General features: G+C 45.0%; 13 protein-coding genes, 2 non-coding genes and 3 pseudogenes across 34 annotated transcripts; 11 read left to right on the plus strand and 7 right to left on the minus strand.

Moving 5' to 3' along the window:
- Positions 1-11,572: 11,572 nt before the first annotated feature.
- Positions 11,573-23,704, plus strand: DKC1 (dyskerin pseudouridine synthase 1). The gene is made up of 15 exons (XM_025460537.3): positions 11,573-11,721; positions 12,428-12,495; positions 13,143-13,229; positions 14,343-14,434; positions 14,756-14,940; positions 15,551-15,615; positions 15,991-16,117; positions 16,345-16,475; positions 16,863-17,006; positions 18,984-19,104; positions 20,307-20,425; positions 21,129-21,232; positions 21,612-21,720; positions 22,479-22,598; positions 22,868-23,704. Exons 1-15 carry the CDS (start codon positions 11,706-11,708, stop codon positions 22,931-22,933), a joined length of 1,554 nt encoding a protein of 517 aa, XP_025316322.1. The 5' UTR covers positions 11,573-11,705; the 3' UTR covers positions 22,934-23,704.
- On the plus strand, positions 16,569-16,705 carry LOC112668609 (small nucleolar RNA SNORA36 family). Its single transcript, XR_003141740.1, has one exon. It is a non-coding gene; the product is annotated as a small nucleolar RNA SNORA36 family (small nucleolar RNA).
- Positions 21,416-21,542, plus strand: LOC112668610 (small nucleolar RNA SNORA56). The gene has a single exon (XR_003141741.1). It is a non-coding gene; the product is annotated as a small nucleolar RNA SNORA56 (small nucleolar RNA).
- A 797-nt stretch (positions 23,705-24,501) lies between the features above and the next one.
- MPP1 (MAGUK p55 scaffold protein 1) lies at positions 24,502-51,900 on the minus strand. Of its 4 annotated transcripts, none has more exons than XM_025460540.3 (12): positions 51,709-51,900; positions 37,880-38,023; positions 37,310-37,388; positions 36,021-36,106; positions 33,256-33,324; positions 32,182-32,378; positions 29,707-29,813; positions 29,292-29,372; positions 28,191-28,271; positions 26,402-26,604; positions 26,172-26,246; positions 24,502-25,127 (listed from the first exon to the last, which is right to left on the minus strand). In XM_025460540.3, the coding sequence occupies exons 1-12, from the start codon at positions 51,808-51,810 to the stop codon at positions 24,951-24,953; spliced, it is 1,401 nt and encodes a 466-aa protein (XP_025316325.1). In that variant the 5' UTR covers positions 51,811-51,900; the 3' UTR covers positions 24,502-24,950. The 4 variants fall into 4 exon arrangements, with proteins under 4 accessions (XP_025316325.1, XP_025316324.1, XP_025316327.1 ...); XM_025460539.3 differs by having other exon boundaries at positions 37,880-38,026; positions 51,709-51,890; XM_025460542.3 differs by lacking the exon at positions 51,709-51,900 and adding an exon at positions 39,190-39,261.
- Positions 51,901-58,568: 6,668 nt separating this feature from the next.
- On the minus strand, positions 58,569-70,198 carry SMIM9 (small integral membrane protein 9). Of its 2 annotated transcripts, XM_035711449.2 has the most exons (5): positions 65,589-66,376; positions 65,006-65,177; positions 64,275-64,428; positions 63,745-63,874; positions 58,569-58,686 (listed from the first exon to the last, which is right to left on the minus strand). In XM_035711449.2, the coding sequence occupies exons 3-5, from the start codon at positions 64,396-64,398 to the stop codon at positions 58,662-58,664; spliced, it is 279 nt and encodes a 92-aa protein (XP_035567342.2). In that variant the 5' UTR covers positions 64,399-64,428; positions 65,006-65,177; positions 65,589-66,376; the 3' UTR covers positions 58,569-58,661. The 2 variants fall into 2 exon arrangements, with proteins under 2 accessions (XP_035567342.2, XP_025316321.3); XM_025460536.3 differs by lacking the exon at positions 65,006-65,177 and having other exon boundaries at positions 65,589-70,198.
- F8 (coagulation factor VIII) lies at positions 68,168-219,512 on the minus strand. 3 transcript variants are annotated; one of them, XM_049107306.1, is made up of 27 exons: positions 219,338-219,512; positions 217,921-218,137; positions 193,893-194,014; positions 190,798-190,920; positions 183,311-183,523; positions 173,705-173,773; positions 163,604-163,702; positions 161,223-161,444; positions 158,936-159,194; positions 158,480-158,651; positions 154,272-154,365; positions 148,737-148,951; positions 146,483-146,633; positions 139,551-139,760; positions 128,104-131,203; positions 111,714-111,867; positions 107,065-107,277; positions 106,345-106,573; positions 105,985-106,167; positions 103,932-104,048; positions 103,267-103,338; positions 101,896-101,981; positions 97,174-97,329; positions 80,830-80,974; positions 80,283-80,431; positions 79,109-79,285; positions 68,168-70,353 (listed from the first exon to the last, which is right to left on the minus strand). In XM_049107306.1, the coding sequence occupies exons 3-27, from the start codon at positions 193,894-193,896 to the stop codon at positions 70,198-70,200; spliced, it is 6,768 nt and encodes a 2,255-aa protein (XP_048963263.1). In that variant the 5' UTR covers positions 193,897-194,014; positions 217,921-218,137; positions 219,338-219,512; the 3' UTR covers positions 68,168-70,197. The 3 variants fall into 3 exon arrangements, with proteins under 3 accessions (XP_048963263.1, XP_048963264.1, XP_025316313.1); XM_049107307.1 differs by lacking the exon at positions 217,921-218,137; XM_025460528.3 differs by lacking the exons at positions 217,921-218,137; positions 219,338-219,512 and adding an exon at positions 216,185-216,910.
- Positions 83,469-86,590, plus strand: LOC112668339 (histone H2A-Bbd type 2/3). Of its 5 annotated transcripts, none has more exons than XM_049107311.1 (3): positions 83,482-84,442; positions 85,592-85,705; positions 85,830-86,590. In XM_049107311.1, exons 1-3 carry the CDS (start codon positions 84,055-84,057, stop codon positions 86,495-86,497), a joined length of 1,170 nt encoding a protein of 389 aa, XP_048963268.1. In that variant the 5' UTR covers positions 83,482-84,054; the 3' UTR covers positions 86,498-86,590. The 5 variants fall into 5 exon arrangements, with proteins under 5 accessions (XP_048963267.1, XP_048963266.1, XP_048963265.1 ...); XM_025460535.3 differs by having other exon boundaries at positions 83,482-84,398; positions 85,614-85,705; XM_049107310.1 differs by having other exon boundaries at positions 83,469-84,376; positions 85,614-86,590.
- Positions 87,497-89,384, plus strand: F8A1 (coagulation factor VIII associated 1). Its single transcript, XM_049107312.1, has one exon. The coding sequence runs from the start codon at positions 87,525-87,527 to the stop codon at positions 88,782-88,784; it is 1,260 nt and encodes a 419-aa protein (XP_048963269.1). The 5' UTR covers positions 87,497-87,524; the 3' UTR covers positions 88,785-89,384.
- LOC112668325 (thiamin pyrophosphokinase 1-like) lies at positions 196,772-199,353 on the minus strand (annotated as a pseudogene).
- A 108-nt stretch (positions 219,513-219,620) lies between the features above and the next one.
- On the plus strand, positions 219,621-237,364 carry FUNDC2 (FUN14 domain containing 2). Of its 2 annotated transcripts, none has more exons than XM_025460527.3 (5): positions 219,621-219,781; positions 223,866-224,016; positions 229,281-229,356; positions 234,113-234,244; positions 236,845-237,364. In XM_025460527.3, exons 1-5 carry the CDS (start codon positions 219,649-219,651, stop codon positions 236,920-236,922), a joined length of 570 nt encoding a protein of 189 aa, XP_025316312.1. In that variant the 5' UTR covers positions 219,621-219,648; the 3' UTR covers positions 236,923-237,364. The 2 variants fall into 2 exon arrangements, with proteins under 2 accessions (XP_025316312.1, XP_048963275.1); XM_049107318.1 differs by lacking the exon at positions 219,621-219,781 and adding an exon at positions 222,917-222,995.
- Positions 237,365-244,245: 6,881 nt separating this feature from the next.
- Positions 244,246-253,816, minus strand: CMC4 (C-X9-C motif containing 4). Its single transcript, XM_025460525.3, has 3 exons — positions 253,744-253,816; positions 246,601-246,668; positions 244,246-244,635 (listed from the first exon to the last, which is right to left on the minus strand). Exons 2-3 carry the CDS (start codon positions 246,656-246,658, stop codon positions 244,487-244,489), a joined length of 207 nt encoding a protein of 68 aa, XP_025316310.1. The 5' UTR covers positions 246,659-246,668; positions 253,744-253,816; the 3' UTR covers positions 244,246-244,486.
- MTCP1 (mature T cell proliferation 1) lies at positions 244,246-253,882 on the minus strand. Its single transcript, XM_025460524.2, has 7 exons — positions 253,744-253,882; positions 248,582-248,733; positions 248,287-248,457; positions 248,154-248,205; positions 247,700-248,063; positions 246,601-246,668; positions 244,246-244,539 (listed from the first exon to the last, which is right to left on the minus strand). Exons 2-4 carry the CDS (start codon positions 248,684-248,686, stop codon positions 248,158-248,160), a joined length of 324 nt encoding a protein of 107 aa, XP_025316309.1. The 5' UTR covers positions 248,687-248,733; positions 253,744-253,882; the 3' UTR covers positions 244,246-244,539; positions 246,601-246,668; positions 247,700-248,063; positions 248,154-248,157.
- Positions 253,883-254,449: 567 nt separating this feature from the next.
- On the plus strand, positions 254,450-316,894 carry BRCC3 (BRCA1/BRCA2-containing complex subunit 3). Of its 7 annotated transcripts, none has more exons than XM_025460514.3 (11): positions 254,454-254,653; positions 255,155-255,171; positions 255,941-255,995; positions 262,692-262,811; positions 265,762-265,849; positions 272,743-272,831; positions 274,434-274,489; positions 298,682-298,756; positions 310,127-310,258; positions 310,756-310,799; positions 313,399-313,567. In XM_025460514.3, exons 1-11 carry the CDS (start codon positions 254,531-254,533, stop codon positions 313,548-313,550), a joined length of 951 nt encoding a protein of 316 aa, XP_025316299.1. In that variant the 5' UTR covers positions 254,454-254,530; the 3' UTR covers positions 313,551-313,567. The 7 variants fall into 7 exon arrangements, with proteins under 7 accessions (XP_048963273.1, XP_025316299.1, XP_048963270.1 ...); XM_025460519.3 differs by having other exon boundaries at positions 254,512-254,653; positions 255,155-255,547; XM_025460517.3 differs by lacking the exon at positions 298,682-298,756 and having other exon boundaries at positions 254,456-254,653.
- An 11,937-nt stretch (positions 316,895-328,831) lies between these two features.
- LOC112668512 (small nuclear ribonucleoprotein-associated protein B'-like) lies at positions 328,832-330,625 on the plus strand (annotated as a pseudogene).
- Positions 330,626-335,863: 5,238 nt separating this feature from the next.
- LOC112668333 (phosphatidylinositol-binding clathrin assembly protein-like) lies at positions 335,864-372,045 on the plus strand. Of its 2 annotated transcripts, XM_025460512.3 has the most exons (16): positions 335,894-336,179; positions 338,514-338,656; positions 340,758-340,833; positions 341,292-341,394; positions 341,557-341,650; positions 341,774-341,885; positions 342,617-342,723; positions 343,552-343,593; positions 348,455-348,534; positions 349,441-349,517; positions 353,784-353,867; positions 354,194-354,224; positions 357,829-357,955; positions 360,413-360,460; positions 370,970-371,068; positions 371,920-372,045. In XM_025460512.3, exons 1-16 carry the CDS (start codon positions 336,101-336,103, stop codon positions 371,932-371,934), a joined length of 1,317 nt encoding a protein of 438 aa, XP_025316297.1. In that variant the 5' UTR covers positions 335,894-336,100; the 3' UTR covers positions 371,935-372,045. The 2 variants fall into 2 exon arrangements, with proteins under 2 accessions (XP_025316298.1, XP_025316297.1); XM_025460513.3 differs by lacking the exon at positions 360,413-360,460 and having other exon boundaries at positions 335,864-336,179.
- Positions 372,046-378,021: 5,976 nt separating this feature from the next.
- Positions 378,022-398,758, plus strand: VBP1 (VHL binding protein 1). 2 transcript variants are annotated; one of them, XM_025460509.3, is made up of 6 exons: positions 378,022-378,180; positions 383,265-383,389; positions 390,762-390,828; positions 392,321-392,419; positions 395,768-395,906; positions 397,710-398,758. In XM_025460509.3, the coding sequence occupies exons 1-6, from the start codon at positions 378,088-378,090 to the stop codon at positions 397,778-397,780; spliced, it is 594 nt and encodes a 197-aa protein (XP_025316294.1). In that variant the 5' UTR covers positions 378,022-378,087; the 3' UTR covers positions 397,781-398,758. The 2 variants fall into 2 exon arrangements, with proteins under 2 accessions (XP_025316294.1, XP_025316296.2); XM_025460511.3 differs by lacking the exon at positions 378,022-378,180 and adding an exon at positions 378,355-378,482.
- A 13,390-nt stretch (positions 398,759-412,148) lies between these two features.
- RAB39B (RAB39B, member RAS oncogene family) lies at positions 412,149-418,252 on the minus strand. The gene is made up of 2 exons (XM_025460508.3): positions 418,004-418,252; positions 412,149-415,106 (listed from the first exon to the last, which is right to left on the minus strand). Exons 1-2 carry the CDS (start codon positions 418,216-418,218, stop codon positions 414,680-414,682), a joined length of 642 nt encoding a protein of 213 aa, XP_025316293.1. The 5' UTR covers positions 418,219-418,252; the 3' UTR covers positions 412,149-414,679.
- A 3,330-nt stretch (positions 418,253-421,582) lies between these two features.
- LOC112668511 (cytochrome c oxidase subunit 5B, mitochondrial-like) lies at positions 421,583-422,243 on the plus strand (annotated as a pseudogene).
- The last annotated feature ends 12,524 nt before the right edge of the window (positions 422,244-434,767 follow it).

The raw sequence follows: 434,767 nt of genomic DNA on the forward strand, positions 1-434,767 counted from the left end.
TTATTATTTTAAAATAGGTTTGGTTTGGCCATTCGTTAAGTGCTATAGATCTTACAACTAGAAGGATGGGGGAGGTGGGGGAAAAAGAACTTGAAGGATTTGGGAACATAAATGCCTACTGGTAGGAGTTTCTATTGTAATTATGTTATGATGGGCAAAATGGCCAGGAGTTTAACTTAGGTTCCGTGAAAAGAGAGAAAAATCGAAAAGAAAATGCCTCTCTGATTTCTAGATCAGGGACAGCCATGGGGGGTGGTGTGGAATACAGATGTTTGTGAAAGGACAATGAGAGGGAACAGGGCTGCACCCTCCTATACCCCACCTCCCGCCCACCTCTTGTTCAGATCACCTATGAAGCCCGGGAACGAAAGGCCTGGGCCGCCACAGTACGGTTTCAGACACAGAAACTCATTTTTTCCTCTGTGGACATCTGTAAAGTACTTCTCTAAAAGTGAAAGCAACCCAATTTCCACCTGAAATATGAAATCTGGCTTTACTATTACCAGTGATAGTCTTCCTCATGTCTTAGGGAAAAAAAAAATCCTGACACCATAACCATTACTGTTATATGAAAATAGTATGAGATTAAAAATAAATAAATAAATAAATAAATAAATAAATAAATAAATAAATAAATAAACAAATAAATAAACAAATAGTGTGAGATTATTGTCACGAGTCCAAATCAAACACTTCTGAACTCGTTCTATGAGGACACTGTTACTCTGATCTCAAAACCAGAAAAAGATGATAAAACAGGAAAAGCAGAGAAAGCTACTGATCAATATGCCTCATGAATACAGACTTACAAATCCTCGGCAAAATACTAGCAAGTAGAAGGCACAAATACATATAAAGGATCATACACCATGACTGGTTGGGGTTTGTTGCAGAGGTGCAAGGCTCATTCAGTATGTGAGTCAATCAGGGGCGCCTGGCTGGCTCAGTCGGTGGAGGGCGGAGCGTGGGACTCTCCATCTCAGGGCCTAGAGTTCCAGCGCCACGTTGCAGGTAACAGTTACCGGTAAAAGCAGGAAAAAAAGAAATCTGTGGAACCCACCACGTTAACAAGCAAAAGAAGAAAAGTCACAAGCTTATATCGATTGATGCAGAACAAGCATTTGACAAAACCCAGCACCGATCCGTGACACACACTGTCCTAAATTTAGGAGTGGCAGAGGAGCTTCTGCAACTTGTTCAACAACGTGCACAGAAGACGTAGGCCTGACCTATGTGATGCTTAAAAACCAGACACTTTTGGGCACTTGGGTGGCTCGGTCAGTTAGGCAATGAGGCGTCTGCCTTCAGCTCCGGTCATGATCCCGGGGTCCTGGATGGGGCCCCATATCAGGCTGGGCTCCTACTCACTCTCCTTCCTCTGCTGCTCCCCCTGCTTGTGCTCTCTGGCTGTGTCTCAAAGGAATAAATAAAAATCTTTAAGAATTATAAATAAAAACTGACCAGTTTTCTCTTGAGATTGGAAACAAGGCAAGAATATCTGCTCTCGGGCACCTGGGTGGCTCAGCGGTTGAGCGTCTGCCCTTGGCTCAGGTCGTGGTCCCGGGGATCCCGGGATTGAGTCCCACATCGGGGCCCCACAGGGAGCCTGCTTCTCCCTCTGCCTATTGGCTCTGCTTCTGTGTGTCTCTCATGAATCAATAAACAAAATCTTTTTTTTTAAATTTTTATTTATTTATGATAGTCACAGAGAGAGAGAGAGAGAGAGAGAGAGAGAGAGAGGCAGAGAGAGAAGCAGGCTCCATGCACCGGGAGCCCGACGTGGGATTCGATCCCGGGTCTCCAGGATCATGCCCTGGGCCAAAGGCAGGCGCTCAACCGCTGCGCCACCCAGGGATCCCAATAAACAAAATCTTTAAAAAAAATCCAGTTGGACAGAATTACGTGTATCTGTTTCTGGGCTTCCTCTTCTCTCTCTCTCTCTCTCTCTTTTTTTTTTAAGATTTTATTTATTTGAGAGAGTGTGTGTGCACTCACACATGTGTACCCAAGTAGTGGTAGGGATGGAGGGAGAGGGAGAAGCAGATTCCCCACCTAGCAGGGAGCCAGGCACGGGGCTCATGGAGACCCTGGGACCATGACCTGATCCCAAACCGAGAATCAGGGGGATCCCTGGGTGGCTCAGCCGTTCAGCACGGCCTTTAGTCCAGGGACTGATCCTGCAGTCCCAAGATCGAGTCCCGCTTCGGGCTCCCTGCATGGGGCCTGCTTCTGCCTCTGCCTGGGTCTCTGCCTCTCTCTCTGTCTCTCATGAATAAATAAATAAAATCTTTAAAAAAAAAAACAAAAAAACGAGGGAACCCTGGGTGGTGCAGCGGTTTGGCGCCTGCCTTTGGCCCAGGGCGCGATCCTGGAGACCCGGGATCAAATCCCACGTCGGGCTCCCGGTGCATGGAGCCTGCTTCTCCCTCTGCCTGTGTCTCTGCCTCTCTCTCTCTCTCTCTCTGTGACTATCATAAATAAATAAAGAAAAAATGAAAATATTAAAAAAAAAAAGGATCCCTGGGTGGCGCAGTGGTTTGGCGCCTGCCTTTGGCCCAGGGCGCAATCCTGGAGACCCAGGATCGAATCCCACATCGGGCTCCCGGTGCATGGAGCCTGCTTCTCCCTCTGCCTGTGTCTCTGCCTCTCTTTCTCTCTCTCTGTGTGACTATCATAAAATGAAGAAAAAAAATAATTAAAAAATAATAATAAAAAAGAAAACGAGAGTCAGACGCTTAACTGACTGAGCCACCCAGGTGCCCCTGGGCTCACCATTTCATTCCCTGTATCTATGTGTCTATTCCCCCACCAATACCATGCAGTCTTGACTACTGCAGCTACTATATAATAAGCCTCAAAATCATATAAAGAGATTTGTGTGTTGATCTTGTATACTGTGGACTTGTAAAACACAGTTATTAATCATTGGAGTTATTTTTTGTAGATATCTTGGGATGTTTCTATGAAGACAATTGTGTTACCCACAAATTGATATGGTCTAATTTCTGCCTTCTACATCTCTGTGCCTTTTGCTTCTAGAAGTTTCAACATTGGGATCCCTGGGTGGCGCAGCGGTTTGGCGCCTGCCTTTGGCCCAGGGCGCGATCCTGGAGACCCGGGATCGAATCCCACGTCAGGCTCCCGGTGCATGGAGCCTGCTTCTCCCTCTGCCTGTGTTTCTGCCAATCTCTCTCTCTCTCTCTCTCTCTCTCTCTCTCTCTCTCTCTCTGTGACTATCATAAATAAAAATTTAAAAAAAAAAAATAGAAGTTTCAACATTATGTCTAATAAGAATAGTGAGAGCAGGGCAACCCCAGTGGCCCAGTGGTGTGGCGCTGCCTTCGGCCCGGATTGTGATCCTAGAAACCCGGGATCGAGTCCCATGTTGGGCTCCCTGCATGGAGCCTGCTTCTCCCTCTGCCTGGGTCTCTGCCTCTCTCTCTCTCTCTCTCTCTGTTTCTCACGAATGAACAAATAAATAAAATCTTTAAAAAAAAATCAAGAGCTTTCAAAACTCAATAGTCCAAAAAACCCGAATCACGAATAATTCAATCTGGAAATTGATAACACATATGAAGAGACAATTCATTGAGGAGGACAAACAGATGGTGACAAACGAGCACATGGAAAGATGTTCAGTATCATTAGCCATTAGGGCAACGCCTAGAAAAACCACGATGGGGGAAACCACATATCCTATCAGAAAGGCTAAAACTGTTAAAAATCAGCAGAATCCGCCCATTGATTCCTGACCCATGGTGGCAGAAAGGCCCAAGTGGGCAGCTCAGGGGCTTTGCCTTTCTACCAAAGTGCAAGTCAAAAGAAATATCACATACTTAGGGGACAGTGGCAGAAATCTGTTCAAAGGCTTGAGGAGTGCAGGGAAGGGAGTTCCCATCACATCCGCACTTATAACTCACTGTTTGGCTCAGGAAGGTGGCAGTTTTATTTATTTTTATTATTTTTTAAAGATTTTATTTATTTATCCACGAGAGACAGAGAGAGACAGAGGCAGAGGGAGAAGCAGGCTCCACGCAGGGATCCCGACGTGGGACTCGATCCTGGGTCTCCAGGATCTCGACCTGGACTGAAGGTGGCTCTAAACCACTGAGCCCCTCGGGCTGCCTTTTTTTTTTTTTTTTTTTTTTGAAGGTGGCAGTTTTTTTTTTTTTTTTTTTTTTTTTTTTTTTTTTTTTTTTTAAATTTTTTATTTATTTATGATAGTCACAGAGAGAGAGAGAGGCACAGAGACACAGGCAGAGGGAGAAGCAGGCTCCATGCACCGGGAGCCTGATGTGGGATTCGATCCTGGGTCTCCAGGATCGCGCCCTGGGCCAAAGGCAAACGCCAAACCGCTGCGCCACCCAGGGATCCCTAAAGGTGGCAGTTTTAAGCCAGGGCTCCAGAATTCGTCGCCAACCCCCTCGTGGCCCAGTGGGGTGGATGGCTCCTCTGCTCGAACCTGGGGAAGCTGTGACTGCTGGATCCTACAACACAGCAGCAATGATCTTCTGGGACTTCCAGGGCCCAGTCACAAAAGGTTATTCGGGCAGTTTTCCGCCTTATCGAGTGCAAGGCCTGCTTTGGGAGCCGGAGCCACCAAGTCCAGCCCGACACCCCGAGGCTGCCACTGTAGGGCCGTCCAAGCCCAGGACGGTCGGTCGAGCGGGCCTTGCAGCTGTATTCTCACCCTAATTGTCATCTGTCAGCATGACAACATGTTTAACGAGTTTAAGTTCTCGGATGGTTTGTTATTCAACTGACAGATTATGCTGAGGAATTCCGACCAAACACAGTAGAATGTCTTGTCTCTGCATCTTAAGGTCTGGGGCCTCAGCTGAGATGACTCAATGGCTGGGGGCCATCAGATGGCTGGAGGCTACGATCTTCTGGAAGCCTCCTCACTCCCGTGCTGCTGGTTACCTGGCGATTTCACATGAGTGGGATCATATAATGTTTGTCTCTCTGTACTTAACTTCCTTTAGCATGAGGTTTTCTTCTTTCTTTTTAAGGATTTTATTTGAGTTTTTTTTTAAAGATTTTATTTATTCATGAGAGACACAGAGAGAGAGAGAGAGAGGCAGAGACACAGGCAGAGGGAGAAGCAGGCCCCATGCAGGGAGCCCGACGCGGGACTCGGTCTCCAGGATCACGCCCTGGGCCGCAGGCGGTGCTGAACCGCTGAGCCACCGGGGCTGCCCTTTTATTTGACTTTTTTTTTTTTAAACATATTTTTTTTAATTTTTATTTATTTATGATAGTCACAGAGAAAGAGAGAGAGAGAGGCAGAGACACAGGCAGAGGGAGAAGCAGGCTCCATGCACCGGGAGCCCGACGTGGGATTCGATCCCGGGTCTCCAGGATCGCGCCCTGGACCAAAGGCAGGCGCCAAACCGCTGCGCCACCCAGGGATCCCTATTTGACTTTTTTAAACATTTATTTACTCAAGAGAAAGAGAAGAATGAAACAGAGAGAGAGAGGGAGAGAGCATAGAGAGAGAGGGAGAAGCAGACTCCCTGCTGAGGTGAGCAGAGAGCCCGACACAGGGCTCGATCCCCGGACCCCGCGATCATGACCTGAGCTGAAGGCAAAGGCTTCACCGACTGAGCCACCCAGTCGCCCCTAAAGATTTTTTTTTCAAAGATTTTATTTATTTATTCATGACAGACACAGAGAGAGGTGGAGACACAGGCAGAGGGGGAAGCAGGCTCCCTGCAGGGAGCCCGAGGTAGGACTCGATCCCGGGACCCCAGGATCACGGCCTGGGCCCAAGGCAGATACTCAACCGCTGAACCCCCGGGCATCCCTGAAGATTTTAAGTCATCTCCACCCCCATTGTGGGGCTTGAACTCACAACCCTGAGGTCAAGAGTCGCCCAGTCCACCGGCTGAGCCTAGCATGATGTTGCAAGGGTCCATCCGTCCTGCAGCAGAGACCACTACTTCACCCCTTTTTATGACTGAGTAGTATTCCACCGTGGACGGACTGCGTCTCGTCGACCTGTCGTCCGTAGATGGACATTCGGGTCGTTTCCACCTTTAGGCTGTTGTGAATAATGCTGCTGTGAATGTACACGCACAAGCATCTGTTTAAACATCTGTTTTCAAGTCTCCTGGGTAGATACACATAGGAACGGAATCGCTGAGTCATACGGCAACCCCGTGCTTAACCTTTTGAGGAACTGCCAGACTGTTTTCCCCAGCAGCTGCACCATTATGCGTGAATGCAAAGCGCCGGGGCCCACGCCTGACCGTGCGGCCTGCTCGGTCACACCATGCCCAGTCTGGGACCTGCGGCTCAGGTCCTGACATCACGCAGTCAGTCCGTTTCAACCAAGGACCAAAGAAAGTCAAGAGCTTTGTCTCCCAGCAAATGGGGGTGTGTAGGTCCTAGCTCTAGTCTTTCTTTTTTTTAAAAGATTTTTTTTATTCATGGGAGACACACACAGAAAGAGAGAGACACAGGCAGAGGGAGGAGCAGGCCCCACGCAGGGAGCCCGACGTGGGACTCGATCCCAGGGCTCCAGGATCACATCCTGGGCTGAAGGCGGTGCTAAACCGCTGGGCCACCCTAGTCTTTCTTTTTATTTTTTTTTATTTTTTTGTCTTTCTTTTTAAATGTATCTTTATTAAACGTAAGAACTCCTGCCTTTCTTGGCCTGTCTGGGGAATCAAACCTAAGACGTTGGTGTTGTTAGGTCACATCCTACCCAACTGAGCTAACCAGCCACCTGGCCAGCCCTAGCTTTATTTTTATCCCAAATTCTAGAGGCCTGGGCTATGATTCTTTTTAAGAGTTGGAAAAGGGGGATCCCTGGGTGGCGCAGCGGTTTGGCGCCTGCCCTTGGCCCAGGGCGCGATCCTGGAGACCCGGGATCGAGTCCCACGTAGGGCTCCCTGCATGGAGCCTGCTTCTCCCTCTGCCTGTGTCTCTGCCTCTCTCTCTCTCTCTCTCTCTGTGATTATCATAAATAAATAAAAATTAAAAAAAATTTAAAAAAAAGAGTTGGAAAAGGGGGGCAGCCCGGGTGGCTCAGTGGTTTAGCGCTGCCTTCAGCCCAGGGCGCGATCCTGGAGACCCGGGATCGAGTCCCACGTCGGGCTCCCTGCATGGGGCCTGCTTCTTCTCCCTCCGCCTGTGTCTCTGTCTCTCTGTTTCTCATGAGTAAATAAATAAAATCTTAAAAAAATAAAGACTTGGAAAAGGGAACGCCTGGGTGGCTCAGTGGCTGAGTGTCTGCCTTCATCTCAGGGCAGGACCCGGGGTCCCCCTGCCTGTGTCTCTGCCTCTCTCTCTATGTCTCTCATGAACAAATAAATAAAATCTTTAAAAAAAAAAGACTTAGAAAAGGCTCTGTGTGGCACCCTAATGGGGGATGCCACCTCCAGAAAGAGGCCAAGCACGCACTGTGCTTCTCTCGTAGCGGCAGTGAGCCAGGTACAGCAGCTTGATTTTCTCTTTGGGGATCTTTTTCAATATGCCTCAGTCCACCGGATGCCCAGAAACCTCATGGGTTCCTGCATTTTCATGGGGCTCATCTGTCACCCTGTGAGGAAATATTTGCTCAGGTCCAGTAGGCACGATGACATTAATGTACTGCACCAGCAAGATGTCTTGGGAGACAGTGACATGATCAAGTCAGTCCCGGGGGACCTAATTAAATAATATGCCAGAGAATTGAAAGGACAGTTCCATGGGCTTCCTTTAAAAAAGAAGATTTTATATTTATTTATTTCACAGAGAGAGAGAGAGAGACAGAGAGAGAGCACAAGCAGGGGGAGCAGCAGGCAGAAGGAGGAGAACCAGGCTCCCTGCTGAGCAAGGACCCTGATGCAGGACTTGATCCCAAGACCCTGGGATCATAACCTGAGCCAAAGGGAGACACTGCAGCAACTCAGCCACCCAGGCGTCCCCCAGGGGCTCCCTTTTGACTTTTCTTTCCATAATTGTCCCCAGCCCTTGAGTCAAAAAGCCCCTGTGGGAATTTTTCCAGCTGCTGATGCTGATTGTGTTTATTCCAATTCTGCAGTCAGGAACTGGGGGAAAAGCCACCGGAGGACCCACAGTGAAAGGGACACAGATTGGTCTCCATTTCTGACCAGTCGGCCACAGTGGCATTCTGTGTCCCCAGGGAAAGAAGGACGAAGGTTTGCGGTATACACTGGTGTTATGTGTACCCCGCCTCATTTTTCACTTGAGGGCTGTGAGCTTGTGGGCTGGCTGGGTCTGGGGATGAGATGAGGGGCCGTGATTTTTCCCTTGTGGCAATTCAAGGCAGACTGCCGTTCACCAGACCTAGAGGTTTTGTTGTTGGGGTCACACAGATCGTGGTGTATTACAGGTGGCCTATTATTAATAGGATGTCATGACCAATTAGGCATCACCAAAGATCCTTAGGGATAAACCATTCTGGTTCCAGCTGCCAGTCCTGCTGCCTATCACGACACCCATCTTGTTGTATGAGACGCAGTGTCACCACTTGGCCTCTGCTGCGCCAGGATCCTTGCTTCTATGGAAACACCTCTCACTGCATTTTCTAGTTTTCCAGAATCTTCAGCAAAGTGTGTCAATATTTTGGTGAAAGGAATGCCCTTTGAGCTCTCTCAGGGGATGTAGTTAAGGGTTGAGCCAGTAGGTTGCACAGGACAAGTCATTGCAACATTCCCACCTACCCAAGTCTTGGGATTGGAGAGAATGAGGGATGTGAGGGGTTAGGGCACAAGAAGAATTGGCATTCTCTTGCTCCGTAACTGACCAGGTGATTTCATTAGAAGATCTAAAAAAAAACAAAAAAACAAAAAAACAAAAACAAAAACAAAACAGGCTCAGCCTCACCAGACAGCAGAGGAGCTGCTTCTGCTGATAAGGGAATGTCTATGAGGTTTCTGGGTTCAGAAGACACAGATTCATTAAACCAAAATACTTACAGAGCATCTTGCAGGAGCTGGATGTATAGCAGTGAACAAAATAGACAAACACTTCCTGGCTTCATCAGGCTAACATTCCAGTGAGAAGAGACAGTAAAAAAAAGGCTCATTTAAGGCAGAAAGAAGAGCAGGTGCAAAAGACCCGAGAAGGGGGAGTGTGCCTGGCATAGTACTGAATAGTCAAGAGGCAGTGTGCCAGGAGTGGGTAAGGGCATGAGTGGAAGGGGATGGACTCAGAGAGAGAACGGGTCGCCGCCGTCATAGACACTTTGGCTTTTACTGTCAGGGAGATGGTGTTTTGGTTTCCTAGGGCTGCCATCACAAATTGCCTCAGACTGGACAGCTTTATTTTTTATAAATATTTTATGTATTTATTCATGAGAGACATAGAGAGAGAGGGAGAGACACAGGCAGAGGGAGAAGCAGGCTCCATGCAGGGATCCCAATGTGAGACTTGATCTTGGGACCCCAGGATCACGTCCCGGGCTGAAGGCAGACGCTCAACCTGGGAGCCGCCTAGGCATCCCAAACTGGACAGCTTTAAACAACAGAAATTCATTCTCTTATGGTTCTGGAGGTTTGAAGTCTGAAATCACTGCAATGTCTGCCCACATATTCACATGGACTTCTGTTTTGCTTGTGTGTGTTTTGTCTTCTCTTTTTTAAAGATTTTATTTTATTTTATTTTAAATATTTTATTTATTCAGGACAGAGAGAGAGAGAGAGAGAGAGAGAGAGGCGGAGACACAGGCAGAGGGAGAAGCAGGCTCCATGCAGGGAGCCCAACGTGGGACTCGATCCCAGGTCTCCAGGATGACGACCTGGGCTGAAGGTGGTGCTAAACTGCTGAGCCACTCAGGCTGCCCTCCCTTCTCTTCTAAGAACACTCATCATTGGATTTGGGATCCAGCTGAGTAATCCAGGATGATCTCATTTTGAGATTTTTAACTTAATCATACCTACAAAGACCTATTTTCCAAATAAGGTCACATTCACAGGGTCCTGGGGTTAGAATATACCTTTGGGGGGGTGTTACTTGATCTCACTACATTTGGGAAGTCATTAGGCTTTGAGCAGAGGAGGGCCATGGCCTGACTTGTAGTTAAATGGCACTTGTCAGCTGTTCTATTGAGAAGACACTGTACTTGGGAATAGTAGAAGCAGGGGCACCTGTAGGAGGCCATTGGAGAAATACAGGAGAGCCACAATGGTGGCTTGGACTGTGGTGAAAGCAGTGAGGGTGGTAAAAAGCATGAGATTCTGGACCTGTTTTAAAAGAATAGATGGAAAAGAAAAAAAGCATAGCTGGGAGGTTTTGCTACCAGATTGGATGACGAACATTGGAGAAAGATGAAGCCACAGGAGAACCGTCCATGAACATCCCAAAGTTAGTCAGTGACATATTTACCAATGAAGCACTGTAAGATAAGGGGAGAAGTAGTAACCCACTGGTGGATCGGTTGATCCTGGGCAGTTTGGTCATCTATAAAAAGTCAATTTGTATCATGATTATGATCGCCGTGGGATGCACCTAAATAAATTCGAGAGAGAATGAGCAGTGAGGAAAAAGCAATCAGCTGTTTTTTAAGGCACAGTAAAACAAAAGTGCAGTTTCCAGTCTTACGGTAGAGGAGAAACGGAAGAAAAGCAGCAACTCATTAGAAAGAGAATGGCCAAAGGGCTCACTTCCAATTGCAGCAAGTTGCACAGACATCAGGAGCGCACCCGGGTCAGACTGCGAAGCGCCGCGGCACAGACGGGAGTGGGCAGAGGAAGGGGGGGCTCGGCCGGAGGCGCTGCTTCCTGCTGTCGGATCCGCGCAGCCACTCAGCGGCCGTGACTGTGGAGCCAGCGACGTGCAGCAGCGTCCTGGAGCCCGAACCGCTTCAGGTGGAAAACGCACACTGGGGAGACTAAGTGCGAAAAAGAGGTCTAAACATTTTTTAAAAAAGATTTTCCTTATTCATTCATGAGAGACATAGAGAGGCAGAGACCCAGGCACAGGGAGAAGCAGGCTCCATGCAGGGAGCCCGATGCGGGACTCGAACCTGGGACCCCGGGGTCACGATCTGGGCCGAAGGCAGATGCTCAACTGCGGAGCCCCCCGGGCGCTCCTCAAATATTTCTTTCATAAAGTGTGTCTCTGATATGTTGAAATGATATCATTTCGGATCACCAGGTTAAACAAAATTCGTTATTAAAGGAGTTTCACCTTTTTTCTTTTTTTGATCGTGCGGCCGCTGGAGGCTTTAAAAGCGCCCGAGCGGCTCGCACTGTCCCCCCATTGGCCAGCAGCGCCCCAGCTGCGCGGGCTGCAGGCAGCAAAGAGCTTTCCACGTCCCTGTGCCTCAGCGTCCGCGTGTCCACTCAGCCGACGCGCCGCCAACGTAAAGGGGTCGGCGAGGGGACGCCGGCAGCCGCTGTCACCCGTCCGCCGCGGCCCCGGCGGGGGTCAGGGACCCGCGGCCCGGGCCACGCCCACAGGCCGGGAGCCGCCTGCGCATGCGCGTCCCGACCGGGCGGGTCCCGAGGCGCACGCGCGAACACCGCCCCCGCGGGGGGCCGCAGCAGCCAATGAGGTTCCGCGGGCGGCCCGCGCGCCTGGGGCTCGGCTCCCGGACCCCGGCCCCGCCCCCGGCCCCGCCCCCCGGGCCGCGGCGCACTACGCAGCGGGCGTCGCACAGGTGGGCGGGCCCAGGCGGCGCGGCCTGACGGCGGCGGGAGTCCGCGCGCTCCCTCGCTGCTGGCGCACGCGGCTCGCGCGCTGTGCGGGGCAACATGGCGGACGCGGAAGGTAGGGGTCGCGCGGCGTGGGTGGCCGGGTGGGCTGCGAGGGCGACGGCGTCGGGGCCGAGGCGGGCGCTGCCCTCCGCCCGGCCGCCCCCGTGGCAGCCGCGGCCTCCGGGCTGGCCTCGCCTCTGGAGCCGGGCGACGGCGGAGGGGTCCTCCCAGTGGCGTGCCTGCGCGAGGCCCGAGCCTCCCGCCGATGGCACCGTCTCCCCAGGGCCCGGACCCCGTCACCGGCGTGGGCCGAGCCGGCGGCCCCCCGCGGCGGGAGACCTGGCAGGACATGTCCCGCCGCCTGTCCGGGCGCCGCGGCCAGCGCCACGCGGAAAGGCCGAAGGAGCGGGCGGGGAAGCAGAGGGGCCGAGGGGCCCCGACTTGCGCTCAGCTCCAGGTGGCAAAAAAGTTCTGTGGGCCGCAGACCGCGGAGGGCACCCTTGAGTGGCCACTTACGGAACTTTCTGGCCCGTGGGGCGAGCACTTGGGCGGCAGGTTTAAGCACGGGCACGTGGTGAACCGTACTGGGAGCCGACATGTGCGACTGCTGCCGGTTGGCTGCGGAGCCTTGCAGCCCACGCGCTCGGCCGTACACACCTCGTGGACCCCAGCCTCGTGGGCCCCACGTCCATTTTCCGCTTGTTCCTGTTCCATCCTGTATTTTAGGCTTCATTGCCCTTATTTTCGGGGAAAACTCCCAAACCTCTTGTCTCTTGTAGTATTAATTTTGCCGAAGAAACATAAGAAGAAAAAGGAGCGGAAGTCCTTACCAGAAGAAGATGTAGCGGTGAGTGGGAATATGTTTTACTTTGGACTAAACGGAAAGGTTAGGGAGGGAGCACATACGTAACAGCTGTTTTTAAAAGTCTCTGATGAATGAGTCAGAATCGGGTAGTGGTTGTGTAGGGACTACACAACGCCAGCCTCCTAAATCTCTCTTGTCCAGGGCACTTTCCTAAATGGTGTTGACGAACACCAGCTGCTCTCCCTGAAATTCTTTCTTATGACACCCACAGACCCACTATCTCTCTTTCTAAGTTACTGTTCCCATCTTTCTGTAAAATTTTATTTCTGAAAACAGAGAGTGCTCATGAGCAGGAGGATGGGCAAAAGGAGAGAGGGAGAGAGTCTCAGACACCGTGGCGCCAGACACAGGACTCCATCTCAGGACCCTGAGATCATGACCTCAGCCCAAATCAAAGGTTACACGCTTAACTGAGCTGCCACCCAGAGGCCCCTACATGTCCCCATCTTGAGGGCACTTCACTTACCCTTCTGAGATCCTGGTTCAGTTCTTTTTCACTTGGGAGGTCCCAGTGAGGAGGCATGGAGATTACCAGCTTTTTTATTTAAGAGGCTTAGACTAACAGGGTAGTAACGGAATTATTCAAAATCAGGTGACAAGTCTGACATTGTGTTTCTGTCCTGTTTAAGGAGATACAACATGCTGAGGAATTTCTTATCAAACCTGAATCCAAAGTGGCTCAGTTGGACACATCTCAATGGCCCCTGTTGCTCAAGGTATGTGGTTGACATTATGTGTCCAATCAGTGCCTGACTTTTAAGTTATTTAAGTATTCAGCAGTTCATTAAGAGTAATTAGCATCAGCATCTTTGAGGAAGTGCCAGATGATACAGTCTAAAGCAGCATTTTTCACGGTATCTCACATGAAGGACCAGGTTTTTTTTTTCATTTCCAGTGCACACAGTACTGTAGTGGAATGCAGTTTCGAGTCTTACAGCAGTGTCCTACTGCCGTCAAAGTTGATAAGTAACTAGTTCTTGGTTTCTGTATTTGACTCCACGTTACAGGCTTGTACCAGTTTGTGTGTCACACTTGGTTCAGAACTGCTTTAGTGCTTCAGGCTATGGGCTTTGAAGCCAGACCAACTGGAGTCAGGCAGTGTGTTACGTTCAAACAGTCATTTAAACTCGGAGGCTGTCTGCTTATGGTTTTCTTCTCTTAGGAAGGCGGGTGAGGACTGTGGGTAGCAATCCATGAAACGAGTTACATAGAGTCTACCATGTAACTGGTCGATACTTACGAGGTGAATGAATGAGATTTGCTTATGTAATTCGACACAGTTGAGTTTCTGTTTGGCCAGATGGCTCTTCCATTCGTATCTGTTTTTCTATCGTAGGTCCTCAGGATATACTAGTAAATTGGGTATGCCAGGGTCCCTACTGTCGTGGAACTTAAACATCTAGGGTTGGGAGATGACAGTTAAAAAATCATTGCTATTTGTGCTAAGCACCATGATGAAACTAAACTGGTCAACGTGAAAGATGAGCTTCAACTGAGGGGAGCTCTTTTAGACCTGGGCAAAGCAGAGGTGGGAGCGGCTGAAGCAGGAACGAACTGGTTGTGTTTGAGAAATGTCGTTGCCACTCTTAGTACCCCAAGAAGTCTTTCTAGAGGAGTGATCAAATTTGAATTCGGTTCCTATAGGTAGTTTTTCCTGTGTATAAGGAGCCTTAATGGTCTGTCACCCTAGATAATGAAAATGCAGGAGCAGAAACCAAGTTTATGAACTTGCGGGTTAACCACATCATGGTTGATAGTGGTGCCGACTCTTGTTTTACATATGTTAACGGCCTGTTAAGTTTTTTTTGTGTTGTATTTTTATTTTCCAGAATTTTGATAAGCTAAATGTAAGGACAACGCACTATACACCTCTTCCTTGTGGTTCAAATCCTTTGAAGAGGGAGATTGGGGACTATATCAGGTAAGTGTGTTGGGACCATGTACTGTTCACACTCCTTTTCTTTTCAAAAAGACCGTTTCAGGGTCGCCTGGCTGGCTCAGTTGGTAGAACGTGGGGCTCATGATCTTGGGTTCATGAGTTGAACCCCACTTTGGTCATACAGTGTACTTGAAAAAATGACCTTTTTTTCACATCATTTCAAGGAGGTAGTAGCATCTTAGAATGACCTAGAATTGCCGTAAATACATAACCTGTACCCATGGTGAACTTTTTTGAATCGTCAGATTTAGTTTTTATGAGAGGGACAGAAATGATGGCACAGTGGTTTCTTTTCCATTTTAGGACAGGTTTTATTAATCTTGACAAGCCCTCCAACCCCTCTTCCCATGAGGTGGTAGCCTGGATCCGCCGAATACTTCGGGTGGAGAAGACGGGGCACAGTGGTACTCTGGATCCCAAGGTGACTGGTTGTTTAATCGTGTGCATAGAACGAGCCACTCGATTGGTGAAATCTCAACAGAGTGCAGGTATGTGGAAGAGGGGATAAAGAGGCAGCTTTTGATATCGAAAGGCTTTCTACATTTCCTTTTCTTCTGCCTTTTGGCCCTTGATAATGGTCTCTTCATCAGTTAAAAATCCTGAGCTGGGATACTCTGTACCGTCTGTCCCTTGCCAGATCCTAGTGCATCTGCCTTTCTTGGAGTTCCCGGTACTGGACATGGTGCACATCAAGTTGACTAGATCTGTTCCTGGCACGGAGGCGGGGCTGTGTGGGTCCAGCTCTAGGCTTACCGCTCCAAGCTCCTCTGGGTCTTTGCTGCTGCTTCTGCCTTAAGTGCCCCTCCCTCATTTTCATCAGGGGAAGCTCTCCTACATGACCTTGCAAGGTTTTTTCCGAAGCAGTCTCTACATTGGGTATTCCAGCTGTCCCTATCAGCACATTGGAAGTTGAACTCCCAATGAGAGAAAGTATCTTTCCTTTCCATGTCCAAACCATGAAATTTGTGTCGAGGGAAATTTTACACAAAGAAGTTGTCAAATTGCATGTTTTTCTTGCTGCACAAAATGGGAATATGAGCATATAAAAATACAGAAAACTCAGTGGCCACACCTGACTACTCTTCTGTCATTTTTTAGGCAAAGAGTATGTGGGAATTGTCCGGCTACACAATGCTATTGAAGGGGGGACTCAACTTTCTAGGGTAAGTTTGTGATTACAGGGAGGGTACCTCTTGGCAACTTGTGTATCTGAGCCCCTAGCTGTCCCTCCAGAGGTCGGTTTTCCTGGCTGACCTGTCTTGTGCCCTTTTCAGTGGGCTGCTCACGCCAGCCCGGGCAGGTACTGCAGATTTGCAAGGGCACTTCAGCCCTGTCCCCTCTGAGGAAAGGGCTCTGATAAGCACTGAGTCATCCCTGTGTCATTGAAGAGAGAAGCAAAAATGGAAAGAGCATTTTAGGTCTTAAACAATTGGAAGAAACTTTTGATTTTCCATTTGTGTACTTAGACTGCCGCAATAGCCCATTTGCTCCTATTGGAGAGTCCATGCATTGAGTCTTTGCTTTGTGCTTACTCCCAGGCCCTAGAAACTCTGACAGGTGCCTTATTCCAGCGACCCCCACTTATTGCTGCGGTAAAGAGGCAACTCCGTGTGCGGACCATATATGAGAGCAAGATGATCGAGTATGATCCTGAAAGAAGATTAGGTGAGTCATTAGGCCTCTGGGCAGCTGAATTGCCATTGACCACATGTGGACAGAAGTGCGTTCTTGAGAGAACTACATTCTCTTGTCAAGAGTAGTTGCCCTTAGTATATGGTGTAGCCGGAGTCTGGTTCTGTTGTGCTTAGTCCTACTGACTTAGAAGAACTCTGGGTTTCTCAGTCAGTGATGTGTTTACTTTGGACAATTGCTACTTTGTGTGTGTGTCTTAGGAATCTTTTGGGTGAGTTGTGAGGCCGGTACCTACATTCGGACGCTGTGTGTGCACCTTGGCTTGTTACTGGGAGTTGGCGGTCAGATGCAAGAACTTCGGAGGGTTCGTTCTGGAGTCATGAGTGAAAAGGTACACTATTATGGGACTAGAAGTTTTAGAGCTGGTACCTCGTATTTTCCCGCCCTTGGTGGAATTTCTGCTTCCTATTCTGGAAAAGACAATTTCCAAAGTGTTGAGTTCAGTTCAGGGCAGCTTCCCTGTTCTGTTAATTAGACTTTGGAACATTGAAGCCTGGGCCGTGAGAGGTGGTTGGATAGAACGCATTACTCTATTCATTTCCTACCTCTCAGCCTACAGAAATGCCTACTTAGACTTCAGTATATCAGCGATTACAGATGTGTAGAAGAGACTGAAGACTAGAGTTTGGGACTAAAATTCAGGTTTGGGAAGTTTGGGGTCTGTTGAACTATTTCAGATACAGTGACACTGAATAATTGTCATATGGCTGCTTTTCAGGACCACATGGTGACAATGCACGACGTGCTTGATGCCCAGTGGCTGTATGACAACCACAAGGATGAGAGTTACCTGCGGCGAGTTGTTTACCCTTTGGAAAAGCTGTTGACTTCTCATAAAAGGCTGGTGATGAAAGACAGTGCAGTAAGTTCTGGGTTGTAAGTGGGCTTTGGACATAATGAGATTCCACAAAGATGAGATACAGTCCGTATTCTGAAAACCTCACTCTATGTAGAGATGAAAGATGACGTGAACCTATTTTCTTTTAGGTTTATTTTTTTCTGGCTTTGTAGATTGGACTCTGGAATGTTTTGTCTTTTTATTTTATTTTTTTATTTTAATTTTTTTTGTTTTGTCTTTTTAATAAGCATTTATGATCAACTTGTTTTTACTAAATCAAAACCAAATATACTAGATTAAACTGAGAAATTTAATGGTAAACGTACTTCCATATCAAAATTAGGCAGATTGTTTAAACATTTACTTTTGAGTTTTCCTAAAGTATCAGTGGTACATAAAATCTGCCTTTCTGTAAGCTGGTAGTTCTGTGTGTGCCTGAGAATCCTTGATGTATTTGCATTGTTGCCAGAAAAGATGTTCTTAGAAAGATAGTATTTATTGATTGGAGAGAGGGAGCATTAGCAGTGGAGAGGGGCAGAGGAGAGAGGGAGAAGCAGATTCCCCACTAAGCAGGGGGCCTGATGTGGGGGACTCGATCCCAGGACCCTGAGATCATGACCTGAGCCAAAGACAGATGCTAAACCAACTGAGCCATGCAGGTGTTCCTAAAAAAGAATTTTGCTTGGGATTAAAAAAGTTAAGATGGGCATTTCAGAGATATGGTAAGCTATGTCCTTGGGAATTTTACTAGGAAGTTTTTTTCTCTTTAAAAATCTTAGTTTGAAAAAAAAAATCTTAGTTTGAGGCTACAAAACTTAAACATCACTGAAATTACCAAGGTATTTTTTTAGTGTGTTTACTACATAACCTTGAGAGTACTTATCTTTTTTTTTTTAAGATTTTAAATAATCAAAAAAAAAAGATTTTAAATAACCTGTATGTATACCCAGCATGGGGCTTCAACTCACAACTCCAAAATCAAGAATCACATACTGTACTGAGTCAGCTAGGTGCCCTGCAAGTAGTTCTTTTAATCACGTGATTAATTATGGCAGGGAGAAAATAGCTAAGTTGAGGGTGTTCGATGCACTTTTTGTATGTTTTGCTTTGTAGTAAGAGACTAAAAGAAAAACTACAGAGGTGTACTAAACTATGCCATTATAATTGAACAAATGTAATCGCGTGAAACAGTGTAAATGCTGGGGCCTCCTTACGCTGGGGTCAGACTGGTGCCCTCTGGGTGAATTAAAGTGGGGGGGTGGAATGTGGTCAGCAAAAGAGATCTAGGTGGATGAAGACAAGATGGCACAAGACCTTGAGCTCTCAGGGAGAGGTGGCCTTCACTTGCATGTAATTGGTTCAGCAGGCCTCGGTAATCTTACTTGCTAGGTACTTTGGGAGCCTGTTACAGGCCAGGTCTCCCCAAAAAGCAAAAAGGTCTCTTAGTTCTGTTATGATTTTCCTCCTTAATGATAAGAAAGAGAAGAATAATTAAGGAAAAGTCAGTCTGGGTTTTGGTAGAAGATGAAAATACTGTTAAGTCCCATGGATGAATGAGGGGCAGGAATTTAAACTCCCCTTTAATGACTTACTTTCTGAGTAAGTGTGTCTGAGGTGCCTAGCTCATAATGGATGGTTGCTTCATAAATTTTTTAATTTTTATTTATTTATGATAGTCACAGAGAGAGAGAGGCAGAGACACAGGCAGAGGGAGAAGCAGGCTCCATGCACCGGGAGCCCGATGCGGGATTCGATCCCGGGTCTCTGGGATCGCGCCCTGGGCCAAAGGCAGGCGCCAAACTGCTGCGCCACCCAGGGATCCCTGGATGGTTGCTTCATACGCCAGATTGCAGCCAATGGCTATCAGTGCCATCAGCCCCATCCTGTAGGCCGAGGCTGCACTGTCAGGTCCACCCCAACATTCTCCTTTGCACCGGCGAGGGTAGGGATGGAGGGTTAGTGCAGTGGCTAGGACTTTGACATGTGATGCTGTCCCTGCAGGTGAACGCAATCTGCTATGGGGCAAAGATCATGCTCCCGGGCGTTCTCCGATACGAGGATGGCATCGAGGTCAATGAGGAGATCGTCGTCATCACCACCAAAGGGGAAGCAATCTGCATGGGTAAGAGGGGACGTTGCCCAGTGTCTTCTGCACATCACAGCCAGGCTCGCTAAGATCAGGCCCCTGAGCCCTGGCTCCGCAGGCTGTCTGGGGCAGGTGAGGGCGGTCAAAGCAAAGGACCGCAGCAGAGACCCAGATGAGGAGGAGGTGGACGGCTCTTCCCTCGTCCCACTGGCTGCTATTAGAGGCCACGTCTTAGCAGCCTGGCTCCAGCGACGAGGGGGAAGATCCTCAATGAGGGGAATAAGTATCTATGGTAATTGAGATGAAGGAGGGGAGGCCGTTTCTTGTCAGCCTGTACCAGTTACCTTGTGAATGTTTAGCTGCTGTTAGATTGTCCCTTAACACTTCCAGTGTTCTGTTGCCCATGTGTGGCCTGAGCCCCCAGCCTGGTGAGGGTATCTTCAGGGTGCTCCGCTCTGACTGCTCCATAGAGCCCTGCTTGCAGCTGAGAAGGGGATCCGATGACAAGCTTTCTTGTGCAAATTAGGCACATTAGGTGAACAGCTCTGCTTTACTTTTTTTTTTTTTTTTTGCTTATTAAGAGGTCTCCTGAGGGCCTAGAAAGCATTGATTTTTATGCAATTAGTGTAAACATTTTTTAGACTGATATTTTTAATATGGTCTCACAGTTTTTTTTCCATATGAACATCCTCAGCAAAGGAAACCTCAAGGCAGTAGAGCTTCAAGTATTAAATGATTTTTTTTGGGCAGCCCTGGTGACCCAGTGGTTTAGCGCCACCTTCAGCCCAGGGTGTGATCCTGGAGTCCCGGGATCGAGTCCCACGTCGGGCTCCCTGTGTGGAGCCTGCCTCCCTCTGCCTGGGTTTCTATGTCTCTCATGAATAAATAAATAAAATCTTTTATAAATAAATAAGTGACTTTTTTTAGAGTTTTTTTTATATTATTTACTTATTTTAGAGGTTTCATTTATTTTGAGAGAGAGCATGCAAGCAGGGTCGGGAGGGAGAGACTCTCAAGCAGACAGTATACTGCACGTAGAGCTCGACACAGGGCTTGATATCACAACCCTGGGATCATGACCGGAGCCGAAATGAAGAATTGGACACTTAACCAGCTGAGCCACCCAGGTGCCCCTTAAATGGGGTTTTAAGATTTCTATAAAATAGTAGAATCAGGGCTCATCACATTCCAAGTTTCTGCCCTCCAAGTCATTCTTCATCTCTTTCCAACACCTGCAGCCATTGCATTAATGACCACAGCAGTGATCTCTACCTGTGACCATGGTATCGTAGCCAAGATTAAGAGGGTAATCATGGAGAGAGACACTTATCCTCGAAAGTGGGGTTTAGGTCCAAAGGTAAGTGGGACTGGGCGTGTGCCCTGCTCTGAGTTACCTTTTCATTTTTGTGTTGTTGAATACTCACTTGGGTAGTTCTCCGCTCTGTCTCTACCACCACAACCTTGCCTTGTACCGGGCTCTGGGGAGTGATGGTGAGTAGAAAAGGGAACATCTCAGACCTTAGAGATTTTACTCTAATGGGGGAAAGCAGATGGGCATCACTAATTGCATGGCTAATGGTGAATTTCAGGCAAGTTGAAGTCCTATCAAAGAGTGTAGAGCGGTTCCTGGCACCTTGGGAGTCCAAAATGAAGGGTTTGACTTGATTGGGGGCGGGAGGGTGGGGAGTCGGGTCTGGGTAAGGGATTTTTGTTGGTTCCATGCCAGCATAAAGGATGTAATAGTATGTGTTGATGAGGTGAAGAAGGGAGGGGAAAGTCTGGGGAAACTGGGATAGTATGTGCAGAGGCCCGGTCGTGGAAGAATGGGGTGAGAGGCGATGCCACCAAATGACATTTCAGAGGCTGTCACTGGTACAGTAGGCTTTGTGACGTTGGGCAAGTCCCATGATTGCTCCTGTTGGAGAGAGTTCTGAGTGCCTTGCAGAGAGGGGTGAGGCCCAGCTGGGAACCCACGAGGGAGAGGAGCCTTATTTGAGCGATCCTAGTACCTGCTTCTCGCGTTACACTGTTCTGATGTCGAAACCCCAACTGTCTCCCAGGCAAGTCAGAAGAGGCTGATGATCAAGCAGGGCCTTCTGGATAAGCACGGCAAGCCCACAGATAGCACACCTGCCACCTGGATGCAGGAGTATGTGGACTACAGGTGAGCACAGGGTGCTTCAGAGCCCCAGGCGGGTGGAGACGGCCCCTCGCCGCCTGGATGCAGTAGTAGTTCCCCAGCTACAGGTGAGGACGGGCGCCGGCGGGGTGGGGTTGGGCCGGCGCAGAGCTGCTGTCGCGGGACTCCGGGGACCTGCGTGGTGCTCACGAGGCCTTGGGGCCTGCGCAGCAGACAGTTGCCCTTTTCTAGTCTGGCTCGAGGGACTCTAGAGGGAGTCCGTCTGCGACAGTAAGTGGTGAGCTCGTGTCTGTCATCAGTATTTTGACGATGGCCGTAGACTTGCCAGATAGCGCTGTGGAGGATGTGGCAGGGCCTCCCCGGAAAGCCGCCCTGCGTGTCTGACCTCCTACCTCTCTTGCAGCGACTCTGCAAAGAAAGAGGTGGTAGCCAAGGCAGGAACAGCCGCACAGGAAGTCACCGAGGTAGTAAAGTCCCCCAAAGTGGCTGCCGAAGTGGTGAAAGCCCCGAAGGTAGGTGGCATGCTGCAAGCGCTGCGCCCTGTGCCCGGCGGAGGGGGGGTGTCCGCTGGTCCTGAGCGTGATTGCACACCAGGCCCGTGTTGTGGCCCCACGCAGCCCGCTCCCCACCCCCGCACAGCGGAGACCATGCTGTGCCAGGCGTCGGGGTGCCCGTCGGTGCTGAGCGGGTTCCAGGGGGCGTTCCCTGCTGTGGCTGCCAGGAGCGCTACGGGCTCAGCTCACATTGGCCTCGGCTCCCACCTCAGCTGAGGCAGCAGTGCTGGAGCGCAGAGGGGTCCATGGGCTCCTGGCCCCACCCTGGGTCAGATGGTGGCACAGCTGTGTGGAAATCCACTGTGCGAAGCTCGGGGGGCAGAATCACCTGAGGCTGACCACCTCTAGGCAGCACGGGATCGGTGTTGGGAAGTTGGAGGACAGTAGGCAGTAGTACCTCGACTTCTCAGGGTTGGGGACCCGCGGCTTGAGAGTACAGCGTGGGTGCAGGGAGCGAGCTGGGAGGCGCTGCTGGCTGCCCCCTGGGGCCCCCGGCCCTGCTGCTCCGGTGCTCCTGCTGGGCCCGTGGCTTCCCGGTCTTTGGGGCGGAGGTTGTTTGAATCCTCTGCAGATGAAGGCTCTCTTGGGGGTCGTAATGAGGAAATGATCGTGTTGGGTTGAGTCGGGAAGTCCTCTGGCGCTTCCCGTGTTCTTACTGGACGTTTCTTCCCCACTTTGCCCACGATCTCACATTTGATCACTTGTCTGCACCTTAGCGGAAGCGAGACAGTGAGAGCGATGAGCTGTCTCCACAGCTGCTCAAGAAGGAGAAGAAGAAGAAGAAGAAGGAGAAGGCCAAAGCTGCCGCGGAGGGCGCGAGTGAGCCCGCAGATGGGGTATGTGGGGAACGTGGTTGGGAGGCCCGCGCTTGCTTAGCCGGAAGGGGCAGGGGGCAGCGTTTGCTGGCAGCCGCTCGTGCTGCAGACTGTTGATGGCGGGGCGCGTCTGAGTGGCGTCTCTTGCGGACTGTCTAAGAGGGGACATTGGGGCCTCCCTGAGAAGGTCCGAATATCCTCACTGGTCCGGAGGCGGCTTTATGGGGCCTTTGGAAGTCGAGCCGATTGGGTTGTTAACGGACGCACTGAGGCTGCCCTCTCTCTCCCAGGACAGTGACAGCGCCAGGAAGAAGAAGAAGAAGAAGAAAATAAAAGCGGAGGTGGTTTCGGAGTAGTGGACGCCAGCGCAGGCACGGTGCCCGGTCGGGAGGAGACATTAAAGCCTTACTGAGAAAACGTAACTCTTTTGTTCTTGAGGGAATGGAACGCAGGTCCCAGGAAGCTCGGAGAGTTCAGCGCTTCGCAGCTGCTCCCTGAGAACTCGGGGACGAGACCCGGCGTGCTCCCCCCACCCTGTCCTGTTCTAAGGATGTGGGTGCAGGAGGCAGGCTCGATGCCGCCCGCTGCGCTTCTCGGGAGAGCTGGGAGTCCCCTCCCTCAGATCCAGGGTGGCCCAGGAACGTCTGCGGGCGGCGCCCGGTGGCTGTCGCGACATCTAGCCCTCTCCTGCTTTGCACCCCCCCCAACTCATTTTAAAAGTCTCCACACGTGGCCCAGTGACCCGATGTGGAGCAAGGAAAAGAACTGAATCCTGTTGGTCACTTGGGGGATCAATCTTTTGTCCCGTGTCCTAGGAGGACAGTGGTCTTTTCTGGTGTCAGAGCCATCTCTGCCCCCCCGTGTGTGTCCCTGTCACAGGCAGGCCATCCCGTCAGCTCTGTCCAGCCCCCCGCCCCTCCCCGGCTTTAGCGGCCCTTTGTGCCCCTTCAGAGCCTGCGTGGACAGCCTCACGCACTTGAGTCCATCTGCCTACTTGTGTTTGTGACAGAAGCTAGGAAACTATTCCAGACTCTCTCTTTTAACCCTCTTTTACTTTCAAAGGATGAAATTACTTCTTGCTGGGAGAAGGTTGTACTTTTTACTTAATAAAGTCTACTTGTTTTTAAGTATTTCTGTTGGGTCTTTTATCGCAGATGTAAAACTAGCAAAACAAAAAATATAAACTAGTTTGATTAAAAATCTAGGGGACTTTATGTCCAATTTGGAACACAGGGCTAGTTCATTGCTTCCTTTTCTTTCCCTGGTTCTGAGTTGCCCCATTCATTCTGGGGCCCGTTCCCTGGCATGGAACTGAGTGAGGGCTCTGGAATCTTCGCTGAGGACATGGACTAGATGAAAGGGGGAACCCTCACAGTGATGTCCTAGACATGGGAAGAGGAGAGGAATGGGGCTGGCAGGAGGTGCCCCCCCCATGCATGGGCTGGGGTCCCTCCCTGCAGCGAGGTGAGGCCCGAACTTGAGGCTCAGTGTGCGCCTGAGGGTCTCGCGGGGACTAGAGCTCCGGGAGCCGCGGTGGGGGGGGCGCTGGGGCCCCAAGTGCGTAGCAGCCCAGCAGCTCCGCGGGGGCAAGGAAGCGGGGTGTCTCCCTCTGCAGGCTGTGGGCAGCGGGCGTGAGGTGCTCTGGGAACTACTTGGGGGGGGGGGAGCTAAAGGGAACGGCTGCCCTGGCCGTCCGGGCAGCGGAAGTGGCGGGATCACAGCTCAGCTCTGCTCCCAGCTTGTTCTCCGCGTCGCACGTGTGCGTCCAGGTGCGCACAAGAGGCCACACTGTCCTCGGCGCGGCACGGCCCCCGGGACGCCGGGTTGGCCGCTGGAGGCCTCCGCGCTCCGACAGGCACCTGGCAGGCCCTGTCCCTCCGGAGACGCGGGGCGGGGGAGGGGGGACCCAGAGAGCGACAGGTACTGGCGTTCAACACAGCGAGGTCTTTATTGCTTTTGCGGGTTTCCCTACAGCGGACATCGTCCTACTGCACAGCTGCTTCATTTTGGCATTTTAGAAAGTTGAGGTTACAGACGCTGCAAAGACACAGGAGCTGCCCCGTGGGGTGAAGGGCGAAGGAGCCCGGGCTCTAACGGGGCGCGGCCGGCGCCCTTCCTCTCCCTGTGCCCCGCCTGCGACGAGCGGTGCGAGCTGATGGGGCTTCGGCCTCGGGGTGTCGCATGGCCCCTTCCGAAACCCCGATCGGGGGGTGCGCGGGCGCGGAGCTTGAGCAGCGGCGGCCCCACGGGCTAAGGGCGACAGAAGCAGAGCGCGGGAAGCTGACAAACCGGTGGGAGCGCCCGTTTGTCCTAAAGCAAGAGTGGGACGCGGGCGGGGGAGGGCCGCCGCGGGGAGCCGGCGGCGACCCGAGCTCAGTAGACCCAGGACACGGGCACCCACTGCGGAGAGCTGCACGCCTGCTCGAAGGCCTCCTGCAGCTTCGTCAGCGTCTCCTCCACGCCGTTGTTGACCAGGGACAGGTCGAAGTAGTGCGCGTACTGGCTGCGGATGGCCTCCGAGTCCTTCTGCAGCTGCTGCAGGGCCTCCGTCTGCGACGAAGACAGGGCCACGGTGAGGCGGGCGCGGGACGGCGGGCTGGCGGTGGCCGCGGACGGCTGGGCCCACCGCCCGCCTTACAGGCCCCGCCTAAAGACCAGCCCTGAGACCTTCCCTGCGCGTGTGGACCGGCCAGGGCGCACCAGGCACCTCTCGGGGCCTCGCCAACTGACCCCACGAACCATCGGAGCCCTGCGCAGCAAGAGCTCCGTCCCCGGGGCGTGGGTCACAGCCCCCGCCACTGTGACGGGCCCAGCTGCAATCCGGGACAAGGACGGGGCGACACCGCCCCCGGTTTCTCTAGAATCCCAAATCCCAAAATCCGTGAAGAGACCGTAACTCCATAAAAGTGAGACTGTGTGCACAGCGAGAAGCAGCAAACACCTGCCAAGGACGTTTGCGATGGACGGCACCCCGGGCTGAGGACCCCAATACCCAGCTCCCAGAAAGCCGGAGGCAAGGGCCAAGAACCCAGGAGAGGCCGGCCAAGAACCTGAGCAGCCAGTCCGTGGCCAAGGCTCCGAACAGCCCTCCGCGGTCTGGTAAGACGCGACCACTCGGGAAAAGATACAAGCACGCTGGCCCCACGGCTCTCTTCGACTGGACAAACGACAGCCCCGAGAGCGTCCTCCTGGCACGGGGACGAGCCGTCGCCCGGCTTCGCATCCCGGGACCTGGCAAGTCGGCTGCAGGGTCTCCAGGGATCCAGCTGCGCGGGCGTGCAAGGCCACGCGGACGGCACACCGCGGGCCGCCCCGATCCCCGGCTCGCACCGAGCCCAGGGACTGGGGGCTGCGCTGCCTCCTGGGCCCGCGTCGCCCGGCGTCACACCCGCCACGCTGCCCGCCTCCGCCGCGGGAGCGCAGCACCCCGGGGCCTCCGTCAGGGTCTGCTGAGAAGTCACACGCGCCCGGCCCTTGGGCGTCTCGGCCTTCCGGGACGGAGGGCGGGAGCCACGGGCCGCAGGGGACACGGGTCCCAGGCTGCGCGCACCCGGAGGATGCACGTCCACCCACCCTGCGTAGCCCCGTCCTCACCTGAGCGCCCTGGTCAGTAGGTGCGATGAACACGATGAAAGGGGACAGCTCGGCCGTGCGGACGATCTTCAGGGTCTGCAGAGGGGAGGGGAGGGAGACAAGAGGACGGGCTCAGGCACCGCGACGGCGTCCTTCCGCCACTACCTCTGGGCGTCCCCGAGCCCAACACTGTTTGCACCTGGCACAGCCGCCTCTGTAGGGGCGCCGAGCTCCCCCGGCCGCCTTCCCACCTGGGGCTCGATGTCCAGGATGGCGATCTTGTCCTGCTCGTGAATCTGGTGCACGGTCTCGAACTTGGTGCCGAACATGTTGCCCTGGTAGCTGCCGAACTCTAGGAACTCGTTGGCGGAGATGTTCTTCGTCATCTCCTCGGTGGAGATGAAGTGGTACTCCTTGCCGTCCTCCTCCCCCTTCTTGGGCGGCCGCGTCGTGTCTGTGGAGAACCCGCACCCCTGAGGGACCTGGGGTCCTCGCCACCCCCGGGGCTTGCATCAGGCATCCGGGCTGACCTCCCAGCTGCCTGGGCCGCACAGTCGAGTCGCGGGGTTTCCCGCACAGACCCCGAGGGCCTGACATGGGCGACGCAGAGCCGGGACTCCCCGGGGGCCAAGCCCGATGTGGCCAATTCCTACCCCTTCCCCTCCATGAACTTACAGCTCCTGAACCCCCAACCCCGGGAATCGTAGAGCCCACGACTGGGGAAATGACGGCTGAAAATAGTTTCTTAACAGAACTGTGGGCCACGCTCAGGATTTCTTAAAAGCGTTGGGAAAATTTCCTTTTTTATAGCATGGAACGAAGACGAGGTTGGTTTGGCTCAAAACACATTTTGCTAGATCTTGGAATATTAAGTAACAACATTTAGTCCCATTCATACAAATTGTCCACTAAAACATGCTCCAGAGGGGCGCCCGGGTGGCTCAGCGGTCGAGCGTCCGCCTTCCGCTCAGGGCGTGACCCCGCGGTCCCGGGATCGAGTTCCGCGTCGGGCTCCCCTCCAGGAGCCTGCTCCTCCCTCTGCCTGGGTCTCTGTCTCTCTCTGTGTGTGTCTCTCGTGAATGAATAAATAAGATCTTTAAAAAAAGAAGACATTTCAGGAGAAGTCCAGACAGCCCAGATGTCAAGCAATGCCGGAGAGCTAAGGAAACCACAGGATAGCCACTGAACGGACTGGGCTTCAGGCACGCGACAAAATGTTTATGACACGAAGTAAAATGAAAAACAGAATGTCCATTTTTAAAAGATTTCATCCGTAATTGGTGTCTCCGCCCTACATAGGGCTGGAACCCACAACCCTGACATCCAGTCATGTGCTCCAGCAACTGAGCCGGACTAGGTGCCCCAGTGAGGTGGGTTTTTTTCTTTTAAGATTTTATTTAGTTGAGACAGTGAGCGCGCGGGAGAACAGAGCAGGGGGAGGAGCAGAGGTGGGCGAGAAGCGGGCTCCCCGCCGAGCAGGGAGCCCAATGTGGGCCTTGATGCCAGGCCCCCAAGATCACGACCTGGGCAGAAGGCAGATGCTCAACCGGCTGAGACCCCCAGGCGCCCCTGAATGTCTTCAGTGACATTACTTGCTTCATTCCTTAAAGCAGGATAAAAGTATTTTCTAGTGCTTCTGTTACACAAACGGCCCAGCATAGAACAGCAACGTAGTCAGCTGGAGCGGTGATGTGCACACGTGGCTATCGTCCCAAGTTGTGTTTCGTTTTTATTTATTTTTTTATTTGTTTTTAAATATTTTATTTATTTATTCATGAAAGACACAGAGAGACAGAGAGGCAGAGACCCAGGCAGGGGGAGAAGCAGGCTCCATGCAGGGAGCCCGACGTGGGACTCGATCCCGGGACCCCAGGATCGCGCCCTGGGCCCAAGGCGGTGCTAAGCCGCTGAGCCACCCGGGCCGCCCGTGTTTCATTTTTATAAAGAAACCTTTGGAATACAGTCACCCATAGAAAGGACCACAGGGTCATGTCAGGGTGGTGCTCCCACCTGTCGTCCGGGGACCCCAGAGGTACTTACACGGGGCCGGGTACGCGAACTTGTCCGGGTTCTGGGTGAGCAGGGCGTTCTTAATGTGGCTGCGGCCCACGCCACTGGCCCCTGTGCAGGGAGGAAAGACAGGCTGGGCGGAGGCGGGCAGCACGTCGCGGTGGGCTTCATGGGGGTTCCGCTCCTCCTCCAAGCACAAAGGTGGGGGTGGGTTCACAAATGGGGCGCGGGTGGGGGTGAACTGCTGTGGCTTCCACACTGGGGTCAGGGAGGGGCCGACACAACTCTAAGCACAGGACGATCTGGGGCTGCAGGTCCTTGGGTCCCGTCGGGGGGCTGAGGCCTGAGGCGCAGGCCTCAGGACAGAACTTGTTTCTACAGAGGAGCCGGCCAGCACGTGTGGTTTTGTGTGGCATTTTTAAAGATACGGGCTTTATTGAGCTCTTCAAAAGTAACGGAGCTGATTTTTTAAAAAGATTTTATGTATTAAAGAGAGAGAGAGAGAGAGAGAGAGAGGCAGGGGGCGGGTAGAGACCCAGGCAGAGGCAGAAGCAGGCTGCATGCAGGGAGCCCGATGGGGGACTCGATCCCGGGACCCGGGGTCACGGCCTGAGCCCAAGGCAGACGCTCAACTGCTGAGCCCCCCAGGCGGCCCAAGGAAGTTGGTTTTTAAGATATTTATTTAATTGACAGGGAGAGAGAGAGAGAGAGCGAGCGAGTGAGCGCGAGCACAACAGGGGGAGCAGCCGCACAGGGAGAGGGAGAAGCAGGTTCCCTTCTGAGCGGGGAGCCCGGCGCGGGGCTCGATCCCGGGACCCCGGGGCTGTGGCCGGAGCCTGTGGCAGCCTCAGCTCACATGCTGAGCCGGCAGGTGACCCAGAACAGAACGCGGGGAGTGTTTCCGTGTCTGTGGCTGCGGAGCCCTGACGCACCCCTCGAGGCGACGGACGTGGCCCTGACGGGGTGCGAGCCGCCCCCCTGCAACCGCGGGCTGCTGGAAACCCTGGAGGGTGTAGCTTCGGGGGCCCCGTAAGGACAGCGAGACCCGGGCCCGGACCTCCCGCCCCCTTCCCCCCACGGCTCGGACGCCAAGGGGCGCCGGGGACCGCGGGGCGCAGGCCGCAGACGCACCGATCAGCACCAGGGTCTTCCGCTTGAACGCAGGGAGCCGGACCACTTCCTCGTAGGACACCACGTCCAGCTGGTCAAAGACTAGGACAGAGCAAAGCGACCTCACGTACATGACGGAGCCGCGGCCGGGCTCCTCCTGGGGCTCCGGGTCCCCCTCCAGCTTCCCCGCGTGTCCGCGGCCCTGTCGGCGAGGCCCCGACCCGAGGCTGCTGTTGCCCCGGGGCCCCTCTTCCCTGTACCCCCCGCAGCTCGTCCCCGCGGCCGTCACCGGCCAGACAGCTCGGGGATCAGGCCCGAGCCCCGGGAGCGGCGGGAGCCCTGAGCCCGCAGCCGTCGGAGCAGCCGGAGCGGGGGTGTGCTGGGGGCGACAGAGAAGGGAGGGGGGCCCTCCCGCCCCCCACGGGGCCCAGCTTACTGGAGCTGTGCTTGGCCAGGTACTTGTCCTTGTACTTCTTCTTCTTCCCGAACGGGCTGCAGCTCGGGGCCTCGCTCGGCGCGGACTGCGCGGCGCTCGCCACCCGCCTGCGGGGACAGGGCCCGGGTCAGGGGGCACGGCCGGGAACAGGGGCCCGGGTCAGGGGTCACAGCCTGGGGACAGGCCCCGGGTCTGGGGGCACGGCCAGGGACAGGGCCAGAGGTCAGGGGTCATGGCCTGGGGACAGGCCCCGGGTCAGGGGGCACGGCCAGGGACAGGGCCAGAGGTCAGGGGTCATGGCCTGGGGACAGGATCCGGGTCAGGGGTCGCGGCCTGGGGACAGGATCCAGGTCAGGGGTCACGGCCTGGGGACAGGGGCCCCGGTCAGGGGTCACGGCCCGGGGACAGGGCCCGGGTCAGGGGGCACGGCTGGGGACAGGGCCCGGGTCAGGGGGCATGGCCGGGGACAGGGCCCAGGTCGGGGCACGACTGGGGACAGGGGCCCAGGTCAGGGGTCACGGCCTGGGGACAGGGGCCCGAGTCAGGGGTCACGGCCCGGGGACAGGGGCCTGAGTCCGCGGCTCATGGGGACACGTCTGTGTCCGGCCTCCCGACCCGGGGTGCCCGCCTGGGACTCTGCAGTCGGGGCTGGGAGTTCGAGCCCCGCACCGGGGGCGGCGACGGCGCGGTGAAGTCCTCCCAAGGCGCACCTGCAGGCGCCCAGCCTGGCCCTCTCGGCTGCGCAGGCTCAGGCCCTGGGGCCTGGCATCTTGTCATCGCCCCCCTCGCGGCCTGTCAGCTCGCTCCCGCGCCCTCCCGTCCGTGAGCACGGGCCCCTGGATCTGGGAGGAGCCGACCGGACACGGAGAACCGTCTGGAAGGAGCGGGGCTGGAATGGTCGGGCTGCGCCGAGGGGAGATGTGGCGACCGCGGGGAGGGCTGTCACGTCCTCCTGGACACGCCCCCCGTGCCAGGTGTTGGGAGGCCACCTGAGGACGGTCCGGGGGGCACGGGCGCGGTGTGCCCCGGGAAGCTGTCCCTGTGCGGCCTGCGGGCCCCGCCTCAGTGACAGCCGCGGGGACCCCGTGGGAGGGCCTCCCGGGCTGTGGGTGGCCCCACGCAGCTCACCCACCCGCCCCACTGGCCGGGACCCGTCATGCCCCTGCGTGGGTGGCGGACACACGGCGCCCATCACCCCGCACGCAGCGCAATGGCCCCAGCGCCCGCTGCATCAGGGCGTCCTTGACTCTAGAGTTCCTTCAGGGTGTATTTTTTTTAAAGATTTTATTTATTTATTCATGAGAGACTCAGAGAGAGAGGCAGAGACCCAGGCAGGGGGAGAAGCGGGCTCCATGCAGGGAGCCTGACGTGGGACTCGATCCCGGGACTCCAGGTTCATGCCCTGAGCCGAAGGCGGCACCAAACACTGCGCCACCCGGGCTGCCCCCTTCAGAGTGTATTTGCCAATGATCTGTACCCCCGCTGTGGGGCTCACCCCCCCCCCACCAAGAGTCACGTGCTCCACCCACTGAGCCAGCCGGACGCCCCTCGGCTATTGCTCTGATGCTGAGCTGATTTGTCCCCGGCACTTCCTGTGGTTCGGGGACACGTTCAGAGCTCCCAGTGTGTCGTCCTCAGGGATGAGGCCAACCGGAATTTGGGCTTAGAACTCAAAGAACGTCCTCCCTTGAGATTGCAATCGCTACACTGATTTATCTTGGGGGCTCCAGCATGAAGATGCGGGTTCATCCTTGGATGTGTGATGTTCGCATCAGGCCGTCTGGGGGGGGGCCCAGGGGTGGAGCATCTGCCTTTGGCTCCAGCCATGGTCCTGGGGTCCGGGGATCGAGCCCCACATCGGGGGGGCGGGGGTCCCCGCTCAGCGGGGGGCCTGCCTCTCCCTCTCCCTCTGCCTGCTGCTCCCCAGCTTGTGTGCTCTCTCTCTCTCTTTCTGTGTCAAATAAATCAATAAAATCTTAAATTCAGAAAAGGGAAGTGTTGTGTGTGCAAAGCTGGTGCGGCGCTGCGAGGGCCCTGCGCTAAGTGAGCAACCCGGCTCGGGGACAGGATTTATTTCCCTGTGTTCTGGGAATCTGCACCCAGGACACATGTCGCGTGCCTGTTTCCCAGCGGGCTCAGAAGTGCGCTGGCCCGGGAGGCCGGAGACCAGGGAGGGCGCCAGTCCCAGCAGTCCCAGGGCTGTCACTTGCTTTGTAGCCGTAGGGAAAGCATGTGGGGAAACCGAGGCCCACAGCCACACGAAGAGCCCTTCCCTCAGGCTCCTCTACCCGTCGGGGCTTGCGAGCCCAGCCGATCAAGTCACCGTCGCCCCCTCAGCCGTTACGCCCCCCTAAGGCTGCTCGGTCCCCAACAGCAAGTTCACACAAGACGACCGGTTTGTGAAGCTAAGCAAGGACGCGCGGCAAGCACGGGTCCCTCCCGCCGGCAAACTGCACCCACGCAAAGGCGACTCACCACTCCTGCAGCTCAGGAGACGGGATCAATCCTGCGGATTCCTTGGAAGAGCCTTCCACCCGCCCCTGCCACCAGTTACTGTCATCCTTGTTGATGATCTTGATGATGTCCCCAGTAACAAACTTCAGTCCCGCCTCCTTGCAAGGGATCAGGTGGTCCTTTCTGGGATCATAGTCAAACTGTGCTCTCATGAACATCTGAAAAATAAGGCAAAGGGAACTGCAGGAGCAGCTGCAGGGGGGCGCCAGCGGCAGTGTATGTGGGTGAGAAGTTCTGCCGGAAGTAAATGGGGTCAGGGCCGGGTGAACAGCGGGGAGAAGTGACTGGAGCCGGGGCCGGACCTGATCCCTCCAGCATGGTGGTGCTTCCTGCCGCCGAGCTGTCTGTCTGTCTTGGAGGACAAAGCAGCTACTATTGGAAACGCAGCTTTCCTCGGGAAATCTTTTCATAGTATATTAAATAAACGACATGAATGTGCCAGAGGTCTTAAAACGTGGGTACCCCGTCTCCACGATCCCCTCCTAAAGCACAAGTTGGGCGGCCTGGGGGGCTTGGCGGTTCAGCACCGCCTTCGGCCCGGGGTGTGATCCTGGGGACCCGGGATCGAGTCCCACGTCAGGCTCCCTGCATGGAGCCTGCTTCTCCCTCTCTCTCTCTCTCATCTCTCATGAATAAATAAATAAAATCTTTAAAAATATATCTGGCAACTTGCTTGGTGAAAAATGATAGTGCACACATTTTAGGTCGTGTTTCTTTGAGGACTGGTGACATCGGCTGGTTTTCACACGCTCAGTGTTCATGTGTATTTTTCCTCCTGTGATTTATCTCCTCGTATGCTTTGCCCATTTTCCCCTTAGGATAAGGAGAGTACCCCGTCCTTTCACATCGGTTACAAACAAGTCAGAAACAAGGTCTGCCGGGTTGTAACGGGTGTTCGTTCAGGCCAGCGAGCACCAGGCAGCTACAGCCGTGAGACACCGAGAACTTAAAATCAGAATACTATTTCATTTTTTTTCAAGAATACTATTTCAATCAAAACTCCAAGAACACAGCAGAGAAAATGGTGTGACCTACCTGTAGCGCAGGAAGACGATTCTGCTGGTTGGGAATTACTTTTAAGGAGATCATTCCTTTGGTTTCTTTCTATTAAATAGGAAAGGACAAATGACATTATGGTGGATAGATGATGGATGACCTGAGGTTTCATAAAGTCTTATTTTGCCTCTCAAAGTCCCCAAAAAGCGTTTTCTCCCAACGCCCATCTTTACTGTGCACTCTGAAATTCTGGACAACAGCTCCTCCTTCGATACCAGAGTCTCACGGGCCCCGTAAGCCGCTGTGACAACATGGACACACGCAAACAATAATGATGAAAAGGGGACTGATTTCCCTCCTCCCCACAGTCAGCCCTAAACGGCCCCCAGAGGAGCCTAAACGAACCCTGGCCCACGTATACGCATATGTTTCTCGACACTGAAGCAGACGTTTCCAAATACTCACCTGTCTATCCATATTCGTGTGTATATATATTTTTTTGTTTGATTTTGGCCAGAATGGGATCATACTCTACCCCTGGTTCCGTCACATGCCGTTCACTGAGCCATACTTCCCAGTACTGGCCATGTCGGTTGTTGCCAATTTTTTTTTCCGCTGCCATCTGCTGCAATAGACATCCCTGAACGCCATCTATTCTTCTAGATTTGCACTTTGGTTTCCATAGGGTAGAATCTCGTGGTAGAAATGCAGAATCAAAGGCCAAGAGCATTTTAATAGCTGCCCTCAAATTATAGCACATCTGCTCTCACCAGGAGTAACGAGAGGCCCTCTCCCCCAAATTCTTGCCCGGGGTCCACGTTAACATCCCTTTTCATTCTGGCAGTGGAAAGGACTACGCGGTTGCTCTAGTCTGTGATTATTTTATCACGACTCAAATTGGGCCCCTTTTCAAGAGCCTTTTCTTCTTTATATCATTTGCTCTATTCTTCGGTTTTGTGTTTTTTTTTTTATAACAAAGTTGAGCAGCTCTTTAAACGTTACCGTTATTAACTCAGTTATTAACTCCGTACCTTTTATATGTGCTATAAATCTCTTCCCCAGCCTATTGTTTATGATCTTTGTCATCACACAACACTAATTAACCTCTATGTAGCCAATTGCATTTTTACATTGATCAAAGGGAAGCATAGATTTTGAAGGTTCACGTATTTGCAAAAGTTGTTATGCAGGACTGAGTGTGAGAGCCACACCCCAAGCGGAGGAAAAACCATGCATCCAGTCTCACCGAGAAGCAACCATGCGGCCAAATCGCAGGGCGGCCCACCTTGTGGAGGGTAGGCTGCGGCCAAACAGATCCACCTTCTCGGGCTGGGCGTCATGGGATCCTCGCTTCTCCTTCTTACGGGTGGGAAGAGGCCCCAGATAACCTCTTACATGGGGGACAAGCAGGGAAACGGACTCCACAGATCAATGTTCCAGCAGGAAACAGAAGGTGGCGAAGGCCGTTGAGTGGAGGGATGGCAGCGGGGTTCCTGTCACCCCGCAGGGCTGTGGGCATGTGGTCTGAGACCATGTGTTTGCATGAGAATCAGAATGAAGTCCACCTCTTCCAGTTGGTTGATGTAGCTCTGAAGACTCGTCCACCTGCCCCTCCTTTTAGGACAGTAGCCTTGTAGGGTCCTTCGCAGCTTCTGTATCCTCACTGCATTTCTGGCTACTTGCTCTGTTGACTACTGAGAGACACTGAACTCCTGGACTCTGACTACGGCTGTGGCTTTTTCTCCTCGGAGTTCTATTGGTTTGTGCTTCAACTATGTTGAAGCTCTGCCGTTAGGTACATGGACATTTAGGGTTTGGGTTGTTTCACAAAGCAAGGTAAATCTGGTCCCTGTTACTTCATTTACTCAGAAGCAGAAGTCCAAGTGAGGGCTTTTTTTCTTTTTCTTTCTTTCTTTTTTTTTTTTTTTTTATATAGACGTTATACCCAGTGTGGGACTCGAACTCACAATCCTGAGATCAAGAGTCACATGGTCTGCCCAATGAGTCGGCCACGTGCCCCGCAAGGACTTTTGATTAAAGCCAACCCCAGGTCTGTCCTTTTACAGCCATGTGACCGTGGTCAAGTTTCAAAACGCCTGAAGGTTCAGTTTCCTCATCTCTGTCTCAAGAGAAAAGCCATATTCTGGTTCAAATGACACTTTTTCCCAGGTTGCTGCTGTCTTGTTCACGCCCCGGCAGGTACCCTAGCCCATCACCACTGAGTGCCAGCGGTGTGGCTTCCGCGGGCAGCGGCCAACTACACCCAACCACCCCATGTGCGGGTTTATTGAGTAATTTTAAAGTGATCTCCTCGTCCCACGTGCGGCTCAAACTCACAAACCCGAGGTCGACAGTCACACGCTCTACTGAGGCAGCCCTGCACCCCTCAAGTTTTCATTGATAAAATTCCATCCACTCTTCATAAGAAATGTATGACTAGGGATTCCGATCTTCATTTTACAGATGACTTAGGGAAATTAATCCACCTGCTGAAAGCCCGGCTAGAATACAGTAGAGCAGGGCTGCAGAGCTGCCACTAAAGAGCAGTGCTTTCTTTTTTTTTCGGGGGCACAATGCTTTCTGACACCCAGGCCAACAATCTTTCTAGATAGACACTCTGGGTTATTCACCTTGTTTTAGAAATTTACTCCATGAAAGCAGAGAACTGTCCTTCCTTGCACGGAATAAAGATAAGTGGTGCTAAGAGCCCCCTCAATGAGGTATAAAGACTTGATAGAAAAATGACGGACAGTGACAGCAACATGTGCCCACACTTCACATGGATAATGGCAGAGAATACCCACCATCGCCTTCTGCAGCTGATCTACTGAGTGATTTGTCACGTTTGTGCCATTGATTTCTAGGATCTCATCCCCGACGTGAAGGGAGCCTACCAGAAAATGAAAAATAGGTCCACAAAGAATAAACGTTAAAACGAGAACTGTCTGTATATATATATATATTTTTTTTTTTTTGAGAACTGTCAATATAAATCAAGAGACCACAGAAAAGCAACCATGAGCTAGAGCGTATCATATAATCGGCTGCGTAAAATACTCGGGGTTGAAAATCCTCATCCGTGGGAGAAGGGAACGGTTCTTCCGATTCCCTTGAGGGATGTATCAAGGTAGGCACTCGACAGTTCTGCTGACCAAGCACCGTAAGAGCTCTGGGTCCTCAGCAAGTGTAAATTTTCTTTGTTGTTTTGCTCAAGCCCACAGATGCTCCCTAATGGTAAAGTTACTCGATGGTTAGATTCTATGTGAAGGGACACCTGGGTTGCTCAGCGGTTGAGCACTGCCCTCAGCCCAGGGTGTGATCCTGGAGTCCCGGGATCGAGTCCCCCATCAGGCTCCCTGCATGGAGCCTGCTTCTCCCTCTGCCTGTGTCTCTGCCTCGCTCTCTCATAAATAAATAAATAAAATCTTTAAAAAAAATATTCTAAGTGAAGAGTAGTCACCAATATTTGTGCCACCCTGGATACACAAGAAGCCCAAACTAAACGTAAAAGAGTAGGGCTCAAAGCATGGGATGAAGTGGTGCAAATACAGGTGACCCACAGCTCCTCCAAACATGCCGTGTTTTTTTTTTTTCTTTTTTTCATGCCGTGTTTTAATGTCCTCTCAGCCTCCGCTCCCCCACGAATGGCTTCTAATAAATGCTGGATCCGAGATTGAGGGCACGGGCACATTACGAGGATGCAGCGGTTGCTTGTGGTCATTTCCCAGCTTAACTGTTAGCTCCGGGAGGAGAGGTGCTCTGGTTCCTTCAGCGTCATGTACTCAAAGTCTAATGCAATGGGTCGCATACAATTGCTCAAATATTAATCATCAATATTAATAATACTACTAAGCGGTATACATGGTGTGTAAGAGCCCTTGCGGGGAGAGGTGCTGGCACGGGGCCATTCACACCCAGGCCGTATTGCACAAGGATTCTAAAGAGCCAGTATTAATCCACCAAAGATTGCTTGCCACGAGCACAAAAATGCCCCCGGGTTTAAAGATTAGTAGCTCCGCGTCCCTGAGCAGCGAAGAGGCAGTGACTGATGAATCCCCGACGGAAGCACGACCCGGGACCCGGCCCCGAGTACCTTGTCGGTGAATCATGCCGCCGTGGAGAATCCTTGCCACCGTACAAGACTGCTTTTCGTTCAGCTTCAGGGTGATTCCCTGCAATGAAGACAAAGGGCACAGTGAGCTCTCCTGCCAGCCGCTCCCGAGGTTGCCTTCAGGGTCGTTCAAGGTCACGTCTCGCGAGGAAGATCCTGCCTCTGTGCCTGGGCGGTAGTCGAGCAGAATGGGCGTGAGGCTCGCTCTCTCTCTCGCTCTCTCTCATGAATAAATAAATAAAATCTTAAAAAAAAAAAAGGGCAGCCCGGGTGGCTCAGCACTTTAGCGCCGCCTTCAGCCCAGGGCCTGATCCTGGAGTCCCGGGATCGAGTCCCACATCAGGATCCCTGCATGGAGCCTGCTTCTCCCTCTGCCTGGGTCTCTGCCCCCCCCTTCTGTATCTCATGAATAAATAAATAAAATCTTAAAAAAAAAAGAATGGGTGTGAGGGCTGCAGTCCCAGAGCTGCGCGCAGCCTTCTGCATCCCCTCCGGAGGCCCAGGGACCCCCGGGCTGGAGCGAGCAGGGGGTGGACTGCCGTAAGGATTTACCATGGGCTCCTCGGTGACCTTCTCAAACTGGATGAGTCGCACCTTCCGCACCTCCTGCCCTTTGGCCTGGGTAGGGCTCCCTGGGGCAGCGGAACCGTTGGTGTACATGTCCTCAGTCACGGCGTTCACCTGGTGTGACGCAGCCTGCTGGGGCACAAGGACAGGGCGATGATGCATCAAGTCAGCAGCAAACGGCTGCCCTTGCCCCGTCACTCCCACTCCCAATTCTAAAGGGCTCTGAGCTGGGGATCCCTGGGGGGCTCAGTGATTCGGTGCCTGCCTTTGGCCTGGGGCGTGACCCCAGAGTCCTGGGATCGAGTCCCACGTCGGGCTCCCCGCAGGGAGCCTGCTTCTCCCTCTGCCTGTGTGTCTGCCTCTCTCTGTCTCTCATGAATAAATAAATAAAATCTTAAAAAAATAAATTTTATAAATAAATAAATAAATAAAAAAAAAAAAAATCTTAAATAAAAAAGAAAAGGCTCTGAGCCGGTGGCTCTTTCCCAAGGTCCACGTCCGTCATCTGAATTGATATGAAGCTATCTGGGGGTGTTATTTCCCAACTTAATGGGCACGTTTATGCAGTTTGCTGCACGGATATTCCTGTTTGACCCCCAGGGAGCTGCACCGAGGGCTTCTGCTGAGGGGCTGCGGGTTTGGGAGGTGCGTGTACAGACACACACGCGGACGCGCGCACACGCACAGCCTACGGCCAAGATCCGGGATGGGATGCGTTCAGGGAACCTGATGTTCCCGTCCCACGCGGTAAAGGTGATCGAGGTCACCATGAGTCTCTCACAAATCACCTCGCTGGCTGGAAATGGAAGTTCTACATGGACTACACAGCTGGGCATTCAGCGCTAGCCGGTGGCCCAAGAGCACACAGGGCCTGCCCCTCCCACCATCCCAGGATGACATCTCCACTGTGGCCCCTTGCTCCCAACCTTGACGACAGCAACGCTCCCAAGTGGCACTCGCCGTGGCCCCGGCCGGAGGACGGACATCAGAGCAGTGGGATGGACAGCACGGAGCCACAGGCCACGCACGGCCACGCGCACCGAAGGATGTGGACGGGGACATCATCGCAGCACAGTCTTGTAAAAGAAGACACTACCAGACCTAAGTTTTGGACCCCTCGGACCACAACCTGAAGACATCATGCCCCTCAACCCGTAAACGCTTCCACATGTTTGCTCAGAACAAGAACGTTCTCAAAAACAAAAACTTCCCACGGACGCAACACTCTACCCGTCCTCAGCTGTGTCTGAACGTGAGGAAGCACCCTCCTATCCTAGTCCTTCCTAGCTACTCACACTTCCCGACACCAGGATCCGGGATCCAGGATCACGCCCTGCATTCACCGTTCGCATCTCTTTAGCGTCCCTGAGTCTGGAAAAGTTCCCGAGCCTTCCTTTGTCTTTCGCGGCCTTGACGTCTTTAAGAGGACAGGCCTACCGTTTTGTAGGGTCTCAGTCGGGCTTTGTGCAACGTTTTCCCAGGATTCGGCTGAGCCCGTACACGTTTGGTAGGAGTCGCATGGACGTGGTGCTGCACCTTGTCACCTTGTCAGCTCAACTGTATTCTTAGAAGCCCTGACCTGGGAGGACCTCAAGAGTCCGTCAGCAGTACGATGAACGTGGCGGGGTGGCCACCCACTGGACACCACACCCCAGTGACAACCACCGGCTGCGGCTGCCCTGCGACACCGATGGGTCTCTCTTCCCGGAGGCCTCTCAGCCTCTTCTGCTGCTGCTTCCTCATTCTTCTAGCCCGTTAATGTTAACCCAGACCTTGTGGTGAGGAGCCATCGCCGTGGGGAAGGTCAAGCGGAAGCCTCTGAAACGGGCCCCACTCAGCCCACGCGGAACAGTGAATGAGAACCAAGACGGCCGCCTAGACGAGGAGGCACCAGGCCCGAGCTCCGTTCACAGAGGGGGAATTCAGCACTCGAGTCCAAGCTCAAAACGGGCAGCGGCTGAGTCCAGCCACACCAGGGAGGGCCGTCGAAGACCATGGGGAAGGAAGATTTTCCCAACCGGGGGCACCCGGGGTGCTGTGCCTCACGTGCCTTTGTGAAGAAGGGGAAGTGGGCATATCCGCGGTTGCAAACTGTCTATGCAGGCCTGCACCCACTCACTCCCCCACTCACTTCTTCCTGGGCAGTGGCCAAGGGCCCAGAGGGGAAAGGACTGGAAATCAGAGGGTAGAGGCCTGCGGACAGACGTGCGTCTCCTAAGATTACGAAACCCTACGGAATGAAATCTGAATTTTCCTTTCCTTCATCCTTAGAGGTCATCAGAAACCCCGATACGATGCTGAGGTTGGAAGGAGGCTGTTACTGGGTGGCCTCAGAACAGGGAAGTGCTGAGAGGGACAAAGGGCCTTGCGCAGCAACTAGGACTCCAAACAGTCACATGACACGTAGGTCACGAGTCCTACAGCACCTCTAGTAGAACAGAATTGTCGAAGATGGTGTGTACTTAGAAAACAGCCTTGGGGGTGGCCCGGAGGGGGCGCAGCGGTTAAGCGCCGCCTTCAGCCCAGGGCGTGATCCTGGAGACCGGGGATCGAGTCCCACGTCGGGCTCCCTGCATGGAGCCTGCTTCTCCCTCTGCCTGGGTCTCTGCCTCTCTGTGTCTCTGTGTGTCTCATGAATGAATGAATGAATGAATGAATAAATGAATGAATGAATAAAGTGAAAAAAGAGAAGAAAAGAAAACAGACTCGGGCTGCCTCACAACGCTCTCCTGCGGCAGGAGGCAACTTGTCCTAAGCGACCGTGATTCAGGATGCAGTGGCCCTGAGTGTCCCGGACCCCGCGGCAAGGCAAGCAAGGGGGGAAGGTGAGGAGGGCAGCAGAAGCCCCCGGGAAGAGAAAGCAGGGGACGGCATCAGGGGAGAGAGATCTCGGTCACCTTCTCGAAGACGGAAAGCACACAGGGAAATGGCCAGGGGTCAGGCGGCGTGGGGACAGCGGCCCCGGGCTCCCGCACGCGACACCGCAGATGACCTGAGGCCGGAGCCGCTCCGAGACCCTGCCCACCTGGGCCTCGGCGGCCACCCGGGGCCACAGGATGCACCGAGGGCCAGGCCAGGGGACGCCCCGCGGCACCACCACGTCCAGACCAGGCGGGACGCAATCGCGGTTGCAGAGCAGACGGTGGGCGCCACGGCGGGAGGAAGACGGCGGGACAAAGGACGGGAGGGGGGGGGGCAGGTGCCACTGACCTGGCCACCTCGCGAGGCGGGGCGCGAGAGGACACTGTGCTGTGAGTGCGGTGACAACCGAGGAAATGATGGCATCATTTGTCTCTTTGTTTAAAAAGATTTTTAAAGATTTTATTTCTTCATTTCAGAGAGAGAGAGAGCGAGCGCGCGCGCACAAGCAGGGGGAGCAGGAGCAGGAGAGGGAGAAGCAGGCCCCCTGCAGGGAGCCCGATGCGGGACTCGATCCTGGGACCCGGGGTCACGGCCTGAGCCGAAGGCAGGCGCTCAACCGCTGAGCCCCCCAGGCGCCGCCTTTAAAAATTTTTTTTAGAAGATTAATTTACTTTCCAGAAAGCGAAAGCACGAGCAGGGAGAGGGGCAGAGGCAGGGGGAGAGAGAATCTGGGAGCAGACCCCCGCTGAGCGTGGAGCCCGACGCAGGCTTGATCCCATGACCCTGGAGCACGAGCGGAGCCGAGAGCAAGAGTCGGATGCGTAACCGACCGAGCCACCCGGGCGCCCAGGAATGGTATAACCGAAAGCACAAATTCTACATGCGCAGCTCGCAGATCTGTTTTGACCTCGTACTTTTATTTAGTAAAAACCAGAAGATTCCGAGCTCTCTGTAGACGTTTCGGAAGACCTGGCACTGCTCACCGGGCTGTGGAAGGCTGGGCCAGGCCGAGGAGGGGCCGCGCCCCGCAGATGGCCACTCGCTCCGCTCACTTCCTGCTCGCTGCTGGGGAGGCCAAGTGTCACCTGCTGACTCCCCTGTACCTCAGGTGTTTTCTTACACACAAATGGCTTCACGCACCTGCTCCACGTACGTTACATTAAATGCGCCTCTGGATGACTTTTTAGAAACCATGTACGTGGGCAGCCCGGGTGGCTCGGTGGTTTAGCGCCGCCTTCAGCCCAGGGCCTGATCCTGGGGTCCCGAGATCGAGTCCTGCATCGGGATCCCTGCGTGGAGCCTGCTTCTCCCTCTGCTTGTGTCTCTGCCTCTCTCTCTGTCTGTCATGAATAAATAAATAAAATCTTTAAAAAAATTAAAATAAAAATAAAAAACCATGTACGTGATATAAACGCGCAGGCCCTTGAATAGCTGAGAACAATTTGAAAAGGAAGAGGGATCCCTGGGTGGCGCAGCGGTTTGGCGCCTGCCTTTGGCCCAGGGCGCGATCCTGGAGAGCTGGGATCGAGTCCCACGTCGGGCTCCCGGTGCATGGAGCCTGCTTCTCCCTCTGCCTGTGTCTCTGCCTCTCTCTCTCTCTCTGACTATCATAAATAAATTAAAAAAAAGAAAGAAAATGAAGAAAGTAAGAGGAGTCAGTCTGCAGACTTTCAGGACTTAGGTAGTTGCAAGTAATCAAGACACACAGACCAATGGAACATCAGAGAACCCAGAAACAGCCCCACACAGATACGTCCAGGTGACCTTGACAAAGGAGCAAAAACAGTTTGATGGAGGAAGAGTCTTTTCAACAAATGGTGCTGGAGCAATCAGACATATAGGGACAAGAAAAGAGAAAAATTTCACTGGCCTGAACCTTACACCTTTACAATGGATCCTGGACTTAAACATAAAGTGTAAAACCCTAACACCTTTTTGGAAAACAACACAGGAGACCACCACCGCGATTTAGGGCTAGACAACCTGACACCAGAAGCAGGATCCATCAAAGGAAAAATTGATAACCTGGACCTCTTAAAAATCATAAAACTTCTGCTCTGTGAACACCTGTGCTAAGAGGATAAAAAGACACAGACTGGGAGGAAACGTTGACAAACCCCGCATCCAACAAAAGACTAGCATCTAAAATAAATAGATAGATAGATAAATAAATAATAAATAATTCTAAAAAATTAAAAAAATAAAGAAGACTAGCATCTAGAATATATAAAGAAGGCTCAATGCTCAACACTAAAAAGCATCTACTTCGACGTGCCAAACGCACATCACACTGTATGTTAACTGGAATTCAAACAGGAAACTTGAAGAAAAGAAAACCTATAGAGAACCCACTGACAGTCACCGGCGGGAAGGTGGGGGTGGCGCTGGGCGAGGTGGGTGATGGGGATGCAGGAGGGCAGCTGCTGCGACGAGCACAGGGTGATGCACGACGCGTTCCCCCGGACATGTACACCTGAAGACAATATCACACTGTACGTCAGCTAAGTGGAATCTAGACAAAAACTTCAAAAAAAATGAGTGGGAAATATCAGGGAGGGAGACAGAACATGAGAGACCCCTAACTCTGGGAGATGAACTGGGGGGGTGGAAGGGGAGGAAGGGGGCAGCCCCAGTGGCGCAGCGGTTTAGCGCCGCCTGCAGCCCGGGGTGTGATCCTGGAGATCCGGGATCGAGTCCCACGTCGGGCTCCCTGCATGGAGCCTGCTTCTCCCTCTGCCTGTGTCTCTGCTTCTCTCTCGCTCTCTCTGAATAAATAAACAAATAAATCTTAAAAAAAAAAAGGAAGGGGAGGAAGGCGGGGGGTGGGGGTGACTGGGTGACGGGCACTGAGGGGGGCACTTGACGGGATGAGCACTGGGTGTTATTCTATAGGTTGGCAAATTGAACACCAATAAAAAATAGATTTATATAAAAAATAAAAATAAAAAATGGACAAAAAAAATAAAAAGCATGTAATTAAAAAGAAGTGGATGAAAGACAGGGAGCCTGCACGGCTCAGTGGGTCAGGCGACCGGCTCTTGATTTCAGCTCAGGTCATGATCTTGCGGTCCTGGGAGGGGCTGCACAGGGCTCGGTGCTGGGGGTGCAGCCTGCTTGGGACCCTCCGTTTCCCTCTGCGCCCCCCCCCACTTGCACATGCACATGCACTCTCTCTCTTCAATGAATAAATCTTTTTTTAAATTTTTATTTATTTATGATAGTCACACACAGACAGAGAGAGAGAGAGAGAGAGGCAGAGATACAGGCAGAGGCAGAAGCAGGCTCCATGCACCGGGAGCCCGACGTGGGATTCGATCCCGGGTCTCCAGGATCGCGCCCTGGGCCAAAGGCAGGCGCCAAACTGCTGCACCACCCAGGGATCCCTTCAATGAATAAATCTTTTTAAAAAATGAGCAAAAGAGGGCAGCCCCGATGGCCCAGCGGTTTGGCGTCACTTTCGGCCCAGGGCATGATCCTGGGGTCCCGGAATCGAGTCCCACGTCGGGCTCCCTGCGAGGGGCCTGCTTCTCCCTCTTCCGGTGTCCCTGCCACTCTCTGTGTGTCTGTCATGAATAAATAAATAAAATCTTTTAAAAAAGGAGCAAAAGGCAGTAACAGGTGTGTCACTGAAGAGGACAAGGAAGGAGGGTGGCCAGCAGGGAGAAAGAAACCGAAACCGCAGTGAGATCCCACCACACGCCTCACAACAGCGGAGGGACAAGCAGTGACAACAGTAAACGCAGGTGACGATTCGAAGGAACGGAGTCTCTCATCCTGGCTGGTGGGGACGTAAAATGGCCCCGCCGTTTGGGAAGGGGGTTAGGTGCTTTCTTAGATGGCAAAACAGCGACCTTACATCCCAGCAACACCCTGAGAGGAAGGTTCACACAAAACCCGTCTGCGAAGGTTCATCGCGACCTTGTTCCTAAGACCCAAAGATTGGAAACGACCAGAACGGCCTCCGACAGCCGATCAGTGGTCCACGCACAGCACGAAACACTTGTCGGCCGTAAAAAGGGACAATCAAAATACACACCACCTTGGGACGGATCTCGAAGGCACTGTGATGAGTGGGAAGAGCCAGGCTCCAAAGGGTGCGCATTGTGTGAGGCCATCGACGTGGCCTTCTTGAGATCACAGAATCCCACAGATGAAGGACAGGGTAGTTGTCGCCAAGGACTAGGGACGGAAGGGATGAGGACACGTGTGACTACAAGAGGGTGCCACCGGGCCGGGCCTTGTGGCGAAGCAGCAGTCCTGTGCCTTGACTGGTGGGGCGATCACACTTACGTGCGTGTGACTCACTGGCCCAGAATGACGCCACACATCGCGCCGGCGTCCATCCCGTGCTTGTGGGACGATACTATTGCTGAACCCCTAGTGGACAGAATCCACTAATCCGGGTTAGGGCAGCCAGCGCTCGGGAGCGCCTCGGCACAGGTGAGCCGCCTGCGCCGGCCAAGGCCAGAGAGCCCAGGGCACATGACGCTAAGCGACCTTTGGGAGGCGAGCAGCGCCCGGAGGGTGCGCCCAGGACAGCTGGCGCAGGGTGCTCGGGGGAGCAGCGCCCACTGGGTGCGTCCAGGGTGGCCGGCCCAGGGTGCTTGGGGGAGCAGCGCCCACTGGGTGCATCCAGGGCGGCCGGCCCAGGGTGCTCGGAGGAGCAGCGCCCACCGGGTGCACCCAGATCGGCTGGCCCAGGGTGCTCGGGGAAGCAGCGCCCACCAGGTGCGCCCAGATCAGCGGCCTAGGGTGCTTGGGGGAGCAGCGTCCAGAGGGTGAGCCCAGATCAGCCGGCCCAGGGTGCTCAGGGGAGCAGCGCCCACCAGGTGCATCCAGAGTGTCTGGCCGAGGGTGCTCAGGGGAGCAGTGCCCAGAGGGTGAGCCCAGATCGGCCGGCCCAGGGTGCTCGGGGGAGGAGCGCCCACCGGGTGCGCCCAGATCAGCCGGCCCAGGGTGCTCGGGGGAGCAGCGCCCACCAGGTGCATCCAGAGTGTCTGGCCGAGGGTGCTCAGGGGAGCAGCGCCCAGAGGGTGAGCCCAGATCGGCCGGCCCAGGGTGCTCGGGGGAGCAGCGCCCACCAGGTGCGCCCAGATCAGCGGCCTAGGGTGCTCGGGGGAGCAGCGTCCAGAGGGTGCGCCCAGATCGGCGGGCCCAGGGTGCTTGGGGGAGCAGTGCCCGGAGAGTGCGCCCAGATACACTGGCCCAGGGTGTTTGGGGGAGCAGTGCCCACTGGGTGCGTCCAGGGCGGCTGGCCCAGGGTGTTTGGGGGAGCAGCGCCCACCGGGTGTGTCCAGGGCCGCCCAGGGTGCTCCCCACCAGCTTCCTCATTCAGCTGAGGGCCAAGGTTGTTGGAGCGCATCAGCCTCTAACCGAAGGGCTCAGCAGAGCTCAGCGGGGGCGGGGTGGGGATGGGGGTGGGGGTGGGGGTGCCCCAGGCCAGGAGCTCAGCAGCCGCGTCCCACCTGCCGCGCTCGCCCACGCGCTCACCGTCTCACGCGGAACAGCGTTCGTGGGCGGAGGCTCCGGAAGCGGCTCCGGACACGGAGGCTCCTCGGCACGCGGTGCGCCCAGCACACGATCTCCCCGCCCCGGGCCTGCAGCAGCGCCGCGTATCCCCCGGTCACGCACGACGGGGGCAGCAAGGCCACGCGGACAAACACCCACGCTTGGTGTCTGGACGCGCACGCACACGGAGGCACACACACGCGCATGGAGGCACACGCGCATAGAGGCACGCGCACACACACGCACGTACAGGAACAGGCACACACATGCACACACAGGCACACACACACGCGTGGACAGGCGCACGCGCACCGAGGCACACGCACACGCGCACACAGGCACACGGATACACGCACATAAGCACACGTGCACAGAGGCACGCGCACACACACATGCACATACACGAACATGCAGACACACAGGCACACGCGCACAGAGGCACACGCACAGACGCACGCACACACAGGGACACACATGCACACTCGCACACAGGCACGCATGCGCTGAGGTACGTACATGCGCACAGGCACACACACGCAGGCACATGCCGACGCGCGCACCTGCGCACAGAGGCACACGCGCACGGGCCTGGGGCGGCAGGGGGGGCGCAGGGACAGGGCCCGGGGAGCTCGCCCCGGCCTGCGCGCTCGGCTCGGGACACGCGCCCACGCTGTCACCCCAACCGGGCCCCGTGCGCGCTGCGCACTGCCCCGCGAGCCACTTGTGCCGCCGGCGTCGCCACCGCCGCCTGTGCCGCGTGACCCGGGCAGCGCTGACCACGAAGGCCAACGTCGCTGCGGGTGCCGGCTTCCGATGGCCGCGCGGGCCCCGGGGCCCCGCCCGCAGGCGACAACCGCGCCCCCAGGGCTCGGGCCCGCGGCCCCCAGGACGGCGCGCGGCCCTTCGGCGCACAAAGCGCTGCGGTGGGCAGGCCGGCTCCCCGAAAGCCCTCGGAGGAAACATCTGCGCGGGGTTCAAAGGGCAGAGGCAGCTGCTCAAAGGAAGTTGGGACTTAGAAAGAGATGAAAAACAAACGGGGCTGGGGGGGTGAAAAAAAAAAAAAACAACCCAAGCGGGGTTTTTCATCCAAACAATCGGATTAAGAATGGGTGGCAGGGAACGTAGGCAAGAACAAACATTTGTTCAGCCCACTGTCGGCTCTTGGCCAGCCGCTTCCCCGCGGAGCCCCGGCAGGGCCAGGCCAGGGCGCAGGCGGTCGTGCACTCTGGCAAAGGAGGAGCAGGGAGAGCCAGCAGGGCTCCGCGGCACTGGCACCCCGAGTGGCTGTGGGCGGGCGGGGGCCGGAGGCCTAGGAGCCAGGAAGCTTCTGGCAAGAACCCTCCTAAAATCGTACATTAACTAGTGCCCTGTTGGTCAGGCCCTCCGGGCCTCGAGAACACGTACATCAGTCAATCCAAAGGTCAAGTGTGTAAAGATCCTTCCCGACGCACTTTATCTGCCCCGTGCACTATGCACAGAGGCAAAGGCTGCCTCCCTGCAGGGAAGGTGACTTGCGGGCACGGACCTCCGTGTGCGGAGGCTTACGTGTTTCTTCATATGCAAAAAGTGAAGCTTCAGAAAAGAGAATCCTGCTTGTCTAATGCAGTTTTTCTTCCTGTTTCCCAGCCTGGGGTCACTTCCCTTCCCCGCAGCCCCGTTCGGAGCTACGTTGACTCTGGCCTTCGCGCACCCCACACCCAGGCTGCTGCGGTTGTGAGCAACACTCAAAGGTATGAGCAACTCACTGCTTAGGGGTGAAATCCCTGCATCAATGAAACGTCAGCTGATTTTGTCTCCCTGCCCCAGGGGACATGTGACCGTGTCTCAAGACCTGTTTGGATCGGCAGGACCGCGGCTATGGGGGCGGGGGGTGGCGCGTATTACTTTTCACAACAAAGAAGGACCAGACTCAGAGTGTCCCACTGGGCGAGGACGTGCATGGCTTTGCACAGGCGGTTCCCGGGACCTGGGGCGCTAGTCACCGGGGACCCCTTGGGCCAAGTTCTGACAGCAACCCCCCTGCCTCTGCGCCTTCCCTTCTGGGCTCCTCGGCCCTGGAGGACGGACGACACCAATGTGCGGTGATGCTGTTGCCGGCCTAACAGTAAACAGACAGATCTTACTGGAAGCCTACCGCGGCCTGCCTTTTGCAGCGTGGGTTAGGCCCGGGTGAACACGGAGGGAGTGTCACCGCACCAGCCCCTGGGCGCACCGCCGCCGAGCAGGACACCAGGGGAACGTGAGCAGTGGGGAGCACTGCGGTGAAGAATAAGGCCCCACACGGCCTATGAACTTCTCCAAGAAAAGAACTACACTGCAATACAGAAGACAGGCCACAGTTCAAATGTGCCGCAAAATCATCTTTTTTTGAAAGATTTACTCATTTGGGAGAGCGGGTGAGCAGGGACGGTGGTGGAATCCCAGGACCCCGAGATCATGCCTGAGCCAGAAAGCAGGCACCGAACCGCCCGAGCCACCCAGGCGCCACCGTATTTTTCCTGTATTGAACGTGGACTCTACTCGGGAAGCGAGACTTTGGGTCTTGAGCCTTTAGGACTTTTACAGAAAGTGTTCCCCTTCCTTGAGGCCTTCGGCGACATCATTTTATGGGTCCCATTAAGGCCAACAACTCCCTCCCAGCCTTTCCTGCTCCTTCCCAGTGTCGGAGGATGCGCCGGCTGCTATTGCGAGGGCAGCTCTCAGGGACACGCTGGATGCACCCGTGCAGCCCAATGGGGTGACCAAGCATATGCCGGGTAAGCATGTCCACAACCCTCCAGCGGGTCCATCTGACACAGGGGAGCCCGAGGCACAGAGAGCCTCAGCCACTCACCGGAGGGTACACAGGAGAGCCAGAGGCAGAGCCTGGCGTCGGGGGCAAAGATAAGAGTCCCAGAGGGAAGGTGAAGCCCCCACAAGCACTGGGGATCGTCTGCCCAGTGTCCACACCCGGGCGGATCTGGACACTATTCTGTCCAAGGGTTTAGCAAGTCTTCCTTCATCTCCTGCAAATTGTCTAGGAAAGCAGGACGCAGCGGCCAGCCAGTGGGCCCGGCGCACTGATCAGGGGAAACCCACAACTGCACACAGCCTGCTGACTCAGAGGGTGCCCTACAACACGACTCATGTCGTGACAGGGCCTCTTTCCCCAAAGGGCCACAGTCCCTCAGGCCCGCCCGTCAGGAGCGGCCGGGCTGCTCAGAGTGACACACGGGGCTCTGGGTGTGGCGAGTGAAAGGAGCCTGAGAGGAAAGACTGCGTACAGTGGGATTGCACTTATTTGACAGTCTTGAAAAGGCCACATGATAGTGTCCAAATGCAGCTCCGTTTTCAGGGTGACTTGCAGGTTTCCGGGGGTGGTGGTGAATGTAAAGGTCCACCAGGGAACTTTCTGGAGGGGTGAAAACCTTCTGTATCATGATCTTGGGGATGGTGACAGCACTGTGTGCATTTGTGAAACCCTACCGAACAGACCAAATACATTTATAAGTCATATGTATGCTAATTATACCTCAATAAAGCTGCCAAAAGTCAATGTAATAAAGAGATTTTTAGTACAAAGTGAAGGCTCGGCCAAGTGAACTGATTATAAAGAATCCCGGGCTCTGGGGAGCTGGGTTGTTTTAGATCGTGATTCCCTCCTTGCAGTGCTGTGCTGCCAACCGAGTAACCATGCTGTCGGGGGATCCCTGGGGGGCTCAGCTTTTAGCCCCGCCTTTGGCCTGGCTGTGATCCCGGGGAGCAGGGATCGAGTCCCGCATCAGGCTCTCTGCAGGGAGCCTGCTTCTTCTGCCTATGTCTCTGCCTCTGTGTGCCTCATGGATAAATAAACAAAGTATCTAAAAAAAAAAGACATTAAAAGAGGGTCCCAGTGGCTCAGCGGTTTAGTGCCGCCTTTGGCTCAGGTCATGATCCTGGAGCCCCAGGATCGAGTCCCACGTCGGGCTCCCTGCATGGAGCCTGCTTCTCCCTCTGCCTGGGTCTCTGCCTCTGTCTCTCTCTCTCATGAATAAATAAATAAAATCTGTAAAGAAAAAAAAATAACCATGCTGTCCTCTCCTGGTGTTCACTGCAGCCTCGACTGCGGTGGTGCTCACTGCTGGAAAGAACAGTCAGGTGTGAACACCGCGCTGATGCTTATCCATCGTTTCCTTGAGCGAGCAGCCCAAGGAGGCTGCACAGCTCCACTGTTTGCTTGGCCCTGTGGATCTTCAGTGTCCTCATCTGTGGGTGTGCAAGGTTCTGCTAAACCTCTGCGGGCGTCTATTCATTCAGGAAACATTTCTGAGGACGTATTTATTAGACATTTAAAATAAAAGCAGGGGGCAGCCCGGGTGGCTCAGCGGTTGAGCGCCGCCTTCGGCTCAGGGTGTGATCCTGCAGTCCCGGGATCAAGTTCTGCATTGGGCTCCTGCATGGAGCCTGCTTCTGCGTCTGCCTGTGTCTCTGCCTCTCTCTCTCTGTCTCTCATGAATAAAAAAGAAAATATTTTTTAAAAAAAAAAAAGAAAAAAAATAAGATAAAACCAGGGAGCATGACATAGTTGTGCCCTGAGAAATCCTGCGTCTAGGAAAGAGGTTCACACTGACTTCTGAGGCTGGTACAGGTAGGCCGCACAGCTGGTGCCAGGTGTGGTGGCTCTGTCTCTGTCTGTGTCTCTGACTCTGTGTCTTACTCTGGATAATCTGTAGTCGTGCATGATCAGCACCCTGTGGGGAAGGCCAGGCTGGGTGGAGGGCTGCTGGGCCCATATTCTGGGTGATGGCTCCCTCCACCTGGGAGCCGGCCTGGGTGTGTGCGGCGGGGGTGAGCACCCTGGTGGAAGCAGCTCTCCCCAGGGGACATCCTTATTTTGCGGGCTGAAGTCCCCGTTCAGGATGATGAGCGGTACTGCCGGGTGGTCAACGTCGCGCCCGGGGGTCCCGGAGGGTGGGGGTCAATAGCGATCTGCCACCCGCCCCGGAGCCTGGAGGGCCCAGCTGCCTCCGAAACGCGGGGACTCCCCGTCCGTCCGCTGAAACACAAGGCCACCCACCCCGTGTGCACCCCAGGGGCCCTCCCGAATGCGGGGGGCGGTGAGTGCGCGCTTCACAAAGTGGGTTCCCAGCCGATTCTGCTGAGCCCAGCACGAGCCTTCCGACAAGCAGGCAGCCCTCCGCTTCTTGGACCCGCTCCTTAAACTCTTGCTCTCACCCCGACTTCCGTCCCCGAAGAAGTTTTCCTTGACCTTAGCGAGCGCGGGGCGCAGGCCGCGGCCTCTGCTCATTCGCACCGAGAAGGGCTCCTGGGGAACGGCCGCCGCGCCCCAAGCCCTCCGGGGCCAGCGCCGCCGCCGCCGCGGCCTCCGCTCCCAGGGCAGCCCCGGCGGCTCCCGCGGCGGCCGGCGCGGCCTGGAGCCCCGGAGCCCCCCCGCCCGGCCCCGGGACCCCGCGGGGCCCCCTCACCTCGGGCCGGCTGCGCTTCTGCAGCAAGTGCTCCAGGTAGAGGTCGGAGAGCGCCGTGCGCATGCTGCCCCCGCCCTCGCCCTCGCTCGCCTTGAGCGTCATCCTGCGGGAGCCGAGCGCGGGGCCGCCTGCCGCGAGCGGGGCCGAGCCGGGACTGCGAGCGCCGAGGCCTGCGGGGCGGCGGAGGCGGCGGAGGCGGCGCGGCCCGGCCTGGCGCCTCCCCCCGGCCGCGCGCTGGGCGGGCACAGGCGGGGCCCCGCCCCGGCCCCGCCCGCCCCGGCTCGGCCCCGCCCCCGGGCCCCGCCCCCGCCCTGGCCCCGCGGCCGCACCCGGTGGGCTCGGGGGACCCCGCGCTCCCAGGCTCCGCCCGCCGCGGGTCCCCGGCGCGGCCACCGCCCGGGCCCCTCGGCGCCCCCCGCACGGAAGCCGGCCCCCGGGGCCACGCTTTACCCACAACTCTCTGCGGGCCACGGCGTTGCGAAAACGCCCGGAGGGCTCCGGGGCTGCGGGTGCCCTGTCATTGACGCGGCCGCGTGCGCTGCACAGACGGAGCCGACCGCTCCCCCGCACCCCGCGTCCCGCTCGGGGGCCGCAGCTCCTCGCGTCAGCCGGCCGCGGCGGGGGCCCTGGGAGCCCACACGTGCTACGCAGCCTGGCCCACGGTGCCCCAGCACACCGAGCAGCTCACGCCACCCCGTCCACGCACACCTGCACCCGACGGAGGCCGGCCTCCTTGACCCCAGCTGCTGACCTCCCACCATTATCAGCAGTTCCTTGCTCTCAGGAATCTTACTTGGACCTTGCAGGAACTCGTGGCCGAAAGGAGAAAGTCCGAGGGCAACAGCTTACAGCCGCGTCACCGGCTTTTCTCTGTGGAAAGGCTGAGATCACGGGACTGACGGCTGCCTTCCCCAGCGGCACCCTAAAGGCTCCATGGAAGCTCACAGACACAGAAAAGGAGACACAGCTAGAGCCAGGAGAGCGAAGACTGCGCTGGCGCAGCCGACACTGGTGCGGCACCGGCTCAGGTCGTGACCTCGGGGTCCTGAGACGGACCCCGCAGAGGCGGCCTTGCTCAGCCGGCGGGCTGCCTCCTCCTCGCCCTCTGCCTCTCCCCTGCTTCTGCTCTGTCCCTCTCACACACAAAATAATACATAAATGCAATCTTTGGAAACAAAGGACACAATCAAATACCACTGTATACCCACTCAGGCATCAAAGATTTTAGTCTTACAATATCCAGGGTTAGAGATAATGCAGCTCCATGAGTTCCTGGACTTTGCTGCTGGCAGTCAAAGCTGGTAGCCCCACTAAGGAAGGCACCCTGTCTTTTTTTTATTTATTTATTCTTGAGAGACACAGAGAGAGAGAGAGACGCAGAGACCCAGGCAGAGGGAGAAGCAGGCTCCATGCAGGGAGCCCGACGTGGGACTCGATCCCGGGTCTCCAGGATCAGGCCCTGGGCTGAAGGCGGCGCTCAACCGCTGAGCCCCCGGGCTGCCCAGGAAGGCACTCTCTTAAAATGGAACATGCCCCTCCCCTCCTAGCCAGCGATTCCACTCCGAGGTACCTGTATCCTAGAACAATCCCTGAATATGTACAACTAGGGACATGTACAACAGTGCTCGTGAAAATGGCTTTGCTCACACCAAAGACCTGTGACCAACTCCTGCGCCGACCGCCTGGGGCATGTTCCCACAATACAATCTTATTTGACTAAGATCAAAACAAATCAGAGATACACAAATACATAAAGGACAGAAGAACCCTTCCTGCGTCCCCTCCCGCTGCCCAGAGGGAACAGCCTTGCCCTCTTCGACCTACGACTTCTCACACGTTCCTCTGAGCACGTAGAACATGTTCAAAACGACAGTTGCGGGGATCCCCAGGTGGCTCGGCGACTTACCGCCTGCCTTTGGCCCAGGGCGTGATCCTGGGGTCCCGGGATCAAGTCCCACGTCGGGCTCCCTGCACAGAGCCTGCTTCTCCCTCTGCCTGGGTCTCTACCTCTCTCTCTGTGTCTTTCATGAATAAATAAATAAAATCTTAAGAAAAAGACAGTTGCCTGTTTTGTCTCAGTACAGAAACCCGAGGACACGCGGCCTTGCTTCTTCGGAGCCCAACCATCCTTCCCTTTGCCCACCTGCCCATGAAGCGGGGGCCTCCTCTGAGGACTAGCCGAGACGAGACAAAATTCACCCAGTCACAATGAACAATTGACTGGTTTTTAGTATCATCACGGACTTGTGGAACCCTCCCCCTCCCCCACCAGGGACATTGTCATCACCCCCAAATGAAGCCCACTGCCCAGTCCCCTGGCCTTGGCCCCTGGCGACCGCTCATCTGTTTCCTGCAGGACTACTGATCGAGTCTACCACAGAGGCCTAAACAAATATTCTCCCTTGAGAATTTTTAGGCAAAGTTCAGCCCTTGCAGCTCACAGGAAAATAAAAAAAAATCACTACACACAAATCAGCAAACAAGGCCCCAGGGGTGAGACCCAGCAGACACTGTAGATAACCATATCGGGCCTAAACCTTCAGCTATTTGCATGCAAGATGACCCGAACACCACAGAGTCGATGGACCCCGAGCGACTGGGTGGCTCATTGCTTGGGCGTCGGCCTATTGATTTTCCCTCCGGTCGTGATCTCAGGGTTGGAAAGTTGAACCCTGTCTGCTTGAGATTTCCTTTCCCCACCCTCTCTCCATAAATATATAAATAAAATCTTTTTTTAAGATAAGAAAATTGCAGGGCCCCTGGGTGGCTCATTCAGTTAAGCTTCTGCTTTCAGCTCAGGTCATGATCCCAGGGTCCTGGGGTTGAGTCCTCTCATTGGGTCCCCGGCTCAGCGGGGAGCCTGCTTCTCCCTCTCCCTCTGCTGCACCCCCACTTGTGCTCACTCTCTCTCTTTCAGTATTAAAAATAAAAAATATTTCAGAAAAACAAACAAGAAAATGTATAGATCCAAATTAATCATGTTAACAGGTTAATAGGAAAACCCTATTATCTCAGTAGATGAAAAAAAATAAATTTCATTCAACATCTATTCATGCTACTAAAAACCAGACTTTTAACAAACCAGTCGTTTAGAAGTTATTCGTAGGGGACGCTTGGGTGGCTCAGCGGTTAAAGGGCTGCCTTTGGCTCAGGGTGTGACCCCAGGGTCCCGAGATCGAGTCCCGCATCGGGCTCCCTGCATGGAGCCTGCTTCTCCCTCTGCCTTTCTCTCTCTCTCTCTCTGTGTCCCTCATGAATAAATAAACGAAACCTTAAAAAAAATAAAAGTCACTCATAAAAGATGTACAACAAATATACTTAGTGGTGAAAAGCTAAATGCATTTCCTTTAAGACTTCATATTGTAAGTCCCATCCAGCACAAGAAGGTAAAAATAAAAGTGTCAAGGCATAATGATTGGAAGAGAAGAAACAAAATTGTCACTATCTGCAGATATTTTATTGTGTTTGTGAAATACTTAAAAATCTGTCAATAACTTATTAAAGTTAATAAGATGATTGGTAGATTTTTAAATACAGAAATTGACTGTATTTCTATGTAACAGCCACACACAGAATGTGATTTTAAAACACACCATTCAGTGCTCCATCTAGGATGATCAAACATTGAGGAGCAAGTGTGACTCTATCTACCTGGGGGCAGAATTAGAACAACCTGATGGAATCCACCAAAGAGGATCTAAAAACTGTGGAGGCAACAATAAATAAATAAAAATTTAAAAAATAAAAATAAAAGCTGCAGAGGCGAGTCATGGTCAGGTCTGGACAAGCTGAGCAGCCGAGGGATTCGGTGGTCCGGCCATCGGCGGGGAGGCTGAGAGCAGTTAGAAAGGAAGGCAGGGTGGGCCCAGGGTGTGACCCGGGGTCCCGGGATCGAGTCCCGCGTCAGGCTCCCTGCATGGGGCCTGCTTCTCCCTCTGCCTGGGTCTCTGCCTCTCTCTCTCTCTCTGGGTCTCTCATGAATAAATAAATAAAATCTACAAAAATAAAAGAAAGGGAGGCAGGTGTGCACAGTCCCCGGCAGGAGAGCTTCAGCGAGGGGCTCCTGGAGCCGGATTGGGCTCCGGTCTACACGGAGGCTCAGCTGAGGCTGGAAAACACCGGCCGGGGAGCCGCCCGGGACCGGGGGCGTCATTCGCCTGCCTGCGGGCGGCCGCTCCGGTTCCAGGTGCTCAGGGCTCAGAACCTGAGTTTGCTCCCTTGGAATTTATTGCTTCTTGGAATTTATTGCAATGATCTGCTTTTCTCAATTCCTGGAACTGCCTTTAGGCACAGAAATTCAGGTCAGAGTTCCTGAGTGGAACAGTATAGCTTCTGACCATATTACAGACAGAAGCCTGGGGGCGCCTGGGGGGCTCAGCGGTTGAGGCCCACCTTGGGCTCAGGGCTGGTCCCGGGGTCCTGGGATCGAGTCCGCCTGGGGCCCTGCTTCTCCCTCCCCCTCCTCCCCTCCCCCTGCTCCTGCTTTCTCCCGCGGTCTCTTCCTCTTTCTCAAAGACATAAAATCTTTTAAAAAATAAAATAAAATTGGACCCCACGTCACATCACATAAAACTCAGTTGGAGTCGCTTAAGGACTTAAAATTGAAAGGCCCAAAGCGCAAGACTTTTAGAAGACCAAACAGGACACTTCCTTTATGACCCCGACGTCCAAAAGGACTCCTTAGAAGAAAGTGATTGCGAAATTGGACCCCTTTAGAGTAAGTACGTCCCCTCTTAAAACCGTGTCCTATCAAGGGTGAAAATGAAATCCTCCACCTGGGAGAAGGTATTTTCCGCATCGTCGGCCTTCCCACCGATGGCAAACAATATATCAAGGGTTGCTACAGACCTAAACCGAGCATAGAAGACACCTACGGAGGTTTTGTGGTCTTTTTTTTAAGATTTTATTCATGAGAGACAGAGAGGCAGAGACCCAGGCAGAGGGAGAAGCAGGCCCCACGCAGGGGGCACCCCCCCGCCCCGGCGTCCCCGTCGGAGGCAGCAGCGAGGCAGGTGAGGAGCCAGGACAGGGGAGGGCACGACGCGCTTGTTCAGTGTGCCCTCCTGTCCCCGCGGCCCGGTGCAGCCCACCCTCGGGTCGGCTCTGTGGGTCTTACCTGCGGCGGCGCCAGGACCCCGTGGCCAGGTAGCAGGTGCCCACCTGCCTGCAGCTCCCCGGCTCCGTGAAGCCCTCCATCCCCCGCGCTCAGGCCACACGCCTGGGGGCCTCCGTGTCCCCCCACCCGGCCAGCCTTGGCTCCCACCCCGGCGGCCCCTCTCTGGACCCGCACATTGTGAAACCCACCCCCCCACGCCCCTGCTCCCCGATATCCTCGGCCTGGCGGCTGCGATGACCCCAAACACAGCTGTCGCTCTCAGGCCCTGCTCTGCCCCAGGCGGTCTGGGGGGCCCTTGTCACCCCCAGGAGGAGCGCAGGTGCCTCCGTGGCCCCCAGGGGCCTGCTCCGCCCACAGTCACTGTGGCCTCTTGGCTGCCTTCGAACCCCCTGGGGCTGCCCCCCCCCCACAGCGATCCGACTCCTCCCGCAGCTCGGTGCTCCCAAGCCCGTGAGCGGGTGTGCGTGACCCGGCCCAGCACTGGGCGGCTGCCGCAGGGCTCCCCCGAGGGCCCGGGGCGCAGGGCCAAGGGGTCACCTGAAGCCTGAGAGCAGCACTGCGTTTAGAACAGCATCGCCCTCAACGGGCACAGACACCCGAGAGGAGCCCGCCGTGGGGGAGCTACGTGGGCCCCGAGCCGCAGGAAGCGCTGAGCGGCCCGCAGTCCCACACACCCGTGCACCCACGTAGAGACATATGGGCCCTGACGTGTCCCGCAGTGGGCAAAGCGGCAGGCCACGAAATGCCACGCGCGGCGTGGGAGAAGAGAAGGTGTCCACGCGAGCACATCTGTGTGCCTGCATGCACGCCGCCACTCCTCGGGGTGTTGGGGACTCCCTGAAGAAGTATCCCAGCTTCAAATTGGGGAGATGCTGTGTATTGTAGCCTCTTGTGGAGATCCATGGTGGCCTTTTACAAAATTCTTTTTATGCATTTATTTGAGAGAGAGAGAGAGAGAGCACGAGCAGTGGGGAGGGGAAGAGCGAGAGGGAGAAGCTGGCTCCCCGCTGAGCACAGAGCCCCATGTGGGGCTTGATCCCAGGACTCCGAGATCGGGACGCATCTGCCCAGGTCATGATCTCAGGGTCCTGGGACCGAGCCCCGTGTTGGACTCACTGCTCAGAGGGGAGCCTGCTCCTCCCTCCCCCTCTGCTGCTCTCTCTCTCTCAAATACATAGATAGACAAATAAATACATAAATACATTTTTATGTATTAGGTCACTTGGAAGTCCTGGAGCAAAGAAACGTGTAAATCCATTTAATCCAGCGTCTGTCAAACATAATTGACCACTGAACCCTGTTGTCTCATGACATCTATTAAAACAGAACTTTCATTACACAGAAAAGACCTGGGGAAAAACTGGTCATACAAACACAGGAAATAGGGGATCCCCAGGTGGCTCAGGGGTTTAGTGCTGCCTTCAGCCCAGGGCGTGATCCCGGGGTCCCGGGATCGAGTCCCATGTCAGGCTCCCTGCGTGGAGCCTGCTTCTCCCTCTGCCTGTGTCTCTGCCTCTCTCTGTGTGTCTTTCATGAATAAATAAATAAAAATTAAAAAAAAACAAATGGAGATACAGCAAGATGTTCAGAGCGTGTCTGTGCACTAGGATCACAGGTACATTTTCTTCTTTCGGTGTTTTGTGAGAATTGTCTTGTAATGAGTACGTGTCACTATTATAATCAAAACAGCATATTACCATTGTCGAATCACATGTTTTAAAGGCGAAACGAAAGGCAAACAGACTTTAAAATGGAAGATAATTTAATTTTGATTGATACGTAGTTCCTCGTTGGAAGCGACAGCACATTCTGCGCAACGGAATCTTGTAGCGCTTCGTTAGACTGGTTCACCTACAGCGAAACTGGGAAAAGAAGACAAATCGATGAGCTAAGTTTTTGTTTTGTTTTGTTTTGTTTTGATGAATTAAGTTTAAGTTACTACACCGGGACCTGGTCCACACAGTTACCGTGCGGTCATGTTACCTTTTCCGACAGATGATTTTAGACAACGTCTCCCCTTAATATGAACCCCGTGATTTCATTCAGACAAAATGGTTCGATGAGACAATAATGCTATGAATGTGTCTTAGCGTCGTATAGATGGGATGGGAGGTCGATGTACAAGTACGGTCACGTAGCTTTTCTTCTGTTTTGATTGATTAAATTTTTTTCTTTATTTTCAGCAATCTGTACACCCGGTGTGGAGGTCAAACTCATGACCCCAAGATCACCCACTCCATGAACTGAGCCACCCAGGCGTTCCTCTTCCTTGCAAAGTATCTTTACGGGCACCCGGGTGGCTCAGTCGGTTAAGTGACTCTTGGTTTCGACTCAGTTCATGATCTCATGGGTCAAGGGATCAAAGCCCACTTCGGGCTCGGCATCCAGCGGGGAGTCTGCTTGAAGATTCTCTCTCTCCTTCTCTGTCTGTCCCTTCCCACTTGTGCTCTCTCTCTCTCAAATTAGTAAACAAATCTTTAAAAAAAATAAAATTTTTGTTAAAGAACTTATTAACCAAACAATACAATTTCTTCTGGAAAGATTGGGCAGTGTAATTAGTTGAAAATCAACATGAAAATCAATAACAACAGCAATAGAAATAATGATTCCAACTGCACATTTACCATCACGAGGAGATAACCAATGTCTATTACTTTGGTAAGAGCCCTAAAAGATTTTTGCCTTGTACATCTACTTTTTTTTTAGATTGTCATTTTATTATTTATTTATTTATTTATTTATTTATTTTAATTTTTTTCATTAAAAAAATTTTTTTACCAATAAAAATAAATTTATTATTAAAAAAAGAAAGAAATGCAAAAAAAAAAAAGAGAAATGAATACAGTTTCAGACTTACATCACTATATTTTTGTCTCTTTGCTATAGTTTCCCATACCATATCCTAACTCACATAATGTCATTATGTAGTTTGGTAAGTTTGATGGAAATATTATTATAGATGTTAAAGTAATTATCAATAATGTCAAATTATCAAGTAAGTAGGCTCCATGCTTGCGTGGAGTCCAACATCAAACTTGAACTCATGACCCAGAGATCAAGACCCAAACTGACATCAACAGTCTGATACTTATCCGACTGAGGCACCCAGGTGCCCCTAGTTTCCTTTCCTTTTTTTTTTTTTAAGATTTTATTTATTCATGAGAGACACAGAGAGAGAGAGAGAGAGAGAGAGAGAGAGAGGCAGAGACACAGGAGGAGGGAGAAGCAGGCTCCATGCAGCGAGCCTGACGTGGGACTCGATCCCAGTTCTCCAGGATCGCGCCCTGGGCCAAAGGTGGTGCCAAACCGCTGCACCACCCGGGCTGCCCGGCCTCTAGTTTCTAATAACAAACTAGGTTAAATTGTATATCCTCTATTATAATCAGCTTTTTCCCACTCAATAATATTTCAGGAATACAATTCCATATAACGATCCTCTACAACAGCGTTTGGTGACTATATAATGCTCATTGTATGAACATTTGGTGCTTTCTGTAACCAGCCGATGGACATTTAAGTTGTGTCTGGTTTTTCACTATTATAAACCATAGTAAAAATTCCTTACACACGTTCCTTCACATACTTGACAGAGCCAGTCGGTGTCCCTGATTGCCACCAGGTGCTGAGCTACTACTTGAAGGCCTTGTAACAGCTGCAGCTAGTGCTGTACAGGTGAGTACAGAGGTCCCGAAGCACAGAGAAACTGTCCAATCCTTACAGTGAGATGTATTCTTTATTTTCATTTTTTATTAATTTATATATCTAGATCTTTAAAGAATTTTTCTTTATTCATGGGAAACACAGAGAGACAGAGACCTATGCAGAGGGAGAAGCAAGCTCCCTGCGGGTAGCCCGATGCAGGACTCGAACCCAGGACCCTGACCCCAGGGTCACGACATGAGCCGAAGGCAGATGCTCAACCACTGAGCCAGGGAGGTGTCCCATGAAATGAAAAATTTAAAAACCAGTATTACTGGGGCACCTGGCTGGCTCAGTCGGTGGAGTGTGCGACTCCTGGTTTCGGGGTTGTGAGTTCAAGCCCAACGTTGAGGGTAGACATTCCTTCAAAATAAAATGTCAAAAAAAATCTGTATTATTGAGACTCTACCGTGTGCTTAGTACCAAGCACCAATTTTTCCTGGGTCTTCATGTGCCCTTTATGGACATAGATTCAAATATACCTTTATTTTTGTAATATCTAAAAAAAATCATACATTGAAGTGGGTTTTTTTTTTCCCCTGTTGTATTATTTTGGTCATCTTCCACAAAGAAGTTAATAATGTGCCTCCGGCATCTATCAGTTTTCCTTCTAATCTTTCTTTCTTTAAATTTTTTTTTCAAGGGCCAATTGTAATGTGAACATTTATTTATTTATTTATTTATTTATTGTTTTTGTTTTTTTTTGCCATTTATTTATGTAACACTTGTCTTCGTTGAAGTTGGATTCCCACCGTACAGTGTAACACCCAGCGCGCATCCCATCAGGCGCCCTCCTCGGTGACTTTCACTCAAGTATTTTTAATAACTGGATAAGGTGTTTAAGTAGATGAGCTCAGCCTTAGTAGATGAGCGTTTACACCCGGACTTGCCCGGCTCCCGTCAGTTTTTCATCAATGTCGTCTTTTGTCTTGCCGTGTCTTGCCTCCGCTCTTGCCCGCCGTCCTCACTGCGGCCAGCTCGCCCGCCCCGGGGGGGGCTTACTGGTTTTGCTCCCCAGGGTGAGCCCTCTACGCCAGAGAGGGAAGGGCACCTCTGGCACGTCGCCTGCCCTCTGCACAGAAGTCCTTCCGAGCATGTGTGTTTAACCGATACTTCGGCTGCTTCTGACGCAGCAGGGCTGGTGGCCATTGTCCCAGTGGCGGGGACTTCAGGACTCGGGATCACCGATCCCTGGACTGGAGCGCTGGCTTCCCAAGCAGGGAGACGCAGCCTTTCCCCGGGCTTGGGAAGACCGAACATGTTGCCAGGCTCGCAGGCTGCCTGACATCCACCCGGGGCCTGTGTCACCTTTCTGGCCCTACGGAAGGCAGCCGCCCTGTAGGGGACACGGAGAAATGCCGCCCAGGGTGCCCCTTGGGGACAGGCTCACGGTGTTGGCCACACGCAGCCTGGATAAAGGCTCAGCCGCTTCCCGGGAGCCTGGGGGGCTCAGGCAGTTTAGCTTCGGACTCGCGACTGAGACATGGTGGTGATTTGGGGGTCCTGGGATCGAGTCCCAGGTCGGCTCTGCGCGGGGTGTGGAGCCTGCTTAGGACTCTCTCTCCCCGTCCCCTGCACCCCACTCTCATGTGCTCTTCCCCCCTCCAAAAAACCCAGTCTTTGCCACTGGGGCTAACGGGAGAGGAGGCTGGTGGGGTTGGTCGGGCTGTGTCGGGCCTGCGCGGGTGGTGTCCCCGACATCAGCCAGGCCCGGGGTCCCAACGCGGGTTCAAGGCTCCAACAGCGGCCGTGCATGTAGGTTTCTTGGGCAAGAAGCTTCGCTGCAGAACTCGGCTGCCGTCTGTTGGCTGCACGGAGGTGCGTGTCGCTGAGCAGGGCCCGGGTGGCTCCCGAGATCGCTGGAGATCGTGGCGGCCCGGGCCCCCCCGCCCTCTGCTCCCCCCCCTCCCCCCCGCCGCCGGCGAGGCAGCTGAGCGGGCCTGGGGACACGCTGCTCCCATCGCCCGACCCCTCGGTCCGCCGTGTCCCGTGGGCCTTCCCTGCCCGCGCAGACAGGAGCCCAGCAGCCTTGGGCCTCGACCTTGGGGTTGGCGCCACTCGGAAACCCGATTACACGGTGTCCACGAGCACTCCCTGACCCCAAGGGAAAGATAACGAGGAGGAAACGAAGTCCGTGGAAAAGCAAACAGTCATAAACCTGCTTATCCGCGGCCGCCGCTGCCATGGGCGCTGCCCGCGAGCCACATGCACCGCCTTGACCTTTGCCTTCACCTTTGCCTTCACCGCAGACGGACCGCGGGGGCGGGGGGCGCTGGGGGTGCAGTTCCCCGCCTGTCGGGCCCCTCTCCTCCCTCCTCCCTGCCTCCCTCCTCCTGCCTGCCTCCTCCCCCTCCTCCCTGTCCCTCCTCCCTCCTCCATCTCCCCCTCCTCCGTCTCCCCTCCTCCTTTTTCCCCTCCTCCCTCTCCCTCTCCTCCTTCTCCCTCCTCTTCCGTTCCCCTTCTACTCCCTCTCCCTCTCCTCCCTCTTCCTGCCCTCCCTGTCGCCCCTCCTCCCTCTCCCCCTTCCTCCCTCTCCCCCCCCTCCATCTCCCCCTACCTCCTTGTCCTCCCTCCTCCTTCTTGCCTCCTCCCTCCTCCCTCTCCCCCTCCTCCTTCTCTCCCTCCTCCCTCCTTCTTCCTGCCTCTTCCTCTTCCTCCCTCTAACCCTCCTCCCTGCCCCCCTCCTCCCTCTTTCTTCCTGCCTCTCCCCTGTCCTCCCTGTCGCCTCTCCTCCCTTGCCCTCTTACTCCGTCTCTCCGTCCTCCATCTCCCCCTCCTCCCTGCCCCCTCCTCCCTCTCCCCCTCCTCCCTGCCCCCTCCTCCCTCCTTCTTCCTGCCTCTTCCTCCTTCTCCCTCTCCCCCTCCTCCCTGCCCCCCTCCTCCCTCCTTCTTCCTGCCTCTCCTCCGTCCTCCCTCCTCCATCTCTCACTCCTCCTTCTCCCCCTCTTCTGAGTCCCCTCTCCCCGTCCTCCCTGCTCCACCTCCTCCCTCTCCCCCTCCTCCTTCTCTTCCTCCTCCTTCCTTCTTCCTGCCTCTTCCTCCTTCTCCCTCTCCCCCTCCTCCCTGCCCCCCTCCTCCTTCTCCCCCTCCTCCCTGCCCCCCTCCTCCTTCTCCCCCTCCTCCCTGCCCCCCTCCTCCCTCCTTCTTCCTGCCTCTCCCCCGTCCTCCCTCCTCCATCTCTCACTCCTCCCTCTCCCCCTCCTCCCTGTCTGGCAGCTTACGTGAGGCAGCAGAGGAGCCCCACTAGGACGATGGCGAAAAGGAAGGCGAATACAGTGGCCGTGGGGAGGGAGCTCTTGATGCGGTCCCACACGTAGTCCTGGAAGCTGCTCAGCCAGGACCTGCGGTTGTCTGCCGGGAAAGCCACCGTGTCATCGGATGGGGCAGCGCCAGGTGAGCCCCGCTGTGCCCCGACCCCGGGCCCGGGGGTGTCCGTGTCCCCGGCTCCGCAGCCCGCCAGCCGCGCCCCCCTCCGCGGCCAGGGCACCGCCTGGGCCACCTGGGCTGCGGCGGGGGCCTCCGGGACCAGTGTCCCCAGGAGTGGCCTCGGTCCCGGCCGCGCGCTGCCTCCCGGGCTCCCGGCCTTGGCTGCCCAGGCCCGGCCGTCCCGCTGCCGCTGCTTTTCTGTTCTCCTTAGGGCTGTTTCCTTCTTTCTTTGCGGGAGGGTGGGAGACGGGGGGGGGGGGGGGCTCCAGCTGACCCGATCCGCGCTGACCGGGCCCTGAGCCTCCCGGGCGGCCCGCGCACCTACCCCGCGGCGGGGGCAGCACCTCAGCCTCGTCCTGGACACCGAAGGCGGGCGCCGCGCCGTCGGGCAGGAGGCAGCTGGCGGAGCACAGCACGACGGCGGCTGTCAGCAGCTGGGGGGCCTCCATGGCCGGCCTCCAACGCCCCGGCAGCTCGGTCTGCAGAGGACACAGGGTAGGCCTTGAGCGGCTGGACAGAGCGAGGACACCCCAGCGGAGCGACACCGCGAGCCCCGAGCGCGTCCCCTCCCCCGAGGCCCCCCGAGGCCCCCCCACCCCCGGCCTCCCGACCCAAGGCTGCAGCTCACGGCTCTTGTTCTCCCCCAAACCTGGGCTGTCACCCTCCATTCTCCTTTTATACTCCCCAGCCTCATCCATTCCAGAAGTCACAGTGCTCCCTGCCCCCGCGGGGCCTCCCCACGTCCCCCCACCCAGCCTGGTGTCCTGGCCTCCGCCCTGGCCTCCCCAGCCTCCTGTGGGCTTTGCTCTAAGGCACAGAAGAGGCCCCTTGCGCCCCTGCCCCCCTGCCCTACCCTCTCCTCCCGGTCGCCCCACCTCAGCCCGATTTCCGCTTACCAAGCCTGTGCTCCCGGCTGGAGTCTTTGGCTCCCCCAGCCCCTCCTGCAAATATTCCCCCGACTCTTTAGCTCACCCACTTTAAGTGCTCAAATGTCACCTTCTGGGACCCTGGATTCAGATCGTACCCGCCTCCCCACTAACTTCCTCATCAGCTGACCTGCTCGGTCTTCCCGCACACACTTCATCAGGATGGACTTTGGGATTTCTGTTCCATGTTTATTTGATCCTATGTGTTTTCCTGGTGAAGGTGTCAGCAGTGCGAGGCAGGGGCTTTGTCCGGGGCTCACTGCTGCTCGCTACCTACCCCTCAGGCGCTCCCAGTCCATGCACTGTTTTGGGGTGAATGAGTGGCTGGCGGATTGTGGCCTGAGCCAGCAGTCTCCCATCCCTGGGCCCAGCACGGGGGTTCTGAACAAGGACGGGACATCCTGGGTAGCTCCTGGGAAGGCTTTTCTCCATCTTGACAGAAGAGGTGGTGCCATCCCGTCCCGTGTGCTGCCTCAAGCACAGTTTAAGGGCTTAAGGGTGATGGCCATGAGGCAATGGCTAAGACAATGACACCTCCGAGGCACCAAGCCAACACCTGCAGCCCTCCTGCGGGCTGCTTGGCATGTGAACACAGAACCCCGACTTGGGCCATTCAAGCTTGGCCTTTCTAGTACCACGACATCTATGATGGAGCCAGTCAGGTAGTGTTGAGAGGGCTTAAAGTGACCCAAGGCGCGGGGCAGGCCACTCACCTGACTCAGCGACAGCGTCCAAAGGAGCCAGAGAAGTAGGCTTGTCTTCAGAGTGCAGCAGTCCACAGAAGTAGCTCAGAGGCCTCGCCTAACGTCTCTGAGGTTCCGAACAGAACCCCCCCACTGATTATGACGTCATCCATGAACCCCACCCCCCGGTCTCCATCGGACAGCTGCACACAGAGGCACCTTCTGCCTCTTACCCACAGCTGTGCTTCCCCGCAGGCCCGAACCACTCTAAGATGTGTGATGTGCCACAGGGTGTGTCCCCTCCCTTACAGTAGCGTCCACATGGCACTTGGATAAACGGTGAAGGTGGCACTTCATATTTGTGGGGGGGGGGAAGAGATGGTTTAATATGATGATGCACTGAAGGAAAACCCTACACATAAACTAAATAAATAAATTCTAGATGGATCAGGGACTGAACAAACATAAAACCGTGTACATATTGGAATAAAATCTGGGTGGATGCATTTATCATCTTGGTGTGGAAAAAAGCGACTCTAAGCATGTCATCTAAGCCAAAGCCATACTTGAAAGTACTGATAATAAACTCACGGCATAAAAAGTGTGAAGTTTTGGGGCCCTGGGTGGCTCAGCCTGTTAAGCATCTGCCTTGGGCTCAGGTCATGATCCCGAGTCCTGGGATGGAGCCCTGCATGGCCCCCCTGCTCAGCGGGGACCCTGCTTCTCCCTCTTTCTCTGCCACCTACTCCCTCTGGTTGCATCCTCTCACCTTCTCTCCCTTTCATATAAAGTACTAAAAATCTTTTAAAAACCCCCAAAGCTTTCACAAAGCAAAATACTGTAAAGAATATGTGACTAATGACAAATTTGGCAACACATTTCATAACATATATGACAAATAATAGGTTAAGATCCTTAAGACGCAAAGAACTCCTACTCATTGATTTTTTTAAAGATCTATTTATTTATTTTAGAGAGAGACAGAGAGAGAGAGTGAGCATGTGGGTCAGTGCGGGGAGGAGCAGGGGGAGAGAGCCCTCAAGTGGACTCCCTGCCAGGCACAGAGCCCGACCTGGGGAGCCCAAAGTGGGCCCTGAGAGCATGACCTGGGCTGAAACCAAGAGTTGGATGCTCCACCAGCCGAGCACCCAGGCGCCCCATCCCATAAGTTAATTTTTAAGAAAAGATGGTCACGTCCACAGAGGAACCAGCGTGAATGATGCCTTAGAGTTGGGTCAGAAAGCAAAGGGCAAATTATGATCTATGCTATGGAACAGCATGGAATCCAGCGATGAAAATGAGCCAGCAGGAAATGTCTGCAGTCGGGGGGCTCCGGCGTGGAGCCGTCATGCCTAGTGCTCCCCGGTGTCGTCAGGTCCTTACCCGAGACAGTCACCACGGGGTATCCACAGGCTCACCTTTGGTAGGCAGTGCCCGGTGGTCTTCCAAAACAGTCATACCACAACAGCATGCACACCCGCTCCACACCCACCCGTCAGTTGTACATGCTACAAACATTTTCTCCCAGCCTGTCCGTGAACAGCAGATCTGAAGCTACGCAAGGTCTGGGGATGCTGTGAGGACACCTGCCATGACCCTCCTAGAAGTTCTATTGTTCGCCGTTCATAGAGCTTTAATTCACTTGAGACTAATTTTATTTTTGTACAGTGTGAGGAAGGAGTCGCATTTCATTTTTTTAAAAATGGCTTTCTCTCTTTAAAGTATGTTTATTTATTTGGTTTTAGTAGACGCTACTCCCAGTGCAGGGCTTGAACTCACAGCCCCGAGATCAAGAGTCACGCGCTCTACTGCTGAGCCAGCCAGGCGCCCCAAATTTCAATTTTTCACAAGGATTTCTGGTTGGCCCAGTACTCCTGTCCTGGGGGGCTCTTTTGTCATCAATCAAGTGTCCATATATAATGTGGGTCTATCTCTGGATTCTAATATGTCCCACTAGTCTATCGATCTGTCCTTGTGTCAGTACCACATTGTCTTCATTACTGTTGCTTTGAAATACATGTGGCCTGGCTAGCTCAGTGGGCAGAGCCTGTGACTCTTGATTTTGGCTTGTGAGTTCGAGCCCCATGCTGGGTGTAGAGATTACGTCAAAATGAATTTAAAAATCTTCAAAAATGAAATAAGATAAATGCTGCTGTGTGATATTTTGGCTATTCTCGGCCTTTTACATTTCCACATGCTGGATTCCACAGTGAGAACACGCTGGACTTTACACTGAGATTGTGCTGAATCTACAGCTCTGTCTGTGAAGAACATCTTTGTAACATTGAGTCTTCTGATCTCAATTATTTAGGTCTTTTGAGATATCTCATATAAGTGGTCTCCGTTTTGGTTAGCAATATGGTGACACTGTACCTGCAAGTTTCTAGGAGCGCTCTGCCAGTCATCAGCCTGTGATTAGGCAGTCAGAGGGTCAGAAATCCTCATGGTCATTTTATAAACAATAGAGTCTGAGTCTGCATTTTGTCATTTTGAAGCTGGATTTTTTTTTTTTGTGAAGCTGGATTTTTGTATAGTCTGTTCTATAGCATTGAAAGACAGACTCATTTTAATATGTATCTTCCAAAGATTGTTGACTTGTGACCTTGAGATTATGTCTTTCTTTTTTTAAGATTTTATTTATTTATTCATGAGAGACACAGAGAGACAGAGAGAGAGGCAGAGACGCAGGCAGAGGGAGAAGCAGACCTGACACAGGGAGCCCCGACGTGGGACTCGATCCCGGGACTCAAAGGTCACGCCCTGGGCCAAAGGCAGGTGCCAAACTGCTGAGCCACCCAGGCACCCCAAGATTGTCTGATAAAATGTTTGTGATAGAAAATTATATTTGTTCACTGAAAGTCACAAAGTACTTTGTCATAGGAGAGTGAATTTGCTTCCTGATCTTCTGATAATTAACTTGCTGTGATGTCGGTGATTGCGGCTAACGGAGCGGCCTTCTAGAACCGCGCGGGTTTTCTGGCGTTAGCAATAGTGTCTGTGTGCTCCTCGCCCAGGTTTACCCGGTAGACAATGCACATCCTCATTCTTCTACATTCGCCCTGGAATTTCCCACTGGCCCCAGGCTGTGTTTTGCTCTGGTCTCTCTTTAATTCCGCTTTGCACTAAGAGACTCTGATCTGAGGATTCTAATTTGTTTGATGATCATTATTGTAATTTCATCCCAAAGAAATTTTTTCCTCTTGTTTTATTTGACCACATCCAATGTGTGATCTTCCTCTTGGCAACTTTCAATTTTTATCCTGGTTAGAGCACTTCGCATAGCTCAGCCTGTGGCATTCTGCGGTGCCCAAGGCAGTGTTGCTCACCCCGGGCACAAGAGCGTCGGCAGAGAGTTCTAGAACTTACTCATCCTGCACCCCCCATTTCTTTTTCAGTCTCTTGCCTTCTATGAAGTCTTATCCTGGATCAAGGCTCCATTTTAATTTAATTTTTTTTTTTTTTTTACCTCTCATAAATGATCTCACTTTCTACTCTGAGTTCAGTTTAGTCTGGTTCCTGACTCACTAATTCGGATTTCTAAAGTGTCCATCCTGCGATTCAGCGCATCCGCACGAAGATCGCTGTTCACATTTTTATTTCCAGTGTGAAACTACATCTGTTGAAGGCGGCTGTGCGTGTGTCAAGGTTTTATGTGAGCAATCATGGAGGAAAGCGGCAGGAGGGCCAAAGGGCATTTCAGATCCAAGAGCATTTCAGAAATTGGTGTATCTGGCCCATAGCACAGGAATTCCAGAGCAGGGTCATTAAGAGAGAGCAGGGTGGCTGACCTTTGCCAGGAAATAGAACCACGTCGCCTCCGGGGGCCGCTTGCCTCCCGGGCTGCTCGGGGAAGCCAGTTACCGACCTCTGTGCATCCGCCCTAACGTGTGCACCTGCCCCCGCTGCTCCGCGATCCCCCGCGGCAGCCGGGCTGCCTTCCCAGGAGGTCACAGCAGCGCCAGCACGGTCGCCACGAAGTGCTCTAGTTCGGGGGAAAAGCATCGATTTCCTCGCGTCTCGTGGGAGTGTAAGGCCTGTCCTCTTGCACCAGGAACCCCGTGGACGCGGCCGTGGGTCGCAGACTTCGGGTCCTCCCGGCCTCCGGTCCCCTCGGCCCCGGTGGGCGTGGGGTCCCAGTGAGGCCTGCTACGGTCGTCGCCCTTCCTGAGCCCCGAAGACGAGGACACGGACCTATGACCGCGTCTACAGGGAGGCCCAGATCGGCCTGCTCGCTCCGGGCTTCGCGGCGCCGACGGCAAGCGGGGCCTTTACTCCCCAGGTACCCAGACCGGACTCCCACATCCCGGATACCTTCCGCCCGCCGCAGACGCGGTCACTGCACAGAGGACGTGGGGCTGCGCGACAGACCTCGCTGTCGGCCGGAGGACGCCTTCCAGATGGGGTGCGGCCTCGCCTCAGGCCGCGGGAGGGAAGGGCGAACGTGGGAGCACTTGGGGGACAGGGGGCAGGGCCGGGGAGGTGGGGGGACAAGGCCGGGGAGGTGGGGGGACAGGGCGGGGAGGTGGGGGCACAGGGCCCAGGAGGCCACGGGGACAGGCTGGAGAGGTGGGGGTCAGGGCCCGGGAAGCCGCGGGGACAGGGCAGGGAGGCAGGGGAGACAGGGCCGCAGAGGCGCGGGTCAGGCGGGCTGCTGGGTGTCGCAGCCCAGGACCTCCAGCCTCAGGGCGATGTGGTGCGCCCAGCTCTGCGGGTGCAGGCGCACGTAGCGAGCCACCAGCGGGGGTTCGAGAGCGTTCCGCACAGGCGTGGAGGAGTCCCGGTTTCCCTGGAAGACCTGAAAGGAGACCCCCAGCGCCGTGAGCCGCCGACCGCAGGGCCCGCGGCCCCCCCGACCTCCCCCCACCCCCGCGCCCTCCGCTTCCAGCAGCTTCCAGGAGCCCCGCCTCGACCCGGCTCCGCGCTAGGCCGGACGCCCTCAGCCGCTCGCCAACGTGTCCCGTGTCCCGGCCACTGAGGCTTTAGTCCCGCGGCCGCGAGCAGTGAAGCCAGGCACTGTCGAACGTCACGGGCCTCGGGAAGCTGGGACACTAATGTCATGGGCGCCGACACCCGCCGCCTACAGTCACCGCGTGTCACACACCGAGATGTGCCCCCTGTCTCTATCCCCCGTGCATACGCGCGCATGTCGCCTGAATACTTCATCACGTCGAACCCACAATAAGGCCGTTCACTGATGACATGATACTCTGCATAGAAAACCCAAAAGCCTCCGCCCCAAAATTGCTGGAACGCATACACCAATTTGGCAGCGTGGCAGGATACAAAATCAATGCCCAGAAGTCAGTGGCATTTCTATACACTAACAATGAGACTGAAGAAAGAGAAATCAAGGAGTCAATCCCATTTACAATTGCACCCAAAAGCATAAGATACCTAGGAATAAACCTCACCGAACAGGTAAAGGATCTATACCCTCAAAACTACAGAACACTTCTGAAAGAAATTGAGGAAGACACAAAGAGATGGAAAAATATTCCATGCTCATGGATTGGCAGAATTAATATTGTGAAAATGTCAACGTTACCCAGGGCAATATACACGTTTAATGCAATCCCTATCAAAATACCATGGACTTTCTTCAGAGAGTTAGAACAAATCATTTTAAGATTTGTGTGGAATCAGAAAAGACCCCGAATAGCCAGGGGAATTTTAAAAAAGAAAACCATAGCTGGGGGCATCACAATGCCAGATTTCAGGTTGTACTATAAAGCTGTGGTCATCAAGACAGTGTGGTACTGGCACAAAAGCAGACACAGAGATCAATGGAACAGAATAGAGAACCCAGACGTGGACCCTGAACTTTATGGTCAACTAATATTCAACAAAGCAGGAAAGACTATCCACAGGAAAAAAGACAGTCTCTTCAATAAATGATGCTGGGAACATTGGACATCCACATGCAGAAGAATGAAACTAGACCACTCTCTTGCACCAGACACAAACATAAACTCAAAATGGATGAAAGACCTAAATGTGAGACAAGATTCCATCAAAATCCTAGAGGAGAACACAGGCAACAAACACCCTTTTTGAACTCGGCCACAGTAACTTCTTGCAAGATACATCCACGAAGGCAAGAGAAACAAAAGCAAAAATGAACTATTGGGACTTCATCCAGATAAGAAGCTTTTGCACAGCAAAGGATACAGTCAACAAAACTCAAAGACAACCTACAGGATGGGAGAAGATATTTGCAAATGACGTATCAGATAAAGGGCTAGTTTCCAAGATCTATAAAGAACTTAGTAAACTCAACAGCAAAGAAACAAACAATCAAATCATGAAATGGGAAAAGACATGAACAGAGATCTCACAGAGGAAGACATAGACATGGCCAACACGCACATGAGAAAATGCTCCGCATCACGGGCCATCAGGGAAATACAAATCAAAACCACAATGAGGGGATCCCTGGGTGGCGCAGCGGTTTGGCGCCTGCCTTTGGCCCAGGGCGCGATCCTGGAGACCCAGGATCGAATCCCACGTCGGGCTCCCGGTGCATGGAGCCTGCTTCTCCCTCTGCCTATGTCTCTGCCTCTCTCTCTCTCTCTCTGTGACTATCATAAAAAAAAAAAAAAAAAAAAAAAAAAACCACAATGAGATCCCACCTCACACCAGTGAGAATGGGGAAAATTAACAAGGCAGGAAACCACAAGTGTTGGAGAGGATGTGGAGAAAGGGGAACCCTCTTGCCCTGTTGGTGGGAATGTGACCTAGTGCAGCCACTGTGGAAAACTGTGTGGAGGTTCCTCAAAGAGTTAAGAGTAGACCTGCCCTACGACCCAGCAATTGCACTGCTGGGGATTTACCCCAAAGATACAGATGCAGTGAAACGCCGGGACACCTGCACCCCGATGTTTCTAGCAGCAATGTCCACAATAGCCACACTGTGGAAGGAGACTCGGTGTCCATCGAAAGATGAAGGGATCGAGAAGCTGTGGTCTATGTACACAATGGAATATTCCTCAGCCATTAGAAACGACAAATACCCACCATTTGCTTCAACGTGGAGGGACCTGGAGGGTATTATGCTGAATGAAGTGAGTCAATTGGAGAAGGACACACATTATATATTCTTTCTCATTCATTTGGGGAATATAAATAATAGTGAAAGGGAATAGAAGGGAAGGGAGAAGAAATGTGTGGGAAATATCAGAAAGGGAGACAGAACACAAGAGATTCCTAACTCTGGGAAATGAACTAGGGGTGGTGGAAGGGGAGGAGGGCGGGGGGTGGGGGTGACTGAGTGATGGGCACTGAGGGGGGCGCTTGATGGGATGAGCACTGGGTGTTATTCTATATCTTGGCAAATTGAACACCAATTAAAAAATAAATTCATAAAAAACAAAAATAAAAAAATAAAATGAGTGTCTTGTAGACAGCAAAAAAAAAAAAAAAAAAAAAAAAAAGGCGTACATAGGCACAGAGTGCCATCGTCACACCCGCCAAACGTGATATTTGCCGTAACAGGGCCTGATAATTAAGAATGTCCAGTTGTCAGTAGGATGTCGCTTGAGCAATTTCTCCAATCGAGGATCTACTAAAAATCACTCGCTGCCTCTACTTATCATATGTCTTTAAATCACCTCTGATCTCGAACAGACTCCCAGTCTCTGGGCGCTTTGGGTCTTTCACGACATTGACATTTCTAAAACTCTAGGACCGCTGTGTCCTAGAATGTCCCACATTGTAAACTTGTGCGACTGTTTTCTCATTATGAGATTTTGGTTAAACATTTTTTTAAGATTTATTTATTTATCTGAGAGAGAGAGAGAGAGCACAAGCAGGAGGGCCACAGGGAGGGAATCTCCAGCAGACTCCGCAATGACGCGGACCCACGCGGGGCTGTCACAACCCGGACATCACGGCCGAGCTGATACCTCCAGTGGGATGCTGAACCCACCCCGACTGTGCGCGCTCTCTCCCTCTCTCAGTCTCTGTCAAAGAAATCAAATCTTTCAAGTTTCTGTTTGCACTCACATTCCACTGGACAGAATGGGTGCCATTGCCAAGCCCAAAGTCAATGGGGTCTTCAAGGAAGCAGGCGGTGACAAATCAGGAACAAGGACACCTTTGAACTCATCAGCCGTCTTGGTTGGTTGAGGAATTCTTTAGGATTCCTAGTTCCAGCCATAAGTCGATTTCCTGTGGGCTGGGAGAAGCAAGGGGCTGGAGTATGGGGTTTATTAGGCCGGGCGCACCCTCTACTGTTGATAAAGTGAAGTGCGATTTCCTCTATGGGACAGAAAGGGCTTCGCGTCCGGAGATGTCATATTTGCTTTTATAGGACCCTCACCGGATTTCCACTCGTTGGTTGCTGCTCCTGTTCATCACCAAGCCAACGAGACATGGATCGCCCCTCACCAGACACAGCATCATCCTCAGTCTTACGGACTTTCGAGCCCTTTGCTTTCGGTTCCAGAAGCCAGTGCTCTGACCCACAGGTCTCAGGTCTTAGGATTTCTTCACTCAGGGCGGCAATTCCCCTTTTCAGAAATGATTTTATTTGTTTCCTCCCACTGACCTCGTCTCTTTTCTTCATGGTTTCTCCTAGACTCTCCAGAGTGAGCTCTGCAGCTAGCTCACCTGGATTGGCAGGTTTAGTTTCTACCTACTTGTCAATAGGAACTTAGAGTATTCTTCGTATCCCAGGAACTCTGTAGGGGAGTTAGGGCTGGTTCGATGCAATAAAGATATATATTGGGATTCCTGGGTGGTGCAGCAGTTTGGCACCTGCCTTTGGCCCAGGGCGCGATCCTGGAGACCCGGGATCGAATCCCACATCGGGCTCCCGGTGCATGGAGCCTGCTTCTCCCTCTGCCTATGTCTCTGCCTCTCTCTCTCTGTGACTATCATAAATAAATAAAAATTAAAAAAAAAGATATATATTCATATCATCAGTGAAGAGAGACTACTTCTTTCCAACTTACATGCCTTTTATTTCTTTCTTTTTCTTTTTCATTATTATTATTATTATTATTTTATTTCTTTTTCTTGCCTAACTTCTCTGATTCCGGTAAAATGCAGAATGGAAGTGGCAAACGTGGCTGTCCTCGTTGGTTCTGTGAAGGTTCCTAAAAGGAAAGCTCCTCTGGAGTGGAGTCGGGAGGCCCGCCGGCTGAGCCCGCACCCCTTGCCGCTTGTCCTCAGGCCAATCCAACAGGAAGACTGGAGGCCTGCTCCACTCCGTTACCCCCAGAGCAGGAGGAAGGAAGGCTCACCCCTCCTCGCCCCAGCCCCGCAGCAGCCCGCCCAATAAGAGACCGTCACAACTCAGCCCACGACAAACCACTACACTTCCAACTTCCAGATCATTCCAATGGGCTTTTTGTTGATAGCAGCCTGTCCGGCCTCCCCCCTTTCCTGTACAAAAGGGCGTGCCTCGCTTTTGTTCTGCAGACGCCTATGGTTCCACCCTCGCTTGCATCTTCCCCCTCGGAATTCTCTGCTGGTCGAAAATAAATCCATATTTTGCAGGTAAAGTCACTGGTGACTTTATTTTTAAAGTTAACGTTTTGCCATTTCTCCACCGTATTTTCCCTGTCGGTCTGGGATTCCAATCACGTATGGCCTTCTATGTCTCGTCTCCCGTGCGCCATCCTCGGTAACTTCTTGAGCTGGATCTTCCAATTGACCAAATTCTCTTTGGCTGAGTCTAATCTGCTGTTAGGTCTTTCTTTCAATTTCAAGCTTCAACAATGAGGTTTTTCATTTCTAAAAGTACTTGTGTTTTCCTAAAACCGCCTAACAGTCTTGGAGAGTTAGTCATTTAAGTTGTCATAGTTCATCAATATCTGATGTTACCCAGATACTGAATCTTTCTTGATTGTTTCTGCTCACTTGTTTTTTAAAGATTTAATTTGACTAATTAAAAAAATTTTTTATAGATTTTTATTCATTTATTCATGAGAGAGAGAGGGGCAGAGACACAGGCAGAGGGAGAAGCAGGCTCCATGCAGGGAGCCTGATGTGGGCCTCGATCCCGGGTCTCCAGGATCACGCCCTGGGCTGAAGGCGGCGCTAAACTGCTGAGCCACCCGGGCTGCCCAACTATTTTTTTTAAAGAAGGATCCACACCCAGGGCACCTGGGGGGGCGGTGCTCAGTCAGTGAAGCGTCTGCCTTCAGCTCAGGTCATGATCCTGATCCTGCAGTCTTGGGGTTGAGCCAGGTGTCGGGCTCCCTGCTCAGTGGAGAGTCTGCTTCTCCCTCTGCCCCCCTAGCAGTCGTGCTCGCTTTCTTGCGTTCTGTACCTCAAATAAATAAATACAATCTTAACAAATAAACTCAGCTCAACACCCAATGTGGGGCTCGAACTCACGACTCTGATACCGACTCATATGCTCTACTGACTGAGCCAGCCAGGCGCCCCTCTGCTCACTTGAAGTCAGGTCGGCCTGTTGTCTTGCATGTTTGCTGATATTTATGATCTTATCATTTTAGGATGTGGGAATCTCGGAGACCTAAACTGGGAGTGCTTCCTTCCGAGTGGACTTGAACATGGTTCTTCCAGATGCCAGGAGGTGCTACTTACCTGCAACTACTTTGGCTCCCTTCTGGGGTTCATCACCTAGTGCATTCAGTTCTCCTCGCATTTTGCTCAAAGCTTAGTCTCCTAATAACACTAATACAAGCATTTTCCTTTAGGAAAGGTCATCCATGTTACTTTTTCTCCCATTTTACCTCTCTTTGCTCTGATTTCAGCTCGTTATCTTCACATTGAGGTTCATGGGGTGAGCTTTCGGTGGTGAGGAGGCTGGAGAGCCTCCTTTCCCCATCGAGTGCAGCAATGCATTAAGTAGCAGGTGCTCGGGCAGCCCCGGGGGGCGCAACGGCTTAGCGTTGCCTTCAGCCTCGGGTGTGATCCTGGAGTTCCGGGATCAGGTCCCACGTTGGGCTCCCTGCGTGGAGCCTGCTTCTCCCTCTGCCTGGGTCTCTGTCTCTCTCTGTCTCTCTCTCCTCTCTCTCTCCTCTCTGTGTATTCTCATGAATAAATAAATAAAATATTTTTTTAAAAAAAGAAGCAGGTGCTCTAGGTGAGATAGCCTTTTCATCGTGATAATATATACCTAACACGTAATTTACCATTTTGACCATCTTTAAGTGTACGATTCCGTAGCATGAGCTACATTCACACTGTTGAACAAGCATCACCACTGTCCATCACCAGAATTCTTCATCTTGCCAAACTGAAGCTCCACCTGTTGGACAAGAACTCTCCATCGTCCTCTCCTCCAACTCTTGAGCAACCTCCGATCTTGCAGTCTCCGTGGACCCGCCCGTTCTAGGCATCTCACGGTAGTTGTTCATTGTGTGTCAACGTGACTAGGTCACGAGGTGCCCGCCTATGTGGTCAGACACTATTCTGGGAGTGTCTGCGAGGGTATTTTTGGACGAGATTAACATTCAAATGATAGAGTGAACAGAGCGGCTAGCCTTCCAATCAATCATTTGAAAGCTTGAGTAGAACAAAAAGGCTGACCCTCCTCTAAATAAGGCAGAATTTGGGATCCCTGGGTGGCGCAGGGGTTTGGCGCCTGCCTTTGGCCCAGGGCGCGATCCTGGAGACCCGGGATCGAATCCCACGTCAGGCTCCTGGTGCATGGAGCCTGCTTCTCCCTCTGCCTGTGTCCCTGCCTCTCTCTCTCTCTCTGTGACTATCATAAATAAATAAAACTTAAAAAAAAATAGAAAAAGAAAAAAAAATAAGGCAGAATTTTCCCGCCTGCCTGCCTTTGAACCTGGACATTGGCTTTTCTGGCTCTGGGGCTCAAACTGAAGTGCTGACCCTTCCTAAGTCTCTTAAAAAAATTTTTTTATTGGAGTTCAGTTTGCCAACATATAGCATAACACCCAGTGCTCATCCTATCAAGTGCCCCCCTCAGTGCCCACCACCCACCCCCTTCCTAAGTCTTGAGCTGCTGGCCTTCAGCCTGGAATTCACACCATCAGCTCTCCTGGTTCTCAGGCTTTTGGACTCAGACCAGAGCTATACCACTGGTACTCCCGGGTCTCCAGCGCGCTGGCTCACCCTGCAGATCTTGGGACCTGTCAGCCTTCGTAATCATGAGCCAATTCCACACAATAATCCCTTTATCCCCACACACATATGCACATGTGTGCATGCACACGCACATTCTATCAGCTCTGTTTCTCTGGCGAAGCCTAATACACTCATATACATGGAATCATACAACGTTTGTCCTTTTATGTCTGGCCTATTTCATGTAACTCAGTGCATCTGAGGTTCGTCTATATGGTACCACGTCTCAGAGATAGACCCTTTTAACAATGGGAATGTCCTCTTGAACATATACTATCTATACTCTGTTCCACTCAACTGCCAGAAGCAGAAGTCTAGTCCAGCACTGGGGGATCCGGGAATTCTTCCTGGAGGAGATGATGTGTATCTGCGACTCAAAGAATGAGCCAAGTAAAAGGGGTCAAAAAGGGGGCAGTGGGAGAGACCTAGAAAAAAAAACAGTTCTAGGTAGAATAAACAGTATGTAGAAAAGCCTGGTAGTATGTAAAATAAATAAATAAATTAATTAATTAAAAAAAAAAAAACAAAACAGGGATCCCTGGGTGGCTCAGCGGTTTGGCGTCTGCCTTTGGTCCAGGGCACGGTCCTGGAGACCCGGGATCGAGTTCCGGGTCGGGCTCCCTGCATGGAGCCTGCTCCTCCCTCTGCCTGTGTCTCTGCCTCTCTCTCTCTCTCTCTCTCTCTATCATGAATAAATAAATAAAATCTTAAAAAAATAAAGATTAAAAAAATAAAAAACAAACAAAAAGCCTCGTATGAGAAAGAACATGCTGCTTTTAGGGACCTGAAAGTTTCTTAGTCTGGGCGGAGCTTCTTAGCGATCAGAGGAGCAAATAGCCGAAGACTCTACCGGAGGGACTGGTAAGGGGCACTAGATGGGATGAGCACTGGGTGTTATGCTGCATGTTGGCAAATTGAACACCAATAAAAAATAAATTTAAAAAAAGTAAAAAAATAAAAATAAAAGCATTAAAAAAAATTCTTGGTGAAAAAGAAAAGAGACCATAGAGATGAATATTCATTCTCTCATTACTCGTGGGATAGCAGGACTTTTGTCAGGTCCTCTAATTAGCACAATTTGCTGACTTATGCAGCAAACCCACATCAAGAAGGAAGACTGTCTGGGTCCCACGTGTTAAAGGTCGACGAGGCCAAGGATTCTAAGTAGCTGATGCGGATACGGACATCTTTACACATTTGGCAAAAAACTCTCATTCGTCTTCACCCCCCCTGGTTCTTGCCATCATCCTGGATGACAGCAACATGCCTGAGGATAATCGACTTTTGGCTCTACTCTGCTCCTTCCTGGGATTGTATGTCCTTGCCTGGAGTCTCAGTGACCTCCCAGATGTCTTCCCTGGTATTCTATTACTGTAGATCCTCAATAAATATTTACCTTGAAAGTTTGATCACATAATGAAGTGATTAGGTTTCTAAATGCCAAGCCCTAGGAGAGGTTTTGTGCCTTTCCCGTGAGACCAGCATACCTTGACTTTGCCATTCTGAAGAAACAGAGTCCAGTTATGGCCATCTTGACTACTGGAGATGAGGAACTCCTTCACATACATGCTGATGAGGAGAGATTTCACCCCCTGGGTGGTTATTCCTGTGACTTTCATGGTCTTCCGGAAGTCCACTTGCAGCCACTCTTTTGGGTTATTTGCCTAGGAAAGTCAGTTAGACTAGTATCCTGGGGAACAGTACCGTTTGCTCCTAGACACCCCCACATCCCCTCTTCTTTACCACGTCATAGCAGGGACCACTCTGCATTTTCGTGGTCTCTCCTTAGTAGACTGTAAGCAATTTTTCAAGATTCGTTCCTACAGCCTCAGGGTCTGCCATTTAACGGGTGCCCAGGAAATGTCTGCTAAATGAATATACGAGCCATATATAGATGGGCTAGAGTATGAGAAGCTTGGCAATGAGTCACACAATCTGTTTCGCTTAAAGTAAGCCCCTTGGAGGAGCAGAGTCCACTGACTGCGTTCATCCCCAAGAGCTATCCAGGGATTGAAAATCACTAATTCAAAAAAAAAAGAGAAAATCACTAATTCAGGGCAGCCCCGGTGGCCCAGTGATTTAGCGTCGCCTTTGGCCGGGGCCTGATCCTGGAGTCCCAGGATCGAGTCCCACATCGGGCTCCCTGAGTGGAGCCTGCTTCTCCCTCTGCCTGGGTGTCTGCTTCTCTCTCTCTCTCTGTCTCTCACGAATAAATAAAAAAAATAAAATCGTTAAAAAAAAAGAAAATCACTAATTCAGTGGCTCTCAGGAAAAAACCTGCCCAATGAACGGTAGAGGAGTGTGACACTTTCCATTGAGGCACTGAGAAACTTGCAAAGAGGACTACTTCTAGATACTTCTCCATAACACTGGACTTGAGCTCCGACAATTTCTTCACAGGCATTCGCCAGGATTGCACACAGAGATCCTGCTTCTTGGAGGCTCACTCAGGGATCGTTTCCCCCCTAAAAATGTTGTGTGCGATCACCTGGCACATCCACTAAATGTCTGTGCGGATTCTTCCCCCGAGACGCGACCACCCTTGACACGTCTCGGGGAACACCCAGGTGGCAGAAAGGCCTCTAAAGGAGCAGTCGAGGACTTTCCCAACCCATCCTCCCTGCTCTGCGTCGGTTAAGTGGCGAGTGTGAGGCCTCTTACCTGAGGTCTCCAGGCATTAGTCCTGCCCTGCAGGTGCAGCCGGGCTTGGGAAGGAGACCAAGTGGCAAGCATACTGCTTAGGTAGGACGAGGCAGTGATCTGAGCATCTGATATTGCTTTACTCTCCATCCCCAGCGGCATGCTGCAACCTCAGAGAGATTAAAGGTGGGCGCAATCATAAGGACAAGAGGCAGCCTCGGTTGCACTGGCCTGCGGCCGCCGACACCCCCCCCCCCCCACTATCCCCACCGCACCATCTCCCAGGCATTAACCCCCGCACCCATGCTGTTACTGCTGCCCCGCGCCTTCTGGTCAGCTCTTCTCAGTTCGGGGGCACTTTGACCTTAAGAGTGCCGGAGGAGGTGGCTGCCCCTAGGGAATCCCATGGTTACAATGACCAAGGCCTGTGTTTGCTCGGGACTGCGCTGCTCTTAGCATTCGTGGTTCTGTGTCCTGGGACATCGCCCTGCCCTCGAGAAGACTAGGACAGTCATTCATCCCACCCGGGGCTGGGACACGGAAGGGCACGTGATGACTGGGCACTTACTGTTGAAGTCACAGCCCAAGAGCTCCATGCGAAGAGTGCTGCGGATGCTGTAATGGGTTGGGTGCAAACGGATGTACTGAGCAATAATCGGAGGGTTAAAAATATTGTGTTTGATCCCAGATGAATCCACGTTGCCAAAGAAGACCTGTGGGGAGGGATTAGCACAGGTACATGCCAGGTGCAGACAGGGTACAAAGCAATTGCTCCCCATTGCATCTTCCCTCTAATTTTGCTTTGTGCTTCTCTCGACAGCACGCAGCGCTCACATACAACCGTCGTAGCTAGAAGTCCTGTATGTCGGGCCCTGTTCCACATCTGAGAGGGTGCTGGCAGGCACCACCCTACCACCCTGGCCTCAGGATAATCTTCCAAGACTGTGGTCTCTCTCTGTGTGTGTGTGTGTGTGTGTGCACATGTGCATGAACTGTGAGGCTTTAATTAATGATTCCTTGTGTATGGATTTGTAAGACACGTGTTAACATCCAACATGTGGGGGTTCGGACCTTGAGCAGTCTAGGGTGCAGAGAAAGTACACGGCATCTTCAAAGGAAAGGGAACACAGTTTGAGAAATGTGATAGGAACACCTAGTCAGGGGATCCCTGGGGGGCTCAGTGGCTTGGCACCTGCCTTCGGCCCAGGGCATGAACCTGGAGACCTGGGATCGAGCCCCGCGTCGGGCTCCCTGCATGGAGCCTGCTTCTCCCTCTGCCTGGGTCTCTGCCTCTCTCTCTCTCTGTGTGTCTCTCATGAATAAATAAATAAAATCTTTAAATAAAAAAGGAACACCTACTCAGAAGGCCTCGGTTTAAACCATGGCGTACAGGCTACGGAAAGTTTAAAATGATCTCTTACAAGGCACCTAGGCTTTGTGTATGCTTGAATACACTAGAATAGGAATCAGTGTGTGTTATATGATGACACATCAGCATTACAGTATCGTGCAGAATGTTGTAAGAAATTGTTTTGCCCGGGTGCCTGGTGGCTCAGTCGGTGAAGCATCCGCTTTCAGCTCAGGTCATGATCCCGGGTCGGGAGATCGAGGCCCGCGTCAGGCTCCCTGCTCAGTGGGGAGTCTGCTTCATCCTCTCCCTCCGCCCCCTGATCATTCATGGTCTCTCAAATAGTACCTAAAAAATCTTTAAAAAAGAATATAGGTGCAGAAATCCTCAAATGATTTTAGCAGACGGAATCCAGCAGTACATTATAAAAGTGACATTTCATGTCCAAAAAGGAACTGTCCCAGGAATACAAAGATGCTTCAACTTAAGAAAATAACTCTACGTTAATAAAATAAAGGGGGAAAAACCCACATGACTGTCTTGATTCATGCAGAAAAAGCATTGACTAAAATCCACCTTTTCCTGACAAAAAACACTCAGCAAACTAGGAATAGAAGGGGAATCACCAAACATAATAAAGGGCATTTATGAAATACCCATAGCTAAGGTCATACTCACTGGTGGAGGACTGAAAGCTTTTCCCCTAATCAGGAACAAGAATCCGCGCTTTCCCTGCCTCTAACCGACATTGTAATGGAAATCCTGGCTAGAGCAATGATGCAAGAGAAAGAAATAAAGGGTATTTAAATTGGAAAGGAAGAAGGAAAACCATCTGTGTTCTCAGATGACATAACCTTACACAGAAAAAGTCCTAAAGAATTCACGAAACACCGGCAGAGTTAGTGAATTCAACAAACTTCAGGATATGAGACCAACGTGCAGAAATTAGGGGGTTTTCCACGCGGCAGCGGCGACGAACCTCAAACGAAACTGATTAATTGATCAGTTAACTAACTGATTGAATAATTTTATTCAAATCGGGATCACGTGCAATTACATCCCTAGGAATACACGTAGCGGAGGACGTGCAGGGCGTGTGCACGGAAAGTCACGGAACATTGCTGAAAGTCACTCGGGAGGCCCCGAATACGCGGGAAGCCCCGCCGCCCCCCCCCCCCCCCCCCCCGGTGTCAGGACCTGAACGTGTCCCATCGCCGAGTCGCGCCCAGGCGACAGACAGGCCGCACCCCCTCCGGGAAGCTCCCCCGCCCCGCCCTGCGCAGCCCGAGTGCAGGGGCCGCCTGGAGGGGCACCCAGAGGGAGGGCCCCGCCCGGTCCCGGCGCACCTGCAGCGCTCCCGCCGCGCCGACCCGCCGCTGCTGGCACCGCGGGGCGGCGCTCGGGACCCGGGGGCGCGACAGGCCCAGCCCGGGGGGGGGGGGGGGGGCGGGGGGGATCAGCTGGGCGCCCGCCTGCAGCCCGGGCTCGGGTCGGCAGCCCTGGGGGCGCGGGGGGAGCCCGCAGGCTCCACGGGGGCCCGGGTCAGCGGGCTGCAGCTGCCCGAGCTCCCTGTCCCTCGGGCCCCGCCCTGCCCCTCCCTACACACGGGGGACAGTGACCCCCAGGTGCCAGGTGCCGCGGCACAGCCGGCGCGGGGGCTCGCGAGGCCGCACCGGGAGGAGCAGGCGCGGGCCAGGGCCAGTGGGGCGGCGCGGCGGGAGCAGGGGGCCGGGTCAGCGCGCTGCCCAGACAGCGGGTGTCGCCCTGCCGTCGGGCCCCCCATCCCGCGCCCGGAGGGGCCCCGCGCGACCTTCGCCGCCGCCGCCGCCGCGCACGTCCGCCCGCAGGTGCCCCTCGCCGCCAGGGGGGGCGCGCAGTGGGGGCGAGTGCCCCTCGATGGACGTGCAGGGCGATCCCCGCTGCCTCGGGGGGCCTATTCCTGCTCCCTCGGGGGGACGGACCCCGACTCCTGTCCCTTGGCGGAGGGACCCCGACTCCTGTCCCTTGGGGGAGGGACCCTGACTCCTGTCCCTTGGGGGAGGGACCCCAACTCCTGATCCCTTGGTGGAGGGACCCCGATTCCTGATCCCTCGGGGGGAGGGACCCCGACTCCTGTCCCTTGGTGGAGGGACCCCGCTTCCTGATCGCTCGGGGGGAGGGACCCCAATTCCTGCTCCCTTGGGGGGGGGGACCCGGGTTCCCGCTCCCTCGGAGAACAGCCCTCCTGAGAACACGGTGCCGAGGGAACGCGGCCGGCGCACACGGCCACCTACTGGTCCCAGGGTGGCCCCTGCAGCAGGTGTCCAGCGGACGCCAAGCGGCAGGGACAGGAGGCCGAGGAGCGGTCGGTCCCCGGGGGCAGGACGGGGTGCAGGGGGCAGTGAGCGCGCGGCGGCCGGGCCGTCTGTGCGGGGCGGTGCCGCGTGTGCAGCCGAGAGGGCCGACATGTCGGGGGTGCACGTGGGGGCGCGCGAGCTCCTGCACGCTCGTGGGTGGCGCCCCATGCCGTCCGCGCGGCGCAGAGCCAGCGACTTCCCGCCTTTTCTGGCGGGCGAGGGCCGGGCCAATGAGGACGCGGTGACCTCATCAGATCTGCGTGTCACCGCGTGCGCAGCGGGGAGGGGAGGGGGTGTCGCTTTTATACGGAGCGGGGCCTCCTCGCCCGCTGCTCAGAGCTCGGGAGCAGCCGGCCCAGCGCGCCGCACGGCGGTGCACCCCGGCGCTCCTCTCTGCGCCCCGACGCCGTCTTTCGGAAGCGCAGCCCGAGGTTGGTCTCTCCACAGCCCGAGGTTGGTCTCTCCGCAGCCCGAGGTCCGTCTTTCTGCAGCCCGAGGTCCGTCTTTTGCTCCCTCGGGCGGAGGGACCCCAATTCCCGCTCCCTTGGGGGTCCCGGATTCCTGCTCCCTCGAGGGGAGGGGCCCCGATTCCTGCTCCCGGGGGGGGGGGGGAAGAGGCCGTTATTCCTGCTCCCTGGGGGGGGGGTGCCCCGATTCCTGCTCCCTCGGGAGGAGGGACCCCGATTCCTGCTCCCTCAGGGGGAGGGGCCCGATTCCTGCTCTCTCGGGGGGGAGGGACCCCGATTCCTGCTCCCTTGAGGGGAGGGGCCCCGATTCCTGCTCCCTGGGGGGGGGGGGAAGAGGCCGTTATTCCTGCTCCCTGGGGGGGGGGTGCCCCGATTCCTGCTCCCTCAGGGGGAGGGGCCCGATTCCTGCTCTCTCGGGGGGAGGGACCCCGGTTCCCGCTCCCTCAGAGAACAGCCCTCCTGAGAACACGGTGCCGAGGGAACGCGGCCGGCGCACACGGCCACCTACTGGTCCCAGGGTGGCCCCTGCAGCAGGTGTCCAGCGGACGCCAAGCGGCAGGGACAGGAGGCCGAGGAGCGGTCGGTCCCCGGGGGCAGGACGGGGTGCAGGGGGCAGTGAGCGCGCGGCGGCCGGGCCGTCTGTGCGGGGCGCTGCCGCGTGTGCAGCCGAGAGGGCCGACATGTCGGGGGTGCACGTGGGGGCGCGCGAGCTCCTGCACGCTCGTGGGTGGCGCCCCATGCCGTCCGCGCGGCGCAGAGCCAGCGACTTCCCGCCAGCGGCTTTTCTGGCGGGCGAGGGCCGGGCCGGGCCAATGGGGACGCGGTGACCTCATCAGGCCTGCGTGTCACCGCGTGCGCAGCGGGGCGGGGAGGGGGTGTGTCCCTCGGATACGGAGCGGGGCCTCCTCGCCCGCTGCTGAGGGCTCGGGTGCAGCCGGCCCAGCGCGCCGCACGGCGGTGCACCCCGGCGCTCCTCTCTGCGCCCCGACGCTGTTTCGGCAGCGCAGCCCGAGGCCCGTCTCTCTGCAGCCCGAGGTCGGTCTCTCTGCAGCCCGAGGTCGGACTCTCTGCAGCCCGAGGTCGGACTCTCTGTAGCCCGAGGTCGGTCTCTGCAGCCCGAGGTCGGACTCTCTGCAGCCCGAGGTCGGTCTCTGCAGCCCGAGGTCAGTCTCTCTACAGCCCGAGGTCGGTCTCTCTGCAGCGCGAGGCCCGTCTCTCCGCAGCCTGAGGTCGGTCTCTGCAGCCCGAGGTCGGACTTTCTGCAGCCCGAGGCCCGTCTCTCCGCAGCCCGAGGTCGGTCTCTGCAGCCCGAGGTCGGACACTCTGCAGCCCGAGTTCGGTCTCTCTGCAGCCCGAGGTCGGTCTCTCTGCAGCCTGAGGCCCGTCTGTCTGCAGCCCTTGCCCCGTCTCTCCGCAGCCCGAGGCCGGTGTCTCTCTGTCCGCAGCCCGATGTCTCTGCAGCCCAAGCCCCATGTCCCCGCGGCCCGACGCCCGAGCGTCCGCAGCCCGGGGTCTCCGCAGCCCGAGGCCCGTGGCTCCGCGGCCCGACGCCCGAGCGTCCGCAGCCCGGGGTCTCCGCAGCCCGAGGCCCGTGGCTCCGCGGCCCGACGCCCGAGCGTCCGCAGCCCGGGGTCTCCGCAGCCCGAGGCCCGTGGCTCCGCGGCCCGACGCCCGAGCGTCCCCAGCCGGGCCGCAGCCGGGCCGCAGCCCGAGGCCCCGCGCCGAGCGCCGCCGAGGCCCCGCGCGCGGCTCAGGGGGAGCCGTGGAGGGCGGGCCGGCCGCCCGAGGTCGTGCCGCTCGCGCAGCGCCCGCGCGGGGCTGGCCTTCTCCGTGTGCCAGATGGAGCGCCTCCTGCGGGCCGGCCGCTACGCCAAGCGCCTGGGCGCGTCCGCCCCCATCTTCCTGGCGGCCGTCATCCAGTTCCTGACGGCCACCGTGCTGGGGCTGGCGGGCGACGAGGCCCGGCACAGGCGCACCGCGTACATCACCCCGGAGCTCGTGGACCGGGCGCTGCACAACCACGAGCTGCTCAGCGGCTTGTTCACGATGACCACCGTGTCCCAGGTGGCCCCGGCCCGGTACTAGCCGCCCCCGGCCCCTGATGCCCGCCGCCGCCCGGGGAGCCGCCGGGGGGGCTCGGTGACCCCCGCGTCCCCGCAATAAAAGGCGCAGAGACAACCAGACGTGTGCGCCTGGCTCACTGGGTGCGGGACGCGCCTCGGGGGGAGGGCGGGGGGGGGCGGGGGGGAGGTTGGGGTTTGGGGTTGTGGGCGAGGTTGGGGTGGGGGTGCGGGGCTCGGGGATGACGGGGGGTTGGGGTGCCCTCGGCGGTGCACGATGGGGGTGATGGAGGATTTGGGGTGTGGCGTGGGGCGCGGGTTCGTGGGTGTGGTGCGGGGTTCGGTCATGCGGTCCGGAGCATTGTTGGGGTGCAGGGACGGGGGCTGTGGCGGGGTCCGGCTGGGGTGCAGGGGTGGTGGTGGGGTCCGGCTGGGGTGCGGGGACGGGGACTGCTCGGGGTCAGGACAGGGGGTGGCTGGGCTGGGAGTGACGCTGGGGCATAGAAGACCCCCCCCCACCGCACGGGCCAGTCCCGTGGACGATGGTGTGTGTGGGGCTGGAGCTCAGGACCATGCCTGCGGCGTGGTGATGGGGTGAACGCCGGTGCAGTAACAACCTGGCTGCGGGATGGAGGGGGACACACCTGCCGGCGCGGAGTGAATGGGGGGACACAGCTGCCGGCGCGGACTGTTGGGGGACACAGGTGCCGGCGCGGACTCGAGGGGACAGGGCTTTGACGGAAGGCTGGGGGGGCGGGGACCATCCTGACTCCGGCCAAGCGGCCTCGGGGCCAGGCGGGCCGGCGCCGCGACGTTAGCTCGGGGGCCGGCAGGGGCCGGGAGGGGCCGGGGGGCGCGGGCCGACCCGGGGGCCGGGGTCGCCTCGGAAGGGCCGCGGCCGCCCAGGCCCCGCGCCGGCCCGCGCGCTCGGTTCCGTCCGGCGGGACGGCGGGGGGCGGCGCACGCATGCGCGGGGTCCGCGGGGGGGCGGGGCCCGCAGGGGGCGGGGCCGGGGGACGCGGGCACGTCGGGCGTGCGCGCGTGCGGGCAAGATGGCGGCGGCGGCGGCGGGCGGCCCGGGCGGCGGCGGCGGCGGCGGCCCGGGCGGCGGCGGCGGCGGCGGCGGCGGCGCGGGCCCGGGGCCCGAGGCCGGGGACTTCCTGGCCCGCTACCGGCAGGTGTCGAGCAAGCTGCGTAAGCGGTTCCTGCGGAAGCCGAACGTGGCGGAGGCGGGCGAGCAGTTCGCGCAGCTGGGCCGGGAGCTGCGCGCGCAGGAGTGCCTGCCGTACGCCGCGTGGTGCCAGCTGGCCGTGGCGCGCTGCCAGCAGGCGCTGTTCCACGGGCCCGGGGAGGCGCTGGCGCTGACCGAGGCCGCGCGCCTCTTCCTGCGGCAGGAGCGCGACGCCCGCCAGCGCCTCGCCTGCCCCGCGGCCTACGGGGAGCCGCTGCAGGCCGCCGCCAGCGCGCTGGGCGCCGCCGTGCGCCTGCACCTGGAGCTGGGCCAGCCGGCCGCCGCCGCCGGCCTGTGCCTCGAGCTGGCCGCCGCCCTGCGCGACCTGGGCCAGCCGGCCGCCGCCGCCGGCCACTTCCTGCGCGCCGCGCAGCTGCACCTGCCGCAGCTGCCCCTGGCCGCGCTGCAGGCGCTGGGCGACGCCGCCTCCTGCCAGCTGCTGGCGCGCGACTACAGCGGCGCCCTGGCCGTCTTCACGCGCATGCAGCGCCTGGCGCGGGAGCACGGCAGCCACCCGCTGCGGCAGCCGCCCCCGGCCCCGCCGCCGCCCGCCCCGCCGCTGCCCCTGGCCCCGCCGGCGGCGGCGTCGACCTCGTCGGCCTCGGCCTCGACCTCGTCGGCCTCGGCCTCGTCCTCGTCGGCCTCCGCCCCGCTGGGCCCCGCCGCCGCCGCCCCGGCCCTGCCCGCCGCCCTGCTGCCTGCCGCGCCCGCGCCCACGCCCACGCCCGCGCCCGCCACGCTGGGCGCCTTCTCGGACGTGCTGGTCCGCTGCGAGGTGTCCCGCGTGCTGCTGCTGCTCCTGCTGCAGCCGCCGCCCGCCAAGCTGCTGCCCGAGCACGCCCACACGCTGGAGAAGTACTCCTGGGAGGCCTTCGACGGCCACGGGCCCGACGGCGCCGGCCAGCTTCCCGACGAGCTGTTCCTGCTGCTCCAGTCCCTGGTCATGGCCACCCACGAGAAGGACACGGAGGCCGTCAAGTCGCTGCAGGTGGACATGTGGCCGCTGCTCAGTGCGGAGCAGAACCACCTGCTGCACCTCGTTCTGCAGGAAGCCGTGTCCCCGTCGGGGCAGGGCGTCTGACCACTCGCGCGCGCCAGCCCCGAAGCCGCTTTCTGCCTCTGGCCCCGTGGCCTGCTGCTGCCCCGCCGTTGGACCGCGGGCTGGCCGGCCGGCCGTGCCCACGGACCGACGGGCAGGGGCCCGGCACTCGCACCTGTCTTGCTCTTCGCCCGCCCGCCTCCACCGGACGCTGCGGGACTGCAGCCTCCCGCATCCCACAGGCTTCGTGCCGTCCCTGGCGCGGCAACCACCCCAGCATCACGGGGTCAGCCTGGAGGACTTGGCTCTCTTCCCCAAGACGGGCCACGGGACACCGAGCGGCCCCTTTACCCCTGGCCTCTTCTTGCACCCAACTCCCCTGCGGGCCCCCACCCCCACCCCCACCCCCACCCTCCCGTACACCTCTGTTGCAAGTCGGACGGTTGGATGTTGCACACGCCTCTCGGTTCCGTTTTTTGTTCGTCGGGGATCTGCTTTAGCGCAGGCCGGTGTCTCTCCAGGTGCTCACCCAGGTTCTCCTTTGTTGCCCACGCCCCACGCGTACCCCTGGGGAGCACTAGATGGCACGGGCCCTCGGGGCTGCTGCCCTAAATCCACAATAAAGCCGTTCTGATGCCTCTCGCCTGCGGTTCGCCTTCCTCCGTAACGCGGAATAGCTGCTCCACCTGTCGGGAGGCAGCAAGGGGAAGAGCGGGTGGCTGTGCTTCGGGCCGCAGTGTGGTCGTTCACTCGCAGCGGGTCCGTGCGCCTGCTGCTCGGGCTGTGCCGCACAGTCAATCCACAGACAACCTTGGCCGCGTGGGCCTTCCTCGGCGCCAAGGCGAATGTGTCCCGCGCAAAGCAGGGGCCCACGTTCGACTGTCGAGGTGTCTGGCGTGCCTTGGAACTCAGGGTTGTGGGCCTAGGTTCCATTCTCAGACGTGGGCCTGGGCCACGCTGGGACTTACTTGTCCTGGGCGCCTTCCCGCCACTGGTAGGTAACTCAGATGTGTTGAATCAGCGTGCTTCTGTCCTATTGCGTGGTCCTCGGCCTGCGAGACCGCGCCTTTCTTGCCCAAGAGGACAGCATCCTGTTTCAGAATCCTACATTTTCAAGGCTTTTTGGTCCAAATGTCGCGTGCAAACGTTACTAGCCGCGTGTTTTTACATTCCACTTGCCTTTAGGGGTTTGGGAGGGCCAGTGAGAACTCTCCAGAATGTAATCTCCCTCTCAGTCCTTCTGCTTTCGGAAAATGCACCCTTTAGCCTGAGGCTGTGTACGGAACTGATCTGGTGGGGTGAGGTTTAAGGATGCGGTTGGGCAGTTCTGTTTTGCCTTTAGTGTGTGTGTGTGTTGGGGGATGTGTAGGCGGTGGTCACCGTGAGTTAAGCGCCTGTAAATGGGTGGGACGGTTAGGTAGTCCTCATGCCGCCATTTCAGCAACGGGGAAGCAGTCAGTAGGTAAGAAAATACAAAAGAGGCCCATCTGACACAGACTCCGCCACCAGTCCTGCGCACTCACGTGGCTGCCTGGAAGGGTCTTTCGGAGCCCTAAAAGCCTAGTCTAACTTATTGCAAAAGTGTTAGGGTATCAGACACATGAAAAGATGCTCAACATCACTAATCATCAGGGAAATGCAAGTGAAAACCACAATGAGATATCACATCTGTCAGAATGGCTAAAATCAAAACCACAGGAAAGCACAGGTGTTGGTGAGGATGTGGAGAAAAAGGAGCCTTCATGCACTATTGGTGTGAATGCCAGCTGTTGCGGCCACTGTGGAAAATAGTATGGAGGTTCCTTTAAAAATTAAAAATAGAACCACCATATGACCATGTAATTCCCCAACTGGGTATTTACCCAACGAAAATGAGAACACTAATTCGAAGAAAGATACACACCCCTATGTTTACAGCAGCATTATTTACAACAGTCAATATATGGAAGCAATCCAAGTGTCCATAGATGAAAGGATCAAGACACACACACACACACACACACACACACACACACACACAGATCCAAAATGGAGTATTTTTGAGCCCTGAAAAAGAATTCAATCTTGCCATTTGCAACATGGATGGATCTAGAATGTATAATGTTATGTGAAATAAGTCAGAGAAAGACAAATACTGTATGATTTCACTCCTGTGGAATTTAAGAAACAAAAGATGAAAGAAAAAAAAGAGATAAAAAAACCAGACTCCTAAATATAGACCAGAAACTGATGGTCACCAGATGGGGTGTAGGTGTGGGGATGGGTGAAATACATGATGGGGATTAAGAGTGCACGTAATCATCATGAGCCCTGGGAAATGTATAGAGGTGTTGAGTCACCATGTTGTACACCTGAAACTAATGTAACACTACATTAATTATACTGGAATTTTTGAAAAACATTTTTTAAAAAAGTGGTTAGGGTGCATGGTCCTTTGCAGTTTTACTTTTCTTGGTATACTCTCAACCCGGGCTACAGGCCTGGCCAGTAGTCTTTTTTTTTTTTATACATTTATTTTTTATTGGTGTTCAATTTGCCAACATCTAGAGTAACACCCAGTGCTCATCCCGTCAAGTGCCCCCCTCAGTCTGGCCAGTAGTCTTATTGATGAGGGAGCAAAAGGCAAGCTGAGGGTAAAGCACACGCTAATACTCCGCAACAACTGCCCCCCTCCCACCCCACCCACCAGGTGGGAAAGGTGTGATGTTGTGCAGGCACTCCTGGCTGCCCAAGAGCAAAGGAAGGGGAAAAACAAATGCTTAACTGACAGAGATCACAGTCATGCACGACATGAATCTTCCATCAGTTTGCAACTGTCTTAATGATTTACAAGGAAAAAAAGCAATCATCAATAGCCAGACCTCCCGAACCCTATACTCAATTTCCTGGGACCTTAACATCACCCTCCCCTCCATAGGATGGAAAATCTTACATAATCAGCCACTCCTCGCAACCCCAGTGCAGGTCTTTCTGCCCATGGGTCCTGTCCCTGTGCTGTAATTAAAACAGCATTTTTTGCACTGAAAAAGTCTCAAGAATTCTTCGCCATTGGCTCCCAAACCTCACTTCAAATCACATCACTACAACAACAATGTATAGGAGTTTTGATATGTGACTGGTGGCAGTATTTGGGTTTGGGCTTAAGGAAAAGCACCCTTGGACCTCTGGTCTAACTCCTTGCATTGAGGATGTAGAGGGGAGGGTTTGCCAGAGAGCCTGGTGTTGGGTATACAAGTATAATTTTAGAAAACATGAAAGTTGTTTTCCATTTGTCATTGGCTCCTTTATAGCTCTCCCTCAGAAACTTCAAAGCATAGATAGCTGGGCTAAGGCTAGATTTCTGCAATTTTCATAGGCTTTGACAAATCCCTTGGTAATTATCAACTTTATGTCAAAATAACACTGATTTCTAACACAACCAAAAATAAATATTTTTAAAGGACATTAAAAATACTCTTCTTTTTAACTTGAAAACCAGAGAGAAAAAGCCACATCACTGAAATGTTCATTGATATATCAAAGTTAACATATACAGGGGCACCTGGGTGGCTCAGTGGCTGAGCATCTGCCTTTGGCTCAGGTCATGATCCTGGGGTCCTGGGATCGAGTCCCGCATCGGGCTCACTGCATGAAGCCTGCTCCTCCCTCTGCCTGTGTCTCTGCCTCTCTGTGTCTCTCATGGATAAATAAGTAAAATCTTTTAAAAAATAAAAAAGTTAGGGCAGCCCAGGTGGCTCAGCGGTTTAGCGCCGCCTTTAGTCCAGGGCGTGATGCTGGGGCCCCAGGATGGAGTCCCATGTCGGGCTCCCTGCATGGAGCCTGCTTCTCCCTCTGCCTCTGTCTGTGCCTCTCTCTCTGTGTCTTTCGTGAATAAATAAATCTTAAAAAAATAAAAAAGTTAACATTTACATTATTCTACACTATTGAGAACGGTGGCAGTGTAGCTGTGGTCCTTAAAGGTTCCCCTCTCCCTCTTTATGTGGGACATCCATGATAAGAAATATCTCTGATGAACAAGATTTTGTCTGTGAGCAAAACAAAGATATAAAAACATCTGAGAATCACTACACTGGGGGACGATGACTAAGATTGAAATCTGCACATTAGGCAAGCTGTGGGGATGAAGAGTCCTGCTTCATGGCACTGCCTAGGCATCTCTACTGCCTTTAGGCCAGACCAGCAGTCTGCAAACTTTCTGTAAAGGACCAGATGGCAATATTTTAGTCTTTTCAGGCCACAAATGATCTTCGTTGCATAATGTTTGTTTTTGCAACTTTAAACCTGTAAAAACCATTCTTAAGTCACAGTCCGTACAAAAGCAAGTGGTAGTCCAAATTCAAGGATGGGCTCTAGCTTCCCCATCTCTGTACTAGAATCTAGAACATAGCAGTTACTCAGTAACTGTTTATTAAATGAATGACCTTCATGAGAGTAGTTAACTCTTTTATCATACTGAATGAGAAAGACTGAAAATAAATGAACTAGTCATTCAACTCCATGTTTTAGGAAAGACAAAACCGAAAGAAAGTAAAAGAAAATTTTAAAGTTTTGAACAGAAATTAATGAGTTAGAAAACAACTCCAGGGGCGCCTGGGTGGCTCAGTTGGTTAAGCATCTGACTCTTGTTTTTGGCTCAGGTCACGATCTCAGGGTCGTGGGATTGAGCCCTGTGTTGGGTTCCTGCTCAGCACAGAGTCTGCTTTAGATTCTCTATCTCTCCCTCTCCCTCTTACTCATGCTCTCTCTCTCTTTTGAAAATTTATTTATTTATTCATGAGAAACACACAGAGAGAGGTGGAGACACAGGCAGAGGGAGAAGCAAGCTCCATGCAAGGAGCCTGATGTGGGACTCGATCCCGGGTCTCCAGGATCACGCCCTGGGCCAAAGGCAGGCGCTAAACCGCTGAGCCACCCAGGGATCCCCTCATGCTCTCTTTCAAATAAATAAAAATAAAATCTTAAAAAAACCCTTAAAATCTATGTTTGATTTTAAGACCAAGAGTTGATTCTTTGAAAATCCAATAGAGGGGATCCCTGGATGGCGCAGCGGTTTAGCACCTGCCTTTGGCCCAGGGCGCGATCCTGGAGACCCGGGATCGAGTCCCACATCAGGCTCCCGGTGCATGGAGCCTGCTCCTCCCTCTGCCTGTGTCTCTGCCTCTCTCTCTCTCTCTCTCTCTCTCTGTGACTATCATAAATAAATAAATAAAAATTAAAAAAATAGAAAATCCAATAGAATAGACAGACACCCTACTCTGGTTAAGGGAGAAACAGAGAGAAATATGTGTGTATGCAGTATGGCTCTAGGGCATAGGCAGGGCGAGAGAACTCTAGTGTAGACATTCACAGCAATTAGCTACGGGCAATAGAAAATGGGATATGAATATTCAGATAAGAAATGGAAAAGAGCCAAGCTTCTATCACTAAGGCACAGAGCTCAGTGGCATTTCCACCTAACTTTGCTGAAACACATGATTACTACATTAATTAAGCTATTCTAGATCAACAAGTTAATGGGAAAAGATGGAAGCTTTTGTACTTTATTTTCAAGTTTCAAGTTCAAGTCTCATGCCAAAATCTCGTAAATAGAGCTCCTAAAAAAGGTAAACCTATTTTATTGATTAGTATACATAGAAAAATTCTAAACAAAATGTAAGCAAAGTGAGTCCAGCTAAGTTTCCAATGAGCAGGACACTCTGGCTGAGACCGCTTTCGCAGAGATTGCCCAGCGCTGTGCTGGAGCGGCCTAGTACCAGCTTGTGAGGGCCAACTGAGCACATCTGTTCCCAACTCGGCATTCAACGACATGACAGCAGCAGCTTGAAAGCAGGTCTGATGGGGATATTAACATCATGGAAATCAGCAAATGCTACAAACCAAGGCCTTTCCCCCCTAGTCATCCCCCATTTTGCTCCAGAGCCAGTTGTGTACCATTTGCCAGCACACCACTGAACGTCAGTGCAGTGTGACAATAGGAAAGAAAGTGATCACGTCAGAGATGCTGAAAAAGCATGTGGTGCAATTCTGCAGCCATTCTAAATGGAGCAGGAGTAGAAAGAAACCTTGTAAGTGTGATAAAAAGTGTTTGTTTAAAATCTTAAAAAAAAAAAAAAAAAGGGCAGCCCGAGTGGTTCAGCAGTTTAGCGCCGCCTTTGGCCCAGGGCGTGATCCTAGAGACCCGTGATCGAGTCCCACATCGGGCTCCCTGCATGGAGCCTGCTTCTCCCCCTGCCTGTGTCTCTACCTCTCTCTCTCTCTCTCTCTCTCTGTCCATCATAAATAAATAAATCTTTAAAAAAATTGTCACTGCAAGTCTGCAATTCATATGCTCAGCACTTAGACCTGGTCTTACGTCCAAGTATGTGTCCACAAGCACAGGGTATGGAAGACGCCCACAGAGCTCCATGGGTGTGTCCGGATTCTGCATCTTTGTCGAGTATATTCAGAACATGTAACGGATTTTCCCCTATGTATGCCATAACTCCATAAAAAGAAGGGCTCTAAAAGGTTGACAGGTCACTCCACAATCAGGTGATGCTACAGTTCTTGCCACAGTGATTAAATGCCGCTGTCCACTGGGTCTCCCAATGTCCTTCTCACCATCTGTACCTCATCTCATAGTATCACTGGTGATAGTCTGAGAAATTGTGATACCACCATGCACCATGGATTACCCAACAGCCAATCTTCTCCCTAAGCAAGGAAATCACACCGTATTCCTTGAATATGCTAGCAACAGAATCCTAGAATTCCTTTGAGGGTCTGATTCTTGGGGCTACTTCTGGCATTAGTTACTGTATAAGACAGAGTTTGACCACGAAACAAGGAACATTCAAACCATAATGATTAGGGAAAAGTCGTATAAAGGTACTAGGTAGGTAGGTGAGGGCAGGGTATTGCCAACCTAGGCCTGGTGGGAGGTGGAGCGGGAGCAGAATCTTAAAGGAGATAATCTAGTAGATTCTTTTAGTGGTTTACAAAAATGACCACAAATTCCTTACATTGCTCCCACTGAGAAGCAGGATCTATGTCTCTTCCCCTTGAATCTGGGTGTATGTGTGAGAAGCTCAGGCGTCAGGGGAAGGCCATATGGAGTTACTTCAGTCACAGCCCCAGATGCTATCCTAGCTAGGTTAGTCAGCACCAACTACCAGCCATGCAAGGGAAGAAGCTTCCAGATGATTCTAGCTCCCAGCTGTCAAATCTTCTTAGCTGAGACCCTAGATATTGTGAGCACAGCCAGCCATTTCTGCTGTGCTAAAAGTCCTGACCCCATAGAATCCGTGAACAAAACAGAACGGTTGTCCTTCTGACATGAGGTTTTGGGGTGGTTTGGTACTCAGTGACAGCAAGTGGACCAGGGAGAGAAGGCCAGTCGGAAGGGAGCAGCGACCTTCGGTGGAGAGATACAGCCCAATCCTCTACAAGGAGAGCACCAGGAGAAGAAATATCTTTTTTATGTATATTTTTGAAGTAAACTCTATGCCCAATGTGGGGTTGAACTCACAGCCCCGAGATGAAGAGTCACATGCTCTACCGACGGAGCCAGCCAGGCGCCCCAAGAATAAATGTCTTGATCTGACTCTGCTTCCTTCCTCTGATCTCCTGCCAGTGCTCCCAGAAGCTAGAGGGTAAGTCAGACTCACAGAACCAGAAGCAGGGCAATGCATCTGAAGGGGAAAATGAGTTATTTTGCCTGGAGCCGCTGGAGGATTTTTTTAACTTTGTTCTGAAGAGAGAGGCAGACACTGGAAGGTTGTAGGCACAGGGCTGATAAGATGATTCTCCCCAAAAAGTTTTTATCAGAGAGGAGACTAGAAACAGGAGACAACTAGTTAGGAATGTAACGGAGTAGATGAATGTGAGTTGACGGGCCTCAGGCAATAAACAGTAACAGCCGTAGCGGTGACACAGAAGAGACAGGAGAGGATTGCGGGGTGTGTGGACCAATTCAGCAGGAGGCACGAACACGAGGGAAGGGTACACAATGATGCTAAGGTTGCAAGCCTGTTGAATTTAGGGTCTTGTGACCCTTTCCCAAGGTCTCAGCCAACGCTTTATGTGGAAGACGGGAATCTTCAACCTGCATTCATGATTTGCCCCCCTAAACTCAAGTCTGTGATTGACGGTTTGCTGGACATGTGACTTGATTGCCCTGCCATCACGTCAAACGAATGTCATCCATCCATGGAGTCCTCGTCACCTATCTCTGCCTACAGAGCACCTCTTCATGTCTGTTATCTATGAGATCTTTGATGCTCCTACCTTTGGTCCATATGTTCACAATCACTCCTACTGCCCATAAGTGGAAAAATCTTTTCTTAGAATTAAGCTCGTAGAAGCTAGGAGTGTCTGTCCCGAATTTGAAATCTTTGTCAAAAGCTCTTTAAAAGATTCATGCATTCTCTTGAAAGAAGAACTAATGACATACCATTAAGGTCCCCGTGGAATTCCCTCGGTAACTGTGCCACTTGTTGCCATCCAGACTGTACATGATGATAAACTGAGACACGTAGAGGCTGGAGAACTTCTGGCGGGCCCCCTGGGTCATGATGCCGTGAATAATCATCGGTGCCAAGAGATCCACCTGCCAATGAAAGCAACACTTCATGTAAATGTACCACCTTCTGAGGTTACTTGTTGGCTTGAGAAGGACCTGCATCAAGACGGGTATTCTCAGGAGTACCTTGGGTGTGTGTGAGGCGCTGAGATGAGTGATGGGAACAAAAAGCAAAGGTGCTTATTAGGTTCCCCGCCTAGTTCCCCACAAACCAGGGGACACTCAAAGCAATGTGCTGCACACAAGGGGCCACGGAACCTCGTGCCTTGCCCAACCTCAGCCTCGGCCTCGGCCAAGCCACTTCCCGCGCTCTCCCCAGCCCAGCGCCCATCCCAACATCACTGCCAATGATAAACCGCTGTCCCTCTTTCAAGTGTCAGTTCAGAAGCTATTTCTCCTGGTTCGCCTTTCGTGACTCACCCAGACAAGTTCAGTGCGGCTTTCTCTGTCTCTGCCTCATTTCGTATGTGAGCGCATCAGAGCATCTTACTGCACCACATTGGAGAGCTGTCTTTGCTCATCTGCTGTCCCTGTTACACTGAGACCCTCACGGCAGTGAATCTGGGTCACCTAACGTGGTGTTTATAACAAAGGTTTGGGGACGCCTGGGTGGCTCAGCGGTTTAGCGTCTGCCTTTGGCCCAGGGCGTGATCCTGGAGTCCTAGGATCAAGTCCCACATTGGGTTCCCTGCGTGTAGCCTGCTTCTCCCTCTGCCTGTCTCTCTCTCTGTCTCTCATGAATAAATAAATAAAAATCTTTAAAAAAATGAAAAAGTCTAAAAAAAAAAAAAAACACCAAAGGTTTACTAGAAGGTTTAAAGGGTCAGTACATGTAAGGTCGAGTTCAGTGCCTGACACGTACTAAATACTTAGTAAATGTTAGCTTTTATATTTTTTCTGCCCCAGTATTTAACATGGCATCTGATATAATACTGATACATAGCAAATGCTTTGGAACGAATGAGTGAATAATGGCAGAGTGGTAAGGATTTATTTTTTTCACTTTCCCCAACCCCCTGGAATGATTGTTTTTGTTTTATTCATGAGAGACACAGAGAGAGAGAGGCAGAGACACAGGCTGAGGGAGAAGCAGGCTCCATGCAGGGAGCCCGATGTGGGACTCGATCTCGGGACCCCAGGATCATGCCCTGGGCTGAAGGCAAGCGCCAAACCACTGAGCCACCCAGGGATCCCGGGAATGGTTGGTTCTTAAAGAAGAGAGCATGGCCATGCAAGCATTACAAGGCAGTATCTACTCCAGCAATTTTGGCATCGCTTACTGTCCTAACAAGCAAGTCACAGTTAACTTGTCACAGGCAATGACACTGGAGCCTAATGACTGTCTCCTTCAGGTAGTTCCATCCTTCCGTCCATTCATTCAAATACTATTTTTTTTTAGCATTTGTTATGTGATCAGCACTGCTCTAGGCACTGGGGATAGAGCCCTGCCCTATGGAACTTACATCTGACTTGGAGAAACAGCCTACATATCATATAGGGTTTTATTTATTGACAGCATCAAGCAGTGATAAGCACAGGAGAAAAAGCAGCAGGGTAAGAGGACACAGTGGCAAGGTCGTCAGAAGCTACAGCACCATCTCGGCCCAGATGAGATGATCCTCCCAACTGAAGCCACTTCATTTCTCCCTCAGTTTTGTGGTCCTGAAAGGACTAGGTGCAAAAACCGTGACCTTTGTTCAATTGACTTGTACTATTTCTTTTTTTTTTTAAGATTTTATTTATTTATTAGTGAGAGACACACACACACACACACACAGACAGAGGCAGAGACACAGGCAGAGGGAGAAGCAGGATCCATGCAGGGAACCCGATGTGGGACTCGATCCCGTGGCTCAGGATCACGTCCTGGGCCAAAGGCAGACCCCCAATCACTGAGCCACCCAGGCGTCCCGACCTGTACTATTTCTTCATGCAGTATATGAGAGGTCTTTTCTGGACCACTGACTATTGCACTTTCTAGTATTTTAATAAGTCTTGCCAGACACCTTTTCCACCTATATTCTGTAACTGCTAAATGTTTGGCAAAGTGCCAGCCTTATCAATTTTATCTTATTTTTGTACCTCGTCTATATTATAATAGGAATCTTGGTGAAATTTCGCAATTTCCGAGTCAATATTTTCACCTAGGTATCCAGCCATGTATCTGAGTGTGACAAGACACATCTCTCTACAAAGAAGGAAGCAAAACAGTAATGACTCATTCAGTGCACAAATACAAACACTGCAGCTTGACATCTCTGATTGCCTCCTGGCTCCCTAGAACCACGTCTTTTGTTTTTTTTTTTTCTTTCTTTCTTTCTTTCTTTCTTTCTTTCTTTCTTTCTTTCTTTTCTTTCTTTCTTTCTTCTTTCTTTCTTTCTTCTTTCTTTCTTTCTTTCTTTCTTTCTTTCTTTCTTTCTTTCTTTCTATCTTTCCTTCCTTCCTTCCTTCCTTCCTTTCTTTTTCTTTTTTTTTCTTTTTCTTTTTGTAAGTCAACATAACTCTTTATTTTTCTGGGGAATTTAGTTTTTACAGGCACTAGATCAAGAAAATGTGTACCTGGGATTCAGTAGGACATATGGAAAAAAACACCTTGAGGCAGAGGTGTTGATACAGACTGGATGATAATACAATCAGGTGGGTTTGTAGCTGGTTCACAGCTGGATGCTGCACTTTCCAAAATATAAAAGCTAACATTTACTAAGTATTTAGTATGTGTCAGGCACTGAACTCAGGACATTACAGATGATTATCAACTTAGAGGGAGCATTCTAGAAACAGTATAGTGTCATGATTAAAAATTAGGCCTCTGGGGATCCCTGGGTTGGTGCAGCGGTTTGGCGCCTGCCTTTGGCCCGGGGCGCGATCCTGGAGACCTGGGATTGAATCCCACATCAGGCTCCCGGTGCATGGAGCCTGCTTCTCCCTCTGCCTATGTCTCTGCCTCTCTCTCTCTCTCTCTCTCTGTGTGACTATCATAAATAAAAAAAAATAAAAAAAATTAGGCCTCTGGAGCCCATCTATTACGGTTTGTATTTTGGCTCAATCACTTATTGGCTGTGTGACTTAGGGCAAGTTACTTTTCTTTGCTTCAGCTTTTTTATCTGGAATGAGGATGATAATAACAGTGTGGTAAAGATTTGCTAGCTTGGACTTGTTTTAAGCACACAGTCACAGAGCCCTGTCTGCCTCAATACTCTGATCATGAATTAGCTAAAGGACACAAAAATTTACTCAAATCAGTGAATTATGTGAAACCGGGAAGACTGAGAAAGTCTTTGGAGACAGAAGCTGGAACAATGGGCCAAATCTAGGAAGTGGAAACTTGGGGGTATTACGCAGGTTCTTTGGTTACACACGGAAAAGGCAGTCTATGTACTAGTCGAATCAGGTTGTATCCAGTGAAGGAGATCTAATTCCCAAATGGAAATGAGAATGCTATCACAGGAAGGAAATAAATGGAACAACAGATGCAGGGCACTCAAATAGATGACAACATCCACTACCCAGGGATACAGGTAAAGTTGAAAGTGAAAACCACAGAAATACAAGGTAAGAACATGTGGTTTGGGAAGTTCATGAACAAACAAAAATACTTGGGAATTCAAGAACAGTCAGTTCAAACTGAGTTATAACTTGCAGTGCCTATAAAATAAACAAAATAAGATGAGCTGATGTGACGCTGACAGATGTGCTCTTCCCGTCTACCTACTGGTAGGCCGCCTTATCTTTCCCTGATCCCTATTTATAATTTTCTTTTTTTAATTTATTTTTATTTTCCTATTTATAATTTTCACCTCAAGAAAAAACAGAGGAGTAGATGTGATCTTGCAAAGAAGGAAAATATGTAGGGGAATATCCTCAGTCAACTCAGAAGAGGAAGGAAAGCTGGAGTACGATGAACAGAGGAGGAGGTGGGGAAAGTAGGTGGTAAAACGTGTCTGCAGTAAGCACCAGGGGTGGGAGGCGTGTTCTGGCTCTAGAGAGAACCGGCTCTTGTGGTTAGGCAGAGAGGCTGAGCTGGCACTTCGACACTACCCTCAGCTCTCATGGCACAAGGAAGAGAGCCACGAGCTTCCATCTGCATGCCCTCAACGGGCTCAGAGCCCTGACTGACCACATGTTCACTTGATAAAATCTTTGGATATGTTGCATTAAATATATCATTAAAATGATTTCCACATGTTTCTTTTAAAGTGTGGCTACTAGGAAATATAAAATTACTCATGTGGTTTGCATTTGTGGTTCGAATTATATTTCTATTGGATTGCGCTGCTCTAGAGGGAATGGGAGAGTGAGAAAATGGGAAAGACTTAATTAAGAAGAAACTGAGTAACCCTCAAGACACTGTTTCAGTCACTGGCTCCAAGTTAGTTTACCAGATTGGACTAATGCATCAGCATGCTCGATTCTATCCCCGAGTCTTCACTCCTCACTGTTTTTGTACAAATCAGAAGCCACTCTATTCTTCAGTTCCTTCCTTGTCAGTTAGTTGGAGTTTGATGAAAGTGACTTTGGTATAAAGGAGATGTATAGTGTTTTGAGCTTGCAAGAGGAATACATGATGCCATTGAATGTGATGCACTTTCTAACCTTGATCCAGGAAAAGGGATCCTTGGTGCTCCAGGCATTGATTGATCCGGAATAATGAAGTCTGGCCAGCTTTGGGGCCCACTGTCCTTTGCCCAAGAAAGGGGAGAGAGATTAGATTCAGCTGCGTTGGTCCTAGACACTCAAGAATAAAATTGCTGTCTTTTTTTTTTTTAAAGAAAAGATTTCATTTATTTATTTTCGAGAGAAAGAGAGAAAAAAATGAATGAGGGGAGGGGGAAAAGGGAGAGGAACAAGTAGACTTCCTCATGAGGTGGGAGCCTGCTACACACAGCGATCCATCCCACGACCCTAAGACTATGGTGTGAGCTGAAATCAAGAGTCGTGTAACCCACTGAGCCCCCAGGCACCCCTAAATTGCTCTCTTGAGAAGGGTTAAACCTAGCTGCGGAGAAGATAAAGGTATAAAGCATAGGAGTATTTTTTTTCTAAACTTATTTTGTTTATTGTTAGGACCTCTAATTAGGTGACACTAGAATGTATTACCAGTACTACAAAATCCTATCATTATTTCTTCATGACACAACATATGTTCCTTGTAGAAAAGTTAGAACATGGAAAATAGAACATAAGAAAAAATAAAAGTTAAAATAAGCCACCCTTTTACCCAGAAAAGAAATAATACTATTTTGGTATAAAACTCTCAAGCCTCGTTTTGAAAAGGCATTTTGTTCCCTCTAAAACTGGGGTTGACAAACCTTTTTCTGTAAACAGCCAGACAGTACATAATTCAGGTTTGCAGATCATGTCTCTGTTTCAGCTACTTAACTGCTGTTGTAGAGCAAAAGCAGCCACAGACAACTGTAAGTGAATGGGGGTGGCTACATGTGTCAATATGAGATTTCATTTATAGACACTGAAGTTTGAATTTCATATAATCTTCACATGTCATGTGACATTTTTCTTCTCCCAATCATTTAAAAATAGAAAAAAAAATAACTCCTAGCTTATAGGCTTTATAAAAAGAGGCGGTGGGCTGGATGGATTTGGCCTGTAGGGCATGATTTGCTCACCACATTTGAGAGCCATCTATATACTCTATCCAAGCTTTACCAGCACTACTCACAGAAACGCTTAACTTCCTGCCACACTGAAGATAATGGACTCAAGGGGGGCACCAGGGAGTGCAGGGAGGACACTTAAGGAGGCAGCGGCACTGCCCAGGGGAGAAATGATGGTAGCCTGAATTAACATAGTCAAAGGAAGAATCAGACAAGAGAAAATGGGTTTGAGAGACACTTATGGAGTAGAGTTAAGAGAAGCATGGAGATAGATAGGTTATTGAAATCTCTGCAACAGAAATAAAAAAGATATAATCAGCTCAGTTCTTCGAGACAAAACAATGGTATTTACCATATTGTCCTGAAGCTGTAATCTGAAAATCTCTAATGTGTCCGGAAGCCATCCCCAGTGGAGTCTGACACTCTGAAATCAAAGGAGGGGAGGACGACAGCTACAGTACGGAAAAGTCGGCTCCACAAATGCAAGCCAATGAAAATGGGAGAACGCCAACAAATGGTCAGTATTTCTTATTGTTTACTGTGTGCCAAGAGCTGTACTACATATTTCATCGTACTATCTGCATCATTCAATTCACTCCAACAGGTAGGTGCCAGAAGCATCCCCATTCTGCAGCTGAGGAGCAGGACACCACCAGTGGTTCTTTTACTTGTTTAGGCTTACATCTCAAACTCTTCCAAGCCATATTTGTAAGCTATCTTTGCTCACTGAACCAAAATTCAGTTTCAGATTTTGCTCTTGGAGATCTTGGAGTTTCACAGAGTCCTGAGAAGGAAGATACTGTTTAGCAGCAGTTTGTTTAAATATTTAGAGCTTCAGGTTCAGCGCGTTCAAAGCTTCAAACACATCTGCCCTTTTCTGAGGACTCTGATGATGTCTACCAGCAATATTCATTTTAGATTTGCTAATGACCGTGAGCTTGTATTTATTTCTTGACAAAGGCAACCATGCTAGGAAGGAAGAGAGCTGGACAGAAATAGATGCGCGGTGCTACTCACTCTTGCTGTACACCAGAAACAGAGTGCTCATCCCGGCTTGCAGGTGCTCGCCGATAAGGCATTCTATCCGCCAGATTCCAACTTGGGATGGTAGCATTTCCACAGTCTCAAAAACACCTGATGAAACACAAAAGGAACAAAAAGAATTTCTTTGTACTAAAGCAATGAGCATGAGATACGTAAGTTAATGCAGAACACCAAAGGAGATCTACCTAAGTCAGTTCTTCTATTCTTGGATCCCTCAAAGCCACAGTGCTTGTATGTGACCCCTCCAGTTTGGAGGTCCTGGAGATTGAGTTCTGACAACCCCCACCCCTGGGAAATGGGAGAGACAGAGGGGTGGCATGCTTTGGTCGGGGAGACAGGAAAAAGCCAGGGTTTTTTAGAGCCAAATGTTTGGTTCCCCCCCCCCCCACATTGACCAGATGTGAGCTCCCTGGGAGATGGAAGTCAGGGTGAGGTCTTTGTGCACCCAGTTCACTAGGGCTGCCTTGAGGGCTAAAGGAACCCTAGCAGCAAGAAGCTAGAGGGGTTGGGATGCCTGGGTGCCTCAGCGGCTGAGTGTCTGCCCTCGGCTCAGGGCATGATCCCGGGGTCCTGGGATAGACTCCCCCATTGGGCTCCCTGCATGGAGCCTGCTTCTCCCTCTGCCTGTGTCTCTGCCTCTCTCTATGTCTCTCATGAGTAAATAAATAAAATATTTTTTAAAAAAGCTAGAAGGGAATACTGATGGGCTGAGCAATGAGTCGCAATGCACCACCTAGAATAAAGGTACCAGGTGTAAGATAAGAACTGTCCTATCATTGGGGCACCTGGGTGGCTCGGTGGTTGAGCGTCTGCCTTCTGCTCAGGTGGTGATCCTGGGGTCCTGGGATCGGGTCCCGCATCGGGCTCCCCGGAGGGAGCCTGCTTCTCCCTCTGCCTGTGTCTCTCATGAATAAATAAAATAAAATAAACCCCAAAACTGTTTTATTATTTAACCTTGACCATTTCCATGCTGGAGTTTAAGGCAGCAGCCAGGAAGGGGTTGGTGGGGACACACAATAAACGTAAGGTAGAGGAACAGAGGACTCAAGCACACCTCCCTTTCCCAACGTAGACATCCTGGAGTGGACATGACGTATATTTGTAATGTAAAGTGACTGCAGGAGTGTTTCTCACTTAAGAGTAAGGAGAAAGTCACTGAACTTATTGGAATTTTGCCACAGAAACACGGGAAGTTTGCTCCCACTGTTAAACCTATTTTTTTGGGGGGGGGGATCCCTGGGTGGCGCAGCGGTTTAGCGCCTGCCTTCGGCCCAGGGCGCGATCCTGGAGACCTGGGATCAAATCCCACGTCGGGCTCCCGGTGCATGGAGCCTGCTTCTCCCTCTGCCTGTGTCTCTGCCTCTCTCTCTCTCTCTCTCTCTCTGTGCCTATCATAAATAAATTTAAAAAACCTGTTTTTTTTAAGATTTTTATTTATTTATTCATGAAAGACACACACACACACAGAGGCAGAGACACAGGCAGAGGGAGAAGCGGGCTCCATGCAGGGAGCCCGACGCGGGACTCGATCCCGGGACTCCAGGATCACACCCTGGGCTGAAGGCAGGCACCAAACCGCTGAGCCACCCAGGCTGCCCTGCTAAGCCTGTTTTAAAGGGACAGTGGAGAGCCAAAATCTAGCTGTATTTTGATCAACACTGTGAGCGGTGCTTAATCAATATACTGGTTACAGACATAAACTGATCACTCTGTGGCTAACTACTAGTGCCACGTGTGATCCGAGATGGGACAAATGCCCTCCTCCCAGGAAAGTGCTGCAACATTAATTACAGATTAATTCTGTTCTATTTCCTTGGTAGCACATTCTCTCTATCTGAAACGATCACGTTTCTTTGCTAATTCATTGATTATGTCTCTGTAGGGGAAAGTGACTTGAAAAAGTGAGTTACCTGAGATCAGGGAGTCTGTGTGCTTTGCTCGCGGACTGCGTCCCCAGTGCCTAGACCATTTAAAGGAAGCTCTGGGTAAGTACAGGAGGTGGAAGAGGGCACAAACGAGCTCCTACCTGGATAGAGGTTGTAGACTGCCATTTTATATTCCTCTTTTTTCCGTACAGTGAACACATGTCCACTGAAGTGAATGGAATGAATGTTTTCGTTGCTGCCCATGCTGAGCAGATACCATCGAACCTTTTGATCCTGAGCCATTACTAAGCCAGGGAGTGTATCCTTCACATAGCCGTTGATTGCTGGAGGAGAAGACAGAAAAGGCTGTTGATACCTATTCTGGAAGTTTCTTTCCCTCCACTCCAGTAAAAGATACTGATTCCTATGAGGATCGCGCTCCCATGCATATACTTTCAATTCCTACACTGCGCCAGCTCGAGGCTCCCTTGCTGAGGAAGACGGGGTGCGGGTCCTGTTACCATGGAAGCGGAAGTTTTCTTTTAGAGTAGGGTCCTCCTTCTGGACATTGCAGGGAGCTCTGCAGTTCCTTTCCAGGTTTTCAGTGAAGTACCAGCTCTTAGTCTCATCGAATATAGTGAAAACCAGGGCAAACTCCTGCACTGTCACTTGTCTCCCATGAGCAGGGTTCAGTGTGTTACTGCGGCAGATCAGAAGGGGTCCAATCAAGCCTGAGTGCACATCTTTCTCCTGGGAGAGAAGACAGCAATCCCATGAGTATAAGCTGTCTCACCTACGGACCAGACTCCATTTCTTATCAACTCTATGCTGCTCGAACCCGCTCCTTCTCTTCCCACAGCACGATCCATCCTCTTTATTTATTTTTTATAAATTTATTTTTTATTGGTGTTCAATTTGCCAACATATAGAATAACACCCAGTGCTCATCCCCTCAAGTGCCCCCATCAGTGCCCATCACCCAGTCACCCCCATCCCCCGCCCACCTCCCCTTCCACCACCCCTAGTTCATTTCCCAGATTTAGGAGTCTCTCATGTTCTGTCTCCCTTTCATCCTCTTGAGTAGATTCCAGAGTGATAGCTCTCAAACACAAATATGATGGCAGCTCCGCGACTGAAAGCTTCCCATCAAGGTTATGATAAATAGCATAATTCTGAGCAGATAACACAAAGTCCATTTCTTTTAAACCAGTAAGTGGTCAGAGCAATGTACACCTGCTTACCAGATCAACATCAGAAAAATAAGCCCAGGCTTTGCAGTCAAACTCATCTTTAGTGGGTGCCATATGATGCTGCACTTTCCAAAAGTAAATTTTGGTTTCATTAGGGTTGACAAACTTTCTTCTAGGTTCTGCTCCTTGTCCCTCATCTTCGTCATAAGAAATAAGACTAGAATAGAAGGAGTAGGGACGAGAGGCCTGGTTTTTGAAAGTTACCTGCAGAGAAAAAGTAAATACTAAGTTTTACAGAAAATTCAAGTGTCTTTTCTGAAAGATAACAGAGGATCCACTCAGTAGGAGAGTGATCACAAGGAAAAAAAAATGTTCTCTAGTCTCCAATATCATACACACAGAGTGAAATAAAATCAAAACCCAGAATATTGTTATTCTTGATTAAATTCCCGCTGTGGAAATAGCTGAAAGAATTACAGCCTCTAACCAGTCACTGAAAAAAAAAAAAAAGAAAAAGAAAAAGAAAATTCAAGTGTCATGTTTTAGGATCATATAAGGTCCTTACCTTAGGGTTTGCATCCCTAAGAGTAATGCCTATTTTTCGGTTTATTCAAGTTCTTAACACCCAAACGAAGTGGACAGAGGGCAGATGGCAGGAGCCCAAAGCTAAGGATCCATCTATGAGGAAACTGAGGAAGTTTAGAACTCTAAAATCTTTAAAGCATGAACTCAAAGTAGCAAAACAGAGAATTCCTAAATTCTTGACAAAAGTTCCAAAGTAAAATGAAAAATACCACCCCAGGGATTTTAAGACATAAACGCCAAGATTAATACATATGGTTCTTATGACCAATTCCAGGAAGAATGCACATGATCTTTATTTTTTTAATTAAAAATTTTTTTTATTGGACTTCAATTTGCCAACATATAGCATAACACCCAGTGCTCATCCTGCCAAGTGCCCCCCTCAGTGCCCATCACCCAGTCACCCCAACCCCCCGCCCACGTCCCGTTCCACCACCCCTTGTTCATTTCCCAGAGTTAGGTGTCTCTCATGTTTTGTCACCCTCACTGATATTTCTCACTCATTTTCTCTCCTTTCGCCTTTATTCTCTTTCACTATTTTTTATATTCCCCAAATGAATGAGACCATATAATGTGTGTCCTTCTCTGATTGACTCACTTCACTCAGCGTAATACCCTCCAGTTCCATCCATGTCGAAGCAAACGGTGAGTATTTGTGGTTTTTGATGGCTGAGGAATATTCCATTGTATACATAGACCACAGCTTCTCTATCCATCATCTGTTAATGGACACCGAGGCTCCTTCCACAGTGTGGCTATTGTGGACATTGCTGCTAGAAACATCGGGGTGCAGGTGTCCCAGCGTTTCCCTGCATCTGTATCTTTGGGGTAAATCCCCAACAGTGCAATTGCTGGGTCATAGGGCAGCTCTATTTTTAACTCTGAGGAACCTCCACACAGTTTTCCAGAGTGGCTGCACCAGGTCACATTCCCACCAACAGTGTAAGAGGGTTCCCCTTTCTCCGCATCCTCTCCAACATTTGTGGTCTCCTGCCTTGTTAATTTTCCCCATTCTCACTGGGGTGAGGTGGGATCTCATTGTGTGTGTTTTTTTTAAAGATTTTATTTATTTATTCATGATAGAGAGAGAGAGAGAGACAGAGACAGAGACCCAGGCAGAGGGAGAAGCAGGCTCCATGCACCGGGAGCCTGACATGGGACTCGATCCCGGGTCTCCAGGATCACAACCTGGGCCGAAGGCAGGCACTTAAGCCACCCGGGCTACCCTTCATTGTGGTTTTGATTTGTATTTCCCTGATGGCCAGTGATGCGGAGCATTTTCTCATGTGCGTGTTGGCCATGTCTATGTCTTCCTCTGTGAGATTTCTGTTCATGTCTTTTGCCCATTTCATGATTGGATTGTTTGTTTCTTTGCTGTTGAGTTTAATAAGTTCTTTATAGATCTTGGATACTAGCCCTTTATCTGATACGTCATTTGCAAATATCTTCTCCCTTCTGTAGGTTGTCTTTGAGTTTTGTTGACTGTTTCTTTTGCTGTGCAGAAGCTTCTTATCTTGATGAGGTCCCAATAGTTCATTTTTGCTTTTGTTTCTCTTGCCTTCGTGGATGTATCTTGCAAGAAGTTACTGTGGCTGAGTTCAAAAAGGGTGTTGCCTGTGTTCTCCTCTAGGGTTTTGATGGAATCTTGTCTCACATTTAGATCTTTCATCCATTTTGAGCTTATCTTTGTGTCTGGTGTAAGAGAGTGGTCTCGTTTCATTCTTCTGCATGTGGATGTCCAATGTTCCCAGCACCATTTATTGAAGAGACTCTCTTTCTTCCAATGGATAGTCTTTCCTCCTTTATCGAATATTAGTTGACCATAAAGTTGACGGTCCACTTCTGGGTTCTCTATTCTGTTCTATTGATCTATGTGTATGTTTTTGTACCAGTACCACACTGTCTTGATGACCACAGCTTTGTAGTACAACCTGAAATCTGGCATTGTGAGGCCCCCAGCTATGGTTTTCTTTTTTAATATTCCCCTGGCTATTCTGCATATGATCTTTAAAAAAGACTTCAGATTTTTAATAATTATACGTGTTTCATAAGACATATGGAAACTAAAATCAGAATCAAAACAGAACAAATAATTTGCTCACAATCCCATAATTTTAGATCCTTCTTTTTTTAAATTTTTATTTATTTATGATAGTCACACAGAGAGAGAGAGGCAGAGACACAGGCAGAGGGAGAAGCAGGCTCCATGCACTGGGAGCCCGATGTGGGATTCGATCCCGGGTCTCCAGGATCGCGCCCTGGGCCAAAGGCAGGCACCAAACCGCTGTGCCACCCAGGGATCCCTAGATCCTTCTATACCCTTAATGTAAACAATCAATTGGACCAACGGATGACTACTTTTGGAAAAGAATAAAACTACTTCAATTTTTGGCTCACACAAGACACCAAATTAACTTCTAGTCTACAGGAATTACTGATGGATTAAATGATTAACTGTTAAGCAATTATATTGTAAAAAAAAAAGTTGAAGAAAGTGTGATTTCAAGAAAAAAATCTTCGTATAGGGAAGGGTTTCTTTTTTTAAAATTTTTTATTGGTGTTCAATTTGCCAACATATAGAATAACACCTAGTGCTCATCCCATCAGGTGCCCCACTCAGTGCCTGTCACCCAGTCACCCCCACCCCCTGCCCACCTCCCTTTCTACCACCCCTAGTTCGTTTCCCAGAGTTAGGAGTCTCTCATGTTCTGTCTCCCTTTCTGATATTTCCCATTCATTTTTTCTCCTTTCCCCTTTATTCCCTTTCACTATTTTTTATATTCCCCAAATGAATGAGACCATATAATGTTTGTCCTTCTTCTATTGACTTATTTCACTCAGCATAATACCCTCCAGGTCCATCCACATCGAAGCAAATGGTGGGTATTTGTCGTTTCTAATGGCTGAGTAATAAGGGAAAGGTTTCTATAAACACAAAAGCTATGTGTCATAATGGAAAGATTTATGGATTACTACCAATAATTCAAACCTGTTTTATTTCAGAAACTACTATATATAAAATTAAAAGATGACACATTTGGAAAAACATATAGCATATAAGGTAATATAACTTGATAACAAAAGTAGTCCCTCCAAAAGGGTCAAATATGCAAAGGACAGTAACAAAATTCATTAGAGCAAGTCTTAAAATATTCATGTACATTGTACTCCTGGAATTTTGTCCTAGGAAAAGGGTTGTGATTGCAGTATTACTGAGCTAATGAAAACAGAACAAACTACCTAAAACCTTGTTCAAAGTAAATGGCTAAGTAAACCATAAATTCACATAATAGACTATTATACCATCACTAAAAAAAAAGATAGTCTTTCAAATGACATAAGAAATATTTACAATATGATATTTAGTTATAAAAGAAGAGGTAGAGGGGTGGCTCAGTGCTTTAAGCCTCTGACAATTGGTTTCGGCTCAGGTCGTGATCTTGGGGTTGTGGGATGGAGTCCTGCACTGGGCTCTATACTGAGGTGGCTTGGGATGCTCTCTCCCTCTCCCTTGGCCCCTCCTGCTCTTGCTCTCTCTTTCTCTCTCTAAAATAAATAAATACATCTTTAAAAAAAGATGAGGTAAAATTACACATGGTATAATTTTTTTTTTTACTAAGAGCAAATGATGACAGATTTACTATAACCATATATGCAAAATACACTTGAAACTTAAATGGATAACTTTCAGTTTACACCTTTAAATAACATGAGAAAGTAGAACAGAATAACAGACTTTGCTTTAATAATAATACATAAAAATGGGTCTTAAAATCACATAAAATATTTTTTAATTAGGAAGGCTACTGGGACGCCTGGGTGGTTCAGCAGTTGAGCATCTGTCTTTGGCTCAGGGCGTGATCCTGGGATCTTGGGATCGAGTCCCACATTGGGCTCCCTGCATGAAGCCCACCTCTCACATGGTATAATTTTGAACACATAAAGAGAAGAATACATAGGACAAAGAGAACCTACACCGAAATGGCAATTATGGAATTATTTTTCAACTTATTTTCTATACTTCAAAATTCTTAAAAAATGAGAATAAATTATTTTTGTAATCAGAAAAAAAATATACGATTAATTTTCTTATAATTTCATTGTCCTCAACTCACCACGATATTGTCTTCAACTTCTGCTCTTATATATGGCCCCAAGAGTCCCAAGTGTTCGTTCAGTTCTCCACGGTATAAGGGCTGAGTAAAGGATCCATCAGTAAATTCCTGGAAAACCACCTTCTTGAACTGCTGGACATCCCCACTTTGAGCCCTGGGGAAAAAAAGTAGAGGAAAAGCACTATTTTCAGGTGGACCAGGTGGGTAAAAACACCTCATATTCTTGCCCTCCCTGTATTTGAGACACTTGTCATAGGACTGATGATGAATTGGAAGTGTAATGGAGCAGAGTGGGGGAGAAAGGAGGATTAAAGATAACTTCCAGGTTTCTGTGCAAATCACTGAGATGGGGAACCCTGTAGGAAAAGTAGGTGGGGTGTACAGTTTTATTTTATTCATTTTTACTTTTTTTAGGATTTTATTTATTTGAGACAGAGGAGAGAGCATGAGGAGGGGGAAGGGCAGAGGGAGAAGCAGATCCTCCTGCTGAGCAGGGAGCCTGATGTGGGGCTCCATCCCAGGACCCTGAGATCATGACCTGAGCCAAAGGCAGATGCTTAACCGACTGAGCCACTCAGGCACCATGGGGGTATACAGTTTTAAACACACGGGACATCTATGTAAATTAAATTGACAAATACACAGAGGTTGAGAGCTCACAAAAGAGATCTAGATGAAGATCATCCATATTTGGACGATATTCAAATCATGTGAGTGGCTTATTAAAGCAGATAGTCAATTTTGTTATGTCCTCATCTTATTGGACGACTAAGCAACATTTTGCATAACCACTCCATTTTCCTGACGTACTCTCTCTCCAGGCTTTGCTAGTATGTACGTTCCATGAAAGCAGGGGTTTCCTATGTTTTGTCCACTGTGGTATTCCCAGGAGCTGGAACAAGTGCTGCTTGGCACATAGTAGGTGGTCAAAAAATATTGCAGATTGCTAAATGCATATAGGACTTACAAACACATTCTAAATAGAAGCCCCAGGGTTCAATCCTTGGGAATTCTTTACTTTACTTACAAAGAAAATCTGGGGGTGCCTGGCTGTCTCAGTCAGTAGGCCTTCTTGATCTCAGGGTTATAAGTTCAAGCCCCATGTTGGGTGTTGAGATTACATAAACTCACAAACTTAAAAAGTCAAAGAATCTGTTAAAATTGTGAGCTAAAATTATACAATAAAGTGCATAAAATATAAATGCTTTTGGTATAAAAATCTAACCACCATCCAGATCAAGAAGAACACGAGCAGCAATGCAGAAGACTCACTGTGTGTGCTTTTCCAATAACATTCGCGCTCCTCCTAAAGGTAACACCCATTGTGATGTTTATGATAATTATGTCTTTTTCTTTTTCTCTTCTTTGTCTTTGCTTTTCTTGATGATTTTACCAGTATGTACTCATCCCGAAAGAACATAGTTTAGTTTTGCCTGTTTTTGAGATATGTAAATGGAACCATATTGTATACGGTCTTTTGTTTCTGGCTTTTTCCCCTCGGCATTATGGTCATGAGATTCACCTACATAGTTGTGTGTAGCTATAGTTTGTGTTCCATTGTGTGACTCTACCAAAATTGTGAACATTTGTGTCCTTTCTAAATTTTGGTGCTTAAACATAGTCTTGCTCCTGCTATGAAGCTTTTCTTTTCCTGCTATGAACCTTCTCGTACACATCTTTTGGTGAGTATGTATGCATTTCTCTTGGGCAGAGATCTAGGAGTGGAATTGCTGAGTATCCATATGTTCAGCTCTGGTAGCTACCACCACACTGTTTTCCAAAGTGGCTGTGCCATTTTCCATTTCTGTCAGCCATGTGTGAGAGGTCCATTTACTCTGAATCTTTATAGGTACTCGATAATCTATTTTTACGTTTTGGGCCATTCTAGTGGCTGCATAGCAGTGTCTGTGATTTCATTTCACATCTTCCTGATGTGAATAATGAGACCGAGCATCTTTTCTTCTGAGTACTAGCTATTTGAATCTGATTTGGGAATGCCTATCCAAGTTGGTGGTGGTGGTGTTTTTTGCCAATTTTTCTATTAGGTAATCTCCTTTTCTTATTGATTCAAAGCGGTACTCTAAATAGTCTTGATAGGAGTCCGTTTTGGCCTTTTGTGCTGCAAATATCTTCTCACATTCTGTGGATAATCTTTTCATTCTTTTAAAAAATATTTTGAGGAGCACTTGGGTAGCTCAGAGGTTGAGCACCTGCATTTGGCTCAGGGTGTGATCCCAGGGTCCTGGGATTGAGTCCCACATCAGGCTCCCAGGACAGAGTCTGCTTCTACCTCTGCCTATGTCTCTGACTCTGCCTTTCATGAATAAATAAATAAATCTTAAAAAAATACTTTGATGAGCATAGCTTGTAATTTTAATGTAGTGAAATTTAAAAAATCCTTCATGCTAGTGCTTTTTGTAGGTCAATTCTCTTTCCTTACCCTGAGGTTATTTAGATAGTCTCTTATATTTTCTAAGATATTTATACTTTTATGCTTAAACTTAGACTCTTAGCCCAGTGTGAGTGGATTTTTTTATGGTGTATGGATCCAATTTAATGTTTTCCCATATGGATGTTAAAATGTCCCAGGACTTTTTAGCACCAGGCTGTTGTGTCAAAGCATCTCAGCTTCTGTTTTTCTGAAAATACCTATTTCTATTTCATTTTGAAACATTTTCTCTGAGTTTAGAATTCTAGGTTAGCATTTTTCTTTTCATATTTTTCATTTTAAAGATATTTTTTTTATCTTTCAGTATTATGTTGTCAAATAAGATAGACATCAGCTATGTGTGACTATTTAAATTTAAACTAATTTTTAAATTTTTCCTTTGTTTTAAGGTTTTATTTGAAAATGTGTGCACACAGGCAGGGGGAGGCAGAGGAGGGAGAGGGAGAAGCAGCCTCCATGCTGAGCTCAGAGTCCACTATTTTATGTTATTTATTTATTTTAAGGTTTTATTTATTTATTCATGAGAGACACACAGAGAGAGGCAGAGACATAGGCAGAGGGAGAAGCAGGCTCCGTTGGGGGAACCTGATGTGGGACTCGATCCCAGGACCCTGGATCATGCCCTGAGCCAAAGGCAGACTTCACCACTGCGCTACCCAGGCGTCCCTAAACTAATTAAATTTAACACAACTAAAATTCAATTCTTTAATCACACTAGCTACATTTCAAGTACTTGATGGACACATATGATTAATGGTTACCATACTAGACAGTGAAGATCTAGAACATATCCATCATCACAGAAAGTTGTATTGGACACTGTTGTTTTAGTAGTTTGAAAAGTCGGCTATCAAGTTCCTGTGGAAGTAATGTATATTTTTCCCTCTGTTTTTTTTTTATAATTATTTTTATTTATTTATTTATGATAGTCACAGAGAGAGAGAGAGAGAGGCAGAGACACAGGCAGAGGGAGAAGCAGGCCCCATGCACCGAGAGCCTGATGTGGGATTCGATCCCGGGTCTCCAGGATCGCGCCCTGGGCCAAAGGCAGGCGCCAAACCACTGCGCCACCCAGGGATCCCCTTCCCTCTGGTTTTTAAAATTTTCTCTTTATCCTTAGTTTTCTTAAGTTTGATTTTTATTTGCCTATGTGCAATTTTCTTTGTATTTAACATGCTTTGGGTTATACTTAGCTTATTGAATCTGTGACTTGACATGGTTTATCAGTTATTGAAAATTAAAAAAAAAAGAAAATTTTAGACATTCAATTTTTTTCCTGTCCCATTTTTTACATGTGCTCTTCTAAGGACTCCAATTATATTTATGCTGTATCATTTGAGAGTGTTTTTTTCACCCGTCTCTTATACTCTTCTGTTCTTTTCATTTTTTCCCCTTCCTATGCTTCAGTTTGGATATATTTGCTTGACCTTAATCCTGTCTTTTGTAGTGTTTAGCCTGAAATTACACTCATCCAATGCGGTTTTTAATTTTAGATGTTGTATTTTTGAGTTTTAGAATGACAATTTGAGTTTTTAAAAACAGATTCCAATTTCCAATTGTAATTCTCCATCTTCTTATCAGTGTAATGACAGATAGAAGCAGAAAAATGTTCACTGTAAGCCCAGAAGGCTAACCTATAACCTGCATAATTCCAATAAGGATCAAATATGTACTTGTTGCTATGGTTTTTTTTTTAGATTTTATTTATTTATTTGAGAGAGAGCATGAGCAGTGGGAGGGGGAGAAGCAGGGTCTCCACCAAGCCAGAAGCCCAATGTGGGGCTCGATCCCAGGACCTGAGTGGAAAGCAGATTCCCAACTGACTGAGCCACCCAGGTGTCCTTGGTTGCTACATTCTTAAAGGGTCTCATTACTGCCTGTACATCTCTCCAATAGTTAATATTGAGCTGAATGATAAGCACCAGAGAAATCTTGTGAAAGTAATTTTACAAGTGTAAATTTGAAGACATTTATGATCTAATGCTCCCTGTACATCCCTCCCCCTGAACCTAAGCAATATAACCACCAGCTTCATACAGCAAAAGTAAAGCTCTTTCTGCCATGAGTCCTGTTCCTGTGCTATAAAAAATGCATCTTTTTAAACTGAAAACATCTCAAGAATTCTTTCTTGATCATTCGCTCATGGTCCTATATCAAGTATTGTCTATCTTCTCTATTTTCTTTAAAATATCTACAATTATCCCTGCTTCTCAGGCATTACCCTTCTAGACTTTTGATTGAGTGCTTAGAAAGTCTTTGTACCCCCAGCCCTTAAGATACTTCAGCAAAGCCTACCAAGAAAGAAAACAACTAAGGGGACGCCTGGGTGGCTCAGCGGTTGAGCATCTGCCTTTGGCTCAGAGCCTAATCCTGGAGTCCCGAGATCTAGTCCCGCAGCAGGCTCCCTGCATGGAGTCTGCCTCTCTCTCTGTGTGTCTCTCATGAATAAATAATAAAATATTAAAAAAAGAAAAGAAAACAACTAAGGATCATCACTGCATCTCCCAGTCAAACTTTAGTTCATCTAATTCTTTTTGTTCCTCAGCTCCCCAAAGATTTTTTAAACGTGGATTTTAAAAATTTATCTAGTGTTTATAGTTGTTGCAGCAGGAGTGATGGCCTGCCATGACCTATTCTCTACCCAGAAACAGAAGACACACTACCTTTCTTTTGGTTAATATTTGCAAGGCATGCCATTTTCCATCCTTCCACTTTTAGTCTTTTTATTCTTACGTTTTAGATATATAGCTTGGAAACAGCATCTAGTTGTATTTTGTTTTGTTTAAAAAAGACCCAAATTGGAGTCATTTGCCACCCCCTCCCCACGACAAAAGACAAGACTCACAGTCTCAAGAAATCCCAGGAAGGTGACCTTTTAACAGTCAATCTGAAATTTCCAGCTCAGCACTAGTGAGGTCATCTGCCTGATAAAAATCTTGCTGTTCCCTTCTCCCCAAGAGAAGCTGTCTTGGGCTAAAACAATCCTTTCCTTGTGCTAATAACCTCCTTGCCCCACCACCCTAGCCAGAAAAACTTCCATTTTGTACCCTTCTCAGGGCATCTCTCTACTTGCTAGATGGGATGTTAGTTGATTCATAACCACTTAATAAGACACTTTGTAAACTGATTTATTTGGTTTAATTTTAACAGATTTAGTGGCAGCAATGGGATCCAGGGTGAACCTCTGATGACTTTCAGAAGCAATAAGAAACACAGAAGTGGCACCCCATGAACCTTTTTGAGTTCACTGTCTTTCTTGCTGTTTCCAAAGGTCATTGGTGAGTTTCTTGGTTGATTTTCAGGGTTTTTGCTTTCAAGCTCCCGATCTAATTGGCTTTCCAGTTCAGGGTTAATGGGTCAGTCTAGACTGACAAGAGGCTCTAAGGAAGAGCCAGTCTTCAGCCCTTGGTTCAGTCCACTATTCCATGTTGGAATCCCTTCCCCATTTCCAGTCTGCAGTCTTTTGCTGGTTTAGTCCTTCCCTCAGTTCTAATCTGCTGTCTCTATTAATGGAGCATGCTGGGTTACTCCATACTGGGAGTTGCTGGAGGTGCACACAGGGCCTTCTATTAGCCAGCCTGCAGTAACATTTAAACCAGTTTTTAATTTTGTCCCTGGATTCCGTGTAGGGAACTCCTGATGGTTTAGTTTGCAATTCTCCATTTGTTTGAAATTATTCCCCAGATTCCATGTCAGGAATTGTTGGTGGCAGCTGACATTCTCTATTAATTTGGAATCAGTCTGCAATCTCCATTCTTTTAGGCCTGCTGGTTTAATCCTGTTCCCAGTCCCTACTTTGCTAGTTACCATTGGTGTCCACAGTTCTGTTTCCACAGTTTCTGCTGGTTTCTACTAATGTGCACATGAGGTAAAGGCTGTTGCAAAAAAATATATATCTTAGAAGCCAAAGAGCTGGGATCCCTAGGTGGCGCAGCGGTTTAGCGCCTGCCTTTGGCCCAGGGCGTGATCCTGGAGACCCGGGATCGAATCCCACGTCAGGCTCCCGGTGCATGGAGCCTGCTTCTCCCTCTGCCTGTGTCTCTGCCTCTCTCTCTCTCTCTCTCTCTCTGTGACTATCACAAATAAATAAAAATTAAAAAAAATACTTATTAAAAAAAAGAAGCCAAAGAGCTTAGGTATTAGTTTGGCTCAGAGAAACTCAAAGGCCTAGCTAAACAAATGGGATCCTTTGTATGCAGAGGGTTGAGCAAGCCACCTTCTGGCACACCTGCTTGTTTTAAGTATAAGAACTATAGTACCAGAAGTTAAAAAAAAAAAAAAAAAAGAACTATAGTACCAGAAGTTGCAGGTGTCTAGCGAGGTGGCAGAGCAAAAGCTACAACCCAAGTTCTTTGGGGGAACTGGAGACAACTGTTTTTGTCTTGCACATCTCTGCAGGGTCAAATGTACAATCCTAGAAGTTCAAAGTAGTTCACTTGCCGTTTCTGTCACTTCTCGAAATCTCTATGATTCCTGTCAAATTGCTTGAAGAGATCAGGACACTGGAAACAATTATCCTGTACTTAACCTGTGCCTTTATGATGTGAATTTTCTATCTCCATCTTCCTTGGGACCTGGGAGCCATCCTTTGACATGAAAACTTTAGGAAGAAGTATCTCATCAGAAGGAAAAAACAAAAAAAGAATGGGAGGGTATTTGGAAATTAAGCCTAAATGTCATCTCCATTAATATTAGTAAAAACAAAAGCTGTAAGATCTTTGTGTTTGTGTGTGTCCATATATCTCTATATATGTTGTAAATGTGACATGTTTTTCCAAATCTGGATAGTATCACATAAATTAACTTGTGAAAGAGCTCTATTTAGTTGGTCTGAAGACAAGCACTTACAAGGACTGGGCAATCTAAAATTCTTGAAAAGACTGAAACTAACCCAAATGTTTTTGAAGTTTACATGCTCTGGGATAATCTTCAGTGAAGTTGTTTCCATTAAAAATATTGATTTTGGGGGCACTGGGTGGCTCAGTGGTTGAGCGTCTGCCTTCCACTTAGGGTGTGACCTGGGGGTCCTGGGATTGAGTCCCATATTGGGCTCCCTGCAGGGAGCCTGCTTCTCCCTCTGCCTATGTCTCTGCCTCTGTGTGTCTCTCATGAATAAAGAAGTAAAATATTTTTTTAAGTATTGCTTTTTAAAATAAATAGCTTAAAACTGTGACACACACACACAAAAAACAAATGGTCCACAAAACATTCTCCTCTTCTTTTGAAGGATTCATGCTGCATTATCATTAACCAGTTATTTGTTAAACTTAAATGGTCAGTTGAGATAGTTCTGAGATTGTTCCTCCATCACAGATTAAGACTGAGGTGGCAGGTATGAGGGATGATATTCATTTAACTTTCTAAGCACACTTGGTGACCTTGTCAGCCATAGAAGTCTTTGAGACACCCACAGCCAGTCTGCGTCGTATTATGAAGGGCAAAATGGCCCAGAGGGGGTGAGCCAAAGAAATACTCAATACAAATACACTTGACAGGAACTGATCAACAATGGTAGCATCACCAAATATCAAGAATTTGAGGTCACTTTCCAGCTTCTTCCCACAACAGTGATCAGTCTTCTTCAGCTCAGCAGACTTGCAAACAATGTGAAGTGCGTGACAATCCAGCACGTATGCATAGCCAGCAGTGATTTGGCCTGGATGGTTCAGGGTAGTCACCCAAGCTGAGAAGCCTGGTGGGTCATTTTTGCTGTCACCAGCCATATTGCTACAACAAACATCTTTGACAGATATATTCTTCTTTTTTTTAAAATATTTTATCTTTAAGGGATGACTTGGAGGCTCAGTGGTTGAGCTTCCGCCTTCGGCCCAGGGTATGATCCCGATGTCTGAGGATCGAGTCCCGCGTTGGGCTTCCTGCGAGGAGCCTGCTTCTCCCTCTGCCTATGTCTCTGCCTCTCTCTCTGTCTCTTTCATTAATAAATAAATAAAATATTTAAAAAGATTTTATTTTTAAGTAATATCTACACTAAATGTGGTGCTCGAACCCATAACCCCAAGATCAAGAGTCGCATGGTTCACTGACTGAGCCAGCCAGGCACCCCAGACAGACACGTTCCCGATATCAAAGCCCACCCTGTCTCCAGAAAACGCTTCACTCAAAGCTTCACGGTGCATTTCAACAGACTTGACTTCAGTTTCAACACTGACTGGAGCAGAGGTTTGAGAACACACCTCCACTCAGCTCACAAGGACAGTACCGAGACCACCAGTTTTGTAGACATACCAGAGGGGCAGACCAAGGCGCTTGTCAGCTGGATGATCTGCTGACAGGAGGCAATCCAGAGTTCCAAACGGCATGGTTCCGTTGGCACAGCCATCTTTGCCGGTGAGGTTTCATTTCCCGGATCAAGGCATGTATTACCGTGTGCTAACATGTGCTACCTGCACCTGGCTCCAGCATTTTGTCATCATTCTAACCAGAAATCGCCACAAATGCCACTGTGTTGGGGTTGGAGCCAAATTTCTTAATGTAGGTGCTGACACCTACACCTTTCTTGACATTTTCCTTGTATCTCTTCTGGCTGTAGGGTGGCTCAAGGGAATCCGGTTTGTAAACAGCAACGAGTTGTTTCACACCCAGTGCAAAGGCAGAAGGGCGTGCTCATGGGTCTGTCTATTCCTGGAGAGACCTGCTTCGAGTTCAACAGGAGCAGCAATAACCAGGAAGCCAACTCAGCCTGAACGCGCCTGTGCTCATGTTGCTGAGGAAGTCTCTGTGTTTTGGGACATCAATGATCGTCACATAATGCTGGCTGGTCTCCAGTTTCCAAGGGGAGACACCGAAAATGACCACACTTACGTTCGGCCTTCCGTTTGTCTGAGACCCAGGCATATCTGAAGGAGCTCTTTTCCACCTCAGCCAATTTTTGTGTCCAATGATGACAGTGTTGATATGAATTTTTCCTTTCCGATTTTCCTTAGATTTAGGAGTGGCTTTCATGACACTTGTGTTTTGGTGGCAAACCCATTGTGAAAAATATTGTGAAAAAAGCGATTATATCTTATATCTTAGAGCTCATAAAACATTTTAACACAGTTTATACAAACAATATTTATATTTATCCATATATTGACCCTTTCTTTACTTTGTTAGTCCTTCTTGCCTTTCATCTCTTTCATGATCACTTTCCTGTTTTCTCAAGTACATCATTAGACTATTTTTAGTGGGTTTTTGCTAGTGGTGAGATTCCTGTTTCTGTTTGTCTGAAAATGTTTTATTTTGCCTTGGTTTTTGAATCATATTTTTGATGGGTATTTTTATTGTGCAGTTATTATAATTCAATGCCTTCTAGATATTATTCCCATTTTCTTTTCTTTTTTTAAAAAAGATTTATTTATTTATGATAGACATAGAGAGAGAGAGAGAGAGAGAGAGGCAGAGACACAGGAGGAGAGAGAAGCAGGCTCCATGCTGGGAGCCCGACGTGGGACTCAATCCCGGGACTCCAGGATCGCGCCCTGGGCCAAAGGCAGGCACCAAACCTCTGAGCCACCCAGGGATCCCCTATTCCCATTTTCTATGTTTAATTAGTACTATTGAAAAGTCACCTTTCTGTATCTCCTTTGAATGTATGCTGTCTTTTTTCTTTGGCTGCTTTTAAGACTTTTGAATTTGTGCTTTTGAATTTTAAGCACCTAGACGGCTCAGTGGTTGGCCGTCTGCCATGGCTCAGGTCATGATCCCGGGGTCCCGGGATCGAGTCCTGCATCGGACTACCTGCAAGGAGCCTGCTCTCTCTCGGCCTATGTCTCTGCCTCTCTCTGTGTATGTGTCTCTCATGAATAAGTAAATAAAATATTTTTTATTATATATTTATTTTTTAAAAAAGATTTTTAATTTATTCATTCATGAGAGACACACACACAGAGAGAGGCAGAGACACAGGCAGAGGGAGAAGCAGGCTCCATGCAGGGAGCCCGACATGGGACTCGATCCCAGGTCTCCAGCATCATGCCTGAGCCAAAGGTGGCACTAAACCGCTGAGTGAGCCACCCAGGCTGCCCAATAAAATATTTTTTAAAAAAAGACTTTTGGATCTTCGGAAGTTTTACTTTGATGAAACATGCCTAGGTGTTGAATTTTTTATTCATCCTGTTTGGGATTTGTTGAGCTTCCTGAATCTTTGCATTGATGACATTTTTTAATTTTGGAAAATACTCAGCCATTACACCTTCAAATACTGCTTCTCTTCTAATCACTCTTTCCTTCTGAGCTTTCAATTAAAAATAAGTAAATCCTTCACACTCTATCCTTTAAGTCTCCTCTGGTTGTCTGTTGCTGTATGACAAACTACCTCAAAATTGAGTGGCTTAAAAACAGCAACCATTTGATTATACTTGTCAATTCTGTTAAGTCAGAATTCCAGCAGTGTTAGGCTAGGTGATAGTTTTGCTCCTCATTGTGTCATATGTAGTCACTCAGTGGTATTCAGCTGGTGTCTTGGCTTATCTGGAGGGTCCAATATGGCTTTACTCATATGCCTCATGCCTTGGTGGAGAACAATGGAAAGCTAGACTCTACTGAGACTCTTGACCAGAAGGCCTGTATGTGTGACCTTTCCAGCATGACAGCACCCAGGATAACCAGATTTCTGACATAATGGCTGGCTTCTTCCAGAGAGAGCATCCGAGGAGAGCTAGATGTATGCTACATGGTATTTTCTGAACCAGCATCCCTTCCAGCACGTCTATAGGTCACAAATTTCTGTTATATTCTATTGATCACAAATGAGTCCTAATGCCAAGCCAGATCAAGATGAGGGGGATCAGGCTTTATTTACCTCTTGAATGGGAGAATAGCAAGTTCATACTGTACAAGGGCATACAGGACAGAACATATTGGCACATCCATCTTTGGAAAATACAGCTGGCTATAGTTTTTTTTATCATCTCTTTTCTATTTTCCATTAAAAAATATCTGCAAGGGAGCGCCTGGGTAGCTCAGTGTGTTAAGGGTCTGCCTTCAGCTCAGGTAGTGATCCTGGAGTCCCGGGGTAGAGCCCCATGTCTGTTCTCCCTCTCCTTCAGCCCCTTCCTCTGATTGTACTCTCTCTCTCAAATAAATAAATAAAATATTTTTATTTAGATTTTATTTATTTAGCCATGAGACATGCACACACACAGAGAGAGGCAGAGACACAGGCAGAGGGAGAAGTAGGCTCCATACAGGGAGCCTGATGTGGGACTCGATCCCAGGTCCCCAGGATCAGGCCCTGGGCCAAAGGTGGCGCTAAACTGCTGAGCCACCCAGGCTGCCAAATAAATAAAATATTTAAAAAAAAAAACCTCTGCATTCCATACTATTTAATTTTACTTACCTACTAGTTCACCAATTTTTACTACACAAAGCATAAGTGTTTTAATAACTATATGTGACTCCTAGATCTTAAGTCTGTGAGTTTGTTTTGGCTCTTTATTGTCTCCATGGCTTCTTTTCTTTTTTCCATTTTGTTTTTTACCCTGTATCTTTGTGTTCTGGACATTATATCTGAAATATTTGTGAAAATAAGTTGAGGCCTAGGATGTTGAGAGGTTTTATGTTTTCTTCGGCCAGATGTCTGCAGACACTGCCAACCCAACTTACATAAATTATGATCAAGAATAGAAAATGCATGTCAATGAAGTGAGTTAACTGGTTTACTGTTACCCTGAGACCTTTCGGAAACCAGTTTAAATGGGCATTTTTTAATACTATTTTTTTTTACTTAAAATTCAATTTGCCAACATATAGCATAACACCCAGTGTTCATCTCATCAAGTGCCCTCTTCATTGCCTGTCACCCAGTCACCCCATTCCCCCCACCCATCTCCCCTTCCACAACCCTTTGTGTGTTTCCCAGAGTTAGGAGTCTCTCATGGTTTGTCTCCCTCTCTAATTTTTCCTACTCAGTTCCCTTCCTTTCCCTTATGACCCTTTTCACCATTTCTTATATTCCCCATATGAGTGAAACCATATGATGATTTTCCTTCTCCGATTGACTTATTTCACTCAGCATAATACCCTCTATGGTTTACATCCATTTTTATTATCTTGATAGTACCAACAAGTCTTACTTGAGTGCTATCAATATGCTTACAACTCCCAAATTTATTCATCATTAGCATAGATCTCTTCCTTGGACTCCAGACTCATATATCCAACTGCCTACTCAACATCTCAGCTAGAGGCCTAGTGGGCATCTTAAACTACATATGTTCAAAACAAACCCTTGAGGGTTTTGTCAAATAAATCTCTTCTACCTCAAGCCTTCCACATGTCATTAAATGTCACCATCATCCACCTAGTTGCTTAGGAAAAAAACCTAAAAATCTTCTTTGATTTCTTTCTCCCTATTCCCCCACCTACTCAATCTAACAGCAAGTCCTGTCTGCTTATCTTCAAATCACACTTGGCATCTTTCCTTTTCTTTTGGTTTTTAGCACCACTATTTTGGTCTATATACTCTGTCTTCTCTTACCTAGATGACTATGACATCCTCTTAGTAGGTCTCCCTGCTTCTATTCTTGCCCATGGAACCTGTGTTACCATTTAGTTGGTACTCTCTGGAGTTCAGACATACATAAAAAGACCTGCTCTTGCCTCCTTACGTCCATCATTTAGTAATTCATTCACAAATATTTGAGCATCTATCATATGCCAGGCACTGTTTAAGGTTCTGGGGATATACCATTGAACAAAACCTTCAAAATTTGTGTTCTCAATGAACTTATTTTCTAGTTGGGGAACATAGACAACAGACAAGTAATGTATACTATTTCAGGTGCTAGTAAGTGCGTTTAAAAAGTACGGTAGGAACTATATGTATATAGAGTGTTCAGGGAAAGTCTCACTGATAAGATAAAACTTGAGCAGCAACCTGGAGGCAGTGAGAGAATGAATATTAAGATATCACAGGATGAGAATTCCAAGCAGAGAACACAAAGTTCAAAGGCTTAGAGAAAGGTATATATTAGTTGCATTTGAGGAAGAGCAATGAGGCCAGTGTGGCTGGAACAGAGTGAGCAGGAAACAATGGTAAGAGATGAGATCAGAGAGGTTTCAGAGGGGCATATCTCAGAAACTTGAAGGCCATGGTGAGGACTTTGGAATTTACTAAAGGTGAGAAGGAAATCTACTGGGAGATTTGGAGCAGAGAACAATAATCAGAACTACAATTTGAAAATTTACTTTAGCTGCTGTGTTGGGAGAAGACTATATAAGGGCCAGGCTGGAAGCTGGAAGTCTAGTTAAGAGGATATTCCAATAATTTGGGTGAGTTGAGGATGGTTTAGACCAGAATGGTGGCCACTGAGGCAGAGAGAAGTAGCTGGATTCTTTTCCATTTATTCCTTCTGTAAGCCACTCCCAAAAGTCTTTTATCTTCATTATTCTATAAAAACATTTTCAAGGTCACTGTTGATCTTTACATTACTAATTCTCAGTCCCTGTCTTAGTTGAACTCTCAGTAGTATCTGATAGTTGATTACTCCATCCTTGATGTGTGTTTTCACCTGGTCTCTCTGATACCAAGTTTCCTTTATTTTTGTACTAACCTCACTGCCAATCTTTCTCTGTCAACTTCACTAGTTCTTCATTTCCCTGACCTTTATTTTTTAAAAGATTTTATTTATTTATTTATTTATTTATTTATTTATTTATTTATTTATTTATGAGAGAGAGAGAGAGAATGCACAAGCAGGTGGAGGGGCAGAGGGAGAGGGAGAAACAGGGAGCCCAATGTGGAGTTTGATCCCAGGACCCTGGGATCATGACCTGAGCCGAAGGCAGCAGCTTAACTGACTGAGCCACCCAGGTGCCCCTCCCTGACCTTTAAATGTTAGAGTGTTGGGTATTAGTTGTTCAAACTCTCCTCTTTTCTGTTTACAGTTAGTCTCATGATGGTCTACTCTTATGCAGATAAAATCCAGTTGTATATCTCCATTTCAGTTATCTTCCTTGAACCTGAGATTCATGTATAAACTCCCTATCTTATCACGTACATAATTAGTCTCTTAATCTCTGTCCCTTCCCCAAACCTGGTGTTTGTCCAGCCTTTTGCATGGCAGACAATGACCATTCATTCCTTCTCTTTAGTTACTCAGACTCTAAACACTGAAGTTATTCTTAACTCATCTTTTTCTCTCACCACATCTAATCCATCAAAGAATCCAATTGGTTTTAATTTCAAGAAATAACCAGTATTTGATTATGAATTGAGTATAGGATAAGATGAAAATGACTGTAATGCAAAGTTGGAGATGGTTGACTAGGAAACTGGAGAGGTTGGCCTTAGGAACATAGTCTATTTATTGTCATAAGCATAAAGACAGTATATGGTTACAGATGTCAATAAGTGTGTTGCAAGTCTGGAGGTTCACTGCACAAGCATTAGCTATGAATGAGAAGGGCTGTTGGAGAATGGGTAAAAGGGGTTGGAGATTTAAGGAAAAGTAGAAAATGTAAAATAGGGGTCCAGGACAGCAGGAAAGTCCGTAGACTACGGAAATACTCTATATAGTTATTATGCAGCAATAAGGATCCATTTGAGGTAGAAAGCGAGGTCAGAAAGTGACAAGAGTAATGAAGAGGGCACCTAGTCTTCCTCTAGGACCTCTGTTATCTGACCACTGCTCATCTTGACTACCTCGTCTCCTATAAGCCCTCCCCCCAGTTTTCACTGTACTCCAGTCATACTGGTCCTTTTTCTGTTCCTCAGATTTGTTCCTTTCCTTTTTAAAAAATTTTTTTATTTATTTATGATAGTCACAGAGAGAGAGAGAGAGAGGCAGAGACACAGGCAGAGGGAGAAGCAGGCTCCATGCACCGGGAGCCTGACGTGGGATTCGATCCCGGGTCTCCAGGATCGTGTCCTGGCCAAAGGCAGGTGCTAAACCGCTGCGCCACCCAGGGATCCCAAATTTTTTTCCTTTTTTTAAATTTTTATTTATTTATGATAGTCACACACACACACACACACACACACACAGAGAGAGAGAGAGAGAGGGAGAGGGCGAGAGAGAGAGAGAGAGAGAGAGAGAGAGAGAGAGAGGATTTGTTCCATTTGTAGGGCCTTTGCATTTCTTATTCCCTCTGCCAGGAAACATCTCTCAGAGCTCCAGCAGCTGTCCTTTTATCATCTTTTAGGTCTCAATTCCACAAAGAGGATTTCTCTGACCATCACAGCTAAAGTAACACCCCCAGTTACTCTCTATCACATTATTTGATTCTATCTCCTGAATGGCACCGTCAAGATTCTCCTATTTATTTTTCTACTAACTTATCGCTTGCTCTCCCCAATAGCATATAAGCTTCTACTTTATTGCATCCCAGTGTCTACAAAAGTGTCTGGCATATAGCAGGTGCTCAATAAATATCTGTTGACTGACACTGACTCTCCTTAAGTTTATCTTCCAAATTTCTCTATGCCTTCTCTTCTGTGCCCAACCTCCCTCTGCTCCCCTAACAACCAAATCCTCCCACTTTGCTCCCTGGATCCCTAGTACTATGGAAAACAACTTTCCCTGCATTCTCAACCTCTGTACCACACGCTTCACTTCTCCCTCCTGCCTCTCTCAGAACCTTTTCACAAGACTAAGACTACTCCTGTGGCTCATGAGGTTGATGGGTGAGGTTGACTTTCTTCATGCTCCCCATTGATGCTACCCCTGATTCAGGTACCTTTTGTAAACCCCTCTTCTCCTCCGTCTCTCTAGAGTAAGAGTTTCATGCCTTCTGGATTGATCATCCTCTAACTCTCATTGTTGGTGTCACCATCTAACCTCCTATTTACTCCTTGGCTTCATCTAGATTTTGCTACCTGGATCTAAGGGTTCTTCTTTCCTTTATCATCAATCTTTGGAGTCACATTCCTACAGATTAGCGGTGTCTCTTCTATTGTTTCAGCACCTGAAGGCAGAGGAATAATCAATGCACCCATACCTGTTTCTTAGTATATGGGGAGATCTACTCATCCCATAATCCCAGAGACGCTCCACTGCAGCAATGAAATAGTGTCGTGTTTTCTTTTGAAAGCTGCGGAGGCCCTGATTTTCATAGTCGCCGTAGATGTCAAAATCTTCTCTCTTCATTTCAATTGAGAAGGTGTCATCATACTCAAATTTGTCTTCCTCTGGCTGAAGAGTAGTAACGGTTATTTCCCTTTGATGGTGTTTTGAGACTGGTGGGTTTTGAGAGCACAACCTTCCAGGCTCTCCTTGCTTTGCCCACATAGCTTCTCTTTGGGGCTTATCTTGTCCTTCATTTATTGCTGCTGTTGAATCATTATTTTCACAAGGGCCCAGGGGCAAAATGGTGTCTTTCCTTTTAAAAGCTGTGTTCGTCTGTGACTTTTTTTGGGATTTCCACTCTTCACTTGGTATCTGGGTATCATAGTGGTTATCCCAAGCAAGGACACCCAGCAGCTTGGAGGGAATCTTTTCAGAGCTTTCTGTTGCCCATTTCAGAAAGGGCACTTTTCCAGGGCTATTTGTTTTATTCATTTTAACAGGTCCCTGTGTTTTCTGAAGGAAGATCTTTCCCATGAGATCCAGGTGGCCAGGAGAATCATTGCTAGTTTTTGTAGGGAAAGAGTCTTCTTGATCAACATGAACTTGAGAAAGTAATTCAACTTTGTCAGATGTTTCGGACAAGCCTGGTTGCAAGAGAACAGTGTTTTCAAGTTTCTTGTACATGGGTTGGTTTGTGGCACTTTTCCCCAGGGAGCTGAACTTTCCTTGCCCTTCAGTTATTCCTAAGGTTACAAAGGCTAAAGAGAGGTTATTTCTTTTGGCTTCTTGTAAGAAATGACTGCCTTCTTGGACTCCAGAAGTCCTCTCTCTAAAGGTATAATTACAGGCTGATGCTGGAAGATGAGAAGAGTTGTGTTGGGATGGGATCTTGGTCAGATCTGTATGTCTAACTGATGGAGATGCTGATTCCTTTGCAACGGGTAATGCAGAGTCATTCATTTGAATGGTGACATGATTCCTCATAGAACAATCTGATAGGGGGGACTGAGTAATGGCCCTTTTTTCTTTCTCATTATACTCTATCTGTGTGAGGGTTCCCTGGGCCAAATAGTTCATGTTTTTGGACCACTGGGTTGAAGTGTCATTTGCAATAACCTTCCTTTCAAACTTTATTTCTCCTTGTGAGAGTCTGGGTTGTTTCAAACTCCGCTTACCACGTTGAGTGATAACATGCTGACTTGCATTAGAAGACATCCTCGTAGTGCTTGGAAACCTCTCTACCATTTGGTTTGTTTGATTTCCCAAGCCTTCCAAGTTTGCTTCTTCCCTTATTTTTGAGAAATTGGCCATATGAATCCCTTCACTATGTGGCGAATCATTTAATGACCTGGTGTCTTGAAGTATTGGAGTATATGGCTGCTCTTCTAAACCTGCTACATTTTGCTTAGTGCTTAGTAAGAAAAGGTTCTTCAGGAAGTTCTTAGTGCCAATCATAGTATGTGCCTGAGGCAAAGCCACATTCTCCTGGGTTAATTTTTCCTTTCTTTCTATCTCTTCCGGAGATTTTTTTTCTTGATTGTATGTATCATTTTCTTGGACATTAGCCAAGTTAGCAAAAAATATGCTCTTGTTGTTTGGAAAAATCTCTTGGAGTTCTGTGTCCTTCGTAAATTCATCCTCTCCTACTACCACCTTCTCCTCTGACAAAAAGTTCTGATCTTTCACAGATTTTTCTGATCCTAAAGATGTTAATTGTTTTGGACTGGGCCTTTGCTCAGAGCTTAGGGAGTTCTTGCCATGGGTCTTTATCCAATCTGGCAAGAACGGTATCTTGGAGGATGATAGATCTGGATTTTCTGCACGTAGTGGCACAGGGTCTTCTTTTTTTTGGTGGGCCATTTCCACATTTTTTGATAAAGTAGTTTTATTTGACACATGATTTAGCCCCAGAGCTGTAGTATTTCTGTCCATAAACGTTTCATTATGAATCAAAGAAGTTACTTCTTTAAACTCAGTATTCCTTTCTAACATAATATCTTGCCAGACTGAGGTACTGTTCTCAATTAATAATGTTGGGATAGCAACACGAGTCTTTCTATTAGTTGTTAAGTTAACTGGTGCCCTGTTTGTCTTTACCGAAGAGATATTAACTTTGAATAAAGCATTATCTTTGATTAATGAAGCAGGTCCACGAATTCTTTCTTCTTTAAATAACCTATTACTCTCCATTGATAATACATTTTCTCTCAGTGAACTTTCTTGAATATTCATTAAAGGTGCTTCTAACAACTTGGAATCATTATCTTCTTCACTCAATTCCAAAGGTACACCAGACTGAATAAGGTGGGATGAATTATTGCCAAATACAATGGTACCTAAATGACTGTTAAAGTGAACTGACATATTTGGGGGTCCTAAGGAACCTGTCTTTTCAGTAGCTGCTGCCAACTTATCTGATGGAATTGTTGGTGAAGTCATTAGACTGTCTGATGAACTAGAAATTTTTAAATCAAGTTTCTTCAACTCTACTGTTGTATTTGTCCCCAAATTCTCATTTAATCTTAACTGCAGTTCTGGCTCAGGAGTAAATTCTCTGTCCTCACTGTGACGGAGCTCTGGTCTGAGACTTGCCACTTCAGGTGGGCCCTTGTTTCTTTCTATTGCTCCACGTGAATGGTCATCGGCTCTATCTGTGGCCTCTCGGAGATCAGATAAGAACAGTCCACGTGGAGTAGGATTCTGTCCCAACAGCATCAACAAATCACTAGAGGAGACACTTTGTGCTTTAATCAGCTGTGTTCTTTCTCCAGATTGAAGGTCAATCTTCTCTATGTCATTTTCTGGAGTTGTGGTGGCTTTCAATTGCTTTTCCTTAGTGCTAGGGTGCCTTGAATTCTGGGAGAAGCTTCTAGGTTTAATTACATTGTTTTCATTTAGCAGGGGAGTTGGAATATCTTCGTATGTGTCCTCATAATAATCATCAATGTTCCTGTTACAACTAGAAACCTTCAGTAAGGCTGTCATGCCTCTGTTCCGAAAGTCTGAGTTGTGGCACCCCAGAACCCACAGACCTAGAGATGAGGAAAAATAAAATTCTGGTTACTCACAACCCTGGTCCCAAGCAAGTACTGTATTAGTAGTTCTTCTCCTCTATTCCCAGATAATGAAAAAATACTACTTGGTACCATTGTACTACAGGTCATCAGGTGAAATCCCCGGCACCTAAACAGTCCAACAAGGGTAGTGAAAGTGGTTATCGCATTGCTGCTATTGTGGTACATCTGTCTGTAATCACAAGAAAGGTCTGTGATTAAAAATGAATAGATACTGGGATAAAAATGGAGAAATGTAATTAACATATACAATAGTGGAGAGTTTTTTTTCGAAGCTCCTATTTATTTGAGGGAGGGAGAGAGCATGAGTGAGGGGGCAGGGGCAGAGGGAGAGGGAGAAGCAGACTCCCCTTTGAGCAGCGAGACCCATATCGGATTCGATGTCAGGACCCTGAGACCATGACCTGAACCAAAGGCAGATGTTTAACCGACTGATTCACTCAGGCACCACCAATAGTGGAGAGTCTTAATAGTCCCACAGAAATCTTTTTTTTCTTTTTTAAAGACTTCATCTTTTTATTTTAGAGAGAGACAGAGAGCGTGGGTGCATGTGAGCTGGGGGAGGAGCAGAGGCGGAGGGAGGAGGGGAAAGAATCTCAAGCTGACTTGGCACAGAGCACAGGGCCCAGCATGGGGCTTGAACTTACCACCCTGAGATCATGACCTGAGCCGAAACCAAGAGAAGGATGCTTAACTGAGCCACCCAAGCACCCTCACACAGAACTCATTGATGATGATAATGACTTAATTCTTTTTTAAAAAATATTTTATTTATCTATTCATGAGACACACACAGAGAGAGGGGCAGAGACACAGGCAGAGGGAGAAGCAGGCTCCATGCAAGGAGCCCGATGTGGGACCCGAACCTGGGAATCTGGGATCATGCCCTGAGCCAAAGGCAGGCGCTCAACCACTGAGCCACCCAGGTGTCCTGATAATGACTTAATTCTTGAAACTTTATGTAGGCTAGCTATTATTGCTATACAACATAATGGCACACGTTCTTAGAGTGGGATTGCCTGGGTTCAAATCCTAGCTCTGCCATTTACCAGCTGTGTGATTTTGAGCAAGTCAACTGAGCTCTCTGAGTTCCAGTTTTCTCATATGTAAATGAAGCCAATGCATCTGCCCTATCATATAAAGTATTCAAATCACATAACACAATGACTAGCTTCCACTGTCACTGATTTGCAGAATAAGAAATCACAAGGCAAAAAAAAAAAAAAAAAAAGAAAGAAAGAAATCACAAGGCAGAAGGACTCAGGTTTAGGATACACATAAAATTCCATTACAGTGCTAGCAATATTAATTCTTACTATGGACAGGATTGTTCAAGTGAAGGAACTTCATAGCGGTAAAGTAGATGCATAAACATAAGTAAAAAAAAATATACCTTTACCAAGCTACCCATCAGGTACCTTAATAGCCTCTTCATCTTGCATGACATTTGCAAGCAAAATCTTAGCTAAATCCAGCTTTCCCTCAAAGGGAAAACTTTCCCCAAAATATATTTCCATAGAGACCTCTAAGATAATGGGATGCCCACAGAAAAGGTTTTTATGGTCAAATTAATGCACATTGCACTCTATGTGCAGCCTGATAATCAATCAAATGGGAAATTAGAACACATTTTCTACATATAAGGATTCAGAAATTCTACCTCTAAAGGAGCCACTCTCAAGAAGTGATGGGAGTGTGTTTTCTACCAAAACAAAGGAGTATATTGTATATTAAAAAAAAATAGAACGACAGGAGATCCAGGAAAGAGACACCTATCCTGAAGGAGGATGAACAAAAGTCCCAAGTTAATAACTGATACTCAGTCAGTCCTAGAAAGAACCAGCCCAGAAGGGAGGAAGATGCATGGGTCCAGGAGATCAGTTTCTATGTAAAAAAGAATATATGTTGTATAATAAAGCTCTTGAAAAGAGAATAACTAAAGGGAAAATATTATAATATAAACAGTAAAACATTTAGAAGTTCCTGTTAAACAAGTAATAAAAACAAGAAATGAAATCCTATTTGATTTCATAGTGAACATTTACATAGTCCTAACGATGTGATTTCACTAAAAATAGAGACATAACTATATCATAAGTTTGTGGATTTGGAGCCTAATTTCATGACATTTAAAGCATATTTTTGGTGGCATAAAACTATTTAGGTCAAAGGATACGAAGATACACATTTGAAGGGGTACATGCACCCCAATGTTCATAGCAGCATTATCCACAGTAGCCAAACTATGGAAAGAGCCCACATGTCCACTGACTGACAAAGGGATAAAGAGGATGTGGTCTATACACAATGGAATGTTACTCAGCCATCAGAAAGAATGAGAGCTTGCCACTTGCAACAACATGGATGGAGCTAGAGGGTGTCATGCTAAGCGAAATAAGTCAGTCAGAGAAAGAGAAATACCATGTGACTTCACCCATGTGTGGAGTTTAAGAAACAAAACAGATGAACATAGGGGAGGGGGAAAGACAGAGAGATGGAGACAAACTATAAGAGACTCTGAACTCTACAGAGAAACTGAGGGCTGATGGAAGGAGGTGGGTGGGGGCTGGGGGCTGGATGGGTGATGGGGATTAAGGGGGGCACTTGTTATGATGAGCACTGGTGATGTATGTAAGTGGTGAGTCACTGAATTCTACTCCTGAAACCAATGTTACCCTCCCTATATGCTAACTAACTAGAATTCTTTTTTTTTTTTTTTTTTTTTTTTTTTTAGAATTCAAACAAAAATTTGAAGGAAAAAAAAACTGATACTGGGTCAGAGTAGACCAGGATAGGAGCTGAAATGAATAATTTAAATAAGGCGTTTTTTTTTAATTTTTTAAAATTTATTTATGATAGTCACACAGAGAGAGGGAGAGGTAGAGACACAGGCAGAGGGAGAAGCAGGCTCCATGCACCGGGAGCCCGATGTGGGATTCGATCCCCGGTCTCCAGGATCACGCCCTGGGTCAAAGGCAGGCGCCAAACCACTGCGCCACCCAGGGATCCCTAAATAAGGTTTTTGATTCTTAAAATTCTACTGTTATAACTTGGACACAACCAGTTCCTTCTTTTTTCTAAGGAGGACAGTAATTGAGAAAAGAGAAAATGAAACTCCACAAACAGGTTTGAAATGACATATACCAAACTCTGAGAAGGGCCTGGGATTGGCAATAGAGATCAAGGAGGACTGTGGTTATATCTGTATTTGCTGAAATTTTATAACAAGAAGTAAAAGTTAATTTAAAACATAATGATTGGGACACCCGGGTGGCTCAGCGGTTTAGCACCACCTTCGGCCCAGGGCGTGATCCTGGAGACCCGGGATCGAGTCCCACGTTGGGCTCCCTGCATGGAGCCTGCTTCTCCCTCTGCCTGGGTCTCTGCCTCTCTCTCTCTCTCTCTCTCTCTCTCTCTCTCTCTCTCATGAATAAATAAAAAAATTTTTTAAAAAGGAATAAGATGCCCACCCAAGTTTCAGACTTGGTCAGCACTACACATATATAGACCAGTCTCCTGCCTCAGTGATATCACCAGGACTTTCAGTGAACTCATTATTTTTGTAAGCTGTTAGACATCTTGGAATTAGTTTTCATTAAAGTAACCCAGAGAGACAGAGCCCAGCTGATCACAGGTAGATCGGAGCACACCTCAAGCTCCAATAGACGAGAGCTCTTAGTCACCCATGGCTAGCACGTAATATGTATACATATATATCACATTTTCTTTATCCATTCATCCATCAATAGACACTCAGGTTATTTCCATATCTTGGCTCTCGTGCATGATGCTGCAATAGCCACAGGGGTGCACATATCTTTTTGAAATCATTATTTCACTTCATTTGGCTACATCCTCAGAAGTGGTATTGCTGGATCATATTTCAGTTCTACTTTTAATTTGTGAGGAACCTCATATTGTTTTCCAGACTGGTCGCACCAGTTTACATTCCCGTCAACAAAGCATGAGGGTTCCCTCTTTTCCACATCTGCACCAGCGTTTGTTATCTCTAGTCTTTGATAACAGCCACCCTAACAGATGTGAGGGAAATCTCATTGTGGTTTTGATTTACATTTTCCTGATGATTAATGATGCCGAAGACCTTATCATATACCTACTGGCCATTTGTATGTCTTTTTGGGAAAAATTCAATGGTATCCCTTGAGTTCTGCTTTCTTTGTTCTTTTTTTCTCAGACTGGGTAATTTCAAAAGACTTGTAATTGAATTCACAGATTCTTTCCTCTGTTTAAGTCTGATGCATTCCGCCCCCCATTTCATTCATTGTATTCTTTAGCTCCAGAATTTTTTGAATGATTTTTCTTTTTTGAACTTATTTGTTAATAATGTATTATTTTCCCAATTTTGTTGAATTATCTGTTTGTGTTCTCTTGTATCTTGCTGAGCTTCCTTAAAATAATAAGTTTGAGCTCCTTTACAGGCAATCTGTAGACTTCCATTTCTTTAGGGTCAGTTATTGGAAAGTTACTGTGTTCCCCTGGTGGTGTCAGGTTTTCTTGTATGTGTGTGTGTGTCTCTGTGTGTGTGTGTGTGTGTGTGTGTGTTTCTTGTGGCCCTGCACTGATGTCTGCACATTTGAGGAAGCAATCACCTATTCTAGTCTTTATGGATGGACTTGGAATGACTTTCACCTGTGGGTGGCTCTAAGCGTGCTGTCTGGGTGGGGTTCAGCAGCTCCAGTGACAGGGAGGGCACAGTAGCATAATTTCTATGCAGCTCTGTCAGCTGTGGTCAATGTTAGTGAAGAATGGAAGGGGGTCCTTAGTGGCCAGTGCTGTGTCTAGTAGCAGTGGTGGTGAGAGTTGTTGGATTCTTAGGTGATGGAGGCTGCTGGGGTCCTCTTGTTCTCCTTTTCACCCACAGGGGAATGTTCTAGCTGGGGGATCTTTCTTGGTGCTGAGTCTTGGTGATGGTGCTGGTTTCTGGGGCAGAGGGGTGCATGCAGTAGTGGTCGTGTTAGTTTTCAAGGTGTAGACACTCAGAGTGGCAGTGCAGTCAGGGTCCTAGGCTCAGGCGTGCACGAAACTACCATGCTTCCTGGGTCTTGGGGCATAGGCACATATGCTGTGATGGTGTCATTGTGCAAAACTCAGGTATGCATAGATTACCCCCTGGTCTCTGGGGCATGCCACATTGCCTAGGCCCTGGTGGGTGGTGAGTACTGGCGGCAGGCTACAACAGCAGGATGGGCCCCAGGGATGACGGGGTACTGTGGTGGTACCTCAGGCCCTGAGGAGCCGGGCAACAGTAGCGACTGAAGCCCTTGAGGATGGCAGGTGCCATGGAGGCAGGCCCAGGTCCCAGGGAGCAGGGCTAGCAGCATGTCCCTGGGGAGAAGATGCAGCTTAAACTCTGAGCAGCTCTTCAAGCTGGCTTCAGTATCTGTGAAGACTGTGGAGGTCTTTAGGTGGTGATTAGAGGTGCTAGAGTCCTCTCGTTTCCTTTCCTCATGAGAAGAAATCCCTCAGAGGGGATTCCCCGGTAGCATCAAGTTGCTCTAGAGTGAGGAGGGATGGAATTAGCAGACTTGCACTACAAAAAATGTTGAAGGGATATACTATCAATATAAGGACACAGGTGTAAAGTGTAAGAATGGAAAAATATATATTGCACAAACATTAACCAAAATTAATATTGTTAAGGCAATACATCTGAGACAAAGCAGGTGTTAGGGGCAAGAAGTACTACTTCAGACAAAGTAGGATATTTCATAATAAAAGGATATTTCATGATAAAATGGCTAATTTCATAAGAGTATATAACAATCATCAATAATTAATGCCGTGATTTTATGTTGCCTCACTTATTTTGACACAGTTATTAAAGAGAACAGAAACTGAACAATCATAGTTAAAGGTTTTGATACAGTTCTCTCAGTAACTGTAAGAAGCAGACAAAATATAAGTAAACCTACGAGGACTTTAACAACATAATAGAGCAAAACTCGACATACATGACAAATATGTAACAGTCCACCACAACTTCAGAAAGCATATTCATTTGAAGGGCAATTGGGTCATGAGCTAAAGTAAATCATATGCTGGGCATACAGCAACGCTCAACAAATTTTAAACCAATAAAACCATATTGAATAGGTTATGTGACCACAGTGAAGTAAAAATGAGAAATCAGCAACAGAGGGATAATTAGAAAATACCTATATGTGTAGAAATTTAATAAAAGACTTTTAAATATCTGTGGGTAAAAGAAGAAATTACAATGGAAATTAGAAAATATTTCAAACCCGGTGATAATAAGAATATGATTCACTAAAAAAAAAAAAAAAAAAGAATATGATTCACTGAAACCTGTGATGTGTGGTGTGTTTTTTCCCCTCTGCTATTAATAGTTTTATTCAAAAGTAAGGCACAAAAACAGGTATAGGTATAGGGATTGGAAAAGAAAAACTGAAATGGTCAAAATTTACAGTTTAATTGCCTACATAGAAAATCTTATAGGAATCTAAAATAATTGCTAGATCTTACTACTGAACTTATAGCAAGGTTGCAAAATACGGGGTCAATAAACAAAAAATGTCTATTCCTTTGTGTGTATGTTATCTAATAAAACTTTATTGATCAAAACAGGTGATAAATGTCCTGACTAGTTTCCTTTTTTATTAAGATATAATTGACCTGGGGCACCTGGGTGGCTCAGTCTGTTAAGCATCTGCCTTCGACTAGGGTTATGATCTTGGGGTCCTGGGCTCAAGTTCCATGTCAGGCTCCCTGCTCAGTGAGGAGTCTGTTTCTCCTTCTCCCTCTGCCCCTTCCCTCCCCTTGTGTGCTCTCTCTCTCTCTCTCAAATAAATAAAAAATCTTTTAAAAAGATATAATTGACAGAGATGATTGTTTACGTTTTAGGTGTACAACGTGTTGATTTGATACCTTAATATATTACAAGATGATCAGCACCATAGCATTAGCTAGCACTTGTATCACTTTATATAATTATCATTTCTTTTTTTGTGGTGATGTGTGGTTAAAGCAGAGTGTGAAGTGAAAAATGATGGACTGAGACCTGCCACAAAATGGATGAATCATGAAGTCATGAAATATTCAGAAGCAGCAAATGCATAGACACAGAAAGTAGACGAGTGGAGGTGTTGGGGGAAATGGGTACCTGAGTGCTTACTGGTAAAGGGTCTCTGTGGGGTGATAGAAATATTTTGCAATTACACAATAGTAATAGTTGCACAACACTGTGAATGTACTGGAAGCAAGTGAACTGTACACTTATAAATGGTTAAAATGGTGAATTTTACATCAATAAAATGAACAAAAGGCATCAGACTTTACCATGTTGGACACAGGAAATCTTCTCTAGCGGCTTTAGCTTCAGCTTTGTCATTAGTGAAATTATATTAAAATTTTTTCCCTCAAGTCACATAAAGCAGAGTTTTAATTTGTCTTTAGAATTTAAGTGGTCACCAAAATAACTTAAAAGCCTCTCAAAATACTGATATTTAAAATATTCTTTTTTCTGCTTATACACACAAACATACACATACAGGCACTTTCTCTCTTTGGTTTAGACAATTACAATCATGTTACACATACTGTCTCATTATCTTTTGTACATATTAGATTCATTAATTTAAAAAATAATAAGAAGCTAGTATACACAGGAACTATAAACTTTAGGGATACACTGATGAGTAAGATAAACAAGGGCTCTGTCCTCAGAGTTTGCCAGCCACATCCAACCTGAAGGCTTCCCAGTGGCCTGAGAGGTGACAATGTGCTTGCAAAGGCTTCTAGGTGGTACTTATTAAACAGTACCAAAGTTCACAAAGTGCCCAGAATCATATTTAGCTCCACATGTTAATTGCATCTATACATGTTTATTCACCACTATAGTTTAATAAACACACTTACAATTTTGACCAATGGTAAGTAAAGGCACTTTTTAAAGGAAAGACTTTAAATATTTGATATGCTGCCATCATTAAAATGCCTTGCAATAACTAAGACCACTTGAACCATTTAGTATTTGCCCACACATGAGCATATACATGGCTACTGAAGTGATCACAGCTGTTAGTGAGAGAAGATTATAAATATAAATAACTATGTTACCTGGGTGTCTCAGCTGGTTGGGTGCTCAACTCTTATTTTCAGCTCAGGCCCTGATATCAGGGTCATGAGATTGAACCCAATGGTGTGCTCCTTACTCAGCGCAGAGTGTGCCGAGGACTCCCTCCCTGTCACCCTCTGCCACTCTCTCCTGTTCTCTCTCAAATAAATACATAAAATCTTAAAATAAAGAATAATATAAAGAACTAACCTGGGTTTTCCATTGACATGAAGACAGTTTCTCCTGAGAATGGGAAGAGGGTAAGTGTGTCTTCATAGACCATTTTGTGTTTGAAGGTATATCCAGAGAAGAAGACAGACAGGAAGTCAGTTTGTGCTCCAACACTTAGAATGTACCAGTACGCCACCTCATGCAAACAAACTGACAGCTGCAAGTTGTCAAAAACATAGCCATTGATGCCTGAAAAAAAAAAAGGAGAACAAGATGTTTTAGCTGTATCCAGATTTATTATTTGAGGTTGTTAAGATATGATCATAAATAATTATATGTTATGCCCATTACCTTATTCCCAAGAAGAGATATTGCATTATACTTTACAAAAAAATAGGTTGTTAATACTTGATCAGCTAGGTCCCAATCCCAAACCAAGAAGAATCATAGAACTTGACCCTTCATGAAGAGGGAGGAAATGCTACTCTTTAGTAGCATGGTATTGATTTATACAAATGGAATACTGGCTGCCAATTAGATAAATGTATTATATCAATGTTAAACTTTCTGAATTTTATAACTCCATTTGGTTACGTAAGAGAATATCTGTATTCATAGGAAACACGCAATGAAGTATTAACAGATAAAAAGACAACTTTCATTTGGGGAATATAAATAATAGTGAAAGGGAATAGAAGGGAAGGGAGAAGAAATGTGTGGGAAATATCAGAAAGGGAGACAGAACATAAAGACTCCTAACTCTGGGAAACGAACTGGGGGGGGGGGTGGAAGGGGAAGAGGGTGGGGGGTGGGGGTGAATGGGTGACGGGCACTGAGGGGGGCACTTGATGGGATGAGCACTGGGTGTTATTCTGTATGTTGGCAAATTGAACACCAATAAAAAATAAATTTATTATTAAAAAAATAAAAGTAACTCTATAGAGAAAAAAGAGAATGATAAAGCAAATATAGAAAAATATTAAAAATTAATGAATCTGGGGAAAGGGTATATGGGAGTTCTCTATACTATTTTATTTTTTTATTTTTATTTTTTATGAGTTTTTTTTAATTTTTATTTATTTATGATAGTCACACACAGAGAGAGAGAGAGAGAGAGAGAGAGAGAGAGAGAGAGGCAGAGACACAGGCAGAGGGAGAAGCAGGCTCCATGCACCGGGAGCCCGACGTGGGATTCGATCCTGGGTCTCCAGGATCGCGCCCTGGGCCAAAGGCAGGTGCTAAACCGCTGCGCCACCCAGGGATCCCCTCTCTATACTATTTTAGTAGAATTTCTGTTAAGTTTGAAGTTATTTCTAAATAAAAAGCTAAACAAAAGTAACACGGACTTTATAAAGGGAATTGTTTCTGACAGCCTCTTCTATACATCTATCCATCCACCAATTCAATAAACATTTGTCTATTCTGCACGGTGGTGGTCCAGAAATCAACTAAGCAATGCTCAGACTCTAGCTTAGTACAACTAATCGAGAGTCAAAATTTCTTGCCTTAAAAAGCATTAAAAGATATTATAAATCTATTGTAATTAAAGGTGTGATAATATGCAGGTTTAGATGAATATATCAGTCAGAATATAGAGTCCAGAAAGAGACACAGATATAAATGGGAATTTAATACACCATAAAGGCAGCATTTCAAACAGGTAGCAAAACAGAATGAGCTATTGGTAAATGCTGATGGGAAATATTTCTATTGATAGGGAACCACAAAGACCCTGAATAGCCAAAGCAATCTTGAAAAAGAACAAAGTTGGAGGCATCACATTTCATGATTTCAAGCTATGTTACAAAGCTGTAGTAATTAAAGCAATACAGTACTGGCATAAAAATAGACCTATAGACTAATGAAGCAGAATCAAGAGCCCGGAAGTAGATCCTTAACTAATATTTGACAATGTAGTCAAGAATACTCAATGAGGTGGGCACCTGGGTGGCTCAGTCAGTTAAGCTCTGCCTTTGGCTCAGGTCATGATCCCTAAATAAAATAAATAAAATTGAATAAAAAAAATAAAATAAAATCCTAAATAAAATCTTCAAAAAAATGTTAAGAATACTCAATGAGGAAACGGTAGTATCTTCAATAAATGGTGTTGGGAAAACTGGATAACCACATGGAAAGGAATGAAATTGAACCCTTACATTACACCCCACACAGAAATTAACTTGAAATGGATTAAAGACTTAAACAAAAGACCTGAAACTGTAAAGTCCCTAGAAAACATAGGGAAAAAGCTCTTTGACATTGGTTTTGGCAGTGATTTTTTGGATATTACATGAAAAGCAAAAGCAACAAAAGAAAAACTAATAAGTAGAGTTATATCAAACTAAAAAGCTTCTCACAACTAAAAAAAAAACAATAAACACCATGAAAAAGCAGCCCAAGGAATAGGAGAAAAATTTGCTAATCATTTATCTGATAAGGGGTTAATATCCAAGATATATAGAGAACTCATATAATTCCATATCAAACAAATCTGATTTATAAAATGGGCAGAGGAACTGAATAGAATTTTTTCCAAAGACATGCAATTAGTCAACGGGTACGTGAAAAGGTGCTCTGCATTAACCATCAGGGAAATGTGACCATCAGTGAAATAAATCAGAGAAAGCCAAATACCGTAAGTGGAATCGAAAAAGGCTGAACTCATACAACCAGAGTAGAATGGGTGGTGGCCGGGGTGGGGGATGCGGGAAATGGGTAGATGTTGGTCAAAGGGCACAAACTTCTAGTTGGAAATGGCTCTCTTTCCTGGCCCTGCTCTAAGGGTGGGCTGCATGCCCACAGGGGGAGTGCTTCTGGGGCACCCCTGACCCAAGGCTCAAGTTCTCCAAGTTTTAGCAATTATGTATAGAACTTCTAGAAATATTCATGGGCAGGTTTTTGTGTGAACCTAAGTTTTCATTTTTCTAGGGAAAATACCCAGGAGGTGTACTGCTGGATTATAGGCTAAGTACATGTTTCATTTTATTTTTGCAAAGATTTTGTTTATTTATTTGATAGAGAGAGAGAGAGAGAGAGAGAGAGAGAGAGAGAGAGAGAGCTTGAGCACAAGCAGGGGGAGTGGCAGGCAGAGGGAGAGGGAGAAGCAGGCTCCCCTCAGAGCAGGGAGCAGCTTGATGCGGGGCTCAATCGCAAGACTCTGGGATCATGACCCGAGCCGAAGGCAGATGCTTAACCCACTGAGCCACCGGGTGCCCGGATGTTTGACTTCATAAGAAACTGCCAGACTGTCTCCCAGAGTGACTATACTACTTCACATTCCCACCAGCAGTGCGAAGGCTCCTGTTGCTCTGCACTCTTGCTAGCATATTTAATATTGTATGTTTTATTTCAGCTATTAAATTAGCCTCTCACCGAGGCTTTTTTAAGTAGTCTCCATGCCAAGCATGGAGCCCAATATAGGGCATGAACTCATGACCCTGAAATCGAGACACAGCGGAGATTAAGAGTCAGACACTTAAATGCTGAGCCACCCAGGCGCCCCCTCACTCAGGTTTTATTTTTTTATTTTTAAAGATTTTATTTATTTATTCATGAGAGACAGAGAGAGAGAGAGAGAGAGAGAGAGAGAGAGAGAGAGAGAGAGAGGCAGAGACCCAGGCAGAGGGAGAAGCAGGCTCCATGAAGGGAGCCCGACCCGGGACTCGATCCTGGGATTCCGGGATCACACCCCGGGCTGAAGGTGGCGCTAAACCGCTGAGCCACCCAGGCTGCCCGCACTCAGGTTTTAATATGCATTTCCTTAATATCTGATGATGTTGAGTATTCTTTCAGGTACTTATTTACATTCCATATATCTTCTTTGGTGATGTGTCTCTTCAAATCTTTTGCCCATTTTTAAGTTTCTTTTTTTTTGTTTGTTTGTTTGGTTTTTTTATTGCTGACCATGACCATTCTGATATGTGATTTGCAAATACTTTCCATTGATCTGTAGCTTGTCTTTTCATTCTCTTTAACAGTATCTTTTGTAGAGCCAAGTTTTTTATTTTGATGAAATTCAATTTATCAATATTTCCCTTCTACGGATTTTTAAAAAAGATTTTATTTATTTGACAGAGAGTGAGAGAGCACAAGCAGGGGGAGCAGCAGACGGAGAGGGAGAAGCAGGTTCCCCCACCCCAAACAGAGAGCATGATGTGGGGCTCCATTTCAGGACCCTGGGATCATGACCTGAGCCGAAGGCAGACACTGAACCCACTGTGCCACCCTGGCGCCCCTGGATGTTGATTTTAATGTCATTTATCAGAAGTCGTCTTCTAACTCTAGGTCTTGGTTCTACATTATACATTTAGATCTATGATCCATTTTGAGTTAATCTTTGTTTAACTGTGAGGTTTATGTCAAGGTTCATATTTTTGTATATGGTTGACCAATTGTTCTAGAACTATTCATTGAAAAGACTACCCTTTCTCCATTGCATTGTTTTTGTCTTTGCCAAAGATCAACAGGCCATGTATATGTGGGTGTATTTCTACACTATTCTATGTCACTGATTTTTGTCAATACAATGCTATCTTGATTGCTGCAGCTTTATAGTAAGTCTGGAAATCAGGTAATATGAGTCTTCCAACTTAATTTTTCTTTTTTTATTTTTTTAATTTTTCTTTTTCAAACTTGTTTTGGCTTATTCTAGTTTCTTTGCCTTTCCATATAAATCTTATGATATGCTTTTCTCTATCAAATAAGAAATCTTACTTAGATTTTACTAAGAATTCCATTAAATCCTTAGATCTATTTGGGGAGGGCTGACATCTTTACTGAGTCTTCCAATCTGGGAATATTGTAAGCCTTTCAACATTGTATGTTTTTTAAATTTTCTTACATCAATGTCTGGCAATTTTCAGTGTATGGATTTTGTACATTTTAGATTTGTGCCTATTTGAGCTATTGTAAATGGTATTTTTGTCATTTATGTTTCTAATAGTTTGCTGTTGGCATATAGAAATATGGCTGACTTTGGTATGTTGACCTCACATTCTGCAATGAAGCTAAACTCACTTACTAGTTCTAGGAGTTTTCTTGTAGAGTTCTTGAGGTTTTCTATGCAGATAATCATGTCATATTTGGTTTCATGTCTTCACTTTAATAGGCATGCTTTTAAATCTTCTGGTTTCCTTCCCCAATTTACCCACTGCCAACTACTTTTCAGAGTTCTCAGCTGCTTCATGCCTTCTGTTACAGATTTGTTGTCATTCAGTGGGATAGACAGGGTAACATGTGCTTATTTCATCTTAACCAGAACCAGAAGTCCAAATGGCATTATTTTTAGTTTTAATGGTTTCAATCACATTGGTTTCAAAATACTGTACTAGTTATACAGTAGCATTAAATAAGAATACCCTCATACTTAAAAGCCCACTGGTAATAGCTGTCTTATAATTCTGCCAGTCTGATAGGTATAAAGTGTTAGAGCACGGGTATTCTATTTTGCAGTTTCCTGTAGTGAGATTGAATTTTTTGGGAAAGATTTACTTATTTTTGTGGGGGGGGAGGGCAGAGAGAGATGAAAGGGAAAAACTGAAATAGACTCCGCACTAAGCTGGGAGCCTAACATGGGGCTTGATTTCACGGCCCTGAGATCATGACCTGAGCCAAAACCAAGAGTTGGATGCTTAACCAAGTAAGCCACCCTAGCATCCCTGAGAAAGAAATTTTTTAATCACATTTTTGACCATTCTGATTTGTGTGTATATATTCTGTAATAGGTTTAATTGTGCTTCTGCCCAAGTTCATATGTTGAAGTTCTAACCTCTAGTGTCTCAGAATGTGACTGTACTTAGACATAGGGTTTTTAAATAAGTAATTAATTAAAATGAGGTGTTAGGGTGGGCCCAAACCCTATATGACTGCTGTCTTATTTTTTTTAAGATTTACTTTATTTATTTGAGAGAAAGTGGGGGCAGAAGGAGACAGAGAGAGAGAGAGAGAGAGAGAGAGAGAAACAAGCAGACTCCCTGTTGATGGTAGAGCCAATGCTGGGCTCAATCCCCAGACCCTGAGATCATGACCTGAGCCAAAGGCAGATGTTTAACTGACTGAGCCACCCAGGTTTCTTCCAAAAAAGTGCATTAACATTTTTTTTTATTTTAGTTTTAAGTAATCTCTACATTCAATGAGGGGCTCAAACTTACAACCCTGAGATCAAGAGTTGCACATTCTACCAACTGGGCCAGCCAGGCACCCTGAGTACATTTTATATTAATGATGGATTATGCATATTTGGGTAAGTGAAAGTTGTGTCTGATTTAACCTTTATTTTTTTTGATTTTTTTATTTATCCTTTAAAAATAAAGTTCTCTCAGTATTTGATGCCTTCTATAAGAAAAAATATATATACATTATATGATCATATTTATGCATTTATATAAATTTGTATATGTTCATATATAACAATATTTTAAAAGATTTATTTATTTTAGAGAGAGTGTGTGAGAGTGTGGGGAGATGGGCAGATGGAGAGGGAGAGAAAATCCCAAGCAGATTCCCTGCTGAGTGCAGAGCCTGACAAGGGCTTGATCCCAGGACCCTGAGATCATGACCTGAGCGGAAACCAAGAGTTGGATGTTTAACCGACTTGAGCTACCCAGGCATCCTCACGTAGCAATTTTTTAAAAAAATATTTTATTTATTTATTTGACAGAAAGAGAGACGGAGAGACAGAGCATGTGTGCACACAAGCATGGGGAGCAGCAGGTAGAGGGAGAGGAGAGAGAAAGAGGCAGGTTCCTCCCTGAGCAGGGAGCCTGATGCAGGGCTCGATCCCAGGGCTCCGGGACCATGATCTCAGCCGAAGGCAGGCACTTTACTGACTGAGCCATCCAGGCGCCCCACAATTTTTAAGAAAATATGACTCTTGCATGCCATATAAATTAATCCACTTTCTGGACATCATTTTGGTGGCTTCAATTTTCTTTTATCCATTACCCACTGAATTTGAGTGCTGCTTTACTTACTGTGCATGATGTTAGAGAGTTGGAACTCTGGGTCATGGGGCTGCACTACATCTGCATTGGGGAGGAAGCGCTGCATATTCTCTGTGAGGTACCAGCTTCGATTCTCATCAAATACAGAAAACAGGATGACATTTCTCTTGTCTGACATCATCTGTTAATTATACATATTGAAAAAAAGAAATGCTATTAGTATTGTCCCTTAAGAATTAGTAGTCTACATGGAAGTGATGGCACGCATGTGAGATAGCTGTATTAAATCCTTTGGTTCAATTCCAATTTCTCCCGAGGCTCACTATTATGTACATAGCAGGGCCACGGAGTATGTGGGTGCTACAAGCAGTGGGTAATACCTTTAGAGCAAATGTATCCTCAGGGCAAGAGGGTGACTAGACCCACTAAACTTAGTTTCTTCTGGACCTAAGGCTATATGCCTGCTGAGGTTCTAGTACAGTCTGTACCTCATTTCGCCCACGTTCAGATTAGTGGATTCTCATTCTCTAAAGATGCAAGTGATTATTCAGTGTTTTTCTTAAATAAGTTACTCAAGTCAAGCAAGATTAATGCCTTTCCTAAACTTCCATCTGGCAAGTACCTTTCCACAAAGCAATCAATCTATAAAAAATTAAAAATAGAAAACAGAAATCAAATAACAAAGTTAAAATGGACCATAAGATGTCAACTAACACTAATATCTTAAGTTTTCTTTTTAAAAAGTTTAAAGTTCTTTTCAGAAGAGCAGTTTGTATATGAACTGAAGTTATGAATTAGTCACGTACTAATTGAATGTGTTAAAACTTCATGTATAAACTTCATTAATATGTATAAATTTCATTTGGCATAACCTAGCACTACAGAAACCAAAATGCTGAGGGGAAGAGATTGGAAAATATAGAGGTACATTTCAGTCCTCTTCCAAAAAGCTGAGAAAAACTATAATTAGGAAACATTTGTCAGGACAGATACTTGCTCAAATTTTTTTTTAAATTTTTTTGATTTATTTATGATAGGCACACAGTGAGAGAGAGAGGCAGAGACACAGGCAGAGGGAGAAGCAGGCTCCATGCACCGGGAGCCCGACGTGGGACTCGATCCCGGGTCTCCAGGATCGCGCCCTGGGCCAAAGGCAGGCGCCAAACCGCTGCGCCACCCAGGGATCCCCTACTTGCTCAAATTTATGTCTTTTTGGGTTTCCATGCCACATGTTTTCAAATTCACGTGTTTTCCTCTCTAAACCAAGGAAATGTTTTCAGAGTAGTAAAAATTCTATGTAATATAAATAACCAAACTGACATGTAGTCAAGCCTCAGCAATATGGCAATGAGTTATTCTGATCTAAGCAATGAGTTTTTGAGAAGCATTAAGTTTTTCTTTCTTTTTTTAAGAAAGGGTTTTATTTATTTATTGGGTTGGGGGTGATAGAGGGAGAGGGAGATAGAATCCTAAGCAGACTATGCACTGAGTACAGACCCTGATGTGGGGCTTGATCTCACGACTCTGAGATCAGGACCTGAGCCAAAATCAAGAGTTGGATGCTTAACCGACTGAGCCACCCAGACATCCCAACTTTAGGCTTTCCTTATTCAGAGAATTTAACTTTATTTTTTTAAAGCAGTATAAGTGCTCTAAATTCTAAGCATTTCTGAAATATTTTATATCTTTCCCTGTATTTTGCCCAACAAATATTTATTCAACTTCTACTACATGCTAGATACTGCAGGTATGTTAATTTTGAGGTGTCTCTGAGTCACCCATGATGAGATGTCGAGGGGAGAAGTCTACACTTTGATATAGATCTGTGGGTCATCTAAAATGAGTGATAGTTCAGCATGTAAAAATGAGCAAGATCACCTACAGAAAGTGGAAGTTTAAATTTTACAAAATTTTTATTTATCTAAGTAATCTCTACACCCAATGAAGGGCTCAAACTCATGACCCTTGGATAAAAAGTCAGATTGCTCTTTCAACTGAGCCAGCCAGGCACCCCCAGAAAGTGAGATTTTAGACTGGGAATGAGTATTATAGAAATATTCTAGAGCCCATGCTCTCCTATCTAGCTAGCAGGCAAGTTTATTAAACTAAACTAAATTCAATAACAGCTGTGAGAAACCTAGCTCATTTCTTTTATTGGCCAATACTGCAGGCTATTATATTTTCTGCAGGCTATAGGGGGATGTACTCTGAGAGTATAGGAAATATCTGGAAGTTCATATGCATAATTAGTCCATCAAACCGAGAACTTGAAAAGAGAACTCACCTGGTTTCCTCTTTGATCTACAGATTCTTTGTAGCAGATGAGAAGAGGGCCAATGAGTCCTGAAGCTAGATCTCTCTCCAGATTAATGAAGCTTGAGTAATATCGGGTCAGGCACCGAGGATCTGATTTAGTTGGTCCATCTTCTACGGTCACTGTCCATTTATACTTGAATATCTCTCCCGGCAGAATTGGCATATCTTTCAAATGTTTCACACCTACCCACAAAATATCTTGATTAGAGTATAACAAGCCACATATTGGTAAATCATGTTGTTATTTCAAGGGCTTTACGAATTTTTATTTTATTTTATTTTATTTTATTTTATTTTATTTTATTTTATTTTATTTTATTTTATTTTATTTTATTATTTATTCATGAGAGACACAGAAAGAGAGAGGTAGAGACACAGGCAGAAGGAGAAGCAGGCTCCATGCAGGGAGCCCGACGTGGGACCCAATACCGGGACCCCGGGATCATGACCTGGGCCGAAGGCGGCGCTAAACCGCTGAGCCACCTGAGCTGCCCTACAAATTTCTGTGTACATGTGGAGTTTGTCAATAAATTGAAACTAAGTTTGCACCTAGTATAAGTTTAAGGTTCACACAATTGTTTTATAATAAAAGCGAGTTGAGGGATTCAAGTTATATTACAAATCTACAGGGATCAAAACAGTATGGTAGCAGCACAAAAACAGACATAAATCAATGGAACAGAATAGAAAACCCAGAAATGAACCCACCACTATATGGTCAATTAATCTTTGACAAAGCAGGAGGGAATATCCACTGGAAAAAAAGACAATCTCTTCAACAATGGTGTTGGGAAAACTGGACAGCCACATGCAGAAGAATGAATCTGGACCACTTTCTTACACCAGACATATTCAAAATGGATTAAAGACCTAAATGTGAGATAGGAATCCATCAAAATCCTAGAGGAGAACACAGGCAGCAACCTCTAAGGTCACCTATAGCAGCTTCTTATTAGATATGTCTCCTGAGACAAGGGAAAGAAAAGCAGAAATGAACTATTGGGACTTCATCAATATAAAAAACTTCGGCACAGCAAAGGAAACAGTCAACAAAACCGAAAGGCAACCTATGGAATGGGAGAGGATATTTGCAAATAACATTTCCGATAAATTGTTAGTATCCAATTGATAGAACTTATAAAAGTCAATCAACACCCCCCAAAAAACGAATCATCCAATCAAAAGATGAGCAGAAGACATGAATAAATATTTTCCCAAAGAGGACAGCTAGATGGCCGACAGACACATGAAAAGATGCTCATTGTCACTTATCATCAGGGAAATACAAATCAATACTATAATGAGATATCCTTCATACCTGTCAGAGTGGTTAAAATCAACAACACAAGAAACACCAGGTGTTGGCAAGGCTTCAGAGAAAGGGGAACCCTCTTACACTGTTGGTGGTTATGCAAACTGTTGCAGCCACTCTTGAAAACAATATGGAGGTTCCTCCAAAAGTTAAAAGTAGAACTCCCCTACAACCCAGCACCTGCACTAGTAGGTATTTACTCAAAGAATACAGACATAGTGATTTGAAGGGGCACACACACCCCAATGTTTATAGCAGCAATGTCCTCAACAGCCAAAATAGGGAAAGAGCCCAAATGTCCATTGACAGATGAATGGATAAAGAAGACATGGGGTGTGTGTGTGTGTGTGTGTGTGTGTGTGTGTATAAATAAAATGGAATATTACTCAGCTATCAACAAGAATGAAATATTGCCATTTGCAACAACGTGGATGGAATTAGAGGGTATTATGCTAAGTGAAATAAGTCAGAGAAAGACAAATACCATATGGTATTTCTCTCATATGTGGAATTTAAGAAACAAAACAAGCAAAGGAAAAAAAAGAGAGAGAGGCAAACCAAGAAAAAGACTCTTAATTATGGAGAACACACTGATGGTGACCAGAAGGGAGGTGGGGGGGAATGGGTGAGACAGGTGATGGGGACAAAGGAGGGCACCTGTTGTGATGAGCAAAGGGTGATGTATAGAAGTGTTGAAGCACTATATTGTGCACCTGACACTAATATAGCACTGTATCCTAACTGGAATTTAAATAAAAACGTAAAGGAACTAAATAAATAAGAACTGAATAAAAAGTTTATATCTTGATAATCTGTAATTCATTTAATTTTGTTCAAGGTACATTGTTTTCAAATGCCTTATAAATTTCTTATACAAAAAAAAGGTCAGCGGTGGCCCTGGGTGGCTCAGCGGTTTGCATCACCTTCAGTCCAGGGCATGATCCTGGGGACCCGGGATTGAGTCCTGCGTCGGGCTCCCTGCATGGAGCCTGCTTCTCCCTCTGCCTGTGTCTCTGCCTCTCTCTCTGAGTCTCTATGAATAAATAAATAAAATCTTAAAAAAAAGGGCAGTCCAGGAGATTTTTTCTAGTATGTTAGAATTGAAATGAGCAGGTCTGTCCACTATTACACAGAAACAATAGATAATAATATTATTAAATGTTTATAATAAATTAAAATCTATGAAGAAAAAAATCTCAAGTGCTTAAAAAATAGACCTCAAAACCAGAGTAGTAAGCTATAGTTGATAACCCAGTTGATCATGAGAATTTCGGGCATGAATATATGCCAAGGGACTGCTTACTGAACTTTTAACTCACATATTGTATAAAGAGGTGCAGTATCTAAAATATGCTGCAATGAACATAGAGGTGCATGTATCTTTTCAAATCAGTGTTTTCATTTTCTTTGGGTAGATATTCAATACTAGAATTATTGGATCATATGGTAATTGAATTTTAAATTTTTTGAGGAACCTCCATACTGTTTTTCATAGTGGCTATACCAATTTACATCCCCACCAAGAGTATATGCAGGTTCCTTTTTCTCCACATCTCACCAACACTTGTTATTTCTCTTCTTTTTTATTTTAGGCCTTCTAACAGGTGTAAGGTGATTTCTCACTTGGGTTTTGATTTGCATTTTCCTGATGTTTAGTGATGTGGAGCATCATTTCATGGGTCTGTTGGCTTTCTGGAGGTCTATTCTTTGAAAAAAATGTCTATTCACGTTCTCTGGCCATTTTTTAATTGGATTACTTATGTTTTTGGTGTTGAGTTGCATAAGTTCTTTATATATTTTGGACATTAACACTTTATCACATACGTCATTTGCAAATATCTTCTCCCATTTAGTAGTAGGTTGCCTTTTTGTTTTGTTGACTGTTTTTTTCCCTGTGCAAAAGTTTTTTAGTTTGATGCAGTCCCAATAGTTTTTTAAAAAGATTTTATTTACTTATTCATGAGAGACACACAGCACACACACACACACACACACACACACACACACAGGCGGAGACACAGGTGGGAGAGGGAGAAGCAGGCTCCATGCAGGGAGCCTGACGTAAGACTCGATCCTGGGACTCCAGGATCAGGCCCTGGGCCAAAGGCAGGTGCTAAACCGCTGAGACACCCAGAGATCCCCAGTCCCAATAGTTTTTGATTTGCTTTTGTTTCCCTTGCCTGAAACTCAACTCAAAAACACAAGAAACAATAAGGACTGGCAAGGATGTGGAGAAAAAGGAATCTTCTTGCACTGTTGGTGGGAATGCAAAGTGGCATAACCACTGTGGAAAATAGTATGGAGGTTCCTTAAATAATTAAAAATGAGATTCCCATATGATCAGTAATTCCATTACTGGGTATTTACCCAAAGAATATGAAAATACTAAATCAAAAAGATACATGCACCCTTTTGTTTATTGCAGCATTATTTACAATAGCCCAATTATGGAAGCAGCCCGAGTGGCCTTCAATACATGAGTGGATAAAGATGTGACACACACACACACACACACACACACACATACACACAATGAAACATCACTGCATAAAAAGAAATAATCATGCCATTTGCAATGACATGAATGGAGCTAGAGGGTATAATGCTAAGTGAAATATGTCAGTCAGAGAAAAAAATACAATGTGGTTTCATTCATATGTGGAATATAAGAAACAAACGAGCAAAGGAAAAGAGGGAGAGAGGCAAATCAAGACACAGACTCTAACTATGGAGAACACACTGATGCTCACCAGAGAGGAGGTGGGGGGGAGTGTGGGAAATAGGTGATGGAGAGATAAGGACACTTGTCCTGATGAGCACTGGGGTGTCTTATGGAAGTGTTGAATCACTACATCATACACCTGAAACTAATATAACAGTGTATGTTAACTGTACTGGAACTAAATTTAAAAACTAATAACAAAAATAAAGTCAAAACAGCGTTGAGGTACTACTTTCCACCCACCAGATTGGTAGGATTCTTAAAAACGGTCAATGTCTAGGGGCACCTGGGTGGCTCATTCAGCTAAGCAAGCATCTGCCTTTGGCCCAGGCCATGACCCCAGGGTCCTGGGAGCAGCCCCGAGTCAGGTTCCCTGCTCAGGGGGAGTCTGCTTCTCCTTGTCCTCTGACTCTGCAGCTCCTCCTGCTTGTGCTCTCTCTGTCAAATAGATAAATACATAGTCTTAAAAAAAACTGTCGATGTCTAGATATCAATAATATGGGAAATTATACTTTCATATATGTGTAGTAGGAGTATGAATTATAACTTTATTTGGGGACAAAAGTGCGGCTATCTATTAAAAATAGAAACATATATCCTGTGACTCAAAAGTTCCAGTTTGAGGTCAGTGAACTTGAAGATAGGTCAACAGAATCTATCCACTTTGCAGACAAGATGGAGAAAGAAAATAATTTGATAAAAATATTAAGGCGTGTAGGACGATACCAAAATGTCATTCATGTAATTAGAGACTCAGGAAAGGAGACAGAGAATAGGGTAGAAAATTCTTTTGAAGAAATAATGACCACAATCTTTGCAATTTGTAAAACTAAGTTTACAGATCTAGGAAGATCACTGAATCCCAAGTAGGATAAACATGAAGAAAATCACAGCCAGGGAAAAGTAACGTATGAGGGGAGAATAATTCAGTGGAATGTTAATTTAGCTATTATGAAGGCCAGAAGATTGTAAAACAATATTTTCAAAGTGCTAAAGGGAATAAAAAGCACTCTCAGCACAGAGTTGTATATCTAGGAAAATTAACCTTCAAAAGTAAAGACTGTGGGACGCCTGGGTGGCTCAGCAGTTGAGTGTCTGCCTTTGGCTCAGGGCGTGATCCCAGTCCCGGGATTGAGTCCCACATCGGGCTCCCCAGAGGGAGCCAGCTTCTCCCTCTGCCTGTGTGTCTGCCTCTCTCATGAATAAATATAAATAAAGTCTTTTAAAAAAACGAAAGTAAAGACTGTGATATGCCTGTTTAAAGCAAAAATTATAGCATTTTTATGTGTAAAGTGTGTAGATGCAATACATATGGAAATGCTAGCATACAGGGTGGCGGGGTGATACATGTGCCTATCCAGTGCGTAACAGCTGGGGTCAGGACCACTACGATGTCCGTGCTATTGAGGCTGGGACCTTATGTAGACCTACAGGTAAGTAGGACTTAGTAAGATTGGTGTGACACTTACCTTTTGGCAATCTCCCTGTGTGCAGAGGAGTGACATAATTGATCCCATGAGGGTAGATGTTATATGGCCGGCTGGCTTGATTCTTAAATATAATCTGAAAGTATAAATGAAATAGAAGATCAAATCGTAAAACAACTCGGATCAACAGGAAGTGTGGCCTATTTCCTGAAAACAAAAGCTGCCTTATACCCGTATCACAGGGGTTTGTTCTTGCCATATAATTGCTCAGGCAGCAACTTTGCTTTTTTACTCGAGGCCCCTTTCCACTTCTTTACAGTTATTTCAATTGCTTCAGGAAGTATTTCTTGTACCCTCTCACCTTCATTGAAATCTGAAGGTCTGCTGAGGACAGTGTTTCCCCTCAGCTTTATTTCACCATTTGGGCACTAAATTCCCCAAGAGTGAAGAGGAAAACTGTGACGCAGGTGATAACATCCTCACCGAATGAGGAGGCATGAGCAGGAGGAAGGGTGGCAGTCAGCACTACCTGATCATATGAGGAAGGATGAAGAGCAGTAACATGGAGGCAACAGTTAAGAACACTGGACACACCAACCCAGTCTCCAGATCTGAGCTTGGCCATGATGTGAGGATATAAAACCAACTTCCACCTGCATTATTGTCTTAAAATCCACTCATTTGGTAAAACCCATTAAACAGCCTATATTCATTGTCTGCATTTAAGCAGCAGAATGACGTACAAGAAAAATCACGTAGCTCTGCAGTCAGCCTTTTAAAATTCGTGATCACAAATCTCAAATGAGCACTCAAGCTACCTACCTATCATATTAGGTTTTCCTAGAAATTCACCTTCCTACTTATTAAGTTGATTAATTTTTGGTTTCAGATTCTCACTCTCAGGTGTTACTGTTTTCACCAAGAAAGGAACTTCCTTGCCCTCCCACCGTCAAATCTACCCACCTCCATGCATGTGAAAATTACTACTATCTAATGCCAACATCTCTTTTTTCTAGTAAACAATAAGTTTGCAGCATCTTCCATTTTAAAAACGTCCTTTTGGAGCAGAATAGAGAGCCACACAAATATCAACTAATTTTTGACAAAGAATCAGAAGGCAATAAAATGGTGCAAAGATAATCTTTTCAGCAAATGTTGCTGGAACAACCGGATAGCCACATGCAAAAAACAGAAAAACTAACCTCAAAGGAATCACATATCTACATACTTTTTAAAGAACTCTTCTGTATGTGATCAATATCTCTACTTCTCCATTTATTTATTTAATCATTTATCTACATCAGTAAAGATTCATGGATATTAATCAAATACTACTTTACTTTGTTGCTCCAGTTCTTCCATCGCAGCCATTAGCAGCTCTGTCAGTTGGCTCCTATGTTCCTTTGGCATTGTCCCACTCTTTTATTTTTCTGAGTACTTTCTCACTATATTAAAAGTTCATACTGATGTCTCCAACTCTAATCCAGAATCACATGATTTATTCTAGCCTAATTATATTATGACCCTCTCCAACAATGAGAAATCTGGCTCTCATCAAGTGTCATCCATTTATTTAATCTTCAAAGAATAACAGTTTTATTTCTTTCCAATCTGAAAGCTTTATTTTTCTCCCTAAAACACTGGCTAAGTTTTTTAGTAAAATACAAATACAGGTGCGTTTTATCCTGATCTGTAACAGGAGGATTCTGAATTTCACCATAAGTATGATGGTGACTATAGGTTTTCTGCAGATCTTTATTAGGATAAGGATGTCCCTTGCAATCCCTATTTCTTATGTCTTTTTATTATGTCTTACTTATTTTCTACATATAAGATCATGTCATCTGCAAATAAAGATAGTATTATTTCTTCCTTTCTAATCCGATGCCTGTAATTCCTGTTTTTTTTTTTAAGATTTTATTTATTTATTCATGAGAGACACAGGGAGAGGCAGAGACAAAGGCAGAGGGCGAGGCAGGCTCCATGCAGGGAGCCCCATGTGGGACTTGATCCTGAGTCTCCAGGATCACGCCCTGGGCAGAAGGCAGATGACCAACCACTGAGCCACCCAGGTGACTCCTAATTCCTATTTTTGTTTTGTTCGTTTTACTTACTGTGCTGGTTTCCAATACAATATTAAATAGAAGTGACAAGAGTAAACTTAATTTTTTTCTCAATCTTAGGGAGAAAACACTCTTTCACCATATAATAAATTTTCTTAGATGTTCTTCACTAAGTTAAGGCCCTTGTCTTCTGTTGCTAGTTCAGACTTTTTCTCATCATGAACGGGTAGTGGATTTTGTCAAACTGTATTTCTCTACCTGTTACACAGTCATGTGCTTTTTGTTTTTTATCTGATTAATATGGTGTATTGCCTTAATGTTCATATATCCTGGGATAAATCCCACTTGATCATGGTGTATATTCCTTTTAAAGTGCTGCTAGATACTAATGTGTCGTGGAAGGCTTTTATGTCTATATTCATAAGGGATATTGGACTACAGTTTTCTTTAACACTTGAGACTTGTCCTATGGCATAATGTATGGTCTGTCCTGGATAAGGTTTTATGTGCACTTGGGAGGAATGTATATTCTACTGGGAGGTGGAACAGTCCATCCACTGTTCTATAGATGTCTGTTAGGGACCAGTTGATTTATAGACAAAGGAAATTAGCCATTTGTCAATAACTGTTGAATCTGAATGATGGGTTCAAAGACCTTTATTTTATTCGTTTTTAAAGATTTTATTTATTTATTAATGAGAGACACACAGAGAGAGAGGCAGAGACACAGGCAGAGGAAGAAGCAGGCTCCATGCAGGGAGCCCAATGTGGGATTTGATCCTGGGACTCCAGCATCATTCATGGCCTGGGCTGAAGGCAGACGCTAAACTGCTGAGTCACCCAGGGATCCCCAAGATGTTTATTTTGTTATTCCACCTGTAGGTATGTTTGAAATTTTTCATGTAAAAAATAATCCTCGCATTCTTACATTGATAGAAAAGTTTAATAGGATTCAAGATGTCCAAGGCTAACTTTAATTAAAAAATGAGGTAGATCTGTATATCTTGATGTGAAATGATATTCAAGATATATTGTGAACTTTAAAAAAATCAAGGTACAGAATAATTTACATAGTGCTCCTGTTTTTGTTTAAAATATGGACATAACACATATATTTATATGCTATTTCTAGAAGAAGATATTAAAACTGACAGTAATGATTGCCTATCAGACTATGGGATTAGAAGTCTAGGAGGGAGAAAAATTTGCCTTTCACTATATACATATTTACCTTTTGAATTATTTTCACTGGATAATTCAAAAATAGGTAAATAAAATTTAGAAAGAAAAATTGAAGGATAGGTAAAATGGTTTTTTTGGGATAGCTAAAATGTTAAATACAATCAGGAAAGACTTACTCTACAAATAATCAAAATATAGGACAAGGTTGCAGTCATCAAGACAGTGTGGTAACAGATCAATTTAAGAAAGCAGGGATCCCTGGGTGGCGCAGCGGTTTGGCGCCTGCCTTTGGCCCAGGGCGCGATCCTGGAGACCCGGGATCGAATCCCACGTCGGGCTCCCGGTGCATGGAGCCTGCTTTTCCCTCTGCCTGTGTCTCTGCCTCATTCTCTCTCTCTCTCTCTGTGACTATCACAAATAAATAAAAAAATTTAAAAAAAAGAAAGCAGATTTTAGCAATTTAGTATATCATAAAGAAGACATTTTTAAATTAGTGAAGAAAGGGTCAATTGTGTCAGTCAGGTCTCATTTGGGGAAATACATATTTGACACTATATACTACAACCAAAAGTAACTTCCAGAGCAATTAAAACCCTTACTGTAAAAATAAAACTAGAAAAGTAAAAGAATAAAATATAATAGACTATTTTTTCTAAATATTTTATTTATTTATTCATGAGAGACACACAGAGAGAGAGAGAGAGAGAGAGAGAGACAGGCAGAGGGAGAAGCAGGCTCCATGCAGGGAGCCCGATGTGGGACTCGACCCCGCATCTCCAGGATCAGGCCCTGGGCTGAAGGCGGCGCTAAACTGCTGAGCCACCCGGGCTGCCCTATACTCACATTTAAAAAACAAATTTATAATGTATATTTATTTGTATGACATTTATAATTTTTAGAAAATCATATCCATTAGAGGCAAGGGTGAATTAAGAAGCTTTTAGAAACTCAAAATTCTCCAGACTCTGTCTTCTTACTCAACCTTACTTCTCTTCTTCAACTTACCAGCAGTGTGTCTCCAACTTCTCCATAAAGTAAAGGTCCCAGGATTCCTGATTCATACTGAATAGCTTCACGAGTCTTAAATGTCTCATCTGTGTATGCCACAAATCGGACTTTTTTGTACTTCTTACCAATCCGCTGAGGACCATTGTTCAAATACAGATTTTTATGACTTCTGCATGAGACATAAATAGATGAGATGTTGGGATGGAGAATTCTAGGTAGAGGACAGGTGACTAAAATCCATCTCTAAAACAGCTGAAATTACTTAATTGATGGAAAGGAGTGAGAAAAATACAAGTATCCCTGATGCTTAGCTATGTTAGCAATGCTTATATTATTTGATTCTATACCGGTACCTAACTGTAAACACGGCTTGAGAATTTGTTGTTTTGAATCATTGAAAATAACCTTTTGAAAATGAGGAAGAATTAGTATCAAGAGTTAAAAGATGCTTACCTATCATTGGGGGTGGGGCCTGAGGGAGCATAGTCCCAGTCCTCCTCCTCAGCAGCAATATAGTGGACCCAAGTTTTAGGATGCTTCTTGGCAACTGAGCGGATTTGGATAAAGGGAGAAGAGCTGTCGTCATCAAAGCTAACTACGTCCATGTCAGAATCATAAAGACCATCATCATAATCTTTATCTTCATTATTTTTCATGCGCAGCTGGGGTTCCTCTGGGCAGCTATCTACTTTGACATAAGCTTCCATACCATCTGGAGTCGGACAAAACAAACAATGTTAGGGTCCTATAAGACTTCCTTGCTTTAACTTCTACAACTTCATGGTCTCTCATTAAGCCTTCAAGGCCCTCTCCTAAGTGTTCCCTTCCCCACACCAATACCCTTATCTTGCCACTCTCCTAGAGAAATCACCTCCCCCGTAGTACCCACCATTTCCCTTCTGCCTAATTATCCTCCAATGTATGTTTATCCCTTTTTCAAGACTCACTCATTTGTTCTTGGAATATATATGAATATTTCCTTTCTGGAATTGACTGTGAACCTATCACTCTCCAACTCCCTGATTATAAACAAGCAGACTTGAGAAACTGTGTATTTTCAGCATGTGGATGCCTAGGTCAGACCAACTCTCCATTCTGGCAGTTACCTAATGATTTCTATATACGTTCCATTGAATATGATACAAACCATTGATTTAGTAAGTTTATTAGGAAATATGTCAGTGTAGATATATATTTTAAGACATTCCAAGTTCATAAAAACATGAAAAGGTAAAACTTAAGAGTTAGGGAAATATATGTGATATACTTTAAGAGCATGTCTGTTTGTGACTAGTTGTAAGCCCTACAGCAAGTCTATTCAACAATGTCAATCTCATCTTTGGCTTTATAAAATGTGGATTATAATAATTTCCACCCAATCTATGCCATACAGCTATTGTGAAGATCAATACTAAAAAGGCAGACTTATTTACTGGATGATGGGGAATAGGATAGATTTCAGAAGCAGCAAAGAACTAGTTTGGGATTCAGGCAGCTTTAAACATTATTCATTCTAGATCTAAAAATGAAAGGTTTTGTCTGTGGTCCAATAAGACAAAGCATTTTTCTGAAAAATGAGAATTAAAATCAGTGGAAAGAAGTCAAAATAATAAAGCAAAACATAAGTAAACTCCTCAAACTAGATAACAACCAATCTGCATACAAGCAAATGACCTATTCCTCTGTGCCTATAGGATCAACTTCCTTTGTTCCCTAACATCTTGTTAAAATTCCCATAAATGTCATGTAACAGATGAGGAAAAGAGGTCCCTATTCTTCATCACTACAGAGGACTATAAATGAAGCCACCCATAGAATCTAAGGGGAAAATGGTGGACGCAAGGCAAGATCAAATCTCCTCTCCAAGGCAACTGGGGAATCTGAAGACAGGGTTGATGCAAGAGGGCCAGAGCAGACCAGTACTCTTAGACACACAACATGAGGCCTCCTTGACATTTCTCCCCAGCAGCCCTCAATGCTGCAACAAAGACAATGTGAAGAGTTAGCAGAGCGAATCTACGAGAAGGAAAATGGGCTGCGACGGTCACGTTACATGAGCTTTCAGCTTGTAGCTACAAATGAGGTCACGTTAACAGGAATTTGAAACTGTAAGTATTATCGTCACAATTTACTTACACAGGACCTTCAACCCTTTGCAAAGTCCTCATTAAGACATCTTTGCAGACCTCACATCATGGTTTACATGTGCTCACCAACTTCCACTGCCACGCTGCTTCTCCCCATGTCCAGTGTCCCCGAAAGGCTCTGTGTTTGCCAGGTCTCTCATCTCCTATGAGGTGTCGAGGGAGTGCCTCCGTGTACACCAGTACATGGTTTCAGAGTGAGAACTGCAGTATCCTCTTGTCTGGACATCACTACTGCTAGCCTGCAGTCCTTATGGCTACAACCTAGGCAATGCTGAGCTTTTTTTTATTTCCTTAAATTTCTCATAAAATGTATCTTCAGCTATGACCTGCAATCCTTCTCTCCATAGTATTGAAGCCTAGTAAATGGGATCTGGCCAGGAAATCTATGATATACTGTCCTCCCCACTTTCACCACCTCATTTGTCCCTAAAATGTCTCCCCTCTGCTATTACAGGCATTTAAGCTGAAAATTCACCAGTACTACTAACACTCAAGCGCTCTTACATTCAAGGTGAAATCTTATACTGGATAGTGGACAGTAAAAGTAGACCTGAATATTTATAATACACATTTTTAGGATCAACAGATATTACCATGTTGATGGGAAGGGATATGACAAAACAGTAGAAACTGGCCAAGGTCCATCAGGAATGTCTGAGCAGTAAGGAAAGTAATTGGTGAGATCTCCAAGGAGGCCTGGCGGTGGTTCCTCACAAGAAATGTGTGACCTTCGAGAAAAATTGAGTGCACTTCGGGGGTGGTGCCCATTCCAATCACATGCCAATAGACTGATCTCTTGTGACACACAGTAAGACCTGTAACATAGGAGTGAGAGAGTTATGGTCAAGAAGTAGACAATTTGAAATGGAAAACACTTTCTAGGATAGGATGGACAAATTGACCTTCTAATTTTATTATGGACTTGGAATCAAACTTTCTAAGAATGCTGGCGTACTGCCAAACCAATAGCTCTTACCAATGTCATCAATGAGTGCCATGCTGCTAAATCCAATGGACACTTTTCAATCATCTGCACCCGGTGACCACTCATTCCTTCCTGAAATTCTCTTCCTCCCTTGGCCTTTGTGCCAACACCCCTCTGGGTTTTATTTCCCTATGGTTTAGATAGCTCCTTCTTCTGTTTCCTTTCCTGACCCTTCATTAAACAATGGACTACCTAGGACTCAGCTCGAGACCTTATTCTCTTGTTAATCAATATTTTTTTCTTTTTTTTAAATATATTTTTTTCTTTGAACAATGTCAAAATTATGCAAGTGAGAATTATTCTTCTCACCATTCTCATTTCTCACATCCATTCTGACACTAATCATGGCACTATAATGAATTATACTAATATTTATTGAGCACTTGTTTTGTATCAAGCACTATCCAAACTGTTTTACAAGTTTTAACTCATTCAGCTCCAGTAACGATCTGAATGGAGAAGCTATCAAGGAGAGGAAACTGATGCCCAGAGAGGTTAATTAACTCACTCAAACTGGAACCCAAGCAACTGTATGTTTAAATCGTACACTGTGAACTACTAGGGCACAGCTGTCTCATATTTTGGCTCCTGAAGCTTTCAAATATACATATTTTTCACCATTATTAGTGCCCACTATCTTAATCCAAGCTAGGTACCACTGTCTCTTGTCTTTGTCTCAAGTTCAAACTCTCTAGTAAGGCCTAGAAAGCCTTGAATGGTATTGGCAACTGAGGTCTCTGTGTGGGACATGCCTTTGTATGGTGCCTTCACTCCCAGGTGAAGCTTTAACATCTTCTTTTTGTTCTCTGAAATTCTACAATTGTGATTTTGTGTGGGGATCTTTTTCAATTTATCTTGCTGAGAAATTTGAATATGAAGACTCAAATATTTTCATCCTTAATACTTTCTTCTATCATTTCTCTGAATTTTAAAATCCGCTTTAGGGGCACCTGGGTGGCTCAGTGGTTGAGCATCTGCCTTCAGCTCAGGTCATGATCCCGGGGTCCTGGGATCAAGTCCCGCATCAGGCTCCCCGCGGGGAACCTGCTTCTCCCTCTGCCTGTGTCTTTGCCTCTCTCTCTGTGTCTCTCATGAATAAATGAATAAAATCCTTAAAAACAATCTTTTTTTTTTAAACAATCTGTTCTTAAAATGTATTCTCAATCTCTTTTTGTTTTATTTTCTGGGAGATTTTCTCTATTGTAACTACCTTCTATTGAGCTTGACAATTATATTCTGATTTTTTTGTGAGCATACTCTTGGTTTGATTGTTTCTTTTTATCATAGAAATTGTATTATTACTTTATTGATTTAGTATCTTCTTGAACCTTTATGAAAATACTAAGTAGATCATTTGACAAGTTTTTTTAAAGTGTTATCTCTTCTTGTTCCAGAATTATTATTTTCTTTGTTTATGTTGCATATCCCTTTCATGTTTCAGGTTTTTGTTCAGTATTTGTTCATCCTTGGCTGCCCACCTATATTTAAGCAAAACGAAAGAGAAATCTGTGAGCTCTGTATACATGGGCAGGCCTGCATTTATAGGTGACTAGAAGAGGAATCTGTCACTTTAGTTCAAGGCCCCACCAGAGGCCAGCAGTCAGTGGGCTTTCCTCTGGGGATACAGAGCTGCCTGAGGAGAACCAAAGAAGAGAGCCCTGGTGGTGAATGCAGAAGACCCTCATGATTCTTTCTTGTTTTTAAATTTTTACTTATTTATTTATTTGAGAGAGAGAGAGAGAGAGAGAGAGAGAGAGAGAGACTGACTATATGCGCAAGAGAGCCCGCACTCATGCACATGTGGAGGAGGGAGCAGAGGGGGAGTAAGGGGTCTCCAGCAAGGTCCCCACTGAGGGCAGCGCCCAAAGCAGGGCCCAGTCTCCCGGCCCTGAGAACATGACATGAGCTGAGACAGAGTCCGAGGCTAACGGACCGAGCCCCCCCGCAGGCACCCTGACCCTGAGGATCCTTGAGCAGGTGTGTACCTACCTGGCAGAGACCTGTTTACATAGCCATTGATGGTGTGCAGCTCATGCTGGGCCTCAGCCTGTGTCAAAGACGCATTTGTTTCTGAGTGCCAACTTTTCCCTGATGAAAGAGGAGGCGAGGACGTAAGCGTCTGGGTCCCGAAAGCCCCTCCTTCTGTCCTCCCACCATCCCGTGGGGCTGAGACTGAGGACAGTCACTTCCTCTGAAGCATGTCTCAGCACAGTGGGCCTGGGTGACCTGCCCTCAAGGACAGGAGGAGAAAGGGACAAGACAGTGACCTCAAGGCAGACATTTCTTGCTCAGACTGATCAGCTCTCCCTCCATCTGTCCGTGACCATCGATGGGAAGGGATGACGGCAGATGAAAGGCAGGAGAAGAGGGGGCAAGAGGGCGGAGGAGTAGGGTCCTCAAGTCACCTGTCCCCACCAACTTACCTAGAAAACCTTCAAATCATCCTGAAAATCTACGAATTCGGCCTGAGATTTAAGGAGAAAACAGCTGGAATGCTACAGTGAGAAGAGTTCGCGCTTCTATCAAGGTAGGAAGACGGGGAAAAAGAAATAAAAAAGCATCCAAGGGGGAGGGGTCCCTGAGGAGCCGGGCTGAGGCTGGGGGGAGTGTCCCCAGGACAGGAGAGCCCCGTCCCGGAGGAGCAGGAGCTGCACCAACCTTCCCGGGCGGAAAGGGGCCTGCAGGGGGTTGGAGCAGGACCCCAGGAGGGCGGGGATGCCCTCGGGCTCCCTGGAACACTAACAGACACCTGCGCCCCAGGGAGAGTGCGCCGAGCTCCCTAAGGGCTGCAGTGTGCACGGCGGGACCCAGAGCAGCTCGGAGGGGCTCAGGCGGAGGAAGAGGCTCCACGGAGGGGGCTGCAGGGCGGGAGCAGCTCGGAGGGCTCGGGGGCGGCTCCGCGGAGGGAGCTGCGGGGCGGGAGCGCAAATCCAACAGCGCAGGCCCCGGAGCACTGGGCGCGGGGACACAGCCCAGGATCCGGCCTCCCCCCGGGACCGGCGGAAGCCAGGAGGGCCCAGGACAGCAAGGACACTCTTGCCGCCGGGGGCCCGAGCTATGTAGATCGCCCCCCACCCCAGAACATCCAGGAGCTGCTAGAGTTACTGATGGAGCTGACTCCAGGGCTGGAGAGCTGGCCGCCAGCACTCTTGTTGTTCCTCCTGGTGTCACCTTTTCCCTGGGAGTGAGCGGGGTCGCCAGGGAGCAGGGGCATCACAGGGCCAACAGCTCCCACTGAGCCATGCACCTGGCAGGGGTCGGGGCAGCTCCCCCAGGTGCACACACCTGAGAATCAGCACAGCAGGCCCCTCCCCCAGAAGACCAGCTGGAAGGACAGGGGAAGAGCAAGTTCTTGACCAAGCAGCCCTGGAAAGTTCCAGGGGAAGCCGAGGGATTTACAGTACACGAAATCAGAGGATACTCCCCCCCCCTTTTTTTTTTTTGTTTTCTGTTTGCTTCCCCCTCTTTTTTTTCTTCTCTTCTCTTTTTTTTCTTCTTTTTTATCTTTTTCTTTTCTTTTTTCTCTTCTCCCTTTTTCTCCTTTTCCCAATACAACTTGTTTTTGACCACTCTGCACTGGACAAAAGGACTAGAAGGAAAAACTCACCACAAAAAAAAGAATCGGAAACAGTCCTCTCTCCCACAGAGTTACAAAATCTGGATTACAATTCAATGTCAGAAAGCCAATTCATAAGCACTATTATACAGCTACTGGTGGCTCTAGAAAAAAGCATAAAGGACTCAAGAGACTTCATGACTGCAGAATTTAGATCTAATCATGCAGAAATTAAAAATCAATTAAATGAGATGCAATCCAAACTAGAAGTCCTAACGACGAGGGTTAACGAGGTGGAAGAACGAGTGAGTGACATAGAAGACAAGCTGATGGCAAAGAGGGAAACTGAGGAAAACAGGAAAACAATTAAAAGATCATGAGGATAGGTTAAGGGAAATAAATGACAGCCTCAGGAACAAAAATCTACGTTTAATTGAGGTTCTCGAGGGCGCCGAAAGGGACAGAGGTCCAGAATATGTATTTGAACAAATCATAGCTGAAAACTTTCCTAATCTGGAAAGGGAAACAGGCATTCAGATCCAGGAAATAGAGAGATCCCCCCTAAAATCAATAAAAACCGTTCAACACCTCAACATTTAAGAGTGAAGGTTGCAAATTCCAAAGATAAAGACAAGATCCTTAAAGCAGCAAGAGACAAGAAATATCTAACTTTTATGGGGAGAAATATAGATTAACAGCAGACCTCTCCACACAGACCTGGCAGGCCAGAAAGGGCTGGCAGGATATATTCAAGGTCCTAAATGAGAAGAACCTGCAGCCAAGAATCCTTTATCCAGCAAGGCTCTCATTCAAAATAGAAGGAGAGATAAAGACCTTCAAAGATAGGCAGAAACTGAAAGAATATGTGACCACCAAGCCAGCTCTGCAAGAAATATTAAGGGGGACTCTGTAAAAGAAAGAGGAAGTCCAAGGGAACAATCCACAAAAACACTGACTGAATAGGTGTCATGATGAGACTAAATTCATATCTTTCAATAGTAACTCTGAATGTGAATGGGCTTAATGACGCCATCAAAAGGCACAGGGTGTCAGACTGGATAAAAAAGCAGAACCCATCTATTTTCTGTCTACAAGAAACTCATTTTACATGTAAGGACACCTACAGCCTGAAAATAACAGGTTGGAGAACCATGTACCATTCAAATGGTCCTCAAAAGAAAGCAGGGGTAGCCATCCTTATATCAGATAAACTAAAGTTTATCCCAAAGACTGTAGTGAGAGATGAAGAGGGACACTGTATCATACTTCAAGGATCTTCCAACAAGAGGACCTAACAATCATAAATATTTATGCCCCGAATGCGGGAGCTGCCAAGTATATCAAACAATTAATAACCAAAGTTAAGACATACTTAGATAATAATACACTTATACTTGGTGACTTGAATGTAGCGCTTTCTACAATCGACAGGTTTTCTAAGCACAATATCTCCAAAGAAACAAGAGCTTTAAATGATACACTGGACCAGATGGATGTCACAGATACCTACAGAACTTTACATCCAAATGCAACTGAATACACATTGTTCTCAAGTGCACATGGAACTTTCTCCAGAATAGACCACATACTGGGTCACAAATCAGGTCTTAACCGATACCAAAAGATTGGGATCGTCCCCTGAATATTTTCAGACCATAATGCTTTGAAACTTGAACTCAATCACAAGAAGAAATTTGGAAGAAATTCAAACATGTGGAGCATCCTGCTAAAAGATGAAAGGGTCAACCAGGAAATTAGAGAAGAATTTTAAAAATTCATGGAAACTAATGAGAATGAAGACACAACCATTCAAAATCTTTGGGATACAGCAAAAGCAGTCTTGAGGGGGAAATACATTGCAATACAAGCATCCCTCAAAAAATTGGAAAAAACTCAAATACACAAGCTAATCTTGCACCTAAAGGAACTGGAGAAAGAACAGCAAATAAAACCTACACCAAAAAAAAAAAAAAAAACAAAACAAAACCTACACCAAGCAGAAGAGAGTTAATTAAGATTCGAGCAGAACTCAATGAAATAGAGACTAGAAGAACTGTAGAACAGATCAACAAAACCAGGAATTGGTTCCTTGAAAGAATTAATAAATAGATAAACCATTAGCCAGCCTTATTAAAAACAAAAAAGATTCAAATTAATAAAATCACTAATGAAAAAGATCACCAAAAAAAAAAAGAAAAAAAAAAGAAAAAGATCACCACCAATACCCAGGAAATACAAACGATTTTAAAAACATATTATGAGCAGCTATCCGCCAATAAATTAGGCAATCTAGAAGAAATGGACACATTTCTGGAAAACCACAAACTACCAAAACTGGAACAGGAAGAAATAGAAAACCTGAACAGGCCAATAACCAGGGAGGAAATTGAAGCAGTCATCAAAAACCTCCCAAGACACAAAAGTCCAGGGTATGGTGGCTTCCCAGGGGAGTTCTATCAAACGGTTGCAGAAGAATCAATTCCTATTCTACTAAAGCTGTTCAGAAAGATAGAATGAGACGGAATACTTCCAAACTTGTTCTCTGAGGCCAATATCATCTTAATTCCAAAACCAGAGAAAGACCCCACCAAAAAGGAGAATTATAGGCCAATATCCCTGATGAACACAGATGCAAAAATTCTCAACAAGATACTAGCCAATAGGATACAACAATACATTAAGAAGATTATTTACCATGACCAAGTGGGATGTATCCCCGGGATGCAAGGCTGGTTCAACACTCGTAAAACAATCAATGTGAAAAAAAAAAAAACAATCAATGTGATTGATCATATCAGCAAGAGATAAGACAAGAATCATATGATCCTTTCAATAGATACAGAGAAAGCATTGGACAAAATACAGCATCCGTTCCTGATCAAAACTCTTCAGAGTGTACGGATAGAGGGAACATTCCTCAGCATCTTCAAAGCCATCTACGAAAAGCCCACAGCAAATATCATTCTCAATGGGGAAACACTGGGAGCCTTTCCCCTCAGACCAGGAACAAGACAGGGATGTCCACTCTCACCACTGCTATTCAACATAGTACTAGAAGTCCTAGCCTCAGCAATCAGGCAACAAAAAGAAATAAAAGGCATTCAAATTGGCAAAGAAGTCAAACTCTCCTGCTTTGCAGATGACATGAGACTGGACATAGAAAACCCAAAAGACTCCACCCCAAGATTGCTAGAACTCATGCAGCAATCTGGCAGTGTGGCAGGATACAAAATCAATGCCCAGAAGTCTGTGGCATTTCTATACACTAACAATGAGACTGAAGAAAGAGAAATTAAGGAGTCAATCCCATTGACAATTGCATCCAAAAGCATAAGATACCTAGGAATAAACCTAACCAAAGAGGTAAAGGATCTATACCCTAAAAACTACAGAACACTTCTGAAAGAAATTGAGGAAGACACAAAGAGATGGAAAAATATTCCATGCTCATGGATTGGCAGAATTAATATTGTGAAAAATGTCAATGTTACCCAGGGCAATGTACACGTTTAATGCAATCCCTATCAAAATACCATGGACTTTCTTCAGAGAGGTAGAACAAATCATCTTAAGATTTGTGTGGAATCAGAAAAGACCCCGAATGCCAGGGGAATATTAAAAAAGAAAACCATAGCTGGGGGCATCACAATGCCAGATTTCCAATTGTACTAGAAAGCTGTGGTCATCAAGACAGCCTGGTCCTGGCACAAAAACAGACACATAGATCAATGGAACAGAAGAGAGAATCAAGAAGTGGACCCTCAACTTTATGGTCAACTCATATTCGACAAAGCAGGAAATGATATCCACTGGAAAAAAGACAGTCTCTTCAATAAATGGTGCTGGGAAAATTGGACATCCACATGCAGAAGAATGAAACTAGACCACTCTCTTGCACCAGACACAAAGATAAACTCAAAATGGATGAAAGATCTAAATGTGAGACAGGAGTCCATCAAAATCCTAGAGGAGAACACAGGCAACACCCTTTTTGAACTTGGCCACAGCAACTTCTTGCAAGATTCATCCATGAAGGCAAGAGAAACAAAAGCAAAAATGAACTATTGGGACTTCATCAAGATAAGAAGCTTCTGCACAGCAAAAGAAACAGTCAACAAAACTCAAAGACAACCTACAGGATGGGAGAAGATATTTGCAAATGACGTATCAGATAAAGGGCTAGTTTCCAAGGTCTATAAAGAACTTATTAAACTCAACAGCAAAGAAACAAACAATCAAATCATGAAATGGGCAAAAGACATGAACAGAAATCTCACAGAGGAAGACATAGACATGGCCAACACGCACATGAGAAAATGCTCCACATCACTGGCTATCAGGGAAATACAATTCAAAACCACAATGAGATCCCACCTCACACCAGTGAGAATGGGGAAGATTAACAAGGCAGAAACCACAAATGTTGGAGAGGATGTTGAGAAAGGGGAACCCTCTTGCCCTGTTGGTGGGAATGTGACCTGGTGCAGCCATTCTGGAAAACTGTGTGGAGGTTCCTCAAAGAGTTAAAAATAGAGCTGCCCTACAACCCAGCAATTGCACTGCTGGGGATTTACCCCAAAGATACAGATGCAGTGAAACGCCGGGACACCTGCACCCCAATGTTTATAGCAGCAATGTCCACAATAGCCAAATTGTGGAAGGAGCCTCGGTGTCCATCGACAGATGATGGATAGAGAAGCTGTGGTCTATGTATACAATGGAATATTCCTCAGCCATTAGAAACGAGAAATACCCACCATTTGCTTCGACATGGATGGAACTGGAGGGTATTATGCTGAGTGAAGTAAGTCAATCGGAGAAGGACACACATTATATGGTCTCCTCATTCATTTGGGGAATATAAAAAATAGTGAAAGGGAATAAAGGGGAAAGGAGAGAAAATGAGTGGGAAATATCAGAGAGGGAGACAGAACATGAGAGACTCCTAACGTCTTGTTAAGATCTTGTAGTAAAGGGCGCAGCGATTTAGCACCGCCTGAAGCCCGGGGTGTGATCCTGGAGATCCGTGATCAAGTCCCACGTGGAGCCTGCTTCTCCCTCTGCCTGTGTCTCTGCCTCTCTCTCACTTTCTATAAATATATTAATAAATCTTAAAAAATAAAGATCTTTTTGTAAACGAACAAGGGGTTGTAGAAAGGGCTGGGGGTGGGGGTGACTGGGTGACGGGCACTGAGGGGGGCACTTGATGGGATGAGTACTGGGTGGGATTTCATTCTGTTCGCTCACTGACTCATTTAAAAGGGAGCAGATGGGGGGAATCCCTGGGTGGCGCAGCGGTTTGGCGCCTGCCTTCAGCCCAGGGCGTGATCCTTGAGACCCAGGATCGAGTCCCGCGTTGGGCTCCCTGCATGGAGCCTGCTTTGCCCTCGGCCTGTGTCTCTGCCTCTCTCTCTCTCTGTGTCTCTCATGAACAAGTAAGTAAAATTTTTAAAAAGAAAAAAGAAAAGGGCTCTCAGTTCCTGCGGCTCCCAATCGCTTCTTCACACGGTAGCCGTGGAAACTGAAGCAGCTGAGAGCTTTCCCACGACCTCCCTGAAGTTCACAAGAGCGAGCGCACTGGGAACACTGTCCTTGCACAGCCATCTCGCTGAAGGTGCCCCTTCGTGCCAAGGACACCTACCCCAGACCAGAAGGAGAAGGAACAACTGAACTTGGTGTGAAGGTGCAGACAGGCTTTCTAGGCAAAGGTAACAGCATAAAGAAGGGTCTGGATGCAAGAGAACAGGTGGCACTTCTCAGCGCATCGCACGGTGTGTTCCGGCTGCCTGGGCCTGTGTGGCGAGGCCAGACAGACCAGCGGTAGCAGGGGGCCGGCGGCGACACTGGCCAGGAGATGCAGAAGCGGCAGTGTGGGAAGACAGGACGGCAGGGGTGACTGTGTGGTTGCTTATATGACAGTCATGGTACGAGCAGGCGGTGCAAAAATTCCGACACTACTGATGACCTACTCTGCACCATGTAATGTTCTAAGTTAGTAAACGTATTATTTTATAAAGATTTTATTTATGTATTAGAGAGAGACAGAACAAGAGCAGGGGGAGGGAGAAGCAGGCTCCCTACTGAGCAGTCCCCCCCTCACCCAAGATCATGACCTGAGGCCAAGGCAGGTCCTTAACTGACTGAGCCACCCACATGCCCCTAAGCTACTAGATGTAAATCGCTTACTTCATTCCCACAAGTACCCAATGAAGAAAGTACCATTATTTCAATATTCAGTTTGAGCAAACTGAGACCCACAGATGTGTAGTGACTTGCCAAAGTAACTTAAAAGGAAGACTGGGTGACGGGCACTGACGTGGGCACTTGACGGGATGAGCCCTGGGTGTTATTCTATATGTTGGCAAATTGAAGACCAATAAAAAATAAATTTATAGAAAAAAAGGAAGGAAGAGAACACAGGCCTACTCATAGAAGCAGACAGGACAATGCCTGTTGCCGGGAGCGGAGGGGTGGGGGAAATGGGGGATTATTGTGTAAAGACCACAAACTTCAGTTTTACGATGAATAAGTTCCAGGGACCGACTATACAGTCTTGATAACTCTAGTTAATAATACTGTCTTGAACATGGAAAATATGCTAAGGGAGTAGATTACAGCCGCACTCATCACACACAAACTTAGGAGATGGACATGTTGATTTAGCCTGACTATAGCAACCATTTATTATCTTTTCTATATCAGATCATCATGTTGTACCCCTTCAATATGCACTTTTATTAAAATTCTCTTAAAAAGGGATCCCTGGGTGGCGCAGCGGTTTGGCGCCTGCCTTTGGCCCAGGGCGCGATCCTGGAGACCCGGGATCGAATCCCACGTCGGGCTCCCGGTGCATGGAGCCTGCTTCTCCCTCTGCCTGCGTCTCTGCCTCTCTCTCTCTCTCTCTCTGTGTGACTATCATAAATAAATAAAAATTTAAAAAAATAAGAGGAAAATCTTATAAAAAAATTCTCTTAAAAAGACACATGAAGGGCAGCCCCAGTGGCCCAGCGGTTTGGTGCCACCTTCAGTCCAGGGTGTGATCCTGGAGACCCCGGGATCGAGTCCCACGTTGGGCTCCCTGCAGGGAGCCTGCTTCTCCCTCTGCCTGTGTCTCTGCCTCTCTCTCTCTGTACCTCTCATGAATAAATAAAATAAAATCTTAAAAAAAAGACACATGAAGAGACACTCAAAATTACTGATCATCAAAATCTAAACTGCAATGAGACACCACCTCACATTAGTCAAAAATGGCTAGTATCAAAAAGACATGAGATGGGACGCCTGGGTGGCTCAGCAGTTGAGCCTCTGCCTTTGACTCAGGGCATGATCTCGGAGTCCTGGGACCAAGTCCCACATCGGGCTCCCTGCATGGAGCCTGCTTCTCCTTCTGCCTGTGTCTCTGCCTCCCTCTCTGTCTCTCATGAATAAATAAATAAAATCTTTTAAAAAAAAAGACAAGAGATAACAGCTGTTAGTGACGATGTGGAGAAAAAGGAAGCCTCATGCATTGTTGGTGGGAATGCAAAGTGGTGTAGCCACTGTGGAAAACAGTATGGGCAGTCCTCAAAACATTAAAAATAGAACTACCATATGATCCATTAATTCCACTTCTGAGTATTCACCCAAAAAATACAACACCACTAATCCAATGGGATACCTACACCCCTATGTTTATTGCAGCATTATTTACAATAGCCAAGATATAGAAGCAGCCCAAGTGTCCATCAATAGATGAATGGATAAAAAAGTCATGGTATGTGTGTATGGCATATATATATGCCATAAAAAAGAATGAGATCTCACCATTTGCAGCAAAATGGATGGGCCTAGAGAGGATTTCACTTAAGCTAAATGAAGTAAGTCAGAGAAAGAGAAATAGTATTTTTCTCAAATGCTATATGGCTTCACTTTTACGTAGAATCTAAAAGACACAAAAAAAGCAGAAACAGACCCACAAACACAGAGAACAAGCTGGTAGCGGACAGATGGGGGATTAGGGGATGGGCAAATGGGTAAAGGGGGTTAAGAGATACATACTTCCAGTTATAAAATAAATCAGTCACAGGAATGAGAAGTACAGCCTAGGGAATACAGTCAACACCACTGCAAAACACTTACAATGGTGAGCATTATGAACTGCTCGTATCACTGGGCTCGATGCCTGCAACTAATATATGTTGACTACACTTTGATTAAAAATCTTTTTAAAATTTAGATTAAAAATGAAATTTTCTAAAAAAGATAGAAGGTATTTTAAAATTAGAGCTAAAAGTCTTTCTTAATGAATTTAATGAGGGGGACGAGTCCAGCCAGTTACCCAGCTCCTCTATCTTCTTACCTGTTGCTCCCAATGGAACTCAGATTGTATTTTTTTTGAAATTCAGTTTCACCCCCATCTCCTTCACTCCTAAACAGTAGTTTATGATCTTTCTATATTCCTCTGGACAATAGCAGCCCTCATTCTCAAATACCAGATTAAATTAATATATCTCATTTTTTTCAGGAGCCCCCAAAGCAGATTGCAGTTCACTAACCTTCATCAAATACAGCAAAAAGTAGGACAAATTCCTGCAAGGTCTGTGTCCTTTCTTTGGCCAGACTCCCTGAAAAAGAAGTGAGAGCATTTATCTTCTATTGAAAATCCTATCATAGGAAATCAACACTAGGAGACATCACTTCATCTACTACTTCGTCTCTTGGTCTGCTAACTTGACCATAGCACCGCTTCTTTGGTGTCAGGTGTCCTATACCAGTTCTTCTAAAACTATTCAGGGTAAACGATTCTTTTTCACTTCAAATCTGTTGCAGACCAGTACTTTTGTAAAATACAAGAAAAATGAATTACTAAGAAAATGAAATTAAAGAGACATGTAAAATACAAGCCCATAAAATCCTATTTCATATATATGTATGTATTCCGCACAAACATTAAAGAGAAAAAGAATTACAAAAACTGTAAATACTGTTCATGAAAAGTGTGCACAGAGGCAATTAAATATAGACGATTTCTATTATGCTTTTAAGTTTTTTTTACTTTTGCAACTGTGAATACACCAAGTATTATGACCAAAATAACAATGATCAATATTAAATACCTATAATCACACTTTAAGTGAGCACCATGTGTATCAATATTCTAAGTTATTAATGTTACAACTGGACCTGCTTCATGCTTTACTTAGTGAATTTGTTGACCGTCTTTCTTAGCATTATATTTCTTCATTTGATTGGGGAGTTTTCTTTGCAGGTTTAAGAAGGAAGATTTTTGTTTATGAGCTTCTCCTTTTTTCTTGTACCCCTGACACTTGAAAGCAAATCTTAGATTAACATCTATGCAAATTTAAAATACAGGTAAAGCTGTCTGAAAACATTTGAATTCTTTTTATTTTTAAAATCACCAAATAGTGAAATTGACTTTTACTTTTGGTGTTTAAGTCTATGGGTCTGAACAAGGTATAGATTCATGAAACCACCAACCATCAGGACACAGAAAAGTTGTAACATGCCCCCAAATTCCCTCCCTCTATCCCTTTATAGACACATATATAGCTATATATAGAGGGAGACAGTCATAGGTATGGTTATAACCTTGGCAACCACTGATTTGTTCTGCATTGCAGTATTTTTGTATTTTTCAGATTGTCGTATAAATGGAACCATACAGTATATAACCTTCTGAGATTGACTTTTTTACTCAGTATAAAGCTTTTGAGATTCATCCATTTTGTTGCATGTAAAAGTACTTCATTCTGTTTTATTGACGTGGAGTATTTCACGGTACGGATGTACCACGATTTGTTTGACTATTCACTTGTTGAAGGACATTTAGGTTGTTTCCAGCCCTTGGCCATTACAAATAAAGCTGCTGTGAACATTAATGTACAGACTTTATGTGAATATTAAGTTTTCGTTTGCCTAAGGTAAATACTCAGGAATGGAAATTGTTTATTTACCTTTATAAGAAATTGCCTATAATTGTGACACCAGTTCCAGTGTGTATGGGTTTTTCCCTACCACCAAGCAACTCTGTGACACAAGCTGGGTATCCTACAATTTAACTTCATTCTGAAACTATCTACCTGGAGATGGTGTAGGTTCCCATAGGTTAAGGGCTCAGTTCTACAAGACTCCCCTGCACCCACACTTGAAAGTCCAGGTCATCACCTGTGCTTCTGACCAACCTCTACAGATCAGGGGCTCCAACAACCCCCTTCTTGGGTTCCATTAATTTGCTAGAGCAGCTCACAGATCTCAGAGAAACATGTTACTTACTAGATCACCAGTTTATTCCAAAATGATATAACTAAGAAAGAGCCAGATGTGAGGGCAAGTTATGGGGAAAAGATGCAGAGCTCCCATGCCCTCTCCAGGTACGCCACTCTCCCCAAATCTCCTGGTGTTCACCAACCTGGAATCTCTTTGAACCCTGTCCTTGTGGCTTTTTAGGGAAGCTTCATTACATAGGCACGACTGATTAAATCATTAGTTATTGACGACCGAGCTCCATATTCAGCCCCTCTCTCCCCTCCTGGGGGAGCGGTGGGGGGCTGGGGAGGTGGGACTGGAAATTCAGCCCTCTAATCACTTGGTTGCCTCTACTGGCAATCAGCCCCCATCCTTAGGTGTGCGATCCAAAAATCACCTAACATAACAAAACATTGTCTGTATTGCTCTCATCACATAAAATCTCAAGGGTTTTAGAAGCTCTACCAGGAAGGAGATGAAAACCAAACATATATTTTATTTAAGTCACAATGTCACAGCACCAGAGTGTTTTCCAGAGTGGCTATACCATTGTAAATCCCCAGCAACAATGTGTGAGACTTCCTGTTGGTCTGCATTCTTGACAGCATACTTAGTTTTTGAATTATTACATTAGCTATTCTAATACCAGTATTTCATCGTGGTTTTAAAATGCATTTCTCTAATGGCCAGTGATATTGGACATCTTTTCATATTTGCCACTTGTATATCTTCTTTGGTGAATTATCTATTCAAATCCTTCGCTCATCTAAAAAACTGTATTTTTTCTTATTGTTGAGCTTTGAGAGCATGCTTTATAAAATAAGGTGTTTTATATATAATATATATATAAGACATATAAAAATATCCTGGTTATTGTGAATATTTTTAATATATATCACATCAGTCCTTTGCCAGATATGTCATTTGCAAATATTTCCTCCCAGTCTGTAGCTTGTCTCTTCATTCTCTCAACAGTGTTTTTTTAATTACAAATGCAAAAGCTAATAATGTTAAGTACTTTTGCCTTTTCATACGAATTTCAGAATCAGTTGTCTGGGACCACAAATAAAAATTTGCTGAAAAAAAATCTACACACTGGGGAGAACTCAGATCTTTACTACGTTGAATCTTATAGTACACAAACACAGTATGTTTGTTGGATTTCTTTCAATTCGTCATAGTTTCACCATACAATGTACATGTTTTGTTAGATTTATACCTAAGCCTTCAATTTTTAGAGCTATTTTTTAAAAAAAGATTGTATTTGTTTATTCGTGAGAGACACAGAGAGGGAGGCAGAGACACAGGCAGAAGGAAGAAGCAGGCCCCATGCAGGGAGCCCGACACGGGACTCGATCCCGGGACTCCAGGATCACGCCCTGGGCCAAAGGCAGGCGCTAAACCGCTGAGCCACCCAGGGATCCCAATTTTTGGAGCAATTATAAACATTCTTTCTTACATTTTGGTTTCTAGTTATTCAATAATCGTATACAGAATACAAAAAAAATTTTAAGATTTTTGTTTAGATTCCAGTTAACATACAGTGTGATACTAGTTTCAGGTGTACAATTTAGTGATGCAACAGTTCCATACAACACGTGGTGTTCATCAGAGCAGGTGCACCTCATAATCCCCAGCACCTATGTAACTCATCCTCATCTACCTCCCCTTCTGATGACCGTCAGTTTGTTTTCTGTAGTTAAGCCTGCTTCTTGATTTGCCTCTTTCTTCTTCCATTTGCTTGCTTGTTTTCTTGAATTTCACTTGAGTGAAATCATATGGTATTTGTCTTTCTCTGACTTATTTTGCTTAGCATTATATTCTGTAGCTCCATCCACATCATTGCACATGGCAAGATTTCATTATTTTTATGGAGGAGTAATATTCCATTATGTAATATATAATAATATACTAACATTCATACACATCACATCTTTTTTATTTTTATTTTTTAATCTTTTTAAAAAAGATTTTATCTATTTATTCATGAGACACACAAAGAGAGAGGCAGAGACATAGGCAGAGGGAGAGCAGGCTCCATGCAAGGAGCCCAGTGCAGGACTTGGTCCCCGGACTCCAGAATCATGCCCTGAGCTGAAGGCATATGCTCAACTGCTGAGCCACCCAGGCGTCCCACAACTTTTTTTTAAAAGATTTTATTTATTTATTCATGAGAGAGAGAGAGAGAGAGAGAGAGAGAGAGAGGCAGAGACAACACAGGCAGAGGGAGAAGCAGGCTCCTTCTGCTCCCTCTGCAGGGAGCCCGATGTGGGACTCGATCCCAGGACCCCGGGATCACGACCTGAGCCAAAGGCAGACACTCAACCACTGAGCCACCCAGGTGTCTCGTTACGTCACATCTTTTTATTCACTTACCAGTCAATGGACACTTGGGCTGTTTCCCTAGTTTGGCTATAGTAGATGCTGCTGCTATAAACACTGGGGTGCATGTATCTCTCCAAGATAGTATTTTTGCATTCTTTGGATAAATACCTAGTAGTACAATTGCTGGATCATAGAGTAGCTCTATTTTTATTTTTTGAGGAACTTACATACTGTTTTCCAGAGTGACTGCAACAGTTTGCATAACCACCAACAGTATAAGAGGGTTCCCCTTTCTCTGAAACCTTGCCAACACCTGTTGTTTCTTGTGTTGTTGATTTTAGCCATTCTGACAGCTGTGAGGGGATATCTCTTGGTGGATTTGATTTGCCTTTTCCTGATGATGAGCAATGTTGAGTACCTTTTCACATACTTGTTAACCATTTCTATATCTTTTTTCCCCAAAAAATATCTATTCACATCCTTTGCCATTTGGGGAATAAGGAAGGGGAGTAAAAAGTGAAATTCTTCACCAGTTTGGTGGTACTTGAAATTCTGATGCCTTTTCCTGACTTGTTTGTTCTATTTGATTTTTAGGATTCTCAAATGGCTGCGCTGTGCATTTTGTCAAGGTTCTAGAGTTAAGCTCAATGGGAAATAAAAGGTGCATATGTTTCTTCCATCTTAACCAGAACTAGAACCTCTGTTGACAATTAAGATTTCACTTTTTTAAAAAATTAATTTTTAAATCATTTAAAATTTTTGATGGATATTTGACTTTTAAGTAATCTGTGCAACTAACTTGGGGCTCAAACTTACAACCTCGAGATCAAGAGTTGCATGCTCTGGGGACACCTGGGTGGCTCAGTGGTTGAGCGCCTGCCTTTGGCAGGACGTGATCCCAGGGTCCTGGGATCGAGTCCCACATCGGGCTCCCCACAGGGAGCCTGCTTCTCCCTCCACCTGTGTCTCTGCTTCTCTCTCTCAGTCTGTGTTTCTCATGAATAAATAAAATCTTAAAAAAAAAAGAGTTGCATGCTCCACTGATTGAGCCAGCCAGGTGTCCCTCTGTTTATATTTTATATGTAAAGTTTTATTATTGATTGATGATTTTTAAGTAGGCTCCACACCCAGCACAGAACCCAACATGGGGCTTGAACTCATGACCCTGAGATCAAGACCCAAGCTAAGATCAAGAATCGGACACTTAACTGAGCCACCCAGGTGCCCCAATGATTTTATTGTTTTATTAAACTTTACATCTCATAAATAACACACGTGGTTGTATCAGTTTGTCATAAATTCTGACTATGAAACTGAACTTAGTACAAATGAGGTCATACTTCCAAATGAAACTAGTACAAACTCTTCTGGTCTTCTTCTACTCCCTTCCTTCTTGTTTTTTTTGGAATCATCATCATCATCATCATCTGAAAATGGTGGTTCAGTTCATAGATTCTTTGCCTATTCTCCCATCAAAAGGTGGAATCCAATTCCCCTTGTCCTTTATGGGCTAGCCATAGTGACTTATTCTAGCAAACACATAATCTGATAGACTGTTATTCAAAATAAACAAAGAACTCTGAAAACTCAACAATAAGAAAATATGATTTAAAAATGTGAAAAAGACCTGAACAGACACCTCAACAAAGAAGATATACAAAGGACGAATAAGCATATAAAAATATGATTCACAGGGTGCCTGGATGGCTCAGTTGGTGAAGCATCTGCCTTTGGCTCAGGTCATGACCTGAGGGTCTTGAGATTGAGCCCCGTGTCAGGCTCTCTGCTCAGCGGGAAGTCTGCTTCTCCCTTTCCCTCTGTCACCCCCCTACTTGTACTTATTCTCTCTCTCTCAAATAAATAAATAAAATATCTGAAATGAAAACATGCTACACATCATGTTATTATGGAAATGCAAATTAAAGCAATTTGATACCACTACATATCTACAAGAATGGCTAAATTCCAAAACACTGGCAACACCAAAAGCTGGTGAGGATGAAGAACAACAGGAGCGCTCCTTCAATGCAGCTGGGAACACAAAATGATACGACCACCTTGGAAAACCAGTTGGCAGTTTCTTACAAAAGAAAGCATATTTGGGGCGCCTGGATGGCTCAGTCCATTAGGCGTCTGCCTTCGGTTCAGGTCATGATCCCGAGGTCCTGGGAATCAAGGCCTGCATCAGATTCCCTGCTCAGTGAAGAGTATGCTTCTTCTTTCCTCTCTCACTCTGCCTCTCCCCTTGCTCATGTTCTTTCTCTCAAATAAATAAATATATCTTTGGAAAAAGAAAAAAAAAGAAAGAAAGAAAGCATACTCTTACCAAATGATCCAGCAATTTGCTCCTTGGCATTTACCCAAAGGGGTGGAAAAGGATGTATGCATACAAACCTGCACGTGTATGTTTATAGCAGCTTTATTTATAACTGTTAAAACCTGGAAGTAACCAATATGTCCTTCTTTGGGGAGGGGATAAACTGTGGTCCATCTAGACAATAGAATATCATTCAGTGCTAGAAAGAAAAATGCTATCAAGCCATGAAAAGACATAGATGTACTTAAATGCATGTTACTAAGTGGAAGAAGCCAATATGGAAAGGCTACATACTGTATAATCTCAACTATTTGACATTCTGGAAAAGGCAGAACTATGGAGACAATTAAATAAACCAGTGGTTGCTAGAAGAGGAAAGGATGAATAGGTGGGACACAGGATTTTTAGAATACTGAAAACTATTCTGTATGATACTGCAATGGTGGGTACATGTCATTCTACGTTGTCCAAACCCGTAGACTGCAGACCAACATAAGTGAACCCTCATGTAAAGCATGGGCTGCGGCTGATAATGCTATCTCATTGTAGGTTCACCAGTTGTGACAAGCATATGACTCTGGTGCAGGATGCTGATCGTGAAGGAGGCTGTGTGTGGGTGGCAGGCAGGTAGCATTTGGGGATTCTGTGTACTTTCTGCTCAATTTCGCTGTAAACCGAAAACTGCTCTAAAAAACAAAGTCCACTTATTTTATTTTAAAGATTTTATTTATTTGAAAGGGACAGAGAAATCATGGGCAGGGAGAGGGGCAGAGGGAGAGTGAGAAGCAGGCTCCCCACTGAGCAGAGAGTCCAATGCAGGGGCTCGATGCCAGGACCCCAAGATCATGACCTGAGCTGAAGGCAGATGCCTAAACAACTGAGCCATTAAGGCACCCCAACATAGTCCATTTTAAAGGAAAAAACAAAACAAAACAAAACAAAAATAATAAATAAATAAAAGGAAAACCTGTAGCTCCCATGCTGAAAATACCTTGTGGAAAGCTCCAGCTATTTGAGTTTTCCAAGCCTAGGTGCCAGACTTGTGAATAAAGTTTCATTCAGGATGACCCTGGCTCCAGCCACAATTTGACTACAACCTCATTAGAAATCCTCTAACAGGGCAGCCAGGGTGGCTCAGCGGTTTAGCGCCACCTTCAGCCCAGGATGTGATCCTGGAGACCGGGTATCGAGTCCCACATCCAGCTCCCTGCATAGAGCCTGCTTCTCCCTCTGCCTGGGTCTCTGCCTCTCTCTGTGTGTGTGTCTTTCATGAATAAATAAATAAATATTAAAAAAAAAAGAAATCCTCTAACAGTGGGCTGCAAGAGGATCACAGACCCAACTGTCATTCTGAGGGGTAGAGTAGCTCATGTAAGGTCTCTGGTCTGGCCAGGGATCTGCTGCCTCTTCCTGCCCTTCTCTTCCTCTCCCAATGGCAAGGCTTCAGGGCAGGCAACAGAAAGCCTTGGGGAGAGTTTAAAGGTCTAGAGCATTTTTGGGCACCTGGGTGGCTCAGCTGGTTAAGTGTGTGCCTCTTGATTTCAGCTCAGGTGATCTCTGGGTCGTGGGATTGAGTCCTGCATTGGGCTCTGCACTTACTGAGGAATCTGCTTGAGATTCTCTGTCCTTGTCCCTATGCCCCTCCCCCCACGTGCATGTGCATGCTTGCTCTCTCAAACAAACAAACAAAGGGCAAGAGCATTAAAAAAAGAGAAATCCAAAAAAAAAAAAAAAAAAGAGAAATCCTGAGATTGCCCACCAAGTAAACATACCCCCAAATTCCATGAGACACGCACAAAAACCATGAGAAATTATAAATGATGATTGTCATTTTTAGCCACTCAATTGTGGGGATAATGCAATAATAGTTAAAGGAAACAAAAAAAAAGTCCCACGAAGTTTATTTCACTATTAAAAACTTAGTATTGGGATCCCTGGGTGGCGCAGTGGTTTAGCGCCTGCCTTTGGCCCCGGGGCACGATCCTGGAGACCTGGGATCGAGTCCCACATCAGGCTCCCGGTGCATGGAGCCTGCTTCTCCCTCTGCCTGTGTCTCTGCCTCTCTCTCTCTCTCTGTGTGACTATCATAAATAAATTAATTAATTAAAAAAATTTTAAAAACTTAGTATTAGGGGCATGTGGGTGGCTCAGTGAGTTGGGTGTCTGCTGTCAGCTCAGGGAGTGATCCCAGGGTCCGGGGATCGAGTCCCATGTCAGGCCCCCTGCTCAGCTGGGAGTCTGCTTCTCCCTCTCCCTCTGCCCCCCCCACCCTTGTGCTCTCTTTCTCTGTCAAATGAATGAATAAAAGCTTTTTATTTTTTTATTTACTTACGATAGTCACACAGAGAGAGAGAGAGGCAGAGACACAGGCAGAGGGAGAAGCAGGCTCCATGCACCGGGAGCGCAACGTGGGATTCGATCCCGGGTCTCCAGGATAGCGCCCTGGGCCAAAGGCAGGCGCTAAACCGCTGCGCCACCCAGGGATCCCCAATAAAAGCTTTTTAAAAAAACCCACTTAGAATTAAAGAAAATTCTGCAATGTTTACTTCCCTGATTTAGTGCTTGCTATTAAGCTATCACTTAAAAACAGGTTTAATTTAACTTAAGATGATTTTTAGAATAACAAGTTATAAATGCTTGCTTTTCTCCTATTTTTTTTTAGAGTAGGCTCCACACTCAGTGTAGAGTCCAATGCAGAGCCCCACATGGGGCTTTAATTCATGGCCCTAAGATCAAGATCTGAGCTAAAATCAGCAGTTGGACGCTTAACCGACTGAACCACCCTGGTGCCCTGCTTTGCTCCAATTTTTATAGCTTTTGGGATACAGATGACACAATTGAATGTGTTTATCTCCAGGAAGCCTTCAGAGAACCTCACACAAAATTTACAAAAGGCACTACTGAGGGGATCCCTGGGTGGCGCAGCGGTTTGGCGCCTGCCTTTGGCCCAGGGCGCGATCCTGGAGACCCGGGATCGAGTCCCACATCGGGCTCCCGGTACATGGAGCCTGCTTCTCCCTCTGCCTGTGTCTCTGCCTCTCTCCCTCTCTCTCTCTCTCTGTGACTATCATAAATAAATATTAAAAAAAGGCACTACTGAGATAGCCCACAGAATGTAATATTTTCTTTCCATAGGTATGTTGCTAGGGAAAAGAAACCTCCTTTAGATGAAAGAACACAAATGCTTTTATGAATTGACCCAGATGTTTATACTCCCTTATTTCATTTGAGTCCTATCCTTTCTCACACTTACCTTCTTTGCAAACCAGCAGGGCTCCAATGAGGCCTGAATTCAGGTCTTTCACCAGGTCCACGTGTGAAAAATATGAGTAGGTGAGACATGGTGGATCAGAGGCCATTGGGCCATTCTCTTTCAGGACCTGCCAGACATAGGTATGGCTTTCACCAGGAATGACATTATCATCTTCCTTCTCCTTTTGGCTGGTCTGATCCTCATACTCAGCACCTAAAGCAAGAAGGGATAAAATTGTCCTTTCCATACCCACTGTTGACTCAAGGAAACATAGCAAGTTTATTGTTATCAGGAGATTGTACACAAGAAATAGACTTTTTGCAATTTAATTTGGAAGACTATAAGCAGCCTCAAATATTCCAGAGAAGTTTTAGGCCACTAATGCAAACATGAAGGGTTGAGGGGTCTCACTGTGACCTCCAGATTCTAACCAATAATTTTGCTTCCATCATTGTATCTTTTTACCTAGTTCACATCAATTCAACTCAAGAGACATACATTGGTCATGTACTTTGTCCCAGACTCTTTAATGAGCACTGGTGACGTTCAGGGAAAGATGAGATACAGAGATTTTTTAAAAAATTGTAGAGCAGAGTGGGGAGGGGAGAGGCAGAGGAAGCAGGAGAAAGAGAATCTTAAACAGACTCCACATCCCACACGGGGCCCAATGCGGGGTTTAATCTCAGGACCCTGAGATCATGACCTGAGCCAAAATCAAGAATCAGATGTTCAACCAACTTCACCACCCAGGTGCCCCCTTTTATTTTTTTTAACATTTTATTTTTATTTTTTTGGTATATTTTTTTATTGGAGTTCAATATGCCAACATATAGCATAACACCCAGTGCTCATTCCGCCAAGTGCCCCCCTCAGTGTCCGCCACCCAGTCACCGCATCCACCCGCCCACCTCCCCTTCCACTACCCCTTGATCGTTTCCCAGAGTTAGGAGTTTCTCATGTTCTGTCTCCCTCACTGATATTTCCCACTCATTTTCTCTCCTTTCCCCTTTAATCCCTTTCACTATTTTTTATATTCTCCAAATGAATGAGACCATATATTTGTCCTTCTCTGATTGACTTGCTTCACTAAGCATAATACCCTCCAGGCCCCTCCACGCCAAAGCAGATGGTGGGTGTCCATCCTGTCTGACAGCTGAGGAATATCCCACTGTATACATAGACCACAGCTTCTCGATCCCTTCATCTTTCGATGGACACCGAGGCTCCTTCCACAGTGTGGCTATTGTGGACATTGCTGCTGTGAACATTGGGGAGCAGGTGCCCCCTTTTAAAAATGTTTTTAATTTAGTTCTTCTCTGGAGGAGCAGATGACACTAGGGGCAGGTATTTTCTGGCTGTCCCATCCTTAGTGATGTTCAAACTAACCCCTGGATTAGTCTGATACCTCAATTATAAATTGAGCACAGTATATGTTCATTGTTAATGAGGTGTCTTTGCTTCTAGATCATTTCAGTGGACAGAAGTAGAGAATATCTTCTACTGAAACATTTTTCTAGCATCTTCACCATAACTTCCTGGATTTAAAATGGTCTCTGGAGCTCTAGAGCAGCCCAAGGCATTCAGAGGGCTCTTCATTTATGTCTTATTTTATCCCACAACATCTATACATCTGAGAGAAGGACTTTTCCAGCAGAACAGTACAAGGGACCCCTGCACTGCCCCTACTCTGCCTGTGCTTTTACTACACACTTTCAGCAGCCAAAGGCCACCTGCAAAGTACAGGTGGGTAGTCCCTGGTCTAAGGTCAGCCTCTCTGGGGTCTAGGGATACCCTGTTCGGTGTGCACTAGGTACTACTGGCTTCATCCAGAGACAACATCAGACCAGCACCTGTGCTTGGTAGAGAGTGGCAGACGTTTTTAAAAACCTGAGTTTGGCACCTGGGGATGGTGTGTGCTTCAGGTGCCTATGTGATCGTGGGTTGATATCTATAATTCTAGATAGTAGATAGATTTGGATAGGGAGGAAGGGAATCAGAGGGGTTACATAAGGGGATTCAACTGTATGTATAATGTTTAATTTCCTAAAGTGAAGATGGTACAGTGTTAAGATTTGGCAAAGTGAGGGGCATGTGGGTGGCACAGTTGTTAAGCATCTGATTCAGTTTCGGCTCAGGTCGTGATTTCAGGATCATGGGATTAAGCCTTGTGTCAGGCTCTGTGCATTGTCTAATAAATAAATACATCTTTAAAGAAAAAACATAAGATTTGGCAAAGTGATGTGATGGTCACATGTTTGTCTGCCATATTATTTTTTTGTACTTTTCTTTATTTGAAGCATCTCATTAAGAAATGAATATTCTGGGAACCCTGGGTGGTGCAGCGGTTTAGCGCCTGCCTTTGGCCCAGGACGTGATCCTGGAGACCCGGGATTGAATCCCACGTCGGGCTCCCGGTGCATGGAGCCTGCTTCTCCCTCTGCCTATGTCTCTGCCTCTCTCTCTCTCTCTCTGTGTGACTATCATAAATAAATAAAAAATTAAAAAAAGAAGAAATGAATATTCTAGCAGCAATGTCCACAATAGCCAAAGTGTGGAAGGAGCCTCGGTGTCCATTGAAAGATGATGGATAAAGAAGCTGTGATCTATGTATACAATGGAATATTCCTCATCCATTAGAAACGACAAATACCCACCATTTGCTTCAACGTGGATGGAAGTGGAGGGTATTATGCTGAGAGAAATAAGTCAATCGGAGAAGGACAAAGATTATATGGTCTCACTCATTTGGGGAATATAAAAATTAGTGAAAGGGAATTAAGGGGAAAGGAGTGAAAATATCAGTGAGGGTGACAAAACATGAGAGACACCTAACTCTGGGAAACAAACAAAGGGTAGTGGAAAGGGAGGTGGGTGGGGGGTTGGAGTGACTGGGTGACGGGCACTGACGGGGGTACTTAGCGGGATGAGCACTGGATGTTATGCTATATGTTGGCAAATTGAACTCCAAAAAAAAAAAAAAAGAAGAAGAAATGAATATTCTTTTTCCTAATAGTAGGGTTGGGAAAGAGGTGTGGGTGGTTTGATGAAAGGCCAAGAATGTGTAAAGCAGGATAGCTGTCTCGGGGAGAGGAAGAACCACGGCAGTAGGATGGCCAGGTAGTACTGAGGTGAGGTATCATGAACTTAGTGATACGATGTCATGCGGTTGTATAGTTTTGTTTCTACTATGGCCATTCACTTGGCTGCTAGTAAAACAGGTGGGAAACACCTCTAACCAGGGCAGTGGCTTAGTCAAGCCAATAGAATGGAGATCAAGGAGGCCAGGAACTAGTGAGTGCACACAAGGGCACCATGTCTGCTGCCCATGTCTGGGCATCTAAGCTGGGCAAGGAGGGAAAGAGTATGGGTGGATGGTAGATTCCAATGAGAATGAAGAGTTATTGGAGTGAGTAGTGAGAAAATGTGATTTTGGGGGCTGCTAATAACATTCTGTTCTTCAATGAAGATGAAAATGATTTGTGAAGACCAGGTAAAGTACGTGATGCCTGGAAGAAAGCATTGTGCAAAGCCCTTAGAGTTTACTACACACTAACGTATATTACTTTTGGAAGATCTCTGCCTCCATCAGTCTTTTTTTTTTTTCCTCCATCAGTCTTATCTGACCTTTCTATTACAAGAAGAACAGCACTGCCATAACATTTGAGAGCTCAGGGAGTCTATCTGTCTGATTTCAAAGTGCCACTTCCATGGAAGCTTTCCTAAGGAGTATACTGAATCAACAAAAAGCCACTTCTGAAAGGAAGTCATTTTGTAATTACCCCTTGAGTCAGTCAAAGTTTTGTCAAGTGCTTTTGGGCTTGAGATACACAAGGAAAAGAGAAGTAAATCACAGAGCTTCCTGTTGAGAAGTCTGCAAACATAAGCACCCCAAATGTAGTGTGTGAAACAACCACCACTGTATTACCCTGATTCTGTGGGTCAGGAATTCAGACAGAGCACGGGCAAGAGGGCTTCTCTGCTTCAAGATATCTAGGACATCAGCTGTCATGACACAAACAGCTGAGGGCTGGAATCGTCTGGAAGGTTTCTCACTCACATATCTTATAGCTGGATAGGGATGATATGGATGCTGGATTCCGGGTACTTATACTTGGGGACCTCGGGGAGTCAGGCTTCCTACATGGCATTTCAGGTCTCCAAGAGTAGATGTTCCCACAAATGAAGAAGCAGCATGTTCTTTTATGAGTCACATGGCATCACTTCCATCATACACTATTGGTCAAAGCACTTACAAACCTCCACACGTTAAGATTTGGCAAAGTGAAGCCTCGGTGTCCAACGAAAGATGAATGGATAAAGAAGATGTGGTCTATGTATACAATGGAATATTACTCAGCTATTAGAAATGACAAATACCCACCATTTGCTTCAACGTGGATGGAACTGGAGGGTATTATGCTGAGTGAAGTAAGTCAGTCGGAGAAGGACAAACATTATATGTCCTCATTCATTTGGGGAATATAAATAATAGTGAAAGGGAATATAAGGGAAGAGAGAAGAAATGTGTGGGAAATATCAGAAAGGGAGACAGAACGTAAAGACTGCTAACTCTGGGAAACGAACTAGGGGTGGTAGAAGGGGAGGAGGGCGGGGGGTGGGAGTGAATGGGTGACGGGCACTGGGGGTTATTCTGTATGTTAGTAAATTGAACACCAATAAAAAATAAATTTAAAAAAAAGATTCACATGCTAGACGCTTAAAGATCTAAAAAAAAAAAAAAAAAAAAAAGATTTGGCAAAGTGAGGGGCACCTGGGTGGTGCAGTCAATTAAGCATCCAAACTCTTGGTTTGGGCTCAGGATCATAGGATCAAGCCCCATATCTGGCAACACACTCAGCAGGGAGTCTGCTTGAGGTTCTCTCTCTCCTCCTCCCTCTGCCCCTCCCACCCTCTAAAATAAATAAATCTTAAAAAAATAGATTTTGCACATAAATAAAAATCATACAGTATTGGTCTCTCACTGTCTGACTTATTTCACTTAGCATGATACCCTCTAGGTAGGTCCATTCATGTTGGGAATGGGAAAATTTCATTCATTTTTTTTAAAGATTTTATTTCTTTATTCATGAGAGACACAGAGAGAGAGAGGCAGAGGGAAAAGCAGGCTCCACACAGGGAGCCTGACGTGAGACTCGATCCTGGGTTTCCAGGATCAGGCCCTGGGCCGAAGGCAGCGCTAAACCACTGAGCCACCTGGGCTGCCCTCATTCTTTTTTATGACTAAGTAACATTCCATTCTCTCTCTCTCTCTCTCTCCACACACACACACACACACACACACACACACACACACACACTTGGTTTGCTTGTGTTGCTTCCATATCTGGACTATTGTAAATAATGCTGTAATGAACACAGGGGAGCATAGATGTTTTCAAATTAGTGTTTTCATTTTCTTTGGATAAATACTGAGAAGTGGAATTGCCAGATCATATAGTAGTTCTATTTTTAATTTTGGAGTCACATCCATAATGTCTTCCACAGTGGCTATACCAATTTACATTCCCACCAACAGTACACAAGGGTTCCTTTTGCTCCACATCCTCACCAACACTTGTTATCTATTTTTTTTGATACTAGCCATTCTCACCAGTATAAGGTGATAACTCATTGTGGTTTTGATTTGCCTTTCCCTGGTGGTGAGTGATGTTGAGCATCTTTTCATGTGTCTGCTGGCCATCTGGATGTCTTCTTTGGAAAAATGGCTCCTCATGTCTTCTGTTCATTTTTTTATTGGATGGTTTGTTTTCTTTGATATTGACTTGTGAGAATTCTTTATATATTTTGAATATTAACCCTTTATTGGATATATCATTTGCAAATATCTTCTCCCCTTCATTATGTTGCCTTTTTATTTTGGCGATGGTTTCCTTTGCTTATGTAAGCATATGCATATGCTTTTGTTGTACTTGCTGTCAAATTACTTTAAATGAGCAAATTTTGTGGTATATAAGTTATACCTTAATAAAACTGTTTAAAAATGCTATGGGGAGGGGCACCTGACTGGCTCAGTTGGTAGAGCATGCAACTCATGAGTTCAAGCCCCACAGTGGGCATATAGATTACTTTAAAAATTGTTATAGGGAAAACATATACAAAAATAAGTTTGAGATGGATCATAGACCTAAATACAAAAGGTAAAATAATAAAACTTCTGGAAGAAAAGATGGAAGAAAGTCTTCATGATTTTCGAATTGGCAAATATGTCAAACAGGTCACAAAGTTCAACATAAAAAAAAGTGATAATATTTTGTGTTTCATTAACTGCTGAACTTGTGTGCTTGATTGACTTTGATAATTTTTATTTACCAAAAAAATTAGTGAGAGGGTGAAAATTCAAGGCATAGACTGGAAGAAGATATGCGAATATTTACATCTGTCAAAGGATGCATATTAAGAATAAAGTACTTCTACTAAGTAGTAAGAAAAAGATAAACAACTCATTTTTTTTCAACAGGAAAAGCACCTCAATGCCTCAACTGATATTTTATAACAGGTATCAGAAAGGTCGGCAAACCTAGGAAATGACACTCAACATCGTCACAGATTTAACTGACATCCTGGGGCTCCCAGGCTACTGTAAGGCCAGGAGCATGTGGATCACAACATATAAATATATAGGCTTCTGACTAGACCACAAGTCACATGGATTTTAGGCCGTTGCCTAGCTGTGTTGTTCCTGGGCAGACCTGCTGTGGATGCACACATGAGAGATTTGCCAGTTGTCCTAGACCTTACCAGGCTTAAGATGCAAAAGAGTCATGTCTATGCTCAGCCCTAGCCCTCAGCTGCAGAATTGTGGGAACCCTGGCCTCTTTAAAATGCTCCTAGATTCATTCTGGAAGCTCGCGAGTGGATAACCCTCATGGGAATAGCCTGGCAGGCTCCAGGCAGAACTGGGGATGACTTTTCCCTTATATCACCTGCCCCTACCATTCATTTTCCCCTAACTCAGGTCTGCCCTGGTCTAATGAGTACGACTCAACTGTGGCATCCCCTTCACTCCCTTCCTGCATTGTGGAGGTTAGAGAGAAGTTAGGTAAAGTGGTTGTTCATTTTCAGGAAGTCAGTTGGTGCTCTGGTAGGTGGCTCTTATCACATGATGGCATGCATATTTAGAAACTGGGGGGAGGGGAAGGAGAGGAAGTATCTGGAAAGTCAGAATCTAAGGAAAGACGATGAAATCCATTTCACTTCTATACCATGAGCCTTGCTTCTCCCTAGGATGTTTTCTGGCCATTGGAAGGCAGATGAGGTGGAATGGTGAGGATCCGTAGCCTGGCTCCTCAAGGGAGAATAGGAACCAAATTCAACTTTAGGGCTTAGACTAAAATGACAATCTTCCTGATTTCCCGAAATGGGCCTAGCTTCGAATCCTGACTCTAGCATTCACTAGCTGTAAGACCTTGAATTCAATACTCCTTTATCCCTGAGATGACAGGACAACGGGAGGGCATTTGACTCACCTTCAGAAGCTTTCCAATAGGATACACCAACAGCGTGAAGGCTGACAGGATGAGAAGCCATGTTCTTAAGGACAATGACCACTGTGTCATAAACCTCAGCCTGGATGGTAGGACCCAGCAGGCCTGCAAGAATGAGATGCCCCCCAAAGGTCACTGCTTTTATGAAGGTGATGACCAAAGTCACAGTGGAAAAACATGCCCCTGTGATTATTGATAAAGAGTAGTAATCGAATGAATAAATGCATAAACTGCTATCACCAGCTCAGCGTCATTCGTTGTACTGAGGATCAATTTCTAGCAATTCCTTCAATGCGTTCATTCATTCAACTAATAGTTGAGTTCCTTCTAGATTCTAGGAACTGTCCCAGGCACTGGAGATGCAGTACTGAACAAGATAGGTCATGGAAATCACATTCTGGAGGATGTCATTAAGCACATAAAGAAACGAGAAATATTCGTTGTAAATGCTATAGAAGATAGTGGCGTGCTAAAAATGATGAAGCAGGAGACAATCCTTTTATTTTTTAAAATTTTTATTTTTTTGAGACAATCCTTTTAATATAGTGGTTAGGAAGCGCATCTTTGAGGAAGTGGCATTTGAGCAGACATCTGACTAAGAAAAGAAGCCAGTTTGCAAATATCTAGTAGATTGACATTCACAGCAGATAAAACAAATGGAAAAGTCCTGAGATAGGAATAATCTTGATATAGTTGAGCAACATGTGAATGAGTAGGGGAGTAATAGGAAATAAGGTTATAAAGGCAGGCAGGGAATATAACATGTAGGACTTTGTAGGCCACAGGAGTTTGGATGAATTTAGAATTTGCAAGAAACAAGCAGACTTGGGACTTGTTTTGGATGAAGTGTCAACAAGACTTGCTGATGGATTGAATGTTAGAGATAGGAAAAGAATGAGAGCAGCCAGGGATGGCTCCTGTGGTTTGGGTTTATACAACTGGGTAGTAGTCAGGCCATGATGCAGAAAATTAAGAGGAAAATCAAGATTTCTGACTCATAGACATATTAAGTATAAGATGCCTACAAGTGATTTATTGAATGAAGTGGATTCAATTGGACGAAAACATGAAAGAGACTTAGTTTTCATAGTTTTTACCTGTGTTATGTGGAGTTTCCCCTCTTGCATTTTGATCGATCCCAAATTTTTTCCAGTAACCTTCACATATTAGCAGTTTTGTATCAATCCAGTGATACTAGTCTGGCCTAATATCAAACATTTGATATCTCCCACAATTTCAGGGTCTCTCCCTCCTCCAGATTTCTCATCTTCCTCCCCTAATCCTCCTTCCCCACTCACTTTACCGCTTGACCCTCTGAGCTTGGAGCTAGTGAGAAAAGGACAGAGGTGGAAAAAGAGGCATGATGACAAAATCTATTTTGGAAAGAACAGTGAAACGTGGCTTTGCTAGCCCCTGGTTATGGGATACGCCAAAATTTGATCTCTTTCTTTCTTAGGGAACTTATATGAGTTCTTTGGAGACTCTCCTTCCTAATCATGCCCTCTGCAGCTGTCACTTGTATATCTCTTCTCAGTTTCGGCTTCTGGCGATATAATCACAGAGATTTTTGCTATTGGGGTCACCTAGTCCTGGCAGGAAGACCTCTCAGGCAGCGTCTTTTTGAGACAAATCTTGTCCTATGACCTTCCTCATCTCACAGCTAACAGTAGCAGTGCAGTTAACTACAGCTATAACCCACTCCCCTTATTATGCCATCAGGCGAAGTTCCCCCAAGACTCTAGCCTTGAAAGTTTTCCAGATAAAAAGCAGGAAATAGTCAGAGTCTTAGGAGCTCCACAGGTCTTATGTCAAGTCTTCTAAGTGGTTCTCCTAAAGCCTCCATCACTACAGTTTGACATGAGGGTGAAGCCTCCCACCCACTGTGGGGTGGGAACATACAAATTACCAAAAATGGTTTACAAAGAAATCCTCAAACCTAAATGATTTCATAAGTTCCCACAGTTTATTCACGCTTGAGGCGCATGATGGGCTAAAGGTTGCAGATCAATTTTGGACCATCACCTGAACAAGTCCCTGAGTAAGTCCTGCATACGAGGACTGACATCTCTCTTTTTTCTTCAAATCTTAATTAAATTCCAGTTAGTTAACATACAGTGCAATATTGGTTTCAGGAATAGGGGCACCTGGGTGGCTTAGTCAGTTAAGCATGCTTCTCTTGATTTCAGCTCAGGTCATGGATCTCAGGGTCATGATATCAAGCCCTGCATCAGGCTTTGTGGCGGGTGTGGAACCTGCTTGGAATACTCTTTCCCTCTCTCTTTCCCTCCATACATGGATATACTGGTTTCAGGAGTAGAATTCAGTGATTTCTCACTTACATACAATACCCAGTGCTCATCATAACATATGTTCTTCTTAATACCAATCACCCATCACCCATCTAGCCATCCCCCACCCACTTCATTCCATCTACTCTCCATTTGTTCTCTATTGTTAAGAGTCTCTTATGGTTTGTTTCCATCTCAATAACGTTTACTTCCTTTTCATTAGTCCGAGATTTTAAACTGGGTAAAACTGACCTTTTAAAGTTTTTTAAAAATAATCTGTACAAGCACTGTGGAGCTCAAACTCACAACCCCAAGATCAAGAGCCACATGCCCTACCTACTGAGCCAGCCAGGTACTCACAATATCTCTTTAGAATTTGGGGGTATTTGTTACCTCTAATTTTCAGAAATAATTTCAAAGTAGATGTCTCATCTTGATATCTTGTTACATGCTTATTTGACATCTAAGTGGACTTATCAAGTAAGCAGTCTGAACTGAAGATATCAATTTGGGAGTCACTGGCATAGAGATGTCCTAAAATTGTGAGACTGGATAAGATCAGCTAGTGATTGAAGGTAAAGAAAAGATAAAACAAACCCAGCTCCAAGACCCAGAGCACTCTACCATCTAGAGAACAGCAGAGGAGGAGAGCCTGCACAGAGACTGAGACTATGCAGTCACCGTATTTCCCCGATGGCCCTCTTCAACTGCAGCCCCAAGACTAGGGGATCCTTGCTAGGACATCAGTTACTCAGTTGCATAATAAACAGTCAATATTGTTTATATTACCCATCCACGGTGGCCTGGGCTTGGCAATGTTGAAAAGGTCATCTGTAAACTCTACAAACACAGTCTTTCTGTACGTGACTGACGTGGTGAGTGGCAAAGATCCTGGCACCCTGGAAGAAAAGCTGTGTGAAAAAAGGAAAAAGTCATTTATTTTGGTGAACCCTTTTTTTTAAAAGATTTTATTTATTCATGAGACACACAGAGAGAGAGAGACAGAGACAGAGACAGAGACACAGGCAAAAAGAGAAGCAGGCCCCACGCAGGGAGCCCAACAAGGGAATCCATTCAGGGTCCCCAGGATCAGGCCCCGGGCTGAAGGCGGTGCTAAAGCGCTGAGCCACCCGGGCTGCCCTTTTGTGAACACTTTTTGAACCCACTTTGAAAAGCAGCTAGAAGTAAAGCTTCCATCCCATTCCTCTTCTATTAACAAGCTAAATTGGAAATTGTATATAAATCCCTGCTACAGACTGAATGTTTATATGTGCAGAGAACGGGACTGGTGACCTTATAAGAGAGACCCCAGAGACATCTAACACCTCTTCCACAATGCAAACTCACAGTGAAAGGATGGCCATCTATGAACAAGGAACAGACCCTCACCAGGCACCAAATCTACTGGCACCTTAATCTTGGAGTTCCAGCCTCCAGAGCTGTGACAAATACATGTCTGTTGTTCACAAGCCACATAGCCTGTGGTATTTTGTTGTAGCAGCCTGAGCTAAGAGAATCCCTAACATACATCACACCAAAACACTGTTTTCAAAAGTCATCTGGTACATTAGATACCATATAATAAATCATAAAACTGGTACCCTTACACTGCATCTTTTGCCAAAGCAATAACTACAAGATCCTCCAATTTCATGTCTATAACAGACTGTGACTTTATTTTTTAAAAATCTTTATTTATTTATTTGAGAAAGAGAGTGTGTGTGTGTGTGTGTGCGCATACACACAAGTGAGCAGAGGGGTGGAGAGGGAGAAGCAGACTCCCCACTCTCGAGCCCGACTCAAGGCTTGATCACAGAGCGCTGGGATTATGATTTGGGCAGAAGCCACCCAGGTGCCCCAGACTGTAACTTTTATTTATTTAAAGATTGTATTTATTTACTCATGAGAGACACAGAGCGAGAGGCAGAGACACAGGCAGAGGGAGAAGCAGGCTCCCTGTGGGGGGCCCAATGTAGGACTGGATCCCAGGACCCCAGGGTCACACCTGAGCTGAAGGCAGACACTCAACTGCTGAGCACCCCCAGGCGCCCCCCAGACTGTAGCTTTATCTAAGTAACTTGTATTCAAATTTTGTCAGTGTGTCCTAAAATTATACTTCCCCTCTTATAGATACCAGGAATATCACAAATAAAATAACCTGCCAATGAAGACTATGTACATTGATCTTCTGATGCTAGTAGGAGCTGTAATTTAGGGTCAACCCTCCATTCATGCTCATTTTTGTCTTTAGTCAGATACTCAGATTCAGATTAGCTATTGAATCAGAAATTTTATGATTGATTATATAAATGTTCCCAAAATGTTATTCTTTGCTTCAGTTATTAAAACTCTTTTAGGTGAAGACTGGTTCCCGACCTTTTGCTCTCTCTCTCTACCTGAGAAGTTAGGTTCTCATGTTCTGGGGCCCAGTCTCAATTGAATAATCAAGAGGACCAATATGAATCCTAGTGAAGAAGGCTCTAGGTGAATTGGTAAAAAATACAAAGTGGTTGGAGGTGGCTACTGCCACTCATTTTTGCATGCATAGCATAGTTCTGCAGTTTTCTATATGCCATAGAGAGCCTCTCTTCCTGACTTATGCTTCTGGTTATCTAACTCTCTTCACTTCCCAGATTTTTACCAACTGGTATTGTTTCAGCAAGCCAAAGAAGTATAGCCACGAGGCACGGACATTTGGGGAATGAAGATTCATGTGGAGAAATCAAGACTGCTGCCCTAGAAGGAATCTTTCATGTGCAGATCCTGGTATCCAAACCTCAATCACTCAAAAAAAATTGAGCACTCACTCCCTGCAGATGCATATTCACTCATTTATAAACCATGTATGGGCAGCCCGGGTGGCTCAGTGGCTTAGCGCCAGTTTCAGTCCCGGGTGTGGTCCTGGAGACCCGGGATCGAGTCCCACGTCAGGCTCCCCGCATGGGATGGAGCCTGCTTCTCCCTCTGCCTGTGTCTCTGCCTCTGTGTGTGTGTGTGTCTCTCATGAATAAATAAATATAATTTTTTTAAAAAATAAACCATATACTACATGCCACTGTGCCATCACAACATACATACTAGAAACGAATATGGAAAAGGAGAGGATTCTAAAGATATACAGTTAGATATGGACCAGGTGTTGTTTCTTTTGTCTTGATAACTATTTGTATTCGACATCAGATTTCAATCATATATATTTGCGTAATAGTTAAAAATGACCTCTCATGGTGAACTTTTCACAACTGTGTACTAGTTCAGCTGATCTACCTTTCATTCTCCACTTAGAATCCGATTTTTGCTTTGTTGTTGTAGCACCATGAAGGAAAGAGCTGCTGGTCCCTTATAACAAAATGGGGATGTGTATACATAAAACACAATGGGTGGGTTCTCCTTACATCATAGTTTGTATGCCAACGTTTGGTTTGGTAGATAGAAAACGGTAAGGAGAGAGAAGAGAGCCTCATTATAAAAGAGAGGTGAATGCATTTCGGTGGCCCAGGTGGTCTGAATTGCTGAGTCAGTAACCCTGTCATTCTCTGCCTGGTGTCAGGGTCTAAAATCGGGAGGGTGGGAAAGAAGCTCACGCACCACCCAGCCAGCCCCTTCCAGTTTCTGGCCAAGGACAAGGTTCAGGGGATTTGACTGAATGGCTGCATAGGGACAGGCACTCAGGTCTGAAAGTGAGCACTCAGATCCTTAGTACTCGGTGTCAAACTCATTTCCTGGTCCTCCATAAACATGGGGTCTGCGAACCAACGCTTTTTCAGTCTGAGGAATGTCAGAAACAATTCAGTTTTCACGAGTGAATGTCCTCTGCATAACATTTTCAGTCTTGGTTGTAACTACAACGAGGGCAGTTTTCATTTGTGTCCCCACTGAAGCCTAGTGCGCTCACCGCAGAGCTGGGCTGGGGGTGAATGTGTCGGTAGGGCTCCATGAGTTGTCATCTACCTTTTGTGCCATTTTTCTGTTCACCCATAGCTCACATAACTGCCTGTTTTCAAGTTTAACGATTAGATAGATGATTCCTGATCTATTTTTAAAAGATAAAACCAAACACAGTAATAAGGCCAGAGTGAAATAGTACAGCCCTAACATCCCAATCTGAAAGGATTTTTTTCTATATTACACAGAGGAATCTAGCATTGATAGACACTCAGAAGCAGCCTTTGGTGTAAGCATTTAAAGATGGGCAGAAGAACGTTTTTGTGGTGGACACCAAGGACCACTAACAGAGAACTTTCTCAGCTTCAAAACTTAAAATTTTCTAGGATATATTGATTGATTGATTGATTAATAACCTAACAATAATCAGTACTGAATTTTATTTTATAGTGGAATGATTCTAATTGAATGTAGTGGAGCTTATTAACTTTCTTAACAAATACGGTTTTTTCTCCCTCACTGTAAAATTGAGATCTGTCATTTGTGTTACATGGATTATCTAAAATTCACATATTTAAAACTCCTGGGCTTCCTATTTGGAGGTTGAAATTTCTGTGAAGCAAGGTGAACTGTTATTGTTGAGTAATAAGTCAGTGGCAAATTAGGTAAATCAGAGGCACAGCTCTGGATGCCAGTTGCTGGCTTACATTTTGATGGCCATGGTCCAGAGGAATGGTTTCCATGGTAACAACACCAGCTCCATAATAGGCATTGGAAATATTAACAAGCGTTCCAAACCCAAGTACATTATTTGTGAGGTCTTACTTTATGCCTGTTGTCATAACATGATTGCAAGGCTGCCCAACGGGAATGAGGCCACGCCAATCACCTTCCATTCCAGTATCTACATGCAGTTTGTGCTTTCCTGGTTGTAGCAGGTAGATGAGAGATCCTTCCTGGATCATTATAATTGGCACAGAAGCGATGCAGGTAGCTTATAACACAGTGCTCACAGATGCCATAATCTGGTCAAAATGGCCATCAAGACCTCCCAAGGTCATAATCATATCTACCTATAGATCTTTTTCTTCTGTCTTTTTTTTCTTGGAGCAGTTCAAAGCACTTGGTCAAGTCAGTATGGAGTTGAAATAATCTCGCATCCCTTAAGAATAATAGTATTCTTTCACTTTAGGCCTAACAGAATCCAAGTCTCTACTTGTGAATTCAGGCAAAAAGCTCTCCCTCTTTGTTATATCATATAGCTGGTTGGCATCTGCATCAGCACAGGCTCTTAAAAGAGCTTTGCTCCTAAGATGACAAAGACCTTTGTCCAGAGGCTGATTCAGAGCCACAGGGCAGTGTTTCAGTTTCTTGGTGGGAAGCACGGGTTCCAACAGGATAAAGGCATGCTCCTTATCGGACTACTGGCCAACCGTGGCAGGTGGTGGAGCAGGTGTTGTTTCTTACATCTTGTTCACCCTCAGGGGCTTTTGAAAAGCAAGAAATTGTAAGAGATGAAAGACGAAACAGATAAACGGTGGATATATTTGGTATTGGGGACCACTGAAGAAGGAACCCCAAACATGACCAATAAGACACTCCCCCTTGTCACAAATAACGACAGTAAGGATAAAAGTGGGGGGAAGGAGAGGCAGTTTCTGATTGTGGGTATTAGCATGCTTGGAGCAGAAGCCACACCATACCTGGAACTACTGAGATGTGAAATCAATAACAAGGTGTCTGACGTTTGTTACTTACCTATTCTTTTTCTCAACCAAATGCTGAAATCACAAAAATCTCAGTGTTTCTTTCAAAGAGCAGCAACACCAGAAAATTATTCATTCCCATAAGAAATTTTGCTTTTTCTTTTTTAAAAAAGATTTTATTTATTTATTCATCAGAGAGAGAGATTGAGAGAGAGAGAGAGAGAGAGAAAGATTGAGAGAGGCAGAGACACAGGCAGAGGGAGGAGCAGGCTCCATGCAGGGAGCCCGACATGGGACTCCATCCCGGGTCTCCAGGATCACACCCTGGGCTGAAGGCGGCGCTAAACCGCTGAGCCACCTGGGCTGCTGGGCTTTTTCTTATAAAGCCTTTAGTGGGAATGCTGAGGTAGAAATGAAAATGCAATCTGAAAGTGGTAAAGACTGCAAAATAGGAAGATCAGTGATCTACCGGTATTTTTCATTTTTAAAATTGTGGTAAAACACATAAAACATAAAATTTACTCATTTTTAAGTATATAGTCCAGTAGTACTAAGTACATTAATATTGTTGTGCAACCACCACCACTGTCTGCCTCCATAACTCAATATCCATTGAACAATAACTTCTCATTCTCCACTCTCCTCACCTCTGAAACCATCATTCTACTTTCTGTTGTTATGATTTTGACTAAGTACCTCATATAAATGGAATTGTAGAGTCTTTGACTTTTTGTGACTGGCTAAATGTCCTTAAGATTGATCCACATTGGGAATCCCTGGATGGCTCAGCGGTTTGGTGCCTGTCTTTGGCCCACGGTGTGGTCCTGGAGTCCTGGGATTGAGTCCCGCGTTGGGCTCCCTGCATGGGGCCTGCCTCTCTCTCTGCCTATGTCTCTGCTTCTCTCTCTCTGCGTCTCTCATGAATAAATAAATAAAATCTTTAAAAAAAATTGATCCACATTGTAGCAGGTGTCAGAATTCTCTTCCTTTTTAAGGTTGAAAAATACTCCACTGTATGAATAGATCACATGCTGCTTATCCATTTACCCATACATAGACGCTTGGGTTGCTTCCATGTTTTAGCTATTGAGAATAATGCTGCTGTGAACATAGGGACACAAATATCTCTTCAAGATCCTGCTTTCAATTATTTTGAGTATATACCCAGAAATGGAATTGATGGATTATATGGTAATTTTCAAAAAAGTTTTTAGGAGTCATCATTCTGTTTTTCACAGTGGCTGCACCATTTTTCAGTCCCAGGAACAGTGCAGAAGTGTACCAATTTCTCCACAACCTCACCAACACTTATTTTCTGTTTTTTGTTTGTTTGTTTGTTTGTTTATCTAACAGCCATCTTAATGGGTGAGAGATCACGTCTCTTTGTAGTTTTGATTTGAATTTCCCCAGGTGATTTCGAACATCTTTTCAAGTGCTTCTTGGCCATTGGTATACAGTCTTTGGAGAAATGTCTATTCATGTCCGTTTTGTCCATTCTTGAATTAAGTTGTTTACTTTAAAAAAAAAAACTTGTTTGCTTTCTTGTTTAGTTTTTCTTTTTAAGATTTTATTTTTAGGGATGCTTGGGTGGCTCAGTGGTTGAGCATCTGCCTCCGGCTCAGGGTGAGATCCTGGAGTCCTGGGATGGAGTCCCACATCTGGCTCCCTGCACGGAGCCTGCTTCTCCCTTTGCCTGTGTCTCTGCCCCTCTCTCTGTGTCTCTCATGAATAACTAAATAAAATCTTTAAAAAAAAGATTTTATTTTTTTAAGTGATCTCTATACCCAAAATGGGTCTTGAACTCACCACTCTGAGACCAAGAGTCACATGTTCCACTGACTGAGCCACCCTTGTTCTTGTTGAGTTTTAAGAAGTTCTCCAAAAATAGAACATGCCTATGAAACCTTTTGTAAGATGTACTGGCATTAAACAAACAACCAATATCACCATTCTGTAAAAGGTACAAACCTCTTCAGATTTTTTTTTTATGATAGTCACAGAGAGAGAGAGAGAGAGAGAGAGAGGCAGAGACACAGGCAGAGGGAGAAGCAGGCTCCATGCACCGGGAGCCCAACGCGGGACTCGATCCCGGGTCTCCAGGATTGCGCCCTGGGCCAAAGGCAGGCGCCAAACCGCTGCGCCACCCAGGAATCCCCCCTCTTCAGATTTTATTAGTTAGTAAAAACAGGTAGTAAAGTAGGTCTTTTGTAAAAGCAAAGTATTGTAAAGCAAGCTTTCAGATAGTGGAGGAAACCTGTATTTTGGATATTAATCTTTTAAAATATTTCATAAAGATTTTATTTATCAGGTCACCTGGGTGGCTCAGTGGTTGGGTGTCTTTGGCTCAGGGCGTGATCCTGGGGTCCTGGGATCGAGTCCTGCACCGGGCTCCCTGCATGGTGCCTGCTTCTCCATCTGCCTGAGTCTCTGCTTCTCTCTCTGTGTCTCTCATGAATAAATAAATAAAATATCCCTTAAAAAGATTACTTAACTTGAGATAGAGAGAGAGAGAAAAAGAGCACAAGTTGGAGGGAGGGTAGAGGTTCGATCTCACAACCCTGAGATCATGACCTGAGGTGAAATTAAAAGTCAGACGCTTAAGCAACTGAGCCACCCAGGTGCCCCAAGAGTTCCTTTGGTAGAGTCATTAGTAGCTTGGATACAGTAAGGAAAGAATCTCTGGCTTGAAAATATGACAATAGAAGCAAAGAGAAAAAAAGAAAGGGAGAAAAACCAGAATCAGAATATCCGAGCACCGTGGGACAACTCTAAAGGTCGTAGCATAAACACAGTGGGAATAGCAGAAGAAAGAGAAAGGAACAGAAGTAATATCCGAAGCAATAATGAGAATTTCCCCAAACTAATGTCATACACCACAACATAGACCTAGGAAGCTCAGAGAACACCAAGCAGGGCAAATGTCCCCCCCAGAAAACTCTTTCCAGGCATACCATATTCAAATTTCAGAAAATCAAAGATAAATACAACATCTTGAAAGAAACCACAGGGAAAATATCTCACCTAATGAGGAACAAAGAATCACACACAAGTTCTCAGAAATCACGCAAGTGAGAAGAGAGGAGAGTGTTCCATATTTAAAGTGTTGATGGTAAAAAAAACAACAACAACAACAATCAACCTAGAGCTCTCTACCCTGTAAGATCATTCTTCAACAGTGAAGGAGAAATAACGACTCTAGACAAACAAGAATTGAGGGAATCTGTTGCCAGTTGAGCTGCCTCATGAGAAATATCATAACAAACTTTTCAGACAGAAGGGAATTAATACAGGTCAAAACTCAGACCTACATAAAGAAAGGAAGAGCACGGAAGACTGAGAAAGTGGAGAGCATCCACTACATTAAAGGCACCAAACAAGCAAGTAGACAGAATGAGTTCGCCAGCTGATGTCACCAGCCTCAGCCCTGTAATACAATCCTGCCAACACGGACATTGGAATGGAGCAGCTGCAGCACAGGCGGTGCGTGGGGGTAACGTCCCAGAGTCACCGAGGCCCATCTAGCTACTGCTACTGTGGGTGTCCACCTGGACAGCAACAGAGACCAAAACTCAGCCCCTGGTGTGTCACAATTCCTCAAGTAGTAATCTATTCAGATACTGAAGAAGCACCAATAAACTCCCCCCAACCAATTCCTGCGTGTGCGTGCACACATGCGCACACCCACACCCATGCCCAAAGAGAGAAAAGCAGACATCCCTTTTTTTTTTCCCACTTGTGTGCTTAAGAAGCTATAAAAACCACCCAAAGAAATATCAGAAAGGGAGACAGAACATGAGAGACTCGGAACTCTGGGAAACGAACTAGGGGTGGTGGAAGGGGAGGTGGGCGGGGGGTGGGGGTGACTGGGTGACGGGCACTGAGGGGGGCGCTTGATGGGATGAGCACTGGGTGTTATGCTATATGTCGGCAAATTGAACTCCAATAAAAAATAAATTAAAAAAATAAAAAAATAAAAACCACCCAAGGAAGTAATCCCTGATTACTAGCTGCTAGCAGAGGAAGAAGCGTGAGCTTTATTTACAGGTGGGGCAGTTTGCTATGCAGGTGCAAGGGCAATGCTACGGATTGTGAACTTTGTGTAGAAAGAGAAATGGCCCAAGGTTCAAATATGTGCAGACTAATGGATATTAGCAAAGGTTTGGTTGTGTAGCCAGAGGCCTAGAAGGAACAGGATTGGAATATCAGGGACAAGGATATCTGGGGTAAAGAGGTATTCATGAGTGGGCACAAAATAGAAAAATCCTCCCATCATATGTTAATGCCACCTGACAGCATCGACCGTGGACAAACGACTGGCAATTAATGTCAGCCAGGCTCTGCACGGGCCACCCCACTGCTGGCAAAATGTGACGTAAGCAGCGATGGTGGCAGCGAGAGAATTTGTGCATAGATCCAAAAGCATGGGTTCTTGCTAAGGCTCATCTACCCAGTGTTGTCCCTGAAAGTCCAGCCTGCCACCAGCAGGAAGCAAGCCTGCGGGCACAAACTGCGCCGTCCATCAGGGAGACCAGCCAGCTGGTCCACAGTAAGTTGACTGCCTTGGACCCCTTCCCATCCTAGAAGGGACACCATGACCTCGGCATCCATTGGCTTTACCACGTGCCGCGCAACCAGCCGCTGCCAGAGAGAAGAGTGAAGTAACTTCCTAAAGCACAGCTGAGGCTCCAACGTGAAGCTCCACGGGGCCCTGTAAGGACTGAGGGCCAACTTCCGGGGGGCGCTATGTGCACTGGTGCGAAGATGGTTCTGTGTCCCCACGAACACGTGGGTTTAGGAACCAAAGCGGCTCAACCCATGCACTCTGCTGTGACCCTCCGCGCCCCTCCCTACAGCTATGAGCTAAGCAGTGTGCAGGGTCCCCACGGCAAAAACGCAGTGAATTAGAAACTGGGGGGCGACTCGGTAATGGTCATACGAAAGGGACGCGGGCCAGAAGGGGCGCCCTCAGGTGCTGTCACACACAGGGCGGGCACAGATGTGGCCCACGCAAAGGCCGCCCGTCGCCCCCCTGGGAACCTGCCCGCGCCCCATCCGCGTGAGGACAAGGCAGGTGAGTGCGCGGAGGTCGAGGTGGGGACGGAAATGGGATGGTTCTGCGAGCGAGCCACCGCCTGGCCGCGCTCTCGCTCCAGCACCGCGGGCACGCAAACCCTGACCCCGCCTCCTGCCCGGGCCGGCCACGCCCCTTCCCAGGGCCGGCCACGCCCCCTCCCCAGGAGCCGCACGGCTGCTCCCAGAAGGGCCACGCTTAAGGGATCCAAATGGAGACACAACAGCCTGGCCACCGCGGCCCCACTGGGGCAACTCGCAGTGCTCGCTGCAGCCCCTGAGCTCCCTGAGTCCGCGCCCCCTCCCAGGGCCAGCCACGCCCCTTCCCAGGGCAGGCCACGCCCCCGCCCCAGGAGCCGCAGGGCTGCTCCCAGGAGGGCCACGCTTAAGGGATCCGGATGGAGACACAAGAGCCTGGCCACCGCGGCCCCACTGGGGCAACTCGCAGTGCTCGCTGCAGCCCCTGAGCTCCCTGAGTCCGCGCCCCCTCCCAGGGCCGGCCACGCCCCTTCCCAGGACAGGCCACGCCCCTTCCCAGGGCAGGCCACGCCCCCCAGGAGCCGCTGGGCCTCCCAGTACGGCCTGGTGCTTAAGGGACCGGGATGGAGACACAAGAGCCCGGCCACGGTGGCCCCACTGGGGCAACTCGCAGGGCTCGCTGCAGCCCCTGAGCTCCCTGAGTCCATTTCCCGGGATCTCAACCCAATAATATTAATTCATATTTAAATATGCTCTAATTTTAACCATCCCTAAAACTTCCATGGCTGTAGACCTATGTGGCTTTCAGTCATTTAACTATATCATGGGGTGCGCATACCATCAAGTGCACCCCTCTGTACACCCTATTTGTCCTATCTCCTGCCCACTTTAACAATTATGTCCTTCAACACTAATCTCGTCGTCCTTTATTCCGTTTTTGTGTCCCTGGTTCTGCAGAGTCTACTCCATCCAGTTTCTCCAAAGCTTCCACCAGTTTCTAACAAAACTGAGACCCATGTCAACAGATAGGTATTTTGAGGTCCACCAGCACAGTGCTTCCACTTTAATACTTCTGGCTAAAATGAGAATGTAAGACACAGAAAACGTTTACTATAACAAGACCTTGGAAGAGCACACAGGGAACAGGATCAAGAGCACACAGAAATAATTTTTTCTCCCTCTAAGGAAACAGGTAAAAATAAATAAATAAAAGAAAGTTGTGAGACAGAGAAACAGAACGCCAAGGCTCTATTCTAGTGGGACATGGTCCATAGTAGGAGACTCTATTCAAAGGGACATGCCTAAGAGCATTAGCACCATCCAGGTATGTGATTCAGTTCCGGGATGAGCATATAGAGGACATTTTCTATTACAGTAAATAGTTTCAGAATTATTTCGGGTTCAGAAACACGTGATGTATGTACCTCTGTCAGTTTCAGGGTAATCTGCACAATAAGTGACAAAATGTTCCAGTTCATGGGCTTTACTCCTTCCTAATTTCTGTGGGATTTGTTTGTGCATTTCCCTTGGGATTTGATATATAAGTCTTGCCAAATATATTTGGCAGCAATGTCCTTCACATGAACTGTTCTTTCACATTTTATCTAAAATGAATCGGAAAACCTATTATATTCCCTGACCTTTGCTTAGAAGAAGTTGAGCAGCTGCAGGAACAGATAATATAAAACTGAATTTCCCCAGATGTTTATTTCAAAACTTGGCAGAGTTGGTCAGGATGTGTCCAGAGTCAGTGTATCCCATTAATCAGTATCAAAATAATCTAGACTATAAAATGGTATCATCAAAATAAAAACCGTATCAACTTTTTCCTGGTAAAAATATACGTGACTGCCTGCACAACAGAGAACTAGATAATAAATCTTCTCCATTAAATTCAATTTTATAGTGTTATTCACTATACCTCAAGCTGCATGCTAAATGAAACCTACAATACAAAATACAATGCATTAAGAATAATTATCTTTTAATAATTTTTAACAAGACCACCATTAATAGATAAGTGGCTACTTGTTCAGTCAGATATCAGGCTACTGACCATATGGGCCTGTACCTTAGGGTCATTAACACTGCACAACTGCAGGCTATATAGACTACAGAAGGAATTTTAATCCATTCCTCAAATGACACACAAAAATTAATCCAGTGTATTAAAAAACTAAATGTAAGAGCTAATAGTATAAAACTCTTGGGGGCAAATATGGGTATGATTCTGTGTAACCCTGGATTTGGCAATAGTTTCTTAGATATGACTCAAAAGCACAAGCAACCAAAGGAAAAAAACCAGATAAATTGGACTTCATCAAAATGAAAAACTTTGTGCTGGGACAAAATATTTGAAACAAGTACATCTGAAAACAGATCCAGAATATATACAGAATTCTCAAGCCTCAAAAATAACAAGACAAATAACCCTACAATGGAATATTCCTCAGCCATTAGAAACAACAAATACCCACCATTTGCTTTGACGTGGATGGAACTGGAGGGTATTATGCTGAGTGAAATAAGTCAATCGGAGAAGGACACACATTATATGGTCTCATTCATTTGGGGAATATAAAAAATTGTGAAAGAGAATAAAGGGGAAAGGAGAGAAAATGAGTGGGAAATATCAGAGAGGGAGACAGAACATGAGAGACTCCTAACTCTGGGAAACGAACAAGGGGTGGTAGAAAGGGAGGTAGGCAGGGGGTGGGGGTGACTGGGTGACGGGCACTGAGGGGGGCACTTGATGGGATAAGCACTGGGTGTTATGCTATATGTTGGCAAATTGAACTCCAATAAAAAAATTCAAAAAAAATTTAAATGGGCCAAAGCTCTGAACAGACATTTTATCAAAGGAAATACGGGAACAGCCAATTATACATGCAAAGATGCTCAGAATCTTTAGTCATCACAGAAATGCAAATTAAACATACAGTGAGATACCGCCACACAGTCATTAAAGTGACTAAACCTAAATACTGGCAACATGAAGTATTGTCCAGGATGTGTGGCAACTGGCACTCTCATCTGTTATTGGTGAGAATATAAAATGGTACAACCATTCTAGAAATCTGTTGGCAGTTCTTATAGTTAAATACGCATTTACCATATAATCAAATAATTTCATCCCTAGATATTCAACTAAGATAAATGAAAACAGATGTTCACACAAAAGCTTGTATAGGAATGCTCATTGCAAGTTTCTTTATATTAGCCCCCAAACTGGAAACAATCCAAAGGTCCACGCGGCAGTAGATACACAAATTGTGATATATTCCCATAATGGAGCAATAATCAACAATCGAGGACTAAAGCTACTTTGCGCAACCATCTGGATGAATTTCTAAATCATGATGGTAAAGATAAAAAGCCAGACACTGAAGAGTGCATACTGTATAATTCTAATGATGTAAAAGTCTTAAAAAGTAGAAAATGAATCCAGCTTGTTGCCAGGGGCCAGGTCAGGGTAGGGAGACTCACTGAAAACTGGCAGAATGATTGATGTAAATGTTCTACGTGTTGATTAAGGTGGTGCTGATGTAATTTGTATGCATTTGTCAAAACCTATCAAACTTCACATTAAAAATCTGTGTGTTTCTGGGACGTCTGGGTGGCTCAGCGGTTGAGCGTCTGCCTTTGGCTCAGGGCGTGACCCCAGAGTCCTGGGATAGAATCCCACATCAGCCTCCCTGCAGGGAGCCTACTTCTCCCTCTGCCTGTGTCTCTGCCTCTCTCTCTCTCTCATGAACAAATACATAAAATCTTCTAAAAATTCAGTGTGTTTCATTATATGTAAATTATACCCGTGGTAGGCAAAATTTTGCTTCTCTTGACCTTTCCCCTTTGGTGTAGTGCCCATGAAAATGTTATGTCACAGGACAAAAAAATTTTGCAGATGGAATTAAGGTTGCTAATCAGCTGGTCTTGAAAGGCAGAGATTATCCCAAATCTAAACACACCCCGTATAATCATAAAGGTTCTTAAAAGTGGAACAGGAAGGCAGGAAAAGTCACACAAATTAAAAGCATGAGAGAGACCTGATGCACTCTTCCTAGCATGAAGATGAAGGGCCCTACATGGAACTTCTGAGAAGGAACTGAATTCCAGTCACGATGGTAGCCCTATCAACAACTTGATTTTGGTCCTGTGTGACCCTGAGTAGAGGAGCCCAGTACAGCCCACCTGGCTTCTGAGGCACTAAAAGTATAAGATAATAAATTGGTGCTGTGGCAAGCTGTAAAATTGGAGGTGATTTGTTACACAGCAATAAGAAACTATTATGGTACTCAAAGTTGATCCAAATATTAAAAAAATAACTTAACAAGCAAATAAAAATGCAATCAAAATTCAAGCTCCTAAATGAAGCTGGTTCTTTGAAAATATTAATACAACTGATAAACCTCTAGCCAGACTTATCAAAAAGACAACAGGAAGGACCCAAATAAATAAAATCAATCACAAATAAGAGAGGAGAAATCACACACCACAGAAATACAAATAAGTCTAAGAGTATATTATTGAAAACTATATGCCAATAAATTGGACAACCTAGAAGAAATGCATAAATTCCTAGAAACATGTAAACTACCAAACTGAAACAGGAAAAAAAATAAAAAACTTGAACAGATTGATAACCAGCAAAGAAAGTAAATCAGTCATCAAAAATCTCCCAACAAACGAAAGTCCAGGGCCATATGGCTTCACAGGGGAATTCTTCCAAACATTTAAAGAAGAGTTAATACCTATTCTTCTCAAAGTATTCCAAAAAAAACAGAAAAGGAAGGAAAACTTGCAAATTCATTCTATCATCCTGATACCAAACCAGATAAAGACTCCACTGAAAAGGAGAACAACAAACCAATATCACTGATCAACAGGGATACAAAAATTCTCTATAAAATACTAGAAAACCAAATCTAACAGTACATTAAAATAATCATTCACCACTATTGAGTGGGATTTATTCCTGGGTTGCCAAGGTGGTTCAATATTCATCAATCAATCAGTGTGATACACACTAATAAAAGAAAGGATAAGAACCATATGATCATTGCAATAGATGCAGAAAAAGCATTTGACAAAGTACTACACCCATTCATGATAAAGCCCCTAAATAAAGTACGTTTAGAGGAAACACACTTCAACAAAATAGAGGTCATATATAAAAAAACCCGCAGTGGACATCATCTTCGATGGGGATAAATTGGGAACTTATCCCTAAGGTGACAGGGATGCCCACTGTCACCACTTTTACTCAAGTCGTAGACACAGCAATACAACAACAAAAAGAAATAAAAGGCACCCAAATCCACAAGGGAGAAATCAAACTTTCACTATTTGCAGATGACATGATACTCTATATAGAAAACCTGAAAAAAAAAAAAGAAAACCTGAAAGACTCCACCAAAAAATTGCTAGAACGGATATGCATATTCAGTCAAGTCATAGGATACAAAGTCAACATACAGAAATCTATTGCATTTCTCTACATCAATAAAGAAACAGCAGAAAGATAAATTAAGGAATCAATCCCATTTACGATTGCACAAACAATAATAAGATACCTAGGAATAAACCTAACCAAGAGGTGAAAGAACTGGACTCTGAAAACAATTAAACACAGATGAAAGAAATTGAAGATGACACAAAGAAATGGAAAGACATTCCAAGCTCATGACTGGAAGAACAAAAATTGTTAAAATGTCCATACCAGCCAAAGAAATCTATACATTCAATGCAATCCCTATAAAAATACCAACAGTAGTTCTTGCAGAGGCACAACAAATAGTCCTAAAATTTCTATGGAAGCACAAAACATCCCGAATCGCCAAAGCAACCTTGAAAAAAAAAAAGCAATAATATTGGAAGCATCACAATTCTGGACTTCAAGTTGTATTACAGAGCTGTAGTCATCAAAAGAGGATGGTACTGGCACAAAAATAGACATATAAATCCATGGAATAGAATGGAAAACTCAGAAACGAACCCAAAAGTATATGGTCAATAAATCTTTGACAAAGTGGGAAAAAATATTCAATGGAGAGAAGACTGTCTCTTCAACAAATGGTATTGGGAAAACCGGACAGCCACATGCAGAATAATGAAACTGGACCACTTTCTTATACCAGACACGAAAATAAATTCAAAACGGATGAAACACCTAGGGGCACCTGGGTGGCTTAGCTGGGTAAGTGCCCAGCTCTTGATTTCTGGTCAGGTCATGATCTCAGGGTGGTGATATCAAGCACTGTGACAGGCTCCATGCTCAGTGTGGAGTCTGCTTAAGATTCTGTTTCTCGGGCAGCCCGGGTGGCCCAGCGTTTAGCACCTGCCTTCAGCCCGGGGTGTGATCCTGGAGTCCGGGGATCGAGTCCCGCATCGGGCTCCCTGCCTGCAGCCTGCTTCTCCCCCTGCCTGTGTCTCTGCCTCTCTCTCTGTCTTTCATGAATAAATAAAATCTTAAAAAAAAGATTCTGTTTCTCTCTCTCTGTCTGCCCCTTCTCCCACTCTATGTACATACATACATACATACATACATACATAAATCTTTTTTAAAAAATGGATGAGAGGGATGCCTGGGTGGCTCAGGGGTTGAGCATCTGCTTTTGGCTGAGGGTGTGATCCCGGGATCGAGTCCTGCAACAGGCTTCCTGCATGGAGCAGGCTTCTCCCTCTGCTTGTGTCTCTGCCTCTCTCTCTCTCTCTCTCTCTCTCTCTGTATGTGTGTGTCTATCATGAATAAAGAAATAAAACCTTAAAAAATGGATGCAAGGTCTAAATGTGAGACCTGAAACTATCATGATCCTAGAGGAGAACACAGGCAGTAATCTCTTTGACATTGGCTGTAGCAACTTCTTACTATATATGTCTCTTAAGGCAAGGAAAACAAAAGCAAAAATAAACTATTAGGACTTCATCAAAATAAAAAGCTACTGCATGGCAAAGGAAACAATCAACAAAACTAAAAGACAACCTACTTATGGGAGAAGACAGTTGCAAATGACATATCTGATAAAAGGTTAGTATCCAATAGGCAGAACTTAAAAACTCAATACCCAAAAAATGAATCATCCAATTAAGAAATGGGCAGAAGATGTGAATAGACATTTCTCCAAAGAAGGCATACAACAGACACATGAAAAGATGCTCAACATCACTCGTCATCAGGGAGCTACAAATCCAAACTACAATGAGATAGTACCTCACACCTGTCAAAATGGCTAAAATGAACAAGAAACAACAGGTGTTGGTGAGGATGCAGAAAGGAGAACCCTCTCACACTGTGGGTGGGAACGCAAGCTGGTGCAGCCACTCTGGAAAACAGTGTGGAGGGTCCTCAAGAAGTTACAAATAGAGCTACCCGACAACCCAGCAATTGCACTACTGGGTAAATACCAAAAGTACAAAAATACTAATTCAAAGTGATAACATGCATCCCTATGCTTATAGCAGCATTATCTACAGTAGCCAAATTAAGAGCCCAAGTGTCCACTGACTGATAAAGAAGATGTAGTATATGGCGCACACACACACACACACACACACAGAGAGACACACAGACACAGAATATTACTGAACCATGACAAATAAATAATGAAATCTTGGCCATTTGCAGGAACGTGGGTAGAGCCAGAGAGTACTGAGCTAAGTGAAACAAGGCAGTCAGTAAAAGACAAGTACCATATGATTTCGCTCACTTGTGGAAGTTAAGAACCACAACAAATGAACATGGAGGGGGGTGGAAAAGAGAGGCCGACCAAGAAACAGACTCTTAACTATAGAGAACAAGGTGATGGCGGCTCAAGGGGAGGTGGTGGTGGTGGGGAATGGGTGTGAGATAGGTGATGGGCAATAAGGAAGGCACTTGTCAGTGATGAGCACTGGGGGGCGGGTATGGAAGGGCCGAATCACTAAATTCTACATCTGAAACTAAACATCATATTGTATATTAACTAACTGGAATTGAAATAAAAGCTTGGAAAAAAGAAGAAAGAAAAAAATCATGATCTTAAATGGAATCCAAGAGGATATTACAAACTACTGCAAATAACGAAAACTTCATATCATAACCTATGTGATATGCAAAAGAGTTCTCAGAGATTCTAAAAAAAAAGTTCTCAGAGAAAAACATATAGCTTTAAATGCCTTCACTATTAAAAACAAAGGACAAAAGAAAAATAACATTACTTTTCCCAAAGTATTAGAAAAAATACAACACAATAAATCCAAAGAAACTAAGATATCATTGATAAAGATCAAGCCTTTTTTTTTAAAGATTTTATGTATTTATTCATGAGAGAGAGAGAGAGAGAGAGAGAGAGAGAGAGAGAGTCAGAGACACAGGCAGAGGGAGAAGCAGGCTCCCTGTGGGGAGCCTAAAGTGGGAATCGATCCTGGGACTCTGGGGTCATGTCCTGGGCGGAAGGCAGATGCTCAACTCCTGAGCTACCCAGGCAGCCTGATAGAGATAAAATCTAAAAATAAATATTAAAACATAACTGGGGAGAGGCCTGGGTGGTACAGGCAGTTGTGTGTCCGACTCTTGGTTTTGGCTCAGGTCATGATCTCAGGGTCATGAGATCAAGTCCTGCATCCGGCTCCACTCTCAGCACAGAGTCCGAAGCAGACTCTCTCTCCCTCTCCTTCTGCCCTTCCTACTCGTGCTCTTTCTCAAATAAATAAATACATCTTTAAAAAAATAATTGAGAAAAAGAAACCCAGAAGCTCATTCTTTGAAAAGACTATCACCACCAACAAAATAAATCCTTTGCAAACCCGTTTGTGGATAAAAGATCAATAACAAAGACATAGGAATTTAAGAAAAAGAAAGTGCACATAACTACTTATCATGTGGCGACGGAATTGAAAAAATAAAGTGATAATCTGCACAGATATAAAATTATTAAAGCTGACTTCAAAAAAAGTTGAAGCTTGATTTGACATTTTAATAAAAGAGCCTGAAGACATGATTAAAAATATTCCAAATGTCACTTGAAGCAAATGGACTGATAAATGAATCTTATCTAACTTTTAAACAATAGGTGATTCTAATGTTATTTGAGCTATAAAAAAAAGATGGAGCATTCACCTATTCATTTAAAAAAAACACTAAAATTGTATTTATTTATTTTTAAATATCTTTTTTTATCCATGAGAGATACTGAGAGAGAGGCAGAGACACAGGCAGAGGGAGCAGCAGGCTCCTTGCGGGGAGCCCGATGTGGGACTCGATCCCAGGACCCCGGGATCACGCCCTGGGCTGAAGGCAGATGCTCAGCCACTCAGCCACCCAGGCGCCCCCTAGGACTTAGCTTTTTTTAATTGGAAGAAAATTTAAAATGTTTACATAGAATAAAGTGAGTAAGAAGTGCTACGAAAGGCAGGGGCACCTGGGTGGCTCAGTCAGTTAAGCGTCTGCCTTCAGTTCAGGTCATGATCCGAAGGGTCTTGGAATTGAGCCTCCACTGGGCTTCCTGCTCAGTGGGGAGCCTGCTTCTCCCTCTCCCCCAACCCCACTCATGCGTGCTCTTTCTCTCTCTCTCAAATGAATAAACAAAATCTTAAAAAAAAAAGAAATGCTAAGAAAGATTTTTAAAAAAGAGCAGCGAGTACTGATTTTGCTTACCAGGTATCAGAAGATATAATAGACTCATTGTAATCAATTGGTATGGTATTGGCATGGCAAGACAAAAATAAAGCAGTTCAATGAAGAAGCATAATGCATCCAGAAATACATACTAATGTGTACGAGAATTTTATACGATGAATGTGTTTATTCAAATCAGTAGTAAAAGACGTATTATTTGATAAATGGTGCCACTGCCAGAGGCTATTGATCTAGATGGAAATACTACTACACAGATCCCACTTCTATACCGTATACAAAAATAATTATCAGATGAATTGTTGCCATAAATGTAAAAAGCAAACCAATAAAAATCTTGCAAGAAAATTTGGGAAATATACACGCAACCTTGACATGCAGAAAACATTTTTGACCAACTGGCCACTCTGAGGATATAAAAGATAGATATAAAAAAATAAAATAAAAAACTATAAAAAATTTTAAATCTTAGTAAAAGTCATGAACAAAATCAGTAGACAACAGGTTTTGGGGAAAACTGCACTATACACTAGTATGTTTATGCAGTATAACAAATAGTCAATATATGTGGTGATAAAAGGTTTTCTGTCATTAAAAAAATAAAAGAGCCCAAAGGAAAATGGGCAAAACATATCAATAGTCAAATTTCAAAATATAAATGCAACACCCAACAGGCATTTGAGATGTTCAACTTAAGAAGTAAAAGGAATTCAATTAAAGTACTGACGCAGTATCACTCCGTATCTGACTAAATAGGCAAAAATTAAAAGAACAAGATAAAACTTATTCAAATTAAAGTGGGGAGAAGGGCACTCGCATATGTTGGTAGTAGAAATGTGTGAAGAGTTCTGGCCTTTTTGGAGATTAAAACCAAATAGAAAATACTCCCTTCATTCTAGTAATATCCTTCTTGAGAATCGGTCCCACAGGAGTAAAAGCACCAGTGTGTAATGATACAGCATATAATGAACAAAAAATGGAAGTAATATGGAAAATATGAAATCTTACGTAGCCATTAAAATGAATGAATTGGGGCACCTGGCTCAAGCATCTGACTTTTTATTTCGGCTCAGGTCATGATCTCAGGGTTGTGATATCGAGCACAGCATTGGTCTCCATGCCGGGCATGGAGCCTGCTTGATATTCTCTCTCCCCCTCACTGTGCTCCTCCCCTCACATCCCTCTTAAATTAAGAAAAAATGAATTGAAGCTATGCTTACTCAGAATTCTACTAGGTGTTTTTTTTTTTTTTTTTTTAATTTTTATTTATTTATGATAGTCACAGAGAGAAAGAGAGGCAGAGACACAGGCAGAGGGAGAAGCAGGCTCCATGCACCGGGAGCCCGACGTGGGATTCGATCCCGGGTCTCCAGGATCGTGCCCCGGGCCAAAGGCAGGCGCCAAACCGCTGCGCCACCCAGGGATCCCTCTACTAGGTGTTAATAAGAGATAAACAGGTTTGTAATATCCCATTTTTGTAAAACAAGCAATGACCAAGAAAACCTTTATTTGCATATTTATGTATGTGTATGTGCATGAGCACATATTATCATATTGGGGTTATTTGTTTGGGGATAGGCAAGAAGGGGGCTAACGTAGGAGGGTGGGGAGCCAAACAGAAAGAACAAAAAATAATATAACTTATGACACGATCACATTTAATATTTATATTGTTATTATACATGGGGTTAAATCTTTATAACAACACATTTAAAGGAAACAAAACAAAATTTAAAATAAATAATTTCAGCATTCAACTCAATTAGCAAAATTAGATCAGCAAAATGAACCAAAGGAAATTGGGAAGAAGGAATGATTTAATGTGAGTAAAAGCTTCAACTGATAGAAACAAAAGACGGTTCCTGACAAGATCAAAAAAATTAAGAAACTTCCTGGAAATATTCTTAAGAGAGGGAAAGGACACCCAGAATATAAGAATGAAAAAGGAGGGCAGCCTGGGTGGCTCAGTGGTTTAGCACCGCCTTTGACCCAGGGTGTGATCCTGGAGCCCCGGGATCCAGTCCCATGTCGGGCTTCCTGCATGGAGCCTGCTTCTCCCTCTGCCTGTGTCTCTGCCTCTCTCTATGTCTCTCTGTGTGTCTCTCATAAATAAAATAAATAAAGTCTTTAAAAAAAGAATGAAAAAGGAAATATAATTACAGATACAGAACAGTTGAACATCACAAGACTAGTATGTGACTTGATACCAATACATTACCAAACCTTGAAAAATCTAGATTGCTTTCTAGAAAAAATATACATAACCAAATTTGACAGAAGAGGACGCAGAAAGCTCCAGATAAATTGATGATCATAGATAATATTGAAAAATCATTTAATACTAGTCTCCCAAAATGCACTGGAGCCCCCCCCCCCAAATGAAAAGGTTCTGAAATCCTGGCTAATACTATCCTTAAACAAAACTGGGCAAGGATATCAGAACCACGCCACACCGACACAGGAGGACAGACTAAAGTTGTGTATAATACTGAGGGGGTCTCACTGCTCTGCTTCTCTGTATAGAAGCTTGGAGTAGGCTGAGGGAAGGTCTGTTTTCTCGGCTCTTCGCCTCTTCATTTTCCCTCTACTCTACTGTCTATGTTTCCAAAGTGGCAGCACGTGACAAAGAGAAGTAATGGACAAAACATAACAACATATCAACAAATTGTCCGGATCTGTGAAAGGGCTGCCAATCAGCATGCACACCTTACCTCAATAGTGCTTTTCCAGTGCTTAATACCATTACAACCATCCTAACGTCATGTCTGCACCTTCCTCCAACCAGTCCCCTCCTCACAATCCTGACTGGACCCTATGGAACACGCCTTTACCTTGTGTCCGCGTGCAGCGCACTGAGCAGGTCACTTTGCATATAGTCCCAGGACAGTTCCACTGCACCGAGGTAGTATTTTCTGGTGGCACTAAGGCTGAAGGGCAAAAGGCACAGAAAGCAGCAGGTGTAGAGCTCTACTTGCATGGCTCGTATTGCTAGAAAATGTTCAACTGGAGAAACAAGAGATTAATTCTTCCCTAAAATATCTTCAGCTCCCAGGAGAAAAAAGGCAAATTTTCTATGATTTCATGAAAAGTCCCACAACTGTTGCTGTGAATGTTAGGGACCTTTACCTGCTGGATGTTACAGCAGCATTGGCAGTAGGCAGCAACAGATAAGATTGTTTCCTTTTTGGCAGTGGGAAGCAGCCACAGGAAGCACTGAATAGGAAAAGGGAGGCAGAGCTAAATCTTAACCCATTGGGTTCTGAGAGTACTAGGGGCACAAGAATGCTGATTTAATCAGAACGTTTAAGGAAAGGAAGGGAGGGACGGAAAGGTCAAGGCGAAGAGGAGCTCTGATGTGTATCCATAGTCGTAGCCTACTCAAAGTCTCTTCCTTCGCAGCAGCAGCAGCCAAAGGAGCTCTGGATGTTGTTGGAAATTCTGGAATCCCCTTGCACAAACAAGGGTAACCAGTATTCTAATAGTCTCCCTGTTGCTACCCGTGCCCCTCTTTTTAGAACTATAAAGCAGATTGTGTCGGTCCTTTGCCTAGAACCCTCCACTGGCTTCTAACCTCATTCAGAGTAAAATCCTAAGTTTTTAGTATGGCCTAGAGCATCTCCCGTGATCTGCACGGCCCCTTCCTCCAGACCTCTGGGGTCTCCTGTCACTACGGCTACTGTCCTTCTTGCTCTTCCTTAAAATATCAAGCACAGTTTTGCACCTAGACGTTAGCACTTGCCATATCCTCTACTTGAAACACTTTCCCCCAGATCGCCACACATTCCCACTTCCACGTCTCCTTCAAGACTTGGCTCCAATCGCCTCCTCCGTGAGCTTAAATGTGGACCACTGCGTTTACACTCTCAGCTCTCTACTTCCACGGACACTGCTGAAATCCCTCCTGGCTTCATTTTTCTCCATAGCACTTATAACCATGCGGCATTCATGTATTTATTTATCTTGCATTGTTGTCACCTGATGTTTCTTTATTTTAAAGATATTTATTTATTTATTTATTTATTTATTTATTTGAGAGAGACACCGAGACAGGGAGAAAAATATTGAGAGAGAGCGACGAAGAGGGAGAAGCATACTCTCCACTAGGAAGGGAGCCCAAGGTGGGGCTTGATCCCAGGGCTGTGGGATCCTGACCTGATCTGAAGGCCAATGTCCAAACAACTGAGCCACCCAGGCGCCGCTACCTGATGCTTAAGGTCTACATTTGTCCCAGGTATACGACATATCTGCTTACACCAACGTGTCACGCTGTTGAGCTCAAGCAGAGTCCCTAGTCAGGTTAATGTTTATCAGGAGGACTGAGGGCCTCAAAGTATAGGAGATAATGAGAAGAGACTTGACCAGGGTTGCTATAACAAATGTTATCACTGCGAGCCCAGTCGTACACAGGTATGAAGTTGCCTGGGAGCAATTAGGTGCCATCCAGCTTGGAAACACGCAGGAAGAAGGCCCTTTGGTAAACATCTGCTGATGCTTTCTCTCTGCCAGACAGCAGAATGTGGAAACAACAGCTGGCATGTACTTTACGCCACAAACTACGGTAACTTACTTTAATGCAGCTGCTATTCATGTCTTCATTTTACAGGTGATGTAATTGAAGCACAGAGAAGTCTGGCAACTTGGCCAAGGTCACAGAGTTTGCAAGTGCTAGCAGCTCAACCCATGTAATCTGGCTCCATAAGTCCTGCTCCAAACTTCTTATTTATTTATTTATTTATTTATATATTTTTTTTCTGCTCCAAACTTCTATGTTCTACTTGCACGTGCTGGGTACGTGGGATTGAAAAATACATGAAATTAATATCATCCATACTTGTCACACATGAGTAGCTCATACAACACGTGATAAGGTAAAACCAGTGCTGTGCACAAAGGGAAAGTAAGCAGGGGAAGGGGAAGAAGGGATGTGGCAGATTGCAATTTCATTTGATTGTATTATTTTTTTGAAGTTTGTTTATTCATTCATTCATTCATTCATTCATTCATTCATTCATTCATTCATTCATTCCCAGAGAGACAGAGAGACAGAGGCAGAGACCCAGGCAGAGGGAGAAGCAGGCCCCAAGCAGGGAGCGGGACGTGGGAGTCGATCCCGGGACTCCAGGGTCACACCCTGGGCTGAAGGCAGCGCTAAACCACTGAGCCCCCCGCGCTGCCCCAGGTTGCAATTTTAAAGGACGGTCGTGAAAAGTGTCAGCGAGAAGGGCGCGCTTCAGCAAAAGTTTGCCTTCCCCACTGAGGGCAATAGGGAGTCATGGTAGGTTTTTGAATAGAGGAGGGCTGTGATGGGAATGACCTTTTATTGTTTTTTTTTAAAGATTTTATCTATTTATTCCTGAGAGACCCAGAGAGAGGCAGGGACACTGCCAGAGGGAGAAGCAGGCTCCGTGTGGGGAGTCCCATGCGGGACTGGATCCCGGGACCCCGGGGTCACACTCCGAGCCAAAGGCAGGCACTCAAGCGCTGAGCCACCAGGCATCCCTGAACGGGAGAAAATATTTGAAAACCACACATATGGATATATGAGTAATTCATACAAACCAATAACCCACCCCCCCCCCAAATAGTCCAAATAAAAATTGGCAGAGAATAAAGGGGAAGGGAGAAAAAATGAGTGGGAAATATCAGACAGGGAGACAGAGCATGAGAGACTGCTAACTCTGGGAAACGAACTAGGGGTGGTGGAAGGGGAGGAGGGCGGGGGGTGGGGGTGAAGGGGTGACGGGCACTAGCGGGGGCACCTGGCGGGATGAGCACTGGGTGTTATTCTGTATGATGGCAAATTGAACACCAATAAAAAATAAATTTATAAAAAAAAATTGGCAGCGTAACGCCATAGAATTAGGGGCCAAGCTTTTGGAACGGTGAACTGGCCATTAACTGGGCTCGTGTGGGGGCAGGAGTGGTTTAGGAGTGGGGCTCACACGCGGTGCAGGCAGGGAAGCTGCTTTCAAAGCGCTTCTTACGTATTGTAATTGCAGTGGTTCCGCCGCGTCTTTGTCCGCCGTGCGGAAGCGGCGTGGACACAGCCCTGGAAAGTACGTGCTCGACGCTCCGCGAGCTGCCGCGCCGAGGCGGGCGGGCTCTTCCCACAGCCATGGGGCCCCCGGGCCTTACTGGGCAGCCGCCTCCGCCGAGCTCCCCCGTGGGCGCCGCCCCCCGCGCACGCGCGCCGGCGGCCCTCCGGGGCGGGGCTGCGGAGCCTTGTGACGCAACGCGCGGCCGGGGGGCGGGGCCCGAGGCGCCCAGCCCGCCCTCTTCCGCTGCGGCCGTGGGAATGGAAACATCTGCCCCACGTGCCGGAAGCCAGCTTGCGGCGATGACGGCGCGCCGCTCCGCGTCCTACCGCGCCGAAGCCCCGCGGGTGTCATCGCGAGACGGGCTCGCCGACATGGCCGCGTCCAGTCAAGGTAAGGGCGGGCGCGCGCAGCGCCGGCGCCGCGGGGAGCCGCCTTTCTCAGCTCCGGAAGGGGAAGGGCTCCGCGTTCGCGGGTCCCGGCGGAGCCTCCCCGGGAGTCCGGGCGGCGCCTGGGCGGAGAGGGCGCCCCGGGCTCGCCCCTGACCCCGCCGCCCCCCGGATCCGGCCAAGGTCAGGCGCCGGGCGGGGACCGAGCGGCCCCGGGGTGTTGGCTCGGGTCGGGCGCGGTCGGCCTTCCGGCGCCGCCCCGAGCGGCGCGAGCCCGGAGGCGTGCCGTTCCCGTGGTCGGCGGCGCCTGGCGCGCTCACAGCAAGGCGGCGTCTTTGACCCCGGGCCGGCCTCGTTCTGTGCGCAAAGGAGCCTCCTCTTCGCTACTGATGGTTTTGAAAGACTAATACGCATGGAGTCGTACTTTTTGGGTTGGTTTTGTATTTATTTACTCCGCGCGAAGGAACATTCCCTATAATAAAATACACAGAGCAGCGGGACTTTGAGTCATGCTTCTTACTCTGCTGATCACCCTGCTTCAGGTTCTACTCAATTCAGTGCTGCTTCGCGAGATCTCGTTGCCCAACGCAGCCACCATGGAAACCCGAGTATATAAACATAAAATTACATGGATTATGTTCAAAACAAAGGCAGTGGAGGTATTCAGAATTCACCACTTGCTCATTATTCGCTACTGTTCACTGTTATCCATGCTCTTGACGTGATTTACGTGTATTGCGTCGATGTGATGGAAATGACAGTATGGTATGTTACTGTGCATCTCTCTCCAACCCTGGGTGCACTGATGTCACAGTTCCATGATGTCACAGTTCCATGATGTCACACTCAGGGAGACTGAATGCATCGTGCAAATTGATGTACACTGCAGATGACCCCCAGCTGGTTGTTCAACACTGGCACCCCCACCGAATTGACGTGATTAAGGGATTGGAGTGCACAATGATTATTTTCCTGCAGACCACACTGCTGTCATTCACCTAAAATATAGAGGTTGATTAGATATTTGCTCCTAGGAAATGGTTGTGAGAGAACTTTGAGGTCGGCATCGTGAATTTTGATCTTTATCATAGTGATGATCACGTAATCCTGTGGTCATTTATTTTGTGGACTCATAAGCAAGACTAACGACTCTGCTCTACATACTGGTTTACACAATTTGTTCAATGACTAAATGAAGTTGAATGAACCAAAGGCCTCTGATTTTATCCCTCTTTTGGCTGGAGCCTCCTATTGAGCTGAGGGGCCTGGTAAAATTATATTAAAACAAAACTCAGGGTCGCCTCGATTGCTTCATGGGACTCTTGGTTTCAGCTCAGGTGGCGATCTCAGGGTCGTGAGATCTATCCCCACGTGGGAATCCGCACGGGTTGGAGAGTCTGCTTCAGATTCTTTCCCCTTCCCCCCACCTGCAAAATAAATAAATCTTGTTTTTTAAAGACTTTATTTATTTGATAGAGAGAGACAGCATGCACAAGCAGGGGGAGCAGCAGAGGGAGAGGGAGAAGCAGAGGAAGAGGAAGAGCAGACTCCTCACTCAGCAGGGAGCCCAGTGGGATGCAGGTCTCAATCCCAGGACCCTGAGATCATGACCTGAGCTGAAAGTAGATACTTAACCAACTGAGCCACCCAGGCGCTCTAAAATTAATAGATGTTTTTTTTTTTTTTAAAATTTTTATTTATTTATGATAGTCACAGAGAGAGAGAGAGAGGCAGAGACACAGGCAGAGGGAGAAGCAGGCTCCATGCATCGGGAGCCTGATGTGGGATTCGATCCTGGGTCTCCAGGATCGCGCCCTGGGCCAAAGGCAGGCGCCAAACCGCTGCGCCACCCAGGGATCCCAATAGATGTTTTTTTTAAAAAAAAACCTCAAAACTCATTCTTGGTGTTTTTTTTTTTTCGTTCTTGTTTTCAGTGATATTCTTTAACTCCGAGAGAATTTCTTCAACACAGCAGTAATGTTTTACTGTTCTTTTGTACTGGTATCTAATGTTACATTCAAAAGATACTTTTTATGTAACTATTTGTAAAAACATAGAAGACCTTGTTCCTCAAACATCCATATTTTGGTTCTGTTAAATTGGAATCTATGATCCATCTTGAATTATATTTTCTGTATGATCTAACTAGAGATCATAGCCTTTTTTTTTATTACAAATACCCAATAGTTCTAACAATTTTTTGAAACTGCTCTTTCCCTATTAAATTACCTTGATGCCATGTTATTGAAAATTGAATGACTATGTGTACATCTACTTGTGGACTCTGTATTCTCTCCCATTCATATATGTGTGTCAGTTCTACACTGTCCAACATGCTAGCTTTATAAGTCTTGTTGTGAGGGAGCTTTATTCCACTGTAGCTTTATAGGAAGTCTTGAAAGTCCTTGAACTTTGTTCTTTGCGGGGGGTTACATTTTATTTATATATTTATTTTAGAGAGACACAGAGCACAAGCATGTGAGCAGGTAGGTGAGGTGAAGGAGCAAGGGGGAAAGAATCCCAAGCAGGCTCGTCACCGAGCACAGAGCCCTCCCCGGGGCTGGATCTCACAACCCTGAGACCATGACCTAAGCTGAAACCAAGAGTCAGACACTTAAGTGACTGGGCCACCCAGGGGCCCCAAACTTTGTTCTTTTTTATTCCCCAAAATTGTTTTGATGCTTGTGACACATTGTATTATCCTAAACGATCACGACAATCTCTCTCAGTCTACTGGCTCTTTCCTCAGTGAGACGTTGACACCCCTCCCACTCAGTGATGGGGTCTATATATTCCCTCTTGAATCCGTGTGGGAATGTGTGACTGCTTCTACTGAACGTGGTGGAAGTAACACTACTTGGCTTCTGGGGCCAGGTGTTAAATAATGAACACAGCTTGTGCCTGGCCTTCAGTCTCCTTCACTCTCCAGTTTCTCGCTGCCTCCCTTGGGGACGCACCCTGCAGCCTAGGAGCATGCTAGAAGGAAGTCTGAATGAGCCCACATAGAGAGGCAGCCTGAACATATGTTGGGGATGATTCCAGGTCTTTGACCTGTAAGTCTTCCAGCTGAATCCGCAGACTTCACGGAATAGGGATGGACTGTAATGCCATATCCCGTTGGAATCCTGAGCCACGGAGTCCAAGAGCATAATAAATGATTGCTTGGCTCCATGAAGTTTTGGGGCGATTTGCCATCATCGCTGGGAACACTATTCTAGGTAGGCCTTCGCATCTCCATATACATTTTAGAACCAGCTTGTCGGTTTCTAGATAAAGACCTCCTTTTTGACCCGGACGGCATGAAGTCTGTAGCTGGATACGGGGACAATGAATGTCTTAAAAATACTGCCTTGCAAGAGAAAGTATGTAACTCCATTAATTTCAGTCATCTTCCCTCTCTGCGGTGTTTTGTTTACAGTGGAGAGGTTTTGTGCATCATTCTTTAAATTTATCCCTACATTGTCTTCCCACAGGGAAAGGGATCAGACATCTTGTTGACTCTTTTTCCTTTCTTGGGCAATCACTTAACCTCTGAGCCTCCATTTCTTAATTATAAAGTGGGGATAATAAATAGTACCTTGTTTTGTACCTACTATGTTCTGTAGATTTAATTAGGTATACATGTTTATTGCTTAGCACATTGCCTGGTAAATAGTAACAGCTCAATTAAACATTACTTTCTATCTTTATTATCAGTGGAGATCCATATAGTAGTAAGAATTTGTGGGCTAAATGGTATTGAGATATTTACTCTTGAGAAGGAGACACAAATGAAGAAAATCCATTTCATTTAGGATATGTTATTATTACTGTCAGGTTTTTGTACATCCATTGCTTGTTTTTAAATTTGAGAGAAAAACCCGGAGTACTAATTCTAAATTGTCCACTTATTTTTTTTCTAAGATAGGTATTATTTGTTGATTTTAGAAGTTGCTAGCCACAATTTCAGAGTTATTTTGCCATTTGAAATAAAATGATACTTGCAGGTTCTTCAATACCCATTTCCTTAAAATTCTCTTATTCTGATTAAGAATTGTGATTCATTATAAATCTAAGTATTTTCTTATTCAGTATCTCAATTCTTGTAGGAAACTTTGAGGGAAAATTGGAGTCACTGGACCTTGCAGAATTTGCTAAAAAGCAGCCATGGTGGCGCAAGCTGTTTGGGCAGGAATCTGGGCCCTCAGCTGAAAAATATAGCGTGGCAACGCAGCTGTTAATTGGAGGTGTCACTGGATGGTAAGTGATAAGAAAGAATGTCTAGTGTCTTTTTTTTTTTGCCTTATTTAGTATTGCAGTTACAGGAACCATCTCCTTAACTAATGAGAACATGTTGACTTCTGTGCAATTGATCACTTCATGTGTGGCATTCACCTAAACATAGTGTCTATTATATGCCAGGCTCTATTTTGAGTATTTATATATTTCATTTCCTTCTCACAACAACTCTGAAATTGGTACTGGTATTGTGTATCCTCATTTTTCTTCCAGTTTCATTGAAAAATAAATACACATCACTGTATAAGTTTAAGGTATACTGCATGATGGTTTGATTTATGTATGTTGTGAAATGGTTACCACAGTAGGGTTAGTGAACATTCATCATGTCATACACATACAATAAACAGAGAGGAAAATAATTTTCTTCTTGTGATGAGAACTCTCAGCATCTACTCTCCTAAGCATTTTCATAACATTGTACATTACCTCCCTAATACTTACTTCTAAGTGGAGGTTTGTACCTTTTGACCACCTTCATCCAATTTCTGCTAACCCAACCCCGTGCCTCCAGTAACCACAAGTTTGATCACTTTTCTATGAGGTTTGTGTTTGTTTGTTTTAGATTGTGTGTGTGTGTGTGTGTGTGTGTGTGTATATATATATGAGATCATATAGTATTTGTCTGTCTTTGACTTCCCTCACTCAGCATAATGTCCTCAAGAGCAATCCATGTTGTCACAAATGGTAGGATTTTGTTTTTTATGGCTGAATAGTATTACATTGTGTGTGTGCTCTGTGTGTGTATATGTCCTGTTTATCCGTTCATCCATTGATGAACGTTTAGGTTGTTTCCATTACTTGGCTGTTGTAAATAGTGCTGCAGTGAATGTGGGGGTGCAGACATCTTTTTGAATTAGATTAGATTTTTATTTCCTTTAGATACATATTCCCTGAGGTGGAATTGCCAGATCCTATTCTAGTTCTACATCTTATTTTTTGAGGCACCTCCATATCATTCTCCACAATGGCTGTACTAATTTATAGCTCCGCTAAGAGTATACAAGCGTTCGCTTTTCTCTACATTGAGAGATAGAGAATACAAATAACACAAATATCTTAGTATTTAATAGATATTTCCTTCTCACAACAACTCGGAAATTAGCACTGTAATTGTTCTCATAGGAACTAAGGCTCAATAGGCCCGGGGCCACATAGCTAGGAAGTGGTATAACTAGGAGCTAGCCACTTACTAGCCATGTCACAGGATAACTTCCTCAATGTGACACAGCTTATGGCTTCATTTGTCATAAATTCAAAAAGTTTAATAGCAAATTTAGTCAGGAATATATAATACATCAATATCATCTCTACTTTTTATATTTAGAAATGTTGGGGATCCCTGGGTGGTTCAGCGGTTTGGCACCTGCCTTTAGCCCAGGGCATGATCCTGGAGACCCGGGATCGAGTCCCGCATCGGGCTCCCTGCATGGAGCCTGCTTCTCCTCTGTGTCTCTACCTCTCTCTCTCTCTGTGTCTCTCATGAATAAATAAATAAAATCTTAAAAAAAATGTTATTGTACAAGATAATATAAATACAGAACAGTACGTATGATATGTGTACGTTCTGATGAATACATATAGAGCAAACACCTATGTAACAACTGCTCAGGTTTAAAACGTGACTAGCACCCCAAAAACTCTAGAGATCAGTGCTACACTTATTGTCATGCAGTTATTTCTTTGCTTTTCTATGTGATTTTAACACCAATCTTATCAGTGTATAATATACTGTAGTTTAAAAAATATATATACTGTAGTTTATCTGCTTTTGAACTTTAAATAAATAAAATCATGTGTATTCTTGAATCTTGCCTTTTTGATCAGCTTGTTTTGTGTGTAGTTGTAGTTTCTTTGTTTTCTTTCATATATACAATTCCATTGCGTGAACATACCACAGTATTTTTTTTAAAGATTTATTTATTTATCACAGAGAGAGAGAGAAAGGCAGAGACACAGGAGGAGGGAGAGGCAGGCTCCATGCGGGGAGCCCGACGTGGGACTCTATCCCAGGTCTCCAGGATCATGCCCTGGGCCAAAGGCAGGCGCCAAACTGCTGAGCCACCCAGGGATCCCCCCACAGTATTTTTATCTAGGTGATGACTGACATTTGAGTTGATTCAGTGTTTGGCTAAATAGTGCTGATATGAACACTCTGTCTAAATTTCCTGGTGTGTATATATGCATTTTTAAAAAAGATTTTATTTATTTATCCATGAGAGACAGAGAGAGAGAGAGGCAGAGACACGGGCAGAGGGAGAAGCAGGCTCCATTCAAGGAGCCTGACGTGGGACTCAATCCTGGGGCTCCAGGATCAGGCCCTGGGCTGAAGGCGGCGCTACACCGCTGAGCCACCCGGGCTGCCCTATATGCATATTTTGGATGGTCTATACCTAGGAGTGGAATTACTAGGTCATGGGATATAAGTACATTCGGCTTTGCTGGGTAATGTCAGAGTGCTATCCAGAAGGGACTGTGACACTTTACCCTCCCAGCAACAAGGATTGGGAGTTCTCATGCTCTCCAGTCTTGTAAGCACTTGATACTGCCAGACTGAGATTTTTGCAGTACCTCACATGGTTTTCACTTATATTTCCCTATGTAGTGGTGACATTGAGTAACTTTTACATATGCTTCTTGACCGTTTTGGATCTCTTCTTTGATAAAGTCTCATTTTAATCTTTTGTGATTTTTCTCTTAAGTTGTCATCCCTTTTTGAACGCCTGGGTGGCTCAGTTGGTTAAACGTCTGCCTTCGGCTCAGGTCATGGTCTCAGGGTCCTGGGATCAAGTCCTGCATTGGGCACCCTGCTCAGTGGGGAGCCTGCTTCTCTCTCTCCCTCTGCTGCTGCTCCCCATGCTCAGCCTTGCTCTCTTGCACTCCCATGTGCTCTCTCTCTCAAATAAATAAATAAAATCTTAAAAAAATAAAGCATACAATTTGATGAATTTTGACATATGCACACCAGTAAATCACCACAATCAAGGTATTGGACCCATCCATCACTCTAAAAGCTGCTTTGTACCTCTCCATAATCCCTGTAATGCCCTCACCAACCACCGATCTGCATTCTATCATTATAGATTACTTTGCATCCTCTAGAATCATACATAAAAGGAATTACACGGTGTGTGTTCTTTTTTGTCTGACTGCTTTCTTTTGCTTAGCATACTAATTTTCAGGTTCATCTATGCTTTTTTTTTAATTAGTAGTTCATTCCTTTTCATTGCTCAGTAGTAGTTCATTGTGTCGATGAACCATTTTGTTTATCCATTTACCTTTGATGAACCCTGGTTTGTTTCCACTTTGGGCTACAGCTGCTACAGACATTTGTGAACAAGTCTGTGTGAACATAGGCTCTCATTTCTGTTGCGTAAATGCCTAGGGATAGCATGGGTGGGGATTATAGGTGGGATGCTTTAATTTAAGAACCTGCCAGACACTTTTCTAAAATGCCTATACCATCTTATACCTCTACCAGCAGTGTGTGAGTGTTCCAGTAGCTCCACATCCTCACTAACACTTGGGCGCTATGCCTTTTTGATTACAACCATCCTGGTGGGTGTAAACTGGTAGCTCACTGTGGTTTTAATTTGTATTTCCCTAATGATTAATGATATTAGCATCTTTTCATGGGCTTATTTTTGCCATCCACATATCTTTGATGAGGAATCTGTTCAAGTCTTTTCTCCATATTGTTACTGGGATATTGGCTTTCTCATTACAGAGGCACAAGAGTTCTTTATATATTCCAGATACAAGTTTTATATCAGATTTGTGATTTGCAAATACATTCTTTTGCTCTGTGGCTTTGTAGTCTCTTAACAATAAAGAACAGAAGTTCTTAACCTTGAAATGTAATTTATCAACTTGTTTTTTTTCTAGCTCTAGCTTTTGGTTTAATGTCTGAGAATATTTTCCTAACCTAGGATCACTAAGATTTTCTTTTATGTTTTCTTCCAGAGAGTATTTAGGTTTAGATTTTTCATTAGGTCCATGATTCATTTTTATTTACTTTTTGTGTATGTTGCAAGGTAAGGAATCCAAGTTCTTGTTTGCATATGACATCTAATTATTCCCACATGGTTTGATGAATAGACATCCTGCTCTACACTGAATTGCTTTTGCACCTGTGTCAAAAATCGATTGACTATATGTCTGTTTCTGAACTTTGTTTTATTTTATTTTATTTTTGAACTTTGTTTTCAAGCTTTTTATTTTTAAGTGATCTCTATCCCCAGCATGGAGCTCAAAACTCATGACCCTGAGAACAAGGGTCACGTGCTCTTCCGACTGAGCCACTGTACTCCTGTTTCTGAATTCTTTAGGGTTTTTTTTTTTAAGTATTTTTATTTTTTTAAGTAGGCTCCATGCCCAGTGTGGAGCCAAATGTGGGGCTTAAACCCACAACCCTGAGATCAAGACTTGAGCTGGGATCAAGAGTCAGATACTTAACCAACTGAGCCACCCAGGTGCCCCTGCAGTTTTTGTTAGTGGATTTGTCAGTCTTTGTGCTTAGTATCACACTGTTTTGATCACTGTTACTCTATAATAAGTCATGAAATCAGATAAATCTTATACCTTTGTTCTTTTTCAAAGTCGATTTGACTATTCTGGGTTCACAGCATTCTCATACAAATTTTAGAATAAGCTTGCTGCCAATTCCAATAAAAACCTGATGAGATTTTGATTAGGATTTCATTGATCCATAAACCATGTTTAGGTTTCTTTTAAGTATTCTCAGCAATTTTTTATAGGTCTTGCATATCTTATTTTTGATATTATTGTAAATGATATTTTTAAATTTCAGTTTCTAATTGTTCATTACTCATATATAGAAACACAATTGAGGTTTGTATATTCCTCTTTTATACCGCGATCTTGCCAGAGTCCCTTACTAGTTTGCAGAGTTTGGCGGTCCATTCATTCTTGCCAATTTCCTAGGGGGATATTTGCCTTTATGCTTTTCCCCCTTGAGCTCCACTATGTAGCTGGAGTCCTCTTTTAAAAGTGCACCCTGAAAGTTTTAAGGGATTTTCCCAAGACCACAAAATTAGTAAGTGGTAGAGACAAGATTTGAATCAGGGTCTTTCTGAGTTCAGAGCCTCTGCTCTCTGCTTGGCGAATCATCCGACAGTAAGTAAGATCTGAACATTGTTAGAAGTGCATGGTCATGTGTATTTGACAGCCTGTCAACTTGTCTGACGTTGGTTTGGTTTTTGTAGGTGCACGGGTTTCATATTCCAGAAGGTTGGAAAGTTGGCTGCAACAGCTGTAGGAGGTGGATTTTTTCTCCTTCAGGTTCGTATGCAAAATATTCCTAGATGTTTGGAAATCCCCCTTGCCCGTTAGGAGTGTGGTTTGAGGAGCTATAATACAGGCTTGGCGGTATTACACTAGAATAGCCTTTGCACTTATTTTCAGTGCACTATTTGAAATGCCGGTGACCATTTGAATCAACCTGCATCAGTTCAATCAGTCACATTTTGTTCTATCATCTATAACATGGGGACATAGTACATATTCCTATGATAGCTCCCTTACAGGGTCTTTAAGACCAGTTGAAATATTAAGTATGATTCCACAAATACGAAGTGTACTGCATGTACAAGTGCCCTGTGATACGATTTATTTGACAGAGGGGACATCGATCCCAGAGCACTCAGAAATGAGGACTAAATGACAGTCCAGTCCAATGTCCTCTCTTGTCCTCTCGGCCCAGAGTTTATTTCAGGACTACTAGATACAGTTCTCTGAGGCCGCACTGTAGTATTGCTTTGCAAACTTGACTCCACGTTGGAATCACCTAAGGAGTTTTACAAAACAGTAACGCTCGGAGCCCGCCGCATCCCCCTCCCCACCTGATGTCTTAGGTGGAAGGTGTGCTTGCACATCTAAGTATTTTTAAACTCGAGGTGATTCTAACGTGGAGCAGAGTTTGAGAAGCACTGCTCTGTAGGAGCCATAATTCATTGAATTGTGCCACAGTCTCCCAACTCCTAGGCCTTGGTCTCCTCCTACAGTTGACAGCCTTCCTTTTAGCGGGGTAGTGCTACCTCTGAACCGCAGGTGGAGTGGGTTTCCCAGGTGGGTCAGGGGAAAGTTCATTGTGTGCGAGAAGGCTGGTGACTGGCAGCCGGGGCAGTGCCCAGGGCTGGGGCGAGTTGGGTATCCTATTGCCACACAACAAATTCCCGCAAACCCTAGTGCTCGAAATAACCGTCATTTAATCACTTCTCACAGTTTGTGTGGGTCAGGAATTTGGGGAGGGAAGGGTGGGTGCCTGTGGCTGCAGGTGTCATGCAGTTGCAGGCAGGAGGTGGTGGAGCTGTGTAAGCAGAGCAGGCTGGGGCAGGTCTGGGCCTCTCTCTGTCTCTCGGGGTGGGGGCGGTCAGACTCCCTGCAAGGCGAGGGCCCCCCCGCCACCTTTCCCTCGCCTTCCTCTCAGCCCTTCGGGCACAAGTGCAGTGGCGGCTGTGTCGCCAGCAGACCCGCAGTCAGTCCTCTATCTCTGTGCTTTTCTCTGCAGCCTGCTCCAGGTTTGTCTTTGTATGTATCTTCATGTGGCTTTGAAATATCTTTTTTTCTTTCACCTTAAACTTTTTTCACTTGACATTTAATTGACACACAACATTAGTTGGAGTACAGCGTAGTGTTTCAGTATTTATAGGCGGTACAAAGGTCTGCGCCTGAGTGTACCCTCCGTTTCTTCGGGGGCCCTGTCTGACGGAAGCAGTCGGTACTGCAAGAGTCCCCAGTGGGATTCTGGGATTGCATGAGTCAGATAACCGGGGAGGACAGGGATGTCTCCTTGCTAGGGGAGGTGGGCAGGACGCGGGGAGTCAGTGCTGTGTCCTCATGCTGTTGGTCACCAGAGGGATGAAGGTGAGGCCTGCTGTCATTGATGTGGGGATCCAGTTTCCTTTCTTTCATACTCATAATTGTCTTCCTTTCCTCAATATTTATAGTGTGGCAGTTGTCACAGATTAACCCGTATATGGCTGGTTTTGATTCTAGTTTCTCTATTCTGTTTCACTGGTCAACTTCCAATGTTTACTAAGGCTGGACAGTTGGTGACAGATGTTCTTCCCCACGCCCTTCGGGAGTGCTGTGGCTGCTTTTATGCTTTTAGCTTGTCCATATACATTTTATTTATTTTTTGTCCATATACATTTTAGAACAGGTTTGTTGATTATTTTCAAAAGCTGTGTTAAAATTTTCATTGGAATTGCATGGGAGCCATATAGGTAAATGTGGGAAGAATCAATATCTTGAATGATGAATCATCTGTGAATACATGCTTTCTCTCCATTTATTTAGGTCTTCATTGTCTTTCTGTAGACTTTACAATTTTTTTTTCTTATACATCTTCTACACCTGTGCCTTGGTTTCATTCCTAGATACCTTATGCCTTCACTTACACTGTGGCTTTCCTTGGCCACATACCCTCAGCCCCAAGCCAGTCTTCCAGTTGGACTCATAATGATACAACTCCTAATGTGGAACATCTTTTCTTTTTTTTTTTTGGGGGGGGGAACATCTTTTCATACACTTCCTTGCTGTCCACATACGTGTGTATTCAGGTCTTTGCCTATTTTTAAATTGGGTTATCTGTTTCTGTACTTTTTATTTTGTCCCATTAATCTGTGGGTCTGTCCCTTCTTCAGTATCCCACTGTCATCTTTTCTTTTTTTAATTGGATTCTTTTTAAAAAAATTTATTTATTTATTTATGATACAGAGAGAGAGAGAGAGAGAGAGAGAGAGAGGCAGAGAGAGAGAGAGAGAGAGAGAGGGGCAGAGACATAGGCAGAGGGAGAAGCAGGCTCCATGCACAGGGAGCCCGACGTGGGATTCGATCCCGGGTCTCCAGGATCGCGCCCTGGGCCAAAGGCAGGCGCTAAACCACTGTGCCACCCAGGGATCCCCCCACTGTCATCTTGATTGCTGTAGCATCATAGGAAATCCTAAAATCAGGCACTATGATACCTCCAACAGTGTTCTTTTTCAAAATTGTTTTGGCTGTTCTAGTTCTTTTGCCTTTCCATGCACATTTTATTTTTTTAATTTTTTTTTTATTTATTTATGATAGTTACAGAGAGAGAGAGAGAGGCAGAGACACAGGCAGAGGGAGAAGCAGGCTCCATGCACCAGGAGCCTGATGTGGGATTCGATCCCGGGTCTCCAGGATCGCGCCCTGGGCCAAAGGCAGGCGCCAAACCGCTGCGCCACCCAGGGATCCCCCATGCACATTTTAGAACCAGCTTGTTTCTATCTGCAGAGCATCTTGCCGGGGTTGGGATTGCAGGAACTTCATAGCTCAACTTGGAAAGAATTGGACATCATTTTGAGTCTTCATTTCCATATACAGGGCCTGTCTCCATTTATTTGTTCTTTAAATTCTTCACCATTTTGTGGGTTTCAGCATGCAGATTCTATATGATTTTTGTTTAGATTTCTATCCAGTATTTAATACTTTTACAGCTATAGTAAATCATGAATTTTATTTCCATTTCCAGTTGCTTTAATTGCTAGCAGAAACAATACAACTGATTTTGTATGTTGATCTTATGTTCTGCAACCTTGCTAAACTCACTTTTTTTTTTTGTTTTTTGGCAAATGAGGTAGTTTATTAGCCTAGCATTTGTTGCAATACTTCTTGTTGGCAGCTGCCAGCTGTCCAGCAGTTCTGGTCTTTTCCCACCATTTGCAGCCCCTCTAGGGGACCACGCTCTTGAAGCTTCTGCTGAATGGCTAGCAATGAGCCCATTTCTCTGACGTCTCCCATAGATCTTGGTCATTGGAGGCGACCCCAGCGCCACCCCAGAGATACAGATGCCGTGCTGTGGAAGCAGCTCGTGTATACAGCCAGTTCTCATCATAGGGAGCAAGCTGTTTATGCTTAGCCAGCTTGACAGTGTCCACTCATTCGCTCGGAAGCTGAACATCCTAGACATTTGACAAAGGCTCCAGAGCTCTGACAAACTCCTGTTGGCTCATGTCTTTCACAGTAACCCCAGGTATCATGCGGCCTCCGTGCTGCCAGCCTAAACTCAGTTTTTAGATGTAGGAGTTCTTGTTCGTTTTTTGGTTGGATTCTTTGAAATTATGTAGACAGACGTGTCTATGAATAGCAGCAGTTTGGCTCCTTCCTTTCTGATCTGGAGAAGAATCACACTTTTTATGAGTATTAATGTTTTGTTCATTACCTGTATTGCAAATATTTCCTCCAGCCTGGTTTGGGTGACTGATTAGTAGGTGGTGCCATTAACTAAAATAGACACTAGAAGAAGAGCAACAATGCAGGAAGAGATCAAAGAGAGAGAAGTCTCGGTTTTACATATTTTGAGAAATCCAACTAGATGTGACTTACCAAAACTTCGGTGGAGAGAAGTGATATTGATGAAAGATTGATTGATGGGCTGTAGTGACTCTTTATTCCTTGGTTAACATTATTCCATCAGAAGACAACATACCCAGATCAGTTTGCTCCTATTCACACATTCTCATTGAAATTGTTTTCACTGAGTTTTACTTTGTGCCAAAGTGCCTGCTGTCTCCACGGAGGGAAGGGGGCATGCTCTAGACATATATTCGGATGTGTTTCTCTCAGCACCTCTTACATGAAGTTGCTCATGAGAAACCTCTGGAGCCATGTTCTAGAAGATTTCTTTCTGAGTCAACAGTGATTAAGTCGGCTATAACTTTGTCATGTTTCTTCACTTTACATCTTGACTTTCAATTCTGATTTTCTTTTTACCAATTTATATTTTTAAGCTAACTTAAAACTTTGTAGATGGGGATAAGGGTATAAATAAAGAGTAAAAGAATTGCCAACAGTCATTGAAGGCCAGTCTATTGATCCGGCGTCAGGCATAGAGCCTTGCGTGTTGGGTGGATACTGAGTACATGTGAACTGAATATCATTGTCATGCAGTGAGCTGGATGGCAAATGTCTCAAACAATGGAAAGTCAGAATGGTTTTTGATGATGTGCTTCAGTGATCAATCCTAAAGAACTGTGTTTATTATTTTTGGCTATCATCGTTGAAACTGTAGCTTGCAAACCATACTGGTTACATCAAGGTTGACTGGCAGCGAGTGGAGAAGGACATGAAGAAAGCCAAGGAGCAGCTGAAGATCCGTAAGAGCAGCCAGATACCTACGGAGGTCAAAAGCAAAGCAGAGGAGGTGAGTCTTGTTTTGTTCATCTGCAGTGTGAAAAGACTGTGGACAATGGGGTAGACGGAGCAGAATGTCAGCCGTGAATGGCATCTCTTCACCCTAGGAGGCAGTCTTTTAAAGCTGGGTGATTGAAGTGTTGGTGACTCTTATCAGGCAGTGATGTATGTAAATGACATGTTTATGAATGACTGTAAAATGAATGAATGATATGTTTACATATGTGGATTGGTCATGTCTGGAATCAGTCCTTGCAGCAAGTGAGATGTAGATGGTTTGAAGTCATACTTTGTCTCCATGCACACTCTTCTCTGAAATGTCCATCCTTTACACGCACACATAACTAGCAGGAATATGTAGCTCAGAGGTTTGCAACTTTTTTTTTTGTAAAGGACCGGATGATAAATGTTTCCAGCTTTGTAGGCCCTGGGGTCTCGGTCACAGCTACTGAACTCCACCGTGTATCATGAAAATAGGCATACACGGTATGTAGACAAGTGGGTGTGGCTGTGTTGCAGCGAAGCTTTATTTAAAAATGACAGCAGGCTGGATTTGGTTTTCAGGCTATAGTTTGCTGACCTCTGCTCTAACACGCGAAAACCAGGTTAGGTTATATAGGCTGGCCCTTGGAAGGGACAGAAGAAGTCCTTCCTTTTTAAAAGGATGTATTCTGGCACTTCTTGATTACCTTTGGAAATACATTAAATGTCCCAAAGAAATAAGTGCACCGAAGTGGGGAGAAGTAAAGTAGGATCGAGGTGTCAAAAAGGCACCTTGCACCTTCTAAGGCCTGGAGCAATGGTGTTCTGGATTCACAGAGAAAACAGATGGAATAACTGCAGATGATGGATTTAGAGGTAAATCGAAACAGGCCTTGTCCTTGAAATATTGCCAAATGATGGTAACAAAATAAAACAGGTTAAACCCATAAGGACCAAGAGAACAGGAGAAAAATACCACAGGAGAAGAAATGTCAGCAAGTTTTTAGAAGTTGAAAAGCAGATAGATGAGTGATGAATGACTTAGATTCGAAAATACTGAACAGGTAAGTCCACCTTGCCAGGCACATTACTGGCAGTCTCTGCAAGGAGGTGGGTGGTAGGCCAAAGCTGGTCCTTTGCCCAGAGTGGAAGGTGGCATCTCCAAGGGCCCAGGGGTGCAGAGAGTCCCTCCCAGTTCCATCCACTTGTCTCAAGGTCACGGTTATAAAAGTGACACTTTTTTCATTTTGCCAGAACTTGACTACTCACATGTATACAGAAGTAATGCACGACTGTTGAAAACTTCTTTAATGACATGGGAAGTATGTATAATAAACAGAATAAGGTTACTGTTCCATTAGAACTAACTGTTGAGGGCCGCCCGGGTGGCTCAGCGGTTGGGCGTCCGCCTTCGGCTCAGGGCGTGATCCCGAGGTCCTGGGATCAAGTCCTGCATTGGAGCCCACTTCTCCCTCTGCCTGTGTCTCTGCCTCTCTGTGTGTCTCTCATGATTAAATAAAATCTTAAGAAAAAGAAGAACTAACTGTTGAGTCACAGAGGGAACTTGTTATAAACTAGCCACAAGGTTTGGAATTGCTTTAATCCACAAATTTTTGTATTCCTATGCGTGGCCTGGCACCGTCACAGGCCCCAGGGATAGTGGCTGGTTCCTCCCGCCAAGCTTGGGGAGCCAGGGAATGAAGATGATGAATTCAGTGTTTAGCAATAAAAATCATCAGTAACTTCAGTGGCAGCAGTTCTGGGGTGGGGGTGGAATTGAAAGCCAAACTGTAACAAGTTGAGGAGTAGGAAGTAAGAAAGTAAAGATAATGAAAACAATAATTATTTCGGGATTTTGTATGATTTTCTTCATTCCTCCTGATGGTAGGTAGATGGCAAAAGGTGCTACGTCAAGTAGGGAAATGTGCGGCCCGGTGAAGGCAGAGGGCATGGAAGTGACGCAGGGAGTCCTAGGCATGGTGGGGTAAGGACGCCGGCGAGTCCCAGGAGAACGGGGTAGATTGGAGCAGGTCAGGGTGTGAGTGGCCTGTATGGTTGGGACATGGAGTTGCTGTACTCGAGTTTAAGAAATGGTTAGGCCAGGGTGCTGGACGTGTTGTCCGGTGAGGAGCGTCTAAGCTGATGGTTGTCCTTGGGGTGGAGGATGGACACAGAGACTTGGAGGAGAGACTTGCGAATGAGCAGCCTCGGTTGGGAAGCAGGTGTGGAGAGAACGAAGGAGTGACATCGGAAACGCAGTCGCCTCCGTAGCCGGTTTCTTGAACACGGCTTTACTCTTGCCCCGGAGCGTCCCCGTGAACTCTGTCCTTCCCTGTTCCTGAGACAGCACGCAGGCCGACTTCCTGGCTCTCTCACAGACAACTGAGGACAGAAGCCAAGGAGTTGCCTTGGCTTCTCCTCCTCGGCCGCCTATGGCCAGTCATCCAGTCAGAGTCCCATTTCGAAAACGTCTCTTGAATTCAGTTGCGTCAAACTAGCACCCCTGCCACTACCTGGAGCCAGAGACCCAGCGAGGGGGTTGTTGGGATCGCACAGGTGATAGAGATGTGAGTCGTAGTAATACTATCCCTGGCAAAGTAAGCCACTCGTGCTCTCTTCCGTTTCTAGGTCGTGTCATTTGTGAAGAAGAACGTTCTAGTGACTGGGGGATTTTTCGGAGGCTTTCTGCTTGGCATGGCATCCTAAGAAGGACAACTTCACTTTTGTGATTCCTGTTTTCTCCAGCCAGCTGCCTCTGCACTCCATCATAAGACGTCAGGTCTCTCCTGCTTCTCCTCTTTCTCCATGACTTCTGCCGTGGCGTATCCGAATGGCTCCTGTAGACATCTGTCGGTACAAGCTGACACGGCCCCGCTGTGAGCTTGGTGGCAACGGAAGAGCCCATAGGCGTTAGCTCTACTCCCTGCACACTCCCCACTTACTAACCTGTAGGTCAACAAAAACGTTCCTTTCCCCTCCCGTATAAGATGCGTAACAGAGCTTGGTACGCAAGATGGCTCACCTTGGAGGATGAGTGGATCCTCAAAGGTTGCCCTGAACTTGATTTGGGAAAAAAAAATCGCAAACGTATAGATACCTGATGTGCTGCATGGAAAGGAACTGAATACATTTGCCTTTAAGCATGAAAGACTTGGTATCTTGGTGTCTCCTTTCTTTTTTAGTTGGTTTTAGATTACAGAAAGAGAGTTGTTTATATACTTGCTGTAAGTATCCTGACAAAATGGCAGCATAAGCCCTAGCATCGAAAAATCTGAATATGGAATGAACTTGTGCTAAAGGTATATGTGTGCTGAGCTGAGGGTATTGTGTTTGGTGGGAAGGTCTTGAGGGAAACCAAGTATCATAGCTACGTCATCGGATGGTCAGACTTATGAATCATTTAGGGACATGAAGATCTTATCCAGGGACGTTTTCCAGCATCCAGCAACTCGTGGCTGTTTCCAGAGGGGTTTTTCTCATGGCAAAATAAGTGACTACGTAGGAGAGGTAAGAAGCTCTTGGATTTTTATTTCATGGAAAAGGCTTTAAGCTTTGAAATATGAAGTATTATTTACCTCTTGTGAAAACTTTAGGGGTAGCCATAGCTCCTCTGGGCCAATTCTATTTCTTCATCTAGTTGGTGTGAAATGCCTCACATTTGAGCCAGAGCTTTCAGGAGGTGGCATTCCAGGCACTCAGAATTGAGAACAGTAGCAAAAGCATGTGTGAAGTCAGTTATTTCCATCGTCAAACATAATCTGCTGTCTCACATGGCCCAAACCCTTAGAATTATTCTTTAAAACAAAAGTTTGTAGACACACAGAGACATGCTGGGAACCTCGGCACATGTGGTTGTAATGGCCTGTCACCATCACCATGTGTGCAGCCTCCGCTGGAACACCTGCTTCTGCAGGGTAAGGCTCGTGTGTTTCCGTCACACCCGTGGAACTGAGCACGTAATAGGTATTCAGGATTTGTAGAATATAAGGATGACGACCTCACGTAAATGAACCCACAAAAGGGATTGATGCAAAGAATCATTTGAGACTCTGTGAGTTATGAGAATGCAGAAAACTTAGAATCAGTCACTAAACCTGCAGGTGACTTTTGCAAAACGTATGTTTTTTTAAGGGCTTCTTTTAAAATGTTTGCCTTTTTCCTTACCTTGAGAGTATTGGGTTGGATTTGGAAACTGTACCTACTGATGGATGTGTGGGACTTTTTAGAATTCATCCATCTGCATCCTTTCCCTTCTTTTGAGGCGACCTAGGTAATTTTGCGTACAATGCGTATGAACCACCCCCAAATGAAAATGGTACGAGCCTCTGTGTTGTCTCTTGCATAAGGACTTAAAGATTGTTTTTAGTTTTTATTATGGAAACTTTCAAACATACCTGAACGTAGAGAAACGTACGGCGACCCTCATGTATCTATCACCCGCAACGACCATCAAATCATAGCTTGTTGATTGTTTTGAAACAAATACAAAATGTATCATTTCTTTATATTTCCGTTTGTGTCACTAAAAGGTGAGAACTGTTTTTAAAAATCAAATATAATACACTACTATCATGTCAAATAATTACAATTTCTTAATATCATCAAATATCTGGCCAGTCTTCAAAATATCCCGTCTGTTACGTGTTTTGCATTCGGTTTGTTTGAATCAAAATCCGTCTAAGGTCCACCCACGTTGCGTTCAGGTGGTCGAAGTGTCTTAATGCTGTATGCTCTTACTCTTTTCCTTCGTGGGATTTTGGCCTGCCATATAGTTGTTGAAGACACTGAGTTATTCCTTAGTTTTCTCCATCCTGCTCCTGATGCCCGGGTCCCGGGCTGATGTTCTGTTTGGCAGTCAAGGCTGCGGCTCTTTAATCACGTGACCCGTGCCATTCCCCCGGAGCAATGGAATGGTGGCCGTCGAGCGTCCCTGCCGTGCCCTGTTCTCCCTTGGGTTGCACGGAGCAGCGCGGCCACCGGCTGCCTCTCGTGGGGTGGGAGTTGCCTTATGTCCGTCTGTTCTTCCTGGGATCATTGGTGATGACAACAGACGCTAGCCGGTGGCTGTGAGCGCTCGCGGGCTGTGGCAGAAGGTGGGCCGAGGCGAGCTCTGCGGGTCCCTCTCAAGGGGGTTCCGAGCTGGCCGCTTGGGGCCCCCGGGGCGTGGGTGAGGTCGGTGCTGCGGGGTGGCTCCTGAGGCCTGCCCACCCGGCGGGGCGCGCTTGGGGCTGCGGGTATGCTGGATCCCAGCCGAGCTGGAGGAGGCGCGGGCATTTAGGGGGGCCGTACCTTGGGGTCCTGTGGCCAGCGGCTTGGTTTGAGGTGCCGAAGCGGGAGGTAAGACTTCCCCCACAAGGACAGCCCCCTGCCCTCCTCCATGCAAAGCCAAGATCGCAGGACCGGGCCTGCCCCCGCAACTGCCCCATTTTCGTGTCATTAGCGAGCCACCTGATTCCCTGTGGTGCCAGAGGCCGCCAGTTTCCCTTGAATGACGGGGGCATCCGGCGAGTTTGGGGCCATGGCCCCCTGCACCCACCGCGCCCTTTCTGCCCCCCGGCCGGGCCCCTGCGCCCCCCACCCGTGTCGTCGTCACTCCGGGCACCCTCTGATCCGCTGTCGCTTCGGAGATGGGGCTGGCCAGGCTGGGGACGCGGGCCCACTCGGGCTCCCAGAGTGGACTCCAGCGCCGTCCGCCTCCCCCGGCCCGTGTCCTCGTTGCTGAGCAGCCCCAGGATCGCTAACGTCATCGACGTCGTCCTCGCGTACATTTTGCTCCCGCTTCCCCTCCCCCGCGGGCCCGGCCACTTGCTGGCGCCGGGCAGTGCTGCGTCCCGGATGCTGCCAGGAGACAGGACTCCAGCTGCCGGACTCTGGCGGCGGCTCGAGGTCCCAGGCCGCGGTCGCCGTGTGCGAACTGCTGACGACGTTGCCTCCATCATCCTTTCCTTTGACATCTGCCAGCGAGGTGGGCAGGCGTAATGCTCGGGCTCTTACTTGAAACCTCTGCTTTTCTATAGTTTGGGGAAATTTAATAAATGTCTGCTTCAAAAAAAAAGAAAAACGGTATAGAGATGGATCCGAGATGCCCGAGTATCATTAATGTTTCGTGATCACTTGGTTTCTTGGAGGGAAGCTCACCGCAGGCCCAACCAGGTGCTGCCCCCTGGGCTGCTTCCGCCAGCTGAGCAGCTCGGGTCTTTGTGGCGAAGCCCAGGTAGGGGCCTCCTAAACTGCTTACACAACTTGAGTGTGAGCTCCTGGACAGGTGGGCAAAATATATATATTTTACCCTGGACCTGATTTCTCACAAATCATGTTCCACAATGTTTGATTTTTCATAAGGAATCATGAATTTTAAGAGCACTATTTTCCTAAAGAAAACTGACAGTGGTGCACTTTTTTTCACATTAAAAAAAAAAAAAAACCTGTGAAGTCAGCTTATTGACTCACCAAAACTGTCTATGTCTCTGAATATAAAATGGTAAGAAATGCAATTAGGATTATTGAGAGCAGTGCAATTTTAGCAACTCCCGACACCTGGCTCTCGTCGGAGGGGCCGGCCTCACCCGGCTGGGGGATCTTTGGGCAGCCGCCCAGGTTTCTAATGAGCAGCCGACGCTGAGAACCACTGAGGCACAGACTGGGAGCCCAGAGCTAACCAAGTCAGAGCTCCGCTGTTGACAAGTGACTGCCTCACAGGCCTTTAAAGGCTCTTCAGTTACGTGCCCCACAACTGCACATGCCTCCCAGATACCGGGCACAAGTGTGATAGTACACTTCATTGGACACTAGCAGTTGGGGTGAAGAGAGGGGCATGGCCAACACATCACCCTCCCTGAAGTCTTTTAGTCACTAATTAACCAAGTGATTAAACTTGGCACTACTAACCCACTTACAGATTGTTTTGGTCGCTAAAAATGGAGGAGCTACAGCTCTCCCCTTCTCAGGTCCTCCCTGGTCCCTAACACATAAGAAACACGGGAAGACTGTTCAGCTTCTCTGATGACTGTTTTATTTTTCTGGGTGTCATAACACCTGGAAAGAATCAGGTTTGAATTAGTGTGTGCCCTAGATGCTAACGTCGGCCGAGGCACGACTGAGTTTAAAGATGGGAAGGGGGCAGCCCCGTGGCTCAGCGGTTTAACGCTGCCTTCGGCCCAGGGTGTGATCCTGGAGAACTGGGATCAAGTCCCACATTGGGCTCCTTGCAAGGAGCCTGCTTCTCCCTCTGCCTCTCTCTCCATCCTCCTTGTGTATTCTCATGAGTAAATAAATAAAAATCTTTAAAAAATTTTAAAAATAAAAATCTTGATTTAAAAAAAATAGGAAGGAACGATTTAATATGAAGCCTTAAAAGCCCTAGTTAGGGCAGCCGGGGTGGCTCAGCAGTTTAGCGCCGCCTTCAGCCCAGGGTGTGATCCTGGGGTCCTGGGATCGAGTCCCTTGTCGGGCTCCCTGCGTGGGGCCTGCTTCTCCCTCTTCCTATGTCTCTCTGTGTCTCTCATGAATAAATAAATAAATAAAATCTTTAAAAAAGATAAAAGTCCTAGGTAAAGTAGTACACCCTAGGGAAAAAGATTTAAAAGTCTGAACCTTGAGTAGTTAACTCAATAAAAATGACTCTGTAGTGAAGTTCAGGAAAGCAACGTATTTGATCATATACTGATTCCTAATGTGAATCCTATAGCCCTGCTGTCAATCGATCATGTTAAATGTTCTTTGCATTTGTGTATGGTGTAAACAGTTGTCAAATGTTTTATTAAATCGTTTCGCTATTAACACGAGTTCCGTAAATGATTTCATGAGAACGTACCACAGTTACCTTGGTTTGTGGACGAAACATCTTTAAGACAGCGTTTCTCCGAGCCTCCCTGGAGAACGTTCACCCTGAGAGGTGCTGTGTGCAAAGTGGGCACACCCTGGCAGGCGCCGCGTACAGCAAGCAGTCATTTTCAAGGGATCATGACCGACCGTAGTGGACGGGAGAGAGACCCGTTTACCTAGGTCTAACGTGGCATTCCCTAAACTCCCCTAACCCCAGAAGCCTTCCGCCCACCCCTTACAGCAGCTCCCAGAAACAGTTCAGGGAACGCCGTTTACAAGAGTGCTTGGCCTCGAGTAATGGGGTGTGTGACTAGCCCGGCCTCAGTCCATTCACGGCCAGGGAGGCTCTTCCTAGCTGGATCTCCCCTACTGTGGACTGAATGGTGGTGTTCCCCCAAATTCATAGGTGGAAACCCCAACACCTAAGGTGATGACAGTTGGAGGCAGGGCCTTGGGGAGATGACTGGTTCACGGAGGTGGAGCCGTATGACTGGGATGGGGACCAGGAAGCAGGCCCTCACCAGACACCAACTCTGCCGGTACCTCGATCTTGGACTCCCAGCTTCCAGAATTCTGAGAAATACACGGCTGTTGTTCATGAGCCCGAGCGGACTTTCAGGAGCCTGAATGCATGAAGCTGCGGGCCCGTCACAGTGTGTTTCTGCTCTTGCTCAGAGAATCACCTTTTTCTTTGGCGGGGGGCAGGGTGGAGTGATGGTGGTTGTAACACCTGTTTGAGGAAAGCAGATGGCCTGTTTGATCGTGTCGCTCCACCAACACTACGTGAGGTCCGTGACAACTGTCATCAGGTTCCTTCAGGATCCACTGTGACGTCTTGATAAGGATGTAGAGTGGATACCCCACCTAAGGATTCTGTTGCTGCCTGCCTGACTTCCAGTGAAGCCTTTTCCCTCCCAGTTTTCTCATGATTAATTAGGGGTTCAACATTATACAACTGATTTCCAGGCCTTTCCTACCAGTCGTTGAACACATACTGTCTTCTCGCCACACACTATGCTGGGGAGGTAAGGGGAGGAAGAAATGCCATGAATTACTGGAAATGCAACAGGTATGGGGTTGGGTTAGAGAAACTCTTGAATCTAGCACGGAGGCTGTGACGGGTGCATGGTGATGGCACTGGAGGCGTGTCTTTTCACCCAACACATCAATAGTTTCATGAATGGTACCAGTAGTCTAAACTCCTGCTAAAGAGCATTCGTACCTGTACCTGTAATAAGAAATACATTTAGGGGGTGCCTGGGTGGATGTCAGAGTCTCGGTTCCAAAACCTGCATTAGCCCCAGGCTCAGCACTGACCACGGAGTCTGCTTCAGATTCCCTCTCCCTCTCCCTCTGCCCCTCTCCCCACTCACACGTGCTCTAATAAATAAGTACAATCCTTTTTTAAAAAAATACATTTAGTCCTCCTCTTAGGTGTTTTTTTCCAACACCAGCAAACAATTCTCCAATTCTCAGTGGACACTGGCCAGATATCCTACAAACTTCATTCACTTGTGACCATAAGCACGTGGAATTAGTGTCAGATCCCACAGCTTTAGGGATCAGTCCACAATACTGCCCCAAGTTCGGACACCTACTGCCAAGCCCAGATCCTTACCTGGCCTTCTGAGTCACTGGCTGTACATCTGAGGTTCCCAATGACATCCTCTGGGTTTGATTAATTTGCTACAGTAAGTACAGAACTCAGGGAAACATTTGCTCCAACATTTCCCAGCTTGTTATAAGGGATACAGATGAACAGCCACCTGAAAAGGTATAGAGGGCAAGGTCCCACAGAGAAGAGTTTCTGTCCAAACCCAGTCCTTTTGGTTTTTTATAGAGGCTTCATTACACAGTCATGATTGACCGAATCATTGGCCACTGGTGACTGAATCTGCAGCCCCTGTCCCTTCAGCAGAGGTGGGGGGAGTGGGGACTGAAAGCTTTAACCGTGTTAATCACATGGTTGGTGCCCCCTGGCAACCAGTCCCCAATCATAGGTCACCTAGGGGCTTTCCAGATGTGACCTCATTAATGTGACAAGACCCCTTTGTCACTCTTACCACTTAGGAGATCCAAGAGTTTTAGGGGCTCTGTACCAGGAAAGGAGATAAAGACCAAATATCGAACTCCAATATGAAAATATTAAAAAAGACCGAATATATAGCTCTTAAAAGTCACAATATCACAAGCACCAAACCAAAATTTCTCACTTAACAGGTTTATTTTAGCAGCTCGGTTTTATTACATTCTACATATTTAATGTATTTATATTTCTATCTGTTCTGCATAGATGGCATATTGACTTTTATAGTTGCCTTTTTTAATTTGCTATTTGCTGCTACCTGGCCTGAAGAAAGAGTCAGGAAGACAAAAAACTTGCTTGGTGGATACATGGTGCAGCATTTAACTTCTCAGCAGCAGCATTTAACTTCTCGGCAGAACTTCACTTTGATGTCAGCTTCAGTGTCAGCTTTTCTTCCTCTTCTTTCTCAAATCCTGAACAGACGAGAGATCTTCCTTTAGGGTAGCGAGCACAACACTTACGCAGTTCTTGAATGACAGCCTGACACTTAGATTCCACGTAGTTGTTGGCTGAAAGACACACAGGCAGACCCTAGTCAGAACCTAAGGCACGGGGAAGTTTAGATCAGTGCTTCCCACTCCTTTTCACCTCATTCTATCTACAGACTCGGAAGAAAGAGGACGTACCCAAGCCCACTCAATTCTTTCTGATGTACAGACTAGTCAACAGGCTAATGGGGGGGGGGGAAGCATGATTTGCAAAGTGGTTGAGAGATATTTTTAGATTTAAATATCCTTTTCTTTGAGGTTAAGATCTTGGGTGCCCTTTTGTAGGACAGCCTGGCTGTGGGAGCTCCCTACCAAGTCCCTGCAACAGACCTTCGCAAACTGCCGCCTCGGGGCGAGTCCTAGTCTTTCTTACAGCTGTGGGCTAAGAGTGGTTCTTACATTTTTCCAAGGTTGTAAACACACCCACACACCCCCACCTCCTCCCCCACATGCTACTCAACAAAGAGCTTCTGGCCTCCAAAGCCTAAAATCTTTCCTACCTGCCCTCTACAGAAATTATTTGTAGACCCTTATCGTACAGAGACCTCAGGTCGGAGGAACTTGACCTAAAGGTTTGAGGTCAGCTGCAGTTGATCTGAGCCCCCTAGTGCTAATGTGGGGCGCACTGGACTCAGTCTAGGATTAAAATAACCCAATTCTGACCACAAAGAATATAGCAGAGTGGCTGAGTCCAAGAGTGGAGCCAAACCAAAGGGGCTCCAATCCTTGCTGTTCTGCAAACCCTGGATAAGTTATTGAACTTCTAGATCAATTTCTCCATCTATAAAATGGGGGTCATGGTAGCATCTGCCTCATGGATGAAAGGGTTAAAGGATCTAATCGGTTTAAAACCCTTATGGCTGTGCTTAATGCTAACTCTTAATCCTTCCAGTCCTTACTCCTCCCACGCTGTAGCCAGAGAGTGTCTCTAACTTGATCCTTGTTCTCCCTTAGCCATGTGTTGCTAATGCAAATAAGAATTTATTGACGAGAAGACATTGTGAAAAATATTTCCCTTTTTCTGAAATTTGGAAGGAGGAAAGGATGAAGAAAGTAGCATTACTGTCATTGTACATCAGCATTTTAGATTAAGAGATTTTTCTGAAAAATCTCTTTGCTTACATCATAAAATGAAATGTCTGAGAATGAAGGTTAAAAGTCAAAGGCAATATACAAACAAGGGTTTTCTTTACTGGTGAATCTTTGGGTAAATTCTTAACATTTGTCCTTCAGACCCTTCCATATTTTCATGGGCATCCATCTCCATGTCCTACATTAATAAGGGGAAGTCACCAAAAATGTCAGTGTTGAAATTAAGAAAGCCATATGGCTTTATTCTATCTTCTTCCAATAATCATTCACTGATTTAAAAAAAATCCTCTAGCATTTGGTCAAACTTATTGGCCAACTTAAAACCAAATTGGGGGAAAGAAAGAAACCAGGTGGACAGATCACATCAAATATGCTTTAGCTGAAGTATGCTTTCGCCTTTAAGACTTAGTTGCTAACTTTGGCAGCCTGAATTCCAACTGCATTTTCAACCCCCCACTTGTAACCTGATTGCTTTTAAAAAGTGAAGTATAACCAACCCATTTAAAACTAGTCTTTTTAAAAAAGGACTTTGCTCAGCTTAGTAATTCTCAATTCTGGCTGTACATTAAAATTACCTGCTTAGCTTTCTACACTGATTCCTGCCCAGAACCCATCCTCAGGAAATCTGATTTAATTGTCCTAGGCAAGTTTTTAAAGCTCTTCAGGTAGTTCTAATGTACAACCAGGATGGCAAACATGAAAGTTGGATGACATCACTTTTTATTTTCTGCATCTCGGATTTGAAACAATGAGAAAAAAAATCTTCAGAATAATTACAGAAGTATTGCATTTGAGAGGAGTTCCTATCATTTGCCAATAAAACGAAAAACTGGTCTCTTGTAAGTTCACAGATAGAGTGGAAAAATATTTTTAAAAAAGCATTTAACATACTACCTTGTAAACATTTCTGTATTTCACAGGCTTGTTTCTGGCACGGATCCTTCTGCGGCATATCCAGAAAACTAAAATAAGAAAAATGATTTTTATTTTGTCTTTTATCCATAAAGACTTTAAAGCCCCTTTAGATGGGATTTTCTTCTGAGACAACCAGGTACGCTAGAAAACAATTGCACTAAAAAATACTCTTCCCATTCACAGGATGAATCAATTGTATTTTTATAATATCCATTTCATTTAATTTGGAAGACATAAATAGCTTTACATGAAAATAAAACCTTGAATTCAATCAACTCATCTTGAATATGGTAAACCAACTGTGGGCTAGAGGAGCGATGCCACAGCCCAGTAGGCCTCGCCCACCGCTCAGACCGTTCACAGAACCACCCTTGGTAAATGATTAAACTCCTTGAGCCTTTTTCCTTCTAATTCATGTGTAAAATGGAGACCATTCCTACCTACCTCAAACCATTAATGGAGGGATTAAGTGTGATAAAGTATATAAAGTGCACAGTCTAGTGCCCGGAAGGAAGGCAGTAAGGATTCCATACGTGGTAGCTATGATTCCCAAGATCTTTCAAAAAAAGTAAAACCTGACTTTTAATGTACATAAACAGGACTACTTTAACTCAGAAAATCATTTATCAGGTAGTAAATGCTTTCCTAGGAATCAGCAATATTTGGTGCTATTATTACTTCCTGAGAAAGGTGCTAGTTAAGCAGCTACAATAATTTTCAGAGCTCTTACAGAAACCATCTTTTTAAAAATAATCTGTAACCAGAGAATGAATTTAAGTGCCCAAGATCTTGATCAGCAACCTCTAATAACTTGAAGGCACAATTTCAGAAAAGAAAAAGGCCCAGGAGCCTTTGTAGCTAATTTCATTCATTCAAATAACCTCCTCTTTTTTTTCAGAGCCCCCTAAGTTCTCAGTAGATCCAAGTTAGGTCAGTACTGGGAGGGGAAACACTGGAGCAAAACCTAGGATATTTACAGGATGGGAGAAGGAAAGGCAGGTGAATTGCTGCAGGGCAAATAAGCGACAAATAGATGTTGATGCTGCTAGGAGCTGCTCTCTTCTCTCTAAATCAGTACCAAGTCCTTGGTGATCAGGGCATCTGTTCTGTAGCAGGTGCTGACTTTTGTGGGATTCATCAGATCCCAGTTCCAGCTGATGATGTCCATTAAAGGTTCTATGGCAATTTCCAAAGGAGTCAATTTCAAGTTACGTATCCTGACTAAGTGCTTTTGTTGACTTGCTTTCTGCCTGCGTGACCCTCTCTCTGCAGTTCCACTCGTGCTGTTCTTCATGGCCCTTCCTAAGCTTCTGTGTTCTTGAGCAGTTTTTCAACCCACTTCCTCCCCCCAGGCCCACAGGTGGGTGCACTGCAGTGGTGGATGAAGTGATTGCCATATACTGAACAGAACAGAGGAGCATATCTTCCTAGAATCCCAGCACCTGGAAAAAAAATAGATCATCAAAATCACCACAACCGAATAGGGCAAACAAAAGAAGACGGGAGAACAGGGGAGAAATAGAAATACATACCAGGCTAATCATCAGGCAAAAGCTTAAGCAACAGCTCCTGTACTCCCCTGACCTGTCAGAAAAAGAAAAGTTTATAGAGTACTCTGTTGTAAGAGCCCCGATACAATGGAAAATGATTAAGCAACACGGGTACCATTAAATGATGCTGGATCTGCCACAAGCGAGAGTTGTTATCCATGTAGCGCTCCTCAGGGTAGAGTTGCCACATGAGAGGTAGCTGGGAGGTAAGAAGGTGACTTGGCCTAGCTGCGTCACCTAAGGGAACCTGAACTTGCTGGACTCGTGCCCTTAGGAAACTCGTCTCCTGATGGGAAAAAACGATCAAAAATAAAAGCAGAGATTTCAGGCTTCTGAGACTGGTTAGAAACCAAGTTGCTTGAAAGCAAAATCAATAAAATACAAAAGAGAAGCCAAATGTAAACAGTTACCTCTTCCACGACGGCCACCCACGTGCGCTGGTATTCGTCGCGGTAGATACCCTCTTGGTGAACCCAGAGGCGGTCGGGTGGAGCCCCCACATCCTCTCCTGCCATCCTGGGCTTTGGGTTCCAATTCTAGCCCTGCTTTTCTCCACCTAAGCCTGCAGCACCCGCGCACAGGACACAGGTGTGACTTTTTGGGTTTGAATGAACTCATCCATTGAGCAAGGTGACCTGGTACTAGCAATCACCAACCAGAACCAAAACTCGTATCGCATCCGTCCACTTGCACGGCCTAAATAGAGCCAGGGCCATCTGAAGCTCCCCGCAAGACCCTGAAGCGACACTCGGCAGAGGCTTAGGTCAAGCTAACGGTTGACTGTGAAGCGCTCAGCTCCTCAGCACAGCGGGAAGTTCTGTGGACCTGCAGGCCTAGCACCTCGGGAAGCTGGGCGGGGGTCACAGTCTTTGCATTCACAAAGCAGCATCGGACAAAGGGTAGTTAGCACCAGAGGACGCTCAGGAGTGTGCCTGAGGGCACGTATTTGGGCAGGAAAGCAGTGTAACAAAGGACACGTGAGCCAGATTCCCCAGGCGAAAGCCCCTTCCAAGCAGTCCCATTGTAAAGGCTCGTGAAGGCTGAATCCTATGCAGCGCTTTCCGAATTAAAAGTCTCAAGGACAAACGGCCTATTTAGCAGTTTACTTAGAAAGGTCACTTCTAGCACTTGGGCTGTTCGTGTTAAGGAACATATTCAAGGTAGCTTCATGGAATTTTGAAGCTCCAAAAGACTTTGGGGGTCACGGTGGTTTGGAGCTGAGAGCAAGTGATCCTTATCCATCTAGGTCCTGGTTTCATGTTAATAACGCCTCAGGATGTCTCAGGAGCCCGTTTTCCCACAGAGGTGTGTATGCATTTAAATCCTGATTTCCCAAGTCAGAAAGCCAGAAAAAGCCCTCTGCCATTGGAGAGGCGGGAAGGAAGCAAGCCTCCTGGGCAAACTCCTTCCAGAGCGCGGCTCTAACCCCGTGAGGCTTCTCTGCCTAGCTTGGGATCTCATTTCAGGGCCTCAGCAGCACTCGACCTGCCTTCTGGAGGAGTGTGTTGCTTGTACCTGGCCCCCAGCATCACGGCATGGTTTCACTGCATTTCTACCTTTGCCAGGGCACATACAGCACATACAGCATTTGCCCCACAAAACAAAGGCATCCTATTCTCATCAGGTGGCCTTTCGGTAGGAGAGGAACTGTACCCCATCTCGGGACATTGTTAAACCACTAAATTGAGATTGTCAAGAGCACAGGAGATGCCCTCTTTTCAAGGACAATACTCTGAGTCTGATTTCCCCCCCCCCTTGACACTGTGAGTTCGCCCTCGCTGAAAGTAGAAGGCATCTTTTATAGACTTAAGAAATGGTCTGATTTCAGTGGATGATGTAAGAGCATCATAGTTGCTTCACCCATTGTACTCTGAATGCAGTGGACTCTGAGCCCATCGTAAGCTTCCATCTTACAGGGTTCTCTTATTTCAAACTCACCTAGCCAGGAAGGAACCCCTTCTCCTGCACCAAATCCCAGTTTCTCTCAGTGGCAAGAGCACCTCTCCTGATCCTGCAGACTCAAAACTTACAAGTGATCTTGGACTTTCTCCCCTCCTTTACTTGCTACATCCTATCTGCCACCAATTCCAGCAAGCATCACTGCCACCGTATTTGTCCTAAAAACTAGGCTCATTTCTGGTTCCAAATCCTTGCTCTTGCTTTCTACTTGCCTCAAATGCCTCCCCAGGCCATTCTGTCTATCTCAGAACCATTATGGCACAATGCGGGTGCCTGCCTTCTTGATGAACACTTCCTGCCTCCTGGGACCACTGCAGCATTTATGTCTGAGCGTAAGCTCATATTTTGGCCTCTACGAATTGCCTTGCAGATCTGCTCTGCTTATTTCACAAGCCTTGTGTGCCTCCCCAAATACTGTATTATAAGCTCTTCGATAACAGGAATGATACAGTCCTGGGCACCCTAAGTCTCAATACTAGTCAGTGTTCCTGTGAGTGGATATGTTTACTGAGAGTGGAAGCAGCTAAAGACCACCTATACATGGGTTGAGGTTGATTCCTTAGGGATATCATATAACTATATATTTTTTCAAGGCCATTTCTTTCCATTTAGCAGATAACAATCGTTCTGCGTCTCCTTTTCCGCAGGGCTTTGGAAAGGAGAGATACAAACAAAAACCAAGCAAATATCAATGTCGAGATAAAACATATTAAAGTCTGGATGTCGAGCACAAAAGAAATAAGTATGGCCATTTAAAAAAACAGAAACCAAGGGTTAAGAGTTTCAGTACCATGTCACGTTCACAGACAGGTCCATTCATAGATAGACAACTAAGATATTGACATTCAAAGGTGTTTAGGGGGCGACTGGGTGGCTCAGTTTGTTAAGTGTCTGCCTTTGGGTCAGGTCATGATCCCCGGGTCCTGGGATGGAGCCCTAGATCGGGGCTTCTCCCTCTCCCTCTGTCCCTCTCTGCCTGCCTACTTGTACTCATGTTCTCTTTCTCTCTCAAATCAATCAATAAAAATCTTTCTTAAGGGCAGCCCCAATGGCCCAGTGGTTTGGTGCTGCCTTCGGCCTGGGGTATGATCCTGGAGACGCGGGATTGAGTCCCATGTCAGGTTCATTGTGCGGAGCCTGCTTCTCCCTCTGCCTGTGTCTCTGCCTCTCTCTTTCTCTCTGTGTCTGTCATGAATAAATAAAATAAAATCTTTAAAAAATCTTTTTAAAAAATAAATGTTTTGAATGAGAAGCAAAATTGTACTGGTTACCTTGACATTAAAAGGAAATGATTCCACTGGTATAGAGGGCAAATAAATTGGAGATGATAGTCTGAGTTACTATGAATTACTACAAAGGGACCTATGAGTCACTAGGAAATATTCTCAGAAGAAAGGCAGTGTGACGAGCTGCTGTGACCTAAAGGCCAACATGCTGGGCATCAGTAAGATGAGCCTGGGAACAAACCCCAGCACTTGACCCTGAAGTTCCGCTACCACTCACCGAGAAGCTGACATATGAGGATGTACCAACAATCTCGCTACAAGAGAACAGCAAAGGCTAAGTGAGAAAGATTCAGATGAAGGATCATCAAATCTCAGGTTGTATGAATCGCAAACCGTTTCCCTAAAATGTGATCCTTGGAACACTTGCCCCTAACATTTTCCTTGGTCAAATAAGTTTGGGAATCTTTCAGTCATAAAGCTCTTATTAGTGTAGTAAAGCTCTGGCAAGTTACACAGTGAAGAAAGTTTATTTTGTTTGACATTTCCCAAAATCATTTGACTGGAGAACATTTTTCTGCACATGAAACTTGTTCACAAAATTCACAACCCCTTGCACTTAGATGAATGTCTTAAATTTCCAAGATCAACTGAGGTACAACATGCGATATAATACACAACATGAACCTGTTCCACTCAACTCTAAGGAGTACTATTGTCTTTGAATGTAAGTGGATTCACAAAGTTCTTATATGGCTTCATTATTCATGAAGACTGTAAATCATATTGTCCTCATGGTGGGGGGGGTCACGTTGATGTCTTGGGTCGAGATCATACTGGCATAAAGTATTTGCTAGTAAAGGCCATCATAAATCATGTTTTAAATGGATGACATGCAACATAGAAAGGCTTCCTTAAAAAAATCATAATGAACTACAATTTCCAGGTGTTTGAACGATTTGTAAACAGTTATCAGTTGAGTACACTTATTTTCTTTGAATCGAAGTGATAATCTGATATAATTACAATGGATGAAATCACTAAGAACACATGCCCTGGAGTCAGTTGGCCTTGTCAGGGTATCAATCCGGAGTCTGGCAGTTACTAGGTTTATGGCTTGGGACAAGTGAACATCTCTACAGTAGTTTTCTGAGGTGTAAAATGAGGTATAAGAACATATTGAGCATAATGGGCACCACTTATTTCGCACTCATATACTTATATTGAGTCTTTTAATATTTACAATCACCTGATTAGATGGAGAGTTTTATAGATCCCACTTAAGGATGAGAGAAGCAAGGAACAGAGAAGTTAAGTCAGTTGCATGAATCCACAACACAGGCATGAGGTTCTAGACTGTGATTACAAGTGTGACACTTTACACATAAAGGTATATAAATGGTTGGTGGAGGGACTAGCGCAGAGGAAGTCATAAATTTCAATAGTCTTTCTGTGTAGCCCAGTTAACCCTTTAGAACCGTACAATTTGGCTGTGAGCATTATAAAGGAGTCAGAGAATGTTGTGACATTTGAGATTGACTTATAGCAACAACAAAGAAAAGCTGTCTTTCCTGTTGCAGGTGCGTAAAGGCAGTTTATAAAGTCAGAGTACCCCATTGCTAAAGATAAGAGTTGCGTAGCCACTGTTGTCACCTTAAGGCATGGTGTGCTAGCCATGGACAGTAACTAGACGTCAAGTACGAGGTCAAATGGAAAGTTAAGAGGGAATTTCGATTGTCCAATGTAAGTGCATAGTGGAGGTTTTGCCCGTCTTCACCCTCATCAAAGGGAGTCATGGAAAGAGGTGCTATGTGATCCTTAAGCATTAGGGGCAAATGCAAGTTTCTGGCACAGCGTCATAGATAATTCTTGGGGGGGGGCTTGGACTGGGACTGAGTTGGGAGAAAAGAGCAAAGCATCAACACCTGTTCAGTAGCCCCCTGGGAACGTTCCCTTTCCAGTACTGCCTGGTGGGACTAGAAGTCAGAGCCCCCGACGCGGGTCCCGATGGGCTGTGCGGGCGGCACGGCACGTACCTGTCCTGGGTTTCGCACGCTGCCTACCATGCACGTGTCTTTGCTAGCCCTAGGGAGTTGCAAGATCTAAACTGCAACCCGTGGCACGTCTGACATCCCTGAGAACGAAGCTGCTTTTGCACCGACTTCCCCGGCGTCTGAGCGCATCCAGGCCAGGAGAGCCGGGCGCCGTGCACCGTGGGCGCCGGCCGCGGTCCCCGCAGCCCTCGGCGCCGGCCTGCTCTCCCCCGCTCCCGTGCTGCGTGCGGGACACGCGAGTGCGTGCACGCCTGTGTGGCACACCGCAGCGGCCGCGCTCGAGAGTGACACTTTTTCCGATACAGTATAGCACTGTTTCTGGAAGAGGTTACTCACATGAATATAGTGTTTCTTGGGCTAATTAATCCGCCTCAGGAGCAGCGAGGCTCAAACTTCCAGGTCCCCCGCCCTGGGCCACTCCAGGCACGATCGGGACGTGAGCGTGCAACGAGCCCGAGGTCACCCGGACCGAAGTTGCGAGGCGAGGGCCGGCACCCGGAAGTGCTCCGGGGAGACTTGTACGAGGTTCAGGGAGCGGAACTTGGAAACAAAGCGCAATAAAATAAAGCCTGAACTGTCTGAGGAGCGGGTTTCGCAAGCGCGCGCCCCGGGCTCAAGAGGCCGGCGCGCGCCGCGAGGCCGCCTTCAAGGGCTGTCCCCGCGGCGTGTAGGCCGCGCGCGGCTCTCCCCGGCGGGCGCGCAAAATGGGCGCGGGCGCTCGGGAGGCGCCGGCCCGGCCGCCCGGCCGCCGCTCACAGACCACGTCGGCCCGCGGCCCGCGAGCGCCGCCTCCCCGCCCGCCCCGCCGCCCGGCCTGACGCCCCGACCGCGGCCGGCTACCGCCCTCCGCCCGACGGCCACGCCTGCCCCGAGCGGCGCGGGCGGCTCCCAGGTGCCGCCGGGCCGGCCCCGCCCGCCCCGCGCCCCGGCCCCGCCCCGCGCCCCAGCCCCGCCTCCGCGCGCCCGCCGGCCCCGCCCCGCCCCGCGGCCCCGCCCCGGCCCGCCGGCCCCGCCCCGCCCCGCCCGCGCGCCCCGGCCCCGCCCCCGCGGAGCCCGCGCGCCGCCGCAGCCGGTTGGCCAGGCCCGGGCGGGCCGAGGCGGACGCGAGCGGGGTCGGACCAAGATGGCGGGGCAGGTGGTGCAGGCGGTGCAGGCGGTGCACCTCGAGTCGGACGCCTTCCTGGTGTGCCTCAACCACGCGCTGAGCACGGAGAAGGAGGAGGTGATGGGGCTGTGCATCGGGGAGGTGAGTCGCGCGCCCCGCGAGCCCGGCCGGAACCCCGCGGGGCAGGCGCCCGGAACGGCCGCGGCCGGAGCCCGGCGCTGCGGAGGCTGCGGCCGGCCCGCTCGCTGCTCAGGTAGTGAGGGCCCCGCGTCCCCCGCGATCGCGCCGTCCTCCGGGTGGGCCTTCGAGTCCCGCTGGCAGCCGCCGTCCGTCCCCACGGCTGCAGGCATCGCCCCCCGACCGCCGCCGCCTCAGGCGGGAGAGACGCGCGAGGATAATGGGGACGCGGCCGTGTGGGGCGCAGCCGAGCCCGCCGAGGCCCCCGGCCCCCCTCCACAGAACCACACACCCCAAGCTTCACCTGGGGCTTAACTCTCCCTCGCGGACACCCCGAACTCCTAACCCTCCAGTCCTTGGTGCCGCTGGACAGGAGCACATGACCCACTTCCACGCAATCTCCACCCATTGATACCAAACCAGCAAAATGTGATCAATAATCTTTTCTGCTTTTTCCCACTCTAGTTGAATGATGACACAAGGTAAGACCATGTTCGTTTCCTCCTCTCTCGGGATCTCCGTAGCACTGTTAACTGACCCAGCACAAGGTGTGCAACATTCTATATGACTCGTACTCGAAGTTTCCATTACGACTCCCGAGCTCCCTCATTGATACACTTTCAATTCCACCCCAACCGTGAAACTTGGTTTCGACCCTACTTCCTACAAGGAGGATTTTCGCTACATATATGCATGTCCTTATGTGAAAAGACACGGGTAGCAGTACCGAGATCATGACTGAATCGCTGAAAGCTCTTATAAATAGAATTTACTGGATTCACACAATGATGTTATGTTCCGCTTCCTTGCTGGACGCATTGTACGTTCTCTCTCCAGCGAAATGACAATGAAACACAGGTGATTTTCTGTCTGGCGTCTAATAAGCACATTACCAGATATTTCCCTCTATTGACTCCTTCCTTCGTGTCTATTGTCATTGGCCCTGCCTCCTCTGGTGGGCCCTCCAGTAACCCTAGAGATGCCCAGTAACTTGAATGCTTAATTAAGATGACAAAAGCTTTGAGTCACCTTTATTTAAATTTCACTATGTACTTCTCACACCCACCTCCTTAATGCCTTCGATTCTAGAAATTTCACTTTCCCAGGGAACAGATATGATGTACTTAGCCACACTTCCTCTGTCTCTGCTAAGGTATCATGGCAAGAACTGCTAAGCTTGTTACTTTGCTTTAATATCTTTTTATATTCCAAGCCTCAGTTCCCTTTTTTTCCCTAATTTATCCCCAAAAGGAGTGACTCCAAATTCACATATACCGGAACTGAAATACGCACAGTTGCTGAAAAGGTATGTGTGCTAGAATTTTGCATGATGGAAACGTTCAGCTGGGGAGGGATTTCTGGCCGACATTGGCTGCTCTCAGCAAGGGATCAGTCTGCGTATGCCCACGTTCACGGCTGCATAGCATATCCTCTCTACTAAAATCAGTTGAAGAGTGTACTCACCAGCACTGGAACCGAATACCTCTATTTGTAGCAGATTCAGATGAGGAATCGCCCTCAGCTCCCCTCCATTCTGTTGACTGCCTAATTTCTGGCCCTTCTCCCCACTTCCTTGAAACTTTTGGTCGGTCCTCCAAACCTGTGCCCCTCACTTTTATCTCCTTATGTCAAGTCCCAATATCTACTTGGGCAGCCCTTCTCTTACAAGCAAGTTACTCATGACTCATGATTCTTAGTCTACCTTGACTTTTGTCCTGTCTGCCGTCCTGCCTCTGCTTTTCTGGCAGGCTCTAGCTTTGGTGGTCTAGATCATGCTTATCAACCTATACTTTCTGGTATAGGACCATTTCAGTGTTTTCCAAATATGATCCAGGCCACTGCTTTTGTAAAATACTCTGAAAATCGATTATGGCCTCTTCTCCTGCCAAGCAGACAATGGAACTCCATCTGCTTTTCACCCCTATATGCAAGCCACTTTACCTCCTTTCTTCCCATATCTAGGAAAGAAATTCATTTCCTACCCAGAACTACAGGTTCTTCAAAGACCTTGCTCATCAAATATCTCATCTTCTGAGTCTTCAACCTTTCGACAGGCCTTTTTTCCTTACGATACGATTATGCTTCAATTACTCTCATTTCCCCAAGGGAAAGGGTAATTACTTTTCCACCCTCTATGTTCCTGTAGTCACTGCTCTTACATCCTCCTTTTAACAGCTAGACCTCTTGAAAAGATAGGTTGCGATAATTATCATTTCTTTACCTTCAACAGTCACACATACCAAGGCCTGGTTTCCAATTCTGTCTCTAGTCACCTCCCCATTGCTATATCACCTCCCCATTGCTATATCAGTGGGTTATTTCTTGGTGCTTATCTTATAAATCTTTCTCCTCAGAACTCTGAACTGTCATGGGTTCTTTTGTTTGTGTTGTATCTCCCTCCTCACCCCTTCCTTCCTTCCTTCCTTCCATCCATCCATCATGGGCACTTCATCCTTTGCATTAAACACTGGTATTCGCCAGGTTTCTGACTTGGTCCCCTCCTTGCCTTCCCAGAATGTCTTCTGGGCAACATTACCTTCCCTATGGCTTTAGCTGCAACATTGAACTTAGACCTGTCTTGAAATCCTTCCTCTGAAGAGAAGAAAAAAAAAAGAAATCCTTCCTCTGATACTCGCTGTGTGACTTTGGGCATGTTATTTAACATCTGTAGTCTATGATTTCTCTGCAAAACAGGGATGATGACAATCACCAACCTCAGAGAATTGTTGGGAGAGTTGGATTTAGGTACTGTGTGTAAAACACTCATTTGTAAAATGGGTATAATAATAGTACTGACCTCAGTGTGTCACTGGCGGAGTTTTATTTTTATTTTTATTTTGAAGTTTTAATTAAAATTCAAGTTCATTCACATGTGGTGTGGTATTGGTTTCAGGAGAATTTAGTGACTCATCACTTACATGTAACACCCAGTGCTCATCACAAGTGCCCTCAATCCCCAACATCCTGCCCACCTCCCCTCCACCAGCCCTCAGTTTGTTCACTGTAGTTAAGAATGTTTTTTTATGGTTTGCCCCTCTTTGGTTTTTCCCCATGTTCATCAGTTTTGTTTCTTAAGTTGCACATATGAGAGAGATCATATGGTATTTGTCTTTCTCTGATGGACTTAATTTCGCTTAGCTTCATACACCCTAGTTCCATCCACGTAGTTGCAAGTGGCAAGACTTCATTCTTTTTATGGCTAATACTCCATTATATAGATATAGATATACCAAATATCACCTCTTCTTTATCCCTTCATCAGTCGATTGACATCTGAGCTACTTCCATGATTTGGCTATTTTGGTAATGCTGCTATAAGCATTGAGGTGCGTGTGTCACTAGGGGAGTTATCAAGTCAATAAATGGAAAGCACTTTTTCCAAGTGCCTGACACCTGGCAGCTAGCCAGCAAATATTGGCCATTCTGACTGCTGTTGTTAATATCCAGTAGATACCAATTAACACCAATTATCCTAAGCTCTAGTACTTCATACCCTACTGCCTGTTTCACGCTTAGCCAGACGCAGTCATCTTAAACTAACATGTTCAGAACTGAGCCTTTCCTCTTCCTCAAACCCACTCTTCCAACACTGCTCCTCCCCCAGTAGTTCCTGAGCCTGGGGGCACCTTGGAATTACTGAGTAATTTTACAAAATCCTGATGCCAGCTCCATTGGTCTGGAGTGAGACCTATGTGGCAGGAGTTTGAATAAGTCCCCAGGTGATTCTAAGGTGCAGCCGAGTCTGGAAGCCACTCACAGCCATTTGGAACCATAGATTGCTTTCATGTTGTTTCCAACTGCTGCTACCTTCTTGGAGGTCCTTATCACTTCTGGAATACTTGCTAGCCTCTCCCCATTCTCCTTGCCTTGAGTCTCTTGCCTCTAGTCCTGTCTTCTGATTGGTTGGGGTATGCTCTTTTGAGAACTTAAACCTGACCTATCTCTACTTAAAATGAATGCATTTTCCATTACCTTTAGGATGAAGTCTCATTAGTTTAGCATTCAGGGCCTTCTTATTTCTACCTATCTGCAAGTTCTAAGCATGGTAAATTATGGCAGTTTCTAGGTTGTGCTGTACTGTTTCATTCCTTGTATCTGCTGGGCATTATGCTTGGACTGCTTCCCTCTGCTCGCCTAGCTCCTTATCCCTCGCAGGTGCTGCCTGTCTCTAAAGAACCTGTCCTGACCTGTAGACTAGGTTAGATACCCTCCTCTGTGCTGTAGTAGCTCCTCGCGCAGATCTATCACAGGGCATGGCTATTGTCTTAGAGTTGTTTACCTGTCCCTCTTCCTGGACATGACTACTGTATCCGGTTTATCTTTGTGGACTTAGGCCCTCATGTAGTGCCTTACATATAAGTATATATTTAAAAAGTCTGTGTTGTACTGATGGCCATACATTCCTTAAAATAGGAACTTAGTGTTTACCTGCCCATGAGCCATGGGGAGGTATGGCAGGGGGCACAGATTTCTATCAAGGGCCTGATGATAAACATTTTTGGCTTTGTGGGTCATACATTTTTTTGTTGCAGTTCCTTAGCTTTGCCATCATAGTGCAAGAGCAGCTACAATATATAAATGAATGAACATGGCCAGATTTTGCCCAAGGGATGCTGGGCAGGCCATATTTTCTAGCCTCTGTTCTAAACCAAGACAGAGGAGCACAAGGAAGTGGGTTTCAGTACTTGAGTTGCAAGACTGAAAAGGTGTAGGGGCCAATCTAGCTAAGCTGGAATATCTTTTATTTCTTATGTGACTATGACTAACAGGCTTCATCAAGCCCTTCAGCTACCAGTGGCTTTCAGGGACATCTCTCAGTCGTTTATGGCCTTTCTATTTGCTTGTCTCATTTTGTTTTTCATTTATGTCTCGACTGGTCTTGCCATCCTACCCTGCACTTCTTTTCCTCCTTCCTCTAGCCACTGAGATCTTATCTGACAAGAGGAGAGAGAAGTCACCCTGGGCAGCAGCTCCTACTAAATACATTCCCAATCTTAATGACGTGATTTTATTTTTCAAGAGTCCATGCTTCATCTGGAATTCTGTGTTAATTTGTTCTGGCCAAATAGATATTAAACTGCAGGAGTTCAGTGACCTTATCTTTTTAGTACATGCTGGCATGGCATATCTTTTTCCATCCTTTTATTTTTGGTCTTTTTGTGTACTGATATTTAAAGTGTGTTTCTTTTTTTTTTTGTACATTTTTTATTGGAGTTCGATTTGCCAACGTATAGTCTAACACCCAGTGCTCATCCCATCAAGTGCCACCCTCAGTGCCCATCACCCAGTCACCCCGTCCCTGCCCACCTCCTCTTCCACTACCTCTTGTTCTTTTCCCAGAGTTAGGAGTCTCTCATGTTCTGTCTCCTAATTTTTCCCACTGAGTTCCTCTCCTTTCCCCTATAATCCCTTTCACTATTTCTAATACTCCCCGTATGAGTGAAACCATATGATGATCGTCCTTCTCCAATTGACTTACTTCACTCAGCATAATACCCTCCAGGTCCATCCATGTCGAAGCAAATGGTGGGTATTTGTCGTTTCTAATGGCTGAGTAAAGTGGGTTTCTTATCAGCAGCATATAGTTCCAAAGACATCCAGTCTGAAAAAAAGTCAAAAAATAAATAAAGACATGTAGTCTGATAATCTCTTTAATTGGAGTATTTAGTTCAACTATACTTAATGTGATTATTGATATATATTATGGGTTATGGCTTTATCTTTTTGCTTTCTATTTGACCCACTGATTTGTTTTCTCTCTTCTTTTTTGCCTTCTTTTGAATTAATCAGATATACTTTATTCTACTTTCAGCCTCCTAGTTAAAAAATTCTTTACTCTCCTTTTAGTGGTTATCTTATGGAATTTTTTCTTACATTTTATATATTTATTTGAGAGAGACAGTGAGACGGAGAGAGAGTAAGGGAGGAGGGGCAGAGGGAGAAGCAGCCTTGCTGCTGAGCGGGGAGCCTGATGTGGGGCTCCACCTCAGGACCCCGAGATCACAACCTGAGCCGAAGGCAGATCCTCAATCTACTGAGCCATCCACGCACCCTGACATTAGGAAAGTTATTTGACATTTCTCAATTTCCTTTTCCGTAAGTAAGGTTAAGACCATCTACTTCATAGGTAGGCAAGCTAGTTCACCAAAATCCAAGTCATTGAAATACTAGGTTGCCAATGCCCAATTCACCCAATATGTAATTCGATAAAAAGGAATTTGATGAATCTCATTAGAACTCACAGAATTTGTTGTCACTCTCCTTCTTAATTGCTGTCTTACCGTTTTTCCCTTATTCTCCCCTTCTCCTGTACCCTATCTCTCCTGCAGCACCCGCAGCACGGACAAGGCTGTATCCTTCCAACAGCAGAGAGCTGGGGTAGAGACAAACTGAACAGTATTGAAAATGCTGCTGTCCTGTCAATCTTAATTTGGCAGAAATACTTAAAAGCTTATTCAGCTGTCTTGACGCACTCTAACATGTCCCTCCCTCCATTCTCTTTCAGCTCTGTTTCCGTTGAGAGCTCAGCTTCTTGTCTCATTGCTCCTTGGGAGGTCAAGGGTCTTTCTGTTCTGCTTCGGATTTTCTTTATCATGTACTCCGTCTGCCAGACACTGTACCATTAATAAGGAAATCTGACTCAAACATGTTCCCTGCCCTCCAGGAGCTTATGTTCCAGTAGAGGAGAACATTCTTTCAAGAAACAGAACAGGACATGATATGAACTGTAGGGAGATCTGTGCATATTATAAAAACACTTGCATGGGAGGGAAGAAGGACTGATTCTTTATAGGATTGGCAGGGAGTTTAAAGCTGTGGAAGAGTTCATCGGGTGGAAGAAGGCACCAGAGGCAACCACATGCTTCTAATGGCTGCGGACTTCAGGAATCTCCTGTCCGTCTTCCCCCTTGTCCCTGCAACATCTACCGGTGCCACACGGGTCTCTTCCCGGGAAACTCTTGAACCATCTCATTCTTCTGGTTTTCGTTCCTGTCTCTTCCTTTTTGGCTTCTTAGCCTACTCATCTGAGACATGGGCACACCCCTTTAATTCAGGCCGGGACCCCTGCTCCCTCTCCCTACACTATTCCTTGACTCTCTTGACATCTCCTCATCCTAGATCAGCTCATTTTCCTTCCTTCCTTCCTGATCCTTTTTCCATTTAGATCTTCCTCTCCTGTTCCACCGAGTTTCAACCTTGAAGTTTTAGAGTTATCCTTGACAACTTCCTGTCCTCTCACCCGTGGGCCATTGCCTATCAAATCTTGTGGATTCTTCCTTCTTAATGAATCTCAAATCTGTTTCTTCCATCTCTGCCATCCACTGATTCCAGAATTTTTTCATTACCTCACATTCAGGCTGAGACCATATCCTTCCAGTTCATCCTGCAGATCATGGTATCCGAGACCCCATCGATTTTCATTTTGACCTTAATCTTACTGTCTGCCATTCCACCTCAAGTTCTGTATGTAAACCAGTTGGCCAACTTGTCTCCCAAACATCTTACTCACATCCATTTGACATCTGCAGAAATTCTGTGTACACACACACCAGAAAATAGTCTACTTGTTGGCCTATGATGATTATTTTCTGATCTAAGTGACTCCTGTCCTGTAAGGCCTTTTAGCTTTGAGTGACTACATTATTTCGTTATAATTTCATGTATGATACTTGCTGCTTAACCAAACCGTTCGCATTTTGAACACTTGGATTGTCAGCACTCTGACTTGTATCCTTTTCTGTGAGAGTATCTTGCACCTAGTGGTAAATCAAATGATTATTAGTCGGTCATCCAAAAACCTCTTCCTTCATCCAAATATTAGCCTTTCTATTTTTGTTTTGAAATGTATATATTGAGGTTGGATGCCTTTTATTTGACATATTCTATTATTCATGAGAAAAGTGTCAGTTTTGTAAATGCAGTTTTTAACCTGATAGAATAATACAAGATGCATGTTATTGGCGTGAGACAGAAGTCAACGTTTCTGTGGATTTTCCTCTAGGTTGACACCGTCAGAATTGTTCACATTCATTCTGTCATCATCTTGCGACGTTCTGATAAGAGGAAGGATCGAGTGGAAATTTCTCCAGAGCAGCTGTCTGCGGCCTCAACAGAGGCAGAGATATCCTTACTGGTCAATAAGAAGCTTTTGTGCTTTTATGTGCTTTAGCCTGCTTGAGGGGATTTCACAGATTATCTTCCTGGTAACTGTTTCCCGGTGTTCATATTTACCCATTAGAACCAACTGTTTGATTAATCAGAATTTCTTTCCATTTTTCCTTTTGAGTGGCTTTTATTGGGAAAATTAGAAATTTCTAACATTCCTGCTCTTAAATGCCAAAAGACCCCAGGGTCAGATCCTGTGACAGTGAACTGTATGGGACCGTTCCCTCCTCCATCCTTCCATTCCCTCACTGCCCCCTCTAATGCGTTGCTGCAAATGGGACGCAATATTCCGTGTTAAAGATAACCAAAAAAGAATCAAATGGGACCTTTGCTTCCTGTGATCGGGACCCTGTACCTCAGCTATAGAAAGTTAAATTTGCATCAATGGCCTTTAGTCATTCATTGTTTTTTTGAGTCAAGTTTATCTTGTTCTCAATTCAAAAGTTACTTTTACAAATAGGTGGTTCACATGCCTAGTACAGACTTTAAAAGGTACAAAAGCAAGTATGTACAAAAGAGGTATTTCTCTCCAACCTCTATGCCCTAGTTCCCTCACAGTCTGTCACTGGACATAACCAGGGTTATTAGGTTTTCATGTATCCTTACAGGTGGATCCTGAGCATACAGAAACATACACAAATATTTTCTATTTAAGAAAACTAATACATATATGTGGTAACTTATGGCTTTGCTCAACAGCATATCTAGATAATTGTTCACATCGCTACATACAGGTGCCTCATTCTGTTGACTGCAAAATCTGTTCCATCCTCATGCAGGTGTCTAGTTTGTTTGTAAGCTTTCACTGTGCTGCAGTGTCCTTGTACATCACTGCATTTCACAAATGTGTACACATATCTGTATAATCTGGTCCTTGAGGTAAAAGTGCTGGAGCAAAGGTTATGTGTCCTTGTAGCTGTGGCTGTTTAACCAGTTTAGTCTCTGGCAGCATGCAGGAGATCCTGTTTCCCTGCACCTTCGCAAAGGTTGCCAATATGAGCCACAAAAAAAATGTTTCTTATGTCTTGGGATTTTAATTAGCATTTTTCTAATTATGAGTAAATATGATCACCTTTTAATTTTTGAGGATCATTTGTTTTTTTGTATTAATTTGTATTTTTCTCCGAGTTACCTGGTAATCTCCTTTGCCCATCTTTCCATTGCTTTGGAAAATTTTTTTTAATAATTTATAGGCATTTTATATTAAGGAAATCAATTAGCCGTTTGTGATACAAGTAATGGTTTTTCTCAGCTTCTTCATGGTGTGTGTGTATTTCTCCCATCAAAATGTTTTTGTATTTTCATATAATCTCATGTATCACTCTCTTATGGCATGTACTTTTGTATCTTTTAAAAAAATTCTTGATTTTGAAATGATTATAGATTCGTGAGAAGTCACAAAAATAGTATAGACAAGTCCTTGTGCCCTTCACTCACCTTCCCCCGAATGCTACCTTTTAAATACTTGGCGAAACAATATGGAAACCAGAAAACTGACATTGAGACAATGTGTCATCTATGCCATTTTGTTATATGTGTAAATATATGTAACCACCACAGTCAAGATTGCTAACTTGTTCCATCACTGTGAAGATCCACCTTCTGCTCCCCCTGTATAAGCCACACCCACCCCTCAACATCCCACTCCAACCTCTGGCAGCCTCCAATCTATTCTCTGTCTCCCAGAACATAATTGTATAAAAGATGTTTTTTATTGTGATTATATATTATAACTTCAAAATGAAACTAGTCCATTCCCAAGATAAAGGGATCGCTGGAAACACTGTTGCCTGTTACCACCGTTTGCTGTTACATTGACTGGTAAGCATTTACTAAACATCTTGCATGAATTACCTCATTTACTGTGCACTGCTGTTGGAAGCGGAACCCCCCCCCCCCCCCCCGCCATCTGCAAGATGAAGAAATGCATTTAGAGAAGTTAAGTAACCTCTCTTGGCATTTAAAAATAAAAAAAAAATCTTTAAAAAGTTTTCTTTCTCAGAATTTGCTGTATAGAGAGGATTATTGGGCTTTAATGTAATTAACTTTTAAGAGAACAAACCAATGTTTCATGAGATACCAGCAGTAGGCCCAATAAGCAGCAGCAGAAGGGGACAGCTTCTTATCTCCAAGTTGACTTCTTATCTCAACTCAGAGCCTCACATAGAGTTATGGGAAATTTTTGTTTCTAGAACAAAGGACGAAAATACTCTTTTGTGGTCTATTTCTAAACACACAGGGAGACCAAAGTAGGGGTCTTTGTTCGTTTGCTCTCTGAAACCACCCCAATTGCTATTTTTGACACTGGGCAGGCTGCCAGAGAGAAACCAGACAAATTTTTTGAATCTTATGTTTCTTTTTCAAAACTGAGTAGGATGGAGGTAGAGGGAGGATAGAAGATTTACTCAAGTAAATAATGTGAATTCCAAAGATTGAGATTAGCTTCTTTTCAGATAGCACAGTGATAAGGATTTAAGTGATCAAACATTAGCTAAATTGGATTAAGAGGATAGAGCTATATATGATAATGGAAGCTAAATGGATTTTATTTTTATTTTTTAATTTTTAATTTTAATTAATTTTTGAAGTGATCTCTACACTTGACCTGTACACTTGAAGTGTACACTCTACACTTGACACTTGATCTCAACCCACAACCCTGAGATCAAGAGTTGGATGTTCTACTGACTGAACCAGCCAGGTGCCCCAAATCGATTCTATTTTTAAAAAGAAATACCTTTAGCTTTAAATGGAAGGTCTGGGAAATTCTGGGTGTTGACCTTATTTCATTCTTTGGTTGACATTGAATTGTAATAGGTTGATTTGAAATGTCAGGATGCTTTCTGAGCCCTTATTAGCATCACAAATTTTGTTCCCACAAGTTGAAAATACCTTGACAGACACACAGGTTGGCTGAACTAACAGGTCGCCCCATGAGAGTTGTGGGCTGGTATCATTCCCATCCTCATATAACTGTTTGGCCTTCACATGTTGGTAAGTATTACAGGCTTGCAACATTTGTTTTTGTTTTTTATTTTTTAATTTTCTTAAAGATTTTATTTATTTATTTGAGAGAGAGAATGAGCAGGGGAAGGGACAGAGGGAGAGGGAGAGAAGCAGTCTCCTCGCTGAGCAGGGAGCCTGATGCGGGCTGTGTCCCAGGATCATGACCTGAGCCAAAGGGAGACATTTTACTGCATGAGCCACCCAGGCGCTTCTGTTGTTTTTAGAAATTAGTATCCCCTTTTCTTCTCCATTACATGAACGATGGTTTTTTTTAAACCATAGTTTAATTCTCCTTAAATAAGTGCCCTCATTTTTATTTTGCTATGTTTTAAAAGTAATGACTGATGTCATACTGTTTTTAAGAGAGATAATATTTCAGCACTCCATTATGAATGTATTCGGGAAACCATTACTAACTAAAGCCTGACAATTGGCTGATATCCAAAAAAAAAAAAAAAAAAAATTTAACTGAAGATTGCTGATTGCTGAAAACCAGCACCCAGTACACTCCCGTTCGGAAGACTCAGAGGTATGCGGGGTGAGATTTACAAAGTCGAGGTTTGACGCATATTCCTTCCGAGCCGTTGGGGCTCTCAACCTACCTCCGCACCCCTCTAGTCAGTATAGTGTAACAAAATTGTTTTCTCTCTTTTTATCTTTACTGCTTTTCCTGAATCATGGTCATTTTTTGTTTATTTCTCCACGACTCTTGAAAGAAGTAGAATAACTTTCCTTGGGGAAAGTGACCGGACTTTCTTGAGCATTTAACCATTTGCTAATGCTTTATGAACATTTTCTCTCCTAATCCTCATGGTCACCTGTGGGTTAGGGATCCTACCCCCAGTGTACTGAGGAGTAAACTGAAGCTCACATGGGTTAGGTGTTCTTTCCACTGTGGTGTTCTATTTCCAGTCTTAGGGGCTTGAGATCATCATAAATTCTATATTCGTGTACACCATAGTATGAATGGCAAAAAATCAAGAGCAATGTAGTCTCAGATTATAATAATAGATGAGTTGTCCTGTGTATCTAGAGTAATGGGTGGGGAGGGATACTTCTCAGAATCACCTGGGAGAGGTTTTGTAAAATGTACCTGTCTTAAATCCATCTTTCTCAGCCTGGACCTGCTGTAATAACCTCTGGGAGTGGGTCCTAGGCGGGTATATTATGAAAAGACTCCTCAATGAATTCTGATACATATTTCCAGTTAAATACTGATGTAGAGTAAGGGAGATAATAGACTTGCTCTACCTCTTGCCGACAGAAATTTACCTGACCTGCTGTTAACATAAGAGTGGCATGCCTAAGATATCCTGCATTAACAAAAAAATACATTATCGAAACAGTTTTTTCAATTGGAAAAGAAAAAAGATCGAAGCAGGAACTTGCAATAATGATAGAAGTGTCGGTAAACCTTTATTTTCACATGACTTCAGACTTAAAGTTGATAAAATAGTACAAAGAATTCCTGATACTCTTCCCCTAGATTTGCCACACTTTCTCCCATTCTGTCTACGTATATTTGTGCGTGTGTGTCTGAGATTTTTTTTCCCCGAACTATTTGAGAATAAGTCATAGTTACTATTCCCCTTCAGTCCTGAATAGTGTCTGGTATGAATTTCCTAAACACAAGGATATTCTCTTACATAATCACAGCATATTTATGGAAGTTGAGAACTGAGCACTGAAATAACATTATTTAAGTCACTGACCTTATTCAAATTCTTTAGCTTACTAATGTCCTAGTAAAGGTTGTTTTATGGCTATAAATATATTTCTGTAAAACTTTAATATCACTGAATAAATTCAGTGTTTGATTTCATCTAACCCTTACTCAAAAATAATAGTCATTGTTTTCTTGCCACCATTAACACTAAAATCAGTTCTGCCTCAAAATTCTCCCACGGAAGTAGCATAGCCAGAAAGAACTAAGTACCAAGCACTAATGAAAGAAAGGTTGGAATGTATGTATATTCTCGAACGATATTGTCCCTGTGGTAGTAAGTTAGAATGGAGAATTTTCTGGCAAAAAAAGAAACTCTAAGTGCTTAGGAAAAAAACTTGATCAATCTCTGAAGCGGAACACCCAGAAAGTGTTCACAGTTCAGAGAATGAATTTTCCTCTCGGGCAAAAGATCCAAGGTTCAAGAAGAACCTAGGGAGGCATTTGCAGTGCAGCAGTCTGAGCAGTAGGGAAAACAAAGTCACTGCAGAATGTAACAACAGGAAGTCGGCTCTAAATAATGACATGATTAAAAAAAATAAAAAAATAATGACATGATTAACGAGCCAAATGAAAGTAACTTCAACACAAAATAAATTTGGAGACTAGAGCATTGAGATCTTACCTTGAAAAAAAGCATAGTACCTAACTTGGTAAGGAAAAGGCATAAATAACAAAATGGAATAAAGGCAGAAAGTTCAGAGACCTTAGTAAAGCTCGAGAGTTGAGAACAGCAGCTTTGGATTCTTTCAGGCGACAGGACTCCTAGAATCTCATTTCAGTCACTTCCTGTTGAGAAGATATTGGAACTCTTCTGTGCCACGATTTCCTCCTTGACAGAAAAGGGGAACATGTTATCAGAACATGATATGGAATCATGCATGACGTTCTCTGTCCCTCCTGTGCTTAGCACAATAGCAAACGTGGATATCACGGCATTTATCTGTGCAAGTCGACATGGAGAGAGCATGATTACATATCTAAAGTTGAAGGGCAGACAGCACTGGAAGGATCAAGAATACTGAGATCTCGGGCAGCCCCGGTGGTGCAGCGGTTTGGTGCCGCCTGCAGCCTGGTGTGTGGTCCTGGAGTCCTGGGATCGAGTCCCGCGTCGGGCTCCCTGCATGGAGCCTGCTTCTCCTTTCTGTGTCTCCGCTTCTCTCTCTGTGTGTGTCTTTCATGAATAAATAAATAAAATCTTAAAAAAGAAAGAATACTGAGATTGCAGAACTGTAGGTAAAAACAAAGGAAAAATCCTCTCCCCACTCCACTGGTGTTCACAATGACTAGATCATTGTGGATTTCTAGAGCGTAGGGAATTTTGTAGATGCAAAGATGCGTAGCTCATCTTCAAATGGCTGTTTAAGAATTGAATCTAACAAGTGCCCTGGGTTAGCAAGTCTTGGGTGGGGGCAGGGGTGGAAGTTGGTGAGGATTTAAGGTACAGACTGTATGGACAGTAAGTATGTGTAATAGGAATGACAAGTGAGGAGGGAAAAATGATAATTCAACACATTTATAGGATTTCTCTGTGGGACACTTTGGTCACAGTTTCTGCTGGTTTGGACCTTATGATTTTGTGAGGAAGAAAAAACAGGTCAAGTACTAAAGGAGAAACAGTAATAACAATAAAGAAATAAAGGACATTTGCAGCAGCAAAATGAAACAGCACATTTAAAAATAAAGGCCTTAAGACTAAGAAATAAATAAATTAATAAAATACCATTAAAGACAAGCTTTAAACCTAAAGACTTCAACAACAACAACAAAAACAACAGGGTCTATGGAGAAAATAAAGGTCACAGTTACATCATTAGCGAAAGGGTGAGAGAAGATAGGCCATTCTGTACTAAAAGGCACAGCAAATAATGCACTTCTTCAGGATGTCCGATTATGTTCCTCACCACAGCAATAAAATGTACAAAGGACAAAGTTTTCTGGGTAAGGAATAGAACGGAAAGTGGTTTGAACTGGAAGAACTTGATAACCCACTTTCAGAATCCAATTCCTTCAGGAGTATAATGTGAGCGTTTTGGCTTTGCCATCGAGGAGCAGGAGTTGGAGAAAGTGAACAACGGCAAGGGTGATGTTGGCCAAACACGCCTGGCCCAGCACTGTAAAACTTGATTTTTAAAGGATTTCAGACTTACAGAAAAATCACAGAAACGGTACAAAGAACCATGTTCAGTAATTGTTGACCTTTTGCCGCGTTTGCCTTATCTTGTTGTCTCTACACAATCTGAGAGCATGTTGTAGACATGATGTTCCTTTCTCCCTACGTACTAAAGTATGTATTTCTCAAGAACAAGGGTATTTACCTACATAACCACAGGGCAAGTATCAAAATCCGGAAAATTGACATTGATATAATCCTTTTTTTAAAAAAAATATTTATTTATTCATGAGAGACACAGAGAGCAAGAGAGGCAGAGACACAGGCAGAGGGAGAACAGGCTCCATGCAGGGAGCCCGATGCAGGAATCGATCCTGGGTCTCCAGGATCATGCCCCAGGCCAAAGGCAGGCGCCAAACCCACTGAGCCACTCAGGGATCCCTGATATAATCCTTTTATGTAATCTATAGAACTTATTCAAATTTTGCCAATCCTGTCCTTTGTCGCAATTTTTCCTTTCCAGTCCAGAATCCATTCTCAGATCATATATGGGATCCTGTATCATGTCCTTTTAGTTTCAGTGTGGACCAGTTGCTTACCTTTTTGTCTTTCTCAAGCCTCTGAACTCCTCACTTCGTCCTGCACATTCAGCGGATAACACTGCTTCCTACTTGAATACAGGAAGTAGGAGTCATAGAAAGGAATGTTCTCCATTTCTCTTTACTCACCCACTTATCACTGGGCTCATCTTCTCCTGGTCCCTCCTCTTGTCCACTCTGGCCTCTTTCTCCACTGTACTGGATTTTCCCCATCGTTGTTTATTTGTTCCGTTAACAAATGAATTTGAGTGTCTACTATGTGTCCAGCCCTCCTCAAGGTGCTGGGAATAAAGCAGTGAATGAGAAAAACAAGGCCTCTGCCTTCATGCAGCTTTATCTCATAAAAAATACTTGCCCCCCCAAAAAAGAATACTTGCCAGTCCCACTTCTTTCAGGCCAAAGACATTCCTCACTTCATTTACATTCACCATCCTGCTCTAGTCTGCCTTTCAGGCCACTGAAACTCATCAGTGATGGCCATGTTGAAAATCTACTAGACATTAAACATCCAGTAAAAAAATATATATATATATTTATATATATATATATACATCCAGTAAAATCTACTAAACATGGGTGGCTCAGTCAGTTAAGCTCCGACTCTTGGTTTCTGCTCAGGTTATGACCTCAGGGTCCTGGGATTGGGCCCCGGGTCAGCTCCATATTCTGCATGGTGTCTGCTGGTGATTCTCTTTCTCCCTCTCCAAAAAAAAAAAAAAAAAAAAAGTAAAGAGAGAAAAATCTAGAAAACTTTTTATATCTCCATGTTTTCTAGCATTTGACACTACCATGATTCTACTCCTTAGAAACACTTCCAGATTAATGAGGAGTGCCTGGCTCTTAAGGGAAGGAACTAACCTGCGGTGAGAGTTGAAATACCTTGTCTGAAACCAGAGATGGCTCATAACTGGATGAGTCACTGTTCAAACTGAAATTTGCGTGAATCATGGACCTAGGAATTCTATAACATCTCAATTGGACTGGTTAAATGGGGATGCTATTTATGAAAATAAGAAATGGAAGAGGAGGCGTAGGTTTGGTGGACAAAGAGATACTTGAAGTTACATCGTACTCGTACCATTAACTTACCTGAATTTTATCTATCCATACTCTGCAAAAGAAAAAGGGACGTGATTTAAAGGTTATTTCATAGCTCTCATGAGACTTGACATGGTTTTTAAGTTACTCTCGTGCACTTTATTGTCCTTGTAAGTGTATATGAAAAGGAGAAATGTGCTTGTACCTATGTTCATGACTCTTAAGATCTGCTCAGTTCTTAGGGAGTGAGGCAGCTCACACTGCGACAGTGATGTAGTAGATTATTTACCACCAAAGTTGAGTCTGATCAACCTCCCGTGACAGATACAGGCTGCAGCTTTAAGCTTGCAACCAATCACTGCAAACAAATTATATTTTCCCAAGCAAACGTTCTGTTCTAGAAGTTACACGTCACTACTCTTTAGAATCATTATGAACAGATTTTATGAATAAGTTTTTTACTCTACTTAGGAAGACACCAGGGACAAATCCCAATGTACATTAAAAGGTATAAATGCAAAGAATGTCTAAGAGCATATTGGCAAAGTAACTGGGCAAGAGTCCCTGGACCAAACCACACCCATCAGTGCTTTGTTATAATACCTGATCTTTCATATCCTTCATAAACGATGCTCTGAACACCTCAGATCTTTAAACTTAGCCTGTTTAGTTTGGGGTGATCTTTTGATTAGTCCTTTTAGATATTGTGCTTTGGTACCTGTTTATGATCTCCTTTTCTAAAATTGTATTACCATATAGTGAGATTTTGTATCTACTCCCTGGGATGTTGAATTTAATTCTGTTGCAGTCTCTATAAGAATTTCCTCCATAATAGTCCTACACTTCCGTTCTTTATTGTCAAGTTTCATGTATTCACTTCCCTGAAAGATGTCCATCCAAATGCTTATTTGAGGAAGCTATTTGTCTTCTTCTTCAGCCTTCCTTTCTTTTGGAGTCCTCTGGAAGAAATTATCAAGTTTTGGGGGACTAACTAAAGAGTTCTAAACCTAGCTTTTTCTTTTTAAAGATTTTATTTATTTATTCATGAGAGACACACAGAGAGAGAGGCAGAGACAGGCAGAGGGAGAAGCAAGCTCCCCGCAAGGAGCCCGATGGGAGACTTGATCCCAGGACCCCAGGATCATGCCCTGAGCCGAGGGCAGATGCTCAACCACTGAGCCACCCAGGCGTCCCCCTAGCTCTTCTTATTTAATTGTAGACTTCTCATGGTACTCTTCCCTTACCTAGTAAAATGTTTATGCTTTGACAGTCATAGTGCCCTTAGGATCTCTGTTCTGCCTGTAGAATCTATATCCTGGGAGGACTGTATGCTGCTATTGTTTTTAAATCTTCATGTTTGTGAGATGTAGTTTATTGACAGCAGATTTTCATTTTTGTTTATTTGCAGATGTTCGCACACAAGCCATGTACCAGATGATGGATCAAGGCTTTGTAGGACTTATTTTTTCCTGTTTCATAGAAGATAAAAACACAAAGGTATTGTGTGTGTGTGTGTACATGCGCACGTGTGTGTAAACACACAGAGAATAGAGAAAAATCTTTTTGCAATTTTAATAGGGTGGCCAGGGAAGGTTTCAATGAGAAGGGTCATTGAGTCAGGACCTGAAGAAAGTGAGGGAGCAAGTCTTGTGGATTTCTTGGGGGAAGAGCGTTCCAGGCAGACGAAATAGCCAGTGCAAAGACCCTGAGGTGAGTGTGGCATGTTCAGAGGACATCAAGGAGGTCAGTGTGACTACAGCAGAATGAGGAAGACCATGACCCTATGGCTCAGTTTTACCCCATTTTCCCGGTCTCCTATTGAGTTAACACCTTTCTTTCTTGAAACCGTCCTGGTCTGGACACTAACTCATTTGGTAATTCTACAATGAGGTCTCAAAGATACCCAGGGGCAGGTCTCATCAGGCCTTTGATTTGACTCTGACTTCAGAAGCCACGAGATGGTGACTTTATGTTTTAATGGGATCTTTCTGGCTATTGTGTTGATCATAAGTTGGACAGAGGATGGGGGTGGGTGCGTGGGGAAGGAGGGAGTGTGGAATCCATGATGTCTGTGAAACCAGTTAGGAAGCTACTGCAGTGATCTAGGCTAGGGCTTATGGAGGTTTGACCGTGGTGGAAGGAGTGGAGGTAATAATGAAAAGGGGCCAGATTCTGCAGATATTTTGATGGCTAGTAGTAACAAGTGCTGCCATTTATCACCTATTGTATGGTGCCTACTTATTAGGTGTTTTACATAAATATGTTCTAGCCTTGATAACAGGTCTATGAGAATCTTTATTATTTTTTAAAGATTTATTTTATTAATTTTAGAGAGAAAGAGAGCATGTGGGAGAGGGGCAGAGGGAGAGAGAATCTCAATCAGACTCCATGCTGAACACAGAGGCTGACACAGGGCTCGATCTCACGACCCTGAGCTGAAATCAAGAGTCAGATGCTTACTTAACCAACTGAGCCAGCCAGGTGCCCGGTGGATGATTATTATCTGTATTTTATGGATGAGCCACGCTCAGAGAAGTTAAGCAGCTCAATCAGTGGCTAGTCTTGCCATTCTTTAGAGGGTTTCTGTTTGAATTTTTTTGTCAAGAGGTTTAACTACGTGTCAGTTCAAACAAAAAGAAAATTACTATTTAACATTGTAGGAATGAATTTTGCCAAGACTACCAAGTATGCTCTGTCCTTTAATACATTAGTTATATTGTCAGAATTTATGTTAATAATGAATATTGTTCATAAAATGACTGTTTTCCAGGAACAGTGAAGTATCTTGAACTTTATACTTCACGTGAAATGATTTTGGCTATGTAGAAATTGATTTATGGCGTATTCCATGTTTGGAATCCCTTTTAACATCCCACTTCCGGAGGGTCTTTGGATATCACTTATATATGGATATGAATATTAGGTTAGAATCTACTAAAGTGCCATACTTGTTTGAATATTAATCCTTCTCTGTGTGATATTTCTTTCTTTCTTTCTTTCTTTCTTTCTTTCTTTCTTTCTTTCTTTCTTTCTTTCTTTCTTTCTCTCTCTCTCTCTCTCTCTCTCTCTCTCTTTCTCTCTCTCTCTCTCTCTTTTTAGACTGGCCGGGTACTCTACACTTGCTTTCAATCCATACAGGCCCAAAAGAGCTCAGAGTAAGTATGACAAAGATGTGTGTATATATGTCTGTATGTATTGGTGGGTTGATTTTCATTCCAGGGAATTGATTGTACAGACCCAATTAAATAAATTATGCATCTAAATAATGGAATAATATGCAGCCATTAAAAATATGAGGAAGCTCAGTAGTAATATGGAAATATCTGCAAGAGACATGGTGAAATAAAAAAGACAAGGCATAAGAATACTATGTACAGCATGCTACCATTTGTGTAAGGAGATGGAAGAGAAATATATACATGAATACCCCAGCATACCTGCTGGTAAATACATTAAATATCTGGAAGGAAACACATTAGTCACCTCAGCAGAGGCGAAGTGATGTTTAGTTTGATCCCTGAAGAAAATTCTCTTCATATTCTTTCTAGATTTATAATTTAAGATGTTATCTATTCGTATTATGTTATTTTGCCCTCCAAAATAAGGATTTAATTCCATACTCTGCCCCATTTCAATTTCCCTGTTGTATTTTCACCACAAATCTTTATATTTTCACAGTTGCAAGCATCTGTGTCGTGTTGTAACCATAAGTGCATTTTCTGTGCTTTCTCTACTCGTTGACTCTAAGAGTGGAGAATAAATGTTTATATTATTATGATCATGTAAATATTACTTCATATACAACCAAGCAGTGTAAAGTAGTACATTATAATTCCATTTCCTTTCTTGAAAAGTTCTTTTACTTTTTCACGGGGTTTTTGAATGACTTTTCTCTCCTTAAGTTTATCCCTTTATCACCTCTCCAAGTTGAAAATTCTTTGGACTTATATAGCAATCTTTGGAGTCCCTGCTTCTCCTAGGATCACTCCTGGAACTCCTCCACCTTCCTGCATTAGTCAGGTCTCGACTGACAGCCTGGAACTTTCCTTCCTTATTCTCCTTGGTTAGATGCACTTTTGTCTGGATTTCATGTCCTCTTTCATGGTTCACTCTTTCCTCTTTCTAAGAAAGATATGCATTTGAATCTTTTACCCATCTCATTCTTGTTCTTTTGCAGGGTCCTTTTTCCCCCTGACAGCTTTTAGGGACTTCTCTTATTCTTAATGTCATAAAATTTTCTGACAATTAGCCAGAGTGGATTTTCTCTGATTCCGAGTGCTGGATGCTGTCAGTTACACGGCTTTTGTGCTTGAAGGCTCAGAAGTTCTTTTGTATCCTCAGATAAAATCATCCATCTATACTCAGTTCCTGGGAAGAGAAAATCTTTTTATCGTTCAGTCCAACCCCATCGTTTAAAGTTTCTTCAAGTGTCACTTGCTCTTTGGGGGATGTCGTCTCATTCTTCGAGTTACTTCCCCTTTTCTCCATTTTGACTCTAAGATGGCATTTGAAGTATTGGGAAGATGAAGTAAGTAAACTTCTGGCTCTCGTGCTGGTTTTGGGGATCAGGGCATGAGTCTTCATATACCTAGGGTATTTCTCCTCTCTTGTGGACTCGAAGCCCCAACACTGAGAGATGGCATGACAGCTGCCTCTCCTATGACTACCTCTTTCTCCCCGTGGGTTAAGAGGACTGTGTGTCATATCATTTTCTTCTTTGATAAATCTTCCCACTGTTTTCCCTTTCTCTTTCTAGAACTCCTATTGGTTAGATAGCAAAGTCCCTAGGTTGACAACACTTACTCTTTAAAGTCATATTTTCTGTCTCTTTTTTTGTTGTTCTCATTTCTCGAGTATATTTTAAGTTTTGTCTTCCAATTTTTTAATATTTTTGACTAATAGATTTTTCCTTGTTTAGGCGTTATTCGTATTTCACAGTATCCTATTCTTGATTTATTGCTATGATGGTGAAATGATAAATTTTCTTCTCTTTTTTTTTCAGTTACCTGTTTCCTCTGTGGTAATTTTTCTGTTGATCTTTTTATTGTATTTATATTCATGCTAAATGTATAAATATCTTATAACTTATGAGATATCACTTATGTTTTTGTTGCCTTGTTCTTAAAAGAGGATGGAAAAATATTTTAAAACATTTTTGTGTCCTTAGCTTGTCAACAGGAGGCTTCATTTTAGGGTGAGTGCGCTGAGAGCCAACCACTTTTCTCAGGAATCACTAAATGTTAGATTTCAGATATCTTGCTCTAGGATACCAATCTTAACAATTGCTGCAATTCCAGACAGTTTATTCTGTTAGGAGAACTCTTATTGCTGTTGCTGTTAGTGATGTTGATGATGATGATTTTGGCTTAAGAATGGAAGGCTAGTTACTAAATATTCTGTGTATATAGAGGCCCAGTTGTGGAAGAGCACAAATGAGGAGTAACTAGAATCCCAAGTTTCTGGCAGAAAGACCAAAAGGGTAGGCTCCAGGAAATTATACAAAGGGAGGAGTGTGTTAAAGCCAACCTCATAAAATTGTCTATAAATTTCTGGGCCCACTCATGAGCCATGTATGTGTGGACCTGATCCTAAGTAGCATAAGTGATAACTGAATTAATTAGTAGATCACTACATATGTCCCGTACTAATCACTGGGTGGCATATATGCATGGAAGATCTGAAGAGCACTAGAAATGCTCTGAAAATTGAACTGACATTGGAAGCACAGCCAACCGTGGAAATTTCAACCTGAACTTAACTAGGCAAATGGCCTGCTAAAACAAAAACAGCAACATTCTCTGTAGAATACAAACAAGATCCTGTATATCATAAAAAAACATTCAAAATACACAAGATAGAATTCAGAATTATTTAGTATGGGAAGAACCACGGAAGTCTCAACTTGCATGGAAAACAGTAATCGACAGATGCCAACACTGACCTGACAATGATGTAGTAATGATCTGATAAAGACTTTAAAGCAACTATGATAAAAATGTTCTTAAAAATCAGAAATATTTCAGTAACAAATGTTTAAAGAGAGTCTCAGCAAAGAAATGCAACACGTAAAGAACCAACTGCAAACTTTGGAAGTAAAGAATACAATCACTGAAATACAAAAAAAAAAAAAAAAAAAAAAAAAAAAAAAAAAAAATCACTGAAATACAAAACTTATTGGATGGACTTGACAGGAAATGTTCTCCACAAAAGCAGTGAATGATCTGGCAAAAAATGTCAGAATCAACTTTATTGAAACTGTAGAAACCAATTAAAACTTCATAGCAACCAGACAAGTGCTGAGAAAAAAAAATTGCAATCTCATATTTAAGGAAATCTCTGTTGAATCACTACATGGCCACAAAGCTAATGGGACAGAAACCTCGGTGGTTACACAGAACAAAGAATATCGACTGTGAAAAATTAGTTCAAGAAAGTCACTAAACACACAAAATCAGATAAAACTAGCAACAACAAACCCTGGGGAGGAGAATCTGATTTCCACACTTACCATATTATAATATTCAAAACATCCAGTTTTAACAACAAAGACATTCAAAGAAACAAGTTTTAGGCCATAAACAGAAAAAAGGAATTAATAAAAGAATTAATAAAAGCATTCCTGGGCAGCCCAGATGGCTCAGCGGTTTAGCGCTGCCTTTGGCCCAGAGTGCGACCTTGGAGACCCGGGATTGAGTCCCATATTAGGCTACCTGCATGGAGCCTGCTTCTCTCTCTGCTTCCCCCTTTGGGTCTCTCATGAATAAATAAATAAATCTTTAAAAATAAAAGCATTCCTGGAGGAAATCCAGAGATTGGACTTACTAGACGAAGACTTTTAATCAACTATTTAAAATATTCTCAAAAAGCGAAAAGGAAACTATGTACAAAGAACTAAGGAAACCGTGAAGATGACAGAGGATATCAAGTAGAGAATATTGGTAAAGAGATGATTTATGAAAAGGAACCAAATAGGAATTCTGAAATGAGTAGTACAATGACTCAAGTGAAAAATTCACCAGTAAGGTTCAACAGCAGGTTTGAGAAGATGAAAGAATCAACTGATGATATTACTGTCTGAGTATTAGAAAGTAAAAAATAAAGTTGAACAGAGTCTGAGATCCATGGGATACTTTGAAACATTATCATTATTCTCAAAATATGAGTCTCAGTACAAGATGAGAGAGAGAAAGGGGCAGAAAATATATGTGAAGGAATAATGGTCAAAAGCTTCTCAAATTTTATGAAAGGCATGAAGCTAAACATCCAGCATCTCAAAGAACTCCAAGCAGGATGAACTCAAAGACATTGACATTGAGACATATTATAATCAAAGTGTTGGAAGCCAAAGGCGAAGAGAGAATCATGAAAAACGGCAAGAGAAGTGACTCATTACACACAGGGGATTCTCAATAAGATTGAGAGGCAATTTATCATCAGAAACCAGGGAGGCCAAAAATCAGTGGGATGACGTATTCTAAGTGCTGATAGGAAAAAAGGAAACAACAAAAAAAGAACAACAGAACTGGTAAGGAAAAATTCATTCTGTATCTGGCAAAATCATCCTCTAAAAGCGAAGGAGAGGGCAGCCCCAGTGGCTCAGCGGTTTAGCACCACCTGCAGCCCAGGGCGTGATCCTGGAGACCCTGGATCAAGTCACACGTCAGGCTCCCTGCATGGAGCCTGCTTCTCCCTCTGCCTGTGTCTCTGCCTCTCTCTCTCTGTCTCTATGAATATATAACTAAAATCTTTAAAAAAAATAAATAAAAGTGAAGGAGAAATTGACATTCCCAGGTAAACAAAAACTGAGAGTATTGTTACTAGTAGATCTACCAAATAGTAGCTGAAAACACATTTTTCTCAACTGTACACGGATGTTTTCCTGGATAAACCCTGTTAGTCTGTAAAGCAAATATCAGTAAATTTCAAAAGTTTGAGATCATACAAAGCATCTTCTGCAAAAATAGAATGAGATCTGAAATCAGGTACAGAAGGAAATCTGGAAATTTTATAACAAAAATGTGGAAATTAAATAACACATTCTTAAGCAACCAATAGGACAAAGAAAAAATTACAAAAGAAGTTAGAAAATACTTCAAGACTGAAAATAAACCTAGAACATACCAGAATTTATGGGATAGAGAAAAAGCAGTACTCAGAGGGAAATTTATAGCTGTATATTAAAAAAGAAATCAGGCAGGGGCACCTGGCTGTCTTGGTTGGTAGAGTGTGTGGCTCTTGATCTCAGGGTTGTGGGTTCCAGTCCCAGGTTGGGTGTAGAAATTGCTTAAAAAAATAAAAAGAAATTTAAGGAATAATTAAATATCTCAAGTCAATAACCTAACTTTACACTTTTAATGGACTGGAAAAAGTGTCAACTAAATACAAAGCAATTAGAGGGAAGAAAATCATAAATGTTAAAGTTGAAGACAAAATAGGGAATAAAAAACAATAGTTAGGGGGCACCTGGTGGCTCAGTTGGTTAGGCATCTGCCTTCAGCTCAGATCATGATCTCAGGGTCCTGGGATAGAGCTCCGTGTCGGGATCCCTGCTCAGTGGGGAGTCTGCTTCTCCCTCTCCTTCTGCCTCTCCCCCTGCTTGTGCTCTCCCTCTTGCTCACTCTCAAAAAAATAGAATCTTTTAAAAATAGAACAAAAAAGAATCAAATATAGCAAAAGTTAGTTTTTTGAAAAGGTCAACAAAATTGACATACCTTTAGTTAGAATGACAAAAATGAGAGAAGGCACAAATAACTAAAATCTTCAATAAAAATAGGGACACTGCTACTGTCCTTCCAGAAATAAAAGGATTATAAGGTAAAACCGAACAATTGCATGCTAATACATTAGATGAGCTAAAGGAGATGGAAAAATTCCTAGAAATACACAAATTACCAAAACTGGTTCAAAAAGAAAGAAAACTAGAACAGAACTATAAAAATAGATTGAATCAGTAATCAGAACTCTCCTGACCAAGAAAATTCTAAATTCAGATGACTACACAATTCTACACACTAAAAGAAGAATTAACACTAATCCTTCTCAGATTCTTCTGAAAAATAGAAGAGGAGGGAGTACTTCTAATTCATTCTTTGAGTCTGGCATTACCCTGATACCAAAGCCAGACAAAGATATCACAAAAAAGAAAAAAAAAGAGAGAAATAATTACATAGCAATATTCCTTATCAATACAGATACAAAAATTTTCAGTAAAGTCTAGCAAACTGAATCCTACAACACATTAAAAGGATTATGTGCCATGACCAAGTGGGATTTATCCCTGACATACAAGCAAGTTTTAACCTAAAGTCAATGTACTATGAAGGAAAAAACCCACATGATTATATTAATTGGTGCCCAAAAAGCATTTGACAAATTCCAACACAATTTCATGATAAAATCACTCAAAACTAGGAATTTAGAGGACATTCCTTAACATTTATGGACATTTAAGAAAACTCACAACTAACATTTTAGTCAGTGGTAAAAGAGTGAAAACATTGGAAGTTCTGGAACAAGAGAAGGATGCCCACTTTCACCACTGCTATTCAACATTGTACTAGTAGTTCTAGCAAGGACATTTAGGTAGGAAAAGAAATAAAAGGCATCCTTGTTGGAAAGTAGGAAGTAAAACTATATTTGAAGATGACATGATCCTATCTATATAGAAAATCCTAAAGAAATCCCCAAAAGCTAGTAGAGCTAATAAATTCAGCAAAGCTTCAGTGTTCAAAGCCAATATACAAAAATCTGTTATGTTTCTTCACATCAGCAAGTAACGATCCAAAATCCAAAAAAGAAATAAAGAAAATAGTTCCATTTGCAGTAGCATCCATAATAATGAAATACCCAGGAAAAATTTTTTTATTTGTATTAATTTTTATTTTTTTGAAGATTTTATTTGCTCATGAGAGAGAGACACACAGGCAGAGGGAGAAGCGGGCTCCACGTAATGAGCCCAATGTGGGACTTGATCCTGGGACTCTGGGATCATGCCCTGAGCTGAAGGCAGTTGCTCAACTGCTGACCCACCCACTCAGGTATCCCTACCCAGGAAAAAATTTAACCATGTGTTGGAAAGACTTGTAAAAAATAGAATACACTGCTGAAGGAAATTAAAGAATGACTAAATAAATCAGAAGAAACTCCATGTTCATGGATCAGAAAATTCAGTATCATTAAGATGACAATAATTCCCAAAGAGATCTCTGGATTCAATACAATCCCTATTAAAATTCTAATGGCCCTTTTTACAGAAATGGATCATCCTAAAATTTATATGAAATTGCAAGTCATATATCAAAGTAATATTGAAAAATAAGAAAGTTGGAGGAATCACACTTCCAGATTTCAAAGCTTAACTACAAAGCTTCAGCAACCAAAACACTTATAAACATGTATACCTATGGCCAATTGATTTTCAACAAGGGTACCAGTGTCATTCAGTGAGGGAAGGAATAGTCTGTTCGACAAGTGCTGGTGGGACAACTGGATATTCACATCTAGTATAAAGAAATATTAACTCAAAATAGACCAATGACTTAAGTAGAAGAGCTGGAACTAGAAAACGCTTAGAAGAAAATACAGATAATCATGATATTGGATTTTAAAATTTTTGATTTTGATTAATTTATTTTTTAAGTATGCTCCATGCCTAGTGTGGAGCCCAGTACGGGGCTTGAACTCACTACTGAGGATTAAGACCTGAGCTGAGATCAAGAGTTGGATGCTTCCTTAACCAACTGAGCCACTAGGTGCCCCATGACATTGGATTTTAGATGGAATCTTAGATATGACACCAAAAGCATGAATAACAGAAGAACATAAAGTGGACTTTTAAGAATTGAAAAACTTTTGTTTCTCAAGACACTATCAAGAAAGTGAAAGGACAAGCTACAGAATAGGAGGAAATATTTGCCAGTCATATATCTAACATGGGTCTAGTATTCAGAATATATAAGGAACTCTTACAATTCAACAACAAAATGACAACTTAAAAATGGGCAATGAATTTGAATAGACCTTTCTAAAGAAGGTGTACAAATGTACACCGACAGGTACATGAGAAAATGTTTGACATCAGTCGTTTTGGAAAATGCAAATCAAAGCTAAAGTGAGATGCCATATCATATGTTAAGTTGAGCATGATTTTTAAGACAGAAAATAGCAAGTCGACAAAAATGTGGAGAAGTTGGAACCTTCAGACAGTATTCACTATAGCCAAAAGATGGAAACAACCCAAATGTTCGTTAGCTGATGAATAGGTATGCTAAATATAGTACAGTTGACCCTTAAACAACATGGGGGTTAGGGGTGCCAACCCTGCATGCAGTAAAAAATGGACATACAACTTTTGACTTCCCTGAAGCTTAACTGCTAATAGCCTACTCTTGACCGGAAGCCTTACTGATAACATAAGCAATCAGCACGTTTTGTATATGTCTTATATAGTATTTTTCTAATAAAGTAGCTATGGAAAATAAAACTTTAATAAAATCATAAGAAAGACAAAATACATTTATTATAGGATACTGTATTTATAAGAAAAATATCTATATATAAGTGGACTCACAGTTCACACCCATGTTATTTAAGGATCAACTGTATATCCATTGAATGGAATATTACTTATTCATAGAAAAGGAATGAAATGTTGAAACCTGCTACAACATGGAAGTATCTTGAAAACATGCTAAGTGAAGGAAGCAAAACACAAAAGGTCACATATTGTATGATTTCATTTATATAAAGTATTCAGAATAGCTAAGTCCCTAGACAGAAAAAGATTGGTGGTCGGAATGGGCTGTAGGGCGGGAAGAACAGGGAGCAGCTGCTTCATGAATATGGTGGTGTACTTTGGGGTGATGAAAATGTCTCAGAACTAGTTAGGGCTTGTGGTCCCAGAACATTGTGAATGTACTAAATCCTGCTGAATTGTTCACTTTTAAATGATTGATTTTATGCTGTATGAACTGCATCTCAATTCTTAAAAATGAGCAAATGACTTGCATAGACATTTCTCCAAGGAACATATATAAATGGCCAGTCAACACAAAAAGCTGCCCAATATCTGTCAGTCTTTAGGGAAATGCAAATAAAAATCATGATGCTTACTCACTATTTCCCATCCACTAGGAGAGCTATAATTATTTTATTTTTTTAATTTTCATTGATTTTTAAAAAGATTTTATTTATTTATTCATGAGAGACACAGAGAGAGGCAGAAACACAGGCAGAGGGAGAAGCAGGCTCCCCACGGGGAGCCTGATGCGGAACTCAATCCCAGGTGCCCCTATAATTTTTTTTTTTTAAGTAGAATAACATGTTGCTGAGGCTGTGGAGAAAGTAGAACCATGACTCATTGCAGGTGAGAATGTACGCTGCTTCAGTTGCTGTGGAAAAGTTTGGTGATCGCTCAACAATTTATTTATAGAATTACCATATGACCTAGCAGTTCTACCCTGAGGGAAAATGAAAGACAATTGAAAACAAGTGTTCAACCAAAAACTTGTACTTGCGATGCTGATAGCACCGTTTTTCATAATAGCCAAAAAATGGAAACAGCCCATATGTTCATCAACTGATATATGGATGAAAAAAATGTAGTGTATCTATACATTGGGAATATCAGTCATAAAAAGGATTGACAAATACTAGAACATGGATGAATCCTGAATACATGCTAAGTTAAAGGGGCCTGATACAGAAGGCCATATAAGGTATGAAATATCCAGAATAGGCTAATCTGGAGAAACAAAAAGTAGAGTCGAGAGGCAAATTGATAGTATATTTGTTTGCTCATGCTGCCATAAAAAATAACCACAGACTGGGTGGCTTACACAACAGAAATTTATTTTCTTATAGTTCTGGAAGCTGGAAGTGCAAGAGATGTTGGCAGGTTTGACTTCTTCTGAGGCATCTCTCCTTGACTTTCAGATGACTGGCCATTTTCTCTCTGTGTCCTCACGTGACCTTTCCTCTGTGTGTGCACATCCCTGGGTTCATTTTGCATGCCCAAATTCCCTCTTATTATAAGGGCATTGGTCAAGACTGGATTAGGGCCCAATCTAAAGGCCTCATTTTACTTTAATCTCCTTTTTAAAGAGCCTCTCTCCTAATATAGCCACGTTCTGTGGTCCTGGGCCGTAGGGTCTCAATATATGAATGGGAGGGGGGGCACAATTTAGACTATAACAGGGAATGACTGCTTAATAGGTATGGAGTTTCTGGGGTGATGAAAATGTTGTGGAACTAGATAGTGGTAATGGTTGTAACAATATTGTGCATGTACAAAAAGTCACTGGGTCACATGCTTTAAAATGGTTAGAGTGATGAATTTTAGGTTTTCTGTATTTTACCTCAATCTTAAAAAAATGAATAGAGCTAGAGATACCTTTGGATTAAAAGGTCTGTCATGTCATTATAGTCCTACAAGTAGGACTTGTAGGTTCTGCAAAAGTCCACTCTCTGTGATTCTATTCCGCGTTGTACTGGAAATCTTAGCCAGTGCAATAATGGAAGAAATAAAACGCAGGTACGTTGGAAAGGAGTAAATTAATCCCTACAGGTATAGGACATGGTTGTTTACATAGAAACCTCCAAGGAATCTACAAAGAAATTCCTAAAACCAGTAAGTGAATGATGTCAAAGGATAAAATGTGAACACGTAGAAGCAATCTCATTTCTACTTACTAGCAATATAAAATCAGAAACAAAATTTTAGCAGTACCATTTGTAATACTCCCCAAAATGAAACAGGGGTAAATTCATCAAAACATGTATCAAATCTATATGCTGAAAACCACAAAACATTGATGAAAGAAATGAAAGAAAACCTAATTAAATGTAAATATATAACATTTTCATGGATTTGAAGACTAAGGATTTCAGTTCTCAAAGTAATCTATAGATTTAGGATAAACACCTAGATCAGTGTAACAGAATAGAGTTCAAAAATAGACCCACACAAAGATGGCCAATTTATTTCACTTTATTTCTTTTAAGATTTTATGTTTTTATTCATGAGAGAGACCTAGGCAGAGGGAGAAGCAGGCTCCCTGCGGGGAGCCCCATGTGGGACTTGATCCCAGGACTCCAGGATCATGACCTGAGCCAAAGGCAGACACTCAACCACTGAGCCGCCCAGGCATCCCTGGGCAATTGATATTAGACAAAAACAAAACAAAACAAAACAAAAACACTATACAGTGAAGAAAGGATAGCATCTTCAACAAATGGTGTTAGACAATTGACTACCATATACAAGATAATGTCAATCTGCACCTTATATCAAACTTCACATATAAAAATATCATGTCCAAAAAAATATATATCATGTCCAAATAGAAAACAAAATGAAAGTTTTAGAGGCTAATATAGGACAAAATCTGTATGTTGGGTTTGCTAATGAGTCATACATAGAACCAAAAGTATTTTCCATAAAAGAAAAATCTGATAGATTAGATTTCATCAAAATTAAAGACTTTGCTGAATGAAACATTAAGTTAATTCATTTATTTGAGAGAGACAGCGTAAGCTGAGGATGGGTGGGGGGGCAGGAAGGGCAGAGGGAGAGGGAGAAGCAGACTTCCCCACCCTGAGTGAAAGAAACTTTTAAGAAAATAAAAAGACTATCTATAAAATGAGTGATAATATCTGCAAATCACATATCTGACAGTAGATTTGTATCCAGAATATATAAAGAACTCTTCAAATTCAACAAAGAAGTGGGGTGCTTGTGTGGCTCAGTGGGCTAAGTGTCTGCTCTGCCTTTGCCTCATGTTGTGATCCCAGGGTCCTGGGATGGAGCCCCACAGCAGGCTCCCTGCTCAGTGGGGAATCTGCTTCTCCCTCTCCCCGCTGCTTGTACTCTCTCTCTATATGTCTCTTTCTCAAATGAATAAATAATATCTTAAAAAAAAAACTCAACAAAAAAAGCAAACAACTGAATTAAGAGACGGGCAAAAGACATGAACAGATAATTCAACAAGTATGTAAGGATAGCAAATAAGCACATGAAAAGATGGTAAACATCAGTAGCTGTTGGGAAAATGGAAATGGAAACCATGATGAGATACCCCTACATACCTAGTAGAGTCTCTAAAATATTTACAGAACCAAGTGCTGGCAAGGATGCCGAACTGGAACTCATAAAATGCTGGTGGAAATGCACAATTATATAGTGACTTTAGAAAACTTTGTGACTTAGCAGTCTTCTTGTTTGCCATAGAGCAATGAACACAATCTCACACACAACTTGTAAGCCTATGCTTATAGCAGCCTTATCATAACTGCCATAAAGTAGAAACAACCCAAATCTCTTTAAGAGGTGAGTAGGTCACCAAACTCTAAGACATCCATACAACAGAGAAGTATTCAACAACAAAAAGGAATGAACTTTTATTTTTTTATTTTTTTAAATATTTTATTTATTCATGAGAGATAGAGAGGAGAGAGGCAGGGTCCATGCAGGGAACCTGATGTGGGACTTGATCTTGAGACTCTAGGATCACTCCCTGGACCGAAGGCAGACATTGTACCACTGAGCCACCCTGGCATCCCGGAATGAACTTTTAATAGAGGCCACAGCTTTTAAGAATTGCAGAAGCTGAGGGGAAGAAGCGAGTCTCAACTACCTGCTGTATGATTGCATTTATGTGATATTCTGGAAAAGACAAAATTTTACGGATACAGAATAAACCAGTGTTTGCTAGGCCTTATGGATGGGGGGAAGCGGGTGGGTATAAAGGGATACCGTGAGGGAATTTCTCAGAGTGGTCGATGGAAAATTCGGTATCCTTGTTAAAGTGGCTACTGGAGTCTATGTTAAAATCTTTTGAACTGTACTCCCTACACTTTTATTTTTTGTTTTTTGTTTTTATTAAAGATTTTATTTATTTATTCATGAGAGACACACAGAGAGAGAGAGAGAGGCAGAGACACAGGCAGAGGGAGAAGCAGGCTCCATGCAGGGAGCCTGATGTGGGACTCGATCCCAGGACTCCAGGATCATGCCCGGGCTGAAGGCAGTGCTAAACCGCTGAGCCACCAGGGCAGCCCTCCCTACACTTCTGATGGTAGGACAAAAGAAAAAAAAAGATTGACAAGTTATAAGTCATTAGTACATGAGTTTTGTGACTGATTATTTGAAAACCTAAAGAAAATGGATGATTTCTTAGCAAAACAAACCAAAGTCGATCAAAAATATAGAAAACCTGTTTAGTGCAGTTATCAAAGCTGAGACCAAAAATGCTTCTAAATAAACTTGCACATTTTTCCAGACTATACAGAAAGGTTCAAAGCTCCCCAGTTTTTTTTCAGTGACTAGAATTATTTTAACACCAAAACCTGATGAGAGATAGCACAGGAAAAGAAAACTATTGACCAATATGACTTCTAGATGTGAAAACTCAGAATAAACTATCAACAAATCAAATATAATAGTGTTATTGGGGAATAATACACAATGACTAAGTTCAGTTTAACCCAGAAATACAAGATTCCTTCAGCTTCAAGAAATCTAAATGTATTGTGATTCATGGCATCAGTAGATCGCAGGAGAAGAGCTGTGGACGTTGGGAAGGTGTTGACAGAAGTCATTGCTGAGGGAAACTGTCAGGTGCTTGAGGTGCCTCCCCTCGTTTAATTCCCCCCCCCCAGACCTGCCCCTGTGCTGATGAGGAACTGAACTCAGAGACTAAGGGCCACTCTTCATGTCAGGCAGTCACTTCTTACGGGCGGGCCCCTCCAGTGGGCCTTGCTATGTGTTAGCGGGAGTGCCCGTCTTACGTTGGGCAGCCCTGGTTGTACATTTGTATCCTTTGATTTTTCTTCTGTAGAATTGTTGAGGCTTTTACCTGCTGGTTTGCATGCCTTCTTTGTGTGTGCTGGCCATGTCGTCCTTTGTCAGGTGTGTTGCAAATAGTCACTCCCCCACCAACTTTGTTTATTGTGCCCTTTGTCAATCACTTTAAAATGAATGTTTTTTTACAGTGTTTTCATTTTATTTATGCCATTTATCTTTAAAAATTACCTTTCTTTTCCTCAAGACCACAAATAGAGCCTAAAGTATTTCCTTTTATCATTCTGGTTTTTACATCTACAACCTTACTTCACCTGGAGCTGTACTGAGTTAACCCCTTGTAGTCACATCACTAGTTGTCCCCATGTCCCCCTGATCTGTGACGACAGACTAACACAGAAACGGGCAGGGGCTGAGAGTGTGGGACCTTGAGCCAGCCAGCCTGGTTTGAGTCCTGAGGCACCTTTAACTGCATGTGTGACTTTGGTAGTGGAGACATTAATGCGTGGCTCACCTTGTAGCACTATCGTGAGGGGAGTTGAGGGTGAGTAGCCAGCCTGCCAGCACTCTCGCAGCCGTCTGGGGGTCTTCTCTGACCCCCTAGTTAACAGGTCAGGTGTGAAGAGAGCATATGGGATGTGGTGGGGAGCGGGGGAGCCACTGTGGCTTCCAAGTCCCATGTCCGAAAGTAGGGACCACTCCATCCTGTCCCTGGGCATAGTCTGCATCCCAGCCAGGGACAGGGCCCAAGAACGAGAAGTATATGCACTTGTGCCTGCGCTGTGGCTCCCAGTAGGCATCTATGTTCACTCGCAGCCCTCCTGAGCCAGAGGCACGATACCACCCAGGGCATCGTATCGGAAGCCAGGCGCACTCGTTCGGTCACACAGCTGATGGTCTACATTTATCAGGTTTCTAGAAAGCTAATCTAAGGTCAATTCCTCACTGTGAAGGAGAAAGGGTTTTGGTACTCCTATTTTCAAAATACTATTTCCAGAAGGAAGAGACAACGTATGGCAGCAAAACCAACAAATATACACCATAGTACATTTCATTAAATTCAGACTTTTTGTTGCTTTTCTAAATAGGATTGTTTTTCCTTTTTCTATAATGAATTCTGGACAGTTATTCCTGTCATATAGATGCTATGTATTTTTCTGGGTAGATGATCATAATCTGCAAACAATCAAGAGTATTCTTATTTCATTGCTATGGACCTACATATAAAAGTTGAATAGCAGTTAAGTGGCAAATAACACTGTCTTTCTGACTGTAAAGGGAATACTTCTGATGTTCTACGAAGTATGGGTGATCTGACTGTGTGGTACACTTCTATTCCTTCATTAATTTAAGTTCCTTTCAAGTTTACTGAGAATTTTTAATCATGAACATGTCTAGTTTTATCATATGCCTGGTTGTCATTTCCTGAATTGATAATGTGGCTGTTTTCCCTTTTTTTTTAAGATTTTATTTATTTATTCATGACAGAGAGAGAGAAGCAGAGACACAGGCAGAGGGAGAAGCAGGCTCCATGAAGGGAGCCCGACATGGGACTTGATCCCGGGTCCCCAGGATCACACCCTGGGCGGAAGGCGGTGCTAAACCTCTGAGCCATCTGGGCTGCCCTGTTTTCCCTTTTCATTAGCAAACGTAATGATTTATGTTGATAACTTAAGAAGATTTTTTTAAAAGATCTTATTTATTTATTCCTGAGACACACAGAGAGAGGCAGGGACGTAGGCAGAGAGAGATGCAGGCTCCCCACAGGAAGCCCGATGTGGGGCTCGATCCCAGGACCCCAGGATCACGCCCTGAACCTGCCTCAGTGCTCGACCACTGAGCCACCCAGGTGTCCCTATTGAAAACTTTTTAAACAGTGAGATTTGGTTGCATTTGTTCTTTTAATACAAAGTAAATTATATTCACTAGTATTTGGCTTAAGAGGTTGCATCTGTGTCTGTAAGTAAGCTTGCTTTTGGTTTCAGGATTATTTTACTAAGCTATAAAATGAGTTGAATTTATTTTTTTTTCTAGAAAGACAATATATCATAATAAAGAAGAACATAGCTCTGTAGCCAGATGCTTTGGTTGGAATCCTAACTTCTTGACTTCTAACACTATATAAGTCACTTTCTCCTGTTTTTCAACCATCTATAAATGGAATCATACAATATATACTCTTTCATGTCTAGTTTCTTTCCATCAGTATATTTGTGAGGTTCATCCATGTTGTTACATAAAACAGTGGTTTAGTAATTCTCGTTGCTGTGTGAATAGTCCATTGTATAAGTTTACCAGTTTATTCATTCTATTGAGAGAGAGTTCCAGTTTTTAAAAGGCTCTTCTAAATCGTGCTGCTATGAATATCCTTTTAAAAAAGATTTATCTGAGAGAGAGAGAGCACAAGCAGGAGAGGGGGAGAGGCAGGAGCAGACTCCCCACAGAGCAGAGAGCCTGATGTGGGGCTCCATCCCGGGACCCTGGGATCATGACCTGGGCTGAAGGCAGACGCTTAACCAACTGAGCCACCCAGGTGCCCTTGCTATGAATATTCTTGTCGTTGTGAACATAATGTACATTTGTTGGGTATTATTGTTGGGTACCTACCTAGGAATGGAATATGTGAGTATATGTGTGTATATGTTCGGCTTTAATAGATAATGCCAGCAGTTTTCCAAACTGTACCAATTTTCACTCCTAACAGCAATGTTGAAAACTTGCTTCTTCCTCATCCCTGCCAATACTTGGTACTATCTGTCTTGTTCATTTTTGCCTGGGGAGTGTATAGTGGCATTGCATTGTGGCTTTAATTTGCATTTTGTTGCTCACTAATCAAGTTGAAAACCTTTTCATACATTTTTTTAGGTCTAGCATTTTATTGCTATATGAATAGCGTCTTTCTTATACGTGGATATAGCCCTGTGTTCATAGCCCCAAAATTAAAGTCACATAATCTGGATATTTTTATTTAGTTTCATAACATATATGTAACAATTTAGTAGGTTGTATTAGTTAAAATTACCTTCAGTTGAGAACTAAGCAAAAACTCCCAAAATAGTACCTTAAGCAAAGTTACATTCTCCATCATGGAAAAGAAGTAAACAGGTAAATAGACAATAAATGGCTGTTATTAAGGGAAACAGGCATCTTCTATCTTGTTACTCCATTTTTACAAGATAGATGGTAAACTTTCAGACTTACCATGATATTCTAAACAGCAAATGGAAGGAAGTTTTTAAAAAGATCCCCCTCTTTTTAAGGAATCTTCCAGGTAGTACATACACCTTTTCCATGAAGATCTTATTAGCCAGCAAGTATACAGTCAAAACTAGCTGTAAGAGATGCTAAGAAATATTTGGGCTTAGAGTCAATGCACCCAGCTAAAAATTAGGGTTTTGTTTAGTAAGAAAGAGACTTAGGGGATATTTGGAGCAGTTTATTTTATACAGGATGTGTTGGAGAGAAATCAAGGAGTAAAAGTTGGCAATCCCTACTCCTACATAGATTCTCAAATGTATTGAGTAGTAAAGACTATAATGCAGCATTCAACATTGTGATAGGAAATTTAAGGGACCTAAGCATCCATCAAGGAAAAGGTCAACTTGGACAGAAACAGAAAATAAAGGAACAGAATAAACATCGAACGAATGAATGACTAAATAGTGCAAAGACTAAATGAACATTTTCATTTAATTTTCGATTAAGGACAGCTTAAATTCACACAATAATGTGAAGCAGTTACTTTGGCTTTTATTTGCTTATACTGATGGGTTTCACTTTGGGGGCTTAGTGCAAATATATATACTTGAGATATATGTATATATTACATATATAGTACATACATAATGCAAATATATTATATATATAGTCATTTGTATACCTTGCATTAATAAACATCCTTTTTTGAAGTTTATACTGTCTTTGTCAAAAGCAATAAAAGGGGGATGTCCCCAGTTATCTTAGGGATATTGTAAACCATTAGTTAAAAAAGAAATAAATGTCCCTATCGTACCGTATCATAGGGAAGGTCCTCCCTTCCCTAAATAGAACATTCCCAAAGCTTATAGGTACTACGTATCTAGAGCTAAAGCCAACCCCCTACCATGCAGAAACAATGAAAAAAATCATTTTAAAAAGTACTCATTCATCTTTGTGAGATATCCATGAGGGAAGTAACTACTGGCATAAACTATAAATTACATGCAGAGTAACATCTGCAAAATGACAGCCTAGTAGAAAAACCCCAGGAACAGATGGCTTCACAGGTAAATTCTACCAAACATTCAAAGGCGAATTAATACCAATTCTTCTTAAACCCTTTTAAAACAGAAGAGGAAACACTTCAAACTCATTCTGTGAGACCAGCATTACCCTGATACCAAAGCCACATAAAGTTACCACAAGAAAAGAATACTCCAGGTGAATATCCCTAATGAACAGGGATATAAAAATCTTTAATAAAATATCAGCAAACTGAATTCAACAGCACATTAAAAAGATGATATACCATTAACAAGTATACAAATGTGATTATCCCTGGGATATAAGGATGTTTCAACATAGGTAAATAAATCAATTTGATTTACCATATTAACAGAATGAAAGATAGAAACCATATGATCACCTCAGTTGATGCAGAAAAAGCATAAAAACTCAACAAAATAGGTATAGAAAGAACTTACCTTAATGCAGCAAAAGCCAGACATGAAAAACCCATGTTTTTCATGGGTTTTATTTTTTTTTTTTTTTTTTTTTTTTTTTTATTTATTTATTTATGATAGTCACAGAAAGAGAGAGAGAGAGAGGCAGAGACATAGGCAGAGGGAGAAGCAGGCTCCATGCACCGGGAGCCTGATGTGGGATTCAATCCCGGGTCTCCAGGATCGCGCCCTGGGCCAAAGGCAGGCGCCAAACCGCTGCGCCACCCAGGGATCCCGATGGGTTTTAATACTATAATAAATGGGAGAAAAATTCAAAGCTTTCCCTCTAAGATCTAGTACAAGGCAAAGATACCCACTATTGCCACTTCTATTCAATATAGTACTGGAAGTCTTAGAGCAATAATACAAGAAAAAGAAATAAAAGGCATCCGTATCAGAAGTAAAATTTATCAGATGACATGATTGCATAGGTAGAAAACCCTAAAAAGAACAACAAAAATCTTAGAACTGATAAATTCAGTAAATTAGCAGAATACAAAACAAATATGTAAACATCAGTTGAGTTTCTATACACAACAAACTATCCAAATAGGTAATCAAGAATACAGTGGTGGGACACCTGGGTGGCTCCGTGGGTGATCATCTGCCTTGGGCTCAGGGCGTGACCCTGGGGTCCTTGGATCAAGTCCTACATTGGGCTCCTCGCAGGGAGCCTGCTTCTCCCTCTGCCTGTGTCTCTGCCTCTCTCTCGCATCTCTCATGAATAAATAAATAAGATCTTTTAAAAATATGATTGCATTCACAATAGAAATAAGTATGAAAAAAAAGAAATAAGTATGAAATGCTTAAGGATAAACTTTACCAAAGTCAAAGACTTGTACACAGAAAAGTGTAAAATATTGATGAAGGAAATTAAGGAAGAGACAGATAAATGGAAAGACATGCTATGCTCATGGGTTGGAAGAATTAATATTGTTAAATGTCCATACTACTAAAACTGATCTAAAGAGTCAATGTATTCTAAAGTGTTCTCTCTTAAAATCCCAATGGAGTTTTTAAAAATGTATTTATTGATTCGAGAGAGGTAGGAGAGGAATACAAGAAGACTCTCCGTTGAGCAGGGATCCCAGTGTGGGGCTCGATCTCAAGATCCTGAGATCATTACCTGAACCAAAATCAAGAGCTGGATGCTTAACCAACTGAGCCACCCAGGTGCCCCTGCCAAAAGCATTTTTTATATTAATAGAAAAAAAACAATCCTAAAATTCATATGGACTCACAAAAGATCCCAATTAGCTAAAGCAATCTTGAGCAAGAATGAAGATGGAGGCATCCCACTTACTGGTTTCTAAATATATTACAAAGCTACTGTAGTCAAAAAGTGTGATACTGGCATAAAAAATTGACATCTAGACCAATGGAATGGAATCAAAGGCCCAGAAATAAATCCACAAATATAGCATTGACTGATCTTCAACGTGACTGCCAAGGATGCACAATAAAATGAAGAAATGAATACCTACAAATGGCCAATAGGTATTTGAAAAGGTGCTCAACGTCACTAATCACCAGAAGTGCATAAATACATGCACAATGAATATCACTATGCCTTAATGTAAAAGGAAATCTTGCCATTTGCAACAACATGGATGAACCTGGAAGACCTTATGTGGAATCTAAGTCAAACTCATAAAACCAGAGAGTAGAATGGTGGTTGCCAGGGGCTGAGAGGTAGGGGAATTAGGGACATGTTGGTCAAATAGTACAAAGCTTCATTCAGGCAAAATGAATAAATTCTGGAGAGCTAATGTACAGCAAAGTGACTATAGTTAACAATACTGCATTGCATATTTGAAATTTGATAAGAGAATAACTCGTAAGTGTTCTCATCCCACCCACAGTCATACCTCAATAAAGTTATTAATTGAAGTACAAAGTACTGATTTTCTCTGAACTTTGGAATGATTTAATAGAAGCATTTTAAGTATTAAGAACAAATTTATTTTTCGAGGATGGTGAATATTAGTGGTCTGAAAAATCCATTTGGGAGTGCATTGGTGGAGGAAAACCTTTTTAGCTGGAAGTTTACCCTCCATGTTAGTTCCACCAGAGTTTCAGACTGTGTCGTGTTCTCAACAAATGGCACTAATCCTATAAAGGAATGCTACTATGATGGAAGAAGAGAGAAGAAGAATTGAATTCTCAGTAGAGCCAATCACTAGTGCTTTGAAAGGTCTTGAAGTATCTTTCAGAAATTCGAATCTGTGGAAATAAAGTGGCTCATCCAAAACCATGTGGCTGGGCAAGTGCAGGCCCAATGCTTACTATGTGTCTCCTTTTAAGAACGTCAGGGCCCAGGGGTCCCAGTGTGGCCCCATTAGTTAAGTGTCTGACTCTTGGTTTTGGCTCAGGTTGTGATCTCATGGTTGGGGGATTGAGCCCCGCATGGGCTCCACACTCTGCACAGTGTCTGTTTAAGGTTCTCTCTCCCTCCTACCACCCCCCACATGAATAAATAAACCTTTAAAAAATGTCAGAACCCAAATCTGTTTAACCTAAGAAAGCACTGACAAAATCATCACTGGAAGCAATGCTTCTGCATTCATAGAAATAGATTTTGACTGAGCTGGAAACATGATCCTTGTCTTCCTCTGTAGTTTGAATTCCTTAGCCTTAGCTTTATTTTACTGGGATTTAAAGTCTTGCTTCTGACTATTGGGTTACAAATCATCTAGAAGCTACATATAAATCGGCCATAGAGCTAGAATGTCATCACACATAAAATAATGGAGAGACAGACCCATGAACAATGAAAATCATGGTACCCACTGAGTGTTCTGGTTTTTATTTTAACCATCTTAATTCTTCAGAACTTATTTTAGCTGCACATTGCTATTTTTTTCTTGCTTGTTTGTTTGTTTTTTAAACAGCTTTATTTAGTCATAATTGATATACAAAGAACTACACATATTCATACGATTTGATGAGTTTGAACAGATGCAAATAGATGTGATACGATCAGCACAGTCCAGGTAATAGACATTTGCAATACCTCCAGAGTTTCCTTGTGTCCTTTGTGGGTCTTTTGTTTGATTTATTTTATTTTGTTTTTTTGCGGTAAGAAGAGAACATGAGACCTACCCTCTTAAATTTAAAAATTTTTTTTAAATTTTGAAATACACTAAACCTTACCGTTACCTCTAGGCACTGTGTTGTACAGCAGACATTTATTTATTTATTTATTTACTTACTTACTTATTTTTTATTTTATTTATTTATTTTTATTTTATTTTATTTTATTTTATTTATTTTTTTATACAGTAGACCTTTAGAATTTATGTAGCATAACCGAAGCTTCATGCCTGTTGAATGGCAGCCCCTTTTATACCCATCCCCGTCCCCTGGCAGCCACCACTGTACCCTCTGTTTCTATGGGTTTCGCTATTTTAGATGCCTCGTTCAAGTGAAATCATGCGGTGTGTGTGTCAGTTATGGTGATTGATAGTTTCCTAGAAAGTTATCCATTTCATCTGTTTTCCAGTGTTTGGAATTGAGGATATATGTATCTAAAGATTGTTTTAAAATTCCATTTTAAAAATCTGTTTCATTTTCTTTGTGGCATTTATCAGTAATGTAGATTAGTTATTTGTTTATTATTTACAGTCTCTTCCCCCCCTGCATTGGATTGTTGTCTCCATGATTGTGGGGGCCCTGTCTGTCTTGTTCACTGGCACCTACAGCAAGGCCTTGCCACATCGTAGCCATTCAGTAAATATTTCTTGAGCAGATAATTGTAAGATCTCTTTCTTTAAATATGTTCCCTTTGGGATCTCTGGGTGGTTCAGTGGTTTAGTGCCACCTTCAGCCCAGGGCATGATCCTGGAGACCCGGGATCAAGTACCATGTCAGAGTCCCTGCATGGAGCCTGCTTCTCCCTCTTCCTGTGTCTCTGTCTCTCTCTCTCTGTGGCTCTCATGAATAAATAAATAAAATCTTTAAAAATAAATAAATAAATAAATAAATAATAAATAAATAAATAATAAATAAATAAATAAATAAATTTGTTCCCTTTTCTGTTGCTACTGCTGTTTACTTGTGTTTTCTCTTTTTTCTTGATTCTGTTGCCAGAGGCTTATCTATTTTGTTGGCTTTTTTCAAGGCACCAGCTTTAAGTTCTCTACATCAATCAACTTTCTTAGCTTTAAGAAAAAAAATCCTGCTTTTTTCTTTATTGATTTCTTCCTTCTATTTGCTGTATATTTTATAGTTGCTGTGTTGTTCTGTTGTCTTCTAAATTCTTGAGTTGAGGGGCACCTGGGTGTCTCAGCGATTGAGTGTCTGCCTTCAGCTCAAGTCATGATCTCAGGGTCCTGGAATCGAATCCTGCATCGGGCTCCCTGCTCAGTGGGGAGTCTGCTTGTTCTCCCTCTGTCTCTGCCCTTGCCCCTGCTCATGCTCACTCGCTTGCTTGCTGTCTCTCTCTCCACCTGCCCCCTCTGTCTCTCTCAGGTAAATAAATAAAATCTTTTAAAAAAATTAATGAGCTGCAAACTAAATTTATTCTCTGTCTCCCTTGTTTTCTGATGAATACTTTTAATGCTGTAAATTTTCCTCTTCACTTTTGTTTCATTCCATAGGTTCCAATGGCTTTTGTTTGTTTGTTTTTTTACTTCTGATTTGTGTTTTCAGTTTTTCTTTTCTCTTCAACCCAAGAGTTATTTAGAAATGCATTTAAAAATTTCCAGATTTGTAGATCTGGGAGGGGGTGGATTTTATTTATTTATTTACTCATTTAGCTGTTATATTAGTTATTTATTTTTTAATTATTTTTTAGAGAGAGAGTGTGGGGTGGGGGGAGGCAAAGGGAGAGGGAGAGAGAATTTTATGCAGGCTCCACTCCCAGTGCAGACTGCACTGCAGGGCTCGATCTCACAACCTGAGATCATGACCCAAGCTGAAATCAAGAGTTGGACACCAACTGAGCCACCCAGGTGCCCCATAATTTTCAATCCATTATAGTAACTGTGGCCTGTGTGATACTGGCTTTATGGAAATTTTTGGGTATTTCCTTTGTCACCTAGAAAAGAGGTCCACAGACTCCACCCTGCAGGCCATAAGGGCCTGGTGCCTATTTTGGAAATGATGTTTGAGTGGAACAGAGGTACTCTCATTTGTTTTACCTACGACTACTTTCCAGTTACAACTGCACAGCTGAGTAGTTGTGACGGAGACCCTGTGGACCACACAGTTTGACTTATTTACTATCTGAACATTTCACAAAAAGTTTGCTGACCCCTGACTTAAAACATGGTCCATTTTTGTGACTTTTTCATATGGATCGAAAAATAAGTATATTGTCTCTTGGATAAAAGTCCCTTTATCCTTATTAGAATAAACTTGTATTATAGTGAGCCTTATATCCTTCCTCATAGTCTGTAGTTTTAATCATACATACCTGAGAGATGTATATAAACCTCCCATCCACGTCTATATCTTAGAGTTAGTTTTATATGTCTTGAAGCTGCATTGTTACTGTATAAAGAGTTTACAAAGGTTCATAACTATTATATTGTCCTATTGTGTTTTCCTTCATGAAATATGAGTAGCCTTCTTTGCCCATTTACACATTAATGTATGTATGCCTTAAAAAATCTAAAGAAAAAAAATCCCTAAAGAATATAAAGAATATTATTGTTCCTGTCAGATTTAGGTTGAACTGTGCATATTAGGAAAAAAATCTATAATAAATAGCAGTCGAAACAAGAAAGATTCTTCTTTCTTGGGTAGAAGTCTGGAGATGATAGGTATCCCAGGCCTCTGTGATGTCATCAGGGACCCAGGCTCCTCTCTTCTGCTTCACCATCTTGGTATATGGTTTCCGTCCTAAGGTCCCCTCATGGTCCACGAGACTTCTGGAGTTCCAGCCAGCACATCTCCATTGAGGGCCAGAAGGAAGAGGAAAGGTAGGAGGGCAAAAGTGGCCCGTCCTAGCTCAGCCGATTTCTAATCAATGACCTCAGAAATCTCAGCAAACAATTCCATTTCCATCTCACTGGCAGAACTTAGTGAAGCAGCCACACCTAAGCAGGGAGGCCTGTCAGGTAGCTCTGCCTCGGCTAAAAATTGGCGTTCTGTGACCAAGGGGGAAGGTGAGCCTGGACATTGGACTAGTCAGCCAGCGGTGCCCGCCACTGCCTGTTGCATGTTGCCGTTTGTCTTAGTAGCCTTTTCCTCGTATGACTTTCCATTCCTTCATTGTCAGCCTCCCTCCGTTATTTTGTTTTGGGTATGTCTCCTGTCAATAGAGTATTGCAAGATCCTGAGTTACTTGGACAATCAGAATATCTGTCTTACTAGGTGAGTGTGATGCATTCATCATCAGTGCTGTGATACGTGGCAGTGTTCCTGTAATTATCTTTTGTCTTCTGTTTGCCATGCTTTCTGTTTAATTCGTTTAACTTTTCCTGCCATTTGTTACACTGAATTTTCTGGTTTCTGTTTTAGAAGTTGTATGTACTGTTTTGACTCTTAGTTAAGACTCTTAGTGTCTTTTAACGTTGCTTTACTTTTTTTAGAAGATTTTATTTATTTATCAGAGAGAGCGTGAGAGTGAGAGAGCATGAGCAAGGGGAAGGACAGAGGGAGTGGGAGAAGCAGACTGCCTGCTGAGTGGGGAGCCTCATGCAGGGCTCGATCCCAGGACCCTGGCATCATGACCCAAGCCAAAGGCAGGTGCTTAACCAACTGAACCACTCAAGAGCCCCTTGACATTGTTTTGAAATAATTTCAGATTTACAGAAAACTTGCAAGAATAGTACAAAGGATTCCTGTGTACCCCAGATTCCTCACATGTCGACATTTTATATTTCCATTATCATTTTTTTTGTTACACGTATGAATAGTGTTTCCTGAACCATTTGAGAGTAAGTTACACACATCATGCCCCTTCAATGGACGTTTCCTAAAGAATAGGTACATTCTTTTACATAAAAACAATAAAAGAGTGAATTTCAGGGCATTAAAATTCATACATGACTATTACCTAATCCATATAGAGTACTCAGATTTTACCAGTTTTCCTACTACCATCCCTCATAGCAGAAAAAAAAAAGACTTTATTTTAGTCCTGGATGCAGGTTTACAGGTTGCATGTAATTAGTCTCCTTTGATCTTCTGTGAACATAGTATTTTTACACACTGTAGGCCAGTTATTTTGGAAAATGTCCCTCATCTTGGATTTGTTTGCATTTTCCACAATGAGATGCAGATTATACCATAAAAATACCACAAAAGTGATATATTCTCAGTGATCTGAATCAGAAGGCACATGGTATCACTTTGTCCTGCTACTGGTGGTTTCAAGTTTGACCAGATGAGTAAGCTAGTTTCTGTGAGGTTTTCCACGATTCTTCCCTTTGAAATCAGTTAAGTGTATTTTGGGGGGTTTTAGCATGCATCAATGATTCTTTCCTAAATTGTTTTCCTAAAATGATCATCAAAGGCAAGGTTCTAATTCCATCATTCCTTTTACATTTACCACCTTCATCTTGTTCTTTCCTGGATTCAGCTCTAGATTCGGCATTTCTCCAAGGAGCCCTGGTTCGCTTTAATTTTTAAACAGTTTTATTGAGGTATAATTGACATACAATAAACTACACATGTTTAAAGTATATAGTTTGATAAGTTTTGACATATACTACATGTACATACCTGTACATACCGTCACCACAATCAAGATAATGAAAATATCCATCACCCTCTTATCACTCCCTGTCCCTCCTGCAACCCCAGAAACCCTGATCTACAGTCACTATAGTCTGAATTTTTTTTTGGGGGGGGGGAAATATACGTATATATAGAATATGTACTTTTTGTTCACATTTCATAAACCAGAATTATTTTTGAGATTCATGCATGTTATAGCATGTATCGATAGTTTACAATACTGAATCGTATAAATATTATCACAGTTTGTTTATCCATTTGCCTGTTGATAGACATTTGAGTTATTTGCAGTGTTGATTCATTAAAAATAAAGCTACTCTGAACCTCCGTGTACAAGTCTTTGTGTGAATATTCACTTTTTAAGAAATTCCTGTTTTCCAAAATAGTCTGCTGCGACTTTTGATTGGGAGTCTATTGAATATGGATCATTTAGGGGAAAACTGACATCTTAATGATATTGGGTGTTCCAATCTATGAACATGTTATATCTCTCCATTTATTTAGATCTTTAATTTGCTCAATAATTGTACATTTCTGCATACAAGTCTTGCATATCTTTTGTCAGATTGATCCCTACACATTTCATATTTTTATCCTATTGTAAATCTTTTTGTTTTAATCTCACTTCCTGTTGTTCATTGCTAGTATATAAAGATACACTTGATTTTTGTACGTTGAGTTTGTAGCCTACCTTTCTAAATTCACTTTTTAATTTTAGTACCTTTTTTAAAGAGTCCATTGGATTACCCACATAGGTTGTCATCTGTGACTAAAGCAGTTTAACTTCTTTGTTTTAATCTGGATGCCTTCTGTTTGTTTTTCTGACCTTGCTGCACTCATTGGAATGAACTACTGAATACAACTGGTGAGAGCAGTCCTGGTACCTCTTTTCCTGATCTTGGGGGAAATCATTCGGTCTTTTACTATGGAGTATGATGTTACCTGAAGAGTTTTTCCCTTATTGATTTGAGGAAATTTCCTTCTATTTCTAGTTTGCTGAGCATTCTCTTTTTCGTCAGTAATAAATGTTGCATTTTATCAAATGCTTATTTGTATCTACCGAGATGATCCTATAGTGCTTTTCTTTTTTAGTCTGTTAATATTGATGAATTACATTGATTGATTTGTGATTGCTAAACCAGCCTTGCATTCCTGGAATAAACCCAATCAGTCATGATGAATTATGTCTTATGGACTGCTAGATTTGATTTGCTCAAATTTTGTTAAGAGTTGTTTCACTTATCTACATGAAGCATATGAATTTGTACTTTTCTTGTTAAGTCTTTCTCTGGCTTTGCTAACAGAAATGCTGGCTTCAGAAAACAAGTTTGACAGTATTGCCTCTTTTTTGATTTAATGGGAGAGTTTTTGTAGATTTGATAGTCTTTCTTCCTTAAGTATTTAGTAGAATTCACCAGTCAAGCCTCCTGAGCCTGGAGACTTCATTGTGGAAAGCTTCTCAAATGCCAGTTTGATTTATTTAATAGATAGAGGGCTATTCAGGCTATATATTTCTTCTTGAGTGAGCTTTGGTAATTTGTGTCTTTCAAAGGACTTAATCATTTCACTTAAGTAGTTGAATTTATTGGCATAAAGTTGTTAGGATACTATCTTTTATTGTTTATTATCTGTGGAATCATTGTAGTGTCATCTCTCTCATTACTGTATTGGTAATTTGTTTCTCTTTTCTGATAAGTCTGGCTAGAAGTGTAATTTTATGAATATCTCCAAAAAATCCTTTTTTTCCATTGGTTTTATCTATTTGTTGAGCTGTGTACTGTTCCATTTATGTCAACTCTGATAAATAGTATTTCCTTCTCTTTGCTTACTTTGAGCTTCACTTGGCCTTTTTTCTTTTTTTTTTTCTTCTATTTGTTTTAAGGTGGATGGAAGCTGAATTCATTCATTTGAGATCTATTTTCTTTTTTTTATATAAATTAATGTTAATTTCCAAGTACTCCTTTAGTTGTATCTCATGAATCTTGCTGTGATTCTCATTTTTATGCAGTCAAAATAATTTGTAATTTTCCTTTTGACTTCCTCATTGATCTATAGGTTGGTTATTTATCTATCATTTGGTTTTATTGAGATATACTTATATAGAATATTGTATTAGTTTCAGGTGTAGAGCATAATGATTTGATATATGCATATATTGCAAAATAATTGATGCAAGTTTAGTTAACATCCTTTTGGGTGTGTGTGTGTCTGTGATGAGAACTTTTAAGATTTATTCTCTTGGTAACTGTCAAATATATAATACAGTATTGTCAACTATAGCCATCAAGTTGTACATTATATCCCCAGGACTTATTTATAATTAGATGAATTTGCCTATTAAAGAGAATTTTAAAATTAGATAGCAAAGACAAACCCAACTCTATGCTCTATAATAAAAGAGTCCAACAAAATACAGATTAAAAAAAACTAAAAATAAAGGGATGGGCAAAAATGTATCAGGGACATGGGAATAGGAAGAGAGCGGGGGGGTTGCAATCACAGCAAGATCAGGAGCAAAGGCAAGGAAGCCCACTATTTCTGTTTTTCTTTCTATTTTCTTCTGTTTTTTGGGTTTTTTTTTTTTTTTTGGTATATTTTCACTGAGATACTTTTCCCATATTTTATTTCATTTTTTTAAGTTTAAGTTTTTATTATTTAAATTCCAGTTAGTTAACAAATAGTATAATATGAGTGTCAGGTGTACAATATAGGGATTGTTATGGAAGTGTTCCATAACAACACCCACTGCTCATCACCACCAGTGCCCTCCTTCATCCCCATCACCTGTCTTATCCCCCCACCTCCCCTCTGACCACCGTCAGTGTGTTCTCCATAGTTAAGAGTCTGTGTCTTGGTTTGCCTCCTTCTCTTCTCTTTCCCCTTGGTTCATTTGTTTTGTCTCTTAAATTCCACACAAGTGAAATCACATGGTATTTGTCTTTCTCTGATTTATTTCGCTTAGTGTATTTTCAGTAGGTAAAGAACTCTAGCATGGCCATTTTTGTCTTTCAGAACTATAAAGATTATTTCTCTACTGTCCAATGAGAAACTGGCTATCATCTTTACCCTTGTTTCTGTTTACTTAATATGACTTTTTTTCTGACTTCTTTTAAGATTTTCTCTTTTTCACTAATTTTAAGCTATTTGATTATAGTGTGCCATGGTGTAATTGTTTTCATGTGTCCTGGACTTGGGTTTCATTGAACTTAGACTTGTGGATTTATATTTTTCATCAAATTTACAAAAATCTCAGCAATTATTTCTTTTTTTAAATTTTTATTAATTTTTTTATTGGAGTTCAATTTGCCAACATATAGCTTAACACCCAGTGCTCATCCTGCCAAGTGCCCCCCTCAGTGTCCATCACCCAGTCACCCCAACCCCCGCCCACCTCCCCTACCACTACCCCTTGTTCATTTCCCAGAGTTAGGTGTCTCTCATGTATTCAGCAATTATTTCTACAAGTTTTTTTTCTCTGTTCCACTCTATTGTCATCTTTGGATATTCCTATTACATATTTGGCCACTTGACATTGTCTCACAGTTCACTGATGCTCTGTTCATTGTTTTTTGGTCTTTTTTTTTCTATCTGTGATTCATATTATATAGTTTCTATTGCAATGTTAAGTTCACTAATACTTTCTTCTGTAATGTTTAATTTCCCATTAATCCTATCCATATTCAATCTTTCCTCCAGCTTCCTGAACACATGCAGAATAGTTATAATGATTATTAAAAGATGCTTGTCTGCTATTTCTTTCATCTCTGATATTTCTAGCTCTATTTTGGTTGACTTATTTTTTTCTTGTGTATAGGTCACATTTTTCTGCTTCTTCCTATGCCTAGAAAATTTTTAAAAAGATTTCATTTGGGATGGCTGGGTGGCTTGGTGGTTGGGCGCCTGCCTTCAGCTCAGGGCATGATCCCAGAGTCCTGGGATCGAGTCCCATGTTGGGCTCCCTGCATGGAGCCTGCTTCTCCCTCTGCCTGTGTCTCTGCCTCTCTCTCTCTCTCTGTCTCTCATGAATAAATAAATAAAAATATTTTTACGAAAAGATCCCCACGGGGATCCCGATGGCGGACCTGATCCCAGGACCCCGGGATCATGCCCTCAGCCAAAGGGAGATGCTCAACCGCTTTGCCACCCAGGCATCCCTATGCCTAGTAATTGATATGAATGTCAGATACTGTTGATTTTACTAAATATCGTTTTGGGGTTTCATATCTAGCCAGAAAGCACTTTGCTTACTAGCTTTCTTTTATTGTTAGGTTCTAATTTCTTTTTTAAAGAAAAGGTAACATACACTTCTGCAACTCTAAGGAAGATTTTGTCACCAAAAATCAAGGAACATTTGAATTGAAAAATTGGAAAGCTTGGAGGAAGAAAAATGAGTTGGACCACTCATCCCCAAACTTGAACATTGGAATCACCTGGGTAGTCTAAAAAATACACTGAACCAATCTGAAAGGGCTATTTACTACATGATTCCAAATATAAGACCTGCTATAAAAGGCAAAACTATGGAGACTAAAAATATCAGTAGTTGCCAGGGGTTAGGGATGAGAGAGGGTTGGATAGGGAGCATAGCAGATTTTTAGGGTAGTGAAATTATTCTGTATGATATTAAAATAGTGGATACATGCCATTATACGTTTGTGAAAACCTACAGAATGTACAACACCACGAGTGAATCCTGATGTAAACTATGGACTTTGCTGTGTCAATGTAGGTTCATCAGTTATTAATATATGACCCTCAAGTGCAGGATGTTGCTAATAGGGGATATCATGCATGTATGGGGACGTCTCTGTACCTTCCTCTCAATTTCGCTGTAAACCTAAAACTGCTCTAAAAAATTTTACACACATACACACATGCATACACACTCTGAATGGGTTCCTCCCCCAGAGATTGATTTTTATAATAGGTAAAGGATGAGGCTTGGGTACCAGGATTGGAAAAGAGAGTAAAACTTACATGTTCTCACCACAAAAGAGGAATAATCATGTGACATAATGTAGGTGTTGGCCAAGTCTATGGTGGTAATCCTTTTGCAGTATCTAAGTGTATCAAATCAACACCTTGTCTACCTTAAACTTGCATCATACTGTATATCAATTATATCTTAATAAAGTTGGAAAAATAGGGGAAAAAAAAGACAATTATTTTGTTGCCGAACAGTCAAGGAAGTCTTTGCTGAAGAAAGCATTTTTTTCTTTACCAGAGTATAATTGACATGCAACATTATATTAGTTTGAGGTGTACAACATAATGATTTGACAGTTGTGTACACTGTGGAAAGATCACCACGATAAGTCTAGTTACCATCCCTCATCACAGTCATAAAATCTTTTTTTTTTATCATGAGAGCTTTTAAGATCGACTCTCTTAGCAACTTCCAAACATGCAATTCAGTATTACAGACTAGTCATCATGCTGTGTATCACATCCCCAGGACTTCTTTTATAACTGGAGGTCTGTACCTCTTGATCCCCTACAGTCATTTTGCCCAATCCCCGACCCCTTCCTTTCTGGCAACCACCACTCTGTTCTCTGTGTCTATTAGTTTTGTTTTATTTTGCTTTTTAGATTCCACATATAAATAAAATTATGGCATTTGAAGAAAGCGTCCTTAGGCTGGTTTCTGGAGGAGTAGAAGTGAGCCAAGTAAAACTGGGGAGGAGCCCCGGGTATAGAGGAAACAGCATGTTGGAGGGTCTGAGATGGGAGGGAGGTTGTGTACACATGAGATTCTTTTTGGGGGTTGTTTTTTCCATCCTTTTAATGTTTATATATGTGAGGGCTGTGTGTACCTTCCTGAATTCCTTAATTCTTTCAGTTAATTTTACCTTTGGTTCTTCAGAGCTTTCCAGATAAAAATCATATCTCATCTGTAAATAGAAATAGCTGCACTTCTTCAATTTCTTTGGCTCTAATTGATTCCTTATGTGTGACTGTATTGACTTGCATCTACTCTACGACGTTTAAAGAGCAGTGGAAGTAGCAAGCGGTCTTGCTTGTTTATGATCCTCGGGGAAATCCCTGTGCTGCCTGACTCTTACGTAAGACTGTATTCAGGACTCAGGTTCACATATTTTTTCATACTAACAAAGTATACATTCCTACATTCCTACTTTCCTCTTTTGTTCTGTGTTTTAACCAGGAGTGAGTGTTGAATTTTGTTGGATATTTCGGTATTTGGGCAATTACGATTTTCTTCAGATCTATCAATATGATGTACTATATTAACAGATTTCCTACTATTGAACCAAGCTTGTCTTCCTGAAAAAAATCCTGCTAGGTTGCCTTAGTATGATATCAGACTTTACTCATTCATATTTTGTTTAGCATGTTTGCATAAATAATCATGAATTTAGAATTCTGGATTTTTTGTACTCTTTTTTTTCAGGCCTAGTTAATCCATATTGTACTTGTTTCCTAAGAATTGTTTTTGTGTTTTCTTTCATTTTTAAGGCTCCTGTGCAATGTTTGTAGCATTGGGAACAATGTATTCTTTGAATATTCCCCTAAGAAAGGAACAGGGCCTTTTATGGTGGGGGAGAGGGTATTTCAAAGATGTATTTCTTTTTTTTTCATTGATTGATTGATTGATTGCATACCAGGGAGGGGCAGAGGGAGAGAGAGAATCCCAAGCAGGCTCCATTGTGAGGTTTGATCTTAAGGCCCTGAGATCATGACTTGTTCTTTTTGCTTTTGTTTTAATTTTTTTTATTGGAGTTCAATTTGCCAACATCTAGCATAACACCTAGTGCTCATCCCGCCAAGTGCCCCCCTCAGTGCCCATCTTTGATGTATTTCTCTGTTTGCTATGGGAATTAGTCCGTTTACGTTTTCTTTCCTAATGAGGTCAATTTTAGTAAATTGTATTTTCCTAAGAAATCATCCATTTTGTCTTGTTTTCAAATTTATTTGCAGAGACATGTGTCTGCCAGATAGTCCCTTAGGGTATTTTACATCCCTTGTATTTTAATAGTCATCTCCTCCTCATCATTTCATATTTTGTATATTTGTGCTTCTTCCTTCCTCCCGCCCTTGATTATGTTAGCCAGTGGTATGTCTCTTCTGTAAATTTTCTCCAGAACAATCATTTTTATTAATTTGATTATTTTTTCTCAACTTCATTAATTTTTCTTTTATCTCTCATTTTTTCCTTCCTTATGTTTTATTTTGGTTATTTCATTGTGCTTTATCTTAGCATTTGGAATTAGGGACTTAATTAATATATATTTGGTCCCTCATTGATATCTAAGTGCTAAAGGCTATGAATTTTCCACTGACCTCCACTTGAAATATATCTCACAGATACTGAGATAGTATTTTCATTTTCATTATTTTTAAAAAACTCCTTTAATTTTGGTTTCCACTTCACCCACTCATTGTGCTCCAGTCTTCCTTCCCTCCAATATGGTATCTGTGATGTAGCCTGGCTAAAGTGGTCCTGCTCCCCAACGCCCTCAGAAGAAAGCTCCAAACCTGCAGCCCTTCATGGTTTGCCTGTTTCTGCAGCCATACTCTCTCTCATATGTAGGCTTACTCTGCCTACAGCATCCATTGCCCTTTTATTACTTGGCTATTGCCTACTCATTTTGGGGAACTAAGCTCAAATTAAGGAATGCTTCTCTGAAACTCCTCAATCTCCAATACTACCCCAGCTAAGTACACCTTTTGAGAACTAAATAGGATCCTATATTTCTTTCATCGTATTACTTACAGCATTTTAATATTTTGTCTCTCGATTAACATTGTAAGATCCTTGAAAGAAAGGGTTCCCTTTTACCCCTGTACCCCTGGTGCTAATAAATAATTGTTGAACATCCCTTCAGCTCTAGACTTATTAATATATATGTTCTGACCCTGTGAGCTCCAGCAAATTCTAGAGCTTCTTTGTTAGAAACTTAGTTTGGTTGGTTGATTTTAGCTTTTCAGTTGAAGTATAACACATACAGAAAAGCGCACTAATTATAAATGTCCAGCTCAATCAGTTTTCACAAAGTGAAGACCCCTACGCATCCACAGCACAGATCAGCTCCATGAATTTTCACAAAGTAAATGTGCCTGTGAAATTGTGACACATATCAGGAAACACAAGCTATTTTATTTGGCCCAGGTGTAGTTGCTCTCAATTGGAATGATTTTAACCATCTGCAGTTGACTCTTTAACAACAGAGGGCCTAGAGATGCCAACCCCCTGTGTAGTCAAAAACCCACATGTAACTTTTGACTCTCCAAAAACATGTACTAATAGCCTGTTGACCAGAAGCCTAATGCAATAACATAAACAATCAACACATGCTTTGTATGTTGTATGTATACCATATTGTTACAATAAAGTAAGCTAGAGAAGAGAAAATGTTGCTAAGAGAATCATGAGGAAGTGAAAATGCAGTTAGAGTACTGGAGTGTAAAAAAGCCACGTACTTAAAATGCGCATCCTGCTGCAGTACAAACCTGTGTTGTTCCAGGGCCAACTGTAGTTCATTAGCAAAAGCAGACTCTGTCCTAAGCTTGGGGTGTCTACCTACATAGGTCCTGGGATTGTAGTTTTGAGTAAACTGACAGGAGCTCCAGCTATTGGAGCTTATGAAAATGTGTGAATATTCTCAGTGGACCACTGGAACCATTTCTGCTCATTGGTCCTGCCAAACTCAGTAGGAAACCCTATATTACATACCCTAACAGCAGCCAGAGACTGACTTCTTCATGATTTTTGGAATCATCGGTAGTTATAGGGCCTTCTGCAGAACAAAGTAGCTATGTCATACTCTTTCATGAGTTTCTCCCCACCTACTTGGGTGTGAGGAGGGCTGCTTGTAAGTCTCCATTATTTATGTTCTACCTGTATTGTGGTACGGAACCCAGACATATCCTGCTGGGTGGGAAAGAGAGAGGGGAGAGCTAGATCTAAGGCTGCTGTACTACCATGTGCCAGTGAGGCCTCACAGTGCCAGGGGCCCTCAACCTGGATGGTCCACTGAACCCACCATTAGGTGGAGTTTAGGTATATTGGGGGTGAGAGTAGGTAGAGGTAGATGGGTTGGCCTCATGTCAACAAGCATGTCTGTTTCTCCCACTCCAGCATGAAAATGCAAGTATTTGTGAATTTTTTAAAAAGATTATTTATTTATTTATGAGAGAGAGAGCGCGCAGGAAGGAGAGGAAGAGGGTGATAGAATCTGAAGCAGACTTTGTGCCGAGCACAGAGCCTGATGTGGGGCTCGATTCCACAACTGCAAAATTGTGACCGGAGCTGAAACCAAGAGTCAGACACTTAACTGACTGAGCCACCCAGGCATCCCGAATTCTGGAAACCTAATGCACAACACGGGGACTACAGTTAACAGGACTGTATTATATACTTGAAGTTCTCTAAGGAGGTAGACCTCAAGTATTCTTCCCACACACGTACACACATAGAATGGTGGCTATGTGAGGTGATGGATATGTTAATTAGCTTGAGTGTGGTGATCATTTTACTCAAAATATCAGTATCAAAACATCAATTTAACATATATGGTTCCTTTTTGTCAATTATACCAAAATAAAGCTAGAAACAAACATAAAACTGACTCGAATTGATTGTCTTGCAGGTATGAGAGGATTGAAATCCCAATCCATATTGTACCTCACGTAACCATTGGGAAAGTATGCCTTGAATCCGCAGTTGAGCTGCCCAAGATCCTGTGCCAAGAGGAGCAGGATGCATATAGGAGGATCCACAGGTAGAGTCCTCCCTCCTCTCTCATCTTGACTTCGCAGGGCCTGCTCCCTCTTCTCTTCTTGAATGCCCTTTCCTAACACGCTCCCTGTGAGAGAGCGTGTTAACAACCTGTTTGACATTCATGTCTCTCCTGCTCTTTGGATCCTTCAAGGGCAACGATACTTTTTGGTTGTTAAAAACAAAACAAAACAAAACGAAAAAAAACCCGGCAACATCTTAGCCCTACTGCCAAGCACTGGGTCTTGCCCAATAAAAGTGTACTAGGTGATGTGAGAGACAGTAATTTCAGATAATCTCTGAGTTCTCTTGAAGTTCTATAAAATTACATCCCCCTAATCATGAAAAATATAACTGTCATGGAATTTAAATGATACATATTCATCTGATCCAATTCGGAAAGGTCTGGTGCAGTTTATCATTTTGTTACATAGTCTGTGACCATTTTGTTTGCCCTTCACTGCTGCCTTGCTACTGACCTAAACTATTTTATCCCTTTAGCCTCACACATCTGGACTCTGTAACCAAGATCCACAATGGCTCCGGTAAGATTTTTTTTCTAGAATATAGTCAGTGATTCCTGAAACACTCAGCTGACAGAAACAAATTTAGTTTAAGGGCTTGACGTGATAGGTTCAAGTTCTCCTTGAATTTCCTTTTCCAAGAGCTTTGCCATTCATTAATCCTGCTCCCAACTTTTGTTTTGAACCCTGCGGACCCTTTACTGTATATGCTACCTGGACTAAGACTGGAGGAAAGACTGGAATGAGGTTTATGAGTGACTTTCTCGGGGGTACCTGTTTAACACCCAGCTCTCAGGGAGGAGGAAGGGCCCTGATTTTTTCTCTTTGCCAGTTTCCATGGTGTAATACTCCTACCATGGCTGATTTCAAACAACTAATGTGACCTCAACCAGCTCACAGACTTTTGAACTTTCAACAGTTGGCTTTCATGAGCTGATCTAAGTTGGCTCCAGCACACCACCACCAGCCTATTATGGTGGCAGTTGAAAGAAATGGATAGACAGATAAAAGGGAAGGTGGGAAGGAAGAACTCTTTTCATGTCAATAAACAGAGAGGGATTCCTATACAAGGCCAAGGAGCAGAAAACTCAATGCAGGATATACACTGAATCACTTTTCTCCAGCAGACACCCCTACCCTCTCATACCTTCTCTTTGGATAACCCTGATTCCCAGGCCATTTTGTGTAGCCTTCCCCAGTGACTGGCGAAGTCCCCAGTGAGGAAGAAGGGGAGGCTTTCAAGTATTATAGGCCATTACTTTGAGATGAAAAGAAGAGATGGCTTGGTATATCTCTCATTTCTATCTGGAGGTAAATATGACAAAGAATTAAAAGTTGGTAATATATGACATGTAGTCACTAAATTACTGCTCTCAAGCCACAATAATTTATATAGTATGATATTAACTAAAAAATGAACAAATAAATCAGTAGGGCAGCCTGGGTGGTTCAGCGGTTTAGCACTGCCTTTGGCCCGGGGCGTGATCCTGGGGTCCCAGGATCGAGTCCCACGTCGAGCTCCCTGCATGGAGCCTGCTTCTCCCTCTGCCTGTGTCTCTCTCTTTCTGTTTCTCATGAATAAATAAAGTCTTAAAAAAGATAAACAAAATTTGTTAAAAAAAAATCAGAACTGAATAGAGCCCACAAATGGGCCCATGTGTATATAATAATTTATATTTAAGAAAGCTATTACTTTAAATCAGTAAAAAAAGGATGGGTTATCCACTGAATAGTGTTGGGACAGTTCTTTGTTTGGTAGTTTATTCATTCAGGAAAGATCTGAGCGCCTGCTCCGTACAGTGGAGTACTGCTCAACAACAAAAAGACCTGGGACTCCTGGGTGGCTCAGCGGTTGAGCGTCGGCCTTTGGCCCAGGCCATGATCCCGGGATCCGGGATCAAGTCCCACATCGGGCTCCTTGCGGGAAGCCTGCTTCTCCCTCAGCCTGTGTCTCTGCCTCTCTTTCTGGGTCTCTAATAAATAAATAAAAAGTCTTTAAAACAACCACAACAACAGAAAGACCTGCAGCTACATGAACCACCTGGGTGAACCTCAAGGGCATCATGCCAAGTGAAAGCCGGATCACACTAAATGCTACATACTCCATTGTTCCGTTTATATGACATTCAAGAGTAGGCCCAAGTAGTCTGTGCTGACAGCAAGCGGTTCAACAGCTGCTCGGTTAGAGGTGACTGCAGACGGGCCTCCGGGCTGACAGAGAAGCTCTTTCTTCACTAGGGATGCTTACCACAGGCGCACACCTGTCCAAACTCATTGAACTAACTGTACACTCTAAATGGGGTCATTTTATTATCTATAAATTATACCCTTTAAGCTCATTTCATTTGATTTTTTAAGATTTATTTATTTGAGAGAGAGAGAGAGAGAGAGAGCGAGCACAAGCAAGGGGAGGAGCAGAGGCAGAAGCAGACTCCCCACTGAGCAGGGAGCCGGCCCTAGGACTCGATCCCAGGGCCCTGAGATCATGACCTGAGCCAAAGGCAGACGCCTCACTGACTGAGCCACCCCGGCGCCCCTCAATAAGTCATGTATGATGAAGGAGAAAAAGATATTTCCATTAGGCAGAATTTGTTTTAAAATTAGAATCTTTGTCTCACCATGAAGCTGAACACGAAAAATGGTAACTCCCTTTTTCTTCATCTCACTGTTTTTCCCTCATTTTAAAAGAGTAGCTTTTAGGTGAGTTGAATTAATGTATTTATTTCTTAAAGCTACAAAACATTTGAGCCATGTTCCTAGTGGATTTGGGGAAAACTAAGTTGCAGAAAGCAGAGGTGTAGCTACCTGGGGGCTGTGGTCATTTGTCATCTACACGGTGCAGAGGCCGCGGGCTGGGGAAGGAGGCCTATGGTTCTGAGCCCTTCTGCGTGAGGGGGTAAAGAGCTGGCTACCTTGCCGCCCTCGGCATAGCTTGTGGACCCAGGGGCATTCAGGATGGCCTAAAATCGGTGTATTCTTTGCTCAGCTCTTCTTTCTCCTGGCTAGCGATATAAAATCATCTGCTCGTCCTGCCTCTTGCCCCAGTTCCTTCTTCAGGAGCTCACTGTTGGGGGGGCTATTGGTGGTGGAGTGTTACCTCTTCTGTGTTTTCCTATTGAAGTGTTTACCAAGAATCTGTGCAGTCAAATGTCAGCCGTCAGCGGGCCTCTCCTGCAGTGGTTGGAGGACAGACTGGAGCAAAACCAGCAGCACTTACAGGAATTGCAACAAGAAAAGGAAGAGCTTATGCAAGAACTCTCTTCTCTAGAATAAAGTCGGAGACCAATGTGGTAAACAAACTTTTTCAATTTGTATGTCATGCGTGGTCTGAAAATTCACTCCCCTCATGTGTAGGCAGCCAACGGAGCAGCTCTCTTTGTCTCCCAGTGGACGAATTTTAATGATGTAATAAAAACAAAAACAAGATGCCTTCCTGAAAGTTCCATTAGGGCTCAGTGAACCCTCTTACCTGTCACTGGGCTCCAAAGTACATATGAAGATTCTTTAAGTACGACATTAAAGTGTTTTTTTAAAAAAGGCTATGAGAGGTACATTGGCAAGGACATCTTGTAATAAAATGTCCTAGGAGCATTTTTATTTTATTTTATTTTTAATATTTTATTTATTTATTTATTTGAGAGAGCAACAGAGAGCAAGAGAGCACAAGTAGGGAGAGCGGCAGAGGGTGAGGGAGAAGCAAACCCCCTCCCCATTGAGCAGGGAGTCCGACATGGGGCTGGACCGTGGGCTCATGACCTGAGATGGAGGCAGGATCTTAACCCACTGAGCTGCCCAGGCGCCGCCTAGGAGCATATTTTAAATATTGGCTTCTCCCTTGTTTAACTCTGAAGTTTTCATTTTCAATTTTAGACACATTCCCTAGAATAAGCTAAAGGAAGAAGAGTATTTCCTGTTTCGGTGTTGTAGTTCTGATGCTTATGTTGGATAAGTAGATGACTGTACTGGAGTGAGTGGCAGGAAGTGAAGGTGGCCCATTAGCACCCTGCCTCCTCTTAGCTCGCACTGAGAGGCATGCGTCTTCCTTCTTGATCTCTAAAATATGAGGTATTCCGAGATACCTGTCGAAGGCTGAATCTATGTGGGTGCCCTTCCTAACCAAATAGATGATGAGTGCTAGCATATTTGACTCTGAAGCAAATTCTATTGAGCAGATCGAATTTTCCTAGGAACTTCCATTTTAATATAAATATGCTTTTTCCAGAAACATTAAGGACTTAGGATGTAACAAAAAATCACGTTTTAGCACGTTCTTTTGCATTATTCTTTCTATGTAAAACCACAAAAGATAAGTGTGTCTTCAGAAAAGAGTCAGGCATGTGGATCCCTGGGTGGCTCAGCAGTTTAGTGCCTTGCCTTTGGCCCAGGGCATTGTCCTGGGGCTCTGGGATCGGGTCCCGTGTCGGGCTCCCTGCATGGAGCCTGCTTCTCCCTCTGCCTGTGTCTCTGCCTCCCTTGCCTTCTGTGTCTCTCATGAATAAATAAATAAAATCTTTAAAAAAAAGAAAAGAGGGATCCCTGGGTGGCGCAGCGGTTTGGCGCCTGCCTTTGGCCCAGGGCGCGATCCTGGAGACCCGGGATCGAATCCCGCATCGGGCTCCCTGCATGGAGCCTGCTTCTCCCTCTGCCTATGTCTGCCTCTCTCTCTCTCTGTGTGTGACTATCATGAATAAATAAATAAAAATCTTTAAAAAAAAAAAAAGAGGCCTATTGCATCCTAGAAATTTATGTGGGTGTTGGAGCCAGTGGAAAGAAAACCATCCCAACAGTTAACAACAAACGATTGGTTTTGGTTTTGGTTTTTCCTTCTTGTTTCTCCCAAGATTGTTTTTCGCGTTTCAAGGTATAGCCCACCTGCATGAGAATCACTTGGAGGTCAGACTTTCTCTTTGGGGGTGGAAGCTAGAAATCTTCAGGAACTCCCCAGCTAATTCAAAGGCATACCACTAGCATAAGGGCATATGGGGTATAAGTGCTATATTTCCCTTTATTTCCCACAGCCACAATCCTTCTCTATTCTTTTCTTTCCCTATAGGAAAAATGAAAATATCCAGGTTTACAATCAATTAAGCTCAATCAATTTTGAAGAACCTGGAGGACTCCCATTACCTGACCTCAAGACTCACTCTAAAGCTACAGTAATCCAGACAGTGTGCTATATACCCACCTGCTTTTGACAAAGGTGTAAAAGCAATTCAATGGAGTAAGGATAGACAGTCTTTTCAACAAATTATGCTGGAGCAATTGACACCCATAGGCAAAACAATGAACTTTGACCTAAACTGCACACCCTAGACAGAAAGTAACTCAAAACAGATCATAGACTTAGATTTAAGACGTAAAGCTATAAAACTTTTAGGAAAAAAAATCATTGAAGAAACATCAGGATCTTGGGGCTAGGCAACAAGCTCTTGGCCTTCACTACAAAAGCACAGTCCTAAAAGGGAAATGATATACTGGACTTCATCAAAATGAGAAACTTTTGCTGTGTAAACAAATCAAGAGGATGAAATTTTTGACAGAACTTATTTGCAAACCATATGTCTGATCAAACTTGACTATATAAAGTCAACAGTAAAAAACCCATCCAATCGAAAATGAGCAAAAGACGCGAATAGACATTTCACTAAAGAGGATGTATGGATGGCAAGTAAGCACATGAAGAGATGTTGAACTTGAGTAGTCATCAGGGAACGCAAATGAAAACCACAATGAATTATGATTACATGCTTATCAGAATGGCTAAAGAAAAAATAGCAAAAATACCAGATGCTGTCGAGTGTACAAACTGGATCTCTCGTACCTTACTTATAGGAATGTTAAATGGTACAGCTACTCTACAAAAGAGTTTGGGAATTTCTAATAAAGTCAAACATCCTTGTATCATACACCCCAGCGATTACACTCCTGGATATTTATCCCAAAATAATGAGAAGCTATGATGGCACAAAAATTTGCACACGAATATTCTTAGCAGCTTTCTTTGTAATAGTTAAAAACTGGAAATAACCCAGATGTCCTGCAATCGAGTGAGTGATCAAACCAAACATCTGTACTGTGGAGTCCTACTCTGCAATGAGGAGAAACGGACAACTTTGATTCACACAACTTGGGTGGACCTCAAGGGTATCATGATGAATGAAAGGGCCAGTCTCAACAGGTCCCGTACTCCATGGTTGCATTCTTGAAATGACAGGATTATAGAAATAAAGAATAATGATTGCCAGGGATAGGGACTGGAGGGGGTATGGGATATGTGCGACTATAAAGGGATAACAGGGAGTTCCTTTGTGCTGATGGAACAGTTCTGAATCTTGATTATGGTGTTGATCACATTACTTGGGCTAAAACTCCGTAGACCTACACACACCCACAGATGAATGCATGTGAAATCTGGTGAAAGTGAATGGGGTCTGTAGTCGAGTTAGCCGTGTCGTGCCATTGTCAGTATGTCGGGTTTGAAGTACTGTAGCGATGGAAGAGCTTACCACTGGGGGAAACTGGGCAAAGCGTACATGGGACTCGCTGTACTATTTTTGCAACTTCCTGTGAATCCATAATTATTACAAAATAAAGAGTTAGATGGATTACATAAGGAACTAGGAGGAATGGTTCTTAATTTGTGAAATAAGAGTGCTGAAAAGAAAACCCAAGAGGAATAAAACGATTTGGATGTTTTTACAGGCCGATGGTGAGCACACATCCCTTTCCTTTCCTGGGCTTCATTTTTTTTTTTTTTTTTCATTTGTCAGGCAACAGTGGGTCACCAGTAAGGTTCCTTTTATCCCAGTGTTCCGTCTTGAAAGGTGTTGAGCGTCACAAGGAACAGTGATGTGAAGAAGATGTATCATCACTTTCCCACCAGCACCAGTTGGGCTTCCTTCACGCAAAATCCTGCGCTCCCCGCACAACCCTGTGTCCCGTGGTCGGTAGATTCTCGGTTTTCAATCACAGCCAAGACTGAGAGGAACAATATGTACACCTGCCTTCTGTCTGTTTTGTCGTTTCCTATTCGTTCAAGTCATTGCCTTCTGACGTCTGTCCGTGTCACCCCATTCAAACTACTGCTGCCAAGGTCACCCATGACCTCCCCATAGTGAGCATCAACAGGTGCTGTTCATGCCCTTAGTGGACCTCTGAGTCTTGACACAAGTGGCCACTCTTCTGTGAAATCTACTTCTCTTGGCTTCTGCTATTTTCGGGTTTTCCCCTTGTCCAGCTGCTCCTTCTCAAACTCATGTGTTGGCTTCTCTATTGCTGCTCACCCGTATGGAGTCCACAGACCTCCATGGCTCCATCCACACCTCTGCATGCACTCTAGATCCACATTTCCCCCTGCTTCCTACCTGTCTCCACTGGCTCTCTCAATACATCTAAAGCTGCCCTCCTGCTTTTCAGTCTAAACCATATTAGGGAATATTTCTTACCTCAGTGAATGGAACAGCCATTTGCACAAATCAGAAACCGAATAGACATCAACATCTCCATCACCTTCAAAACTATTTACACTGATAGAGTTATGACAGCTTTCTAAATTTTTTTTGTCTCTTAATGGGATTTTTCATTTGGTAACTCCTTAAATCTCTCTCTATAGTTATTAACATAAAATCTTTTTAATTTTTTTTTTGGAGTTCAACTTGCCAACATAGAGCATATCACCGAGTGCTCATCCAGTCAAGTGCCCATCACCCAGTCCCCCCAGCCCCCCCGCCCACCTCCCTTTCCACTTTAAAACTTTTTTTAAAGATTTTATTTATGAAAGACACAGGCAAAGGGAGAAGCAGGCAGGACTCGATCCCAGGACCCGGGGATCACGCCCTGAGCCGAAGGCAGATGCTCGACCGCCGAGCCACCCAGGCGCCTCAAGGTACGGCAGCTTGAAATGCTTTGTGTAACCCGGTCACTCGTAAGAGGCAGGTGGGGGCAAAGGTGAGCACGTGCAGGTGTCAGTGCCTGGCGGCTGGGAAAACAGCTGGAATCACCGCACGAAGGCCTGGGAGGGGGGAAATCTGGTGAAAGTTGTGCGAGGAGAGAGCCAACCATCAGTCCATTAAACAAGTCACTCGATTGTACAAATAGTGAGGGCAGGAGTGAGGATTCTCAGTGTCAGGAAAAGAACTCACGAACGTGAATAGAGGCAGGGTAGAGTGAACCTCGAGAGACTGGATTGAAATTAGAAGTAGAACATGGAATTCGTTCAAAGGTAAAAAAAAAAAAATGCATGTGCACAGACGGTGTGTGTGTGTGCACGTAGCACTTTTGTGCAGTCCGCCCACTACCAGGACTAGAAGAGGGCCAGCCAGGAGCTGGGGACATGGCTGTCACGAGCCGTTGCTTCTCGAAGGCCGTCCTTCCCTGAAGGTCAACCGTGGGCCTGGGGGCAATGGCTCGAGGCGGGGCGGGGCGCAGGGCATCCAGCACATGCCCAGAGCATCTTCTGGAACCATTTAGGGAAACAAACTGGCCCCGCCTTTGGGGGCTCCCGCTGGCCCAACGTGGGACAACTCGTGTATCAAGATAAAGGACTGTCATACTTCGAGTGATGCAGGAATGTGAGTCCACGCTGATAAAAGGAAGAGGCGGGTCAACTCCTCAACGCGGGAGGAATGATTGGACCGGACAGTCCCCCTTGGGCGGGCTCGGAGTGGTGGCTGGTTCAGGTGACAGTCACCAGCCCATGCCGAGACAGGTTGATGGCTGGCTTCAGTGTCAGGGACATGAACAGTAGCTCAAGGCCGAGGAGTTTCCCGGGACAGAAAGACGTTCCAGACACGACAGCTGAGTACAACACGTGTCCCCAACTTGGACCCTGGACCGGAGAGGAAGGAGAAGCTGTGGGGATGGCCGCTGTATTCCAGCAGGGTCTTTGGGTTGGATTCTAGTGTCGCAGTCGGTGACCAGGGGGTGCATGGGCTCAGTCTGGCCACCGAGCCGCCGCCGTGGGAGGAGGGACCGCCACCTGTCAACGAGGCCACGGGGCGGTGGGGACTGTCACCGTCAGTGATATTTCCCACTCATTTTCTCTCCTTTCCCCTATGATCCCTTTCACTAATTTTTATATTCCCCGAGTGAATGGGACCATATGATGATCGTCCTTCTCCAACTTACGTCACTCAGCACAATACCCTCCAGGTCCATCCATGTTGAAGCCAGCAGTGGGTGCTTGTCCCTTCTGATGGCTGTCACCGGACAGGAGCTGCCCGCGGCGCCCCAGGGCCGCAGAGCAGAGCCATAGGGACCCACGTCATTTGCAACAGAATGTGGGAAAGTTCCACCGGGGGCGCCGGCCGGGCCTAGACATGGGGACAGCCGGCAGGGCCGGCCCATGGCAGGACGACCTGGCAAAAGGGGAACACAGTAGGGGCAGCCCCCTGACCGATTCCGCACTCCGCCGGCCTGCTCCTGCCCGGGGGCCGCCTGTCCCCACCGACGACACTGACTCCGGTGGACACGGAGTGGAATGACCGTAGCAGCCAGACTCAACTACCCTCCCGAAGAGTAGCAAAGGCCCTGTCCAGGAGCTCAGACCAGGAAGACCCTAGAAGAAAACTCAGCGAACGTTCTCGACTGCAGTTCCGGCAATGGGGCCTCAGAGGTGACGCCAAAGGCCCCCGCCACAAGGAGCAGAAACCAAGCCTACAAGCCCTCTGAGAGTTCGGGCAAGACTTGTGAAGTGAAGACAAAAAGGGTTTAGAGAGACCTTGCAGGGCCGCCCGGGTGGCTCAGTAGTTTAGCGCCGCCTTCAGTCCAGGGCGTGATCCTGGGGTCCTGGGATCGAGTCCCGCATCGGGCTCCCTGCATGGGGCCTGCTTCTCCCTCTGCCTGGGTCTCTGCCTGTCTGTGTCTCTCATGAATAAATAAATAAAATCTTAAAAAAAGAGAGACCTTGCGGTGTGATGGAGGCTTGGGCCCCTGGCCGTGTGCTGTGAACACGTGTCCCTGCTGTTAGGACGTGTCCAGACCATGCATGTTCACGGAGTGTTGGAGATTCTCGTCTGAGATCCGAAGTTCTTGGCGTATGAACAGTGCCTTGGTTGCTGAGAGCTTCCACCGGCGGCTGCCCAGCAGGTGGGGTGCGGGGTGCCCCCCAAGCCCCAGATGCCTGCCTGCTGCGGGCACTTCTACAAACATGCCGTCGCTCAGAGAAAAGCAGCTGGCTGTCATCCACAAGGCAAAGAAGTTTGTGTCCCTGAGTTATGAATGAATGAATGAATGAATGAATGAATGAATGAATAAATAAATAAGCTGCACCTGCTGCCAAAACTTGGCCCATTGGCTCTGCGGCCAAAGACACCCCCGGGACTGGGCCCTGTGGCCTATGGGTGGTGGGAGGCCTGCGATGCCTCCGTGCGCTCCCTGGCCCGGCCCCCCGCGGACGCCTGGAGGCGCCACCTCTGCTCCAGCCGGTCCCCGTCCTGACGACGGCGGGAGCCACCAGCGAAGGACGCCGTCAGCGCCACGACGCGCCTACAGGCTGCTCTGTGCCCCTGCCTTTCCTGCCCCGGGACCCGGGGCCCCGGCCTCCTGCACACGCGCATCTGCTCCCCGAAGGCCACTGCGACTCGCACCCCCTGCAGCCCCAGCACGCCAGAGTCACCTCAACGGGACGGACCTTTCCGGGCCCTATGTGTGTCCGCCGGCCGAGCCCCGGTTGCTGATGACTTGCGTCCGTCCCTCCCACCCGCGAAAGCCTGAAAACCTACGTGGGTGAATTCTACGGAACATTTAACTTAGAAGTTTTACCAATCCTTCGCAAACTTTTCCAAGCGATTTCGGAGGACGGAACACACCCGGATCCATTTCATAAGGCCAGCACTACCCCATACCAGGGCCAGACAAGGACACACAACAAAATGAGATTCTAGGCCAACATCCCTGATGAATACAGATGTGAAATTCTCAGGAAAACACCAGCGAACCAAATGCAACGGCACCATGGAAAGATCATCCTGCACCCTGATGCAGTGGGGTCTCTTCCAGGGATGCAAGGGTGGTCTGACGGCCGCAGATCAATCGACGTGATGCGCCGCATTAACGAAATGAAGGATACGAATGTACCGCAACGTAATAAAAGCCACGGCCCACAGGCCCACGGCTGGCGTCATCCTCAGTGGTGAACAGCTGAAAGCTCTGTCTCAAGGTGCAGAAAATAAACAAGGGTGCCCACTCTCACCACTTTGATTTTACATAATACTGCTAGTCGTAGGCAGAGCAATTAGGCAAGAAAAAGAAAAGGCATCCAAACTGTAAAAAAAAGTTGAATTATCTGTTTGCAAATGACATCGTCTCATACATAGAAAAACCTAGACTCCACCAAAAAAAATCTTTTTTTAAAATATTTTATTTATTTATTCATAGACACAGAGAGGCAGAGACACAGGCAGAGGGAGAAGCAGGCTCCATGCAGACAGCCCGATGGGGGACTCAATCCCGGGACCCCAAGATCACACCCCAGGCTGCAGGCGGCGCCAAACCGCTGCACCACCAGGGCTGCCCCCACCAAGAAATTCTTTTTTTTTTCCACCAAGAAATTCTTAAACGAATTCAGTAGAGTTGCAGGATATGAAATCAACTTACAGAAATAAGTCGTGTTTCTGTATATTAGCAATGAACTATCTGAAAAAGAAATGAAGAGCTCTGCCGACGGCTCTTGCAGGTTCTCTTCACCACCAAAGAGAGGGAACGAATTCAGGTGGAAGCCCGGAAGTCTGTCCTGGTGGAGGACAGACAGCCGACTCAAAACCCAGACCTCATAAACACTGCCTTCCCCTTATCCCGCCCCACCTGGGACCACAACTCGGTTGAAGGTAAGGAGACACTCCGGGTCCACGCCAGACTCTAGGGCAGGTCTCCAGGCTGCCGCGCAAGCCTGCCCATCTGGCCGAGGTCTGTGATGTGAGACAGGATAAGGACGAGAGTCCAGCAGCCTTCTTAGAGTCATGGAGGCTTTTAGGCAGCGCACCCCCAGGAACCCAGAAGCCCCGGAAACAAAGGCCGCAACTATCATGGCCTTTGTTAACCAGGCCGCTCTGAACATTAAAAAGAGATTGCAAAGAGTAGAGACACTGGGAGAGAAGAGCTTGCAGGACTTAGTGATAGTGGCAGAACAAGTCTATAATAATAGAGACCGTCTGGAAGAGCAACAAACCAAACTAAGTGACCGGCAGACCCGAAACCTGGCCAAGATCCTGCTGGCCACAACCATGGACGACCCATGGGAAAGACGGAGGCACCTCAAGAAGCTGGCTTCAGGGACAGGTGAGGAGGATGGCCCTGGTCCCCGTCGGGAGCGCCCTAAACTGAACAAAAACCAATGTGCCCATTGCAAGGAAGGGGGCCACTGGGTGAAAGACTGTCTGAACAAAAGACCTAAGGCCCCTGCCAAGATCTTGGAGATGGGGGACCTGGACGACTAGGGGAGTCGGGGTTCGGCACCCCTCCCCGAGCCCAGGGTAACCCTCAGAGTGGAGGGACAACCTGTTGAATTCCTAGTGGACACTGGGGCACAACACTCGGCTTTATTACAACCCCAAGGGAAATTGGCAAGCAAGACTTCATGGGTGCAAGGGGCCGCGGGCCCCAAACAGTACTCATGGACTACCCGGAGAACTGGGGATCTCGGCACGGGCCGGGTATCCCACCCCTTCATGGTCATCCCTGAGTGTCCCTACCCGTTGTTAGGTCGGGACTTGCTCACCAAGATGGGGGCACAAATTCGCTTCCACCCCGAAGGAACAAAAATCCTAAACAAGGAGGAGCACCCGATTCAGGTGCTTGTCCTGGGCTTAGAAGACGAATAGCGAGAAGACCACCGATTACCTCACACTGTCCCCTCCAGATTCCCCCACCGGTGTCTCAGATAAAAATTGACGACGGGGAACAAATTGATTAACTTTAAATGGATCCAGGTGGGACATAGTAAACAGGTCTTGAAAATTATCACTACTAAGCCTGAAACTTTTATTCTATTGAGGTTGACTGAAGGGCACATAAGCTCTGTTATCTTTTTGCAATTTGTTAGTAAAAAAAGACTGAAATGAAGGTTAACTGTCTGTTTCCAAGTTTTCATAATTAATTGTTAAGATACCTCTCAAAGTCCTTGGTAACCTGAAACCTTAGTACACTTTGATGATAAATGGAATTAAATCCATTGGCCATCTAGGTCTTTTCCAAACAGGAAGAGGTGCTGAAATGTTGATTTGAATCTGTTGGTGAACAGGCTTTGTACTTAACTGTTTCATAAATTTGCCGTCCAAAGAGTTCTGGTGTGACAGTTCAAAATCGGCTACTCCTTGGGTTTCGCTGGAGACTAAGGATCCTAAGAATGGGAAAACTCTGCTAAAGTAAGATAAAGAAAGCAACTCTCTATGGAGAAAAGGAGATATGTAAGAAAAGTATGAGAAATGGGAATATATTTTTGTTCAAGGTAAAAGAAAGCAATCTTGTCCTAGATGAGACTGGCTGAAAAACATGGCTTGGGACAAATTCTGAATGCAGAGAAAGGTGTAGACGGCTCGTGAAGGGAAATCCTTGGAAAGGAATTTAAGATGTGGTCAGGACGGACTGTCAGGTGTGCGGGGGCAGCCGGGACCACGGAGACGGAGACCAGCTGGGCAGAGCCGGCGGCAGCGGGGACATCAGCTCAGCGGGCAGAACTGATCCAAGGCGCTGACCATGGGGGAAGGGAAAGAAAGAAACCTCTGCAGGTCCGCCCTCGCCACCGCCCACACCCACGGGGCCCTTTACAGAGAGAGGGGGCCCCATCCTTCTGACGGCAGAGGGGAAGACTATTAGAAACAAAACAGCGATCCTCGAACTCCTGAGGGCCGCACACTCCAGCAACATCCTGCGAGAGGAACTGGGACGGCGAGTCCTATCCAAAATGCATCGGAGTGCTCTCACGGGAGCCAGAAGGATGGAAGACATGGCACCGAAGTATGGTTTTCCTGTTAAGATCGGATCAGACAACGGCCCAGGATTGTCTCTGAGGTAACACGGGCGGTGGCCCTGGTACTTGGGGCAGATTGGAAATGACATCGTGCACATAGGCCCCAGAGCTCAGGACAGGTAGAGAGGAGGAATACAACATTAAAGGAGACCTTAACTAAATTAGCCCTGGAGACTGGCGGGGACTGGGTGACTCTCCTCCCCTTCGCCCTATATAGGGTGAGGAACTCCCCATATAAGATGGGACTGACTCCCTACGAGATCATGTTCGGTCTTCCTCCACCTGTTCTCCCCAATTTAAAACCTGAGGTGCTTGCTGAGTTTGATGATCACCGACTCCTTTTCTCCCTCCAAATGTTACAAAGAGCCCATGAGCAGGTGTGGCCTAAGCTGAGGGCCCTCTACGAGACTGGGCCACCCCCGGGCCCCCATCGATACCGGCCGGGTGACTGGGTGTATCTGCGGAGATACCAACACCAGACACTTCAACCTCACTGGAAGGGACCCTACATCGTGATCCTGACCACTCCCACCGCTCTCAAGGTCGGTGGGATTACACCCGGGTCCAGCCCGCTGACCCACATGCCGTTATCAAGGACTTTGTTCCAGAATGGAAAGGCCAACCGGACAAGGACAATCCCCTAAAGCTAAGACTGCGGCCTTCTCACTTACCCCACTAATGTTGCTTATGCTCTGTCGCTTGGTGCCAGAACCAATCCCCATCAGCCATTTAATCTAAACTGCAGGTAATAGAAGTCTCAAGGGGAGAAGTAATCTCACCCAATCACCCCACTTCCTCCCCTACCCTACGTGGGGTTTCATCCTGTTGCCCCCTGCTTCGCTTCACACACACACACACACACACACACACACGGACAGGTGGGTACAAGTTCCACTGGAGGAAAAATGGCAAGGACCGACGTTTTCCCCTTGTAAAAGGCCTTCATACCAGATAATGAGCTCAAAAGACCGCTTCCACTGCGATTGCGCACAGGAAGAACCTGAGCCTTGGGTCTTGCATGCCCCTGGCTTGCTCTCCGCTGAGAAAGAGGAAAGAAAGCAAGGCTTAAGCTAATGTGTAACTGGTCAGTCGGCAAGTGACAGAAGGAGCGTGCAAGGAAAAATGCGGGGGGGGACGTGCAGGCCACGCGGCGAGGCCCGCCATCCCAGATGGGCAGCGACAGGTGAGGTAAAAAAAAAGGCAAGAAAGACTATGTTTGAGATGCGATGCAATGGAGGGTATTACAGGAAATACTTGTGCTCTGCACTAGAAAATTGGGTAATATAAATGATGATATGAATGCTCAATCAGAGGCGAGATCAGGGAATTGGTATCGGTCTGTTGATTAAATGGGAGAGTCTGGTGCCACTACTTTTAGTGAAGTCGGAGTCAAAATTGAAGAGATCAGAATGAATCTAAACAACTGTATTTTACCTTCAGGATTCTGTAGAGAGGCTTTTGCAAGCAAGGGGGGCTTTTTTATGATAGTCACACAGAGAGAGAGAGAGAGGCAGAGACACAGGCAGAGGGAGAAGCAGGCTCCATGCACCGGGAGCCCGACATGGGATTCGACCCCGGGTCTCCAGGATCGCGCCCTGGGCCAAAGGCAGGTGCTAAACTGCTGCGCCACCCAGGGATCCCAAGCAAGGGGGGCTTAAACCCACAGTATCATGTTTTTCATTAAAAAAATAGACCTTCCCTTGGGTGACTACATTTTATTTTTTTTTATTTTTTTTTATTTTTTTTTTATTTTTTAGGGTGACTACATTTTAAACATGCAGATCCACATGCTGCCTTAACGAAGAATGCTGTTTCTACACTGACCATTCAGGGAGAGTCCGAAAATCTATGGCAAAGGTCAGGGAAAGTTTGGCTAAGCGAAAACGAGAACGGGAACAGCAACAAGGTTGGTTCGAATCCTGATTCAATCACTCCCCCTGGCTAACTACCTTGTCTTCCCTAGCTGGCCCCCTCCTCCTCCTCCTCCCCCCCCCCCCACCCTCGGGCCCTGCATTATCAATAAATTAGTTGCTTTTGTCAAAGACAGTCAATGCAGTTCAGATCATGGTACTCAGACAGCAGTACCAACCACTGGACCTTGTTACTGAGACCAGCCTGGACCCATGATTGGGTCCTTCCTTAGGTTCCTCTGAGAGCGGGAAATGTGGAGGCCGAGAAAATTAAGGCCATTCCACCTCAAGTTTAGCGTTAGCACAAGTATAGCCATCTCAGGGCCCTGTGAATAAGAGCTGGACTTTACAGGAAAAACCGCAGAACACCCTTGACAGAGAGTCAGTCCCATAACAGAATGAGAACAGAGCTTAATGCCCTTGACAGAAAATCCCATATCAGAATGAAAACAGAGCTCAGAACGCCCTTGATAGAGACAAAAAGTCCCATATTGGAATGAAAACAGAGCTTAAGAAATTCCTCCACCCCTTCTGAAAATCCCCTAGACCAGCCCAGAAAAACCCAGCTGTAACCCCCCTCGGGGTCCAAGTCCCTGGTCTGCTGTGTCAGGTACACTTGGACCCAAGCTCGAGCTTGTTAATAAACCCTCACGTACTTGCATCGATGTTGGCTCCTTGGTGGTTTTCTCGGATTTGCAATCTTGGGCACAATAAACATTCCCATATACAATAGGATTAAAAAATATTTAGGAATAAATTTAACCAAGGAGGCAAAAGATCTGTACCACTGAAAACTATAAGATACTGATGAATTTGAAAAAGGCACAAATTTGCCTCTCTCTCTCTCTGTAACTATCATAAATAAATAAAAATTTAAAAAAAATTAAAAAAAAAGGGATCCCTGGGTGGCGCAGTGGTTTGGCGCCTGCCTTTGGCCCAGGGCGCGATCCTGGAGACCCGGGATCGAATCCCACATCGGGCTCCCGGTGCATGGAGCCTGCTTCTCCCTCTGCCTGTGTCTCTGCCTCTCTCTCTCTCTGTAACTATCATAAATAAATAAAAATTTAAAAAAATTAAAAAAAAAGAAAAAGGCACAAATAAATGGAGACATATCCTGTGTTCATGTGTTGGAAGAATTAATATTAAGTTATTATTATTGAATATCATTAAAGAAGTATCATTAAATTAATTTCATCAAAATGATGATCACTACCTAAAGTGATCTACAGATTCAATGCAATCCCCATCAAAATCCTAGTAGCATTTTTCACAGAAATAGAAATAGAATAATATATCCTAAAGATCCCAAATAGCCAAAGCAATCAAGGAACAATGCTGGAGGCTTTGTTCAAATGATATCACAAAACTACAGGAATCAAAGCATGGTGGTGTTTTGGCATAAAAACAGACACATACACCAACAGACTAGAATAAAGAACCCGGGAATAAACCTGCACATACATGGTCAACTAATCTTTGGCAAGAGCACCAAGAACACACAATGCGGAAATGATAGTCTTCTTGATGAATGGTGTTGGGAAGCCTGGATATCCACATGCAAAAGAGTGAAATCAGACCCGTGTATTGCGCAATACATGGAAATTAACTTGAAATGGAGTAAGGACTTCAGTATAAGACTGAAACCACAGAACTCCTAGAAGAAAACACAGGGAAAAACTCCTTGATATTGGTCTTGGTAATGATTTTTTGGATATGACACCAAAAGCACAAGAAAACTGCAAAAAAACCAAGTGGGACTACATCAAACTAAAAAGCTTCTATACAGCAATGCCAACCATCAACAAAATAAAAATATAGGGATGCCTGGGTGGCTCAGCAGTTGAGCATTTGCCTTTGGCCCAGGGTGTGATCCTGGGGACCTGGGATTGAGACCCGCATCCGGCTCCCCGCAGGGAGCCTGCATCTCTCTCTGCCTGTGCCTGTGCCTGTGCCTCTCTGGGTCTCTCCTGAATAAATAAATAGAATATTTTTAAAAAAGAAAAGAAAAATGTAATCTACAGAATGGGAGAAAATGTGCAAATCATATATCTGATAAGAAGTTAGTGTCCTGGGCAGCCCAGGTGGCTCAGCGGTTTAGCGCCACCTTCAGCCCAGGGCCTGATCTTGGAGACCCGGGATCGAGTCCCACGTCGGGCTCCCTGCATAAAACCTGCTTCTCCCTCTGCCTGTGTCTCTGTGCCTCTGTTCTCTCTCTGTCTCTCTCTCTCTCTCTCATGATTAAATAAGTAAAATCTTTAAAAAAAGAAATTAGTGTCCTGAATATATAAGGAACAAATGCAACAGGAACAAACAAAACAAAAACAAATAACCTGTTAAAAATGGGCAAAGGACTTGAATAAATATTTTTCCAAAAAAGACATACAAATGGCCAATATGTATATGAAGAGCTGGGAAATGCAAACCAAAACCACAAAATATCACATCACACTTGTTAGGAAGGCTATTAGTAAAAAGGTAAGAGATGGGGCACCTGGCTGGCTTAGCTGGTGGAGTGTGCAACTCTTGATCTTGGGGTCATGAGTCTGAACCCCATGTTGAGTGTAGAGTTTGCTTTTTAAAATCTTTTTTTTTTTAAAGGCAGGAGATAGCAAGTGTTGGTGAGGTTGTAGATAAAGGGAACACTTGCACACTGGGGAATAGAAGTTGGTTTAGCCATCATGGAAAACGGTATGGAGATTCTTCAAAAAAATTAAAAATAGAGCTACTGAATGATCCAGCAGCCTGCCTTTTGAGTATATATCCATAGAAAATGAAGTCAGGATCTCAAAGACATATATGCACTCCCCTGTTTATTGCAGCATAATTAATAATAGAAGGTATGGGAACAAGACCTAAGTGTCCACTGACTGGTGAACGGATAAGGAAAATGTGGTGATTATACAATGGGATCTTATTTAGTCATAAATGCCATTTGTGACGATTGGATGAACCCGGAGAACCGTATGCCGAGTGAAATACGCCCTGCACACAAAGACAAAGAGGCGCGATCTCATTTATATGTGGAATCTGAAAACGCTGAACTCATAAAACCAGAGAAGAACGATGCTGGTTGCCAGGGACTGGGGGTGGCGGAAATTAGTTGGTCACCGGGCACAAATTGCAGTCATATGAGAGATTAGCCAATGTATAGCATGGTGACCATAGTTAATAAAATTGTATACTTGGAATTTGCTGGAAGAATCGATTTTAAGTGTTCTCACCACACACAGAGTCCACTCATATCTTAAGTCCTCAGGTGAACTCAAGAGCCTGGCACCGGGGTGGAAAGTAGCCTGTACCCCGTCCCACTTCATCTGTGGCCATGCATCTGGAGGTGGTGGCAAGAAGCGGGCTGCGCTGAGGGGAACCCAGGAACCCAGCGGGAATTGGAGGCATCAGAGCCACCCCCGTGACTGTGGGCAAGAGCAGCAAGACGCTGCAGCGTGTCCCCTACAGGATGGGGTGCATCTTTTCATTAGCGCCTTCGAGGCCTTCAACAAGCCTGTGAATTTGCTCCTCTGTGACTGCGAGGAGTTCAGGGAGGCCTCGCCGAAGAACTCAAACCAAGCAGCAAGAGCAGAGAAGTGAGTCCTGGGTCTGGTACTGCCTGCAGGGGGAACCCAGCCTCAATGGCAGTAGAGGGATCTTCTCCCAAAGGTCCTGGCATGGCCGGAGTGCCACTTGCTCGAGCTGCCGGGAGCCCGGGGATTGGGACAGCTCCTGGCACAAAAATCCCTGTTCCAACGCCCCAGGCTCCTGCAAAACTTGCTGGGCCAGTCTGCCAGGCTGAGGGTTAGTGGGCCATCCCAACACGTGATGGCCACACGACGAAGAGAATGTCGCAGCCACTGCAGCTGCTGCCACGGCCAGTATTGCAAGGGCCCCAAACCCAGTATCCACCTGGCTGTGGGGGCCTTCCCCCGCCCATGGGCTGAGGACAACCCCTCCAGGCATGATGGGCCCACCACCTGGCATGAGGCTCCCATGGGCCCACAGTGGGGATCCCCCCCTGGATGGGTAACTCCAATGGACATGCCCCCTCCCCCAGGGATGCGAGGCCTTCTTCGACCCTTCAGCAGAGTTATGGAAGTAGCTCCACAGAGGCATGACGAGGCCTGATCCTCCCCCCCCCACCCACGCTGGTCCTTGTAGCCACAGACCTGTTTGTTTCTTTGTTTTTAAGATTTTATTTATTTATTTATTTATTTATTTATTTATTTAATTTATGAGAGACACACAGAGAGAGGCAGAGGCAGAGGGAGAAGCAGGCTCCCTGTGGGGAACTCGATGCAGGACTCGATCCCGGGACCCCAGGATCACGCCCTGAACCGAAGGCAGACGCTCCACCTCTGGACCACCCGGGTGCCCCAGACCTGTTTATTTGTTGTGCCCTTGTTCTCAGAGTCTCTAAGGATGGTCTGGTTTCCCTTGCAGGGCCCCCTCCTCCTGGAATACACCCATTAAGGCCCTAGACTCATCTTAGCCCTCCTCAGCACCCTGCCTGTTTCCTGTGAGGCTGTATGTAGTCCTTTTACTTCCTTGTGGCCTGTAAAACTAGTCTATAATAAAGTATTCAGAATAATGTAAATGTAAAAACTAAATCCTCAAATTATAACACCTTAAAAGAAAACATGACATTGTACAACCTAAATATATGCAACGCTTTTATCTGTTAATCATACCAAAATAAAAGTGAAAGAAGATTACTCAATTCAAGAAATGGGCAAAGGGGGCCGCCTGGGTGGTTCAGTCGGCTAAGCATCTGACTCTATTTCAGCTCAGGTCTTGATCTCAGGGTCATGAATTCAAGCCCTGCTTTGGGCTCCACCTGGGCTTAAATAAAGACAAATCAAAATAGGCAAAGGATATGCATGGACATTTCTCCAAAGGAGATACAGAAATCGCCAAAAATCATATGAAAAAAAGGTCCTTTAACTCATTAGTCATCTGGGAAATGCAAATGAAACCTCAAAGAGATATCGCTTCCACAAAGAGGGAGAGTTTGACTTCTTCTTTGCCAATTTGAATGCCTTTTATTTCCTTTTGTTGTCTGATTGCTGAGGCTAGGACTTCCAGTACTATGTTTAACAGCAGCGGTGAGAGTGGACATCCCGGTCTTGTTCCTGATCTTAGGGGAAAGGCTCCCAGTGCTGCCCCATTGAGAATGATATTTGCTGTGGGCTTTTCGTAGATGGCTTTGAAGATGCTGAGGAATGTTCCCTCTATCCCTTCGCTCTGAAGAGTTTTGATCAGGAATGGATGCTGTACTTTGTCAAATGCTTTCTCTGCATCTAATGAGAGGATCCTATGGTGCTTGGTTTTTCTCTTGCTGATATGATGAATCACATTGATTGTTTTACGAGTGTTGAACCAGCCTTGTGTCCCGGGGATAAATCCCACTGGTCATGGTGAATAATCTTCTTAATGTACTGTTGGATCCTATGGGCTAGTATCTCATTGAGAATTTTTGCATCCCTGTTCCTCAGGGATATTGGTCTGTAATTCTCCTTTTTGGTGGGGTCTTTGTCTGGTTTTGGAATTTAGGTGATGCTGGCCTCATAGAACGAGTTTGGAAGTACTCCATCTCTGTCTATCTTTCCAAACAGCTTTAGGAGAATAGGTATGGCTTCTGCTTTAAACGTTTGATAGAATTCCCCTGAGAAGCCATCTGGCCCTGGATTTTTGTGTCTTGGGAGGTTTTTGATGATTGCTTCAATTTCCTCCCTGGTTATTGGCCTGTTCAGGTTTCTATTTCTTCCTGTTCCAGTTTACAGATGCAGTGAAACGCTGGGACACCTGCACCCCGATGTTTATAGTAGCAATGTCCACAACAGCCAAACTGTGGAAGGAGCCTCGGTGTCCATGGACTGATGAAGGGATCAAGAAGCTGTGGTCTGTGTACAATGGAATATTCCTCAGCCATTAGGAACTACAAATACCCACCATTTACTTCAACATGGATGGAACGGGAGGGTATTATGCTGAATGAGATAAATCAATCGGAAAAGGACAAACATTATATGGTCTCATTCATTTGGTGAATATAAAAAAATAGTGAAAGGGAATAAAGGGGAAAGGAGAGACAATGAGTGAAAATATCAGTGAGGGAGAGAGAACATGAGAGACTCCTACCCCTGGGAAGCGAACAAGGGGTTATGGAAGGGGAGGTGGGCAGGGGGTGGGGGTGACTGGGTAATGGGCACTGAGGAGGGCACCTGGCGGGATGAGCACTGAGTGTTATGCTATATGTTGGCAAATCGAACTGAAATAAAAAAATATACAAAAAGGAGACATTACTTCCCACACAGTAGGATGGCTATAATCAAGCAAATGTTGATGAGGATGTAGAGAAAGTAAAGTCCTTATACATCGGTCATGCAGTTGTTAAAATGGCTCATCCACTGTGGAAAATAATCTGGCAGTTTCTCACGAAAATTTCAATGCAGAATTACCATTTGACCATGCAATTCCACTCCTAGGTATATATTCAAAAGAACTATAGGGGGGAGGGGGCAAGATATCGGAGGAGTAGGGTCCCCAAGTCTCCTGTCCCCACCAATTTACCTGGATAACTTTCAAATCATCCTGAAAATGTAGGAATTTGGCCTGAGGAGATTTAAAGAGAGAACAGCTGGAATGCTACAGTGAGAAGAGTTCGTGCTTCTATCAAGGTAGGAAGACGGGGGGGGGGGGAGGAAATGAAGAACGAGTGAGTGACATGCAAGACAAATTGATGGCAAAGAGGGAAACTGAGGAAAGAAGAGAAAAATAATGAAAAGATCATGAGGAAAGGTTAAGGGAAACAAATGACAGCCTCAGAAAGAAAAATATATGTTTAATTGGGGTTCCCAAGGGCGCCGAAAGGCACAGAGGTACAGAGTATGTATTTGAACAAATCATAGCTGAAAACTTAACTAATCTGGGAACGGAAACAGGCATTCAGATCCAGGAAGTAGAGAGATTTCCCCCCCTAAAATGAATAAAAACCGCTCAACACCTCGACATTTAGTAGTGAAGTTTGCAAATTCCAAAGATAAAGATAAGATCCTTAAAGCAGCAAGAGACAAGAAATCTCTAACTTTTATTGGGAGAAATATTAGATTAACAGAAGACCTCTCTGCAGAGACCTGGCAGGCCAGAAAGGGCTGGCAGGATAGTCAGGGTCCTAAATGAGAAGAACCTGCAGCCAACAATCCTCTATCCAGCAAGGCTCTCATTCAGAATAGAAGGAGACATAAAGAGCTTCCAAGATAGGCAGGAACTGAAAGAATATGTGACCACCAAGCCAGCTCTGCAAGAAATATTAAGGGGGACTCTGTAAAAGAAAGAGGAAGTCCAAGGGAACAATCCACAAAAACAGGGACTGAATAGGTATCATGATGACACTAAATTGATATCTTTCAATAGTAACTCTGACCGTGAATGGGCTTAATGACCCCATCAAAAGGTGCAGGGTTTCAGACTGGATAAAAAGGCAGGACCCATCTATTTGCTGTCTAGAGGAGACTCATTTTAGACAGAAGGACACCTACAGCCTGAAGATAACAAGTTGGAGAACCATGTACCATTCAAATGGTCCTCAAAAGAAAGCAGGGGTAGCCATCCTTATATCAGATAAACTAAAGTTTATACCGAAGACTGTAGTGAGAGATGAAGAGGGACACTATCTCATACTTAAAGGACTTATCCAGCAAGAGGACTTAACAATCCTCAATATTTATGCCCCGAATGTGGGAGCTGCCAAGTATATCAATCAATTAATAACAAAAGTTAAGACATATTTAGATAATAATACACTTATACTTGGTAACTTGAACGTAGCGCTTTCTACAGTCGACAGGTCTTCTAAGTAGAACATCTCCAAAGAAAGAAGAGCTTTAAATGATACACTGGACCAGATGGATTTCACAGATATCTACAGAACTTTACATCCAAACGCAATTGAGTACGTATTCTTCTTAAGTGCACATGGAAGTTTCTGTAGAATGAACCACATTGTGGGTCACAAATCAGGTCTGAACTGATACCAAAAGATTGGGATTGTCTCCTGCATATTTTCAGACCATAATGCTTTGAAAGTAGAAGTAAACCACAAGAAGTTTGGAAGAATTTCAAGCACGTGGACGTTAAGGACCATCCTGCTAAAAGATGAAAGGGTCAACCAGGAAATCAGGGAAGAATTAAAAAGATTCATGGGAACTAATGAAAAGGAAGATACAAGTGTTCAACATGTATAGGATACAGGAAAAGTAGTCCTGAGGGGGAAATACATCCCAGTACAAGCATCCATCCAAAAACTGGAAAGAACTCAAATACAAAAGCTAATGTTGCACCTAATGGAGCTGGAGAAAAAACAGCAAATAGATCCTACACCCAAGAGAAGAAGGGAGTTAATAAAGATTCGAGCAGAACTCAACGAAATCGAGACCAGAAGAACTGTGGAACAGATCAACAGAACCAGGAGTTGGTTCTTTGAAAGAATTAATAAGATAGATAAACCATTAGCCAGCCTTATTAAAAAGAAGAGAGAGAAGACTCAAATTAATAAAATCATGAATGAGAAAGGAGAGATCACTACCAACACCAAGGAAATACAAACGATTTTAAAAACATATTATGAACAGCTATACGCCAATAAATTAGGCAATCTAGAAGAAATGGACGCATTCCTGGAAAGCCACAAACTACCAAAACTGGAACAGGAAGAAATAGAAAACCTGAACAGGCCAATAACCAGGGAGGAAATTGAAGCAGTCATTAAAACCTCCCAAGACACAAGAGTCCAGGGCCAGATGGCTTCCCAGGGGAATTTTATCAAACGTTTAAAGAAGAAACCATACCTATTCTCCTAAAGCTGTTTGGAAAGATAGACAGAGATGGAGTACTTCCAAATTCGTTCTATGAGGCCAGCATCACCTTAATTCCAAAGCCAGACAAAGACCCCACCAAAAAGGAGAATTACAGACCAATATCCCTGATGAACATGGATGCAAAAATTCTCAACAAGATACTGGCCAATAGGATCCAACAGTACATTAAGAAAATTATTCACCATGACCAAGTAGGATTTATCCCCGGGACACAAGGCTGGTTCAACACTCGTAAAACAATCAATGTGATTCATCATATCAGCAAGAGAAAAACCAAGAACCATAGGATCCTCTCATTAGATGCAGAGAAAGCATTTGACAAAATAGAGCATCCATTCCTGATCAAAACTCTTCAGAGTGTAGGGACAGAGGGAACATTCCTCAACATCTTAAAAGCCATCTACGAAAAGCCCACAGCAAATATCATTCTCAATGGGGAAGCACTGGGAGCCTTTCCCCTAAGATCAGGAACAAGACAGGGATGTCCACTCTCACCACTGCTGTTCAACATAGTACTGGAAGTCCTAGCCTCAGCAATCAGACAACAAAAAGACATAAAAGGCATTCAAATTGGCAAAGAAGAAGTCAAACTCTCCCTCTTTGCCGATGACACGATACTCTACATAGAAAACCCAAAAGCCTCCGCCCCGCGATTGCTGGAGTCATGCAGCACCTCGGCAGTGTCCTGGGGCACAAAATAGCCCCTATAAAATGTGAATTTCCCGAGACCCGAAGGTCCGCAGAGCTTCCTGTGGCCTGGAGGCCCCAACAGGTTCCGCCTCGTGACAATGCTTATTTTGCCGCTTCGCCTCGAGCGTGAGCAGCGTCTGCCCCTGCAGCGTGGCGCCCGCGGCGGCCATCTTTCCCAGCAGCCCCCGCTGCCGCCGCTGGCCTCACAATGCGCAGTGAGCGTCAGACTGTGAGAGGCGCAGGGGCCAGCACGGGCGCCGTCACGTCGGGACGCCGGCTGCTGCCTGCCGTGTCAACCCACTCGGTCCGCTGGGGCAGAGGAGCGCGGCGCACACTACGAGCCACCAGGAGCCATTACCCGCGTGGCTGGCAGGCTGAGACGCAGTCATGGGCTCGTCGGCGTGCAAAGCCGCCCTCGGGGCGACCAGCGACGAGCCAACCGAACCCGAGCCGAAACATCTGGCAAGTGAGTAGCAGCCCTGGTGCACACATTCCGACGCCTCGGTGCTCTGCTGTCGGCGGCGCCCCCCGCCCCCCGCCCCCAGCCCCCCACCTCCCGCGGGAGCCTGTGCCACAACCACCGGCCTCTGTAAGGCCAAACCCGGAACCATTTATAAGTTATTCCCATAACAGGTCACACGGAGGGCTTGGACGACGACCCGGCCTTCTCAAAAGGGTCTGACTCCAAAGTCCTCCACAGACCCGTATAGACCATCAATCCCATCCATCCCATGACCAGGCCCAACCTACGGTCAGTGAACAGGCTTTACCATGGACACGGCAACTCTTTGTGCTCCTGTGAATGTTTCTAGGGATCAACTTTTTTTTTTAGAACATTTTATTTTATTTACTCATGAGACACACACAGCAACCGAGAGAAAAGCAGAGGGAGCACCACGCCCCACGCAGGGAGCCCGACGTCGGACTCGATCCTGAGTCTCCAGGATCACGCCCTGGGCTGAAGGTGGTGCTAAACAGCTGAGCCACCGGGACTGCCTAGGATCAGATTTTTCATTCGTTTTCTTTTTTTGATAAACTTTTTATTTTTTTATTTATGAGAGACAGACAGAAAGAGACAGAGACAGAGACAGAGAGGCAGACGGAGCAGCAGGCTCTATGCACAGAGCCCCACGCGGGACTCGATCTCGGGTCTCCAGGATCACGCCCTGGACTGAAGGTGGCGCCAAACTGCTGAGCCACCCGGGTTGCCCAGAATTTTTATCTCAAGAAAAGACAGAATAGACTCTCAGGCTACCCTACACTTTTTAAGCAAAATACTAAAACACAAAACTCATCAAAACACTGACTTCTGGTTAAAAAGTGTCCATTGATTTCGTGCCAGAATTAGCTTCTCTGGGATCCCTGGGTGGCCCAGCGGTTTAGTGCCACCTTCAGCCCAGAGTGTCATCATGGAGTCCCGAGATCGAGTCCTGTGTCGGGCTCCCGACATGGAGCCTGCTTCTCCCTCTGCCTGTCTCTCTCTCTCTCTCTCTCTCTCTCTCTCTGTCTCTCATGCATAAATAAATAAATTCTTTAAGAAAAATTGGCTTCTCAAGACCTGAAAGATGATCAGTAGTTAGCTATGTGAAACATGTGGGGACCCAAATAGGGCACTTGGGCCAGTTCCACAGTATCCCAAAGGTTCAGTCCAAAGGCTGAAAGCATGGGAAAGCAGAAACAAAAAACCTACAGCAGAAACTTCCCAAAAAGAGGAATGAAGCACACTTAGAGCAAAAAAGCATGAAAGAACCTCACCCCTCCTAGCCTTCCCCGCTGGCATGTAGTAGACATACTTGAATCAATGGATCTGCGTTAAGGTCAACCTATTGCTCCACCAGCAGGTTTGTTGAGCTCACTCTTCAGTTGCTATCATGGTGTCACACCCGCAAGCATGCTGACTAGTAAGTCCTAGGGATGAAGTCTACTAATAAGAGTTTATACACAGTTTTAAAACCAAAGAGGATTTTGAAGTGATAAACGCTAACACATCATTGCATGTTGTCCAGTGGAAAAATGAAATCATGAAAGTTACCTATTGACGGTTTGTGTGAAGTAAACTGATGAATGGTCATAACCCTAAGTGGGAAATTGCAAAGGTGTTTTAGTGAAGCAGGTGTAAGGCTATACAGAAGCAGACTCAGGAAGAAAAGGCAATAGGGGCACCTGGCTGGCACAGTAGAGAATGTGACTTTTACTCTTAGGGTCGTGAGTTTGAGCCCCGTGTTGGGGTTGAGTTTACTTAAGAGATGTTTTTATTAAGAAGAACAAGCAACAAAAGGTTAAGGGATGCAAACTAAAGGGTCAAACTAAAGGGTCAGACATGACATGACAAGGAAAGCTCCTGACTGACCTTTCATGTAATGGCACTTTTCTTGAGAGAGGCAGTAGGGCCTAAAGGTTAGTATCGTGGTCAAATCTGATTTCAAATACCAGCCCTGCCACCTAATTACCTGTATGACATTGTCTGTGTTCCTTTCTTGAATCCTATTCATTTATTTAATAACTATTTACCATGACTCGTATGCCAGCTATTGTGCTGGGTCTCGGGGGCATTTGGTGACCAAAATGGACACATGTCTTACCCTCATCAAGTATTCAGGACAATAGAGTAGACAGGCATTAACTATCGTGTAACATGTGTCCGTACAAATGGTAATACCTGTAAGGAAGAAAATGTTTTGCATTACCCCCTTTGTCATTTCTGACTTTCAATTACATCTGTATTTAAGTTAAAGTTACCGATTTTGGTTTTGAGAATTTCTCAGTCTGTCTTTTAATGCTTGTTCTGTCTCTAATTCAGACCTAATACAGTACATAAATGGAACAAATATGAGCGTTGAACGTTTGGCTGATGTTCTTTCTGAGAAAACTGGGAGCAGAAGCTGGGTGGTAGTGTTTAAGGCCCTGGTCACTGTACATCACCTTATGGTGCATGGAAATGAGGTGAGCATGCTTCACATTGCAATGGTGATCATTTCCTTCCTTTTGGTACAAAGGACTGTCTGTACACAATTGCAAAATATTCTTGGTTTGTCAAGGCTCATTATCTTTTTAGTTTGTGACAAGTGGGGGAAGTGAATAGCAGTAGGTACTGAAAGGCTGGCTTTTGAATTCTTATGGGTATATCTTTGCAATAATTATTTGGGGTATACTGTTTGAGCCACTCGATAATAAAGTGGGTAATGGAGTGGATATTTTTCTCGATTCTTTAGATTCTTTAGACAAAAGAGAGAAAACCCTCAAAGATGTATTGTTTTACTTTACCAGGAGAAACCAGGGGCCAGAATGGATTGCATTATTACCTGTCCACCTCTCCTGCGTACACTCTTTGTATTTGACAAAACTGAAATGTTCTTTAGTATCAAATTACTTATTCTACTTTAACATTTTGTCTCAGTAAGCTTTGCATCAAAAAATTAGGATTTAGAAATTGGCTGGATTTTGAGACGTACTACAAAGCAACTAATTATACAGTATGGTATTGATAAAAGTTGAATATATATATAAATGGAACATGATGGAGAGCTTGGGAGTAGAACTATGTGCTTATATGGGAGCTCAGTGGCACAAAAATGTGAGGGAAAGTATGGGATCTAAAATAAAGCCTTTTGGAGAATGAAATCTTGCCATTTGCAACAACGTGGGTGGCACTAGAGTCTATTATGCTAAGTGAAATAAGTCAATCAGAGAAAGACAAATACCATATGATCTCACTCATACGTGGAATTTAAGAAACAAAACAGATGAACATATGGGAAAGGAAAAAAAGAGAGGGAGGCAAGCCATAAGGGACTCTTAATGATAGAGAACCAAGTGAGGGTGCTGAAGGGTGGGGGATGGGCTTGATGGGTGATGGGGATTAAGGAGGGCACTTGTTGTGATGAGCACTGGGTATTGTATGTAGGTGACGGACCACTGGATTCTACTCCTGAAAGCAATGGTGCACTGTATGTTAACTAACTAGAATTTAAATACAATAAAACAAAGCATTTTGATAGAATAACATCCTCTGGAAAAAATAGAATGAGATCTTAATCTTACCCCAATATACAAAAATAGATTCCACACCAATGAAACATCTATGAATGCAAAAAACTAAATTTTAATAATTGAAGAAAAAGTAGGAGTATATGCCTGTGTCTTATTTTTTGGCATATTTTTTTATTGGAAGTCAATTTGCCAACATATAGCATAACACCCGGTGCTCATTCCGTCAAGTGCCCCCCTAAGTGTCCGTCACCCAGTCACCCCAACCCCCCGCCCACCTTGCCTATGTCTTTTGAGTAGGGAAGACACCACAAAGTTGGAATAAGATATTTCCAACATATATATTACATCGAAAAGTTTAATTTTCAGAATACATGATCATTAAGAAAAAGGCAGTATAGTGGAATAGTGCACAAGACAGAGAATTCATAGAAAAGGAAACCAGAATGGCTGATGACCATCTGAGAACATGCTCAGATAAACAAAATGTAAAATGCACAGCAGTATCAAGAATTGGGACGCCTTGAGGAAAGGAGAATTCACACACCCTGTGGATGACATGTAAATATTAGTTGTTGGAGTTTATGAGTGTTGAGAAGAAAGCATTGAGACACGTTTCATAAAATTGGAAATGCCAAGCCCAGTGACCCAGCAGACCCATTTCTCGTAGCATGTTTATAATAATTAAAAAGTAGAAATCACCTGATTTTCCACCAGTACAGAACAAATAACTAAAACGAGAGGCGTGTATATATAACGAAGTACTAAATGACATTACATAGGATGTATACCAATGAGGCTCGATCTCAAAAACAATGCTACTAGAGGAAGTAAGATGCAGAATGACATTTAGATATGATATTAGTATTGTGAATTTAAAACTACTTAATATTTGTCCGTGGAACAAACATATCGAAACTGTAAAAGAAAATCGACTGCAACAGATAGAAAAAGCTATGCGATAGAATGATGTTAAATATGCATTCACAGTGATAAACTCATTAAACAGCTCTATTTGTGGACAGAAGCTAATTTTATGATTTGGCACATTTGACAGCGTTTTATCCAACATCTTGCATCTAGAAACTCTTTGTTCACTTTACACAACTTCCTGGATAAAAGTGTCATAGAAGGTAAGATGATCCTTTGATGGAAATACTCCATGTGGCAAGGAGGGGAAAGCTGTGTTTTGAAAACCATGCCTGGTTAACTAACACCTGGGAGGGCCAGGCAGGGACGGTGACCCTGGGATGGGGAGTTTCCGGGAGATGTTCAGAATTCACAGCCGTTATTTGAGAAATGTGAAAGAACCTGATAACGGTCACCTGTTTCCTCTGTTCGGGAATGTCACCGTCAGCACTGCATCACCAGGTAGTTTCAAGGCTTTGAGGAAATAGGAAATAATCTCTAGCAGAGAGCGTGAGGAATATTGGACCAGCTCATTAGCAAGGTCCATTCTAGCTCTGGCGCTTCCAAGGTACCGTTGTGGTGTCGGGGTGACCCTGGCATGATACGTCTGTGCGTGTATGGACGTATACTGAGAGTGGTTGCCGCTGGTTGGATTGGAAATGATGGAGCATCTCATCTTCAGGCTACACCATGTCAACCTTCATCAGACGATACAGCCGCTACCTGAATGAGAAATCCCTCGCATGTAGATTGATCGCGTTGGACATCACCAAAACCAAGAGAGGGTCAGTTGACACCGTTAGTTTGTGAGCGACGATGATCACTGACCCCGGGAGAGCCCCGACGTGGAGTTGACCCAACGCACAGCCGTATTTTAGGATGCTGATGTCACCGGGCTTCTTGAACGCCTGATTCCAGGCATGCTGAGTCTCTTTTCTCTTTTGTAGGATGGATGGTATGATGAGAACTCTGGATACCAAACAGCTGCTAAACACTCTTCTGGTGATTCAGATTCAGTTTGACGCTCTTCTCAACTTTAACGTAAGAGCTTTGTGAATCCTGTCTACACAGCCTGTAAATGACGTTGTTGAGCAGCAGGTGGGAGAAGGAATCGTGTGAAACCCCGGGGGGAACTGATGGCTCTTTCATTTGATTAATTTCCAGGCAAATCCTGATGAAGTAACGAATGGTGTGATGCACGCCGCTTTCACTCTCCTCTTTAAGGATTCCCTTCGCCTCTTTGCAGCCTATAACGAGGGGATCCTTAATCTGCTAGGTAGGCTGAAGAATAAACACTGCTGAAAACAGTAAACTGCTGAAAGCCTTTTATCTCTACGTTGAGACTCACGTAGACCACGTTTGTTTTAGTTTCAAAATAGAAGGTCCTTTTAAGGTCATGTATGTTTTTCTTTTTCATCGACGAGGCTGTGAGTGAGGACCTAGTGCACTTGTCAAGTTATAAAAGAGTAGGAAACACAGCCCCTTCCCTCAAGAAGCTTCAGGTCTTGATGTTAGTAAGTAAGATTACAGACTGGAAGTTGTAGGAATGAAACTAAACTGCATTATCCCTGTGTGCTGGTAAGTTCTCGCCCTCTTCCCAGCAGCAGCGTGATACCGACCTCATGAAAACCCGTTGATTATATGGATTGAGCAGTGTTGTTGCTAAGGACAGAGGATAACTGCATCAAGGCTCTAATTGTTTTTGAACAAGTTAAAATCATACACGGATTCAGAGTGCCTGGGTGGCTCAGCGGTTGAGCATCTGTCTTGGGCTCAGGGTGTGACCCCGGGGTCCTGGGATCGAGTCCTACGTCGGGCTCCCCGCAGGGAGCCTGCTTCTCCCTCTGCCTGTGTCTCTGCCTCTCTCTCATGAATGAATAAGTAAAATCTTAGAAAATAAAATGAAATCATGCACAGATTCAGCCTAAAATGGAACTGGAATGGAGTGAAACGGGAAAATTGCTGAGATAGTGGCTCCTTTATGGTAAATTTGTTTTTCATTTCCAGACAAATTTTTCGGTATGACGAAAAACCAGTGCAAGGAGAGTCTGGATATTTACATCAAATTCCTTGAAAGAACAACCAAAATGGCACATTTCCTGAAAGTTGCAGAGGTATGGAAACCGATTTCTACTCAAGGCTTTCCTGCTCTTTCTGTATCAGTTGAGTAGCTGGTATAACTGCCCCACCCCGCCCCACCCCGCCCCTGCCCCACTGCACATACACAGTCAGTATTTTTAGCTATTTTTTAAACAGTAAAACTAAAAAAAAAAAAAAAAACAGTAAAACTATACACTCAAATTAGGTAGTACAAGGATTTGTAGCCATAAAGACAACTGTTGTCGAGCTTATCCTCCCGCCAGAAACACCTCTAAAACTGGGCCACGTTCATATGATGTATGCCTCTGCATGCAGTGGGCAGTAGGTAGCACAGGTCTGTGATCATTTGAAGAAAGAAACACACGAGGTGACCCGCACATTTGCTCCGACGCTCAGAAGAACCCAAGCGGGGTCAATGTGCCTAGGCTAGCGGTAGTTAAACTTCTGAAAACCAAAGCAGATAAAAGCAAACAACAACCAAACCCAACCGATGACTCACAAGCGAGCAACAATATGAGTAACAGCTGACTCCTGAGTACTTGACGCACTAGAACGCGTTACTGCAATATCCACAGTGCAGCCTAGCTCTTTCCAGAACAGCGAAGCTTCAATATCTCGCAAGTCTTTTATAGGTTCCATCCTTAGGATGACCGTGAGTCTGTGCGGAAGAGTTCCAGGCACACTTCAGCTTGACATGTTTTTCTTGATCAACTAGGCAGTAGCCCAGCAAGGGGTTCGTGCTCTAGGGGTGTTTTCTCTTTTGTGTGCGCATTGGTCTCACAGTTACTTTTCTTTATTGCCACTCCTTGTTGTGATGTTCCCCCCGTCGCCTGTGAATTCAGCAAGTTGGAATTGACCAGAATGACATTCCATATCTTACACAGGTCAGTGTATCTCTCCTATGTGTTTCAATGAGTTTTTTTTTTTTTTTGGCCTTATGTATACGTGTTGGTTATGTGAATCATCATCTGACACTCCGTCCTCTGCTGTAATCTTACGTATGTATTTTCATGTCCTCATGACTCACATCCACACATCCACATAGGTGGACAGACGTAACCATGGGTTTTCTGAACGCGTCTTTGAGCTGTTGGTCTTATAAAAGAGGCCGTGCCCTGCGGAGTGCTAGATGGTGAGTCGTAGTATAACAACTAGGCCCTGCTCTTTAAATGGACAGAACTGATCAGTGGAAACAAGGATATTTGGGATCTCCCGCAACTCATTTCCACTCTCCGTGGCTCATTTAGGCAACTGCAAAATGGGTCTGATCCTATTGTCTTTTTGATGCTGGCAGCTCGAGATGCACTACATTATCTTCTATTTCCCAATGAACCCCTGGGCATTGGAACCCTAAAAATGTCATCAAAGTCGAAGGCCCCTGAATCTTGGTAGGGTTTATCTCCTACCCTCTGGAATGCATGTAGTTTTCCAGGGTCTTCCATGGTACTGGCCACTTCCTGCTCCTCTGATCCAGCCAGCATGACATCATGGATGTAAGTGGGTCAGTGTGATTTTGTGAGGGATAACCAGATGATTTGGACTTCTTCTGACCATGTTAGGAGAGATGTTGGGAGAGGTAACGCGCCCTAGGTCACAACTGTAAAGGTATACTGTTTTCCTTCTCATGCCTACAAGCCCTTTGTGATTTCCATCTTTGGAAGCAATGGAAAGCAGAACACTCATGCATACCACGTATCTGAGACTACACTAACCCGCCTCTACCAAAGGAACCGTTGTACCGGGCACTGCGGCAACAATTGGATCACTACTACTAGATTGCTTATGCTGTAGGTTGTCATTTGCCAGGGCCTGACTGGTTTGGGGGCCATAAGGGTGACTTACATGGAGATATGATGGGGACCATCATCACTCTCACATCCCTTTTATCTTTAAGATTGGTACCAATTTCTACCCACCCCCTCCTGGGAGGTGATTGTGTTTTTCATTTACTATTTTGCCTGGAGGGTCAGTGGAGGTGCTTTAAGATACAGAGATCTCCACCCTACAAGTTAACATGTCCCAGCAGGGTCTGCTCCCACGCCACTCCTGGCCCTAGGCCTCTGCCTACAGGTAAGTCACCACATGGGCCAGAGACTCAGGACTTTCGTGGCCATCTGCCCAGATCTCCCTGTCCCGTAAGTTAGGGCTTAGAAGCCCAACCCTGACCTTGGAGTGTCAGGCCTGCCTTGGTTGGGACTGGAGGAAGGCGAAGGACTCACAGTGCCTGGCACAGGTCGTAGTCAGGTGAAGAGAGAGAGGATGAAGATGCAGGGGGGCAAAGGGGTAGTAGATTGAGGTCTCCTCAGGAATGAGACTACGTTGGATCCAGAACACTATGGATGTTACAGTAAGAGGATGGCGGAGGCAAGGATGGGATGGTTGCAGATGGAGATAAATGTCAGGCTTGGTGGCAGAGAAAGAGGGGGTTTCTGTGTGACGTATTGTCATAGATCTTTAAAGAAATGTGTCTCGTAACGTATACATGGCACAAGCGTCCCTTCATGTACACATGAGCACAAGGGGACTTGTGCACAGTGAGCCCCCCTGTTGGGGAAGTAACGCACAGCTTCCTGAATGACAAGTCCTAACCGGGACACAGAAACCGTGAGAATGTGTGGGTGAGTAGGGGACAAGATATGGTTTCATTGCCCAAAGGTGTCATAAACCAGTGGATGTCGATGGACACACGTCGATTCACACACGTGCTTGAGACGTGTCAGGAGGAAGGAGCCATAATGCATGAGACGCAGCCCCCACTCCTGAGTTCCCGAGAAAGCCGACAGGAGCATGATGCATGTGTCCCCCAGTGTCGTCCTGCCCCCTGACTCTTCTTCACCTTGACCTTGGTTCCTTCTGGCAGTGGTAGCGATGGGAGGGGTTCCTTTGCTGGGGGTGACTTGGACTTGGCATCGTGGCCTCGGCCTCCTCCACTGCTCGGCGCTTGTGGTCAGAGCTTCAGGGGAATATCAGGAGGAGCCTGGGGAAGTTTGCACTTCCCATTGGGCCACCCTGTCTTACCTCCATTTTGGTGCCCAGGATCCCTGAATGAAGAAGAAAGTAGATGGTTACGGGGAGGCCGTGGAAGGCAGGCAGGGCTCTTTGTTGGTCGCCCTGGGCGAGTCGGCTTCTGTGTGCGCCGGGCCCTGGCCGTGGGCCGCGGTGGGCACAGCTGCTCCCGGGCGCTGCTGCCTCGGGTGTCCTGGCCACCCTGGAACGGAGGGAACAGCCGTGGGCCGGCCTCGGACTCCCCTGGGCCTTTCCCCGACGGCAGTGGCTGCCGGGTGTGCAGGCTCGCCCGGAGCCCCGAGTCTCCCTAGCAGGTGCCCCCCCCAACGCGTCCCCGGCCGGCTCCTGGGTCCCCTGGCGACTGGGGGGCGCCTGCCCGTGTCCTGCTGTCGCGGCGGCTGCGCTGGGACAGCGGCATCTCGGACCCGCAGGGCTCGGCCGCCGGCAGGGCTCAAATGTACCGATACGTGTCCTTTGGTTATTTTAGTTACCCCGTGGTAGTGTTTTTGTCACATACTTGTTGTCTGTCCCTGTGGCAGACCCTCGGCGGTGCCCTGATCGCCTCGGGGCCCGGGGCCCTTCGGGGCCTGTCCTGCGTGCCGGAGCGTGGGAGGTCGCCCTGGGCCGCGAACGGCCCCTTTCTGCTGCTGGGGTGCCCGCGGCCTTCAGCGGGGACAGACGCCCACGAGTGGACCCGGGGCATGCAGGGGGCGAGAGGCGTCGCTGGCCCGGCTGCGACCTGCTCCCCACCTCGGCCCAGAGGGGGAATCCGCGGGCGCACGTCTGGGTTTGTGCGTGACTGCTCATCCTGTGGGCCCCTCCGCGGGGTGCCCGACCGCCGCCTCCGGCTGCTCGCATGCCCGGGTGTCCGGGCACCTCCGTAGCTGCTGCGCCATCCCCACCGCTAAGAGCACTCGTCGTGTTGCGCGTGTCCCCCGGCCTCTGTCCCCTCGGCCGCGCACTCGCCCGCCGTGTGTGGCCCCAACGCCCCAGAACGCTGATCCACACGTCATCAGGCCCTCTCGCTCCTGCAGGTCATCCCTGGCCGCCCAGCATTCCCCGCTGCGGGCCGCGCTGCGGCTGCGGGGGGCGGGGGGGGGGCCCACTCTGCTAGGCTCTCTAGGCTCTCCCCTGCAGCGCCCCCGCCGCCACCGCACGCTCCTGCGCACTTGCCGGGCCCCCACCTGCAGCTGTCCCCCACCCCCTCCTCCCCCTCTTCCTCTCCTCCTCCTCCCCCTCCTGCTTCCCCTCCTCCCCCTCCTCCCCTCCCCCTCCTCCTCCCGTCCCTCTCCTCCCTCCCCCCTCCTCCTCCCCTCCCCCTCCTCCTTCTCCCCTCCCCCTCCCCTCCCCCACCTCCTCCTCCCCCTCCTCCTCCACCTCCCCCTCCTCCTCTCCTCCTCCTCCTGCTTCCCCTCCTCCCCTCCCTCTCCTCCCTCTCCTCCTCCTCCCCTCCCTTTCCTCCCTCTCCCCCTCCTCCTCCCCTCCCTCTCCTCCCTCTCCCCCTCTTCCTCCCCCTTCCCCTCCTCCCCCTCCTCCTCCCCTCCCCCTCCTCCTCCCCTTCCTCCCTGCTCCTCCCCCTCCTCCTCCTCTCCCTCCTCCTCTTCCTCCTAGGCTGCTTCTCCGGAGGGCCTGTCGACGCCAGCCACCTGTGGCTCTCTTCAGCACCACTTGCTTCTCCAACCTCCCTGACGTGATGCCATTGCCTGGCTTAACCGCTGTCTGAGTACCATGTACCCCGCTTGCACCATACTCTTCCCAACTTTCATTTTACATTTATCTGTGCGATTATTCGCTATTTCTCCTCCCCTAGACCTGCAGATTGCAGCTTCCCAGCTCATGAAGCCTGGGACCAGGTGGTTTCTGCTTATGGAAACAGAAAGAAAGAAAACCTGGTGAGGCATGAAGGAGTCAAAAATAATAGGGCAGCCCGGGTGGCTCAGTGGTTTAGCGCTGCCTTCGGCCAAGGGCGTGATCCCGGAGACCCGGGATCGAGTCCTGCATCGGGCTCCCTGCATGGAGCCTGCTTCTCCCTCTGCCTGTGTCTCTGCCTCTCTCTCTCTCTGTGTCTCATGAGTAAATGGATAAAATCTTAAAAAAAATAATGAGTGATGTCAAGTCCAAAAGAGATAGGTGTTTTAGCATGCCTTTGGTCATTAATAATAATAATAAAAAAAACAGGAAAGCATAGTTCAAAAATCTGACTTGGTATCAAGATGCTTTTCGTAGTGACTTGACTTGTAGCAACTGCAGCTGACCCTTGAACGGCCTGGATTTGAGCTGTGCAGGTCCACTCCCGTGTGGACTGTTTTCAATAAATACTTTGGGAAATTTTTTGGAGCTTGGCGCCAATTTGAAAAAACTCAGACATGAACTGTGTAGCCCACGAATACTGAAAACGTGAAGACAAAGTTGGGTGTCGGTGTAAGAGCACAGCACAGAAGGCGTATGACACGCGAGAGCTGCGTCAATAGGCCCTTTACGTCACTGGTAAAGCTTCCAGCCGTTAGCAGGCTGTCGGGGGCTAAGTTCTGGCGGTGTCACAGGTTATGTGTCGATTTGCAACTGCACGAGGGTCCGCCCCCTCCCCCCTCGTCGTGTGCAGGTCAACCGTATTCACCTTTAATGACTTGGCCATGTAGCTGTCTTGATTTTTGTTCAGAACCTTTATCTGATGTCGGACAGTAGGGATTTGCTAAGAACTCTCAGAAAACATGTCTTTCACAACGACTTTATCTTCAGGCACCCTACAGTTTACTTGAAGCACTAAAACAGCATTTAGCTTCTTTGGAAGAGAAAGAGGACAGTTTGCCTCCTTACAGGTAAGCTGATGGATGTCTCCATTCTGCTTCTCTCTAAGCGATTTCCCTCACTTTGCTTCTCTCTGAATACTTTCCCTCCTTTTAACAATGAGAAAGTGACTAAGTAAATCATGCGCTGTGAACACGCTGGAACACACTATGCAGCAGTCTTCAATGATACTATGGGGTGCAGGTTTTTACTCTTTACTGGGATCCCCTACTCTCCACGGGGGCCATACACTGCCCCAGGGAACACCTTTTATAATGTTGACTGATTTCTCAAACGTTGGGACTCGAGTAAACCCTCTTTCGAAGAATTTGATTTCTTTTCTTAGAGGCCCCCCCAGTGAGAATGACTCTTGTAGATGATTATTTAATATTTATCTACAAAACGGTATGCAAAATGTCTGGTATGCAAAAGATACAAAATGTCCTGAGGGACATTCGGGACGTGTGTATACACATATATACGCATGTACGCACATGCACACGCTCGTCTACATAAGAGTATATAGAGATACAAATTAAATAATACAAATTTTAGGGTATATCACTTCAAAATGTTCATGTTAGCTATTTCTTAATGGAAAAATGTTTTTTTTCCATTTTCTTTCTTTTTTTTTTTTTACTTTTCAGTATTATTCAGAATTTCTATAAGGCCCGCATGTTATCCATTTATTCCATTCCTTGGATTACGTTGGTTATAACCGCCTTATATTATTATGTTCTATTAGACAACAAGTCTGTTGACTGTTTCTTCTATTTATCATGGATAGATGTTTACTTAGTATATACTTGGACAGATGGTTTAATATTAATAGATGGATGGATAAATGGTTGAATTAAGGAAATGTAGGCTCAGCTGGGTAGGATATATGTGATTCTATTGTCCTCCAGTGTATCTAATTTCTCTTGTAATCTTTTAAGTCTCCAGCATGCATGGATTCCCTCCATCCCGAATAATCCAGTTGTGAAAACTTCAGCAAGTGGATCTTGGTTTACAGGTAACATAACTCGATTATATGATGATGTCAGTAATGACCAAGGGCAGGATTAGGGTCTTTAGTTCTTCCACTGCTTCACACCTACTGTGTCGGCTGCCTCTTCCTGAAGCAGTCTCCAACCTAGTGATCTCATTTGCAGGAGTTTATGCGATGATCATACTCAGGGTTGTGAAATGATATATGAGCAGAGATATCCGTTACAATGTTGTGATAGCAAAACGACTATCAATAAGGGGCTTGCCTTTATGTACTGACACGGCCTGAGCTCCAAGATAGATCGTTAAATGGAAAAGAAGCAAGGAGTGAAACCAAGTATAGTGTGCTCCCATCTTTGTTTTTAAAAACCAAAAAGAGAATGTGTATGTTCGAACCATTTCTTGAAGAATATACAAAAAGATATACAGTAGGATGAATAAAATGCACCGCCTCCAAGAAGAACTTGGTGGCTCATGGAAAGCGATGGGTGGGAGAGTCCTCACTGTACACCATTTTCTGACTTTTGAATTTTGTCCTTGCAAATAATCACTAATTAAAAGATAACTTTAATGAAGAAACACATACACACATACAGTGCGATCCTTTGTAACCTCTTAAGACTAGTTTGCCTCGTACCTCAGCAGCGTGCTGCATTTGCACCTGGTGATGTCACATTGGCAGCTTGAAGTTGGCCTCGATCGAAGTACTTACACCCCAGAAATGGACAAGCACTTTGAAACAGGCCATGTGTTTTCCTCGGAGAGCTGGCTGTTATGCATTTACTGGCACGTGACAGCTCATAATCAGTCATATTCTGTTTTTTAATGGGTGATTGCATTTCAGTGACGTCACTTGATCCTCTAGACACAAATCCATGTAATAGTGAGTTATATTATCTTATGGTTTATATGTGTTCGAATTAAAGTTTGTTCTTAATTTAACTTGAAAACTTAAACTGTATGTATTTTAAATGTCTTTACTTTTCTTTTGTACACATCTTCTCAATGGACCCACCATCTGCACTTTCGACGGGTGAGTTTGACCAAAACTTTGAGGAATAAAAGTCCTTAGGGTAAAACGATATTATGGCAAAAGTGGCACATTAACTTTGTTTCCAAAACAATGACTACTCTTCTGAGTCCCTGTGGTTTGGGAATCATGAGTGCTTGCGGGAGATATTACAAGATGAGTAATCATAGTATTTGACAAGCTGTGGATTCAGTCTGATGTGATTGTGAAATCCAAGCTACTTGTCATAAAGGCCTACGGGTTGCCTCACCCCCATCACTTGAACCAATTCTGTTGACGATCCTATGATCAGCTGAAACCTTTTTTTCTTTCTTAAATCACTGATTTAAAAATCCCTGCCCTGAATCCAGAGTGCTTGGGATCAAATTTCACTCTACCGTTCATGGATGGTGTGACTTTGGGCAGACCACTGAGCCTCTCTGTGCCTCAGCTTCCCGATCCTCATGAGGTTGCTGTCGAGATGCATGAATCGATACTTGTAGAGTGCTTAGAACAGGGCTTGATCCATGTGTTACTTAGAAGTGCATTTAAACACTTTAGCATGTGGGGATGGGGATCTTTTTGTTCCATGTTCTAATTCCAGAATAGTTAACATGCAGTGCTATATTAGTTCCAAGTGTGCAAAACATTGATCCAATGATTTTGCACATTACTCAGTGCTCTTCAGGACAAGTGCCCTCCTGCATCCCCATCACCTGTTTCCCCCACCCCTCGCCCACCTCCACTCTGGTAACTGTCAGGGTGTTCTCTAAGGTTAAGAGCCTGTTTCTTGGTTTGCCTCTCTTTTCCCCACTATGATGGTTTGTTTTGTTTCTTAAATTCCACATTATGAGAGAAATCATATGGTATCTGTCTTTCTCTGACTTATTTTGTTCACCATAATACTCTCTAGCTCCATCCATGTCATTGCAAAGGGCAACATTTCGTTCTTTTTGATGCTGAGTAAAATTCCTTCGTAAATGTGGACCATACCTTCCTCACCATTCATCTATCAGTGGACAGTGGGACCGTTTCCATAATTTGGCTACTGTCAACGATGCTGCTATAAATGTAGGGGTGCACGTATCCATTTGCATTAGTGTTTTTGTACTTTTGGGGTGAATATCCAGTGGTGCGATTACTGGATCATAGGCTAGTTCTATTTGTAACTTCTTGAGGACCCTCCACACTGTTTTCCAGAGTGGCAGCACCAGCTTGTGTTCCCATCAGCAGTGCAAGAGGGTTCCTTTTGATCCACATCCTCGCCAACATCTGTTGTTTTTTTTTTGTGTTGTTGATTTTAGCATTCTGACAGGTGTGAGGTGGTATCTCATTATAGTTTTGATTTGTACTTCCCTGATGATCAGTGACGCTGAGCATCTTTTCATGTGTCTGTTGGATACTTGGGGATCTTCTAATGATCTTTTTTGCTACTGAATTCTGGCTTACTTGCACTATGTCAAAGAACCTTCTCTATACTTTCAGTCCTTTGGAATTTGTTGACACTTGCTCATGGCCCAGCATATAGTCATTTTTTTTGGTAGAAGTTTTATGTGCACTAGAAAACTATGTCCTCTTATCGTTGGATGCAGTGTTCTATGTATGTCCTTTAGGTTGATGTTAATTGTGTTGTTCAAATCATCTCTATCTTCATTAACTATTTTGCCTGCTTATTCATAGAGTTGGTAAGAAAGGTGTGTTAACATTTCCCTTGTTTCCTCGTAAGCTACATTATAAGCACTATTTTTACCATCCACACTACTAAATGACTCTTGTCAAAGTCACCAGTCACCCCCATGTTGCAAGATCTGATGGCAATTACTCAGTCTTCATCTTATTGGGCCCCCTCAGTTCATTCCTCCCACTTCCTTCCTATACTTTCTTCAGTTTGCCTATTGGTTTCCTTCTTATGTAACTCTTGGCGCTTTTTTAGACTTTTTTTTTTTTTTACTGATTTTTCATTACTTTTCTTTTTTTTTTTCTTTCATTACTTTTCTTTATGTATACTTATTCATTTCCTAGATAGCCTCATCCAGACCCAAGGCTTTAAATAGTATTTATATGATAAGGACTCCCAAATTAGTATTGCTAGCTACAGACATTAATCTTGGACTCCAGAATTGTGTATCCAGGTATCTATTCAGTGGTTTCATTTGAATTATCTAATAGGGTTCTACATCTCAGGATGTCTGAAGTTGAGCTTCTGATACCCCACCCAAAACCTGTTGGTTTTACCTTCAAAATATATTTAAACATTGCGCATTTCTCACTATCTCCAGTGCTACTACCCTACTCCAAGTTAGCATCATCTCTTGGCTTCTTCCCTTGCCCTCTGCAGTCCCTTCTTTACATAACAGAGGGATCCGATAAAAATATGAGTCAGATAGATCGTGTCTCTCCTCTGTTCAAATCCCCCCAATGGCTTCCCCATCTTTTTTTTTTTTAAAGATTTTATTTATTTATTCATGATAGTCACAGAGAGAGAGAGAGAGAGGCAGAGACACAGGCAGAGGGAGAAGCAGGCCCCATGCAGGGAGCCCGACGCGGGATTCGATCCCGGGACTCCAGGATCGCGACCTGGGCCAAAGGCAGGCGCCAAACCGCTGCACCACCCAGGGATCCTGGCTTCCCCATCTTAGGGAAGTTGGCCTAAGATGGGGGGGCCTCAGGGTAAAATGCAAAGTCCTTACAATTCTTTACAAGACCCTCAATTGCCTTTCTTACTTCTTTGATTATTCTGACTCCAGACACATTGGCCTCCTTACTAGTCTTCAAATATATTCCTTCCCGAGGTCCTTTGCTCATGTTTCTTCTGCTGGGTCCGCATGGTTCACTTTCATATACTTTAGACCTTTACTTAAAAGTCCTCTTCTCAGTGAGCCTGTCCTATCTAAAATGTACATACCCCCCCCCAACATATCATACCTCTTTATCTGATATTTTTCCCTCAGCCCTTACCATAATCTAACATCTGTCTCCAATGGAATGTAAACTACATGAAGGCAGGTATTCTTATCTTTTTTTCCTTCACTGCCATATCTTTAGCACCTAGTATGGTGTCTAACAAGTGCTCAATTAAAATGTATTTAATGGATAATTTTGCATGACTTTATTAATACCCATGGACCTAAGAACTTGATGTGCTGTTAGTTTGTAATGGGAGGTACATATATATCATTACGGTAGTGATATAAATTTGGTTTAGTTTTTCATCTAATCCATCTTTTATTTTCAGATTATTTTCCCTATACGATATATTATAACCAATGTTACCTTCACAAGCCTACAAACCTACTGGAGCCAGAAAGCAACATGAAAAAACCGTGGCAAACAATCTGGACAGATCACTTGTTAGCCTTATAGAAGGTAAGCATCTATTTCTATTTTTATTTATTTATTTATTTTAAAGATTTTATTTATTTATTCATGAGAGACACAGAGGCAGAGACACAGGCAGAGGAAGAAGCAGGCTCCCTGCGGGGAGCCCGATGTGGGACTGGATCCCAGGACCCTGGGGTCACGCCCTGAGCCCAAGGCAGACGCTCAACCACTGAGCCACCAGGCGTCCCAAGCATCTATTTTTATATTAATATTTTATACAAGTATATGTGTGTATATATATATATATATTTAAAAGCATTTTAGAAAAAGTATACAAAAATAATGTAAAATTCGTTTGTTTTATGAAACAGATTTTAACCATGGAGAACCCTCAGTCAAAAAGTAAGTTTTTATAATTTAAAAATGACAGCCAATAATGCATACATATTAGAGGTAGAGGCTCATGAGAATAACAAATAGAAAATAATCATTTTAAAATTCAATATAGGAATCATTTGTTAACAAAACTCTATAATATGTGAATTTTTTCCTTCAGTAATTGAAGTAGAGTATTTCCTTGTTGTATACTATCCCAGTTTTTGTAGGTGAAATTCTTGGTTAAAGTATAAGGTATTATGTATGTATTGCATGGTTCTCCTACCCCTCTGACAATCCCTTCATGATTCATCTGAAGGATCTTCTTTTTTTAAGCATGTCTTAAATACTGGCATTTCTCATAGTGTTTGTACTTTCAGTTCTTTCCTTATTTATTATATAGACTATGTTTAACGAATAATACTCATTTTTGTATTATTAAACAAAGACAATAAAGCCACCAGTTGGAGCTCCTCAGCATCTTAAGGTAATCAATGTTACTTCACTGTGTGAATCCCTACATTTTCTGCCAAAAAAAACCTTCCAAAAAGCAGGCAAATGGAAACCAAAGGAAGGAAGAAGTGATAATATTAACAACAAACAGTGTGGAATGTAAGTTTAAAGTCACTAAACAGAATAAGGAAGGCTATCATACAATGATAAAGGACACTATTTATGAAGGCACTATTTTGTGTATACACAAATTTAAATACATAAGATAAAAATTATTAGAAATACATGGAGAACTGGAGAAAAATACAATTATAATGGGTGATTTCAAACCACTTGTTTCATTATTGGACAGATGTAGTAAGCAAAACATAATAAGGATATAGAGGAGTTTGAATAATTCATAATAAATAATAAACTGGAGTGTTTATTTTCTTCAGGGCAATCACAAAAACTTGACAAAAACTAAAGCATTTTACAGGCTACCTAATGAAATTAGGACTTGTCAATAAAAAGTTGGCCATGAAAATCAACTGTTTATAAGTTTAAAAATATAATTGTTTAGTCAAAGAGAAAATCCAAAGGAATGTTATCAAACCATCAGAAACTAACTCAGAGGAAAATTTCATCAGAGAAATCAATGAAGAATTAATAAGAATTTAGTTTTTATCTTAATGTATATAAAATAATAAAAATATATTAGACAAAATGTATAAAGACAAAAGCTAAAATTTCAAACAAAAACAAATGCTATGCTAAACTTCTTTGTAAAGTCCAATAAAATAAGGGCCTCTGACTAAACAGAAAAGAGAGTGTAGAAGTAAAACAAAATGAAGATTAAGAGGGCTCACGAAACCACAGATGTAGGTGAGACTAAGATAATTCAAAGCAAATAGTTTGGCAACAACATATTTGAAAATCGGGAGTAAACTGATTTCCAAGAAAAATAGAAACAACAAAATTCATCCAAGAAACATGTATAGACCAAATACCACGTAGGTTTTTAAAAAGGAATCATAGATCTGCTGAGTTATCATGGGTTCCTGGTTGAGCTCACAAATACAATGCAGGAATATATTTCGAAATTGCAGTAGCTGTACAGGCTGCTGCGTTTTTGTGTTGGAGTGTGCCGAATGAAACACCTCGTCTGAGATGGTAGTAGGGGAGGTGGTATCATGACAAGCAGATACGTCTGAGACGTGGTTTGAAGGTAGAGTTGATAGCACTTGCTATTAGAGGTGAGGGAAGAAGAGTTAGGGATGGTGCTTGAGTTTTTGGTTTGAGCTACTACATTGATGGTAGTGTTACATATCGTAATGGGAAAGATTGAAGGAGACATAGTTTGACTAGGTAAGTTGAGTCAAACGTTCTCTTTTGACAGACAAGTTAGTTTCGGATGTGTATGAGACATCTAAGAGGTAGGTAGATACTGGGGTCTAGATTTTAGAGCTGGTGCCAAAAAGCGTGGGAGTTAAAGCCATCCAAGCTTGATCACTTGATCTTGGAAGAGGCTAAAGAGGATAATGGTAGGTCCAGAATTGAACTTCGAAACATCCTAATATTGTAGGGATTGAACAGAAAAGGTTAAAGGGTCAAGAACCAAGGAAAACGAAACACCAACAATGGATCCGGAATAAGTGTCACTTTGGACCTTTAAATAATAACCCCTATTAAAAATTCTTAGGGAAATTTATTTCCAGTCTAGAATTTTGTACTCAGACAAGCTCTCAACCAAATGCAAGACTTAAATAGACCAGTTTCAAAATTCAAAAAAATCAAAAAAAAAAAAAAAAAAGATCACCTACCGTGCAGCTTTGCTCAGGAGGCTCCTCTAGGGTGTGCTCTAAGAGAAAGGGAAGCGAACTAAGAGAGGCAAGCATGTGCGATTCAAGGAAAAAGAAAACCCTATGGAAGTGAGAGGAGGAGGGAGTTCCCAACATAGCAACAGTGGAAATCCCAGGGCGACATTTGTACAACCAGCTTGGAGAGCACCAGGTTGGATTGGAATAGGAGGATATACCGCTCCAGGCAAAAACCCTTTCCACTCGAGATAATTATTATTTCCAGTATATCATAAGCTCCACGAAGGCAGGTATTTTCATCTGTTTTACATATTTCAAGGACCAAGAATAATGCCTGGCACCTAGTAGATATTTAATGGATATTTGTTGAATGAATGCAATGAATCCACACTTCATATGTGAAGCATATGGTGTGAGTGATAAATCTTCTAAAGGAGATCAGTGATGTCTAAAACTTATAAATTAAGATACAATAGTATAGGCATCTTTTTTTAAAGAATGATGGAATAAAAATTATGGAATCATAGAATTTTAGAATTATGGTATTCCATAAAGAAATAATGGAATACCGTAAAGAAAGAGTGGCTACCTTTGGAAAGGGGAAGTGGCAACTAATGTTTTTGGTTTTGGATCTTTTAGCATTTTTTGACTTCTTAAACTCTGTACCACTTAGGTAAAACATAAGTTTATATAAGTCAAATGGCAGCTACGGAATTAATAGGAGCTTTTAGAGACAAGTACCATCAGAGTCTGTTTCCTTTTTTCTATTTATTTTCATATTTATATGAAACATTTTCTATGTAGTGCTATTCTCCTAATAACTTTAATTCTGTAAAGCGGATAGGTAAAGCATTGTTTATCCTCATTTTACAAATAAGGAAAGAAGTTACTTAGTGAAGATTACATGGCTAGTGAACAGCCTCGTGGAGCTCAGAACGTAGAGCCCCTTTGACGTGCCACCCTGGGGGTATACTAGTTTTTTCTCCAGATACACTATTAAGATAGTTTAGGATAAAATGTTTTCACTCAGGTCACTTTATTTGTGGGAAACTACTACTATTGAATTCTTTTTATGAATTCTCAGACTTTGTTAGTGAGGAATTTATTTATTTATTTATTATTCATTCATTCATTCATTTAAGATTTTATTTATTCATGAGAGACAGAGAGAGAGAGAGAGAGAGAGAGAGGCAGAGACACAGGCAGAGGGAGAAGCAGGTTCCCTGCAGGGAGCCCGTTGTGGGACTCAAACCCAGGACCCTGGGGTCATGTCCTGAGCAGATGCTCAACCACTGGGCCACCCAGGTGCCCCTGACTTCATGTTTAAGTGGTAGATTTGTCATCTTCCAAAATGGACTAATTTATAAATCCCATCTTAGATCTGACATGAAGTGGCGTTGGCCTTCAGAGGTGGAAATTGCTGGAGGAATCAAGTGGCAGTTGAATACCTACACCAGCACATCAACCATCTGGAAATATATTTCTCTTCCTTCTGTTTCTTCCATGGTAACATTTATTGTGTATTATTACCTAGAATCGTGGCAGTAGGTCAAAAGAAAGATCTGAGAAAGAGAACTGACAGGACTTGCTAATAGATTGAAAATTGAAATATGGGTCCCCAATAGATTCTCTGTGATTCTAAAATTCAAAAAGCTCCAGAAAACAAGTTTTTTTTGTTGTTGTTGTTAAGCTTGCAACAAACTCTTTTGGCTGCAGGACTTTATCTGAACTCTAATGAGGCTGTCGTCATAATTTATCTAAGTGTAAATAATCGTATGTGAACTTTGCATTTGTGTTTTGCTGCAGAGATATTAATGTGCTCAATTAACAGGGTGCTGTTCCAACCCCCGGGTCTTACTAAAATGTTCTTTGTGTTATTTTAAAATTATTTTTCCAAAATACAAAACATTTTGAATTCCGAAACACATTTGGCTCCAAGGGCTTAAGGATGTGGACCTGTGCTATGTTTATATATTTTTTTGCTTTAAAACTTTGTCGGTCCAATGATATAACAAACTGCATATTAACTGTTGAGTACACAGTGACTTTATTTTCCTGATATGCAGCTGAGGTATGTTCTAGGAATGAGAATTTTGAGAGGATTTGGGACAGAGGAACAGGTAATCTCAAAACGTACTGAGGAAATATGTGGCTGTGCTGCTTCAGACAGGACACAGATGAGTAAGAACCTAGGAAGGGCATAGCAAGGAAGTGTTGGGTTTGGAATAACTAGGAAGACATGCGCAAACAACCTGACAGTTTGGATCAAATATACATTCTAAGACCTATTAATAGTCTTCCCTTATTTTCCCTTCAACGGCTACAAGGTCTGGTCATTTCCAGATATTGGTCATTTTCATTCTTGATATTGGTGATTTGTATCTTCTGTTTTTGCTGATCTTGCTATGGAGTCATCGATTATATTGATCATATCAAAGAACCAACTTTAACTTTTATTGAATTTTCTATATTGGTTTTATGTTTTTAAGTATATCGATTTCTTTTTTCCCCCAAAGATTTTATTTATTTATTTATTTTAAAAAGATTTTATTTATTTTTTAAAGATTTTATTTATTTATTCATGAGAGATACAGAGAGAGGGAGAGGCACAGGCAGAGGGAGAAGCAGGCTCCATGCAGGGAGCCCGACGTGGGACTCGATCCCGGGGCTCCAGGATCAGGCCCTGGGCTGAAGACGGCGCTAAACCGCTGAGCCACCCAGGCTGCCCCCAAAGGTTTTATTTATTCATTTGAGACAGAGAGAGAGAGAGAGAGAGAGAGAGAGAGAGAGAGCGCGCGCATAGGCAGGGGCAGGGGCAGAGGGAGAAGCAGCAGACTCCCTGCTGAGCAGAGACACCAGGATCCTGGGATCATGAGTTGAGCCCAAGATAGATGCTTAACCACTGAGCCACCCAGGCACCTCTGACTTGATACTTCTCTAATATATTGTTCAATGGTATAAAACTCCCCCTGGGCCCCTGCTTTAGACGTCTTATTTTCATTTTTGTCCAGTTCAATGTGTTTTTAGTTTCTCTTTGACTCAAAGATTATTTAGAGGTATGTTGTTTGATTTCTAAGTGTTGAAAGATTTTACTGTTATGGTTTTATTATTGATTTCTGATTTAACTCCTTTATGGTCGGAGAAAGTATGTTGTATGTTTTAAATTCTTTTAAATTCGTTAAGTCTTGATTAATGATCCAGGGTATGGTCTATCTTGGTGAATATTCCAAGAACACCTGAAAACACATGTATGCTGCTGTTGTTGGGTGGAATGTTCCATCAATGTCAGTTACGTATCCTATGTTTATGTTTAGGTCTACCATCTTATTATTTTCTGTTTCTTCCCTCTATTCGTTGTCATTGTTGTTCCTCTGTTTCTTCTGTCTTGCCTTCTTTTGGTTTCTTTGAATATATTTTAGAATAGTATTTCATTTTAATTTATATGTTGTGATTTGGATAATATCTCCCTGTACGGTTTGCTCTAGCAAGTACGAAATACATACTTTTCACAGTCCATTTAGAATAAAAATTTTACCATTTCAGCTGGAGTGTAAAAGCGTTAGTACCATATAGATTCGCTTGCCTTCCTCCTTTTGTGTGATAACTGTCTATACGTATGTTACGTTGAAAAGACCGATCAGACAATCTTACACTTTTTTTTTTTTTTTTTGCAGGACTCAAGGTGTCATTTCCAGTGTCATTTCCCTTCTACCCATTAGCAATTCTGGCTATGAATTGTCTTATTTTTTCCTTCATTTGAAAATGATTTCAATTCACAATTAGTCCTAAAGCAATTTTTACTGGATACAGAAATCTGGAGGGACAGTTCTTTTCCTTCAACCTTTGAAAGATGGGCCACTTCATTCTGGCCTCATGGTTTCTGAATCATCTGTTCCCCTATAGGTATTGCATGATTTTTCTGTGGCAGCTTTTAAGATATTTTTCTTTGTCTTTCATTTTCAGAGGTTGGAATATGAGGCATGGATTTCAGGGGGGAGTTATTCCGTTCAGGTTTGTATAGCTTAAGTTTGCATTTTTCTATGTTTTGCCAAACTTGCAAAGTTTTCTGCCATTATTGCTTCAAATACTTTTTTCAACCCTGTAGATTGTTGTGTCACTGTTCCCTGAGGCTCTTTTTACTTCCTTTGAATCTTTTTTTTTTTTTATCTGTTTTCCAGAATAAATGGTTCTATTTGTCTGTCTGCTCCTGAGTCCTTCGATTGGGTATTTTTATTTCAGTTACTGCATTTTTTCAGTTCTGAAGTTTCCATTTGTCTTTTCCTGTATCTTCTGTTTCTTTGCTGATGCGTTCTATTTTAACTTTTATTTCGGGAGTGTTCATGATTACTCATTCAAGCATTTTATAATAGCCACTTGAAAGTCTTTGTCAGATAATTTCACCATCTGTGCGATCTCATCATTGGTGTCCATTGATTGTATTTAGTCATGTAAGTTGAGGTTTTCATGGTTTTCTTCGTGTGCCAAGTAGTTTTGGATTATGTCCTGGACACTCTGCCTCTGACTTTGACTCTGGGCCTTATGACATTTTATGGAAAGTGTTGATGTTTGTGTTTTCGTAGGTGCTTGACCTGCTTAGGTTCCAGCTGCACATTCTGTCCTTCCCTGGCCTGCGGTTCCAGCCAGTGTCAGCTCGGTTTCTGTGGCCTCTGTGCTGCTACGCCGGCCTGTCTGGCATCTGTGCCCCCCGATGCTCAGCCTGGTCCCTCCCCTGTGATCATTCTTCCGTATGTTCCTCAAGATCAGATATACAGGGACGCCTGGGTGGCTCAGTGGTTGAGTATCTGCCTTCGGCTCAGGGCGTGATCCCGAGGTCCTGGGATCGAGTCCCGCATCAGGCTTCCCGCAGGGAGCCTGCTTCTCCCTCTGCCTGTGTCTCTGCCTCTCTCTCTGCGTCTCTCATGAATAGACACATAAAGTCTTTTTTTTAAAGGATCATATCTACAGTTGTGTTTTCATTTTCATTTGTTTCCATGTTTTTTTGACTTCTTCTTTGACCCATTCATTGTTTACTAGCATGTTATTAACCTCCATGTATTTGTGGACTTTCCAGATTTTTTCCTGTGGTTGATTTCTAGTTTCATAGCACAGTGGTCAGAAAAGATGCATGGTATGACTTTGATCTTTTTGAATTTGTTGAGACCTGTTTCATGGCCTAATATGTCATCTATTCTGGAGAACATTCCATGTGCACTTGGAAAGAATGTGTATCCGTTTTAGGATAGGATGTTCTGAATATACCTGTTAAATCCATCTGGTCCAGGGAGTCATTCAAAGCCACTGTTTGTTTCCTTGTTGATTTTTTGTTTGGGTTATCTGTCCATTGATGTAAGTGGGGTGTTAAAGTTCCCTACTATTATGTGTATTACTATCTATTATTTTTTCTATGTTTGTTATTAGCTGTTTTATGTATTGGGGTACTCCTATGGTGAATGCATGAAGGTGTATGATTGAAAAAAAAAAGGTGTATGATTGTTACAGCTTCTTGTTGGATCATCCACTTTATGATTGTATAGTGTCTTTCTTTGTCTCTTGTTATAGTTTTTGTTTCATTTTTTTATTTTTTAAACTATATTAATTTTTTTGAGAGAGAGAGAGAGAGAAGCACGGGGTAGGGGCAAAGGGATAGGGAGAAGCAGACTCCCCACTGAGCAGGAAGCCTGATGTGGGACTTGATCCCAGGACCCTGAGATCATGACCTGAGCCAAAGGCGGCAGCTTAACTGACTAAGCCCCCCCAGGTGCCCCTACAGTTTTTGTTTTAAAGCGTATTTTGTATGATAGAAGTATTACTACCCTGGCTTTCTTTTGACATTCATCTCCTGAGGCAAGGGAAATAAAAGCAAAAATAAATTATTGGAGCTACATTAAAATAAAAAGCTGCTTCTCAGCAAAGGAAACAATCAACAAGGCAAAAACCGGGGATCCCTAGGTGGCGCAGCGGTTTGGCGCCTGCCTTTGGCCCAGGGCGCGATCCTGGAGACCCGGGATCGAATCCCACATCAGGCTCCCTGCATGGAGCCTGCTTCTCCCTCTGCCTGTGTCTCTGCCTCTCTCTCTCTCTCTGTATGACTATCATAAATAAATAATAATAAAAAATGTTTAAAAAAAAAAAACAAGGCAAAAACCAACCAACTGAATGGGAGAAAATATTTGCAAATGACATATCCAATAAAGGGTTAGTATCCTAAAATCTATTGAGAATGTATCAAACTGAACACCCAAAAGGTGAATTATCCAATTAAACAATAGGCAGAAGACACCAATAGACATTTTTCCAAGAAGACATCTAGATGGCCAACAGACACCTGAAAGGATGCTCATCATCAGGTATCACCAGGGAGATGCAAATCAAAACCACAATGAGCTATCCCCTCACACCTGTCAGAATGGCAAAAATCCACAACACAGGAAATAGATGTTGGTGAGGATGTGGAGAAAGGGGAACCCTATCGCAGTGTTGGTGGGAACACAAGCTGGTGCAGCCACTCTGGAGAACAGTGTGGAGGGTCCTCAAGAAGTTAAAAGTGGAGCTCCCCTATGACCCAGCAATTACACTACTGGGTATTTACCCAAAGAATATGAAAACACTAATGCAAAGGACACATGCACCTCTGTGTTTACTGCAGCATCATTCGCAGTAGCCAAATTATGGAAACAGCCCAAGTATCCATTGATAGATGATTGGGTGAAGATGTGGTGTATATTTACAGTGGAATATTATTCAGCCATAGAAAGAATGAAGTCTTCTCATCCGCAATGAGCTAGAGAGTATTCTTTTTTTTTTTTAAATAATTTTATTTGTTCATGAGAGACACAGAGAGAGAAGCAGAGACGCAGGCAGAGGGAGAAGCAGGCTCCCTGCGGGGAGCCTGATGCACGACTTGATCCCGGGACCCCCAGGATCACGCTCTGAGCCGAAGGCAGACATTCAACATCTGAGCCACTCAGGTGCCCTGCTAGAGAGTATTCTAATTAAAAACCTAACCATAAGCCAAACCCTAACTCTAACCCCTGTGAATCACTAATCCGTAACCCTAAGCCCTTACCCTCACCATAACCCTCTACGTAAACTCATCTCTCTGTAGGGGTCTCTGAAGTGCCCGACATAGGCCCATACCCTCATCCCCACCCTAGCCCTAACAGTTACCCTTAAGCCAGCCCTACACCAAACCCTACTCCAAGATCTGAGGAAAGAAAATACCCAGCATATATATACCGTGGCATATTACTCAGCCACAAAGAACAAGAAAATCTTGCCGTGTGTAATGACACAGATAGAGGCAGAGAGTATTCTAATTGAAAACGTTATCCTAAAGCAAACCCTAACCCTAACCCTAACCCCTAACTGCTAACTACTAACCACTAACCCATCAATCTGAGCATTGCACTTGTTGTAAACTTAGCCCTCTGGAGGGGCCTCTGAACTGCAGGACAATATGCCCATACCCTCACCACAGCCTTTACCCCAACCCTACCCTTATTCCAGCCCTACACTGAGCACTACTCCAAGATCTGAGGAAAGAAAGGATGTGGTGTGTACATGGACACACATACACACACACGCACACACACGCACTGAAGTAGGACTGACTCCACCATCAAAAAGAATGAACCCTTGCCATTTGCAATGACATGGATGGACCTAGAGGGTATCATGCTAAGTGAAGTCCTTCAGAGAAAGCCAAGTACCATATGATCTCACTCATTTGTGGAATTTAAGAAACAAAACAAATGAACAAAACGGAGAAAAGAGCGAGAGACGCAGACCAAGAAACAGACTCAACTCTAGAGAACAAGCTGGTGGTTGCTAGGGGGAGGGGGTGGAGGGGGAGGAGAGGCGATGGGGATGAAGGAGGGCACATACCCTGATGAGCACCGAGCACTGTGTGCAGTCGTTGAATCCAGTCTACCCCTGCATGGGTGGAGGGGGGACCATTTTTCCCTGTGCTTTTCTATCTCTGCTCTCCCTCCAGTGTTTTCCCATGGCCCCAAACCCCACTCCCTTCTGTGATGGAGACAAGGCAGGGTTCCACGTGATGGCATGGCAGAGGATTTAAAGATAAAGAAATTAAAAAAAAAAAAGAAAAAGAAAAAGAAATAAGTAAATTGTTTCTCCCCTCACGGAGCCACAGCTCCCCCTAATGGAGAGGACAGTTTGTCTCCCTGGGGTATTTGGCTCTTGGGCTGCAGGCCCTGCTTGGGGATTGCCTGGGAGCTGGGGTGTGAGAGGGGAGAGCAGAGGGAGAAACGTTAGGGAACCTTCCGACTTTCTCTGAGCTTTCGAAGTTCCCCTCTCTCACTTTTGGCCTTCTGCAGTGGTGACATTCTTTTTTTTCTCCTTTCTTTCTTTCCCCTGTTGGCTTTTGAAGCTATATGCTCTTTTGCTATTATTTTGCTATTACGCCAGACACTAGAGCGTGCAGAGTGAAACTGAAAAGTTGAAAGCTAATGAGTAATTTCTTCTGAAACGACAGAAGAACTTCAGAAAACTTTAATTTGGATCATACTCCCTGCTGACTTAACGTGCTATTTTGCATGGCATTTTGACATGATTTTAAGAGATTTTTGGTTGTAGTAAGATGCATATAAAATGTGCCAACCTAACCATTTTAAGTGTACAATTCAGTGACATTAAATACATTCAAAATATTGCGTCACCATCACCACTATGTAGCTCCAGAATGTTTTTTATCATGTCAAACAGAACCTATATCCATTTGAAAAATCACTCTAGTAACCACTTTTCTATTTTCCAGCTCTATCAATAGGACTATCCTAGGTACCTCGTTACAAGGGCACTCACACACCCTTTGTCCTGTTGTGTCTGGCTTAGTTCACTCGGCGTAATGTCCTCAAAAGTTATCCATGTCATAGCGTGTCTCACAATGTCATTCTTTCTTAAGGCTAAATAATTTTCCATTGTATGTATTCCCCGCATTTTGTGGATTCATTCATCCATTGATGGACATTTGGGCTGTGTCCATCTTTCCTGCTGTGAACGTTGCCGTACAAATGCCTGTCCGAGTTTCTGCTTTCAATTCTTCCGATATATACCTGGACGTCAAATTGCTTGATCACGTGGTTATTTTATGGTAATTTTTAAAGATTTATTTATTTGTTCATGATAGACATAGGGAGAGAGGGAGGCAGAGACACAGGAGGAGGGAGAAGCAGCCTCCTCGCCAGGAGCCCGATGTGGAACTCGATCCCGGGACTCCAGGATCGCGCTCTGGGCCAAAGGCAGGCGTCAAACCGCTGAACCACCAGGGATCCCTATGGTAAATTTTTTGAGGAATTGTCATACCATTTACCCTGGTGGCTAAAGCACTCTCTGTTTCTAGCAGCAATGCACGAGGGTTCCAGCTTCCCAAAATACTCACCAACACTTGTTTCCTGGATTAAAAAACAAAACAAAACAAAACAAAACAAAAAACAAAAAAAAAAAACATGATAGCCACCGCTAATGGGTGTGAAGTAGCATCTCATTGTATTTTCATTTTCATTTCCCTGCTGATTAGTGATGTTGAGCATCTTTTCACGTGCTTTTTTGCCTTTTGTGTATTTTCTTTGGAGAAGTGTCTATTCAAGACCTTTGTCCATTTTTGAATTTGGTTATTTGTATGTTGTTAAGTTATGGGTGTTCTTATACATTTTGGATTTTCATCCGCTATCAGATAAACTATTATCAAGTATTTTCTCCCATTCTGTGGTTAGTGTTTCCTCCCTTGATAGTATCCTTTTTTTAATGATAGTATCCTTAAATGCACAAAATTTCTAGAGTTTTCATGGAGTCCAGTTTAGCTATTTTTTTCTTTTGTTGCCTGGACTTTTGGTGTCATATTGAAGAATTCATTACCAAATCCAATGGGATGAAAGTTACCCCCTATGTTTTCTTCTAAGATTCTTAGAGTTTTAGCTCTTAAGTTTATAGGTCTGGTTTGCTGCTGGTTTTTCTCCCTTTTCTGCAGGAATTTTGTTGTTATTTCTTTTTATTTTGTTTTGTTTGCCATTTTGCTATTTGGGATCATTTCCCCTCTTTATTAAGTGGGGAGGGGAGTGAAGCTTAACAAGCTGAACTTGTTCTTATTGTTCAAGACTTGCAATGGGAAATTGTTAATACAAGTAGAATATCTGCAATTTTTCTGATTTCAGGCTTTTTATCCAACCTTTTTCTAACTCATTTTAGTCTGTTATTTCTGTTCGGCCTACTTGACAATGTTTTCATGATTTAAAATTATTCTTTACTTAGTTAAAAACTGTTTGCAATCAGCAGTTCTCCTTTTTATAGCTTCAGTGCATTACATAAATTTCGTGTGATGTAATCCAGTTCACGGAAACTGTGAAGTCATTCAGTCTACACAGCCTCACCGCCAATTCATCCATGTTTTTGTTGATGCTGTTAATTTTTTTTAAAGATTTTATTTATTTGTTCATGAGAGACCCAGGCAGAGGGAGAAGCAGGCTCCATGCGGGGAGCTTGATGTGGGACCCAATTCCGGGTCTCCTTGGACCAAAGGCGCCGCTAAACCCCTGAGCCACCTGGGCTGCCCAGTGCTGTTAATTTAAAAAAAAAAAAGGTTAAAAATACAGGAAAGTACAGAAAATAATAGCCATCCATGCTTCAACACCCACAATTACTAAGTGTCAACATTTTGTCATAATTTTTTCAGATCGTTTTTAATGAAATCTTACAAATAAGACCAAAATAATCTTGGCACGCCCTTAGTGCTAGTGACCCTCCACCTCTCCAGAGACCATGGTTGTGATGAATTTCTGCATGGCCTTCCACAATGCCATACTTTCTTGGTTTTCCTCCCTTCCTGGTACCTCTTTTCTTTTCTTTTAAGTTTTAGGGTTTAATTTTTTTTTCTATTTGAATGTAGTTGACAGGCAATGTTACATTAGTTTCAGGTGTACGACATAGTGATTGGACTAGTCTATATGACTGAGCCACCCAGGCCCCCCTGTAAGGCAATAAGTCTTATCAAGCCCTTTTGTTCTCATGACTTATTCCTTTCAGAACTTACTCATTCTATAACTCTTTCTTGCCCCTCTCTCCACTCCCCTCTCTTTGGGAAACAGTCAGTTTGTTCTCTGCATTGCAGGTCCGATTCTGTATTTTGTTTATTTGTTTTGTTGTTTTAGATTCCACACATGAGTGGAAGTATATGGTATTTGTCTTTCTCTGTCTGACTTATTTCCGTTAGCATAATATTCTCTGGGTCGGTTCGTGTTGTGGCAAATGGCACAGTCACATCCCTTTTCACGGCTGAGTGATGGCAGTCTTCCTCATCCACTGGTCTGTCAGTGGATGCTTGGATTGCTTCCATGTCTTGGCTATTGTCAATAATGCTGCAGCGAACATTGGGGTGCATGTCTGTTAGTATTTTCATTTTCTTGGCGTAAATCCTCAGTAGTGCAATGGCTGGGTCGTAGGGGAGCTCTATGGTGAACTTCTTGAGGACCCTCCACGCTGTTCTCCAGAGCGGCTGCACCAGCCTGCGTTCCCACCAACAGTGCAAGAGGGTCACCCTTTCTCCACATCCTCGCCAACACATTGTTTCTTGTGTTTTTTTATTTCAGCCATTCTGACAGGCATCAGGTGATATCTCATGGTAGTTTTGATCTGTATTCCCTGATAATGACTGATGCTGAGCATCTTTTCATGTGTCTGTCGGCCATCTGGATGGCTTCTTTGGAGAAATGTCTATTCGGGTCTTCTCGTTTTTTAATTGGATTGTTTGAGGGGTTTTTCAGTGTTGAGTTTTGTAAGTTCTTTGTATGGTGTGGATATTAACACCTTATCAGATATGTAATTCGCAAATATTTCTCCTATTCATTTAGTTGTCTTTTTGTTTTGTTGATGCTTTCCTTTGCTGACCTCACAGCTCTTTCCAGTCTTCATTTGGACTTCGCTGTGCGACTTCTATAATAATTAACTATATTTGCCAGTTAATCCCCCAAAGAGGTTTAGAAGAATATTATATGATTCTAGGTGTGTCTATATGCTGAACTAAGTATGGCCCCAAGCCTGGAGAAAGTAGACTTAATGGAAATATCAGGGAATGGGGTAGAGCTGAGATATCCTACAGGAAAGGATAGACCAGGGTACAAGTCCCAAAGGCTAATGCCAGTTTAGGAATCAGTAAGCAGATGACACCTATTGTTAGTATATAACAGGGACTGAAGCAAAATGTGTGAATTTCAGAGTAAAAACTGAAGGACAACAAAGCCAGGTTATATCACACAGTCTTTCCAAACGAAAGTGGACATTTCCTAGGGAGTTTACAGGAACCAGATAAAAAGTCGTTCCTTTGTATGAGTAGCATGAATGAGAAGCTACAGACCCAGGGGCATACACACCTAGATTCCCTAAAAGGATTAGGTGCTCCATCTAGTCCCCGTATGGGACAATTCCAGGGTACTGTATCTGATAGTGTCGTGGAAGTGGACCAAGATCTCAATCTTTGGGCAAGAGCGATTTTGATGATTTGTAGGCAGCACTGTTTGTAAGGCAGGAAGTCTTTTTTAAAAAAAAATTTATTTATTGAGAGAGAGAGAGAGAGAGAGCGCCCAGCGGTGGGGAGGGGCAGAGGGAGAGGGAGAAGCAGACTCCCCACTGAGCAAGGGGCCCAATGTGGGGCTCGATCCCAGGACCCTGAGACCACGACCCGAGCTGAAGGCAGATGCTTCAGTGACTGAGCCACCCAGGTGCCCCTGTAAGGCAGTAAGTCTTATCAAGCCCTTTGTTTAGTCCTGCAGAAGTGACAGCCTTGTACCCTGAAGATAGAGCTGGGAGCTGCTTCTAAATTGCTGGCATAGGGTTAAGACCATGAGAAGGGCAAGAGGGGATCCCGGGTGGCTTAGTCAGTTGGCTGTCTGACTCTTGGTTCTGGCTCAGGTCGTGATGCCAGGGTCCTGGGATCAAGCCCCACATCAGGCTCTCCGCTCAGCGGGGAGTCTCCTCCCTCTCTCCCTGCTCCTCCCCCTGCTTGTGCACTCTCTCTGTGTCAAATGAATAAATAAAATCTTAAAAAAAAATAAGACTTAACCTTATTATCAACTAAAATTCTATCAGTCTTTTTTCACTTCTCCAGGAGCAAAATCGACTTCATCTATTCACTTGGGAGCCTATCTCTAGCCTGGCAAGCACATTAATGTTTCTAAGTCTATTTAATATACTTTTTATCCCTTTGAATATAATGCTATTCACATGCTCAAGGCGCATGTGTTCAACATTTTCATTGATGATTTAGATAAAGATAATCTGGATGACCCAGGACACAATCCTGCAGCATATCACCAGAAACCTCTGAGCAGGTCAACGCATTAATTATTAGTCTTTAGATATGAGTCTTTTCAACAGTTTCTGATTTACCCAGTTGTCTGTGACTGTAGCCCGTAGTGCCTCATCTTGTGAGGAAAAAGTGCAATAGACACAGATAGAAAACCAGTAGGCTTGGAAAGTCATGCCAAGGAGTTTCACACTGTCTACACTCAGTGACGATCCATTTCAGAGATTTAAACAGGGAAGGAAATGGTCAGAGTCTTCTCTTAATAGAGCTGTGCAACCTCCTTGTATTTATCTTTCATGAAATGTCCTTTCATCTTTTGAACCTATTTTAACATCTGTATACAAATGCCAAATCATAGTGTTGTGCACTCTATTTTTTTATTAAAGATTTTACTTATTTTTATTTTTTTAAGATTTTATTTATTTATTCATGAGAGACACACAGAGAGAGGGGGGCAGAGACACGGGCAGAGGGAGAAGCAGGCTCCGTGCAGGGAGCCCGATGTGGGACTCGATCCCAGGACTCCAGGATCACGCCCTGGGCCGAAGGCAGGCGCTAAACTGCAGAGCCACCTAGGGATCCCTGTTCTACACTTTAAATGCATACACCTTTATTTGTCAATTTATACCTCAATAAAGCTGGAAAAAAACCTGAGCTTATCAGGTCACTGGAAAGATAATACAAACCAGAGAAATGGTAAAGCAAGAATTGATGGTGTGCCTGCCCTGCCATTCCTTTCACCAGGAAAATTTCTATGCATCCTTCACATTTAACCTTTAAATCATCATATGAAATCATATTCATGAACTAAAATATTTAATCAAAGATAAATATCCACATTGTACATTTAACATGTTCCATGTCTACCTACACACTTCCTTTCTCTTTCCCACGAGGATTGTTGGCCTTGAGATGTAGTTGTTTTTGTCATAAAGAGTCCCTTGTAGGCCTTATTGGCAGTGACTTCATCACTCCTTTTCAAGAACTCTCCTTAGGTCTTTTCCCTTCATACTTTGTCACCAGCAGCTCCTTCACACATCTAGTTCTCTCTCTAGCATTTAGCATTCCTTTTGGTTGACGTTCATTAAATGTGGTATCTATTACAGAGGGCTACGTGTCCTCTTGGTATTATTGTATTAGAATGATTAAATAGTGATTAAGTTTTCACTTTTTGATTTCTTTTCCTTTTGAATTCACATGTTCAGACTCCAACGGGAGCTTCTTTCCTGATAGGATCTCAACCCCGGATTCATTCGCAACCAGTTTTAAGGATCAGCAATCCTGCTCCATCCAAAAGATATAACGTATGTTCGAACTGCTGTTTCCTAGCCCCTTGGCAGAGATGTACAATCACTGGAGGCAGGACTGGTGTTAGAGCAGTCTTACAATATATATATCTTTTGTGTACTGGTGGTCTCTTATAGGAGAAAAACTAATTCTGACGTTTTCAGCATTATGAAAAGACACAGAACTGTGCAGACCTGGTGCTCTACACACTTGTATTGTTAAACGTCAACTGGGTTCTGATACCTACTCAGTTTTAGTCATTCATGCAACGAACCTAACTCATCAGTGCTGGAGAGATGGATAACAGCCTGCAGATCGCAGGAACAACTTCCCAGAAAAGTGATACCTAAGTTGAATCCTAAGATTTAGAAAGAGGTAGCCAGATAAAAATATAAATAGATAGGAAAGCACAAAAAGCCCCATTAGAGATCAAAGGAGGGCATGATTGACCCGGGATGGAAGGTTCCAGGGTAATGAGTGTCACATACTAGGGAGGATTTCAACTAGTAGATGTATAGATAATAGAAGTTTTGCATCGTCGGCAGGGGAAACGGCATGGGTAGAGAAGTGGATGTAGGCAATGGAAATGTGGAAGAGTGTAGGTGAAGCATGGCGGGGGACCGTGTCATTGCTTCAGAGTGTTGTTTTCGAGAAATCTTTATGAGGTTTCTTCCTTCAGTCTTTAGGTGGTGTATCGGGTCCCCGGGTTCCTGAATGCTTGTTCTAAGAGGCCTGACAAAGCTTTGGGTATTAGATCATAAGACTGACCAGACTTTTATGTAAAAGTATTTGTGATCTATTTTATAATCACAAAGAAAAATATGTAGAAATGATAAAATATTTACATACCTCTCTTTCTTTTGTGCAGTCACAATCCATGTAAAAGTACCGAAGCAAAAAGGTTCCGATTCGGAGATGAACAAAGGTGATGATCTCTCTACAGCCTGAACTCATCCACATCTTCCAAGTAAAAAACAGTTGTTTGAACATTCAATGCTTTTGAGATTCTTCAATTCAGTGTTTTGGAGGTGACACACTCTACCTCTCTTGTTTTAATAGTTCTCCTGGAAATGTTACCCTGCAAAATCATCAAAAACTAAAGTTAAATATGTTGGCAAATTAAACTCCAATAAAAAAATTAAAAAACCCTAAAGTTAATATCTTAACCTCCCCTCCCAAATAACACAAGGGCCTTAGGACGTTTTTACACTACAAGGGCATTCCCTCCCAACTAACATACTTTGGTGGTCCCACATTTTAGCCCTGCCCTATTCTGTTAGCCCCCTAGATTAAAAGTACTAGACTGGCTGGCTCAGTCAGTAGAGCATGGAATTCTTGATCTCGGGGTTGAGTTCGAGCCCCACACTCCGCATAGAGCTCACTTAAAAAAAGGATTAATATTTAGGGAAAGTTTTTACTTCAATTTAACCATGTGTTTACAAATTCTTTGTTCAACATACCTCCTTGCCCTGGAATCATTTCCCTCTTCCTGAAGCAGATCTTTTAGAAGTTCCATTAGTATAGTTATTCATGTGATAAACTCAGCTTTTGTTTATCTGAAGATGGATTTCTTTTTACTCATTATTTTTAAAGCAGATTTTATTTTTTGAAGATTTTATTTATTTATTCATGAGACACACACACACACACACACACAGAGAGAGAGAGAGAGAGAGAGAGAGGCAGAGACACAGGCAGAGGGAGAAGCAGGCCCCATGCAGGGAGCCCGACGTGGGACTCGATCCCAGGACTCCAGGATCATGTCCTAAGCCGAAGGCAGACACTTAACCGCTGAGCCACCCAGGTGGCCCCTAAACCAGATTTTAAATTTAGGTATACATACAGCTTCTATCAGCATGCTTGTACAAACCTTTTTGTGGAGAAATGTGGATATATCTCTTAGGCCAATACCTAGGAGTAGCATGGCTGGGTCACAGAGTAGGTGTTTGTCTAAAATTAAGACTCCCCCAAATCTTCCAAAAACAACTATTGCACCTTATCCTACTGGCACTCTATGAGAATTCCAGATGCTCCAAATCCCAGCCAACAATCACTACTGTCAATGTTTTAAATCTTGCCTATTTTATTGGGTTTGTAGTAACATAATGTTGTGGTTTAATTGACATTTGTCTGATGAGTAAGCAACTTTTCACATGATTATTGGTCATTCCAGTCTTTTTTGGTGAAATGTCCAACTATTTGTTTGTTTTAATGTCTGCTTTGTTTTTGATTATTTGTAGTCATTTATATATCCTGAATATTGATTCTGTGTCAGATATATATTCTACAGATAATCGGTCCCAGTCTGTGGCTTGCCCATTCTTAATGGCCTCATTTGGTGAACAGGCGTCTTCTAATTTTGAAATCTACTTTATGAAGTTTTTCTTTTATGATTAGAGCCTTTTGTGTCATTAGACATAATTGATTATCCCAATGTCATGAAGATATCCCTGTTTTCTTTGAGAAGGTCTATCATTGTAGTTTTTATGTTTATGTCTATGATCCATGTAAAATACATTTTTATGTTTGGTGACGGGTAAGAGCAGAGATTTACTTTTCCATATACCCATGCAGCTGTTCCTGCAACATTTGTGAAAAGCAAATTCTTTTCCCCTTGGGTTGCCTTGGTAGATTTCTCAAAAATCAATTGACAACAAATTTAGGGCTCTATTTTTTAGTTTGTTTTGTTCCATTGAGTCATACCTCTGTCCTTAGACCAACAACACACTGTCTTGGGTCCAACAGTTTTCCGTAGGTCACAAAGTCGGGTAGTATTAGTCTTCCATGTTCATTCATCGTTTCCAAGTTTGTGTGAGGAATTTAGGTTCTCTTTGAAAATCCCATGAAAATATTACAATCAGCTGATCAGGTTTTTTTTAAAAAATATTTTATTTATTTATTCATAGACACAGAGGGAGAGAGGCAGAGACACAGGGAGAGGGAGAAGCAGGCTCCATGCGGGGAGCCCGATCTGGGACTCAATCCCGGGTCCCCAGGATCACAACCCAGGCTGCAGGCGGCGCCAAACCGCTGCGCCACCAGGGCTGCCCGCTGCACCACCAGGGCTGCCCTGATCAGGTTTTTAAAAAGGCATCCGAGAATGCTGATTGGGAGTACGCTGAATCTAGAGTTAAATTCGGGGCAAATGGACATACAGAAATGTTAACTTCTGAATCATGAATCTGGCCTAAGTCTCCTTTTATTTATTCAGGCAGTCTTTAAATTCTTTCTATTGGGAGTTTTTAATGGTAACTAGCATATTTCATTATCCAACTACGAAGTGTTTTATGTTTTTAGTTCCAATATAATGGTACTATTTAATGTCATATTCTAAGGTTTTGTTACTACTGTATGGAAGCTCCGTTCCAGTCCTCGGCCCCTCCACCTCCTTGGTCCTACCGCCCAGCCTAGTTTCTCCTCCTGCATCCATCATCTTCCCAGCCCTCCAGCACCCTCCCTTTCCCCAGTCCTGTACCCCACCCCACTCCAGTCCTCCAGCTTCTTCCTGTCCCAGGTCCCCTAGTCCTGCCCCTTCTGGTCCTCCAAACCCTCTCTTTTATCAGGTCCTCTACAAACACCCCTCTTTCTAGTCTCAAGCCCCACCCACCTTCTTCACTGCCCCCCACCCAGGACCATTACACCAGTCTAGTCCTCTCCTCAGTCCTCTTGTCCCTCCACTCTCACGACTCCTGCAAGCTCTCCCATCGCCCCAGTCCTGGAACAACTCCTCGCTGATCCCCGGCCCTCTAGCTCTTGCCACTTTCCTCTCTCATGCAATGTCCTCCCCAGCCTGGTGTCCCTGGGTCTGCACTTCTGCCTTTTCTCATCCAGCTGCTTCACTCTCCTCAGTTCTCCATCCCTTCCCACTTTACTTCCCCATTCCTGTTGCATGTCCTCTACCCCCAGCCGTGTTTCCCTCCATGAGCAGGTGCCTGAGTGTGTTCACAGTGGAGAGGAGTGTGCCCCTCCTCCAATTTTCTGTTCCCCTTTCTTCTGCCTGTATAAACCCATGCCCCAGACTCCGAGCCTGCTCAATGTCCTTTGGCCTCACCCTCTTTTTGAATTACGTTGCTCTTCTTCCCTTCTCTGGTCCTTAATTGTTTTTGCCTGCCCCTTGCTCCATCGTTATCCCCCTCTGCTCTACGCTCTCTCCGTGGTCCTTTCCTGCCTCACTCCCATTCCCCAGCTCTCACGTAGGTCTTCATTCTTCTTATGGATTTCCCCTCAGAGTAGTCTATTTATTTATTTCTTTAGATTTTGTTTATGTATTCATGAGAGACACACGGAGAGAGAGAGAGGCAGAGACATAGGCCAAGGGAGAAGCAGGCCCCCTGTGGGGAGCCCGATGTGGGACTCCAGGACCCCAGGATCACGCCCTGAGCCAAGGGCAGATGCTCAACCACTGAGCCATCCAGGTGCCCCCAACTCAGAGTAGTTTTATTTTGAATTTTGTTAGCGTTTGTGAGATTGAACATGTTTTATGTTAAAAGGAAACTTTTACATTTTTGTTAATTTTCTTTTGCCCATTTTTCAGTATGACTTGATCTCTGTGACATAATCATGCTAAATTTTCCCCCCAGTTTCTTAGTTACAATTTGAATTTGCTCTGGTATCATTTTTGTAGGAGTTATATTGTTGGTTTTTTTTTAATAAATGGGCAAATATATTGGCCTTTTCTTTTTTTGTCCCTGGATGAGCCATAGAATGTCTTACACCAAAGGTAAAGGTGGAATCACCTTGTATTTCCTTTTGGTATTTATATGATTTAGAGCTTTAAACATTGATTTTGGTAATCCATCTGGAATTTATTCTTGTATATGGTTTGTGATATCAATCTAATTTAAGTTTTTCCCAAATAGCTACCTAGCTGTCACAACACCATTAAAAAGCAGTCCATCTTTGTCTCAGTGATTTGAGCTACCACCTTTGTCATTTAATAAATCTGCCTGCATACTTGTCTGTTTCTGGATATCGTACTTTATTCTAAAGGTCTGTGTTCATGAAATAAAGAACACTGGACTTAGAGCTGAATTATTTGGGTTCTTTCTGCTCTATCCCAAGATTTGCTGTAGGACTATAGGCACATTCTGTTCTCTTTCAGGCCTTAGTGTCATCATCTGTAGCATTAGACGTTCCAGCCAGATTACTGGCGTTTCTGTGAGTCTGCACAATTTGGCACTAATCAAGTAAATCTCTACCCTTACCTGTCATGAAACATAAAAATGTATTTTACACGGATCATAGACATAAACATCAAAACTACAATGATAGACCTTCTGAAAGAAAACGGGGATATCTTCATGACATTGGGATAATCAAATGCCCTATATTGTTAGGAGCTGGAACTTAAGTCATGGAGTTCTAGCTTCTGAGGCCTGACCTCTCCTTGAATTAGAGCTGAGTGAACTTTGGGTTCTTTGTTCCCTAGTCTAGGGTCTTACTGCATATAGGTCCATTTCTTTGGCCTGGATAGGCCTTTGGCCCTTTTCTGATAGTACAACAAGGTCACTTTATATATGTATTCATAAGGAACAGTCTGGAAGGATGTTGGGTGGAACAAGATAATGAAAGTAAAATCATTTGGTGTGCCCTTGCTACCCAATATGTGACTCTTATGACAGTAATCCTATTATCTTACAAATGGTTCATTTTTTTAGAGGGTGGAAGGTCAGAGGGAGAGGGAGACAGAATGTCAGGCCGGCTGCAGCCCAGCTCTGAGCCCACCGTGGAGCCTGTGGGGAGGCTCCATCCCACCACCCTGAAATCACGACCTGAGTTGAAATCAAGTCTCACGCTTAACGACTGAGCCACCCCGGCACCACACAAATGGCTCATTTTTAAGATTCTTTTTTTTTTAATTTTTTATTTATTTATGATAGTCACAGAGAGAGAAAGCGAGGCAGAGACACAGGCAGAGAGAAGCGGGCTCCATGCACCGGGAGCCCGATGTGGGAATCGATCCCGGGTCTCCAGGATCGCTCCCTAGGCCAAAGGCAGGCGCCAAACCGCTGCGCCACCCAGGGATCCCTAAGATTCTTTAGTTGTGTGTAAACTATGGGTGATAATAGTCCCTCTCAGCCAGAGCTTGCGGGGATTAGATAGCATGACTCAGTGGCTGGCACATAGGTAGATTTTAAGACATGTCAATCACGATTATTACTACATACGTATCCCCACTGAGTAAGGGAACTAACATCCTTTATTCATAATCGGGCTGCCTGGGTAGGGTTTGTGCGAGCGGATGCAGCAGCGCTTCACAGCGAAGCCCTGAGAGCAAGCAGAGGCGGGAGGAACGGGGTGGTTAGTTGTTGGAAAAGACACCAGAGCCTAAGTACGTAGGAGTGTGTAGCGCACTTGCTTTCAAAGGGTCGTGGTGGCGGGCGGTGTTGGGGCCGTCCGTCAGGCTGGAAGCCTCACAAGGGTCCTTAGGCTCCTCTATGTAGAATAGAGTCGTGAGACGTCTGAATTGGGGTGGCAACATGCTGGTCAAGGGTGGCTTTCGGGAAAGGCTGGTGCAGTGGGCGGGGTATTAAACTCGGGCCAGTGGCTCCACTCCGAAACGGACCCTCTGACAGCCGGGATGCTCGTCGGGATGGTGGGACCAGAAAGACACCAAGAGCACGGCCCCGCCTTGTCCTCTAGGTCGCAGACTCACTAGTAGCTGCTTGGGGCTGGGGTCGCTTCTGGGGTCATTCTGGAAGGCGCTGCCCGTTCCCGGGTGGTGCTCAGGTCTCTTCCCAGGGTCCGCAAGCCCGCCCTCGGAGCCACGGATCCTCCCCGGAGGCCGCATTGGTTCTTCCCGCACAGCCAGCGTCTCCTCGCGGCGCTTCCTGGCTCGTCACTCATCGTGCGCAGCCAATCAGCGCCCAAAGGCTGGCGAGTCGTCGCAGCTAGAAGGGGCGGCTACTTCCGGCGCGCCTGTGAACGCGCCGATCGCGCAGGCGCGGGGGCGGGCCGGCGGCTGCCAGCGAGCCAATCAGGGGCCAGCAGTGCCGGAGGCTCGCAAGGCCATTAGGCGTGCGCTCGCTTCTCCAAGATGGCGACCGCTAAGGACGGTTGTGGCTTGGGAGAAGTGGCCACGGGGAATGGGCGGCGGCTCCACCTGGGGATTCCGGAGGCCGTGTTTGTGGTAAGAGGCACGCTGGTCCTCGGCGTCTTGACGCTAGGCCGCGGGCTCCCCCTTCCTTCCCGGCCTCCATCCCGGCCTCGGCCACTGGGGGAGGAGTTGGGGTAGTGGATGCGGGAGGGAGGATGGTGCAGCGCACCGCTCTGACGGGCCGCCCCCCGGACGGCGGGTTTCGGCCTCCGCTGCTTGGGAAGGCAGAGCGGGGGGCGGCGAGAAGCCCGGGAGGGACTTGAGCCAGGATGCCGGAGTGCCCGGCGGTTGCCCGGGGCTTAGGGTGCGGTGAGGACGCGGGGGCTGGCGCTCAGGTGTGCTGACGCGGAATCCCAGCCAGTCCGCCGCGGGGCTGCGGGGCCGCAAGGGGGGCGGCGAAGGGAGGACGGGGTCACGCGTGAAGGCCTCGCGTGTCCTGCTGGGAATCGAGTTCATCCGGCGGCCGGCGGGCTGTCGCTGTAAGGTGGCGCGGTGTGGTCAGGTTCGCTTAGCGCGCATCGTTCTAACAACCGTGCGGAGCGCTTGGTGTGCGCTTGGGAGCGGGGACACAGAGACGCAGCCAGGTGACCTAGACAGTGTCTTTCCGTTAGGCTGTTCTGGAAAGAGTGTTTCACAGCTGTTTGAATAAGGAAGGAAAACCCGACTGGCCTTCAGGGCAGTAGCATCTGTCTTTCCTCACTCGGTTCTGACCGACCTCCACTATACAGTATTAACGGAATTTTCTCGACCTTTGGCTTGTATCTATATTGCCTTGTATTCCCTTTTTGGTTGGTGATACGTTCCGACGTTCAAGATATCCATTTCTTTTATTCTTTATTTAGACCACTTGCATCTACAGTCTGCTTTGCACGTGTGCCTTTGCCGATTCAGTTTTGTAGTTCTTTTCCTTTGTTATTTTGTGTTTCCTCCGTGAGCTGTGCCATTTATTTGTTTGCATTCATTTCCCAGCTAATGGTAATGAGGAAAATTTTGCTGAGTGCCGGGCACTTTCTTAGTGCTTTTACAAAAAGCGACGAGATGGGTATTATTATGGGTGATGAAGCGGAGGGACTCGACTCACTCGGTCCCAAGTCATGGAGTGTGTAAGCAGGTTCTCCAGGGATTCGAACTGGAGCAGTCCGTGGAATATCAGAGCCCCTACTTACGTGTTCTGCGAGTGGGAGGAAAGCGAGGTACTCATGTTGGCTCAGGGCTGCTTCTCCTGGTCCTCGGGCGACACAGGGATACGTAGTAAAAGCTCACGACTAGATGTTGAATTCAATTTCTAGAGTGCTGTATATAGTATGTTCTGGGTCCTTGGCTACAGATGGCTTCAAAAATCTAATTCAGGAGCATACACTGTATCTGAGGTTTTATAAACTCTTATCTTAAAATGCCTTTCCCTCTAAAATAGCTGTGGGTTATTTTTTCTAGACATTAAAATTTCTACCAACACGGTATGATGTCTTAGCAAGCCAAACTTTATGTAATGTGAATAACATGGTATTGGAGAAAGAACTTTGGCTTCTTAATAGACCAGGGTTTGAATCCTGCCTCTACTTCCCGATCGCTGCTTGGTCTTGGGCATGTTGTTTTACCACTTTGAGCCTCTGTTATTTTCATGGAAAAAGGATGACAGTATTTAAAGAATTGCTACGAGAAGCAATATGTGCTTTCAGTATAACAAGTAGATACTTGATATATATTAATTCCTGTGATGATAGGAGGTCATATACTTTACTGGTTAAAAGTCAGACCTCATTGGGACGCCCGGGTGGCTCAGTGGTTGAGTCTCTGCCTTTGGCTCAGGGCGTTACCGCAGGGTCCTGGGATCGAATCTGGTGTGGCTCTCCCTGCACGGAGCCTGCTTCTCCCTCTGCCTGTGTCTCTGCCTCTCTCTCTGTGTCTCTCATGAGTAAATAAGTAAAATATTATAAAAAATTCTAGTAATTCTAGTTATTTTACAGTAGAGTCTATATGAGTATTGAATTTTACCTAAAATGAGACAGAATATAGCTCTTTTCCGCTGTTAATAGCCTATTGTTCTTTAGCTTATTGAATTTATTAGAAAATGCAAGAAAATGTTAAATATTAGTCATGAAAGCGAGCATTCCTCTCTACTCTGTGATTTACCTGAAATCTTAATATTTTGTTATTCAGAATGTTTGCTGTTTGTTTGTTTTTGCCTTTGTTACTTCTATTCGAATTAGCCATAAAACTTTTTAAAGAGATGTATTTATTTTAGAGAGAGAGAGAGAGAGAGAGTGTGTGTGTGTGTGTGTGTGTGTGTGAGCCGGAGGGGCAGAGAGAGTGAGAGAGACAACCGTGGGGACCCCCTGTGGAGCGGGGAGCCTGACTTGGGGCTCTATCCCATGACCTGAGATGACCCGAACAGAAATCCAGAGTTAGCTACTTAACTGACTGAGCCACCCAGGCGCCCTGCCGTAAAACTTTTTATTACAGATTACTTCAGCATCTTTTATGATCTAAATTTTATTCTTTTAATATGTTGATTGACAGATGGATGATTTAATATGATGATTGACAGATTTCTTGCAGTTGAATAGTGCCCTTACACCCTTGTAGTACGATCTAATGTTCCTATGATTTGATTATTGCTGCATTCTATGTGCTGATATTTCTTGAAGCACTGTGTGCATGCCTTCCTACCACCCGCCATGGTAGACCAGTCCTCTGTGCCTTTACTATGTGAGATTGATCTGTGGCTTTATTTTTTACTATGATTGGATTTCGGTATTAAAATTGTAGTGATTGGGGCACGTGGGGGGCTCAGTGGTGGAGCATCTGCCTCTGGCCAAGGGCGTGATCCCGGGGTCCTGGGATCGAGTCCCACATCGGGCTCCCCGCAGGGAGCCTGCTGCTCCCTCTGCCTGTGTCTCTGCCTCTCTCTCAGTATCTCTCATGAATAAAAAAAAGATATTTAAAAATAAATAAATACAATTTTAGTGGTTTTTTCAAATGAATAGGTGAATGCTCCATCTTTTTCTTTTATAGCTCAAATAACATTAGAATCACTTATTGTTTAAAAGTTAGATATAAGATTCATTTATCAGTCCATTTGCTTCAAGTGACATTTGCAATATTTTTAATCATGTCTTCAGGCTCTTTTATGAAAATGAGTCAAATCAAGCTTCAACTATTTTGAAGTCAGCTTTAATAATTTTATATCTGTGCAGGTTATCACTTTATTTTTATTTTTTCAATTCCATTGCCACATGATAAGTAGTTATGTGCACTTTCTTTTTCTTAAATTCCTATATCTTTGTTATTGATCTTTTATCCACAAACAGGTTTGCAAAGGATTTATTTTAGTGGTGGTGATAGTCTTTTCAAAGAATGAGCTTCTGGGTTTCTTTCTTTTTCTCAATTATTCTTTTTTAAGATTTATTTATTTATTTGAAAAAGAGCACGAGTAGGAGGGGCAGAAGGAGAGGGAGAGAGAGTCTGCCTTGGACTCTGCTGAGAATGGAGCCCGATGCAGGACTTGATCTCATGACCTGAGCCAAAACCAAGAGTCAGATGCACAACCACCTGTGCCACCCAGGCCTCCCCCTAGTTATGGTTTTTTTTTTAAGATTTAATTTTTTTATTCATGAGAGACAAAGAGAAAGAGAGGCAGAGACACAGGCAGAGGGAGAAGCAGGCTCCACGCTGAGCCACCCAGGTGTCCGCCTCGTTATGTTTTAATGTTTTTTAGATTTTATGTTTATCGGCCCACCTGGGTGGTGAGAAACTGGAGGCAAAGAGACAGGTTCAATAACTTCTCCAGAGTGAACACATCTAGTATGTGGTGAAGCCAGGGTTCAAACCAGGCAGGCCCTGTTTCGTGGCCACAATCCTGTGCTGCTATAGGTAATTCTCCTGGCTAGACTCTAACCTCCTAGCAACATTTACCCTGGGCTAGAAACTTTGACTTACATCTCTTTCCTGCAGTGACCCTTCTAGGAAGATGATATCTTGATTTTACATGCAGACTTCAGCCACTGCGCCCAGCCTCACCTTTTGTTTCTTTTACTGTGTCTCTAGCTTGACGGCTTCATAGTTCACACTCCTTCACTGTTGTTTCTCCTTGCTTCTTGTCTTGTTTAGGCTAAAATAGTCCCTTATAGCTGGTAAATATGGATAAGAATAATGATACAGAGATCTCAGAAACTGTGGGTACTTGAATTTAACTTAAAATGAAGGAATAAAGTTCTTTAAAATGCTGGAAAGGTCCAATGGGATTCCCTTAAAGTTTCCATATATTTTCATCTAGTTCCTGATCCTTATCTGATTAGCTTTTCTTCAAGGACCAGCATGTAGTATACATTTTTAAAAATGCTACTCAGTTTAACTACTTTTTTTTTTGCCTAATTATTCTTTTTACAAAAGATTGTTTTGTTTGCTTTTTAGGTTTACTTTATTTCCAATAGTTGATACTTGAGGTATTTGTGGCTTGCCTTGGGAACCTAATACCATATTCAGCCTGATTTCTATGGCAGAACTTGAGTTCAAAATTTTAGTTGATGATTTTGGCATACATCTGTTGAGTCGTTTTGTGGCTAGGCTACATGACTAGGCAATGTGTTTGATTGTTGGTAATTTTCATATTTACTACCGGGGCAACCTGGGGGGTGTATAAAGCAAGTAAAGTCATCTTTCTTTCCATATATATATTTTTATATAAAAAGAGAAAGGTGGAGGAAGAATAAATTAGCTACATAATGTATGTGCGTTGTTTGAAATGATCTTGAAGTTTTTATAACTACATTATAGTTAAAAACAAGCCTTTGGAAACAAACACAAGGTTTTTTTTTTCTTTAATGTTTTAAAGATAAAGGTGAAACAGTCAAAAATCACATTAGAGGTATGAATTTGAAAATTTGGGAGCACCTGGGCAGCTTAGTCAGTTAAGCATCTGACTCTTGATTTTGGCTCAGGTCATGGTCTTGGGGTTGTGAAATTGAGCCTTGTGTTGGGCCCCATGCTCAGTGTAGACTGCTTGAGATTCTCTGTCTCCCTCTCCCTACACTTGCACGTTCTCTCTCTTTCTCTAAAAAAAAAAAATCTTTTTTTAAAAAAGTCTAACTTGCATGTGTTATTTTTTGATCTTAAAGGAAGATGTAGATTCCTTCATGAAACAGCCTGGGAATGAGACTGCAGATACAGTGCTGAAGAAGCTGGATGAACAGTACCAGAAGTACAAGTTTATGGAACTCAACCTTGCTCAAAAGAAAAGGAGGTAAGTGTAAAAATTTATGAGTTGTTTTTTGTTGTTAATCTTGTATGGCTTAAGCTTTAAAAATCAAGACATATTTTACATTTAATAAAATGTCCAATTTGATGAATTTTTAGATATATTCACTTCTATAACCATTGTCCCGATTAATATGTAGAACACTCCTATTACTGTAGGAAGTTCCCTACTGCCCCTTTTTGGCCAACACTGCCCACTCCCAGAGACAACCACTGTTCTGATTATCTTTACTATAGATTTATCTGTTCTTGAGTTTCATGTAAGTGAAAGCACATAGTAACTACTGTTTTATATCAGGCTTCTTACACTTAGTATGATGCTTTTGAGAGTCCTCCATGGTTTTGTGTATATCAATCAGTAAATTAGTTTCTTTTTAGTGCTGAACCTTGCTCCATTGTATGTGTATGTCCACAATTTTAATCTATTTTTATCTGTTTGCCTGTCAGTGGACATTTGGGTTGTTTCCCCATTTGGTTTGAAGTCTTTGTGTGGGTATGTGTTTTCATTTCTCCTGGGTAATTACCTCGAGGTAGAATTGCTGACTTGTATGGCAAGTATAACGTTCAGTGTTATGAGGAACTACCAAAAGTCCTCCAAGGTGGCTGTACCATATTTCATTCCCACCAGCAGTGTATGGAGTTCCATTTGTTCCATTGGTCCGCATGCTTGCCAATGCTTGGTATTATTAGTCTAAAGATGGTTTTGAAAATGTAATAGAATGAATATCGAAGACCTTATTCCAAAACATGTAGGGTCATAACATCTTAGATTTCTAGTTTATCCTTATTTTGCCACTAAGATCAGAGACCCATAGAGGTTCTGGCTCTCCCTAGATTTCACAAATAATAGACATAGGACAAATGGATCCTTGTTCTCAGTTGTTTATTTCTCTGTATTTTTATAGTAGCTTACAAAGTCAGTTCACTACAATAAATACTTGTGAATATCTGCTATGCACATTTCCCAGCATTCTTCTGTCAGTTAAATATTTCTGGAATTCTAATTAGGTGCCAGATACTGGGTGAAATAAAGTTCAGTGTCTGCTCTCAAGAGGGACGCCCGTCTAGGCATGCTAGATATGTCAATAAGATAAGCACATAAAGTATAGCAGTTGAGATACTTTAGTACAAAGTAATGAGTTAGCACAGGGAAAGGTGTGATCTTGAGGGTGAGAGTGACGTTCGGGGGAAGCTTCTGGGCTGTGTAGAATTTTGAAGGCTGGTTATGAGTTCGGAGGCAGACTAAAGCAAGGAAGGAGCATCTGGGCATAATGTGCCATTCATGTAAAAGTACAAATGTTTGTATTTAGATATGTTTTCTCATTTGATTTGGTAACAGGGAAATTTGACTAAGGCCTGGGTACTAGATGAAAAGTCATTGACATAGAGTGTTAAACAGAAAAGAGCATGATAGAAAAGACTATGAATGATATGTTTTCATTTTGGAAAAAGTATATCTGTACAAAAATATCTGGAAGAAGGTATACTGATGGTGTATCAACAGTGGTAATCTTTGGGTGGTGGGAATATGGTATTTTTAAAAATCTGGTTATCTGTATTATTAGGTTTCTACAATATTTACCTACTACTTTTATAAGAAAAGCTTTTTTTTAAAGATTTTATTTATTTATTCATGAGAGACCCAGAGAGAGAGAGAGTCAGATAGGCAGAGGGAGAAGCAGGCTCCATGCAGGAAGCCTGACGTGGGACTCGATCTCGGGTCTCCAGGATCACACCCTGGGCTGAAGGCGGCACTAAACTGCTGAGCCACCCGGGCTGTCCAGAAAAGCTTATTTTCATTTTAAAAAGAATAAAGTCAAGTTTTCAGATCACCCACAGGAAGATTATAGATAGAGAAAAATATGTGCCTCAGGACCAAGCCCTGGGAGAGAGGAGGAAATTTGTGTATCATAATTATACCTCTAGTCCTGGGGTATATAGTAGGGTGCTCATCCAAGTTTATATAGGCTCTAGGCCTGAATGTGAGGGATAAAAACCCTCACAGTTTGTACCTACAGCCTTCCTAATGAGTGCACTTGAGGTATATCAGTGAACAAAACAGACAGTCCCTGCCCTTGGAAAGGTTGCAGTCTAGTGGAGTCTAGATAGTAAACACACAATTCAATAGGATTAATATTTATTGTGTACCTGATATGTGCTTGCCATCATCTTAAGTACTTAGGATATGTCAGTCCTTGTGGAGCTGCCATTCTGGCCAGAAAACAACTAGATTATAGACTGGTTAGAAAGTGATAAATGCTGTGGAAATAAATGGAGTAAGAGGATGTGAAATATTGGAGGCAGCAGCCGCTGAGGGTTTTGAGCAAAGAAGTGGTGTAATCTGATTTTCCCCTGTTAAGGTACGACTCCCTCGAGTTGCTGGGCTGGTAATATTCCTGAGAAGGGCAGAAGTGTGGAGCTCAGTTAGTAGGCCCTTTCATTAATCTAGGGAAGGTGATGGAGGTGGTGGGGAAGAAGCGTATTCTGGATTTATTTTGAAGTCGGTGCTAGCATGATCTGGTGGACGAGAGGTGAGGTGTGGAAGGGACGCATGGAAGGTGCTTCCAGGTCTGAGCAACTTGAAGGAAGAGTTACCATCATCTAAGATGGAGAAGTGGTGGAAGTTATCGGCGTTATGGATGGGAACACTGTTAGTCCAGTGACTTCAAAAGGAGTGATAGAATTGGAGAACGCGAATATGGAAAGCTTTTTGAAGAGGTTTACCCATTCCAGTAGTGGGTTGGTTCTTTTATTTGTAGGAGTTCTTTATACATTGACGCTCAAATAGCATCGATTGTTCAAACACGGGTTTGAACATGGGTACACTTATACCTGGATTTTTTCTATATATATATAATTTTGGAAGATTTATGACAGTTTGAAAAAAACGTAGCCTTGTGATACCAGAAAACATTAAGAAAGTGTTAGGTATTATTGTAAGATTACAGTACAATACAGTGTAATGTATAATATACATTATGTATTTTATGTATGTAATACACACATATTTTGTGTATGTATGTAATATGTCATATATTACATATAATACAATACACATAACATATAAAATACATGGTTATCGACTGTTTATGTTATTGGTAAGGCTTCCAGTTAACAGTAGACTATTAGTACTCAAGGTTTTGGGGAATCAAAGTTACACATGGATTTTTGAGTTTATTTATTTATTTATCTTTAATTTATTTGTTTTTTGATTTTTGAGTTTATTGGGGATTGCCAGCCCCCACATTGTTAAAACTCAATTGTTTTTTTTTTAAAGATTTTATTTATTCATGAAAGACAGAGAGAGAGAGAGGCAGAGATACAGGCAGAGGCAGAGGGAGAAGCAGGCCCCATGCAGGGCGCCTGATGTGGGACTCAATCCAGGGTCTCCAGGACCACACCCTGGGCTGAAGGCGGTGCTAAACCTCTGAGCCGCTGAGCCACCAGGGCTGCCTGTTAAAAGTCCATTGTATATTGGATAGTAATCCTTTTAAGTTTATGAGTGAGAAATTTTTCCTCCTTTTGTAATTTATGTTTTTTCTTTCCTTATGGCTTCTTTTGATGATTAGTTCTTAATTTAAATGTTTTTGGTGAAAATTTCCCCTAATAGCTTTTTGTGTCTCATTTAAGAAATCCTAGCCTATATTTCATGTTCAAAAAGACAAATTTTTGTGTTTTCTTCTAAAAGTTTTACGATTTTGCTTTTCACGTGTAACTTAGTTTTTATTTGTTTTTGTTGGGTGGGTACAGGGGGAGAGAGAATCTTAAGCAGGCTCCATGCTCCATGACCCTGAGGTCATGACCTGAGCTGAAATCAAGAGTTAGGTGCTTAACTGACTAAGCCACCCAGGTGCCCCTCACCTTTAACTTCTTAATTCAGAAATTCATTTTTATGTATGGTATATGTAATTTGTCTAGGTGTGGATATTTTTCTTCTTTCTTAACTAACTATATGTCAGCTTCCTGTAACTATGGATAGCTGTGTGGTTTGCCTTTATCCATAGAGGATTTTGCTTTTGCCAGGGGTGGTGATTCTATAGGAGCCTGTTCCTGCCCTGGCACTTAATACGTGAGCTTCCGCCACTGAGCTGCAGGGCAGGGCCCCAGGCTTGGGTCTGCAGCTGGTAGCAGCACCTGACTCATGATGCTTACTTTTCTCTAGTTCTCAATGCTTGACTAAAAGCCTTTTTCAGCTTTTTACTCTTAGATTTTTTCTGGAACTTTCCCTTACCTTTGTGGTATCAGCTTTGCAGTAAAAACTATTTTTGTGCATGATTGAGTTGTTTTGCAGCAGATGGCTCTGCTTAGTAACCTTTTTCTTTTACATATGCTATAAATTTTTCCTTGTAGCCTATCATTTGCCTTTCACTTTACCTTCAGCTGTATACAAGTTCTTTAGTATTTTGTAATTCTCTTGTGGTAATCTCAACACCTGAATTGTATGTCTTTTAATTGGAAATTTTGTGATTATCATTTTTTGTGGGTTTTTCTGGTAATTTTTCTTCTTGTCTCTTGGGATTCCTGTTAATATAGATGTTGATGCTCCTAATTCTGCCTTCCATTTCTCTTCATTATATTTCCTGTTTTCTACTGACTTTGGTAATTTGTCTTTTGGCAATTAGATGGATGTCCATAAGTTCTTTATTTCAACCATTACGTTTTTGTATCTAGTCGTTTTGATTCTTATAGCTAGCTACTTGTTTCTTCATATTATCAATATCCTTTCTTTTCTCTCTGAGGCATTACTGTATAATCTTATTTTCTAGTATTTCATTTTGTTCCATCTGATAGACGTTACTGAGTTTATTGTCTGTATTTTATTGTAGTTGTGTTTACAGATCATCCTATCTTTTCCCCATAGCTCATGTTCCCTCAGGGTTATCAGATTCTTTGGCCAGTAATGTGTGTGTGGGTGGGGTGGGGGAGTGATTTAAGCCCCTTCTGGTGAGTAGGGATAGGAAGAACGCTGCTGGTGTTAACAATGGCACCACCATTGGACAGACGTTATTCTCCCCAGCCAGGTGACTTGGCCTCTGAGGATTCTTTTTACTCCTTTGTTCTTGCCCATCTTCACTGTCATCACTCCTGGGAGTGGTGGGGGGGCTCCTAGGGGCCAGTATTTGTGTTCTTAGCTCCTCACCCTGACCTCTCTACTTCTGACGAATTCTACTATGTTTCTACCCTGTAGCATGAGGGAGTCGGTAAGGTGATTTCACCCAGGGCTTTTTAGAGGGATGAAAAGCAACTAGAAAGTTTTCCTTTAACAAGACTCCCCATTTGAAGATTTGGTTCACTTCCCTTCTAAGTAAGCTGCGATCTCCCTTCCTCACTCTCCTACCCACTCCTAGAACCTAGAGATTTCCATTGCTCATATAATAACAAAGATCTAGGATGGGCCCAAGTGTCCATTGGCAGGAGAGCAGATTAAGAAGTTGTGCTATCTTCATAATTGAATGTTAGCAGTGAAAATGAATTAAGAAGTTTTAGGAACCTAATTGAGTTAAAGAAAATCCAAGAAGAATGCATATAACACTAGATTGTATTAAGCCAAGAAGCCAGCAAAGAATATGTTGTTTGGGGATATACATAAATGTGATGAAATTGTTGGAAAAAGAAAAAAAGGGGGCTATAGCCACACGGGAGAGCTGCTATCTTTTGGGATGGAGCAGAGTAGGGAGGGGTATCTTGCTTCGACATGCTCAGTGACCTTGGTGTTTTTCCTGAGTTGACTGGGGTTGCTGCTGTTGGATTTATCAATATGCTTCATAATTTATATGCTACATGTAATATTTATCTATAGAAAAATATAGAAATTGGCATGACTAAAAACCTTTATCTGAACATTCTTATGTTGTATGCATATCAGATAATTTACAATAAATATATCTTTTTAGCATTTACCTGTATCAGCACATAATGCACAATTAAGCAGAGTTGAAAGATCTACATTACCCATTTTAAATTTGTAAAGAGTTCACAGAGCATTAGCTTTCAAACTAAGTAAAAAAACTGAGTGGTAAGTGTGTGTGTCTCTAGATTATATTTCCAGATAGTGATAGTATTTTTTTTAAGTAGCAGGCTCATCTACCATACTTCTTGCAGGCCAGTAGCACAGGGTATAATAAAGTTTGTGCTACTAGTGTCCTTCACACATGGTGTAACTTCCTTTATATGATGCAATAAGTATATTGTCTTTGTTTTTAATTTATCAGGTTTTTATTTAAATTCCAGTATAGGGATCCCTGGGTGGCGCAGCGGTTTGGCGCCTGCCTTTGGCCCAGGGCGTGATCCTGGAGACCGGGATTGAATCCCACATCGGGCTCCCGGTGCATGGAGCCTGCTTCTCCCTCTGCCTGTGTCTCTGCCTCTCTCTCTCTCTCTCTCTCTCTCTCTGTGACTATCATAAATAAATAAAAATTTATAAAAAATAAATAAATAAATTCCAGTATAGTTAACCAAGTGTCATACTAGTTTCAGGTGTACAATACAGTGATTCAGCACCTCTATAACAAGTACATTTTCATTATCACATTTAAATTTTGTTTACATCCAATTTCTAATCCTGAAATTTAGTTAAATGTATTCTGATAGAACCACAGCTTTGTTTTTGTATTCTTAGTTTGTCTTGTTACAAATTCCATTGTGATTTGACAGCACCCTAGAACTAGTTTGGCACATTTTTCCATGCAAAACACATTACAACCGTGGGCAGCTCCTAATGACCAGGAAAAAGAGCCAAACCTCAGTGCCAACGAAATAAAAAATGTCTCATTCTTTCTTCTAAGTAACTTTCAATGTTTTCAGCATATTTTTATCTCTTATCTTCTTGTCAGTGAGGTTGATAACACTTTGGGATCAGTTGTTAGCAGTTTTTTGGAAATAATTTTAATGAATTTTACTTGTTAGAGTACTTTTATGTCCATAGCACAGTTGAACAGAAGGTACAGAGATTTCCCATATATTCAATGCCTCCTCACACTGCAGAGCTTCCCTCATTATCAGCAGCCTCCACCAGAGTAGGACATTGATTCCGGGTGATGAGTCAAGGGGCTCCTGGCTGGCTCAGTTGTTGGAGCATGTGATCTGTTCTTGGGGTCATGAGTTTGACCTCCACATTGGGTATAGAGCCTACTTAAAAAATTAATAAATGATGAGTCAATATCAATATATTATTATTAACTGAAGTCCATAGTTTAGCTGAGGGTTCATTGTGGTGTTGGATATTGTGGGTTTTGATAAATGGATGATTTTAATAGTCCTCAAAAAGATAATCATTAGAAAATGCAAAGGCAGTAAGACTGTGTCCTGGTGTTTTTCTTGCCTGCAAAATACTAAGTCAACTTTTTTCTTATTCACAGGCTAAAAGGTCAGATTCCTGAAATTAAGCAGACTTTAGAAATTCTAAAATACATGCAGAAGAAAAAAGTAAGTACATTTTTGTTTCTAAATATGAGTGAACCAGAATTCTTCAGCAGAGGCTCATCTTCTTTGACTCTTTGGTCACTGGTATTTGTATGTGTTAGAATATCAAGTCTGCGTTCTTGTTTCTTGTGTATATGTACTGATGTCATAGTGTGCTTCTGTGATAAATGTGGCTTTGTGGCTTTTTTCCCAAGTCAACTTTAATTTTAGGGCCTACATTTCTTGGATTATTTTACTTATATGGAGTATTTGTAAAAGTTAAATGCAATTGGAAGTTATTTTAGGTACAAAAAGAAAATGTCTTATTTTGAGGTAGCAGCCCTCAAGGGTTTTTATTGTTGTTATTGTTCTCCCTAAGAATAGGGACTTAAGATCTAAGACTTACAGATCTGCAAAGAATCTTCGAAATTGTGTTTTGGGCTCTCATTTTACAGTTGAGGAAAACGTTAGCGAGAGGTTATGCTTGACCAGTGTCACATAGCTAGTTTACTGGCAGAACTGGATTAGAGAATCTTCTGAGTCTTAATCCAGTACTCATTAAATAAAAGCAAGCTATAAGGATTAAATTTTATAAGCGTATTGTACTTAAAAGATTACGTAGGGGTGACTGGGTGGCTCAGTGAGTTAAGCATCTGCTTTCAGCTCAGGTCATGATCCCAGAGTCTGGGATGAGCCCTCATTGGGCTCCCTCCTCAGCGGGGAGTCTGCTTCTCCTTCTGCCTCTCCTCCCTTCACTCCCAGCTCGTGCACACTCTCTTTTTCTCTCTCAAAAAAAAAATCCTCTTAAAAAAGATGTGTGTATGATTTATTACTTGACTACTGGAATAACACTATTTCCAGTACATTATTTTATGTGGTGAAGTTTATGAGACTTCAGGAAGCATTGGTTGAGCATGAAGAACTGATAAAGTAATAATTACTAACTTTTTTGAGAGAGAGGGAGAGGGAATGAAAGAGTATGAGTGGATTGGGGGAGGGGAAGGGCAGAGGGAGAGAGAGAATCTCGAGTAGGTGCTACTCTGAGCATAGAGCTGACAGGGGGCTCGATCTCATAACCCTGAGATCATGACCTGAGCTGAAATCAAGAGTCAGATGCTTAAATGACTGAGCCACCCCAGTGCGCCAATAATTGCTAACTGTTGCATAGCACTTTTTCTGTGACAGCACCGTTTTGTGTGTATGTGTGTTTATGTTTGTGTAACGGCTGTTTGCCACAGCCTTCAGAGGTGTAGAGACTATTATCCCAATTTTACAGATTGGGAACCTGAAACACAGAGAGGTCAATTGAAATGTCAAATTTACACAGGTAGTAAGTAGCTGAGCCAGAATCCATGCCCCCCATGCCCAGCCATCTGGCTCCAGCCTTCTTTTACCACTACACTCAGTTGGCTGGGTGGTACTCTTTTAAATGATTTAGGTTCAGCTCTGCGGTCTCTCCTTTATAACCTTGTTATTAAACTGACCTATTTACAGTACTGTCATTTTTTTTTTGAAGGAGTCCACTGGTTCACTGGAGACCAGATTCTTACTGGCAGATAACCTGTATTGCAAAGCTTCAGTTCCTCCTACTGATAAAGTGTGTCTGTGGTTGGGGGTAAGTAACTGAAATAGCCACAGATTCCTTGGCTGACATTTGTAAACCACTGTGGTTTTCCCACCACAACAATACTATTAGAGCTGGGTAAAGTGCTTATCTCCCTTTGACTGTGGAGGGAACAAAGGGGTAGAATTCAAGGGGTCTGTAATGGAAACGGACTGGAATGACAAGTGTGATGAGCTACAGAAGGGACTCGTCTCTCCCAGTCAATATAAAACTAACGAAAGCCCTCTTCCCCTTCTGCTAATGCTTTATCTCTTAAATGTCACACAAGGAAGAGCAGTGGAAATAAAATAGAAAGGCCTGCTGAACCTCGGATAAATATTTCTTCCTCGTGAGGGTTTATTAGTTCTGGAAAGATTTCTCACAACTTTAGGGGGAAAAGATTATTATAAAAACCTTGAGATTAGGGCAGGCTGGGTGGCTCAGCAGTTTAGTGCTGCCTTCACCCCAGGGCATGATCCTGGAGTCCCGGGATCGAGTCCTGCGTTGGGCTCCCCATGGGGAGCCTGCTTTTCCCTCTGCCTGTGTCTCTGCCTCTCTCTCTCTGTGTCTCTCATGAATACATAAATAAAATATTTAAAAAAATTCTTGAGATTAGAGGCCATTTTTAAAACCATATATTTCAATTTTAGATGATGTTGTAGACCTTGTCTCTGATTTTTTTCCTATCTTACTCCTCTGAATCCTCTCACCAATCAGCCACGCCATTCCTTACTATCCAGCTCGCTGCCCATTGGTCTCGTTACCCCAGGCAAGTTCCCGTGCAAAGTAGCAAGCTAAGTGTACATACAGCTCCCACCTCTCCTCACTGGAAAGATTTCCCCCTTGCTGTTATATTGTAGAATCACCCTTGAGAGGTACTCTAATGCTATGTAAGATGGGCAGATTAATTTTTATTTATTTTATTTTATTTTATTTTATTTTATTTTATTTTATTTTATTTATTTTATTTTTTATTTTATTTTATTTTATATTTTTTATTATTTTATTTTATTTTATTTTATTTTTATTTATTTATTTATTTATTTTATTTATTTATTTATTTATTTATTTATTTATTTATTTATTTATTTATGATAGGCACAGAGAGAGAGAGAGGAGAGAGGCAGAGACACAGGCAGAGGGAGAAGCAGGCTCCACGCACCGGGAGCCCGACGTGGGATTCGATCCCGGGTCTCCAGGATCGCGCCCTGGGCCAAAGGCAGGCGCCAAACCGCTGCGCCACCCAGGGATCCCATTTTATTTATTTTTAATGGAGACAGAGAGAGAGGCAGAGACCCAGGCAGAGGGAGAAGCAGGCTCCATGCAGCGAGCCCGATGTGGGACTGGATCCTGGGTCTCCAGGATCACACCCTGGGCTGAAGGCAGCGCTAAGCTGCTGAGCCACCCAGGGATCCCTAGACGGGCAGATTAATACCTGGAAACTCACTCTCTATTCCTTAATTCCCCCTCCTGCTTTTGTTGGTTGTAATATTTTCAGGGTTTGTATATTCCATTCAATGACCATATTTCTCATACTTACTTAGCTTTAGTTCTATAAATGAAATGGCTATCTACCTGGTGGTCTAATCCGAGGGGTCATCTTCCTCGAATTCTCTTTCTCTCAGCCCACATTCCATTAGCAGGTGGGGATAAGATGATTCCATAAACCAGACTAGGACAACAAGGAGCTGTCTGATAAGAATTACACCTGGAATCCACTTCATACGCATAAGAGAATGTGTCCTAAATGTATTACATACTTGCATGAGATACTGACACCAAGTGATAGATAACTTATTTTATAACCCTGAGATAAGGATGGTTTGTTTAGGCCACAAAACTCAGAAACTATAAGGAAAGTCAGAAGACAAACAATGAACAGGGAAAATATTTGTAACTCATGTCGCAGGTAGGGCACCAATAGGGTCCTTTGCAGGGTGACTTGCAGTGTGTTTTGGGTGTGTCCGTCTTGAGATACCTGTTAGACCATCAAATGGAGAGGCTGATAAGACTGAGGAGTGAATCAACAAAGAAGAAATACTTGGCACGCAGTACTTCCTGAATGAATCATTGATGTTTTTCTGTCACAAATGAAGTGTTTTTAAATTTATTCTATTTTTTTTTGTTAAAAGTAACCAAAGTATACAAATTTTCTGAAAAAGAAATAGTAATAAGAAACAATGGCAGTTGACTCAGGAATGGGGTTTGGGATTGAAGAGACATGTACTTGCCTTTGAATATTTTCTTGTCCTGTCTCAATTTGTATACAGTTTTCTAATTGTCATGGATTGGGTTATTCAGTCAGTAAGTATGTAGAACCTTCTTGTGCCAGACGCTTTCATGTTGTCTGTCTCATTTAATCCCTACAATAATCCCTTGAGTAATTTTTAAATTCCTCATCAGTCAGATGAAGGAAGTGGTTCAGGAAATTCCCAGTGGTAAGTCAGGAAACATGAGGAGTTTAGAGCTAGGAAAGGTTTGTTCCCCGCTTCCAGAATGCATGCATCTCTGTGTAGGCAGTAACACCAGAGCTTCGGGCTTCATCCCTAGCATCTGTTGGCGGTAGGAAGGAGACAGTAAGAGCTAGCCATTATATATATATATAATTTGCAAAATTTAAAATCCCTGTATCTTAAGCTCAGAAACAAGTATTTAAATTGATTCAAATGTAATACTATTTAGGGGCACCTGGGTGGCTCAGTTAGTTGAGCATCTGCCTTTGCCTCAGGTCATGATCAGGTCCTGGGATGGAGCCCCTCATCAGGCTCCCTGCTCCACAGGGAGCCTGCTTATTCCTCTGTCACTCCCCTTGCTTGTTCTTTCTCTCTCTCTCTGTCAAATAAATAAATCTTAAAAAAAAACTATTGTAAGACTATTTAGTGTCATCATGGAGGTTGTATAAAGATGGGATTTGGTGTCTAAATATTGGTTCTTCTCTTAATTCTCTTGTTTACTTAATATCTGTGCTAGTGTAGGCAACCTAACCTCTTTGAGCCCACATTTTCTTAGTGGTAAAGAGGAAAAAATAAGAAGAACTTGATTGACCAGGGTTGTTACGAGGAGTAAACAATACAGTGTATATAAATGTATTTTTTAACCCAGGGATCAGTAAAGTCTGTGTAAAAGGTCAGAGAATAAATATTTTGGTTTTGCAGAGGACACGGTCTCTGTCACAACTACTCAGCTCTGTTGCTGAGGTATGAAAGCATAAGCGAATGGAGAATATCTGGGTTCCAGTACAGCTTCTAAGAAAAGGTAGCTGGCTGTGTTTGGCCTAAGGGCTGTAGTTTGCCAACCCCTGCTCTAACCTGTGAAGCACTATGGAAATGTTGAATAACTGTCATGACTTTCTTTCTTCAGGCTAATGTAATGCTTGAATATGATATTGATGAAGCTCAGGCATTGTTGGAAAAGAATCTATCAACTGCCACAAAGAATCTTGATTCTCTTGAGGAAGATCTTGACTTTCTTCGAGACCAATTTACTACCACTGAAGTCAGTATCCTTTCTTTAACTAAAAGCAAAGGACGGAAAGGAGAAAGATGTTTTCGACATTCTTACTTGCATTATTTTGATGAGAAGAATAACCTTACTCTTAGGCTGATTTGAACTTGCAGATCTTATGAGAATGATAATTAGCATATTTGGAACTAATACTTCACTAAGTTTGTAGATTGATTACTTTGAATTTGAATTATGAAGGTTTGGAAATAGCAAATTCAAATCAGTGCATAACCATTTTTCTTTCAGTTTTCTCGAGACACCTTCATAGCTAGTTAAATAGCTTAATCCACAAGCGTTTATTAAGGGTCTCCTATGTTGCTGCAACTGTAAGTTGTATGGGGCACAGGATGGTGAGGGAGTCAGTGCAAAAAAAAAGTGGCAAAGTCTTGCTGTATTAGAACTGCACATGTAAAACAGCTAAATGATAATTTGATAGTCAAATATAAGTAAGTTTGTTTCAGGAAGGCAATGCCAAGGCAATTTAAAGTTAGGGAAAGAGATAAATTGGAATTAGCTCAAAGAAGGCTTTGAGAGTTAGCACTTGGGCTGTTTTTAAAGGCAGTATAGGATTTGGATCAGCAGAGAGAAGTGGGGGTAGGTATTCTGGTCAAGGAGGGGCCAGGTATGTTGAAACCCAGCTCTTTGCCTTTCCTCTCTGACCTACCTCTCCTGGTGCCTGTAACAGGCATTGGCCCCACATGCTCACCAAGGCACCTGTGAGGTGTTCCCAGGACAGTCTTACTTCATGCCACTGACCTCTTCCTGCCCTAGCCTTCCTTCAGCGCACCCTGGGTTCCAAATAGCCCCAATCAGTTCTCCTCACCTCCCCCCCCACCTATGCCATACCCTTTATATTTCCACTTTGTTCTTCCTACCTGGAATGATTTCCCCTGACTTATGTGGGTTACTCCTTTTTTTTCCCTTCATATTTCAGCTAAAGCATCAGATCATTTCGGAACATTTTCAAATCCTCAGGGTATTTTGTTGTTTTTCTGTACTTACCTAGCACTTTGCATGTAGTACTTTATTTTCGATGCCAGATGGGGAGTACTTCAAGTGTAGGAGCTGTATGTGCTCTTTTCTCCACAGCACGTAGCATGCAGCATGCATTGAGTGCTTGGGTGAGGGAAGGCAGGCCTGTTAGAGGCCTAGAGCAGGGGCTGGTGTGGGATGCATAATGTGGACACTTCATCCAGAGGCGGGGGAAAAAGCTATTCAACTTCTAGATGAGAAAAAAAAACAACCTTCTAGGAGATAGCACTGGAGAAGATCTAGATGACTGAGTATGGTGATGACTTCTGCATGCAACACCAAAGGCCCAGTCCATGAAAGAAATGATTGATGTGCGAGGGCTTACACAGGATGGTGCTTGTGGGAAGGAAAATAAGTTGAGTGAATGTCCTATTAAACCAAAGGGAGGTAAGAGATGAAATTATCGATAGTTGTACTAATTTAAATATTGCCTGTAAGGATATAGTTTGAATAGTCTTTAAAATTTCATCGATGAGGGCTTGTCTTTCAGACCGTGTCAAGCACCTATTTTCTCAAATATAATGCTATAGTTGACTACGTATCCTAAACAACTACTGATTTGAGACTTTGACTTTGTATTGGTGGAATTTAGTTCCAGTATTTTCTTCAATGATACCATAGAAAGATGGCTCACAACACTAGTTGTTCCCATTATTTCGCATGCACGATTTCTCTCTTTGATTCAGTCTGTGAGTGAATACCTAACCTAGTCCTTAGTGTGTTATCTTTAGATTTGCATTTGCATTTTCTTTGACAATTCTTGCAGATATGGCCAGGGTTTATAACTGGGATGTAAAAAGAAGAAACAAAGATGATTCTACCAAGAACAAAGCATAATGCTGGCAATTAAAAATGTGGTTCAGTTTTCCAAACATGTTATTTTAAGTACCCCAAAGTTTATCCTTAAAGGTTGACATGACTTTGATAGATTTTTTTTTAATGGCAAGAATGGTAATTAAAACTTCAAAAAAGATAGCCACCATTTTATTATAGAAACAAAGGTAGTTTCAGATATTTTATGAAATCAGCATTATTTTATTTTATTTTTATTTTCAGCAAAGTAAATGCAACTTTTATCTTTTTTTTTTTTTTTTGGTTTGTCATAAAAAAGTCTTAGCCGAGATGGCTGAGGTATGCTGTGGAAGCAGAATGCTGAATACTTTTCTTTATTGGCTGATACTTACTCTCACTTGATGTGGCTAAACCAGTATAGAGGTAGGAAAAATAGTTAGTTTAAATATTTCCAAACTTGTTTTCTTTAGTATATGTGGGGCTTTATGGCTCTCTGTTGCTATTATTTGTGTATATAAATGGATTTTCATGAATTACTACTTAGCCAATAACTATTACAATAGTCTGTACTTTTCAAGAAATGGTAATTTGCCTTCCCAAACATAAGAGGGCTGTCTATTGAGACAACACTTTTTTTTAAACCCCATAGAAGTGCACAGTGTCTTTGCAATGCCAATATAAGGGAGATCTGGGCCAACATGAGATAACAAAATTTTTTAGCCACTCAAAACTCTCGGCTAAGGCAATTCTGTATTTCTTAACGGTCTCCAAAGCAGCTGAACAAGAATATTAAGATAAATTTAAATCTGCAGTGGTTGAAAGATTTGTGAGCTTTTTTATTCATGATAAAATCTCATACAAAGAGTAGAAAGATCCCTGCGGAAAGCCATTGGTACAGTGGCTAGCACTGGGTGATAGTCTGATAAAAACACAAATGTATTATTCCATCTCTGTGTAGTACAACATATACTTGTACAATGTTTTGTACTTGTATTTCATGATATTAAAACATTGAAGTTAAAACTGTGGCATGGCACCTTTTTTTTTTTAACATTATTCTTCCTAAAGTTAACGTGTCTTTTCACATATTTGTAAAGTTCATTTACTTCTGAGTGTAACTAGCGTGTCCCAAGAGGTTATGTTTATAGGAACGACGCAGATTCTCTTTGGAAGGAATTCACATCAGCAAGCAATTGAGTTAAATCTGAAAGAAACCAAAGTTCTTGAGTCACTTTTCTTTCATAATTCAGAATTCCCATATTCTAGTATTTGAGGTTCGTACACATCTTGAGATGTTGTAAGTGCTACTTTTGCCCAAACCTTGTTATGGTAAGTATATTGGCACAAATGTCCTTCTTAATATTAGGACATGAATGATTTACTCAGTTTAATTCCATGAAAATTGAACTGAATATGAAGGAACACAGCTTTTTAGAGATAGTATCAATTAAAGAGCAAAATCAAGGTAATTTAATAAATGTATATAAATACCTAGTATATGTCAGGAATGGCATTCAGATGCTCATTTGGGAAAATGTAGAAAATAGAAAAGGCAATTTCCACTTGCAGTCCTCTTCACATTTCTGTGTCTTTCATTTCTTTATTATGCAGAGGTTTGTAAAACACGATTCAAATGATTTTGTTCTTATGATTTTTATCCTACTTTTTTCACTTGACATGCAACCTGCATTATTCCGTAGCGCTACTTACTCTATCGACATCGATTTACTAGTTTCGTACTAGCATTCTAATGGGTGAACTGGAGTAAACATACACATTGAGACATTTGGGTCGTTTTACACTTTTTCTGCATTATAAGTAACAAATCTGTAATTAACATTTTTACGTGAGGCTTTTGGATGTATTTAAGATTTTTCCTGAGACTCGCCAAAAACGGAACTAAGGAGCACGGTTTATGGCGTTTTTATTTCTGTAGTTTTGTCAGTAGTGACAGGAGGGGGTGATGGAAAGTGCCATCGTCATCTCACCCCGCCCCCGCCCCTGCCCTGCTCTGCCATATGGATGTTGGTGGCTGCAGTCAGAAGGACCTTATCCGGCCACATAGCCGGAACAAGACCCAGATCCAGTTCCTGTGTGAATTTCCTGCCCTCAGTACCGTGATGCCTCGCTCCTTTCTCTAGCAAGAACTAATAGCTAAGTTTGGCAGAAATGTTAACTGAACTTCAGTCCCTTAATGAATAATCCTCTCCTTTCTCTGCTATTCTCTGCTCTAAACCTCCGTGATACCTTAAGGTCTTGAGTCATTTCTTAAAGGTTTGTCTTGGTTGGTTTTAATCCTATATCCTTTTGATAGTGTTACGTGTGCCTATTCAGTGCGAACGTGGGATTGTGTTGTTTCTACAGACACTGGCTGAGTGCGTGCGCGGCACCTGTCATAACTGGTGTTGGGCTCAGCTATAGATTAAAACTCCCAAGCCCCTGATAGGCGATGTCCGACCCCAGTTTACTCTGAAGGACGTAAGACCCCGTGCCTGACCGTGGCTTTAGGTACGGTTCTTCTGTGGGAATTCTTGCGGCAGTCCCCACAGACTCCACAGACAGGTGGGGATTAGAAGCCAGAGGGACCGCTCCCTCTTAGAACAGCCCCCTGTGCATGGCATCCCCACCCTGGCCTGGGACAGACCCAGGAACAGGAGGTAGACTTATTTACGGGCACTCGCAGCCCTCTCGGCTCTCAGCTCAGACACCAGGTGCCACCCAGGGCCCTGTACCTGGTCCACAGCTGATGGTCCGCTTGCATCAGATTCCCAGGGCAACGAAGCTAGAAGGCTAATCCAGGGTCAGTTCCCCAACCTCGAAGGAGAAAGGGGGTTTGATACCTCTTGCTCATAGTGCCTTGAGTCTTGCATCATTACGAGCCCAGTTTTTGACAGGGACTGACTGACTTTTATAAGGCCCCTGGCTAAGAAAGGTTATAATAGTTCAGGTTTTTCATTTTTTAAAGTATTTTATGTATTTACCCATGAGAGACACAGAGAGAGAGAGAGAGAGAGGCAGAGACTGAGGCAGAGGAGCAGCAGGCCCCATGCAGGGAGCCCAACGTGGGACTCGATCCCGGGTCTCCAGGGTCACACCCTGGGCCGAAGGCAGGTGCTAAACCGCTGGGCCACCTGGGCTGCCCCTGTTTTGGAATTTTAACCCTACAATCAGCATCACAGAATCAGTGTGCCTGCTAATTAAGCATATTCTCCACATAGTAATACTCTTCTATATCCAGGGCGAGTACTGCTTATGTGACCCGTTGTGGGAGGAAAGTTTGAGACTTGAAGTGTTTGAACTTGGTTAATGAGCACAGAGCTGCTTTTCTTGTTAGTAGTGGCGCATGGCCCAGGATTCTGTGTGTGAGTGAAAACTTAGGTGTGGATTGTGCCTTAGAATTCAACTGTAGAATTTATTTTTGTTTGTTCCTTCTCTCTTGTCTGATGGCTTGTCGGCTGTAGCTAGGGCCACGTGAAACAAGAAGGATGCACGGTATATCTGAGCAGTTTCTTTATAAAGGATCATGCCTCTTGGTCATTTTTTAAAGATTTTATTTATTTACTCATGAGACACCCAGAGAGAGGCAGAGGGAGAAGCAGGCTCCCCATGGGGAGCCCGATGACTCTGGGATCCCAGGTCTCTGGGATCACATCCTGAGCCGAAGGCAGACTCTCAACCCCTGAGCCACCCAGGTGCCCCCTGGTCATGGTTTTCAAATAATTTTATGTTTAGTTGGTTGTGTGACAACTATTTGCCTTTTGGGGCTACTTTATTTGGAGGTAGGCCCTAACCAAATAGGAAATTTCTTCTAGATCTTTTAGGTGCTTGAGTAAACCCATCTTAGTCTGAATCGCTTTATTTTCCCCATATCAAACCTGTGTATTCTAGAGTAAAAAATACAATAATCAAAGTAGCAGCAGATGACATTCTCTTCGTTTCCATTAGTACACTCCAGACAGTAACAACAGCGACACATACATCCTTGGCCACTTCAGTGCATGTCTGGACTGGATTGGGCAATAATTTCTCGGTTTGAAGGGAGCATAAGAGTTCAATTAAAGTTGACCCTAGATACTTAATTTTCAACTCTACTATAGCTATTGGTTGTAGCACCAGAGCAAAACGGCAGTTCTAGCTTTGACATGGTAACATCAGGGTTGTTTGGTTAAAGAGTGGACTGATGGGGAAAGAAGGCTGGGTGGGTGGGAGAGGGATCCGTTTTATTTGACAGAAGGATTTCTCCGACAGAGGAAGGCGGGAGGAGCAAGGAATTTGGCTTTGGGGATAGGTGGAGACAGGCAAGCTGGGGACTAAGCCTGGAACCCCGTCCCTTCTTCCCTGCTCACTGTCATACCCCCTTTTGGACTCTACCTAGCCCACAGGTGAAAGTTGGCGACAGGAGGTTCTAAAAGTAGATGGGGTCCAAGCTGGTTCTGGGACAGATCTAGATATGGTCAGCATCAGGAAAATGGCTCGACCCTAGAAATGACTAAGGAAAGGGACATTTTTAAAGTATATAACAATACAAAGGCAAGAAATATGGTCAGGGCACTTCATAGAGCTCCAGTGTTTCATGTAGGACTCTGCATATGTCATGATACAAAATCATAAAGGCCATTACTGAATAATGGCAGATACTAGTATTTAAGTTCTTAAAAGTGGAGAAATACACTGAAATCCTGAACACTGGTTGTGGTGGTCACTAACCATATCCACGTTATGCATATATATATATTTTGTGAACCTGCCTCCCTCTGCTCCCTTCATTCCACCTCAGAAAATATTTCTATGAAATTGTAATTAATACAAGTATTTCAGAGTAACAGACTTTTAAATAAGTGTTTTGGATACTTTAAATGAGATGGCAAGGAATGTTCTAGAGAAGAAAATTTGGGGCCTTCTGTAGAGTCAAAACTGTCCCTTGTTAACATCTTTCGGGGCACCTGGGTGGCTCAGCGGTTGAGCGTCTGCCTTTGGCTCAGGTCATGATCCCTGGGGTCTTGGGATCGAGTCCCACGTGGGACTCCCCACAGGGAGCCTGCTTCTCCCTCTGCCTGTGTCTCTGCCTCTCTGTGTTTCTCATGAATACATAAAATCTTAAAAAAAAAAAAACCCTCAAATCTGTCATTTTGGTAAATCTTTCTGTATTCTGGATTCCAAAGAATCAGGTCACCGAGGACTTTGCAGTAGGAGTTCCAGTTAACTGTGTTTTTGATTTTTCTTTCTACTTTGAAATTTTCAAAACAAGATCCTGTTGTAGTGATAAAAGGTACCGTTATGACAAAGATGAAACCTTTTGTGCACAGGTATCTAAGTGTGTCAGAATATATAAAGTATTAGAAAATCAAGAAAAAAAAAGATCACAACATTAGCGGGAGCCTTAATACGCTATTCTCAGTCACTTAATGGGCAAATCCTCTGAGCAACATTTTCTGAGCATAACTCAGATAAATTAGGAATTAATAAAAGTCTCAAATCTGGAACATTTTAAATTCAAACACTACAAAATAGCTTTGAGGTAAAATGAATAAAAACTAGAATTGCAGGTTATTTTGGATTTAATGCAATGAGAAACAAGTAAGCTTAAAAACAAGGAGTCCAGGGGATCCCTGGGTGGCGCAGCGGTTTAGCGCCTGCCTTTGGCCCAGGGCGCGATCCTGGAGACCCGGGATCGAATCCCACGTCGGGCTCCCGGTGCATGGAGCCTGCTTCTCCCTCTGCCTGTGTCTCTGCCTCTCTCTCTCTCTCTCTGTGACTACCATAAATAAATAAAAATTAAAAAAAAAAAAAAAACAAAAAAAAAAACAAGGAGTCCGGATGAAAATATGAGCCCTTGATGCTAAACTCGAATGCGGAAATCCTATGACAACACACTAGCTTTTGCTGCCTCCATCAGTTAAGGTCAAGGCTGTTCTGTGTCCTAGGGTAATGCTGTTTCTCTCCGGCCTCATCGTCTCCCCTCCAGTCATACTGTCCTCCCAGAGCATTCCTTAGACCCTCCCACAGTCGCACCTGAGGCCTTGTCATCACCAATCACTGCCACCCCTTCCGATTCCCAACCTCAAGCCATTCTGTCCCAGCTTGGTTGGGATTTCGGGCTGAAGCACAGGAAAGGGAGGCCCCTGGGAACTGGAAAGAGGGAGGAGCTTGGGAAAGTGACCCCGGTATTGATTACAGACTGTGGGTTCATACGTGTTCCTTTTTTTAAAAAATATTTATTCATGAAAGACAGAGAGGCAGAGACACAGGCAGAGGGAGAAGCAGGCCCCAAGCAGGGAGCCCGATGTGGGACTCGATCCCGGGACTCCGGGATTACGTCCTGAGCCAAAGGCAGATGCTCAACCACTGAGCCACCCAGGCGTCCCTTCATACGTGTTCCTAGTCCGCATAGCAAAGAACTGAACAAAAGGATAGACCGCTGTCCAGTTTCTGGACTGGCTACCGTGGTGCACAGGCACAGGGAAGATCCAAGTGGCTCAGGAAAAGCCTTGAAAACTGACCGGCCAGGGGACCCCTGGGTGGCTCAGTGGTTGAGCGCCTGCCTTCGTCCCAGGGCGTGATCCTGGAGACCTGGGATCGCGTCCCACGTCGGGCTCCCTGCATGGAGCCTGCTTCTCCCTCTGCCTGGGTCTCTGCCTCTCTCTCTCTCTCTCCCTCTCTGTGACTATCATGAATAAATAGATAAAATCTTAAAAAAGAAAAAACCGAGCGGCCAATGGAATGACAGCACACAGAGGACAGGTTGGAACATGTGACCTGAACTTATCCAGAGACATTGTCAGCTCAAAAATACCACCGTTCTGCATAGACTTTAAGACCCAGGATTGCTTTATATTTAGAATGTTCAGAGTAAAATAAAAAGTAGTTGGCATGTAAAATACTGGAGAAACGTTCACGTGAAAAGAGACAAAACAGGAGTTTATGTAGATAACATGAAAAGTCAAAAAATTAGAGTGCAGAATAAGCAAAATTGAAAAAACCACAAACTGGTTCTTTAAAAAATACTGATGAAAATAGACAAGCCTCTAACAACTCTGAATCATAAAAGCAAAACCACTGAGCATTACAGGCGAGAGGTTTCTATGCACCGATACACAGATTGTGAAGTCGTACTAAGTACAACCGTGTGTGAACGCATTTGGAAATTTAGGTGGAATGCGTAACTCTCAAAGAAAATCTGTCGCCGTCCTCTCCTCACCGGGGCGTAGGCCACGTGCTGCTGTGGTAGTCCTCCGCGATCCCTGTGCCGCACGTCTGCTTGCAGGTCGGGGTGGCTCTGCTCCAGGCTCGGCTCACTCTGGAATCCCCGCTGATGGCTCAGCCTCTAGCAGGACAGTGACAGTCACATGACCAAGGCTACATCTTAGGAGAGAAGTATAACCCTATTCCAGGGAAGGACAATGAACAACAAGACGGTGGCTCTAATGGTTTATTTTATTTTTTATTTTTTTATTTTTTGCTCTAATGGTTTAAAACTGAATCTAACCATAACCCTGAAATAAATTGAAAAGATTATTAAAGATCTACATCCTCGGGATCCCTGGGTGGCGCAGTGGTTTAGTGCCTGCCTTTGGCCCAGGGCGCGATCCTGGAGACCCGGGATCGAATCCCACGTCGGGCTCCCGGTGCATGGAGCCTGCTTCTCCCTCTGCCTGTGTCTCTGCCTCTCTCTCTCTCTCTCTCTGTGACTATCATAAATAAATAAAAATTTTTAAAAAATCACTTTAAAAAAATAAAGATCTACATCCTCTTATGCAAAAAAAAAAAAGGAAAGAAGGTAGGAAAGAAAAAAGGAAAGAGAAGGAAGAGGGAAGGAAGAGAAAGAAAGGAAAGAGAAAAAGAGAGATGCTGGATGCAAAAGCTTTTCTGGGTGAGTTCTATCAAACTTCCAAGCAGCAGACCGCTCTGTTACTTAACTATTCTAGGATAGAGGAAAAGAAGACCGATATTTTCATCCATTTCATGATTTCATGAGACCAGAACAACCATGGTGCCACAACCTGACAGAAAGTACAAAAGATTACCATCTGCAATGAACGGTCAGTCCTTAAATTATTTTGCCATGTAAGTTGAGGACGTGCTGTATACGATTGCCTCCCATTGTAAAGCCCCAATATATAATAGTGTAGTTTTATAGAATACTATTTTGCTTTCTTTAATCCACAGTTTTTCAACTTTATGTGACTGTAAATCCTCTGCACATTCTTCTTAATCCCTGTGGAATTTTTGGAGATACTGTCGTGAACCAATTTCAAACATGAATAGACACAGATATCCTAATCAACTAATAGTGAATTAAATCAAGCTGTTTTAAAAATGTACCATGAAGGAGTACAGTTTTATTCTAAGAATGTAAAGAAATGTGGTTAAACATCAACAGATTTACTAATACAATTAATTACAAAAATAGGTTAAGGAAAAAAAATAAATAGGTTAAGGAAAAAACCCATTTGATTATCTCAGTGGGTACAAGAAAGGCATTTGAAAAATTCAACATACATTCTTTGTAAAAGGTCTTAGTAAAATAGTGACATATGGAAAAGTTCTATGACCTAATCAAGGTAATTCACGGTTAAAATGCTAGAAGCATTTAATCCATGTTCTAGCCAGTGTGGAAAGATGAGAAGAAGAAATGAAGTACAAATATTTGAAAGGAAGAGAGAAAATTATTATTTGTAGATTAGAGTCTACCTAGAAAACAGAAGAGATCAATTGAAAAACTGAAGTAATAAAATTCACTATGGTGTCTGGATACAAAATGCAAACATGCGTGTTTCCACAGATTTCCTGCACACTAGCAATGAACAGTTAGAATGTGTAATGAGAAAAAGAGCCCATTCAAATAAAACACAAATATCATTTATGAGGTATAAATATAAAGTATCTAGCAATAAATAGACAATAGCTAAAGCCTATAAGTGTGCGTGGTGAGCACCCGAAATCTAGTCTCAGGAAATTTCCAGTGTTCAATACACTATTCGTTACTAGTCATCATGCTGCTGTTCATTCTGCATAACTGCTTTCCACTCTCTGCTTCCATGTGTTTGAACTGTTTATATTCCACGTGTAAATGAGATCATGCAGTTGTTTTCTTTCTGTGTCTGGCTTTTTCACCGGATAAATGGGTAAAGAAATGGACACATTTATTCATAAGTTTTACTGTACTACAGGAAAATGCCAACATTTTGAAGGGAAAAAGGATCATATAAATATCCTGTGGAATTACCCAACTACAACAATGAAGTATTAGGGCAGGAATAGGTAAACGAATCAATGAACTATACAATGAGTGTCTAAAAAAACAAAGCCATATATCTATGACAATTTAATATTTGAAGGGAGTAGAATTCCCAATCATTGAAAAAAGAATGAATGAAGTATTCTATGGATAGTGTGGGGTAGGCAGCTAGCCATTTGGGGGAAATAGTTGTCTCTACCTCCACATCCTATACATAAGTCAATTCTTTTTTTTTTTTTTCATAAGTCAATTCTTAAAGAAACCCTAAATGGATTATAGGAGATCATAGGACAATGTTTTTCTAGTATTCGAGTGCAGAAGGCCTAGTAACACTAACGCTTTGGCCATAAAACTTTAAGAGACCAGGGTATACAAAATAAGGTACATGGTATGAAAATCAAAAGTTATAAAATGGGATCCAATAGACATTACGTTTTCTTTGCACCTTGTCCCCAGCCACCTGATTCTCCAACTTTAAGACAACTGTTTCCAGTTTCTTGAAGACAACATGTGAAGTAATGATTAATCAGTAAAATATGATTATAGAATTAGATAATGGTATTGTCTATTTAATATTAAAGACTTCTATATTAGTAAACACCATAAAGTTAAAAGAAAAGAAAAATATGAATATATTTTTTAAAAAGATTGTTTATTTGGGGGAGAGAGAGAGCATGAGCAGTGGGGGAGGAACAGGGGGAGCAGCAAAGGCAGAGGGAGAAGCAGGCTCCCCGCGGAGCAGGGAGCCTGAAGTTATGATCCCAGATCATAACCTGAGCCTAAGGCAGACGCTTAACCGACTGAGCCACCCAGGGGTCCCAACCGGAAAAGGTATCGTAGCATATGAGGTGGATAAAGAATCGATTTCCATATGTAAGGAAATCTTACTGATTAATAAGAAAAAAGCCAGCACCTTTTTATTAGTACTGTATTCATCCGCAAGCAGCAGAAAACCAGTAACGAAGTGTATGCAAATTTAAAATCTGTATTATTCTTCTCTTAGCTTTGCAAAGACTTCAGAGATTGGCAATAATACTCATTATAGACATTATCACACACTGTTTTGGGGCATTCAGTAAAACCTTTCTAGACAGCAGTCTGACTAATCAAAATTTTAAATGTGTATTTTTTTGATTCATGAATCCTACTTTTATGATTTTTTGACTTGACATAGTTGACGAAATACAGAAAGATACGTATACGCCGTAGAATTGCTTTACAACAGCAAAAATCGTACATGACCTACTATCTCCGTATGAGAAATCAGTAGCTCCTTGTATGTGCACACAGTATGATGCCGTCGGATCAGTTTGGAGACTTTCAGCTACAAGTGGAAATAATGGCCTAAACTAAAAAGGGATTTATTATCTCATGGAATAAGGAGTCAATATAGAGCGGCTCTAAGGGTAGTGAAATCTGTAGCTCAAGAGCATCGTGAAAGATCCAGGTTTCTTGTGTGTCTGCCATCTTCAGTATGTCAGCTAAGTCTTTTTCTGATCACATTCAGCAAACATGTACCAGGCAGTGACTGGCTGTGGAGATACAATAATAAGCAAAAATGGATGGCTCCTGCCCTCATACGTATTTACAAAAAAATTTACTGTATGTATACAGAAGGTAGCAGCACAGTATGTGCTTCATAATACCATTTATGAAAAAGATTCATTTAGGTGCAAACATATAACAAATCCCAAGCATTTTGTGAGTATGTTTACTGTGTGACATTTACCAAGTGCTAAGTATTTTATATGAATTCGCTCATGTCGTCCTCACAACAGTTCTGAGTTGAATATTATAATTTGGCAAATTGAACTCCAATAAAAAAGAATATTATAATTGTGCAATCTAATATATGTGTAAAGTGAGATTCTGAGAAATTGAATCATATATATATTAACTGGTAGAGTCAGAATCTGAACCCACATTGGTCTTACTCAAAATCCATACTCTTTTTTTTTTTTAATTTATTTATGATAGTCACCCAGAGAGAGAGAGAGGCAGAGACAGACACAGGCAGAGGGAGAAGCAGGCTCCATGCAGCAAACCTGACGTGGGATTCGACCCCGGGTCTCCAGGATCGCGCCCTGGGCCAAAGGCAGGCGCCAAACCGCTGCGCCACCAGGGATCCCCATACTCTTTTTTTTAATAAATTTATTTTTTATTGGTGTTCAATTTGCCAACGTACAGCTTAACACCCAGTGCTCATTCCGTCAAGTGCCCCCCTCAGTGCCCATCACCCAGTCACCCCCACCCCCCGCCCTCCTCCCCTTCCACCACCCCTAGTTCGTTTCCCAGAGTTCGGAGTCTCTCATGTTCTATCTCCCTTTCTGATATCTCCCACTTATTTTTTCTCCTTTCCCCTTTATTCCCTTTCACTATTTTTTATATTCCCCAAATGAGTGAGACCATATAATGTTTGTCCTTCTCCGATTGACTTATTTCACTCAGCATAATACCCTCCAGGTCCATCCATGTCGAAGCAAATAAAATCCATACTCTTAACCACCATGTAAATAACATTTTGAAAAGTAAAAAAAAAAAAAAAAAATCAATAAATAAAAAGTCTAGAAGGAACTAGGCCAAAACTTTAACTATCATTTTCTTTAGGAACTAATGACTTGAATGCTCCTGACCAGACCCAGGAGAAGGAGGGAAACAAAGTCAAAGGATGCATCGATAGACTGGCAGTGGGCAGTGGTTGATTCCCTGGAGGTTCCTAAGGAAGTGTAAAACAGGGTTCATGGGATAGAGTGGACAACCAGAACTTGTAATCACAGAGGTTTCAGAGGCTCTATAAAATCTGGTCATGCTTCAGGATAGGGCCTGCGTGTATGTTACGACGGGAAGTTATAGTCAAGATCATTGGACTAAAGTAGGGCAATAAGACAACCATTCATTGTAAAATTTACTGGTTATTCGAGCGTATGTGCATGTTACAGGTTGTAGAAACAATGGTGAACAACATGGATAAGATTCTCAAGTTTGCGGAACTTAGAACTGGAGAAGTTCTCAGAGGCCAGGTCATACGAGGCCGTGTAGCCATGTTAAGAGAGAGAAGGTTTATTTGAATTGAGTTTGGACTGTGCTGAGAAAGCAGGGGTGGGCTCTAAGTGGGGCAGTGACTTGATCTGTTCTATTTATTTTTATTTTTTTGTTTTCTGTTTTAAAAGGACCATTCTGGCTGTTTTATTGAGATTGTATCTTGGGGGAAGAACAGAAGGTAAGGTGACCACTTAGGAAGATATCAGAGTTGTTCGGGAAAGAGTTGATAGTAGCCTGGATAAAGGTCGTAGCCATGGAGATGGATATATTTAGATATTTTGAAGGTATTGTGAAGAGTTGACAGTGCTTGGCGCTGGGTCTGCTATGAGAGGCGGGGACAAGGGACGAATTAAGGATAACTGCTAAGTTTCTGTGTGGAACAAAGGGATGGATGGTGTGTTTCATTTATGAAGCTGAGAAAGATTGGGGTGCAAGGAACACGTGATAAAAATGGAGCTCCTGCCGGATGTGTTGAATGTGAGGCATTTGTGGCTGTTGAGTGGGCAAGTGGGCTGTATTGGATCATGCTCAGAGCGGGCTGCAGCGCTCCATGAGAGAACGGAGAGCAAGAAAAGAACTGGAAAAAGAAAAGAATTGGATCTCCGACAGAACCGAGGACCACAGCTTCCTAAGGGGCTTGGTGTAGGCAGAAATCGCTCCACCAGTGCTGTGCCGACAGAGGTCATCCGTGACTTCCTGCCCCTTGAACCCTACGGATGTATTTTGGTCCTAATATCTCATAAATCCCCTGCCGCACTGCAATACTACTTTTTCACTCCTTCCGGTGAAAGCAGACTCTCCAGGCTTCCCATTCTCTCCTCCTAAGTAAGTTTCTTTGCTCTTTACTGTACACCTGAAACTCTGTCGTTCCCCACGGAAGACTAAAGAATCACCCTCTATGTCGAACTGTCAAGAACAGCTTCTTTAGACTCGGGAAGCTGCTTGCAGGTTTGGAGGCTGTTGGTTTCAGAAGGTGATGGAGCTGAGGGAGAAATCCAGCCACTTGTCTCAGGAAAGAGAATTCCAGAGACAGTAAAGAGCAAGTACAAAGGCCCTGAGGTGTGAATGTGCTTGGTGTGTTGGAAGAACATTTCAACATCTCACCTAAGAGCCGGATTCGGGTTACTTTGAAGGTAGAGCCAGCATAACCAGATACATCAAACATGTACTATGAAGGAGAGCAGTCAAGGATGACTCCGAGGTTTTTGTCAAAAGTACACAGAAGGAGGAAGTTGCCATTTACTGAAGAAGGAAAGGTCATGGTAAGAACAAATTTGGGGGTAGGGGGTCGGGAATTAGCTAGTTTGGGGGCATTTTAAATTTCTGACACCTATTAGACATTCGAGTGGGAATGTTGGGTAGGCCGTTGGTTATGAAGGTCGGCAGTCCATGGCAAAGGGGCAAGCTGGACATATAAATCCAGGACTCATTGGCTGATGTGTGGTATTTGCAGCCACGGGACTGAATCAAGTCGCCAAAGAAATTCACTGAAGAAAAGATGACCCGTCCCTGGAGGTTTTAAGGTGAATGGAATGATAAACTATATTGAATGTCGTCGCGTGGGTGGCTTTCCCTTTCTACCTTTGTCCCTTCCTCCCTCCTTCACTCATGACTATAAAAATGATAAAGCTGTGCGGCGTCCAGCCTTCCTCTGCCCAGACTCGGAATCAAACATCTTTCCCTCTTTCCCCCTCCCCCGAATGTGTACCATGAACTCCATGCACTGTTGTGAACTATTGTGTTCTGATCTGTGTCCCACACCACAGGGGACCCTGACACAAACAGCATTTTTGCCATAGAGTGGGACCCGAAAGAGCCGAGGCGACCGAGCCTGGGGAACAGAAGACTTTCCAGGGATGGATGACAGTAGTTGGGATCTGCTCCCTGGGGTCAGAATTAAGATCCTTGACTAAACCTGGCAGTCATTCGACTTGAGGCTTGCTAGAACCAACTTTGCCAAAGGTGGCATGGGATTCTCAGGCAGTGGCGAGGCCTCTGTGACTTTCAACATGATGATTATATGACTTTCTAAAAATCATATTCCTGTTCTGGCTTTGAGATGTTTGCATGCTGTGCGTCAGACCTAACCGATAGCCTTTGTAGTGGAAATAGCTACAACACACACTTGAAATCTCACAGTCACGTAATCAACCATTTTACTAAATACAAGCAAATTCTCATTCACATACAGCTAAAGAAAACATTTTTTTCCACATTTCATTACAATGCACAACAAAGTGAGGGAAAGTTTACAGTACATTTTATTCTGGAATAGGAGACAATCTAATCCAACATGCAGTTGTGGTCTTTGTTACAAGTTAGTTGATCTTTTCTTTTACCTATGTAGTAAAATAGCTTCTAAAGCTTTATCCTTAGTATTGTATTAACACCTGATTTTTTCACACGTATTTTCTAAAACCCACTTATTGCAGTGACAACAGCACTGAATTCTACTAAAATGATTTTTAAGATTTCTAGAACTTGTGTAAGCAATTAAGCTCAGCCACCTTTGCTGGGTCCTATGCTGAGTATTTTTAAACCTGCCTAAAACAATGCAAGGAATGGGAACAGTATACATAGAGTGTATTTGAGACAAGAAAACCATAAAGAAGTTTTGTTTCTCTACTCTTTTGGAACTGACAGGATCCACTCAACTCACTTATGCACTGGGAAATCTTGCTTCCAGAATCTTCTTGATATAATTCACTATAGTAGTCGATGAAACTTTGCATCACTCCCACTGACCATCTTTTATTTGCCTTCTAAAACCACAAAGCTGGCAACTTAATGACTCCACCCAAGCCAGGTCATGTGAAATGAATGTTGAGGTGATGATTGATTCACTTGTAGTTGATGCTGCAGGTTCGTCCGAGGCGGTTGTTTCCGTAGTTTTCATTATTTGGCTGCTTCATTCTGGCGGAAGTTAAGTTCTCAAACTTTGTTCAGATTCAGTCACATTCATACTGAAGTTCAATATTATATGTCACAGCAATTTACCATCGCCAGGCTTTCCTATCACAATGGATACGCGACACCTGACTACTCAGAATTGTTTTCTCACTGGGAAAAGTATGGCTTTTGCCTAGCTCGACTGGCTACAATCCAGAGAATAATTTAAAGCACGATCTCTCTTCAAGAACGTAATGGAACCTTAAGCCAACCATCTCGATTTTCTGATGTAGTTAGTTAGATGTCTGTTCACCTGAGAATTAAGAGCTGACTCTCTAGGGTAGACAAGGACCCAGTGTAGGTATATGGCAAACAGGTGGCTAAGGTCATTGTGAGGTGAGTGTCTTATCCCCATCCCACCCCCCATTGCTGTATTTGGTTCCTTTCAAGGATCTGTCCACTGTGTTTCAGTGACAAGAACACTTGTAGCCCACACAGTTTTAATGTTCTTAGTTGTGCAATCATTCACTTGTTTAAAGCCCTCTTGTCATTAATACCTGAATTGGCTTTACCTTTTGTTTCATCCCCGGGTTCCCTTAGGATTATAGCTGAGTCGTGAGCAATAAGGAAACATATCCTAACACGCAGAGAACATTTATTTACAGTCATATCTCTTCCAAAGTAAACAAATGAGTAACAGTTCATTCATCTGACAGCAGGAACAAGATGATGCCGTGGGGCACGGGCTAGCAGTCGGTAGACCTTCCCCTTAGCCAAGTGAGTCTCCTGCTTCTTAGTTTACTCTCTTGTAAAATGGGGAAGAAAACCTCACAGGCCTGTTGTGATGATCAGTAAGTAATTCAGGGGACCGTGGAGCACGTGCGAGGGCCACAGCGCCTCTTGCTGGGCGGGTGCTCAGTGCAGGGTCGATTAGCAAACGTTTGCCCCCGGGGCTCGTTTCACAGGCCGTCCCTGTACCTGTGCGTTGCCGCCGGGCCCCTGAAGACAGCCAGGTGAACCCCTAGGCATGGTCGCGGGGGACAGAGGGTAGGGCATGGATCGCGAGGTTTCTTTGTTCTACTTATCTGCTAATTTGCATGGGACGGTTCCTTGCACACGGTTGGTTACTCCATCACCAGGGTGCGCGTTTGCTGGGCCGCGGGAACACGGTATGCGCAGTGCCCCCCCTTTTCACAGTCCCACCAGTCTTACTAGAACAACAGGCCTTGAGAGGGTCTTAGGAAATAGCTGGTCCGTGCCCCTCATTCTACAGGTGAGCTGTGTAGAGGCTGGTCGGTACCTTTTGACCAGACCCAGCACACCCACTTGGTGTAGGCCACTCTCACTGATGAAGTCGATCTCACACTCCTTTTTAGTGCTGCTAATCGTTTCCAATGTGAGACTGTTCCCCCCCTGACAGATTTCTTTACGTGTGTGACCTACGAGTGAGCTGAAACAGCAAGGAATCGTTTTCCTGTCTATGGGGGTCTTTCTCTGGAGCCTAGCTCCCCGACCCTCAGCCCCTTGGCCCGTGGTGCAGGGACGGCACACGGAGCAGCCAAGGCCCAGACCGGGCCACAAACAGCGCCTGGCCCACGTCGCTCAGTCGGGCTCCCACGCCCCCCCCCCCACGGCCTGGCATAGACGCCTCGAGAAGGAGGCTCACTGGGGATGTAAAATGGAGGTTGAGTCCACTCAGTCACGCAGGGATTCTTTTCCTTTCGATCACTTGTGAGTTCAGGTGGGAGAGCGTGGTTTGGAAATAAAACGACTGACTAGCACAGACATCTCCTTTCTGATTTGACGACCTCTTCTGAAGAGTGAACCACATTCGGCACAAATCCACTCTTCACCCCTTCCCATCCCTCCTGGATCGTGATATCCCCCCTTTTAACCAGCTCATATATGTCTCTCGTCAGGTCTGTGAAGGCCTTCTCCACGTTAATGGCATCTCGGGCTGACGTTTCAATGTACTTCATGCCGTACGCAGCCGCCAGTTTCTCTGCCTCGTGGCGAGTCACTTGCCTCTGAGTATCCAGGTCACACTTGTGACCCACCAGAACAAACACAATTTGGTAGGGCTGAACGTGTACTTTGGTCTCTTCTAACCACTCATGGACATTCTGGAAGGACCTGCGGTTGGTAATGTCAAATAAGAGAAGGCCACCTACTGAGTTCCTGTAGTAGGCGCGAGTGATGGATCTACAACACAAGAGAGAGGTACAGTCAAGGCCATGGCCAAAGCGCCGCACTGCATTCTACTCACATAGTGTGTTCGAGTGTGTCCGCTCAGGGACATGGTCCTCGAGGAAACATGCGCTGCTGTTTTCTAGACAATGGAATGCAAGTGTCCTCCTCTAAGAGTGATCATCCATGAAATTTCAAAGGGGCAGACTCTGACATGGTATCTTCTAGAAATGACTGCTCATGGCCTTACAGGCAATTTTCACCCAATTCAGGTAGAAGCACAGCTCAGTCTCCCACCCTGGCAAAACGGGGTGCCGAAGGCCCAGGGCGTTACGAAGAAAAACGAAAGGATGAATGTCAGAGTGTTCTCTGACCTGGGGAGCTCATGACAGATTCTAGTAGTTGACCCAGAATCTAAAAGATTAGAAATGGGGGCGCCTGGGGGGCTCAGCAGTTGGGTGTCTGCCTTTGGCCCAAGCCGTGACCCGGGGGTCCCGGGATCGAGTCCCGCATCGGGCTCCCCGCAGGGAGCCTGCTCCTCCCTCTGCCTGTGTCTCTGCCTCTCTCTCTCTCTGTGTGTGTGTGTGTGTGTGTGTCTCTCATGACCCAATCAATAAAATCTTTAAACAAGGCTCAGAATGAATAAATTCATGCTAGTTGACAGAAAATGTTCATGAGGATATATAGGCATAGGTTCCCGTTTATCAGTCTTCTCTGAGGAGAAACACATTCCATTTTTTATTTTCTAGGCCATGTGGAAATAGGAACATCGCGAATGGTCTGCAAAGGTGTGGAGCACAGTGCCTGTCAGCCCTGCTTCCTGACACGTCTCAGAGAGGCTGACTCAGGAGCTACCACTTGGGAAAAGTGCCGAAACAGCAAAAATTCCCCCTGAAAATGATATGACTTACTTAAGGCGGTGCACTTAGAGTATCTCTAAAGCCTAAAGGTCTACGTTCTAAAGCCTACGCTGTACCCTAAAAGGGCGAACGTCCTCCAATGTTTTAGCTTCTTGACTTGAGCATAGACACGTGACGGTACTTTGCGTAGAGCAGATTAGGGCTTACTAGAGGGTGTCGAACCACTTGCCTCTACAATCACCCGCTTTAGACTGCTGTGCTTTTTGACCTATGTCTATTTTTAGGTTTTCCATCTCCTTGGATGAGAAAGATAAACAATGGGGGACTCAATCGCTTAAGGCTTAGGACAAATGGCCCAGTGACAAGAGAACAAACACTGTCCAGGGAATTAAAGCCCAAGCTACATGATGGTAAGAACGCACGTCACGAATGAGTCCAAGTCTCCGGAGCCAGGCATAGGAGCCCCGGAGACTGAAAGCATTTCTGATTCTCTGATGTTTCCAGGCTCCCGGAGACGGGCGGGTGTCATCAGAAAATTCAGTGTGAACAGACGTTTTGATTCGTGAACAACTTGGTTCAGGGAGTCAGTGAGCAAGCTGTACAGGGGCCCCGTCCAAACTCTACAAGACGTTATGCTACTAATGGTCTGTGAGTGTGTGGAAAGTGACAAAGGCCTTTACAGACACAGCACGAGGCTGCAGGAAAATCAAATCCTTCCGTTAATCAAAATATTTTCTTGAGGTTAAAAGATCAATGAGAAACGAGGAAAATATTGTGTGACCTACATGGCAGAGAAGGATAGTGATCCACAAAGAAGTCTCACAAATCATGATCACCCGATAAATACTGAGCCATGGGCAGGGAACGGCTGTTCATACAGGAAGAGATTCCGATAAACAGACAAAAGGCACCTTTCTTCCCTTCTGACATGAGAAATGCAGCCACGAATGCCAAGTGACCCAGTGCAGGGATCTTTGCCACCGGGTGCTTTGTGGGAGTTCAGGGGCGCGGGGGGAAGGGGGGGGCACCAGTTCGTGGTCAGCTGTCCCTGTGCTGTTCTTCAGCGCCCTGGCCAGTGCTCCCTGTGCTCAGTGTTCAGTAGAGAAATGAATAAATAACCATAAATAGATCTGAACACCAACAGGGCCATTGAGTCCTTTTGATCTAGTCCCTGCTGCTTTACGGGACTTCGGCTCCAGTTGTTCTGTGAAAGTTCCCTGTGTACCCTGCTCTCTGTCCCTTGCCCCTGGGCTTTTCCCGGCTCTGCTTGGGCAGTCCTACTCCTCAGGCCTCCTGTCCCCGGGTCGCCTGGTGTGTGTTCAGGCCTATGGTCACCCACCATGCCCACTGCCCAGGAACAACAAAGGGTTGTGGCAGCAAAGTACACCTGTTCCTCGATTACTCGTTACCCGCGGAGCGTCGCAGTAGGGACTGGGCATCCTGCTACGGCCACCAGCACGGCTCTCTGGAGGGTGGCTGCCGGCTCTGTCATTCCTGCCACTGAGCCAGCGCGGAGGTGCCGCGAGGGGAGGGCCTGTGTGTGTTTTGTTTACGAGGCATCCTCTAGTGTGTCTCGGGCGGTTTCCCCAGAAACCAGCCCGGCGCGTGCCTGCGGTGCGGGATGAGTGCGTGTGCGCTCGCCGGGGGCACCGTCCGCGGGACCTCCTGCACCTGATTGTGCGTGGCCCCGTGCGGGCCTCTGTGTGTGTCAGGAGCTGTGTGTGCCTGTCGTGTGTCTCGAGCTGTCAGTGATGTTGGGATGACCTGGAAACATCTTGGCAAAGTAATGCAGAACGGGGCCGGCTTGCAGCGCTCGGTCCCCGCCGCTTCGCCGGGCGCCCGGGCGCAGCCCGCAGGGAGCGTGGTGCAAGCCCGCGGGTCCCCGACCCGCCTTCCCTGCGGGGCCTGCACTCGGGGCAGCGGCAGCGGGGCCGGGCCGGCGTCCCCGGAGCCCCGGGGCCGTCCCCGCCGCCGCGGCCGGGCCGTCCGTCCCCCGGGACTGCGCCTTCCCCGCAGACCCTCCCGCCGCTCGCGGCCCCGGTGCGCTCCCACCTGAACCTCTCCTGACCCGCCGTGTCCCAGATCTGCAGCTTGATGCGTTTCCCCGGCTCGATCTCCACCAGCCGGGAGAAGAAATCCACCCCCACCGTGGGGTCCGAGACCTGGGCGAAGCGGCCCTCGGTGAAGCGGCGGATGAGGCAGGACTTGCCCACCGTGGAGTCCCCGATGACAATGAGGCGGAACTGGTACAGCCAGATGGCCTCCATGGCGGGGCCGGGGCCGGGGCCGGGGCCGGGGCCGGGGCGGGGGCGCGGCGGGGCGGGGGCGCGGCCCGGGGCGGTCTAGGTCGGCCGCGGGCGCATCGCTGGCCCCGGAGCCCGAGGCGCCGTAGGCCCAGGCGCGGCGACAGCGCGGGGACGGGCGCCGCGCTCGCCGAGGTGATGAAATGGCAGCAGCATCAGCACCGCGCTCTGACTCATCACCGACTCCGCGTTACTGTAATCCCGCGCGTAGACGCGACGCCCCGGGCCGCCGCACTACCTGGAAGAGCGGCGCACGCAGAAACCGCGCCTCGTCGCCTGCCCCGCCCCGCCCCGCCGCGTCCCCGGCTCACCCGGCGCCGAAGGGCGAAAGCGGCCAAGGCGGGCGACGGGGCGCGCAGCAAGGCGCCCGGCCCTCCCGTGACCCCGAGGATGCTCCCGGCGCGGGACGCGGCCCTGCGGGCGCGCTGCCAGGCGAGTGCACGGACCCGGCACGCTCCGCCGCGGCCCCGGCCACAGCCCTGGGTCCCGCGCGCTGGAGAAGGAGTCGCTGGCGCCGGCCCTGGCCGACGCGCGGTCCCTGCGGCTGGCGCTGCGGACGCCCTGGGCGCACGGTCCGCAGGGACCGCGGAGGCCAACGCGACGAGGCTCCCCCGTGCGATGCGTGCGCGCGCTCTGTGCGGACGCTCAGCCGCTCCACGTCGCCCTAGCACTGCGGGGAATGCCCAGTGCTTCACTTTTTCTTTTTCCTTCTTTTTTTTTTTTTTTTTTCCCCCCCGAGCACCGTCCCCCATCCTGTCGGAATTCTGGCCAATCCGATGGAGATGAAAAGGTCCCCGTCGCTTGCTGTCGCATTTCCCTGACCAGCTCGGTGCCAGTGCCGTGCAGTGCCCACTTGCGTGCTGGCGTCTTAGGCCAAGGGCCCGTCCAAACCCTTTGTTCTGTTTCTAGAGATGCAACGCCCCGGCCTGCCCGCGCCATTAAAAACCGGGTTGATTGATGTTTGACCCGCACAGCGCGCTCTTGGCTCCCTGGAGAGTAGGCTCAGGGGCTGTTAGTAGAGTGACTGACAGTTGTGCGACCATCACTACAGTCAGTTTGAAGATGATTTCATCACCCCCAAAACAGCTGTTTGGGGGTGATGTTTAGCCCATCACCCCTCTATCATCCTTCCCTCCTAGTCCTAGGCACCCGCTAACGCACTTGCTATGTCTACAGACTTCCTTATTGTGCACATTTCACTTAAAGGGAATCATGCACTATGTGGACTTTTTAATGTTCTGGACTTTTCACCTAAAGGGGATCATGGAATATGTGAACTTTTATATTCTGGACATATCACTTAAAGGGAATCCTACAATATGCGGACCTTTATAACTAGCTTCTTTCACTTACCATGATGTTTTAGACGTGCACGTACACTCCTTTTTATGGCTGAGTAGCGTTCCACTGTGCGGATGTCCTATAATGTTTACCCGTTGATCTATCGATGGACTTTTGGGTTCTTTCCACCTTTGCCTATTATAAATAATGCTGCTATGGACATGTGTGTACGAATGTTGCTTTGAGCACACTTTTTGAACTCTTTTGTCTTTGCACCCAGGGGTGGAAATCCTGAGTTCAATAGTGACTGTACGAAGAATGCTTTGACGACCTGCCGCACTGTTTTCGACACTGGCTGCAATGTTTGACACTTCTGATTTCTCCACAACTTCCCCAGCACTTGTGGTTTTCTGACTTTTTGATTCTATTTTTTTTTAATTTTTATTTATTTATGATAGTCACACAGTGAGAGAGAGAGAGAGGCAGAGACACAGGCAGAGGGAGAAGCAGGCTCCATGCACCGGGAGCCTGACGTGGGATTCGATCCCGGGTCTCCAGGATCGCGCCCTGGGCCAAAGGCAGGCGCTAAACCGCTGCGCCACCCAGGGATCCCCTGACTTTTTGATTCTAGACACGTGTGGTGCGTGTGAGCTGGTATAGCTCATCGTGTTGTTTTTTATTTTTTTGGTTCATCGTGGCTTTGATTTGCTTTTCCCTGAGGACTAGTGGCAATGTGCATATTTTAACACTCTTACTGGCCATTTGTGCACCTTCCTTGAAGAGATGTAGACTCACATCCTTTCCCCATTTTTAAACTGGGTTGTCTTTTTATTATTGAGTCGTAAGAGTTGTTTATATGTGCTAGGTACAAGTCCTTTATCGGATACGTTATTTGTACATATCTCTCCCATTTTCTTTACACTTTTTGCAATTTCTTGAGAGCGTCCTTTGAAGCACAAAATCTTACATTTTGGTGAAATACAAGTCGTCTTTTCCCCCCTTTTGTTGCTCATGCTTCTGGTGTCACGTCTGAGAGTCCTTTGCCAAATCCAAGGTAATGAAGATTTACTCCTGTGTTTTTTTCTAAGATTTTTGGAGTTTTAACATCCATTTACCTCAATGCCCTATTTCGAGTTGATTTCTGCATATGCTGTGAGATAGGGGTCAACTTCCTTCTCTCGCGTATGGATATGTAATTGTCCAAGCACTGTTTGTTGGGAGAGGTGATTCTTTCCCCGTTGAAGGATTTTGGCACCCTTGTTGAAAATCAGTTGACTCTACGTGTTTCTTTCTGGACTCTCAATTTTATTCTGTAGCGTTGTATGTCTACTCTTATGCCAGTAACACGTGGTCTTGGTTGTTGTGGCTTTGTAGTAAGTTTTGAAATCAGAAGTGTGAGTCCTCCTCCTGTGTTCTTTTCCAAGATTCTTTCGGTTATTTGGGGCCTCTTTTTTTTGGGGGGGGGGGTGATTCTTTTAATTCCATATGAGTTTTAAGATTAGCTTGTCTATTTTTGCAGATCAGGTAGCTGGGATATTGAGATTATATTAAATTCACAGATCTATTTGAGGTATATTCATCTTAATAAAGCTAAGATTAATTAAGTCTTCTAATGCTTGAACATGCAATATCTTTCCATAATTTAGGTCTTTTTAAATATTTCCTTTTTTTTTGGATTTTATTTATTTATTATTAATGAGAGACAGAAGAGAGAGAGAGAGGCAGAGACCCAGGCAGAGGGAGAAGCAGGCTCCATGCAGGACTCGATCCTGGGTCTCCAGGATCACACCCTGGGCCGAAGGCGGCGCTAAACCGCTGAGCCACCCGGGCTGCCCAAGATTTCTTTTAACAATTTTTTTTTTTAGTTTTCAGTTTACAAGTCTTTTTTTTTTTTTAATGTTTGATCTTTTCAGTTTACAAGTCTTACACTTCTTTGGCTGTGTCTAAGTATTCCATTCTTTTTGATGCTGTTGCGAATGAAGTTTTCTTATTTTCATTTTCAGACTGTTCATTGTAAGTGTTTAAAAATACAACAGACGTGGACGTGATGGCTTCGAGGTCACTTTGTGGAGTTGAAGCGCTGGCTGCGCAAGACCTCAGGGCCACAGTCCCCATGGAGTCGCCACAGTCCACCCCGTGGCACTGGGAGGTGGTGTTCCTACTGAGATGAGCAGGCAACTGGGCTGCAGAGGGAGGTCATGATGAGTGCACAGAAGGGGCTGGACCCATAAATATGCTGGTCCCATAGACACCTTCAAGCACGAAGGCCCACCCTAATTTAGTCCCATCTATCACCAACAAATAGTGGGTTGCATCTTTGAATAGGTCAATAGTGTGTTCATCTTGTTCTGGCCACGCAGAGGTGAGATCAGTGATGCCCTAGCTGAGGAACCCATTACAAGCTGGTGCCCTACCAGTTGGCCCACCCAGTTTTGCACTAACTTACTCAAAATGAGCTATCAAGTTTCTTCTTTCCCCTAAAGACCAGCCATCGCATTGGCTTCTTCTCGTGCCCCCCACCCACCCAATACAATAGATTTTTAATTGATTTTATAATTTCCAGTCCTGCCAAACTCACTTACTAGTTCTCATGGTAATTGTCAGGGTGTTCCAAATGATTTGGTCAAACCGCTTGTCTGCAACTGATCATGTGAAATAAGATGATCGTGTGCTTTTTGTTTTTTTATTCTATTAATGTATGACATTAATTGATTTTTGGATGCTGAGTTAACCTTGCTTTCCTCGTATAAATCCCACTTGATCGTGGTGTATAATTTATTAAATATGTTTTTAGAGTTGATTTGCTAGTATTTTGTTGAGGATTTCTGCATTCAGCTTCATAGTATTTATTGGTCTGTAGTTTTCTTTTATTGTGACGTCTTCCTCTAGTTTTAGCATCAGGATAATATTGGTCTCATGGCATGGGTTCAGAAGTATTCCTTCCTCTTCTGCTATTTGGAAGATTGTGAAGAATTGGTTTTAATTCTTTTTAAATGGTTGCTAAGACTCAACCCATTTGGGCCTGGGCTTTTCTCTGGGGGTAGTATTTTGATTACTAATTCAATCTCTTCACTTGTTATAGGTCTTTTCAGATTATTTCTTGCTTTTTAAACATTTTTTTAAAGATTTTATTGATTTATTCATGAGAGACAGAGAGAGAGCGCGAGGCAGAGACACAGGCAGAGGGAGAAGCAGGCTCCATGCAGGGAGCCCGACGTGGGACTCGATCCCAGGTCTCCAGGATCACGCCCTGGGCTGAAGGCAGCACTAAACCACTGAACCACCAGCGCTGCCCTCTTTAAAGATTTTTAAATGTATTTTATTTAACCAAATATATCCAAAAACTATCATCGATTTTATAATCATTCAATTTACGACGAATATAAGATTATGAATGAAATGTTAGTAATTTTTGTTCTACGTGTCAGAAATTTGGTGTTTATTAGAGACACCTGCAGCAAGCACATCTCAACTTGCACCAGCATAGTCACATGTCTTGTGTCGGTGCAACCCCCACAGCTGCATCCTCCCCCTGCAACTCCTTCTCAAGACCCGCTGGCTAGTGACCTAGGCCTCACCCCACTCTCCTCTCAGGTTACATCACAGAGCTCACAGGCACGGAAGTGGGGGTACATATACTCACCCTGTCTAGCGTGCTCAGATGCTTACTTTCTCCCCACCTCAAGGCACCCAAGTTCTTTTTTTTTTTAGATTTTATTTATTTATTCATGATAGACACAGAGGAGAGAGAGGCACAGACACAGGCAGAGGGAGAAGCAGGCTCCAAGCTGGGAGCCCGACGCGAGACTGATCCCGGGACTCCAGGGTCGCGCCCTGGGCCAAAGGCAGTCGCTAAACCGCCGAGCCACCCAGGGATCCCTGGGCACCCAAGTTCTAAAAGGAAGCGATGGTCACCACAAAGCCACGGGGGTGGCTGGTCGGCCAGCTGGCCACTGGTGTTAAAAGGCCAGAGGCAGGAGTCTGAAGCCCCTATAAGTATCTCACCCCCAATGGCCCTCCGCTCTAGCTGCTGTTTCTTGAGTCAGCTTCAGCACTTTGTATGTTGGTAGGAATTTTTCCATTTCATCGAAGTTATCCAATTTGTTGGCATACACTTGTTCATAGCATTCTTTTTTTTTTAATTTTTATTTATTTATGATAGTAACAGAGAGAGAGAGAGAGAGAGAGGCAGAGACACAGGCAGAGGGAGAAGCAGGGTCCATGCACCAGAATCCCGATGTGGGATTCGATCCCGGGTCTCCAGGATCGCGCCCTGGGCCAAAGGCAAGCGCCAAACCGCTGCGCCACCCAGGGATCCCTGTTCATAGCATTCTTTTATGATCCTTTTAAATTTTGTAAGGTCAGTAGTAATATCCCCTCTTTCATTTCTGATTCTAGTAATCTGAGTCTTCCCTCTCTCTTTTTTTCTTGGTCAATCTAGCTAAAAGTTTGTCGATTTTGTTGATCTTTTCAAAGAACCAACAATTTTTGTTGATTCTATTTTTAATTTACTTTCCACTTCATTTATCTCTGGTAGAAATTTAGTATTTCCTGCCTTCACCTTTATTTATTTTTCTTTTTTTTTCTCTTTTAAAGATTTTATTTATTTATTCATGATAGACACAGAGAGGAGAGAGAGGCAGAGACCCAGGCAGAGGGAGAAGCAGGCTCCACGCTGGGAGCCCGACGTGGGACTCCATCCTGGGCCTCCAGGATCACACCCCGGACTGAAGGTGGTGCTAAACCGCTGAGCCCCCCGGGCTGCCCCTTTCACCTTGATTTACTTTTAGTTTTCTTATCTTTCTTCTAGTTTCTTAAGGTGTAAGGAGATCTTCGTTTTTTTAAACAGTCATGTACAACTATAAACTTCCCCCTCAGCACTGCTTTATCTCCATCTCATAAATTTTGGTATCCTGTGTCTTTGTTTTCATTAATCTCAAATTGTATTCTGATTTCTACTTTGAATTCTTTTTTGAGCCATTTGTTATTTGGGAGTGTTTGGTTTAATTTCTATGTATTTGTGTGTTTCCCACATTTTTTCTTGCTCTTGATTTTGAATTGTATTCCATGTGGTCTTAGAATGTACTTTATATGGTTTGTATCCTCTTAAATTTCTTGAAGTCATTTTATGGCTTACCATACGGGCTTATTCTGGACAATACTCCATGTGCACTTGAAAAAATGTATATTCTGTTTTTGGGTGTCGTGTTCTATATATGTGTCTTAGGTATAGTTGTTTTTTTTTTTTTTTATTTTGGTCTAGTTGGTTTTTAGTGTTGTACAAGCCTTCTATTTTCTTCTTGATCTTCTATAGAGTTGTCCTAGCCACTATCGGAGGTGAGGTGTAAAGTCTTCAACTATTTTTATAAAGATTTTATTTATTTATTCATGAGAGACAGACACACACACACACACACACACACAGAGAGACAGAGAGAGGCAGAGACACGGGCAGAGGGAGAAGCAGGCTCCATGCAGGGAGCCCTATGCGGGACTCGATCCCGGGACCCCGGGGTCACAGCCTGGGCCTAAGGTGGCGCTAAACCGCTGAGCCACACAGGGACCCCAAAGTCTTCAACTATTATTGTTGAAATAAACTTCATAGTGGATTGACACTTTTATCAATAGGAAATATTCCTGTTTATCTCCAGTAACCTTCTTTTTTTGCTGTTTGGAAGTCTATTTTGTGTGATACTAGCATAAGCACTTCAACTTTTTTGTAGTTGCTATTTGCATAATATATCTTTTGCCATATATTTTTTATTTTATTTATTTACTTATCTATTTATTTATTTTGCCACATATATTTTTTAAAGATTTATGTGTTTTTTCATGAGAGAAACACACACACACACACAGAGGCAGAGACACAGGCAGAGGGAGAAGCGGGTTCCCTGCAGGGAACCCGATGTGGGACTTGATCCTAGGACTCCGGGATCACACCCTGGGCTGAAGGCAGATGCTCACCCACTGAGCCACCCAGGCGTCCCTTTTGCCATATTTTTTTACATTCAATCAATTTGCATTGTGGGAAATTAAACATTTCTACTGTATATATACTTGTATCAGTTTTGAAAATCCACTCTCAAAATCTTTGCTTTTTTAATTAGATTTTCTTATTGTGATCATTAATATACTGGGATTTATGTATGTCATTTAATCTAATTTTTCCTTTTCTATATATCTTATGGGATTTTTATTCCTCTATTCCTCCTGTCTGTTCATTGCTTTCTGCCCATTTTTAAACTGGATTATTTGTTTTCTGGGTGTTGAGCTTTATGTTTTTTATATATTTTTGATACTAACCCTTTGTCAGCTATGTCATTTGCAAATATTTTTTCCCATTCTGAGGGCTGCCTTTTAGTTTCGTTGATTATTTTCCTGTGCTGTGCTTTTTAATTTTTTTATTTAACTTTAAATTTTTAATTTAATTAATTATATTTAAATTCAATTTGCCAACATATAGAACAACACTCAGTGCTCATCCCGTCAAGTGCCCCCCTCAGTGCCCATCACCCAGTCACCCCCACCCCCCGCCTTCCTCCCCTTCCGCCACCCAGTCACCCCCACCCCCCGCCCTCCTCCCCTTCCACCACCCAGTCACCCCCACCCCCTGCCCTCCTCCCCTTCCACCACCTGTAGTTCGTTTCCCAGAGTTAGGAGTCTCTCATGTTCTGTCTCCCTCTCTGATATTTCCCACTCATTTTTTCTCCTTTCCCCTTTATTCCCTTTCACTAATTTTTATATTCCCCAAATGAATGAGACCATATAATGTTTGTCCTTCTCCGATTGACTTACTTCACTCAGCATAATACCCTCCAGTTCCATCCGCGTTGAAGCATTTGCTTCAAATGGTGGGTATTTGTAGTTTCTAATGGCTGAGGAATATTCCAGTGTATACATAGACCACATCTTCTTTACCCATCATCTTTCGATGGACACCGAGGCTCCTTCCACAGTGTGGCTATTGTGGACATTGCTGCTGTGAACATCGGGGTGCAGGTGTCCTGGCGTTTCATTGCATCTGTATCTTTGGGGTAAATCCCCAGCAGTGCAATTGCTAGATCATAGGGTAGTCCTATTTTTAAATTCTTAAGAAGCTTTTTATCTTGATGAAATCCTAACGGTTCGTTTTTTTCTTTTGTTTTCCTTGCCTCAGGAAACATCTAGAAAGAAGTTGCTATGGCCAATGTCAAAGAGTTTAGTGCTTTTGACAGTTTCAGGTCTCACATTTAGGCTTTTAATTCATTATAATTTATTTTTGTGTATGATTTAATAAGTGGTCCAGTTTCCTTCTTCTACATGTTCCTGTCCAGTTTTTCCAACACCACTTATTGAAGAGACTCCCTTTATCCCATTGGGCATTCTTTCCTGCTTTTTTGAAGATTGACCATATAGTTGTGGGTTCATTTCTGGGTTTTCTATTAGGTTCTATTGATCTATGTGTTTGTTTTTGTGCTAATGCTGTAATGTTTTGATCACTTCAGCTTTGTAATGCAACTTGAAGTCCAGGTCAGCCCGGGTGGCTCAGCGGTTTAGTGCCGCCTTCAGCCCAGGGCGTGATCCTGGAGACCCGGGATCGAGTCCCACATCGGGCTCCCTGCATGGGGCCTGCTTCTCCCTCTGCCTGTGTCTCTGCCTCTCTCTGTGTCTCTCATGGATAAATAAATAAAATTAAAAAAATAACTTGAGGTCCAGAATTGTGATGTCTCCAGCCTTTCTTTTCTTTTTCAAGGTTGCTTTAGCTATTTGGGGTCTTTGATGGCTCTGTCAGAATGTCTGAAGTTAAAAACACAAGAAATAAGTATTGGCAAGAAAGTGGAGAAAAAGAAATCCTTGTGAAATGTTGATGGGAATGTAAAGTGACATAGCTGCTGTGAAAAGCAGGATGGAGGTTTCTTAAAAAAATAAAAATCAAAGTTCAATAAGATCCAGTAATTCCAGTACTGGGTATTTCCCCAAAGAAAATGAAAACACAGGGCACCTGGGTGGCTCAGTCATTGAGCGTCTGCCTTTGGCTCAGGTCTTGATCCTGGGGTCCTGGGATCGAGTCCTGCATCAACTCCCCGCAGGGAGCCTGCTTCTTCCTCTGCCTGTATCTCTGCCTCTCTCTGTGTCTCTCATGAGTAAATAAGTAAAACATTTTAAGTAAATGAAGACACAAATTTGAAAAGATACATGCACCCCTATGTTTATTGCAGCACTACTTACAAAGGCCAAAATATGGAAACAACCCAAGTGTTTCTTGATAGATGAATGGATAAGGAAGATGTGGTATGTACACACAGTGGAATATTACTCAGCCATCGGAAGAGTGCAGTCTTGCCATTCACAATGACACGGATAAAGCTAGAGGGTATAATGCTAAGTGAAGGGAGTCAGAGGAAGACAAATATATGATTTCACTCATATGTGGAATAAGAAACAAGAGAATGAAAGAGAAAAAATGGAAAGAAAGAAAGAAAGAGAGAGAGAAAGAAAGAAAGAAAGAAAAGAAAGAAAGAGAAAGAAAGAAAGAAAGAAAGAAAGAAAGAAGAAAGAAAGAAAGAAAGAAAGAAAGAAAGAAAGGCAAGAGGGCAGCCCGGGTGGCTCAGCGGTTTAGCGCCGCCTTCGGCCCAGGGCGTGACCCCGGGGTCCTGGGATCAAGTCCCGCATCGGGCTCCCTGCATGGAACCTGCTTCTCCCTCTGCCCGTGTCTCTGCCTCTCCCTCTCTGTGTCTCTCATGAATGAATAAATAAATAAAATCTTAAAAAAGAAAGAAAAGAAAAAACAAAACAAAAACACCCAGACTCTTAACTGCAGAGAACAGACTGGTGGTCCCCAGCGTGGAGGTGGGTCGGGGGAGTGTGTGAAACAGGTGAAGGGGATTAAGAGTCCACGTATCTTGGCAAGCACTGAGTAGTGTCTAGAACTTGTGAACCACTATATTGTAAAGCCCAAATTAATATAACACCGTCTGTTAGCTATACTGGAATTAGAATAAAAGCTAAGGAAACGGCATTGGTATATAACTAATAACTAAAATCCACACTTTATTCAAATTTCACTTATTTTTCCTGATTTTTTCCTAATTTCCCCTTTTTCTTTTCCAGTAGTCCATCTAGGATACTACATTACATTTTGTCAACATGTCTCCTTAGCCTCCCCTGGGCTGTGACCGCTTCTCAAAGTTTCTTGGTTTTTGACAAGATAGAGAGAGGCCTTTGAGGAATACTGCTCGGGGATTTAGTAGAGTGTTTCTCATTCGGGATTTGTTTGGTATGATTATTATGCTTCAGCTAGTTAGGATTAGACCCCTATAATGTGAATGTTTGCTTGCTTGATGTTGTCTAAGTTAAGATCCCCTTCAGATCCCTGGGGGGCTCAGCGGTTGAGCATCTGCTTTTGGTTCAGGGCGTGATTCCGGGGTCTCGGGATCGAGTCCCGCGTCGGGCTCCCTGCATGGAGCCTGCTTCTCCCTCTGCCTGGGTCTCTGTCTCTCTCTCTCTCTCTGTGTGTCTCTCATGAATAAATAAATAAAATCTAAAAAGAAAATCCCTTAAGTTATCGTCATTTTTAAGAATTTTGTTTTCTCTTTGCTGTTCAGCTGGGGGGCGATCACCCCGTCTTCCAGATCACACCGCGTTCTTCTGCATCTTGTAACATCCTGCAGATCACCTCTAGAGTAGTTTCCATTCCAGTTACTGTATTCTTCAACTTCGATTCGTTCTTTCTTATATTCTCTGGTTCTTTGCTGATATTCTCAGTGAGGTCATGCACTCTTTCGTCTGGTGAGCATCCTTATGATCATTACTTTTTTTTAAATAATAAATTTATTTTTTATTGGCGTTAAATTTGCCAACATACAGAATAACACCAGTGCTCATCCCATCCAGTGCCCCCCTCAGTGCCCGTCGCCCAGTCACCCCCACCCCCCGCCCACCTCCCTTTCCACTGCCCCTTGTTCATTTCCCAGAGTTAGGAGTCTCTCATGTTCTGTCTCCCTCATTACTTTGAACTCTTTTTAAGGTAGATTTGTTACTGCCATCTCGTTTAGTTCTTTTTCTGAGGTTTTGCCTTGTTCTTTTATTTGCCACGTGTTACTCTGTTTCCTGGTTTTGCCCGACTTTCTGTATTTGTTTCTATGAATTAGGCAGAACCAGTACTTCTCCTAAATTTGAAAGGACGCTCTTATGTATGGTGCTCCCCCGTGTAGGCTGTGTGTGCTTGGGGAATTGGGAAGGCGAGCGAGAGCTCTGGGTGGCGTGGCCTGGGGCTGCGGGGACTGCTATGGTGGGATGGGTAGAGCTGAAATGGATACAAACTAGGGTGTCTCAGGGTGCTTAGCACGGGGGCACCCTGGTAGGCATGAGCTGGGTGTTCCCTGGATGCTCTGTGCAGGGAGTGCCTAGGGGGTGGTTAGTGGAACTAGGAAGGTCCCAGAATGCTGTCCACCAGGAGTGCCCTTACCAAGTCATCTGGAACCAAAGTGGTGTAGGCCTGGAGGGTCCAGGGTGCTCTGTGTCTGTGTTGCCTTCATGAGATGGCTGGACCTGTCGTGAGTACTGACCCAGGGGGTTCTGGTGTGGGCCATACTGGGGTCGCTTTTGTGGGATGGTGGGGCTAATGTGGGCTGCGGCCTAGGACCTCACTAAGGCAGCAGGCCAGTTAGGGTGTTCAGACTGTGCACTGGTCCGTGCTTTCAAGGGAGAGGGGGATGCGAATTGTGGAGCTCACCGACCCCTCCAACCCAGAGAAAGTTCGAACAGCTCCCTCACCTTTTGATGGAGTTCTAGGGCTAGTTCCTCTATGTTCCAGTTGCCCTTTTAAATCATGGCCTTTTTTTCTCAGTTTCCCAGGGCAGACAACTCTGCTCCTGGTCCCTCAGTACTATCTCTCCCCACTGCAGTCCACAGTCGGGGTGGGGGTTCCCTTTGTGATTGTGTCTCTACCTCTCCCGCTGTTGTCGATGTGGTCTCTGTCTCCTGTTGTGTGGAAGCTCTTTAGTCAGCTCCCGGTTCTTCAGGAGGAGTCGCTCTATAAATGCACGTCACTCGGTGTGTTCTGCAGAAGAGCTGGCCTCAGGGTATTCCTATATCACCATCTGGGACCAGGAGCTGTAGTTACACTTATTTGAAACTTAATTTTTATATGATTATACTTTTATCCATAACGTAGCTTCCCACAACAGTAATGTTCGTGTAACTATTGTACTCATACTTCTTAAAGTTGTTTGTAGGCCCAACGGTACAGAATTTTTCAAGTTATGGTTTAATTTTTTCTTTTTCTATGACCTTGATATTTGAAACTAGCTTCACTGAATATGAAATCCTTGGTTCACACTTTTTTCTTCGAATTTCTTGAAAATGTTGTTTCAGGGCCTTGCCTTATATGTTGTTTTTGGAAAGCCTGATTCAGATTAATTAATTCCCCTTCATGAATTGTTTCATCTTTTTGCCTAGAGGCTGTAAAGATAAATTTTCTTTATCTCTTATGCCTAATAATTTTACTAGGATATGTCTTGGAGTTGATCATTTTGTTTTTTTTTTTTTTCCCAGAAAACCAGTGGGACCTTTCAATGTGTAGACTAAAGCCTTTCACTTTGGAAAAATTTTCTTGGATTATAGGTTTAAATATTTTAAATATTAGCTCTGTTACATTGTTTTGTTTTTCTTCCTCAGTAATTCTAATTAAACACTGCTATTCCTTTGCTTCTTTTTCAATTTACCAATTTCTTTCTGATCCTTTTTACTTTCTTCTTTATTTTCCTTCTCTCAGTTATTTTTCTGACTTTTTCAATGCACCTTATTAAACTTTCTTGAGTCTCTTTTCCCTTTGCCACCTTTTAATTTATCTTCACTTTTTTAAGAAAGATTTTGTTTATTTATTCGTGAGAGACACAGAGGAGAGAGAGAGAGAGAGAGAGAGAGAGAGAGAGAGAGAGAGGCAGAGACACAGGCAGAGGGAGAAGCAGGCTCCATGCAGGGATCCCGGGTGCGGGACTCGATCCAGGGTCTCCGGGATCATGCCCCGGGCCAAAGGCGGTGCTAAACCGCTGAGCCACCCACTTCTTCACTTTGTCTTCACTTCTGAGATAATTTTGTCTCTTTCTTCCATTTATTTCCTAGTTTTATCTAATTTCTCTCCGTTTTTTTTTTCTTGATTTTTTTGAATGTTTGAATCCAGCTAATGTTTTTCATATCCCAAAATATTTGCCTGCATGTATTTAATTCAGTTTGTGATGTTGTCTTACAGGATTTTTTTTTCTGCTTCACAGTTGTTTTCTATAAGGAGATACCAGTTGAGGTGTGTTGAATCTTGTTTTCTGACTTTTTTTTGATAACAATTCTATAGATTTACCAAAAGTTACTTTTCACTTCTTTCATATGTCTTGTAGTTCTTCCCTAGAAGCCCTGCCTTTTGAAGAGCGCCACTTCAGATTGTGCATACTAATAAGTTACTTCCTTGTACTCCATGTTCTGGCGTCCCAGGATGTTTTAAAACATTTAAAAAAATATTTTATCTATTTATTCATGAGAAACACACACACAGAGAGAGAGAGAGAGAGACAGGCAGAGACACAGGCAGAGGGAGAAGCAGGCTCCATGCAGGGAGCCCGACGTAGGACTTGATCCCGGGTTTCCAGGATCACGCCCTGGGCTGAAGGCAGGTGCTCAACCGCTGAGCCGCCCAGGGATCCCCTAAAACATATTTTTATACTTGAGTTAGACTTACTGTTTCTTTTGATGATTTTAGATTAACCCTAGGCCCGTGACTAACTGTCTTATTTCCTACAGTTTTTATCAGCCTGTCCTTCCTCACTACAGAAGTTTGTGATGCAGCATGAATGTAAGAGAGTACTTCCGGGGATTTTCTTAGAGTTGTATTGATGTTTGGGGATTTTTCTGCTTTCAGTTATGCTTCCCATGTAGTTTTAGTGCCATGTAGAATTTTTTTTTATTTGCATTAATTTTGGAAGAAACATTGGAAGACACAAACCAAGGAGGCCACCATTGTCTTTGTCAACCTGAAAGTCTAATTACTCTTTTTAAGAGGTTTCCTGGGCAGCCCAGGTGGCTCAGTGGTTTAGCGCCGCCTTCTGCTCAGGACATGATCCTGGGATCCTGGGATCGAGTCCCACATCGGGCTCCCCTCAGGGAGTCTGCTTTTCCCTCTGCCTGTGTCTCTGCCTCTCTCTGTGTGTCTCTCATGAATAAATAAATAAAATATTAAAGAAAAAGTTTCCTAACTTAGAAAAACACTATGCACCATCCCCTACTTTACTGAGCTCACAAGGTATCATTCTCACCTTTGCTGATAACAAAGCAGACCTTGGAGGTGGTCTTAGGTTGTAACTTGTATAAAATAAAATCTATCCTCAGACACTGGGTAGTGTACACTTACCTTCTTTCTTATAAATAGAAGCCTTTGTTTTAGGTTTTCATTTTAATTCTAGTTAACAGAGTGTTCTGTTAGTTTCAGGTGTCTAATATAGTGATTCAACACCTCCATACATCACCTGATGTTCATCACAACTAGTGCCCTCCTTCATCCTCATCACCTCTTTCTCCCATCCCTCCCCCTCCTCCCCTCTGGTAACCATTAGTGTGCTCTCTATAAATAAGAGTCTGTTTCTTGGTTTGCCTCTTTTTCACCCTTTGATCTTTTGTTTTGCTCCTTGAATTCTGCATATGAGTGAAATCATATGGTATTTGTCTTTCTCTGACTTATGTCACCTAGCATTATACTCTCTAGCTGCCTCCATGTCATTGCAAATGGCAAGATCTTATTTTTTTTTTATCATGGCTGAGTAATATTCCTGTGCACTCTGTGTGTGTGTGTGTGTGTGTGTGTGTGTACGGCACATATTCTTTATCCATTTATCAGTTGAAGACATTGGGGCTCTTTCCATAACTTGGCTATTGTTGACAATGCTGCTATAAACATCGGGTGCATGTGTCCCCTTGAATTTGTATTTTTGTATCCTTTGGGTATATACCCAGTAGTGCAATTGCTGGATTCTAGGTAGCTCTATTTTCAACTTTCTGAGGCCCCTTCATACTGTTTTCCACAGTGGCTACAACACTTTGCTTTCTCACCAACAGTGCAAGAGGGTTCCTTTTTTTTCCATATCCTCCCCAACACGTTTCTTGTTTTTCACTTTAGCCACTCTGACATGTGTGAGGAGATATCTCATTGTAGTTTTGATTTGTATTTCCCCGATGATGAGTGATGTGGAGCATCTTTTCACGTGTGTGTCAGCCATCTGGATGGCTTCTTTGGAAAAATGTCTATTCAAGTCCTCTGCTCATTTCTTAACTGGATTATTTGTGTTTTTGGGTGTTGAGTTGTATCAGTTCTTTTTTTTATCCTTTTTTTGAAAAATTAAACTTATTTATTCATGAGAGACACAGAGAGCGAGAGAGGCAGAGACACAGGCAGAGGGAGAAGCAGGCTCCATGCAGGGAGCCTGACGCGGGACTCGATCCCGAGACCCCAGGATCACGCCCTGGGCCAAAGGCAGATGCCTAACCGCTGAGCCACCCAGGCATCCCCAGTTCTTTTTTTAAAAAGATTTTATTTATTTATTCATGAGAGACACGGAGACACAGGCAGAGGGACAAGCAGGCTTCCTGTGGAGAGCCAGATGTGGACTGGATCCCAGGACGCCGGGATCACGACCTGAGCCAAAGGCAGACACTCAGTCACTGAGCCACTCAGGTGTCCTGTATCATTTCTTTATATTTTTTGTACACTAACCTTTTATCTGATGTTTGCAAATATCTTTTCCCATTCTGAAGGCTGCCTTTTAGTTTTGTTGACTGTTTCCTTTGCTGTGCAGAAGGTTTTTATCTTGATGAAGTCCCAATAGTTAAATTTTCCTTTTGTTTTCTTTGCCTCAGGAAACATATCTAGAAAGAAGTTGCTATGGCTGATGTCAAAGAGGTTACTGCCTGCTTTCTCCTCTAGGATTTTGATGGTTTCAGGTCTCACATTTTGGCCTTTGACCCATTTTAATTTATTTTTGTATATGACGTAAAAAGCGGTCCAGTTTCATTCTTTTGCATGTGGCTGTCCAATTTTCCCAACGTTTGTTGAAGAGACTGTCTTTTTCCCATAGGATATTCTTATCAGCTTGGAAAGATTAATTGACCATGTAGTTTGTGGGCTTATTTCTGGATTTTTAAAATTTATTTTTTATTGGAGTTCAATTTGCCAACATATAGCATAACCCCCAGTGCTCATCCCATC

The sequence above is a fragment of the Canis lupus genome, chromosome X (assembly GCF_003254725.2).
Source record: "Canis lupus dingo isolate Sandy chromosome X, ASM325472v2, whole genome shotgun sequence".
Taxonomy (NCBI): Eukaryota; Metazoa; Chordata; class Mammalia; order Carnivora; family Canidae; genus Canis; species Canis lupus.

Coding starts and splice junctions, on each gene's coding strand:
- MTCP1 (XM_025460524.2), bottom strand. CDS start 248,686: ATGGCAGGAGAGGATGTGGGGGCTCCACCCGACCGCCTCTGGGTTCAC. Junction 248,458..248,581: donor GGGTGGCCGTCGTGGAAGAG/GTAACTGTTTAC, acceptor TTTTCCCATCAG/GAGACGAGTTTCCTAAGGGC. Junction 248,206..248,286: donor AGATCCAGCATCATTTAATG/GTACCCGTGTTG, acceptor TTTTTCTGACAG/GTCAGGGGAGTACAGGAGCT.
- DKC1 (XM_025460537.3), top strand. Junction 15,616..15,990: donor GGGGGACTCAACTTTCTAGG/GTAAGTTTGTGA, acceptor GCTTACTCCCAG/GCCCTAGAAACTCTGACAGG. Junction 22,599..22,867: donor CGAGTGAGCCCGCAGATGGG/GTATGTGGGGAA, acceptor TCTCTCTCCCAG/GACAGTGACAGCGCCAGGAA.
- SMIM9 (XM_025460536.3), bottom strand. CDS start 64,398: ATGGAGGCCCCCCAGCTGCTGACAGCCGCCGTCGTGCTGTGCTCCGCC. Junction 63,875..64,274: donor GGTGCTGCCCCCGCCGCGGG/GTAGGTGCGCGG, acceptor CTTTCCCGGCAG/ACAACCGCAGGTCCTGGCTG. Junction 58,687..63,744: donor GGGCTCCTCTGCTGCCTCAC/GTAAGCTGCCAG, acceptor TTCTTTTCCCAG/TTTCGCTGTAGGTGAACCAG.
- F8 (XM_025460528.3), bottom strand. CDS start 216,330: ATGCAAGTAGAGCTCTACACCTGCTGCTTTCTGTGCCTTTTGCCCTTC. Junction 173,774..183,310: donor CCTGCTGGTTTGCAAAGAAG/GTAAGTGTGAGA, acceptor CTTCTTTTTCAG/GGAGTCTGGCCAAAGAAAGG. Junction 101,982..103,266: donor TACAGCTTCAGGACAATATG/GTAAATACCATT, acceptor TCTTGGGCAAAG/GACAGTGGGCCCCAAAGCTG.
- LOC112668333 (XM_025460512.3), top strand. CDS start 336,101: ATGGGCTCGTCGGCGTGCAAAGCCGCCCTCGGGGCGACCAGCGACGAG. Junction 338,657..340,757: donor TTATGGTGCATGGAAATGAG/GTGAGCATGCTT, acceptor CACATTTGACAG/CGTTTTATCCAACATCTTGC. Junction 349,518..353,783: donor AAGTGGATCTTGGTTTACAG/GTAACATAACTC, acceptor TACCTTCACAAG/CCTACAAACCTACTGGAGCC.
- CMC4 (XM_025460525.3), bottom strand. CDS start 246,658: ATGCCGCAGAAGGATCCGTGCCAGAAACAAGCCTGTGAAATACAGAAA. Junction 244,636..246,600: donor AATACAGAAATGTTTACAAG/GTAGTATGTTAA, acceptor TGTGTCTTTCAG/CCAACAACTACGTGGAATCT.
- VBP1 (XM_025460509.3), top strand. CDS start 378,088: ATGGCGACCGCTAAGGACGGTTGTGGCTTGGGAGAAGTGGCCACGGGG. Junction 383,390..390,761: donor CTTGCTCAAAAGAAAAGGAG/GTAAGTGTAAAA, acceptor TCTTATTCACAG/GCTAAAAGGTCAGATTCCTG. Junction 395,907..397,709: donor ATTTACTACCACTGAAGTCA/GTATCCTTTCTT, acceptor CAATTCTTGCAG/ATATGGCCAGGGTTTATAAC.
- FUNDC2 (XM_025460527.3), top strand. CDS start 219,649: ATGGAAACATCTGCCCCACGTGCCGGAAGCCAGCTTGCGGCGATGACG. Junction 224,017..229,280: donor ATTGGAGGTGTCACTGGATG/GTAAGTGATAAG, acceptor TGGTTTTTGTAG/GTGCACGGGTTTCATATTCC. Junction 229,357..234,112: donor GTGGATTTTTTCTCCTTCAG/GTTCGTATGCAA, acceptor TTGAAACTGTAG/CTTGCAAACCATACTGGTTA.
- LOC112668339 (XM_049107309.1), top strand. CDS start 84,055: ATGTCGGGGGTGCACGTGGGGGCGCGCGAGCTCCTGCACGCTCGTGGG. Junction 84,421..85,591: donor TGGTCTCTCCGCAGCCCGAG/GTCCGTCTTTCT, acceptor GTCTCTCTACAG/CCCGAGGTCGGTCTCTCTGC.
- F8A1 (XM_049107312.1), top strand. CDS start 87,525: ATGGCGGCGGCGGCGGCGGGCGGCCCGGGCGGCGGCGGCGGCGGCGGC.
- BRCC3 (XM_025460514.3), top strand. CDS start 254,531: ATGGCGGGGCAGGTGGTGCAGGCGGTGCAGGCGGTGCACCTCGAGTCG. Junction 262,812..265,761: donor CGGCCTCAACAGAGGCAGAG/ATATCCTTACTG, acceptor TGACAGACACAC/AGGTTGGCTGAACTAACAGG. Junction 272,832..274,433: donor TAGAAGATAAAAACACAAAG/GTATTGTGTGTG, acceptor CTCTCTTTTTAG/ACTGGCCGGGTACTCTACAC.
- RAB39B (XM_025460508.3), bottom strand. CDS start 418,218: ATGGAGGCCATCTGGCTGTACCAGTTCCGCCTCATTGTCATCGGGGAC. Junction 415,107..418,003: donor GCGGGTCAGGAGAGGTTCAG/GTGGGAGCGCAC, acceptor CTTGTGTTGTAG/ATCCATCACTCGCGCCTACT.
- MPP1 (XM_025460539.3), bottom strand. CDS start 51,810: ATGACGCTCAAGGCGAGCGAGGGCGAGGGCGGGGGCAGCATGCGCACG. Junction 29,373..29,706: donor CCTGGCCAAGCACAGCTCCA/GTAAGCTGGGCC, acceptor GCTCTGTCCTAG/TCTTTGACCAGCTGGACGTG. Junction 25,128..26,171: donor CTACTGACCAGGGCGCTCAG/GTGAGGACGGGG, acceptor TCTTCGTCGCAG/ACGGAGGCCCTGCAGCAGCT.